Below are 576,716 nucleotides of genomic sequence, written 5' to 3'. Positions count from 1 at the left end.
AGAGCTCTCCTAGAGAGTGGCAGTCCTGGTAGGAATAAACAGGACACAGATCAGGCAAGAGCCTCAAGGTCGTCTTCCAGTATAAACGAGCTTACTGTGAGAGGCACACTCGGTTACAGGTTGACACTTAGACATTAGGCTGTCTGCAGGACAAAGAAGTATCCTGTGCAAGGCACACTGTGAACATCCGTGACCACATGCCCTGCAGCCCCATCAGGGCGGGGAGAGAGTTTATAGCCACTGTCCAGAAAGAGACCTCAAGGCCACGTTAGAGGAAAATCACAGCATCAGGGTAGGTGTGATGGTGCTGGCGGTGATGGTGGTAGTTATTAGCTAACACTAAGGAGGAAGATGGAAATGAAGAATTTATTTTGGTAACCACCCCTACGTGTTGATAACTTAACCTCAGATAATCTGTGCCTTCCAGCTCTAGGATCTTATTCAGAGTCACTGTATTATAGTAGAGAAAACACTGATTTGGGGTCAGTCCAAGGTTCAAATCCTAGCTTTTTTTTTTTTTTCTGATTATCTGCATTTGGCACACTGCTTAAACTTTCTTCAGCTGTGGTTCACACTGCTCTTGCCTTCACTGTCCATTCTCTTCTTTATTACTAACAGAACCTCAGTCTTGTTCAGGTGCTACCACATCTAGCCTTCCTGCCTCTGGACTACATGAGAAAATAAACACTTATCCTGTGAAAGCCACTGTAGTCATATTTCTGTCTATTACTGTGAAACACAATTATAACTAAGATATCATCTATAAAAGAGGGGGTGAATAATGCCTGCCTCATAGGGCTGATCAAAAGGTTAGATCAAATGGCATAAAGTAAGTGCCTCTAAATGGTAGAAGAGAAAATTGAACACATGTTGCTTTCTACTTTCCTTCCCTCATTCCATTTAATCTCTCATCCAAAGAGAAATATGCTTCACCTTGATATTCAATGTTCAATTAAACCGGCTAAAGTATTCGCCTTCAGGTGTGGCTGATTAATGACCTGTAGCTGTTTGCCAACACAGAGGGAACACCAGCTGGTATAATTTTGGGGACATGGAGGTTATACTTTATGGTAGTTTGGGGAGAAGTCAGAAGTCTGTTGAAGGTTCTAGTAATCCCCTGGCTAATCTAGTTGAACTACCAGCCTCCCTGTAAATTGGCATCAGCATGGGGGAAACCTCGCTACCCAGCTTCCTAGATAATCCTGAAGAAGCCTGAACTTCCAGTGAGTTTTCCCACCTTGCCAATTAGGATCAAATTGGTGAGATTTTATTCTAAGGAGAATTATATTCCTCTTAGAAGTAAATTCAGCTATCATCACTTATTCTATATCCTCGGCATTTTGTAAGGCAAAACTATCCATATGATTAAAATAGTGAGCCAGTGACCTAAAATCCATATTTGTACAATGTATAAAACATGTCCCACAATTCCATAAAAATAGAATTATAGGTTTCATGCTGGTTGTTGACCAGTTGACTAAGTAAATGAAAATAGTGATATTGAACTCATAAAATATTCTTGAACTGTGAGATATTTTTCCGGTAGGATACATCTCAATTCTAATCCCAGGTTTAGTTCACTGGTGGGTCTCACATTTAACTTCAGCGGTTTCATTGGAAAATAGCTTTCTCAGAGCCTTGTTGCCCAGAATTAGACCCTAGAGAACTGGGATTCATACCTCCCTCCTCCGCCAAATCCCAAGGATATTGTGTCTCTTCGCTGGGTAATCTCTGAATAGGACCTCTGGAGTCGTGCAACACAATAGCACTGGTGGTAGTTAGATCAGTCAGTTTTTCTTGAAATTGGTCAGACTAAGAGGCAGCTTCCTGGAATATTCATCATGAAATACATTCTCAAAAGCCACACTGGAAACTCAAAGCAAAGTACATTTAATTAGTTAGGATTGTTTTTTTCCAAGTGATAGAAAACCAAGCTGAAGCTGGAATAAGCAGGGGATTTATAGGCTCACCTGGCTGAAGAGTCTGGGGTCGGCTGGCTTCAGGGCTTAAATGATATCTTCAGGATTCAGTTTCTTCCATTTTGGGCTGTCTTCATTCTCAGACTCCTCAAGATGGTCCCGACAGCTCCCTGTTCTACTCTCAAGATAGCAAGGTAGCCATGGCAGCTACATTCTCACATGCTTCTGATTTTGAGTCTAGAAGAGAGTTCTTTTCAGTAGTCTCCCAAAAAGTCCAGAGACTCCCTCTCCACTTGGGTCATGTCCATCACTCTTCCAGTCACTGACCAGAAGGAGACAGTGCTGTGACTGATGTGATTAAATACTGAGTCACATGATTTAGTACTGAGTCATGTGCTTAAGCACACGGTCCACCCCTGGAGCCTTGGATGGAGACTAATAATGGGGAAGGGATGGATCCCAACAAAAAATAGGGGCTACTACAAAAAATAAGGGGGAAATGAATGCTGGGAAAACAAATAAACAGTCCATCCTTACATAGGCATAAGGACCCACAAACCTGAGACTTAATTTACTTTCACCATGACGCAATTTGTGAAAATCTGTTACTTTAATAAGCTCGTGGCAGTTCAGCAATAGAAAATGATTTTTTCCTATTGTTAGTTACTCAACATTTATCTTCAATTTGAATCTAAATACTGGCATACATTTGAACTGGTAAACTATGCTCTTTGTTTTTCCATATAGGTTCAGTAATTTTGTTCATATATCTTTTCACATCTTTTAGGAAGTACGGTATGATCAGTCAGTCGTCCAACAAATTTGGTCTCTCAGAGCCTTTTAAAATTTCAAAAATTTAGAAAACAGGGAACACGGCGCCAGGGCTGCTGTGGATGCAGACAGGATCCCGGAGGCCGGGGCCACGCTGAAGGAGGCCAGCTACCCTATTCAGGATTCGAGGTTTCAGGCTGGCATAAAAGAAGATTCCTGGGAGCGACCGAGCCGCGCCGCGGGACCGAGCGAGCAGCCCGAGGCGGCAGCGGCCGAGAACAGGGAAGGCAACAAACCAGAGGCAGAGAGTGAGCGCCCGACCTGGCACAGCCCTGTGAGTGACCCCTGGCCCGGCCCTGCTCGGGGGGCTGACGCCCACCCGGCTTCCGCCTGCATCACCAGGCCACTCACCGCCCTGGGGCTGCCTCCATTTTCCCAGGTGCTGGCAGCTCCGGCCTGGCTCGGCTCCTCACTGAGCCTTCCCACTTGCTTGCCCCGGCGCAGGGCTTCCCGGGGACTGTGGGCTGGCCTCCCCTCCCACTCCCTCCGCGGTTCTCTGGCGGGGCTGGTGGCGTGGGGCGTCCCCGGCCAGTGTTGGGAGGGCAAGGAAGTACGGGTGGGGCCGACTGTCACTCCACCACACCCTAGACTCCGGTCCCCGGTAAACTTCCTGTTACTGGGAGGCAGATACCATCTCTGTGGCCACCAGTTTGGAAAAACGCCTAACCAATTTCTGGTTGGGAATAGTGTGGTAGGAGAGTTCCCAAGTTGGCTTGAACCTGCCAGAGAGCTGACTGCAGGCAGGCACTAGACTCGGTCCATGCCGGGAGGATACAAAGGTGAACAAGTCCCGAGAAAGATCTACACAGTGCTACAAAGGCACCCAGAGCGACCGGTCATCTGTGCCTAGCAGAAACCTGGTAGACTTCCTGGGCAAGGCAGTGCCAAGCAGGGTCTTGAAGGCCCAGCTGATAGACAAGGGTTGCAGAAGACACGTCCCAGCCCAGCCCAGTGTGCACAGAGTGGGGAGACGTGTGGCCAGGGAGGCAGAGACTCGACAGAAACCACACACCCTGTGGGGTCGCCACTGCACGATCCAACAGCCTGGGCCAGAGCACACAGAACAGGGAGAAGTTCTGCACGGGAAGTGAAAGCTCAACAGAGATCACACACCCTGTGGTACGTGATCCAGCAGCCCAGCGGAGTCCAAGCTGACCAGAAAGGTGGCTCCCCGGAGAGGCCCAAGACCCGAGGCAACCATACACACAAGGCACTAGAGGCCAACTGAGCAGTCATGGAGGTAGCCATACCAAATTGGCAGCCACAGCAACATCTTAGTTAGTCAATAGTCTCAAACCCATGGACTGTGAAACCCCCTGCAACAATGAATAAACATCAAAAAAAAGATACCAGAAATACAAAAAATCAAGAAAGTACACCACCAAAAGTTAATAAATCTCAAACTCTAGATCCTATAGAACAAGAAGCCCTTGAAATGACTGACAAGGAATTTTGAGTGATAATTCTAAGGAAACTGAATGAGATACAAGAAAACTCAGCTAGACATCATGATGAAATGAGGAAAAGTATACAGGATCTGAAAGAGGAAATGTACAAGGAAATCAATGTCCTGAAAAAAAAGGTAGCAGAACTTGCTGAACTGAAGAAGTTATTCAGCGAAATAAAAAGCACAACAGAGAGTTTAACAAGCAGGCTTGTCGAAGTTGAAGAGAGAACCTCTGAACTTGAAGATGGGCTGTTTGAAATAACACAAGCAGACAAATAAAAAGGAAAAAGAATCAAGGACATTGAAGAAAATCTGAGAGAGATATCAGACAACCTTAAGCGCTCAAATATCCGAGTCATGGGTATTCCAGAGGGGGAGGAAAATGGAGATTGCATTGAAAAGATATTCAACAAAATAGTGGCAAAGTTTTTTCCCAGGTATAGGAAAAATCACAGATCTTCAGATCCAGGAAGCTCAACGATCTCCAAACGTATTCAACCCAAAAAGGCCTTCTCCAAGACATGTCATAGTCAAATTGGCAAAACTCAGAGACAAAGAGAGAATCTTAAAAGCTGCAAGAGAGAAGCGTCAAATCACCTATAAGGGAGCCCCAATCAGGCTAACATCAGACTTTTCATCACAAACCCTAAAAGCTAGAAAGGAATGGGATGATATTTTCAAAATACTAAAAGACAAAGATTGCCAGCCAAGAATACTCTACCCTGCAAGGCTATCCTTCTGAAATGAAGGGCAAATAGTATATTTCTCAGACGAACAAAAACTGCGGGAGTTCACTGCCACACGACCACCCTTACAAGAAATCCTCAAGGGAGTACTGGGTTTGGTTCCTGAAAAATAACTACCACTGCCATAAAAACCCAAGAAAAATCAAAACCCACTAGTATAATAAAAATGGCATTCATGAAGAAAAAACAATCAAACAAAAACGCTATCTACAACCTAAGGAAGCAACAAACACAGAAACCAAACAGTAAATCAGAAAGCAAGGAACAAAAGACACCTAAGACAACCAAACAACCAATAAAATGCTAGGAATATATCAACACCTTTCAATAACAACTCTTAATGTAAAAGGCTTAAATTCCCCAATCAAAAGACACAGACTGGCTGACTGGATCAAAAAGCAGGACCCAACTATATGCTGCCTACAAGAGACCCACCCCACCCATAAAGATTCACATAGACTAAGGGTGAAAGGATGGAAAAAGATTTACCATGCAAACAGAAAAGAAAAACGAGCTGGAGTAGCTATTCTTATATCTGACAAAATAGACTTTAAACTAAAAACCATATAAAGAGACAATGAGGGACACTACTTAATGATAAAAGGACTGATCCATCAAGAAGACATAACAATCATAAATATGTAGACACCCAGTGTTGGAGCGGCCTGATTTATAAAACAAACTCTATTAGACCTAAAGAAGGAAATAGACACGAATACCATAATAGCAGGGGACCTGAACACCCCACTGTCAATATTAGACAGATCATCTAGGCAAAGAATCAGTAGAGAAACACAAGATCTAAACAAGACTCTAGACCAATAGGAATTGGCAGATATCTACAGAACATTCCACCCAACCACCTCAGAATATTCATTCTTCTCATTGGCACATGGATCATTCTCCAGGATAGATCACATATTAGGTCACAAACAAGTCTCAATAAATTCAAAAAAATTGGAATTATCCCATGTATTTTCTCAGACCACAATGGATTAAAACTAGAAATTAATAACAAACGAAACTCTGGAAACTATACAAACACATGGAAATTAAACAGCATTCTACTTAATGACACATGGGTCCAAGAAGAAATCAAGCAGGAAATCAAAAAATTTCTTGAAACTAATGAAAACAATGATACATCATACCAAAACCTGTGGGATACTGCAAAAGCAGTATTAAGGGGGAAATTTATTGCATTAAATGCTCACTTCAGAAGAATGGAAAGATGGCAAGTGAACAACCTAACACTTCACCTTAAAGAACTAGAAAAACAAGAACAATCCAAACCTAAAGTTAGCAGACGGAAAGAAATCATTAAGATCAGAGCAGAACTGAATGAAATTGAAACCCAAAACACAATACAAAAGATCAATGAATCAAAAAGTTGGTTTTTTGAAAAGATAAATAAAATTGACAAGCCATTAGCATGGCTAACAAAAAAAAGAAGACAGAAGATTCAAATAACAAAAATTAGAAATGAAAAAGGCGGTATTACAACTGATTCTTCTGAAATACAAGGATTCATTCAAGACTACTATAAACAACTATACGCCAATAAATTTGAAAATCTGGAGGAAATGGATAAATTTCTGGACACACACAAGCTCCCAAAACTGAACCATGACGATGTAGAAAATTTGAACAGACCAATAACAATAAAGGAGATTGAAGCTGTTATCAGAAGGCTCCCAACAAAGAAAAGCCCAGGACCAGATGGATTCACAGCAGAATTTTACCAAACATTCAAAGAGGAATTGATACCGATTCTTTGCAAACTATTCCAAAAGATTGAAACAGACGCAAATCTCCCGAACTCTTTCTATGAAGCAAACATCATCCTGATACCAAAACCAGGTAAAGATATAACCAAACAAGAAAACTACAGGCCGATATCCTTGATGAATATAGATGCAAAAATCCTCACTAAAATACTAGCAAACGGAATACAGCAACACATACGTAAAATTATTCACAATGATCAAGTGGGATTCATCCCAGGGATGCAAGGTTGGTTCAACATATGCAAATCAATAAATGTGATACACCATATTAATAAACTCAAACACAAGGACCATATGATCATCTCTATAGATGCTGAAAAAGCATTTGATAATGTTCAGCACTCATTCATGACAAAGACCCTCTATAAGTTAGGTATAGAGGGAAAGTATCTCAACATAATTAAAGCCATATATGACAAACCCACTGCCAATATCATCCTGAATGGGGAAAAGCTGAAAGCTTTTCGTTTAAGATCAGGAACTAGACAAGGATGCCCACCCTCACCACTCCTATTCAACATAGTGTTGGAAGTATTAGCCAGAGCAATCAGAGAAGAGAAGGAAATAAAGGGCCTCCAGATTGGAAAAGATGAAGTCAAACTGTCCTTGTTTGTAGATGACATGATCCTATATATCGAACAGCCTAAAACCTCTACAAAAAAACTGTTGGAATTGATAAATGATTTCAGCACAGTAGCAGGATACAAAATCAACACACAAAAATCAGTAGCATTTCTTTTCTCCAATAGTGAACATGCAGAACGAGAAATCAAGAAAGCCTGCCCATTTACAATAGCCACCAAAAAATAAAAATAAAATACTTAGGAACTGAGTTAACCAAGGAGGTGAAAAATCTCTATAATGAGAACTACAAACCACTGCTGAGAGAAATTAGAGAGGATACAAGAAGATGGAAAGATATCCCATGCTCTTGGATTGGAAGAATCAACATAGTGAAAATGTCCATACTACCCAAAGTTATATACAAATTCAATGCAATCCCCATCAAAATTCCAAAGATATTTTCTCGGAAATGGAAAAAACTATCCAGACATTATATGGAACAATAAAAGACCACGCATAGCCAAAGCAATGCTGAGCAAAAAAAATAAAGCTGGAGGCATAACACTACCTGACTTTAAGCTATACTACAAAGCTATAATAACCAAAACAGTATGGTACTGGCATTAAAACAGACACACTGACCAATGGAATAGAACAGAGAATCCAGAAATCAACCCACACACTTACTGCCATCTGATCTTTGACAAAGGCAGCAAGCCTATTCACTGGGGAAGGGACTGCCTTTTCAGCAAATGGTGCTGGGATAACTGGACATCCATATGCAGGAGAATGAAACTAGATCCATACCTCTCACCGTATACTAAAATCAACTCAAAATGGATTAAGGATTTAAATATACACCCTGAAACAATAAAACTTCTTAAAGAAAACATAGGAGAAACACTTCAGGAAATAGGACTGGACACAGACTTCATGAATACGACCCCAAAATCACGGGCAACCAAAGGAAAAATAAACAAATGGGATTATATCAAACTGAAAAGCTTCTGCACAGCAAAAGAAACAATTAACAGAGTTAAAAGACAACAAACAGTGTGGGAGAAAATATTTGCAAAATATACATCTGAGAAAGGATTAATATCCAGAATATACAAGGAACTCAAACAACTTTACAAGAAAAAAACAAGCAACCCAATTAAAAAATGGGCAAAAGAACTAAGTAGGCATTTCTCTAAGGAAGATATACAAATGGCCAACAGACATATGAAAAAATGCTCAACATCACTCAGCATTTGGGAAATGCAAATCAAAACCACACTGAGATACCATCTCACCCCAGTTCGGATGACTAAAGTCCAAAAGACTCTGAACGATAAATGCTGGCGAGGCTGCGGAGAAAAAGGAACTCTCATACATTGTTGGTGGGACTGCAAAATGGTGCAGCCTCTATGGAAAATGGTATGGAGGTTCCTCAAACAATTGCAGATAGATCTACCATACGACCCAGCTATCCCACTGTTGGGAATATACCCAGAGGAATGGAAATCATCAAGTCGAAGGTATACCTGTTCCCCAATGTTCATTGCAGCACTCTTTACAATAGCCAAGAGTTGGAACCAGCCCAAATGTCCATCATCAGATGAGTGGATACGGAAAATGTGGTACATCTACACAATGGAATACTACTCAGCTATAAAAACGAATGAAATACTGCCATTTGCAACAACATAGATGGACCTCGAGAGAATTATATTAAGTGAAACAAGTCAGGCACAGAAAGAGAAATACCACATGTTCTCACTTATTGGTGGGAGCTAAAAATTAATATATAAATTCACACACACACACACACAAAAAAAAAACGGGGGGGGAAGAAGATATAACAACTACAATTACTTGAAGTTGATACAACAAGCAGAGGGGACATTGTGGGGGGGAGGGGGGAGGGAGAAGGGAGGGAGGTTTTGGTGATGGGGAGCAATAATCAGCCACAATGTATATCGACAAAATAAAATTTAAAAAAAATTAAATAAATAAATAAATAAATAAAAATTTCAAAAATTTCTATGGCTGAGAAAGCAGCTCAGTAAATCACTTTAACAAGTTTCCGTGTCTTAGCCTCTGATTCTATTTGAATTAACTAAGTCTCTGTAAACTACTTTGAGTTTTTTTCATAAACTTCTCAAACCCCACACTAACAGATGGATAGGCTCTATTTGGCTATAAATGCTGAATAAAAAAAAATGTATAAACAATTTCCTAAAATCTTGGTCCTTAGCCCATCCTCTGCTGAATGTTGTCATTGAAGACTTCATGAATTCAGGCACACGCTAATGCAATGGTATCATCCTGATTTCCCTGTCCTGTGTCCCTCCCATTTCTGATGAATAAATGTGACTTAGATCTTCTAAGTCCAACAAAGGAGATCCTAAAGAGACTTGAAAATGGAGATGATCGACCAAAAAGCTTTTCCTTTTTTTCTTTCTTGTATTTTCTATTATAACAATATCACTTTGAGATCTCTTTAGAGTTTATTTATCATTTAGTGCTTAAAGTTATAACTATAATATCCATGTTCAGAATAACTGCTTAAGAGGCCAAGTTACTACTGTTTTCATAAAGCCCACTTGCTATGCTCCTATGAAAGTGTCACCTTCTGTCTTCCTAGCTCCGACATTTGCAATGATTCTGGTCATCATTAATTACTAATATAGTAATTACTTAGTGATGTTTCAAATCCTTACACATAGATTCAGCTGAGAGCCCAGTAGGTCTCTAATGCTTTGCCAATTGCACATGCATCATTAACTCTTCTGTACAGCATTCTGCCTCCCCTGAAGCGATAAACTCAATATATGAAAAAATCTTTAGTTTCTCAAAACAAGTTTCAAGGGGTTTCTAGGAGGTAGATTGTTAGAACAGGTGGATTATCTACCTACATTTCAACACTGATTACAGGTAACAGTTTGCAGACTTTTCCCCCAGGTCTAATCCAGTCTTCCACTTTGATTCCCCACAGAGAATCTGACCCAGGTAAACTCAGAAAGCAGAATGTGAGCAGCTTTAGAAACCACGAGACACTTTGTGATTGGAGGTTTGGACTCTTGAGAATTTGAGGCAAGTATGAGCACACTTTCAAGAATATGCACATTAAAACATACAAAGAACCCCTTGGGTCCCAGGAAAACAATCCTGTTTTCTTGGGCTTGGAGGACAAAGTGACTTGCTCTAGACCATAGTACAAGTTGACAGAGTTAGAACTCAAGCCTGAAGTACAAGGAGGTCCTTGATACCCCAGAGTTCATTCCTTAAAACCTTACAGAGGTTGCTTGTTGGCATGGGGGCTTAAAAGGAAGATATTATCTAATGGGCCAGTCATAACATTATTTCCCACTCAAAATTTGCCATTTAATGTCAATTCCTACCAACTACATCAATGTCTGTTTTACTCCAGCATTACTAACTGGTTGGAATATGCAACATTTCACTGTTAATACGGTGCAAATTGAGCACAAAGTGAGAATGTAAATCTTGTGACATGCAGGATTTCATGGTTTTGGAAGTGATGTCAGAGAACTGCTCAAAATCCCACAGGCTGAGACTTGATAAGTGAGGCAGCGCTAGAGTTAAACTTGGTAACAGCTGAAAGGACAAAAGGACATGGGGGCTGACAAGCTAAGCACCCCAAATATTTAGATATGGAAAAGCTTAAAAGACTCTTTTGAGGAGACCAAGAAAGTCCTCATGCAGTTTTGTTAAATGATTCTCGTTATGGTCACGTGAAAATCAAGTACCGAGTGGAATATGGTATGTGCTGAAGTACAATTTTGTTGGTAAGTGACACCAAAATCTGCAGTCTTTCATTTATTTTTTTGGAGGCTGGCCAGTACAGGGATCTGAACCCGTGACCATGGTGTTATAAGGCTGTGCGCTAACAACTGAATAACTGGCCAGCACTGCACAGTTTTTAATTTCATTAAATTATATCAAACCTTTTTTTTGTTTCTATCATTTAGTATGAAATCATGGTTCCTATTTTAAGGAGATTCAGTCCAAGTGGCTTTTTTTTTTCTTTTACCTGTTACCCTTAGATAATGAATACATCCTATATTTCATCTTAACTCCAAGAAGCAGACACTTTTTTTATGTATTGATCTTTAATTACATCTTTCTGATTCCAAACCACAAAGATCCTCAAGGATTGTTATTTTAGAAATCTCCCTCCAGGATTTTTTGGTCAGGTTCATAGATATGGAGTGGCGATGATGAGCCCTGGGGAGTAAAATTGTGCTACAGATTGACGAAATTTTGATTAACTAGAACTTTTCTGAAACTCCATGTGTAGCGTAACTCAATATTGTTTTGAAAAATGAGAATGTCATTGAAACCAAAGGGCATGGACACGAAATGGATGAATTCTAGGTTATTTATTGAATGCCTCTTACAGATAGAATTTTATAAAGTCTTATGTGGTTTAAATAATTTCAAACTATACATGCTTCTGTTCCTAGACATTTTAATCATTAATGATTCTGCAGCATAAAATCCCATCTAAGACATTTTTATGCCTTTTGGTAATCTAGGAACAAATTATAAAATTAACCTTTATAACTAGATTGTTTGGGTTTATCCAGCAGAATGAAGTTACTGTTAATGTGAAGTACGGAATAATGAGCAATTTCTCATTGGGACTTTACAATGGCAATTAAATTCAGGGACTCGTATTTAGGCATCTCTCCTGCTTAATTAGCCATTCAACATCTCTGTACATTTTGTCCAACATTTTTAAAGCTAAGTACTAGTGGTAACATAGGCCTATTGATAGGGTGAGCATATAATTTATCATCCAAACTGGGGCACTTTTGAGAGGGGCATGTTTAATAATTATGCTGACAACAGCTGTAGACAAAAATTATTCCAGCAAACAAACATATGGCTACTGTACCTAGTGATGACCTGTTGTTGCTCAGCAGTCAGGAACCCCGACTTCCACAATTTACAAAGCCCCTAGTGCATACTCACCCCATCCACCTGAGACCCAGGTCCTACCTTTGTGGCATGCACCATCACCAGAGGCAGCTTCCCCGGTAAGAAAGAGGTCTGCTCTTTCGCTAATGGTGAAAACCATCTCATTAAAGCTGACTAATGGTAAACTTCTTTGAGCCCCAGTTTCCTCCATATGTAAAATGGAGATGGTAATAACCTCTCCCTAATGGGTTTATTATAAGGCTCAAGAGGTGACTTGTTGTCCCCCACATCTAGCCTCCCCTTTCAGTAATAGAATTAGCCAAACTTTAATTGGACACATATTCCCCAAACCATTGCATTTACCAGCTTCTCTTGTAGTTATGGTGAAGGTGGCAGGTGTGACTTCCTGGTCACTTCTTCATAAGGAAGCTTTGAGCTCTCCATTCTCTCTTTCCCCCTTTCTGCCAGTCAGGAAATGCCAACAAAAATAGCCAGCCTGGGCTCAGATGGAAGCTACACCTTCCAACTGAAAGGGACACTCAATTCTGTACTAACACATGAGAGAAAAAACAGTGTTTACCTTAAGCCACTGTACTTGGGGCTTCAAACACAGCCATAAATCATACAAGCAGCAATAGTGCCTTTCAAAACTCAGCAGGCTTGAAGTCAAAGGTGCATGTAGTCCTGTTCTTTGCATGTCCTTGGGCATCCCTAAACTTCACCCTTCTCATCTTGAAATATAAGTGGAAATAATACCCAAAACGTAGGTGACTATGAAATAATAAATACCCTATATTGTTATCACTTTTCTGATCCAGGGTTTATCTGCATGAATTCATTCACTGGGAAAACATATAAGGAGCCAGGCACTATCTCGCATTACATAACATACTGAAAGTTTCCAATCCTCAAATGAACAGAGAGTAAATAAACCAAGAAATGTCAGGTACTGATGAGTGTTAGTGACTGTAGACAAGGTGATGTTTTAGAGACTGAGCGGGGCCCATTATGAGAGATGGTCAGAAAAGGACTCTGATGTTTCTGGTGAATGAATAACAGGAGACAATCTGACGATTTGTGGTGAGAAGATTCTAGACAGGGAATTCATAGGGCAAAGAATCTAAAGTGGAAAGAGTGCAACTTGTTCAAAAAATAGAAAGCCAGTGTGGCTGGAGCAGAGGGAGAAAATGGTAGATAGTAAGAGATCAAATCTGAGGCAGGAGGGGGCCAGATCATCTGTCCACATTGTTCATGAATTAGTTCCAAGCACATTGAGAAGTCATTAGGGGGTTTTGAGCAAGAATAATACAATGATAGCACCTGATACAGGCTTCCTCAGATGCAAGTGCTATACCTAAGTGCAGGCAGTGCATGTGAAAACATAACTTCTCTTACAAGTCAGGCAGCTTTTTAAAGTAGAGAAAAGTTCTAGCTATCAGTCATCTGAGGACACATGAGGATATTACTAAGAAAAACATTGAAATCCAAGGCAGACACCATTACTAAGACCTTTATTGTCCTTATTTAAGGATGTTAGTAGCTTGGAATTTGATGTCAGAAACACTTGACTTTCAATCCCAGATGTTCCACCACTGGATATGGCCTTGGATGAGACACTCTGCCTCTCAGAGTTTCGTTTATCCTCATCCATAAAATGTGGAAAATAACATCCATCTCAGCGGTGCTGTTGTAAGGCCTCAGTGAGAGGTTATGTGTAAAACACCTGACACATAGTAAGTACTCAACAAAAGGTGGTATGTGTATTTAAAGTTATCGGACAGCCCTAGAATTCACTGAAGACTACTAGGCCAGTTCATCACTCCACAGAGGAGCTGAGGGTGCAGGACTCTCCCCTGCCGCCACCCCCAGGCCTGTTAAAATCCTCTTGTTCTTCCCCCAGAGCCCACGCTGACTGCTCCCTCCTTGAACTCCTGTCGCACTGACGCTGACCCTCACCCGCTGGCAGCTTAGCTTTTTTTGACATTCCACATGGTTTTGCCTTGTTTTCCCCATTCAGTTAAGAGCCCCTTGAAAGAAGGGACCACTTATGCTTGACCTGTGTTTTCCCAGATGCTTCTCTGTATAGAAGGTATTTAACAAATGCATGTTTGAATGAAAGAATGCAAAAGAGATGAGTAAGAGAATCAGTTGAACACTTGCCCCCCCATCTCCTGCTCTGCCGAGTCTCAATGCTCCTGTTTTGCTGTGTATCTTCCATTTGCCCTGGGATCCATTGCCTACCCTCCTCCACCTGCTCTGTGCCCCAGCAGGCACCAGCAGGCTCCCTTGCCTTCTAGCTTCTGATAGCGTTCAGCCAGTGGACAGAGAGTGAGCTCTGGGCCAGGAAACGCCACTCTTCCTGGGTTCCTATGACTTCTCCGTACTGTCTAAGGCCTCCTGCAGTTGCTAGCCCTGGGAATTTCCTTACTAGTTCCCAATACTCTGCCCACACCATTGTAATTCACTTTTAAAACTCTGCTCAAATTACCCAGTTTGGATCTGCCCTTTTCTCCCCATGGGCACTGATACATCTTGTATATGCCGCATCAGGAAATATACCACATCAGGTAGACCTAAAGGTATTCTATTCCATATTAGGGCTGGGACTCTTTATTTGCTCTAAGAGCAGATTCTACCACCTCACCTGGTAGAGCATTGTTTCACAGACATGCCAAGTTGCTATGAGCCTGGGCCAGGAAATGTGACTGGAGCAAGCAGATTCAAATGAAGCTGTTCGTTGTCTTGAAGAACTAGCAAGTTGTTCATAGGAACTGCAGAGCTTAGCAGACACGAACCATTGCTGACAGTTAAATGTTCTTAAGAGTAAAATAAAATGTCACTTCATGGAAGAAACTAAAAATACTTTAAAAAGTGTATATTGTGCTTGAGTTTTTTCCTACTATGGATTGCCAGGCTGTGGGTGTTAAACTCTTCAGAAGATTTGGTCTGTCATGTTTAGATGGTAGGTGGCAAAACAAATTCTAGGATAAAAAAAATTCAAGACATTCACTCCATTGTCTCTTGTTTAAGTGTGAACCGTAGAATGCTGGATCCAAAAATGTTGTTGACTGGCGTGGTCATGGCCAGTTGGAGGACAGGTTACCCGTGGAATGGTATCCTCAAACCATGCCTCTCCTGGCACTCAGGCCACCACCCAATCACTCTTGCAATGATTGCCATAAAGATGGGCATTCTATCAAATATAATCTTAGAAATAGCCAAGGAAGGTTCAATAAATTCAGATTTCTGTAGGAAAAAGCTGTAAAATTTTTTTATTTGCAACATTGATCTGTCCAAAGAAGGGAAGAATGGTATTAATAAAGATCAATAAGAAAGAAAAATGAAAAGACGAACAGGCTTTTGATTGGTTGGCCTGGGAAGCTACATTCCACTGGCACCAGCTTAGTAAACATCTGTCTTCAGTTCCCTGATTTGACAACATGGCGCCCCTGAGCACCCCACGGAGCACCTAGTTATTCCACGTGGTGGACAGCCCTCCCCCTTGCAGGAGCCCTACCACCCACTCTTCCCTGCCACTTTTCCCATGTCCTGGCAGGGTGGTGGTCAGTGGCCTGTGCCTCAGTTTGTTGAGGCTGAACCAACTAAGACAAGCACAGCTCGCAGACCTCAAACTCTTTGGTGTTCATCACGCTGGTGGGGAAGGGACCTTGTGTTCAGTCAGGGACCAGGTGCTGCATTCACGGCACATTCAGAGTCTCTCCAGACGAAGTGAGAAGCAACCACAAGTGGGTCACAGATCTCCCTTTTCTTCCCAGCTTTAAAGCCAATTATTTTTCTAATTTATTCAGGATAAATCTTTGAACTAAGCAATCAAATTTAGTTCCCTCCCATTCTGGAGAGGGGAGTTAGATCAACAAATGAGTGAACAAAACAACTACAAAAACCCAGTCACCTTCCTGTTTCCTGGTTTCAAAAACAGTGCAAACAAAGTTTGTGAAAATTAAAGCCAAGCCCTGGACCACCCCTGCCACCAGAGTCCCTGCTACCAGGTACAGACACACTCCCTCCTAGAGAAGCCAGACCTGAGAAAGCAGCCTAAACTTCAGGTGCATTGGGGGCTAAAAGCTAATATAGAATTTAGCACTGTGAGAGCATCTGACCTGTAGATAGCACTCGGTCCTCTTGAGCTTGTAGGAACCCACGTAGTTTCCAGAGATTCCTGGAAGGGAATGTCTGCATCTGCCCTCAGTAACATAGTTGACATGTGATGACCTTCTGCAACAAGGCACTTGTCTTTGTGTCTAAACCAAACTTATTTTGTCTGGTGCTGTTCTCAGGATGAATTGAGACCAGCTGTTCACCTTCTGTAAGACAATAAACCTTCACATAATTGTAAGCTAACAGCACATAATCCCTTCAGTTTCTTCCTGCTTAGTTTCATGCCTCTATTCATTTTATGGGACATGGAAGATTTTTGCAAATGAGAATCACTTGGAAGGTACTATGCCTGGGGCTGCTAGTTGTCAGTTTGCCACCCTTGGAGAGATCCTGGCTGAAAATAAAGCCAAGACCAGGGAAAAGCCTGGGCACAGGAAGAGAGATAGATATTGGATGAGGGAAGTATTATTATTGCTACTGTTACTGATTGTTGTGGAAATCTGGAGAAATTTGTTTGGAATGGCCTCTTAGAAATAATTCTGTGTTACAGGTGGTTCGCAGTGCTGGTTGGACGTCTGAATTACCTGGCAAGTTTATGAAAGGACATATATTTAGCACCCCCATCACCTTGGATATTCTGCTTAGTAAGTCTGATGTGGACCCAGCAATTGTCAGTTCTAAGAAATTCTTCAAGTGATTCTAAAGTACAGTCAGCTTCATCCTCCAAAACGCCTGTGGGGCCCCATGGAAATGTCAGTGCCCAGAGTTCCCAAGGCCGTTCATGCCACCACTGGGCAGCTCTAGGTACAAACTGCATCCTGCTATTGTAAAGCCGAAATCGGTCCCTCTGAACTTCCCCACTTTGATCCTCACTCTGTCCCCAGGAACAACACAGGACTGGTTTTCTCCCTCTTTTCCCTTTAGTCATTTCTTTTCGTGACTGGAGGGAGGAAGGTCGGCTCCTCACCCCTTTCTTCATTCTTTATATGGCAGAGTTTCTGGACACTCTGGACATGGTCAAGAATGGTAAAGGGTATTTAAAATATGGTCTCCCAGAGGCTGTGCTTTTTGGGTAACTTACAAGAGAAGTTATTTGGATAATATTCCTAGTAACACCCTCACCCCAGAATGGCCCATACTCCCACGTTCCTTCTCTCCAGCTTCCTGAGCAACCCTATTTCTCCTCGGACACACCTTTGATGTGGATTTATCACGCCATGGGGATGGCTGTTCTAGTCCCACTGCGGAAACATATTTAGCAAATGTGTAAGAGGTCAGACAAGGTGGAGGAGAAGCAGGACAAATGTCACAGTAACTGCAGGATATGGTATGTTCTCCAGAAGTGTTTATATTAAAAGGCAAAATAAAACAGTGATTGCATAGAAACAGAGAACCTTCAACATAAGCTAATAAATGTGTCAGTGCTGCATTATAAACCCAAATCCAGTAACACAGTATAAACATATCCTACACACTGTGGAGGATCGGAGTTGTCAAAACAGGTCTATAAATTCTCTCCAACAGACACGTACTGTGCTTCTATCTGCTAACTGTATTGGAACAATACAGCTTATTACTATTGCTTTCTAACTAAGTATAAACACTCCAGAGACATACTCTGAAAAGACAAAGATGTGTGTGAGTGGAATCGAGTGGAGTTACTGAAATAAATGTAGAGATTGATTGCTTTCAAACTCAAATCGGATTTCACCTCAAGTACTGAAATGGTTCTGTCATTTTTAAGAAAAACACTCTCCACGTCCTGGTGTGTGTGCACAAATATGTGCACAACTATGCATGATTTTATCTTGAATTAAGAATAAAATATTTCTGGATACATGGTAGTTAATCAAAATATATAGAAATTTTTTCTTTTTAAATGCCCAAAGGCCAGAGTTGCCTGTTAATAGAAGAGAGCACAAAAGGCTGAGGAGACCAGGCAAGGCTGCTCTACCTGCATGGTTTTAAAATACAGCTGCACAGCCAGTCCCCTCAGGTAACATAAAGTGACATGGGCTGGTGCTTAGCTTTGGCTACTTACAGAGCAGTGTAAGTCTACGGTGGTTGTTCAATATGAGACAATATACTCATGGAATAGTTAATACAAACTGTTCCATGTTTCCAAAGGCAGCAGAAACGGGAGCATCTGCCACCCTGTCTGTTATTAATACGTGACGTACATCGAGGCATGTAGGTACACGCGAAGGAACAGGGAAATGTCAGCATTAAGGCCAGGGAAACAGATGGCATGTTCCCTTAAACATGTTTTCTTGTCAACTTTGGTAGAACAAATGCTCTTGCTATACTTCAATTTGTAAAGTATATATTTATTTTTGAAGTGAGAATGTCTACCACATAAGGACAAAACAATAGCAGTTCTGTGTTTCTTAAAAATGATTTCTCTCTCACGCAGTACTTTCTGAGCAAAATAACCAGTTTTATTTGGAAATTGAAAAATGACAGATTAATTTTAAAGCAATTTTTCTACTCATGCCCTGTAACCTCTGAAGAAGTCAGACTTCTGACGGAATACGCAGGGAGCAGCAAAGCTGTCATCTATATTTATTTTTGAAGAGGACCATCTAATCAGACATTAGATAATGGCTTTATGACCACAATTCTCAAGTAGATGTAAGAATATTAATACTTTTAGAAACATGATGTACAGCTCCCTTCTGCTTATTTTTCACTGGGTGAAAACACTGTTATATTTCCTTTTAAAGGTTGTATCTTTAAAAAAAAATAAATAAATGGACTCAATGTAAAACCAGAAAAAGAAATTGAGAAACTGGCAGAAAAATTTGAGGTGGGAAATCTATTCAGGGAACACAAATTTCTGACACATGACTGCTACTTCTCCTGGGCGGGGATGCACTTTCTTCATCTCTATGGCCTGTGGCCACCTGCCTTAGGCAAGTCCAGACAGAGGCCTGGATGTGACCCAGAGCTTGGAGCAGAGGGAGCAGCCTCCGGGGCTTCCATAACATAATCTCCAGGGTCTGTCATAGTAGCTGGGCTTGAGAATAATTCAGAACTGTGCAGCCTCCTTTCAAGTGGGCTCCTCTTAATCCTCACTGTCAATATCTAAGAGAAAACTGTACTCTCAGTCATTTATATACTTGTGAACATACAAGGACCTGTTATTGCTGCCAGAATAAAGCTCATCCCTGCGACTGTTCTTTGGGGTCCTCCTCAGTCTGAAAATGACTTTCTATTTTTATCTCCCTCTACTTCTCCTAAAGCGGGCCATCGAGTTTACCAAACAGAAGATCTAACATATTTTCCTTTCCCAACATCTCTGCTCCTCTGCCAGGATTGAATTTCCCATTTCCTACTAAAATCCTGCCTATTCTCCCTTTTTGACTTAACCTCCACCTCTTCCATATAAGCTGCCCTGATTCTTTCAAATAGAAATAATCTCTCCTTTTTAAAGGCTTTTTATTGCTATCTTTAATGGCAGTCATATACGCTGTCTGTATATACACCTGTCTCCTCCTAGACCAGAAGCGCCTTATAGACAATTACCACGTCTCCTGTTCTCTGCTCCTGATGCCAGCTTTGGGAAGTTGAGAGTGAGACTTTCTATCCCAGAGAGAGCAAAAGGGAGAGCACAACTTGTATGCATTCATTGTCAAGACTAGAACATGAGCTCATCTCCAGGAGGCACCACTGTGTCACCCGCTGTACAACCTTGATACAGTCACAAACATATTCCCATTGTTGTTCTTGAAGTCTCATCTTCCCTGAGGTCAGCTGGTCTCTGGATCTAGATGGTCTACAAAGTCTCCCAGCCTTCTTGTTCTGGCTCTCCTAGCACGGTGAAAGTCCATCACAGCTCAAATTAAATGCAGCAGCAGCAACACCCCCTTCCCTGTTTGGGATCTTTTAAGCAATTCTTTGAACTGGTCATGTCCCTTTGTCCAGCTGTTCAGCAGAACTGTGATTCTGCTGCTTTCTCCATCACCATTATCTCCTGAATCTATATCCCTGCAACTGATTTTTCCATCTAGGGTTCAACCAGCTCCTTTCCAAACCCACCTCTCCACCACATTATCTGCCAAAATTATGGTTTCTGACAGCTGAACCTCTTTGATTCCTTCTCATAAGGGCTAATTTTCCACTGAGGAAAGGCATGAAGAGAGTAAATAGAGCTGGAGACATTCTATCAGGAGAAGACACAACAATCAGTTGAAATTTACTTGTAATTAATGCATTCTTATTTTTCTATATCCACCTCCCATTCATTTATTCATCTAATGACAAATACAATGAACCCTTGCTATGTACCTGACATGTTCTCAGTACTTTGGATGCACAGAGAAGAGACAGATCTCTGCCCTCACAGCAAGGCACTGGGGAGATAGACGATAAGCAGTAAACTTAGTAAATAAGTTATATCATTTTCTGCGGGCAAAAGGACAGAGAATTTGGGGCATGGGGGGATTGTAAGAGAGAATGTGCAGATTGCTGGTGCTTGGGTAAGGTTTGAGCAGACTTGATATGGGTGAAGAGTGAGCCCAGGGGGATGATATGGGTGAAGAGTGAGCCCAGGGGGACCTGGGAAGGATGGGCGAGCTGTGTGGGCAGAGGGCAGGGAGCGCCTGGCTGCTTGAGGGATGGCAGGCAGGCCAGAGCAGGAGAGGAAGGGAGCAGGTGGTTTGTGCAGAATGTAACAGGAGTGGAGCTTTATATGCTGTCAGAAAGACTTTGGGGTTTTGTTGTTTTTTAAAAAAATAAGAGTGAAAAATACTTTCCTTTACTGTAATAGAGACGAGGAGGTGCTTGGAGGTGGCTGCACTAAACGAAGACGTGAGATCAGTTTTCACTCTCTCTTTAAAGACAGCCATGTGGAACACATCGTGCCTCAGAACTCATGGGGGTTCAGGGCAGCCCTAGAAGACCCAGGAAAGAAGGAAAGTTACTGGAGTGGGGACAGGTTTGGGATTCAATCAAAACATTTATTAAGCACCACTGTGTGCAAGAAGGGCTTTCTAGCAGAGAGAACTGCTCAACAATAGGGGTGTGCACAGCGTGAGGACGATAGGCATCATGATGAAAGAAGGCATATCACACACAAACAGCTGCTGCCTGAGTGCCTAGGAGAAAATGAGGGAGATCAGAAAGCATGGTGCTTACAGCCTAGACATGTGTATACCAGAGGCTCTGTCTAGGAAATTTAAAACAGCAAACTGTAAAGAAAGCAAGTTCACGGCTGCAATTCTGTAGGCACAACAGGAAGCTGGTTGGATAGAAGTCATGACACAGATAAACCGATTGGCAGGGATGAGGGCATATCTGTAAATCAGAAGATATGGCTATTTGTAGAAATTCACAGAGCTGGCATGGGCTGATGTGGCAGAAGGCATTTGTCAGAAGACAAAGGGAGGAAAACACATGGTAGCTAACCCAGACTACTTCCATCAGCTAAAAAAAGAAAAAAAAAGTTTGCTTACACTTTGGCATTTTATGCTTGATAAACTTACAAGAAATTCAGTGGGAACAATGAGGCCCTTATTTTTGCATGTTGCCTGGAAACTGACATACTTGCTTGATTGGGAGGATTTTAAGGAGGAGGAGAAAAAAACAAAAAGATACCCTGAAGCTAGTCTTAGTTCTTCCTTTCTGCAGCAAAAAGAGAGGGGTGCCCTGATTGTAGTTCTACCATCAGTGTGGGCAGAATCGTGAGGGGTGACATATGTCCCAAGATTCTGAATCCTAAAATCCTCCTAGTTCCTATTTCCTTTGCACACCCACCCACCTCTTACAATCTCACTCTGCCCCAAGGGCTGCCTCCTTGACCTGCCCGCTTCCGCCCCATCCTAGTGGCATTCCAGGGAAATCAGCACCACCAAAAGTTGCCAAGAGGCCAAGGGAGATTTAGATGGAGAGATGTCCATTGGATTCAAAGACAAGGAGGCCATTTGTAACCTGAGCCAGAGCAGTTCCCACAGAGTGACATGTCAGGCTGCATTTGGGTTGAGGAATGAATGAGAGATAAGAAATCAAAGCCAACAAGTGTAAGAAATCCAACTATGCAAAGAAGGGGAGTAGAGAGAGTCATAAATTTTAAGACAGAAGAGCCTTGATCGTGTTTAAAAGTTAATGGAAAGAAGACATTTGCAAAGAACAGGTTGGTGATACAGGAGAGAGGGGGGACAGTCCGTAGCATGAGGTCCTGACCCTAGCTAGGATTTTAATGCAGGATGATACATAATTTTAGCCTGGCCTTCTGACCTATTGCTGAGACCCAGCAAACAAGTCCAGAAAAATGTTTCTGGCCGTTACATTCAAGAAGCTTAAGTACCACCATTACGTAGGATCCTGAGCACTGGAACCATTAAATCTAAGAGAAATGACAGATTGTCTGCATCTTGTTATATGGTCAAGAAAAGACTCCCTGTACTATAATACATGTGTAACATTTTCTTAATGTCCTCTGAGAACTGTGACTAATATTATGATAAACTACTCTGTTTCTGAAAGCCGTTTCCATTCCACATTAACATTATCCAATTGATTTTCATTATCTTGGGGACTTTTTTCCTCTTAAGATCTATTGCATTGCTCTGCCTTTAATTGTTTTAAAAACAAGCGTCATTTTAAAGCAAGACATTTACAGAGGCATAAATTAGTTTGAAGCAAACTCAGAACTCTGTGTGACTTCAAGAGGCTCAGTTCTGACCAACAAAGACGGGAAGCAAAGGGATGGTACTGATCAGCACTGTTATTCAGGCATCTCAATATGAATGCTTTAATTTTCAAAGAGAATCCCACAAAAATGCAGATGGGATGGAATCACTGAGCCATCCAAAACTGGGACTATAATTAGTTGTGGAATTTATATTCCAATGTATTTTTTAATCTTGTAAGCTTTGGATGCTACTTAACCTCCCACCTAAAAGCATGCATGGATAACTTAAAAACCCTCTCATGATGGCAGCATGAGTAGCTTTGTGGGACATGCAGGCATAGAGCCAATCTGCTCCACAGTACAGTGAAGAGACGCTGTTTCGGGCTGTGGGTAACAGTGGCCAGCACGTTGTAGGGCACAGTGATTGGAAGCAGATGCTCTTAGCAGCCAACTGGAGATGCTGTAATATGGCGGACATTGGACAGCTGCATGAGCAGAAGCTGAGAATTTTCTGCAGAGCGGTAAGGCATCTCATGATGAAGGAGGAAACAAGAGCACACTTGGCATGCAGATGAACACCAGAACTTGACAACAACGTAAAAGATTCCCATACCAGATGAAGTGTGAGTCCCTAGTCGCAGTAGACCCAACATTCTCAGTAATTCCTTAGGGATAATGTATTAGACATTAATATTAGATCCTGCCGGATGGTGAAGACAGTCACTGGCACTACCACTGTGGTGCCTCAGTGTGGTTCTCATTGCATTGTGGATCCAGCACTTCCAGTTCCTTCTTCTGGTAAGACCCTGCTTCAGCTATTGTTAGTAATAGCAGCAATGGCTAGATTGAATGCACGCCAGTTTGTTTCAGGCAAGATTCTGTCACTTCTATAGAGTCTGCCTAATTTCTAAGAGTGCTGCATATTATACTAGACATTGATTTCCATTTTTCAGGAGAAGATTTTCCCACTAAAGTTCAGCGAACAATTTATAATTCTTTCCAGAGCACATGTTTCTCTATTGACAAATAATGTCAAAGCTGGGTTGTGCTGCTTTATGAATTAAACATGATATGGGCCAGTAAAGAAGGAAATTTTACTTTATTAAAAGTGGACTGGGGCTTATAAAGTGGGTACTTCAGAAATCGTTTGATCTGATACTATACTGACCCTTGCTGCAAGGATCTTTTCTAATTTTCTTAAGGCATTCTGTCAGTGTATTAGATGAAATATCCTTGACTATTTCACTTATGCAAGATTTACCCAAGTATGTTTTATGTGAGCAATTGCTTAGGTTTGCACTTTGGTAAAGGTTTCTGAGAATTTTGTCCAAAGGTAGTCTGGCCATAGCCACTCATGTCAGAGAATTGGACACCCTAGCTTTATGTGAAGCACATCATGCCAGACCCAGAGAATTCTCTTAGGTGCTATTGTATTCACCTCTGCATTTTAGAAGCGACTAGGCTTGGAATCTACTGGAAGCACATTGGTGAGATGCAGCCCAGAGTGGTCTGAGTGAACCAACAACATCGTTCCAAGAAAGCCGGACAACAGGCACTGGAACTAGTCCCTCTGTCTGGCACTGACTAGGGCTTTTTCAGAAGAGTGTTTAGGATTTAGCTTGTATTTTACATAGGTGGGGAAAGACATCCAAAAGCATGCAAAGCAGATTATCTTGACTTGGGTTCTTTCAGAAGCTGACCCTGAGGCAAGGATTTAGATGCAATAGTTTACTTGGAAGCTGACCCCAAGAAGCCCTGGTAGAGAGATGGGGAAGCAAGAGAGGGAGAAAGGGGTCTATACAGGGTGTGTACCAGCCTGTGACCACTGTGGGAAATGGGGCTCAGTCCTGCTGAGGCTCACATACCTCAGAGTTAGCCCACCTAGGAGTGAGCTGGCAAAGAAGCTGGACTATTGATCCATCAACAACTCCCCATCCATCACTGGTTGAGGGCTGCTTCCATGAGCATTAGCTCATTGGCACTGCCAACTTACCTGGTGCTCAGACTCCCCCAGTAAGGAAAAGAAAATGCTTAGATGAAAAGGGGCAGTGCTGGCATACACACACACACACACACACAACTGCTGGTGAGCTCTACATGGCTCCAGCACAAGGAAGGGGAAAAGAATCTGTAAGCACAGAGAATTTGATTAGACAAAAGAAATATATAAACAATTATTGAGTGCTATATGCAAGGTCCTGTGCAGTGGTTATAATAAGAAAACATTGTCTTCCTCCCTCTCAAGGAGTTTGCTTTTAAACAGGTGAGACAAAACATTAAAAAATAGAGAAAAATAACTCCTCAAGGTGCCCAAGTCCTTTCATTATTCAAGGTAGTGGCGATATGAAGAAATAATTAGTGCTTTCTAAATTGCAGAGGGGAGAGAGAGCATGTGCAAGCACTAGAGAGAAAGCAAGTGACTTTTAGCTGGAGACAAGGGAGATCAGGGTGGACTTTGCAGAAAAAATAAGATTTTAATTGGGCCTGAAATGATGGTTGGATTAGATGAAGGAGAGAGGGGTATCACTGGTAGGTGAGTGTTTCAGGTGGATATGAGAAACATGTTGACTTTTTTGGAGGATTAAACACTGAAAAAGACATATAATAAAACAAATGAAATAGTGGAATCTCTGATATCCTTTAGTCTTGCTGATGCACATTCAGAATTAAAAGTCAAAACCCCCAAGTGAACTCACTGGCCCATGTCTGGTAGGAGGGTGAGGACCATCTAAAAGTCACCAAAAAGGCTACTGCAAAGACCCAGTGGACAGGGGACCATCCAGGAGGCCTAGCAGCAGGTATCAGTGACCCTGCTCTGAGGCTGGGGACTTAAGGGGAAAACTCAGGGTCAGGGCCCCAGAGACAAGCAAGTGTACTAAGCTGAGACACTACTCTCAGGAACCAATGGTGTTACACTCTGTTTGTTGCCTCCTGCTGACAAGGAGTCCCTGTTTGAGGGCTGAGCAATAGAGGGATTTAAAAGAAAACTGACAACTCAGTAACAAAACTAATAACCCAGTAAAACACAAAAGATTTGAACAGATATTTCACAAAAAAAGATATATGGATGGCAAATAAGCACATGAAAAGATGCTCAACATCATAATCAAGAAGGAAATGTGAATTTAAACCAATAAGATAGCAATGCATACCACTAGTCCTTGGACAACACGACTTGCTGCTGAGGACGTGCAGTGACCAGAACTCTCTTCCACCGCTGGTGGGAATGCAGACTCATGCAGCCATTTTGGAAATCACTTAGTAAGTTCTCATAAATTTCACACTTGCTATATGACCCAGCAATCCTATTCTTAGGTGTCACCCAAGAAAAATATCTAAAGATACCCCACAAAAAGATCCGTACAGCAGCCTAAGTTATAATCTTCTCAAACTGGAAAGAACCAAAATGTTAATCAATTGCAAGTGGATAACCAGATTGTGGAACATCTCTGCAATGGAATACCATTCCGCAATAAGAAAGGATAACTACTGACACAACAGCACGAATGCGTCTTAAAATCATTATCAGTGAGAGAAGCCAGACACAAAATGCTACACACTGAACTATTCTATTTATATGACATTCTGAAAAAAAGGCAAATTACAGGAACAGAAAACAGATCAGTGTTTGCCAGGGGCTGAGAGTAGGGGTCGGGGTGACTACAAAGGGGAAGGAGGGAACTTTATGGGATGATGGAAATGTTCTATATCTTATTGTGGTGTTTACTCAGCTGTCTGCATTTTTCAGAATTTATGAATCTGTCCATCTAAAAGGGGGTGAATTTTTCTGCTTGCAAATTATATCTCAATGAACTTGCTTTAATAAAAGATGTAAGGATGGGGAGGGGAAGGAGGTGAGAGCCAGCCGAAACTTGCCGACTGCTCACAAGACTCCCACGGCTGTGGCACATTCCCAAATCCTCTGATTAGACCAAGCAGCTGGGGGGACATCTGTCCTGCTGCCCTGGGTTCCAGCCTCAGCTCTGCCCACACACCTGCCAGCCCCTCAACCCCGGAGCCTCTGTGTTCTCACAGCGACATGCTCACCTCTTGGCTTAGACGATGGGAGGTTATATTCTTTCAAGGTGATTCTAGGCTGGCCATGGACAAAATGAGGATTAGCTTGTTTGGGTTTCTTCGTAGAGATATGAGGAACTGCTGTACTGTTTCCCATAGTGGCCGTACCTATTTATGGTTGTTCACGTCACAGACTAAAAAAACCTGAGACAACGGAAAATGAATGGAAAGGAGGGGTCAAGAGTGGAGGGTCAGGGCCGTTCTCAGGTTGTTTTCAGCCAAACGCAGCCAGAAATTTCTGTCTTGAGTGGATTTGTCACTCATTTCCATCCTGCCTCTGATCTGCACTGGAATCAAGGGAGGAAAACGTGAAATTCTGTGACAGTGATTGGCAACAGGGAAGTGTCAAGAAGAAAAAAGAGCTCATGGAAACAGCAACACAATTTTCTCAGAAAAAAGGCAATTTGGGAGAATTTAGTGGAATTCCAAAAGGGTGGTTGGGTGTAAACATGCGCTTGGCACTGGGCATTGAATTTCTCATTCGCATATCTGTGCCATCTCCCAGTAACTAGCAGAGAGTGTGAGTGTAATCTCCTAATGAATACATGTTTTTCATGCATTGTAACCCTTCAGGTAGATGCTGCATGTTACCCATTTATCCTAAACTCAGTTTTGCTGGTTATATTTGTAGTTGGCACACTATTGAAATGCAAAGAGGCTGTCCAAATATATAGCCCCATACAATTGCTTTCTTTCATCACTCAAGTTAATAGAAATCTGTTTTGCTTCCTATAGGATTTGGGGTTTGTTTTGATTTTTTTCTTTCTATTTTTCATGAAGGGAGGGAGCCCAGAAATTTAAAACAGTGAACGCTGAAGATCCAAGATTACCAGTCTTGCAGCAGCTCTGCCTGCTTCACTGTGATAACATATTTGATAAATACCTCTCTGTATAGATTAGAAAGAGAGAACGGATCCTTCTCAGCAAGTGATTGTGTGGATCTTCCATTAGTGAAAGGGGACCATCATCACAGGAAAAGGACAGAAGAATTCTTGCCACAGATAAGAGGGAAACACATGTAACTTCTCACATTACAACGTATGTTTGCTTTAAATAGAGAGGAAGAAAGAGGATGTGGAGAAACTGGAATCCTTGTGCACTGCTGGTGAGAATGTAAAATGGTACACTCACTATGGAAAACAGTATGGCAGTTCCTCAAAACAGAAAATAGAACTACCATGTGACCCAGGGTGGTGGATTGAATGTCCCCCCAAACTCACTGAAGCTTAGCCCCCACTGTAACTGTCGAGGGTGGGAAATCCTATTATGGTAAAAGAGGTGATTTGATTGTGAGGACCGTGCCCTAGTAAATGGAACAGGAAATTGATGGTTTAATGGTGGTCATGGGCATGGTTCTGAGGGTTTTAAAAGAAGAGTGCAAGAGGAATTCTTTCTCTGCTCCTTCCATCCACCGTGTGACACCCTGCTTTGCTGTGAAGTCACTAACCACCGTCAAGGCTCTCACCAGATGTGTTCCCTGGACTTTGGACTTCCCAGCTTCCAGAATTATAAGCAATAAATATTGTTTCTTCTTAAACTACCCAGTTCTAGGCTTTTTGTTACAAGAAACAGAAATGGACTAATACATTCAGCAATCCCACTTCTGGGTATATATCCAAAAGAATTGAAAACACAGTCTCAGAGATATTTATATTCCCCTGCTCATTGCATCATAATTCACAATAGCCAAGAGGTGAAAGCAATCCAGTGTTCACTGACAGATGAACAGATAAACAAAATGTGGTGTATACTTACAATGGAGTATTATTCAGCCTTAAAAAGGAATGACATTCTGATACATGCTGCAACATGGATGAGCCTTGAGGACATTAAGTGAAATAAGCCAGTCACCAAAAGGCAAATACTTTATGATTCCATTTATAAGAGTCATCTAAAGTAGTCAAATTCATAGAGGCAGAAGGGACAATGGTGGTTGTACTGGGGAATTGTTTTGTGATGGGTGTAGAGTTTCAGTTTACAAGGTGAATACGTTCTGGAGGTCTGTGTCACAGCAACGTGAATATACTTTACACTAGTGAACTGTGCTCTTAAAAATGGTTAAGATGCTCAGTCTTTGTGTTGTGTTGTGGGTTTTTATTTTTTAACCACAATTTTAAAAATTTTTAAGAAAAAGAGAGGGAGGGAGAAAAGGAAGGAGGGGAAAGAACAAATTTTGAGGGAAATGAGACTCAAATGAGTTGTGCCCGTAAGTAAATTTTATTTGGGGTTATAGCTTTGGGGAGTAGCATTCTTCCTTTGTAGTCTTTCTGTGTTTGAGAACAAATCCATAAAAATCTTCCTCTGTATGTATAGGTACATGTGTGTGCTGATTACAAAACAAACTCCCATTTTGTTACCTCCTCATGGAACAGAGTAAAAACAGACTCACTGGGGTGCTAGTTTCCACAGGGTAGAGAAGTACTGACTTCAGACTTGGGGATTCTAGAATAATATTTTTAATTAAGAGGCTTAAAATGTAGCAATAGTTAAGATGTGTGACAGCTGAAGAATTTGTGAAGACTAATGATTTGCTGAAATGGGATAAATAAGCTGTTTGCTTGCATTTGTTTTCTTTTTTAAAAATTTTTATTGGCATATTCATTGTTACAAATCATACTTATTCTTTATGCCCCTTATCCAATCTCTCCACCTCCCCCCTCTAGTAACCATAGATTTATTCTCTCCATCTGATAGATTAACTGTTCCTCTGTTGGTCTGTTGCCCGGATGATCTGTCCAGCACTGAGGCAGGTGTGATCAAGTCCTCCCCTATTATTGTAAAGCAGATGCTGCTTCTATTACCCTGGAGTGTGCTTTGTGGAGAGAGAGGTTCAGCTTCTACCAGCTCCATTCCTCAGGACCCTGGCAGGGCCCCGGGGCAGTGGCGGCTGCTTTCTAGTTGTGAAGTTGTTCAGCTTCCCCTGGCTCCACGCCTCATTCTGAGATGTTGTTGCCGAGCCATCGCGGAGAAGGGTGAGAGGGGATGGGGGAGGGAAATAGGGTGGGAAGAAGAGGAAGGAGGGGGCATGAATGAGGTCCTTGGTGCCCCCTCATTCTGGCAGGGGAGACCATGGGGCTTCTTGTGGTGGCTCAGTGGTCATTGCTAGGCTGGTTGCAGACTTCGGGGGGGGGGGCATGGCTGAGGTCCCTGGCCCTGTCCTGGCCCTGGCTTGGGAGCCCAGGGGGCTTCCGGTCCTTCTAGGTTTTATAGGTGTTCTTTGATGAAGTTAACATGAAACTTTGTATCTAGTCTGGGGGAATTTTGTTTTTTCTTTCAGTTCTGTGTTTGATTATTTGCTGTTCCCAGCACTTAAACTCTGCACTAGAACTAATTTGTTGTCCTTTGCTTACTTCTAAAATGGGGGAACTTCCTGTGGGAACCAGCACTTGAGCCCTGTGCTTGAGCTTAATTGCTTCGTTGCTGCTGATTCTCTGGGGAAGTCTTTTTGTGCAGCTCAGGTTTTAATTGTTGATCTTGTAAGCACTTCCAGGTCTTGTGAGGTCTGGTACATCTGGGTTGTGTGGAAACTCTGGTCTGGGCCTGAGGTTTCTGAGCAAACTGCACCCAGTGTAGTTCTATATTCCTGACCTGTCTCCCCTGAATGGTCCTGCACTGATTGGAGAGCAGATCAGCTGTCCATGCTGTGCCCCACTGTTCTCTTGGGGGGCTCGTCTCCCCCACCACCCACACTTCAAACACTTCCCATGGGGTGGACTGTGCGCTGGTCCCTTGCAGTGACTCACCAGCCTCTGAGTGGCTCCTTTTTTCTGTTGTCTGTGACTCCTCTCTCCTGGCCTGGGGGCCACAAGGCCCTCTCCTCCCCTGCCACCTCCAAGCAACTTCATATGAAAGGCACAGCTGCAGGTTTTGCCAGCTCTTGCTGCGTGAGCTCACCAGCTCAAGCCTGGAAGCAGCTGGAGATCGAAATGGTGGGAGCAGTCCTTTCTTTCTCTCATTGTGGCTTCTCCTGCCTTCATGGACTTCATAGGTCTCTCCTCCCCCTCCTCTGAGTTCAAGCAGCGCAGCTTGGCTGTCATTGCTTGTGTGTGTGTGTGTGTGTGTGTGTGTGTGTGTGTGTGTGTGTGTGTGTGTGTGTGTTGTTGCAATTTTTTATGAATTACTGATGTAATGTCAAAGTATAAAAGGTGAAATAACCTTTGGGAGATTTCTTTAGATTCAACTAAACATTTGACTCACAGATTACCATAAAGTACCCCACTTCAGGTTTTTTTTGGGGGGGGGGTGGCTGGCACGTCCAGAGATTGAACCCTATACCTTGCTGTTCAGATTTTTTTTTTTATTGAATCATAATTGATTATACATATTTTGGGGGTTCAACATTGACATATGTTGATCAAATCGATGTTATTAGCATATACATTATTACAAATCGTACTTATTCTTTATGCCCCTTGTCCAATCTCTTCCATCCCTTTATCCCTCACCTCTCTCACCACTGAGAACCCTAGATTTCTTCTCTCCTGAAAGAGTAAGTGTTACTCTGTTGATTTGTTGCCTAGATGATCTGCCCAGTGCTGAGAGAGGTGTGTTCACTATTATCATAAAGTAGATGCTTCTTCTTTTCACTCTGGAATGGGCTTTGTGGAGAGAGACATCCTCTTCTTTGGTCTCTGCTGGTGACTCTCCTTGCATCAATGCACTCGAGTGGCTGGCAGACCATGTGCATGGTGGTTGTGGCAACTAGCCGCTTTTGCAGCAGCCGTGGCTATTGTGGTGGCTGTCGTGGGCCACCCACATGGAGTGGTGTTTTTGGCGTGCTCCTTGTCTGGTTGGGGGAGGAGGGGTCAGTCCCCGGCTCCATCTGTTTTCACATTCTAAGATGATGTTGTGGAGCAGTTGGGTGGGAGGGGGAGAGGGGAAGGGGAAGGAAATAGGGTGGGAGAAGGAAGAAGGAGGGGCATGGCTGAGGCCTGTGGCAACCCCCTCATTCCTGCAGGGGATTCCAGAGGGCTTCTGGTGGTGGCTTGGTCATTTCTGGGCTGAATGCAGATGTCAGGGAGGCATGGCCAAGGCCTGAGGCCCCCACCACCCAGCTCAGGAGCCCAGGGTGCTTCCTGTGGCAGCTCAATGGTCATCTCTGGGCTGGGTGTCAGTGTCGGGGGGCATGGCTGAGACCCCCCAGCCCTCTCCCCTCCCTGGCTTGGGGTCCCAGGGAGCTTCTGGTCCTTCTAGGTTTTATTGCTGTACTTTGGTGAAGTGAGACCTTTACTAGTTAATATCAAACTTTGTCTCTGGTCTGTGGGTATTTTGTTTTTTCTTTCAGTTCCGTGTTGGATTATTCACTGTTCCAAACACTTAAACTCTGCACTGGAACTAATTTGTTGTCCTTTGATTGCTTCTAAAATGGGGGAATTTCCTGTGGGGACCAGTACCTGAGCTTTGCGGTTGAGCTAAATTACTGCTTTGCTGTTGATTCCCTGGTGAAGGCTTTTTGTGCCACTCAGGTTTTAATGGTTGACCCTGTTTGTACTTCCAGGTCTTGTGAGGTCTGGTACACCTGGGTTGTGTAGAAACTCTGGTCTGGAACTCAGTCTTTTCAGCAAACTCTTTCCCCTGCAGTTCTATATTCCTGACCAGTCTCCCCTGAGTAGTCCTGTGTTGACTGGAGAGCAGATCAGCTGTCCTTGCTGTGCCCCAGTGCTCCCCCAGTGGACCCGTCTTCCCCACCACCCTTTCTCCAAACACTTTCTATGGATGGACCCTTGCAATGACTCACCAGCCTCTGAGTGTCTCCTATGTGGGTCCACAGGAACCCTGTTAGTGGTCTTGCTGGCCTGAGGGCCACCAAGGCCCTCTTCTCCCCTGCAGCCTCCAAGCAACTTCATATAAAGGCACAGCAGTGACTCTTGCCAGCTCTTACTCCATGTGCTCACCAGGGCCAGCCTTGAAGTGGTCGGGATTCAAAATGGTGGGAGCGGTCCTTTCTTTCTCTCATCGTGGCTTCTCCTGCCTTCATGAAGCCCGTAGGTCTCTCCTCTTCCCCTGAGCTTTAGTGGCCCAGCTTGGCTGTCATTGCTTTTTAATAGTTGTAAATTGGTTGATTGTGGGAGAGGGTGACGCTGGGGACCATCTATTCCACTATCTTGACCAGATTCTTTTTTCTTTGCATATCAACAATCGATAGAGTCACTCACACAGTGATGAGTAACCTCAAAAAAAGAAACAGGTATCTCTGAGTTTACAACTCCAAGCACCTAAAACTGCAAAGAATTCTAAAAAAAAAGGATGTGACAGTGCTGTGTACTCCAGAGAAGGCTTCCGACTTCTAAGGCACTGAGGGTGCTGAATTTTATGGAAATGTTACAACTGATGGAAACATTATATAGAATAGGCTTGTCTCATACAATTATGTCATTGTATTAAAATAAAACACTTTATTTTTGTTTTGTTTCCACTTTCCATTTTTATGTATTTGGTAGAGTTAATTCCTTCCCTAGAGAAAAAGCTGGGCAGCCCATGAATTTCCTTTTCACTTTTATGTAAATAAAATCTTCCAGTTACTCGAAATTTCAGCACAGTCTTTATTCACAAATTACAAGCCCGGTCTCTTATAATAATCAAAACTATGAACTTGACTTAAAGTCGAGGCATCTCCCCACTCCAGCTCGGGCCAGCTCGAGCAGACAGCAGAAGGACCGTGCTCAGTTTCTTGCCTCCCTCAAGGAGCTACTGTGCTCATCTTGCCTCAGCTGCTAATCTGAGTTCGTCATGTATCCCATGTTTATGTTGCTAATGTACAACTAACAAAGCACTTTCTATGGAAAAATCACTGGGCTAGGAGCAAGAAAATGATTTATGTTACTTTGTGACCTGGAAAAGCAGCAGTGGATGAGACCCAGGATTTGGACACAGGATGCTTAGCTTTGAATCCTGACTCTACATTTAGCTGTGTAACCTTGGACATATTAATTAATTTCTCCACTTCCTCAGTTTTCTCATCTGTAGATGAGCATAATAACCATGATACTGTCTCTGTCAGGGCTCAATGAGAGAAGAAGAACCAGTTTGAGATATAGATATTAAAAGATTTATTAACTGGAACTGGCTTATGCGATTATGGTGGCTAGCCAAGCAAGGCCCAAATCTACAGCTGCCGCCCACAGTTGGAATTTCTTCTATCTCCCTCATTTCTTTAAAGCCTTAGCCCTGCCTTTAAGGCCCATCCAGATAATCTAAGATTATCTCCATTACTTTAGGTCAGCTAATTACGGACCTTACATCTATAAAATACCTTCACAGCAACACCTACATTACCATTTTTTTTTAACTGGCAAAAATTATGTATCTTTATCATGTATAACACAATGCTTTGAAATATGTATACATTTTTGGAATAGTTCAATTGAGCTAATTTACATATGCATTACCTCATATACTTATTTTTTTTTTTTTGTGGCAAGAACACTTAAAATCTACTCTCAGCGATTTTCAAGAATACAATGTTATTAGCTATAGTCACCATGTTGTAAAATAGATCACTTTAACTTACTCCTATCTAACTGAAATTTTGTATCCTTTGACCAACATCTCCCGACCCTCCAGCCCCTGGTAACCACCATTCTACTGTCTCCTTCTATGAGTTCCACTTTTTTAAGATTCCACATATAAGTGAGATCATAAGGTATTTATCTTTCTGTGCCTGGCTGATTTCATTTAATGTAATTTCATCCAGGTTCATCCATGTTGTTGCAAATGACAGGATTTCCTTATTTTTAGGGCTGAGTAGTGTTCTGTTGTGTGTGTGTGTGTGTGTGTGTGTGTATACACACCACATTTCCTTTTATCCATTCATCTGTGATGAACGTTTAGGTTGATTCCATATCTTGACTGTTGTGAATAATGCTGCAATGAACACGAGAGTGCAGATATCTCTTTGACATATTGATTTCATTTCCTTTGGATATATACACACTAGTGAGAATGTTGGATCATATGGCAATTCTGCTTTTAATTGTTTGAGGACCTTCCATACTCCATACCGAGATGGTCTAGAGCCTGAGTCTGAGGGAGCTGGCCAGGCACTGGGGTGGGCCTGGAGCTACAAGATTCAACCTGGTGCCCAAGGTGAGACTAGAGGCTCAGTCCATGGGTACTGGCCTAGAGTCTGGGGCTGTGAGGGCCTGCCCAGTGTGGGGTTTTACTGGGGTGGGCCTGGTTTTAGGATCCCTGGCAAAGTCCAATGCTCACTTCCCTCTCCTTCCCCCACACGGCAGGCATTTCTCTCCACACTGTGCTGCCTGGGGGAGGGGTACTGAGTGTAATGTAAACCTGTTCCACCCTCTTCAATGCATCTTTTCTTAATTCTGTGTTACACCCAGGTGCTGTAATCTCTCACCTGATTTCCTTTGCTTTTGTGAAGGTATTTTTTCTGCAGCGGTTGTTGTGCAAATTGATACTTTTGAGATAGGAGGTACTCAGTTTCCTTGGGTTTGAGTCTCAGGACATACCTCTGGGTTTCAAGCCACTCCCCAAGGTCTCAGGCCCCTCCTCTAGGCTCTCCCCTAGAGGAGAGTTACTGTTGCTTATTGTACCTATTTTTGGTACCAACAAGGGGAGACTGAGACCAGAAGGGGCAGACTTGTGCAAATCCAGTGGGTTAGCATCCTTGGTAGAAAGGAGTGATGTAACTCTAGTAGCTAAGCATGCTCAGTAAAAGGAATTTATATAGGCTTATATGACCTCAGTGACCAAGCATGCTCAGTGGAAGGGAGTTTATCCTTTGAATGACCTCCCACTGGCGATGCTAGAGAGCACCAAATATATTTGAATATTGAATATATTCAGTGCATGTGGTAGAATTTGACCAATGAGCATGCTCTAAAAGAGACCAACTGAGCATGTGCAAGATGAGGTTACATAACTGTGAACCACCCCCTTAGTTGAATATTCATTAGATAGCATGAATGTGTATTAGATAGCAGAGCTATAGAAGTTAAATCCCGGCAGAAGGTGGGGCTGTTGTCCACTTCTCCTGGGGCCAGCCTGCACTTCTCTGGTGGGGTGTGTATGCTTTTCTTCTGTGTCAAACTTACTTCTAATGGGCAGCTGCTCACTCTCTTGAGCCAGCCTACACTTTGTACTAAACTCTAAGTGTGTATTTCCAAAACTTGTTGCTGGCCCTGTGCAGTCTCTGGAGCTAGGCTGCACTTTTCTCTGTGAAGTCTGTGTTCCTTACTTTGTTACATTAAAACTGTTCTCACTTTCTCCTGTGACTCTGCTCTTTAGTTCCTTCTTGTGGTGGAGTCAAGAACCTGCTAGAGGGTGGGATGGGTTGAGGCTGGCTCTCAGGCCTCCTCAGACCTCTCCTCTTCCTCCAGTATCAGTATTGTGGTTGGGATGAGGGCAGCAGAGTCATATTCCACCATCTTCCTGATGTCAGTTCTCCCAGATTAGCATTTATTGAATAATTGGAGAGCATAGGCTTGCCAAGTTGACATATCAAAAAAACCATCACAATATCTACACCATCAGTCATCCTAAGGATTAAGTGATATTTGCAAATCACTTTAATAGTGTCCAGCATATAGTAAATAATAAATGTTAATGATCACAAATATCGCTTACCAGTTATATGACATTGAGCCAGTCATGTGACTTGATTGATCCTGCTTTCTCAACTGTAGAAAGTTGCTAACAGCTCTTCATTCTCTTGAAGCCTGAGTTTTTGGCTGTGTTAGAGGAAAGGAGGCTAAGCAAGCTGAGATTGGACAGAGAAGCAAACTGGAGTGAAGTAGGGATAAAGAAAAAGGAAGAGGCCATGGCGTAGGAGGAAGAACAAAACAACACAAAAATTCCTAAGTCCCTCCAAACACATTGTAAGTGAACAGACTTCCAGATTTACTGAGTAGACCGGCCTTTGTCTACGGCCATCCTGACTCCTAGGTGCCTCAGCCCAGCACCAGGGAATTCTTGGCAGAGTGGCAATAAAAGCCCAGCTCTTCTGCAGGTTAGACTTCTTCGGGTAACACTCAGCTTGCACCTACTCTGTGCCAGGCCTGGGTAGATGCTGCTGTGACAAACCTAGAAGTTGTTTCCAATTCTTCATTAGCAGGAAATGCTTCCGTCTGATAAATTACCTTTACTCCTCAGCATCATCTCCACACACAAAAAAGTGTTCTTTCTAAAAAAGGGCCTCCAGTTTATTGCCAACCTGGGGGTTTGGGGACAATAAGGCATGCACTGGATGTCTCCACTTCCAGCTCGAAGATGTTACCACCCTTGAAAGATAATGCCATTTAGTATTTCAAAACAAAGATCTTGACATTTCCTGTTATGACGATGAGAAAGAATGCAAGCTATTCTCCCTCAGGCAATAGCTAAAAACAGTCAAAAAGGGTTAGAACCTTCCAATTTATCCCCTGAGGAAAGTCGAGGTGCTGGGCTGCAGTGATCTAAATCCTCAGCAAGTCCCTTTGTCATGAAGAAAGATGGAAGCTGGGGGAAAAGTGATTGTGGATGACCCAGAGAGGGAAGGAGAGACACTACTAGATAGGTAACTGATCATCTGAAAAGTCACTACTCAAAAATAGAATGAGGTAATATTCTTTTTTTTTTTTAATACAGAGAATATTTTCATGTGTTACTTGTGGAATTTAAAATCAAATTACAAAAGCATAAGATGAACCACTCTGGATTGGCTGAGGTTCCAGCAGATGCTGTCATGTAGGGCCAATGCTCATGATTCTGGGACTGTGAGAAAATGGGCCCCCAGCATAGGTCATATTAACACCAACCCACGAGGCTTCCAGTCAGGATGGCAGAATAGTTGGTCCCCAGCATCACTGTCTCCCACAAATCAACCAATTTACAACTATAAAAAAGCAAGAACAGCCAAGCTGGGGCTGCTAGAGCTCAGGGGAAGAGAAGAGACCTGTGGAGTTCATGAAGGCAGAAGAAGCTACGATGAAAGAAAGAAAAAATCACTCTGACCATTTCGAGCCCTGGCTGCTTCCAGGCTGGAGCTGGTGAGCTCATGGAGCAGGAGCTGGCAAAAGCCACAGCCATGCCCTTAGGATGAAGTTGCTTGGAGGCTGCAGGGGAGAAGAGGGACTCGGTGGCCCCTAGGCCAGCAAGACCACTAATAGGGTTCCCATGGACTCACATAGGAGCCACAACAACTGAAAAAAAAGAGCCACTCAGAGGCTGGTGAGTCATCGCAAGGGACTGCAGCATGGCCTGACCCATGTGAAGTGTTTGTAGCACAGGCGGTGGGGGAGATGGGTCCACCGGGAGAACACTAGGATACAGCAAGGACAGCTGATCTGCCCCCCAATCAGAGAAGGACCACTCAGAGGAGAAAGGTCAGAATATAGAATTGCATGGAGTGCAGTTTGATGAAAAGACTCAGGCCCAGATAGAGTCTTGAATCTCTTGAGAGCCAGAAGTACCTATAAAGTCACCTGTTAAAACCTGAGCTGCACAGAAAGGCTTCCCTAGGGAATCAGCAGCAAAGCAACAATTTAGCTCAACCACAGAGCTCAAATACTGGTCCCCACAGGAAGTTCCCCCATTTTAGAAGTAAGCAAAGGGCAACAAATTAGTTCCAGCACAGAGTTTAATTGGTGCGAACAGCAAATAATCCAACACAGAAATGAAAGGAAAACCAAAGTACCTGCAACCAGAAACAAAGTTTGATATTAACTAGTATAGGTCTTTCACCAAAGAACACCTATGACACCTAGATGAACTGAAAGTCCCCTGGGCTACCAAGGCAGAAAGAGGGGAGGGCTAGGAGCCTCAGCAATGCCCCCCAACACCCAAAACCAATCCTGAGGGTGGGGGAAGAGGGTCTCAGCCCCCCCCCACACACATGTGCAGCCAGTCCAGGGACAACCACTGAGCCACTGCATGATGTACCCTGGGCTCTCCTGAGCTGGGGCAATGGGAGGCCTGGGCCACACCCCCCACACACGTGCAACCAGCCCGGTGACGACCACCAAGCTGCAGCAAGAAGGTTCCTGAGCTGGGATGGTGGGGGGCGAGGGCTTTTGCCACACACCCCACCCCTGACATCTGCACCCAGCCCAGCAATGACCAAGCCACTACTGGAAGTCCCCTGGTCTCCCCTGTGGGAATGAGGGGGGTGTCACAGGCCTCAGTCCCACTCCTCCTCCTTCCATCCCATTTCCTTCCCCTTCCCCTCTCCCCCTCCTTCCCAACTGCTTCACAACAACATCCTAGAATGTAAAAAATATTAATAAAATTACATTTTCTTTAAAAAAAACAAAACAGAACAAACAACCCACATTTCACAAGCTTGGACTCACCTTCACATAAGGCATAATCCCTTCTCCTTCTTATTCCTTCAGTTGTTTGGGGGAGACTCCCAAGGCAGTCAGCCGTGTGCTCCTGTTAAGGTCAACATGCCTCTTGAGTTTCTTCTGGTTCTCCATTCAGTGAGGCTCTGTCAGGAACTCGGTGACCCACCTCCTGAGGGCAAATGCCAAATGCCAACTCGTTTGACAAATGTCAAATGACGGCTCCTGTCAGGGGCTCCCTCAATCTCCAGGTCCCCAAAACCGCTCCCTCCCCTTTTCCTTTGTGTCAGTCTTATTATCTCTGGGGAAAGGCACCATCCTTGTGGGTTTTCTACATTGTGCCCACACATTTATAAATGGCACCTTATTAAACTCTTCAAAAGGTATCCCATATGAGCGTGCCATCCATTTCTGCTAGGACTCTGTCTGATACACCAGATGTGTCTGAATCTCACTCTAGGCCTCAGGCTAAAGTCTCTGCTATGCCATGATGTCTTGTCTGAAAGTCTTGTCGAACCATTTGGTGAAAATGGTTCAGGAGACTGAGAGATCATGCTGAAGATGTTTTAAAGTTGAAATTGAAATGGTGAGGTTTGCCTCATGGTTTCTGCGACTTAATGCAACTGGTTGGAAAATTGTCAGCACAGTGAGGCTGATCATTGCCGTCCGCACACAGTGAAGTCAGGTAAAAGGAATTTACCAATTTACCAAGAGGCACAGGGACCCCAGTGTCCAAGCACCTTGAGGCAGTAGGATTGGCAGCTACTGTTGGAAGTGTCTTTAAGACACAGTGACCAGCCAGCCTGGCTCTGAGCCAACACTGAAAGGGATTTCAATGTAAAACCATGACAGCAGTGTCACCATCTGCTGCTGCTTAATTCCTGCAGACTCAAGGCTGTAGATCCCACTTCCCCACCTTGACTGATCTCATCAAGTGCATCAGAGCCACCACATTGCCTGCATTGAAATGTTGGCCTTACTCCAAGTGCATGGGTGGCATATCTTCAAATGCACGGGGTATAGAATTATAGGTTCACAGTTTGGCTTTCAAATTTTTCTTTCAGCATTTAAAGATGGTTTCTACTCTCTTCTGGCCTCTATGGTTTCTGATAAGTCAGTCGTTAATTGGATCACTGTCCTTCTGCATAAAACTGTCATTTTTCTCTTGCTGCCTTCAAGATCTGTTCATGATCTTTGGCTCTCAACAGTTTTATGAGGATGTACCTCAGTGTGAACTTCCTTGTATTTAACCTCCCTGGTGCTGTGTGAAGACACAAACTGCTTCTGCTTGCAGGTATGACAAACAAAGGTCTTGCGGGACAAAACACGTGACAGAAAACAACTTCAATGCCTTTGATTGACAAAGGCACCAAGCCTATACACTGGGGAAGAGACTGCCTCTTCAGCAAATGGTGCTGGGAGAACTGGATATCCATATGCAGGAGAAGGAAACTAGACCCATACCTTTCACCATACACTAAAGTCAACTCAAAATGGATTAAAGAATTAAATATACACCCTGAAACAATAAAACTTCTTAAAGAAAACATAGGAGAAACACTTCAGGAAGTAGGACTGGACACAGACTTCATGAATACGACCCCAAAAGCACGGGCAACCAAAGGAATAAACAAATGGGATTATATCAAACTGAAGAGCTTCTGCACAGCAAAAGAAACAGCAGAGTTAAAAGACAACCAACAGAGTGGGAGAAAATATTTGCAAAATATACATCTGACAGAGGATTAATATCCAGAATATACAAGGAACTCAAACAACTTTACAAGAAAAAAACAAGCAACCCAATTAAAAAATGGGCAAAAGAGCTAAGGAGGTAGTTCTCTAAGGAAGATATACAAATGGCCAACAGACATATGAAAAAATGCTCAACATCACTCAGCATTTGGGAAATGCAAATCAAAACCACACTGAGATACCATCTCACCCCAGTTAGGATGGCTAAAATCCAGAAGACTCTGAATGATAAATGCTGGCGAGGTTGCGGAGAAAAAGGAACTCTCATACATTGTTGGTGGGACTGCAAAATGGTGCAGCCTCTATGGAAAATGGTATGGAGGTTCCTCAAACAATTGCAGATAGATCTACCATATGACCCAGCTATCCCACTGCTGGGAATATACCCAGAGGAATGGAAATCATCAAGTCGAAGGTATACCTGTTCCCCAATGTTCATCGCAGCACTCTTTACAATAGCTAAGAGTTAGAACCAGCCCAAATGTCCATCATTGGATGAGTGGATACGGAAAATGTGGTATATCTACACCATGGAATACTACTCTGTTATAAAAAAGAATGAAATACTGCCATTTGCAACAACAAGGATGGACCTAGAGAGAATTATATTAAGTGAAACAAGTCAGGCACAGAAAGAGAAATACCACATGTTCTCACTTATTGGTGGGAACTAAAAATAAATAAATAAATTCACACACACAAAAAAACCGGGGGAGGGAAGAAGTCATAACAATTACAATTCCTTGAAGTTGATATGACAAGCAAACAGAAAGGACATTGTTGGGTGGGAGGGGGGAGAGGGACGAAGGAGGGAGGTTTCGGCAATGGGCCACAATAATCAACTGCATTGTATATCGACAAAATAAAATAAAATTAAATTAAATTAAAAAAAAAGGAAAACAACTATAAAACCTGGACATGCAAAAAGTGAGCATGTAAAGTTGCTGCAAGGTAAACAGAAGCAGAGAGACTCATTGAGGACAGAGTAGAATCCAGATGATACAGACTCAATTATAAAACTCAATTATGAAAAGACAACTAGTTTTTTTAAAAGGTCAAAAGATTTGAATAGGCACCTTACTAAAGAAAATACACTGATGGCCAACAAGTATATGAAAAGGTACTCCACATCTCTAATCATAATTAGTAAATACATCACTAGCAAAACTATCACTAATAAGTAGAAATTAAAGCCATGACGAGATGGCTTTACACACCCACGGGAATGGCTAAAGTTAAAGAGCACCAAAAACACACTATGCTGGGAAGCATGTGGAGCAACGAGAATGCGCCTTCCCTGCAGGTGGGCATGTGCACTGGCAAAGCACTTTGGAAAACAGCACAGTAGTAGTTTATAAAGTTAAACATATGATTACCATAAAACTCAGCAAGTTCACCCCTAAAAGTAATTATTCAAGAGACATGAAAACATATATCCATACAAAGATGTGTAAGAGGATATTCACAAAATCACTATTTGCAGTAGTCCAAATGGAAGGAATATAAATGTCATCAAACAGTAAATAGATAAACACTTTGTGACATATCCATACTATGAAACACTACTCACCCATAAAAAGGGACAAAACGTTCGTACATGCATCAACATGAATGTGACTCAAGTACATTATGCTAAGTGAAAGTCAAATCACCTACACACCTATGAGTCCATTTATATGGAATTCTAGATAAGGTAAAACTAATGGCAGAATCAGGTCAGTGTTTACCTGGGGAGGGGGATGGGATCAATTGCAAAAGGTCAGAGGCAGCTTTTTAGGAGTAGGGAACTGTTCTGTATCTTGATCGTGTGGTCACATATTGCATACAATGACCAAAATTCACCAAACTTTATGCTCAAGTAGGTAAATTTTATTGTATGTAAACAGTACCTTCATTTTAAAATTTCCAATTTAAAAAGTATATAGCCCACCCCCGAAAAAGAACTTGCTGGATTTTCCAAGAGTCAAAAGAACATCAACTTGGCCCTAGACTCAAGCAATTTCTAAGTGTGTGGCACCAGCTAGTTTTCTAATCCTCCTGTGCCTCCACTATGTTACCTGTAAGGTAGAGACAATACTATTACTGACCTCATCAGGTTGCTGAAAGGATGAAATGAGGTAATAAACATACCCACTCTGTGTTGGTCGTCACTGCAAGTCTTTTCTAAGAGAAATGAATTTCTGGAGCTCCCGCTAGGACACTGGAGTGGTACCCAGTGCTTCAGCTGGATGGTTCCATCCAAGAATGAACTTCCCACTGTGTCCTTTGAAATTACAAGCTATCTGAATCCTGCTGGACCCAGCAGGATGGGGTGTGTTTTTGGTATCTGGAATATAGTCAGCAAAGGGTAGCCCCAGCAACCTGAAGATGTCCTGTTTCTGTTCCTATTCTATGAAGCTCTAGGCACCAATGTTAGTTGCCTTCAGTAGTTTTTCTCAGAGCAGTGTGACTGATTTAGAAAGGTAAAATCTGGAAATTCCATGACTTATTGTTTGCATGGATTCATTCCTTTTATCTGTTGACCTTGTACTTGCCTCTACTTTATTGTATAATACCAACTTTTTTTTTTTTTTTTTTTTTCTTTTTCGTGACCGGCACTCAGCCAGTGAGTGTACCGGCCATTCCTATATAGGATCCGAACCCGCGGCCGCTGGGAGCGTCGCCGCGCTCCCAGCGCAGCACCCTCCCGAGTGCGCCACAGGCTCGGCCCTAATACCAACTTTTACAGAAAGAAAATAACCGCCTGTTTTTTCTTTTTGTAAATAACCTTTTATTAAGATGCATTTATTTTCCATTTTCAGATGGGGGAAGCAAAGGGATTTCATCCGAATCTAACTCTAATATCTCTGTGTTAAATGATACTATAAAGACTGTAAACAAGATTTAAACAAGACCATACAGCATTACTCCATAATGGGCTTTATTCTCTTTTGCGTGTTGTCAAGCACAGATTTTGGGTTTGGCTCCCTTTGTACAGCTGCCTGTTGGTGTGTGGGGAGCTGAGGCAGGAATTCTGGCAGAAGCTGCCCTGCGTGGCTTCTGAGGCATCCTGCGGTGAGCTACCTTATTCCTTATTTGCACTCATTCCACTGGACGAGGAGCTTGTTCCTGTTATGCATATAATGTGACTTATTTATAAGTAATTTATATTTGCATCACATATCACTTATACGTTATACAACGGTGGATATTTTATTTTCTACTTACAATTTTAGAATTGTTACTGCAAATGGATTTAATTGCATTTTCTCCTTTTGCAAGGCTGAGGTGAAAACTAATGATGTAGACAACAGATATTTTTTCCTTGATAATTAGAAAGCCTCTAGCTTCGTACTTAATCCCAAGGACAGGGTAAGTGATATTCTCTGAGTTGCAGTCTATCATTCCATTTTAATTAAAATTTTTTACAATATGAGAGATTTGTTAAACAAATATTAAACAATGTAAGTGCTTGAAGACACAGGAAAGGTTTGGAAGTTTCTATGAGATTATTTGTATCACACTGTGATCCTCAGGAAATTTACCTTTTATTAAATGAGCTTAGAAAGGGAATGTTGTTTTTTCCCAAAGTTATATTTTGATGATATTTATAGTCTCATCTGTTTTGTGTGCAAGCGGTAGAATCATCAGATGTGTTAAGGAACTGACCCGTTGGCCCAGGAATTCCATTTCTAAGAATTGATCTCGAGTGGACATATAACTTAGATTTTGCCATGCTGGGCCTTGTTACATGTTGGGCTCTGGGTAACTTCTGAGGGCACAGTAAAGAGCAAGAAAATTATATCTGGCATTGGCTTTGGGGAGGCATTTTAATCAAATGCAGGCCGGATTCAATCTGTTCTGTGAGAGGCTGAGGGCTGATTTAGCTGTTACCTGAATCAATGAAACAACCTGAATTTTAAAGGTTGTGGAGGCTGCGATTAGAGAGCAGGTAATTGGGGAACTGTCTGTTAGCAGGACAAGCCAGATCTCTATTGATCAAGAAAGGAAAACATCTGACCTGATTAACGAACCTTTTTGGTGTCAGTAAACTAATGGTTGGTTTTAAAATGTAATTCTTCTTCCATTCTTCAGTACGGGGCCCAAAAATAGCCCAGGGAGGGACCACGGGGAAAGTGAAAGTGTTTCTAAATCTGGAGCTTTTACTGTTGTCTGAGGAAAACTAGTAACAGGAAAGAAAAGAATTTGTCTGGGGCAGAAAAGCTTCTCTAATCCCGAACGCTGTATGGTAGAATTCAGCACAAAGTTTTACACTGAAGTCTGCAGCATTAGACTCGTGGCTCCACATTTGGCTCTGAAACAATTTCTGCTGGAGACAAGTGTGTCAAGAAATCTCTTACACAATTGTGCCTTGCTCTGGGGGCTCTTAGAACGATCCCTCCCTGGGGACCTAGGGGACCTGAAACACCACATTGTGGCTTTTCCTCCTCTGGGAAGCAGATAGGATGGACATACTGGAGTTCTCTCTGTTATGCTGAAGCCAAACACACCAGGCCCATAAGCCCTCTTTCCAGAAGAAGATGGGAGAGGACAGGTAGCACCTGCAAAATCCCTTTCCTGGTGCCTCTGGGTCAGAAATCACAAGTACTTACTTTTTAGGTTTCTGTTGAAGAACAGAGGAAAACCTGCCCTTAGTTGTCCCAAAGGCGGCTGGGGAGTTGAGACTGGGTATTGACCTGGACCCACAATTTGGGACCTGAAGAAATTAAGAGAAGGTGTCCAGGCCCCTCCACCTCCTGCCTTAGAACAGAGCCTGTGAGATCTGCGGTGGGCCTCTGGGTGTGGCCCTCCCACCCCCAGCCACTGCTGCAGAAGCACGGCCCTCCGGCCACACTGGTCAGGTGGGTAAAGAACCCGCTCTTGGCAGGCAGTGGGCACAGTGTGGATGCCCTCTGGACAGTGCTTTGCATTTGACAGGGAATGAAGCACATGGAAGCTCTTTGAATGTATCTGTCTCTTACTGTCTTGTAACTTCCATCTCAGTGCAATAAAAACAAAATCAGTTTGACGTGGTCCAGAAGGCAGAGGCAACTCCAAGTCTGATAAAATCTGAAACAATAACATTTTATTCCAATAGGAGATTTGAGATGTAGAAAAGGGCCAAAAATAAATAAATAAATAGTTCAGTCTGGGAGAACTTAACTAGGTTGTTTCTTTATGGGTTTAATGCCGACCATGACGAAACATACTCCAAGTGTGACATTGATTCCACAATTTTTGAACGCAGCTGGGAGAGGGCAGGAGAGGGGTGAGAACCTGCAACATTCCTGGACTAAAAAGTTCTGGGCATTTATGAATTTTGAGGTGGGAGTTATTTCCCTTCCCACATCACTGTTTGTCCAAGTTCTTTTTTGACCTGAGACAAGAGGTGATTCGCCAGCACTCGGGGAGACATTCTCAGGCATCCAGCCCTTTCGGAGTGTGTGGTTGTGCAGCTGTGCTCATGGACACATGTCCCTGTGACAGCAACCTTGCCCCACCTCTGCTTACCATGGCCACCATCAAATCCACCTCCAAAATCCCCGAGGGCTAAGCAGTCACATTACAGAGGGGGCTGTCTTCACAACACGTGCCAGCTTCCCTGGCCTTCCACAGCAAGCAAACGCTCTCCACAGGCACGCCCGTTCCCTGTGCAGAGCTTGGACGTTCACTCCTGAGACGTGTCTGCGTGTTTCTGGTGTCTTGTGAAGGAACCTCTGCTCTCTACGGATCTAGCCTTCCCAGCACAAGACATAAGGACATTTAATGAGCATGACCCAGCAGTGAGTGTAAATTGGAGCCAATGCCTTTTTCTTGTACTGGTGCTGTTTTGCTTTTGGCAAATTCAGTATTCCAGAAATATGGGACATAAAAATTTATTTGGAAAATTCCTTAGGAAATTTTATGTGAAAATGGTGTAGAATGCAAATTTTGAGTGCACATGAGCGCTTCCATTCCTCTCCTGGGTTAAAATTTTTGGCTTCTCTGTTTGCATGAACACCCCCGCCCCCCTCATCCTGTGACAAGAGGCTCCTGTATTGCGGCTGCTAGCTGTTGTCAGAGGGCAATCCACCGCATTAATGCCTCTGAGATGGCTCGCAGAGACTGCTTAGCTGTCACTCAGGATATCTGGCATGAAGGGAAGTGGATGGCTAAGGACAGCAGAGGGAAGCCATATGCAGAACCCAGCTCTGTTGGATTTTTGTGTTCAGCACAGTTAGGTAGGAACCAACATGAGGAAAAGAGTTTGTCCTTCTGGGGGTCAAGGAAGCTCATGGGCCAGGGCTGGGGGAGGGAAGGGGTGCTCAGCCTTCCCATCTCTGGCAGGCTGTCAAGTCAGGGCCTAGAACCAAAAGCTGTGACCTGGGGAAGCCCTCGAAGCTGAGTCTAGCCTTTGGGTTATGTGGAACTGTGTCTGAGAGGGTCTGGAGAGGAAGGGGGTAGCATGGGGGCCTAGGCTAGGGTGCAGCGGGACAGAGTTGGGCTCTGTGGAGACAATGGCAATATTGAGGAGGACAGGAACTGAGAGCAGATCACCCACAGGAATTGGGGGGACCTGGGAGTCTTATGTCAGTGTGACCCTGGCCTAACAGTCACCTCTGTTTAAATGAGCCACCTGGCTCCACACCGCCCTTCCACCCAAGCAGAAGAGAGGGCAGAAGCCAAGCCACTGGGGTCCCCGGCTGTGGAGCAGTGCGTCCTGCTTTGTTACAGCACCAGTGTGAGTTACAGGCAGACAAGGACTGTCCTTTGTTGTATATCACCAACAACCTGGGAAACTATTCCCAATTTTCTCTCTGTGCCTACCTTTTCCAGGGTACACTTACTCACAGGTGGACTAGGACAGAATATAGGAATAGCCAGAGTCCTGGTGGCCCTCAGGACTGTGACCCTTCCACTGCCCCCTCCCGTTCCTCTGGCAAGTGGCATCAGCAGCCTTTGCAAGCAATGTCCCCCTAGAGAGTTTCACTTGGGGTAGGGGGTGATTTATTCTGCCCATAAGGAGGAGATGGAAATATCCTGGTCAAATTATTTGGCGGGTGGCAAATTTTGGATGCTTTCTTATAATTTAATTAATGTGGGTAAAAGAATGTTCTTAGTTCTGTAGAACCATGTAAGTGAGGTAGAAAGAGCATTAGGTTTGGAGTCAGCACACCTGTGTTTAAGATCTGGCTGAGGTCAAGAGACCTACTTGCCCAAGGCTGTACAGCCGGTCAGGAGTGGCAGGAACAGAATGTGACTCTGGGTGGCCTGGCCATAGGTGCTCCTCCCCTACCTTATGCTGTGTCTTCAGGATAATGTATGTGAAACTGTCTTGGAAGTCTCCTGCCCACAGAAAGTAGGTGCTTAACACATTTCATAAAGGATCGAATGAAAGATTTAATAGATACATTAAGTACTAAAATATATAAGGAGCTGTTGTCTTCGTTACGACTAGAAAGTGGGTGGTTCTGACCCCCTACGATAAGGAGACCCAGATCTGAATTCTGTTCGGTCACCAAATGCCCGCAGGAGGGAGATGAGCCCTGGCTCCCAGGCAGCGCCAGGGCAGGGACAGATCTGTGACCGTGTTGGGGGCAGGGGTCTGAAGCACAGACAGCCATCTCTGGGAGGGGCAGTGTTTTGGCGGCTGCCCCAGAGCAAATAGAGAGTTCTCAGCCCTGAGACTCTTTTCTTCAGCTGGCTGGGAAGGGGAATCTTTCATTCGAACAGGCCATTGGTTGTGATTGATGAAGAGAGTAGCCTCCGTTAGGAGAAGCTGACAGCGGCAATTTACAAAGGGGCTGGAGGAGGAGGAATGGAGCCACGGGTGACACGCAGATGCTGAGCCGGGCGGGCGCAGCCCCTGGGGCCTCAGCGCCGCACTGCAGACGCTTGTCAGCATGCCACGTAAATGCTGCAGCCACCATTGTTCTACTCTTCAGCTGGGACCGAGATCAATGGCGAGCTGCACTGAGGGCATCCATCACCCCAGGAGCAGGCTGTGAGTTATGAGGCCGAAATCCCAGCGCTGAACCCGCCCACAGCCTCTCTGGCAGAGTGTGTGGTGCACGAGTGAACCAGGCAGCACCTCGGACCGGGGGGTGCCCCTGGGAGGTGACCCACCTCAAAGCCCAGTTCCGAGGCCTTTCTGAAGGGCAGGAAATGCTGCGGAGGAGCCCCACTCGCTCCTGCCGCAAGACCTCGTGGGGGAGCACGGTGTGTCCCAAGGACCCTCAAGGACCACACTGTCCTGTAACCTATATTAGTCTACCCAAGATTAGAGAGGAACATTGTTTATCCCACTTTCTTATGCGATGGTGTCCGTCCCCACCTCAGTGACTGCCACCCCCCAGTTGGGGGAGCCCGAGATCCTGGAGTCACTCCTGACTCTGTCCCTACATCCCAGCAGTCATCAGATTCCATAGGTCTCGTTACTACACGGGCAGCTTTCAAACATTTCTTATGACCCACAAAAGGAAGTACATTTTATATTGTGACCCAGTTTACCATAAAACACACACACAGAGGAGCTCCTTTGCTCTTTTGTCTCTTAAAAGGGTCTGGAGGAAACTCCTTCGCCACAGCATGGAGCAAAACATGGGTGAGGGAATGATTCCGTGGTGGATGCTGTTGGTGCCGTGCCAAGGCTCCCCTCACCAGGCTGGCACAACTACCTTCCGGCTGCTTGGAGTGCTGGCTTCTGGCTTCTCCATAGGATCCCCTTATACCCACAGGAGCCATTCTCCTGAGAGACTGCACCTCTCCCACCACTCTTCCAAGGCAGCCAGAGGCCAGACACTGACACAGGAATCTAAGTCCAATCCCCTTGCCTCAAAGTGGAGCCAGCTCTGTGCGGCAGTTCATGCTTCAGCACTCTCTGGTGTCCAGACTGTGACTAGTGCCCAGCCAAGACCACCTCCTGCTTACCTTCGTTCCCCTGCTCTATCCTGCTTCTTGCACTCCCCTTCTCCTGGGAACGCTCCCCAGTATGTTATTTTCATAAGTAAACTCTGTTCGGGTTCTGCTTCTAGGTAATCTGAGCTCTGACAGCTCACATCTTTGAAAAGTATAGAGGTGGCTGTCCTCTGAGGGCCTGAATGAGGGTGGTAGATGCTGCCATTGATATAGTCTCCTTTATTTCAATGTGGACATTTAGATTCCAGCTGGTAAGGACCCAGGAGTAGCCCTTACCTGCCAGAGGTGAGGTTGGTGTGGTTTCTGTCATAGGCAGATGGCCAGAGGGCATCTCAGAAGTTTGACTTCTGGAGACCTTTGTTGGTGGCCAATTGGTCATACTATTCCTAGGACTGAGATGGATGGGTAGTCCACTAAGGCACTGCTTGAGTTGTGTAGCTAGAAAAACTCTGTACCTTTTGAGAAGGACGCTGGCCTGAGTCATCAGCGAGAACGTCAAGGCCCCTCACCAATTCCTAGGTCTGAGATGATTCACAGATCCGGATCTCCCTGAGTGAAGAGATGTGACATACCCTTGAGCAAGGACCTGGTGACAAGATTACAACAATGTCCTGTAACTCTCCCTCCTAGCCTTCTCCTAAGGGACCTGCAGCCATTCACTAGAATAACTGTGCACAGGAAGAGGAAATGCCCAGCCATTTAGTAAATTACTGGTCTTGAGATCTTAGAATGCCACTGTGGTCTACCAGTCAGAATGTGGAGATCAACTGAAAATGATGTTTTGATACAAGTTCATGTTTTGGTCTACATTCATCTCACAGTGTGTCTGATGGGTCCATCCTACTTCCCGGGCTCTAGAGTGTGTAGTTAGAAAAGATGAAATTAGCAATAGGCAGAATCTTCATGTTGGCTGTCTGTCCTGTGGAGCAAGGTTTATTTTTTAGAGAAGGAAAGTAGAAGCCCTTGGAACAGTCCCCATTTTACGAAAATAGAAAGCCAAAGCAATACCCCGTCACTGGAAATTACTTATGGCCAGCTATTTACATGCATTATCTTATTTAATGTACACGACTGCAATGTGAGACTGGTATCATTAGCCTTGTCTTGTAGATAAGAAACCTGAGTTGCAGAAAGGTTGAAGAATATATTTCTGGAAAAACCTCTGGTTCTCAATCCCAGGCCTTTCCTGTCCTACAGGTACTGTTTGGCCCACTGTGGTCTGGAGCCCGTCTCTGCACATGCGTGGTGTTTGGACACAGAGACTGGCTGTTTGTCAAGCCCCTGTGACAGTTTGTCAAGTATTTTACAAGAGTGGTGCTGAGGACTCTTTTTCTTTAATAGATTTTATTACTATCATGAAACATTATATTCCACACTTGCCTTCCCCTCAAAGACTTATTGTGGGGACTGCAATGAGTGTGGAATACTCTTCACTAGTGCGTAATTAACACGTGCTGATTCACTTAGGCAGAGCCCCTCCCCTCTTTCTTGCTAAAAAACTTACATTTATATTAGAAAATTTACAAGAATGTGAGAAGGGAGGAAAAATCCTCCAGAGCTCTTGAGACCCTCTTTACTTCTCTTTGTTTTATCAGATGTGTTTTCTCTTGGCTCCTGGTGGTTTGGGCTCTAAAATGCTGCAGGGGGCTGGGAAAAGTTCTGTCCGCTGTGGTTCAGCAAGGGGACACCCTCCCCCAAATTAGAAATCAGCCTGACAGCCCCGCTCCTGTCCCCACGCTCACTCAGCCTCCGCATACTGCTAACCCTCTTCCCAAACGTCTCTTCAGCGCCACAGTCCCCTGCGGCCTCACGGCCCTCGTCAGCTGTGCCCGGACTTCCTAAGACTTCCCGCCCCGTCTTTCCAGCTGCATTTCCCTCCCTCCCCTCCACTCTCTCCACCGTTGCCAGCAGCCATCATTCTAAAACTATCATTCATCCCTTCGGTAGTTCCCCGTGGAGGAAACACCTTTTTGCTTCTCAGCATCACTTTAAGCAAGCATCCCCTCCTCCTTCCCAGCTCAAGGGATGGGCACGCGACCCAGGCCTGCCCCAGGTGACTCCATCCCACCGACTGGGTCAGGGACGCCCTGCCAACCCCAGCGGGGCTAATCCAGATGTTCTCTGGGGACTTAGGCTGGAGCTATGAGGAAAGCGGCATTTACTTCTCTCTGGGATCACTAATCTCCAATGGTCCATCCCTTAAGAATCAACTACCTGGTAATGAGTCCCAGACCAAGGAAATCAGAGCCAAGACAGGGAGAAAAGGAGGGGGGGGGGGGAGAGGAGGGAATGACGAGTCTGCTGTCATCTGCAACCAACCAAGTCCCGATGAACATGTTCCCTGTGCCCGACAGGATAAATTCTGTTCCCCCGTCCTAGAACACAGCACCCTCTCTAGAGTGCACCGTCCCTTCCTTTTCTCCTCATCTCCTTCCCTCCTCGTCATCAGGCCCCATAGCACAGCTCCGCTCAGAGGCTCCTGGCTGTGAGGGTGGTTTGGGGACTGCACGTGTTTGTGCTGCTCTTCATCCTTCCGGGAATGTGGTCTCCCCAGTCCCTGCCCGGCTAACGCCCTCTTCTTTCAGACCCAGCTCAAATGTCACCTACAACCCCCTGCCTGTCTGCACCACCAGGGGTTAAAGACCCTCATCTGCACTCTAACGCACCATGATTAGCTCCGTTATCAGTTATTAAACTGTAATTGTATTTGCTAGGTACTGTGATCTGTTTCTTCTTTCATAGTCATATACTAACATGATAATCAAATACATTCCCATTCTATTTAACAAATGTTTTTATGTGTGAGGTACAAGTTACATACAATAAGATCCACAGATACCAACTTTTCAGTGATTTGGCAGTGGTTTACAGTCAGGCAACCGCACACAAAATGAGATCTGGCACACCTCAGAAACTTACCCGGTTCCCCTTCCAGTCAACATGCCCCTCCCCACAGGTAACCACTTCATGATTTCTGTCACCACAGATGAATTTGGCCTGTCCTTGGACTTCATTTGAATGAATTCATGCAGTAGGTACTCTTTCTGTATCATGCTCCTTTTGCTCAACAAAATGTTGGAAATGTTTTTGAAATTCATCCATGCTGCTGTACGCGTCAGTAATTGTTTCATTTCATTACTGAGTAGTATTCTATTTTATGAACATGCCACAAGTGGTTTATCATGATTTGTTTAGGGATATTGAGATTGTTTTCAGATTTTGACTATTAGGAACAAGGTTGCTATGAACATCCTTATACAGGTTTTGTTGTGGGCAAATGTTTTCCTCACAAGCTGGGTCCTCTGGAAGCAGACGCAGAGATAGAGCTTGGGACGCAAGGAAATTATTAGGGATCAGCCCTTGTGAGGGCGAGTGCACAGGAGCGCGACTAGGCTGAGGAAGAAGCTGACCTCCAGTGGGTTAGGGAAAAATATGTGTGGGACCCGCGTGACCCACTCGGACATCTCATCCTATTCGCTTGCCCAGCTGTGAGTGTCGCCTCTCAGAATGTCCACGTTGGGCTGAGGTGAGCAGGCCTTGATGCCCCTGCTTCATTTAGCCACTGGCTGAGGGCTACCAGGAAGGATGTCACCTCAGGAGAGGTGGCTTTCCATAGTGGAAGTGCACCCAGAGGACACAGCTGGAGCTGTCTGCCCACCACAGCCCCACAGCTGGGCAGCAGGTCCTTCCCTGGTGGGGACTCTGGGTGGTTCATCCCAGTGTCCACCACAGGCTGCTCCGTAAGCCACCCAGATCCACTCTCTATAAGTTTGGACAGCAGGACCTTCATGGGCCTCTTTTCATGAGAGGAACCAGAAGAGAGAGGGTTGACAGATGATAGCTGTGCTCCTGCAGTTGGTCTTGGGGACACAATGAATACTCACCAACACTCTCTTCCAATCAGAGCTCTTCTCACCTGTGCATGCTCCTCTGCTGGCCTCAGGGCTTACGGGTGTGACCCCAGTCTTCATGCTGGAAGCTTTGTTCTTCTCAGTCTGGGGTAGCTCTACCTGTCCGTATATACTCACAATTAGGTGAAGTACAAAGAGGTGCCCAGTAGAATCCCCTGGCCGCCATAGGAATTCCTCCCTGCCCACTGTGTAGCAGGAACCCCCTACAGATGATACGGCAAATTACTCCTGCCAATATAGTGCCTCCTTTTCTTGCCTGCTGGCCGCTGGACACATGAAGTACCTAAGTGGCAGCTGTAGCTAATATTTCAATAGGACTCTTTCCATGCCCTCCAGAGAGAGTGTGCCCCCTTTGGGGACCAGAACATATTACCCTGCAGAACCCAGAGTTGCAGGCATGGGAAGCACAAAGTTTCCCAGTTAGTCACTAGGAGTGACGGTAAGTGGGACCACTCCTATTTCTACCTCTTGGTTCTTGGACCACATATTCTTCCTGCTAGAGACAGAGCACCATATGAACTATTAGATCCAATGCACATACTACATGCTAGAGACCTGTACCCCAACTGTATTAGTCCGTTTTGTGTTGCTATAACAGAATACCCGAGGCTGGGTAATTTATAAAGAACAGAGGTTTATTTGGCTTACGATTCTGGGACAGTTGCATCTGGTGCAGGCCTCAGGCTGCTTCTACTCATGGCAGAAAGCAGCAGGCAGCTGGAGGGTGCAAGCAGGTCACATGGTGAGAGGAAACAAGAGAGAGAGAGAGGAGGTGCCTGGATCTTTTAAGCAATGAGCTCTCGTGGGAACTGATAGAGCGAGAACACACTCATTAATCTCCCCTCCCCCAGGGAGAGCATGAATCCATTCATGAGGGATCTGCCCCATGACTCAAGCAGTTTCTAACACTGCCACATTGGGGATCAGATTTCCACATGAGTTTGGGGGGAACAACATGTCCAAAGTCTGTCACCAGCCTTTCACAATGTTGCCTTCAAGCTGACACTTTGGTGGTGCAGCATGTTGATCAATCAGTGGATTCTGTGGTCATGAACCCTATGTTGATTTCCTGTTGCCTTGTAACAAATTAACACAAACTTAGTGGCTTAAAACAACAATAATTTTTACCTTATAGTTCAGGAGGTCAGAAGTCTGCAACGGGTCCTCATGGCTGTGTTCCTTCTGGGGGCTCTGGAGGAGAATCCGTGACCTTGCCAGCCTCCAAGGCCTGCCTGCACTATTCAGCTCATGGTATCTTCCTCCAGCTTCAGGCCAGTGACACGGCATCTTTAGTGCTACACTGCTTTGCTATCACATTGCCTTCTGTCTGTCCCTCTGCTTTTGTCACCACATTGCCCTCTGTCTTATAGGGACCCTTGTAGCTATGTTGGGGCCACCAGCTAATCCAGAATAATTTCCCCATCTCAAAATTCTTAATCACAAAGTCTCTTGCCATATAAAGTAATATATTCACAGTTCCAGGGATTAGGAAGTGGACACCTTTGGGGGACCATTATTCAGCCTGGCACAGCCCCAGCCCTGCTTCCCTTCCGCTGTAAAGCAGTGTTCTCAATTGAGGGCAATTTCTCTCCCTAGGGGACATTTGACAATGTCTGGAGATATTTTTGGTTGGCATAATTGAAGAGGGTGCTCCTGTCATCTACTGGGTTGAGGACAGGGGTGTTGTTAAACATTTCACGATACACAGGATATACCCTGTATTAGTCTGTTTCTGTTACTTATAACAAAATCCTGGAACTGGGTAATTTTAAGAAAACAAAATTTATTGCTTACAATTTCTGAGGCTAGAAGTCCAAAGTTCAAGGGGTATACCTGTTGAGACCCTTGGTGGTGGCAACAGTGATGGCAGAGTATCACATTGCAAAAATGGTGGAGCAGAGAAAGAGAGAGACTCTTTTTAAAGACCTCAGAACCACATCCCAACCACCATTTTTAATCTGTTCATTTGGGCACGGTCCTACAATCTAATCACCTCTTCAGGCCCCACCTTTCAATTACCATAACAGGACTTCCCACCTTCTTTATATTGTCACAGTGGAGACCAAATTATGGGGGGACATTCAACCCAATGCAGACCCCCTCAACAAAGAATTATTGGACCCAAAATGTCAATATTGCTGAGGTTGAGAAACCCTGCTGCCAAGTGAGACCTTTGGATTTAAGGAAAAAGAATCAGGCTGTTGTCACATCAGAGTTGTCAGCACCAACATTAGATGCATCTTTACAAGATCATCTTCAGAGTCCTGAGGAAAAATGAATTTAGTCCTAGTGTTCTGTGCCCAGGCAAACTATCAATCAAGAGTGTGTGTGTGTGTGTGTGTGTGTGTGTGTGTGTATTTGTAGTGGGTGGGCATTAACCTTTGTGAAGTGTACCATTTTCCCCATACATTCATTTGAAAAATTATTTAAGGTGGTATTCCAGAAATACACAAGTAAAGGAGTCCAGAAGATTAATAGCATTGGAAACAAGAGGCAGAGAGAGTTGAGTATGAGCTGGGGCATGTGAAAAAAGCTGGAGAAAGTAAGTAAAAAGAAATCCATTAGACCCTGATGCACATAGAATTCCCCCTCAAGAGGACAATATAAATTCAGGAGTCATCAGCTCATAGATGTAAATATTTAATGTCACATAAATATTGTTTAAAGTTGTGATGAAAGGTCACCAGAGGAATAAAAACAGAAACCTAATGCTGGAGAGAGAGCATTTTATTCATTTTATGTCCTACTCTAATGGTTAGCTTTATTTTTAAACTTGTGGATGTACTGTATATAAAAACAAACTAGTTTTAAAATATCTATTTAAAAAATAAAATTTTGAATCTGTGTGATCCTGAGTAAACTCCTTATAAATAAAGAGTTCCCATTTTTATTATCTCAGGGAAAGAAAGAGAATTGGACGAACCTTCATATCAGCAACAGAGAGCTATTACATAAATTATGATATATCTTCTCCATTATGCAGTTATTAAAATAATGGTCTTATTGAAAACTAATGTAGAAATATGAAAAATGTTAGGAAATAATGTCAAATAAAAACGTGCGTATATTTTATTAAATTACTCTCGTTTGATAAAAGGCTGGAAAGAAATTTTCCCACTGACAGCATTATTTGTGAGTAATGGGTTTATAGATAATACGTATATTACATACATTTTTCTTTTAACCATTTTCCCCATGTTTTATCTATTACCTTTATGATTAAAAAGAAGTTTCCCTTAAAAAGAACAGGAAGGTATTTTTAGGTAGCACAAAGATGTCAAGGCATACAGCTCTGGTAATTCTTGTCTGGAGGAGGGCCCTTGTCTCTTTTTAAACAGGAGATTGGAAAATTACTACCTTCTGGTTGAAAAAGAAAGCCACAGGGGTTCTAGCAACAAACAGCATCTGTGGTTATAATATTTTTTTTGGGATGAATGGAAAGATGAGAAATTTGGGAGCTTGTGTGTGTGTGTGTGTGTGTGTGTGTCTGTCTGTCTGTCTGTCTGTCTGTCTTGGTCTGTCTGCTGAGAGAGTAAAGACATTATGAACTAAGAATGCTAGTGCTGTCATCTGATTAAGAAAGCCCGGTGGGTTTTCAGTAGAAAATGTGACGCTAGCCACTGAGGGACGTTTCAAGAAATTTTGATCCAAATTAGTCTGAAGTGTTGGAGTCTGTTGGCAGCCTCTGGGATGGAATTGGGCAAAATAGAGATTAAAGATAATTTAACGTGCTAATGTAGAAGTACGTGTGTTGAGAGGAATGAAATGGAGATTCTGTAGCAGACACTGCTGTTCTCAAAAATCTATTCCTCCTCCTATTATGATAGAAACCCCCATTGTTTTTTTTAAGCCAGATACAGGGTCTCCCAGAAAAACAGACTGCATTTGCCACCTCCTTGAAGCTGGCGTGGCCACGTGACAGAATTCTTCCAGAATGGAGAACTTCTAAGCAGAATGGTGCCTGCCGTCTCTGAGAACAGGGCATGCCCTTATCCCTGCCCGTCCTCTCTGACAAATGTGAACACGACTGCCGGGCTGGCGGCCTTGGTGGTGGAAGCTACACACAGCTGAGCAAGAGGATGGAGTGGGCCTCGGGCCCTGCTCTCCTGAGGCCTCATGCAAGCTCTGGTCCATCTAATTCCAGACTTATATGTGAGAGAAAAACAAACTGCTATCTTGTTTACACCACTACATTTGGAATTTCTGAAACAACCTCCTGATCACACAGGGGAGATGGCGGTGGGAGGTTGTTTATCGATACTGCTTCAGGGTGACGACAATCTGCCCAATGTCAAAATCATTTTTAGCTCAGATCCGAAAAAGGAAGGTTGCTTTAAAAAAACAAGCTAACTGACTAAATAGTACAGACTTTTCTGCATGACCTCAGAGGGGAGAAACAACCCTGAGTCCAGAGGGTGTGGGGACTAGTATCAGTCCCTGGCAGGGTGTATGGGAGGGTGCAAAGCCTCCTTTGAAGTTAGCACTTAAGGGATTCAAGTGCATTTGGAGTCAGTATGCATTCTCATTAGTGGCCAAGGCCGTCCAGGTGAAGACAGAGCAGCAGGGACACATAGAAGTCAACCAGCAGAGCTTGCAGAGCAGAAGGAAAACAAACCCGGAGTGAGCCTAAATACATCCTCTTCTTGGCTTCTACGTTTCCTTTTCTGTAAGGAAGTTGGTGTTCATATCAGCATATCACTGTGTCTTTCACAAATTGCGTGTGTGTGTGTGTGTGCATGCGTGCGTGCGTGCGTGTGTGCGTGTCTGTGTGTGTGTGTGTGTGTGAGAGAGAGAGAGAGAATGTATAAAACTTATTCCTGAGCATAGCTTTAGGCCATCTTAACCAGTCTTTTTCTTTTTGTGAAGTCTCAGGTCTCCTGGTCTGACTATTGCAGGTGCTCGGAGTGAGTCAAAATACACAAACAACTTTCCTTTGAAAATACTGCCTTTACAAGGAATGGTGCTAATTATAAAGGTCTGTAATGTACCCTACTAAATCAAGCTGATCAGACCTTGTTCAGTCCTAAGGAAAAAATATAGTGCTAGATTTAGTAATGATTGCAACAGTCAGTCATCAGATAAAAAGCATCAGGTTTGCTCATTTGTTTCCTGATGTCTTGAATCCTCCAGGTGGTTAGCTTGACCCAAGCCTGGCAGTAGGTTTGGGGGCAACTGAGAGAGAACTGATATAAGTGATGACCAGATAAGGCTAATTCAGCCCATTACAAATACAAATACTTTATGGAAACCTAGGGAAGTTGATTTGAGTAAAACCTAGCAGCACTGTAGCCTGAGCCCCTTTATTTTCCCTGGAAAGTCAGCATGGACTAATGTGGCTGGTTCCTCCAATTTCAAAAGAGAAAGAGGCTGCTGGGAAAGAGGAGGAGGCTATGGAGAATGTTCTGGACCCTTCTGTGGATTTCTAGATGTGTTAAAGGAACCTGGAAGTTTGGGACAAGACAGCAATACCTATTAAGGCTGTTCTTAGCTATTTTAGTAATTTTAATTTTGGGGTTTGGGAAAACTACTATTCTACGTCAGAATCACCCTTGCCTCTACCCGATACTTGCTTAGTGGCTGTGAGGCCAACCCAGAGGCATCAAATCTATATCTAAGGAAGACAGGCCAACTGTGAGGACATACAGAGCCTGAAGGCTGACACCAACTGAGAACTGCAGCATTGATCGCAGCACTGCAGAAGGGTGAATAGATGGACGAGAGGGAGAGATCGAGGGAAACCAAAGCCACAAAGGTCAAGAGGCCTTGCCTGGCCACCGTGTTTTCAAAGTAGTGTTTACCCAAAGACTCTTCACAGCATGCCTGGGGAGAATCTCATTTGATCAGGCTGTAGATGGAGATTTGGGGGCCAGAGTGGAATCAGTGTTGAGTCCTGAGGATCAGAGCCGGGGGGTGTTCAAAGAAAGCCGGATGTTCCACAGGCCAAAAGTCTCACCCCCTTCCCTCCCCCAGGAGTTCACACACAATCTCACTACTCACCAGGCTGGAGCCATTTCCCTGATTCCCACTCTCCCCCAAATTCATGACCATGACCTAGTATTCTCAGTGCTGTCTCCTCTCTGTCCTTCCCTCTTCTGTTTGTACAGTCCACGGTAGAAGTACTTGACATCATTGCTTCAAGCAGGAAGCTTGGATGATTTGTGCATTTCCTGAGCCATGTTTGGCTCTTGGGGAGCAAATCCCTCTTCCCATTTCCTGCTACGTTTTTTCCCTGCTAGTTCTAAGTTCACTGTTTCATACCAGGTACTCAGGGGGTCTGAGGAGCAGAAACTCAAAGACCATCTCCTGTGATGAATGAGACCCCCCAGGCCCTGGCAGAGCAACTTTAGTCTCCATGTTCCCCTTGGACGTAATGCTTTTTTTTTTTTTCTTTTTTTTAAGCTCTGCCCTCCTCTCTGGCTGTTCTGGTGGCTTCCATACCCTAACAGAGGAATGCAAGGGGGTCTCCCTTCCCTAGCAAAGTAACTTGACTTTGAAAAAGAAAGGCTACAAATGGCTGGCTGCTTGGGTGACGTAGCATTCTGCAGCCTCACAAATGTCCTGATGCCTTCCTGAGCTGAGACTACATTACCATTTCCCAAAGAATCAAGAGGAGAATAATCTTCCATGAATATGTAGAAATCACCCTGGTAAGAAAACCACACTACCGCAGCTCAACAATTCCAGAAGACTACTCCACAGCAGCTGTCCACCCCAAGTTGGAAGAGTTGCTAAATATAGAATAATCCTTGAATAATAACCTTCAAAGAAATTAATTTAGTTTTTCAAATTTCAAACCTGTGCTGTATACAAAACTCATGTCTCAGAATTTCAGGGCTGATGGAGAATTCTGAAGAGGAAAGATTGGATTCACAAATGACGTCCTCAAGAAGTGGCATCTAGCCAGAGCAGCCTGTGGCTTCCCCCTGAACAAGATTGCAAGGACTGAGTGGAGTTTTGTTCCCTGGTGAACGAGTGGATGCTGACAGGGATCGCTCAGTCTGAAAGAAGCCAGGTGACATTAACAAACTGATGCCCTCAGGAAAGGCAATCAGGTTTGATTCATCTTGAGATCTGTACTTTTCCTCATGGCTTTGTTCAGATTTATTCAGGGGACACATATAAGAACTGGAGTCCAGAATTTAGCAGTAATTGTACAAGATTAATGCTCAAGTCAAGAAAGATGGTGGTAGCAGTGAGGTCCAGTGGTGAGAAGACTCTCCCAGCTGACCCGTATTCTTGGATAAGAGTCCTGTGCAGGGCCCACGTGGGAGCCACCGGCAGGACAAGAATGGGTGGAGGGAGGACAATGAGCTGGAAGAGGAGCCTGGGGATGGGAGGCACACGGTGGTGGAGAAGCAGATAGTGTTCCATCCGGAGAGCAATTCAGATGGGAAATGGTCTGCCGAGAAGCAGGGCCCTACAGTCAGCGTGCACCAGCTCGATGCTGGGGACTGTGTCATGTGGGCTGGATATTCTGGTGGGGTGACTGTCTCCAAACTACTGCTGGGTGCTTCTTCCCACTCCCAGCATCTCCCGTCACCCCTGCCCCATCTCCCCCTCAGACAGTGGCTGGACAGCTTGAGAGTCTTTGCCTCGCAAAAGGGTTATTAGGGCAGAAACTTAAGGAAAACTTCTAAGTTTTAAAAACCTGCGCCTTGAAGGCAATCATGAAACTAAAACAAATTTTTTTTTTTAAGAAAGAGCAAGGGCAATGCTTCCCAACTCTGAGCTTGAGTGGTAAAGGAGGAAAAAGAAGAAACAAAGTGGTTAGTGTGTAGATGCTGGCTGGAAGGAGTCCTGTGACTGTCCCCCACCCTCTGCAAGGTCCACCGTGACAGAAACCCACATAAACTAGAGGCATCTGACACAAGCAGCACTAACGGCTGCATGTGGCCCAGGGGACAGGCAGGGTATGAAGGGGAGCCCCTGAGAGGGACGCAGAAGCACAGTGTGGAGCATCACGGGACCCGAAGGTGCCTTTTCAGACAGGACAAGAGGAGCACGGTAGCGTATTCTGGTGTGGACTGGCGAGCAAGCGCCACCGGTGGACAGGTGGCCCCGTGAATGCCAACGTGGGCCACTGAGGGCCAGATGCTCCCGCCCCACCCCAGTGCCTTGGTGCTTCTCCATAAACACTTCCACTCCTGAAGTGGGCTGAGATTTTCTGCCGACCGGCAAAATGAGGGCTTGAAATAAAAACTACGAACTAAATTTTGTATATGGTACTGTATATTATCCCATTTAATGCTGTCATTCATAAGGGGTTATTGTACCTATTCACATATATATCAAATGAGGCAGAGAGAAGCATTACAAATCATGGAGTAGTTCCTGCAGTCACTCGGCAGATATATAATGAGCCTCTTTGCCATTTGTTTTAGTTTTCTATTGGTACATAACATTATCACACATTTACCAGCTTAAAACAGCACTCTTTACCAGCTCACTGTTCTGTTGGTCTGATGTCTGTCATGGTGTCCTCTGCTCAGGGTGTCACAAGACTGAAATCAAGGTGTTGGGCAGCTGGGATGAGTCACTGCCTGTAGGCTGTGAAAAAACTATACCTCTAAATTCATTCTTGTTGGCACAATTCAGTTCCTGGTGGCTGTAGGACTGAGGCCCCCTTTTCCTAGCTGACCATCAGCCAGCAATTGCTTTCAGAGCCTAGAAGTCATGCCCATGTCTTGCCACGTGGCCTCCTTCCTCTTCAAGCTTTGGATCTCTGCTTCTTTCTCTGTAACCAGCTGGAGAAAACCCTCTGCTCTGAAGGGTTCCTGTGATTATGTCGGGCCCTTATTTTAAGGTCAACTCATTTGGTACCTTAATAAAATCTGCAAAATCCCTTCACAGCAGCACCTGGATGGGTGCTTGCTTGAATAACTGGGAGAAGGGGTGTCCACATCAGGAGCTGGGTATCTTGGGGACCACCTTAGAATTCTGTCTACCACACCACTGTTTTGCAGGGCAATGGCGAATAAGGCAGATAAGGCATTTTGCATTCCAGTAGTGGAGATAGACTATAAACAAGTGTACAAAAAGAGAAACAAGATTATTACAGGCCATGGCCAGTGCTGTGAAGGTGATATCGTGGGTCTCCAGGAGGCATCACCTGCTTTTTCATGCAAAGGGAGAAATAACAGTAGATTGGTACTTGCTCCTTACACTCCTGTCACCCTGGAAACAGGTACAGGCACACAGTGAGGTCATCCAGTCAGTTGAGGCTGTACCAGGACTAAAGTCTCCCACACATAGGCATCTCTAGGGCTGCCCCCTGGGGCTGGGGCTCACCTACAACCACTACCTGCTCTCTCAGGCCACCAGGCTCCCGGTAGAACTCAGATCTCAGAGCAAGGACTGTGTAGCCTGCAGACCGCCCTGCAGCACCCTGCTGAGTCTGACCCCAGGCCAGAGGTGCAAAGCCAGAGCTCTACCACACCTGACAGGAGCACTTCGGGCACCACAATCTAAGGGAATTCAATCAATTTTGAAAAGAAAGATGTGTGTGTGGTGCATCAGCCTTTAGCAGCTCCTGCCCTCCCGCCCTGTCACTCCCCACCAGGACCTCCATGGTAGCCCCCAGGCATTGCTGTGAGCTGGCTCCTGAACACGGGAAGTTACTGGGGTGTGAGTAGTATTTCTGCACCTTCTTGGCACTGCTGCAGGGGAGCCACTGTGGAGACAGGAGCAGGGTTATCAGAAGGTGTCGTTGGGATCAGAACAGTGGCTCCGTCCTCTATTGGACTTCTCAGAAAGTTTCTTGGGAGGTTTCATCACTGTGCGAACAGCATAGAATATACCTATACAACCTAGATGGTATAGCCTACTACACACCGAGGATCTGTGGTATGACCTGTTGCTCCTACACCAGTGATGCGTTGTATTAAGACATTGTGATGGCTATGACGTCACAAGGTAATAGGAATTTTTCAACTCCTTTATAATCTTATGGAACCACAGTCTTAAATGTGGTCCATCGTTGACTAAAACATCATTACATGCACGTGACTATATAATTCTGACAATGGAAGCACTGGACTTCTGAACAGGTTTAACTCTTTGAGTGAAGACTGAAATGGTAGCCATTGTTTTAAAGTCAAAGAAGGACCCATGAGCAAAGGAGCCCTGGGTATCCAGGTGCCTACAGAGCCCTGCTGCACTGTGCTTGTTAGGGAATAAGCCACTGCTAGGGAGGGAGAAGAGTAGAAGAGAGTCCCTGGTCTCAAGGAGCTCTGGACACATAGCTCCAGACGGGCTTAAGCCTCTGAAATTACTAGAGACCAATCAGTCTGCAAGTCCTGTTGGCGGTGTCTTCAAAACCTGTCTGGGACCCAGCCACTTGTATGTGCACTGCTACCCTCTTAACCCAAGCCACCTTCAGCATCACCTGTGGAAGCTTTCTGAATGAGATCCTTGCTTTCTCTCTACCACTGAACAATGCATTCTCCACAAAACAGAGGTGGTATATAGCTGGTTAAAGCGTTCTCATGCCTTCCTACTACACTTAGAATACAACCTACGCTTGTTACATCTCTTAGGGGAACACTGGCAATTTAATCACATTGAGTTTTCCATTTCACAAGCATATCTCTCTCCACTTATTTAGAAATCCCTTAATTTCTTCAGCAATGTTTTCCCTTTGTGTCAGGTATATTGGGGTGTAATTTACATACAGTAAAATTCTGCCTTCTTCATCGTACAATTTGATGACTTTTGACAAGTGTACACAGTTATACAACCACCATCACATCCATCACTTCAGAAATTCCCTCGCGTCACTTTGTAGTCAGTCCCCTGCCCCCTTCTCAAACCGTGCAGTATTGCCCTTTCCTGAATGCCGCGTAAGTGGAATCATGGTGTTTAGCCTACGTGTTTCGCTTCTTCACTTAGCATAATGCTTCTGAGATTCCTCCATGCTTTATACGTACCAGTAGTTCCTTACTTCTTAGTGCTGAGTAGTATTCCATTGTGTGAATGTATCACAATTAGTTTATCCATTCATCTTTGAATGGACATTTTAGTTGTTTTCAATTTTAGGCTATTATGAGTACAAGTCCATGAATTTTGAGTATAAGACTTTGTGGGAACATATGTTTTTATTTCTCTTGGGTAAAATATCTAGGATTGAAATCACTAGGTATTATAATAAGTGTGTGTTTAACATTTTGAAAATGTTTTCCTCTGTGTGGTGCTATTTTCTCACTCTGAGGAGCAATGTTTGTGAGTTCCAGTTGTCACACATTCTCACCAGCGCTTCGTATTGTCAAGTTTTGGGTTTTCATCCACGACAGTCGGTGTGTATGTACCTCACCTCCCTAATGACTGACGATGCCGAGCATCTTTTCATGTTCCCTTCACTTCATTGGTGAAGTGTCTCTTCAAATCTTTTGGCCATTTTTTGTGTATACTTTTTATCTTATTATAAGAGTTCTTTATGTATTCTGAATTAAGTTCTTTATCAGATATGCATGCCATAAATATTTCTCCCAGTCTCTCATATTTTCTTCTAGCATTTTTATAGTTTAAAAATTTAAATGTAGATCTATGATCAATTTCAAGTAGATTTCTGTAAATGGTGTGAGAGCGAAGATTTTTTTTTGGTTTTTTATTTATTTGTTTTTTACACATGAATGTTCGGTTGTTGCCAGCATTGTTTATTGACTAGGCTTCTTTCTCTAGTGAATCGCCATGGCGCCTTCATTGAAAAATCAACTGACGGTGTATGTGTGGACCTATTACTGGACTCTATTCCGTTGACTTATGTCTCACAGGCTTGATTGCTTTGGCTTTATAGCAGCACTTGAAATCACATGGTGAGAATGCTCCAACTTTTTTCTTTCTGAAGATTATTCTGACTATTGTAGGTCCTTTCCATTTGCATCTAAATTTTATTCTCAATTTGTGAATCTCTACCAGAAACATTCTGTTGGGATTTTGATTGAAATTGTGTTGAATCTATAGCCCAATATCTATTAAAGAAATTGAATCTGTGGTTAAAAATCTTCCCATAAAGAAAAACTCCAGGCCCCTATGGCTTCACTGGTGATATTTGCCAAACATTAAAGAAAAAATAATACCAATTCTATAAAAGCTCTTCCAGAATATAAAAGAGGATGGAACACTTCCCAATTCATTAAATGAGGCCAACATTATCCCAACTTAAAAGAAAAAAATGAGACCAAGACATTTCAAGAGAAAAAAAACTAAGGGTTGAGATCCCTTTTCATTAGAGACACACAAATCTTTAACAAAATTTTAGCTAATTTAATCTAGCCCTAGCCCCAGCTGGATGTTACTTTGCTTACTGCTGTTGTGGAGAATAAAACACTGTTTTTTATCTCTGACCCAAGCCCATGTTTTCTGCCAGTATTCATGAAATGTGATGGTGATTTGGTGAACTTGCACATTGGATGGAATCATAGACCCTCGTGGTTCCTGACTTGGCGTATGCTCTGCAACTGCCCTTCAGTCTTGGCAGCACTCTGGTCCCTGCCCCTTTACAAGGCTGATCCCTTCTTCTCCAGGCCTTTGGCTCCACCATTTTCCATCTCTTCAGGGACCTGCTGCATTGATCAGTCCCTCTCTTCTGGCTTGGCCCATCATTAGACTGACCTTATCAAGTCTCTCTCAATTAAAAACAAACACTTCCTCCCTCCAGACTCCATTCTCCCCCTTTTTCCTCTCACTAGGAAACTTCTTGAAAGACAAGTCTCTACTTCATGTCTTCATTTCCTACCTCCCATTTATTCCTCAGCTCACTGTGGTCTGTGGGGCCCTTCACCTGCCTCTACCACTAAGACTTATCTCTATTTGTCTTAATACAATCAACCCTTTAGAAGGTAATCTTACTTCTTGGTGACATTTAGCAAACATGCTTTTCTTGACTTCTGTGTCTGTCTGACACTGTGATGCGTCTCCCCAGCGTCACCCCTGCTCACTCATTATCTCCAATGGGCTTCTCTTCCTTTCCTCTCCCTTAACCCTCAGTGAGGCTCAATGCTCCATCCTTCACCTCCTGCTCCTCTCACACCATATCCCCCACTCTCTGGGGACTCCACTCATCCAAACCCATGGCTTCAGGTACCATTAAGAAGCAGATAAATCCCAAATTTATATCCCCATCGCCAAATGCAGACCCATATACCCAACTGCCTACCAGGCATCCCCACTTGGGTGCCCCAGTTTCACATGCTCCACATAGAACCCGCTGCCTTTCTCCTGAGCCTGCTCCTGCCCTTGCCCTGTTACCTCTCTCAGTGACTCCCCCAGCCCTGCCAGTCTCAAAAGAGGAGGCATCAGTGCCATCTTCCGTGTCCTGTTTCCACACTTAATCCCAAAGACTGTACCCTCCAACTCATGTCTTCCTCTCCATCTCTACTGTCATACTCTAAGAGCTGGGTCCTAAAATGCAGCAATAGTCTCTTTATAAGTTTTCTTCCTTCAAAAGTTTTTGCCAAGAAATCTGGCCTCATTTGTCACTGCTTCAAATTCTTCAAATTTGGTTGATGTGATGTTTGATTTTATGTGTCAATTTGAGTGGGCCAAAAGATTCTCAGATATTTGGTTAAACATTATTTCTGGGTGAACCTGTGATGGTGTTTCTGGATTAGATTAATATTTGAGTCAGTAAACTGAGTAAAAGCCATTGAAGGCCTGAATAGAATAAAAGCCTAAGTAAGGGAGATTTCTTTCTCTCTGCCTGACTTAGAGCGGGGACAGCAATCTTCTGCCTCTGGGCTTGGAATTGAACTAGAACTTATACCATTAGCTGTCCTGGTTGTCAGGCCTTTGGACTCAAACTGGAACTACACCAATGGCTGTCCTGGCTCCCCAGCTTGCCAGCTGCAAATATTGAACTTCTCAGCCTCCATAACTGTATGAGTCAATACCTTATAGTAAATCTGTCTAGGTAAATACATAGATAGATAGGTATGGAGATATCTCTAGATCATGAGAAAGTCGGTCTATCTCTCTATCTATCTATTCTCCTCTGGAGAATCCAGACTAGTACAGATGGACTTCCCATCCACCCAAACATGTTGTATTAGCACATAGAGCCTCTTATGGTTTCCCCAGCACCTGCTCTCTGGTCTCATCGCCTCCGCCTCACAGGGGCCTTCACTCCAGATCTATGGAACCACTTCCAGCTACCCCATGTGCCGAGGTTCTGTGCCACTGGGGCTGATCTTCCATTGTTCCCTTACTCCCTCCTACCAGTCCTCCAAATCTCAGGTCAGGAGTATGCACAGGAAGTCTTTCTGGAACCACCTGACTTAGGGGCCCCTCAGCCAGGGTGCAAAGTGCTGTGTGCTTCTTTACCCTAGTGCTTCTCACACTTGGTAATCCTTGTTGATTCACCTTTGTAGCTCCCAGTATTAAAATTTTCTTGATGATGAGGATTTTGCCCCATGTTTTCTATCCCCAACACTTGGAACAGTTCTTGGCTCATGTCGATTGGCTTAATGAAGAAATAATTGGTGAGATCACAGCCATGGCCAGAGCCCAGAGCCAACCTGGTGCCTAGAAGGGATGTGGAGGGAGCCACACTGGTCTCCCTTCCTCTGGCCCCTTCTCTGTCACATCCATTCTCCACACTGCCATGGGGTTGGTGTTCTTAAAAAGAGAAGCAGTCATCTAAATTCGCCTCCCTGATGGGCTGTATCAGTTGGGAACATTTGACTGACAGACTCTCTGCACCTGAAACCAACTCGTGACTCCTTAATCATCTCACTAGAGCCCCCTAGAAAATTGCCCCCCATCCTCTAATTATCCCCAGATACACCTGAATCTACTAGGGACATAGTTTGAACTAGAGCTGGTGCCTGCATCCTACAGGAGATGCAGTTTAGGCTCCAGCTGTGACCCCTGCCACCTACACATGAGGTCCTGAAGCTTGGAGGTGTGCAGTCACTTGCTCACAGCCCCCCCGGGGAAGCTTGCTTTCTCATGTGCAGGGCCCATCTCCTCACCTGCTTTTTCTCCTCACCCCCAAACCAGTGTCCTATGAGCAGCTTGCTCACCTTTTAATCAGTAATAGACAAAGTAGCCCAAAATGACTGCCCTTGGGATGACTAGATAGTGAAAGAGAAGCAGTTTATTGTGAAATATTCCTGTATTTCAGCCACGTCACATTTCTGGCTCTGTATTACATTGCCAATATCTTTCCATATAGTTCCATTCCAATGAGCAATAAACCCCCACCCCCATCCCCATACCCTTTTAGAAGGATTTTCTGGAAGCCTACCCCTCTTCATTCCCAGTGCCTTGCATGCAACCTAAATAAGTCCCAATTTGTATAAGTGCAACATCACAAAATTAATCTATTGCAGAAAAAAGATTCTGAATGAGATAGGCAGGGATCCTGTGATTTAAAATTAGTGACCATGCTTCCCAATTTGCCTGGGACAGTCCTGTTGTCCCAGCCTAATTATGAGGAGCATCCCTTGTCACTGTCAATACTGTCCTGTAAACCTGTATGGCCCCTCCCTACCACCTTCCCAACTCCCTTCCAGCATCTGTGGGCCAGTGGTCTGAAGACGTGGCTTCGCTTTGTGGACACGAGGTAGGGTGATTCTTGTGGATTCTGTCAGTCCACCCACCACTGTGTAGATTCCCAAACAAGGCAGGTCCTTCAGAGTGTCCTGTGCTGGAATTGCTTCAGGTGAGTGACGCAGCAGATAGGCTAGGTCTATGAAGTTTAACTCAAGCTATGCTGCTGTAGAATATTCCAGTGACTGTTATTATGACTGACATCAAAATCCTTAAGGTATATTCATGAGGTGAATATGTTCCCCCAAATTCCAACAGTGACATAAATTAAAGGAAAAGCTCCCAAGAAAAACCACTTTCTGCTCCAACCCCTCTATTCTCCGTCTTCCCAGGACTTGGAGACTCCTGCCCCTGTGAGCTGTGGTGTCTTCCTTCCTAGGCTTCTGAGCCCTGGAGGGACATGGAGACCACAGGCAAAGAAGGGACAGGAGCCCAAGAGCTGAGTCACATCAGGAGGTCAACAGATAACAGATGCCAGGGCTGCTGTGGGGCACTCAGACTTTAGGGTGGCAGAAAACAAAACCTCAAAGGGCTGAGCTATGGGGAGAAAAGAAGGTGGGAGAAGTTTCCAGCATGACATTCACCACTGGAACAGGTAGAAGTGCTCAAAATCTCTTAGAGAACAAAGCTGGATGGCTTTCCTGCTGCCCAGTCTATTTTCCTCAAACTTGGAGCATATTTTGCTGTGGAATCTAAGCAGATGCCATTTGCCACCACCCCTACAAGCCTCTGTCAGTGCACCTGCCTTTGCACAAGGCGGGTCTCCCTCATCCCCTCATTCTCCACACCGAGGCTGAGTTTGGGATGCCCTGCCTTGAGCCTCCCCTGCCTGCCTGTGGAGAGGATGCCATGTGGGCAAGGACAGCCTCAGAGCTCATGAAGTTGTGGCTCGTGAAGAGGCTCAAGGCCTCTCCTGGCCTTGCTGTGAGGCCCTCATTTGTTCACAGTCTCCTGGGCAACTCCAAGGCCAGAGGAAAGATTTATTTTTTACCTCCTCATCTGAGTTGTTAGAACGTATTTCTAAACTATTACAGATAGTAAGAAAGTATCCCATCCAGGAGAGAGATAAAAATACCAATTTCCACCCTTTAAAAAAATGTGCTTTAAAGAAATACAGTGAGCACAAATAAATCAAGAGTGCAACCCGGTTCTCTGTTCAGAGTCTGAGCGCATGCACGGGGCCATGCACAAGACAGACAGACAGCTGGACGGATGAATGGACCTCATTTGTCTCCCAGTAATTTCCAGTGTCAAGGCTCTAGGCTTATTTTGCACCTTTTCACTGTCAAATCTTGCCCAGAAAAATCCTGGGGAATAAAAGGAAAGGGAAAGAGGATTTTTAAGCAGGCAGGTGATGTCACCCACAGGAGCATGAGGAATAGGCAACATACAGCGCGTTCTCGATGTGCTTCTGAGTGAAAAAGCCTTGTTTGGTCATTAATGAGAACAATAACATTTTAAATCTCAGGACAAAACATTCCTGACAATTGTTATGTTTTAATTTGCAGTCTCATACTTGACAGTAAACTATAAGGATGAGAAAGCAAGGGCTTTGTGAAATAGCTCATCAGCTACTCAAAGCACAGAACAAAGCACAGAAATCAAGGAGCCGGTTAAGCAGTTCAGCTGTTCAGGCGGCCTCCTCGTGTGTCTAAGGGCCCTGTACGTTGCAGAAGCCAAGAGGATTTGGTGTGCACATGGATTGGCCTGAGAAAGGAAGTGTATTCACACAGCATTGCAGAATGTGCTGGTGAGGTGTCCTTTGGGGTAATGGAAGCCAGGGTTCCCCAAATGCCAACCATTTGCATATGACCCTGACAGTGCTGCCCTAACCACATATTAGCTGGATTGGTATTTATTTACTCTGTTAAAAAAAAAAAATTGTCATTTTGTTTATTTTAAATGGAAATTATATCATTGGTTTGATGGGCTAGTTGCATTTTTTATTACTATACATTAAATGCATACCTATAAAAATGATGTACTGCCTAAAACATCTCCAGGATTACCTAGTGGCTCACATCCCACTTTGGGGAAATATTGGATATGCCCAGAAGGTCACAGCTGTGGTACTAGGTGCCATGAGCTTTTTTACATTTCTAAATGTCTTTCATTCCGTTGTATACTGCTTGGCAGTCTGGGCCTGCTAAAAACATTAGCTTCTCAGTGTTTGACTGAAATGATAGCAACTCAAGTATAACACTGCTCATTGCATGGGAAAACCCACTATTTTTGATATGTGAAGCTAACTTGGATAGACACAATCTTTCAAAATGTATGTGTGTGTGTGTTGTGGGTAATTAAAAAGGGGTTTTAGTGGTGGAGAGTTTAGTACCCACTGGTTCAGACCCCACTTCTTTGTAAAGATGAAGAAACTGAGCTTCAGAAAACCCCAGGAATACACAGAGACCTGAAACGCATGCTCTCTGACCCTTGTCACACTCTTTCCTCTGTGTCACCTACTCTGCCACTGGTCCCTCTTTCTCCCCAGGACCATTGCTCTTGGCCACATCTGTATCAAATGGGTGACCACAGCTCTTCCCAGGAGTGGCCATTCCCTGAGCTGGCAGGAGGCACAAGGCTGGGAAATGGACTGTGTCCACCCGAATGGACGGAAAATGGAGGAGTCTGTGCCCGGGGTGTGTGTTGGGGAGCTGCGTGCAGAGACCCCAAGGATTTTCCTTACTCCCTGTCCCCATTCAGGGCCAAGTGAGGGCCAGGATGATAGGAATTATTCAATGGAAGTGTGTTGAATAAGCGAGTGGATGGATGGATAAATCAAACAGAAAGTGCCTCCCGCGTGTCATCCACCACTGCTCATGGGACCGTCTCCCCTACACAGCAGAGCTGGCGTGGCCCCCACTTCCTCCCACAGCCAATGTCTCCTGAGGCCAGCCCAGATGGCGGAGCCTAGAATTTTAAACTTGTCTCACAGGCTATAATCAATGCACCTGGGCAAAGTCGGCCTGGAGAAGAGAACTTTTGAAGGGAACACGACTCTGTAGTCAAGGCTGTGGCAGACATAGTCTCAGATGACCACCAGTGAGTCATTCCCTTTCTTAATAATTCTATCATAATGTGGGTGGAATCTGTGACTTGCTCCTATTCAACAGCATATGGCAAAAGTGATGGGATGTCACCCCTTGATTAGATTACTTCATCATGCAAATGCCACTCCCATGATTATGTCTCACTCTGTGAGAACTTGTCCTCACAGGCTGGAGAGAGAAACTCCCCTCTGGCCTTGAAGAAGTGAGCTGCTGTCACGCGAGCTGCCCATGGAGGGGGTAACATGACAGGAAACTGTGGGAAGTCCCAGAGAGCTTAAAGTGGCACCTGGCCAACAGCCAGCAATAAATGGACCTCAGTCTACAGTTGCAATGAGACGAATTCTGCCAGCAACCTGAGACTGTGTTTTGAGCCTCTTATGACACTGCAGCCCTGGTTGACATCTGGATTGCAGCCTGGTAAGCCCCTGGAGCAAAGGACCCAGCTCAGCTCTGTCTCCTGATAGAAAGTGAGATAACAAATGTGTGTTGTTTAAAGCCTCTAAGTTTATGGTGATTTGTTATGCAGCAATAGAAAATTAATACAAAGTCTTGTCTCTGACAGGTCCTGTGCTAGGTGTTTAGAAACAGATCATCTTATTTAATTTTCACAAGACTCATAAGAAGTAGGTACCATAATCTTACCAGTTTTACAGATGTGGAAACTGACAAGAGATTTAAACTTGGGTAAATTTCCAATAACTAAATACTTATGACTAGGCCTGTGGTTCACAAATTGTGCACCGAGGCACCCCAGGGTGCAACAGAAACTCACAAGCATCCCCACAGGACACTTCAAATTTCTGAGAGAAACATCTGTTGGATATTGTGTGAATTACTAGCTCAATGTAGTTTATAGTTTTAACACTGGATCGTGCTTCATTCTATTTGATGACATCATATCTCTGTGAGTTTTCAGTAGTTGATTCAATAAAAACGAAGTAGTGAAAAAAAACAAATATAGAACAGGACATCAGGGTGGTTAAGTCCAGTCTGATTCCAAGGTTTGAGAAGCTGTACAGAGCCTGGTAGATACATATCCCACTTGCAAGTAATTGTGGTCATTTAATAACAAAATCCAAATACTTTTTCTTTGAACTTATGTGCATTCAAACAGCTACTGAGCTGTTAGAACACAAATACGTATTAAGTTGGTTGAGAGTAACTACTAATAGATGAAACTGCCTGCTATTTCTTTTGGCCTGGAGGCTCTGTGGATAAAGTTACTGTGACACTGAGGAGGCTGAGAACATTGGGGTTCCTCTCTATTCAGCAAGCCAGTCTGCCAGTGCTTGAAGGGCTGATTAATTCCATTTCACTCTAGAGGCTGGCACTAGAACCAGAGGGCAAAGTCATAGGAGGCTGATTTCAAATCGCACAAGGACTATCTGACTACTAACGTGGTCCCTCACCCACTCGTGACCACACTGGTGGAAAAGGTGGCCTTCTGGGGCGGTAAGGTCTGTGTTGAGGGAGATGTTCCAACTGACAGTGGACAACCACCTGTGGGCCACATAGGTGAGGATATTTCTGTACCTGCCTTAGGTGGGCAATGGAACCAGAGGCTCACTAAGTCCTGCTAAGACCCTGGGATTCTGGGCCTCCATTCAGCCGATTTCTGAGAGTCTCCACTTAGAGCAAAGCACTGGTATACTCTGTTCTTCCACAGCCAGGCCTTTCTAGGAAATCTGGGAGCTAGAGGATCTGGATGTTGGAGGGAGAATGTCCATATTAACAGAAATAGCAGGCTAATATGCTGCCATAATGAAGAGACCCCAAAATATCATGACTTAGATAAGGTAGATATGTGTTTCTCTTAGTTAACTCCTAGAGTTGGAGGACGGCTCAGCCACTTCCAGCATGTGGCTTCCCTCTCTGGGTCCCAGGAAGCCGTTCTGCTGTGGCAGCGGGGAGGGAGTGCCAGCAGCTTCCACTTTAAAGCAAGACCTGGAGGTTTCCGCATCACTTCCACTCACATCCCACTGGCTCAAACTTAGTCACGTGGCCCGACCTCACTGCAAAGAAGGCTGGGAAATGTAGTCTCTCACTGGGCAGCCTCTGTTTAGCTAAAACTAGAAGAACTCTATTTTTAAGGTGAAGATGGGGAGAGTGGACATTGTATCAGTCTGCTAGGGCTACCACAAAACATACCACAGGCGGGGTGGCTTACACAACAGGAATTTATTTTCTCACAGTTCTGGAGGCTTGAAGTCCGAGATTCAAGTGTCAGCACAATTATTTTTTCCGAGGTCTCTCTTCTTGGCTGTCTTCATGTTCATCTGGCATTCCTCCTCTATGCATGTCTGTGTCCAAATTTCCTCTTTTTATGAGGACACTAGTCATATCGGATTAGGGTTCACCCTAATGACCTCATTTTAACTTAATTGCCTCCTTAAAGATACTATCTCCAAACATAGTCACATTCTGAGGTACTAGGGGTTAGGACTTAAACAAATGAATTTTGAGGGGGCACAGTTCAGCCCATAACCGATATTGAAGGACAATTCTCAGCCTTCTGCAAAGGCCAAGGCCAAGGCCGCAGTGGTCACAGAGCAAAACACAGAGATGAGATAAGAGACAGGGAATAGCCTAAGGCGCTTTGTCAGATGCCCTCAGGAAATCATAGCAGTCAGGTAAAGAAGCTTAAGGAAATGAGGGCCAGAGACTTAGGGAGCATAGAGCCCACCTAAACTCATTCAAATTCAAAAATTAAAAACCTAGTTGGGATACACTGCAACTACGGGTAGGATTTTGCCTGAAAATCACCAGGCACAGAGCCTAACCCTGCCAGTTTGCCACCTCTGACTTTAGTGGTGTGATAGCATTTTGAAGGGATAAAGAGAATTCATCTGTTATTAATGGCTCCAGTTCATAGAACAAAGTTAAATATAAGCATGTTGAAGTAGAAATCTCTGGGGAAAGTTGGCAGCGGGAACGGAGCATTATGGAGCGTCTGTGGGTGCGAAGTGCCCCATTAGGCACCTTTAGGCACATTGCTCCTAATTAAAGTGCAGCTCAATAGGGCGGGTATTATTTTTATTTTGCACATGGAGGCTCTAAGGCTCAGAGTGACTGTGTTATTTGTTCAGTGTTCATGGTGTGTGGTGGAGTCAGGATTTGAACTTGGATCTGTTTGCTGAAGTTCGTGCACTTTCTGCCACACCCCACTGTCTCATTTATGTAGAGGTGAAAACAGTTGAGAGCAATGTCTTCTACCTGGGAAGTTCAGCTAACACGGAGAAAGAACCGGAGTGTCAGGCTCCTAGAGCTGGGGCAAAGTGTTCAAGAGAATGAAAGGACGGGAAGGGCTGACTCCTCCTGGCACAGTTTTGCCCAGAGCTGGCATGGAGCACCCTGAGACATTGCTCTTTCTGAATGGGAGGCCTAGGGCAGGATGGTGCACCCTCTACAGGCGACCCACAGGCTGACATCCTGAGAGGACCCAAATGCGGGGTTGGGGGCTTCCCTGTGCAGTCTGGGCCTTGCACTGAGCTGCTTTGCCCCACACTACCTGGCAACCACACAATGTGTGTAAAAGGATCTCCAGAGCAGCCCTTGTTATTTTTGTTTGCATTCTTTAATTCCTTTCCTTCTTTCCAGTGATTTCTCTTCCCCAAATCTACCCAACATGGACCCTGCCTCTCCCCAAGCCTGGGCTCAGCTCCATGAAAAAGGGAGCAGAAGAGCAGGGACAGTTTCCGCAAAGCTCACTGGTTAGTTTTAACCACCTTGCTTCTCCCAGGACAGTCATTTCTAAACCCAGCCTCCTCTTATTCTTTCTGTTCTGTATTTTCCTTGCTGCTTTCCAAGGAGATTCGGATTTCATTAGAGATATGAGCTGATAAAGACGGACAGCCCAACCACGATTTTAAATTTGCTGCTCTAATTTAATCTCTCCTTTGATGTTTCTCCTTTAGAGGCAGCATAATCGCTTGGGTTTTCTTAGCTGCTGTTCATAGCTCTAATTTTTAGCTATGGGGTCAATGTCTTTGCCCTTCCCCGGCCGTTCCCCAGAGTAATCAGTCTTAACAAGCATTTCACCTACCTGAGAAAAATGCTTTCTCGTCTCTCCAAATATTCTATCGTCTCATAAATTCCTTAACCTTGTTCACTGATACGCTGCGGGCATCTGGCGAACCACCGGCCCTGAGTGTAAGGCCACCTATGCAGACTGTGTTGCCCTCGAGTTCAGTGTCCTGCCTGTGTTCAGTATTCCCTGACAAATATGGGCTAGCTGCTGGGCTGGGCACTGGTTTTCAGGGGGATGCGAACGTGCGCTGCAGGATACAGGCGAAGGTCGTCTATCAATCTGAGGTTGCTGCCACGCGGGGGCGATGACTTCCCCTCCGCAGTGCTGTGTTATCACTTCAGCTCAGCCACATTTATGAGCAAAACACTACACAGCAGCACCTTAGGGAGGATCCTTGCCTGTGGCTGAGGTGACTTAGGGGGGGATGTGTACATGAAGATATATGCATACAACCACGGCCATCCCGTGTACCTGGCTGAAACTTTGCCCTGAGGAGAGGCCACAGGGACACTCAGGAGATGGCTCGTTGGAGTTATTCACGCTCGGTCCTATGTGTGGGTGTGGGTGAAGGTGCGAGTGGGTGACTGTATGTGAGTGTCTGTAGAACAGGAGGGTGCATAAAGGTGTGGCTAAGATAAATCTCACTAGAAAGCCCATTTTGAACTAGATTGGAAATTGGGAGGGAGCTTTGCAATTTCGTTTTCAGATTTCAGAGTGTGAAGACAAACTTCCAAGGAGCTCAACCATCTGCCTTTTTTCTTTTCTCCCAAAGATCTAGGAATGAATGGATTTCAAACATGGAGGGCAGGGGAAGTGAAGAGTTGGTCGACTAGATCCTCTAAGCCTTTATTCCTTTCTTGGGGAAATTATTTCTTTAAAAAAAAATTAATTGCTTTGTATAGGTTATATTGTTTACATGATTCAAAGAACAAAACAGTACAGAAAGTATACACTGACACGTCCCCTTATACCCCAGCCCCGTTTATCTTCTGTGCGTCTCTAGACAAATGTAAGCTAATGATAAATACATATTCTAATTCCTTTCTATTTCTTAAAGAAAAGACGGCATACTATAGGCACGCCCTGCACCTTGTTTTTCAAGAAAACATTTATTATGAAAAATTTCAAACAGAAAAGTTGAAGATTTTATCAACCATATGCCCACTATCTGTTTTCAACCATTAACATTTTTCTAGACTTTTATTCATTTCTTCACACCTCTACTCTTCTATCAGTTCATCTTTTTTTTTTTTTTTTTTTGGTGTAATTCAGAATAAATGACAGACATCATCACACTTAGCCCAATATAGTTCAGCATGGATATCATTACTTAGAGTTCGATATTTGCTATTTTCTTTTGTTGTAAAAATTTACAGTGAACTTCACAAATCTTAAGTGTACATTCACTGATTGTGACAAATGGATGCCCCTGTGAAACCTAAACCCCTGTCAAGATGTAGAACATTATGATTCCCCTACAAAGTTCCCATATGCCTTTAGTCAATCCCTGTTCCCAGCCCAGATGCAGCCACTGTTCTGGTTTGTTCCCCCACAACAGAGTTCTGCCTAACTTCATCACAAAGGAATCATGAATATATACTTTTTTTTATATAAGACTTCTTTCACGTAGTAAAATACTTCTGAGATTCATTCACGTTGTTGTGTTGATCAGTAATTCGTTCCTTCTTACTGTTAACCAGGATCCCATTGTACGGGGATACCTAACGCTTTGGAAGAGGGCAGTGAGCTGCATCCACCCAATTCATGGCAGAGGTGTCTTAAGAGGACTGGCGACCACCTGGCTTCCCACTCCCTTGCCTGGCTGCCCTGTGGTCGTTGTACTGTTTTCATGACTTTTATCCCTGCCTGTGACCCATGCTAGTCCACGTTTTTGAAGCCTCTGGTGTCTTCCAGGGGGTGCAGCGTGCTGTGTGGCAGCTCAGCAAATAGGCAGCTTAAGAATAAAGGTGGAACTATGGACAGATTTGAGGGGCTCGAGCAGACGGCACACGTCCAGACTCCGGGGCAGGGAGGTTTGGAAGTGGGGAGGACGGCTAGATGCTGAGCACCTCCCTGTGATCCGTCCATACTGGGACATTGGGGTAGCACTCCCCAGTCCTCTGTGCACTTTCTCTATGGGCTCTTTCAGCCGCTGATTTACCTGGACCAAGACAGCCAAACACATTACAGCCTGAGTATTGGAATAAAGGTCAACCAATGTCGTGCTTAACACACTGAACCAAGCTGTTTAGGCAATGTTGTGGTATTGTTGAGAGAAAGCAAGGAGATGGAGTTATTTTCAGATAGAGGGCAACCCTGCCAAATGTCCTCTCTGTCCCCCAGGCCTGCCAGGTAAAGATAGTGAGTGCTCTTTACCATGGACGGGAGTCTTGAGATGGTTCCCAAAAGACATTTTAGAAATAAAACATGTCATTCCATGGGCCTGCTATCCCCCTGAAGTGGAAAATTCTGCTGTCCGGAGATACGAGACACTTTCTTAGAGAAATGAGGTACTACAGGCATTGTCTTCCTAGAGGAAAAATATTAAACCAATAAATATTTAGTGTTTTATATATGGAAACTGATAAAATGTCTCTTCAGTTGCTTCGGTACAGGATAAGTTCCAACACAAATGTATAACCCAAATTATTTTCCGTGTTAGCTTTAATTTCCATTTTATTATAAAATAAAATATTTCACACATACAAAAGCACATACTGTGTAAGAAATAAGTAATAACATAGGTTTCAATGTAGAGACCACTTACCTTGAGAAACAGAGGACTAGAAAGACTTAAAGATCCTGTATACCTAACGCCGTAATACTCATCTTCGCTTCCCCACAGGAAATCAAAATTTAGAATTTTGTTTTTATTTCCTTGACTTATATTGTAGTGTTAACTGCATATTTATGTATCCCAAATCAATTATTGTTAATTTTATATAAAGTTTCCATCTGTGCACAAATGGGCTTATACTTTGTATATTCTTCTATGATTTGCTTTTCATTCAATATTTTCAAAGTTATGTTTATTGAGGTTTAATTTTACATGAAATAAAATTCCCTTTTACTGTACAGTTCAAATGAGTTTTGAAAAATGTGTACAGCTTCATAATTACCCTCAGAATTAAGAGGAATAGCATTTCTATCACCTCAAACTGTCCTCAGACCCCTTGTAGTCACCCCTCAGTCCTGGCAACTACTGATCTGTTTTCTATCACTATATTTTGTTGCCTATTCCAGAACATTACATACATGGAATCGTATGGTATAAAGTCTTCTGTGTTTGACTTTTTTCCCCCCACTGAGCATAAGGCTCTTGCAAACAGGTCTTTGTGTGGCCTTTTGCTTTCATTTTTATCTAAAAGTGGATTTTCTGTGTCATATAGTAGGTATATGTTTAACTTTGCAAGAAACACCCAAAACATTTTCTGTGCCGTTTTGCATTCCTGCTGGCAATATGTGAGATTTCTAGTTGTTCAGCTTTCTTGCCAGTGGTGGTAATGGCAGTCTTTTAAAGTTTAGCCATTCTATCTATTGTCTTTGCAGTGGTTTTAATTTTTATTTCTTTGATGACTAACAACACTCAGCATATTTTTATTTGTTTATTGGTTATTTGTAATTTTTTTTGGTAAAATAGTTCAAAATTCTTTATTTTTACAAATTGTGTTGTCTTCTTAGTAAGGCTTGTAAATTTCATGTATAATCTGGAGCCAAGACCTTTATCCAATATGCATTTTATGAATATTTTCATCCAGTCTATCTTTTGTCTTTTTACTTTATTAAATCTTTCAAAAAACAGAAGGTTTTATTTACAAGAAAGTCAAATTTATCATGTTTCTTCTTTTATGGTTTGAGCTTTTTGTATTGAAAATTGTTTGCCTAATCCAAGGTCACAAAGATTTTCTTGTGTTTTCTTTTAAAAGTTTTCTAATTTTACCTCTGTGTTTACGTCTATGGTCTATTTAGCATTAATTTTTATTTGGTGAGAAGTAATGGCAAAGGTTTCATGGCAAATGGCAAAGGTTTTTGCATAGAGATATCCAGTTGTTCTGGGACCATGATCATTTGATCATATATACTGTATGTGGGTTTATTTTGGAATCACAAGTTGATTTCATTGATCTATATGTCTATATTTATGCAAATACCACACTGTTTTGATTACTGTACCTTTATAGTGAACTAGGTAGTATAAGTCTTCCTTCTTTTTCAAAATTTTTGGCTATTCTAGGTCCACTGCCCTTTCACATAAATTATAGAATTAGATTGACAGTATCTAAAAGTGGCCTACTGGGATTTGATTGGGATTGCATTGCATCTACAGATCATCTGGGGAGAAATGATATCTTAATGTTGAGTATTTCAATCCATGAGCATATCTCTCTCCATTCATTTCTCTCATCAATAACTTGTACTTTTTAGTGTACAGTTCTTACATACATTTTGTTAAATTTATCCCTAAATATTTCATGTTTTTGATGCTATCGTAAATGTTTCTTTTTGAAATTTGTGTCCAATTATTCATTGTTAGTATATAGAATCCAATTCATTTTGTATGTTGACCTTTCACCCTGCAACCTTACTTAACTCACTTATTAGTTCCAGTAGCTTTTTTGTAATTCCTTCCTTAAGATACTTTCTGTGAATGATCATTTTACATCAAATAAAGATGATTTTACTTTGTTCTCAGATTTTATTGTTTTTCTTTTTCTTACATTACTGTATTAGCTATAACTTTGGGGCAATGGTGAGGTGAGAGTAGATATCCTATGCCTTGTTCATAATCTTGGGGAAAAACATTTATTTATTTTTAACCATTAAATATCATATTAGCCATAGATTTTTCATATTTTTTATTAATTTATTAATTAATTGAGGATATTTCTTTCAATTCCTAGTTTGTTGAGGATTTTTATCATCAGGGGATATTGAATTTTGTCAAATGTTTTATCTGCATCTAGTGAAATAATCATATGAATTTTCATTTTTAGTCTGTTGACATGGTTAACTCCTTTTTAAAAAAATTTTTATTTTTGATTGTTGAATCTAACTTGCTGTTCTGGGATACAACCCATTAGTTTATGATTCATTATCTTTTTTACATATTGGTGGATCCTATTTGCTGATGTTTTGTTAAGAATTTTAGTATTTATAGTCCTGAGTGATATTTGTCTGGGGTTTTCTTGAAATATCCTTGTGTGGTTTTGGTATCAGTGTAATGCTAGCCTCTTAAAATGACTTGAGAAGTATTTCCTCCTTTTCTACATTCTAAAAGAGTTTGTGTAATATTATTGCTATTTCTTCCATCTATGTTTGGTAGAATTCATCAGTGAAGCCATCTGGCCTACAGGTTTTTTTGTGGGAAGGTTTTTAACTACAAATTTGTTTTATTTAGTAGATAAAGAGCTATTTGGGTTATCTATATCTTCTTGACCGAGCTTTTGTAGTTTGCATCTTTCAAGAAATTTGTTGATTGGAATAAAGTTATTAATATTTCTCTATTTTCCTTTTAATATGTACAGAGTCAATGGGTTGTCATTTCATTTCCAATATTGGTAATCTTTGTCTTCCTCCTTTTCCCCCTTGATCAATCTAGTAGACCTTTGTTGCTTTTAATCATTGTTTCAAGAAATTAGCATTTAATTTTATTATTTTTTCTCTTTTAACTTCCTATTATCTATTTCTTTGAGTTCTGCTCTTACCTTTATTATTTTCTTCCATCTGCTTATTTAGGGTTTAAGTATCTTTTCTTTTTCTAGTTTCAGTCATTTGTTCGAAACTGTTTCTCTTTTTAGTATAAGCACTGAATGCTTTAAATTTCTCTCTAGGTGCTGCTTTAGTGACATCTCACAAAAGTTATTTTTTTATGTTTCTATTTTCATTGAGTTCAGGTATAGAGAGTTCCCAGCTTTCCTGTCCCCAACCTGATGGCAGACCGCTTCTATGACCTACTAAGCAGTGTGGGCCTAGAGCACAAGGAGTTTCATGCCTCAGAGGCAAATGGTTTTTATTCCTTAACACAGAAATGCCTACTGTCTAGGATACCGCACAGGCAGGTTTCTTGCCTGTCCTCTAGCGGTAGTCAGTCGTGATCTTGTACATCTGCTGGGCTACAGTTGTGAATGGGCGTCCAGTACACCTGCTCTGCTCTCAAATCCTAGCAGCCTCTTCATGCTTGTGCCACCAAGAAGGGCTCTCTCAGGTCTCCCACCCTCATGAGCACCTGGTGACACCCATGGAAAAGAGTTGGCAACTGGGCACAAATGCCCTTTGAGACTGGAGCTCCAAGACTATCACACTATTTCACACTTTGCCTCTAAGTATTTGTTATAATTTCAGTTGTTTTCTATTTAACTGTGTTTAGGGTGGCTGTTTCTTCTTCCTGTGCTCTGCCAAAGATGAAATACTTTGTGTGTCCCATGTCTTCTCCAAGGATTTGTCACTCTTTGCAAATTAATTTACTTGGTTATCTGACAACGTCAGCTCTCTGATGGTCTAAAAATACTTATGACTTCTAGATTGTTCAGCTTTTTCTCACTGTTTAGGGTGGGAGTGAAATTTTCTTGTGGTTTTCTGCATCCTAAGTAGTTTTCTAAATTTTATTTTTGAGATTCATTTTTGTTGATGCTAGCGAATGCAGCTCATTACTTTTGACTGCTGTATAGTATTTCACTATAAGAATATATCACAATTCATTTTCCCATTCTTCTGTTGAACATTTCAGAGTTTTTCTCATTTTTCTTTTCTATTTTTTTCTGTTCTATGTTCAGAGAGTGATGCTGTTAGAAACTTTGTTTTAAATGTCTCCTGGAATACTTGTGTAATACTTGTGTTTCTCTCAGACACACACCTAGGAAAGGAATTGCTGAATCATAAGAACGACCCATCACTCTCTCCTCAGTATTCTTTACATTTTCACCTGTGCTTGCTATTATCCAAATTTTAAGTGTTGCCAACTTTGTAGGTATCAAATTTTATGTAATCGTAGTTTCACTTTGCATTTTGCTAATTATTAATGAGGTTGAGTAATTTTTTTCAAATATTTATAGGTTATTCATCTTATCTCTCTGTGAAATGGGTTTCTCTTTTTTGAATTATTTAATCATTTCTTATTAATCTGTGGAAGTCTTTTATATATTAATTTTTTGTCAGTTACATGTATTATAAATATTGTCTTCTGGTTTATTATTTGTCTTTTCACTTTTTGATAATGTCCTCTAATGAATTAAAGTGTGTAATTTTAATGTAGTTGGATTTAGCAACCTTTTCTGTCTTTTTAAAAAAGCGTTTCCCTGCTCCAAGGTTGTAAAGACGGTATATTTTCTTCTAAAAGTATTAATGTTTCACTTTTTATATTTAAGCTTTTAATCTACTTGGCTTTTTTTTTTTAAGTACATAAAGTATGAGGTGGGGATTTAATCTCATTTTTTTCCCATATGGATAACCTAATCTCCTTGCACCATATAATGATTAGTCCATCTTTTCCCCACTGATCTCCAGTACTGCCTTTGCAATATATCAAATGTTTGTATTTGTTTGCGTTTGTTTCCAGTCTCTCTGTTCTGATTCGTTTTTCTATTTGTTCATCTTTATGCTAATACCACACTATAGTTTTATGATATGTCTTATCTCTTTGGGGGTATCTTTGCTTTTCTTGACCCTCTATTCTCCCATGTAAATTTTAGAATCATCTTGTTTATTTATATAAAGATCTCTACTAGACATTATATAAGAATTACATTTTATATGAAGTCAATTGAAAAATAATTGGCATTTTTACAATACCGAATATTCGTAGCCATGAAAAGATATAACTCTCCATTTATTTAATGGTCTTCTTTAATGTTTTGAAACTTTCTCTATAAAGAGCTTGTACATCTTTCATTAGTTTATTCCTGGGTATTTTACAGTTTTGGTTGCTATTGCAATGGCATTTTAAAGTATTATATATTCTTACCCTTTGAATGGAAATGTAATTAATTTTTTCATGTCAATCTAGAAATTTAATTAAACTCTCTTACACTCTAATAAATTGTTAGCCTAATAATTCGGTTCCAAATGTAAATGTTTGCATCATCTATGTATAATAATTTTATTTTTTCTTTTCAATTATTACAACATATATTTATTTTTCTTGCCTTTCTGTACTGGCTGGGGTCTCCAGTACAAGGTCAAGTAGAAATGGTGATAGATACTCCCTTTTACTGTCCCTAATCTCAAAGGGGATGCCTCTAATGTTTCACTTTAAGTCCAAGGTTTTTGTAGATTCCTTTATGATTTTAAAGAACTTACATTTTCTCCCCTAGTTTTCTAAATTTTTGACTGCCTGGCAGAATTTTATGTGTTTGTTTTTTTTTCCTCTTTGTTCTGTTCATGTGATAATTTACAGTAATAGCTCCTATAAAAAACATTCTCATTCTTAGAATAAATCTAATTCAAAATTGGTATTTTATGTATTTTATTCTTTGCATTAAGTTTGCCTTCATTTAGAGGGAAGTTTGTCTATATTCATGATTAAGATTGGCTAGTAATTGTGGCTAGTAATTGTCTTTTCTAGTATTTTCCTTCTTTAAAGTTATATTATCTCATTAGATAGATTGGAGAGTCTTCCTTCTTTTTTCTTCTTCTCTCTGGAAGAATTTGCAAGAAGGCGGTATTTGCCCTTTGAAAGCTTGGTGGATCACTTCTAAGACCTATACCTCCAGATCTACTATTTTTGTGGAAAGATTTTTGTTTTCTTATATATTTATTTTTTAAACTTTTAACTTTGAAATAGTTATAGATTTGTAAGAGGTTGCAAAGGAATGTACAAGGAAATTCCATGCATGTCTCCCCTGGCCTCCCCCAAGAATTTGACAGTGGTATAATCCATAGAGCTTATTCAGATTTTACTAGTTGTACATTTATTCATTCATGTGTTCGTGTGTGTATAGCTCTATGCGATTTTATCATGAGTAGCCTTTTGTAATACCACTATAATTATGATACTGAACTGTGCCATCACCACAAGACTCCCTCATGTTACTCTTTAATAGCCACACCCATCCCTTCTCTCCCATCTCTAGTTCCTGGCAATCACTAATGAATGTGTTCTCCATCTCTGTTATGTTCTTTCATGAATGTGACATATATGAAATCATGCAGTGTGTATTCCTCTGAGATTAGCTTTTTTTGTTGTTCATCATAGTTTTCTTGAGGTTCATCCAAGTTGTATTCATTCCTTCTTACTGTGAGAAGTATTTCATGGTATGGATATAATGATTCACCTATTGAAGAACATTCACATAACATCTGGGTAGTTTCCAGTTTTTGGCTGTTATGAAAAATGCTGACATGAACGTTTGTGTACAACTTTTCACATAAAAATAAGTCCTCAATTTCCTGGGATAAGTGCTGTGGGAAGATTTTAGACTACTGATTTCAATTGTTTAATGGTTATAGAACTATTCTCGATGTCTATTTCTTCTTGAATTTGCCTTGGTAAGTTTTTTTTTTTCCCTAGGAATTTGTCAATTCTGTTTAAGTTTTCAAATTCATTAGTATAAAGTTTGTACGTATTTACTTAATACTTTTTCAATCACTGCTTTTTCTACAATGATTTAAAACTACTTTTTCATTCCTAATATGGTTTATTCTTTTTTTTCTTATTAAATCTCATCAGAGGATGGTCTTAAAGAACTAACTCCTTGGCTTTGTTGGTCTTCTAGATTGTTTCTCTGTGTAAGCAGTATGTCAAATATGTCAACTCATGGGAAATAAATTTAAAAACATTTTTATTTTTTGTCTTCCATTGTTCCTTTAAAATTTGTCCAGTTAAAGAAAGTCTTCCACTGCTCCTGGATGGAAATTCAGACAGGCCCCATGACTCAGTGTTTTTCAACCATGGTACTACTGACATTTTGGGCCAGATAATTCTTTAATGCAGGGTCCGTTCTACGCATTGTAGGTTGTTTAGCAACATCCCTGTCCTCTACCTACTAGACGCCAGTAGCATTCCCTATTTATGACAACCAAAAATGTCTGCAGACATTGTCAGATGTCCCCTGGGGGACAAAATTGCTCCCAGTTGAGAACCACAGCCATGACTTTTATGTTCAATCTTAGATAACATAAAGTCCTAAAGTAACCTTTAAAATGACCTTTAAATTTGAATGCTTAGGGGGACACGGGGTATAAACACAATTGTATCTGGCCTTCACATCTTGGGCATGAGGAGGGGTGACAATCAGCTTTGTATCTCATGAATATTCATAACCAATAAAAAATAATAAAATAATTTGAATACTTAGCTCATAAATTTTCAGCCTTTTGCATTTTCTAATGTAAGTACTCCCTTTTGTTTTTTTGTTTTGGTTGTCAATAGATTGAGTGAAATTTTTGCCTAAACTAATTAACAAATTTCACATATTTTGTTTCCTTTCTTTCTCTGCTGTTTACAATTAGATTTTATTTCTAATTTTCCTCTTTTATGTTATGCATAATCTTGTAAATGACCTCTGGTCTTCTCAAAATAGCATCTGAAGAATACACGTTAAAAATGGACCAATGATTATATTCATAGAACATTTGCTTTGGGGTAAGAAACCGTGGGGTTTACTAATAGAGGACTTTATTTCAGACCATGAGAAAGGGCATGCCTGAGGAAGAAGAAAAGAAAGAATGGAAGAGAGGAATGAAGCAAAGAAGGGAGGGATGGTGCTGCAGATTTGCTGGTCTTTCACTTCTAGGTTTCTGTATGCATCTGCATAGAGCTACACAGGGGAGAGACTGGATTGAATCTGATCACAAAAAGGAGTTTAGGGGTTAACCTGGCTGTGGCAGATGGCTGCCTTTCCCCCTTACTTGGTTGAGATGAAAAGTAATAATCCCACCATAACAGATAAGATGTTTCCACACTCTGATGGGCATTCCCTGGAAGACTAATGAAGTGTGTCATCCTGGAGGAGAAGAAAGCCTGGTTTCTGGGTTTTTGGTTGGCTGTGACAGGGTCTTCCATTATTCTAAGTCCATAAGACTGTGAGCCTGGATGTACCCAGAGAACAAATCCTCCCCTTTCCCCACTCACTCCCTTTCATAAGGCACGTGCATCCGAAGTGTATTCCTGAGTCCCACTGTGCTACGTCACTGTATCATAATTCCTTGACATTTGGCAGAGGGACAAGAAAACAATGGTAGGGAGAGGGAAGGCCTCCAGGGGCTGCTTGGACAACCAGGTTGGGATGAAAATCCAACAGGCTTAAATTATTTACTGGCTGTTACTCAGATCTAGAAGGAAACGTTTGGTGGGTTTTTGTCTGTTTGGTTTGTTTTGTTATTTCGCAGGAGAGGGAAAGGCCCTCCTGAATGTGGAAGAAGATCAAGCCCTATTGAACATGGGGAGGGAGAGGGCAGAGGAGAGTAGTTTCTAAGGTTGTCAATACCTCAGCTCCTGTGACATTTATTTTTCTATTAATGCCTGGCATTTATATTGTGGTGACAGATCAATTAGCCTCTCACAATGTCTAGTTCATTGACCTTATCATTGAACTATTCTATGGTGCCAATCTCACCACAGGGCGATTGCAAAAGAAACACTCATAATTTTGAATTACCTAAGTCCAGAGCTGGGGAAACATAAAAAGCTTAGTTGGGATAATCAGCAGCACATTAGATGGCTGAACCTTTAGGGAGCTTTCCTTTTTCTCATCACTCTTGGATTTTGACAGCCACGTTATAATAAGCAAAGGAACAGAACCCACCCTGTATAGCTCTGGTGTTCAGGTATTCTAAAATGACCCAAGATGACCTGGGAGATCACAAAATGTCAAAAGGCTTAGAGATCATTGTATAAGTCGTGATCCTTGGCCAAAAGTAACAGAAATGGATTATAAATGATTTAGGTAAAAGGGAATTAGCTAGAAGGCTACCAGGGGGCTCCAAGGTCAATGGGAGGTTGAAGGAGGCAGCTTGGGAATGGAAAGAAGTCAACAGGGCTCGGAGAGCTGAGAAGCAGGAATTACAGCAACAGTTTCCAAGAGGAATGGACCTTGCTATAATGAATGCTCTCCAGCTGTTCCTTCTATTCCTCAAGACTCAGTCCTGGGAGAAAGAATACAATCGGGTAAATAAAGAAGGATATTGATCCTTTGGCTTTTGTAGTGGGAGATGGGCACTTGGAATTATGTTTCCATCGGGACTACACCAGATGCTGAAAGAGAAACCCCTGGAGGAAATCAGGATGCCTTTAGGAAAGGAGAGTGAGTAATGAGAATTTCTGCACGCCCTCCAAAAAAAGACAAAAAAAGGAAAAAGTTTATTACTAGTCCAACTTCACTTTACAGGTGAGGATATTGTGGCCTAGATAGTGGTATGGCTTGTTCAAAGTACAAACTAGTGAGTCCAACCAGGGATGAGAACCCATTTCCTAGCTCCCAGCTTGATGCTTGTTTCAACACCAGATGCCCTGGGAACCCAGCGCCATCAGCCCTATTTGGGTGTAATCACAAGAGTTCGGCCTAAGTGTGCTGGCCAACCCATATGTATCAGGTTGAGAACTTTGAAAAAGCACTTCATTTAGACTCAGGTTTTAATTGGAGGGGCAACCACTGTTGCTTTTAATAGAAACTAGTTCTTGCATCTATGTTTTCTGCAAGCAATATCACCACCATCTGCCTGAAGAAATCAACAGCTAGAGGAAGAATGTACAGTGAACTGTAGGACTTTAAATACCACCAGAACTCCAGGGAATTTTAGAGATGCTATTCATTCATCCTGGGGAATGGGATTTCAGTCTGATAGCCAACCATGGTGATGGATGCACTTGGTCCTAATTAATTGACATCACTCAAAGCACAGGTTATCTGAGATGCTGTGACAGAAATCAAACCTGCTGGAGATGAGGATTCAACCCCAGACAATTAAGAGCTATGGCTCAAAGGAATTCACCCAGGGCCCAGAAACACACAGCTCTGGTCAGGTGCTGCAGAAGAAGGAAAATCAGGGGACTGTGTGGATCCATTTTGTCTGTCCTCAGAAGCTTGTGGGCTGTCCCATGAACAGTAAACATGTTTTTGAGAAGCAGTGGGGTCGACTCCTCTAATCCCAGATCAGGAATGAGGTCGGGGCTTGATTTAATGCAGGGAGAGCCTGTGTAAATGACAGCATGCAGTTTTAGGAAGGTTACTGATTTGCTGACTGAAGGGTACATAGAAGTCAAGCATCTTGGCTTTGTGACCAGCTCAGCCCTGTACCAGAGAGAGACAGACAAAGATCCTCACCTAAAAAGGATGATGCTTTAGAGTAGCAGCCTTCGGCTTGTTTCCAAACATGCCTCTCAGACACCTTTTCCCCCTAAATCCTTGTGTTATGTCTAAACAAATCCTGTTATGAAAAACAAAAACAAAAACAAAAACAGAAAAAACCTGGCAAAGAGCCAATCCACACAGAGAGCTGGGACTTGAGGTACATTTCAGTTTTGATTTCTGAACAGAGGCGCAGTGATCGGACTGTAAGCAACACACACCTATTATCATCAGAACTCAGAAGCTTAATTACAGAGAAGCTGAAAGCTAATAATTCCTAAGCACTGCTACAGCCCTAGGAGGCCAGTTACCATGGAAATCTTGTCTTCCTTTTCTTCTACTTAGAGCATATTTATGTGGAAAAGGAAGAGGAATATAAATATGATGGAAAGATTAAACAAGACGAGGCATAGTTTGCTACAAATATTTTACATTTATTATTATAATACAGTAAAAAGAGGTTCTGCAGACCCATGAGTGGTAAATTGGTCTATTGGGAAAAAAGAGGCTATTTAAAGATGGTCTAAGTTTACAAAAATGATGAAATCATATTTGGAAAATGTAGAGAACAATTAAAAAACATCCTACAATGGTAGCCAAAATTCAAAGTGTATTTCTTCTGAAAGTAAAAACTAACAAATAAATAAGTGTTAAATACAGATCCGAGTTAAAAATAAGACAACTAACTGCCTTATATATTTAGTTCTCATTCCTTTTCAGACTTGTTTACAAAGCCAGATAAACCCACCAAAGGCCTTGCTTGTATGTTTTATACTTGAACTTTCCAGAAGAAGCACCCTATTTCCAGTGTTTCTTTTACCCACTTCACAAATATATTATTTTAAAACAACAATAAAAAAGATTAAAGGTGCTTTAACCTGACATTACACTGACCATATGTTGGCAGTAAAAGAAAACTTTGTAAACCACAGGAGTGCTTTGCTTAAAATGCTGCTTGCAGATGGAACATCTATACCACAGGTGGCTGAGGGCAGGCTCCACTGCCACCCCAACGTCTCAAACTCATGTCAAAGGGAAGAGAAAGCAACTCACAAAATCACATTTCCACAACCACTGGCTATGAGCCTGTGCCAGGAAAACGGCAGTGCCTGAGGCTAGTGGGCTGCCACAGCTACGTGGCGCAGGCACCATTTGTACATTTTATCTTCGCTTTCAATTTGCTTGGGTTCCTGAAGAAGTCAGGGCTGTTCTTGGAACTCTGACAACTTGATTTCATTCTCTTGTATTTATCTGGCTTTTCTTAAACCTATATAGCTGTATGGCTATGACTTTGGAGTGTTCCAATCGTTCAGAGCACTCACAAGAAGCTGCCAGACAAAACCAAGAAAAACACACACAAAGAAAACCATAACAAAGTCAGCAGAATTTTCATCACCACCCCCACCCCCACTATACTGTTGCTCAATTAGCCCATCTAATATAGTTAAACATAAATTAATCATAAAATCTACAGGTGTCTGACTAAAGAGAGTGTTTCATTGAGAAATCTCAATGCTCTATGAAGGAGGACGGGGAACAGAAAAGGCCCATGACAAGTATGCTCCTGGCCACTGGTCCACAGCGAGGGTCTGATTATGTCACAGGCTGGAATTGGGTAACTGACATTTTGTACAGTGAAGTAAAATGTTCACCAAGTGAAAATGAGTTTCATGTCTTTGGCCATTTTGGTCATGAATTTGAAATAACCGAGACCCCTCATTACCAGTTTCCCTTTATCTTTGCTTTTGATGTGATGCTGAGAATCCATATCTGGGATTTGATTTAGAATCATAATTATAAAATACACTTGTTATGGGAAATCAGGTGAACTGTGTAGAACCAATCTCTTTGGCACTAAAGCCAAAAATAGTGAATTGCATTAGAACATACCCGTGTACTGCCGTTGTAAAATGCCTAGAATCTAAGGTGGAATTATGACAAGTAAGTTCGTTTCTGTTGGAATTGGTCTTCTGACTACAGCTGAAGCAAAGCAATTCAAACTGGCAGGACGGGCCTCCATAGTATCCTACAGTCTGAACACAAGAACTGCTGTACTTTGGGTTAGGAGGAAACATTCAAAGTCACGTCAAGCAGGGCTGTGGGCACCTTGCCCTCCTCATTTGCTTACAACAGTCTGGCATTTCTTAAGAGCAGGCAGGCAAGTTTACTTCTACCAAGTCAAATTTTTTATAAAAGGAAAATTCCTATATAAGATGGTGTTTTGTTTTTTTCTTTTCCTTCTGGGTTTAAAGATAAATAAAAGCATGGCGTGGTGAGCTGACAAAGACTACCAAGGATGGTCCTTTTACCTAGGATCTCAGTAATATCAGATTCTAGATTCCCTCTCAGCCCCGAAAGTTTTGAATCTGGATCACCTGGAGATCTGAGCACCCAATGGGGAAATTTGTTTTTTTGATTTACAAAGATTGCTCAGGCAACTCAAAGGAAGACTCCAAGGTTGTACTATTTGACAAGAGCTACATAAAGAAAATATTAATAATGAGAGTTTGAACTCATAGTTTCTTTATCCATGCTCAGATTTTTGCTGCTCCATGTGGGAGTTGGGATTTATGGCCATCTTATATTTATCCGGTGTTGCTAAGAACATTGACATTTCTCACTGATATCTTTCCTATGCTTTCAAAGGAAGGTATGATCTCCTGTGACCAGATGAATTTTCCAAGTGGTTAGAGTTTTTGCAAGAGTGTTTTAACTGACAACAAAGTAAAGTGTTGTTTCTGTTGTTTACTTTGATGGTTATGGATCAGAATATGGCTTCTTACTATGTCATTCTAGAATCTGCTTTGCAGAGCACTTAGAAGGTGCTTATGCTGATACTAAAGATGTTCTCAGCAAATAGGAAAAAGGTGTGATGACTGCTTCTTAGAAAGGGTATTGCTGTGGGGAACTGTGGAGGAGAGCTGCTGCTGCTGTTTTGAACTTAAGTCTTCATATTTGCTTCCCTCTCTTCTAAAGCTATGACAAGCCCTTTAACACTGCACAATTAAAATACTTTCTGACATTTGCTTGCAAGAGGAATGTGAAGAAAACAACAAAAAATATTGGCATAGAACAGTGGAAAGGAAGAATTGAATATGTCCAGGGATTTAAAGTAAAGCAATTATTGTTAGTGTTTTAACAGTTCTTTGGGGGGTATGGGGGGTAAAGTCACCTTTTCAGCTTACCTGGCTAAGTCAATAGGCTGCTTCCCTGGACACAGACTACTCACAGTAATCTTGCTGTCCTGAGAAAACCTCCCAAGAGCCTCTACTGACAGTAGCACTCATCTAACACATCTTCCACCTAATCAATCCGTCTCCACAGTGAGACTACATCTAGTTCTTTCTATTCTGAGCTGCACCTACCACCGGGCCTCTCACATGCTGAGTGTGTAGCCAGTCTTGTTAAGTAGGCAGGGCCCCCCTGAGCACCTAAGTTTGATTAATGTCATCATTATTCAGTTTAAGCTGATGATAAAGGCTTTTCTATTTGGGTACAGCAAAAGATTGAGAAACTGAAGATGAGAAAAAGAAATACTACCCAGAGATCAAAAACAAATATCAGAAAAACTAGCACCCAGCAGCATTCCCTACACCTGACATGGCAGATGATCAAGAAAAGCTTCCTGGATAATTAAAGCTGAGGAGAACCATAACATTCTGCTACTGGGGTCACTACCTACCATCACGTAGAAGAGCTTATTACTTTGTGTAACACTTGGATTTTGCTAGCCTCAATGGTAACATTTGGGAAGATAGTTTAGAAATTCATGATTTGAATCTCTTTAGGGTGAATCAAATATTCTTGTGTTGGGGTTCTTATAAGTGTAGACACCTGCAAAGTATTTTTTTTTTCTGTAATAAAATGAAAAACAGGAGCATTCACAGCAATTTTCCTGCAATGCTGGCTACCCTGGACATGTGTGTGTGTCGTTACTCCGCTTCCCACTGCTCAGGGAGTGGGCTGAGCCACTGTCATGGCTGCAGCCTTACAGAAAAACAGAGCAAGGGTAATTCTGATTCAACAGTGGCTATCTCCCGAGATTATAGGCAGCATAAAGAAAATTAAACCAATATCCAGTTCAATGCTCTTTAAGAAAATGTAGAGATTTGACGGGCATGCAATACTTAACATGCAGCAGGAAGCTCCTCACACCCACTTTTGAAGATTAGCTTCCCTTATTGATACTGCATTTATTTGCTGGAAGGTTAGCCTTTGAGTCATTTTGTGTTTGTACTTTGTTACTGTCCTTTATCACTTCTCAGCCTTTCTTTCTGGATGTCTTTTTCTTTGCCACTCTGTCTTACCTTACCTATGCTGCACTCTGACCAGTTTCAGGATGTTTCTAAGATTCCTTTCCCTCAAATGTTACTAGTTTTGAGACAGGGAACATTGCTACTCACTGGTGTTTTCCTATTCCCCTGCTAATTCTGTTTCCCCAGAGTAAAGCTCATCACAGTAAGGCCCCTCTGTGGGTAACTCTTGGAGCCATTGAGTTAACATTAGTCAAAAGGTGAAACTGGGCTGATTGAAGTGTGCTCTCCTTTAGGAGACTTCAACCCAGGTTAAGTCCCACTGCAACCAAAGATTTCTAATAAAGTATGAATGATCAGTGACCTTAGTTTAAGAAATACTAAATATAACAAATGCAAATATAAAGAGACTTTGAGTAGTCTCCTTGAAAAGCTCAAACATGTATGGCCGAGCCCTTTGGTTGGGAGGACAGTGAGTTAGTGTTGCCCGGTGCAGCAGCATCTCTGAGCTGGGACATAAAAGTGCCCCTAACACAAGGGAGAAGTGTTTGGTTTGCTGATGTGAAGGCCCACACTTCTGGCAAGTGACCGCTTTTGTTTCTTTTGACTCTGATAATCTTTTAAATTTTCTCTAAGAAAGGATCTGGCCTCGTGGCACTGTTCTCAGGCTTCCTAGTGACATTGTCCAAGTCTTTTTTCTACTTTAATTTGTCCACACTCTCTATAGGGCTGCATCACCCTGCCTTCTAATAGCTGGTTCTTTCCTCTTTTGCCTTTGTATGTCCTTGCCTCAGCACCTTAGAACAGATATACTGAAGCCTAAGCTCATTACTTCTGTGCAGTTTAAAGTGACTAAGAATTTAGCACAGCAGGATTTTCTACCACCCAAGAATCTCAGTCCTTATTAGGTAGCTAAGTGATTCTTAATGCCTATACTTAACAATTCAGAATTTAATCTTTGAATCAGTATGAGGCAGTAGGATGGTTTTCAAGGGGTACTAAGTATTTCCTTAAATTGAATTATGGCTAAAATATACAGTTTAGACACCTTCTGTATTACAGCATTATTTTTTAAAGAAAAATTTTATGTGACTCTAAGACTGTACCAATATTTCCTTCACATAGGTAATCTTGAAACATTACCCAAAAAATTTAATCATAAGATACTGACTTTCTTAAGAGCATCTTCTTTTGCAGAAATGAATATACAGTCCTAGGTTCTCCCAAATAATATAGCATTCAGACTTAGAAAACTAATCAAAACAGAGAAAAATAAATAAAATTAAAATATTTAATAAAACTGTTCTGATATGTATAAGCAAACCAGAGTTAGTAATAAAAGAGGGAATACTTTATTTTAAAGGTAAACTTTCATGCTAACTTAATAGTATAATGGAAATTAATATAAACTCATTTTCATATAAAATCTTTGATTCCATTTGGTAAAGATAATACATAAAGAAAACATGGCTTTTTCGATTGTCTCTTTGTTTCTCTTTTTATTTCGCATTATTTTCCGTTTTGTGTAAGGGCTCTAACCTAAATACAAAAGTCATCTTTCCATGACTAAGAATGCTACTAATGAGTAACCAATTCTGTTGATAAGAAACACCTAAAATATCAACAGTGTGATAAATGCAGAATGTGTAAAAAGAAGAGGTCTAAGGCAAACAACCCCTTTTCAAAAAATATCAATCTTTCTTCAAAGGACACATGGCCACAAAATAGTGTACACAAAGTATACTAAGTAGGTTTTCAGGTAAACTTTGAAACATTTGACTGTTCACAAGAATTAATGATGAAGTGGTGGCACTGAGACAACCCTGAACAACATGACATGCGATCCAAACATGTACTGCTGCATTCTAATTTTTGTTTTTTCCACCACCAGGTCCTTGTAGGTGGCACATATTATAACAAACACTTTCTTCTTGACACAGTTTAATACCAGTATTGTAAGGCTAGTTATTTGTAAAACTATATGGCAAAACTAAAATAAATAGAGAAGGAAACCACATCATGGTTTAAAGATTAAGACTATTTCAACGACAAAACATTTTTCTTTTCCCCTTTCAAAATTACCCTAAAATGGAAAACAATTGTGAAATGTGCACTGAACGGTACCTAACACAATTAGGCTCCTGGTCTGTACTGATCCACTAGTAAGATGTTTTAATAATAATGTATTCGTGATACAGTGGTGAATTGTGGAAAGGAAATTTTATTGTCCATATTAAATTTGGGAGATAAAAGAGAAGCAATTACATGGGACTATTCAGTGGGGACTTAGTGGCAAGATCGGCTGAAATAAAGCCTCAGTTTCTTAAAGTGTAAACAAAACTTATTCAACCTTTATTATTATTTTTCTGGAAGAGAAAGGATGTGGCTTTGAAAAGTAACCTTAGATTACATGGACTACAAATTAATTTTAGGTTTCACATATTGGTAATAAATGTTAAATTAACATTAAAAATTTCTATCCTTGAAAAATGATGAAGTACCTAAATATTTCTTATAAGGGCTCCTTGGTGATTCAAGATAGAAAAATGGAAGTGAGCCAGACCACTTGTGTTTGTCCTCCCAATTTGTCTTCATAAATTTAAGGAATTATGAGAAAAACTGTACAGTAGTGATATATTCAACTCTTGGATAATCCATTAACACCAAGATTTGTGACTGGACTTAATTATATCCAGATCAGTGGCAATTTTGGTTACAGTTATTTTCTTACTAACCAAGTCATAGGATTTTGTGCATTTCTGAAGCCTCCTTTTCCTCCATCAACTTGCAAATTCAGAACAGTATTTATATGTGTGCTTTTTGAGTATGGATTAGCCTCCTAAAGTATATAATTCCAATAATTATCAGTGACAGAAGGGATGAATAAATTATGCTTTAAGCACAACAGAATTAACAGTAAAAAATGATTTGCATAGGTTTTTCTTAATGCATGTGCCTATATTAAATTTAATATTCTATACAACTGATACAAGCCTAAAAGACTCCGAATGAGTTATTAATCTTCAACTGCACTACTGCCTGCTTTGGGACAAAGAATAAAATAGAATTTAAATGATGCAGATGTCATGATGTTTTGAAAAGCTTTTTAAATTTAAGCACAGAGTTATGATGTGAATTGCAAATTCTAACAGCCTGGATGAGTGAAATATCAATGCTATGTTTATTCTTTACATCAGAATACAAGGATTAAGCTTCAGGTCCTGTTCACAAAATTAAAGCCAAAACCATAATTTCTCTCCTTGCTGACAGCTTATTATTAAGGCTACTAAGTGATGGGAGGCTGTTTACTTTAAACAAAGAGCAGTTGACCCTTGAACAACACAGGTTTGAACTACATGAGTCCACTTATATGCAGATGTGTATCAATAAATATATTGGAAAAATTTTGGTTAGGTATGTCACGCAATTTTGACAAATAGGCTAAGTAGTTAAGTACTTTACTACTACTTAAGTAATGAGCACCCCCTTCCCCTGGGGGGGCTCAGGCATGGAATGTGGTACAGCCAAGACCCGGCCTGGGGAGTAGTTAAGTTTTTGAGGAGTCAAAAGTTATACGTGGATTTTCAACTATGGTAGGGTTGTGCCCCTAACCCCTATGTTGTTCAAGGGTCAACTGAATATTACAGAGAGATTCATTTGGAAATACTGACAAAAGGGTGGAGATGTCCATCTTATGCTGACTTTTGAAGGCTGGCAAGTGTCTAAAGACCATAGCATTTCATCTTAATTCATGAGTTTGTGCTTTGATTTACCATAAAATGCGGCCATCAAAAGAAAGTTCCATTTATTTAAAATTTTTAACATAAGGAAAACCATGCTGATTAAAAAGAAGTTTCTTTGTATGTTGTAATATATCTTTGAGGGCAAGCTTATTAACGCTTTCATTTTAGTCTGAATATGCTAATTATTAAATGTGTACAAAATCTGCAAGGTGATTGAAATGATAGACACAAGTCATTTTTCTCTTTAGCATCATCCTTTATACTTTTTAAAGTCCTGGTGTGAGTTCTGTGCAATGATATTCACAGGCAAAAGACAGCTGGTGAGGGCAGGAGGAATTCCCATCCCATAGCTCTTCAATGAACATAGGCCAAATAATAATCACTACAGTGATGTTTATCTGGACACAGGCCTGAGGACTTACAAAACGCCACATTTACCCCTGAGCGCGACCATCTCCTACACATGTTTTTATCCTGGGAGGCAACTATATACAGATCATGGGGTAAGTTCTCTGGATGCAGTAAAGACTCAGCTCAACAGAATCCTAGTTTTAAGTCTGTGATACATTTTATTCACAGGAGACACCTTCAGCACTGTGCTCGCATACCTGTCAGCCAATGATAAGAGTGTCCAGGGAGCAGTTTAAGGGTAAATGAAGGGGGAAGGTGGAAATGGGAGGGTTGTCCCTACATAATCGTCTTCATTAACACTTGCTTGACTTCCAATATCTACTTTCTTCACACCGGCCTTGCATCTTGGTAGTTAGTGTGTACACACTGGAATGTTTGTGAACTAGAATCATGAAATTCTGACAGCTCCAGAAACTGGTACAAATGAAGGGAATTAACGTTCTGAAACGTTCTTAGCTTCCTCTAAGGTAAGGATACTTAACCAGAAGTATGCTGTTATTTTTGTGGACTTGGACTTTGTAGTTTCTCTAGAAACACTTTTTGTTACCATTAAGAAGGCTCCATCTGTGAACTCCTGACACATTTCTTAAGATCTTTCTGGTGAATTGAGACCATAAAATAAAAAGGGCATATGTATGTGCATGTTTATAAAGGCATAACTCTCCTAAGAGGGTGAATTGTATATTTTCCTTTTCTTCTCTACTTTGATCACCACCCTTGCCACTCTTTAATCCAGACCACCCTCCTGTTCAAACTTGCTTCTTGCTGTCACAGCTCTCCATAACGACCTCTCAAAGCAGCTGCCTCCTCAACACTTCAAACATCATTTTGATGCCCAGACATAGGAGGAAGGAAACGACAACCTTATTAACAACGAAAGAGCCTGATGATTCTTATATTGGGCTCATTTCTGGCAAGAAAGAAAAGAAAAACACCAGGAGGTCCAAATAATTCCCAATATAAAGTTATGTTTACAAATATAATCTTGCCCTGACCGAGGAGAAAGCCAACTGTGGTTGGAACATGTCCTACAACCATGGCATTACCAATGCAGTTTATAGCACCAATTGAGCAGGGTCTGTGGCACAGGATGGCAGCCCACAAACTGTGCCCGAAGTAGAAAGCTTTTGTGAAAATCAATGGTCTTGGGTGTGAAAAAAAAAATCTTTTATCCTTCACACATTTAGAACCTGTGCTTTTCTATTTCCAAATGGCCTGAAATGGCAGGATTGCTATGGTTAGCTAATAAAGCCCTTGATAGGACTATTTCTTTAATAAATTTGCCTCTGATACTTAAAAAAAAATTTTTTTTTAAAAACCCAGTTAATAAAAAAATAACCTTAGAAAACCATTGCAGGCAATGTGGTAAAACTTTTTGTTAATGAGAACAACAATATTACTCTGCTGGAGGAGAGTCATGCAGGCTGAGTTTGGTGCTGTTCTGTCACTGTGTGATTTTCCTCTTGATGACAGCGAGCTCTTTCTGAAGTTCACTGAACTTAGGGCGATTTTCAGGTTTATAATCCCAACACTTCATCATAATTTTAGCAATATCCTCTGGACAGTGTTGGGGGGCTGACATCCGGTATCCTGAAGACCCAAAAAAGAGAGAACAGAGAATTTAGAATGGAGATAAGATATAAATGTTCACACAGGGCATGCTGATTTTTTTTTTTTCTTACAGATGATTGAGAATTCAGTGTTACAAAGCCATGGACTTACCTTTATGTTCAAAGAATACATTTTTTGTTTGTTCATTCGTCAGACAGTCTGATGTAAGATATATAACTACAAATGCATATTTTAGTTGCTCTAGTATTTGCTTTTAGAATTAGATGCTATGAACAGAGTTTTAAAAAATCATCTTTATAGTCAGTGTTTTTGAAGATGAAGAGAGGATGAGGATTTTATAAACACTTATTTAATAGTGAAATAAAAATGAATATGAGTCATTTTCTTTTACAGTTTGTTTTCTGGCAGTGTCCCAGAAAACACTTCGGGTAGTGTGAATGTGTCTATGTGTGTTTGACTCGGGAAGTAAGATGTGTGGGAGAAGTAGGAGAAGGGAGAAAGGAAGTTGGAAGGCATCCTCCTCCACCCAATTCAACGACCATGCCCCTCTTGAGGGGCCTGATGCTAGGGCATTGCCATTTTATTGAGAGCATTCTTTTTGTTGAAAGCTGTGGACTCTATAAGTGCATGCTAGGGTGTCACTGTTACCTAGTCATTCCCATCTCTGATCTGAGGGTTTTCGGAAGTGTTACAAAATTCTCAAAAACCTCTTCCTGAAGACTAATCAATTTGCAATACAATTAAGAGGGTTTATTTGGCATAGAATAAAAAAATAGGTTGAGGAATACTACCCTGTTTCCTTTGAAGACAGTGACTGGCACAACCCTGCAGATGTCATGCCAGGCAAGGAAGGGGTGGAAGAAAAGCCTGTTGCATAAGAGCCACTCTATCCATGGGGTTCAAAAGCAGATTTATCTAACATCTCTGCTCTCTACTTATCACCCATATAGTACTGTAACTCTCCCAGCTGTAATCTGGCCAGCAGGCAAGCTCACCTCTTTCCACTTGCTCTCGTGCTTGTTGATTTGTCATTCCAGGGTATGGACAGACCCCTAAGCTGAAGGTCTCCCAGAGGAGGATGCCAAAACTCCATACGTCACTCTCAGAACTGTATCTCCCTGGAAGGGAACAACAACCATAACCAGGTGAGGCACAGTGGACAGGTAGGTGACCATTTCTGGTTAGGTATGTCTATGTAAATCACATTAACATGTTTAAGCTTGCCAATGGAACTCAATAGCTAGTGATCCTATTCTTTTTATTGGTTTTATATTCCAGGACTAATAATATTAACAGTGAAATGCACAGTCTTCAGGCTGCTAGTTTAATCAAACCAGCTTCCAAATCACTTCCCTGCACCCATACCCTTCCTCCCCACAAGAACAAATATTCAGCCAGCATGTAATCTCACTTTCCCTGTGCTATCTGAATGAGATGGATGGTTTATATAAAAAAGATATAAATTTGTACACATCAATGACTAGGAGATTAAATACGTTGGATTCCTGCAATTCTGTCTTCTGCCTGCATCATTTTCCTTCCACTAAAATTACAAACAAACTTAAAGCAATAACGAAAGTTTCTTAACTTCAATTTTTTACTCATCACTGTTTACAGATATTCTTACATGCTTAAAGGTCTCATTTTCTTCACTGATAGTTTCATTTATGAAAAATATATTTTTTGGTGTGTTTTGAATAGAGTGGAAATTAACATAGCTGACTGATAAAAACAACTTTAACTTATGTGGTGCTTTGTTTTGTCAGAATATCTTGGTGCACCTGTTTCACTGTTACATGCACTAAGCTCTTAGAATTTTTTTGGCAGTCTTTCTAAAGAAGCATAGAGATAAACCAACACAAGATGTCTTCTGGAGATGTCTGTGAAATCAAGGAGGGGAAGCAGAAAAATCCTTTGCAATCTCCAAGAGATTAAGAGTTTCCAAGATTTTCCCAACATATTTGCATTTTTATTTAATTTTACATATAGATCATGTACTATCATAACTAAACTCCATTTGCAGCGGTGTTAAAGTTTTTAAATGATGTCATTTTCTCTCTCTCCTGCCTTAACTCAGCCACTCCAGAATTTATAAATGCCCCTCCTCTAAAAATGTCGTGTTACTTTAAAATAGGATGGCTTTTTCTTTTTCTTGAAAAAAGCAAAATGAAAATGAGAGTATGCCTGTGCTATGATAACTGCTGTGACATCAGAGTTTGGAGTGTACTTACTGATTATCAGCTAGCTCCAGCTGTGTGAATTAGCGTCTTTCTTAGTAGACGGTAATTATGGACATTCACTATGCTGTTTGGTAGGAAGATTAGCTTTCTTGTCTGCATATCAATTCTTTTCATGTTTGGCACCCAATAATTTAATACTTTTTATGAAAGTCATTCAATGGCCACAAGTTAAAACTAATTCTTTAAGAAAGTATAAGTTATACAGAATCAAATATCTCATTTTGTAAGGTGATATCTGGGCAGAGATTAAGAAAGGCATATTATATATAAACCAAGATCACACTCGAGAAGTGAGAGCTTATAACCTAATTCTATAACCTTGATCTTTGAACCTGGTTTTGCTGGATAATTTTAATGGGCCAACAGTAACTTATGATTGGATAGCATTTTGCTACTTTTCCATCTCTCATTTGATCCTCACAATATCGTTGTAGAAAAAAAGTACTATCATTCTCATCTTACAAATTAGGAAATGTAGGAATAGAGCAGATGGCTGGCCAAGGTCATGCTGCTAATGACAAACTGGTTGTGAACCCTAGTTCTGATGGGCAATCCAGGACTCAGTCACATCACACTAATTAAATTAGAGGATGCATCAGCCCCAAATATTCAGGTGAAAATTTTCTTTTATAATTAATAAATATAATTTTATTTCTTGACTGGAGATCAGTATCCTGTTTGCCCTTTATAAACACAGTGCTTTTGGTGACAGCAAATATATGCAGAACAGGTGATGAATATACTACTATTTTGTATTTTAAAAGAAGTACACGCATGGGAGAGAGGCTTACCTTAGATTGTAGGCCCTTTAGTGTTGCTTGATTTTTTAAAAAACCAAGTATATGTAGCATCAAAAATTAAATAATAAAACTAATGACAAAACAGTGAAAATAAGTTTAATTTTACTGTTTAATTCTAAAGTTTCAGAGAAGTTTATGGGAGGTTTGAGCAGAATTTCACCTACTGTAGGGCAAGAGTAAAGGAAAGAAGCAAAGGGGAAGAAAAGGCCCTTGGAAATGAGGCAAAATTTCACCACTAACAACAAAATGATGTTTATATAAAACATGAAAGTATAACAAGAAATAAGGACTTTCAAAAGATATTTATATTTTCTCTTGTCAAAAAAAAGTTAGGATTTGGAGCCAATCTTCAGAATTTCAGTACGTGAGAACTAAAACAACTTCTCAGCATTACCGTGAGGCTTAAACACTCTCAGCAGCTCCCTCATTGGATTGGGGAGTAGTAAATACTACCAACTTCTTCATCCACTGCTAAAATCTTTCCTTCTTTGTCATCTAAACTGTTCTGAATTTTATAAAATTAATAGTAAAGACTGCTCAAAAATGTTCCTCACTGCCAATCAAAGATCTCCATACTTGTCCTCATTACTAAAAATGCTTTAGGTCTGGCTGCTAGAGGTATCTGGAATTGGAACTTCAATTTGTAAATACTTCAGTTAGCTTGAAATTCAACCAGAATACCCTGTGATTGAAAGTCATAATTGTTTAACAGTAAGAGGACTTCTAAAGGCTACATAATGTAGATAATCTGGCAAACAGGATTGAGAACAAATTCTAGAGAGTTGGATTTTACTGGTAAGCCTTTAGGGACTCCCAAGTCCAGTTATAGCTCCCTTGGTGCTTAAAAATGTTTTGTCATCTAAAGAAAACCTCTATATAAATGCCAGTGTTATCCTATCTTTTATCCTGTGATTGTTCCCCTTAGTAATGTAGCCTTAGATTAATAACAATCACCACCTCAGGAGAGAATCACTATGGACAATAGCAGGGATACCACTTCCTCTAGATTCTGAGGAACAGTGGAACTAGTTTGCAATCACTAGAAAGCTCACAAAAGCCTCTCTTGCTGGTACATGAGAGGACAAACTAAGGGTAAGGATTAGTACCTGTGGTGTCTGGATCAGCCCCAACCCACTTCCAAACCAGTTAAATTCAAAAGTTTTACCTGGAAAACATTTGGTGGTTCCTCATAAAGTTAAATATAAAATTAACATATGATTCTAAGTATATACCCATAATAATTGAAAACAAGTACTCAATAAATCCTTGTACACAGGGTAGCACTATTCACAATAGCCAAAAAGTGAAAACTACACAAATACACATCAAAGAATGAATGAATAAACAAATTACGGTACTGTATATCCATACAATGACATATTATTCAGTCCTAAAAAAGAATGAAGTACTGATACATGCTACAACATGGATGAACCTTAAAAACATGCTGTCAAACAAGCCAGACATAAAAGATCACATATTGTATGATTCCATTTATATGAAATGTCTGAAACAGGTAAATCCACAGAAACAAAGAGCAGATTGGTGGTTGCCAGGAACTGGGGGAGGAGAGGAAGAAAATGCTTAATGGATATAGGGTTTTATTTTGGAGTGATAACAATGTTCTGGAATTAGATACAGGTACTGTTTGTACAACATTGTGAACTGTACCAAATACCACTGAATTGTGTTCACTTTAAAATAGTTAATTTTCTGCTATGTGAATTTCATTTCAATTTTTAAAGTTTTATCTGTCTTTAATTTAGGCATTAAATTAAGGCATTTATAAATGCCTTCTAAATTACTTCTTATGATAAAGTCATTTTTCATTTTAAATTAACAGAGAATCATTTTATGGCATTTTTATTCAAAACATACTACACCTGTTCACCAATCCATGGTTCATATGCTACTTCCCTTAATGAAAATGTAATTTCTAATTTCAGTTAAAGCACACTTCAGTCTTATTTTTTTTCATAAATTCTTGAGCTGTTACCCATCTTGTTATAGCCCATTTCATCCCAACCACAGACAATGCAAGCTATATTTATTTCCAATTATGACACATAAAATTCAAGTAAATAAAATCACTGCTGTTTTAAAATGTAATTCCCATCTCCCTCATCCCTCAAAATTTATGCAAGTTCCAGAGACCAAAATGCTAAGAAAACATGTCGATTATAGAGTGAGGAAGTAAAGGAATTAATTGACTTAATATTTTAGGAATCTAATATTGGATAAGGTTATTGGACCAATTATAACACACTTAAAAGAAATGGTACAGAGCCATAGCAATACTTTCACTCTGTGTATAATCTATTAAAATAAAAATAATCATTTTAATTTTTTTGGATAAAATGAGAAACTCTCAGATGTATAGTCATATTTAAAAGTGCTTATAAGTGTATCCACCTAAAAAGGTGAATTAAAAAAATTAGATTAAATAATTTAGCAATCATATATGAAAATATGGTCAATAATTTCAACTAATTAAGTTTGTGCTTATGTCTGAGTACAAAGTATGAACATTAATACATCATTTGTGTTGATTCTCAAATCATTCAAACCTGGGTTCTGCTCTCCCCCTGTAACATTGCTTGTAAATGTTTTGTGCTGATGAAGTCCATTTTTACCACCAAAAAGAAAAACAGTCTATTCTCACCGTAATTAAGAGCTTCTGGTGCTGTCCATTTAATGGGAATCTGCTTTAAGCCAGAAGATGAATACACCCCACCGTCTTCTTGACGAGACATTCCAAAGTCACTGATTTTCAGAACATTATTTTCAGCTACCAGGCAGTTTCTTGCAGCAAGGTCCCTAGGTTATAATAAGACATGGAAAACACCTATTAAAACAAATTGAAAGCCGCTTTCACATTTATGACTTCCACACTTTGCCTTTTTACATTTGCAATGTATTTGTAATGAGGTTAAAAATGCTTGTGATTTACTAGTCCTTCCCATCTTTTCCGTCATAGGTAAAAATCATACATGAGAACATTTGCATATGGAACAGGCCTCATGCTAGCTATCTAGGCACCACATATATTTCCATTTAGATAGAAAAACACTGATTCTAGGGTTAAAGAGAAAATGACAGAGGAGAGGCTAAGCAAATTTAGCATTATTTCTCCTTCGACTGGCTTTTCTAGAGCAGCATTGCCCAACAGAACTTTCTGTGATGATGGAATGTTCTCTATCTGTGCTATCCAATAGGATCAGCCACTAGCCATGTGTGACTACTGAACACTTGCAGTGTAGCTGGTGTGACCAAGAAACTGAATTTTCCATTTCATTTCTTTTCAGTCAATGAAATTTAAATAGCTGCATAGTAGCTACTGAGTAGCCCTTGACAGACTATCCCTGGAGTTTCCCAAAGGTTGGAAAATGGTTGAAGCACCAGAGAGGTTGGCAACTCTTTTCTACCGCATCTGGGAAAGACAAAACCTTACATGGTGATCTGGCCCTGCATGCCTCTCCCACTTCATCTTGTTCCACTCTCCCCATCATTTACTATATCCCAGCCATCCTGAGTTTCTTTTTGCCCCCAAATGTAGGACAAGTTCCCTAACTGTGGGAAGCTTGTTTCCACCACAAGGCCTTTGCACTCAGCTTCTCCTTTGCCTGGAGTGCTCTCCTTCTAGACTTTTGCATAGCTAGCTCCTATTGCCCTCTCTTCCAAGAGGTCTTTCCTGACTGCCTTTATCTGACAGGGAGGACAGAAGTGAATAAAACAAAGTCCCTTCTCTAATTCTGAGAGGGAGAGAGAGAGAATGTATATATGTGCTCGTACACGCACACACAGAAAATCGTATGTCAAGTGCTGAGTGTTAAGAAGAAAAAAGTTGTAAAAGGCGAAAGAGATTTACAAGACAGAACCCTGTTTCAGATAGGCTGGGAGGGACGAGCTCTTTGGTACTATGATATTTGATTGAAGATCTGAAGGAAGTTAGGGAGCAAGCCATGTATATGTCTAGAAGAGCATTCCAGGTAGAAGGAAGAGTAGATATAAAGCCTTTGAAGTTGGTACATGCTTGGCATATTCAAAGAATATCAAAGAAGCTGGTAGAGCTGGAGTGGAATGAGTGAGGGAGAGAATAGTAGATTTAATGAGTTAGCAAGGACCAAATGATGTATGTATGGTCTTTTAGGCCACCGTAAGCTGTTTGGATTTAATTCAGTGAGCTGGGAAGCAATGGTGAGGTCTGCACACAGGAATGACATGATATGTGACTAACGTTTTGAAGGACCACATAATTACTATGTGGAAAATGGATTAAAGAAACCTGAGAGACCAGTTAGGAGGTTATTTCAGAAGTCCAGGAGAGGTGATGATAGCTTACACTAAGATGAAAGTGGTAGAGTTACTCAGAAGCTGTCATACTGAGGATATATTTTGAAAGTAGAATCAATAGGCTTTGCTGGTAGATTCAGTGTTGAGTAGGAGAGAAAAAGAGTCACAGATAACACCAAGATTTCTTGGTTTAAGCAACTGGAAGAATGGAGCTGACAGTTATTGAAATGGAGAAGACTAGAGGGAAGACAAGCTTCAGGGAGAGTGGCAGAGACAGCCAATTGCTTCCTAATGTCCATTTCCTCCTCCTCTTTAGTAAAAGGACCCCTATTTTAGGTGAGTATTTTGCCATCCAGCTAAAAAATAATCCCCAGCCTCTCCTGCAGCTAGGTATGGCCATAATCTAAGTTCTGACCAATGAGATGTAAGCAGAAGAGTTGTCTAGAATTTCTAGCCAGTTTCTTTGAAAGAAAGGGGAAGCATCATTATATCCCCCTGCTAACTGGAATGTAGTCACGATGGAGAGTGTCAGCAGACATTATGGACAAAGAGGAGCCATACTAACCTTGGAAGAGCTGCAAAAAATTAGGGGACTGGTTTCTGATGAGTGCGGACCCACCACACATTCTGGACCGCCTACTTCTGTACCTCTGGATTTTTTTTTTTTAATGTGAGAAATAAATTCCTATGTCATTCAAGTGATTATCATTTCTTAACTTTTTCTTTTTTTGTTGATGTGTGTTAGTTTTGTTATATGCAGTTAAAACTAATCCACTGTAGGGGTGGATCAGGTTTTGAACACATTGAATTTGAAATGTCTATTAGATATCTAGGTAGAGATGTTGAGTAGGCAACTGGATATGTTATCTGTAGGTCAGAAGATAGGTCTAAGAGTTGTCAGCTTTTAGCCGGTATTTGAAGCTGTGGGATAGGAAAATGCTTTTACCTAGAGAGTGAGTGTAGAGAGAGAAAAGAAGGCATTCAAGGACTAAGCCCTAGGACATTCCCGTATTTAGAGAAGGATAAAAGAAAGGAAACTGAGAAGAACAGCAACTGAGGTAGAAGGGAAACGAAGAAATAGTGTGGCGTCCTAGATGCTGAGGAAAACTTTTCAAGGAGGAATAGTGACCAACTCTGTCAACTACTACTGAGAAGGCGAGCACGAAGACTAGGAACTGCCCACTGGATTTGGCAACACGGAATTTAGTGAGACCTTGATAAGGGCAATTTCAGTGGAGTCGTAGGTACAAAAACATGACTGAAGCATGTTCAAAGATTATAAGAAAAAGAAGTAGAGATAGTGAATCCAGACACCACTTTTGAGTGCATTTTCTGTAAAGGGGTTCAGAGAAGTGGAGAGGTAACTAGAGGGGGATTTCAGGTCAAAAAAATGTAATAGCCCCCATATTAGGGGGATACATGTGTGTGTGTGTATATATATATATATATATATATATATATATATATGGGAATAATATTGTAGAGAGGGTAAAACTAATGCAGGAGGGAAAGGTGACAATTGCAGATTTGAAGCACTTGAGAATCTAAGAGGTAATGGGATCCATCTGTGCTTTCTAAATTGTATTCCTAATGCCCAGAATTGTATGTGGTACAAAGTAGGTGCTCGATACATAATGAATGAATAGATGAATGAGTGAATAAATAATAGATACTACCTTATCATAGGAATATTCCCTGCTGAAGGCAGGTTGTCTATTCTATGCTTTTTTCCTTTTTAATTATTTTCTCCTGAGAAACAATCAACAATTGGTTTCATTTTCAAATGATGTGGTTTTACATATTTATCATTGGAATGTACCTGTGAATATCAAACATGACCAGGACTTCCAAAAAATTAAAGTTTAGTTTATATGAGTGGCTTTGTACTTGTAACATAGGAATTACCATGAGCAACTGACATATTAACAGTTGCTGATAATGGTGTTTCCTAAAAGCATTAAATTAATCTTGGAATTGCCGAACATGATTATTAGAGAGACGGTATTTTTAGATTTCACATCAGGATCGAAGAAAAGGGAATGGTAAATAGCTGGGTAATGTAAAATACTACTTTTTTTTTCCAGTTAAGTTCTTAAAAATATGACTACATATTGAAAACAAATATTATAGCATTATCTGGTCAGGTTTTCAATGTACACAAATGTTATACATATGACAATTACCATATAAAGGTTGCATGTGGGTAAAGGAACCTTTACAGTTCTAAGTTTTCTATGTTGGTACATTAACTCTAGTCTGTGAAAGTTTAGGTATGTGTATTGCAACCTCTTGAACAATCACTCAAAAAATGATGCAAAGAGATCTAGAAAAAAAAGTCGAGATAAAATAAAATGGAATATTAAAAACACTTAAACATCAGGTATTTAGTATTTAAAGTACCAATATCAAAAACATAAAATGAAAATGAATAGGGGTCATTACTACTGGTTCTACAGACATTGAAAGGATAATAATAAGACACTATGACAAACTTTATGCCAACAAACTTGGCGGCTCAGGTGAAATGAATACATTTCTTGAAACTACAACTTGCCAAAATTGACATGAGAAGGAAAAGAAAATCTGAATAGCTGTGTATCTATTAAAGAAAATAAATTCAATATCAAAGCCTTCCCCCAAAGAAAACTACAACCCAAATGGTTTCATTAGTAAGTGCAGAAAACATTCATGGAATAACAATATTATTCAAACTTTTCAAAAGGAGAAGAGGATCACTGTCTAGATCATTTTATGTCAGCAGAACACAAAAACCTGACAAAGACATTACAAAAAAATTACAGAAAAATATCCCACCTGTAGACAGAGCCAATTATCCATAACAAAATATTAGCAAATCAAATCCAACAGTATATAAAAAGGGTAACGCATCACAACCAAGGAGGGTTTATCCCAATAATGCAAGGTTGGCTTAACATAATCAGTGTTATTCACTAGATTCACAGAATGTAGGGGGAAAAACATGATCGTTCCTACTGATGCAGAAAAAGTATTTAACAAAATTTAACACCCACATTCATGACAACATTTCCAGATTGCTGAGAGTTTTAAGAAACTTCCTCAATCTGATAAAGGGCAGGTACAGAAAATTTAATCACTAACATCATACTCAGTGGTGAAAAGACTAAATTGTTTTCCTCTGAGATCAAGGCAAGGATGCCTGTTTTTACCACTTCTGTTCAAAAGAATCTCTGTCTGGAGGTCCTAGTCTTTGAAATAAGACATAGAAAAAGAAAAAGAGGCAGATATCAGAAAAGAAGTAAAACTATCTCTATTTGTAGATACGAGTTTTTTTTTTTTTAACATAGAAAATCTTGGGGAATTTACATAAACTAGAAATAATAAATGAATTTAGCAAGGATGCAAGATAAAATGTTAATATATAAAGTATAAATATATTCCTGTATGTTATCAGCAAACAATTGGAAAATAAATTCCATTTACAGTAGTACCAATAAAACAAATACCTAAAAATAAGTTTAGCAAAAGACAACTAAGTCCTTTATGCTTAAAACTACAAAATTTCAGAAAACAATCATAAATATCAAAATAAATAAAAAGATATTCCATATTTATGAAGTAAAAGACTCAATATCATTAAGATGGCAATTCTTCCCAAATTAATCTATAAATTTATTGCACTCCCAATCAAAATTCTAGCAGATATCTTTGTGGAAATAGACAAGCTGATTCTAAAATGCATATGGAAGTGCAAAGGTTCTACAATTATCAAAGTAACTTTAAGACAGCCTTTCGAAGAAGGACTTACCTAAACTGATTTCGAATCTTACTATAAAGCTACAGTTGTCAATATAGTTTGGTACTGGAGAAGAGATATACAGCTTAATTGAACAGAATAGAAAGAGAATCCAGAAATAGACTCGCACTTATAGTCAACTGATTTTTTGACAGAAGTAAACGGAACCATAGATGTACCTCCCAACCCTAGTCAGTGAGCCAAATGTCATCACTCTTGGTCAGAATGAACTTTTATTCACTGCAGCATTTTAGTCATTTATGAGATTTCATTGTTAGTATGTACTTTCTTCAGAGTAATACCTACGCTTTACAACTACATACACTTTTGTTGTCATGACTGTCTTCACGGCACCCACCAGCTTAGAGGGCTGTCCTCTGAAATAAGGATTGAATTACAGTTCTGTGAGAGGCCAATCTAAAACTAATTTAGAGATACCTTCAATTCAATGTAAATAAAATTTCAATAACATTTACAGAAAATGCTACTTCCTTCTGGCTGCATTAAGTTCAGATGAATGGGAATGGTATCTTCTTAAGATAATCTATGAATTTAAAAAAACTTTTGGCCTTCAGGAAATAAGCATGTACTGCATACTCTCCGTTTGTCTAATATTCTAGTAATTATTAAAGGAGATAAGAAAAAAGATATGGCCTCTGTGCTGGGAAGCTGACAATCTAATTTAGGAGATAAGCAGACATACACATTTCTCCCTTCTTTTCTCTCCATTCCCTTCCCAGCCTTGGGTCAGACACTCTAGGAGACCCACTAGTGCTCCCTGCATCTTCACACATGAAACTGCTAGAGAACAAGCCAATGTGAGCCTGTGCGTGGCAGAATGCAAATCCTACAGGAATTTAGAGATGAGAAGTCTCATGATAGGCTGGTGTCCTTCACAGGAGGTATCAGAGATACCTGTATGTCACCACATGCAGAGGGGTATAATAGCAAATGCTGCTCACTGCCAGAAGGATATGGAAATGTTCCACTTATGTCTGCCGAGTAATCTTATTAGAAGACTCAAAGTCAAACTTCTGCGTATGTACCAGAGTTGTCTTACACGTCATACATAATATGAGACAGGCTAATTAAGGATCAAATAAGAACAGAGAGAAATTACAGGAAATCCAATGCTGGTAGGCAATGGAGAGGAGTAAATTTTCTTTGCTATTTGGAAAGCATGACAGTGGGCACTTGTTCTGTGGCAATGTTCCCTCTCACAGCAAATATTACGGTGAACCAGAAAACACCATGAGGCTGGGCCTGCGTTCTCCATTGCAATGCTGTTTTTGCCCCATTGTTTACTACTTGCAGTTATGGTTCTACAAAGTCAGGGTTTATCCCTCACATGGAAAAGGAGTTAGAGAAATATTTGCTTTTTAAAATTTTTGGTACCAAAACTGTTCCCATTGGGCTGAATAGAGCCACAAATAACTATTAGCAATTAGGAAGAGAAAACCTATTTAAAGCTCTGGTTTTTCCTCATTTTGACTAAAACATGGCATAAAATCAACAACCCTGGCAGTGGGGAATAAATGAAGCATACTGCATTTGCTTTACCGTGTTCTGATAAAAAGAGAATTATAATATCTTATTACTACACAAAATATATATATTTAGATAGGTGCAAACATATTTGGGGGGCATTTAAAATAGTGGTTAAAAGCACCAACTTTTCAGCATTAAACCATTTACTGGCTCTTGGACCTCTGTAAATTTACTTACTCTGAGCCTCAGTTTTCTCATTTGTAAAATGAGGATAACAGCACCTATATTTTATAAGGTTGTTGTGAGAATTAAATAAAATATGTAAACTATTTATAGCACAGTAAGTAAAAAATAGTAAGTGCTCAATAAATGCTAGCCACACACAGATATAAAACTGTACATTTATCATAGCAAAACTTGAATTTTAGCCTCAGAAACCATGGGCTGTGGAATCACTGCCTTTTTCCCCCTTCTAACTAGAATAAACTATTTGACAATTTTCTCTTTATATAAATATAAAAGCCATTCAATTTAGTTTTTCTAACAACTTACTCATACAGTATTTACTATATGTCAGGCACTATTTGAAACACTTTTCATATATTAAGTCACTGAGAAATTACTGTAATTATGCTCTCCATTTCTACAGACAATGAAACTGAGGCCCAGGGATTAAGTGCCTTGCCTTAGGTCATACAACCAGTAAATGGAGGAAAGCAGGAATTGAACCCCAGCAGTCCAGCCCAGATTTTAGCCACCTTCTTTAATGTCTGTTAATACATCTAGTAATTCTCTTTTGGAATGTAATCAAACCACAAACCACTTAATCCACGGCCAATGGTTACAACTCTTGATATTTAAACAACAAGAGCCAAAATTGGCTACCTGTAAGAAAAGAAGTGACACTTGAAACTCTTTCCTCCAACAAAAAAGAAAAAACAGGAATGGCCTATATGTATAGTAGTCCCCATCATCTGAAAGAGATGCATTCAAAGACACCCAGCGGATACCTGAAACCACAGATAGTACCAAACCCTATACGTACAGTACTCTTTTTTCCTATACATACATACCCATGATAAAGTTTAATTTATAAATTAGGCACAGTAAGAACTGCTGCACTTTGGGGCCATTATTAAGTAGGATAAGAGCTTGAACACAAGCACTGCAAAATCAAGACAGTTGATCTGATAACCAAAATGGCTAGTAAGTAACAGGTGTGTAGCGTAAACCGTGTGGACACATACACTGGACAAAAGTTGACTCACGTTCTGGGCAGGATGGAGCAGGATGGCACAAGATTTCATCACACTACTCAAAACATGCAAATTTAAAACTTATGAATTGCTTATTTTTGGACTCTGGTGACTGTGGGTAACTAAAACCGTGGAAAGCAAAAGCACAGATAAGGGAGGACTACTGTATAATAAACGTGAAAAATCTGTTTTCTGAAGGAGAAGCCAAATGTCACCAACTCCTCTAAAACAATATATGAGTGTTCTGATGAAAGGGGAGTAGGACTGTTTCTTGTAAGATTTTGCACACAATAATAGAAATGGAACCATATCTGTCTCACAGAGAACACTAGGAAACTGAGGTTGGGCAAAATGGGATATCTTTGGCAATAGAGGTAGGACCTTGGGGTTCATTTTTATACAGGTTAATACCAAAGCCATTAGTTAGCTGAAAGTAATGGGACCAGAGATTGGCCAAAAAAGAGAAACCAGCCAGATTCCTCTGCAAGTCAGATGTTGCTTATTTCCACTTCAGAGTCTACCTCACCTTTCCTTTGAATAGATATATGTAAACACGAGTATCTCCATACATTCTCAGCACACCCCTGATTTCACTCCCCGTTTTCCATTGGTCATATTGTTCATCTCCTCTCTTCCTTTTGCAACTTCCTTTACCACAGTTAATACCTCTCCCTGGTGAGTTCTATGTCCATTACTAATGGGGCACTTATTTCTAGAAAAGGAAGACCCAGTCACAAAACTGTAAAAATCTGTCCCATTACTAAAGTGCGCCTATTCTCTTTCCTTGGAAAATTGTTCCAGTGCCACAGACTTCCAGAAGGATGGAAACAAAAATGCCACCTCTGTGAATGCAGTAAGCAGAGTTAGGGTTAGAGCACAGTTTATGCTTTTTTGCTCAGGGCTGGTCCAGTGCCCTATGGTGAGAGCCAACTGCCTAGATGACGAGATCCAAAGGACTCATTGTTCTGGAGGATCTCTCTTGCTGCCTGTCAGGAAATTCATAATGGTCAGTATTTGGGTCTCCTCATTTACTTAACGCCACTGCTAAAATGCAAATGTTACTTGAGGGGAAGGGGGCACATATTACCACTTATTCACATTCTGGCATAAATTGCTTGAAGAGATAATTAAATAGACATCATGCAAAGCCTTAAGGGAATGGGATGACAAGGCAGATATATCCTGATAGGGGGAAAAAGAATGGAAAAGGAAAAATTGAATAGTACAGGGAACTGGCTGAGGAGAGCAAACCTGGGTAAGACAGGAAGTGGGCTCTTATGGAAAAGTCAATTTGGGCACTGGGTAAATTTTTAAGGCTGTGATAGGGCATTGGGTGGGGAACAACAATGTAGACATAACTTCTAAAAATATCTGTATAGGGCTAGTCCTAATGTATTTATTCTACACCAGGTTACCTTCTCAGTAGCAGAGAAAGATCCCCTCTGGGGGCCTCAACCACGGAGTCTGCTTATTATATTGGAGTGAGACTCTGAAACAGAGGCCTTTGGTGATTTCCTCAGCTTGAGGGTGTTGCCCAATAGATAGAACACAGAACACCAGATCCTTGTCTGATGCAGCTGACTGAATGAGAACCATCTGTGGAAGATACTTTAAGTCATCTGGCTTTACTTAAAATGATCATGCCCAGCACATTACTTCTTTTGGCTCTTTCATCCCTTTTCCTTGGGCGACTTCCCTAAAAGAGAATTCTAGTTGGAAATGTACAAGTGCAAACTGTACATATTCTTTAACTCAGAAATCTGTGGAATATACTATAAAGCATATGTATTTCACAGGGCCTGGTTTTCCAAAGCCTTGCAGTTTCAAATATTGACCTTGCGAGGACAGGAAATTTTCCCCAGGCCAGTGAGTCTTTGTTGCAAGATAAGAATTGTGGCACAGCAGGTTGCTGGCTCAAAGACAGACTAGTTACTGATTGTTCTGTAAAGATACTGAGAAATTGCTGTAAGATCACTTAATTGTCTAATGGAATGTCATCTGACTTGTTTCACTGAAAGTTACCAGCCTATATTGTTAAAATATAACCCCACCTATGTTCTCTTCCTGTAACTAAATGCAGGAAGAGAACCCCAATTCGTTGTTAATTTTCCAAGGAAGGGTTGCCTCTTGCTGGAGAGTCCCAGGGAAGTTAACCACTTTGGGGCTTCTCACTGCTCAGAAGAGATGCGCTTTGAGTAATCCTTTGCGTCTCCGTCACCCAGGGGAAGTGGGGTGACAAATCCATGGGGGGGTGAAGCAACACAAAGCAACAGAAATCACATTCCTAGACAGTTAGCTAAAGAAAGGGAATTCATACTAAATATGGATATTGAAAAAAAAATTTAGAACCAAACACATAGTGATAACACTTCAGTCTTAAATTTACCTGAAAAAAGAAAACATAAAATGGCCAACATCACTAGTATGAGAAAATGAAATCGACATATGAAAAAATGCTCAACATCACTAATCAGAGAAATAGAAATCAAAACTACATTGAGATATCATTTCACCCATAAGACTGGTTATTACCAAAAAGACAGAGAATAACAAATGCTGGCAAGGGTGCAGAAAAGGGGAACACTTATACACTGTTGGCAGGATTGTAAATTGGTACAGCCATTATGGAAAACAGTGTGGAGGTTCCTCAAACAACTACTGATAGAACTGACATATGATCCAGCAATCCTACTACTGTGTATATAGCCAAAGGAAAGAAAATAAACATGTTGAAGGGACATCTTTACTCCCATGTTTATTGCAGCTCTATACACAAAAGCAACCTAAATATCCATCAACAGATGATTGGATAAAGAAAAAGTGGTATATTTACACAATAGAATACTACTCAACCATAAAAAAGAATGAAATTCTGCCATTCCCAGTGATGGAGTTTGGATGTGTTGTCCCCTCCAAAACTCATGTGGAAATGTGATCTCCAATGTGGCAGTGTTGGAAACTGACTGAGTCATGGGAGTGGATCCCTCATGAATGGATTAATGCTCTCCCTAGGGGAAGAGGGGTAGTGAGTGAGTTCTTGCTCTATTAGTTCCCGTGAGAGCTTGTTGTTTATAGGACCCTGGCACCTCCTCTCTGTCTCTCTTGCTTCCTCTCGCCATGTTATCTGCTCATACCCACTGGCAGCCTGCCACTTTCTGCCATGAGTAGAAGCAGCCTGAGGCCCGTGCCCAATGCAAGCATCCCAGAATCGTAAGCCAAATAAACCTCTTTTCTTTTTAAATTACCCAGTCTCAGGTATTCTGTTATAGCAACACAAAATGGACTAAAACACCTAGCAAAATGGAAAGCTTGAAGAAAATTATGTTAAGAGAAATAAGCCAGGCACAGAAAGAGAAATATCCCACGTTCACACTCATATGTGGAAGCTAAAGAAGTTGATCACATAGACGTAGAGTAGAATAGTGGTTACTACAGACTGGTAAGAGTAGTTGGTAGGATGGATGGGGAGACAATGGTCAGTGGTTACAATATTGTAGAGATAGGAAGAATAGATGCAATGTTCTATGGTAATACAGGGAGACTAGAGTCAACAACAAATTACTGTATAACTTCAAGTAGTTAGTTGAGAGGATGTAGAATGTTCCCAACACAAAGAGGTGACAAATGTTTGAGGTGATGGGTATGCTAAATAGCATGACATGATCATTGCACACTGTATACATACATGTACCCAAATATATCGTACTCCAAAAACACATACAATTATCATGGGTCACTTAAGAAAAAAGAAAAAAATTTCAGAGACAGAGTAGATTAGAGGGTGCCAGAAACTAGGGGGAAGGAATAATAAGTCATTGCTTACTATGTACAGAGTTTATGTTTACGATGATGAAAAAATTTTGGAAATTGAGGTAGTGGATGGACAGCATTGTGAATGTAATTAATTCCATGCAATTGTATGTTTAAAAATGCTTAAAATGACAATCCTTATGTTATATATATATTACAACTTTAAAAAAGGGAAAAAAATTTACCTGAAAAACCTGAGGAAACCTTTCTTTGTATATAATTACTGTGATTAATCTGGATGCTTTATAGTTTTATGAAATGGATATTCTATTTGTGTAGTCAGATATAAATCTCTCTTGGTCAATGTTTTCTGCTGTCTATCCCCTGTGGGCCACACTGTGAAATGAGATACCAAATTTCCAGAGACTACCTCTGGGAACAAATTTTGAAAATATTGAGCTTTCGTTAAACCTCTCAATAAATAGTCTGAGGAACTTGGAGAGGGGGGATTAAAAAACATTGATGGAAAGTAAATGTTTAAATCTCTTTAGTTCACAGTAATATACCAAGTTCTAATGAGTAATTCAACAAACCAGCTCTCTTTTAAGCATATACATTAAAGGCCAATAGCTGTCTGAAGCTGCAATGAAATGCCCTGCAAGGACCTGTCTCCAAAGTCAGCCTTAGTACTGATGGCAAGAGCCTCTACTCCTGAGAGACTTCAGGAAGAGAGATTTAAAAAATACCCATCCATTCCCATTCTGAGAGAATAAGAAGTAAAAACAGAAGACATGTGCCTGAGTGACAAATATTATAACTTAAAATGTTACACTTGGATGCAATAAGTTACTCTGAGCAACAGGCAAAAAAAAAAAAAAAAGTGACAAAACCACTCCTTACTGAATAGGCATCACGATAACAGCTATCATTTATTGTTTTACATGTGCCAGGTACTGTTTTAAATTTTTTTGATATAACCCATTCTCTATCAATACTCAATTTCATGCACACTAATCTGTACATTAAATACATTTCACAGATTTTTCAGAAGCAATGATGCAAACATTTCCAGTGTTGGGAGCTCTGAACTAGAAACTGGGAGACTGGAGTACTGATCCACTGTTTTCCTTAATAAGCTGTATGAGCTCACATATCACACATTATTTTCCCGGACCCTGGAAATAAAAGCACTAGTTCTTGACTTTTCTGAGCATGAGGGTTGTACAATGTCAAACAATTTTGATTCCTTTGCACCACATCCATCCTGATGTGAGTCATACGTTTTATATTGGCTGAGTGAAAATACAACATGATGAAAAGCTACTAAGAATTCAACAATGTTTTGAAATGGATTTGTACTCTATTAATCACAACAGTAAAACAGTATTGCATATAGATATATGCAAGACATTATTCTGTCTCCGATGATGTTTGGAACACTTGAATAGTTTGGAGGAACTAGGTCCATGGTCCACCAGTTAGTATCTAGCATATGATCCTTTTAACTCTAACATTCTGCATACCCTACATTATAAAGCATTGTATTCCAGTAACTGGTTGGGTAAATCTAGCCACATGGTGGTAGCTGGTCCTGGTAAAGAGTTTTTCCATGTTGCCAGCACAACAGTGAGTGCCAGTAGCTAATGAATGCAAGTCATGCTGGGAGGGTAAGTAACAGGAGTGCCACTCCATATGCCCAACTGTCCCACCCACCCAGGAGCCAAACTACCACAATGCAGGTATCCTCTGGCTTGCCTCTGCTTAATAACTGTGGGCTACAATGAAGAAAACACATTTCCCAACCCTGTAAGAACAGTAACCATTTGTTGAGTACCTATTATGTGTCAGGCATGACACAGGAACTTTACTTATTATCCCTGATCCTAACAATCATTTGTAGTGTAGATAACTCTATTATGAAGCTAAAAAAAAAAAAACCCTGAGGCCCAGAGATTAAATAACTTGCCCAAGATCAAGTGGTACTTAGCTGATAAGTGACTAAGTATGGAACCTGTCTTGCTCCAAAGCCCATATTCTTTCAGTTTTCCACCGTACTGAGTGTTCTTTCAGTTTCTTTGAAATACTGTTCATTTTATCTTGCAAAAGTTACACTCTTCAATCCCTGAGTAGATAGATTTCTGCCATTTTTTTCCCATTTAAATTTAATGAAATAAAGCCCCTGACTCAGTGCTTAGGCTATGGAATATAGAATATATTGAGAGGACTAAAATATGCATTATTTTTAACTGTTCTATTTTCTGTTTTGTATAAAGGCACATAACAATTCCTCCATAATCATTTGTTTTGGTTTATATTTTCACAAAGTGATATACATAATCACACTGGGGCCTAAATTAAGATATAAAAGGCACAGAGCAACTGTGTAATCTGCGGTGCACCAGGTGCCATAATGAGCCTCAGGATCATTAAAGTTTTGCAGTCTGCAAAATGTTCAGCTACCAATGAACAGATACATTCTAATTATGGTGGAATGCACCTAGACTTAGAGAGTGGATGACCTACAGACCATGTGGTGGTTAACTCTGCAGGATCATCTTCTCTGAATGAGAGATACCACTGACTCTGTACTCTGCTGAGAGGGTCAATAATGGACTACATTTCCCAAATGCCCCACCCCCAAATTCTCCCAACCAGACAGAGCTACATGGTCAACTTATACTTTTGCCTTTGGTTTGGTGATGCCTAATAGACTCCCAGGCCACACTCCGAAGAGGCAGGTGGGAAGACAGCCTCATCTGGCATGATATCACAGAAAGCATCTTTGGAACAGTTTTGGTCCCTGTGTATAGAAGAGATGTCTAATCATATTTACTGTGGCACCAGTATCCTGTTAATAGAAAACACTTTTCAGTATTTATTGGAACTCAAAAGAAGTAATGACTTTCTCTCATGTTTCTCAACAGTTCTTTCCTTGCTTCCCATTTATATTCTTTTAAAATATTTTCATTATTCCCATTTCAATTTCTAACGTTGTTTTCTATGTTTATGAAGTAATATCCCAGGTGACTTTATAATAAATTTCCCTTCAGTCCTATGATTGTTTGTGGTGTACAAAACCCAAATAAGAGAGACTAAATTATGAATACAGATATTTTTTATCTTGAAACAAAGATCTGAAATTCAATTTCTTTTCTGTCTCTCTATATTTTATTTCCATAGTCAGGAGACTTTGCTTTATCTTCATTCAATTTTAATTCTGCATTATGTTTGGTAAGACTTTATTTTTGTGATATTATATTAAGACTTGATTTCATATACGTAGCTATTTTACTCTTCTTGTGGTTCTATAAGATAAAAGTTTTAAAAAATATTTACCTAAAATATTCACCAAATATCCTTCTATGATTAGTTTTTATTCGCTCTGTGATTCTTTGATGTAATCCACACAAAACCTGCATTTTGCATTTATGAAGGATTACTTGTCTGAGCAAATATTAACTTTGCATATACATGCATTCTTTTGTTCTGTTAATGAAATTTGCTTTTACCAACCAGCAGACAACAGTTACATAAGATAAAAGTGTCTGAAAGACTAAAGGTGGACAAAATAGTAATTTATATAAATGTAAAGCTTATCCCGCCTAAAGGATTCCAAAGCATTTTGGAAAATTTACAGTGATCTCCAAACCATAAGAAAAGTGTGACAGCTGCTTAAACTGTATTCAGCAACATTATACGGCAATGGAGGCAAACCAAAGTGGGTACCACAGTATCTCTGTGAAATTCCATGTGGAATAATTACCTACGTGAGAACTTAATTAAGACACACAACAGGATTTTTAAAATCTATGAAATACTAAATCATCAGTTTTGTGCCATCAACTGATATTAGTTAATAGCGGTGCCTTTTAGATAACTCAAAGTATTTTTTAACCAAGTAATTTGGAGCTACATTTGCAAACAGACTTTCCTAATTAAGACCTTGTTATTTTGGCATGATGTTCATGAATCTGACATTAAATACATGCCACAAAACAACATATTAGACTGTAAGGTCCAGTATATTTGATGACAGTGAAGGTGGAAAAAAGAGATGAAATCATTTCTGGTTATTTGATTAGGGAACTGATTAAGGAAACACTATTATGTATTATGCAGATTAGTTACTGCTTGACATACACAAAAACCCTTACTATTTTAAACCAAAAAGACATACTTCCAATTTACTTTGTACTTTTTGCAAAGTACCATTTCCACTAATCTTATAATCTCAGAATCTAGCTACTAAAAGTACACAAACAGGGTATACATACATGTATCCATACACACACACACACACACACACACACACATCAACCAATTAGTCCATCATTAGTTCAACATTCATTTATTGAGGTCTTACTAGTACCAGGTACTCTGCTATATGCTGCAGACGAAGATAACCTAATTCCTTCCCTCAAGGATTTCAAGTCTATAAGAAGAGATAGCTATGTGAGCACATAAATTATAATACTGGAAGTTACAAGCTTAAAGATAATGCTGAGAGGCAGGTTCTTAGAGACAGGTGTGGTATGAAAAACATAGCCATAACATTTTGTACTGCTTTCCCCCTGTATCTAGGCTAACCTTGCAACTCTGACCAGCAGAATGTGGCAGAAGTAATATGAAGGTCTGCATTGTAGGCCTCAAGAGACCTTGCAGCTTTCACTTTCGTCTTCCTGGAACACTTCTGACACCACATAAAGTCCAGGTGAGAAACCATGGGGAGAGGAAGTGGAAGAGGGAGAGAGACAGCCAACCTCCAGTCAGCACATAGGCCCCAGACATATGAGACTAATTCTATTCTCCAGCTCTAGTTGTGCTACCAGATGACTGAAGCCACATAAGTGACCATGGGGAAGAACAGGTGAAAGCCATTCAGCTGAGTCCACCTCAAACTGTTGATCCAAATTGACAGAACAATAAGAAATAAGAAACAGTTGCTGTGTTGATCCACTATATTTTGGGGGTGGTATTTTATGTAGCAATAAATAACTGGTACAGCAGATTTATTAATGGTAGTAAGAATGGGCAGGGCAGAGTTGGGGGTTAGAGATGAAAGAACAATTATCACTGTTCATGAAGAGTCTGGAGCTATTAATCGATTCTTTCTCATCATACTTGATAGAAAGCTGCTGCAGGCACTTTTTCATCGGTGCAATAATTTCTTCTGGCTTGGCTTTTCATCTTCCACTTTTAACTTGTTTTCTTATCTGGCTTTTTATGGTCTATAAACCTGAATTTCCCCACTTTCAATCTTTTTTGCACTAATGTCTGCTGGACTACTTAGCTGGTATCTCTTTTAGACACTGCTTCTTGGAATATCTTTACCCCAGCAAATGACATTTCCAGAGAGCTCTACCCTGTCCCAAGTGTCTGCACTACCACTTCTAGTCTGATATAGAGAAAAGAAAAATTTTAAACACCTGGCATATTGAATTAGTTAATTTAGAGGTAAAATTTCCTGAGAGGAGTTGAGGAAATGTTGATGTCAGATTAGAACAAATCACAATAGGCAGTATAAATAATAATGACCCTGAGTCATCAATGAAGGTTAACTATTGTGGGGATATACTTGGTATCAAAAGCAGGAAACGTGATAGATAATTTATAATTATTTCTGTAAAAAAGATTTAATGTTGGGGGGGAGGAGTGGAGAAAGCCAAAAGATGAACTGATTGGATTTTTTTTCAGAAAATATGTATGTGTCACTTAACTAGGCAAGGCAGGGAACCAAAAAGACAAGAATTCATGTCCTCATAGAATATATATTCCTTTTGTAGGAACTAGTTAAATGATGCATCATTAAATATTACACATCTAAAATAATTACTCAAGGACATATTCCATATAATGTAAAAAAGGAATACATAAAAGGGTGCAGAGCAAGAAACAGGAGAAGGAAGAAGTAAGTGGGACAATGTTACATAATTACTTATCATCTGTTAAAAAAATAGAGAAAATCCTAGATGACTTCAACATGCTAAGTGGAAGGGAGGAGGTAGGAAGGAGGAAGGTAAAGTAAAAATACATTAAAGTTGCCATCCTGTTCACATAGAAGAGAACAGATTTAGGGTATACAAAGAAAGGATGTAAGAAGCATATGCTAACAAACATACAGCAGGTGTGGCAATATTGCTAACACAAAGTAGAATTTGAGGAAAAAGTGCATCAATTAGAATAAAAAGAACTATTCCATATTTCTAAAAAGTAGAATTCACCGAAAAGATATTTGTTAATGATACTAAATGGCAAATGCAGTGAATAGTGAAAACAATAACAGGGAATCTACACACATTATAAGTTAAGGACAAGAACAAAAGAAGTATAATTTGATACAGATATATAACTGATTCAGAAGGGGGCAATGTATAAAACACGTAGTAGGGGCAATGTCCGCAATATCAGAACAGATGGAGTAACAGCATCAGAAGCAAACATCAAAGAAGGACCAGAGGACCTGACTCCTAAGCAAACAGCAACTTAACTGACACTAACAAAGGAAAATGGAAGCTGCCTCTTAGTACTTTAATAATACAATCACTATGGAAGAGGGAGTCATTCAAGTTCACTCCATGTGGAAACAATCAGAGTAATCCTGGAATCCCACACTACACCAGTGTGTGACCTGATTATTAAATAGGCAATGATGTCATTTTGGGTAACGGTTGTACCTGCTTCACTGCTTGGTTTATTTGAAAGAAGGCTGATCAGGACCCCTGGGAACACCTTACTGGGAGCAAATGTGTCTTTGAGAAAGAATGGGAAAATCTCCTACTAGGCCTTTCCAGCTGTAATCTCGGAATTATTTATTTATTTATTTTTTATTAACACTAACTGGTTTAGGTTTTATGCAGTTTAGCTGTTTTGGTCACTGACTGAGTAACGTAACAATAGGCAAAACAACGATTATGCAGATAAGAATTTGGCTTTATCGTCTGAATGTTTCCATAATCCTTTATATTAGCTATAGAATAGACATATAAATCTCAAACTGCCATGAACTTATTGTCTAAAACCAAGTCAGGCACCCAGAATAGTCTGTAAAGGTTTTCTTTATATTCTGGATAATATTAATGTCAGATTACCAAAGAATACACTAAGCAGCAGTAATGTTTTAAAATAAATATTCAATATTTTATTTTATTTTATTTATTTATTTATTTATTTTTTAATCTTTTTTTTTTTTTCTTTTTTTTTTTTTTTTCTTTTTCGTGACCGGCACTCAGCCAGTGAGTGCACCGGCCATTCCCATGTAGGATCCGAACCCGTGGCCGCTGGGAGCGTCGCCACGCTCCCAGCGCCGCACCCTCCCGAGTGCGCCACAGGCTCGGCCCATCAATATTTTATCTAAAATAAAATTAAATGTATTCTTCTGATAGTAGAAGAGCAAATACTTATTTTTAAGCCAATATCCAAAATTTTTCTTTTCTAAAACTTGCCTTATGAAAGTTCTTTCCAACAGTAACAACAAAGAATTCCACTCATGATGATTCATTAAAAAGAAAAGTCTTCCTGTTCCAAAGGATTTGTGGCAGAGAGAAAAAGCCCAAACTGAAAGAAGGGATCATTATTTAAGCATGCATTGGGTTTAGTAAAATGCCAGCAGTGTTCACAAAGTGACAGTCATGGATAATTAAACATTTTAGTTGATAATATGATTGCTATGGACTGTTTGTGTCCCCCTGCAAAATTCAAATGTTGCTATCTTTACCCCCAAAGTGACAGTACTAGGAGGTGGGGCACTTGGTATGTAATTGTTCATGAGGGTAGAGCCCTTATGAATGGGATTAGTGCCCTTACAAAAAGAGACTGGAGAGCTTGCTCCTGTCTTGTCTGCTCTCTGCCATGTGAGGATACAACAGGAAGAGTACCATTTGCAAGCAAGCAGGCCTTCACCAGATACCAGATCTGCTAGCTCCTGGATCTTGGAATTCCCAACCTCTAGAACTGTGAGAAATAAATTTCTGTTGCTTATAAGCCACCCAAGTCCATGGTACTTTGTTTAATTAGCCTGAACTAAGATAATGATTTAAAAAATAAGACAAAGCTAAAGAAAGTGGGTCTAAGCCATATAGCAGATAAGGTTGCAAAATTCTTGTCCATAGGAAGTTTTAGGATTTTAGCATATAGGGAGATGACAGAACCTCTTTCTCTGGAAGGTTAAAGGGTAAGATCATTGATTCAGCAAACATTTCCTGGGCACATAATACACAGTAAGTACTGTGTTGTGTTAGAAAAGACCAGGTTCCTGTCTTTAAGGAGTTTAAACTGTGGAGGTAAAAAGCAGTCTTGTAGAAGAGAGAATAGAGGTCGGTCAACAGAGAGCATGATGGGGCACAAAAGAGGAAGGATGCTTCCCTGTGTGAGTAGAGCCTTGCTAAACAATTATACGTCTGCTAGGGGAATTATTCAGACATGGAAACCATGTGTGACATGACCTAGGGAAAAAGAAAATCAGTCTACACAAAGCCTACACAAAGGACTGACTAAATCATTCTTCCAATGCTATCTGTATAGGCTTTTATTCTAATGTGATCAAATTAACACAATGGAATTTTCTAAACTTTCTCACTGAGTTCTAGCTGAATTTAAATATTTGGTTGTTTCAAGCTCTAGGCATTTTACAATTTTCACATATTCCACCAGGAAAAAAAAATTTGGCATTTTTCTAGAGGAAAGAATGGAAAAGGCATGTATATGATACCTAGGGAAATATTCTTAGAAATGCTACTAAAAAATAAGAAAAGGTAGGCACTGTATGGGTCTTAGGCCTGAAAGCAAGAGCCAAAAGATTACTAAAAGAAGATTTCTAATGTGTTTTGACCTCCTTGAAGAGATATGATAGGACTGGAACTGGGAGTACCCAGGAAAGACGAAATACAAGGTGTTCTGAACAAAAGACATGTAAAGCCAGAAACAAGTCAGATATAAGCAAAGCACCAAATGGTGGGAAGATTCAGAAAGGATCTCAAACCAGCAAGGATAAGAGGCAGGCACTGTATGAGTCTTAAGTGTGAATGCAGGAGACAAAACTATAAAGTTTTTAGAAACAAAAACATAGTAAGAAGTCTTTGTGACCTTGGTTACATAGGAGTTCTTAGATGTGCCACCAAAAGTATGATCCATAAAAGGAAAAAAAAAGATAAAATTAGACTTCATCAAAATAAGAAACTTCTCTTGAAATGAAAAAAAGAGAAAGGAAAGGATACAGACTAAGAGAAAATGGTTACAAAATACCTATCTGATAGAACCTGTATCCAAAATATGTAAGAAATGCTTATGACTTAATAAAAAGACAACCTGATTAACAAAAATTGGGCAAGAGATTTGAACACTCTTCCACAAAAGAAGACATGTGAATGGCAAATAAGAACATGAAAGGAAGCTCAACATCATTAGTTATAAGGACAATCAAATAAAAACTTAAACCACAATGAGATAACACTACATATCTACCAGATTGACTAAAAAATCAATCAACTAACAATAAGAAGTGTTGACAAGGATATGGAGAAATTGAAGCTCTCACACATTGTTGGTGGGCATGCAGGAAAGAATGGGTGGGTATACTGGAAAACAGTTTTGTACACAGTTTAACATAAATTTTTCCATGCAAGCCACCCGTTCAACTTCTAGATATTTACCCAAGAAAAATAAAAACACAAGTTCACACAGACTTACACTTGATTACTCACAGCGACTTTATTCATAGTAGTCCCAAACAGGAAATAACCCAAATATCTATCAACTGGTGATCAGAAAACAAACTGTAGTATATCCATGCAATGGAATATATTCAGAAATAAAAAGGCATAAACTATTAATATATGCAACATCATGAATGGATCTCAAATGCATTATGGTAAGTGATAAAAGCTAGAACAAAAAACTACATACTGTACGGTCCCATTTAAGTGAAATTTTAGAGAAGGTTTTAAACTATATCTAAACTTTTATTTAAACTATAGTGACAGAAAGCAGATTAGTGGTTCTCTGGGGCCAGAGGTAGAGAAAGGGGACTGAGTGCAAAGCAGCTCAGGGGAATTTTGAAGGGTGATGGAAGTGTAGTGCTGGTTACATGACTGTACACACAGCAAAATTTATCAAACTATACCTTATAATTAGTGCATTTTTTTGTATTTAAATTATACGCCATAAAGATGATTTTAAAATATGTAAGGTACCTTAAGATTCCTACAAATATTTCTCTTTGTTATAATGGTGTTACTATTAATAAAGAACTTGAGGTAGCATGTACTACGGATTTCTTTATATGGGATTGCAAAATAATTTAGGTACCACTGAAGTAAAGCAAAATATTTTCAGCCTAAAATATATTTCTTTGACATTATTTCAAGTTATCTATTCAGAGGAGCTGGAAAAACAAGAATAGCTAGAAGGCTGCCTTTTGCAGAAGAAATTTGCATCTGTAGAAAAAAAATGCATTGGTGAGACAAATGATCCAGGCTTCCTCTGAGGCCTCCTTTCTTGTCTACCATCTATTCTTTCTGAGGGCAGCTGCATGACTGAGATTTTGATTTGCCTAACAAGACAGCCTATGATTTCCTTCCTTTATCTGTGATGCCACCTCTCCCAGAGCTCCAAGAAACTTGGTCCCAGGCCATTGTCCTTTGGGCTCATTCATTTACTCCTATCCCCCCAACTCCATCTCTCCTCACCCCCATGAAGACTGGTATGTACCCCATTGAGTTATGGGGCAATCACTCTCCCGAGATTCCCCAGTGACATGCAGGTTAAAATAAAACTGTGATTCTCCCCTGCATAGCCCCACCCTGTAGCATGTTAAAATAAAATTTGTTATGCCTTTTTCCTGTTAATCTGCATTTTTGTCAGTTGATTTTCAGTTAACCTGCAGGGGTGAAGGGGACGTTTTCCCTTGGCCCATACAACACATAGTCAAACAATTTATTTTTCAGTTAAACCAACCAAATAAATGTATTAAAATACTGCCTCTCTTTAATATACGAAAGTGCTTCTGAGGGTAGGTTTTCTGCTTTTTTAAATCATCTTAGTGGTATTTTTGTTTAGTCACTTCTGCAAGACCAGCACCCCCATGACCAGTATTTATGAGAGAGAGAAAGGCTTGGTGGAGAGTGTGAGGCTTTAATATGGCCTTTTCTAATGATAAATAGCTAACTTGTCTATATGGCACTTATACTTTCTATCTTGGCCTTTTTAATAAAACAGTCAAACTAAAATTCAATAAACTATTTTTGTATTATTTTATTTCAAAGATTTTATCCCATGAAAAAATAGTGGCATTTATATTAACATCCAATAAAATAATGATATGACCATCTTTATCTTCCTTTTAATTCTTACAAAAAAAATTAAGGACTAGAACTCTTATTACTAAATAGGGATTGAGTTGTACTATTAAATGTTATATAACTCATTACTTATAGATTCCCTAATATTTCATATTTTTAAAGATACTAAAATAAAATGACTTAGACCACTAAAAATTTAATTATTTCAAGATTTTTATGTCTTCAAAATTTAAAAGAAATTAAAAAATTAATTATAAAAGCATCCTATAGAAACTATCAGAAAAGGATAATTGAACAAATAATGAATCTTTTATCAACAATAGAGCTAGAAGCAGAATAACAACATTCACTGTTATACTTTGCATTTAGCAATTGGTACCATTTTTCCTATTTTTATTTTATTTTATTTTATTTTATTTTATTTTTTTTTGTAATAGTAAGAATATTTTGTAAGAAAAGGGTAGAATTATTTAAGTTGAAGGCAGCTTACAAGACATTTTCCAATAATTTTTAGAAATACCATTTTGTGTAAAATTAGCATATTTATAATACTGAACAACTGAAAGTTAACATCAGTTATGATTTTGTGGTCTTAAAACTGTTTTCTACAACAAATTTCAGCCATTTGTTTCATATGACTTGGCAGTGATTTTATCTCAAGGCGGAGCTTTCTCATTCATTAAACCTCTGCCTTACAATTTTATTTGTAACATAACAGACATTTTTAAATGCTCATGTCAACATTGTATCATGTTCATTTTTAAGAGAGATTATTTCTGATTTATTAAAGGAAAGAGATGGTCTATACTGTTTTAGTCCTTTGCCAGCCCTGACTCTAAGATGCCATCCCTGATTTCCCTGGGTTGCCTTAGGAAATTTTTTTCTTGCTGGTCAAATTTTATCTTCTGCCTTCCCCAAAACTTGTTATTTGGGGTCATAATTATTTCACCACCATTAGAATAAGGAAAAGATCCACATTAGATTTATATTTGTTATCTCCAGTATTCAACATTGTGCCTGGCATTAGTAATGCTTAAAAAAATAATTTTTTTTTTTTTAAATTTTATTTATTTATTTATTTATTTATTTTTTAAATTTTATTTTGTCGATATACATTGTAGCTGATTAATGCTCCCCATCACCAAAACCTCCCTCCCTTCTCCCTCCCCCCTACCTCCCCCCTCCCCCCCAACAATGTCCTTTCTGTTTGTTTGTTGTATCAACTTCAAATAATTGTGGTTGTTATATCTTCTTCCCCCCCCCCCCCGGTTTGTGTGTGTGTGTGTGTATGTGTGTGTGTGAATTTATTTATTTATTTATTTATTTTTTTTTAGCAATATTTTTTTTTTAATTTTATTTGGTCGATATACATTGTAGCTGATTAATGCTCCCCATCACCAAAACCTCCCTCCCTTCTCCCTCCCCCCCTCCCCCCCTCCCCCCCAACAATGTCCTTTCTGTTTGTTTGTTGTATCAACTTCAAATAATTGTGGTTGTTATATCTTCTTCCCCCCCGCCCCCGGTTTGTGTGTGTGTGTGTGTATGTGTGTGTGTGAATTTATATATTAATTTTTAGCTCCCTCCAATAAGTGAGAACATGTGCTATTTCTCTTTCTGTGCCTGACTTGTTTCACTTAATATAATTCTCTCAAGGTCCATCCATGTTGTTGCAAATGGCAGTATTTCATTCGTTTTTATAGCTGAGTAGTATTCCATTGTGTAGATGTACCACATTTTCCGTATCCACTCATCTGATGATGGGCATTTGGGCTGGTTCCAACTCTTGGCTATTGTAAAGAGTGCTGCGATGAACATTGGGGAACAGGTATACCTTCGACTTGATGATTTCCATTCCTCTGGGTATATTCCCAACAGTGGGATGGCTGGGTCGTATGGTAGATCTATTTGCAATTGTTTAAGGAACCTCCATACCATTTTCCATAGAGGCTGCACCATTTTGCAGTCCCACCAACAATGTATGAGAGTTCCTTTTTCTCCGCAGCCTCGCCAGCATTTATCGTTCATAGTCTTTTGGATTTTAGCCATCCTAACTGGGGTTAGATGGTATCTCAATGTGGTTTTGATTTGCATTTCCCGGATGCTGAGTGATGTTGAGCATTTTTTCATATGTCTGTTGGCCATTTGGATATCTTCCTTAGAGAAATGCCTACTTAGCTCTTTTGCCCATTTTTTAATTGGGTTGCTTGTTTTCTTCTTGTAAAGTTGTTTGAGTTCCTTATATATTCTGGATATTAATCCTTTGTCAGATGTATATTTTGCAAATATTTTCTCCCACTCTGTTGGTTGTCTTTTAACTCTTTTAATTGTTTCTTTTGCTGTGCAGAAGCTTTTTAGTTTGATATAATCCCATTTGTTTATTTTTCCTTTGGTTGCCCGTGCTTTTGGGGTCGTATTCATGAAGTCTGTGCCCAGTCCTATTTCCTGAAGTGTTTCCCCTATGTTTTCTTTAAGAAGTTTTATTGTCTCAGGGTGTATATTTAAATCCTTAATCCATTTTGAGTTGATTTTAGTATACGGTGAGAGGTATGGATCTAGTTTCATTCTCCTGCATATCGATATCCAGTTATCCCAGCACCACTTGCTGAAGAGGCAATCCCTTCCCCAGTGAATAGGCTTGGTGCCTTTGTCAAAGATCAGATGGCAGTAAGTGTGTGGGTTGATTTCTGGATTCTCTATTCTATTCCATTGGTCAGTGTGTCTGTTTTTATGCCAGTACCATACTGTTTTGGTTATTATAGCTTTGTAGTATAGCTTAAAGTCAGGTAGTGTTATGCCTCCAGCTTTATTTTTTTTGCTGAGCATTGCTTTGGCTATTCGTGGTCTTTTATTGTTCCATAAAAATGTCTGAATAGTTTTTTCCATTTCTGAGAAAAATGTCTTTGGAATTTTGATGGGGATTGCATTGAATTTGTATATCACTTTGGGTAGTATGGACATTTTCACTATGTTGATTCTTCCAATCCAAGAGCATGGGATATCTTTCCATCTTCTTGTATCCTCTCTAATTTCTCTCAGCAGTGGTTTGTAGTTCTCATTATAGAGATTTTTCACATCCTTGGTTAACTCAATTCCTAAGTATTTTATTTTTTTGGTGGCTATTGTAAATGGGCAGGCTTTCTTGATTTCTCCTTCTGCATGTTCACTATTGGAGAAAAGAAATGCTACTGATTTTTGTGTGTTGATTTTGTATCCTGCTACTGTGCTGAAATCGTTTATCAATTCCAACAGTTTTTTTGTAGAGGTTTTAGGCTGTTCGATATATAGGATCATGTCATCTGCAAACAGGGACAGTTTGACTTCATCTTTTCCAATCTGGATGCCCTTTATTTCCTTCTCTTCTCTGATTGCTCTGGCTAGTACTTCCAACACTATGTTGAATAGGAGTGGTGAGAGTGGGCATCCTTGTCTAGTGCCTGTTCTTAAAGGAAAAGCTTTCAGCTTTTCCCCATTCAGGATGATATTGGCAGTGGGTTTGTCATATATGGCTTTAATTATGTTGAGATACTTTCCCTCTATACCTAACTTATAGAGGGTCTTTGTCATGAATGAGTGCTGAACATTATCAAATGCTTTTTCAGCATCTATAGAGATGATCATATGGTCCTTGTGTTTGAGTTTATTAATATGGTGTATCACATTTATTGATTTGCGTATGTTGAACCAACCTTGCATCCCTGGGATGAATCCCACTTGATCATTGTGAATAATTTTACGTATGTGTTGCTGTATTCCGTTTGCTAGTATTTTAGTGAGGATTTTTGCATCTATATTCATCAAGGATATCGGCCTGTAGTTTTCTTGTTTGGTTATATCTTTACCTGGTTTTGGTATCAGGATGATGTTTGCTTCATAGAAAGAGTTCGGGAGATTTGCGTCTGTTTCAATCTTTTGGAATAGTTTGCAAAGAATCGGTATCAATTCCTCTTTGAATGTTTGGTAAAATTCTGCTGTGAATCCATCTGGTCCTGGGCTTTTCTTTGTTGGGAGCCTTCTGATAACAGCTTCAATCTCCTTTATTGTTATTGGTCTGTTCAAATTTTCTACGTCTTCACGGTTCAGTTTTGGGAGCTTGTGTGTGTCCAGAAATTTATCCATTTCCTCCAGATTTTCAAATTTGTTGGCGTATAGTTGTTTATAGTAGTCTCGAATGATTCCTTGTATTTCAGATGAATCAGTTGTAATATCACCTTTTTCATTTCTAATTTTTGTTATTTGAGTCTTCTCTCTTCTTTTTTTTTGTTAGCCATGCTAATGGTTTGTCTATTTTATTTATCTTTTCAAAAAACCAACTTTTTGATTCGTTGATCTTTTGAATTGTTTTTTGGTTTTCAATTTCATTCAGTTCTGCTCTGATCTTAATGATTTCTTTCCGCCTGCTAACTTTAGGATTGGATTGTTCTTGTTTTTCTAGTTCTTTAAGGTGAAGTGTTAGGTTGTTCACTTGCCATCTTTCCATTCTTCTGAAGTGAGCATTTAATGCAATAAATTTTCCCCTCAATACTGCTTTTGCAGTATCCCACAGGTTTTGGTATGATGTATCATTGTTTTCATTAGTTTCAATAAACTTTTTGATTTCCTGCTTGATTTCTTCTTGGACCCATATGTCATTAAGTAGAATGCTGTTTAATTTCCATGTGTTTGTATAGTTTCCAGAGTTTTGTTTGTTATTAATTTCTAGTTTTAATCCATTGTGGTCTGAGAAGATACATGGGATAATTCCAATTTTTTTGAATTTATTGAGACTTGATTTGTGACCTAATATGTGATCTATCCTGGAGAATGATCCATGTGCTGATGAGAAGAATGAATATTCTGAGGTTGTTGGGTGGAATGTTCTGTAGATATCTGCCAATTCCAATTGGTCTAGAGTCTTGTTTAGATCTTGTGTTTCTCTACTGATTCTTTGCCTAGATGATCTGTCTAATATTGACAGTGGAGTGTTCAGGTCCCCTGCTATTATGGTATTAGTGTCTATTTCCTTCTTTAGGTCTAATAGAGTTTGTTTTATAAATCTGGCTGCTCCAACATTGGGTGCGTACATATTTATGATTGTTATGTCTTCTTGATGGATCAGTCCTTTTATCATTAAGTAGTGTCCCTCATTGTCTCTTTTTATGGTTTTTAGTTTAAAGTCTATTTTGTCAGATATAAGAATAGCCACTCCAGCTCGTTTTTCTTTTCTGTTTGCATGGTAAATCTTTTTCCATCCTTTCACTCTTAGTCTGTGTGAATCTTTATGGGTGAGGTGGGTCTCTTGTAGGCAGCATATAGTTGGGTCCTGCTTTTTGATCCAGTCAGCCAGTCTGTGTCTTTTAATTGGGGAATTTAAGCCTTTAACATTAAGAGTTGTTATTGAAAGGTGTTGATTTATTCCTAGCATTTTATTGGTTGTTTGGTTGTCTTAGGTGTCTTTTGTTCCTTGCTTTCTGATTTACTGTTTGGTTTCTTTGTTTGTTGGTTCCTTAGGTTGTAGATAGTGTTTTTGTTAGCTTGTTTTCTCTTCATGAATGCCATTTTTATTGTACTAGCGGGTTTAGATTTTTCTTAGGTTTTTATGGCAGTGGTAGTTATTTTTCAGGAACCAAACCCAGTACTCCCTTGAGGATTTCTTGTAAGGGTGGTCTTGTGGTAGTGAACTCCCGCAGTTTTTGTTTGTCTGAGAAATATACTATTTGCCCCTCATTTCGGAAGGATAGCCTTGCAGGGTAGAGTATTCTTGGCTGGCAATCTTTGTCTTTTAGTATTTTGAAAATATCATCCCATTCCTTTCTAGCTTTTAGGGTTTGTGATGAAAAGTCTGATGTTAACCTGATTGGGGCTCCCTTATAGGTGATTTGACGCTTCTCTCTTGCAGCTTTTAAGATTCTCTCTTTGTCTCTGAGTTTTGCCAATTTGACTATGACATGTCTTGGAGAAGGCCTTTTTGGGTTGAATACGTTTGGAGATCGTTGAGCTTCCTGGATCTGAAGATCTGTGATTTTTCCTATACCTGGGAAGTTTTCTGCCACTATTTTGTTGAATATGTTTTCAATGGAATCTCCATTTTCCTCCCCTTCTGGAATACCCATGACTCGGATATTTGAGCGCTTGAGGTTGTCTGATATCTCTCTCAGATTTTCTTCAATGTCCTTGATTCTTTTTTCTTTCTTTTTGTCTGCTTGTGTTATTTCAAACAGCCCATCTTCAAGTTCAGAGGTTCTCTCTTCAACTTCGACAAGCCTGCTGGTTAAACTCTCCGTTGTGTTTTTTATTTCGCTGAATAACTTCTTCAGTTCAGCAAGTTCTGCTACATTTTTTTTTCAGGACATTGATTTCCTTGTATATTTCCTCTTTCAGATCCTGTATACTTTTCCTCATTTCATCATGATGTCTAGCTGAGTTTTCTTGTATCTCATTCAGTTTCCTTAGAATTATCACTCGAAATTCCTTGTCAGTTATTTCAAGGGCTTCTTGTTCTATAGGATCTAGAGTATGAGATTTATTAACTTTTGGTGGTGTACTTTCTTGATTTTTTGTATTTCTGGTGTCTTTTTTTTGGTGTTTATTCATTGTGGCAGGGGGTTTCACAGTCCACTGGTTTGAGACTAATGACTAACTAGGATGTTGCTGTGGTTGCCAATTTGGTATGGCTCCCGCCGTGACTGCTCAGTTGGCCTCTAGTGTCTTGTGTGTGTGGTTGCCTCGGGTCTTGGGCTTCTCCGGGGATCCACCTTTCTGGTCAGCTTGTACTCTGCTGGGCTGGTGGATCACGTACCACAGGGTGTGTGATCTCTGTTGAGCTTTCACTTTCTGTACAGGACTTCTCCCCGTTCCGTGTGCTCTGGCCCAGGCTGTTAGATCGTGCAGTGGCGACCCCACCGGGTGTGTGGTTTCTGTCGAGTCTCCGCCTCCCTGGCCGCACGTCTCCCCCCTCTGTGCACACTGTGCTGGGCTGGGGCGTGTCTTCTGCACCCCTCGTCTATCAGCTGGGCCTTCAAGACCCTGCTCAGCACCGCCTCGCCCAGGAAGTCTACCAGGTTTCTGCTAGGCACAGACGACCGGTCTCTCTGGGTGCCTTTGTAGCACTGTGTAGATCTTTCTCGGGTCTTGTTCACCTTTGTATCCCCCCGGTATAAACCTAGTCTAGTGCCCGCCTGCAGCCTGGTCTCCGGCAGGTTCAAGCGGACCTGGGAACTCTCCTACCACACTATTCCCAACCAGAAATTCGTTAGGCTTTTTTCCAAACTGGTGGTCGCAGAGATGGTATCTGCCTCCCAGTAACAGGAAGTTTACCGGGGCCGGAGTCCAGGGTGTGGTGGAGTGACAGTCGGCCCGCCTGTACTTCCTAGCCCTCCCAACACTGGTCGGGACGCCCCACACCCCCAGCCCTGCCAGAGAACCGCGGAGGGAGTGGGAGAGGAGGCGGGCCCGCAGGGTCCGGAAAGCCCCGCGCCAGGCCAAGCAAATGGGCTCAGTGATGGCCGAGCAGGGCGGAGCTGCCCGCACCTGGGAAAATGGAGGCAGCACCGGCGCAGTGAGTGGCCTGGTGGTGCAGGCGGGAGCCGCGTGGGCATCCACCCCCCGAACAGAGCTGTGCCAGGGATCACTCACAGTGCTGTGCCAGGTCGGGCTCTCGCTCTGTCTCTGGTTTGTTGCCTTCCGTGTTCTCGGCGCTGCCGCCTCGGGCTGTTCAGTCGTGGCGCCGCTCGGGCGCTCCCAGGAATCTTCTTTAATGCCGGCCTGAAACCTCGAATCCTGAATAGGGCAGCTGGCCGCCTTCAGTGCGGCCCCAGCCTCCGGGATCCTGGCTGCATCCACAGCAGCCCTGGCGCCGTGTTCCCTGTTTAGAGACTCGCTTTTGCAGCTAAGAATCAGTTCTTTTCCTGCTCCACACTTCAAAGCTGTTGCCTGTAAATGAGGCAGCCTCTCCTGCCGGGGGCAAAGTGGCGTTCAGACCCCACGACCGGCCAGCAGCAGCAGTCCTCCCTTAAGAGATGGCCAGAGGAAGGTCCACAAGTTTCCCGGCTTCCTGAGGCCCAGTGGCCACCTTTTCCACCTCAGCTACTCCGCGCCAGCCGCCGCAGCCGCCGCCATCTTGAAACTCCCTCAGCCGGTGAAGCACAGGTTGGCCCCAGGAACGTGAGCAACAACCCCTCCTTCTGCTGGGATTCAACTTTTATAGTCTTGTTTTTTAATACATATCCATGCTATCTAATGAATATAAACTCCACTTTACTGAGCATGCTTGCCCATTAGGTTCCATTTTTCCTATTTTTAAACTTACACGTTTACTTTGCCCTTGGTCTTTGTGCTTGGTATTGATGACAAATACCCTAAAGCCTTTAGTGTACCTTGAAGAGACAGAACTCCGAAAAGGCCGTTATGCTCAGAGTGGCAAAGAATAAAATAATGCATCAAGGTATGGTTTTTCCCTCAACTCCCATGTGTAGCATCCATCGGTCTATCAGATTCCCAAGAGAAAGTGCAGGTACTAGAGGTCTATTTTTAGCATAAACTCAGAATTTAGATTGAAAAATTCTCAGTGTGTTTTTATAGTTGCGCAATTGGTCTGGTCCCAAAGGTCTGTCTCCTTCTTCCTCTAGGACCCAGACAGTTGACATTCTCTTTACAAAAAAGATTCAGAAGTGCATTGATGCTCCTCAAGGGCTGCCAAATTGTGTCTATGGCATTTTTATATTAGACAAAATACAATTAAAGGCAATAGAAATGAAAACGAAATATCAAGACAGAGAGAAGGAATTGGCTTAATCATGCTTTTGATAATTAATTAATTTAGTACAGAGAACAGAAATCTAACAGTTCTAGGTATGAATACCTGAAGTAGGAAAAATTTTACATGATGGGATCGTATTTTGCACAGCAAGTTATGACTTGATGCTGCCAGAACAGGATTTTTCTTCTTATGAAAAATTTACAAAAAGCATTTGCAATTATGTATATAATATCCCTTCAAAGAAAGTTATTCACATACCAATATAGAAAGGAGATGAAAGAAAATGGACTAAACCAGTTCTGCATTTAGCACACAGCAGGGCTTCCTGGTGGACAGGATGTCTCACGAATCTCTTTCATCCCTGTCATTTGATTCATCACTCTTTCTCCCCATGTGGTCTGAAGATATGACAATCAGTATCTCTGAGTCTGGAATCTGACTGAATCCCTAAAAGATACCTGTATAACTCCACAGGCTAACTTTTGATTTTAGGGGAAGAAATTCTATATAGCATGCCTATTTCTAATGTATTACATCTAAAAGTAATAAGCATAAATGGTATTCCAATTTATCACTAAATATTTATCTGATGTGAAACAGAATGATGTCTCTGGCTAATTTTCTTTCGGGCAGATATTCTTGCAAGGCTCAAGTTGGAACCAAAATGGAAAAAAAAAAAAAAAAAAGATGCGTTTTTTTTTTTTTTCTTTGTCACTAATAACCATCACTCGGACAAAAGAAAAGTCAGGTAAATTAAAATTAGTCCAAGGCGTGATATCAGAGGAGATGATCTGCTTTGTAAATTACTGCAGCCCCACTCTATTTTTGTGCAGAGCCACTATGAGAAGCTTGGGGAGGATGGGCTGGGACTATGCACTCTAGTCCGTGACTCCACGTTAATTTTAACCTTCAAATGTCACGTTAGTATGTTTCTAAGTAAAAGTGCTTCTTTTTGACACTTCTCTATCTCAGCCATAATCCCTGAATCTCACTTTGGCCAACAGGATTCTACTGACACTTTCTATAGAATCCACACACTCCACATTTATATACTTCTTGACAATTACTGTGCTATTTGTCTTATAAGTTAACTTTGTATTATATTTTTCTTGACATGTATTGTCTCCCTAATAAGGTTTTATGCTCTTTAAAAAAAAAAAAAAACCAAAAAAAACTGTCTGCTTTGAATTGCTATTAACATTCATTCATTCAACAGAAAGAGTGATCTCTGTTCAAAGCACCAGTCAATTAATGTGGAGGCTGTAGCATGAGATTAAAATATAAGAGAAACACAAAAATATTCGATGGTAGTAGAGAGAAGGTAAAGATTATTTCTTATTGGTGAATGGCAGAAGAATCTATGAAGAAAAGAATAAGTTGAGCCTCTTGAAGAAAGAGCAGGGTTTTAAAAACTACCTAAAAAGTTGGAAATAACAACTACTATTTTGTTTTCCTACTATAAAAGCGCCACATGTTTACTGTTAGGAAAAAACTGAAAATATAGAATAGGCTAAGATAGGGGAAAAAAGAGTAGCCATTACCTAACTAGCCAGAGGTAATGACTGTTAATACCATGTTGAACATGCCTAAAATTGTTTGTTCTGCCGTTTTTTAAAATTGTGATTAAACTAAACATACTATATTATATCCTTTTTGTTTAACCTAGCAGTATATTAATTCATCTTTTCATAATAATTATCCATCCCACAAAATTATTTTTAATGACTTTCTTTATTGGTATTCATGGACATACTGATATTTATTTCTGATACCTTAGCTTTTAAGATCAGGTAGAATTTTAATCAGGTAAAATACAAGAGGGGATGGTGGGAGAAGGAAAGGAAGAACACTTGAAGCAGAGAGTACCACTTGAGCAAAGGTGTGGAGATGGGAAAATGAGAATTGGGGGCCTAGTGAACAGTGAGTACTTCAGTGTTTGAGAAGTTTCAGTAGGCCCTAAGCCCACGAAGACACTCATGCCAGACTCTGGAAAGCCTTGAATGCTAGCTGTCACTAGAAGGTAAGTTGAGACACTGAAGATTCCTCAAGAGAGGTATTATGAACAGAGCTGAGATTTAAAATATTGAAGCAAAAGTAGATGGTGGATTGAAAGACAGAATAGAGGCCATAATTCTAGGAGATCAGTGTTCTTAAGTGAAGCACTCCCCCGCTACCACTTTTTCTAATTCATCTATTTCACAGACTCCCCAGCTTCTTTATATGAAATACAGACTATTTAGAAAAAAAATTCTTTTTCTTTTAACTTAGACCTTGCCTCCCTTTTTTCATCTAGCTAAATCCTACTCATTCTTCAAAACCTAACTCAAGCATTGTTACCTTTCCTGCTTGTGTTACTATGGCACATTTCAGCGTGTATCTCACTGAACGATAGTCAGATTTACTTGTCTGACTCTGTCTCAAATGTTACCTTCACGCAGAACCTCTTAGGACAGTTAGGAACCTCAATGTGGTACATGCCACACAGTAGTTCTTAATGCATGTTTGCTGAATAAATGCATGAAAGTTCCCAAGTCTCCACTATTCGAATGCCACTTAAATTGGGAAACTAAATTTACACTGGAGAAGTTCTGGGTAGGCAAATTATAATCCACAATTTTAGAAATAATGCAATTCCATAAAAATGGAGAGTCACTTAGGAACATAAGTCAATTATTTTTGGAAGCTTATTCTCACACTATGAAATTTATCAAAGTTAACAGCACTGGAGTGCAGAGGCAGACTCCTTAGGGAACTGTTGAAATGCTCAATATCAGAAAAAGAATATCAGAACTCATTGCCAATGATCAAATAATACCACTAGCAATGTATACTCCAGCAGAAAATTCCACAAGAAGATAAATCGTTTACAAAAATTACAGTCCAGGCACGACAGATCAAAGGGAATAGAATTTATAACTGAAAATTTTACAGCCTTTCCCTATTGCTGATCACAGCAGTAAACTGCATTTTAAAGTATTCTCATAGAAACAGTCACTAAGAAAATCTGTGTAACACTGAACTGCTAGCAGATTTAAACACACAACATTGTCTCTAAGAAAATAATGACCTGATTCAATCTAATTGCATAAACATTTTTGATTGATTGAAAAATAGTAAATCTGACAGGCTTGAGGAGAGAGTAAAGAGCTATACCAAGCTTCGTTACAATGTAAGCAGTATGAAATCCACATTAACTTAGCAATTTTCAAAAACAGCTATGATATATCTGGCTTAAGTGGCCTGGGAGAAATAACTGGCTAGGTCTCAGTTTACTATAATTTACTTACCAAGTGTGTTCTACTTCCTTTTCTCTATTGACTGTCTCCATTAACATTTGAGCATAAAAACCTTGTCCTTGAGCCCACATCCCCTTCCAGATATCACCCCATTTCTACACTTGATCTTAGCCAAAAGGCCGAGAAGCGATATATCACCCCATTTCTTTCCTCTTTGTCTCTATTATCACCTTCCTTTCTTGGCCCACTATAATTTGACTTTGCCCTTATCATTTTATTGAAAGTGCTCTTGCCTCCTTGTGGCTACATGCTATGCATACTGTTGGTCTTATTTTTCCTGACCTTTCAGTAGCACATGACACTACTGATCACTGCCTCTTTGAAACTCTTCCTTTGGCTTCTAATACACCTTCAACTATACCCTCTTGGTCTCTTCCACCCACGAATTCCTTAAGCATTGATGTTCCCCAAGGCTTGGCCCTAAGTTCTCTTTCCTTCCCAGTCTACAGGTTCTCTCCAGATGATCTCATACACTTCTATGGCTTTAACTGTCACCTATACACTCATGACTCCTAGACCTAGATCTCTACCACAAATCTCTCCTCTGTTCCAGAGCTTACCTAGATTCCATTAGAAAGCTCCATTTTACTACACTGTAGCTACCTAAAACTTACTGGGACCAAAACCTGCTCCTTGCCCGGTGTTCCCTTATCAGAGAATGATGCCACTATCCACTCAGCTGCTCAAGTCGTATTCTGAGTGTGGTGTTTGATATTTCACTCTATTTCTACCCTCACATTCTGTTAATGAAAATCCCTGTTCACCTTATGAACTTAAGCTCTGTCAAATCCCACGACTACTGTTTATTCATACTGCAATCCCTTAGTTCAGTCCACCATCACCTCTTACTTCCTGGCTTCTCTCTGGTATTAGCTTCCTTCAGTCTGTTGTCTACACCACAGGAAAAGTGATAGTTCTAAAATGCAAATATGATCACTTCATAACCTTACTTAATGGATCCAGGTTGTCCTAAAAAAAAAAGGTTCAAATCCCTTAAAATAGCTTATGAGGATTTTCATGATTTGGCTCTAGTTGGTTTCCCCATTCTTACTTTTTTCTTTTCACTTTCTCCTATTCCCCACTCATCACAAATCCACTTAACTGTATTATCAGTTAGAACCCTTTTCCTCATCTGGTCCACAGGGATATCATGAGAAACTTTGTCAAATACCTTGCTGAAATCCAGGTACAACCACAGCATTTCCCTAATCTACCATCATGCAGGCACTTTTAAAAAATGAACAGAAAGAAGTGTTCTTGATGAGTTCATGCTGGCTTCTGTTGGCCACCACTTTTCAGTCTATGGCTTCACAATCTGTTTAGTGATCCATTTTAGAATTTTGTAAGAGTGTATCCTCATCGAGCTCACTGGTATAAAGGTTTCAGAATCTATATTTTCACTCTTGTGAAAAATTAAGACAATAAGTGTAGACTCTAGTGTTTTAGCCCCACCACTCTTCTCCATGAGTCTTTAGATCACCATCAGAAGTTTAGTAATTGATCTTACCAGTGCAAGTTTTCTTTTACTCTAAACTACAATTCACCTTAGCCAGAAAACTCATTCCAAGCAGTTACACTTTGTCATCACTTCTGAACTACAAGGACCTCTTAGCAATGTCTGTTCTCTCCTTACTTGCCCTGTCACTTGTTATAATGATCACCTTTTCCAAGTACTGATGTCCACCTTTCTTTTTAATTTACTACTCTTCATATTTTTCATTAACCTCAGCTCATTTTATTTTTAACCTGCTGATGCTATTCTCACAGAGAGTTTCTCACTAGAGGGGATCCTAGGCAATAATATATCAGTTACTCAAGATTTATCAGTATCTGGTTCTTTCATTCCTGAGCACATGGAAGACTGCAGTTTTTAGCCTCTTCACAGTTAGGTGGGCCATATGACAAGGGAATGTGAATGTGTGGCACTTGTCACGTTTGAGCTAAGGAAGTAAAAAGCTCCTCTACAATCATCCATCTCTCCTCTTACCATCGCAATTGTAGAGCCCATACTGAGATAACAGAAATGTAAGATGAAACCACCCTGGTTTCTCTGAGTCACTGCTTAGAGGGAGGTGATCTGCAGAGTTACAGGACCTGTAGTAGATTTCCTTAAGCAAGAAATACTGTTTTATACATTAAGCCATTGAGATGTAGTATTTATTTGTTACTGCAGCACAGCTTACTTTTTCTTAGCTAATAAAGTATCTTTTACCATTACTGCAATATTTCAGTATTGAAGGGTTCCCACTACAATTGAGTCATTTTTCTGTTTAAGGTTTTAAGATGCTGTGGTAGGCTGAATAATTTAGCCAGGCCTCTTCCCCCACCAAAGACGTCTGTGTCCTAATCCCTGGAATCAATGAATATGTTACCCAACAATGGCAAGAAGGACTTGGGATTTGGGGATGAGGAGATTATCCTGGATTATCTGGGCAGGCAGTGTAATCACAAGTGTCCTTATAAGAGGGAAGCAGTAGAGTCAGAGCTAGAGAAAGGAAATACAACAATGAAAGCAGAGTTTGGAGTGATGCACTTTGAAGATGAAGGAAGGGGCCATGAGCTAAGGAATGTAGGCGACCTTTAAAGCTGGCAAAAGCAAGGAAACAAATTCTCCCCTGGAGTCTCCAGAAGGAAAACAGCCCTGCTCACACTTTGACTTTGGCCCCATGAGACCCATGTTGAACTTCTGAACTCTAGAACTGTAAGATAATAAATCTGTGTTGTTTTAAGACACTAAGTTTGTGGTAATTTTTTATAGCAGCAATACGAAAGTAATACAGATGTCAAATAGTACTTTTCCTTTCTCTGAACATTTTGAAAGTGACTAAGATCTAAAGTATTCATATCTAAGCTATGTCTTAAACTAGAGTCCTCTCTCCTTTCATCTCTATCTGGATGTTATGGTTAAGGGCTATTGGATGAGAGTTTCTTTTCTCCGTATTCTTTAACCCACTCATTCTTCCATTTTCATTTTACAGGCATGGGTTTTGCTTTTCCTTTACTTCGTAAAAAAGGTTTCTTTCCTACTTCCATTTCTGAATTATTTATTCTATCTTCTCCAATAAAGTGGAACATAGAAATCAATTCATCAAGCCTTTCATCTCTTACACTGTAAAGATCGGCTTGCATTTAATAATCTTAGAACTGGTGACAGGCTTCAGGAGGACGATATACATAACACAGTCTGAAGGGTGTTTTTTTCTCATTCCTTCAGTTTTCATACTCCCAGGAAAAGTTCATAAATGTTAGAGCTATCCCTGACACCTGTTGAGAAGAAGTATGATGACAAAACATTTGTTACACCTATTTTCTGGTTCTGTTTGGGAGACTTCTCAGAATTAAACTTGTATGCAGGGTGGACCCACCCTTCCAGCATTATGTGATTATTGCACTTTTCTCAAACATAAGTATTAGTATTAATTGTACTCTTGCTAGTTTCTGCAAACTTGGAGACCCTTAAACATATATAACACAATGAATAGAAAGAACATTTGTTGAAATCATCAAGAAAGATCACTGAGAAAAATATGATCATTCGCTACTTCTCTGCTACCTGATTTTTTTCTGCTGTTTCCAGGTGAACTATCTATAACATTGTGGAGTCAATACCTTTATTTTTAAGATAAGAAAACAGAGGCTCTGATAGTTGAGGTGACTTTCCCAGAGTGAGAGAGAGCATATTGCTTGCTAATGGCTAAAAGCCAGGATTTTGGGGTCCGGGTTAGAATTCAGGCTCTGCCAATTACTACTACCTGAACATGCCTGGACCTCATTTTCCTTATCTTTAAAATGGGGATATTATCTGCCTCACAGTGTGAATTCAATGAGTAAAATGTAGAACAGATTCTGGAAGATAGTAAGCACTACATAAATGTTTAAGACTATTGTGTGATGCAGTGAATTAATGATAGTACTATTAGAAGTGCTCTGGGGCTCTTTCCACTACCCCACTCTGGATCTTTAAGCCAAATATTATATACTTGACTTGGTAACATACTTGGTAGAAAATGCAACCATAAGTCAAATTTTTTTTTCTTTTTTTAGAATGACTTTCTTGTTTTTGTAAAATGGGGCATATTTTTGATAAAGTATCAAACAATAATAAAAACGTACAAAGAAGAAAATTAACATCAAATCCCATCACTTGGAATATCTCCATATGTGTATATATACACTCAGAAAATGTAAGTAAATGTAAGTAAAAACATTATCAATGGATAATGTTATTGATCATATCGTAATGCTGCTTTTTAATGAAAACTCAAATGGATATCTGAATTGATTTTTTACCCTAAAATTCTGATTTAATAGTTCACTTGAGAAACAGCACCGAAACAGTATAATGGAATTTTCTTTGCTTCATGACATCATAAGAAAGGTTTATATTCATCTTCATTTTGACTCTGTGGTACCTAACAGATTTTCCTAATTCTAAAGAATAAATCACTTGAGGTTAGCCATATATACACATAAAGCTATGGTATCTTTCTGTATTTTTGATACTCTCTATTTCTTATCTATATTTTGTCAACCCATTTCAATTTGTTTTTAAAAGACAACATAAATGTTCTTAAAGCTCAATACTATAGAATGAAATCTCCAAAACTGCATGTTCTTAATTGCTTACTTTAAAATGCAAATTTTATTAAAATGGTGGTAATAGGCGGGTAGTGCATATAGCTACAGGTTTCATATTTCCTTCCTTGGTACAGTTCTAAAAGTCATTGAAAAGGCTTTGGTTTCCTCAACATGATAGCTCAACAGAAAAGGTAGGCATTAGTACAATATAGGCTTGCATATATAAACAATTTCACAGTGAAATTATTCTACAACAGTATGTCAAAAAGTTCATGGAAAAACAGGATTAAAAGATAATACAATCTTTATGAACCTTCTGAAGTACACTTGTACAAATGCTAAGAATTCAATATGTATCTGAATTATATTTGTTTTATATATATTTTATATACATACATATAAATCAGAGACATATGTTGACTTTTTTTTCCTCTGACAATCATAATTTGATACTTGTCCAGAGGGCTGTATGAGTCCTAAACCTGATATTTACATTTATTAATTATTTATACCTTGCCTAATTCTAATGGGCTTAGAGTGTCGGCAGTACCTCTAGCCTTATGTTGGCTTTTGAAAATTAAAACAGGTGCCCCCTGTGGGTGGGAAAATGTACTGCAGGCTATATTTAACTTCACAGCAAAAAAACAAATAACCCAATTAAAAAATGGGCAAAGGAGCTATAATAGGCATTTCTCAAAGGAAGATATACGAATGGCCAACAGACACATGAAAAAATGCTCAACATCACTCGGTATCCGGAAAATGCAAATCAAAACCACTTTGAGATACCATCTCACTCCAGTCAGCGTGGCTAAAATCCAAAAGATGGAGAATGATAAATGCTGGAGAGGTTGCAGAGAAAAAGGAACTCTCATACACTGTTAGTGGGACTGCAAAATGGCACAGCCTTTATGGAAAATGGTATGGAGGCTCCTCAAACAATTACAGATAGATCTACCATATGACCCAGCTATTCCACTGCTGGGATATACCCAGAGGAATGGAAATCATCATGCCAAAGGGATACCTGTACTCCCATGTTTATTGAAGAATTGTTTACAATAGCCAAGAGTTGGAACCAGCCCAAATGTCCATCATCAGATGAGTGAATAAGGAAAGTGTGGTATATCTACACAATGGAATACTACTCTGCTATAAAAAAGAATGAAATACTACGATTTGCAACAACATGGATGGACTTAGAGAAAATTGTATTAAGTGAAACAAGTCAGGCACAGAAAGAGAAATACCACATGTTCTCACTTATTTGTGGGAGCTAAAAAGAAATAAACATACAAACAAATAAAGGATGTGGGTGGAAAGAAGACACAACAATCACAACAATTTCTTGAACATGGTAAGACAAGTGAACTGATATGATATAGTGGGGGTGGAGGGGAGAGAGGGAGGCAGAAAAGAAGAAAGGGTAAAGGGACACGAAAATCAATTACAATGTATATTGAGGAGTTAAAAAAAAAATTAAAACAGGTGCCCCCTGTGGGTGGGAAAATGTACTCCTATATTTATCCCCCTAGGGTGGGGCACAAACTACATAACTATATTAAAGATTGTGATAGATTAAAACACAGATTTGAGATTAAAAAAAAAAAACAAGTAGACTATGTTAAATGTAAGAAGAAGGAGGAGGAGCTGATGATATAGCAGATTTATTATACTTGTGCACTGATTTTGATTCTGCATTTTTGGCAGCTAAGGCAAAAAGAGAAATACGTAGGGTTATAAAGCCTTGCTTCCTCAAGTTTATATAGACATACAAAATTATTTGTATGTGAAAATTTTTCCCAGAACTAAACTCATGTGGAAATATCATTTACCTCCTAGAATAAAAGATCTTGACTATCTTCAATGATGGTTGCCTAAATGTCTCAGAAATGCTGTACAAACTGACCACTTTTGCACTGATCTTCCCTAAGAGCAGGAGACACCAGAGTAAGCCATAACTCTGTGAAGGTGCACCTTTAAGGAGCTAAAAATAATGTAGTCATTTTCTTTCTAGTTTTGCAAGTTAATTATGAGACAAAATTTGAAAAACCTTTTTGAATGGCTGTAAACATGTCCACTGGACTGTTTCTAGACAATGATGAAACATGTTTTGAGCAGGTGTTGGGCTGCTGTCAGATTACGCTTTGACCACAGCCTTTGTGACTTATCTTCCAGATGGCTGTAGTTGTCACTGTAATGACAACAATCAATTTCTAAAAGTTTCTTTGCTGGAACAATCTCTTCTGGAGTCAAGCTCTATAGCAAATGCCCAAACTTAGAAAATGAGGAAGAAAAATATGTTCCGTTAGCAAAAGCAAAACAGAAATCACATGCTCTGGTCATCTGGTCATATTTTCTAACTTTGCATGTTTTTCTCATCTTTTACCTTGGGTAAATGTATGTCTGTAGTATCTCTGCGTTTTCCTTTCTTATTAAACTAGTTTTGTGTTCTTTAGAGAGAAAATTTAGTATATTTTATGTAAAGCAGAAAACCTAATTTTTCATTTGAATTGAGTAATCTTGCCACCAACTCAATTTGACTGAATTTCTTGTGTCTCAAAGTGGTATGTGAAAAAATGTTCCCCCTAATATTCAAAAATAGAGAAAACAAATACAGAAATAAAATGATTTTTTAAAAAATCTGAAACCTCCATCAACAAAGCACAGCACAGCAGGAAAGCATCATTCAGTGAATTACAACAATTTTCTGTTCAGCAAAGCCATTTTAGACTATTTTTCCACTTTCAAAAGGAAAAGAACTAGTTGAAGATACAAGTTCTTCAAAATATTTGTCTATAATTCATTATTTTAGAGCCCATCACTTCTAATACAATAAGAATTTTATACAAGGCCATTTTTATTACCTTATTACTATTTCATTATAATTAAATCATAATGTATCCTGTTTGGATGACTCAAAGTTAAATATAAGAAATTTGTAATGGGCTCTACTTCAAGGTCAAACATTTAAAATGTCACAAAAAAGTGACAGATTGTTCCAATAACAAAAGTACAGCAAAGACATAGGAAACTTTATTTTCAATAACTTCTCAGTAAATTTGTATGCCAGGAGAATACTAATGACAGGGGAGAAAAATAAACAACTATGACTTTAAAGATATTGGCTTCTAGGACTTGAAAAGGGATAATTTACTGTTCTATTTCCTCTCTTATGAACTAGCCAGCAGACTTCCGTGCTATTTTATAGATTGCTTTGAGGGTTTTCTACTTCCTGGTTAAGTAAGTGTTTTATATTCTAGAGTGGTGTCATAAAAGTCTATTGGGACAGACAGGTAACTAAATAAACAATCATAACTAGTGTAGTAAGTGCTTTAATTGGATAAAAAGAGGGGGAACTAACCAAGAACTGGTAAGGAAATGGGCTTGCTAAAGGAAATGAGGTCTAATGGGAACTGGAGGGAAGGAGCAAGGTGAGATGGTTGTAGAATGCTCCAGGGGAAGTGAAAGTATGTTGAAAGGTGGTGGGACAAGAGGGAGGTATACTGGGAGAGTTGGGTTCTGAGGAATAGAGGGGTGAGTTATAGGAAATGAAGCACCAGTTGATCAGGTCCTTCAGTCTCAGTGACCTTACGCTCTCAGAAGCTCAATCTATTGGGTAAGACTATGGATACTTGGAAAGGTTGGAGTGTCTCATGCCCTAGACTTTTCTTGATATCTTTTTCCTCCAATCTCTATTACAAGTGAACTACTTCTAGTCTTGTTTGCTCTTGGGGGTAGTGGTGAGGGATAAGAGTACAAGAGTCATTTGGCAAACTCCTCACATTTAGGAAAGGTCTCAAATTTAGACTTTTCTTATGGTCACAGAAACACTGAGAGAAGATTGGAGAATAAAAAAGATGCCACAAATTTTGCAATCTGGTTTTCCATTTCTTAATTTTTTAAAATATATCAGGAAAAATGAAAGTGACCTGAGTAACTATTTTGACCTCTTAGAGACCCTGATTGAACTAGGTTAGGTGACGAGTGGTACCCATAGGTAAAGCACATGTAGTTTGGTAATATTTTGCTCTAAGTAATACAACAACTTAGGTCAAACTGCAAGTCTCCAAAGATCTTTATATGATGATCTTTCTAATCTTCAGCATCTCCAAAACTATCTTACACATTTGTTGCTGCCTTGGTACTTACAATCCAGTCATCAAAGAGTTGCAGGTGACTCTTGCTCTGTGAGAATAAACACACACAGCAGAGCCATGTTTTGACTGTCTTGGCCCCTCAAAAAAAGGGGGTGGGGTATTTTACATAAGAAAATTATCCAAGTAACTGAGGGTTAGCCCTTTGAGAAAAACCTTTAAAAATTTTTCACCACGTTTAATGAAAAACTTTCTATAATGTAGCACATACTTTCTTATATTCTTATTTCTTATATTCTGTTTAGAGTGAAAATAGCATCCCACTGTCTCCCATGACTCAAGGAAATCATTATAACAATGACTAAACTTTGGTGTAAGAGAGTGATGCCTGACAGACTTTAAAAGTAGGTTTCTTTTCACATGCTATCTGCTGCTTGAGTGTGAATGGAGAAGTTTAATTTTTTTCTCTAATCACAAGTGATTGGTCAATAGAAAAAATATGTAAAACAAGAAGAAAAAAATTACTTGGAATCTAACTCTAAAGATATCACTCAATATTTTGGTATTTTTTATTAGTATTTTTCTCTCTTTGTATATACATATATATTCTCTCTGTATAAAATATACATATGTTTGTATATATATACTTTTAAGAAAGTGGCATTATGTAGATTCTGAAATTTGGCTTGCCTTTTCCAGCTAGGAATATTGTATGAACATTTTCTTCTACCAACAAATTTTCTAATATCATAGGATTTATAATGGCAGCATTTGTATTCCACTAATGGGCATACTATAATTTACATAACTAACCCCGGATTGTTGGATATTTTAGTTTATATTCATATTTCAGGTTAATTTTTCCTTTTTTTTTTTTTTTTTGACTATCATGAATAATTTCATTTGGTCACACAGATCTTTTTGCATGTCCACACTTAGTTTCACAGGATATATCCTAGAAGTGAAATAGCTGGGATAAAGTAAATGAAAACTTGCATGGTTTTAGAGATGTATCCTTAAATACCTGTCCAAAGAAGTTGTGCAATTTATACTCCCAGCACTGGCATATGCATGTCTGTTTTCCTCATCCACACTGACTCATAGTATTCTTTTTAATTCTTGCCAATCTGCAGCACAAAAATAATCTCATTTATTTTTAATTTGTATTTCTTTTATGACTATTGAATTTTAACATTTTTTATATATGTTAAATTCAATTTAAATTCAATTAAAAAATTCAAAATAAAAAAAACTGTATAATCATTTTTCTGTGAATTGCCTTTTTGTCTCCTTTACCAGTTTTTCCATTGGGTTGCTTACCTTTCATTTACTGGTTTATAAATCTTTATGAATGATGTCTTTGTCATATATATTCTATACTTCCCCAGTATTTTTGTCTTACTACATTCATGGCATTAAAAAAGACTATTTCTCTTAATTGTTCCTTTATGACATTACTAAATCCTTTAATAAATTTTCTAAAGCTCTTCTCTCCTTTTTTAAAAAAGATCTCTTTTGGACTTCCTCCCAATCCATCAGCTCTGAGGTAATGATGCACGCAACATGGCAAAGTGAAGCCTTGCCAATGTCATACTTGCCATATGGAGCAACAGTTTAAACGCAGTGGTTCATTCTGTCAGTACTGTATCTATGGCATGTGGATTTTTAAATCACTTAAATCAAATGTGTCACTTTTGGAAGGATTTTGTGTCTTTTGTGAGGCACACAATTATACGATGTATATGTTATCTTATAAATCATAGGTCCTTCATACATGCTGAAATGCATGGGTAAATGTCACAAAATCATAATTTCGAAATTCTGACATACAAGAAAATACTACTGCATGTAGAAATAAAAAAGTAAGCCAGCTAAAACAATTATAATAATAAAAGAAGAAATGTAATTGTGGCTGAATATTGCTATAACCATGGAAAAGATTAGTAATCAATAATGTTACTTAAGTCAGTAATATTTGAATACAGATATTTAACCTTTTTAATGCCAGTTGGATTAGATCAGGTTTCTACTTGTGTTCACACGGTAGGAAAGGGATGGACCTAGGTCACTACTTCATTGCTAAAGAATATTTAAAAACCACAAGAAAAGTGGTGAAAACTAAAGATTTTTTTTTTTTTTGCAGCAAAATTCTGTAATTCTGTTTTCCTCCTTTGTTGTTTAAATTCAAATAAAGTGGAAAATTATATTTTAAAAAATCATCTTGATTTTATTGAGAAATCTTTATATTATACGGTTCCTTTTAGTTGCCTGGTATGTCATCTGTACATATGTTAAAAACTAAATACCGAGATGTAAATCACCCAAATTCCTCTCTCTTTCTGTTATTCATACAAAGTTCTGGGAGATTTTTGGTGGGTTTTTTCTTAGCTTATAAATTGTAAAGTCTATTTTCTGGGCAGCCAAATAGCTTCAATATTCAGCCCATTTACTCAAGGTCTTAAAAAAAGCAAGTAGAAATACATTAGCATACATTTCTTGAGAAATGAGACATCAATGTGACGATGATAAAGTTCCAATAAACACTATATGTATATATCCTCCCTTCCACAAATCTCAACCTTCCTGAATAATCTCAGAAAATGTTTTAACACACTTTAATAAGGATCTCCTTAAAAACATTTCTTCGTTTTTGAATGTTAGATGTTGCCAACAATCAGGATGCCTCCCAGTCTGCCTCCATCGAAAGGTACTGGTTGATGCTAAGCAATGCAAAAGCACAGATGTGTGACTTAAACAGGGGGTAGGGAGGTTGAGGATTGGAGGAGAAGCAAATTCTTTACAACTCAAGCAAAAAAAATCTGTAGTAACAACATAAAGCGCTGAAGCACACAATTTGAAGGTAAATTTAACTTCAGAAAATGATATGAAAATGGTTATTTAAACACCCTGTTTCCCTCTTCTTGTCATTGTTGTAAAGCTCTGTAAAGAGAATGTTTTTGCTATTTTTAAGCTTGCAGATTTCAAAAAGCATTTCCTTTGGGGAGAGAATAACTTTCCTATGTTTTGGCTGTGCAAGCCCTGAAGAGGGTCACCTTGTTTCAGACACAGTGGGTAGAGTTAGTGACTTTAAGCATGTGCAACACTGGAGCTATTAGAAAGTTTACAACTAAAGGAGAGAGAGAACTTTGTTAGGCAAAGCTCTCTATAGCTGAATTTGCCACACATTGTTAGCACAGATGTATACTTGTAACTTGAAGAAACATAAGAATAAAGTCTTAATTTTGTTTCCAATAAAAAACAAACAAACAAAAAAACTAAAGAAATGAAACAATCCTGATCAGATTTTTTGAGCACCCTGGGACAACAAAGAAGGGAGGTTGGAAGGACAAGCAGCGGCACACCTCTCTTCACAACTTGAAGATTATCACAGAGGCAAGAGTGAATGAGAAACTGCTACAAATTAAAAATCATATTTATTCTTATATTCTTCAATTTTCTTGATTTAGAATTAGAATCAATACAAAAGACATTCACATTTGTTCTCATATTCGTTTACCTCCTCTCTTGCTCTATGGATCAAAAAACCTCTTGAAAGAAATGCTCGGTGTCCCAGGTCATCCAAACAACATTTGGTAGTATCTCTCTGGCCCTTATCTCTCAAGAATGAAGGGAAATTGCCTAGGTCCTTAAAAGGCTCTCATGTTCCACTTAGCTCAGCTGGAGGAAAACCAAGCCAAACCCCCAAACAAATAAATTCCACATCTCAGATATTGTCACTTTTAAGGATCTGACTGAGGGTGAGAAAAGATCATACAGATGTGCAGGCAATCAGAATCAGCATGCTACAGAGTGGAAGACTCTGACAGAATCCACTTGAATTTCCTTGTTTCACAGGAAGACTCAGATCTCCAAGGCAGCCAGGACTTGGTGGATGGCCAAGTGCACCAACAGGTCTAGAATGCACATTTACTGACTCCCAGTGGGTACTTATTAAGAACATTCATGTAGCCTCTAAGACACAAGGAGCTACCCTGACATTCAGTTTATAAAATCATCAATATTTTAATATTGTTTACTTCTAATGGTAGGAGGAAGAATATTAGGAAAAAAAGAAAGCAGAGAAGATGGGATTCAGAGTCCAGAGAGCTCTCTACCTTCAGCTACATGAAACTTCTGCACCAGTAAAATGCTTCCAAATCATGCTTTTGCGGTGGGTAATGGCTCTGATATTTAACAAATATTGTTGAAATATAGTAATAAAAATAATAAATTCTTTTCCTTGTGGAGCTTAAAAATTGGTGAGAGATACAAACAATAAAGAAATAATACAATTTCTGATAGTTACATGTGTTGTTCGGAAAAATAGGCGAGGTATAAGGAAAGAGTATAAGAGAGGTGGGGTAGACAGATGAGGCCTCTGAGGATGTGATGTTTGAGGCCTTTGAATTCTGAAGTGTGATGGTAGAAAGGTCTGACATGAAAAAATAGGTCAAGTCTAAAAGAAAAATTTCTTCACACTGGCCTCTGTTTTACCACCAATATTTTTGCCTGTCCTTTCTTTAACTCAATACTCACAAAGCTGATTAGATAATCTATCTCTTAGGTTGGCAAGAAGACAAATTTATGTGTTTACAGTCAAGAACTTTATTGCATACAATAAGCTCTTTTCTTTGTGCCCTGTAAGTGAATTTGGCTACAGTAGCTCTATACCTTGTTCCCTGATATAACTCTTCCTGATGCTCCCAAGATTGCTGCAAATGCTGGCTCTGACCATCCAAGTTACTTAATGGAATGACAGAGCTCCTAGCATTTTTCATTGACCCTAAACTCCTTAATGAAACGGGAACATATCACTCAACACAGATGGGTTTTTGCCTAAATTAGAGTGGCCAGAAGTGATGCCAAGGTTGCTGCTTTTGTCATAAAGTAATCACATCCCATCTTCAGTGACAGGACAGAAAATAAAAAACAAAGACCCATTTGTCACTGGCTAGCCATCAATCTTTCTAATACCGAAGAGGTAAAATGTTTAGGCTGTCTTACTTAGTATCTGCTACTAGAATACAATCTACAATTCTAATACTCTAAATGAGGGTACTTCAAAAAGTTTGTGGAAAAACAGAATTAAAAGGTAATACAAATCTTTCCATGAATTTTTTGAAGTACCCTCATATTTCTCACATTTATACAAAACACCAGATTCCACATGGGCCTCTTGCCAAATATGAAGTGCAAAGAGAGGTCAAAACTAAAACATACATGTATTAGTTACTGAGAAGTCTGTTTCCTTTCTATTTTCCAGTCTATCCTCTCCTCTTCTGTTAGCTGAAGTTAGCTTTGATGCTTTAGGCTAAATCTCCCTTCAAACTTTCCCCAAACCAAACCACATGCTGTGTATGCTCTTTCATAATTCTTCCAAAGGAAGATCAATTCTTACTCTTCTTTCAATCCCTGGCACCTAGCAGAGTCTGTTACATAGTAGTTGCTTAATAAATGCTCCATGAAGGCATGCCATTCTTTTTATTTCCCTCAATGACTCTTATTTTAACTTTTAAAATAAGTCTTGCAGTCCCTAAAATCCTACCTCTTCTATGAAAACTTCCCAGATTGGAGCCTGCTTGTTCATATAATTCCCATACCTGCTCAGTGGCTCATCATCAAAGAATACACCAACCCTTGCCATTTATGTAATAAAAACATTACAGAAGGAAAGTGGTGTCAGATTATCAGTCAAGCAGAAGAAGTGGAACTGAGCTTTCAAATGCTCTAATATTGACAACTTTCTTATTTTTAAATATCTTTGTAACTCACGTAAAAAATAATCCCCAGCAAAAATTTCCATTATGTAAATACTAGAATGTAAACAGGTTTTTACAGCGGTCTCTTGTATCTTCCTCCTCACTTTATCTTCAGTCTCCTAAAAGAAATTGATTATGAATGTTTTTTCCCCAGACCCAAAGCTACTATGTGAAATCCATGAAGGTGGTGTTGATTTTCACAGAAACTCACTGGTGCTAACAAACCAGGAAAAAAGGACATTGGAATCCACACTCTGGTAGCCATACTAGGAAGAGCAGACCATGAAGTCCAAGGCCTCTCTCACTTGACAAGTCTGTAGACTTTCAGGCTGGTGGTTTTAAAACCATACAAACCAAGGAAACTTTTCTGGAGCCTACATTCCATTAGCAGGGAACTGGAATTCCAATTGGAATTGGAAGTGTGGTAGCTATATTACTGGTTACCTTTCCCTGTAGGAGGATTATATATCCCCTCCTCGTTAAACTCAGGCATGGATATGTAACTTGATTATTCAGTGAAATTTGAGTAGAAGTGATGATTATCACTTCCAGGAAGCAGCTTTAAGAAGTGCATAGTTTGGCAAGTTCCCTGACTCTGTGATTGTGGAAACAATGGGCTCTCCATCTTCCTGTGTCCCTAAGTGACTACTATGAGCAGAGTTTCTTTTCTGACACATGGTAGACTATAGTGAGAAATAAATTTAGCTGTTTTAAACTCCGAAGATTCTCATGTTGTTACCGCATCATAATACAGCATATCCTAACTGACGCAGGAGTCAAAACTTTTCTACCTTCTGCAATGGCTTGGAGCCTGGATGACATTTGCAGTTAATCTGTAGTACCACCCACGGCTTCTCAGTTAGTGAACCGTCAATCAAGTCCAATGCAGAGAAAAAAAATTCTGCCTTTTTCTTCAGGTACTTTACCATAACTTGAAGCTCTTGTGAGTTTTTCTCATTCCTAATAAATATTTCAGATATTCATGATGACATAGGATATCATTAACATGGCCTGTCAGGAAATGAAGAAAGGAAGTTGAATTTATATTTTCAAAATAAGAAATCTTTGTTTACTCATGAAAAAGGTCCTCTCTAGTGCCTTGTATAACTCTTCACGTAGGATACAAAGTAAGAGGGGCCACCTCTATGTCTTCTGGAGATGCTGATCTGGTTAGGCCTCTGTTAAGTCTTATTGCATATAGACCTTAGAACTGCTCACATGTAGCTACTAGTTTCTACAACTTTTCCAAGTCTCTGAACATGGTATGCTCAAGAGATGTAGAAGAGAAGCTATCACAGAGCACGGGTCCAGGGTTCTAACTTGAAAGGCTTCTCAACAGAATTTGGCACTTTGTAGGTTAGAGGGCCATAATGAGTTACGAGGAGACTGCTCTACTCTCCAATTCTCCACTTACACAGATGAAAAAGGATCTTTATGTCTACCTCATAACAATATCTTACCTCTCAATTTATTATAATTTAAATATACTCCACCCAATTATCAGATGACTTAGACTATAAAAGGCACTTTCTGTGTATTACTAATGCCGCCAGTTATGACAGAAGGTTTTAGCATTTTTCTATCATTAGCAGCAGTGTTAAAGGAAAAATCATTTGAAGTCTGAGACTTTCATAAGCAGCAGCATCAAACACTGAAATCATTTTAATAGGCTTTAGTATTTAATAATTTTTTTATTTCCTGCTCTCACCAACATCATCAATAGCTTTCTGATGACAATTTTAAAAATCCATATTTTCTAGTTGCATAGGCCTTTCATAATACTGTTTTTCTACTTTCTGGTCTCTTAGTAAAAGAGATACTTCAAGATGTTTGTGGAAAAATGGAATTAAAAGATAATACGAATACTTCCATGATTTTTTTTGAAGACGCCTGTACCACTGATTGTACTCTTACAAATAATACTCAAACTCCTTCCCGTGGAATTTGGATGAAAAATGTGGCCAATATGAACACAAAATGGACTGACCTTACGAGTAATGGTGTGGTTAGTTGCCCAGTTCAAGAGGCCATTAACGTTGCTTCAAAAAGGACACGTTTTGTACTATTCCCTTATTTGTATTAGTGTAATTATACAATATAATGGGAAGGGAAATGAGATTTTAGCTTACTACAGGTGAAATTCTGTTCTACTTGAACCCATTCATATGCATATAATGCTTTTCTTGAATCATTATTAACAGCCACTAAAATAATCCATTGATTTTTTATGTAATATACATATAGTTTTTGTGTACCCAGAATAAAATAAAGGCTTAATCAGCTTGTAACAAAAAACTAAACCCTTTTATTGTCTACTATGATATTTCACATCATATGAGAGTACTTCAAAAAGTTCATGGAAAGATTTGTATTATCTTTTAATTACATTTTTCCACGAACTCTTTTTCTCTTTTTCTTTTGGCGGCTGGCAGGTACAATAGGGAATAAACCCTGGACGTTGGTGTTATCAGCACCACGCTCTAACCAGCTGAGCTAACCGACCAGCCACTTTCCATGAACTTTTTGAAGTACCCTCATATGAGGTAGCATTATTTTGCTTAATAGTCACTAAAGGTATTTGCAATTTAGGGGAGTCAGAAAAATGTTTGGGCCTCTATTTCTGATACAGTATGACGCAATAACATATTCACCAGTCAGCTAGTAATTGATAGCAGTATTCTCTTTTAATTCATTTTTTTTTTTATTACAATCCATCTAGCACTGTGTAGATCCTATCAGCTAACTGGCTGCCCATCTTCCTAACCAATACTTACTTCAGCCACTGTAAAACTGAGAAGTTTTCAATTGATTCTTATTCTCAGGTCAATTCATCAAAACACTAAGCTTCAGAACGTGTCAGCAAAACGTGTGTTCCCGTATCAACACATCATATCCAGAAGAAAACTAGCGGTTTTCTTTCATAACAGGGCATATAGTAACTACAATTTTTATGCTGACTAACCAGAAAACCTTTAAATCTTAATGGGGATAAAAACCACTTCTGACATCTGAAAATAAAGTGATAGTCAAACTATATTTCCTGAAAAATGCTCTCTTAGTAATGTTTAATAATTAAGGACAATTTTCCTATCTTTTAGCAAGGTCCCTAGGTTATGAAAAATGAGAAGGTGGCATGGCCCTGTCCTTTAGGGGTGCAGTGTGGGGGTGGGAATCTTCTGCAAGTTTGGCTGGCAACAAGACAGAAATTCAGGAAGGAGTCTATGGAAGACAAGGAGTAGATTCTGATAGACATTATTAAAGAAAAGCCCTGAAGATCATCGACACCTTCCTTGATTCATCTAGCCCCTCTGTGTTCCTTCTAAGTCTCTCTCAAAGTCTCTTCTTCCTGTTCCTTAAGTGATGCTCTAGCCTAGGCCCACTTCTCTTCACTCTTCTTAGGGAATCTCATTCTCTCCTATTGCTTCAATTAACACATAGGCATCAATGGATCCCATTTTTATATCTTCCACCCCAATATTTTAACTGGACTCTTCTAGATTTCTCTTCCTAGATGTCCTATAGGTATGTTAAACTCAACAAGTCCAAAAGCAAATGTCAAATCTCTTCTCCCTCAGAAACCTGCTCCTGACTGCTTGGTCCATGGTCTGCCATGGGCCCGCTACATGTTAGATATTTACCCTTAGTATCCTCTTTGACTCTTCTTTCTCCTACACCCTATCATATAAACAATTTGTATTTATTCTGCCTCTGAAAAAGTTCTTAAATTCAACCATTTAACCCTTCCTTGGCACTCCCACTGCACCTGTCATAGTTCAGACCCTTATTATCTCTTTCTGGGACAACTATAATCACCTCATAACTGCTCAGAGAGGGCTGAGTGACTTCACAACCCCCAGTCTGTGAAACATCATATGGAAACGCAGAGACAGCTGACTGGTTACTAAAATAGACTGGGAGAATTGGAGAAATGAAGAATTTTTGAGGCAGCAAGAAAAACAGAAGTTTTGGGGGAGAGTAGGTATAAACCTTTTAGCTGACATTAAGTTCTCATTGAATTTTTTCTTTTAATTTAAATTTAATTGACAAATAAAGATTGAATTTATTCAAGGTGTATAACATGGTCTGATATATGGACACATTGTATATAATTATCACAATCAAGTTAGTTAACGTACCTATCACTACCCGTCCTATACCTTAGATCCCTAGAACTTGTTTTTATACACTGAAGTTTTATACCCTTTGACCAACATCTTTCCATTTCCTCTACACCTGAATTTCTCTTCTAACATCTTTTTACTGTCTTTCATAATGCCAACTATAAGAAACATAAGATAATTAATGATGAATAAAGTGAATTATGCGACATCCTGAACACCTGCAAATATCCCATGGGTAATTTAAAGAGGTGAGGTATTTTCCTCTTTTATTGCAGAGATAGAGTAGCTGTTCCTCCTCTTTCCTCCAACCTCCTTTGCTTCTGCATGCTTGTACATACTTTGTTCCAGCCACACATTTAACATTCTCTTCTATACTCCCTGAAGCAAGTGTCCCTCCAGTTCAAACATAATAGAAACACTTCTGGCTTAAGTCTGAATGTAGGGAAACGGGAAGGCAAACCAGTGCATTATTCAGGGGCTACAGCTGGAGGCTAGGCCCAGTACGTCTTGAGGAGGAAATAAGGACAGGATGTCCTTCCCAAGTTAAATCAAGTTGGTAGCTAATGGGGTGGGGCAAAGTCCATAGGGAAAAGATTAGAATCAAGACTGGCAGAAACCTAAAGCCCCAAAGACTGGAATGGGATGGAAAATTTGGTGTACTTAACTACTCCTTTCCTCACAGGGCTGAAACCACAGGGGCACTACAAAAAGGTGCCCATCTTTTAAGAGGCTTTTGCCAGGTTCAGCCTCTTACTACCATCCCACCACCATCTTTCTATCCCTGTTTGTGGCTCCTTTCCATCAGACATGAGTTCTTTCTCTTTCTGGTGCCTGTGAATGGGAGGCTTGTTAGACTTGTTAGATCACTTTGTGATTCATGAGCTAGATTTTTATCTTGGACGCTGTCTTAGGGTCCCTGCAGGCCTCTATTCTCTACAGCTGGAAGCCAGTCTTGCTCCACCTTTTATACTTCCCCAACTTCCTAAAAGCCAGACCAAAGTCAGCACCTTAGGAGAGGTTTTAGAGATATCTGAACAGAGAAAAAAAGGCCTGGCATACAAGCTGGTCAGGAACAAACATGGCAGAACCACACAACTTCAGTAAACCCCAAGGGATAGTTAATAACTGCATGGTGCATGGGCACACTGTCTGGTACACAGTAGAAAAAGTGACAGAGCAGTCTCTGGTGCATACTCTTCTTCTGGAAACCATGGATAAAGCCTGGTAGTAGGATCTGAGATTTCGCTGTGTAGAAAAAAACCCTTCATGATTTACTATAGTCCTCCAAGAAGGCTTCCTCCTCCATCTCCCCTTTCCCTCACAGAGCCCAGTAAGATCCCAAATGAACAGACCAGTTAATCAGTTTATAAAAGCCACTGTTACAATTAAGCCATGACTAAAAAATATTTCCTCTCAATGAAACTAAGAGACTTTGGAAAATGTTATTTTAAGTTACATCATTAGATTATACAGACAAGTTGTACAGCCTGTATTACCTGAATGTTATATTAGAATAAGTCTTCTTTGCTTCATATTGATGATATCAAAATTACTTTTATGATCATGAAAAATACTACAGGTTACCTTAGGAATTATCACAGAGTTGAAAGGTTACTTGTTTTATACAAATGCCACAGAGGTAACTGAGTTAAAGCTTGGACTAAAGACCCATGTGTTTCCACTATTATCTAGTATTAACAAAATAATGTTTTGATTTATGAAATTTATAAACACAGACAGGTTCACAATCTAATGGGAGAAACATTTGCTGTTTAAAGACTGCACGTGACCACATAATTGGACATTAAGACTCTTTCCCTGAGCCATTCCTCTACGAAGCTGTCCTTGATGTCCCCAGGCAGAGTGAATCATACTTCCTGTGTATTAATCCTGTTTCTAGGAACATACCTTTATAGTGTGAATGTACTTGTTTCAATGATGCTACATGTTGTTCCTCCTAAAATACATTGGAAACACCTCCAGGACAGAGATCGTCTCTCTCTCCTCAGTGGCTCTAGTGTTCAGCAGAGCTCCCGGCTGAACTGCTCTTAATGGAAGCACCATCAGTCACTAGCTGGTTGTACTGGTCAAACAATTACCTAAGTGAAATCTGTGTCGGAGCCAACTCTCAAATTTAAAAGAACAAAATTTAATTTGAGTTACTTACTTGGGACAGGCCTCTAAGCAGCTGGGGTGGGGAGAAGGAGTATAATCATATCAGCATGTCATTTAAAAATAACTTTTAATAAATGACAAGAAAAACTAAGATTGTAAAAGCTCTCCTCTTAATGTCATGTTTCTATTTTACCCACTTAATTTTGATTAATACTGTAAAGGAAATTAAATTTATTTTTTATTTGAATGTGGTTATTTTTATGTCTTTTATAAAACTGTACCGACCATTTGGGATATGTTATTGTTCTGTGTTTAGTTTTTAAAGCACTGCAGGCTAGTCAAGTCTCAAAATACTACACTGTATAAAACCTCTTTTCTTTTAGTATTATTATACCAACACAATGGAGTATTTTTAATACTCATCCACTTTTCCATGCTTCAACTTCTTAAGAAAAAAATATAGAAAATATTATTTTGTCTTTTCAAATGAGAGAAATGAGATGCTCATGAGCTGATGTGCTATAAATAGAAAAACTATTTATTTAACCACTCAGGAAGAGAGAAAAATTATTCCTGATGTCTTAGTCAAATCCTTTAGCTATCATTATTAATTAAGGATCCAAGTACTAATCAGAAGTAAAAATAACACATGTGATTAAAAATACTAGTCTTTAAGAACAAATGTCAGAGTAGAAATACATTTTTAAGAATGACTATTTATGAGCTACATTTGATGCAATCTCTTATACTAAATTTTGTTTACAGCCTTTACAAGAGTGTTGGAAGTAGTAAAGAGAAACTAGTTAACTAATGAGAAATATATGGAATATAGTTTTGGTACAGAAATCTAGATCTAGGAAACAATCATCAGACAGATGGAGGAGATACAGATCTCATCAATTTTTCTTGAGAGTCTTGCTTCAATTTTTCAAATAGTCAAATAAAGATAATATGTGCTTTCTTTTTTAATCAGAGAGATATTAGTAACTTTTTAAGATCTTGATAATTACACAGTATCAGATAACATTTTTGCTACTTAAAACTGCTTATGAATAAATTTTTTAAAAATGTCTTTACTATTCTTTGTTAAATTTTTTAGTAAACCAGCCAAATTCACCAAACTATTATTATTTATAAATATTTAGAAATAAGTGAGTCTTGAAATAGCTAGCAGAATAATTTTGGCTATTACTTCATTTATTTTTGCTGCTGCTACAGGATAAATTTTAATAGTTAAGACAAACCTTTTCTGTTTTTCTGTGAATCACATTATTAAATTTTCTAGCATTATTTGCATATCTTCATGATAATGCTTTTCTCCTCTAAGAGGAACACCCTGAAATTAAGGCAAGGAAATTACTGACTTGACTTCTCTCCTGCAGTCAATTCCTGACTTATCAATTTATGATATGCATTTTATCAAGCCACAGAATCCTTCCCCTAAGAACATGCTGATTATTTCATTTCCAATAAAACTGAAAGTTATAGTATGAAAGAATTCCAACTTAAACACTGTAAACATCTTATGAAATGACTCATATATGTTAGAAATCATTTTGGAAATCACATGTGAGTACACATGCTTTAGCTATTCAGCAACAGACTCCCCTCCACACAAGCCCATTCTATCTGCCCACAGCCCTTCTTTAAACTACCATATACCTAACCTCTGTTACTGGTTTGTTCTTTATTTCAGATCCTTACTAAGAGGAGCCTGGATTCTGTCCTCAATTCTCATCAGTTGGACTGTGGCTCTGATGACTTGACAGCTCCCTTTCACCAGGTGCTGCCAGCTGGGCTATATTCTAAATTGTCACTGTTCTTTTTCAACAAGGATAACCTGCCTGCTCTCCACCTCCAACCCCTACCTAGAGATTTTTACAGGCACTCTCCATGGCTAATTCATTCCTCTTGGAAATCAATGTCAACCTGAATTGGACTTAAGAGCACCTGTCTCCTTAGGCACTGGGCATTGGACTTTGGCCTGATGGTCTTCTCAGTCTTGGGATCTAGCCTTTTAGCAGTCAAAGTACAGCTGACCTCCTTTCCCTGGCTCTGCCTGTTTCTTGCTTACTCTTTTCCCACCCTGCCCACACAGCAGAGCCTGCTGGTGTTGAGACTAGAAGTATGAATTTCACTGGAAAGACTGTAAGGCAGGAATTTTTCTTTTGTTTAATGATGTATCCCAAGCTCCTAGAATAGTTCTTGCCACAGAGTAAGCACTCAATAGATTAAATAAATGCCCTCCTGAGATAGCACCTTATCTATATTTTTATTTTAGTTACCCCTTTTCAGGAATTTACTCAGTTTTCTATATCTTTCCTATGAGTTAGGACTGAAGTCATAGCCCATAATACCAGATGTGGCATTTGGCTTAGTACTATTTGCCTATTTTGGTTTTATTTTGGGGTCTTTGGTAATTTTTAAGTTTCTGAAGATGCCCAGCATTTGGTTCCTAATGTTGAGCAGCATGTTTGGTTGGTTCTTCTGAGAAGATTTAATAATAATGGTGTTAATGATAATAGTTAATTGATTATTGCATATTTACTATGGACACATATTTTAGGCACATTTACCTAATGTAATTTTTGCAATAACTTTATGAGGTGGGTAACATATAGATGAGATTTAGAAGATGCAGCAAAGCTATCTTAATTTACATGTCTGATTACTCTAATAAGCAGTATGCTTGATATTAACATGGCTCAACGATTCCTAAGCCCTAGACCTAAAATAAAACTATTAGCTAAGAGCACATCAGATTATTTCCTGCTCTTAGCAACTAACACCACATTGGCATATGATGGCACCTTAGTTATTATTACTGACACAGTAAAAACATTCACTAGAATTATTTATAACATCATTTATGTGGACAAAGATATCTCACAAATCCAGTAAACAAATGGATTATTGATCTCGTCTTTTTTATTAGAAAAAAAAATTTTAATACCATGACATATTTTTAAACATTAGTGTTCTATAATTTGGACAAAAAAATTTTAAGGAAAATATAGTAAGTAATATTACTAATGCTAGCTCACTATATGATTAATGCTGACCAACTGTTGCCTGTCTCTATTGAGGATCATAGGGGAAAAGTCTTAAGTTACAGCAAGGGATTATTTAGATTGATCGGGAAGAACTAAATAGCTGTAAAAATTTCTTTAAGATAGGACAAGGTTATATTAAGTAAGGTTACTGAATTCCTAACTCTTAGAGATCTTAAAAAGAAAATCAGCTCTGCCCAGAAGCAGGCAAGCAGCAGAGCACGCGTGGGAGGCCTAGGCAGGAACCAAGGGCAGAATCTTCCACCTAGAAGCAGGCAAGGAGAATGACAAAAACACCACTTCCATGCAGGTGGCCCACCACAGCCACAGCTGCCACAAAAGCAGCTTGACACCACAGCAGTAGCCATAGCCACCATGCAGGTGGCCTGCCAGACACTGAACTGCACTGACACAGGAATGTCACCAGCAGAGACCAGAAAAAGAAGAGGACATTTCTCTCTCCTCAAACCCCTCTCCAGGGTAATAGAAGAAGCAAGTGCTCTACCAGATGACTAGATGTCAATGTAGAGGTAATATAAATACGAAAATCCAAGAAAATATGACACCACCAAAAGAACATAGTAATTCTCAAATACCAGACCCTATAGAAGAGGAAATCCTTGAAATGACTGAAAAGGAATTCCGAGCAACAACTTAAGGAAACTCGCTGAGATATGAGAAGATTCAGTTAGACAACATAATGAAATGAGAAAAAATATCCAGGATAGGAAGAAGGAAATTTACAAAGATATTAATTAATACCTAAAAAAGAATGTGGCAGAACTAAGGGAACAGAAAGATTCATTCAGAGAAATAAAAAACACAACAGAGAGCTTAAGCAGCAGGCTAGAACAAGCAGAAGAAAGAATTTTTGATGCTGAAGATAGTGTTTTCAAAACAACCCAGGCAGACAAAAAAAAAAAAAGGAAAAAATAAGTTAAAAAAATGAAGAAAATCTAAGAGAGCTAGCAGACAACCTTAAGTGTACAAACATTTGAATCATGGGTGTTCCAGAAGGGGAGGAGAAAGGAAAAGGCATGGAAAACCTATTCAATGAAATAATAACCAAAAAATTTCCAGGTATAGGGAGGGACATGGACATTTAGATCCAGGAGATTCAAAGATTCCCAAACAGAGTCAACCCCAAAACGTCCTCTCCAAGACACATTATAGTTGAACTGGCAAAGTTCAAAGAGAGAATCTTAAAAGAAGCAAGAGAAAAGTGACAAGTCACATATAAGGGAGTCCCTATCAAACTAGCAGCAGACTTCTCAATATTAACTTTACAGGCCAGAAGGGAATGGGATGCTGTATTCAAAATGTTAAAACAAAAAACTGCCAGCCAAGAATACTGTACCCAGCAAGGTTATCCTTCGGAACATCTTAGAATGTATTTATTAGCTACTTGTGTTTCTTTTGGGTGTGTGACTTGTCTGCTTATGTCCTTCACCATATTTCTATTAAGATTTTTCTAATTCATTTTTAAGAATTCTTTATGCATTAAGGATGTTAATCTTTGTGTGTTAAATTGTTCCTTATCAATTAAATTTAAATTCGATTTGTGATGTTTTCCTTTATTTGTATGTTGAGAAAATTTTCTATCAAAACATTAAGTAAATTAAAAAAAATAAAAAGAAAATCATCAATCAGCCATTTTGGATGGCTTAGAGACCAAACAAATGAAGACTTGAGGTCTTTCAATTTCTATAGCTAAATGCTAAATAATTCTATTAATTTGACATTTTGAGTTTTAATGTATAATATTTTAAGAGAAGGATTTACCAAAAAAGAAATTTCCTTGAAGTAAAAAATTTAGTTTCTCTCTTCTTCCTTAGCTTCCTTCTGACAAACATATATTCAGTATATACTATGTCAGGGATATAAAGCTGAATAAAATACAGTTACTATCTTGAGTAGCACACAGTTTAATGCATGAGATAGGCGTGTAAATGTGAAGTATAACAGAGCAAGTGATACTACAGAGGTAGGAACAACAAATAAACTCTGTTTGGGGAAGCAGATTCAAATATTAAAAAGTGTTTATTAAATCCTAGGTACTTTATTAGGTACTGGGGAGATAGGAGTAAAAAGGTCCACTGGTTCTCAGAGAGCTTACAGTCTAACACTGTTCTCTTCAGTATGGCAGCCACTAGCCACACGTGAGTACTGAGCATCTGAAAGACGGCTAGTCCAAATAGAGATGTGCATAAGTATAAAATACACACTAGATTTTGAAAATATGTAAGACTAAAGAATGTAAAACACCTCACTAATGAATAAAATTTTCATATATTAAGTTAATAAATGTATTACCTAAAATTAATTTCATCTGTTTCTTTTTATATTTTTGATGTGGATATTAAAAATTTTAAATTACATATGAGGTTCATATTACACACCTATTAGTCATAGCTAATAGAAGATACAGACAAATTAACAGAGATCTACACTATAGCATCTTTGATAAGTGCTATGACAGTATAGTATAGGGAGGAATGAATACAGAAAAATAGTCTCAGGAGAAAACTCATTTCTCTTAAGCATCAAAATATGAAAAAAATCAATTACAACTCATTAAGTATTATATGTCTCATTAAATGTCAAACTTTGATTAAACAGATATATTTTAAATGTGATATTTACTATGGTATAAAATCTTTAATCATCTTACTTATTTTGAAATTATGGGGATGGTTTTATTTTTTAGTAGAAAGGTATGTCTACTCAGTCATTCTGAAAACAGTCATAAGCATAAAAACTTTTTTGTTTTTTTACTATTTTTAATACATTGCTATATGACTTAAAATATTTATGTGTAAATATGGAAACAAATTTTTTAAAATAAAAATTAGATATACTATACCTATTATTTGGTTTTATAAGTTTTTCTCTCAATAGTAAAAGTAGGATCCCACATGTGTAGAGATGTAGGATGTTTCCAAAAATTTGCCATTATAAACAATAATAGAAGAATGATATGATGAACAACTAAAAAACATTATTTGATGTCTCTTAGATTATAGCCTGGAGGTAAATTCTTAAGAGTTGAGTTGCTGTGTCAAAGGGCATGCATTTTAAAAGATGCTTGGTATATTTTAATAATTTCCATCTGAAAAACTTGTACAAATTTATACCTCTGCCAAGAGCAGATAAGAGTATGTACTAACTAGTACTGGGAATTAAAAATTCTTTAAATCTTCACCAATCAACTAAGTAGTCATTGTTTTTAAGTTGCAGATCTTTATTTTCAAACATTTAATTAAAATTAACTAACATGTGCATGTTCAAAACTAACTTCACGGCCTTTGCTTATTTTTCTGTTTACTTTTCTACTGTTCTGTAAGAGCTTGTGAAGGTTAATTCTAGGTGTCAACTTGGTTAGATGAAGGAATGCTGAGAAACCTGGTAAAGCTATCTTTTTAGGTATGTCCGTGAGGGTGTTACCAGCAGAGATTAGTATGAGAGTCTGATTGGATTGGGTGGGAAAGACCCACCCTCAGTGTGGATGGGAACCATCCAATCTGCTGGTGGTTCGGAAAGAACAAAAGACAGAGGAAAGAGGTGAAGCTCTCTCTCGATCTGCTGGAGCTGGGATACACTCTTCTCTCCTGTCTGTGGACATCAGAGCTGAAGACTCTTCAGCTTGTGGGTTCCAGAATTTACACCAAGAACACCATCAGCTTCCCTGGTTTTGAGGCCTTTGGACTTGGACTGAGCCACGCTACCGGCACCCAGTTTATAGACTGCCTATCATGAGACTCTAGACTCTTCAGTTTTTGGGTTCCAGAACTTACACCAAGGATACCATCAACTTCCCTGGTTTTGAGGCCTTGGACTTGGACTGAGCCACGCTACTGGCATCCAGTTTATAGACAGCCTATCGTGGAACTTTTCTTCATAGTCACATGAGCTAATCTTCCTAAGAAATCCCTCTCATATAATTATAATGTATCCTATTGATTCTGTCTCTCTAGAGAACCCTAATACAGAGCTCTTTATGTTACGGAATAGTAAGACTTAGTTCATGAGGTATGTTTCAAACTCTTTCCTACAGTTTTCTAGGATGTCAACAGTGACTGGTTGATTGTTTTGTGGAAGTACACAGCAGAGGAATAAAAGGTAAAAAAAGAGTCATGAAAATCCAAGGAGGTCTTGATAAAATTACTACATGATAGAGAATTTTAGTATACCATTTTAGGATTAGACAGAACAGGTAAAAAATAAATAAGTATATATAGATATGAAATGTTTTAAAAGAATTACTGAAAATATTAAGGAGTATATTTGTGGCATGAAAGTTTTAAGTTGTAACAAATTTTCCATATTTTCCAATAATTATTATTAATCTAAATGCTCTAATAACTATTTAAAAAGTAAAAACTACCAATAAACCATTTATTGAGATTCTCCATCTGGAATTTATTTTGTTATAAGATGAGGTGTGAGTGTCTGACTTAATTCCTCTGTCCACACCCCAGCCTACCACAAGTAGTTCGCTAATTGTTCCAATACCACTTATTAAAGTAATTGTTTTCCCCCTGATTTAAAATATCGCTTTTACTATGTTCTAAATCTTTAACTATATGTTAGTCTATTTCTTGACATTATATTCTACTTCCAACAATATTTTTGCATAAATCCATGCCTATACATTATAGCTTTAATTATTATAGTTTTATAGAGTGTTTTAACACATAATGGGAAAGTTCTTCTTCCCTCTTTGTTTTACAATGTTTTCTTCATTTTTGTGGCATAGTTTTTAATACATACTTTAGAATCATTTGTAAGGTTTCCAAACCAAAACTTCATTTGGATTTTGATAGAAAGTATATTAAATGTATCTCCATATGTTAAAATAAAACTTATAATCCATTTTAATTTGCATAATGTGAATTTATTATTTTAAGTACATTGGCATCCAAATGCTCTAGAAATTTATGCTTCATTAACCTATGGGTACTACTAAATATTAATGTGGGCATCTTAACACTTGTAATCCCCACTCTGCATTGCTATAATGAAGCTTGAACTCATGACGAAGTGCATGCTATAGGACAGCAAACACCAGAATGATGACAAACTATCCTAACTGCATTTTTCCTAATTTTCATTAAGTAAATCCCAAATACGAATTAGAAACATCATCACATTATTGAGATTAAAGGCAAAAGTCTAAAATCACATATTGATACTAAAAGTGTTTATTGTGAATGCCTTGTTTAGATGAAGACTTATTTTATGCTCCCCAAACTGACCATTGAAAGTAGGCATAGATATTTATAATATGCCAAAATTAATGATTACACGTAAAAATGTACTTTGAGGATCGGGGCATTAAAGAATACTATTTCATGATTCAGAAATAGTTCTCAGTATTTCTCTCATGAAAAAGATTTGTATATCTCACGAAGGTATAATAAAGTTTTGTGTGATCAATAATCAGGTGGGGAAGGAGAGACTGAAGTAATACATGTTCCTTGTCCATGCTAGGATAAACTTAACCTTCAACACTGCAGCTGCTAGGCCACTTTTATATTTCGCATGTCAATTTAAATGCTAAATCAGAGGCTCATAAAATTTCTGATTTACAGTTTTCAATAAAACTGGGCAAAGTTAAAACCAAACACTGAATGAAACAGTACTGCAAGAAAAGAGATTAAATGGTTAGTCTGTATAAACAGTATTATTTCTTCCTGCCAGCAATGACCCTTCATGACAGTGACATATAAAGTGATTAATAATTTATAGCAACAATAAATGCATGAATAACCTGTTTGTTTTACAGTTACCTAACACTAGTAAACATTCAGTATACTCAAGGGAAAAAAAAAAATTGTCAACGGATTGGTACCATGCATGAATTATTTCAGTATCTGTACCTTTAGCATGTAATAGTTCCTTGCACATTTAGGGAATTATTTATTCACTAAATGATGAATGATTCTAACATGACATTTATTAGTTTATATACTTATGTATTAGTTTATATATTTATTAGTTTATGACACTTACTTCTGAAAGAATGGGCTGATTCTGGGTTCCTAGTAAAATGTAAAAATTAAGTTTGAACTTGAAAATGCTGAGGATATTTTCAGTTTTTTTATAATTCCTAATACAGTTAATAAGTAATATCTTTCTTAAAACAGTAATCCTTTTGGGGGGTGAGGGGGACTGCTATAATTAGTACAGCCATTATGGAGAACGGTGTGGAGGTTCCTTAAACAACTACAGATAGAATTTCCATATGATCCAGCAATCTCTCTGCTGGGTATATATCCACAGGAATGGAAATCATCATGTCGAAGGGATACCCGCATTCTCATTTTTATCGCAGCTCTATTTACAATAGCCAGGCTATGGAACCAATCTAAATGTCCCTCTATGGGTGACTAGACAGAAAATGTGGTATATATACACAATGGAGTACTACTCAGCCATAAAAAAAGAATGAAATTCTGCCATTGACAGCAAAATGAATGAACCTGGAGAAAATTATGCTAAGTGAAGCAGCCCAGGCGCAGAAAGAGAAATACCATATGTCCTCACTCATAAGTGGGAGCTGAATTCATAAACAAGCAAGTAAACAATAAAAAAAAGAGAGAGAGAGAAAGAAAGAAACAATAACCACAATAACACATTGAACTTTTAGAAGACGAGAACAGAACTGTGGTTACTAGAGGTGGAAAGGGGGAGGGGTGGGGGAGCGGAAGGGGGTTAAGGAGAAATTCGTTAACAGACGTAAAGAATGATTACGTATTGTAATGATGAATAAGCTAACTATCCTGATTTGACTCTCACACATTGTATATAACAATTGATAGTCAAATTTGTACTGCACAAATATGTATAATAAAAAAATGAACAAATCAAGTCTGTGTGATAACTTCAAAAAAATAAAATAATCTTTAAAAATAAAAATGTAAACAGTTGAAGCATGCTTTGTATAAGTTAACATTAATAATTTATTCTTATTTTAGGCAATACAGACATACAACATATGCTCAAACTCTTCATTATGTGTTCTAATGAAATAGTAGCACAGATAATCCCCAAAGGTGGATAGTTCTTAAAAAATTTATATTTGGATGTTTATTCAATACAGATATGTGACAAGGCCCTCATTTCCCAAAAGTGACTATATTGAAAGCTAATCCATGATTAGAGGGAAATGCATATAATGAATGCCAGCACATATTTAAAGCACTATAAAAAATAATCTTGGAGCTTTCCCAACACAAGAATGTAGCAGTTATTAATAGGTTCCTGTGTACTGGAAATATGTGATTTCCTGAGAGACTAAAATAGAAACTATCATAACCTTTTCTGCTGGCTGGAAACCCCCTACCAACCTTTCAAATAGAGCTTAAAACCCTGCTGTCCCCAATCTTCACATCTCTAACTCCTTCAGTTCTCATCAAAAGGTAGACTCCTCTGAAGTCTTCTTTCCTGACTCCCTATGTAAGTAGATTTCCCCATCCCACTTTCATACAATTTATTCTTATCACTGCCTCCTGTTTGCTTCCATAGCAGCATTTGTCACAACTAGAAAGTACCTATTTATTTATTTCTTTACTTCTTATCTGCCTCCCTTACCTGAGTATAAGATGTACAGTAACAAGAAACAACACAGCCAATCCCTACTGCAATGCTTGGCACAAAATAAACAATTCGGTAAGTATCTGCTAAATGAATGAAAAAAAGTAGAGATTAGGTCTGAGATGGTTTGTCTCTACTCACTGTTAAGTTCATACCTGTGAGAGATGGTAGTGGCAACAAATTCTGATTCATAAATCAATTCTTTTCTTGAAAATGAAAAATTACCAATTTATTAGATTTACAAAATTTTCCTGGTATCCATACTTGGGTTTTGATGGGCACAACCCCAAAATCAAGATCTCAAACTCCCTTTCTTCCAAACACTTTCTATGTAGTGGCTCTCTATATAATGGATAAGGTGAGTAAGTAAACAGAGTCTAAAAGCAAGGTAGTATTGTTCCTATTGCTCAAGTACTACTAAGACAAATGGAGGACAGATTGCTTAAAGATATAGCAAGCATGGAAACTGCAGGGTCCTTACCTCCATATGCATATAAAATGGGGCTCAGGTGAGCAGAACAGGTACAAGGGAGAGAGAAGGGAAATGTCCTTTGGACCTAAGCAGGAATCCCAGACCACACTGTGAGTGGTTAGAGGTATTTTTCTTTGTTTAAAGGTAACAACTACAATTATGTCCAACCACATAACTGCAGTTACATAGAGAGAATCCAGTAGAGGTCAGGGAGTTTGAGAGTATGATTTCTGGAACGGAGTCAATTACTGGCTGTATCAGGAAAGAAAAAACAGCTGTAGATATGAGGTTCTGATCAGTAAGGAATGAATGAGGCTTGCCTGGATAGAGCAGTCTCAGCCCTCACCATTTCACACTTTCCAACAAGTCAGAAGAACAAGGCATTCAGGAGGAGTCAAGTGATGCCTAAAAATAATTTTCAACTTAGCAGCAAGGATATCAAATCAACCCAGAGAATGGAATGTCACTACTCTTAAACTCCTACCTCTCAAGTAACAAAGTCTTCGATGAGATGATTTATAATATAAAACACTTGGGGATATCAGGTTTTTAGAAGGAGGAGTATATGAACAGAGAAGAAATTCCAGTTCTTCTGTTACTTTTCCATTTCAGGAACAATATTACTACAACTAAAACTTGCTCACACTTAGTGTGATTAAAATGTTCTAGGCACTGTGCTAAACACTTTACATTTAATCTTCACCAATATTCTATAAGTGCTATTATTATCCCAATTTTACATTCTGTGTTATGCATGAATTTGGAGGAGGGGAGGAAATGGTCCTAAATTATGTGATTAAAAAAAATCTGGCTGCAGTAGGCAGATGATGAACTTAAGCACAGATGTTTTTACAGTCTTTTTATAATGCATCTCTAAGAAAAATTTAGTAAACTTATTTATGTAAAATCATTTGTATAGACTGATAAAATTTTTAAATTGCAATTAATTTTCACACTGATTATTACTTTATAATTATATAATTATCCAAACAATGACTCACAAAACATTTAAATCTGCTATATTATGTAAAGAGTTCTAATATGAGAAGAAAGTATAGACAACAATTCTAAACCTTTAATTTCTGGGGTGTTACGATCTTGAGAACAGTAAGTTTAGTGAAAGAAAAAAAAATTACTTGCTTTAAAACTTTCCCTACTCATTAGCACTCAACTTCTATTTTAAAAGGAGCACTCATATTTCTAATTTTACATTTTCTTCCTATTAAATGCTTTTCTTCTACAACATACTAAATAACTGCTCAGAGTCACAGTTCTGAGATTTTGATTTAAGCTTGCTATCCATCAGGAAAGGTAGCAAAGAAAACCATTGACAAAAAAGTCTTTAAGAAAGACAAAGAAAATATTATAGCTGGCAAGTACTATGTTCCTAAGAACAACTGATCTCTTTCTGAATACAGAGGAAAGGAGGAGGAGCCACAAAGTAACTTTTGGGAATTTACATAGGGGTTAAACAAAAACTTCTTTCATCTCACCAGCGGGCTCGCGCTCCTTATGAACCACTAGTCTAAGCACAGACCACTGAATGGAAGAATACTGCTAATAATTTCTCACTGCATCTAGTTTCTGAAAGCTTTCCAACTGATTATTATAACAGGGTAAAGAAAACTGCCAAGTATCTAGTTTTTTGTTCCTTTGTTTTTTGCCTTATCGCTGCCAACAGTGTAAGCCCACAAGTGTATTCAGATACTGAGATGTTCAGAAAACAGGTTAATATGTTCTCTAGCTAAAAGAAGTAGTGATGAAAATGTAAATTCACCTTCTTTTGCCTAGCAGTCACGGATCTTAGAATTGAACTTCAGTCTTTACATAGCCCACAAAATGATTATTCTGCTTTTAATTTGTAAAGCAAATGTGATATAATGCTATTAAGCAGAGAAAATATTTAAAACATGTTTTTCATGGACATAAGAAGCAGTCAGCTAATCTGGGTATATTAGGATAATATATATATCTCAGAGGGAGTACATAATACTTTGATTTTCTATTTTTTGTTTTAACCAATTAGCTTCTAGGTCTAATCCTATACAATTAAAATAATAACATCTATTTGTATAGTTCACCTTTTATATATTATTTTAATTTATATTATTCACATTATATTTAGTTAATAAACATTTGGTAGATTTTTTTTTTTTAATTTTATTTTGTCGATATACATTGTGGCTGATTATTGCTCCCCATCACCAAAACCTCCCTCCATTCTCCCTTCCCCCCTCCCCCCCAACAATGTCCTTTCTGTTTGCTTGTCATATCAACTTCGAGTAATTGTGGTTGTTATATCTTCTTCCCGCCCCCCCCCCGGTTTGTGTGTGTGTGTGTGTGTGTGTGTGTGTGTGTGTGTGTGTGAATTTATATATTAATTTTTAGCTCCCACCAATAAGTGAGAACATGTGGTATTTCTCTTTCTCTGCCTGACTTGTTTCACTTAATATAATTCTCTCAAGGTCCATCCATGTTGTTGCAAATGGCAGTATTTCATTCGTTTTTATAGCTGAGTAGTATTCCATTGTGTAGATGTACCACATTTTCCATATCCACTCATCTGATGATGGACATTTGGGCTGGTTCCAACTCTTGGCTATTGTAAAGAGTGCTGCAATGAACATTGGGGAACAGGTATACCTTCAACTTGATGATTTCCAGTCCTCTGGGTATATTCCCAACAGTGGGATAGCTGGGTCGTATGGTAGATCTATCGGCAATTGTTTGAGGAACCTCCATACCGTTTTCCATAGAGGCTGCACCATTTTGCAGTCCCACCAACAATGTATGAGAGTTCCTTTTTCTCCGCAACCTCGCCAGCATTTATCGTTCAGAGTCTTTTGGATTTTAGCCATCCTAACTGGGGTTAGATGGTATCTCAGTGTGGTTTTGATTTGCATTTCCTGGATGCTGAGTGATGTTGAGCATTTTTTCATATGTCTGTTGGCCATTTGTATATCTTCCTTAGAGAAATGCCTACTTAGCTCTTTTGCCCATTTTTTAATCGGGTTGCTTGTTTTCTTCTTGTAGAGTTGTTTGAGTTCCTTATATATTCTGGATATTAATCCTCTGTCAGATGTATATTTTGCAAATATTTTCTCCCACTCTGTTGGTTGTCTTTTAACTCTGTTGTTTCTTTTGCTGTGCAGAAGCTTTTTAGTTTGATATAATCCCATTTGTTTATTTTTCCTTTGGTTGCCCGTGCTTTTGGGGTCGTATTCATGAAGTCTGTGCCCAGTCCTATTTCCTGAAGTGTTTCTCCTATGTTTTCTTTAAGAAGTTTTATTGTTTCAGGGTGTATATTTAAATCCTTAATCCATTTTGAGTTGATTTTAGTATATGGTGAGAGGTATGGATCTAGTTTCATTCTCCTGCATATGGATATCCAGTTATCCCGGCACCATTTGCTGAAGAGGCAGTCCCTTCCCCAGTGAATAGGCTTGGTGCCTTTGTCAAAGATCAGATGGCAGTAAGTGTGTGGGTTGATTTCTTATGAAAAGTCCCTTGCTAAGTAAGGGACAGTAAGGGGGGCAGAGCTATCATCAACTTTCACTATTTAGGAAGGATATCAGAATAATATACAGCTAATTATAACAAAAATTCTTTTTCCCAGAAACCTCAACTTATATAAAAATAACATAAGTTTACCACAAAATGGTAGATGTACACCACAATGTCCTTGAGGTTTATACGAGCTTGATAGATCCTTATTTGACATGAAATGGTGGAATTTTAGGGTATCCAGGATTACAAACAAGCACATGTGAACCATTATTTTATAAGGTAATGACATTCTGACTCACAGAAATGCACACAATGATCTTACCCAATGTATAGAGAAATGGACTCAACATTTAATGGTAAAGGTCATTAAACCTTTCTGATTTACCATTCTAGAATGTAATCTTGGTGGAAAAAGAACCTTTCTAAATTGTAACATGATGAGCATATGGAGTTAACACTACAACTGAGAAAGAATCAGTAATGTCAAGAATCAGTAAAGTCCCTTAATATAAAAGTAAAATTCCATATGATAGATGAAATGGAAAGCTGAGAGCTTGAACAAACTGTCTCACAATAGATAGGTTCCCTTCTGACATTTAAAATGACAGAATGTAGCAAAATCTTTTATCATCAACCAAGAAATTCTATTCATCTTCTGTTCTATGACCTTTTTTTAAAAGCATAATCACATACAGATGTATTTTTAGTATTCACTTCATTTTATTCCTCACTCTGAAATGCTGAATAATTTTCATTCATACAAGAAGAAGGGAAAAATAACATTAGGCTTAAAAATGTCATTTGTCTTTACTCAAACTATGTGTTTGTCTTTACTTACAAAAAGTGACATCCCAAAGGCAAAATGCAATACGAATGTTTTATGTGTTATGAAGACAGGCTGTGTCAGTAACAATTATCTTGAAATATGGTGGCAGCCTACAATCAAGGACATCAGCACAAGCAGAATGTAAATATCCATTTGTTTCTCAGAATAAAGTGAAATAGCAACATTTTAAACAAACAACTGGAAGCAGATTTGGTTAGATTCATCAAGTGTACTTTAGAACTGGAAGACTGATTCATTTCTTAACATTGTAGATGACAAGCACATTGTCAAATTATACTTGCAAACAGAAATAAAGCAATCCATTGACATTGTTATTTTGCTTTTGATCATCTGACAGAGTATTCTACTTAAAAGGGGAATAAAGGAAATCCATGAAGCAACAGAAGCACTCAAAGCTTTTAACCAAGGATATAGATAAAATAATTCCTTTATAACTGATATCTAGAATCAGTACTATCACATTCTTGTCAATATCCATCAGTAAAGAAAACCAGCAAAAATCATTCCACAGGTTTCCATCTCCCTAGTGTAGGTTAAGCATTTTTGGAAATGTGACAACCTCTTCAGGACACCACCACCCTTAGACTGAGGTAGCCAAGGGATCACAGGCCCAGACACAACTCCCTTCTTGCTCATTTATCTGACCTGTTGAAAGTAATGTTTCCCCAATTCAAACTACTTTATCTGACTTCTCATAATTTTCCATGTTATATTCTGGTTGTGAATGTCTCATATCTTTTATATGAAAAACCCCTAGAAGGAAGAGCGTTTTTTATTCATTACAGAATTCTCAGAACTAATGGTACGCTTAGCACAGAACAGACCAACACAGATTGAGAAAGCAAAGAGGGGAGTAGAAAGGAAAGAAAGGAAGGAGTTTACAGTAATATTTTTGTAATGAATACTGTAATAATTTTGAATTAAAAAGAGAAATCATCTAACTACAAAATGTATGACTAAAAATATCACAAATGACAATAGTCAACAGAAGCTGAAAATTCTGATCCCTCCAAAAGAACACAGGAGTCTTTCCCGGCTAAGAAATATAAAATCTGTCCGCAGAGTAATTACATGAAACTTACTTATAGAGATGTCTAAAAATAAACTATTTTCATAATTTTAAGTTGAACAGCCTGAGGATAAGAAAACCATTTTTATAAATGAGTCTCAAAAATCTTCCAGATGTAGAAATAATTTGTTAATATGCCACTTTGCTATGCCATTCAAGCCCTTTTCCATCCATAACTGCCTGGGCTGGTTAACAGGTATGGCAGTATTACTTAGAAAACATCTGGTTTTAATCAGATCTGAGAAACCTAGGAGTCATCTTTACCCACCATGGCCAACTTAACAATACATCATATTGATTCTATCTACTAAATTCTCTTTAATTTTACATTTCCTTTCCATCACTACTGTAGTTTAGGCCTTTATAATATTTTGCCTGACTCGTCCTGTGTGCTTTAAAATTGTCATAATAAGATGATAAAAACATTTTTTAAAATCTTCACCAGCAACAACAAGCATTAAATGGCTCCCATGTTAGGGCCTGAGAAATTAAAATAAAATAATTACTTTCACAATATCTCCTGTGATGACAGTTAGGAATTAAAACAAATTCTTTATTAGCAACAAAGATCTACTGGCTCATTTATTAAGAATTGAGCAAGTGGGGAAAAGGAGATTAGAAAAGAGGAAAGAAGCAGGGAAGGAAAGAAAGAAGAAAACAATCTATATACTCAAACAGCTAACAATGTAGCTGGAGAAGCAATACCCATTTCAAAAAGTAATAGGAGGTAGTACAGATAACAGGGACACAGGGAAGGAGAGGAAGGAGGCAGAGGGAAGGGAGTAGCATTTGAGCATGGTCTTAAAGGAAAATTAGAAATAGAAAGGCTGAGAAGAGGAATGTAGTGATCTTAATATAATTTAGTTTTAATTTTAGAGCATGGGTTAGCAAAAATGGCCCAGGAGCCAAATCTGTTTTTGTTTTTTTTTTTGTTTTTTTTTTTGGTAAAGTAAGTTTTATTGGAACACAGCCATGCTCCTTTGTTTACATATTTTCTATAGCTGCTTTCATCACACTACAATCACAGAGTTGAGTAGCTGTGATAGAGACCATATGACCTAGAAAGCCTAAAATATCTTATATTTGGCTCTGAAGAAAAAGTTCTAGAGCAAGGGTTCATCTATTTTTATCTAATCCATATATTATCCTCAAAAGTTCGAAGTTAAAACCTTGCATGCATTAGAATAGATATCTTCATAAGCAATGAGGTCTTAATATTAGTATATAAAAAATGAGGAAACAAGTATTATTGACTTTAATACCTTTATTAAATACCATCATTTTAATACAGTTTATTCTGTCTACTCAAATACTTGCAGTGTTGTACAATTCAAAAGTGATAAATGAAAAATTAACAATCGACAGCTATTGGGAACCTTAAAAAAATAAATTAGTCACATTAAACTTAGTCCTGGGTATGCTGTGATCACAATTTGCATTCATAGTAAGTTACCAAAGACATGGCTTATCAACGGAATTAATCAGTCCTAGGACAAGTCCTTGTGCATTGGAGTGAGGGACACTAATACAGTGGGTGGGGAAGTAAGCACCCATCACTGCCAACATACAGCTCACTGTGAGGACAAACAACAGACTTTCAATTTTAAGAATGTTCACTTCAGCACCAACTATCATTACCACATTCATTTAGAAAGCATACAAGCAATACAACCTTAAAAAAGCCATTCTTTGCCCCCAATTATATATTTTTCTATTTTGATATCTTGTTTCACCTGTTATCTATTTCCCATGACTTTTCTCTTGCATACTAAATGTTATAGCATCAGATAACATTTTGAGTATATGCTCTTTGGAGAAAATAAACAAAACTTACTTTTCTGACCAAATATCATTGTCAAAGAGTAAGCATTTATAAAGGTCAAGCATACTTTGTGTTATGAAATATTAAGATTCCTTAACACTCAATCTATATTTAATTCTTTCATGCATTAGCACTCAATTGCACTATGTGCTAGGCACTGTGCTGGGCAATAGGACCTCAACATGAATAAAATATGGTTCCACCCCTTAGTAAGTTCCCAGATTGTGTTATGTGTCCATGTACGTATAAAGCAAAAATATTTAAACAACTTCAGAATAAACTGAGTAGCTCAAAGAGAAGAGTTTCAAGTGAAAAATTTACTTAAATTTTTGTTGCCCCAACAGATGAAAACAGAATTTCTGTCAACAGATACTGTTTGAAAGTAGTGGTTCTCAGACCTTTTCATCTCGTAATACAAAAGGGTTCCTGAAATATCCTGTTTCCCTTGCTTCTTAGTGTTTTAAAAAATGAGAAAAAGAGATATATTTGAGTAGGTATATATAATTCATACCTTTTCTATATCCTTTCCTCCTGCTTAATTGAGGAGTCCTGATATCCCCAAGTCATAGGTACATTAGCAGACGATCCCTATGGCAGGTCAAGATCAGGCAGGAGAAAACCAGGTTTCATTCTAGTAAGACCTAACAAGCCCCCCTCACATTATTAACTTTACAACTGTTATCTGAGTGATTGTGGAAGATGAACATTGTAGTCTGGCATCACCAGATTCAGTAGTGATGAGAAGACTATTTTTTCTCTCTTCTTAAAATCTAGGGACTCTAGACATGATCATGTTTTCTTGCATTGGGAAATACAGTTGGACAGGCAGATAGATGGATCAGGAAACACAGACATATGAATCAAGTGAGCCTGGGTATCTATGAAAATGTGAAAAGTTTCTTGCTACCCAGAAGAAGCAGTATATCTGATAGATCAGAAAACTGGCCATCCACTCTTTTAGGCAGGATATAAACAACATCATGATAAATAGGAAGTAACAACATGGACTGCTGAAAACTTGCAGTGACCCTTCTGCGTTAGACATTCCTTTTCAAGCAATATTCGAATGTTTCATAAGACAGGTTTAATTAATCTCTAAAACAGGGATTTAGTAAAGATAATTGGAAAAAGCTAAATCTCTTCCTTCTTATAAAGAAAACAGGCACAAACATATCAGGTAAAACTATCATAATGTTGTAGTCTTTTTCTTTTAAGTAAATAAAGCCTTGGGAAAAAAATATGAAAATAAGACAAAAAGTATATGTAGCCAGAGAGCTCTGGGCATTGTGATCTCTTCAAGTACCTACTTTGGAGTAGCAGCCCAGGGAAGGCCCACTGAGACGGCTGGCACTGGCTGCAAGCAGTAAGTTTTACTTCAGCTCCAGTACAGTTGACACAGTGGCCCTTTGCACCTTCTTTAACCCATTTCTTCCTTTGTCTGTCTCTGTTTTCTTTTCATCGTCTAATATGCCTTGGTGTCCAACTCCCTTTTCCTCTACAACTGGACAGTAATTTAATACTGTTATAATTTGAACTGCCATTTAATTGTCTCAAAGCTATTTACATCTTATTTTAATTTAACCTTACAACCACTGACTGTGAGGTAGGTATTATTCTTTTAACACATGATGGTTGGGAAAAGCTTTTGGATATGAAAAAATACACTTTTTTACCCCCACAAGATAATTATTTTTGTCTTTAAATTTTTATCATAGACAAACTAAGGAAATGGCTCTATTTTAGGTAATTCAATATGTATGGCCTTAAAATGTGAAAAAACCAGCAAGAGACACTTTCATTGTTGCCACTGTTAAATCTTAGTCACTGGATCATATCATATTCTTAAATGTTCTCTTGTATGAATATCTGTTAACGTGTATCTTGCTCACTAGACTTTTAGCACCAGAAAACACAGACTCCATCTGAATTGCTCAGCATTTAATCGCCAGCACATACCAAGTGCTTGACACATAGAATGCACTTAAGTACATATTTAATGACTTCAACTGAACTATCATTTATGGAGCATCTGCCATGTGGCTGCTTTTCAATACCCAGATGCTTACAAAGTAAGCAGATAAAGTACCCTTTAATAAAATTAGAGGGGAAAATGAAACCTTTTTAAGTTCTGGTATATGTGGTAAAATGCTAATTAGGAAATTCTTTGGGAATTAAGTTTATTTTTAATAAATTTGATTATATAAGAAAAATTCAATAAATTATCCCAATACCTGTTGGTAGCTCTTACAACTTAGACTGCTGTATGCTACTTTTCCCCCTCCTACTATAAACGTCCTTCAGAAAGCCTATCCTTGTTTATTTACTCTTCTTCCTCAAATGCACTGTTTATTAAATTATCAAGATATTTTTATATCTTTAATTTCCTTCATTTTCCTTGAGAGTAGGAAGAACATCTAAATAGGGTCTTTCACAAAGAGGGCATTAAATACATGGGTTTTGATTGATTTAATCTGTGGGACACAGAGAGACTTTAGGGCTTTTTAATCACCAAAAAAAAAAGAAGAAATTTCGCCAGGCGAGATTACATGATATCATAAAAGCAAAGATATAGAAATCCCGATAATCTCTTCTACTAGGATGTGTACTTAACTATAACTTTCATATGAAAATTACAATTTTCTTTTCTTCACATATTTGAGAAAATGTAAGGGTGCAAAACTATGGTATCTACCCCAAGTGAACCATTGTGCAGTATATGTATATATTGAAATAACACACTGTACCCCACAAAAATGTACAATGTTAAAATAAAAAAAATTTATAACATTGCACAATGTGATTTTAAAAAGGGCCAATTCTTAAGTTACATGCCAAATATGCTTTCACTTAGTTATGAAGAGGTTTATAGATTATTTTTATATTATGATCTATGGTTATGTCCTGCCTGGGGTATTTAAAGATCTTAAGCAGCAGATACGATTGTTTTAATTTTATTCCTTCATTAATTTATGTAAGTAAGAAGCCTAATTTTAAAGAAGACTTCTATTTAAAATGAGAATTTTAAGAATAAAAGGAGAAATATTACTCAATGGGAATTAAAGTTACTTGTCACAAGCTCTCTGTCTTAAGTAATAAGGAACTAAGTACCCTGGAACTGTTACAGCCATAGCATTCACATTCTCAGGTTAAGTGAATGGACAGAGGGCAGAGAGGGGAGAAAGAGACTAAACAAAATGTGTGCCTCTGGAGCACTCTAATACATAATAATATATGTTGTTTACTTCCAATTATTTCAAAATATATATTAAAAATTAATACTTTGTGGCATATTATAAATTACTGATGCTTTCTTAAGCCCTGACCATTGTCTGAGATAGGACAAAGTCAATATAACAAATAACTACTCTTAGATAAAAAATGGACTGAAACAGGATAGTATTCACCTTCTTTGACCCTTGGAGGATGATGATATTCTGAAAAGTGCAGTGACATTGTCACACTAAAACTCTAGAATGATCACATTCAAACAATTCAAAAAATGCCCTAAGCATTCCAAAGCCTTCACACTAACTCATGACAGAAAACTCCTGGACTATATGTATAATGCATACAGGTTTGCATCAGATATAATTACTTCTTTCTTCATTTGTGCTTTATAAAGAAATGAATTGGTGAAAGATAAAAATGGAAGATTAACACTTATGGATGAAACAACTTATAATTATTTTTCTAAAAGGTCCTTAGTTTACCTAATAGCAATCAATCAACACTTTGGACCTATTTAATTAATTAATTCATTCATTCATATGTCAGATGTTTATTAAATTTCTACTATATGAAAAGTACCTGCTGAAAAACGTTCACAGAAAATTTGCACTACTTCCTTTTACAAGAAAACCAAATAAAACTGTGCAATAAAAAAGTTCAGCATTAAAAGGTTAATTATGAATATAAAATAGCCAAGTATTTTTTTCTATAATAAAAATATCTGTCTATAAGAAGTAGAAATAAGCACCACCAGACCACAAACAGTAATTATTCTCTCTAATCTATTTTAGAAAAGAATTTACTACTTATTATAATAGAGGTCATTTTACTTTATAGTATGTAATCTTAATTTAGAAGAATAGCATTTTGTACACTAAACATAATACCAAGTAAAAGACATCTCTCTTTCACACCATTTTAGTTCTACAGATGACATTAATTCTCCAAGGATTAGGCATAATCTGTTTAGGGTTATTAACTAGCAACACTATAGAGTTATTCACTTAGGTAAATAATAATTAATTGTATTCATCTACAAGTCATAAAACCAGAGACCTCAGGAGGAAAACATGACTCTCTAACTTTATGCATACATTTAATTTTACTTACATCTCTAAATCAATGGGTCGATGAACTAGTATACTATTTACAAGGTATACTTCTTAAAGATCAATAATTTATTGGGAAACACATGCCCAATTTAAATGCAAAAAATTTCAGATGAGACTTTGAATGCCACTCTTTTTTTTTTTTTTTTTTTTTTGTCGTTTTTTCGTGACCGGCACTCAGCCAGTGAGTGCACCGGTCAGTCCTATATAGGATCCGAACCCGCGGCAGGAGCGTCGCCGCGCTGCCAGCGCAGCACTCTACCAAGTGCGCCACGGGCTCGGCCCGAATGCCACTCATTTTAAGGTTACTTTCTTTCATCTTATTCCACCACAAGAATTACAAAGTTAGTGTGCTAAAACAAAAATGCCAGGAAGAGTGCTACTCTTTCCATCTTGTTCATGGCTTTATCACCAGCACTAGCAAAGTACTCAGTATATAAGAGGCTCCCAGTAAAAAGGAAGCTACAAGTTATGCTTTTCTTTTATTTGGATCATTACAGTTTGAAGCAGTAATGTTAGAATTACAAAAGATAAAACATTGGAGGGTGTCTTACACCTACTTGAATTTATAAGAAAATAATATAGGAAGACATTTTTTGAAGTCTTCATGAGAATATGAAGTATTTTTACTCCTCTTTTCTCTTACATACTATATTTAATATTTCAGAAAATTCTGACGGCTCTACCTTCAACAAACATCCAGAATGTGGCCACTTCTCATGATCTCTACCACTACCGTCTGGTCCAACTCCCATCTTCTCTCATTTAATTTCTGTAGCCCTCTAACTGGTCCTCTTATTCTTCACTAACTCTTTTACAGTCTATTTTTAAAAAAGAATTCCAACTGATCCTTCAGAAACCTGGACAGATCAAGTCAGTCCTCAATGATGGTCCCCATCTTACAACAAGCTAAAAGCCACAGCCTTTTCAAAGGCTTAAAAGACCTTTGTGATCTGGCCACCAAATAACTAACCCCATTTTCTGTCTCCCTTCTGGCCTGCTTTGCACACATTTACATGATCCTGTTTCAGGTCCTTTCTGTGTTTGCTACAGTCATTGCCAGGAAGGCTCTTCTCATTGATCTCCACATGGCTCACTCCTTTATCTGTTTTGGGTCTTCCCTTAACAACCAATATAAAATAGTGCCTGCCTCCACCATTCTATCACTTTTATTCTATTTTACAGTCTTCTATATCACTTATCATCATGTGGAATACTTTATGTTTACTTGCTTATTATTTTTAAAAACGCATTTATTATCTACTTCTCCCCACTTCTGTAAGTTCCATGAGGGCAGAGCTTTGTTTCATTCACCATGGTGGCCACGATCTCTAGAAGACTACTTGGCCCAGACGTACTCAGTATTAATAAGACTCAGTTAAAAGAGTAGTAAGAGTAAGGTAGAAGACTGTGGAGAAATGGACTGAAGATAGATATAAACTGCTTAGAGACACCTGGGCTTTAACTTTGCTTTTTCCCCAGAGTGGGGATGTGGTCTTGCTGACAATGAGTTTGGTACAAGAACCAGTAGAGCCCTATCTTTAAAACATTACATTCAACAAAACTACATACACAAGTACTACCTACTGGTGTTGTAAGTTCCACTACAGCACATCAAGAAAATGAGCTTCTCACATTCAACAAGGCCCTATCCTGTTCTGATAGACTCATCATTAGAAACTCTGGGTACCATGGCAAAGTGAATTGAGATATCCTGCATTTGCTCTTGCTTTATGTGGCCATCTTTCTCTGGAAAGTTTCTGTATCCTCAGCTGAACAGAAAACTTAACCTAATCTTAAAATGGTGTGGACACGTGTGGTCTCTTCCTGCTCAGTTGTGGTCCCCTTGAAGTGCTGTAGGGATATGTCCTAGTGGAGAGACTTGAGATGCTTGTTTCCTACTTAAGTAGCCTTGCCTTCTCTAACCTAAGTCAGTAGGTCGAAGTGAATACTACTATCTTTATTTTATATTGGGAGAAACAGAAGAACAGTTAGTAAATTCATTCATTCATTCAACAAATTTTTATTGAGCACTGACTAGATGCTGATACTGTTCTCTGTATTGAGCATCAAATAATGAACAAAATAAAGTCAACGTCTTCATGGAGCTTACATTCTAGTTGGAGGAAGTAGGCAATTAAAAGTAAACCAGTATTTTATATACAGATGTCCATGACATATGATGGCTCAACTTTTGATTTTTTTGATTTTCATGATGCAAAATTAACAAGCATTTGGTAGAAACTATGCTTCAAATTTTGAACTTTGATCTTTTCCTGGGCTAGCAATCACGATGTGATACTCTCTTGTGATGCTGGGCAGCAGCAGCAAGCTGCAGCTCTCAGCCACATGATCACAAGGGTAAACAACTGATACTCTACAGTGTACTGTGTTACCAGCATTTTTTGAATACTGTATTTTATGTTTTTGCATCTCCTCATGTCTACAAAATGCCGATCTATGTACAATATTCAACACTTGATTATAAAATAGGCTTTGTGTTAGATGATTTTGCCCACCTATAGGATAATCTAAGTGTTCTGAGTACATTTAAGGTACGTTAGGTTAAGCTATGATGTTTGGTAGGTTAGGTGTATCAAATGCATTTTTGACTTATGATGGGTTTATCAGGATGTAACCCCATCATAAGTTCAGAAGAATTTGTATATGTGTTGTATGTGTATATGTATGTATATACATACGTGTCTATATATATAAATAAGTGTCAGGTGATGATAAGGACTATGACAAAAACTAAAGCAGGGTAAAAGTTATAGATAATGCTGAGGTGAGTGTGGATGTGGGGGCCCAAAGTCATAGAGATAATATGTTGCAGAGCCAGTATTCATAAACAGAACATTCCAGTTCCACATCTCTGGTCTTAACCATTCTGCTGAAGCTGTTAAATGGCTATGCAAACTCTAGGCCTAATGGATATCAGAGTTGGCAATGTAAAGGGAAACTGTCTGGATTATCCAAAAACACTTTAAAAGAGAAAAATGGGAATAAAAAGAGCTTCTCACAGTGCTTTTGTGTTTTATAAAGAATGAATAATATTTAAAAACAACATTGGGCAAAAAATCCAGTAATTCTTAAAATTACTGAGATGAGATGAGTCAATACTTAGCAAATGGTACAGGCTAGGGTTTTCTAGTTATATACGTTGACTGCTCTGATCCTGCCTTGAAGGCCAGAGAGTAGAAGACAATTTCTGAGCTAAAAGGTTAAGCTTATTTCTGTGTCATCCGTGTTCTCATGGGCTCCCCAGAGGCCAGAATTTCCACTTGACTGAAACAATTAGAAAAAGCAAGCTACTTTAACATTAGTCAGGTTTGACTTGAAAACCTGAATTCAACCAATGGTCAACAAATCTCTGGGGTAATTATGGACCCAGTTCCACTGTCCTGAGCTTGATTTCTTGCCTGTTGTATGGACTCAGTATGAGCTAGGATTCAAGGAGACTGCATGGATCAACTGCAGTCCCTATACTTTGGGACTGTGTGGGATCATCCCAGGAAAATACGGAGTTAAGACTGGCAAAGGATTGGTTCTCTTATCTCTACAATGAGGCTTTCTCTAAATCAGCATTTACCAAATGGTGTTAAGTTTTGCTTCATAAGGCAGATATCCACATGGTTGATCATATTCACAGAAGGAAGAAACTGAGAAATGTATCTAGTTTAAATTTTTTGCTTGGTTTCACAGGCTTTGTTATCAGCTCAGTATAAACTTGAATCTTCCACTTACTAGCTGTGGGCACTGGACAAGTTACTTTTTTGTGGCTCAATTTGTTCTCTTGTGAAATGGAGATAAATAGTACCAACCTCACAGACCTATGACGATTAAATAAGATAATGAATGTATTTATCAATCAGTAAGCCCTCAATGAATGCCTGACAGCCATCTTTTGGGGAGCCTGCTTAGTACATATGCCCCATCCTCTGAAAACTATCCCCTCACACACAGAGGTTGGCTGGGTCTGGAAGGTTATATTATATTAACTCAAATGTCATTTGGGGGGCCTTTGCAAATGGGCAGTGGGATGCAGTTTTCAGAGCAAGAGGAAAATGCAGCAGCAACACAGCAAGAAGAAATAAAGTCTAAGTGAACACAGAGGGAAAGACAGAAAGAGGTGCTGTCTTGCTGCCTGGCTACTTCTCAGTTCCTAGTTTCAAGGACTCCCAAGAATGGCTAAACTACCAGTCCTTGAGTTCTGTGAGAAAACACTGCTTTCTTATGATAAATCTCCTACTGCTTTTAAGTTAGTTTAAGCAGTTTATGCTCCCTGTAAACAAATATGTCCTAAGAGAAATGTGGTAACTCCAACCATTTGTAGTTGTTTAATGTAAAGAATTACTTTTTTGACGCTGAATCCAAAATGTACTTACTGTAATTGACTGAATAAAAGCCAGAAATAGTGAAGGGTATGAGGAATTGGTCAATTTTCCCTTCTATCATCTCTGTGTAACATAAGACAAAGCTAGCCCTAACCGAACTATAAAATAGCTTTAATGTACTCCTATTCCCCTCTTACTTTCTCCTCTCACTGTCAATGACCTCAGTCTGTTCATTGGACTGCCCTGAATTCCTGAAGTCTCACATGTGCTGTATCTTTCCCACCAGTAACCATAAATCAAAACTTATCTGTCCCCCGGCCCTTTATCCCAAATCTCTCACTTCTGTCTTCTAAGGAAGCAGCTAGATACTCTGGTACATTAATCCAAGCCAATATGTTAATTGATTCTAATATGAAATAAGGCTGCCTTTTCATTTCTGGAAACATACTGGTGAATTTAGAAAAAAATCCCATAATTAAAATGAATGAAACTACGGGTAGAAAATCCTGACACTGAATAAAGTAGCAGGATAAAAAAAAATTTTAGAAAGGCATTCTTGTGATATCTTTTGTATGATAATTATGCTGCATACAAATACCAAATTACACTATAAAACAAAGTTTCACCTAGAGAAAGGCCATATATTTTTGACATATTTAAAATTATTAAGCAGTCCTCTCTATACTATAGCAAAATTGGTTTGGAAGCTAAAAATAAAAATACTGCTTAATATATTCAAAATTGTACTCAAATGTTGGAACAAGAAAATCAGTCATAAATGCTCAGTCAACTAACTGAGATTATCACATCTCTATGCTAATCTTGTGTTTTTAATTAACAGATAAAGCAGAAGGGGGTATCTAAACAATAATGCATAAAAAATGAAAAAATAAAACTTTAAGCTCTAATTAAATGGAGAAGCAATAACAAAATACTGGTGCATTTCAGCAACTATTCACTAAAAAAAACCAAAAAAACTTTGGTATGTCTTTCTAAAATTACATTTCACAGGCTTCAGCATCCTGTTCAATTTTTACTCATGATCATAAAGTGTACAGATGTTGAATATAAGCTGAGCCATTATACCAAGCACCATTTGGCCTGGGCCCTGAGTTTCCAGTTGGTTAGAAGATAACTTCAGTACAGAAGGCAGTAGAGTCTAATTGTGTGATTCTGTGTGTGGGCTCTAGAACCAGAGTGCTGAGATTCATCCTGGATCTGCCAACTTTCTTTTAATATGACCTTGGGCAAGACAATCAAACTCCCTAACCAGAAGTTTCCTCATGTGTAAAATGGGCTTAACGAGTAACTGCTTAATTGTAACCGCTGTTGTTTTGAGTATTCATTCATTCACCTTTAAGTGCCAGACACTTTTCCAGGCCTTTGGAATCCAATAGTGAACAATACAAGTAAAAATTACTGCCCTCATGAAGCTTACATTCTCAGACATTGCATCTAGGGCACATAGTACAGTGTTTGGTGCTCAGTAAGCCTTCAATAAACGTATGCTGTTAGAATTACTAATATTTGAATGAGACAGTGTAAAACACTGGTATTCAAGTGGCAGGGAATGTGCCAGAATGGAGTCAGCACATCTATGACCTAGCAGTGGCCTTGTCACTAATTGTCTAGGTGACCTTCGTTTAATCTCTCTCTGGGCCTCAGTTACTTAAAGTGATCTTAAGGTGCCTTCTATTGAGAATATGGTAGATCATGAGAGAGAGAAATGACGAAGGGTTCAAAAACAAAAAAAAAAGTTTTAAAACTTTGTTTATATTTATATATTGTTTATTTTATATTTGTTTAATTTGTCTTTATCCTATCATTTAAATGATAAAGATATAATAAGCACAAAATACTTTTCAGTACATTCAAAGCTTAGGAAGAGCTCAGATGCTTGATAATCAGCTGCAGTTAAAAAAACAGAGAACAAACAATCCTCAAATATCATTGGGAAAAATGTAAATAATCAATATCATACCAAATCTTTGCTTCATAAATAAGTCTCAAAAATCCAAAGACAAGTCAGAAGCAGCATCTTACATTTATCTTAAAAAGTACACATGCCTAAGCATGTGGGTAGAGATCAGTGGGTAAAGCAATCTCCTTCTACAACGTACAGGTGAAATGCAATATTATTCCTTTCTGGACAATCTTAGCTTTCCTAAATTAATTTTTCCAATGAAACTTAACAACAAAATTGTTCCCATACCCACACATTTTCACAAGATTATACATTTTTCAGTGTTTTGTGAATTTTGTTCAAATTACTTTTCATTTCTAGTTAAAAACCATAGCATTTCAATTTTCTTAAAATAATCTCAATATATATTCCCACAGCTTAGCCAAATTAAATGATATACTCATACAGGAATCTTAGTGAGGATGACCCTGTTAACCTGGCTCAGCACCATCTCCTTTGGATTTCTCATTCTGATAATAATGAACTGCCTGAAGTTCCACGATTAAGTCATACTCTCTTCATTGTAACTTTGCTTTCAACTTTTTTCAGCTGGAATATTTTCTCCCCTTCTGTTCAATGACACACTCATCCATCAAATCTCACTCACACTGTATTCTCCGCAAAGCTTTTCCTGATTATTCCCACCACCGTCCCCATTTTGACAAGTCATATCAGACACTCTTGATATGTATAAGAATTTGGTATACATTATCACAAAATTGATGATCTCTTTGCATTATTATTATTTTTTGTTACATCCATCTGAGGGCAGGGACCAGGATTTTCATCTTGGTATCCCCCTGGCACAGAGCAGGCAATTGTCCACATTTATGAAGTATCAGAAATACCATTGTTCTCAATGGATAAGCAAAACCCTTACTGAATAATAAAATAAGTATGATCTAATATACTTTAATTTGTAGAGTTGTTAACCTATTCCATAACAAAAACATCATTGTGGTAGAGCAATCAAACATGAAGAGGAATCAGTACAAGATGTAAAATTAGAAAAAGAAATTATATTCTATCTCATCCCTCCAACATACACCTTTTTTGATATAGATAATGACACAGAATATCACGAAATTAAGAAATATTTCCCAAACTCCCCATAGATGATGGTCTCTAACTCCAATACATGACAATAAAGAGTTTATCCTCTTTTTACTTTCCATAGATACCAAACAAAGAACAACAGCACAAAACCAACTTTTAGAAATAAACCCAAATAGAAATAAATCTTGCAGTAGAATTCATCAAGAATAAAACCATAAATGCCATTACCATTTAAATCTAGCATATTATCAACCTTCAATCCACTTCAAAATTAATCAGGTTTAATATTCTTCAGAGAGTGACACTTAACAATCTAACAACAAACCACTGTAAGTAAATACACATACCTCTCAAATTTTATCAGTGTATTTCAAGTAGTCATACTGTATAAAGTAAAAGTAGAAAAGAAAATTTCACATTGGCCTATAAAATAATTACAACAAAAATGCAGTTGATTTAAACTAAACCAAAAAGCAAAATATCCACCAATTTTCAATCTGTATACAGAAAGAAACAGTTTCAATTAGAAACTTAGAGCATCAAAAGAACTCTCCTCTGAGATAAATGGAAATTACAACAAGAACATATTCTACATGCAGGTCATTTCTCAATGCAATTCCTTATTTCCATTTCATAACTGTCATACTTGTTTTTCTATAATGAATCATTGTTCTGCTCTTCTCATAGTAATCAAAACAATAAAACAAAGCTAAAGAATGAAAATATGCCCCTCAAAAGTTAAAGGGGACAGAAAATTAGAAATATTTTCAAATATGTTCTGAGTTCTAGTGACCTCTGACTAGTGAACAGGATAAAATTTACTAGTTTATATAAAATTTAAAGCATATTTAAACATCTTGCTTGGATTTATTGGACATAGGTTTTGTACTTCATAGACACACATCTATCTTAGTAGTATTTTTGAATATCAAAAATAGGACTTAATGCCTTTGCTCATTACCTGAAAAACTAAAAGAAACTTTCAACCATGCTTTAAATTATTTTAATTAATTTTTGAAACACCTCATTAATAATAATTACTAGATATTTTTTCTTTGAAATTTCTTAGGAGAACAAATATATAATGTGTCTCAAAAGTATCTTCTAACTATAAATCAAGAAAAATTTCATTGCAATTACTACTGTTCCCACAGAAATAGTTCCACAGGCCAGCCAGCTCATAGGAACAGGTTTCTACAGCACAATCACTACTATAAAAAAAATTCAACACAAAGAATTATTAATTTTCTCAATAGAAATGCCATGTATTGGTGAGGTACTAAAATGAAAAGAAAAAAAGAAAAATTCTGAATTCATCCAAAAGAGCACTTATATAAGTTTAAAGAGGAACAAAAAACCACTGGCTGGAGATATAAAATTCATCTAGTACTCATGATTAACATGGGAAATAAGACAATAGATAGTTTAGAAGAATTCAATGGAAGTGATTATAGAAAAATATTATACTGTTGCTATATTATGACTAGTAAATAAAAATCATAGTGAACATTTTAAAAAGTGAGAAAAATATGAGAACAAATACAAAAAGAAGATATTGTGTAACAAGGATGGCAAATTTGGGGCGTATGTGTTAATGCTCGCCAGTACCGTGGCGGACATGACTAATTGATCATTGGACTCCTTGTGGCTGATCCTAGAATCTTTCTCAACACATACCACAGAGAGCCACTACCAATCACTGAAAGTTGGCACTAACGCTGAAACCTATTTGTCAAACCTGTACTCAGTGACATTGTTCAAGATGTTCAATTGAAAAACCTTCTTAGCAGGTTCCCTGCTAGGGTATGTGGTCAAGCAAGCACTGGCTTTCAAAACTTTGGGGACACATACAAATTCTTAAAAAGCAAAATGGGAAAATAACATTACAGCAGATAATATTATGATTTGGAGAGAGGGATAAATTTTAAAAAGCTAACTGGCATCTACAATTTAGAATGGTTTCAATTCTCATGATACAGACACTTAAGAAGACACAGTCATCCATTTGCAAGGAAAGCAATCACTACAAAAGTAGCAAGAAATTCAAACAATGGTTCCCTCAACTGCAATGCACTGGAAGTTAAAGAATATTACTGGTAATTGACACTTTTATAAAACAGTTTCAATAATGTGCATTTATTATGCTTTAAATCCATAGATGATCTAATAGTTTGAAAAACACCTAGACAAAATAAATAACTACAATAGAGAACTTGATGGAGAATCTGATACCCAAAGCATCTCCACACCTTAACAGATTTTCTGTAAATAAAAGGCAAAACCCTTTATGGTTACTTTTAACAAAAAGTGTTTAATGAAATTAATTATAATGCAATTTTTGTTCAAAATCAACTCTAAAAAAATTCTTACATTGTAATTAGATCTATATTCATAGAAAGCAAAACAAATGCAATGACAATGGCTTAGTTTCGGTTGTCTTATTTTCCAGAAAAATAGTATCCTCACTGAAATTATTTTAAAATACATGCACTTACTGAACTATATTTGAAACATAGGTCATAATTTTAGTTCCAGAATAAAACTGACTACAAGGCAAAGTTTTGGGGGTAAATTAAGTCAAAAATATCCATTGAGATAAAATAAATGTGTGGTTAAGGTGAAGGTAACTTTGTTTTGCTGTAATTATACATTATACAACCACACCAGAATAATAAGTCAAAGGCTGCATAATGAGACACCTCAGAGAAAAGCATACTTCAATAATGAGACCAGCCTGGATAAAGTCTACAACAGCTCAATCTGACAATGAACGCTGATCCATGTTAAACCATATTATGCATTATATCCGGTGAATAAAAACTGCATTAGTTCTCCATATCATTTTGCTTATATACGCTTAGCCATATTTAGGATCTGACAGGAATTCCGCAACAGAGCTTAAGTTGTACTGACTATTAGCAGTAAAGAACACATTCAGCTAAAAGCAACTAAAACCACAAAATATAAAGCATTAATATTAGGTCACTACATATAATCAGAGAAAGTTTTTCAAAATCTCCTTTGAAATAACTAGTATGTTAAATCTTTTACCCTTGGCCATATTCACTGTCACAAATTGTTATTTTATGTTTTTCCATGACTTTAAACATAATTTCTTTAGAAAATGAGAATATGCAACACATAACAATCTTATTTCATTGTAAGACTATAGTTTCTTGTATTACTAAATTGTGGTACATTCAATATCACTATTATTGATGATTATAATAAACAAATTCTAATTAGTAGGTAAGCCACTGTCTAATTAGGTACATACATCAAGTAAGAGGGAAAAGAAATGTTCCTGTAAACTCTATAAACAACTAGCAAAGTATGTTTTCACACAACATATAAAAACCAACAAGAAGATATGTAACTTTTGTGAAAGAAATTTACTGTTGTATTGGAGCAAATATATCACTTAATAGAGTTCTATTAATAAAACTAGAAAATGTTTCAAAATATTCTCCTTACCTGTGTATACAGTTTTTACTCTCGAGATATAACATACCGGAAGCAGCATCTAATGAAAATTTCACTAATTGTTTGGGTTTTAGTTCATCCTTCTTCTTTCTCAGAAAGGAGAGGAAATCACCTCCTAGAGGAATTGACAGATGAACAGTGAAACAAAATTATAATGAAAGATATTTATTACCTATTAGGGATATCTGACAAAATAAAAAGCATTACACATTTGACCAAGCTTTTTATCCAACTTGACGTAAGAATGAAAGAAAACATTAAAAGAACACATCTTATTAGAAAGCAGACATCAAACTTTTCTAGGTACAGTTTAAATACTTTAAGTGCTTCACACAGTATATTACCTATGGTATAATAATATTCAATTAAAGTCATACTTTTTTCTTTGTTACTATTTTTCACCAATTTTCTTCAGTAAAATTTTCTAAAACATTTGATATTCTCTAATACCAAATAAAACACTATAATTAGATTGAGTTAAACAAAAAAAGTAAATGATGTTCAATTAGATATTAGATTCAGTGATTACTTTAAAAATTAAGACTATTAACATCACCATGACTGATAGTAGTGCCAGACAGAGAGAAAAAAAAAGTTATGATTCTGATGAGATTTAGTTGCTGACCCAGACTGCAATTTTGTGTATTAAATGGATTCCAGGATGGCCTAGAAAAACTTCTTAAACAATCACTGTCCAAGACAAATGTAATGTGAGCCAAAAAGTAATTTTAAATTTACTGGTGACCACATCTTAAAAAATTTTTAAAAATGTGAAACATTTTAATAATACATTTTCTTGAGGCCAATACATCCAGAATATTATTTTATCAATATAGAAAGTATAGTTGAGATATTTTACATTCGTAATCATACTAAGTCTTTGAAATATATTTATTTTACACTTATGGCACATCCCAACTTAGATGTAAATTTTCACCTGAAATATATGATCTGTATTCAGACATCATAAAATTTATAGGTGAAAAAGTAGATCTACATACCCAATTGTTCTAAATATGCTTCCAATTTTCCAATAACTGAATCAAATATCAATTTTTAAATGTAAATCAATTAAAATTAAATGAAATTTCAAATTCAGTTTTTTTTTTTAGAAGCACTAGCCACATTTCAAGAGCTCAAGAGCGAGATATAGCCAGTGAGGACTACACTGAATAGTGCAGCCTCAAACTTTGCATTCATTCCTAATAGAGCAAGCAGTAAAATCTACGGCTTTTTTTTTTTTTAAGTTGGTTAGTTTATATTTATTGCACTATAACAAAAGTAAAAGTATATTACAATCCATGTTTTCTAAAAAAATCATTCCTACTTTCTCTATCAGGCTCCCAGATGTTAAGCCAGGATTCTGTAAGAGGGATTAACATTTTAATTGCCATTTCCTGAACTTTTTTTACCCTCTTTACCAGGGATCTAGGCCTCCTTAAATGGAAAAGCTCCAGAGATGAAGACTTAATGGCTTTTTCCTTAACGAGAGTACCTAAAAAATAAACACCAGCCTAACTCTTCTTAAAATGTTCTCTTTTTCTAACCTCTTCTCTTATTTACAAATCAAGTGTTTTACAAAGTTAGGTAGGCTATTTACAAAATCAAATAACCTATATGGTTTAAAAATAAATTTAATGATATAAGGCAATTTACTTTTTTTCTGTTCTTTTAAAGAGAATACCAAATGTATTAAATTACTAGAATGATTACTACCAGTTTCTGTCAAGCTTTACTTAAAAATCTAAACAAAACACATAATTTCAACAGTAGAATTAACCACTAATTTTTCAACTTTGACAGGTACTGTAAATGTCCATTAAAATGGACTGGAAATCAATATTTAGTTCAAGATACTACTTGGACCAATATTCACATATTACTGCTTTTGCTAGATATATGTCGGCTAGATATGTTTGTTTTAGAAAATGTGTACCCTTCTGGTCTTGAAACTACGTAGCATTCTATTTAAGCTATGAAATAACTTTCAAATGAAAAGATCTGCCCTACAATTTGATTTAAAAGCAGCATATGACATAACCCCAGTGTTCTTCTGTGGACTCCTGATATTATTTCTTTCTAAAGTTAGTTCATATTTAGCACTTTTTCACTTGCCTCCTGCCCTTTTTAAATTTACTTCTTCATATAATACTCTTTACACTCTCCACCTGCCACCCCAGACTATAAACCCTGTGAAGAGAATTATACCTCTGTTGTTCAATATTTATTGATTAACAAATATTAATATTTATTTAACAAAGTATTAAATATTTTAATATCAATACATAATATATTAATAAATGAGAAAAGACAACACCTAAATAGCATTAAAAATTGGGGGAAAAGTGATATCAAGTCAATAAAGGTAAAGTACTAGGAAGGTAGAGCTTCCTGTTTGGAAATATAGGTATTCCCAAATACTGTGACACAGCCAAAGCTACAGACGAGATTTCTGATTGTCCTGTATTTAATCCAACAATATTTCTGCCTTAGAGCAATTTCTTACTTCAAGTCATTAAATGTAGAAAAGCAAATTAAGTTTATTTCCAATTTATAGTTATTCAAGCCACAGATAGAGTAACTGTAAATAAAAGAGCAGAGCTGTATCTTCCACAGGCCCAGTCAGCTTCTTGCAGAAAACTAGAAGGAAGTGGGCCTTCAGTAAAAATTAAATAATTAAGATTCAGTACTGAACTCCTGAGCCTTGGGCAAGTGCAAGCACTAAGAATCTTGAAGCAAGAAGTAAAGTCCCCAGGGGGCAGAGTATGGGACTAAAGTTAGGATAACCAAAAAATAATTCAGACTGCACCAAAAATATTCCCTTAGGTATAATACTGGTTTATCACCATTAAGTGAAGAATGACTGGAAACTTGATATCAGATGATATCAAGTCTTCAGCGTTCACGCTTAGGTTACTTTAGAGGGCAGAGCCCGTCCTTTTCAATCCATTCTTTTATCATTTTCATTAAGTGGCAAGTTAAAAGCCTCTGTTAGAATTTGTGATGTATACAATACTCATACACATGCAGCACCTAGATAAATATGAGGGTACTTCAAAAAGTTTGTGGGAAAAATGGAGTGAAAAGATAAAAAGAATCTGTTCATGACCTTTTTGAAGATCCCTCGTATATGTATGTGTGTGTGTGTGTACGTGTGGATGCATATAGCATAGAGCATCCTACTTGACCAGTGCCATAAAGATGTTGGTGCTCAAAGTGGGAAAAACAAGATAAGTAACTCCCCTTTCATAATTCTGTCTAAATAAGGCTTATATCCATATGAATATACTGCGCATTAAACCAAGGTAGGATGAATTATTTCCTAGAATTCTACAACGATGACAAATTTCTAAGACAAGACTTAATATGCTTTTAATAGCCAACTTCTGGTTTACTAGGGAGACAGCATGACATTGTGAAAAGAACAGACACTGAAGTCACACTGACCTAGGTCTAATTAACCATGTGGCCTTGGATAGTTTGTTCAACTTTTCTAAACTTCTATAAAACAGGGATTTAATACTATTTATTTCTCAAGATGGTTTTGAAGACTAAACTGTATCTAAAGTACTAAGCATGTGCCTAGCATGTAGTACACACAATAAATACCAGTACTATTAATTACTGTTGTTGTTGAAGTTACTTTCCATAAAAATGAGGAAGAGTTGTAGTAGGGACTTATTGTTGGTTTCACAATATCTGTTTTCCCTCATTCACACCAATTCCTTTAGGGGACTGCCCCTCTCCCATTTTGGAAGGTATTAACCTCACCCTCAACAACAAGGATGGTCCTAGATTGATGCACTTAATCAATGAAGTCCATTCTCCTGCCCAAGTGACTGGTTCAGGAATAGGCATATGGCTTAATTCAGGCCACTAAGATGTAAGGAAATGCTTAAAGAGTAATAAAAATAAAAATAAAAATAAATAAAGAAACCTGTTTTTGAGAGAAGTACTAGAAAAGAAGTGTAACCAGAAGTTAACAAGACAGCATATAGTACCAGCAAGGACTGGCAGCCTTAGGATTAAGGCACCATAAGATGCTTTTAAGGAAAGCAGAAAAGAGTGAAGGAAAGGGACTAAGCCTTTGGGGACATGTTTGAGCCACTGGATCATATACTGCTTGAAGTGTGATCTCCCTCTAGATTTTTCAATTAAGTGAACTAATGAAATCTCCAGAATTTCTTTTATACATCTTCTATACTAGCAACTCAAGGATATCTAATGGGTACAATAGTATCTATAGTAAAAGGTTATTTTGAAGATTAAAAAAGATAATATATATTAAAGGTCTGGAACAAGTAGGGAACTCAAATAGAAGTGCTTATTACTGTTTGCAGCTGACTTTTTAAATAAGAGGATAGAAGGCTGTTATTTTCAACAGCTCTTTCTCAAAGATTTCTAAAATACTCCATGCTATGAAAATTTGATGTTACCTGTTCTTTCAGTATTAATGGCGCTCTGAGGAACTGATCGTACTAAACATAAACTCAGAGATTGTTATGTAAATAAAAATACTAACTTGTCAATTTGTAACTACATAAAAGAGATCATTAGGGCAACACCACTAATGACTTATTTTCACTGAATCATAGAAATCTTAATTTATCTTCAAATAACTTCAAAGTTTATTAAATTAAGAGGTACCAGTCCTCAGTGATATATAAAATGTGTAATTCATTACCTTTCGTTTTAGGATATAAATTTGTTTCCTGAGATGTTTGTTTGGTTTAGTTGTATTCAGTTACACATTTTAAAATAGGCTAGTAATCCAAGCAAATATGAAACATAGAGAGCTACTTTGGGAATTCTTATTTTTAAAAAAAGTTTTGTTCTTTAACCAGCACTGATGAGAATTATGGCTATTAGCCAACCCATCAAAAATAAAAGGGAAAAATCTATATAATAAGCACAAACAATAAATGCTGACTCAAATTATACTCTGTGAAACACAGAATAGATTTTATAGGACAGGATATAAGCCGGAAAAAGTTCCTGAAGAGGTAAGGGACAATGTAAACACTGGAGCAGAGGATACTGGCTGTTACATGTAGGATATATTTTTCAGAAATGGATTGCACAGAAAGGGAGATTAGCCAGGAGAATGCTCTAGTTGTTGAGTGCAGTGATGGCTGCTTATATTAAGAACTATCCATAGAAATAGATTAAACATTAGATCTGAAAAGACTCAGTAGTATAAGCTACAGATGAGTCAGTTTGTGGAGAAAAATAAGGAAGATTAAACACTGAAAAACTGAAAATGACTCCAAGAATATACTGGCTTTCCTGATTCCATTTTCTTCTTTTATAAGAAGCCACTTAATGAAAAGCTTGCTACCTAAGCAGTAGTTTGCTACCTAACAATTCAGCTAGACCAGATGCAGAGCTGAGTGTGTGGGTTTCCCAACCTGGGCTAATATATGGTGTCAGTCTTTTTAGATCACGTTCCTTAATGGCCACTGTATTAGTCTGTTTCTATTGCTTATAACAAACATACTTGGAACTGGGTGATTTACAAAGAAAACAAAATTTATTGCTTACAGTTTCAGAGGCCAGGAAGTCCAAAGTCCAAGGAACACATCTGGTGAGGGTTTTGGTGGTGGTGACAGTGACCCAGGGGTCTCACATGGCAGAAAACAGCACAGCAGGGAGAGACTAACCTCTCATGTGCTCTTCTTTTAAAGCCTTCAGAACTATGCCCATGACCACTATTTTTAATCCATTCAATATGGCATGGCATAGTCCTACAATCTAATCACTTCTTCAAGGCTCCACCTTTCAATTACCATAGCAGGATTTCCCACCTTCAACAGTTACAGTGGGAATTAAGCTTCTAATATATGAACTCTGGGGACACAATTCAATCAATCCTTAGCAGCCACGTTCTGCTAACTGTAGAATAGCAGAATCTTTTTGCATTTCTCCTTTGCAGATGATCTTTGAGATCATAACCTGATAGCAGTTATGATAATAGTTCTATGAAATAAAAGAGTGTATTTCACAGTATTTTTAACTCGCTATTTCAAGAGGCAACAGATATAACCTTGTCAGAAATGCCATTGTCAACTTTCAAAAAGTCTAAGAATGAAAAGCACTAGAAGGGACTTTGGAGATAATCTAGATTTTGCTATTATACATGAGGGAACTGAATTTACCTGACATTTTTAAGGTGATGATTTTGGTGATATTATTGAAATTCAAAGGCAGGTGTCTTCAAACTACAGCCTGAGGCCATATCTAGACCTTTTGTGTTTTTGTGAAGGAAGTTTTCTATTGGAAAACAGTCATACTCATTCCTTTACATATTGTCTATTGCTGCTTTCATGCTACATTGGTAGAGTTGTGATAGAAACTGGATAGACTGCCAGCCTGAACATTTTACTACCTGGCCCTTTACAAAAAAAGTTTACCAACCACTGTTCTAAGGTATTACTCAGTATTCCATATAGTTCCTCTACTTTCAACCAATATTTTACTTTGCACTTTGTGTTTTGCACTAGAGGTGAATAGTGCTATTTTTTTTAATTCTCAAAGAGGAATCTGGAAAGGTAGATTCACTGTTTAACTTTATGTCCTTAGGCTGACACACACATTTACACACAAATACACAATGTACATTGCATACATTGAGACTGTAACTCCTCTGCCACACACCCCATCCACAACCTACTGTTTGCCACGAAGGCAAAGAAATTCTAGTGTCTGTCTCTGTCCCTACTTTGATGCCAAAGTACTACCCACTTTTGTATTTTGTGACTTCTTATCTCCCTCCACACCGCTTTTGCTATAAAGTGTAAAGACAGGAATGGGCAGGAAAATCAGATGTATAAAATGTTGGCTCTATACTCTCCAGGACACCCTTCAAATACTTAGATGCTACAATGGTATTTTTGCAAACAAACAAACAAAAAAAACCCACAATGGAATACTCATTTTGATGTCTATCTGCTACAGCAAAATCTACAGAGAAAAAAAAGGAGGCATCAGTTCAAGCTTCCTTAGATTTAGGAGATGTGGAATAAAAAGACATTCAAAAGTACATGTAAATTTTAATAAGAATAAAATGTTTATAAAAAGCTAACAATATTTTCAGAAATTGAATTTATCATAGGCTAGATATTTTAGGAAAACTAAGGTCCACAAATCAATGATACCAATGACTATAAGAAATATTAAAATTACATAATATTATTATTTAAAACAATTAGAAACATAGTTATCTTTATGCAGTTTTGCTGGTCATAGTCAAAATTGACATGATGCAAAGGTTTGATCAGAAATACATTCACTAATTATAAAACTATCAGATTACAAAAATACTACATTAAAAAATACTTGTAAAGAACACATTGCAGCAAAGAGTTGAGAATGTCTGTATTAAGGAAAATAATGAATAAATAGGAGTCTCCTTTCTCACTTTTTTCATTGTCGTAAAAACCATACCTTAAATTTACTCTCCTAACAATTTTTAAGTGTACAATATAGTATTGTTAACTATATGTACACTGTACGCATCTGTAGAATTTCTCAATCTTGCACGACTTGAAGTTTAAACCCATTGAGCAACAACTCTGTTTTACCCTTCTCACAACCCCTGATAACCACCACTTTATTTTCTATTTCTCTTAGTTTGATTACTTTAGATACCTCACATAAGTAGAATCATGCAGTATTTGTCTTTCCATGACTGGCTTATTTCACTTAGCATAATGTCCTCAAGGTTTATCCATGTTGTAGTATATGACAGGATTTTCTTATTTTTTAAGGCTGCTTAATTATTTCATTTTATATATAAACCATATTTTCTTGATCCATTCATCTGCCCATGGACATTCAGGTTGTTCTCACATCTCAACTATTATGAATAATGCTGAAATGAACACAGCTATAAAAATCTCCCCAAAATTCTGCTTTCAATTCTTTTGAATATATACCCAGAAGTGGGATGGCTGGATTATATGGTAGTTTAATTTTTAATTTCTTGAGGAAGCTCCATACTGTTTTTCATAGTGGTTTCACTATTTTACAATCCCACCAACAGTGTACAAGGGTTCCATTTTCTCTACATACTCACTGATGCTTGTTATCTCTATTTTCTTGATAGTGGTCATCCTAACAAGTATAAAGTAATATCTCACTGTGGTTTTGATTTGCATTTCCCTGATGATTAGTTATGTCGAGCATCTCTTCATATGCTTCTTATCCATTTATATATCTTCTTTGGAGAAATGTCTGTTCAAGTCCTTTGCCCATTTTTTAATTGGGTTGTTTAGTTATTGTCATTGAGTTGTAGGATATTAACTCTTTATCAGATACAGGGTTTGCAAACTTTTCTCCCATTCCATATGCTGCTTTTTCACTCTGTTGATTGTTTTCTTGGCTGGGCAGAAGTTTTTAAGTTTGATATAAGTCCCATTTATCTATTTTTGCTTTAGTCGTCTATGCTTTTAGTGTCGTATCCAGGAATATCTGTCCATTCAAATGCCATGAAGCTTTTCCTCTATGTTTTCTTCTAGGAGTTTTACAGTTTCAGGTCCTAACATTTAGATTTTGTCTTAGTCAGTCTATGCTACTATAACAAAATACTTGAGACTGGGTAATTTGCAGAGAACAGAAACTTGTACCTCACAGTTCTAGAGGTTGAACGTCCAATATCAAGGTGCTGACAGGCTCACTGCCTAGTGAGGGTCTGGTTTCTGCTCCCAACATGGTGCCTTGAATGTCATGTCCTTGAGAGAGGATGAATGCTGTATCCTCACATGGAAGGGACAGAGGCATAATTAGCTTCCTCCAGCCTTTGAATAAAGTCACGGATCCCAGTAATGAGGGCTCCACCTTCATGGCTTATTCACCTCCTGAAGGACCCAACTCTTAATACTATCACATTGGGTCTTAGCTTCCAACACATAAGTTTGGGAAGACACATATATTCAAATCATAGCATTCTGTCCCTAGCCTCCAAAATTCATGTCCTTCTCACACAGAAAAGACATTCATCCTATCCCAGTGGCACAAAAAATCTTAACTCATTCCAGCATCAACTTTAAAGCCTTAGTCCAAAGTCTCATCTAAATATCATCTAAACCATATATGGGTGAGAATCAAGGTTCAATTCATCCTTAGGCAAATTCCTCTCCAGCTGTGGGCCTGTAAGCTCAAATAGTGATGTGCTTCCAAAATACACTGGTGGGACAGGCATAGAACAGGCCAGAAGAAAGGGGTAACAGGTCCTAAGTAAGTCCACAACTCAACAAGGCAAACAACATTAAATCTTGAAGAGTGGGAATAATCTTGTTTGACTTTGTGTCCTACCTTCCGGGTACACTGGGGTGAGATTTGTCTCTCAAGGCCCCTGCCGCCATGGTTTAGCTGGGCACAGCCCATGCAGCAGCTCTCAGGGGTTGAAGTTCAGTACCTTCAGTTTTGCCAGGCTGGTGCTGCACACTGGTGGCTCTGCAGGTCTGGAGTTTAGGGGATGGCCCTGACCCCATGGCTTTACAGGGCATAGCCCTAGTGGAAGATCTCTATGGCAGCCCTGTTCCCACGGAAGTTTTCTGCCTATGCCCTGAGGCTCTCCAAGGCATCCCTTGAAATCTAGGTGGAGGTAACCATGCCTCTACAGCACAAGCACTCTGTGCACCTGCAGAGTTAACATCATGTAGACACTATCAAGCTTTACAGCCTGTGCTTTCCAGAGGAGCAGCCATTGTAGACCACACTGCACCTGGGCCCACTGGAGCCACATCTGGGGTGGCTGAGGACCAAGGACCACTGCCCTGGAATGCAGGGAGCAGAAACTTGAAGTGACCTTGGGCAGCAATCACAAAGGTCCTACAGGTATCCTGTGTCCCTTCCTTAAAAACACTCTGCTCTCCAGGTATGGGCACTGTGGGCCTATGATGGGAGTGGCAGCTTAGATGATCTCCAAAACACCTTTGGGGTCATTCTTCCATTGTCCTGATGAATAGCCTCTGCCTTCCTTCTGTCCATACTAATCTTTTCAAATGGCCACACCCTTGGTGTTCTTACCCTAAAATGCTTTTACATCCTAGCCAGGCTAAGAATTTTCCAAGTCTTTGAGTTCTGCTTCCTTTTGATTATAAATTCCATCTTTGTTTCTCTCCTCTCACATTTTCTTAGAAGCCATCAAGAAAAGCCACGTAGCACCATGAACAATTTGCTTAGAGATTTCTTCCACCAAATATCCTACTTCATTGTTTTTAAACTCTGCCATCGATAAACCATTAGGACATGAACACAATTCAGCCAGGTTATTTGTCACTTTGTAACAAGAATGGCCTTTCCTCCAGTTTCCAATAAGATATTTCTCATTTCCATCTAAGACCTCATTAGAATGGCCTTTCTACCAACATTCTGATTACAACCACTTAGGAAATCTCTGAGAAGATTGAGGCTCTGTCTACAACGAAACCAGTCCCTTGGGGAGACCTCTGAAAAGGTAGAACAATGGATGAACATTCCACTCTTCTCTCCCTAACCCCAGGAGAACCCGAAAACAGATATTTTCTCCTGGCACTAAGCTGTGCTGGCTTGGGGGAGAGGTGATCACAGGTAAAGTGGAACTGTTCTTTTTACCCACTGCAATGTGGCTGTTCTTGGCTGTATACTTGCCTGTTGTACTGCAACTTCTTAACTCATTTCTGAGTTCTCACAAAGATATTTTGGTCCATATATTGTTAAGTCAGTGTCTTGGTGGGGAAACGGGCGGAGACTTCCTATTCTGCCATCTTGCTGATGTCACTTTCTCCTTTCTCTTTACTGACTTTCAAAATTTTGGCTAGTTACTGATGCATCATAATTTTCACATTTCTTTTTTTTTTTTATTGTTACATGCATTTTATTTTATTTTATTTTATTTTATTATTTATTTTTTTTTTTTTTAAATTTTATTTTGTCGATATACATTGTGGCTGATTATTGCTCCCCATCACCAATACCTACCTCCCTTCTCCCTCCCCCTCCCCCCCACAATGTCCTTTCTGTTAGTTTGTCGTATCAACTTCAAGTAATAGTGGTTGTTATATCTTCTTCCCCCCCCGTTGTGTGTGTGTGTGTGTGTGTGTGTGTGTGTGTGAATTTATATATTAATTTTTAGCTCCCACCAATAAGTGAGAACATGTGGTATTTCTCTTTCTCTGCCTGACTTGTTTCACTTAATATAATTCTCTCAAGGTCCATCCATGTTGTTGCAAATGGCGGTATTTCATTCGTTTTTATAGCTGAGTAGTATTCCATTGTGTAGATGTACCACATTTTCTGTATCCACTCATCTGATGATGGGCATTTGGGCTGGTTCCAACTCTTGGCTATTATAAAGAGTGCTGTGATAAACATTGGGGAACAAGTATACCTTCAACTTGATGATTTCCATTCCTCTGGGTATATTCCCAACAGTGGGATAGCTGGGTCGTATGGTAGATCTATCTGCAATTGTTTGAAGAACAGACTAAAACCTCTACAAAAAAACTGTTGGAATTGATAAATGATTTCAGCACAGTAGCAGGATACAAAATCAACACACAAAAATCAGTAGCATTTCTTTTCTCAAATAGTGAACATGCAGAATGAGAAATCAAGAAAGCCTGCCCATTTACAATAGCCACCAAAAAAATAAAATACTTAGGAATTGAGTTAACCAAGGAGGTGAAAAATCTCTATAATGAGAACTACAAACCACTGCTGAGAGAAATTAGAGACGATACAAGAAGATGGAAAGATATCCCATGCTCTTGGATTGGAAGAATCGACATAGTGAAAATGTCCATACTACCCAAAGTGATATACAAATTCAATGCAATCCCCATCAAAATTCCAAAGACATTTTTCTCAGAAATGGAAAGAACTATCCAGACATTTATATGGAACAATAAAAGACCACGCATAGCCAAAGCAATGCTGAGCAAAAAAAATAAAGCTGGAGGCATAACACTACCTGACTTTAAGCTATACTGCAAAGCTATAATAACCAAAACAGTATGGTACTGGCATAAAAACAGCACACTGACCAATGAAATAGAATAGAGAATCCAGAAATCAACCCACACACTTACTGCCATCTGATCTTTGACAAAGGCACCAAGCCTATTCACTGGGGAAGGGACTGCCTCTTCAGCAAATGGTGCTGGGAGAACTGGATATCCATATGCAGGAGAATGAAACTAGATCCATACCTCTCACCGTATACTAAAATCAACTCAAAATGGATTAAGGATTTAAATATACACCCTGAGACAATAAAACTTCTTAAAGAAAACATAGGGGAAACACTTCAGGAAATAGGACTGGGCACAGACTTCATGAATACGACCCCAAAAGCACGGGCAACCAAAGGAAAAATAAACAAATGGGATTATATCAAACTAAAAAGCTTCTGCACAGCAAAAGAAACAATTAACAGAGTTAAAAGACAACCAACAGAGTGGGAGAAAATATTTGCAAAATATACATCTGACAAAGGATTAATATCCAGAATATATAAGGAACTGAAACAACTTTACAAGAAGAAAACAAGCAACCCAATTAAAAAATGGGCAAAAGAACTAAGTAGGCATTTCTCTAAGAAAGATATACAAATGGCCAACAGACATATGAAAAAATGCTCAACATCACTCAGCATCTGGGAAATGCAAATCAAAACCACATTGAGATACCATCTAACCCCAGTTAGGATGGCTAAAATCCAAAAGACTCTGAACAATAAATGCTGGTGAGGTTGCGGAGAAAAAGGAACTCTCATACATTGTTGGTGGGATTGCAAAATGGTGCAGCCTCTATGGAAAATTTTCACATTTCTCATTGTAATTCTGCTCTCCTTAAAGTCAATGGTCAGTCTTTTGCACTTCAGGGGGATTTGTTTGTAATGCTTCAAAGTATGTTAAAGGGGTAAAAATTTCGTTTTAGTGGTATTTTACTTTTCACTATGTGTTTTTTGCACGAGGGTTCACTAGTGCTATTAAAAAACAGCAATAAAAAATTCTCAAAAACGAAGCTTAAAAGGTAGCTTCACCAATTTTTAAAAATGTAATGAAGCTGATATACACATTTATAGACAAATACACACTTTCATTGAGATTATAAATCAGTCACCGTCACTATGCACAACCCGCTGTCTACTACTAAGCCAATGAAGTTTGGCTATCTCTCTGTCTACTTTCATGCCAAATACAAATTACCATTCTCACTTTTCAGGGATCAAAGTACACATTTTTAAAAATATAATTCATCAGAAATCTAAGGTAGCCTACAGCAGAATCTCTACTGACTTTGTGAGTTGCTATCCATAACACCTATTTCTTTAGGTGAACCACATGTCTCAATAGAGGATCTTCACACAATAGATTTTTCTATAAGTAGTTGTTCTTTTTTAAGGAGCTCTTGATAACTTCATCTTCTTCATAAATACATTCGGTATTAATGTCTATAATTCACCTTGACTAATTCTGGCTGAATCAAGAGATACTTTGAAGGTTACTACCTAATAAACAATAAATAAATAAGCAAATTAGCCTTTTACATATCTCATTCTTAGTTCTGTAAAATGATTTAACTTAATCATGTACCCATATCATTACTTTAAAAAACCACTAATAAGCTTAAACAATAAAGCTTTGACCGACTCAATTACTGGATGTAGAAGAAAAATTACCTAATTTTTTCATCTTTGTATCTTTTACAATTAGTATATAATTCCTTTCCATCTTCTTGCCCCCAACCCCATGCTCAGCCATACCACATTCATAAAATATTTTACGTAAAATTTTTCTGAGACTACTTAGATGATTATATTAGTACCTAAGATAGGAAAAAGCCTTCTTAAATATTTTCCATTACTGATCATCAGAAATGAAATTCCATCTTATTGCTTTCCTTCACAATACAATAGTGTAATATCTTGAAAACTCAGGCCAGAAAAATTACTCAGGAACCAAAAAAGCAAACAGGAAAATTGGATTAGCAACTCACTGCCTGGTCCAAATGACAAACCTAATTTTATCATAATTATAACCTAATATTTGATATAATTGTCAAGTTCATCCCAGGTTTTAAAAACTAAAGAATGAACAATACAGTATAAGCAAGTAAGAAAGAATGTACTACAAGTAAGGGGCAGGGCTGGGTCTCTAATCCATGTATTTTATCTATAGAGCAGAATTCTCATGGCTATATCAGTTTTCCAGGTGTAGAGCAGTGACTGCATCCTAAAAGGACATGCATTTGACCTACGTCATGTGAGGAACACATGACTGTGACAAACACAGTATCTTTCATGCAAGAAAGTGCTATGGGGGACTTCTCAGCAGGCTACAGAGTGTGCAGCCTCTCAAGTCACACAGTAAGCTCTTCAGCCAGCCATCTCACAAAATGTATTTTTGATACATTGGGCAGGAGTAGGGATTCCTATCTAGAAATGAATACAGGAAAGAGTAATGCTCAAAGGACTTTAGAGTAGAAAAAATAGGAATAAAAAAAGATGGATATTTATTCCAGGTAAATTGCTAAAGGCCTACAAACTTAAGATTAAAGCATATTCCTTGTCCTGCAGTTGTTCTCAATCTATTAAGGAGGATAGAAATTGCAGAAATAAACTATAATAAAAGACATAGTGAAATAACAGCTAAATAGACAAACAAGTAATATGTCATGATGGTTCAGAAACATACAATGAATTCTGACATGTGGGGTAGGAGAAGGATCCACAGAGCAGGATTCAATGGATGAAAGAAAGGAGTACCACCTTTATTTATTTTAAAAGAGATGGATATAAATCAAAACAAAGAAAGATCTCTTGAGAAGTAAACATCCACAGAACCAGGTTCCAAAACTCAAATTTCTGTTTGTGTTTGTTTACATTTTCATGTTGCTGAAATATTTGTGCTAAATAGTTACTACCATTGATGAATATTGAAGTTTCTTCCTAAGTAACTGCTTAGGAGGAAAAACTAAATTGAATTCAATCTAATACTGAAAATATCTTTCTCTTTAAACTTCATTCAGGATATGGAATAAACATTAATGCCTTATTTGGAGTTTTTCTATTAGAAAAACTGTGCTAGAAATAACTACAGTCCTCTAGAAGCAGAAAAATGTTTGCATAAACAGATATTCTTCCTAATTGAGATCATAATGAAAGAAGTTCTCAATAATGCATAATCTTCTCAAATCTAAGTGAGAAGAAAAGATACATTAAAGTAATCTGTTTTTCTTAGGAAAAGTACTTTCAGAAGAGAGATAAGAATCATGCATGTAGTAAAATCCTAGTTATTTAAAGGAAAGAAAACCACTTTCTGTATGCATTTAAGGTTAACTTTAATAATATAAGTTTACTACATAAAACTGTAGACTATTTTCTTTTTTCTCTCCAACTTTGTCAGTAATTAGTTGTAGAAGCTTGAACAAGCTGCTTGATTTCTCTGGATTTAATTCATTACATAAAGAGGCTGGTCTAGAATGACCTCTGAGGTCCATTCTAGACCTGCAAGTTCAGCCCAATAGAGAGCAGGAATGTGCAAATTATTTACTCACCATCTCTGGGTTCCCAGTTTTAATGTGTTCCACTTCGAACACTTAGCACGAAGTCATATTTTATTAACTGTAGAAGTCTTCTATCTTCACTACCCAGCATTGTCTCTTTCTGCATCATGACTAAAGCACTGTTATCTGTGTGTGCATATGACCTGCTGATAAAGCTGGAGTTCTTCCACAATTCTCCTCAATTCCCAACTCTCAATCCCAACCTAATAATCAATGTCACCATTTCCCTGATTCTGAGTCAAGCTATCTGAGAATAATATTTTGTTTATTAACATATTTCATTCTGCATATCTAATTTATAATACTCTTCCTTGCCCCTATCATTTAGCCTTTACTGTTACTGTCTTAGCCCAAGGTCTTATCCATTTGCTTCTAGATTAGTAAGAATTTCTTTTTAGATCTCAAACTCTAGCAGATAAATGGAATAACCTTGCAGTACAGATTTCCAGCTAATTCATTACCATTATTCAGACTTAAAATCTTTAAGCATCCCTCCTTCTTGATTCAACGAAAGATAACTTTTACCAATACCCTCAACTCAAAATGAGTAAAGCATCATTTACCTCTTCATAACCCATATAACTATTTTTATTAACATTAATATTTCATTAATTCTTTATGTAAATTTTTAAAATTAAATTTATTGTCTATGTGACCTTTTCACATTCACTCACATGGAATATTCCATTCCACGTCTTTCATCATAAACTCTCAAAAAGCACAGACTAGAAAGTAAGTCACTTTGCACAACACCGTGAATAATTAAAATTGTTTTCATTAAAATGATAGGTTAAATGCCACAAAGAAGACAACACCAAAAGAATTTAGATTACATAGCCATTTCTTTCAAGATATTGTAGGTCATTTCTTACTCGGTGTTGACTTTCATGCTATGACATGAATACCAGTTTAATGAGCAAGCAGATAGAAAAATGCCTTGTATAATTGGGATTTTCTTTTCCACTTTGGATACACTTTATTCATTTAACCTAGGAGAAAAAATAATTGTCTTTATCAAAAAAGGTAGCAGTTTTAGTAAACTACCAAACCTACAACCTTAAATGTAGACAATGGTGAGGTCATGATCCACCACTTAAACAATGAGGATAGGCTGGCAGAAAGAAATGACTTTAAGTAATTCCTAACTTGCCAGAAATGGCTGCAAAAGCATGTTAGCATTAAGTCTAAAAATGAGGTAAGGATTAGGAGAGAGTTGTGGGCTTGCCAGGAGCTCGGCTATAGTGACTGACAGCCACACTGGTTGGCAGTTTATGTAGGGTAATGTCTACTCCAAAAATCTGCAGAATCTAATCTGACATAACACCTTCTTCCCTGAATAGATTTCCTTGAGGTAACTATAACCTTTCTTGGGTATCATTTTCTCATCTGGCTACAGTGCCTTCAAGCCAGAATTTTGCTTAGGAGTTCTGACATTTACACTGATATGTCTTCCTTCTACAGCCAGAACAACATTTATATGACTTCCAACACTGCATACAGAGGAAGATATTTTATTGACACTAGGAAAAATGGGAAAAAACTGAAATTGCTACTGCTATGTTTTGTAATTCATTCATTCAGTAAACATGGTTTAATATTGTACCACAAGACACTCAATCAGACTTACAATGAAAGAATAAATGTTTCATTCCACACTCTAGACCACCAATCTGGAATCACCATATGTCAAAAAGCCTTCAGCAATTTCTCAATATCTCTCCACTTTCCTAGAGGGAGGTGTTTTTTTAATAAACATTACTCTTTGTGAAAACTTTTTCTTCAACTTTATGAACAGTTTCTTCTCTTCTCCCTTCATCCTGGGTATAGTAGTGGTCAGAACACTTCCATAACCATAATATCTTATGAAATTGTTTTTATTTTTTTATTTTATTTATTTATTTATTTATTTATTTTTGTCTTTTTGTGACCAGTAAGGGGATCGCAACCCTTGGTGTGGTGTCGCCCACACCGCGCTCAGCCAGTGAACACACCGGCCATTCCGATATAGGATCTGAACCTGCGGCGGGAGCACCGCTGCGCTCCCAAGCGCCGCCTTCTCCCGAGTGCGCCATGGGGCCAGCCCTTATGAAATTGTTTTTAATAGGTCTTTGCTATTCAACTAACATGATAATATAGGTCTGGTAAATATCTGTTCATCTCAGTCTTGGAACACCATCACTGGAAAAAATAGACAAGGAGAATTTACACAAATTTATCTTTAAAAGTCCCCCATCATTCACTCTATCTGGTATTCAACTTGGTAGGTAGGTTGTGAAAAGACTTAGGATTTCAAATATGATCTTCAGACATATGAGAAAAAGAAAAAAAAAATGAATGCAACCTCATATGTTCTCTTTTTTCCACCCAGAAACCAGGTAACAATTTTGACAAAAATTTATCTAGTAGCTATATTTTAAAACCCAGTTACTATTTATCTTGTCTCATGGACTTAAGTTACAAGGGGACCAACTTTTATAATATTCGCATATGAGAAAATAACAAGGAACTTCCATATAAATCTGTTAGTGGCAAATTTTCTAGATATAAACTCCTAGAAGGCAGTAAACTCCTAGAAGGCAACTCTTAGACAGTAGCATTTATGCTCTTTTATTTCCTAGTGTGTGACTATGTCTACTATATGAGTGATGTGGTAAATATTTACTAAATGTATAACCAGTTTCTACATCAGTTGTCTATTCTAAAGCAGTTTATCAACTTACTAATTGCTTGGATAATGTGAAATAAGGAGAGTTAGTAAACAGACCCAATCAAAGGCACTCTCTTCTTTCTTGAAGGAAGCTCAAGAGACAAGGACATTAGCGTGGGCTGGCTCAATTCTACAGATCTATTCAGGTTAACTGAGGGGAAAAAAAAAACAACTGGGATATCTCCTCATTTTAAGACAGACATAGAGAAATTACCCAGAGATAGGAATAAATACTGCAACATTAAAATAATCATGCAAAATTAAAATAGTCATGTAGATTTTAATCACCTTCTTGCCAGTGAGGAGTGAAAAAATAGTTCTGGCTAGTGATGAACTAATAAACCACCTGATTCTCCACAAGCTTTATTTTCAAGATCATCACTGTTGCAATAGTTTGTAGATTCCATGGACACATCCTTGAGTCCTTAATTGCTACATGTAGGGGGTAAAGAAGGACGTCACCAGTGGTATATATCTTTAATTTTGCTCCTTTTGTATTCTTATACTCCAGGTGTTCTTCACACAGCTGTTTTTGAACCCCTCTGAAGCACTCCTAGATACTTCTTGGGGCCAGCCCTGGACTTTTACAACCCACTGGGGATACTGGTAAGAGCTAATACTGGTGCTAGTCTATTCCAGAAATGTTTTTGATCTACAAGCTTACACTAAATATTTTTGATCCAAAATTTCCTCCTCTGTAAAATAGAAACTGCAATAATACTTAAGTACTATATAGGATGAAAAATATCAGATTATTTATGATTATAAAAAACTAATCAGATATGCTTAAAAGTTCTTTATAAAATAAAACCCTTTTATATTTCAAATTTGAAAAAGTTAAAAAAAAAAAACGCACAGTGATAACATTAGTTGTGTGATATCCATTCCTTTGTCATTGTTCCTTTATTTGTTTGGGTTGATATTAGTGAGCCAAGTGATATGCATGGTGGTTATTGGCTACAGAGAAAAAGGAAAGTCAAGTAAGTATATTAAAGAAAAGCCAATGAATGGACAGGGAAGGAGTATAAAGAATGAAAATGGGCTCTTGGGCTATCTGGTAAAGGCCAGGAAACCAGGAGTTTTGCCCTGATGGGTGGTCTAGAGGAAGTGGTCTTTCTCTACTAGATTTAAGGACAGAGAATTTACAATGGCCCTGAAATGCAAAGGGGCCACGACAAATTGATAGTATCTTTTTAAACAAGTGGCCAATGGGGAGAATTTATTTCAAAAAATTATATTCCACAGTCTGCATTTTGCAAGTAATTTCCATCAATAAGATACGTATATATCATTTTAAGAGTAATTGTTGATGCTAAAAGATGTATTTGATTTTTTTACCTCACGTTAAGGTACTTTTTAAAGCCTTTTCAGTTAAATAGCCAGACGAGGCTCGATTTAGGAGTTAATTTATACAGTAAGGGGAAATCAGGATAGTATGAAAATATAAGCCAACTACATTCCAGTTGCTCATGTGCTCTGAATACGGTTTCTCTTGGAATAGCTTTCTATGACTCCTCACTCTTTGACAGAGTAATTCACAAATACTTTTGCCCCACAATGCCTAAATATCTTTCATTTTAGCACTGTTGCTAAAATCTGGTACTATGTAGTTTCATTATAGCTTTTAAAAATGTTGCTTATATTAAAGACAGTGTATAAAAGGCAGACAAGGTAGCTGACATTTAGCACATGGTATAAAAAAGGAAGACAAGTTTAAGAGACGTGAAGAAGGCTGGCTTATTCCACTCAGAGGCTCACTGCTCATCGTGCAGTCAGAGGACCCGAGATTGTATACTGGCTCTGGCAATGGGGCCTTGGGCAAAACACTAACCTGCCTGGGCCTCAGGCTCATCATCATAACAGTGGCATGACAGTGATGACCTCACAGGGCTATAGCAAAGATTCAAAAGCATTTAGCACAGTGTTTGACACAAAGAAAACTAAAAACTTAAGAAATATTTGCTCTTACTGGTGTTGTCGTTACTAATATTGTTATCGCTAAGACATTGAATTTAATCCAGTCTCCTAGTTTGAAAACAGTGATATAGGAAAATGCTATGAAAAGAACAAGAATCCACTAACTTTCAAGTAGACAGAGGCAGTCATTCAGAATGACCACTAAAATTACCACACAAAGCTGATTCTATGAGACTAAGAGAAAATAACAAGAGGGTAAAATTCACTTCAATTAGAGAACATTAATAAACTTTTTTTTAACCAATATAGAGATATTGGTAATGTTGCCACATAATAGATTCTGTCACTATTCTGTTACATTATAGAAGACAACTTTAAATGTCTAGTTTCTCACTTCAGGAAGTAGAACTGAGCAAAGACTTTATGAATAAGACCCCAAAAGCACAAGGAACAAAAAATAAATAAATAAACAAATGGGATTATATCAAATTAAAAAGCTTCTGCACAGCAAAGGAAACAATCAACAGATTGGAAAGAAACCTACGGAATGGGAGAAAATATTTGCAAACCAGATATCCAACAAGGGATTAATATCCAGAATATATAGGGAACTCAAACAACTTCACAGTAAAAAAACCAAATAATCCAATTAAAAAATGGGCGAAGGAGCTGAACAGACATTTCTAAAATGCTCAACATCACTAATCATCAGGGAAATGCAAATCAAAACCACACTGAGATATCACCTCACCCCAGTTAGACTGGCTATTATCAAAAAGACAGAATAACAAATGCTGGTGAAGATGCAGAGAAAAAGAAACCCTCCTACACTGTTGGTGGGACTGTAAATTAGTGCAGCTATTATGGAAAACAGTGTGGAGGTTTCTCAAACAACTATAGATAGAACTGCCATATGATCTAGCAATCCCACTTCTGGGTAAATACCCAAAGGAATGGAAATCATCATGTTGAAGGGATACCTACCTGCACTCCCACGTTTATCACAGCTCTATTTACAATACCAAAATATGGAACCAACCTAAATGTTCATCAACAAATGGATAAGGAAAATGTGGTATATATACACAATGGAATTCTACTCAGCCATAAAAAAGAATGAAATTCTGCCATCTGCAGCAACATGGATGAGCCTGGAGAAAACTATGTAAGTGAAATAAGCCAGCCACAGAAAGAGAAGTACCACATGTCCTCACTCATAAGTGGGTGCTAAAAAGAAAAGAAGGAAGGAAGGAAAGAAAGAAATAAACAAAAGATCACAATAATACACTGAACTTTCAAAAGGAGAGCACAAACCTATGGTTACTAGAGGTGTGGGGGTGGGGGGAAGAGAGCTTAGGTAGAGATTGGGTAAGGGGCATAAAGGATAATTACTATTTGTAGTAATGAATATGTTAATAAAAAAATGAAAGAAAAGCCTCCTTAACCTAAAAAGAAAAATAAGTCTAGTTTCTGAAATTTTACTGATTTCTTGTTTTGATCTGTGTTCTCTGTCATTTTCCTTGATTATCTTCCTCCTCATATGCAATTTGGCTTTTGTGATGATTTCAGTCCTCAGAATAGCCATTATAATAGTGCTACATAATAATCAACAAAAAAACTTAGGTTGGTGTTGTAAAGTTCCAGCTGGAAAAACTAATCTTTGGAAAAATATATATTGATAAAAATTGAGAGGTAATGTTAAAGAGCATGTGTCCCTCTGAAATAACTTCCAATTTGTCTTTCCATTTTTTTTCAGAAGATACATTATAAAAATAATTAAAGTGTTTATGTACTTTATTATGCTTATGAATATACATGCCACTCAAATGTGGAGGATCCCAGATAATCGTTATGTAGAAGGGAAGTAACATTTCAAATTGAAAAAAGATAATATTCTTCCGTATTACAAAGTATATCTATAGCAAGCTTTAACTTTGATTAGTTTTCAAGCATGATTAATTTATACAGGTTTTTAGGTGGTGGACAGGTACATGTTTAAAATGCTAAGCAAATGTCATTTGTAAGACACTTGTAGCCAAGGAATAATCTACAAAGTAATATTCAAAAATGATATGCTTTCATAATTTGGGATTGATTTATGGATCAGTTTTACAGCAAGGTATAATTAATATACTATGCTTACATAAAAATACAAAAGTGGCAAGCAATGGTGTTAATAGAATAGCTACATTTTCTTACATTAAATTTTTTCTAAGTCTTAACTAGTCAGAACCTCTGAAATTACTCTTTAAGAAAGACCAATGAAAGAGAATGAGAGTATGTATACACAAGAGAGACAGGATTTGGGGGGTGGGTGTGTGTATAGAGGAGACAAGAAAAGTTAGAAAACTAACCATAATTAAAGATTTTTCATGTTTAAAAACTAATTTTAGTTAAATTAGCAATACCTGGGTTCAGATATAACTTCATTTATATCACTGTATGAAGAATTAGGTTCATAACATAACTAATACACTCAAAGCTAGGATTCTGCAACTAGGGTTCCACTTAGACCATGGATGCTTAAAAGAATGCCATATCACTAGCAAATATTCAGAAAAGAAAATTCTCTTACAAGGATAGAACTATATAAACATCGCTTTATAAAACTTTGTACAGTAAATGGCTATTTTTCTTCTGCTCATAAGATAATTTTTTGCTTAATGACTATGTTAAAATTTCTGGGCATATGATATACAGTTTGTAAATTATGTGTATGCTTTCTAAAATTATTTTGCATTACCAATTCCTTGAGTCCTTTTCTCATATACTTTCTATTTTTTTAATTGGAAAAAGGAAAAAAAACAAAATTTTGTTAGCTTTCTAAGACTATATACTGTGATAGACTGATTAGATGGCACTGTATCTTTTAAAAGTAATTAACTTATTCTAGCATCTTTGTAAATCCTCAAGCACAATAGGAACAATATATGAAAAGTATGATATGTAAAGAGATAAAATCACAGAGGTACCTGTCACTAAAAAATGGCTTACTCAAGTGATGAAGATTAACATCACCAGTGATGTCATGTGGATATCATGCACCTCCTGAGATGATGTGTTGAGAAGGGCACTTTACCTCTATGGTATTTTTCCAAAACTCATAAGTTCAGTCTATTCAGAGGGAGAAAAAAAAAAAAAATGAGACAAACCCTAGTTGAGGAAATATTTTGAAGGATACCTAGCCAATATTTCTCAAGACTGTCAAGATCATGAAAAACAGGGAAAGACTGAGAAACTCTCATAGAATTGAGGAGACTGAGGAAACATGACAACTAAATGCAACATGGTATATTGTAACCTGGAACAGAAAGAGGGTATTAATGGAAGCATTACTGAATTTCAACTAAAGTGTTAAGTTTGGCTTAAAAAATAGTTTTACTGATATTTTTACTCATAGAATATAGCCATATGCGAATTTAGAACACTTGCAGAAAACACAGTTTCTAATTCATGGTAGATATTATCCAGAGCAAAGTTGACATAAAATAGGTACTTTGTTGGTTGATGGATGGATAAATTATAAATATTAATATTAAAAATGTAATGTCTATTTTGAGCTATATGAAAGATACATGAAATAAAATAATCATATTTGTGTTACAGAGGAACTCCATTAATTATAATCAAAATGTCTCTTTTCCATTACAAACAATCCTGAAATTTTCTTGATTTGTTCTTCATATTTCTAAATCTGCCCTTTTCTCTAAAGAATAAAGAAAAGACTTACCCATATTATACTTTTAACTTTTTTCTCTACTTTCTTTCTTTTCCCAATTATTGAGTCTAAATCATAGTGACAAAAAGCCTAGAGTCAAATTCTTTTTCTAGAACTTACCACCAGGGTGACCTTGTAACTCAATCTCTCTGAGCTCATTTTCCCTCATCAGTAAAATGACTAGCATATAAGAAGTGCTATATTATTATAGCTATTATTATCTTGCTCATCACAGAGAATCCCTAAGTTTCATAGGTTCTTCCTATTAGTATTTCCAAAGTTAAATATCTTCTAATGGAAGATACGCACATTCATCGTCGAACATATAGTTGGTACTATTCTCCAAATTATATTGAACTGGATACACCTTAAATCCGAAAAAGTGTGGCATGTCTTATATTCTTGCATTTATGTGACCATGTAAAATATGCTTTTATATTCTTTCCTCTCATTTTTTTAAATAACCTTTTCCCAGCTTTACTTAAAAGCTGTTTCTGCCTCTTGAGGGGGCATATGTCTGGGGAAATTAAAACTACCTTTATTGTTAAAAAGGCAACCTAGCAATTACAAAGAAAAGCATATAGACTAACTGCCAATGAGTCCAGTTTATACTCAACAGGGAGAACACACAAATCAACGTTTTGTTAAGATCAAGTACTATAAAAAGTTACAGAAGTATATTCTTAGAATTGTTCAACAGTCTAAGTGTTTATGCCTGTCTGTGGATTAATGTCCATTCTACACTGAAAATTACAGATGTCTAAAAACTGAAGTAAAACAGGCCAACTCTTTTACTTACCACCTGTTGCACTTAAAATTTTATTTCCTTAGCTACTCGGACATTATTCAAATAATAATAAAAACAAACAAAACTATGGCTCATCTTTCTGAAGTGGGTAACACACATAACCTCAAAATTGTCTTGGAAATACAAGGACATTTTCAAAGATCCTTGACATCAACGTCTTCCATTCTTTTGGCAACAATTTTGACATTTTCCCTGGAATACTGCCAGAACCCTTCCTAACTTGGACTCATCAACTATTCTTCATAGCTTAATCATTTCCCACCTCAACTATTAAAATTAAACTTCATAAATCTATCTTCACTATACTCAGGGTGTGGAGACAGTTCAGCCAAATTATTTTATCATTTAACCCTGTCTTATATAGTCTGGTTTCCTACAAGTCTCAAAGAATTTCATAAGTTGTTCTATTCATTCCTATCTGTTTCTAACAGTTTTTGAGTTCTCTAAAGTTGTCTTGTCCTCTAAACCATCTGCTTACTTGTCTTCTAACCTTGGCTTGTATGTCTCTTGCTATGAATTTCTGAAACTGTGAACTGCAATTTTGCTTGTACTGCCTTCCAAACTCTTTCCTATTACAAATAACTATTTCTAATATCTCATCTCAAGCATATTACCTTCTAAATTTACAGCAGAATTTTGATAAAATATTTGGTCCTCTGAAAGTTGCTATTTGTAACTCTACTGTGTTTGTGTAATATTTTTCCTAGAATCTAAAGGTTTGATATTTACAAATATCAAGGAATAGCACCTTAATAGTATTAATAGCAACCTTCCTGTTAAAATAAAATTTAATTGCTTGGTAATGCTCTAGTAGAAAGAGAAAAAAATGAAAACCTCAGATCTATTTTCAATTAGTTAAGATTCTGACTAAACAATCTAAGCCAAAATAGGTGACTACCAGTGCTTTGAAAATACTGAGTTTCAAAAGGCTGGCTATCATTTCCTCTGAACTATCTGAGCACGATAGGAATCTGATAGCTCATTGAACTATAAATCCAATCTATACTTAATGTTACTCCTTAGCTCAGATTAATTTAGCAGCAGATAATATTTATTAAGAACTTACAAAGTGTAAAAGAACTGTGCCATATTCCTACATACATTATTTCATTTAACCATTTGAACTTTATTATTTTCTTTCCCCATTTTATAAATAAGGGTTTAAAGAGGTTAAGTAACTTGCTTAAAGTCACACAGCTGGAAGTAGTAGAATGAAAATTTAAACCCATATATGGCCTCAAAGCCACAGTGATCATGTTTACAATGGCAAAAGTAACTCACAAGTACATACCAGCTTCCAAATAAGAATTACAATGAATTTGTAATTCTATTGAACATTTCTTTTTATAAGTGTTAAACTGGGTAACAACAGAGCATAACAAATGATGAATGAGTAGTCTCAAACTTTGGAAGGGAATAATTTTTCCATTGGGCTTTCTCAGTTTTAGAAACAAATCCTGACTCCATAATCAAGTACTGTGGGATGAAATAAATTTTGGTCAAAGGGCAAATCATATAAAGAAAAAATACATTCTGATACTCTTATTCACAAAGATTGAAATCTATTATGATCAAGACTAGATGTGGGGCTTGGTTGGCCATTTATAAACTTATCTTTAGGGTACCTGCTTTTACACAAAATATTGTGAAGACTTCTGGAAGCACAAGCTCCAAAAATAGCCACTATTTTTTCTAGAACTCTCTTGAATTCAGATCTAATGCTGCCTGAACTGTTGATCTAGAGTTAAAAAGTTTGGGGAATATTAATGAATCTTTCCTATAGCAGATCTATTTAGATATTCCAGGGAGTAGAATTTAATCCAAAATGTATAGATGTACAACAATTTTTATTGAAGGACTCATTATTGTAGATGAAAACAATTATCAAGTAGGGCATAAACAGATACTGTGCAACTATTAAAAAATTAAGTTAAATTACATGTATATACACTGATGTAAAAAAAAAAAAATCTCCTGGACATTTTGTCAAGCAAAAAACGAAAGTACAAAGGTCAGAGCAGTATATATGGTAAGCTATAATTTGTATTAAAAAACAAAAAGATGTATATGCATATATATCCCCATTTGTAAAGAAAAGCTCTAAAAGGATAAAACCAAAATTAAACAAAAACATTAAAATCCCAAAAAAGCTAGTAAGAACAACAGTCTCCAAGAAGAGAAACCAAGGGGAATGTGAGTCAAGGATAGAAAGATGGTTTTTCATTGTGTTCCCTATGTACTCTTTGAAAGTTAAAAAAAAAAAAAAAAAAAAGTTATTCCACTGCCTGAAACACAATTGCTTTGGGAATAAAATTCAATTGCTTGCCCTGACCTATCAAGTCCTACATCATTCCATCCTTCCTACCTTTCCAACCTTACTTTATGCCAGTCTCTCCCAGACTCACTATGCCTCAGTTGCTTTACCCCTTCTTCTTGTTCCTCAAACATAAAAGCATTTTCCCACCTTAGAGCTTTTGCACTTGCTATTCTTTGTACCTTTTCCCAATCCTTTGCAATGGTGGATCACTTTTTTTTTTTTTTTTAAGGAATTTCTTTTATTTCTTTATTTATTTTGGTGGCTGGCCAGCATGGGGATCCAAATCCACAACCTTGGTGTTAACACGGCTGTGCTCTAACCAACTGAGCTAACTGACCAGCCCAAGGTGGATCACTTTTATCTTTCATATCTTAATGCAAATGTCACCTTCTCCAAGAGATGTTTCCTAAGGTCCTTGAAATAAATTAGGAACCACCTGTTACCATCTTTCTGACCAACACTCTTTTCATAGCAAAATTTGAAATAATAAATTTAATTGAGATTATTGTTAAATATATATCCCTCCCATTACACTGTGAATTTTCTTTAAGGGAGGAGATCATGAATGTATTTTCTACCAATTTATTTTGTATGGAACATAGCTGGTGCTCAATAAGTATTTATCAAATAAATAATCCAGATCTCATGATAATAGGTTTATAAAGAATGGAAAATCCTAAAGAAAAACAAAGGTATTTCTAAGTTTCAAAGTTAATGAAATACGGAGTGATATATGTGTTTCCAATAAAAATTAATCATTGCATTTTCTGGGTTTACTTTTATCAAAACTGGCTTAGAATATTTTTAAAAGAATAATAAGGCTCTGCCATATTATAGCCTCAGTTTAGAAATTCTACTTAATTTAAAAAGAATTTAAGATATAAATTCCACTCTTAACAGTAAATAACTTCAGTGATATAATATTTATAATTTTTCCATATACCATTACCTATATACAAAACATTTTATTTTTAAAAAAGCACTCTTAAAGATGTAAAAAATTGAAAAAGATAGGTATCTGAGTCTTTTATCCTATATAACAAATTGCATGAAATCATGATAGGTATGAACTATATGAAGAGTTTCTTATTTTATAGCAGACAAGACAGAAAACAGAGATTCAACCACTTCCTGGTAGCAAAAATCATCTTACAAGATAAATTCATTTGTAAGTCTTTATCAGTGATCTGGAAAATGCCCCCCCATACTAACACAGACAAACAAGTAAAATAAGAAAAAAAAATTCTTAAAAAACAGGTGCTATCTGGGAATTATTTAATATATGTGATCTCTTACAAATGCTATAGAAAGTCACTTCTTTAATTATTGTTACTTTGCTGTATAAAGCGTTTCATTTTGAATGTAGATACTGTCAAATGTAATGCAGTTTTCTCAAGTTTGTCACAGAACATTTTAGGCATATTTATTTTTTCAAGCAAAGGTTACATTTCCTAGGTGCATTTATTAGGCTTCTCAATCTCGGGCAGGGCTGTATCAGGTACTGAATCATATTCTTTCTGGAATAGAAATGCATACCCATAAATAGGTACCAATGACAATCTACTTCAGTTTTATAGGAAAGGGCAAATGAAGGCAAATAAAGAAGAGGAAAGTTCTATATAAACAAAACCTTGTTATGATGACAGTTTCTAATATTATTTTCACATTTTCAATGACAAGAAGCTATACAGTGCCTAATATAAAGTTCAATCTCTCAAGATGAATTTGTGAAGATGTTTTATGTTATATAGCATCTGAAAGCCTATAAAAGTAAAAAGGAGTATCTAAATGAAAAGAGAGATATTAAACGACCAGAAAACTGGTGAAGAAATGAGAAAAGAAAAAATGCATAATGAATTTTCAGAAGTAATTAATTTTGCTGGTCATAAAATGAGCATTTAGCAAGTAGAAGATGGATTTTATCCTTAAAAGTTTATTCAAATTTATGAAGGGAAAGGAAGAGAAGACAAAAATATACACATCCCCATCCACTTGACACAACAAAACGGAGACTCTTATGCCTTGTAGGGCCTAAAAGATATTCAGTTATCTCCACTAAATTTGTCATAAATGTGAGGCTCCATTTACATTATTTACCCTTGAAAGCTGAAAAGGATAGCAGGAATCTAGCATGTTCAGTTCAGAGAAATCACCACAAGATGACTCCTCAAATTGAAATAAATAGTTACTATGATTTACAAGGCTTTGCATAATTCCCTCTCTGACCTCATCTCCTGATATGCTCCCATACTTCATCCACACTGCTCTTTCTGCTGTTCCATGAAGCCCGGAATGCTCAGCCTCCAATATCCACATACCTTGTTCCCTTACTTTCATCAGGCTTTTACTCAAATGTCTTACCATTACTGAGGCCTTCCCTGGCCACTTTCTCCAAAATTCAACCTCTACCCATCCCAACAATTGCTACGCTCCCCTTTCTATGCTTTATTGTTCACACCATTCAACCTACTACATACTTTACTTATTTATCTAACATATTTCTTTCCCACTAGAATATAAGCTCCACAAGAGCAGGGTTTTATTTTAGCTTTTTGTCAGAGTTTTTTTGGTCAGCTTTCTTCACTGTAGTATCTCCAGAATCTGGCATGCATAGTAGGCATTCAATAACTGTTTGTTGAGCAAATTAATGAATAACCCAACAGAATCCCTAGTCTTAAAAAATGTTTAAGTAAAATTCTATTAAAAGTATTGATATTTATGAGTAGAGTGATTCACCTTCTTAAATATTAATGTGTAAGGTTCATTTCTTCCACAAATTTAAGAAGAGTCCTGATTTTGTCTGGCTATCATTTCTGAATAGAGGGGCTAAGTTAAAAACAGAAAGGAATAAAACATTACAATATCTTTGGCTAATGCTGACATGAGGCTTTTATTTGGTTTCTAGATAACAGTCTGAATACTTATAGTACTTCAATGCGAGTAGAAACAAATAAAACAGCATATTCACTTATCATGAATTCAGTAAGTATTTTTTAAACACTCTGATTTAAATGGTTGTCAGTGTCCTTTAATCTTAGAAAAACTGTACGGGCTCCTAACCATTTCAATGAATTACATGTTTTCCTTACAATTTTGATAAAATAAAAATCTCACACTGATAGGCACTGTCAAATTCATATATACTGGATAGGTTATCAGGAAAAATCTGTTTGCAAAAAGAAGCCATTTTATGTAAAATTTGGTTTTTATTTCAGCTAGTCACCACAGTTTTACTAGTCTTGCTCATACCTCTAACATTTGCATCTAATGTAAGTAGATTGTGAAATAGAAAGCAAATTTTCTTATTAAAACATTGCTGTAAACTTTGCTTATCTCTGGAAATTTAAAGACTTTTCTATGTATGGCACAAAAACAGAAGCATAACCTACAAAGCAGCAGTAAAACTCATCAATACCTTTAAAGAAATGTTTATCCATGTGAGAAGATACATATGTATTCATAACTTCTACGCTGTCCTTTCAATCACTAAGAAACTTCAAATATCACAGTCATTTTAAAAACATAATCTGTAGTTCAGAGCACATTTTGTCCTGTTCACCAGGCCATGTGCCTCGTTGCAGGAGGTACTTACTCATAGGTGTAAGTGCCATAAGAAGCTCAAAACATAAAAAAAAATGAGTAATATTGCTCAGATAGATGCATCTATGGCTCGAATGTATTATGAAAACAATGTTTATCACAATGTAACATTTGCTAATAAAAAAAAAAAATCCCTAGGCACTTCTGTAAAACCACTCAAAGATGTGGTTTTTTATTTCATTTCTCAAATTCTTCCAAGTTAAGGTGTTTAGCATTCGGCTCAAACTCTGGGAAAGAATATATATTACTAAAAGAGAGCAGGCTACCAGAAGGGAATAGCTTACTAAAACAGAGTGGTCTATCTGAAAAACAATAGGAAAAAGGTCAAAACCGCACATGTGGAATACCAACAGGTTATCAAGTTATGTCAGGTGTAAATTACGTACGGTAACTCCAATTTCAAAGGCTATTAGTGCTTTTGGTGTCTGAAGAAATGGCCAGTTTAAACTATCCCATCTGTATTTACTTTGGGATATCACCTGGCTCAGAAAGAAAAATAAATTCAAAGACGCTATCTTTCTAAATGTTGTTCTGGAAATATTTTACATTGTATCAAAAGTATTTTCAATGATGCAAAATGGCAACTGAGGGCATTTATTTTGATTTTTATTAATGTAATATGCTTGAATTACAAAATAAAGATGAATGTCTAAGTTTCGATATTAAATCAGTTAACATACGAAAGAAAAAATTACTCATTCTCCCAAATTGAAATTTACAGTGCATTAATTTATAATTACACCCATTTAGGCTCATATCAAAGTTATTTTAAAAGAATATTTTATCAGCATATCTAAACAATATAATCAATAAACTCCAAAGAATTAATTTTTAATAATTTATTTGCAACATTAAAAAAAAATTCAGCCACTGAGTTGCCACATCTTATAATTTTTTGTATAAAATATTAATTTGAGAATTACTATGCTGTCTTTTTTCTTGACCACAAAATTTACTACTGTGAAGTGATATAGTTATATGAGTGGCAATGGGTTAAATCTATGTAAGGCAAGGTGCCAGTTCAGATTTTTAGGGCTCTCTGCAGTGAGTGCCAGGAGCCACGTTCCTTAATCCTTTGTTGGTACAATTTATCCTTTCCACATTTATGAGGAGTGAAAGAAACAAATGCCAGGCAAGAATCCAGGGCCAAAACGCCAGGACTTTGTTACCAAAGGAGCTGGAACTGTCATTTCCAATGACTACCATAATAATCTACTATACCTGTGATGTCACATAACTAAAACTGATTCTGTAAATATCACATAAAAATATAAAATTTCATAAAGAATGAGAGGACTAAAATGTTCATTTTTTAAGAAAATTTAATCTTCTGGCAAAAATTAATGAAATTGACTACATAAATTACAAATGGAAATGAATAATTACAAGAAAAGGAATTCCGACAATTTAAAGATTTCTACTGAAAGTTGAAAGACATTTACAAGAATATTAATAACCATGTTCAGATATCTAAGCCTAAAATTGCCAGACAACATAAACTGAATGAGTTCAATTTTTTTAAACCATAAATAAGATGTCATGTTATAAAGATGAGATATATTTTCACAAAACCTAAAACCTGATAACTCTTCAATAATTCTAAACGTTCCAAAGCCATAAGTCATTTTAAGATTAAGATGAGTTTGAGGATTGCCAAGGGCCATGCATCAGTGTGAGCTATATAACAGATCATATAACATTTAATTAGTTCCAGGAAGTTCTGAACTCAAAATGAGCATTCAGGTCAAAAAGAAAGAGGCAGTTACAAATCTCTAGTGAAAGAAAGAGTGGAGACTGACATTTTTTAAGGCTTGCTAAAATTAATCAGCTCTGCATAGACATTGTTATACTAGGAGGTTAAAGTGCTTAGCCTCCTATCCATCATGGCATCTTGTAGGAAGCACTAATTTAATCACATGTATGAAAACAAATGCTTGAACTATAAATTTTCCTTTAAGTCTTGGCTTGTCACTTAGAAAACAACAACAAAAAAATCTCTCTTCATTTGAATTTCTAAGTAATACACAACTTGACTGCAAAATAGAGGGTTATCAGGGGCCGGCCCGTGGCTCACTCGGGAGAGTGTGGTGCTCATAACACCAAGGCCACAGGTTCGGATCCCTATATAGGGATGGCCGGTTAGCTCACTTCGGAGAGTGTGGTGCTGACAAAATAGGGGGTTATCTTTTAGCATATTAGAGTTTTTCTATTTTTGTTTTTAGTATTTCCCATTGCCATTTCCCATTATAACTCACTTTTGTTTGATTTTTACTTATCCAGCAACCCTTAAGCAAGCAAACAAGTAAGCAAAGTATTCGTAATTCATGAGATGATTCAAACAAAGACAGGATCATGTTGAAATACTCACTCTAAACTTGAATCCTCAAATGCTATAATCTCAAACATTTACTTTGGTTAAAGTATATATTTTGGATTTATGATTCCAAAGGGCTCAGTTATCTGACAAGAACAGGAGCATTTTAATCTTTGCATAACACATTTTAGAAACAGTTTTCATATTAGACTCTAAGCAATTATTAAATCTTGCTTTTAACCTACCAGTTTTCTAAATCTCCCCTCCACAGCTTGACCCTCAGTAGAAAGAAAAGTAACCCAAACAGAAATTTTCCTGTTTACTGAAAAAAGCTATATTATTTATCAGTGCACAAAGTTGTGACATTATGGAAAGGGGGTTCATGTATTCAACCACAGAGTATCTTGCATAAGCATTTTGCTTGAATTTTCATTTCATAAAAGGATTACATGTTTTGACTCACTTATAAACCTAATAACATAATAGTAGAAATATAAAGAATAGTATTTTCCCACTTTCTATTTAACTGACATTGACAAGTCCCTTTAAGCTCTCTGAACCTCACTTAACTTATCTGTAAATGGAGCTAACAATAATGTCTGGTAGAAACAATGACAATGTTAAAGTTCTTTGACAACTGTAAAATATTATGTAAATGTATGATATTATATATTATTGTGTTACTTTTATAAGAATAAATACTAGCTGGTTATTTCCCTATCATGCCTTTCATAAAAAGGACAGAAAGATGCTACTTTGAAGTAGTCTGAGAGCTGGTGATGAGAGGTGTCAAATTATCCAGAAAAATTCATAATAATTAAACAGTTACAGGTTACAACTAAAACTTAGAGACCATTTAACCCAGTCACTTGAGTTTTACATATGAGGGAAGGCAGACCATCAAGGCTGAAAATTAAAGCATACAAACAAAACAATCATAAATGATGGTGGAAAGGGAAGAAATGAAGACAAACTTTGTGCTTCCCAATTTGTTCTCAGGTCACTCCGGGCTAGAGAAGTCTACGGTTAGGATAATAGTTAGAGGCAGGGGCAGGAACAGTTTCAGAGTTTGGGTTAAAGTCCTGGCTGGATAATAGCAGTCATTTTAACTAGTCACTTTTTCCTTTTCAGTCAATTATAAAATAACAATAATAATTATGATAAACACATTAAGCACGTAAGTGTCAAGCACTCTAACATATTTATGTGTATGTGTACATGTGTTTGGTAGACATGCACATAGTCGCAGTACATCAGTCCTTACAACAACCCTATTATTCTTATTTTACAAGTAGGAAACTAAGTCACAGAGAGGTTAAAAGTAAGGTAAGTAAGGTCATACAACTTACAAGTGGTTGAGCCAAGCTTTCAGCCAAGACTGCCTGACTCTTGAGTTTTATTTTATGGGTTTAAGAGCTATATTTAAGTTTAGTTTATATAAATATTTAATTTACCCACCTTAATGTACAATCCAATGAGTTTTGATAAATTTAGAATATTTCATCACTCCCAAAAGAACCCTCATAACTGTGTATAGTCTAATTCCCATCTGCACTCCAGCCCTAGGAAACCCCAATCTGCTTCTTTTTTTCCCCTACAAATTTGTGTTTTCTAGGCATTTCCTATAAATAGAATTATATGATGCACAGTCTTTTGCATCTGACTTCTTCCACTTAGCATAGTTTTTGAGATTCATCTATATTGTAGCATATATTAGTAGCTCATTTCTCTTTATTCTTTAATAATATCTATCATACAGATATATTCATTTTGCTTATCCATTCATCAGTTGATGGAAATTTGGCCTGTTTCTACTTTTGGCTATTGTACATAGTGCTGCTATGAACATCTGCATAAAAGTCTTTGCATGAACATACATTTTCATTTCTCTTGGGTAGATACATTGGAGTGAAATTGTTAGGTTATATGGAAAACTTACTCTTAACTTTTTGTGAAACTATGAAACTCTTTTCTAAAAGTGGCGGTACCATTTTACATTCTACCAGCAATGTATGAATGTTCTGGTTTCTCCATATCCTCACCAACACTTATTAGAGCTCAAGCTTTTTACCATGATTCTCTACTACCTTTCAATAACCATGTGCATTTGTCACTTTATGTTGGAATAGGAGGGAGGAAGAAGTAAAGGAGACAGAGATCCTACACTTTTTCAAAGCCAACCAACCAAGTCTATTTAATCTTTCCAATGCTTTTCATAACCATACACTTATTAGATTTTCATTAGCAGAAATATATATATATATATATATATATATTTTTTTTTGTACAAAGGGACTTCATGCTTTTGTGCTGATTTATCTTTACAAATTCTGACATGTACATATATTCTTTGATGAGAAAGGAGAAGGCTGCAGTAAGAGTTAAAAAGCAACATATTGAGAGAAGGGAGAATTGAAAGGATGTCATTACCAAGACTTAACTTTAAAATAGCATAAAATTATATCATTTCCAAATTTGTTACTTTGGCCCAGTTTTCTCTACAACATCACAATGTTAGATATAACTGGTTTAAGACTAGAGAATTCAAGGCCATGTCTAAAGAGATCACTGCAGATAAAGAAAAATATATCTTAACCTTCAATTACAAAAAAGTTCAAAACAAACACCAGTAATTTATATTTAAGTTTTGTAAAGTTTATAGCACATAGTGTTATAATATTAGTACAGTACCTAGTGTTTTAATTTTAAGACATTGGCAAAGAAATACCTGAAACAGTTAAAAGATGTCTTTTATTTACTTTTTCTTTCCTTACTGCACCAGCTGGAACATACAATACAGTGCTGAAGAGAAGTGGTGATTGCAATTATATTTGTCTTATTTCTGATATAAAGGGGAAAAACATTCAATCATTTGCCATTTAGTATGATGTTAGCTATAGGTTTTTCTTAGATGTTCTTTATCATGATGAAGTTCTCTTCTATTCCTTTACAGAGTTGTTTTTTTTTTTTTTTTTTAATCAGGAATGGATGTTGGATCTTGCCAAATTTTTCCCCCATTTAAATAAAAATCATTTATTAAAATGATCCATTTCTTCTTTATTTTATTCATATGTTGGATTATATTGACTGATTTTTGAATGTTAAACCAGCTTGCAGTACTGGGATAAACCCCACTTGATCATGAAGTATTTTTATATATTGCTAAATTTGCTTCATTAAAATTGTGCTTAGAAATTTTATATCTACAATCCCAAGTGATATGGATCTATTGTTGTGTTTTCTTTCTATTTTCACTTTTGTTGGGTTTTAGAATCAGGGCAATGCTGGCCTCAAATAATGAGTTGGGAAGTAGTCCTTCATTTTCAGGTTTTCTCAATGGGGTTGTATAGAATTGGTGCAGATCCTCAATAAAACACTAGAAAACAGAATTCAACAACACAATAAAAAGATCATTCAACATGACCAAGTAGGATTCATCACAGGGCTAAAATGATGGTTCAATATAAGAAAATAAATGTGATACATCACATCAATAAAATGAGTGAAAAAAAACATATGACCATTTCAATAGATGTAGAAACAGCATTTGATAAACTCTAATACCCGTTCATGATAAAAACATTTAATTAGGTATAGAAGGAATATACCTCAACACAATAAAGGCCATATACAACAAACCTACAGATAATATCATACAGAATTGACAAACATTGGAGACTATTCCACTAAGATCTTCAATGAGACAAGAAAGCCCACTTTCTCCACTCTTATTAAACATAATACTGGAAGTAAGTTCTAGCCAGCACAATAATGGCAAGAGAAAGAAATAAAGGGCATCCAAACTGGAAAGGAAGAAGTTAAACTCTCCCTATTTGCAGATGATATGATCCTATACATAGAAAATCCTAAAGACTCCACCAGAAAATTACTAGAATAAATGAATTCATTAGAGCAAAAGGATATAAAAATCAACACACAAAAATCAACAGCATTCCTATAGGCAAATAACAATAGCTGAATAAGAAATCAAGAAAGTAATACCATTCACCATGGCTACCAAAAAAATGAAATACCCAGGAGTAAATTAACCAAGGAGATAAAAGACTTCTTCAATAAAACTATAAAACTTTGGTGGAAAAACTGAAGAGGACACAAATAAATGCAAAGATATCCCATGTTCATGGGTTGGAAGAATTAACATCAATCAAAATGTCCATATTACCCAACACGATCTGTACATTCAATGCAATCCGTATCAAAATACCAATGACATTCTTCACAGAAATAGGAAAATGATCTTAAAATCTGTATGGAACACAAAAGCCCCCAGATGGCTAAAGCAATCTTGAACAAAAAGAACAAAGTTGGAGGCATTACACTTCCTAACCTCAAAATATACTCTAAAGCTATAGTTACAAAAACAGTATGGTGCTGGCATAAAAATAGACAAATAGACCAATGGAACAGAATAGACAGCCCAGAAAAAAACCCAAGCGCTAATAGTCAAATGATTTTTGACAAAGGTGCCAAGCATACACAATGGGAAATAAACAGCCTCTTCTATGAATGGTGCTAGGAAAACTGGATATCCACATGCAGAAGATTGAAACTAGACTTCTGTCTCTTACCATACACAAAAAGCAACTCAGAATGGATTAAGGACCTAAATTTAAGACCTGAAACTATGAAACTACTAGAAGAAAACATGAAGACAATGCTATACAAAATGGACATTACCAACAAAGTGAGAGACAACCTATAGAATGGGAGAAAGTGTTTGCAAAATAGACATCAGACAAGGGGCTAATATCCAGAATACACAAGGAACTCAAATGACTCAACAGCAAAAAACCAAATAACCCAATTAAAAAATGGGCAAAGAACAGACATTTCTCAAAAGAAGACATACAAATGGCCAATAATCATATGAAAAATGCTCAAAATCACTAATCATCAAGGAAATTCAAATTAAAATCACAGTGAGATATCATCTTACCCCAGTTAGAATTGCTATTATCAATAAGTCAGGAAATGGTAAATGCTGGTGAGGATGCAGAGAAAAAGGAACTCTTCTACATTGTTGGTAGGAATGTAAATTGGTACAGCCGTTGTGGAAAACAGTATGGAGATTCCTCAGAGAACTAAAAACAGATCAAACTTACGACCTACCTGTCCCACTACTGGATATATACCCAAAGGAAGTGAAATCAATATATCAAAAAGACACACCTGCCCTCCCATGTTCATCACAATGCTAGTCACAATAGCCAAGAGATGGGATCAACTTAAATGCCCATCAATGGATGAATGGATAAAAACCCCCCACTGTATATGTACACAATGGAATACTATTCAGCTGTAAAAAGAATTGATATCCTATCATTTACAACAACATGGATTGAACTGAACACTATCATGTTAAGTGAAGTAAGTCAGACACAGAAAGACAAATACCACATGATCCCAGTCATATGTGGAATCTAAAAAAAAAAAAACAAAAAAACCACAAGTGGTTCTCACAGAAGTATAGTATAGAATAACTGCAGCCAGAGGCCAGGAAGGGAGGGCTGTGGGGGGGGGGGAGCAAAAGTGTTGGATTAATAGGTACAAACCTGTGCTACCAACCCTGAGTGAATCATCATGCAGCATACGCATGTATTCAGACAACACAATGTACCCCACAAATATGTATAAGTAATTGTTAAAATTTTTTAAAAAGATTCTGTTAAAAGAATGAAAAAGCAAGACACAGAGAAAAAGGACTTGTTTCCAGAATATGTAAGGAACCAAGTCCCAGTTATTAAAAAACAACCCAATTTGAGAAATAGGCAGAAGATTTGAGCAGATGCTTGATCAAAGATAATGTATAAATGGCAAATATGCACATGAAAAGAAGTTCAACATCATTACTCAGAAAGGCAAATTAAAACCACAATAAGGTACCTCTAAAGAAATATTAGAAAAGCTATATAATGATCAGACCAGTAGTTCATGAGGATGTACAGGAACTGGAACTATCATAGACTGCTGATGGGAATGTAAACTAGTACAACCAATTTTTCTTGGAAATTTAAACATGCAAATACCATATGATCCATTCGTTCCACTCCTAGATAGTTTCCCAAGAGAAATGAAAGCACATGTCCTTACAAATACTTTTGTATGGATGTTCACAGCAAATTCATTTTTAAAGGCCCCCAAATGGAAACAATCCAAAAGTCTATCAACAGGTAAATGGATAAACTGTGGTATACTCATAAAATGGAATGCTACTTAGCAATAAAAAGAAAAGTACTGATACGTATTACAACATGCATTAATCTCAATTACACTGAGTAAAAGAATTAGACAAAAAGAGTACTTACTATATGAATTCATTTATATAAAGTTCTAAGAAATGGTAACTGATTGTAGTAATCTGTTTCTGTTGCTTATAACAGAATACCTGAAACTGGGTAATTTGTAAAGAAGTAAAATTTTTTAAAGTTTTCGAGGCTGGTAAGTCCAAGGTGCAGGGGGCTCATATAGTGAGGAATTTCTCCTGGATAGGAACTCTCTACAGGATCCCCTGGTGACACAGGGTATCACAAGGCAAGAGAACGGCAAGAGCTAGAGAGTTAATCTCACTTGCTCTCCTTATAAATCCATCAGAACTACACCCATGACAACCTATTAAACCATCAACCCATTACTTGGATCAATCCATTCATGAGGGCCAGTCCTCACTATCCAATCATCTCTTAAAGGCCTTACCTTCCACCACCACATTGGGGCTTAAGCTCCAACATGAGCCTGGGGGGACATTAAACCACAGCACTTATATTGTGACAGAAAGCAGATCAGTAGTTGACTTAAATGGGGTGGAAAGAGGAAGAAGGAAGGGATTACAAAAAGGCATGAGAATTTTGGGGTGATAGATGTGTTCATTACCTTGACTATGGTGATTGTGTCACAAGTGTATACAAATATCAATATGTATAAGGTATACACATTACAGTTTATGTCTATCAGTTACATATCAATAAAGCTGTTTTTAAGAGAAGGAATAACAAATTATGGTTATTAAAAATTAGATATTTAGCAGATATTTTCTCAAAAGTGAATGAAGTAAGCTTTACTCATCAATGAAAAAAACTGCCAGTTTTTGTTGCCAATGATAAAATCCAAGCTTTCAAATAAAAATTAAAATTGTAGAATACATGTACTTGCCACCATGAGCTCGACAGTTTCCCATTTCTTTTCTGATAAGACTAGTTGTGACATGAGTAAATGTGATCTTGTGATATTGTATAATAAAATGTGTCACTATTTGGAAGATCTGCATAAACTGGTGACCTGATATTTCCCAAATGACTGAAGCATGATGCTACAAAATCATGCAAGGGTAAAAGATGCATTCAAACTGCGAGACCAACTAGTGGATTTAATTTAACAGAGTATGAAAAGTTCACTGATATGGTTTCAGATACCACATTATAAGAAGCCTTTTAAAACAATTAGCAAAATCTATTGTGGTAGGCAGAATTTGAAGATGGCCTTCCAAAGATATCTCACCCTAAACCTTAGAACCTGGGAATGTGATTAGATAGCACTCTCATAATTGTGTTCTGTCATATAGTACAGCTGACTTTAAAATAAGGAGATTATCCACGTGGGCCTGATCTAATTATATGAGTCCTTTTAGAAGCAGAGAGTATTCTCCTGCTGGTAAGAGAAGAGGAAGTCAGAGAAATTCAAAGCACTTGAAGGATTTGACATGCCAGTTCTGGCTTTGAAGATGGAGAAACCACGTGAAAAGAAATGTAGGAAATCTTAAGTAGCTAAGAGATGCCCCCTGCCAACAGAAAAAGAAATGGGAACCTGAGACTTATAGATGCAAGAAATGGTGTTGCAAAAAATAGGAAAATATCAGGGCCCCTCGGATGTTCAGAATCTTGCCGAGCATTTGCTGTAAATATCCTCAGGTGTTCCTTGTTACTACTTAATGTAAGTTGTGTATGGGCACCCAGGTTTCCAGGGTTGTGGACTTCAGTATAAAAGACTAACTAACAGCTTTGATCTGCAGTGCTTCTCAGAACTCTCAGAGAAGCCACTAGCATAGTTGCTCCTAGATCTGAATAAAACCCATTCATTTTTCTATACCTATGGCTCCCAGAACCTTTTTTTTTTTTTTTTTACCTAGCTCACAGACCCTGCATATGGAGGGTTGGTAACCCAATCTGTGCAACAGACTCAAGGGGTCTGTAAGCCCTAGCTTTACAGACGGGATTCTGCCAATAACTGAGTGAGACTAATAGTGGATTATTCCCCAGAGCCTCCAGATAAGAGTTCAGCCCAACATCTTGGTTTTGGCTTCGTGAGACCCTGAGCAGAGAACCAGGTCGAGCCTGCCTCACAACCATGAGGCAATAAATGGGTGTTGCTTTAAGTTGCAAGGTTGTGATAATCTGTTATGCAGCAAGAGAAAGCTAATACATTTACCATAAATCAAAATAAGCTTGGACCCAACAATCCTACTGCTAAATTTTTACCCTTCAGTTATACTTCCAAGTGATTCTTATAAGTCCAAAAATATTCATTAAGCATTGTTTTTATAACTAATATAAAAAATGCACCTATGTACATGTGTATATGTATTTATAATATTTACACATCCTATTTTAATTACAATTATGGGCTGTTCAATTGTTTTAAAATTTTGGGACTGTACCGTTTCATCTTTTCATAACTATGTTGAAAGCTGCTCTAAGAAACAGATCACAAGTGCACACCATTCAAACATACAATGTCCCTCCCACATACAAATGACATCTTGAAGATAATCTAGGTATTCTACAGTTACATAGTAATACTAAGAAATACCCCAATAGCAAACAGAGTAGTATGATAAAATAGGATCAATTCTAAATAGTGGAAGAATTATAAAGGCAGTATTTAATGGGCAATCTACAATACTAGGTTTCCTTATGTATTTTTTTTTTTTTTTTTTTTGTCTTTTTCGTGACCAGCACTCAGCCAGTGAGCGCACTGGTCATTCCTATATGGGATCCGAACCCGCGGCGGGAGAGTCGCCGCGCTCCCAGCGCAGCACTCTACCAAGTGCGCCACGGGCTCGGCCCTTCCTTATGTATTTTAATTAAAGTTAGACATAGTTTTCATATGCCTTTCAATTTCTTCTTTAAAATGAGTAAATAATTGTTAAAAGTAAAGCAAATCCTTTTCAGTTATTAAATATTGTATTTGTAAACATTAGCAAGGTCAAATTTTACTTCTGATTTTATTTTCTACAACAGGAAGATGGACAATGAAAAAAACTTAAAAACATACTATATCAGTTAGAAGTTGTCCTTGTTTGTTGTCACAAGTTGTTAACCAAAAGACCCGGAGGCACTGAAAGTCACCAGAAAGAAATACCAGAAAAAATTACTAGATAGATCGCCTTTTTGTTTGTCCACATACGAAAGAAGTGCATAGCTGATAAGTGTCCCAAAGCACCATATATATCGTTATATATAACTATCAAAAAAAAGGATGTGTGGAGATGTACTTGGAAAATGATATACTCATATAATGAACTAAATATAAGGTAGTACTTTTACTGTTATAAAGTCAAACTAAGTAGACTTTCTGAACAGCTTTTCACACATAAACATTATATATAACTGAATTCCATGTGTAACTACACTCTAATGATAAATCTGTCTCTTACAAAAATGTGGGCTGACATTTTCCAGAAAACAGCAAAGTATTATGGCCTATAAAAATACTGAGTACACGTGCAAGCCCTTTGTTACCAAGAAAATGTTAAATAAAATCCTTGGGAACTTTACAAGGAGAAATAAAAGAAAAGACTAAACATAAAAGTAATTAAACATGACATAAAAATGTCATCAAGCAAAATTCTCAAATCACATTACCTGGAACCAGTTCCATAATGATGTAGACAGGCTGTCTTTGTGTGCAAACTCCTATAAGTTTGACAATATTGGGATGATCATACTGCTTGAGAATTCTGGATGAGAGAAAAATATAAGTATAGTTATCATTTAAATTATAAAGCATTTGTTTGTGATCATAGTGTGTACAAGCAGAATAAACTTTAATCATAATTCAATTTTTTAAATTTCACTATGACCCTAAATTATGATAAATGAAATGTATACAAACAAGTATTGATGAATATTGGCAATATAACACAGGTGCAAATGAGTCAATTCTCCTTAATTCAATTAAATGTTCATTTAAAAATTATTATCCACTCTGAATGACTAACAACTAGGTTAAATAGGAATAACCTAGTTAGTCCATACATGTAGAACTCTCTGAATTCAAAGTATCTGGTTTTAACCACCATCACAAAAGTTAAACTGAAAATTATTACTGGGCCAAAAACTCTAAGCTGCTAGGGTAGCATCTTTTTTTTTTTTTTTTTTTTTAAGTACACAGTTGATTTTAAAGCACATAAAAATAAGAAATCATCTCATACTGGTAAATACCACAGGGTAATCACTTCATTAGATTTCATAACAGTTTTAAATACTCTATTGATGATCACGATCAATTTCAAAATGGTAACAACACAGAAGTTGAGAAAATTGGCAAAAAGTTAAAAAATAATTCAGTAAAAGAGTTTCAACCTAGACTTAAGCTGTAGCAGAGGAGGCTTAGCTTGGATAAAGGCAAACTTTCATCAGAGGTTCACGAAAGTAGAATAGATTCCCATAGGACTCCAAACATGAACTAAAATAGATTAGATTCTCTTAGAGGCCTAGCTGCCCTGATGATATTTTTAAATAAAACTTTATTCTTTATTTTTCTATTGACATAGTTATAAATACACTCATATTTGAAAATTCGAGCATTCTGTCCTCAGAGAATTAAAAAGTAACTTTGGAGAAACCACCTAAAATTTATATATGCTTTGTACATGTACATCTAAACCAGGGATACTTCTAAAGAAAAAAATTTAGATTTAAAATATGTAATGATTTATAAATAAAAAAGACTGGGAAGAATAGAGAAAATGCTCTGTCAATAACTTTGAACTTGTAACTTCTACTAAAAATTAAAAAGGAAGTTTTGAGAATGTTTGATTTTAATCGAAAATGTCAATTCTTAGGCTGAAAACTGCTTCATAAATAAATTGCACAAAACAGCAAGTATGAACTCAGATAATATTAAATATCTAAATATGTAGCTCCAGAATGTATTAAAGGACAATGACAAGTTTGCATAGATATAACAACATAAAACTTCATAATTTCACTTTAAAAGAGGAAATTAAACTCTTTGCAATAAAACAATCAACAGCTAAAAAACAAGAAATTTAAATATTTTTGAAAATATGGTAGACATAGCCTTTTACCTTAAGAATACCTATGAACTACTAAAATAATGAAGCTATTTTAATAGCATACCTTTTAATGTATCATCAGAATTTTTTCCTGAATTGCCAGTAACACATGAAAAAAGCACAACTTTATTCTATAGATAATATTTAATAAATGCATCCCATTACTTTAATTCACTGCGATCAGTATTCATTTTTAGATAATGAATGGAGAAATGTACAACAAAATGCACCATGCCATGGGACTTAGTTCTCTTGTTGCCATCTTTTCTGTTCTCCCATGGCACTTTCCCTTTACACCATGAAGTCTATGTACACATGTATCCTCCTCCTTTCCCATCCATCCGTCCATCCATCCATCCATCTCACATTCATAGGTCCATCCAGCTTATTCTTTCCAAAGTACCTTTCCGTTTGTTTTGTGTTTTGTTGTATATACTCGATTTTACCACTAACAGAATCATTCTAATTTATCTGAAATACAAGGGTAGCAAGGTGGAACACTGAATTTCAGCTAATAATAGAAAAAAGAGAAGACAATCACCTTAGAAGATTAGAAAAGAAACAATATGAAAATTTTGCAACAAATGCCAGACATTAAGCTGAAGAATTAATTTGTGGTTCTCAGAAAAGAAAGCTAACAGCTACGAGAAGAGAATCAGGTGATAATATCTAAAGAGGGTAGGTTAGATATAATTATATGTCTAAATGTACATATAAGTTATATATTTATGTATATAACAGTAATATTTTTATTTTGAAGACAATCACAACATTGCATATATTTATATGTGATAAAAGCAAAAATATTATAATATTTTTTAAAGACTTGAAGAATACTCACCGCTTTTTAACAGCTGCTTCTTTGACTGCAATTGCCTAATTGATCTACAGTCTACCTCAAAAACAGAAACTTTCTGTTTCCACATTGTAAAAGTGCTTACTTATGAGGGTTCTGAAAGTGCTTACTTCTAATTCAGCAAGTCACAATTTAAGATGTCTTCAAACTTAGGTTTTAAAGAATCACTTATATTATAAATATATTTTTGTATTACTTTAGAGAACTCACTTGGCTTCTTGTAAAAATTTTATTTTCAATTCCTGAGGAAGATCTTCTTTACATGTTTTAACAGCAACAGAAGTTTTATCCTTTAATGTGCCCTTATATACTTCACCAAAATTTCCCTGAAAATACAAATACATTCATTGTTTGTGAAGTATGACAATACATAAATCTCTGCCAAATACAAGAAAAGCATGTAATGAAGCATTTTGAGTTAATCAAAGGACTTTGTTAGCTTTATTCATAATCTTGCGTAGAAATAAAGACTGTTAATGTTGCTGTTATCAATCCTCTAACCTTAAATATACTACCCAACAAACCAACCATGTGGAGGTTTGAGGATAGAGGAGAATTGAAAAGGAAAAGAAATGGGGGAAAAAATGAAAGAGAATCGATAAAAGGAGAAACCCAAATTGATGCAAAAGAGAATAAGATTAAAATGAAAAGTATGTAAGTTTCATTCACCTACTTCCCTTTATCCCCTAAGCTCTATATTTTATTAGATTTTAATAGTATCCACTAATGTTTAGAGATGAAGCAAAGATTCTGAGGGGTAACTGCTGGTAATAACCAACATGACCACTTGTCAGTTGGAAAAGACAGAATAGGGGAGTGAGACAGAATAGGGGGGAGGTGACAGAAACAAGGCAGATGAGGGGCCCTCAACAGCTGCTACTGTAGGTTGACAGTCTCTGAAAGGTACCAAGGAGGGGGAGGTGTTTACCCAAATGTCAATGTCACGTGTGACGAACTAAGTTCTATCAAATGTATGAACTCTTAACCTTACCCTATACCTAGAACCCATTTTGATATAAAATGCCATATTTACAGTGTACTTGAGAAGGAACTTTGAAGTCAATTAATCTTACTTTTATTACAAATGTGAAACAAAATATTACAGAGAAGATCAATAAGGCTAACACACTAGCACAACAGCTATTTTTGAATAATCACTTAGGTCTTTCTACGTACACACATGTAATTTTTATATAGCTATAATCACAATATGCAAACATAATAAACTCCAATGTTACTGTTGTTGAGCAAGAAGTCTGCTAGCTATTGTGTTTTAGAGTTTTAGAGTTTTACTTTTAGAGTTCTAAGATAAATGTAACTCTGAACTTGTAAAATTTTTACAATATAAATTACTGGTTATTAATAATTTAGAATTGTTAAAATACTTTTAAATGCCTTTTTAAATGACAGAAGTCCTGTATTCACTTTTTACTATTAAGTCTAATATTCAGCTCTTAGATATTTATAAAATAGTGGTTGATCATGAAAAATAAACATACTTTGAATTCTCAACATAGTAAACATTCATCATAAATTACACAAAATGAGTTTCACACCTGTTATTCTCAAGGTTACCCCTTTTGATGTACATCATTCCCTTAATATCCTCTCCTCCCTTCCATATCCACCTTAAATTCCATGTCAATAATTATAAATACTTTACCATGTTGTCCTTGCTCCTCTCTTAATCTGTAGAACTCTTTTGGCAAATCCACAACCCTGATTAAATCCAAAACTCTGCCTACTCTGCAACTATGCAGCTAAATGTGGCTGAAGAAAACCTATGCTGACTGATTTAACTTTAAATTCATGAACACAAACCTTTAAGGGGCCCTTAATGCTGCTCCATAATCACATTACATTTCTCTAGACCATTCACACTCCCTTTCTTCTAGATGACTGTTTCCTCGTCTATTCTCTTCTCAAATCTCTCATCCTCATTCTTAGCTGATGATTTTGTGTCACACTTCATTGAAAAAATTGAAGCAATCTGTAGAGAACTTCTGGACTCTCAGCCCATTTACTCACCTACTAATCTTCCTTACTGTTATAAAAATGCAATGTTGTGTTTCTATTAAAGTCAATCCTCCATTGTGAACTAAATCTCATCTCCTCTTAACTACTCAAGGATGTTGTCACTCTAGCAATTCTCATCTTTCCTCAATCATGAATTTTTCACTAGGTCATATAACTACAAACCAGTTTGCTATTATTTCTCCCAGGTTACACAACAACAACAACAACACACAAATCATTCTCTTGAAACTACCACTTCATATCTCTGCTTCCTTTTGCAGCAAAACTTCAAAGAGTTACATCCTTGCTATCTAATTCCTCTCCTTCCATTTTCTTTTAAATCCATTCCAATCTGGCTTTCACCTAAAGTATTCCATGGAAACTGCTCAGCCACGTTACCAGTGACCTCCTCATTGCTTAGTTCTCAGTAATCATCTCCTTCGACCTCTCAGAAGTATTTGACACCACTGCTGACTCTTCCTTGGAATACTTTCTCCTCTCGACTTCCAAGGCATCATATCTCCTGCTTTTGTCCCTTCCTAATTGCTCTTTCCCAACCTCCTTAGGGGATTGCTTCCCCCCAGCCCCTTAATGTTGGAGTAACCAGGGCTCAGTCCTTGATCGCCTTCTCTTCTTTATCTAGACTCACTCCATTGTTGAACCCATCTAATCTTATGGTTTTAAATACCATCTATATACCAACAACTACCATATGTGTACTTTTGACTCGGATCTCTCTTCTAAACTCCAGACTTGACATCCAACTGTCTTCTATTATCTGCACTTGGAAATCTAACAGACTCAAATCCAAAACTGAACACCTAATCTTGTTCCCTGAAACCTGTTGCACTCATATCTTATGTCCCTCTTTCTCTCATGCTCCACACAGAGTCCATCACGATATTCAATTCATTCAACTTCAAAAATATATCTAGAACTCACCGTTTCTCACCACCTTCACTGCCACCATCCTGATCTAGCATCATCTTTTAGTCAGATAAATGCAACTACTTCCTAACATTCCAAATCGTCAGCCTATTTTCAGCATAACAGCCAGAGTGACCATTTTAAAAAGTAAGATCATGCCACTCTTCCACTCAAAATCGTCTAGCAACTCACCATCTCTTTCCTAATCAAAAGCCAAAGTCACTACAGTGGCTTACAAGGCAGTATGTGATCTACAGCCTCATCACTTCACTGACTTCCTCTCCTATCATAGTTCCCCTTGCTTACTCAGTTACAACCAAACTGTCTCCCTTGCTCCTCGAACAAATTTTGAATTGGCTGTTCAGAATTCTGCCTAGAACCTTCTTCCTTAGATGTCCACATAGCTAAATCCCTCTCCTCCTTCAAGTCTTTATTCAAAAGTAACCATTTTAATAAGAAATACCCAAACTTCCTACTAAAAATTGCAACTTTGAGTAACAGTACTCCCAAACCCTCTGTATTTTTCACAAGACTTAGCACCTTCTAACATTATCAGATTTACGTATTTATTATGCTTATTGTTTATCTGTTTTTCCCTGCTAGATGGAATATAAGCTCCATAAGGCAAAGGATTTCTGTCTGCTTGTTCACTTATGTATCCCAAGCGCCTAGAGGAGTTCCTGGCATGTAGTAGGCATTTAACAAATACTGGAGGAATGAATAAAATATTTACTGAATACCAACTATATATCATATATAGTCTACTAAGAATACAGTGCTGAAGTTAGAATTCCTACTGTTGTGTTACCTTATATTACTACTAAACTCCAAAGTCCATTAAGTATAGGAACCCTAAATAATTCCCTTTTAATTATTAATGCACTCTTAAGCAGTATACTTTAAATGTTTACTCAGAATAGGTGATAAAAAATATTAAATTTACAAGTCATTTTCTAGTACTCAAAAATATTAGATGAAAATAAGCTATGCAGTGTCTCAAAGTTGCAGTCTAATTAAAAATTATTAAATTTATTGAGATTTAAATGGTACTGCCTTGTCATTGAGAAAATAATTATTCTTTGAAATAGGGAGCTAAATTCCTCCCGATAAACCATACTTTACAGAGTAAACTAAATATAAAAATGGCTGAAATATTTCTCTTTAACTAAAAATATTTTTTCCTCAGTACTGAAATATCCGCCCTCTATATTATTTCTCTATTTCAGTAAGTGGTTGAGTTTTTACAACTTATCATTTAATTGCATTTTCATAGAAATTAATTTCTTTGTAATAATTTTTGACCCAATCACTGCTACTGCATTACTGACCCAGAGGAATATTTCCTTAAGAATGACTAGAGCATCACAGAGTAACTATACACATCAGCTATTGGTTACAGCCGAGGTTCTTTAGAATTTATTTACTAAATAAGTATTAGCAGCTGATAAAAATCTGCTTTCCAATAGCAATTTGATGCTTCCATTTGGAAAAGATATTTAAAAATATGTGATAAGAATCCTGAAAAGTAGATTATTTCAACAGGGATTCATTTTCTCAACATAAAAAAATAGGGAAAAAATAGTTAACTTGTCAAGTTTATATTTGCATCAACAAAGTAATGAATAATGATTTATTTCTTTATCTAAAATGCTGAGATTTAGTATTTAGTCTAGTACTGATCACTCATAAATATATGTAGGACAGCTTTCCCTAAATACCTGGATTTTATACTATTTTTCACATCATACCATGAAGCTAAATCAATTCAAACTTTCATTCAAAAACATCCCTAATTAAGTCATTGACAAAGAAGTTAATATTTACCCATTGGAGCTTAATTATAGATAAAACAATTAGTAAATTTTCAAATAGTCCATTTGATTAATTATCAAATGTCTCCCATTGTTGTTAGACACAACATACTTTAATAATGGTCTATAAAATGGAAGAAACTTCCAACTAGATTGAAAGAAGAGACTTTCATTATGTGAAAAGTGGTCCCCTCTGACTACTAATAGAGCTAGTTACAAAATGAATATTTATATTGAAACATATGTCTTGTCTACATTATTTTTAGATTGAAACACGTGTCTAATGTTGTTACATACTATAATTCCAAATACAATCCTGAAATCCGAAGGAGCAGTATTTCACTTTTTCTAAATTGTCACATACAACCTGAAACAAATGGAACAAGACTATTAGGTGTTTATTTAAATTTTTATTACCTAACAGTTTTGTTTTTTTCCCCAAATTTCAGCTCACCAGTTTTGGCTTCACTACACTGTAATAAAACTATTATGGGTTTTAGTCCTTTCAGGGGAAAACATACATTAAATAGTGTTATTTTTAAATGTCAACAATCATCCTTAAAACTTTCAAAGATGTTCACATATCTTTTTCAGTTAACATTACAGTATTTATAACAGATGTGGTGTTGTGTTCTAGGTTAATCTGCAATATGCCTTGCTGCATACTGGAATAGAAGAAAACTTCGAAGAAAATTTTTAAAATCTGCAGAATTCATAATCACTATAAAGACGTATGGTTATTTAGCTCAGTTGATCAACATACCTTGCCTAGTAATTCTCCCAATGTGACATCTTCATGACTGAGAATCCATTTCTTATCCTACAGCAAAAAAATAAGAAAGAACAGTTGTTTAGTCTAAGCAAGAGTACACTTCCTATAAGATACATTTGAGGCAGTGGGAAATAGACTTAAAGGGATATTTCATTCAGACCAACAGCACACTAAGAAGTTATAACCTCAGGACACAGTAAAGAAGATTTAAGAAATGTCACCACACAACAGGATATTAAAATCTACATTACAGCAAATTTCTACCAAAAATCTCAGCATTCAGAATGAAGGTATCCCTGTAACTAGAACATTGCATGTACTTTTCACCTACCATAAAGCTTAGGCTATGCTATTACTTGTCATTTCAAAAAAAGTTTTGTCATAAGTACATGAGGGAGTTTCACTTTGCAATTCAAAATTTCCTATTCTTACTTGATCTTAGAGAATTATTTTTCTATCAAAAGCATATTACTAAGAGCTAATTTTTCCACATATAAACAGGCCATGAGTTATAGCTCTCTGTGGCATTGTATGTAGTCCCGTATCTCTCCCAAGTAATTTCCCGTGATATAATAAAGCAACAAACATCAATTACAATATCACTAGGGTGCACAAGACCAGTGATGCAAACATGCCATTATAAAAGAGCATCCCATTATCTAATCTCCAGAACTGATTACTACTTAGGGAATATTTGATCATCTAAAATATCTCAGCTATTAAACCACACAATACCATAATGTTAGAAAGGTAAATAGATTTTTTATTTTTTTAAAGGAAGGAAGCAAGGAAAAAGGACGGAGGAGAGAGGAGAAAGAGAAAGAAGGGAGGAAGGGAAGGGGAAAAAAGGAGAGGATAGGAAGAAAGAAGAGGAGGAGGAAGAGGATACTGGAGTGATATTTATTTATGATTTATGTTTTTTAATGGAGTATAGTTTTCCACCATTACAAACACAGACTGAAACATAATTATGATCTGTAGTATGAGTTGTAACAAATAATCAAACATCTTGAAGTAAAAATCCACTCTAACTATGGTTTTAAAATGTCCTGGGCAGTCATTTGAAGTACTTTACTTTCTGAAACACCATGTGGGAAACACTTAACCATCACACTCTCATAGGTAGAAACACTGATTTTTAAAATGCAATAGTTTATACGTGTAGTCTTTCAAACTAAATATAAAGTTAAAGCTATAAAGATCCTGGAAGAAAACAGGAAATCATCTTCACAACCAAGCGAGTAAGCAAAGATTTCTTAGGCACAAAAAGGACTAACTATGAAAGAAAAAAAATAAAAATTGTACTTCATCAAAATTAAAAACACTTGTTCAACAAAAAGCATCATTTAAAAAATGAAAAGGCAAAGTACAATCTAGGAGGACATTTCTATAATATTTATATCTGATAAAGAATTTGTATGCAGAACATCTAGAGAACTCAAAAACAAAATAAAACAACCAAATTAAGAAATTGTATAAAAAGCTTGACAAAAAAAGACAGTCAGACAGCCAATAAGCACAAAGACACTTAACATCATTAGTCATCAGCAACATTCAAATATAAATCATAATAAGCTGGCACTTCACACCCATTAAAATACTAAAATTTAAAAGATTAGAAATACAATGAGATTGTGAGAATATGCAGCAGCTGGAGTCCTCATACACTGTAGGTGAGGATGCAAAATGGTACAACTATTTGGAAAACAATTTGTATGTTTCTTATGAAGTTAAACATATACTTACCTTATGACTTAGAAATTAGACTCCCAGGGAATAACCCAAGAGAAATGAAAACATATCCACAAAGAAGACCCACCAAAAAATGTGTAAAGTAGCTCTATTTATAGTAGCCAAAAACTAGAAATAATTCCAATGCCCATCAAAAGGAGAAATGATAAATTTTGGTATATTCAGACAATTAAATACTACTCATCAATAAAAAAGGAACTCACTATGGGTACACACAATAACAGAACATTTGCAAAATGTTTTGCTGAGCTTTACTATGCAGACATACTTTAAATCCATACATAATTATTCCATTTATATAAAATTCTAGAGAAGGACAATTAATCTATAATGCTAGAAATCAGAGTGGTTGCCTGGGGCAGGGGTTGGGAAAGACTGACTAAAAGGGAAAAGAAATTTTAAGGGGTTATGAAAATGTTCAGTTTCTTGATGTTTCATTGAACTACACATTTAAAACTTGTGTAAAATTTTATTGTACACAAATGATATATCCGTAAAGTGATTTTTTTAAATGAAAAATAAAAAAGCAATACCTTCCATTTATCTTATTTTATTTTCATTTATTTTGAATATTCATGAGATACAAAGCGGATTGTCCCCCTCTTGCCCATGATGTGGGGGCCAGATTCATATTGGGGACATACCCGTTACCAGAAATTGCTTTTGTACCCTTTGTCCCCTTCTAATTATCCCCCCTCCCCCCTCTCCCACTCCCCTCAAATTCAATTTGTACCACTGGGAATGTTCCCTCCCTCTCGGATCATGGGACTACTGTGGTCTTTCTTTCCTGCCTTCCTTTCTCTCTTAGCTCCCACATATGAGTGAACAAATGAGGTATTTATCCCTCTGTGCTTTGCTTGTTTCACTCAACGTAAGTTTCTCCAGGTTCATCCAAGTTGTTGCAAATGGGAGTATTTCATTCTTTTTATGGCACAGTAGTATTCCGTAGTGTATATATACCACAGTTTCATTATCCAATCATCTATTAATGGACATTTAGGTTGGTTCCATATCTTGGCTATTGTAAACAGAGCTGCAATAAATATGGGAGTGCAGGTATCTCTTCGACATCATGATTTCCATTCCTCTGGATATATACCTAGAAGAGGGATTGCTGGATCATATGGAAAATCTATCTGTAGTTGTTCAAGAAACCTCCAAATTGTTTTCCAAAGTGGTTGCACTAATTTACATTCCCACCAACAGTGCAGTAGTGTTCCCTTCTCTCCACACCTTCGCCAGCATTTGTTATTCATCGTCTTTTGATCATAGCCAGTCTAACTGGAGTAAGGTGAAATCTCAATGTCGTTTTAATTTGCATTTCCCTGATGACTAGTGATGTTGAGCATTTTTTCATGTATCTGTTGGCCATTTGTATGTCTTCCTTTGAAAAATGTCTATTATTCAGCTCCTTTGCCCATTTTTTAATTGGGTCTTTTTTTTTTTTACTGTATAGTTGGCTGAGCTCTATGTATATTCTGGATATTAGTCCCTTGTCAGATGAATAGTTGGCAAAAATTTTCTCCCACTCTGTAGGTTGTCTTTTCACTCTCTTGATTGTTTCTTTTGCTGTGCAGAAACTTTTTAATTTGATACAGTCGCATTTGTTTATTTTTTCTTTTGCTGCTTGTGCTTTTGGGCTCATGTTCATAAAGCCTGTGCACTGACCTAACTGCTGAAGTGTTTCACCTATATTTTCCCTTAGTAATTTTACAGTTTCAGGCCTTATACCTAGGTCTTTAATCCATTTTGAGTTGATTTTAGTATATGGTGAGAGATGCATATCTAGTTTCATTCTTCTGCATATGGATATCCAGTTTTCCCAGCACCACTTGTCGAAGAGGAAATCTTTTCCCCAATGTAGATTTTTGTTGCCTTTGTCTAATATCAGATGGCTATAAGCCTGAGGAGTGATTTCTGGGTTCTCTATTCTACTCCACTGGTCTGAATATCTATTTTTATACCAGTACCATGCTGTTTTGGTTACAACAGCTTTGTAGTATAATTTGAAGTCAGGCAGAGTTATGCCTCTGGCTTTGTTTTCTTTGCTCATGATTACTTTCGCTATTCAGGGTCTTTTGTCCTTCCATATGAAAGTTAAGATTGTTTTTTCCATTTCTGTGAAGAATGTCATTGGTATTTTGATGGGGATTGCATTGAATCTGTAGATCGCTTTGGGTAGTATAGACATTTTCACAATATTAATTCTCCCAATCCAAGAGCATGGAATATCTTTCCATCTTTTTGTGTCTTCTTTAATTTCTTTCAGAAGGGTTTGTAATTCTCATTGCAGAAATCTTTAACCTCCTTGGTTAAATTGATCCCTAGGTATCGTATTTTTTTGGTGACAACTGTAAATGGGCTTACTTTCTTTATTTCTCCTTCTGTTCATTATTTTAGTATATAAATGCTACTGATTTCTGGGCATTTGTTTTGTATCCTGCAACATTACTGAAGTTATTAACCAGCTCTAGGAGTTTTTTGATAGAGTCTTTAGGGTTTTTGTTTTTATATACTATCATGTCATCTGCATCTCCAATCTGGAACCCTTTCTTTCTTTCTCTTGCCTACTTGTTCTAGCTAGGACCTCCAGCATTATGTTGAACAGAAGTGGTGAGAGTATACATCCTTGTCCTGTTCCTCTCCTTAAGGGGAAGGCATTCAATTTTTCCCCATTCAGAATAATACTGTTGGTGGGCTTGTCATAAATGGCTTTTATTGTGTTAAGATATTTTCCTTCTATACCTAATTTGTTGAGAGTCTTTATCATGAAGGAATGTTGAATTTTGTCAAATACTTTTTCAGTATCTATTGAGATAATCATATGTCTTTGACCTTGAGCTTGTTGATGTGATGTATCACATTGATTGACTTTTGTATGTTGAACCATCCTTGCATCCCTGGGATGAATCCCACTTGATCATAGTGTATAATTTTTTTAATATGTTGCTGTATTCTAATTGCTAATATTTTGTTGAGGATTTTAGCATATAGGTTCATCAAGGATATCGGCCTGTAATTTTCTTTTTTGTTGTGTCTTTATCTGGATTTGGTATCAGAGTTATGTTGGCCTAGTAGAATGAGTTTGGGAGAGTAGAGTCTGTTTCAATTGTCTAGAACAGTTTCATGAGAATTAGTATTAACTCCTCTTTAAAAGTCTGATAGAATTCACCTGTAAAGCCATCCAGACCCAGAAGTTTCTTAGTTGGAAGACTGTGTCCACTTCGATCTCTTTGCTTGTTATTGGTTTGTTCAGGTTCTCTCTCTCTTCTTGGTTCAGCCTTGGCAATTTATACGTGTCTAGGAACTTATCCACATCTTCCAGATTTTCGAATTTGTTGTCATACAGTTGTTTATAATAGTCTCTAATGATTCAATGTATTTCTGTGGTGTCAGTTGTAATGTCTCCCTTTTCATTTCTGATTTTTGTTATTTGGGTCTTTTTTTTAGTTAATCTAGCTAATGGTGTGCCTATTTTGTTAATTTTCTCAAAAAAACCCAACTTTTAGTTTTGTTAATCTTTTCTATTGTTTTTTGGGTCTCTATTTTTATTTACTTCTGCTCTGATCTTAATTATTTCTTTCTGTCTACTGCCTTTAAGTCTGGATTGTTGTTGTTTTTCAAGTTCTTTGAGGCATAGTGTTAGGTCGTTTATTTGCAGTCTTTCCGTTTTTTTGATATAAGCATTTACTGCAATAAATTTCCCTCTTAATACTGCTATTGCAGCATCCCACAAGTTTTAGTATGATGTATCTTTATTTTCATTAGTTTCTAGGAATTTTTTGACTTCCTGTTTAATTTCTTCTTGGGCCCATAGGTCATTCAGGAGCCTATTATTTATTTTCCATGTATTTGTATATCTTCCAGCGATTTGCTTATTGTTTATCTCCAGTTTTAGTCCATTGTGGTCTGAAAAGATTGCTGGAATGATTTCATGAGGGATCCACCCCCATGACTCAATCAGTTTCCAACACTGCCACATTGGGGATCAAATTTCCACATGAGTTTTGGAGGGGACAACACATCCAAACTCCATCAGTAGGTGTCTAGAAACTTATCCATATCTTCCAGATTTTCATATTTGTTGTCATACAGTTGTTTATAATAGTCTCTAATGATTCTTTGTATTTCTGTGGTATCAGTTGTAATGTCTCCCTTTTCATTTCTGATTTTTGTTATTTTGGTCTTCTCTCTCTCTCTTTTTTTTTTTTTTTTTCATTAACCTAGCTAATGTTTTGTCTATTTTATTTATCTTCTCGAAAAAACAGCTTTTTGTTTTGTTGATCTTTTCTATTGCTTTTTGGGTCTCTATTTCATTTAGTTCTGCTCTGATCTTAATTATTTCTTTCCATCTACTACCTTTAGGTTTGGATTGTTGTTTTTCAAGTTCTTTGAAGCATAATGTTAGCTCAATTTATTTGAATTCTTTCCGTTCTTTTGATGTAAGCATTTATTGCAATTAATTTGCCTCTTAGTACTGCTTTTGCAGTATCCCACAGGTTTTGGTATGATTTATTTCTATTTTCATTAGTTTCTAGAAATTTTTTGATTTCCTGTTTAATTTCTTCTTGGACCCATAGGTCATTCAGGGGCCTATTGTTTAGGTTCCATGTATTTGTATAGTTTCCAGAGTTTCTCTTATTATTAATTTCTAATTTTAGTCCATTGTGGTCTGAGAAGATACTTGGAATGATTTCAATTTTTTAAAATTTGCTGAGACTAGATTTGTGACCTAATATGTGGTCTATCCTGGAGAATGTACCATGAGATGATGAGAAGAAAGTGTATTCTTTAGCTGTTGGGTGAAATGTTCTGTATATATCTGCCAAGTCCAGTTGGCCTAGGGTGTAGATTAAATCCTGTGTCTCTTTGTTGACTTGTTCCCTGGAAGTCCTGTCCCATCCTGAGAGAGGGGTGTTCAGATCACCCACTATTAATGTATTAGGACCTATCTCCTTCTTTAGGTCTAAGAGGGTTTGCTTGATATATGTAGGTGCTCTGGTATTTGGTGCATATATGTTTATGATTGTTAGTCTTCTAGCTGGATAGTTCCCTTTATCATTATATAATGACCTTCATTGTCTTTTTTAATGTTTTTTGGTTTAAAGTCTATTTTGTCTGATATAAGAATAGCTACTCCTGCTCATTTTTGGTTTCCATTTGCATAGTATCTTTTTCCATCTCTTCACTTTTAGTCTATGAGTGGCTTTACAGGTGAGGTGGGTCTCTTGAAGACAGCATATACTTGGGTCTATCTTTTTAATCCAGTCAGTTAGTCTGTGTCTTTTGAATGGGGAGTTTACTCCATTCACATTTAGAGTAGTTATTGAGAAGTGTTGTTTAACTCCTGTCATTTAATTGCTATTTAGGGAGTTTAAATATCTTTTAGTCATTATTTTCCCCTTTACTTCTCTTCTTCAATGTGAGTTGGAGATTTAAGGCACAATGGTTTAGCTTCTTTCTCTTTTTTGCTGGCATTTTTGTTTCAACTGTGGGTTTTGCTCTTTCTTGTGTATTCATGATGATGGTCACCATTGTTCAGAATCCAGAAGAATGGCTCCCTTGAGAATTTCTTGCAGGGCTGGTTGAGTGGTGGTGAACTACCATAACTTTTGTTTGTCTGGGAAATATACTATTTCTCTCTCATTTCTGAAGGAGAGCCTTGCTGGGTAAAGAATTCCTGGCTGGCAGTTTTCTTCTTTTAGTATTTTGAATATATCATTCCACTTTCTTCTGGCTTGTAGGGTTTCGGTTGAGAAGTCTGCTGTTAGTTTGATGGGGGTTCCCCTATAAGTGACCTGATGCTTTTCTCTTGCTGCTTGTAGAATTCTTTGTCTTTGAGCTTTGTGAATTTAACTATGATATGTCTTGGGGAGGATATTTTTGGGTTGAATCTGTTTGGGGACCTTTGAGCTTCCTGGATCTGAAGGTCTGTATCTCGCCCTATACCTGGGAAGTTTTCTGTTACTATTTCCTTGAGTAGGTTTTTGATACCTTTTCCCTTCTCCTGCCCTTCAGGAATACCCACAATTCAGATGTTAGAGTGCTTGAGATTGTCTGCTCTCTCTCTTAGGTTTTCCTCATTATTTTAAATTCTTTTTTCCTTTTTTTCGGCTGAGTTATTTCAAAAAGTACATCTTCAAGCTCTGAAATTCTTTCTTCTGCTTGCTCTACCCTGCTGCTCAAGTTCTCAGTCATGTTTTTTACTTTGTTGAGTGAGTCTTTCATTTTTAGAAGTTCTGCTACACTCTTTTTTATGGTATTAATTTCTTTGTAGATTTCCTCCTTCATATGCTGGATGTTTTTTCTTGTTTCATTGTGTTCCCTAATTGAGTCTTCCTTTATTTCTTCACGTTTTCTTAAGATCATTACTCGAAATTCTTTTTCAGACATTTCAAGGATTTCCTGTTCCATGGAATATGACTTTGGAGCATTACTGTATCCTTTCAGTGGTGTCATTTCTTCTTTATTGTTTGTACTTCTAGTGTTTTTTCACTGATACTTTGTCATTTGGTAGGGGGTTTGCTTCTTCTATTACACTGAGGTTGGCTGTGGAGTGCCTTTGGTTGCTCCTGCGGGGGGTGAACTGTCTTGCTTGACAGTAGGTGTGGTGGTGGTTGTGTTGAACCAACTTGGTTGGTCTGAGGTGAGATGAGGGGCCATGTGGAGCTACGTGGTTCTGCTGGCTGGCTGGTGCTGGCTGGCTTACCTGCGCAGTGCCAGTTAGGGGCAGCGGGGCGGGGCCTGGAGCTCGCCCCTGCCTGGGTCCAAGGCCACGAGGTGGGGTGGGGGGGCTTGTTAAGCTGCACAGTTACATCGGCTGGCTGGTGGGTGCCAGTGGGGTCACCTGTGCGGTGCCGGTTCGGGGCGGCAGGGCAGGGCGGGGCCTGGAGCTCCCCCTCACCTGGGTCCAAGGCAGTGGGGTGAGGGGCCACGTGGAGCTGTGCGGTTCCACTGGCTGGCTGGTAGGTGCCGGCGGGCTCACCTGTGTGGTGCCGGTTCAGGGTGGCGGGGCCAGTACCTTCATTTAAATAGCACTTTTGGGGTTAATCCCACCCCTCCATACATATATTATCAAAAGCTATTCTTCAAAGAATTTAGTCTGGCAGGCAGGAGAGTTACTAAAGTTGCAAAATGGATTTTTTGAGAGTTTTTCCACTTTAGACAATGGTAAACTATGTGATCCAGATCAACCCTCCCACTGTAAACCACTGAAAAAGCAGGATAAACTGTATAAAATAAACAAAGAAAACCCTATAAAACAGTTTGAAGGCACTGAAGAGCTACTGAAATACCGAAGAACTGAGAGGCTAAGTTTAGGTTAAGAAAAGAAGCCAAGTTAAGGATTTATAGGCTACTTTTACCCTTAAGTGTATATGCTGATTGTGAAAGCAGCAGCCAATAGGCAAAAAATAAATGAAGGAAGGAAAAGAATAGAATTCAGGAACTTCCAAAGGCAAAAGGCCCTGATAAAACACCCCAGGTTTTTCATTATAACCCCAAAAATACCACACTATGGTAGAAAAGGTAACCTGGAAATGGAAGTAACTAAGCCTATCTTCTAATCATCTCCATCACAGATCGAACTAAATTAGGGATTGGCAAAGTAAGCCTTTGGGCCAAATTGGCACTGCCTGTCATGGCCAGCATGGTTTTTGCATTTTTAATAGTTGGGGGAAAAAATGAAATAGTAGTTTGTGACACATGAAAATCATATGAAATTCAAATTTGAGGGTCCACAGATAACAGATCTATACATCAACAGAAACTATCCCATCTAAGCTACAGAGAGAAAAAAGAGTGAAAAGAAATGAACAGTTTCAAGGACCTATGGGAAAATAACAAGAGGTCTAACATTCGTATCATCACATTTACAAAAGGGAAGGTGAAGGAGTGCAGTGTAAGAAAAAATATTTTTATAAAATACTGGCCCAAACTCCCTAAGTTTGGTTAAAAACATGCACTTACAAATGGAAGAAACTCAACCAACTCCAAAAGGTATTTACAGGGGAACAACTGGAATGATAGAGACTTATCAGTAACCATGGAGGCAGAAAGAAATGGAACAGTACTTTTAAAATACTGAAAGAAACGACTGTCAACCCAGATTTCTATATCCAGAAAAAGAAGGTGGAATAAAGACATTCTCAGATGAAGGAAAATTTGTTGCCAGTAGACTTACTCTAAAATAATTGCTTAAGGAAGTTCTTTAGCCAGAAGGGAAATGATACCAGAAGGAAACCTGGAATACAAGGAATAAAGAAAGAACAACAAAAATGGTAAATAACTGAATATAGTAGACTTTTCTTCTCTTGAGTTTTTAAAAATATGCTTGACAGGTTGAAAGGAGAAGTTATAACATTGTCTGATAGGTTTTTCAACTGATGTAGATGCAATGCATAAGAAAGGACAACAAAGAGGGGAAGGTACACAGATCTCCACAGTGGTAAAGTTTCTACATTCCACTTGCAGAGGTATAATATTGATTCTTAGTAAACTGTGAAAAGCTAAATATGTATATGATAAATCCTAGAGCAACTGCTAAAAGAAAAACAAAGCTCTATAATCAAAAATATAAGAGAAAGAAATGTAATAGAATTAAAAAGGTTCATATAACCATAAAGAGGGTAAAAAAGGGGAAATAAAAAACAAAGAGAGCAAACAGAAAACAACAAAATGGTATCCCTAAATCCAAACATACTAATAATTATATGTAAATTGTCTACAATTTAAAGGCATTTAAAAGGCAGAGATTGTAATAAAGTACTTAAAAATGAATCAACTATATGCTGTCTATAGAAACAACTACAATAATAGAGGTATTCTAAGTAAAAGGAAAGAAATATAAAATGCAAATATAATTCATAAGTTGGAACATCTGTAGTAATGTCAGATAAAAAAGAGTATAGAGCAAAGAAAATTATCCTGGATAAAGAGGAAAACTAATAAGGATTAAAGTGCGAATTCATCAACAAAATATAATAATCCTAAATGTCTATGCTTTCAACCACAGACATTTCAAAATGAAGGAAATATTTACAGAATTGCAAGGAGAAACAGAAAATTTCACAATTATAGTCAGAGACTTCAATGCCTCCCTCTCTGTTACCCATAGTAGTAGAGTGAAAAATCAGCAAGGATATAAAAGAACTGAATAATATCATCAACCAAAGAAATCAAATAAACATTTATAGAACACTTCATTCAACAAAAGCATAATAAACTCTCTTTTCACGTGCAAAAGGAAAATTCACAAATTAAACTATATCTTGGGTCATAAAACAAACCTTAACAAATTTAAAGGAAGTGAAGTTATACAAGATGTGTTCTCTGACAATAACAAAATTAAACTGGAAATCAACAACAAATCAATAACAAAGTTAACAGGAAAATTTCCAAATACTTGGAAATTAAACACACTACTGATTTTTGCATGTTGATTTTGTATCCTGTAACTTTATTGAATTTGTTTATCAGCTCTAGGAGTTTTTTGGTAGAGTCTTTAGGTTTTTCTCTATATAGTATCGTATCATCTGCAAACAGGGACAGTTTGATATAAATTCCAAAGAGATTTTTCAGATTGTTAAAACAATAGGAGTTTCTTAAGAGACAGCCCACTACCAATAGCATCTATAAAACCTTATCACACTCTTAGATGTACTTTAACCATTTGAAATACTTGTCTATCTATGCAAGGCATACCTCCCCTCTCAAGCTCCATCAATGTAGCCCTTTCCTGCTCTTGAGTGTACCCCTCTGACTCTACTAGAATAAAAGCACCAGAAAAACCTGGACTGGAAAGAATTAGAGCCCTATACCAACCTCCTTTCTTGACAGTTATCATCCCTCTGTCTATCCATCCCTCCCATCTACTTAGTCATCCACTCATTCCACAACCTTTATTAAACATTGCTACTTGTAGCAGATGAGAATTATGACTTTAGGTAACTGAAAAAAAAAAAAAATCGCTAAAACACCCAGTGATGAGAAACACTCTACTTTATCAACAAAAAAATTTCAGTTGAATTGGTCTCATTCTTACAAGGCTGTTGACTATTATTAACTTTTATTAATTGGTTCTAATACTGGGAACACAAAAAATGCATCTCTTCTTTAGTATGTTTAGTGTTGTTATAATAGAATACAGAGGCTGAGTAATTTACAAAGAAAAGAGGTTTATTTGGCTCATGATTTCAGGGTCTGGAAAGTTTAAGATTAGGCAGCTGCATCTGTTATGGGCCTCACGCTGCTTCAATTCAGGGTGGAAAAGTGGAACGGGAGCTGGCATGTGCAAAGATCACAGGGCAAGAAAGGCACGAGAGAAAACCAAGGAAGCGAGGCTCTTAACAAGCTGGTCTCATAGGAACTAGTCCATTCCCACTACAGGGAAAACTTCCTCACCCCCCGCAGGAGGACATTTATCTATTCCTAAGGGATCTGCCACTAGGACCCAAACACCTGCCACTAGGTCCCACCTCCCAACACTGCCACATTGGTGATCAAATTTCAGCACGTTTTGTTGGTGACAAACACATCCAAACCATGGTAACTACATAACAGCGTATCATGCTTGGAGCAAAAAACCACATCCTCCTGAAGGGTAGGTTTTCCAATGTAAATATCTAGCATTCCCACTATAATTTTTCATGCAAAGTAATTTTAAAACACTTCTTTTTCTTTATAGGCAACTTTGTTGAAGGCTGCCTTTCGATATATCTTGTTAGTGGTGTAAGTAGATGTTCCAGCTACTATAGAGCTAATATTTGACGGGGTTTTTTTTACATGTAAAATAGACCTTCTGTATGAAGGTTATTGGTCAAAATTGAAGGTCAAACATAAAATCCACATGATGTAGCAACCATACACCTGATATAACCCAGAAAATAACTAGGAGTCTTAAATTTTTCAAACATTCCTTCATAATAATAAACAAAACCATGGGTAATCTTTGTGAATATAACAGCATAATAATGATCTTTAGAGACTTAGGACAGATAATAAGCAGAAACCACATAATTATTACTTTAATATGTTTTTGTATTTCATCTTTAAAAAAATCAATTCATTGCATTACAAATGGGTATAAGAGATGAAAACAAACATGTAAAAGTGATTTTTTCCCTGTATATCTCTAATTATTCTAGAGTTATTTACACTTTTGCAGCATCAAATATTTGTATCAAAAATTCCTGACACTGGAGAGTAAAAATATTTCTAAATTTTGTAGGTAAATAATCCTATTACTGGATATTCAATGTTTCATGGACTACCCACTTTTCACACCCTTGACAAGAAAGTAAATAAATTGACTAAATTGACTAAAACAACAACTAAATTGAGGTAATTGATGATTATGTCATGACCTATGATGGTATTAATAAAAGTGCAAGGAACAGAATTATTTTGGAGATATTCAGGAGATAGAATATGCACTCCGGTAATTATTGGAAGATGTGAGCTGAAGATAAAGATTTTGGTAGCCTTATAAACCCAAGAAATCACAGTGTACTTTCTAATGGCCTCTCTAAGTAAGCAACATTTATTTTTGTTAGCTGATTTGCAAGTGAGATTGAGAAGTAGAAGGAGTGGATGAGAAGAACTCGTTGCTCTTCTGGGGAATTGGCTGAGGCTGCTGAATCTGGTTCTAATAACTTGTGGATATGAAGGAACTTCTGTCCTGGCTTAGTTTGGGTTCTTCCAGAAGAGGGCTCGGACAAGAATTCAAATGCAAGTACAGATGCTCCCTGACTTATGATCAGGTAACGGGATTATGACACCATAAACCCATCATATGTTTAAAATTTCCTAAATTGAAAATGTACTTAATACACCTAACCTACTCAAGATCATAATTTAGCCTAGCCTACCTTAAACATGTTTGGAACACTTAACATTAGCCTATAGTTGGACAAAATCATCTAACAAAAATCCTATTTTATAATTAAGTGTTGAGTATCTCATGTAATGTATTGAATACTACATGGAAAGTGAAAGAAAGAATGGTTGTATGGGTATTCAAAATATAGTTTCCACTGAATCAGCTTATCACACCATCATAAAGTCAAAAAATTCTAAGACAAGCCATTATAACTCAGGGACCATCTGTACTTAACGTGAGAAGTACAGGGAACAGAAGAAAGTAGGGAAATAATACAGGGAGGTGGGGACAGCCAATAAAAGGTAAGCTATTAAACCACACCTGAGTGGGACAAACTCTGGAAAACGAGATCAGACATATGGCCCAGAATTAGACCACCCAAAGTGTATATATTTGCAAACTCCTCAGTATCATTGACTGAGGGCTGCAGAAGGGATTTAATCCCTGGCAATTCTTGTGGCAGACATGGGCAGAAGAGCCTTCTGAGGACCTAGTAAAAAGGTCAAAGGTGAACATACTTGTAACTGAAAGTTGGCCTGAGTATGTACACCGACAGGTCTGAACGATATCAGCAGGGGACTAACATCTGCTACAGACCCTTTTATCATTGATGTATCCTGATTTTCCTGAAGACTCAAAATCCCAATGGATCCCTCTTCTCCAGACCTTCCTGTCCCTCTTGTCCTCCCCAACTCCTGTATTTACCAGAGTACAAATCTCTCTTCTTTCTACCTTTACTCCAAGCCTCCCACATACATATTTGGATGTAGAGTCCAAACTACCATTTAATAAAGGAATAAATTAGTTTAAATTTCAAAGGCCATGACTTTAAGAAAAGAAGCAATGGGCAATTCTAATTTAACAGTTAAATAAGCTAAATAATAATCACGTGAGCTAATTATTTAATTTACAGATATTAATGTTCATGTTTTTTAAAATCTTAGTTATATTTAGTGTGAGTTGTCTTTTGACTACCTCGTCCTGAACCTCTTATGTAATATTTTGTATTATTTGTCTATGCTTCCACTACTTCTAGTTATGAGATTTATGGCACATCAATATGCATCTGGAATTTACCCTCATTATTAATAGAGGTTCATCACCTTGACGAAGTAAGTACTCTAACGTGCTCTAGCAGCAACACTATTTTCATAATGCCCATATTCTTTACTAAACTCATTACAATCAGCATAAAGTGGCTTCCAAATTTCTTTCAAAAATCCATGAGAATGCACCTGATATCTACTGTATTTCTAAATAAATAAGCGAAGTCTTACCATGTGAAGTAAAAGTTACAATTATAAATAATGCTAGAAAACTATTTCAATATCTCATAAAAATCTTCCAATTTAACACTGATTATATATTTAGGACATTTAAAAGTTGCCTATAAAGTGAAATTTACCAAATTAAATGTTCTCATTAATTCCACTTTCTTAGAAATGATGGAATTTGGCCTCAAGATATAAATTATACTTATAAATGTCATAAATCTTTAAAAATCATATAATTTTAGGAAAAGTGATATTATATAAAAATATGAATAATTTTATTCAAAATAAGTGATAACAAATTAATTCAATTAGCCAGGGTTATTTTTCATGTATTACACAAGAATTTCAAAGCAAAAAAAATCAAAGTTACTACCTAAAGTGATCTACAGATTCAATGCAATCCCATCAAAATACCAATGAAATTCTTCACAGAACTAGAAAAAACAATCCTAACATTTGTATGGAACAACAAAAGACCTTGAATAGCCAAAGCAATTCTGAGCAAAAATAAAGCTAGAGGCATTACACTACCCAACATCAAATTATATTACAAAGCTATTATAACCCAAACAGCATGGTACTGGCATAAAAACAGACACTCAGATCAATGGAACAGAATAGAAAACTCGGGAGTCAGCCCACATACTTACAGTCAACTGATCTTTGACAAAGGCAACAAGAAAATACACTGGGGAAAAGACTGCCTCTTCAATAAATGATGTTAGAAAAACTGGACATCCATATGCAGAAGACTAAAACTGGACCTGTACCTTTCATCATATTCCAAAATCAACTCAAAATGGAGTAAACACTTAAATATAAGACCTGAAACTACAAAATTACTAAAAGAAAACTTAAGGGAAACACTCCAGGAAGTAGGACTGGGCAAAGACTATGAATAAGACCCCAAAAGCACAAGTAACAAAAGAAAAAATAAATGAATGAGATTATATCAAACTAAAAAGCTTCTGTACAGGAAAGGAAACAATCAACACAGTGGAAAGACAACCTATGGAATGGGAGAAAATATTTGCAAACTATACATCTGACAAGGGATTAATATCCAGAATATATAAAGAACTCAAACTACACAATAGAAAAACAAATAATTCAATTAAAAAATTGGCAAAGGAGGTGAATAGACATTTTTTCAAAGGAAGACATACAAATGGCCAATAGGCACATGAAAAAACGCTCAACATGACTAATCAGAGAAATGCAAATCAAAACTACACTGAGATATCATCATACCCCAGTCAGACTGGCCATTATTAAAAAGACCAAGAACAATAAATGCTGGCAAGGATGTTGAGAAAGGGGAAACCTCTTACACTGTTGCTAGGACTGTAAATTAGTGCAGCCATTATGGAAAACAGTACGGAAATTTTTCAAACAACTACAGATAGAACTATCAAATAATCCGACAATCCCGCTACTGGGTATATATCCAAAGGAATGGAAATCATCATGTTGAAGGGACACCTGCACTCCCATGTTCATTGCAGCTCTATTTACAATAGCAAAACTATGGAACCAACCTAAATGTCCATTGATGGATGACTGGATAAGGCAAATGTGGTATATATACACAATATCATCCATAAAAATGGATGAAATTCTGACATTTGCAGCAACATGGATGAGCTTGGAGAAATTACGTTAAGTAAAATAGGCTAGACACAGAAAAAGAAATACCACATCCTCACCCATAAGTGGGTGGAAAAGAAGGAAAGAAAGAAGGAAGGGAAGATAGGAAAATGGGAAGAAGGGAAGAAGGGAAAGACCCCACTAATATGCTGAGCTTTCAAAAGGAGAGAAAAAAACCTAGGGATACTAGAAATGGGGGGGTTGGAGTGATTAGTTGAATATGAGGCATGAAGAATAATTACGATTTGTAATAATGAATTAAATATATATACATACATATAAAATGAAAAATGAAAGTTTAAGGAAAGCAACATAGAGCATTAGAAGGTCCCTTAACAGTTAATCCAAACTTAGCACCATATTCTTTAGCAGAATACCATGAAAATTCTACTTGCTAATTAAAACCTCGTTCCTTATTCTTCAGAAAAACTCTTGGCTTTCAGAAATTACTATGAAAATAAGAAATCAGAAATAATTAGAAATAAATAAAAATAAATTAGAAATTAATAGTTAATATGAATAAAAGGTAAGAGGAGATATTGAGACATAAAGAAGCAGTATTGATTAAAATGTAAATTAAAGGGGAAAGTATTTCAACAATTGAGATTAAAATTTGTAACTAAGCAATCTGGTAATTTCCAAATTAGTTCCTTATATTAGAGTGAATTTTTACATATCAGTCTTTTTTACAGTAAAACACATAATTGAGTACTATCATGAAGAAAGCATATTTAACTTACAGAAATTATTTTAATAGGAATTTGAAAGTTTATTCAATAGATTCTTTATAGTTTACAATTTCAAACTTCTTCCATTCTAGCCCCAGAATTGCAAATAAAATTGATGAGATTCACCTTTTTTTTTTCTTTTTCTTTTCTGAAAAGGATGTACACAAGAACTGGTATGGCTAACTGGTAAACAGAAGACTGAAAACTAGAAATACATACCTGAAATACTGTTCAAACCCAGCCTGCTCCTACTATAGCAATAAGACAATGAAATGTAATTATATTTACTCTTTTATAAGGAAGTAAGACTCTTAAACAGAACAGTCAAGAGGATGGATTCTGTATAGTCAAAGAAACTAAGAGGAAAAGATTTTTCTGGGACTCATTTTGAGGCACAATATAATATACAAGAAGGTACAAAGCAGTCTAGAACTTACCAGACTAGGCTGACTTACTACAAGATAGCCAAAACAGCAAAATAGCATGCTGGGCAAAGAATGGAAGCTGAGAAACAGTTCAGAGCCTACCTCCAAATACATCTTACTGCATGCGTGTGTGCATATGTGTACGTGTGCTGAATTGTGCTAGAAATTCAAATTTATGTGAATTCAAAGGTAAGTTAAACACGGTTCCTATTTTCAAGGGCTTTAATATAATCATACTAACGAAAAGAAGCTAAGAGGGAATAACACAAAGTACAGACCTGAAACACTGACGGACCAAGTGGTCAATATTATCAAGACGGCTAAAACGGCTTCACGAAAGAGGTTGATACATTTCTAAAATTTCTCAGAATAACTTTCTCTTTACTTCCTAAAAGCTACTAAACTAAGAAAACTATAAAGTTCTTGCTGAGCTGGTCAGAAATACTACCTAATGTCTGTAGAAAGAAAACATTTATGTCACTTCCGGAAGACCTTGGAAGGAACAGGAAAGGGTAAACTGAAAGCTATTTTGGGTGCAAAAATGGGGCACAGGGAGTATGTGTACATGTACAGGGGTAGAGGACAGGGGTTGGGCAAGAGTACCCATGTTTCTTTTACCTATCTATGGTTGGTGACTATCATCATTCCACCAAGACCAGCTTTCTTCTCTCTAACGTCTCCTCAAACTAAAGTTTATTTTTTTATTTCATTCCCGAACTTTCTTCCAGTCTACCTTGCAACAGTCTCTCTGCCATAGGCCACAGAAGCCACTACTCCTTTAGGACTCAATGTAAATATACTGAAGGGGAAGAGGTGAGAGGGTGGGGAAAAATGCAAATCTTGAATTTTTAGAACTCTCGGTGCATAAGAACATATTCCATTAGACATTTGTAAAATGCTGGTTATGATCTATACATTGGATACATTATAGGTAATTTTAAGAACCCCAAAATCATTGCTAGTACTGCTTCTCTAGGAAAGTCCATCTCCAAACAAATGAGTTAAAGATAAACTTTTAGAGTACACCATGTTCAAATGTTATTTAAAATATCACGTGAGTAATGCAACATATGATAAAGGAGTTCAGAGGGGAAAAAAGCCATATTGAGCTAGAAAAGTTAGAAAAAGTCTCAAAGAAGAGGCGGTATTTGAGATAAGCCTTGAACATGGATATGATTTTTATATGCTAAAAGGAAAAATAACTTTAGCAGTGGCATAGAAAGAAGTGAATATCTTATAAGTAGAATGAATACACCAATATGGTGAAAGCACAGAGTTTGGGGTGTTTTTTTATTGAAACAATTGTAGGACACATAGCTGAAAAGCAATACCTGTATGCATTGCATGGTGATCAAATCAGGATAATTAACATACCCATCATTATAAAACATAATCATTCTTTGTGTCCATTAACTAATTTCATGCCAACCCCACTCCTCCTTTCCTACCTCTAGTAACCACAGTTCTGTTCTCTCCTGAAAGTTCAATGTGCTATTGTGATCTTTCCTTTCTTCCTTCCTTCTTCCCTTCCCTCTGTCTCTCTCTCTCCAGCTCTCCCCATCTCTCTGTCTCTCTCTCTCTTTCTTTGAAAGCAAAGACTTCTTAAAGTGGAGCAGTGTTGGGTAAATAACTAGAAATATACTTTCCAACAAGACCACGGAGAGCTTAGCCAAGCAAACAAGTATTCACTTAATCTTATAGACCAAAGATCACCAAACTCTTTATTGTGCAATCCTTTAATTTTTTTTTATAGTGAGCATTTGGTCTACTATACAAATATATAATGTATATTATCCAGCATCCTCAAAAAAAAATTAAAATGATGTGGTTGTTGGACAAATGGTATAAACACAATTCTCCTTGCTCCTTTCCACAGGACAGGATTACAACTATAAACCCTGCAAATAATGCCAGAGGCAACCAAAGAACTCTAAAAGGTGGTAAGAGGAAGGTGAACTGGTTTGGGACCCCAGTAATGAGAAAACAACATAGTGGCAGGATGTCTTATGTCCCCCTGACACAACAGAAGGCAGCATGACTCCCAACCTAGCAACAGAAGGCAACCCACGGAGGCCTATTCCTCCCCTAGATTAAATGGGAGTCTTTGACAACAGCAGATGAGCCCAGCACCACCTGCAAGGGGATTAATGGGAGTTCAGCTAATCAGCAGCCAGGGGAAGTGCACTCTTTCCCAGCTGGACCTGAGACTAGGCTGTTTCAGCAGGAAATATTGGGATGGCCCAGAAGCACCAGAAGCAGGAGGGACCCAGCCTAACAAGCAACCAAGCCAAAGAAGCCACTTTGTTCCTGCAGGCTTGATATCTCCCTCCTTCCCTAAGAAATACCAGGGCAGCTGGGCTATACTGGCAAAGGGAACACTGCCACAAAATGCAGCCTAGCCTGGGAAACCTCTTTGTCCCATGGACCTGAGACTCGTATGTCAGACACAACAGAGCAACTGAAGGGCATTGGTAAAGAGAATTCTACAACAAGGACCCAGTCCAGAAGTGCTCTCCATTCCCTACAGGCAGAGGAATTCGACCAAACAAGCACCTAACAATCTCATAGGCCTGAGACTCTCTACCCCCATAGTGAAAGATAAACCAGCAAAACAAAATAACTCCACGAAGGCTCTGAAAATTAAATTGTCATTGAAACTACAGCTCACTACAGCAGGCCAGGACCTGCATGCTAAACCTAAACAAGGTGGCTGCCAGCAAAAACAAAAGATTTAAACAGAACCCAGAGTCTCCTAATATAATAGATTAAATGTCCACGGCACAATAAAAAAATCATCCATTATATCAGGAGCCAAAGAAATCACAATGAATGAGAAAAGACAGTCAACTGACACCCTCACTAAGATGGATCAGATGTTGGAATTATCTGACAAGGATTTTAAAGCAGCCACAAAAATTCACAACAATCACTCACAAATTCTCTTAAAATTAAAACACACAGATTATCTCGGCCATAGAAATAGAAGTTGTAAAAAAGAACCAAATAAAATCATACAACTAAAAAATACAAAACGAAAATTCTGAAAACTCACTGAATAGGCTCCACAGTAAAGTGAAGATAACAGAGGACAGAATCACTGAACTTGAGGACAGATCAACAGAATTTATCCAATCTGAACAACAGAGAAAATACTCACAGATTGAAGCAAAAAATGAACACACCCTCAGGGAACTGTGGGGCGACAACAAAAGATCCAACATTTCTATCATCAGAGCTCCAGAAGGAAAAGAGTAGGGCTGAAAGTGTATTCAAACAAATAATGTTTGAAAAGTCCCAAATTTGGCAAAAGACACAAACTTACAAATTCGAGAAGCTCAAAGAACCTCAACTAAATAAATCCAAGCCAAGACACATCATAATCAAACTTCTGAAAATTAAAGACAAAGAAAGTCTTGAAAGCAGCCAGAGGAAATGACAGCATTATCTATGGGGGAAACACCAATTCAAATGATGACAGATTTCTCCTTTGAAACCATGGAGTTCAGAAGGAAGTGGCACAAAATTTTTAAGTGCTTAGTGAATTGTCAACTGCAAGTATTACATGTGGTAAAACTATCTTTCAAGAATAAAGGGAAAATAAAACATTTTCAGATGAAGGAAAACTAAAAGGATGTGAGCAAAAATCTAAACGGAGTTCTAATATCTTCTTCCCAGGCCCCAGTGAATTATTTTGTGTACCCTGGACACTCCAATGCAGCAGACACTGGAAACATAAGGTTAATTAGGATAGTATAGACATAATAAAAATGGTTTGTGGGACAATTCCACCTTTTTTAACTTTCGCAATAACTGAGTTTGAAGAAAGTGTTACCGCAGCAGGTCTATTTTATTCAGTTTCTGCTTATCTCTTTAGTCATGGTGATGACTTTTAGTAAAACTGAGAATTAAAATACTGGAATATTAAAAAATTACTGAGTAATGTTTGTCCACATTTTTGAAGTGGTAAGTCAAAATTAACAAAGTTGTCAGCATGTTTAAAGCAAATATGAAAATTCATGCTATGCAGCTGGTGCCTGGTTTGGGGTCCTCACATGGCTGTTCATGTAGCAGGTATATGATCAGCTCCTTGCAAGAACTTTGGACTCCAAGACTCAAATGGGATTTCCTGGACAATGACATTACACATGTCCCTGCACTTTGTACATAAAAAGACACACCCATACAATTCATGTATAAATAGGGCAAGAACGCCTGTGTTTGACCTAGCCTTTGCTGTTCCTGCATGAATCCTTTGCTGTAATAAATCTCAGTCTTGAGTATAATTTTATATTAAGTTATGTGAATCTTTCCAAGGAATCCAGTGAATGAGTGAGTAGCAGTGGAACTGTCAAGACACTAAGGGTGCTTTGAGCTTCTGAGAGATAGGTTACTCTGGCAGCAAATGGCAGAAACAAGTGTTTGAACCCACATCTGTCTGACTCCAAAGCTTGTGTCCTTTCTAACAAATTGCAGTCTCCCAAAATAGAGCAATTTATTTAAAGCAAAGTATGACTCATTCAAGTTCAGAGATTGTTGTGCAAATCATTTCAATTAACTGAAACATAATGGGATATATATTCTGTTTCAAGTTCTAGTCCTGAAAGAAGATTTTTTTACTTCTTATGGTCTATATACTTTGTTTCAAATGACTGCTATGCAAATCAATTGTAGATTGCTTTTCATTCATTGGATTTATTAGATTAAAATCTAATTTAAAGCTTTACATTTTGCATATTCACAGTTGTGTCAAAAAATAAAATCACAATAAAATTTTCCATTTGTAATCAAGTAAAACGTCTTTATATATCAGGTAGAATTATGAGTCAGTTTTAGATAATCCTTTATATAGCCTGTAACCTATAAAAATTACTCACACTTCAGTCTCCATACTACTTTTTGCCACTAGATAATATATGACAAATATTCCATTTCCCCACAGTATCTCATATCAATTTTTTCTACAAAATATAAAGAAATCATTTGAAAAGAAGGTATCAAAAAAATTAAGCCTTTATAGTAGCACTTTCTACTTTCATGAAAACACTTTGTTCTTGTAAATCCTACATCTTTACACATAAGTAGTATTATAATGGGCATAAGCTATAAAAATAACTGGAAATAAAACCTAATTACAGTTTTAAAATGTTAAAACCTAAATCTTAGAATTAATTTTGCTTACAAAGGTAGCCATTTTAAATAAAATGAACAAAATAGGAAATAAGCAGCATGTCCTTTGTTCACCTGCTGAAGACAGCCAGCCACAGTCTCCCCAGGCTGCAGGGCACTAATCATGCTTCTTGGTGTACTGCCACAGGGTACAGCAGATGGTCATTATTTATTATGCCAATCCTTCCCTGCCAAGTCTCTTTGGGATGGCTGTACATTTCTTCTTAAAGTTATCCTTCTAAAAAACTTCATAGGGTATAGGAACATATTTCAAATTCGATCTCAAGCAGGTAAGTCAGAGTGGTTAGGAGTGTGATTTAAATTAACACCTCACTTTGATTCACATTCAGTTCTCCAGGAAGAAAGCCCACCTTAAAGAAAATACTTCAAACAAACTAAAGAACAATCTTATTCTATCACCATACATCTTCCTGACATTCAAAATTCAAATAAATCTTTCTTCCATATAGGTGAAAAAGATGAGTTATACTTTAATTCAATATTTTCATGTTTAAATCATTATTTTGATAATTACTTTTGCCTTAAACAAATACAAAACACTCACTAATACAATAATACAACCTATTTCCAAGCAAGAGCCAACGTAATGTAGATCTGAGTTGAGAATTTAGTTACCCAAAATATTAGATATTTAAGCTTTGTCCAAGCCATGGTCAAATGGATGCTAGTAGTCAACTAGTATAATTGCTTTTTAAAAAAAGAAAAGGCAAAAATTTAAACAGAGACTTCTAAAAGTTTACCTCACTACAAAGATTTAACACCTGAACCAGATGGATTTCTGAATATTCTGACAACATGATATTTTAGAGCTTTTATTTTTGAATGCACAAGCCCAACATATAATTCTTAGAAGAAGTAATTAACAAACTGCACAATATAAAACATAAAATGATTGTCAGAGATTATAATTTTTTTAAGTATTCTTACTGAGAAATAATTGCTATCTCTACTTTTCTTTTATACACAGGTTTCCAGTCAGCCTGCTTTCCCTGCTTAGCCTGCTTAGCACATTTGCTCCACTCAAAATCTCAACCATAGCATATTTTTAGAATCCAAGGATTGTTCAGAATTTGATCAGCTTTGTCATTAAAGTTATCAGAGTTGCTTTAGAGAATAAAAATCCTTATTGACAAGTATGCAAAGTAGTCTGCCTGTCTGGAATCCATTTGAGAAGCCTTGTTTAAATGCTCTAGAAATTAATTCTAAATAATCCAAAAGTACATTCCTCCAAAATGGTTCTTATTCAGGAAAGACATATTATTGCCTTAGAAAATATTTCATTACATTTGCAAGCTACATAAAATAGATCTTGTGTTTGGTTTACTTTTATCCTATCATTCTAGAAATAATTTTAATTGCCCTTATTTTAAACTCTTGTGGCTCAATTTCTCCTATTTATATAATAAACTTCTGTTTCTATTAACATACTATTAATTGAACAAAAGGCTGTATGATAACTTTATGTACATATACTAATATTTTCTAATTCATTTTTAATCATCTAAACTTTAGAATGTCTAATTTTCTTAAGAAAAACTTTCGGAGCCAACAGTATGTCTTCTAAAGAAGTAGTATAGATGACATAAGTGCAAAAATGCTGATGCAGACCCTTTCCAGGTTCTGGTAACTAAGTGACGGAAAATAGCCAGCTAAAAAAATCTGCAGGTTCTACCTGGTCTATCAAATTCCCGCAAGAAATATCTTATTATTAATCTATAAATACTATGCCACAGATTTATCTCTTTTGCTGATGAATTCGTTTTAACAAACACAATGTGAAAGGCACAAGGGTTCATTAAAATGAGAACAAAGTATAGTTTCTGTTCTCAGGAATTTATTATCCAGTGAGAATAGGAGAAAGAAATGGGGATCAGATAGTACTTTATCCCTAGACAGCAAATGATGAGATTCCTAGCTTTTTCCTTTTAATCTTAGTATCTATCACTGCCCCCCCCCAACACACACACTCCTTCCCACCCCCATACACTTTGGCCACCCTCTATCAGGTGGGTTTGGCTCTCTCTCCAGTGTCTATTAGAAAGGAGGAGACCTGCCCATGAGCCGAAGTGGGTCAGGGCCTTGCTCTTGGGGATCTCTCTCCACTGCTTTCTTTCCTCCTCTTTCCACTCCATTCTATGTATTATAGAAGCTGCATGAAGAGGTGTGCAAGGAGTGACTCATCATCCTTTCTTCAAGGAACGTATACTGGTGTCTTTTTGTTGGGCCATTGGGATTATCACTGAAACCTGAGACTGGCAAGAGGCTTCTAAGTAGCATTATGGACAATTCCATGGGATTTATCAGAACCTTCTTCAATAGCACTCAATTTAGCTAAGAAAACTAAATGATCTATGGAACTGCAGCATGAACTTTCTGTTCTACATAAGTGTTAAGAGAGTGAGCTATGGGGACAAACTGCCTGGGCTTTAAATATGGCTGTGCTGTACTAGCTGTGTAACTTTCAGTCACTAGTGGATTGAATTATGTCCCCACAAAACTCACTGAGGCTTGAATTGTGTCACCCAAGCCTTACGTATTAGAAACTTAGCCCCCACTGTGACTGTTAAGAGGATGGGAAATCTTATTTTGGTAATTGAAAGGTGGAGCCTTAAAGAGGCGATTGGATTGTAGAACCATGCAGTAGTGAATGGATTAATAATGATGGTCAGGGGCGTGGTTCTGAGGGCTTTAAAAGAAGAGAGAGGAGAGTCTGTCTCTCTCTGCTCCCACCATCTTGCAATGTGAGATCCCTGGGTCACTGTCACCACTACCAGATGAGCTTTGGACTTCCCAGCCTTAGAAACTGTAGCAATAAATTTTGTTTTTCTTTATAATTACCTAGGTCTGTGTATTTTGTTATAAGCAACACAAAACGGACTAATACAGTAACTTAGCCTCTTTTACTCTCAGTTTTCTTATCTGCCAAGTGAAGATAAAAACAATACCTACCATATAGTGTGGTTCTTAGTATTATGAGATACTTATAAAGTACTCAGCACAGTGCCAAACACACAATAAGAGCTTAATGAACATTAACCATTCTTCTCCTTACTCAAGATCCCCAAAACTTTGGGGGATCATCCCTCAAACTCACCTACGCCAAGCACCTTATCTTTCCTTTTAAGCGAACAATGATTCTGCTCATTCATTATTTATTGAATATCTAATTAAGTGACAGGCATTGTGCTAGACAGGGTGAGCAAAGCAAAGTCTTTCTTCTTAAGAAAAAGTGAGAATCAGTTTGCAAATTAAAAAAAAAAAAAATTACAAAAAAAACACAAAACATAAACACTGAGACAGAGAAAAAAGCTGAAAGTAAAGAGAACCATTTAGATAGACTGGCATTTAAGCTGAGCCTGAAACCAGGAAGACAGAGAAAGAATATTCCAGACAGAAAGCAAAGCTGTAACAAAGGCTCCAAGACATGAGAAGAGTGTGCTATGTCCAAGAAACAGAGAGTCCATATTGATCCCCTGTGTTCTAAACATGCATATATGTCGAGAGCCATCTTGCTATAGGGAATGGCATGGGAGCCTGAGGAATGATACCCCTTGTTCAACAGGCTGCAAGGGGGCCCTGTATGTTTGACATGGCTCCGTGGAATTTCCTGTTTGTTTACAACTAATTGATCACAACCAGTTACAGATTTCTTTGTTCCTTCTCCACTCCCACTGCTCCACTTGACTCACCAAGAACATGTCATTCCATAGTAATAATAAGAATGACACAGTGTATTTGAACAAACTTAAGAAGGTTCATTTAACTTTTCACTTTGTCCCCTTTGCTGTTCCTGGAGTCTCTTGGCAGGGAGATGAGAAGTTTTGTTACAAAGATGAATAAGTTAGATAGTAGAAAAACATAAATTTTGATATGAACAGGTTTTGTTTAAATCAGTTTGTAACATAAAACTTGTATCACTAACATAAAATTTAATAGAGATTTATAGTTAAGTTTTATGATAAAAAAATCATGTTATAAATATTGTGATTTTGATTATAAATTAAAATGACTATATTATATAGAGTATAAACAATTGTCAAACATAACTAATCAATGTTATTAAAATCATGTATAGTAGGATAAGTAAGATTAAAAAAGGGTTAAATTGTAAGCTAAGAAGGTTAAGAATTTTAGTTCAAACTAAAAGTCTGATGCTCTTTAAAGCCAAACATGCTGCTATTGTATAGTTTCCTGGCCACAAGCCACAGGCTTTGGAGTGAACTATTGATGCATGACTGGGTGTTTTTGTCACAGCATGAGTGCCTTGGAATGTTTTGACCTTTCTTTTTCAATAGGATCAAAACTAAAATGTTTTGATTAAAAGATGAATCAATATGTAAAAGATTAAGTAAAAACATATAAATAAAGCAAGATTCATGTGGTCATTGTCCACACTTGCACTAGACACTTGTGGTCCGCCGTTTTCTTTTTTCCTCATCCTATTCCACACCACCTATTCAGGTCCAACGAATCCTGCGGAGCTGGTCTCCGGCACATATACGAGTATCCAAGTGCTTATATGAAATCTCCACTTGAATGTCTAATAGTATCTCTGACTAACCATGTTCACAATAGAACTCTCAATTCCTGCTCCACCAAAAATTGTGTTCTCCATTTGGGTCTCAAACCAAAAATCTTAAGAGTCATTGTTGATTACTTTCTTTGCCTCATCCCCATCAGGAAAAAATATGGATCTACCTCTAAAAGATCACTCAACACATCCACTTTCTGTCCATCTCTACTCCTACCCATTAACACTAAGCAAACATAATTCCTTTCCTACACCACCGTAATAGTCTTTTAACCTGATTTTCTCCTTCTATCCTCCCCTTACATACATTCTAAAAACATGAGTAAAGACTTGGGATTTTTTAATGTAATTAAGAACCCGTTATTCTCTTATTAAAATCCTCCAATAGTGTCCCATTGCTCTTAGAATAAAATCCAAACTCTTTTCCACAGCATAGGAGGATATGATCAGTCTCCTGCAACTCTCTATCCTTATCTTACTTCACTCCCTTCTTTAGGGCTTCTTTTCATTCCTTATGAAGACTAAGCATTTGGTTATTGTTGATTTTGAATCTCTTTACATTTTTACTACATAGTTATTCTACCTCAAATATCTGTAATACCTACTACTTGGAACGTATTTTTTCACCTCTGCAAATTCATTTTCATGTTCTAGGTCTTTGACTCAAGTTACATCTCCTCAGAGAAACTTTATCTGACCATATTATCTAGAATGACCTTCAAAAGGTAGTAATGTATAGAAATATATTATGCCATTAATATGTGCAGGGCCCAATGTCACATATCTAAGTATGTCAAACTTATAAATCAAGTTAACAAACTGTTAAATATTCCATTACTCTGACTACTATACCTCTCTAATAACCTGGAAAGCCAAATATTCACTTCTCAAGAGTTCTACACTAGAACATGGCAGCATAGGAAAATTCTGCCCAGGTCCCACACTTCAGGCCTGCCCTCTTCTCTTCTCATCCTCCTCCTCCAGGAGCCTAGCATGTGATGCCAGCAGACACCCCTTCCCACACATTGAAGCTGCATCCATGTGTCCCTCAAAACTATCACTTAGGCAGGGGGCTCAGGGTTGCTGGAGCAGGGAATGTGAAATCCTAGAGACCCTGAAGTAAAATATACAAACTACATGTGGGCACATATTCTGGGTACTGCAAACTCCTTAACTGTAGGGTGGGTGCACCTGGAAGAGGGCCAAAGTGGAGCCAGAGCATGAGTCCCTCCTTCTGGGTCTAAGGACATCATCACTTTGCTTATTTCCTTTTTACCATGCTCAACCTATAATTATTTTATAAATTACTTGTTTCTTTATCTCCTTCCTCTAAAAGGTAAGTTGTATATTTACAAGGCTCTGTCTTGCAATGCTCAATACATAATAGGTATTTAATAAATATTTTTTGAATTATACTTCTTATAATGACACAACATGAAAATACAGCTGTTGGGGGGGGGAAGGCACATATCTCACAAGGTCATATTTCACGAATATCAACCAACCCTAAGAAAACTAATCATTTGCATTTCAATTAATCTTATTTAACTAAGACTTATAGTTTAGTGAAAAAATAACTACTTTATAATAATGAGACAGGATATATGTTGTTTATCCTAAAGCCTTAGTAATTTTATAAAGTATTAAGATAAATACTAATAATCCCTCATTATAAAGGCTAATAGGTAAGAAGAAATTAGCCACTAAGAAAGCTTACTTTTAGAAGAAAATATTTGAACATATTCTACTATTCAGAATATTCAGAATATGCCTTTAGCAAATCAGAACTTATCAAGTAATGTTAGAATACAAAAAATAAAAAGCAATTTCCATTTGTGAGTTTGAAAATGCATTAAATGACTTGGTAATTATGTTAAATATATCCTTATACCATGCATTTTTTTAAAAATATAGAAATTCCTCAATTTCAACAGTAAAAGAAAGATCCAGCAAGATTTTACACAGAAAATCCAGCATTACAGCCCCTGACCTCACTCTTATTCAGGTCAAAGAAAACTTAAAAGGCCTACAATTACTGAAGATTTAAATTTTACTATTCTCCTACACACCCGCTAAAAACTAAGTTTGTTAATTAAAATGGTAATAGGACAGCACTGAGTACAGCAAAACAATATTTATATATAATACATCTTTTTGGATCTGATCATTAGGTGGGTGTGAAGCATTTCGGCATTTTGTGATAACAGATATATAAGATAGCTACATAAATTATTCTATTCAATATGAGGCAAAACACTTAGAATAACTTGAATTTAGAGGAGAATAAAGGTAAAATAGTTCCTTAACTCCTGGTTATGAGCATACCAATAATATGATGGTCTTTAAGCTCTGAGGGTAAAAAAAAACCCCTCCTTTTATTCAGATTAGTCTCAAATCAAACAAAACCATTTTAACATGTCCTAGCACCCAATTATGAGTTCTTAAGTAGGGAAGAAAATGTAAAAACTATTGAGACACACATGCCACATATCTCCAACAATTAAAATAAACAAAAGGAGTTCATTAATAAGAAGGCTTTTGTTTGGCAAAGTGGTTGGAAACCAATTTCAAGGTTTCTTTAGAGTCTTCGTGAAAGCCAGAATGTAATTTCTACTTTTGAACTTTTGGCTACAAAAACATAAAGTCATAAGGCAGAGCTAGAGAACAAAATCTGAGCCAAAAACTTACAAGGGGATATAACAGCTGGATAAAACATAATTAATCTTTCTCATACATCAAGTTCTCTACCCAGGAAAGATTTCCAGCAAGCCAATTTTAGTAACTGAAAAACTCCAAGTCATAAAAAAGAAAACTGTAATCTAAATGTAGTTTTAACTATACTGACTTGTTTTCTCCCCTAATCTAACAAGTTAATGATTTGATGGAGTATGTCTCTTTATTATACAAAAAAGAATGAAAGAGGTGTTGTTTGTTCATTTCTCTGTTAAGTTGGTCTTTGTAGAAATTTTGGTCTTATTTCTAGAACTATGGTGGAGACCAGCAACATGGGCCCAATTTAAGCTGTATTGTATACGACAATAAAGCAATATTACCGATTTCTTAAAGCACAATTTTAAAGTAAACTTATTCTACAAATGCTGAACTTGCTCAAAACAACTTTGCAAATGCACTTTAAAAACTGCCTTCAGACAATTTAAGAATATTTTCTTTGTCAGCAAATTATCAATCTGTGCAGGTAGATTTAATTTTCAGAAAGTCAAATGTGATGAATGTGGCAAGTGGTCAAATTTGTTGAAAAACAGTTTGAGAAGTAATAAGATCAATTTTATGTTGTTTGAAAAGTTACCTTGAAGACAATTCTAAATGACATAAATATTTTTAGTAAAAGGCAGCACTCAGAGTTTTCTCCAAGATTATCTTGATAATATGGTATGTATCGTTATCATCAGTATTTTTAAAATTAGTCTTAATTTATAGATAACATTTCATATACATGGACCTATATCTGTATTTATATAAAAAATAGGCTGAGTTTGGGAAGTAAAGGGTTATCAGTAGGCTTGTGACTCACTTCTTCCCCGGGGTTGCAGGAAAGAATGCCAGGGTGAACGAATGACCTTCACCAGATCTCTTTGTAAAGTTATGAATAGACTGGTTTTCAAACTTTAGCCTGCATCAGAATCATCCAGCAGGCTTTACGAAACAAGATTGATAGTCTCCTCTCCTAGAATTTCTAATTCAGTAGGTTTGGCATAGATCCCAAGAATTTGCATTTCTAGTAAGTTCCCAAGTAATACTGACACTACTGATCTATAGATCACACTTTGACAATACTAATAATAATACTTTGGTATTTACTTGAGAGAAAGTTACCAGAGACAATCTATCTATTAAGTGTTTTTAGCAGGATATACCTGGTCTTCTAGATTGCTTGTTGTAAATAAACCTGCAATTTGAGGATTTGTAAAGTAATGGGTAAGTGGAGAATACACAGTCACATAAGAATTTCTTTTTATGAAATTAACAGAGTATAAAACCAAAGAACTCCCAAATCAAAATGGCATACAGTTTTTGAAGCTTGTGTGTTAACCCCAAACCAAAACTTACTCAAATGTGGAGAAAGGGATTTTTTTTTTTTTAAACAGCTGTATATGATGGATTCAACCTCCTCTAGAAAGAAACACTACATTTGTGCCAGGTTTCTGCTTGTATGTTTTGAATTTTTAGAACACTTTGGTGTTAGATAAAATATATGATTCATATCAATCGGTTTGGCAATTCAACCTTTTGGGTTAGACAAGTGGATGGAGAAAGTCACATGGTTCAACAGTACTATTACCCACAGCAATCAAGGTGTTGTACTCTGTTTATTTTTCCACCTTTATTTGTCCAACCACGGACTAGAAAAAAATACTCAGAAAACAATGTGGGGGAAATGCAAGTCTACTACTTATGTCCTTTTTAAAAATTCATATTTTGCTTAGAGAACATGATGAATCCTTAACAACTTTGTGAGAAATAATTATACCTCTGACATTTTAAAAGGCCACTATATGCCAAACACTGTAATGTTTACGTATATGATTCCATTAAAATCTGCAGAACCCTACCATACAACCATAATTCCAGTTTACAGATAAGGAAATGGAAGCTCAGATTAAGTGATTCACCCATTTTACACATCTACACTATTGTAAAGTAAGTCTTTGCTACTAAAGTCTGTTCTTCACCAGCAAACCATACAGAAAATTGTAAAAAGGCAAATTAAAATTTAAAAAGGGTGTCAAATCCTCGGTTATTCGAAGTTTTCTACATGTACACTCTCAATGGTAAGATATCAATTATTTTAACTCCATATTAAAGTCACATTGAATTATTGATTATTAGTCCCAAATCTTTATATGTTTATCAGAAGACAAATCTGTTTCTAAATGGGCAGTTTCTAAAACTACCTACTTTAATGAATATTACTGATGTTTTCTAGTCTAAGTGATTTCTGTGGAAAATCTGTGGACATAACTTAAAATTATTTCAGCCTGGTATAGTTTGTCTCAGTTTCAATTTTCTCCTCATATGTCTCCTATTCAACTAAAACTTCACAGACAATTAGAAGTAAAAATCTAGAATATTAAGTCATTGCACTAGGCATTCTAACAATTACAGGGAGAGGACAGTAAGTTGACTGTATATAAATGATGTCCTTTTTTCACTACTGTTACAAAGTGAGATGTTAGAAATAGAAATCTTTAAAGGATATTTACAGAGGAAATGAAAACAAAGGTTCATACAGTGACTATAAAGGACCCAACCATGATGTATGCTACCATTGGATGGAGATTGTCAGGAAAAGAAAAGAATAGTGACTCTCAACAATGCCTTTGGTTCTCATATTTGAGGAAAAACAAGCAGGTTTTGTGGATTTCCTGGGTGATGGTCATTTAAGTACACAAATTTCTACATTGAGCTATTGGATTTGGTCTCTCATAAGACACATTCTATCTCAAATAAATGAATAAAATAACTATACTAAAGATAAGGCCAATGATATATTTATATATCCTCCAAAATTGGCCAAAATAAAAGCTAAATAAATATTTGTATTTGGACCCAAGCTAACAGAATTAAAATTTATTGTCATATGCAAATAAGTTTCATGTTTTCTTGTAAATTATATTATTTCAAGACAAAGTGTTCAAAAATGAGTAACAATATGTGTAAATATATGATATTTACTTATAAAGTATAAAAATCTTATGTCCTTTGTGTATTCCTTCAGCAATCATGAGCATGGGACACATCCAACATTGCTTCAAAACAAAACAATCCAAAACAATTCTTAGAACAATATGCTTTATGTATTTGGAATTTATGAAACAGAATACCTTAAGTTCTGTAATAACTATCTCGTCTTCTCTAACAATTTTTGATTTTCAAAATGTACATAACATCTTTTTGACAAATCTAAACAAATTTAAGAACATTTTTCTTTCTATGCCCCTTATTGGTCCTGCAATCTTCTCAAGCTCACATCTTGAAGGGCAGCATAATATAACTACCTCATTTCAGTAAAAGGCATGTAATGAAAAAAATTCCTAAAATAACTAAGCAAGAGAAATAAGAAAATAGCATGTTTATTACATGGGCTATATTAGTCTGCTTGGGGTACTTTAACAAAATACCATAGACTGGTTGGCTTAAACAGAAATTTATTTTCTCACAGTTCTGGAGGCTGGGAAGTCCAAGATCAAGATTCTGGCCAATTTGGTTTCTGATGAGGGCTCTCCTACTGCATTGCAAACTGCTGCCCTCCCACTGTGTCCTCACATGGTCTTTCCTAAGAGTATACATGTGTAAAGAAAGATCTTTCTCTTCCTCCTTTTATAAGGCTACCAATCCTACCAAATTAGGAACATACCCTTATGACCTTATTTAACCTTAATTACCTCCTAAAAGTCCTACTTTCTAATATAGTCACATCGGAGTTAGGGCTCCAACATATGAATGTGGGGAGGGGGAGACACAAAATTCAGTTTATAGCACATGGTTAAAATCTAGAATAATCTTGAGGAAAATATATTTCTCAAATAACAAATAGCTTGGATCTAAACAGTGACTAAGTATACAAATACACATTTCGAAGTTTTGCTATTGTTTTGTAACTAAAAATTTTTGCCTGAAAAAAACATGAGTTACAATTAAGTTACTTGATTTATATTTGTGGTCACTTATCAGTGATTAAAGAAAAGATGGTCTGACAGAATTAGAGGGGGAAAAAAGTATACAGGTATATGGATTAAAGTTGTTCTTGGTTAAAGTGAAAACAGTTTTCTACACACTTTCTTGGAACTTTACATTAACTTATAGCACCTGCTCAGTCATTTGCTGTTTATTCATTCTCAACACAAGTCCAAATCAGAGTGGCTGATGCACAGAGAATTTTTAATCAGTAAAGATGATCTTGAGCTACTTAGAAAGTATTCCTCCAGCAGGTTGTCACCTGGCCTTGTCATCTTCAAGCTTATTATCAAACTATAAAATTGGGATGAATAAAGGGGTCCAAAATTAACAGTATATCATATGCTTCCCTATATAGACTGCCCTGGTGTGCACAAAGATTTCATGAAACAAATGCAAACAGGGATAGAACAGAAACATGTAATTATATTCTCTGGCCTCTGAAGAAGTAGACAACTTAGGTCCACTATGGAAACAACAGAGAGGAAAAACCTACCTAGTAAAGGGCATTCTCAGCTCCTGGTGCCTTTTTTCTCCCCTTTACGCACTAATAGTGATCCTTAAATTGGATGTGGCTCGGTCCTCCAGGAGGAGTGAAGGAAATGCAAATACCTATCCTCTTTCATGAGCACCCAAAGCCACAGAAGGTAAATCACAGATGCAATATGACACAGTGATTCAAACAGTAAAGATATCTTGTGGAGGATGACAGTATTTGGGAATATGAAAGGGATTGAGGAAACAGAAAAGGACACATGACATTGACAATGAAGGAAAAAGCCAATTTCTAAATGACAGTAACTCATTCAAAGCTAAAATTTTACAGTAAGAAAACCACATTTCTGCTTTGCTAATAATCCTGTTTCGTTTTGAATTGCCATATTATAATGGTATCTTCTGCTTTCCCCAGGCATGATGTGCTGATCCTGCCCTAGTGCTTCCACAATTCTGTTCATGCTTATGTTACCTGTCACTCTGGATTGTAATGATCTGTTCACCTGTCAGCCTTCCCTGGCAGACTGGAAGCTCCTTGAGGCAGAGACTATGTCTTAGTCACCACTATAGCTCCACAATCTATCAAGAAGCTGTCATATAATGAGCATTTAATTAATGTGGCATGAATGAAGGAATGAATATATGCTCTCTCCAACTACCCTTTTGTAAAAAAGCCAAGAATTTGACTCTCTGTATTTTAAACATTTTTTTAACTTATCTAAAAGTCAATTTTAAAAGAAAAAGTTATTTAATGCCAAGGGCTGATATTTCGAGTTTTACTACAAAAGAAACACAGTTTTTTGATAAAGCACAGTTTTAAAAAGCAATGAATAGCAAACACTTATAAATGGAAATGATGATACCACTGTGATGACTGCAAAGGGGCTAGCTGATGTTGCTTTAATATAAATGCTGTATGGCTATGTTAGAACCAAGGAGCTTATGAAATCATAAATACAGTAGATTCAAGATCCATGTAACTGTCAAACACAAAAACAACTTTTTCCTATAACTAGATTGAGTCTGACATTATTTCTGGAGACACAAATATCATACTTTCACATTAACACCTACAGAGACATTTAGAACAAAATGTTCTTTAAAAATCAACATTTAAAAAGACAACTTTAAAAACAAAGCTAGCACTAAAGTCAGAAAATGCACTTAACACTCCATCAATATTCTAACAGGTAATTCCACTCCATATGTTCAGCAAAGTGAGAAATAAGTGAGTTAAGTCTGCAATAAGAATCTTTATTTCTAATGTCCCTTGCTTTTGTCATTTTAAGTCTGTCAAGTAAGACTTGCAGAGCCTTCTATTTTTATTTCATTATTCATCATATTCTCATAAACTTTTCCAGCATTTATGCATATTGATTTTTTCCCTTGGAGAAGTGGTAGACTAACAGGTACAAACTATGCTATTAACGTAAGTGAATCATTGTACAATATATGCATGTATTGAAACAACACACTGTACCCCACAAATACATACAGGTAAATGTTAAAATTTTTTAAAAAAGAATTTTGCAAAGTGCAAAAAAGAAAATGAAAAAGAAGAGAAACACTTCATAATTTAAAAGTGTAATTAGCAGTTATTTTCAGCCACGCTTCAACATTTACTTAATGTCCTATCAAGACAAAATATATCTCTCTGAACATACTTCTTCAATATCAAGTTCTATACATACTGTTGATGTAGTGCAATCACTATAACACAACATGGGTCTCAAAGTTTTGGAAAGACTTTCTGGAATCACATTACATGCATAAAAGTTATTGATTTAAACATAAAAGCTGTTACTTTGAAACAAATGAATAAAAAGTTGGGGGTGGGGGAGTTAAGTACCTCTTGGAAAGGACTAAATTAGTAGTGGGATTTCAGATTTAACCACAAAATAGATATGTAAAACTTTAATTGGCACATATAAAACTTGCCAGTCAATTGAAGGCAATATTGCTACCCCTGCTATAAAAGCAAACTAAATAAACAAATCACCAATTCTCCACAACTAGACTTTCTACATTTGATCACTAAGCCAGCTCAGTTATACTGATCTATGTGAATATTATCTTTAGCGTAATCATTATCTTTACCAATTTAATTTACTAAGCTTTTTTTTTTTTAAAGCAAACATAACATAGTCTCTACCTTCAAGAGGATCACAATCACAGACATCTTCACAATAAGTAAATACAATAAAATGAAAGTTACATTACAGAGAAGAGAGTGGTAAATTTTATCAGTGACTGGGGCTGGATGGCCAAACAGTAGGTAAAGGAGACTTTGCTGGGTAGACAGCGTAAGGGTGATAGGGCAATAGTCCAAGCAAAGAAAACAGCATGGGCAAAGTAACTGAAGCATAAATTTCATAGTGGATGTTAGGAAGAGAGTTTGAAAAAGGAAGCAGTTGGAATCAGGGACTGATGTAGCACTAGATTTCCATAATCGGAGGAAATTGTATCAGTTCTGTACTGCTTTGGAGGTAGATATGCTGTTTGTCATAACAAGAAAGGGATAATGAAAGAAAAGGGTGAGGTAGAAAGGTACCTGGGCAAGACAAGAAACAAATTTAATGTGTTGAAAACAAAGGCACTATCAGAAGCTACCTTATCTCATTAATTCTGTCTTGAATTTGTTTCTTTCTGATACTACTATTAGAGGTCCTGCTTTATTTGTGCATGCATTTTGCTGTATCCACCCCAAATTTTTAAGCTGCTGATATTTACATCTTCTCAATATCTCACTGAATTGTTTTTGTCTCACTTTACAGGTCCTAAAGAAATTTCTTTTTTTTTTTTCCTAAGGAAATTTCTAATACCTGCATCAAAAGAAGCTAATTATATATAATTTGAAAACAAATTTAAAACAATACCTATAGCATTAACACATTTAAAAACATGCTTAAAATGTTTAAATATGTAAACATTTTGTACATTACATATGCATATCAAAACATCTAAGATTTATATGAAAAGCTTATATACAGTGTGTACATATAAGTAGGGTTAATGGGTAATTTTTTATTTCTTTTGTATTTTTCCATATCTGTGTTTTTAAAATTTTTTTCAAAATAAACATGTTGTTTGTGGCCAAAAAAATGTTCAAAACTCAAAAATATTCTAAAAATAACAGTCAAGCAAAGAGCATAATGGAAACCTGAATAACAACTTTGAGGTAGAAAATAAGAGGCAGGATGTTCAAGATTTACAGTCAGCAGGATTTTATGAGCAATTGGATATGGGAGGTAAGGAAAGATACAAAAAATAATCTAGTGTGTAAAACTGCACAGATGATAATGTCATGGACCAAGAATCAAGACATGAAATTGGGAAGAGAAGTGAAGGTGTGGGGTCAGGAATGGAGATAATGGGTGCCCTTTTGGACTATCTTAATTTGGGATGCCCATAGGAAATCCAAGTGTTGATCCTTTGAGTCAATTATAAATATTGGTCAAAAACTTATGATACTTGTAAGAAAATGGCAACACAAAACATTTAAAGAGGAATAGAAAAGGAAACTCAGAAAAGATAACTGAGAGTCATAAATTAAGAACTGTAGTAGACTTCAATATCCACACTTCTATCAAAGTATAGAGGTCCCTTTGAAAGGTGACCTTCCAGTTTCTCCGTCTGGAGGTGGAGTCTTTCTCACCTTGAATCTGAGATAACCTTGTTACTTACTTTGACCAATAGTGTGTGGCAGAAGTGACGCCCTGCGAGTTACAAAGTCTAGACATTAAGAGGCCTCAAAGTTGCCATCCTCATCATCTTGGAATAGTACCTTGAGATCATGATGCTGTTAAAAAGCCTGGGCTTAACAAACTAGCCATTTCAGCTTTCTCAGTTGGGCCCACGCCTTAATCAAACTGTCAGCAGAATGCTAACACCTGAGTGAGTCCAGGCTAAATAGCTGAAGAATCACCCAGTCAACTCACAGAATTATCAGAAATAATAAAACATTATTTTTCTAAGACACTAAGTTTTGGGGTTGTGTCTTATACAGGAATAAATAACTGAAACAAGAAGCAACAGACGATTGTATCCTGGAAGAAGCAAAAAACAAAGGGAGAAGATAGTTTCTATAAAAGAGGAGTTAGACTTTTCAAAAAGTAGTGGAGGTTTCAAATGGACTGAGGGCTGAGAAGAGGTTATTGAAGCTAATAATGAGAAGTTGTCTCAGACACTTAAGACCTCAATTTCAGCAAGGTGGTCAGGGTAGAGGCCTTTTTTGATGGGTTTCAAATAAATGGCTAATGAGAAAAATTGACACAGTAAGATACATTTCTCTTATAAGTTACTTGAAAGAAAGAAAAGATATGAGCTATTTGAAAAGGCTGAAGAGGAAGACTGGTTAAATAAAAGCTTTGGCAATGATTGTTTAAGAATGGAGTGGCTGAGAAAAAGGCTGTAAGGGGATTAAAAACTTTTTATTTTTTAAGTATATAAAATATGTATCTAAGACCCAGGCGAGGAGAAAAGAGATGGGAAAGGTAAATGAGTTAACCAGAGAAAAATGAAAAATCAAAGACTCAGGTGAGGTGAGAAGAGCTGTGACAGGAGAAAGAAGTTAGAAGAGGTGAAAATAATTGTTCGGAGAGTGTGCAGGAGTTTCTTCTCCAGGTTCTCAGTAAAAGAAAGCAGCAAGGTCACCTACTAACACTGAAGAAACAGGAGGCAATTTAATTAAGAGCTTGAGAAAAATGGTAAAGTTTGGAAATAAGTAGGAAATGCAGACAGGAATTGATTAGACATGAGAACTGTTATTTCAAGCAACATGATAGACAAGAGTTGTAATCAGGGAGAAGAATTGCCAAAACATTATTTAAGTAGACAATAAAACAGTTTTTAAAAAAATCAGTTTCATACTAATAAACTCAATAATGTAAGATTAAAGAGAGATACACTTTATTTCCTCCGCGAGTACAGAATTATCATTTTAATCCACTGGTTTCTATTTTTCTGTGGTTGTCAAAAGTGCCCATAAAGAAGATATATGGATCACAAATAAACACATGAAATGATGCTCAATATCATCATTCATTAGGGTAATGCAAATTAAAACTACAATGAAATACCACTACATATCCATGAGAATGGCTAAAGGTAATTACCTAATTTATTTATTTTTTTTAAAACTGAGAAAACCAAAAGCTGGCAAAAATGTGGAGTGATTAAAATTCTCATGCACTGTGGGAATACAAAACAGTACAGCCAATCTGGAAAACAGTTCGGCAGTTTCTTATAAACTCAAACACACCTCACTGTTATGAAAATACACGAAAATGGTCAGGGCCCCTCAGATGTTCAGAATCTTGTCGGGCCGAGCCCGTGGCGCACTCGGTAGAGTGCTGCGCTGGGAGCGCGGCTGACGCTCCCGCCGCGGGTTCGGATCCTATATAGGAATGACCAGTGCACTCACTGGCTGAGTGCCGGTCACGAAAAAATGACAAAAAAAAAAAAAAAAAAAAAAAAGAATCTTGCCAAGCATTTGATGTAAATATGCACGTGCGCTCAGGTGTTCCTTGGTTATTGTCTAACGTAATTGCGCATGTGCACCCAGGTGTCCTGGATTATGGACTTAAGTGTGAAGGATAAGTGGCTCTGATCCACAAGGCCTCCCATCCCGGGGATGCCCCTGGGGCGGGGGCATAGGGAGGTCATTACTACTACTGGAGGCTGTTGCTGCCGCTGCTAGTGCCCCCGGACCCTCTGCAAGGCCACCGCCACTGCCCGACCTGTAAGCTACCAGACCTGTAAGCTGCTGCCGCTGAGGAAGCTGAGGACTGAGCTCCTGTCATCCGCCAACAGCTCCTGGAGTTACCTAGCATGGACCTGCGTCTGAGGGGTCTGGGGACCCAGTCTGTACAATGGGTCTGAAGGATCTGAGCCCCAGCTCTGACTATAAATGGAAACAGTATACCTAAAATAATGAAACATTTTGGCTTTAGTTATGATTTGCCTTACTTTACAACTACTTGAGAAATGAAAAGTAAGTGTTCACACAAAACCCTGTAAATGAATGTTTATAGTGGTTTTATTCATAATTGTCAAAAACTGAAAATACCTTTCAGCTATGGAATGAATAAACAAACTGGTACATCCATACAATGAAATGTTACCAAGAATAAAAGGAGGAAATTACTGATCTAGGCAAAAATATGGATGAATTTCAATTGTACTTTGCTAAGTGAAAGAAGTCAAACTCAAAAGAGAACATACTATATAATTCCTTTTATATGACATTCTCGATCATTCAAAGGGCTGGGTGGTTGGGATGACCAGAAAGGGGCACAGGAGAATTCTGGGGGGTGATGGAATTGCTCTATAATTTGATTGTGGTGGTTATATAACTCATTAGAACTGTATGCTAAAAAGGATAATTTTAATTTCTCTCTATAAAAGTTCTCTGTAAGCATGACTTAAATAATGTAAAGTGCCTTTTCAAATTGAAATGACACTGCAAAGACTGGTGTCTCCTACGATTTTTGGCCAAAACACAACAGGACCACTATACTGATACAATGTTAATACAATACCATATGCATTTTAGAATGTGAGCTATCACTTCAAAACATCACTGAACAAATATCAATAAACCATGTAATTAAATCTGCTTTTTAGATCCTAAATAAAGATTATTTCTCACTTTTCTGAATAACTCATCTATAAAAACCTCTAAACTAGATCTGTTTCAATAATATTTGCTTATTAGCACATCACAATAAACAAATCGTAGATTCCATAGTATTTTAATTTTCTTCAATGCCAAAGTAATGAAACAAACTGAAGACAACTTTTGCCAAAGTTTTCCCCTACCATTTTGCTCTTAGAATTAATATATTGCTTTAATAATCATAATTAAGTGGGGGTGAGGTAGATCTTTCCACCATACAGGATACATTCAAAAAGTTCATGGAAAGATTTGTATTACCTTTTAATTCTATTTTTTCCATGAACTCTTTGAAGTACCCTTGTATAAGCATTATAATCACTTATTTCAGTTAATTTCAGGGGATATTTGCATTACAAAGTAAAATAAAAGTAGGTTTGTTCAAAAAGAAACTTGGATTACAATTTTTACTCATCTTTAGAAATCACATGTAAATAACGAATCTCTTCCCCCACTTCCTATTTCTGTCAGAGCTCTACTAATAAAACAACAACAACAAAAAAAATATGTAAGAGAGCTGAATTTCATCCCAGGTACATGTTAAACATAAAATGCAAAATCTTGTTTAATGCTTATCATAGCTTTCTTCATTTCATGATCTCATTATAGAAGAGTACAAAGAAAAAGGAAAATTGTTTAGCCTCTCCAAGATTTAATGTTATCATTTATGATTTTAAAGCTGCTTCACTCTGCCTCAGGAGGCTGTTACAAAGAACATATAAGTATTCTTTGAAGTACAATAAACAAAACCATGCGGAGTTACTAGAATGTATCTGAATTAATCAATACCGGTTAAAAACCAGAATAATTTAAAAATATTTAAAGTTGCTTTTTACTCACTTAATTGTTCTAAAAGTGGTCTTCATATAAATATGAATTTGTCTTAAATAACTTATCCTCTAGTTGAGTGAAAACAGTATTTAGTTAACATTGAATAATTAAAGTATTTTTTAATTTTTATTGAATCATTTGATTATAAATATTTTGGGGGTTCAATGTTAACATATGTTGATCAAATCAATATTACTAGCATATTGTTACAAATCGTACTTATTCTTTATGCCTCTTGTCTAACCTATCCCTATCCCTCTCTCCTTCCCCCCTCCCACCTCTGATAACCCTAGATTTCTTCTCTCCTTCTGAAAGAGTAATGGTTACTCTGTTGATTTGTTGCCTAGATAATCTGACCAATGCTGAGAGGTGCATTCAGGTCACCCAACATTACGTAGAGCAGATGCTTCTTCTGTCACTCTGAAATGGGCTTTGTGGAGAGAGACGTCCTCTTTTTTTCTTTGGTCTCTGCTGGCAACTCTCCTTGTGTCAATGCATTCTAGTGGTTGTCGGGCCATCTGCATGGTGGTTGGGGCATCTAGCTGCTTTCACGGCAGCTGTGGTTATTGTGGCGGCTATGGTGGGCCACCCACATGAAGGTGATGTTTTTGGCATGCTCCTTAGTGCTGGCAATGTGCCTGGGGGGGATGCAGTCCCCAATCCATGCCTCAGGTCCCTGGGCGTGCCCTGAGGCACATCACTCATTCTTATAATGATTGGACGTTTCCCGAGAGTGCAGCACTGTACAGGAGGGAGTTTAGAAAGTACATGAAAGTAGAGTCATAGCCCTTGCTCTTAAGAAACATCAACTGAAGGGATATTTAAACTCTTGTTCAGTATGCTTTCATTTGTATGCAAGAGCATTTGTACCTAAAACAAGTATTTCCTAAAGTTTCTCTAGGTATTTTTTGGAAGTCCTCTGCTACATCAGAATTCTTTTCCAACCAGTTTAGTATAATTTTCCATAATTATTGGAATTTTGAAATTCAAATATCTTGTGTATGTGCATATGTTTATATGCGTGTGTGAGCACACACAAATGTTAGAATCTTGCACAAATAGATGATACAGTAGCCCCCCCTAATTGGCTAGAGATGCATTCCAAGACCCCTGGTGGATGCCTGCAACCATGAATAGTACCAAACCTTATATATACCATGCATGAATTTCTTTTTCCTTCACAATTTTAAAGATAGAAGATTCATTCTTACTGTAGATCTTGTCAGCCTCAGCATAAGATTTTCTTTCTTTCCTTACTAAGTGAAGAACTTTCACCTTTTCATTTAAAGGAAGCACTTTACAGCTTCTCTTCGGCATATCCGAATCGCCAGCACCCCTACTCTTCCAGAAGCTTTGGATATTTCATTAAGTAAAATAAGCCTGACCTGAACACAAGCACTGATACCTCCAGTCGGATTGATAACTGAGAAGGCTACTAAATGACTAATGGGTGGGTGGTGTCTATAGTGTGGATATGCTGGACTAAGGGAGGATTGACATCCAAGGTGGAGGCTTGAAATTTCAAGGATGGCATGAAATTTCATCACACTGCTCAGAATGGCATGCAATCTAAACTTATGAACTGTCATTTCCAAAACTTTTCCATTTAACATTTTCAGACTGCAGTCGACCTCAGGTAACTGAAACTGTGGGTAACTAAAACTGAGGAAAGTGAAACTGCAGATGAGGGAGGACTACTATATATGCTTTTACATATATGTATCACACCTCATGTAAATATAATGGCAACCATTAACATACCTCACATGCATGTGTTATATAAGTATGTTAGAATGAATATATACACATGTACTCACTCACATACACATACATACATAGGCTGGTTTTCCTCTACTTGCCAACTTGCCTGCCTCTCCAACTCCTTCTATTCTCTGCCCTGCTCAGCCCTGTTCTGTGCCCCCAGGAGGCAGATTCCTCGGATTGCACTTTGAGAACTTCTCTTACTGATGGACTTTAGATTCTAGTATGAGATCCAAGGATGGAAGAAAAGAGTTTCTCATTTCTTTCCCACTCCTTTCTGGCTTAGTGCTGTGTTTTTGGCAGTTGCCGTATCCCTTCATGATTAAAGCTTCTGCTGGGCAGCCCCACCTGCAAAGTTCCAGTATACACTGGGTTCTGGAAACCATTTCTGTTTCTTATCCCTTTATCTCTAGGGATAGTAATGAATTCCCACTATGAACAGTTTCTGGGAAACTAACCATCCCTAGTTTGTTCCTTTAATCCTGCCAGTGCTTGCTGAAAGAAATTAAAGAGGACACCAAAAGATGGAAAGACATTCCTTGTTCATGGATTGGAAGAATCAACATATTGAAAATGTCCATACTACTCAAAGCCATCTACAGATACAATGCAATCCCCATCAAAACACCAGTGAAATTCTTCACAGTAGAAAAAAACAATCCCAACATTCATATGTAACAATAAAAGACCCCAAATAGCCAAAGCAATCCTGAGTGGAAAAAATAAATAAGCCAGAGGCATTACACATCGTGGCTTCAAACTATCTTACAAAGCTACAGTAACTAAAACAGCATGGTACTGACATAAAAACAGACATTCAGACCAATGGAACGGAACAAAGAACCTAGAGATCAAACCACCTATTTATAGCCAAGTGATCTTTGACAAGGGCACCAAGAACATACAATGGGGAAAGGAGAGTCTCCTCAATAAATGGTTCTGGGAAAACTGAACATGGTGTAAAAGGACGAAACTAGATCCATACCTCTCCCCATATAACAAAATCAACTCAAAATTGATTAAAGACTTAAATATAAGACCTGAAACTTTAAAACTCCTTGAAGAAAACACAGGAGAAACATTTCAGGATGTAGGACTGGGCAGACTTCATGAATAAGACCCCCAAAGTACAAACAACAAAATAAAAAATAAATGGGCTTATATCAAACTAAAAAGCTTCTGTAAAGCAAAGGAAACAATCAACAAAGTGAAAAGACAACCTACAGAATGGGAGAGAATATTTTCAAACTATGCATCTGACAAGGGATTAATATCCAGAACATACGAGGAGCTCAAAAACTCTATGGTAAAAAACACCCAAATAATCCAATTCTAAAAAGATCAAAGGAGCTGAATAGACTTTTATCAAAGGAAGACATACAATAGTCAACAGATATATGAAAAAAATGCTCAACATCACTAATCATCAGGGAAATGCAAATCAAAATCACACTGAGATATCATACCACCCCAGTTAGACTGTATTATCAAAAAGACGGAGAATAACAAATGCTCGTGAGGATGAGGGAAAAGGGGAACTCTTCTGCACTGTTGGTGGGACTGTAAATTAATAAAGCCATTATGGAGAACAGTATGCAGGTTACTTAAACAACTACAGAAAGAACTACCACATGATCCCGTAATCCCACTACTGGGTAGATATAACGGCTATGGAAATCATGTCAAAATTACAGAAATCATCATGTCAAAGGGATACCTGTACTCCCATGTTTATCACAGCTCTATTTACAAAAGCCAGGATATGGAACCAACCTAAATGTCCACTGATGGATGACTGGATAAGAAAAATGTGGTATATGTACACAATGGAATAATATTCGACCATAAAGAAGAGTGAAATTCTGCCATTTGCAGCAACATGGATGAACCTAGAGAAAATTATCCTAACTGAAACAACTCAGGTGCAGAAAGAGAAATATTGCATGTCCTCACTCATAAGTGGGAGCTAAATTCATAAATAAACAAATAATAAAAAAACAAAGAGAAGGAAAGAAACAACAATCACAATAATACATTGAACTTTTAGAAGAGAACAGAACTGTGGTTACTAGAGGTGAAAAAGGAGGGGAATAGGAGAAGGAGGTGGTTAATGAGAAATTGGTTAATAGACACAAAGAATCATTTTGTAGTGATGAATAAGCTAACTATCCTGATTTGACCCTCACACATTGTATACAACTACTGATAGTCAACTTTGTACCCCACAAGTATGCATAATAAATTATATTTCAATCAAAAACAAAAGGGTGGGATTTTTCAAACTTATTTTAAACAGGTACACATTTCTACAGGCAGTATATATTTATCGATTAAGATAAAAAATGTGGAATCATTTTCATTCACAAAATGTTCTCAAATAAAGAAGTATTTATTCATTATGAAAAAAAAAAAATCCTGCCAATGCTTTTATCAGTAGTTCCTTTATTTAAAAAACTCCTCATTTGAGACATCTGGATTTAATTCTATTTTCCACAGGCCTTCACATATACAAACACACACAGAGACCCATCACCCATACATATGCAATATGACACTTAAATATATAAATATGCCAACCACCACTAAATTTCAAATGAAACCAACAACCTAAAATAAACACAATTACTTCACAAAGTTCAAAACCAAACAGATCCTATGCCAACCACCACTAAATTTCAAATGAAACCAACAACCTAAAATAAACACAATTACTTCACAAAGTTCAAAACCAAACAGATCCTGAATTAACATACTTTTAATATTTTACTTTTTTTGTCACTATAAAAGTAACATATGTGTCTATAATAGAAAATATTACCAAAAAAATCACCCATCACTATCATGCCTGTAATATAAATTATAAAATATTTTAAAACAAATTTGTAATCATGCTGTAAATTTGTAACCATGCTGTTTCACTGCCTGTCTGTTCAGTTAACAGCATACTGTGAGCATATTACCATGACGTTAATCCAAAAACATTTTAATAGGTTGCATAAGATCCTTTCATATGAATTTATAATTATCTGTTCCATTTTGTGAACATTTGTATTATTCCCATTTCTTACTATTGTTTTCAATGCTTTACTGAAGATCCTTAAACTTTTAAAATTCTTTCCAATAAATTCCTAGAAGTAGAGTTATTAGAAAAAGGATATGAATATTTTGAAACTATTGATGAGTGCTATGCAATAAAACATTCTGTGATTATGGAACTGTTCTATATCTGTTGTATGCAGTATGCAGCCACTAGCCATATGTGACTTCTGAGCACTTGAAATGTGGTTAATGAGAGTGAGGAAATATTTAAGTAGCCAATATAGCTTGTGGCTATTTAATATTGCACAGCACAGCTCTAGATTCCTATTGCCCTTTTCCTTTTCTGTCATTCAGAAAAGTTGTAATGATTTACATTTTCTTTTTTTTTCTTATTTTTATTTATTTTATTTATTGAATCAAAATAGATTATACATATTTTGATGGTTCAACATTGAGATATGTTGATCAAAAAAATATTACTAGCATACATATTGTTACAAATCATAGTTATTCTTTATGCCCCTTGTCTAATCTCTCCCCATCCCCTTCTCCCTCCCCTCTCCCCCCTCTAATTACCCTAGATTTCTTCTCTCCTTCTAGAATAATGGTTACTCTATTGATTTGTTGCCTAGATGATCGGTCCAATGCTGAGAGGTGTGATCAGGTCCCCCAATATTATCATAGAGCAGATGCTTCTTCTGGCACTCTGAAATGGGCTTTGCGGAGAGAGATATCCTCCTCTTTTTCTTAATCTCTGCTGGTGACTCTCCTTGTGTCAATGCACCCCAGTGGTTGGTGGACCACCTGCGTGGTGGTTGTGGCATCTAGCTGCTTTCACAGCAGCCATAGTTATTGTGCTAACTGTGGTGGGTCACCCACATGGACGTAATATTTTTGGCATACTCCTTGGCACTGGTGGTGTGCTTGGTTGTGGGGCATATCTGGTCCCCGGATTCATGCCTCAGGTCCCCAGCTTCATGCCTAGGGTCCCCGGCTTCATGCCTTGGGTCACCAGGTGGGCCACGAGGTGCTGGCATGGTGTGCCTGATTGTGGAAGGGGAGTCCAGTCCCTACTCCATACCTCAGGTCACTAGGTGGGCTCCGAGGTGCTTTGTGGAGTGCCTGGTTGTGGGAGGGGAGGTTCAGTCCCCAGATCAATGCCTCGGGTCCATGGGTGGGCCCGTGGCACTGGTGCAGTATGCCTCATGGGGGCGGGGGTCTGTTCCCCAGCTCTAAGCCTCAGGTCACCGGGCAGGCCCTGAGGCGCTGGTGCAGTGTGCCTAGTTGTGCAAGAAGGGTCTGGTCCCTGGTTCCATGCCTCTGGTCACTGGGTGAGCCCCAATGTGCTGGTGTGGTGTGCCTGGTTGTGGGAGAGGTGTCTAATCCCCTTCACCATGACTCAGGTCCCTGGGTGGGCCCTCAGGCAATGGCATGGTGTGCTAGTTGTGGGAGGGGGATCCAGTCCCCTTCTCCATGCCTCTGGTTCCCAGACAGGCTTCTAGGCACTAGCATGGTGTGCCTGGATATGTTGGAATGGGGTCTATTCCCCAACTCAAAGCCTACAGTTCCCAGGCAGGCCCCCAGGCACAGGTGGTGTGCCTGGGTTGGAACTACTTTTTTGTCCTTTGCTTACTTCTGAAATGAGGGAACTTCCTGTGGGAACCAGTACCTGAGCTGTGTTGTTGAGCCAAATTACTGCTTTGCTGCTGTTTCCCTAGGGAAGGCTTTTTGTGCAGCTCAGGGTTTAATGGTTGACCTTATAGGTACTCTGGCTCTCCAGAGACCTGGTGGATCTGTGTTGTGTAGAAACTCTGAACTGGGCCTGAGTTTTTTCATCAAACTGCACCCCATACAATTCTGCATTCCCAACCAGTTTCCTCTGAATGGCCCTGTGCTGACTGGAGGGTGGTTCAGTTGTTCTTGATATGTCCCAGTGTTCTCCTGGTGGGACCATCTCTCCCACTGTCCATATTCCAAACACTTCCCATGGGACAGGCCCTATGCCAGTCCCTTGCAATGACTCACTGGCCTCTGAATGGCTCTCTTGTTTCAGTTGTTCTGGCTCCTCGCTCCTGTGTGGGTCCACGAGAACCCTATTGTTGGTCTTGCTGTCCTGGAGGCCACCAAGGTCCTCTTTTCCCCTGCTGCCTCCAAGTAACTCCATCTGAAGGGCACTGCTAAAGCTCCTGCCAGCTCCTGCTCCATACGCTCAGCAGCTCCAGCCTTAAATTCGCCACAGCCCAAAATGCTCAGAGCAGTTTTTTCTTTCTCTCATCATTGTTTCTCCTGCCTTCATGAACTCCACAGGTCTCTCCTCCTCTTCCCCTGAGCTCCAGCAGCCCCAGCTTGGCTGATGTTACATTTTTATAGTTGTAAATTTGTTGATTTGTGGGAGAGAGTGAGGCTGGGGACCATCTATTCCGCCACCTTGACTGGAACTCACAATTTACATTTTCATCAGCAATAAGTATGAGAGTGCTTATTTCTTCATTATCATCATTAGCAATTGCATTTATTATTTTCTAATATTGTCAGTTTGACAGGAAAATATAGAGTATAATACTTGGGATAATATTGTTTCATGTTTTCTATCCATTTGTTTTTCTTTCATGAATTGTTCTTTTTCTTTGTCCATTTTTCTACTTTGAGAAGGAGTTTGTTTTTCTTAGAATAGATTCACTCTCTATATTAAATAAATTAATGTCTGCCATATCTGTGGCAAATAATTTTTTAATTCTGTTTATGATGCTTTTTGATAATCAAAAACTTTATATTTTAACACAAATGTATTGATCTTAACTTTGTGTCTTTATCCCAAGCCAATTTAGATAAAGTCTCAAATCAACATATGTAATTTATTCATCACCTTTCTAAAATGAAAGGTCAAGATTAAACAGTGAATTCATACTTTAAAAGACTACCCCTGCCTCAAATACATGGCAATGGCAGATAAAATATAAAAAGAAAGAACCAAAAAGATTGTGCTGGACTCAAAAACAAAATAAATACCTTTACACAAAAGAGACACAAAGAGTCGATGCTACAAACTAGCTCTACTTCTGTGTGTTGCTAGGTGGAATTAGTAATCGTAACGGGCTTTCCTCCTACTTACTAAAATGGACTAAAAGTAGGTCCAAAATCCCAGCTTTCAGCAGCAAATATATAATTCACAGAAATGGAACACAGAAGATCCAATACATCCAGGAAAAGATGTTCAATCTCTCTAGTAATAAGGGGGATACAAATGAAACCATGTCTAACAGAATGGCAAAAATAGCAAGCACGGTAAAGATGTAGAGAAATGAAAACTCTTTTGCTCTATTGAGAGGAGTATAAATTGGCACAAACACATTGGGAACCAACATACCAACATTTAACAAAATTAAAGACATGCACACCCTTCCCTCTTTCTAACTAGTCTACTTCCAGGTATACATAATAAAAGAAACTCTCACACATACCTCACACATCTACACAATGATGCTATTTATGCATCATTCGTGTTAGTGAAAATGAAAAGAAAAACCAACAAAAAACAAAATACCCATTTGAAGAAAAATGTATGAATTATGTTATATCCATAAAGATTAAAAATTGATTTAAAAATTAAAACCAGTTAAAATAAGTGAACCAGAGCTACACTACCAATATGGGTAAATACCATTTTTTAAAATGTTGTGTACAAAAAACAAGTTGTAGAATGATAAAGTTATATAAAATTAAAAAACATGCAACAAGTGCTAAACATGCAAACAAATATTGTTACAGCAAGTACAAATAGCATAGTAGAATAATAGTATAAAAATTCACAAAAAATAAATCAGGCAGGTAGGTGACACTGAGCAGAAAAAGGCATAGAATAAAGGAAGGCTTCAAGTTTATTCACAGTGTTTCAATTCTTACTTTTAAAAAACCTGAAGCAAGAATGTTAAAATGTTAGAAAAAATAAAAACTAATTTAGATGTGGGTATTTACTATTTTATTCTCTGTAGTTTCTCATGTTTGAAATAATCCCTATTACAAAACTAACAAAAAGAGAACTTACAAAGAGTTCTCTAGACTCTTTTCCAAAATAAGTTATATATAAATCACATAAAAAACAATTGGAGTGAACTTCTGGTAACAAACAACATGGAGTAAACCTACTACCATCTATCTCTCCTATTGATTACAACTAAAACTATGAACAGTAACACCTCATACCTGTTAGAATGGCTATTATCAAAAAGACAAAAGATAAGTGCTGGCGAAGATGTAGAGAAATGGGAATGCTTATACACTGTTGGTAGGAATGTAAATTAGTATAGCCATTATGGAAAACAGTTTGAAGGTTCCTCAAAAAATCAAACATAGAACTTCCGTATAATCCAGAATTCCCACTGCTGGATATCGTTAAAGAATACCCCAACTAACAGACAAAATGGGCTCCCTGTGGCTAAAAGAGACACTCTGAAACCATAAAACAGAACCAAACAGCCATGGCAAAATGAGAGATTAGACACGTATTCCATGCTTATAAAATGTATGTATGTTACTTACTGTCACAAGGCTTTTCTTTCCCGTAATTAACCAAAAACCAGTTCCTAGAAATTAATGTCGAAAACAGGCACAGCTGGAAATTTCCCATCTAACCTCCAAGAGACCACCTGGCATCAGCCAACTGACCCCCACCCCCATTTTTACAGTCCCACTACAGCTCCAATTGGGCAGAGAATTGGCTTCACAAACATTTCTTCTTGATAAGCATCTGCAAACTTCAAACCAGTTTCTGCCAGTTTACAGAGACTGCCCACAAACTGTCTTTTGTGCCCTATCGTTACCATTTGCCATCAGTAGCCAAATTCCACCTAATTTTAATACTAAATCTCCACCCCAAACTGAGCATGGAACATATGTTACATGTACGTTTACCCACTGTGCACACACATGATTTCCTTAGCTGTGCTCCCATGTCCACAGCAGCATTATGTACAACTGCTGAGATATGGATTCAACCTAAGTGTCCATCAATGGATGAATGAATAAAGGAAATACGGTATATACAAGGGGTCTTCAAAAAGTTCATGGAAGATTCATATTATCTTTTAATTCCATTTTTTCATGAAATTTTTGAAGTACCCTGTATACACCATGAAATGTTATTCAGCGTTAAAAAAGAAGTAAATCTTGTTGTTGGGAAAAATACAGGAAAATGGTCAGGGCCCCTCAGATGTTCAGAATCTTGCTGAGCATTTGATGTAAATATGCATGTGCACCCAGGTGTCCTGGGTTGTGGACTTAAGTATAAAGGATGGGTGGCTCTGATCCACAACGCTCCCCTGGCCCTGTGAAGCCCCATGAGGGCCATGGGGAGGCTGCTACTGTGGCTGGAGGCTGTTGTAGCCAGTGTCCCCAGGACCCTCCAAGAGACTGCCACCACTGCGGCTGGACGTGCTCTAAGCTGCTGCTGCTCAGGACTGAACTCATGTCGTCTGCCAATGGCTCCCAGGATTTTTCCCAATTACCTAGCATGGACCTGCATGTGAAGGGTTTGTGACCCAGTCTGTACAATGGGTTTGAAGGGTCTGAGCCCTAGCCCTGACAAAACAAATGGAAACTTAGTATAACTAAAATAATGCAACGTTTTGGCTTTAGTTATGAATTGCTTTTACAATCATAGCCATTAGTGTAACCTGACAATTGGCATAATATGTAGCTTTACACTTCTCATTTGCAACAACATGGATGAAACCAGAGGACATTATGCTAGGTGAAATAAGACAGGCACGGATAGACCAATACCGCATGATCTCATTTATATGGGGATTCTGAAAAAGTTGAACTCATAGAAGCAGAGAATATTACTGTGATTGTCAGACCTGGGGTGGGGTGTACATAGGGGAGGATGAGGAGATGTGGGTCAAAGGGTACAAAGTCTTAGACAGGATGAATAAGTTCTGGAGATCTACTGTATAGCATGGTGACTGTAGTTAATAATAATGTATTGTACACTTGAAACTTGCTAAGAGAGTAGATCTAAGTGTTTTCACCACACTCATACAAAATCAGTATGTGAGGTGATGGATATGTTAATTAGCTTGATTTAGTCCTTTCACAATGCATACATGTATCAAAACATCATGCTGTATGCAGTAAATATATACAATTTTTATTGTCAATTATATATACCTTAATAAAGGGGATGGGGGGAACAATGCCAGGCAAATTGGGAAGGAGATGCAAAACTTAGACAAAACTCGCAGCAAGGTTAAGTTTCCTGGTTATTTTTTCTCTATTTGTCTCTGACTTTGACCCAAAGGGGAACCCGGAGAGGAAATATGTAACAGGCGGGCTGAGCCCGTGGCGCACTTGGTAGAGTGCGGTGCTGGGAGCGCTGCGACGCTCCCGCTGCGGGTTCGGATCCTATATAGGACTAGCCGGTGCACTCACTGGCTGAGTGCCGGTCACGAAAAGGACAAAAAAAAAAAAAAAGAAAAAAAGAAATATGTAACAGGAAAGGGAAAAAAAAGAAAAACTCAAAAACCGAAAACAACTCAGAGAGAAACCCTGCCTTTCTGGCCAGAAGACCACGAAAACAGGCCTCTAATAGCCAGAGAGTGGAGAGGGCACCTCTGTCTTTTGTTCCTCATTCTTCTCTCCCAGCTCTTCCCTGAAAGTGGTTGCATCACAGAATTGCATTGTGGCAGCAATGAGGTGATCACCTAAACCCCAAAAAGAAACAGGAAAAGGCAACCTGGTACCGGGTGGTCCCAGAAGTGTTTGGTGGGATATCCTGATATTTTTTCTCTTGCTTTTCTCTCACCTTTTACCCCAACTGTGACCCCCATCAAGTGAAGCTGCATGGCAGCAAAAACGGCTGAGACTCCAAGAGAAACCCCTCCTAATAGCTGAAATAAACGGGGAAAAAATAGAAATCAGAGAGTATGGTGGACATCTTGAAGAAGAGCTGGAGAAGATAATCCCATAATTTGGTGTATGATGCAAAACCATGTCAGGAGGCATTTCCCCATGTACTTCTACATGTCTCAGACTATCTTTTCAAGGATGTTTGTATAGCAAACAGCCTTAGAAGCTAAAGATAGTGTTTCTCTCCATGACTTGTGGGGGAGGGCAACTGATACAAAGTTCATGCTGCCTTCTGTGTGTGAGTAGTAAACTGTCTAAACTCACTTGGGTTAGTTGTTTGTTTACCAATCAAGTTTATGGAAGTGTTTTAAACAAACCTAGCAGCAACCCAATGCACTGCTCTTAGGAATTGACTGATCACCTGAACACAAGTCCTAGGCTCACCCTCAAGTTGCACAACAGTATATGATTCCATCTATACGACATTCTGGAAAAGGCAAAATAATAGGGAAAAAACAGGTCAGTGGTTGTCATAGGCTAAAGTGAGAAGCTCACTAAAGAAAGGCAGCATGAGGGAACTTTTTGGGTTGAAGAAACACTGCTGGATCCTGATTGTCATAGTGGTCACATGACTCAAAGTATTTGTCAAACTCTTAGAACTTTACACCACACACACTGAATTTTACTGTTTATTACTTTAATATAAAAATACTAATTTAAAATTCCCATTTTTAAATCCCAAAGAAGCAATTTGGAAGTTCACATTCACTTAAAAATCTAAAACATTCACTTTAAAAGACATATTTCATACATTGGTTGATATGGAACAAGAATACTAATAAATTAATATTGGAAATTACAGAATAACAGGGATTTCAGAAATTTAGACTTCTTGCTATTCAGTGTTTCTGCTTCCAGACAAGAAGCTAGTAGACAGCATTTTTTCTACTATCTCTGTTTTCTTTTTCAGGTTTTAAACACGGAAAAAAATTTTCCTTTCTATTTCCCTTATTTAAGTTGCATCTCTTTTCCTACTTTGGATATTTTTGTACGCTAACCTTTCACTTACTCTTTGATACCCTAAGGATTCTGATATCTGTTGCAGCTCTATAAGACTGTTTCTGGTTATACCTTCACCTCATTTCATATTATTCATTTTATTTCTTATCCCTATTACTTAATGTTCATCAAGCATCGCCATACTGAGAAGAGTAGAAAATAATATTTAAATGTCAAATCTCAAACTCAAGGTCCTGTCCTTTCATTCACCTTCAAAAGTATACCAAGTATGACATTAAGCTTTCCATATAAAGAGATAGGGCTTGATTTGGAGACAATATATTTCACTCAAATATTTAATATCAGAAGAACATCCTCATCTTGAATTTGAAATATATGAAGAGGAAAGGAACTAGAATTATCCTGCCAAGGGAAGAGAAAGGTTTGAGATGATTTAATATATTTCTGTGCTTAAGTTATACCTTGAGGGCTTTAAATTGCATAGAGAGAATTTTTCCTGAATAAAATAGCAAGTACTAAAAAAAATCAGCACTTAATAAATTCTAATTGAACGAATGAAGAAAGAAAGATTTCTTGAAGTACAGAAAAAAATGTTCATTTGTTTGGAATTACAAATTTTGCACAAATGTGGTGTAAATGGTAATCCTGAAATACATGTCTACCTCTTAAAAAATAAGAGATCAAAGTTTGTCTGTCTATTTGAAAAGCTTCTTATTTCTTCTAACTCTGTATCTTCTCATTAAATTTTAAAGCCTTATATACAAATGACCGAAACAATAATTTCTGGTAATTTAAGTTTTTAAAATCTGTCTGTCTTGGAGGGCCATGATAGCTCATTGTCACTCAGGATTACAAAACTTGCCTATATTTTTTTCCTTTGTCTTACTAATAACCAGAGTAATTAAATTATGTAATAATCTAATCAACTGATTTAGTGATAAGCAAACAGACAGCTGAAATACACACCTCCTACAGTTATGTGTTTGTACATGTATAATATCAGATAAACATGCTATAGCCTTGGTATTTAACCTCAATATTGACATTTTCTCCTATACCGTTACAAATAATTTTCTTGCTGTCTCACTGTCTCATTACAAATAAGCATACCATTGTATAAGATATATACATATAGCTGATCTTTGACAGAGGCACCAAGATAATACATTGGGGAAAGGACAGCCTTTTCAATAAATGGTTCTGAGAAAACTAGATATCCATGCGTAGAAGAATGAAACTAGACCCGTACCTCTCGTCATATACCAAAATCAAGTCAAAATGGATTAAAGACTTAAATATAAGACCTGAAACTATAAAACTCCAAGAAGAAAACATAAGGGAAGCACTGCAGGATATAAGGCTGGGCAAAGACTTTAACCTAAAAGCACAGAAATAAAAAAGTAATAAATGGGATTATATCAAACTAATAAGCTTCTACACAGCAAAGGAAACAATCAACAGAGTGGGAAGTCAACCTACAGAATGGGAGAAAATATTTGCAAACTATACACCCAACAAGAGATTAATATCCAGAATATATAAGGAACTCAAACAACTTAACAGTAAAAAGAACAAATAAGCCAGTTAGAAAATGAGAAAAGGAGCTGAATACAAATTTCTCAAAGGAAGACATACAAGGGCTGAGCCCGTGGCGCACTCGGGAGAGTGCGGCGCTGGGAGCGCAGCAACACTCCCGCCACGGGTTCGGATCCTATATAGGAATGGCCGGTGCACTCACTGGCTGAGTGCCAGTCACGAAAAAGACAAAAAAAAAAAAAAAAAAAAGGAAGACATACAAATGGTCAACAGGTACATGAAAAAATGCTCAACATCACTAATCACCAGGGAAATGCAAATCAAAACCACAATCAGATATCATCTCACCCCAGTTAAACTGCCTATTATCAAAAACACAGAGAATAACAAATGCTGGTGAGGATGTGAAGAGAAGAAAACGCTCCTACACTGTTGGTGGGACTGTAAATTAATACAACCACTATGGAAAACAGTATGGAGGTTTCTCAAACAGCTACAGATAGAAATGGTCAACAGGTACATGAAAAAATGCTCAACATCACTAATCACCAGGGAAATGCAAATCAAAACCACAATCAGATATCATCTCACCCCAGTTAGACTGTCTATTATCAAAAACACAGAGAATAACAAATGCTGGTGAGGATGTGAAGAGAAGAAAACGCTCCTACACTGTTGGTGGGACTGTAAATTAATACAACCACTATGGAAAACAGTATGGAGGTTTCTCAAACAGCTACAGATAGAAATGCCATACAACTCAGCGATTCTACTCCTGGGTATATACTCAAAGGAATGGAAATCATCATGTTGAAGGGACAACTGCACTACCATGTTTACTGCAGCTCTATTTACAATAGCCAAGAGTTGGAACCAACCTAAGTGTCCATCAGCACATGACTGGATAAGGAAAATGTGGTATATTTACACAATGGGATACTACTCTGACCAAGAGTACTCAAGCTCATCATTTGCAGCAGCATAGATGAGCTTGGAGAAAACTGTGTTAATAAATTATGTTAATTAAGTGAAATAAGTCAGGCACAGAAAGAGGAACACTTCATGTCCTCACTTGTAAGAGCTAAAAAATAAAAATAAAAAAATAGAAAGGAAGGAAGGAAGGAAGGAAGGTAGTTCACAATAATACACTGAATTTTCAAAAGGAGAGAACAGAACCTGTAGTTACTACAGGTGGGAAAGGGCAGGGGGAGGGGTAGAGGGTTAGCAAGAAATTGGTTAAGAATCATGAAAAATGATCATGTTTTCTAAAGATGAATATACTAATTTACCTGATTTGTTCTTTACATATTATACACAGGTATTGATATTCAACTCCATACCCCACAAATATGTATAATCAATTATGTTGCAATAAAAAAAGATATTTATAACCTAGAATCCATGTCGAACAAATTTATTGAAAAAAAGAAACATGAAAATTGGAAATAAACAAGACAGAATAAAAATAGGGCATTAATTTTGGAGTAAGCAGAGACTGAATATAATATTTAATTGTATAAATAAATGTAAGCTCAAAACACAACTAAGAGATAGGGAATATTTCCAGTGTGTGCATGTTGAGGGGTGGGGATAGACTCTATAAAGAATTACAGATTTAACTTCATTGAAAGGATAATTCTTCATTTAACAAATGAAGCAGCAATATCTGTTGATATATAAGAATTAAAATAAAATTGAAGCATAAAAAAGATATACACTTATATACGTGTTTTTCTGTGTTTATATACATATAAACATACGTATAAAATATTTATGTCAAACACAGGCACAATGTATGAATACATATTCACTTTAATTCTCAACAAAGCCTTATTTCTTGCCACATAAATTATGTACATATTTTAATGTTAAAAGTAGAGTACTGAGACTATTTTAGCAGTATCAGTGTGAAAAATTATGGTTGTTAGTCTAGAAACACATTTCATTTTTGCAGCATACTTGAGTAGAGAATCTCTGTATTGCTTGATTTCCTTTAAGCTTCATTTTAAAGATGCTAATGAAGATGACTCAATTCTCTATTTCACTGAATAATTACTCTCATTTTCTTTCTTATTTCTGGCCTTGTAAAGATGTATTTTCTGTGGTTCTCTTTTGAGACCATTACCCATTTCATCTCTGCCAACTACCAAACATGTCATTCTATTAATACTTCTATAATATGTATACAGTGTTAAATGGTTAAATGTATACAGGTTAAATATATACCGCATGGCTACTTCCATCAATTTCCTTCATTCTCTTTTCACCTGTAATTTTTTTCAAATATCCTTACCTTTATATCTGTGTTTCTTTGAATTATATTAAAGGGGCAGTTAGATTGGGATGTACACACACATATATATGTGCATACACGAATACTATATAACAAGTTTCATCATAATTCTCTAAGCTAAATGATGGAGTGTGGATGTATTGTCCTCTCCAAAACTCACGTAGAAATTGGATCTCCAATGCAGAAGTGTTGGAAAATAATTGAATCATGGGGCAGGAAACGTCTAGTACAGCCAATGCAGCAGGGCTGTCGCCAGGACCCCAGAACATCGGGGCCACTGGTAACATGCAACACAGGCCTGGAAAAGATGCAGGCACCAGTGCTACTCACTGGGCTGCACCTGGCAGAGCTGTGGGAGCAAGGGTGCCCAAGGCTTTGAGGGCCCGTATGCCCCATTGTGCCCAGGAAGCAGGACTTGGAGTTAAAGAAGATTATTTTGGAGCTTTAAGACATAATGTCTGCCCTGCTGAGTTTCGGACTTGTTTGGGGCCTGTTTTTCCTTTCTTCTGGCCTTTCCTCCCTTTTGGAATGGGAATGTATACCCAATGCCTGTTCCACCATTTTATCTTGGCAGTAGATAAATTTGGTTTTTACTTTAACAGGTTCACAGCTGGAAGGACTTTTGCTTTTGGTCTCAGATGAAACTTTGGACTTTGGACTTTTAAGTTGGTGCTCAAGTAAGCTAAGACTATTGGAACTGTTAGAATAGAATGATTGTATTTTGTATGTGAGAGTGACATGTGTTTTGGGGGACCAGGGGTGGAATGATGGAGTTTGGATGTGTTGTCCCCTCCAAAACTCATGTGGAAATTTGATCTCCAATGTGGAAGTGTTGGAAACTGATTGAGTCATGGGGCGGATCCCTCATGAATGGATTAATGCTCTCCCTGGGGGAGGAGGGGTAGTGAGTGAGTTCTCACTCTATTAGTTCCGTGAGAGCTGATTGTTTAAAGGACCCCAGCACCTCCTCTCTCTCTCTCTCTCTCTCTCTCTCCCCCTCCCTCTCTCTCTCTCTCTCTTTCTCTCTCTCTCTCTCTCTTCCTCTCACCATGTGATCTGCTTGTACCTGCTGGCTGCCTGCTGCTTTTCCGGCATGAGTAGAAGCAGCCTGAGGCCCGTGCCAGATGAAGCTGTCTCAGAATCGTAAGTCAAATAAACCTCTTTCCTTCATAAATTACCCAGTCTCAGGTATTTCTGTTACAGCAACACAAAATGTACTAATACACTAAAATACTGATATATACAAATCAAGATGTCATACACAATACTTTTTTACAGAACTCTGAGGTTAGCATTTTGAAAATTACCAACCATGTTTCTTAAAGTCTGATTATATAATATGTATCTATACAAGGAGAATACAAATGAGAACCACCAGGTTAAAATAAGCTAGCAAAACCATACATATTCCTTCTAATATTACCTGAGTTCATAATATACCTACTAAAGGAATCATGTAAGTATTAGCTTGCTTTCAGTTTTTGCTTTCAGTTTCACCAATATTTTACTTCAATGGCTAGCCTAATTTTTAAGAAATATTTTTTGGGTTTTACTGACATAAGCTAATGTTAAGAAGCTGCTTACTTTTGCATGTCTGTGATAAAAATAAATAAATAAATGATTGGATCTTTGGCATGGCCCAAATCACCTAATCAATTACTTAAAAATGTATTAAGTCGTAGTACATACAAAGCACTATAGGGACACAAAAATTATGACCTACTCCTTAGACTGATTACAGGGACAATGTGAATGCTTACAAATAACTAAAACAAACATTAGTGTATGAAGTACAATGATCTTCTTCAAATCAACAAAAATGTATTAAATGCCTATCTATATTAAATTCCTTCATATTAAATAGTTATGTATTCTCATGCCTACTCTACATGCAATTTTTATGATGGAAATACTATTAAAATGACTATATTTACATAATTGCTTTCTTGGACACTTTTCAAAGGCTTATATTAATCACCAAGATGCAATGGGAGAGAACTAGTCATATACAAGTTATATAAAAAAGTAAAAAAAGAACAAAACAAAGTCCTACTGTGATCATACAAGGAAAAACACACATACAAAGCATTAGTTAAGTTCACCTTTAAAAACAAAAATGGAAAGGTGGATAATATTTCACCGCCAGAAAGAAAACAATGTGCTAAATAATCTAGTATTTTTTAAAAGTATTCAGTAAGCTCATAAATGTGAATATTTAACTGACTTCACAGATGAAATATTTGTTTAGAACTTAATATTCCTTAATTATTTTCATTTACTAATTTGTAACATAAAGCAACTGAACTTAAATATTATTGTAGAATGGAGTTTGGCAATGTTTGCTGCTCTGTATTAAGAAATCCACAGAGCACAACAGATCAGCATTATCTACCCTTCATGCACTCTCACAATCTTTTTTCATAAGCACTAGTCGTGATTTTTCCCTATTGTAAATGACAACATGATGAGTAACTTTGGGCATCCAGCTTTTTTCCATTTGAAGATTATTTCCTTAGGATTGACTTCTGGTAATAAGATTAAGAGGTCAAAGACTAGGACAATTTACATTAGCATTTATTGTGAAGATGTCATCCTGTTGTATTTTTTTTTAATTTTGCTGAAAACTTGTTTAAAATGAAATCTATTTTTAGTTTTACTTGCCCTTATGGTTATATTGAATTGGCACATTCTACATTTACTTGTTTAAACAATTGTAGTCCCTATCTTGTGAGTTGTCGGCCCATGTCTTTTGTCCATTTAAGGCTTGGATTTTTAGCATTTTTCTTCTCTTTTTTTTACGAGTTATTTCTACAATAAGCAGTACTCTTAATTTACGGTTTCTCTTATTATCTCAGACTTTTTTTCTTTTAACATTTAAGATTATTATTAGACATTCAAAATTGCTAACATTATACTTTCTTATCTTCTGTATGTCTCCTAATGTTTGAAACTCCCATCTCCATCTTCAGAAGTTTATAAATATTAAACTCTATTTTCTCCTTTATTATGACTTGATTTTTATACGTAATTCTAATTAATTTTGAATGTATAATACTGGTGAGAAGCAGTGTCTAAACTGTTCCTTTACCACACTGCTACCAATTCATCTCACACCATCGAGAGATAATTCCCCTTCCAACTGATTTTTGATATAGCCTTTATCATTGTTTCCCCAAATACTTTCAAATGGATAATAATTTGTCATATTTGCATGTTTTTAAGTGTAATAAAAAGGTATGAGCATAATATTCAATGACATCTAACTATGTATAATGCACAGAAGTAACTACTCTCTGGCATTTAATAATTTCCAGCATCATGTCTTGGGATGAGAAAAATTTCAGCTCCCAGATAGCTTTCTTCTATATTTTCAAATATGTTTAATTAATTCTTCACTTAGACTTCATATTTTTCAGTTTTATTCCTTAAAGATACTTATACTTGTACATATAATTACCTAGATTTAGTGGAACATTTCATCCAACTTTTATATTTCTAAATTATTAATTTGAGTCATTTCTGTAAATCTGGTGAGCATATTTTTAATTCCTTTTTCCATATTCCTCTACATCTTTGATTCTAGTAACTTTAACTCTCCAAAGAGAAGTTTAAGAAATAATAAAGGTAAAATACAGGGTTCTTGGGAAGCTTTTAGGTATCTTTTCCTTTTGGAAAAGTATTCAGAAAGCAAGACAAGTAAAGGAGAGGACAAAAAAGTACAAGTGGGACTAGTTGACCTAACAGAATCTTTCTGAAAGACGCTTTGAGTCCCCCACAAGAAGAGCAGGCACCATGTCTGTTTTATTTTTTACTGCATTGCCAGCACCAAGTGCAAAGTAACTGTTCAATAAATATTTGCTGATTGCATGAAGAAGACAAAAAAGGCAGAGACAGAGATAGAAAAGGTGATAGAGCAAAGGGGGAAAGAATGTGTGAGTGAAAGTGTATATGTGTGTCAGCTTGTCTTGAGTAGGTTTTATAAGTTGTCTCACAATTCTGATTTTTGGAAGAAAGATCTGGGCAAGGCATTTTAGCTGACCCAGAACAATCGAAAGCAGGAACTTTTTAAACCACCACTTGTCTAGTGTTCCTCTGTGAACCTGATTCTACTACTAAAATTCCAAAGTGCCTAAAGTCAAATTTTATGGACAGACTCCAGATGAGTAATTCCAGTATTCCCTCAATTCTCAATTTAGGAGTTCCATATGGCTTAGAAATACCACTCAACTGCCTGATGTGTTGATGAAACTGCTAAGAAAGACTGTCACATCAAACACTTCACTGTCATAAGATGACAAATGTTAATTTACTACTTTACATATATTTCATACCTAGAAGAATACTATGAATCAGCTGTCCATAGTTCTGCCAAAAATCAACTCAATTTTAAAATATAATTAGATTTCAACTTGGTTTAGACCAAAAGCATCAAGGTATTTTAAGGAAGTAGACAGTAAAGTAAGAGAACAGGGGTTTTGAGGAAGCAGGAAAGATAAGACTGGAAGAAAGTTGTTAGATCACGGTCTAGTATAAATCTTGGTCAGACATGCTATCTGTCTTTTAATTTTGTTCTAGTAACTCCTTCCTCAGACATGCTAAACGTGATGTTCAATTATCTCTAAAATTGTTCCTGCTGTATATACTTAAAATTGGCCCTGTATATACTTCCTTACTGCCACAGCATCTCATCAAGATTAGAATCATTCGGCTGCGGCGGCTGGCGCGGGGTGGCTGGGGTGGAGGGGGCGGCCGCTGGGCCTCAGGCACCTGGAGGACTCGTGGACCTTCCTCTTCCCATCTCTTAAGGGAGGACCGCAGCTGCTGGCTGGTCGTGGGGGCTGAACGCCACTTTGCCCCGGCAGGAGGGGCTACCTCATTTGCCGGTGGTGGCTATCAGGTGCGGGGGGGGGGGGGGGGGGGGGGGGATGTTTCTTGGCTGCAAAGGCGAGTCTCGGAGTGGGGAGCGCGGCGCCGGGGCTACTGTGGAGGCAGCAAGGGTCCCGGGGGCCGGGGCCGCACTGGGGGCGGCCAGCTGCCCTGTTTGGGATTCGAGGTTTCAGGCCGGCATTGCGGAAGATTCCTGGGAGCGCCAGAGCCGTGCCCGGCTGGACGGCCCTGGTGGTCCGGGGTGGCGGCGGCCGGGGGCGGAAGGGTCGGCAGGCCGGGGCGGACTGAGCGCCCGGCCTCGCACAGCACTGTGAGTGACCCCTGGCCTAGCCCTGTTCAGGGGGCTGGAGACCACCCGGCTCCCGCCTGCATCGCCAGGCCACTCGCCGCCCCGGGGCTCCCTCCACTTTCCCAGGTACTGGCAGCACCGCCCGGCTCAGCCGTCACTGAGCCTTCCCACTTGCTTCACCTGGCGCGGGGCTTTCCGGAGCCTGCAGGCCGGCCTCCCCTCCCATGCCCTCCGCAGTTCTCTGGTGGGGCTGGTGGCGTGGGGCGTCCCCGGCCAGTGTCGGGAGGGCAAGGAGGTACGGGAGGGCAAGGAGGTACAGGCGGGCCGACTATCACTCCACCACACCCTGGACTCCAGCCCCCGGTAAACTTCCTGTGACTGGGACGCAGATACCATCTCTGCAGCCACCAGTTCGGAAAAAAGCCTAACCAATTTCTGGTTGGGAACAGTGTGGTAGGAGAGTTCCCAGGTCCGCTTGAACTTGCCGGAGAGCTGGCTGAAGGTGGGCACTAGATTCAGTCTATGCCGGGGGGATACAAAGGTTAACAAGTCCCGAGAAAGATCTACACAGTGCTACAAAGGCACCCAGAGTGACCGGTCGTCTGTGCCTACCAGAAACCTGGCAGACTTCCTGGGCGAGGCGGTGCCAAGCACGGTCTTGAAGGCCCAGCTGATAGACGAGGGGTGCAGAAGACACGCCCCAGCCCAGCACAGTGCGCACAGAGTGGGGAGACCTGCGGCCAGGGAGGTGGAGACTCGACAGAAACCACACACCCGGTGGGGTCGCCACTGCACGATCCAACAGCCTGGGCCAGAGCACACGGAACAGGGAGAAGTCCTGCGCAGGAAGTGAAAGCTCAACAGAGATCACACACCCTGTGGTACATGATCCACCAGCCCAGCAGAGTTCAAGCTGACCAGAAAGGTGGCTCCCCGGAGAAGCCCAAGACCCGAGGCAACCACACACACAAGGCACTAGAGGCCAACTGAGCAGTCACGGAGGGAGCCATACGAAATTGGCAACCACAGCAACATCCTAGTTAGTCATTTGTCTCAAACCGGTGGACAGTGAAACCCCCTGCCACAATGAATAAACACCAAAAAAAAGATACCAGAAATACAAAAAATCAAGAAAGTACACCACCAAAAGTTAATAAACCTCAAACTCTAGATCCTATAGAACAAGAAGCCCTTGAAATGATTGACAAGGAATTTTGAGTGATAATTCTAAGGAAACTGAATGAGATACAAGAAAACTCAGCTAGACATCATGATGAAATGAGGAAAAGTATACAGGATCTGAAAGAGGAAATGTACAAGGAAATCAATGTCCTGAAAGAAAATGTAGCAGAACTTGCTGAACTGAAGAAGTTATTCAATGAAATAAAAAACACAATGGAGAGTTTAACCAGCAGGCTTGTCGAAGTTGAAGAGAGAACCTCTGAACTTGAAGATGGGCTGTTTGAAATAACACAAGCAGACAAAAAGAAAGAAAAAAGAATCAAGGACATTGAAGAAAATCACAGAGAGATATCAGACAACCTTAAGCGCTCAAATATCCGAGTCATGGGTATTCCAGAAGGGGAGGAAAATGGAGATCCCATTGAAAACATACTCAACAAAATAGTGGCAGAAAACTTCCCAGGTATAGGAAAAATCACAGATCTTCAGATCCAGGAAGCTCAACGATCTCCAAACGTATTCAACCCAAAAAGGCCTTCTCCAAGACATGTCATAGTCAAATTGGCAAAACTCAGAGACAAAGAGAGAATCTTAAAAGCTGCAAGAGAGAAGCGTCAAATCACCTAGAAGGGAGCCCCAATCAGGCTAACATCAGACTTTTCATCACAAACCCTAAAAGCTAGAAAGGAATGGGATGATATTTTCAAAACACTAAAAGACAAAGATTGCCAGCCAAGAATACTCTACCCTGCAAGGCTATCCTTCCGAAATGAAGGGCAAATAGTATATTTCTCAGACAAACAAAAACTGTGGGAGTTCACTACCACACGACCACCCTTACAAGAAGTCCTCAAGGGAGTACTGGGTTTGGTTCCTGAAAAATAACTACCACTGCCATAAAAACCCAAGAAAAATCAATACCCACTAGTATAATAAAAATGGCATTCATGAAGAGAAAACAAGCAAACAAAAACGCTATCTACAACCTAAGGAACCAACAAACACAGAAACCAAACAGTAAATCAGAAACCAAGGAACAAAAGACACCTAAGACAACCAAACAACCAATAAAATGCTAGAAATAAATCAACACCTTTCAACAACAACTCTTAATGTAAAAGGCTTAAATTCCCCAATCAAAAAACACAGACTGGCTGACTGGATCAAAAAGGAGGACCCAACTATATGCTGCCTACAAGAGACCCACCTCACCCATAAAGATTCACACAGACTAAGAGTGAAAGGATGGAAAAAGATTTACCATGCAAACAGAAAAGAAAAACGAGCTGGAGTAGCTATTCTTATATCTCACAGAATAGACTTTAAACTAAAAACCATAAAAAGAGACAATGAGGGACACGACTTAATGATAAAAGTACTGATCCATCAAGAAGACATAACAATCATAAATATGTACGCACCCAATGTTGGAGCAGCCAGATTTATAAAACAAACTCTATTAGACCTAAAAAAGGAAATAGACACTAATACCATAATAGCAGGGGACCTGAACACCCTACGGTCAATATTAGACAGATCATCTAGGCAAAGAATCAGTAGAGAAACACAAGATATAAACAAGACTCTAGACCAGTTGGAATTGGCAGATATCGACAGAACATTCCACCCAACAACCTCAGAGTATTCATTCTTCTCATCAGCACATGGATCATTCTCCAGGATAGATCACATACTAGATCACAAATCAAGTCTCAATAAATTCAAAAAAATTGGAATTATCCCATGTATCTTCTCAGACCACAATGGATTAAAACTAGAAATTAATAACAAATGAAACTCTGGAAACTATACAAACACATGGAAATTAAACAGCATTCTACTTAATGACATATGGGTCCAAGAAGAAATCAAGCAGGAAATCAAAAAATTTATTGAAACTAATGAAAACAATGATACATCATACCAAAACCTGTGGGATACTGCAAAAGCAGTATTGAGGGGGAAATTTATTGCATTAAATGCTCACTTCAGAAGAATGGAAAGATGGCAAGTGAACAACCTAACACTTCACCTTAAAGAACTAGAAAAACAAGAACAATCCAAACCTAAAGTTAGCAGACGGAAAGAAATCATTAAGATCAGAGCAGAACTGAATGAAATTGAAAACCAAAAAACAATTCAAAAGATCAACAAATCAAAAAGTTGGTTTTTTGAAAAGATAAATAAAACTGACAAACCATTAGCATGGCTAACAAAAAAAAGAAGAGAGAAGACTCAAATAACAAAAATTAGAAATGAAAAAGGCCATTATACAACTGATTCATCTGAAATACAAGGAATCATTAGAGATTACTATACACAACTATACGCCAACAAATTTGAAAATCTGGAGGAAATGGATAAATTTCTGGACACACACAAGCTCCCAAAACTGAACCATGAAGATGTAGAAAATTTGAACAGACCAATAACAATAAAGGAGATTGAAGCTGTTATCAGAAGGCTCCCAACAAAGAAAAGCCCAGGACCAGATGGATTCACAGCAGAATTTTACCAAACATTCAAAGAGGAATTGACACCGATTCTTTACAAACTATTCCAAGAGATTGAAACGGACGCAAATCTCCCAAACTCATTCTATGAAGCAAACATCATCCTGATACCAAAACCATGTAAAGATATAACCAAAAAAGAAAACTACAGGCCGATATCCTTGATGAATATAGATGCAAAAATCCTCACTAAAATACTAGCAAACAGAATACAGCAACACATACGTAAAATTGTTCATCACAATCAAGTGGGATTCATCCCAGGGATGCAAGGTTGGTTCAACATACGCAAATCAATAAATGTGATACACCATATTAATAAAGTCAAACACAAGGACCATATGATCATCTCTATAGATGCTGAAAAAGCATTCGATAAAGTTCAGCACTTATTCATGACAAAGACGCTCTATAAGTTAGGTATAGAGGGAAAGTATCTCAACATAATTAAAGCCATATATGACAAACCCACTGCCAATATCATCCTGAATGGGGAAAAGCTGAAAGCTTTTCCTTTAAGAACAGGAACTAGACAAGGATGCCCACTCTCACCACTCCTATTCAACATAGTGTTGGAAGTACTAGCCAGAGCAATCAGAGAAGAGAAGGAAATAAAGGGCATCCAGATTGGAAAAGATGAAGTCAAACTGTGCCTGTTTGCAGATGACATGATCCTATATATCAAACAGCCTAAAACCTCTACAAAAAAACTGTTGGAATTGATAAATGATTTCAGCACAGTAGCAGGATACAAAATCAACACACAAAAATCAGTAGCATTTCTTTTCTCCAATAGTGAACATGCAGAATGAGAAATCCAGAAAGCCTGCCCATTTACAATAGCCACCAAAAAAATGAAATACTTAGGAATTGAGTTAACCAAGGAGGAGAAAAATCTCTATAATGAGAACTACAAACCACTGCTGAGAGAAATTAGAGAGGATACAAGAAGATGGAAAGATATCCCATGCTCTTGGATTGGAAGAATCAACATACTGAAAATGTCCATACTACCCAAAGTGATATACAAATTCAATGCAATCCCCATCAAAATTCCAAAGACATTTTTCTCAGAAATGGAAAAAACTATCCAGATATTTATATGGAACAATAAAAGACCACGCATAGCCAAAGCAATGCTGAGCAAAAAAAATAAAGCTGGAGGCATAACACTACCTGACTTTAAGCTATACTACAAAGCTATAATAACCAAAACAGTATGGTACTGGCATAAAAACAGACACACTGACCAATGGAATAGAATAGAGAATCCAGAAATCAACCCACATACTTACTTCCACCTGATCTTTGACAAAGGCACCAAGCCTATTCACTGGCAAAGGGACTGCCTCTTCAGGAAATGGTGCTGGGATAACTGGATATCCATATGCAGGAGAATGAAACTAGATCCATACCTCTCACCGTATACTAAAATCAACTTCAAATGGATTAAGGATTTAAATATACACCCTGAAACAATAAATCTTCTTAAAGAAAACATAGGAGAAACACTTCAGGAAATAGGACTGGACACAGACTTCATGAATACGACCCCAAAAGCATGGGCAACCAAAGGAAAAATAAACAAATGGGATTATATCAAACTAAAAAGCTTCTGCACAGCAAAAGAAACAATTAACAGAGTTAAAAGACAACCAACAGAGTGGGAGAAAATATCTGCAAAATATACATCTGACAAAGGATTAATATCCAGAATATATAAGGAACTCAAACCACTTTACAAGAAGAAAACAAGCAACCCGATTAAAAAATGGGCAAAAGAGCTAAGTAGGCATTTCTCTAAGGAAGATATACAAATGGCCCACAGACATATGAAAAAATGCTCAACATCACTCAGCATCCGGGAAATGCAAATCAAAACCACACTGAGATACCATCTCACCCCAGTTAGGATGGCTAAAATCCAAAAGACTCTGAACGATAAATGCTGGCGAGGCTGCGGAGAAAAAGGAACTCTCATACATTGTTAGTGGGACTGCAAAATGGTGCAGCCTCTATGGAAAATGGTATGGAGGTTCCTCAAACAATTACAGATAGATCTACCATACAACCCAGCTATCCCACTGTTGGGAATATACCCAGAGGAATGGAAATCATCAAGTCGAAGTTATACCTGTTCCCCAATTTTCATCGCAGCACTCTTTATAATAGCTAAGACTTTGAACCAGCCCAAATGTCCATCATCAGATGAGTGGATACGGAAAATGTGGTACATCTACACAATGGAATACTACTCAGCTATAAAAACGAATGAGAATACTGCTATTTGCAACAACATGGATGGACCTTGAGAGAATTATATTAAGTGAAACAAGTCAGGCACAGAAAGAGAAATACCACATGTTCTCACGTATTGGTGGGAGCTAAAAATTAATAAATAATTCCACACACACACACACACACACACACACACACACACACACACACACACCCTGGGGGGGGAAGAAGATAAAACAACCACAATTACTCGAAGTTGATACGACAAACAAACAGAAAGGACATTGTTGGGGGGGAGGGGGGAGGGAGAAGGGAGGGAGGTTTTGGTGATGGGGAGCAATAATCAGCCACAATGTATATAGACAAAATAAAATTTAAAAAAAAAATAGAAATAAGAAGCAAAAAAAAAAAAAAAAGATTAGAATCATTCAATTCATCAATTCACTCATTCAACAAATATTTATTGAATACTGACTAAAAAGTAGGGAACACAATGGCACAAAATATGTAGCATCCTTGCCGTCGGGGGGCTTACTGTGTAGTGGTATTAGCACATTAGTAGTAGTATAAAACAATTAACTACAGAAACAAGTAACAAATGTTCTATGCATGTGTTATCTCATTTAAAATAAGAGAACCAATGAAGTAAGATTGTTATCATTTCATCAATGAGGTAAAGTAAATGTATAATTACAAAAAATAGAAAATGGTGAGAAGAAAAGTTAAAGTACATATTGGGTATCTAACAATTCACAGCTCAGCTTTCTTGAGTGATCTAAAGTATGACAGACCACATACAGGCTTAAAAATTATAATTCTTCAATAAACTTAACCATTTTCTATTTTAGAATCACCTCAGAATGATTAGAGTGAATATACAGCTCATGAGGAGAATACCAAAAAAATAGTGTTCATGCAGAATATTACTTTAGATATCTTTCTTTTGAATTTGATGAGATTGCAAAAATCAATTTTGGAACATCAACTTCTCCAAAAAGCCATAAAATAAGCATTTCTGCTTCACTGATTTCTTGATCAATAGGATGCTTTGAGATGATTAAAGTTTAAAGAGGTCATTACTTATACCTCAAATAATTATCAGTCTATTCCCAGATAAATGCTATTTTATTTCTCTTATTTCCAAGGGTAGAATGCATGCACTTTTACTTTGGAGTAAAATTCCTACTATTCTCTCCCAACCTAAATTACAGAGATAAGGTAATGAATAGAACTTATAGATTCAGGATAGTTTTTTTCCTTCCACTACATTAGCTATTCTCAAACTTTAAGAAGCATCAGAGTCACCTAGAGAATTTGTTAAAACACATATGGCTGAGCCCTATTTCCAGAATTGCTGATTCTGTAGGTCTGGAGTAGGGCTAGAAAATTTACATTTCTAACAAGGTCCCACGTAAAGTTGATGCTACTGATTCAGGGTCTGCACTTTTAAAACCACTGGTCTAGAAGGTGAACCATAGGGAGATCTCTAATTAAAAATGGGTAAGTACTTATATTTCCTAAATTAATTTAATTTCATTCATCCTTAAATAGCATCATTGATGGCTATAAGGAGAAACAGGCATATAGAACTCAATATACTTACTACAAAGATGAATTGCAGGCACTGTCCTCTTCTGTACCACTAGGAGAGGCGGTAGAGCATGATGTTTAAGATCAAATACTCTGAAGTCAAATTTCTTGGATTGGAATGCAAGTCCTGCCACTTAATAGCTATGCTGTCTTGGGTAAATTACTTTGACTTCTCTGTGCCTCAGTTTTCTCATCAATAAAACTGATAAAATAGTAATACCCACTTCATAGGATTTTTATGAGAAGTAAAAGAGTTAAGCACTTGGAACATTGTCTGACATATATACATGTTTATTAAATAAAGGCTGGTTTCCTGAAAAAAGACTTACGGAAGCTTTTTCTCAAATATCAAATTATGCATCGCTGTTCTCAGGGGCTTCCTTATTTTTTTTACTTTTGTTGTTTGTTCACTCAGAACTGAATTTCTGGCCTATATCCACTTTAGAGAAACCTCTGGTAAACATTTCCATATAAAAGTTATACCTTCCTTAAATATGTAATTATGTTTTTTTCTCTGCATTCCAGTTTCATCATCCTCTCATTTTTCGTCTGTTGTATTAAACATATCTTTGCAAGTGTTTCCAAATTCTTTATTTGGAATGAAGATATGTATAAATCAATTATCAAATAAACATTACACCTCTGACTTTCTTCTACGTTTAATTTTAATTACTGAATGTAAAGCTACATGACTACAATGGTTGTACAGTAAGGCAAATCATAACTAAAACCAAAATGTTTTGTTATACTAAGTTTCCATTTGTATTGTCAGGGCTAGGGCTCAGACCTTTCAAACCCATTGTACAGGCTGGGTCACCAGACCCCTCACATGCAGGTCCATGCCAGGTAATTGGGAAAGACCCCGGGAGCAGTTTAGAGGTCCAGCAGCTTACAGGTCTGGTGGCGGTGGCAGCCTCATGCAGGGTCCCAGGGGACCTGGCAGCAATAGCTTGCAGCAACAGCCTCCAGAAGCAGTAGCAGCCTCCCCATGGCCTCCCCTGGGGGCATCCTGGGGGTAGAGAGGTCGCATGGATCAGAGCCACTCATCCTTTACACTTAAGTCCATAACCCAGGACACCTAGGTGCACATGTGCAATTACATTAGACAATAACCAAGGAACACCTGGGAGCACATGCATATTTACATCAAATGCTCGGCAAGATTCTGAACGTTTGAGAGGCCCTGACCATTTTCCTATATTTTTCCCTACACTGAACAACAAAGTAAACTAAAACACATTACTAAGCCTCAATTATGAACTAAAACATGATTTCCACTTTTCTTTAATGCCTTTGACACAATAATGAATTATACTGTGCTATTCCATGCATTAACCTCAAGTGATGACTCAAATCCCTTCTAGAAAACCTTCTTTAAAACCCTCCAACAGTCATTCTTTTGCCCTTTTAACAATTATGTGTATTCAGTTTTTACTGAAATTTGAGCAAATAGCAAGAGATCTTTATTAATCAGCATGTCATTGCTGTCCAACAAAAGGACGGAAATGACATGCAACTTAATAAAGATCTCTGAGGCCAGAGATCACCTGTTTCTTTTGCTGCTTCACATCACTCAGTAATTAATACTAGACCCGTAGGAGATGTTTAATGATCAGTTGCGGACTATGGGAATTAGGTAACAATAATAAACATGTTCAGTCTTCTTCAGGGTGTTTGGAAATTCACTTTTTATATCGGTCTATACCTATAAACATTGTTTCTTCAATTTTTCTTCAGTGACTTCTAAATGTTTCCCATGATCTTGACAAATGGCCTGAATAACCAACCAATTTTAAAATAATTTCAAATATGTTAGTATTTGACAAGGCACTTGAAGACAAAGTTTCACAGTTCTATGTCCTTCTGGTACAACAGGATTAAAGATATGGAATTAAGTGGTATTTTGGTTTGGAAGATTTCCATTAGAGGAATCAGAACAATTACAAGAGTTTATCAAAATAGGAGAGAATGCTTTTCATGGTCACATAGCTGACACTGCAAAATTGGCTCACGGTATGAATTATTTTTCACCAGTAATGGAGTAAACTACTATTACATAATATCCAGTATGAATAGGATTAGAATTATTTTTTGCCTTACTTAATGATATAATTAGCAAATGGATATTTCAATATGGATTACTTTTATTTTTTTTTAAACAGTTTTTAAAATTTTATTTTAACATTTACTTGTACATATTTGTGGGGTACAGTGTGTTGCTTTAATACATACACATCACACAAAGATTCACTTAGGGGAGATACCATCGTTTTGTACCCGTTAGTGCACCACTTCTCCTCCCCACTGTCTCCCCTCCCCTCCTGGCCTCTGGTAACTATTACTCTACTCTCTACATCTATGAGAACCACTTTTATTTTTAGATGCGACTTCTGAGTGAGATCATGTAGTATTTGTCTTTCTGTGCCTGACTTACTTCACTTGTTATGGTTTCCGGTTCCATCCATGTTGCTGCAAATAATAGGATATCACTTCTTTTTATAGCTGAATAGTACTCCACTATGTACATATACCACAATTTTTTTATTCTTTCATCCACTGATGGGTATTTAGGTTGATTCCATCTCTCGGTTATTGTGAACAGCATTGTGATGAACATGGGAGAGCAGGTAGGTGTCTTCTTGATACATAGATTTCATTTTCTTTGGGTATATATTCAGTGGTGGGTTAGCTAGAACATAAGGTAGATCTATTTTTAGTTCTCTGAGGAATGTCCTCACCGTTTTCACAATGGCTATACCAACTTACATTCCCACCAACAATGCAGGAAGTTCCCTTTTCTCTGCATCCTTGTCAGAACTTATTTTCTGTCTTGTTGACAACAGCCATTCTAACTGTGGTGAAATGACATATCATTGTGGTTTTAATTTGCATTTCCCTGATGATTAGTGATTTTGAGCATTTTTTTAATGTGCTTTTTAGCCATTAGTATGTCTTCTTTTGAAAAATGTCTGTTTGGCTTCTTTGTCCATTTTTAATTGGGTTATTTTATTTACTGTTGAGTTGTTTAAGTTCCTTACATACTCTGGATATTTTATCTAATGTGCATTTTGCAAACACTTTCTCCCATTCTGTAGGTTGTCTCTTCACTTTGACGATAGTGTCCCTTACTGTGCAGAAGCTTTTCAGTTTGATGTAGTCTCATTTGTGTATTTTTGCTTCAGTTGCCTGTGCCTTTGTACTCTTGCTCAAAAAAATGCTGCCTACTTCCATTTAATGTAGCATTTCCCCTATGTTTCCTTCTACTAATTTCATAGTTTCAGGTCTTAAATTTAGCTCTTCAATCCATTTTGAGTTGCTTTTTGTGTACGGTGGGAGACAAGGGTCTAGTTTCAATCTTCTGCATGTGGATATCCAGTTTTCCCAGCACCATTTATTGAAGAGGATGTCCTTTACCTGCTGTATATTCCTGGTACCTTTGTCAAAAATCAGTTGGCTGTAAGTACACTGGTTTATTTCTGGGCTCTCTATTCTGTTCAATTGGTGTATATGTCTATTTTTATGCCAGTACCTTACTGTTTTAGTTACTATAGCTTTGTAGTATACTTTGAAGTTGGGAAATGTGATTCCTCCAACTTTATTCTTTTCATTCAAGATTGCTTTAGCTATACATGGTCTTTTGTGGTTCCATATAAATTTTAAGATTGTCCTATTTCTGTTAAGAATGTCATTGGTATTTTGATAGGGATTTTGTTGAATGTGTAGATTGTTTTGAATAATATGGACATTTTGATGATGTTAATTCTTCTGACTCAACAACATGGGATATCTTTCTATTTATTTGTGTTCTCTTCAATTTTTTTCACCTATGTAGGTTTTTCACCTCCTTGGTTAAATATACTCTTAGGTATTTCATTTTTTTGGTAGCTATTGTGAATGGTATTACCTTCTTGATTTTTTCTTCAGCTATTTCATTACTGGTATATAGGAAGGCCATATTTACTTTTCTGTGTTGATTTTGTATCCTTTCACTACACTGAATTCATTTATTACTTCTAGTAATTTTTGGTGGAATCTTTAGGATTTTCTATGTAAATGATCATGTCATTTGCAAATATGGATAGTTTGACTCCCTAGTTTCCAATTCAGATGCTCTTTATTTCTTTCTCTTGCCTTTCCGCACTGGCTAGAACTTCCAGTACTATGTTGAATGACGGTGGGGAAAATGGGCATCCTTATCTTGTTCCAGATCTTAGAGAAAAAGCCTCCAATTTTTGTTCATTGAGTATGATATCAGCTGTGGTTTGCCATATATGGCTTTTATTGTGTTGTGGTACATTCCTTCTATACCTAACTTGTTAAGTGTTTTTATCATGAAGCGGTGTTGGATTTTATCAAATGCTTTTTCTCCATCTATTGAAATGATCATATGGTTTTTTTCCTTCATTCTGTTAATGTGATATGTCACGTTTATTGACCTGCATCCCTGAGATCAATCTCACTTGATCACGTTGAATGATCTTTTTAATATATTCTTGGATTCTGTTCTAGCATTTTATTGAGGATCCTCACATCTGTGTTCCTTAGGGATATTGGTCTGTAGTTTTTTTTGTTGCTGTTGTGTCATTTTCTGCTTTCAGTATGAGGTTAATGTTGGTCTCATAGAATGAATCTCGAAGTATTCGTTCCTCTTAAATTTTTCAGGAGAGTTTGAGAAGAACTGGTATTAGTTCTTCTTTAAATGTTTCATTTTTAATATTTTTAATTATGTTTAATTATATATTTCTCTTTTTTCAGAGTAATGCTGTGTAACATTTCTTGAGCTCCTGGATTTGACCAATATTTACATGTGAAATACATCTGTTGTTTAATCTATAACTTACAAACACTGACTTCTCTAAATTCTTCATTTTGCAGTTACTGGTCCACCTAACTTTCTCATTGAAATAACTACCATATCTTTCTCCACTATTTTCTAAAAGTTTATGAAATGAAAAAACTCACCATCAAAATATACATAATTTCCTTTCTATTTTCAGAATGAATTGAGTATATAACTCATTAGTTCAATCTATAATCCACACAATGATACAGTTTCTCCCCTGTCTTGTCCTAAATTGCAAGCATATCTGTTTAATACATCTGGGTCAAACATATTTCTGTAACAGGAACCTAAAGGATATTAAGGAATTTTGTGTAATTATGAAAAAAGATGACCTATTATCCAGATATCTTCATTTTTTAAGCTTCCTCAGCTAAATGAGTAATATATTTTCCCAAGTCTATGGACATTACACTCTCCAACCCAGCTTGGTCATAATTTCATTGCATACTATATCATAATAAGTGACATTTTTAAAGTATTTGAGAGTTTACAAAATGCTTTCACTACTTTGCGTTTCTAACAACTCTGCGAAGTAGGTACAGAAAAAGAAATGGCATTACAAAGAGATTAATTATATTGTCTAAAGTCTCAAAGGAAAAACAGTTAACCTAGTGAAGATATATTTGGTGGAGAAGGAGTTAAGGTGCATCAGCCTCTAGACAGCCTTTCCTGCCTATCCACTCAGGGAAATAATTGGGCAAGAACATTGCTTCAATTGTCTATAACCCCAAACTAGGATTTCTAAGGATTAATAAAGGAAATGCAACTTGCCATCAATGAAAGTAGTGATTTAGGCTTCTCCAAATATCTAAGACAATACTTTGAATCACAAGCTCTACGGTAGTCAGAAATAATACAGACAAGCCCTGCAGGGATAACACACACCAGAAATCACTGAATCATTGAACAACTGTTTCCTTAACATTGGTAGTTGCATAACACTTCCAAATTATTAACCCAGATAATTTCCCCAATCCAGATCTTTTCTAGTTTCATTGGCTCTTTTTGAAGGTAGCTACTAGAATTCTAGTCTAAGGGATGTAGGTGTTATTCTAGAGCCATTGATTAAGGATAAGACTATCAGCACTGTTTTATTACAATATTCCTATTAATGCCTAGATTTTTTGAACTTCTTGTACACAGTTACATCTATGAGTACACACTGTCTTGTGTTCTTTAAAATTTCTTTCAAAATTAAAAAAAATAAAAAATAAAAAAAATAAAATTTCTTTCAGCCCATATTTGTGGAGCACCATTTGTGTGCTACCATTAAACCAGGCTCAAAGAAGATAAGGATAAATTAAAATAGTTCTTGACTTCACAGATCCACACCTAGAAGTATATAAAAAGTAAAATAAGTCTAATACTGCAAAATAAGTGATATCATCATGCTTGTTCAGAATTGTATGTTCAAAAAATAAGACCTAATTCAAACTAGTGGGGTAACAAAGACTTTAAACAAGAAATGATGCTCAAAACACATTCCAAGAAAAGAGATCAGCATTACAAAGATCGAAAGGTATGAAAAGGCAAACAACATTCTGAGAAGTGAAAGGTATTTTGGTAAATTGCAACTTCACACATGCAAAGGATTGACAGAAAAAACAATTGAAAAAGCTGAAAGGACACAGATCACAAAGAGTCCTTGTATGTTAGAATGTTTCAAACTGACCAGTAGATTCATTAGAGTACTTTAAGTATTTAAATGACAGGCTCAGTTATTACTTTAGATGTTCCAAACATCTAAACATGGCAGTAGGGCAAAGGATTGGCAAGCATGAGAAACAGCAGACTCTTTACAAGTTGACCCATATCAATGAAGGCCTCCACTAAGACAGCAGCAGCAAGGACAAAAAGCAGTTAACAAACTTGAAAGCCATTATGAAGTATAAGTTACAGGAATTCATGACTCATTAAATATAAAGAATGAGGGAAAATGAGGAGTATGAATGTTCCAAATATCTTTTATAGTTTACATGCCAAAATAATGTTCACAAAGACCAAGCAGGGCCAGTGGGGGAATGGAGGAGTGAATTGGCATATGAGTTTACATTTGTACATATGCTGAGCTTGAGGTTCTATATTCTTATATATACATACTAACAGGTGGGCTGAAGGAAAGGTAAAAAGCAAAGGCAAGGAACAAGGGGCTAAGTTGAGCAGATGAACTAGAATCACATCATAGGAAATTAATTGACTAAGAAGCCTGCACTGATTCATAAAAGCAAAAGTGGTATCACAGGTATTTAATATCACCAGATATGAAAAAATGTTATTTTAACAGGATAAATCTAATGACAAAAGAGGGGAAAAGATCCTAAAAGAGAAGTAAGTGAGTTATCAGCAATACAGGTTTAAAGTGATGAAAGCCTGTATGAATAAGGCAGGCAACATGAGTAAAGAGGAAGGAAGCAGTGAGAGAGACCAGTGAAGTCTCTTCTTCCTCCATCCCTGGGCTACCTGTCCAAGGCCCTCTCCTCACACTACATATGTTCTCATGTACTCCAAGCCTTCGGGTATTTTCTTTACATGTTGGTGACTGCCAAGTCTATACCTAGCTCTGAGATTGCTCCTAAATTCTAGATATGCATATCCATCTGCCTACAGGACTGATCTATTTGGAAGTGTCACAAACACTTCAGAGTCAACATGCCCTAAATTTTCTTCTTTACCTGGTTTTTACCAGATCTCAGTCTAGGACACCATCACCGAGCTGCTCAAATTACAACCCTGAAAATAATCTTTAAAACCTGTCTCACCCACCACATTCTTTGCCAAGTCTCACTGACTCTGACAAATAACTAAGCTAGTGATTCGCAATTCAACACCTCCACAAATACCCAAATCTACCTTTTTACATCTTATTGTCACTTCTATCTCTCACTTGTCAACAACTCACTATAATAAAACCATAATTATTTTTATAAAATACAAATCTAATCATGACTCTTCTTCCCAGCATAAAACCATTCAAAGCTTCCTATCATTCCTAAGACAAGATCAAACCCTTTAGCATGAAATAGTTATTACCAGGCACCTTTTAACTTCTCCAACCTCACTTCCTGTATTAGTTTCCTATTGCTGCTGTAACAAATTACCACAAATTTTTTAGGGTCTTAAAGCAACACAAATTTATCTTACAGTTCTGGAAGTCAGAAGTTCAAAATGAGTCTCCTGTAGCTAAATCAAGGTATCAGCAGAGCTGTGTTCTTTTTGGAGGCTCTAGCAGATAATCCATTCCCTGCCTTTTCCAACTTTGAGAGGCTATCTTCATTCCTTGGATTTTGGCCACTGACTTCAGCCTTTACTTCTGTAATCACATCACCTTGTCTGACTTTGACTCTCCTGCCTCCCTCTTTCGCTTATAAAGATACTTGTGATTACCATGGATCCACTTGGATAATCCAGGATAATCTTCCCATCTTGAAATCCTCAACATAATCACATCTGCAAAGTCCCTTCTGCTATGTAATAGAACATATGCACAGGTTCTGGGGTGTGGAAATGCAGGCCATATCAATTCCATCTTCAGGTCCCTTCAGCTTTACTTGCCCTTTCATATAACCCTCCCCACCTTAATAGGCTTTTTACTGGGAAGTTATCCATTAATCTGAAGCTAGGCAAGCTTAAGCATAGTTAAGACAATGACTGAAAAGCCAGGCTAACTTAAGGTAAAGATCAAAGCTTTCTTGTTGATGTAGGTGGTACCCTTAAGCTAAACACTCACTGAACACAAGACTTTAGACACACCATAGTAGACATATTCCCTTTTGTCCTAAGTTCCTTTATAAACTCCAACTTCCCTCCAAATAGTATGGAGATTAGCTACACCAACATCTGGATCACTACCTGCCCAATCCTTCCTGTGTATAAGTTACCCATTAATAAACTCTTTGTTAAACTGTATGAAGTTGCCTGCTTTGTTTTTTGGTCTCGAAGTTCCTTCTCAGTTCAGAAGCTATTTTACCTTGCCTCTGTCTTCAGATATGGGGATTAGGATGTAGACATATTCTTAGGGCTATTATTCTGCCTACCACAGCTGCTCTCTCCCATCCCCTCACAACTAATATATTTTCCACAGGTGTACAAACTGTAATCGTTATAGTTCCTCAAAGGTGCCACAAAATTTTTCACACCAAGATCAGATGCATCTCCATTGCCCAAAACACTGTACTCTGCCAGGCCCTTCACCAGGACACCCCCAGTCATTCTTCATAACTCAGCCCAAAAATACCTCCTCTTGGAAGCCTTCCCTAAACTCTTAAGGAAACATGCCCTTCTTATGTCCTCTAAAATATGATAAAATTCCTCAATAACGGGGCTTATCACCACAATCATAATTCTTATTTACTAGTCTGTCTTCCCAAGCAGAATCTAATTTCTTTTGGGACAAAAAGATTGTTGCAGCCATTGCTGTATCTTTAGTACCTAATGTAGTTTCTATCATATAATAGGCAACTACATACGTATTTGTTGAATGCTAACTGAAGAGACAGTCATAGACATGCTTAAAACCTATTGGTATGGAGGAGTCTTTTAGAAGTCATTTCTAGGGAAGACTCAGAAAACTATTGACTATTTCAAAGTCCAATATAATGGACATTAAAAAATTAATCTTATCATCTCCAACTGAAGTGATTCTAGGGTCAAAAAAAGTTAAAGATTTATTATAAAAAGAGAACACAGCATTACTAGAAAGTATTGGGGGAAATCACACCTTTCTGAGGCCACCAATAGGAAACATCCCTAATGGTACGACCACAAAACAATGAGGGCTATTGTTAAAACATATGGGTCCTTTATTACTAAGAGAGACACACAAGAAATTATAACTCATCTTTGCTGATCTTGATTCAACTGCCCATTAATTTAAATAGCCGCCATCGAGGTTCAAGGATATCCATGAGATTATAATTTCTATGGGTATTCTTGTTATAAGATCTCATTTTTTAGTCTAGTTTTAACATACTCAAGTTGTTAACATAAATAAAGCTTCAATTTTCTAAGGCTCATAATACATATGAATGAGGTTTTCCATTTAAAACAATCACTTGCAGATATCTTTTTAATGTCCTTGGTCTTTCTAGTTTAAATTGTATTATTCCTATGTCATTAAAATGCTTAGCATGTATATTTAGTCTATGTAAAATAGGATGTGAGACAAGTCTTTCATGGCACAATTAAATTGTTCCACTCTAGGACCAGGCAGAAGAAGGTGAACACTAATTTAGATAGTACAGTAAAGAAAGATAATTGGTTCTTTTAAAAGTGAAAACAAGCACAATGTTTCTTGTATATCGTTTTCACTTTTGAGATGGGTTAAATATGGGATAGTAATTTGCAGATACGGAATATTAAATATTATATAAGATTGCTCTACCACTTTAATATCAGAGAGAAATCTTGTGTCAAATCATTTTTACAAAAACAACTAAACATAGTTTGCAGTAGTATAAAATACAGATAAGCTGAATATGAGTGCGCCAGAAACATTTTCTATCTGTACCTATAAACATTATAAAGCTTGTTAAGAACATCATAACTACAGGGAAAATAACTGCTAATATAAAGCAACAAAAGATGAAAATGGTAATATAGAAAATAAATTATTGTACAAATGAAACTGAAACTGAATATATCTTGTTTCCAAAAGGATCTCATTCATAAATCTAAACCATACTCCTCGTTGGAAACTGTAAAAGCAACCATTTCCGTATTATTCTAAAACAAAATATTAAAGTTTTTTGTTTATATTTTTTCAAATATTTCATCAAATATTTATTAAATGTCTAGATTTTCTCAAAAATAACATCAAATATTTAATGAATGTCTATTATGTGTTAAACTCTAAGAGACCCATAAAAGTGAGTAAAAATATCCTTATTGCTTTCGAATAGTTTATTATCTAATGGGGATGTCAGCCACACAAAACTAACAATAGAAGACTGAACAGAATAAGTGCTACAACTACTGCAAAGTTCAATGTGAGCCAAAAAGGAGACACTTTTATGAAATATTTTAAGAATATGTATGTCAAATAAAGTTGGTTGATAATGAGGATGGAAACTACACATCAGTGTCAGAGGTTTGGCACCTCAGAAGTTTTTGTGGGCTTCAGGTTGAGGGGCAGGGGGAGCAGAGTAGTGCTATGGAAGAGGGGTTATGTGACTGAAAGACCAATCCAGGCGGGAGGAGGAAAGATACCCTCTTCTCTGTCATATTTCTACTTCTCGCCAACTCACCCCACTCACTCCTTAACATCTCTCCTCTGCCCCTCCTATTCTATTGACCACTCCTCTCCTGCCTGAAGTATGGAATCAACCAACTTTAAGAATATTGTGCATTAGAATTCCTTTGTTCTTTTCTTGCTATAGAGTTTTCATGCTTTCTGAATCTCATTACCTTAGTACATTGTACTCTGGGGTTTTTAGAATACCAAATATGTTCTTGACATCCAAATTCAAGATTTGAAAATAAGACATTAAGAGACATGATGACTTTCCATAAAATTAAGCAATTTAGAAGTGATAATTTACAAAATAAAATAAATTACTGGAAACACATTATAGATTTTTTTTTTTCACAAGGGCAAAGTAGGAATGAAAAAATAATACTTCAACAATAATCCATTCCATCTTAAGGTTTCTGTCACACAACATGTGGGTCCTCTAGCAACTTAGCTAAATATTACACTGTTCAGGTACACAATTAAGATATTTTTACATTTATCTTATTTACATTTGTAAGTGTCATAAGTATAATCCTTTGGTATTTTAGTACTTGTTTCAACTTCTTAATGTATTTATAGCTAATTATAGCTAATTTTATTAATATTTTGATTATAAATCTGTAGTCTTAGAATTTTATGATTATTTTTATTCAGCAAAATTGAAAATAGCCAAAAAATGGTGAGGTAGAATGTTCATTATTAAACCATATTTTAACATTACGCCCTTGGCTATTATAAAAGGACACTAAAACCAACAACCTATGAAATCTGTTCCCAAACTTTTGCAGTAATATTGTTGAGGACATTGTTATCTAAAATCCCAAGAGAGAAATTTCCTTTATTGGTAGTAAAACTTTGCTTTAAACAAATTATAATCTTTCCTCCTTTATAATGATGAAATCAGTTACCTCTTTCTAGAACAGCTTTCAAGAAGCTTACAGCTAAATTTCAAGCTCAACACAAATTAAATATAAGCCTATAAGAGCTTGCATTTCATATTTCATTTACTACTTTTAAATTTCCACCATTACTTATTTTTCCACGGTATTGATAATTAGTTTCTACTTCTGTTTTAACATGACTATAATATAATTTGTTTATAGCTACACAAGTCCTATGTGAAAAATGATAAAATGAAAATTATTATTTTTCTGTTTTTTAAATTTGCCAATAAATTCCTTAACTTCTTCCAGCACTTAAAAGGCTGGATAGTCTCCAATCTAGTGAGGTTTGTGGTATCACCACTATAGTCAGTGTGTGCTTAGTTCACTTTCACCTCTTGCTTATAAACCTTCAGCAGAATGGCATTTTGCATCCTAATCCTAAATCCTAATCCTGGTATTCAAGGCTCTCAAAAATATGACTTAAACTTTTCAGATTATTCACCTTCCTAAATAATTTGCTTATGTCAGACTGATTTTCCCTTCCTTAAAACAGGTTTGGAATTTCCCATGTTTTAGACTATCCCTTTATCAAACGATTTCTCTATTGCTTCTGACTATCCTCAAGACCTATTTCAAGTCCCTCTTCCTCTATGGTCCATTCCTAGACTATTTGTTCCTCTTCTGAATTCCCATAACAAATATTGCTACTTTAAAGATCAGTTTTTATTGATTTTTTAAAAACACATAAATATTTTTCAAATTAAGGTTCACATAATCAACTTATTGGATGTAGACATTTTAAAAATATAATAGAATACATCGCATATAGGAAGCATAAAATGTTGTTTTGTAAAAGTTTCAGTTATGCACACACATACACATCAATACTCCCAATTTTGTGTGTCCTGGATCTCAGTAGAAAAGGCAAATTTCTTCCTATGCATTGTGGGAAAAACTTTTAGGAACATTGCTTTATAGTGTTCTTCTAAACATTATTGTACAATATAATTTTCATATTATAAAAATAATAACATGTTCAATAAAAAAATTTAAAAACTACACTTAAGCCCCCCCAAAACCACCCATAACTCCTCCAACCCAAGATAATCATAATTAATATTCTGGAGTAAAGCCTTTCAACTTTTTCTATACACGCACACACACACACACACACACATACTAAAATCTATTTTATAAAAACAAGAAAATACCACAATATTATTTTATAAATTGCTTTTCCTACTTTAACAATATATAACATGAATACTTAGTCCTTACCAATAGTTTTTCAGTAAAGCATCTCTTTGAAAAATTATAATTGCTTGAAGGCAGGTACTATGTTTTCGATAGTTTTTTAATTTAACTTTTGAATAGGTAACATATTCACAGTGTTAAAAAAATAAAAAATGTAAAGTGTAACAAGTAAAAAGTTTTCTTTACACCTCTGCTACCAGTTTCAAACCCCTCTCCAAACATATAACCATGTTATTAGTTTCTCGTGTATATTTTTGTTTCTTTATCACATAAAAACAAATTCAGACATATAATCTTATACTCCCCACCCTTTTTGCATAAAAGGTAATAGTTTTGCAGTTTAGTTCCATTTATTAATAATATATGAGTATCTTAGAGCTCTCTCCAATCAGAACATAAAAAGCTCCCTCATTCACAGTCCTCCACTGGATAGGGTACCATAATTTATTTAACTAGCCCCTACTGATGAAATTTCAATTATCCCTTTCTCCTGATATTACTAGCAATGCTACAGTGACTAACCTTGGACTGGCACCATTTCACACATATGAAAATATAACTAAAGAATAAATTATGGAAGTGTCATTGTGGAGTGAAAGGTACATATGTTTTACAATTTTGACAGATTCTTCCAAATTTCCTTCTACAGAGTTTTTTCCCAATTATACTCTCAACAGCAAATTATCAAAGGGTGTTTTTCTTCACATCTTTGTCAAGAAAATGAGTTATTAAATTTTGAATTTATGCTAATCTGATAGGCAAAAAAAATCTCATTATAATTTTGATTTTCCTTTATTCTAGAGTGAAGTAACCAACTTTAATACCTTTAAAGGTCAATTGCATTTCTAGTTTTTGAACTATCCACTCATATCCACCGCCAATTTTTCTATTTTGTTGTTTGTATTTTACCAATTTCTAGTAGCTCATTGTAAATGAAAGAAATTCGACCTTTTATTGTATGAGTTTCTCTTGGCTGTATTTTTAATTTTTTTTAAAAAGCAGGCATTTTGTACATATATATATATATATATCTTTTCTTTTTTCTAATTCATTCCTTTATGTTTTTTCTTTCTTAATGCTTTTTTTCTGATTTCTTTTGATATAACTGTGGATTTGATTTTTCTTAATTTTTGAGTTGAATACCTCACATATTTCATTCTTTTTATTTTTTTTGATGTAAGAATATAAGGCTCTGAATATTCCCCCAAGTGCAGCTTTGGCTGTGTCATTTAAAATATTATGAAAATTTTTATTCCCCCCACCCATTTCTTACATCCATTGTTGCAAGCAAGGAATATAGCCTTAGAACTGCAGGGTGAATTCCTCACTTTCAGTAGGTAGTTTTGTTGGAGCTTGGTGAGATCTACTACAGCTTGGTTCTTTGATCACGTATTCTCTTAACTCTTTGCTATACAACTTCTGCATAATCTAATGTGCTTTTGGCTACCTTAAGATGTACTTTGACATCCGTGGATTATATATGGTTTCTAGCATAATGAAAAATGCAGTTTTTGGATTATTTATCTTTGTTGCTGTTCTATGGTTTTCAACAGGAAACAGAGGGGAAAAAAGCTGTTATTCAACAATGTTCATACACATATCTTCTTACGTGTTTGTTATACATTCCCACGTGTTTCCCAAAGTCCATGCATATATAGAAGGTCTATTAAATACTTTAAAATGATGAAATGACACACATCAGGCAATGTTTGTACTATAAATATAAAATTCTGCCTTTCAACTTGAATTAAAAATTAGGCCTTATTTAGGCCTCGTCTGCCTATTCTTGTCAAATATTTATAGGGTAAATAACAAATGTGTGGAACTCATTGTTGAAAAATCTAGCTCATCAGACTAAAAATATCATGGTATTTGAGGTAGGCTTCTGAATATAATACCCTTGAATGATCACTTATGAAACATTAGTGGTCTCCAAGGTCTACTAATTTTTTGAGACTAACATTGCTTTTCCTTAAAATGTCTACTAGTAATAGATGAGGTTTAAAAAACTAAAAATTAGTCTAGGTGTTACATGTGGTCTGGCACGGTTGTTTTATATTATTAAAGGGATCAAGCCTAAAATATAAATTTAATTTGACTTCCCAGACTATCCTAAATGGAGGCTAAATACTCAAATATCATTCTCTATATCCCTTAGCACAATATGCTCTAGTCTCTGCTAGACTTTAATGAGGAATAGGACCTTAACTGTCAAGTTCTCTGCTACATCTCAGTGCTGGAATATTAGAGTATGGAAAAAAATAATGTTGAACCATTAACATCACTGAGATAACATAGCTTATAATTTATGCTAGCTGGAGTTGTAATAAAAAGATGATGAATAAAACAGAATCAGTTTCAGTTAAGAACTCTGAAACCTACAAGAAATGTAATTTAGGGTAAATAACGATCTCTAAATTTCCTCACCTAATATTGTGGATAATGTTAACACTCAATTCACAGTTGTTGAAAGATTTAATAAAATAATAGAGGTAGAGTGTTTTCAACAGCACTTGATAAATTTTTTTTTTCCTTCACAATTAAAAATCTTCCAATTTTGCCTTCTGTTCTGATTTATCTGTCCTGTGAAATAAGTTTTTAAACAAGAAAGTATGTGTATTATACTTTCCAAAATACATCCACAGAGATTTTCTCATATGATCTTTACAAGTGGGGTTATTGTAAGCCGCATATGATGTGAGGAGGCTGGCTTGCCTACGATGGTGTGGGCCAATGGTGAAAACTGGGATTTAAAATTGGATTGTCTTTGTTCAAATCTGAGGCCCACATGGAGATGTATATTCCTAATGAATTTCCTTAGAAGAACACTTTGTAATTTTTTTGTGCTTTTCCACTCTCAATAGGAGTAATGAATTGATCTAAAAATGCCAATTAAATTGAAATCTTAATAGTAGGTATTCTGGTTCAGTACTTTTTTTCCCCAGACTGTGGGTTTCCACAGCTGGAAATCTAATTTGACATGATATTTAATTATCTCATTATCAAGAGCTAAAAAAAAAAAACCACTCATCTCTTTTCAAATTTTAAACACAGAGCACTTTTTAAAAAAATCCCATGCAAATGACAGCATAAGAGAATTAATTGTAAAAGCATGACTAGCTAGATGCCTCCAAGAATAATATTACTGGAGAAAAAAGTTATTAGAAATTAAAAACATAAGATTTACTCTAACTTATTTGGATGGCCATATTACTATTAAAATATCCCCTTGAAATTCACTACTACTATTAAACATAAATCTTTTGTTTTTAAGAGACCCAATATGAAAAATTATAAAATATTATGCTGAGTTTCTACTCAAAGTGAATTTCTTAAATTATACAATGAACAACTGACCTTCCGAGACAATATATATTAGTTATTAAATTAATCCAATCTGTGCTCGTCCCCCATTACTCTCTCCTCCGCTTCTGCCACACTAGCCTCTGCTATTCCTCAGTCACAGCAAGGAACACCCTTTCCCCAGATCCACATAGAGAATATCCACCCTGCAAACAACTCTATGGCTCTACCAGTTGTTTATAGCTGGCATCTGTTCTGATACATTGCTACCCAAGCCGTACTGTTAAATACTTTTACTACTACCCCTGCATATAACCACACAGATAATACCTTAGTTTGATTCACATCTCTGCCCAAAATTTATTAGGAGGCTGGCCTTCTTTGATCATGAAGCTTAAAAATAGTAGCTTTCCACTATACACAAGCATACACACACCACACAAGCCCTGCCCTCATCCCATGCAGGTCTAGTTCTTCATCATCTCCTTAACCTGCTTCATTTCCATAGCATTTACTGCACTCTGACATTATACAGAACATTGCTCAGCACAGAGAGAGTACTAAGTAAACATTTGCTAAGTGAATAAACACTGAATCACATGTTTTCCATTCTTCCCTTTATTAAAATTGTTAATTTTTTAAAAAATTACCCAATAAATGTTATGAATTAAGAAACATGGTGTGGACTTAAGGAAAAGGAAGTCTCTTTGATTCCTTAAAATGTTAAATAGAAATATTTCAACATATCAAAAACTGTATCATAAGCTTCTAAAATAGGAAAATCATTATAAACAGTAATATTGAAAGAGGCAAGGTATATTATGTAAGTACAAGGTAAAATAGTCTTTAAGTCATCTGAAAATAAAAAGACAAATAGTTTCTGATATGTTAAAGTCTTTTTTTCAACTTAACATTTTATAGAATCAAAGAGACTTCCTTTTCCTTAAACTCACCATCATATTCCTTAAAATAAACAGTTTATTCTAGCCTCTAAATTCCAGACTCTACAATCTAGACAAATAGATAGTGGTTAGGAACATGGGATCAAATCCCAGCTTTGCCTCTTATCAGTTGTACTATCTTAGGCAAGTCATTTACCATTTTAAGCTTCAGCTCCTCATTCATAATATTGTATGAGTTAATAACAATACTTACTTCACAGGAATACACTAGAGTTAAATGAGATAATGCATATAAAAAGCTCAGTAAATACCTTGCTCCTAGCAATTGCTCAATGAATTCAATCCTTCAACAAACATTTATTGAATACCTAATCTGGGCCACCACTCTTGTAGGTCCTGGAGATACAGCTGCACTAATTGTTAAATACAGTTCTGGCCCTATGAAACTTAAATTTCATTTGGGGGAGACAAATAGTTAAAATACATCATATATTATAGTGTCAGGTAAACATAACCATGACAAAGAGAAATTAAAAAGGGGAATCAGGGAGCATAAATGGGTGATGTGTTATTTTACACATGGTAGTTACAGAAGGCCTCTCTGATGAAGTGACATTTGAGCAGAAACTGAACTAAGTAAAGAACAGGCCATGTGCATGCCCAGTGTGTTTGCTAATATAAGGATGACAATGATGGGTGATTAATAACCTCTGTTTACAATGACAACTTCCGTCTTCCATGTCTTTACACAGGCTTTGGGAGGCAATGTAGGAAAAATTAGACAGTTGAGAGTGAGGGATGTGTATCTCAGGCACCCCTAGCTTTAATACTATGAGAAAGTTAAATAATTTCTCTAACTCTAATGGTCTAGTTTCCTATATCTCTAAGTGAATATACATAAGGATATGAAGATAAAAAAGAGATGACTTTGGTCTCTGTGCCCTCCAGTTAGGCATTATGATGAGAAGCATATTTTCAAGGGTAAGACCAAAAATAAATGAGAACAGAAATAAATGAGAAACAGAAATCATATTGAGACCAAAATAGCATCCTATGTAGGCTAAAAAATGGAAGTCTAACAATACAGAAATTAGATATTTTATAGCACATTTTATGGTCAAAGATATTAACTTCTTACACAAATTAAATCAAGAAATAGATTCAGTGATAAGAGTACAAATAATTCAAAGGAAGATATATGACAGATAATAACACCATAACAAAATCTATATCAATTTGTTCTCTACTCATAATTGAAAATTATCTAACTGACAACCTCTGCTTTGTGATTTTCTTTTAAAAGAGTAACATGGTTCTTTAAATCAAGTATATAACAATATTTATAACAGACTAAGATAATGAGTTGCATATTTCAAATGCCAGTACTTTAGGTCAGGTTAATAATAGGCTAGATAAACTTTAAATTTCTACCTCATAAAAAAACCATATATAGCCCTTTAATCTTCTACAGCTTCTGGTATACATTTATTTTCAAAGCTAGTGCTATCAAATGATGAAAAAGTCAATTCCCCAGTATTAGGGATTGGAAAGAAAGATAATTCACCATGTAATACTCCAGAGAATCTAATCCATTATCTAGGTTCATTTCATGGAATATTTTTATATAGTGAGGGTACAGCTTTATTTTATATTATATAATTCTACTCAAGCCCATATCTGCATTGTTATTTCTCTCTTTTATAGCTTTGGTCTGTATATTTAGACCTGGCTTAGCCTTTAGACGTGCAAATATTTGGTTGGCTTATGAAATGGAGCATCAATATCTCTGAAAACCTGTTTATATATTTTGCTAACCTAATATGGGTAGAAGTTATCTTCCTATACTGAATTTTATTCAGTCTAGAATACACTGGAACTGAACTTCATACTTCCACATGTACAAGTAAGTATACAAAGTGTACTTAAACTGCTGGAGGGAAGGCAGTGGTGAAGAAGGAGATGTTAAAGATGACCCCTAAATTTACAGCTTGAGAAGCTGAGTATTTAGTGGTACCACATGTTTAAAAAAAGGAAGAACAAATTCTGTAGTTAAAGGTGATGAACTCACAGTTTAAGATGAAAAACAGAAAAATCTGAGTATGGGGAAAGATAAACCTGAATAGAAATATAAATTTGCAAGTTATTGATGTATAAATAGTAAATGAAGCCTTAAGAACCAATCACTTTGACTTAAGAGAAAAGATCTTAGAATTCTTTTTTTTTTTTTTTTTTTCTTGAAAAGATGACCGGTAAGGGGATCTTAACCCTTGACTTAGTGTTGTCAGCACCACCCTCACCCAGTGAGCTAACCGGCCATCCCTATATGGGATCCGAACCCGTGGCCTTGGTATTATCAGCATCACACTCTCCCGAGTTAGCCATGGGCCAGCCCAGAATTCTGCAAGACAATAGCATTTACTCATAAATGAAAGAGGAAACAATGGCAGACTTTTTTTTTCGCTAGAGAAAAAACTATGACAAGCTGTTTCAGATTAAAGAAGAACTTTTTCTGGTTTCCTATAATTAATGTGGCAAAAATTAATTTAAAAAATTAACAAAGAATGAGGCAATTTCATAATCCTAGAAAATTGGTCAAAAAGCTCAATTCCTTAGGCACAGAATTAGAATGTTTAGCAACTGACTGTCAAAATGTTTTGCAAGAGGAATATTAAAGTTCAGCCCCTCAATGAAGATTTAGTAATATAATGAAAGTATAAATACAGACATTATTCTCTAGACTAACAAATACTTTTAAAAAAAATTTCCAATTAGCCAATGCACTAGCATTCTTGGGACTAGCACTTACCTCATATTAAAAATCATACCTATATATATAAAAATCTAATCAACCTACCAAGTTCATAGCTTTTCTATTTATATGCTGTTCTTTATAATAGCCCCTAAAGGAAAGGACTCTTGCTGATCCCCACCCAATTCCTGAAACATCAAGAGTGCTCAGAAGCTAAGTCAGCTCCACTGTTCCACTTTGGTTTAGGACCTACTGGTTTTACTTTAAAAACACAAACCTTCCTCGTACCCATTTCTTACCTCACAAATCTCTTAAAGCATTCTCATACCCATTCCTCATACCCATTCCTTACCTCACAAATCTCTTAAAGCATGTTCTGTGATAGATCTTAGAGATAAAAGTGGCCTACAACAATCTCTCCCCCAGACACCTGGCTCTACATAGGGAAGTTATGATCTACTGCCTTTGAGAAGAGTAGTGTAGTTTTTAAAAATACCAATATCTTATAATACATTGTAAACCTATCACCCCAAATTAAAATCTAATTTATTCTTAATTGCTGGCCTTTCCTTGACTTCTACAACTTAGAATCTTTTATAACCTGAACCTTTCAAAGTATGAACCTTATAAAGTGAAGAAAAGCCTCAAGTTTTTCAAGAAAAACTGAAAAGAACAAAAACAAATCATTTGTATCCTAGTAAATGCTGAATAAAAAGGCAACCCACCTTAATAAAATCAAGGAAATTCCATGCTTCAAAACTGTAGTGATACTAGTGTTAACCACAAAACCTTTTTGTTTCTGAACTAAAAATTTTAATTACTTTTTAATAACTTTAATTTTAATAAACTGAGAACTTTTAGTGTGGAAAATGTTAACTCACCAAGCATTCTTTTAAAACAAACAAACAAAAAAGTGTATGTATGCACCTACCTTAGGAATAGGATTCAGCAGAACTACACCCGATTTCTTAGTGATGACCTGTTTCGTTGTGTAGTGATGATCTATAAGTTGAGGGATGTTTGAAAACCCAGTGCCCTCAAATCGATATAGATTCTGGAGAGAGACCAATAAAGTAGAATAAATGTAAAGACACTGCTTCAGAAAGGCTATACTCATGGATAAATTAAGTTCCATTTAAGAAAAACTATCATTGCACAACAATGTGAATATACTTACACTTAAAAATGGTTTTGATGGTAAAAAATAAAAATAAAAATGAATAAATGAAAGTTGACCACGTTTTAAAAATCTCCCTTTTGACAGATAAATTAATTTTCACAATGATTAAAAGCAATTCAAATTGTTAAGAAAGAAAAAAGAAAAACTAACAAACAGACATGAAATACATTTTGCTAAAATGATAACCAAAGGAAACAAAACACGGGATACACTTGAGTTAAGAAACAAGAATTATGTTTACATGTTTACAGATACATTCCATTTGATAAAACTTTCATTACCAAAAATAATGGCAAAAGTTTGAGGGAGTATATCCAGTATAGTAATAAACATTTTAATATTAAAAAAAAAAAACATTTTAACACCTCTGATCATTTATTTCTGACTTATTGATACAGTATTACTCATTTTCAATACTGGGGTTTCCATGTATTATTCACTACCAAAAACACTCATTCACACACCTTTGATAAAGAAATAAAATGCACCAGTGACAAAACTGCAGATATCAACATGCTCAAATCTTAGCACTTTTTATTTCATAGAACCAGGTAAGTAGTATTTCCTCAAAACTCAGCCAAGACCCCATTTCTCTGTCTTCGTGTTTCAAATATCAGTTCATATGGATGAATTGACAGCAATACATTTAGCAAATAAAAAATATCCTATTGGCCATACTTTTCAATGCAAGAAGCATTGTGATGTATGTAGTGTGATTAAAGCTTCCATCTAATTATGCTCAAAGAGCTCACCTGTACATACACAGGTGATATGTACAGATTATGGATATGGGTGTGCTCCATTTTTTAAAAGCTGTTAAGAACTTTGAAAACTGTCTAAATTTGGATATTATTTGCATTAAGGGAAGATTATTTTCCCAATTAAAAGTTTAAAAATCTAAAGCGATTTTTCCATAGTATAAAATAAAATAAGACTCAATTAACTAGAATTTAATTTATAAACAATTTTTAAATAAATATTTCTGTTTCATCAGGTGAGGAACAAACATGCATTAGCTTATTTTAACACTTAACTATAGGCTATAATTAAAGCAGTTTGTATTAGAGTTAATTCAGGGCAGTTGTTAATAAATCGCCTGAAGAACTTTTGATAGTAAACAGACCTGCTATGAAATATTAGCTTTGATGTTCAAGAATATTTCACACTGAATACATTCATATATTTCTAGGTATGCAATACACTGAGCAAGATCTCTCAGTGTCTCAGCTTATTAACTGGTGAAACAGAGACAATATTTGGATCTCCTCACAGAATAAGTGTGAGGATTGGCTAATCATTACTGTGCAAACCACTTTGCCCACTATATGGCACATGGTACACCCTCAATTATTAAATCACAATACAAATAATAAATCTTGGATTACAAAACTAATTCCAAATCTGGATAAATAAAAAGAAATAATTTCAAAAAAAACTTGAGTATAAATTACATTTTCTCAAAGAATGATTACCTGTAAATAACTTAATTATCCTAGAAAGCATTCTTACATAAAATTGATTATGAAATGAAGGAATGTAAAAGATCACAGAGGTGTACCATGTAATAATAACAACAATAACAATATTTCAACTACACATACTGTTTCTCCCTTTGTCCTCCTCCAGTCTACTCTTAACATGGTCAGGGGACCCTGTTATAACAAATCATTCCATTTCTTTGCTCAAAATTCTCATCTCCTTCAGAATAAAAGCCAAAATTTTTACTGTGGTCTATAAGGCCTCATCTAATCTGCTTCCTATCATTTTTCTTAACTCCCTCTTACCACTTCCCCCCTTGGCTCACTCCCCTCCAGCCACACACATTTCCTTCGTGTTCTCCAGACACGCTATATACACTCCTTCCTCAGAGCCTACTGCTTTCCTGCTTAAATTAATACCTCAGACAGCCATACGGGTAATAGCTCTTTACTTCCTTCCAGTCTTTAATCAAATGTCACCGTTTAGTGAGTCTACTCTGGCCACCCTACATAACATTCAATATCCTTTCTTTCACCCCAACTAAATATCTCATCTTCTTTTCCCTTTTAAATTTTTCCCCTTAGAACTTAGCACTCTATCATTATATATTTTTTACTTACATATATATACATATATATAGTTTGTCTATCTCCCCCTTCGGAATGTGGGCTCATAAGGTGATAAATTATTATATTTGTTTTGTTCATTATAGTAACCCCATGGTCCAGAATAGTGTCTGGCGTATATTGCCTATATCAATAAACAAGTGTGAATGAATGCAATGCAACGACAATGAAGTTAAAAAGACAAATAAGACAACTTAGAAAAGAATACTAGAAGTTCACACATATACTCAAGACATTAAAGTAAATACAACAGTAAATAAAAAGTAATGAGATGAACTTCACACAAAATGAAATCAGCCTCCAATGTCAGTCTCATGTAAAATTCTAATATGCCTCTATAACTAGAGAAGTGTCAAATAAAACAATGGGAATTTCAGTTTCCTTTTCTTAATTTAAGAACAGACTTAGTTTTTAACTTAATTATTTCTTAAAGCAATCATTCTTACATCAGCAAAGTTCTGAGAGTCCGACTTAGTACAAAACTGATTAGCTCATTTTTTTAAAGATGAAGATACTGTAATGGATCTAAAAATGATGCTAAGACTGAGTCATCTCTCCATATCCATGGGTCCCACATCCTTGGATTCAGCCAACCATGGATTGAAAATATTAAAATTAAAAAAATTGTGTCTGTAATGAATATGTTAATTCCTAAACAATACAGTTAACAACTATTTACATAGCAGTCACATTGTATTAGGTACAATAAGTAATCTGGAGAAGATTTAAAATATATGAGAGGATGTGCATAAATTATATGCAAATATTATGGTATTTTATCAGGGACTTGAGCATCCGCAGATTTTGGTATCTGTGGGAGGTACTGGAACCAATCCCGCAAGGATACTGAGAGACAACAGTATAGTATATGCTTATGAAGTCCATCTAAGCAACTAAAAAGTCAAGAACAGTACATTCACTAAAACTGTTAAGGACTTATTTCTTGATACACTCCAAATTCCAAATATGATCTTTTACCTTGTATAGATCGCTATAAATTTTTTGTAACTCAGCTCACCTAAGGTTGGGTTCACATACAACTGATTTTTTTTTTCTACATGGCTTTAACAATAATACGACAGAGAGAATCAGACTAATTTTTAAATAAGAGGCTTCTCTTATGAGCTAAGGTTGCTGCTAATGATCTCTTACATGAATTCTAAAAGAAACAATAAAAAATAGTAGTATAGAATAAATTGCTACAGATTTCTACAAAGATCATTTTGTTGATTGTCATTTACATTACATTTTTAAATGTCAAGTCATATATCATTAAATAAATAAGAAGTATACATAGAAAATATGGTATGACAATTATTCTAAAATAAAAATTATATAGATACATGTGATTAGAATATGTGCAAAAAATCTAAAAGAATATTCACTGAACTCATAAGGTTTTATTATGAAGCATACATTCCCTGATACATATTTTTGAATTTTTACCAAAAACATGCATTACTTTTGTTTTTTAAATATTTACTACATCTAGAATTTGTTTCTGAGTTATCAACATACTACTCAAGAATCAATCATGAATATAGTCAAAAAACATAAAAAAAAGAATTGCACTTTGTTGTGCAAGGAAGTCAGACAAAACAGAATAAGCACACAAAAATGAGAAGATTCAATGAATGTATAATTTGAAATAATATGCCTGAGTAGATCTCCTGAAAAAAATATTGAGGTCCATAGTTCATGATAAGCAGGCTTAAGAAAAAATGAAAGAAGAAAAATGAAATAAAGAAAAATCATTTCTGAAAAGGGCTGAGATGAATAAACAATAAAACAAAAGGCTAAAACACGTCTTCTTGGGAGAATATCTAAAAATGAAAATATAAAATATAAACTTTAGCTTCCTCAAATAAAAATAGCACATTAATAATTATAAATAACTAATTAAACTAGTACACAAGAAATATTGAGGAATTAGGGAAATGACATGAGTACGGTTTTGCTATGGTTTTTCTTAGCTAATTTTTGTTTATTCCTCTAATATTGGCTGAAACCCAACTTCCTTAACTCCTCCAATTACAATGATACTTCTTACAAAGTACATTCATATTTTTTTCTCAAAGTCATCAAACAATGACTTTTAAATTGCCTAATATTTGCATAGCACTTCACATCTTGCAAAGTATAGATTTGTTGATTTGATTCTCACCAAAACTCTATAGGACATTATCCTATAATCCCTAAAACACAGAGCACATAAAGTTCAGGACTGGGACTGAAACCCAAGTTTTCTGACTCAATACCCTTTTCTATTCTCTAAAATCTCATATTACTTTATGTCCTCCTTTCTTAAGAAAGTTGTCACCTCATTTATGCACAGCTTTTATAATATTAATACTGGTATACAAACTCCTTCCTTGGAATATAACAGTACTTATTAAATATGTGTTAATAAATTGCTGCATTTATTGACTCCTCTGAAGCAACAGGTATATGAGGAAGGAAATAGGGTAATTTTATCTCATGGAAGATTCACCCGCACAAAATAAAAAGGAACTAAAAACTCCCCAAACTGTCTATACCACCTTAAACTCCTGTTTTCAACTACCTGAAAAGCTCAACATTATATAGTGAAAGCTCACAGAATAAAATTAGACATTAGAAAACCTGAGGCATTTACTAAAATGCAAGTAAGTGCTCTCATGGTTAACAGAGATATTTGCAAAATTTCAACGACAGAAGGAAGCCAAATAAAACTTTTAAATGTGAACCTGTAATGATGCCTTATTTTTATCATATATTATGCTGTTCATTTTAGCCACATAAAACAAAATGGCAATATTAAAAACAAGTGATGATTTGTAAGTTGACCCTTTCCTTTTTGTTTCTAATAATACTGATTTAAATTCCTAAAACTACCTTTTAAACTAGAAGTAGTAATAAGGTAAATATTTTAGTCTTATTTAGTGTATGACATATTTCAAAAACAGTAACTTTTAGAGCTTAGAAAATAGAAGGAAACATTCAAATAAGTTGTAATTAATTAGTTTATATTTTACTTACAATCTTTCCTTTTATAATTTTCATACCATTTTACAAATATTGCCAACGTGGTCACAAATTCTAATAGTGTAGTTTACCCACATCCATAACTTAAAGGCACATACAAATTACAAAAGAGCTTGCCAAGGAAATAAAAAACAACAATACTATTAGAAACAGTATAGTTTCTAACAGTAAGTTGGATGTATGAAAATGGGCAAACATGATTATCAAGTTGAGGTCTGAATACTATGCAAAGTTAAACAGTTTGAAAATTATAATATATACAGTACTTTAGTAGGCTTACTCCTTTCAACAATCTGAATGGCATCTATTTTAATTAAACTATAGTTACTAGAAGTAAACTTACTAAATGCCACTGATGTGTGCTAATGTTCTAATGTACATTACTAATATACATTACACTGAAGTGTACTAATGTACATTTTTAAACGGCTATTAGATGGTATGTGAATTTCGCCTCAAAAATATATACATCGATATATACATTGACATATAATATATATTATATATAAAATGTATATATATATATAAGTTACCTAAGTTACCTAAAACCCTCTGAGGTTCATCTAACAATAATAATGGCTTAACCCTTCTGTAATGCAACCAGTATCACTCTAGTCTCTGGGCATAAACTTAAATCCTGTGGACAGCCACCTTGAAAACACATGCCATTTGAAATGATGGAGTGAAAAATGACAAACAGAGGCATCAATTCCTTCATATGCCAAAACATTAAAAAATTCTCAGTGGGTAGAGTGAACATTTTGAAACTACTGTTTACCTGTTTAATGCTCAGTAAAGAAAATGTAATATATAAAGCAGTTTAGCAATACCTGTATAAATTTCAAAAAATAAATTAGCATTAGAATAGTAGTATTAATAGATTATTTTTTAAATTGTTCATCAACTTCTAATTATTGTTTATTAATACCAACAAACAACAGCTTATATATAAAGAGGAAAAACCTTTAGTCCTTAGTTGAATTGGTTTTATGATTGACTATCATTGTGTCATTCATTAAGAAATTTCATTATCACTATTCAGTAAAATATCTCTTAAAAATTTCTCATGGCACCATTTTGAAAGCAATTTCAAGGGTCAATTTCAAAAGTATAAATTTTATAAATTTAAGTTTCCCTGGGAAAAATTTTTTTTTAAATTATGATAATCACATTATTTTTAATTTAAAATATCTTTAATGTTCAAGTTTAACTTAACATATTTTAAACAGTTACATACTTAAATTTAATTTATATTTGTAAAAACTATTTTTAATTTAAAATATTTCTACGTACATATTTCCTTAAGCGATTTAACATGTTAGTGAATTTTTAGAGCTCTATATTTAAGAAATTCAGAAAAAATGTGCTAAACTTTAAGTGTTACAGGCATTTATTATAAACCATTCACCACTTAAATACAATTATACCACAATAAACTACATCAAAATATACATACAAACTAAACTGAAAACGTACATCAACAAATTGAATGATAAAGTGTCTCCTTTGTCCATCAGAATATACAGAAAGGACATATTCACCAGGTTTCCCATGACTCTCTCGAACCAAGAAGTCTCCTTGTTGTTTTAACAGCTCTTGTGCCTCTATTCTGGGAATAGCACCATGGTACCAGTCCTGTTCTGCCAGGGGCTTCTCACTTATGGAGATCATATCGGAGAGCTGGAGCAAATATTACACAGAAAAACTAAATTAGAGAAAACACTGATTTTTTTCTGGTAAAATTCACAGCAATTATAAATGCTTCTTACAAATGTTCCTCCCTTTAATTAAACAATTAAAAGTTATATGATGACTCTGAAATTATCATTATTTTTAAAGGAAATAGCACTGGTGCTGAAGTTTAGCACACATACATTTATCCTTCAATACTTTTTCTTCCTATCTATCACACATAGGTACATACGATATTAGTATTTACAACTAGCATTTACAGTCTTATTCACTATATCATAAATAAATCTATATATTAATATTTATCAACCAGAAAAATTATGAAAAATGAGACTTATAAGAGAAATTTATCACAAAACAATGTCATCTTTATTTAAGTTAAAAATTGAGTTATTTCTTTTTATGGAATTAACTCTCAATCGCATAGGCTCTGAGCTGTCCATGTCATTGTTCCAGGAGCATCTGAGGTCTTTCATGCTGACTTCCTGCTGTGCCATACTGTCTTTATCCTCATTCATCTGACTTCCTCAACCATCACCTCTGCTACATGTCTGGTCCTGCTCTTGAAAAGCAATGGGCAGATAAAGCCTTGAGAGAAATAGCATTTGCTGAAAACAACCAACATGCAATTACAAACACATGGCAAAAAAGAATGGAGATTATAAGGCATGAGGAAGACAAAAAAAGCAAATTATCTGTTATTTCAGGAGGCCAAAAATTAATTTCAAAGAGCAGAGATAATTAAGAATTGATTATATTTCCTTGGAATGTTTTTAATTGATGGTAAATGGAATCACACATTTTCTGGTTACAAGTAAAAATTTTATTGTTGTTGTTTTTAATAACCCACATGAACTAAACTGCCCAGATGGTAAGAGTACTTTTTGGGTAAGGTACACTACTGCACACTAACTCTTAAGATTCTCAAAATACAATATGCACAATGCCTCAGGAGAAAGTAATTTATACATTGGGAAAATCAGAACTAATAATAAATGAAAGGGAAATATTCACATATGAGATTTTACACACTAGTATTATGAACTCTGTATAGGACCAAAGCATGGTATCTTTGTAGTAAAAGAAAACCAGTTTTGAACATAGCCTTTATTGTTTTGTACCACTAAAGATGCCCAAAACTTCATTTACAGGCAACAGCTTTGAAGTGTGGAGCAGGAAAAGAACTGATTCTTAGCTGCAAAAGCGAGTCTTGAAACAGGGAACACGGCGCCAGGGCTGCTGTGGATGCAGCCAGGATCCCGGAGGCTGGGGCCGCACTGAAGGCGGCCAGCTGCCCTATTCAGGATTCGAGGTTTCAGGCCGGCATTAAAGAAGATTCCTGGGAGCGCCCGAGGGGCGCTGCGACTGAACAGCCCGAGGCGGCAGCGCCGAGAACACGGAAGGCAACAAACCAGAGACAGAGCGAGCGCCCGACCTGGCACAGCACTGTGAGTGATCCCTGGCACAGCTCTGTTCGGGGGATGGATGCCCACGCGGCTCCCGCCTGCACCACCAGGCCACTCACTGCCCCGGTGCTGCCTCCATTTTCCCAGGTGCGGGCAGCTCCGCCCTGCTCGGCCATCACTGAGCCCATTTGCTTGGCCTGACGCTGGGCTTTCCGGACCCTGCGGGCCGGCCTCCTCTCCCACTCCCTCCGCGGTTCTCTGGCGGGGCTGGGGGTGTGGGGCGTCCCGACCAGTGTTGGGAGGGCTAGGAAGTACGGGCGGGCCGACTGTCACTCCACCACACCCTGGACTCCGGCCCCGGTAAACTTCCTGTTACTGGGAGGCAGATACCATCTCTGCGACCACCAGTTTGGAAAAAAGCCTAACGAATTTCTGGTTGGGAATAGTGTGGTAGGAGAGTTCCCAGGTCCGCTTGAACTTGCCGGAGAGCAGGCTGCAGGCGGGCACTAGACTCGGTTTATACCGGGGGGATACAAAGGTGAACAAGACCCGAGAAAGATCTACACAGTGCTACAAAGGCACCCAGAGAGACCGGTCGTCTGTGCCTAGCAGAAACCTGGTAGACTTCCTGGGCGAGGCGGTGCCGAGCAGGGTCTTGAAGGCCCAGCTGATAGACGAGGGGTGCAGAAGACACACCCCAGCCCAGCACAGTGTGCACAGAGGGGGGAGACGTGCGGCAAGGGAGGCGGAGACTCGACAGAAACCACACACCCGGTGGGGTCGCCACTGCACGATCTAACAGCCTGGGCCAGAGCACACGGAACGGGGAGAAGTCCTGTACAGAAAGTGAAAGCTCAACAGAGATCACACACCCTGTGGTACGTGATCCACCAGCCCAGCAGAGTACAAGCTGACCAGAAAGGTGGATCCCCGGAGAAGCCCAAGACCCGAGGCAACCACACACACAAGACACTAGAGGCCAACTGAGCAGTCACGGCGGGAGCCATACCAAATTGGCAACCACAGCAACATCCTAGTTAGTCATTAGTGTCAAACCGGTGGACTGTGAAACCCCCTGCCACAATGAATAAACACCAAAAAAAAGACACCAGAAATACAAAAAATCAAGAAAGTACACCACCAAAAGTTAATAAATCTCATACTCTAGATCCTATAGAACAAGAAGCCCTTGAAATAACTGACAAGGAATTTCGAGTGATAATTCTAAGGAAACTGAATGAGATACAAGAAAACTCAGCTAGACATCATGATGAAATGAGGAAAAGTATACAGGATCTGAAAGAGGAAACATACAAGGAAATCAATGTCCTGAAAAAAACTGTAGCAGAACTTGCTGAACTGAAGAAGTTATTCAGCGAAATAAAAAACACAATGGAGAGTTTAACCAGCAGGCTTGTGGAAGTTGAAGAGAGAACCTCTGAACTTGAAGATGGGCTGTTTGAAATAACACAAGCAGACAAAAAGAAAGAAAAAAGAATCAAGGACATGGAAGAAAATCTGAGAGAGATATCAGACAACCTCAAGCGCTCAAATATCCGAGTCATGGGTATTCCAGAAGGGGAGGAAAATGGAGATTCCATTGAAAACATATTCAACAAAATAGTGGCAGAAAACTTCCCAGGTATAGGAAAAATCACAGATCTTCAGATCCAGGAAGCTCAACGATCTCCAAAAGTATTCAACCCAAAAAGGCCTTCTCCAAGACATGTCATAGTCAAATTGGCAAAACTCAGAGACAAAGAGAGAATCTTAAAAGCTGCAAGAGAGAAGCGTCAAATCACCTATAAGGGAGCCCCAATCAGGTTAACATCAGACTTTTCATCACAAACCCTAAAAGCTAGAAAGGAATGGGATGATATTTTCAAAATACTAAAAGACAAAGATTGCCAGCCAAGAATACTCTACCCTGCAAGGCTATCCTTCTGAAATGAGGGGCAAATAGTATATTTCTCAGACAAACAAAAACTGCGAGAGTTCACTACCACAAGACCACCCTTACAAGAAATCCTCAAGGGAGTACTGGGTTTGGTTCCTGAAAAATAACGACCACTGCCATAAAAACCTAAGAAAAATCTAAACCCGCTAGTACAATAAAAATGGCATTCATGAAGAGAAAACAAGCTAACAAAAACACTATCTACAACCTAAGGAACCAACAAACAAAGAAACCAAACAGTAAATCAGAAAGCAAGGAACAAAAGACACCTAAGACAACCAAACAACCAATAAAATGCTAGGAATAAATCAACACCTTTCAATAACAACTCTTAATGTTAAAGGCTTAAATTCCCCAATTAAAAGACACAGACTGGCTGACTGGATCAAAAAGCAGGACCCAACTATATGCTGCCTACAAGAGACCCACCTCACCCATAAAGATTCACACAGACTAAGAGTGAAAGGATGGAAAAAGATTTACCATGCAAACAGAAAAGAAAAACGAGCTGGAGTGGCTATTCTTATATCTGACAAAATAGACTTTAAACTAAAAACCATAAAAAGAGACAATGAGGGACACGACTTAATGATAAAAGAACTGATCCATCAAGAAGACATAACAATCATAAATATGTACGCACCCAATGTTGGAGCAGCCAGATTTATAAAACAAACTCTATTAGACCTAAAGAAGGAAATAGACACTAATACCATAATAGCAGGGGACCTGAACACTCCACTGTCAATATTAGACAGATCATCTAGGCAAAGAATCAGTAGAGAAACACAAGATCTAAACAAGACTCTAGACCAATTGGAATTGGCAGATATCTACAGAACATTCCACCCAACAACCTCAGAATATTCATTCTTCTCAGCAGCACATGGATCATTCTCCAGGATAGATCACATATTAGGTCACAAATCAAGTCTCAATAAATTCAAAAAAATTGGAATTATCCCATGTATCTTCTCAGACCACAATGGATTAAAACTAGAAATTAATAACAAACAAAACTCTGGAAACTATACAAACACATGGAAATTAAACAGCATTCTACTTAATGACATATGGGTCCAAGAAGAAATCAAGCAGGAAATCAAAAAGTTTATTGAAACTAATGAAAACAATGATACATCATACCAAAACCTGTGGGATACTGCAAAAGCAGTATTGAGGGGAAAATTTATTGCATTAAATGCTCACTTCAGAAGAATGGAAAGATGGCAAGTGAACAACCTAACACTTCACCTTAAAGAACTAGAAAAACAAGAACAATCCAATCCTAAAGTTAGCAGACGGAAAGAAATCATTAAGATCAGAGCAGAACTGAATGAAATTGAAACCCAAAAAACAATTCAAAAGATCAACGAATCAAAAAGTTGGTTTTTTGAAAAGATAAATAAAATTGACAAACCATTAGCATGGCTAACAAAAAAAAGAAGAGAGAAGACTCAAATAACAAAAATTAGAAATGAAAAAGGCGATATTACAACTGATTCATCTGAAATACAAGGAATCATTCGAGACTACTATAAACAACTATACGCCAACAAATTTGAAAATCTGGAGGAAATGGATAAATTTCTGGACACACACAAGCTCCCAAAACTGAACCATGAAGACGTAGAAAATTTGAACAGACCAATAACAATAAAGGAGATTGAAGCTGTTATCAGAAGGCTCCCAACAAAGAAAAGCCCAGGACCAGATGGATTCACAGCAGAATTTTACCAAACATTCAAAGAGGAATTGACACCGATTCTTTACAAACTATTCCAAAAGATTGAAACGGACGCAAATCTCCCAAACTCATTCTATGAAGCAAACATCATCCTGATACCAAAACCAGGTAAAGATATAACCAAAAAAGAAAACTACAGGCCGATATCCTTGATGAATATAGATGCAAAAATCCTCACTAAAATACTAGCAAACAGAATACAGCAACACATACGAAAAATTATTCATCACGATCAAGTGGGATTCATCCCAGGGATGCAAGGTTGGTTCAACATACGCAAATCAATAAATGTGATACACCATATTAATAAACTCAAACACAATATGATCATCTCTATAGATGCTGAAAAAGCATTTGATAAAGTTCAGCACTCATTCATGACAAAGACCCTCTATAAGTTAGGTATAGAGGGAAAGTATCTCAACATAATTAAAGCCATATATGCCAAACCCACTGCCAATATCATCCTGAATGGGGAAAAGCTGAAAGCTTTTCCTTTAAGAACAGGCACTAGACAAGGATGCCCACTCTCACCACTCCTATTCAACATAGTGTTGGAAGTACTAGCCAGAGCAATCAGAGAAGAGAAGGAAATAAAGGGCATCCAGATTGGAAAAGATGAAGTCAAACTGTCCCTGTTTGCAGATGACATGATCCTATATATCGAACAGCCTAAAACCTCTACAAAAAAACTGTTGGAATTGATAAATGATTTCAGCACAGTAGCAGGATACAAAATCAACACACAAAAATCAGTAGCATTTCTTTTCTCCAATAGTGAACATGCAGAAGGAGAAATCAAGAAAGCTTGCCCATTTACAATAGCCACCAAAAAAATAAAATACTTAGGAATTGAGTTAACCAAGGAGGTGAAAAATCTCTATAATGAGAACTACAAACCACTGCTGAGAGAAATTAGAGAGGATACAAGAAGATGGAAAGATATTCCATGCTCTTGGATTGGAAGAATCAACATAGTGAAAATGTCCATACTACCCAAAGTGATATACAAATTCAATGCAATCCCCATCAAAATTCCAAAGACATTTTTCTCAGAAATGGAAAAAACTATTCAGACATTTATATGGAACAATAAAAGACCACGAATAGCCAAAGCAATGCTCAGCAAAAAAAATAAAGCTGGAGGCATAACACTACCTGACTTTAAGCTATACTACAAAGCTATAATAACCAAAACAGTATGGTACTGGCATAAAAACAGACACACTGACCAATGGAATAGAATAGAGAATCCAGAAATCAACCCACACTCTTACTTCCATCTGATCTTTGACAAAGGCACCAAGCCTATTCACTGGGGAAGGGACTGCCTCTTCAGCAAGTGGTGCTGGGATAACTGGATATCCATATGCAGGAGAATGAAACTAGATCCATACCTCTCACCGTATACTAAAATCAACTCAAAATGGATTAAGGATTTAAATATACACCCTGAGACAATAAAACTTCTTAAAGAAAACATAGGAGAAACACTTCAGGAAATAGGACTGGGCACAGACTTCATGAATACGACCCCAAAAGCACGGGCAACCAAAGGAAAAATAAACAAATGGGATTATATCAAACTAAAAAGCTTCTGCACAGCAAAAGAAACAATTAAAAGAGTTAAAAGACAACCAACAGAGTGGGAGAAAATATTTGCAAAATATACATCTGACAAAGGATTAATATCCAGAATATATAAGGAACTCAAACAACTTTACAAGAAGAAAACAAGCAACCCAATTAAAAAATGGGCAAAAGAGCTAAGTAGGCATTTCTCTAAGGAAGATATCCAAATGGCCAACAGACATATGAAAAAATGCTCAACATCACTCAGCATCCGGGAAATGCAAATCAAAACCACATTGAGATACCATCTAACCCCAGTTAGGATGGCTAAAATCCAAAAGACTATGAACGATAAATGCTGGCGAGGCTGTGGAGAAAAAGGAACTCTCATACATTGTTGGTGGGACTGCAAAATGGTGCAGCCTCTATGGAAAATGGTATGGAGGTTCCTTAAACAATTGCAAATAGATCTACCATACGACCCAGCCATCCCACTGTTGGGAATATACCCAGAGGAATGGAAATCATCAAGTCGAAGGTATACCTGTTCCCCAATGTTCATCACAGCACTCTTTACAATAGCCAAGAGTTGGAACCAGCCCAAATGCCCATCATCAGATGAGTGGATACGGAAAATGTGGTACATCTACACAATGGAATACTACTCAGCTATAAAAACGAATGAAATACTGCCATTTGCAACAACATGGATGGACCTTGAGAGAATTATATTAAGTGAAACAAGTCAGGCACAGAAAGAGAAATACCACATGTTCTCACTTATTGGAGGGAGCTAAAAATTAATATATAAATTCACACACACACATACACACACACACACACACAAACCCGGGGGGGGAAGAAGATATAACAACCACAATTATTTGAAGTTGATACAACAAGCAAACAGAAAGGACATTGTTGGGGGGGAGGGGGGGAGGGAGAAGGGAGGGAGGTTTTGGTGATGGGGAGCAATAATCAGCTACAATGTATATCGACAAAATAAAATTTTAAAAAAAAAATAAAAATAAAAATAAATAAATAAATAAATAAATAAATAAATAAATAAATAAATAAAGTGCTTCCTATTGATTTTGCTAAAAAAAAAAAAAAGAACTAGAAAAACAAGAACAATCCAATCCTAAAGTTAGCAGACGGAAAGAAATCATTAAGATCAGAGCAGAACTGAATGAAATTGAAACCCAAAAAACAATTCAAAAGATCAACGAATCAAAAAGTTGGTTTTTTGAAAAGATAAATAAAATTGACAAACCATTAGCATGGCTAACAAAAAAAAGAAGAGAGAAGACTCAAATAACAAAAATTAGAAATGAAAAAGGCGATATTACAACTGATTCATCTGAAATACAAGGAATCATTCGAGACTACTATAAACAACTATACGCCAACAAATTTGAAAATCTGGAGGAAATGGATAAATTTCTGGACACACACAAGCTCCCAAAACTGAACCGTGAAGACGCAGAAAATTTGAACAGACCAATAACAATAAAGGAGATTGAAGCTGTTATCAGAAGGCTCCCAACAAAGAAAAGCCCAGGACCAGATGGATTCACAGCAGAATTTTACCAAACATTCAAAGAGGAATTGACACCGATTCTTTACAAACTATTCCAAAAGATTGAAACGGACGCAAATCTCCCAAACTCATTCTATGAAGCAAACATCATCCTGATACCAAAACCAGGTAAAGATATAACCAAAAAAGAAAACTACAGGCCGATATCCTTGATGAATATAGATGCAAAAATCCTCACTAAAATACTAGCAAACAGAATACAGCAACACATACGAAAAATTATTCATCACGATCAAGTGGGATTCATCCCAGGGATGCAAGGTTGGTTCAACATACGCAAATCAATAAATGTGATACACCATATTAATAAACTCAAACACAATATGATCATCTCTATAGATGCTGAAAAAGCATTTGATAAAGTTCAGCACTCATTCATGACAAAGACCCTCTATAAGTTAGGTATAGAGGGAAAGTATCTCAACATAATTAAAGCCATATATGCCAAACCCACTGCCAATATCATCCTGAATGGGGAAAAGCTGAAAGCTTTTCCTTTAAGAACAGGCACTAGACAAGGATGCCCACTCTCACCACTTCTATTCAACATAGTGTTGGAAGTACTAGCCAGAACAATCAGAGAAGAGAAGGAAATAAAGGGCATCCAGATTGGAAAAGATGAAGTCAAACTGTCCCTGTTTGCAGATGACATGATCCTATATATCGAACAGCCTAAAACCTCTACAAAAAAACTGTTGGAATTGATAAATGATTTCAGCACAGTAGCAGGATACAAAATCAACACACAAAAATCAGTAGCATTTCTTTTCTCCAATAGTGAACATGCAGAAGGAGAAATCAAGAAAGCCTGCCCATTTACAATAGCCACCAAAAAAATAAAATACTTAGGAATTGAGTTAACCAAGGAGGTGAAAAATCTCTATAATGAGAACTACAAACCACTGCTGAGAGAAATTAGAGAGGATACAAGAAGATGGAAAGATATTCCATGCTCTTGGATTGGAAGAATCAACATAGTGAAAATGTCCATACTACCCAAAGTGATATACAAATTCAATGCAATCCCCATCAAAATTCCAAAGACATTTTTTCTCAGAAATGGAAAAAACTATTCAGACATTTATATGGAACAATAAAAGACCACGAATAGCCAAAGCAATGCTGAGCAAAAAAAATAAAGCTGGAGGCATAACACTACCTGACTTTAAGCTATACTACAAAGCTATAATAACCAAAACAGTATGGTACTGGCATAAAAACAGACACACTGACCAATGGAATAGAATAGAGAATCCAGAAATCAACCCACACACTTACTGCCATCTCATCTTTGACAAAGGCACCAAGCCTATTCACTGGGGAAGGGACTGCCTCTTCAGCAAGTGGTGCTGGGATAACTGGATATCCATATGCAGGAGAATGAAACTAGATCCATACCTCTCACCGTATACTAAAATCAACTCAAAATGGATTAAGGATTTAAATATACACCCTGAGACAATAAAACTTCTTAAAGAAAACATAGGAGAAACACTTCAGGAAATAGGACTGGGCACAGACTTCATGAATACGACCCCAAAAGCACGGGCAACCAAAGGAAAAATAAACAAATGGGATTATATCAAACTAAAAAGCTTCTGGACAGCAAAAGAAACAATTAAAAGAGTTAAAATACAACCATCAGAGTGGGAGAAAATATTTCCAAAATATACATCTGACAAAGGATTAATATCCAGAATATATAAGGAACTCAAACCACTGTACAAGAAGAAAACAAGCAACCCAATTAAAAAATGGGCAAAAGAGCTAAGTAGGCATTTCTCTAAGGAAGATATCCAAATGGCCAACAGACATATGAAAAAATGCTCAACATCACTCAGCATCCGGGAAATGCAAATCAGAACCACATTGAGATACCATCTAACCCCAGTTAGGATGGCTAAAATCCAAAAGACTATGAATGATAAATGCTGGCGAGGCTGCGGAGAAAAAGGAACTCTCATACATTGTTGGTGGGACTGCAAAATGGTGCAGCCTCTACGGAAAATTGTATGGAGGTTTCTCAAACAACTGCAGATAGATCTACCATACGACCCAGCTATCCCACTGTTGGGAATATACCCAGAGGAATGGAAATCATCAAGTCGAAGGTATACCTGTTCCCCAATGTTCATCGCAGCACTCTTTACAATAGCCAAGAGTTGGAACCAGCCCAAATGCCCATCATCAGATGAGTGGATACGGAAAATGTGGTACATCTACACAATGGAATACTACTCAGCTATAAAAACGAATGAAATACTGCCATTTGCAACAACATGGATGGACCTTGAGAGAATTATATTAAGTGAAACAAGTCAGGCACAGAAAGAGAAATACCACATGTTCTCACTTATTGGAGGGAGCTAAAAATTAATATATAAATTCACACACACACATACACACACACACACAAACCTGGGGGGGGGGGAAGAAGATATAACAACCACAAGTATTTGAAGTTGATACAACAAGCAAACAGAAAGGACATTGTTGGCGGGGAGGGGGGGAGGGAGAAGGGAGGGAGGTTTTGGTGATAGGGAGCAATAATCAGCTACAATGTATATCGACAAAATAAAATTAAAAAAAAATAAAAATAAAAATAAAAATTAAAAAAATAAAATAAAGATGCCCAAAACTTACTGGTTAAAGTTCTATTTCATGTTATCCAAAACCCCTTCTATTAGTTAAAAAAGAAACCTTGAAAAGTCCCCAATAGACCTCAAAGTCCACATTTTCGTTTTTACTTCTTCCATTTATGACATTTTTTGATATTTTAAATATACACATGGTGTGACTGTATGTGGAAATTTTTTGTAAATTAAGTCTTTTTATTTTAGTACTATTTATGATAAACATAATATTTTTTTAACATGTTTAATGTGTTCCCCAAAATGGATTTAAAGAATGAAATATATAAACAACAGCCACAGCTATAAGAGGTAAAAGAATATTGCTTTTAAAAACAAATGCCTAATCCACACAAAATTAACTTCTCGTGTATACTGATACTAATAGTTTATAATTCTTAAAGAAGATAGTCAAAATAATCAAATATTTCTTTTATAAAATTTTATCACAGTGCCTTTAATTATAGTAAGTACTAAAATTTTGGGTTGTAATAGAAATATTTCCAAGTCTTGCCAATGGCAAAAGTGCTTTATTGATTTTTTTCTCTGAAAAAAATTACAAATATAAGAAATTCAATGTAACGCCTTTGCAGAGGACATGTTTTTATCATTGTCTCTCAAAATGGTCTACATAATAGGAAAGCATCACACACAAGGATGTCATGTGCTTGATTTCTTGTCCTAGCCAACTTACCCTTCCAAATTTGCATTTATTTAGAACTGGGAGAATGCAGAGCCTGGAGAATTCATTAAGTCTGAAATGTGTTTCAAATACAAAAGCTCAGCTATCACTCCACGAAATTAATTTAAGGATTTGAATATGAGGAAGATGTTTGGGTAAAAAAAAATCATACCGAGAAAATATCTAAGTTTTGTTTTGTTTTCTTTTTTTAAGCATAGCAGCTTTATTGAGATATAATTCACCTATCATACAATTTATTCTTTCAAAGGGTACAATTCAGTGGGGTTTTTCACATTCACTGAGCTGTGTAGCCACCACCACTATCTAATTCCAGAACATTTCATCATCCCCCAAAGTTTTGTTTTGTTGTTTAAAAAAAAAAAGGATATAGGAAGAAACGTATATTGTTATCTAATAGAGATTACACTCCACTTCTACAGATTTATTAGTAATAGAATGTAGTATCAAAAACAAAACCCAACACTACAAGAGCCAATCATAATGACATCACAAATAAAATGAAGATTTTACCCCATATATCCCATTTGTCTAAACCTCAGTGGAGAAAGATTTTTTTCCTTGTTGGTAAATTATCTGAGATTTATGCCAAAGATATGGGGTCAGGGGGAGGGGGTGAAGCCTTCTTTCTGGAAGTTACAGTTAATCCAATACAGTTAATGTTCTACTTAATAAGACACATTTTGATTGACTGGCCTAGCCTGTTTGTTAATATCCACAGGGACTGGCTTCAGAACCAAACCCCGCCCCCAATGCTAAAATCTGAGGATGCTCAAGTCCCTTACATAAAATTGCTTAGTATTTAGTATTTTCATATAATGTATGCAAATCTTCCTATATACTTTAAATCATTTGTAGATTACTTTAATACCTAATACAATGTAAATGCTATGAAAATAGTTGTTATAGTATATTGTTTTTTATTTGTATTATTTTTTATTGTTGTATTTTTTATTGGGTTCTTTTTTCCAAATATTTTCAATCCAGAGTTGGTTGAATCCATGAAAGCAAAACTCGTGGATACAGAGGGCTGACTGTAATCACTTCTTTTCCCTCTGTATTATTTTCATTCATTTACTTTTTCCAGTTGTGCTTGTGACTCTCATTCATCCACTCTCACCACTTCACTGAAGTTTTACTGAAGTTTTTCAGTATCACATATTCTTTCCTTAAACTCATATATTTTGTACATACAATGTGCCACTACATCAATGGCATGTTTTCATTAATTAACTGTATTCAATGCCAATTTCATATCACACATTTCAAATAAAACGATTACTAGATCACTGCAATGAGTCAGTATGTAATCATACTCAAGTTGGGATTGCCTGTGTAGAACACAGTCTGACATGATCGTGTCATTTATTTTAAGAATTTGAGCAAACTTATAAAAGAACAGATTTGCTCCATTAAACAGTGAAAATTATAGAAAATAAATCCCAATAAGCCCTTCTTGAAAATTACATGATAACTTAAGTGATTTAAAACTTGCAATTCAGAGAATAATGTTCAATTTTCCTAAACATTATTGACTATACAGGAGAATTCAGTTCATGACAGTGATATAATGCAAAAAACTTTATTTTCCCTTTTTACTTTTTCATCTTAATGACTAAAGGGAAAAAAGTAAATTAAGAACTTAAGAATAATAAAAAGAATAATAAAACTAAGTTTAAAATGTATAATATTTAACCTGAACCTAATAACATGCCTTGTTAGAGGAAGTACAAAGTTGCTCTGCTAGACTTGAAGGAGAACACTGAAAAATACAAGAGGCTTAATGTTATGCATGAGAATAACTACATTCCCCTATGTCAATGATAGAAGCCAAGCATTATAATGCTGACATTATAATTGATATACAACTTAAATATAGCTGAATTAACAGTGCTCTAAGCAAGCAAATCTTATTTACAATATTATTTTATATAAAGGAAGCACATTTTTATTTCAAAAATATTTTTATTCTCTAAATTCTAGGACAAAGCAATTCTAAAATTACAATAACATCTGTGTCAATGAAGTATAGAAAAACATAAATTTTAAAAAGATAGAAGCTGAATAATTTAATAATTCTTCTGATGTCTACAGAATGAATCATTTGGACCAAAATGTGCTTCATTCTGGTTTTAAGGAACATTTTTCAAAGAGTTCTACTACTATTAGAGGGGCACTATACACTCCACATACCAGTGATACAACTAGTACTCACAAGTGGCTGTAAGATGGAACAAGTGTTTTGCCTGCAGAATTTGCGGAAATTCTGCAGTAAAAAGATGGCCCTGGGAAAAGGGCAGTATTCTTGACATGACTTGAACAGATCTCATTAAATGTAAGATGGTTTGAAAGACTTTCAACTAAAATGGACCCTCATGATTGCCAGTATGCTTTAAAAATATGCAATTTATCCTGTCTAATACCTCCATCCTTGGCTTCAGAAGCAGTCTCTGAGAAATAGTTTGCAATGAAAAATTACAATCTCCTGAAAATGGGAAAATGCTGTATGTGGTGCAGGTCTCTGTGCCCTGAGATACTAATGATAGCTTATATAACTCCATTAGTACATGGGGAAAAAGTTCACATGCTTGGAGCTGATATAACATGTTAAAATAATACCCTGATCATAACAATAAATATTAAACATCTGACACCAGACACAATGTTCAGTTAAAGCCAAATTCATCTATGAGCTAATTATCTTACGTTCTTCCTTCCATCAAGACTGCTGATCTACATGTTCCGTTAGAATGTCTTTAAAGATAGCTCTACATTTTAACCACACTGTTAAAAACATTGAGACAAATAGATATGGCAAGTCCAATAAGAATACTAGCATGATTATTTCTAATTTCATTTTCCTATGCATAATTAATTTGCTTTATTTATATTCATTAGAATAGAGAAACAGTGATTCATACTTGTTGCTTTCAAAGATTTTAAATTAAATATACTTCCATATGTAAAAAAATGAATTTGGACCTCTGCTTATTCCTTATGCAAAAATTAACTCATAATGGATGAAAGTCGTAAATGTAAGAGCTAAAACTAAAAACCCTCAGAAGGAAACAAAGATGAATAGCTGCATGACCTTGGATTGTACAATGGTTTTTTTTAGATATGACACCAAAAGCATTACAATCAAAGAAAAATAAACAAATTTTTCTTCACCAAAATTAAAAACTTTTGCACGTCAAAGGACACTACAAGAAAAGTGAAAAGACAATCCATAAAACGAGAAAAAATATTTGTAAATGATTGTTTCCAGAATATATAAAAAAACACAGCTCAACGATAAAAAAAAACAAACTTAAAAATGTGCAAAGGATATGAACAGAACTATCTCCAAAAAACATATACCAGCAGCCAAAAACCACATGAAAAATGCTCAACATTATAGTCACTAGGAAAACACAAATAAAAACTACAGTAAGATATGACCTCACACCCAGTAGGATGCCTGTAATTTTAAAAAATGGAAAACAACAAGTTTTGGTAAGGGTGTGGAGAAATTGGAACATTCATACATTGCTGATGGGAATGTAAAATGGTGCAACCACTGTAGAAAACAGTTTGGCAGTTCCTCAAAAACTTAAACATAGAAGTACTATATGACCCAGCAATTCCACTGCTAGGTATATACCCAAGAGAACTAAAAACAGGTTTACATAAACTCATGTACATGACAGTTCATAGGAGAATTATTCACAAGAGCCAAAAGTGGAAACAACCCACATGTCTATCAGCTGATGAATGGATAAACAATATGTGGTAAATCCATAGGATGTAATATTATTCGGTCATAAAGAGAAATGAAGTATTGTTACATGCTACAAATATGGATGAATCTCAAAAACATTATAAGTGAAACTAGATACAAAAGGCCACATGTTGCATGATTCTACTTATGTAAAATGTCCAGAATAGGCAAATCCATAAGGACCTAAAGTAGATTAGTGGTTGTCAGGAAATGGGGCAAGAAGGGAATTGAGACAAACTCCTAATAGGTATGGAGTAACTTTTGGGGAAATTGAAATGTTCTGGAATCGGACAATAGTGATGGTTGCACAACATAGTGAAGATACTAAAAACTACTAAGTGTACACTTTAAAATGAGGAATTTTATGTTATATGAAGTACATCACAATAAAATAATTTAAATAACTATGCCAATTTGGCAAGTTTTTAGAGCTTTTTTATAAGGAAAAAAATCATTAATTAAAATGTTTTCTTCTTCTATTTCACCTTTACTGAATTAGCACACTCCAAAAAATACTATATTATGTCAGGAGAAATTTTAAAATTATGATTAAGTATCTTTAAATCGTTATGCATCTTAGATTATCATACTTAAAATACCTGGGACCTTCACATTCACACTAAGATTCAAGGCCTCATTTATCTGGGTATTTGAGGGAAAAAATCTCCTCCAAATAATAGGAAACCTAACACTTTAGAGAAATAGCTCAGTGTATTTCTTCACAGTGAATCTTGCTTGGCCAAGCTACTTTTACTAGGGATAAATAATACGAGTATTCTATGCACCACCGTGACATGACAAACCCAAATTTCAAGAATTAATCTATCAAACTTCAATTTCATAATCAAAATGTTCTTAAAACTATGAACATATATATAAACTGACACATTTTTAAGATTCATATACGGTAATCCCTATCATAAAAATGTTATGTTTCACTAGAAATTTGTTTATGTTATTCTTCTTATAAGGCCATCACGTTCCTTGTAATTATTTATATGTACCACAGAAGTCCATAATACAAGTTTATTTCTGTCTTCCATATATCAATGTCAAATGGGGTTTTACTATATACATATATGAACAGATTCATATGCATACAAAAAATTAAATTTTGCTCATTTTTCCATTTGTAAGTACAAATTTATATATAATATTCATTGGTATATATATCATAAAGAAGCTAGACAATGACCATTTTCGGTAGCATATAAAGTTAGTCCTACTTACTGCTGAAGGGCCCAGTGCAGACTTTGGAGACCTAATTATTCCAGCAATTGAATGACGAATAGACTCAAATTTGGATAGCCTCTCCTTTCTTTCCTGGAGGGATTAAGAAACAAGCCTTAAGCAATAGTAAACTATCCAATATATACACATTTCTTTATTTAGGTATTTATCCACAGCTTATCCATCATGTCTTCCAACTAAATAAAATGTAAACTTCCTGACATTAAGGACAACAAATAACCAAATGCATATATAGCGTTTTACTTTCCTGGCCCCTCAGTAAATATCTCGATATGGGAAAAAATAAGAAAGAAATAGAAATTCATATCAAAATTCACATATAATTCATACAGATGAAAAAAAAGAAATGCAAAGGAAATTCACAGAAAACCAAGTATTGAATAACATATGCAAAAAAGGACACAAACTATAAGGAACCAGTCTAACATAAAATATTCAGATAGCACTGAAGTTGTGAGGGATTTTCAAATAAGAAAAAGTAATAAGGGAAAAAAGGAGGAGAATGACAAGGAACATATTTTTTTAAAGTGAATTCCAAAAAATAAAAAATAAAAAATAAATAAAAGTGAATTACACTTTAGTGTGTAGGGAGTTTCCCAAAAATTCACGTAATGATGACGGTGAAGATATAGGAGGAAAGGGGGAGTAAAATAGGAGGTAATGGCCAAACCATCACTAAGAAAAGTCAATCCAGATTGCAATTTGCCACAGGATGTATATTTCTGAATATCATATACCACAACGAAAGGAAACTTTTCCTTAAAATTTCAAAACTTTAGATCCGTTTTACGAACGTAAGTGAATGGGGGAGGTGAGAGGGTAGAAAAGAAGAGAAAAAAGGAGAATATAAATAAGAACTAGGCAAAGCATTTGTAAGGATTTGTGATAAAGCATTGGTCAATTTCCAATAACTACTACAATTTCAACTTTAATTGGCAGCAGACAAAAGAACAAGAGATCCTAATGTCAAGTGTAATATTTCCTTATGCCTTCCATTAGTAGTGATGCTCAATTTCACTTGTGGAAAACAACTAAAGCAGGCCACAAATAACATCATCTGTTTCTTTTGTCTCCAGTACCTAGGATATATCTCTGTACTGGTAAATGTAGACATTCTTAGCCACATGCTGCCTCGTAATCACTGCAGTTTCTAAAATTCAGCTTTTACCTGTCCATTTGCCTACTTACACTTTATTTACTTTTCATTCTAATAGTTGCAGTGCTAATAGTTCTGATTATTCTACAAACATATGCAAATTAATAATTTAAAATAATCTTAGTATAACCTGCTAACAGAATAAATTGCTTCAACTTTTTCATCATCATTATCATCACATTACTAGCTTGCTTATAATCCTGTGTAAATCACTATGTACATACCAATTTGATCATGAATAAAATGGAAAAAAAATATTACAAACCTTCCTCAGAGGGTTTACAAGTAAATTACTACAAATGATTAAAAATTAACACTTTAAACACATGTATATATTTAATATAATGTACTTTGAGAAAATAAATCCTTACTTCAATACAAATAATCACTGCCTTAGGAATGTGAGCATGTATTCTATAGTCTTAATCCCAGCTGTAGCTCCAGTTTTACTTTTTAATAAAAATCACCATATCTGAACAACAAGAAGTGCTGAAGGAAAGACAGCCTTGAAGTACCAAAGGAGTATAATGACCTTTCTTAAAAGCATGTCCATCCTCAACGTGGGTGTTTTTATTTTAATCTATTTCTGGTGCTTGAGAAACCTTCTGAAATAAAAACTGGTAACAAGTATAGCCAGTATTGGGGGAATGGAACACTGGAGACTAAAGCACATATAATTGTTTTGTAATTAGATTTACAAAGAAATATATTATGATGGTGTAAAGCACACACACTGGAGAGCACCATAGTAGCTTTAGTTCTTCCACTCCCCAGCCTAATTTACCCTTTTTCTTATTCCTTTCAGGAATTTCTCCCCTCTCTCTGTGGCTGTGGAGGTAGCAGTCTTGCTGCTGCTAATGCTGACAGAAAGATAAGGTGAAATTGCTAACCTCACCTGTTTGGCAATGAAAACTCCACAAGAAAGCACAGGCACCTCTAATGAGAATTTAGGCTCTCCACTGAGTCAATGCTCTTAAAATACTACAGGGAGTATGGTTCCAATGTAAGACTACCGTGAGAAATAACTGAAAACTACACTGGAGTTTATGTAAAAATGTAGAAAATTCAGGGAAGAGTTTTAAGTACTAGAAAACATTTTATTTGTAAATGAAATAACAATATTCATTAAGATGGTAAAAATAACTCTACTCAAGTTACATCTTGGGCATCAAACCCTAGAAAAGAGACCCTTTGATAATATCAAAAGAGAAAACATTTTCTTAAGAAAGTAATACTAGAATTACCTAATGGATTAGAATTATATAATGAATAGGTCCAGGTATGGGGTAAAGAAGACTTCAGAAAGTGTTTCCCTTAAGCATAATATATTATGTGTTTGAAGAGATACAATTAATGAAAACATCCTTTCATTTGAAGATACCTTTTAAACAGGCTGATCTAAAAATGTATTATTAACTATAATAAGAATGACTTTAAGTTTTATACAGGAATAATCAAAATGCAAATAGGGTTTATAAAACATTTAAACCAGTGTCAGCTCACTTGGTGCCCAGATTTCCACAAACAAAACATGAAACATTTGCCAGAGCTCCTGTCTATGTAACATTAAATATCAGCTTTAAATTACAACCTACATAATAACATATCAGAGTGTGCTGAATTCAGTGACAGGTTGATTTTAATATCAAAGAATTAAATGGCTACTTTAAAAGATTAAAATTAAAAGTAAAAAATTTCCCTTCAATTACCATGGATACAGTGCTTAAGTTTGCCTGTAGGCCTGCCAGGACTGGTGATGATATAGACATTTTACCCACCTCAAGTAATGAAAAGATAGAGATTTCTTCAAATAAAAGAGACACAGAGATTAGTTCTGGCAAAAGGCAGCCCCTCAGTGAAGGGAGGAAGGGAGAAGATATGTTTCAAAATAATACCTGATGTTATAATATTCTGACGAGATGCCCAGAAAAATGCTGTAAGTAAAGCTATTAACCTATCTTGAAAGAAAAATTGTAGATGCAGTATCAGTTTCACATCTCATTCAAGAATAGTTTTTTGTTATTTTTAAATTAAATGGCAAGGTCTCTCTTTCTCTCTCTCTCTCTCTATATATATATATGTATATATAGACAAACATACATACATATATACACACACACATACATATATATAAAAAACTAAGAGACTCATAATAATTAAAAGTTCACCTATTATCAGTTTTTTAAAACTCTATAAGAAACAATACCTAAGTTACTTAAACCAAAATCACAGCTATCAGGTTTTGAAGCCACTCTTGCTAGAACTTACAAATTGCAGTAAAACAGGCTCTCAGGTTACCTGCACTAAAGCACAGGCAAAGATATGGTTAAGGAGCGGACTTTGATAGAGGAGAGATCGGCACTCAGAGGGTTGGAGATTCAGGTATTTTATTACACTGGCAGTCCTAGATGAGCTAGTGCTTCGAAATCTAAGCCTCGAGTTTAGGTCTTACAGGGATTACATAGGCAGACTCTTCCAGGTTCTTTTAAGTTCTGTGCTCTCAGCATTCATGTAGCCAGTACAGTACTCATTTGGATAAGCAAGCACGTTTACAAAAGCAGGAGTAGAGCAGCTGATTATCAGTAAAGCTGATACAATAAGCAGGTTCTGTTCTAAAGGCAAAACAAGCTACTGAAAGAATTAATTTTGTATTTTTCCAACAATATAACGGGCAAGAATTAAGGTTTTGCTGATTGGAGTGGCTCTGACAAAAATCAAAAGCTCTACCAAATGACTCCCTATCTAGCTGCCACTGTAAGTGACAAACAACTTTAACCAAAAAGCATGTAACAGTTCTCCAAGCAAGGCTCTTAAAGGGATCACTTAGGTAGAAAGTATAAGGTCCTTGATATCACAAGGGATAAAGAACATGAATCTGGGCAAATTACTTAACTACCCTGGCTTTCAGTTTCCACATCAGTAAACAGGAAGGCACTGAACTAGATAAAATCTTCATATCCAAAATTCTGTGACTATTGTCCAACTCCCCATCTTTTGCATTGCATTAATCATTGATGAAAGCCCCCCAGCAGAGTTCCAGGCTGGCAACCAGAGTTACTTCCATTAGAGCATTTGGTCATGTCCCGCACCTGAGGTACCCTTAAGACGTGAATCAATGGGAAGGGGGAACTATCGTAAAAGGTGCCACTACAAGGTTTTTTTTATTAACAATGAGTCATTAATAACACAATATTATAACACAATAACACAATAACACAATAACCCCAAATATTTTTCACAGACTTCTATAAATAAATTCAATCTAATAACATTCTTGAAAAAACAATGAAAGTGATTATTTGGCACGGCAGCAACAGTCAAATACTTATTCAAATCAGGAGGTAATAAGAATCAAGAAAAAGATAATATTCATGCTCAAACTCCAGGCTGAGTGCCAAATATCTTAGGGACTTCTTATGCAAAATAGCCATGAAATTCGAAGGGATTTTGTGAGAAATAACTACTAGGAAATTATAACCCCAGAGAAGATTGTCTCCTAAAAAAATTCTACACTGCTGATGACTCCATAACATAAATGAAATACTATAAATATCGGTATGTCCTTTGTTAAAGGAACATATTTATAAATAAACAAGCAATTTAATCTTTTACAGATGTTGATTTGCTGGGGAGAATGAAAGATACACAGTTTCTATCTCCATCAGGATATAGAATTTAAGTATTAAAACAGTTTCTAAATGATTTATTTTAGCAATTGGGTTCCAACTGAAGGCAAATCATTTTAGAAGTATTCACTGCCTAGTAACCTAGTTTGCCATGCTGTCTTTTTTCTATTATGTTTGCACATTAAGAATATTTATCAAAAGAAAGACAGACGCCTTGTTAAATCAAGCATTTTCATATTTTGAAATAATGGACTTGGAAACCAAATGTACAAAAGGAACCTTTGAATGATTATCAATATTTTGTTTCAAAGTAACAATGCTAAAAAATCTACAGTATAACAGAATAGAGTTTGGTGAGATCTAGATTGTAAAATGTCAAAAATCATTCTTTTTGCTTTCTTGACTCTCTATACCTTAACAAGAAAGATGATGTCGCTAGGGAAACAAGACCCAAGCCAGAGGCTATAATCAGTTTCCTTACTATTCAATATCTACATACAATTCATGTTCCATGGTGCTTTTCCCAAATGTGTGACTAAAATGACTAAAGATATTCTGTTTTTTGAAGACTATTTTTACAGCACTTTTAGGTTCACAGCAAAACTGGGAGGAAGGAACAGAGATTTCCATATGTCCTCTGCCTCTACACGTGCACAGTCTTTCCCATTATCAACATCCCCCACCAAAGTAGTACATTTGTTACAAATGATGAACCCACACTGACACATCATTATCACCCAGAGTCCATAGCTTAACTTAGGGTTCACTCTTAGTGTTGTACATTCCGTGGGTTTGGACAAACATGTAATGGCATGTACCCACCATTACAGTATCATGCATAGTGGTTTTGCTGCCTTGAAAATTCTCTCTGCTCCACCTAATCATCCTTCCCTCCCCCAAGATATTCTTTTTATAAATCATCCAGGAGGGCAAGATGAATACATTCCAATCAGTATTCTACGAGCACCTCACTGACCCATCAATTTAAGTGCTGATAGACTTTGCTCAGTAAGCAACTGTATAATTTAGTTTTTTGAAAAGCTATAACTATTGTGAATTAAATTATCAAAACTCAACTGAGATTCTGTTTTTAAAAATATAAGGGACATATTGGGATTTTCTTTAGTTAGTTTGTCTTTTTTTGCTTGTTTTTTGTTTTGTTTTGTTTTTTGTTTTTTAGTAATAAAGCAGTAAATATATCTACTTTCCTTAAACTAATAAATTATGAAACAAGGTATTATTTCATTTGAGGCCCAGAAGTCTCGGTAATCAAGGCACTTTACCAGCTTCAGCCACACCTTCACAAACTCCCCAGCTCATGACTCCATTTAACAAACTATTTTGATCAGGTCAAAATAAACCCTTTGCCATTCCCTGCATACACTCCACATGCCTTTCTCACAGCAACTTCCACACCTCTCCTCTCCCTCTCCTCTCCACCTTCCATTTTCCCTTCTTTTCTCTTCCCTCTTGGCCTTACCATAATGAATTCTCAAAAATATGAGCCACTTTTATTTTGGTCTTACTAACGCTGACAAGAACATTTGGGCTGTTTCAACATTTTGGCTGTTGTGAATAGTGCTGCTATGAACATGTGTGTATGGTACTTTTTAAAATACGTTTTCAATTCTTTTAGGTATAGATCTAAAAGTGCAATTGTAATTCCACATTTAACTTTTTGAGGAACAGCGAAACTTCCTTCCAGAGTGGCTGAACCATTTTCTCATTCCCACCAGCAACGTAGAAGGGTTCCAATTTCTCCACATCCTTGACAACACTTATATTGGTTTTTTTTGTTTGTTTGTTTGTTTGTTTTTTATAGCCATCTTAGCAAGAGTGAAGTGCTGCTTGCCTTGAAGGATATCTTCACTGGATATTGAATTCAAAGTTGGGGGTTTTTGTGGTTTTTTTCCTTTCTTTCAGTATTGTCTTCTGGTCTCCATTATTTCTGTTAAGAAGTCAGCTATAATTCATGTCATTATTCCCCTATATATAATGTCTTTTTCCCCTGGCTGTTTTAATAATTGACTAGGATATAAGTAAATAACATTTTTAAAAAACATTTAAAAATAAACATTTTTTTAAGACTTTATCCTGCTTATAGTTTATTAAATTTCATGGTCCTGCAGGCTGAAAGTGTTAGAAATCACTTGACCATTATCTTCAAATGTTTTCTATCCCCATATCTCTATCTTCTTCCACTTAGATTCTAATAACACGTATGTTAGACCATTTAATATTACCCCATGATCTCCAATCCTTCTGTCATATTTTTCCAGTTCTTTCTTTTTGTTTCAGTTTGGATACTTTTTATCAACTTGTCTTCACATCTCACTGATCTTTTCATCTCCGTGTCCAGTCTACCTACTAGTAAGTCCATCTAATGAATTTCTCGGCTCTTATATTTTTCATTTCCAGAATTTCTATTTTTTTGTAGCATGCACATCTTTGCTGAAATTCCCCATCTTTTCATACACATTGTCCATCTTTTCCACTAGATCCCTAAGCATTTTTGTTACAGCATATTTAAGACACTGTCTGATAAAAACATCTGGGCCATCTCTGAGTCTATTTTCCCTGCTATGGGTCACATTTCTTACTTTTCAGTGTGTCATGTAATCTTTGACTGCAGGCCAGACAGTTTGTATAAAAGAAAAGTAAAGTCTGAATTCGGTAATATTTACTTCAAGAAGGGGCCCACACACTCCTTTTTCTGTCAGACTGATGGAGTTAGAGCTGTAGTTAGTACGTTGGGACTGGTCTTTGCTGCAGTTTTAGTTTCAATCAATTACCACTGGCTTCAACTATCTTGAGAGAGATCAGGAGTTTTCCTTCAGCTAGGAATGGATGTGAGCCCTGGCAACATTTTAGCATCTTGCCTGTGCTTCAAAGTTGACCAACCAGCCTTGGGAACTTTGAGAGATCTCTCCCACATTTACAGCCTCTTGGGGGACAGGGAGAGGGTGGGGAGTTCTCTTTGCTCTCACCCCTACTTTATGTCTAAGAAGACAACTTTCAGCCCTAATACTCATTCTCTAGCCTTTGGAGAGCCATTACCCCAGACTCTGTAAAGACCCAGAATTCCCTTCAGAGAATTAGCTTGGGGAGGCACTCTTCTATTCTTTTGTAGGTGAAAGCCCAGAGTGCTCAATTATCCTGCCTGAACCACCCTGCCCACCCCTCCCAAACAAACACACACACACACACACACACACACACACACACACACACACACAGAGACACCACTACCACCCCCACCCCCCACCTTTTTGTCATGGGGAGGATTTCATTTTGAATCTCTCTCCCAAGTCTCCTTCTCTGATCTCCTGCTTCATTCTGTGAAAACACTTGAGTAAGAGCTGGTGGGTGAATGCTGCCATGCTCTGTGGGTTGGGCTCCTCTGGAATCTAATCTGTCACATGAGCCTACACACTGTCATTATAAGTTTGTTAAAAACTTGTCGGAATACATCTGCTCAATCAGTTCCACCAGGGATGGAAGTAGTTATCATGGGTCTACTTTTTCACATGAAAGGCTTGTCAGTTTCTGGACTTAGGTTTGTTTTTAGTTTCTTTCTATACTCACTTCTCTGACGAATTTTTTTAAAAACTATTATTTTGCAGTTTATTTGCCTTAGTTTGGTTATTAGAAATGATGGTCCCTTGTGACTTTTCATGTCCAAACTGGATGCAAAATTGATAGGTATTTTATTAATACAAGTAATCTACCAGTCATCATTTTATTTACCTTTATGGGCAAACCAAGAAAATATAAACACACAGTTTAAGGGTCTTCACCAAGACAAAGAAAAAGGCCATTAATTTATGAAAAGTTACAGACCCAATTTTGACAACTATTTTCCATGGCAGTCAATTATCACACAGTTAAGGCTACATTCCTCAGAAGAAGATAATTTAAAAGGTTAAAGGCCAGATGTCTTGAAAGTTTTAACTTCTGTTATTTTCTTTTGTTTTTTGTTTCCTTTGTTGATTGCTTTTGGGAGATGGGAGGATAAGTTTTATTGGTTTTGTATTTGTTGCAGAGGATTTCACAAGGACACTACGAAGATGACTAGGTACAGATTTCGTTTTTGTAAAAGTTTTAAGTTTCCAGCTTTATCTAAAAAGTTTCCTGAATGGTTTTACTGTTTAGTATTCTCATGCTGCACATGCATCAATAATCCTCTTATCTGTCCAGCGCTCCTTTTGTTATTGAAACTAGTAATTGGGAACATTTGGAATTTCAAGGCTTCAGTCAAGATTTTATTTATTAGAATGGAATCAAAAACTGCAGGACCTAAAAGAAAATCCTACGTCACAATAAATGAATGGAAAATAATACATTTTAAATAAAGGAATGTGGTGCTTATAATATTCCACTTATATTACCAGCAAATAATGTCCAATCAGGAAATGTATCTTAGAAAGAAGTCAGTCAGGTTCTAAGTGCCAGTCCCATTCTCAGCCCCTCTGAGAGAAACTGCCACACCATGGGACACTGCCTGAGAATAAAGTCAATACTATAGAAGGTAGAGCAGAGAAATGAAAACAGACAAATTCTCAATGACATGGTTTGAACTTCTGGATATATCCAGTTACATGAATGGATAAACTCTCTGTTTTGCTTTAACTGATCCGACTTGGGTGGCTGTTAAATAGAACTAATACAGTGGGCTTTCCCGGACTATCCACTAGTAATGAAAGATTTCCAATAAGCAATTACAAATGTCTTAATTGTAACTAACAAAATAATATACCAACTTACATTTTTAGGTTTTAGACACGTTTACTTTTAACAGGAAAATAAATCTTTTAACATTGAAATACATTAATATAGATATTAAAAAACTTTACAAAGTAAACACTTTACTATGTTGTGATAATTACTCCTTCTCATTCCCATTAATTTAACAGTTTCAGTACATAACATACAAAACAACTACTCAAGTTTGGGAAAACCCTAGTTTAGATAGTTATTTACAGCTGTTATAAAACAAATGGCTCAGCAGTCCCACAGATTTTAGAAATGCTCAGTTAAACAAGTGTAAATACATTTCTTTAATGCATTATGTCTCAGCACCTTAACAATGCATTAATACATACACTTTTTTGGGAAGAAATATTTTTCTGCAAAATACACTTCAGGAGATACTGTCACAAAGCTTTCCTTCTGTAGGGTGTGAGGGGAAACGTTCCCTTCCACTGTACATCAGCCTTGGCTTTTTCTTGAACATTGTCATCATGTGGAATAGTTCCGATTTCGAACTCCCCACTTCCTGGCCACAATCTCCAATCTCATCAGTTTTCTTTCAACAAGTTCTGCTATAATCATTTTTTAACATGTGTGTAACTCTGAGTCTTGGAATCTTCTAATTTCTCCCAACCAATCACCTCTTTTCTCCTCTTCCCTCTTTACCTAACTTAGATGCCATGATACATCATTTCAATGACACTCTTTCCAATATTCTAAACTCCCCTGCTATCCTGTCTCTTTGGTACACCATGTAGCAAAACCCAACCCTGGATGAATCCAACTATCTGCCATCTCTGAACTTACACCCAAGCAACTCACCACTGCTAGAGTTACATGATTAGTAACTTCAAATAGGCCCTAAATATGTGGCCAATTCACTTTTTACTTTATCATTGTTAACCATTTAAAACTTTCCCCACTTTTCTTGTGTCTAAACCCACCATTTTCCACATCCTCTAGCTTCTTTAAAAAGAATCTACATGGTAGAAACCCCTTCTTCTTGCCTTTTCAAAGCTACAAACCTACTACTTTTCTACCAATTCTAACCTCCTTCCCACATTTGAAACATGGAGCTGCTTCTCTTCCACCTAAGGATTACTGCTCTACTTAAACTTTGGATCTCATCCCCTCCTGCCTTCTCATGAACCTTACAACGCTTATACTTTACAAGAACCTAACAGATCTCTGTTTGATGTAGTGTTAATCATTCCTTCCCAACTGGCCCTTTCCCATCAGGCTGGGATAGGAGGTACTCAGTTTCCCTGGGCTCAGGTTTCAGGACACTCCTCTGGGTTATAAGCCACTCTCCAAGGTCTCAGGCCCCTCCTCTGTGCCCACCCCTAGAGGAAAGCTACTGTTGCCAGTTAGACCTATTTTCAACAACAACAAGGGGAAAATGAGACCACAAGCGGCTGGCTTATGCAAATCCAGTGGCTGGGCATGCTCAGTATGAATGACCTTCCACTAGAGGTGTTAGAGAGCACAGAATATTCTTGAATATATCTGGTGCATGTGACAGTATTTGACCAATGAACATGCTCCAAAGGGACCTACTGAGTATGTGCAAGACTATGTTACATAACTGGGAACCACCCCCTTAATTGAATATTCATTAGATGGCAAAACTATAGAAGTCAAATCTCAGCAGAAGGCGAGGTGGTTGCTCACTCTCCTGGAGCTAGCCTGCACTCTGCCTGTGGAGTGTGCATTTCTTTCTTTTGTATCATACTTACTTTCAGCAAGGGGCTGCTCATTCTCTTAAGCCAACCTGCCCTCTGTACCGAACTTTAAGTATTATTTCTTACTTTTGTATTAAACTTGGTGTGGGCCCTGCTCAGTCTCAGGAGCTAGGCTACACTCTCTCTGTGAAATCTGTATCTCTTATTCATTATATTAAAATTATTCTCACTTTCTACTGTGACTCTGTCCTTGAATTCTTTCCTGTGGTGGATTCAAGAACCTGGTCAGAGGAGGGGGTGGGTTGAGGCCTGCTATCAGGCACGACAGACCCTACTTCTGACATCAAGGCCATCAGCTTTTACATATAAGTTGCTCTCAGGAAATAAAGGAGGAAAGGGAGTAAAAGAGAAAGGAACTAGCTAGTTCTATTTACAAATAGCTCTCTATTGGTGCAGAGAACATTTAACTTACTAAAAATGTGTGGAATATACTATAAAGCAAATGTACTTCACAGGGCCTGGTTTTCCAAAGCCTTGCAGTTTCAAATATTGACCTTGCGGAAGATTGGAAATTTTCTTCAGGCTATAAAGTCTCCAGTGTAAGATAAAGATTTGTGGCACAGCAAGGTTGCTGGCTCAAGGACAGACAGGTTACTGACTGATATATGTAGATACTAGAAAATGCTGGAGGGAGAAGGAATGTTTGCTAAGATCAAGCTTTTGTTGATAGGACCACTTAATTGCCTTACTGGAATGTCATTTGGCTTGTTTCACTGAAACTTACCAGCCTATATTGTTAAACTGTAACCCCACCTATGTTCTCTTCCTGTAACTTCCTGGTCTGGAAAATAAATGCAGGAAGAGAACCCCAATTTGGGGTTAATTTCCCAAGGAGGGGATGCCTCTTGCTTAAGGGTTCTGGCGGGAGATTAACCACTTCGGGGTCTCTCACTGCTCAGAAGAGATGGGCTTTGAGTATCCTTTGCATCTCTGTCACCCAGGGGAAGTGGGGTAACAAATCCATGGGGGGCAAAGCAACAAAAACGGGTTCAAGAAAGGCCTAATATGTATCTAGGAATAAAAATGTATTATTTAATCAGACAATTAAAGAATCTTATAAAAACCATCACCAGTGCTTAATTTTTATCAATATGAATGTAAGTTAGAAATCTCAGGACCAGGTCTCTATTCCTATGTAATAGGCTCTAATCTGCTTACATTAATAAAACACCCACTGGGCACACTGGGTATTTTCAGAAGTTCATTAACTTTTTCATCAATAGGCAATAAGCATAGCAGAAACTTTAAGAAATGAACAGCATACTAAACCTCTGGCCTAGAGCAGTCAATGTGTAACTATAAATATCAGGAAGACTTGTAACCAGGAAGATCTTTGATTAGATGTTATCATCCAAACCACCAATTTTTCATCTAAAAATTAAGAATACGTACTCACCAAATACCTACATCAAAGGCTTCACAAAGTTTTTCAAGGTAGAATAATGGCCATTATTACTTGAAATGGCATTTTTATATTAAGCAGAATCATTTCCCTTGAAGAAAAATTTTAAAAATTGAGAATTTGAGCATCCGTTAAACCCCTTTGCTCCAACTGAATTGCCCAGGGAGTTTCCAAATAGCCTTGGCCAGGATTCTGTGAGTTCCAGAAATACTAAGTGATTTGCCAAAGTGATTTTTGCCCTCTGGCTTTTCACTCTACTACAGTGCAATAGCTGGAAAATTGGCTTTTTTATTTGCTTTGCTAGCAACTATTTTCACAGTAATTAGCACATGTGGTTTAAAGTTTCTTCTCACATTTTGGGGTCTAACAATGCTTCCAATAAGAAGGTGTCAGCAAAAAAAGGAATTTAAAAGGCAACCATCTCCCAAGACAAATCACTTAGTATTTCTGGGACTCACCGTCTTGGCCAAAGTCATGGTAGAAATACTAAATGATCAAGCAGCTAAAATTTAAATTCAGCTTTGATACCAAACGTTTGCTCATAACCATTGTGCTATTTTGCCTGCCTTGAATAGTTTTCGCCAAACTCTGACCTCATATCTCTTAAGCACTCCATCCCCAAACCACTCAAAAATAAATGTTTGAAGTTTGGTCAGTAAATGTGTACTTAATTGCTTCAATGATACAATAAAGAAAGGACTCTCTGTACTCATAATATAGATGTAGACATTTGATTCAGAACTTGGGTTCTAGCCCTGGCTTTGACTCTAACTCAGAGTTGGACCAGAAACAACATAACTGAACTCTGGAGAAACAAAATTATTTTATGATATCTTACAGTCCTGAAATGTTGTGACTCACAGAGTAGATACTCAAAAAATACTTAAACAAAAGGGCAGAAGAACCAGCTTCTCTCCAAGTTAAGCATCTCACCCACAACCAAAGCTTTAATTTTTGAGAACTTTCTTGATAATCAAAGAGAAGACAGACACAAACTGAAGTGGAGTGGATGGCAGCCTCCAAAAAGATATGTCCACCAAGAACCTGTGAATGTAACCTTATTTGGAAAAAGGCTTTTTGCAGATATAATTAAGTTAAGGATCTCAAGATGAGATCATCTTATATTATGCAGGTGGGCCCTAACTCCAATGACAAGTTTCCTCATAAGGAGACTTAGACAGAAGGGAAAGAAACATTGAAGGGAAGGTGATGAGAATGGAGAGACTGAAGTGATGTCTCCCAGTCAAGGAATGACAAGGATCACCAGCAGCCATCAGGAGCTAGAAGAGAGGCATGGAACAATTCAGATTTACAGCCTACAGAAGGAACCAACCCTGCTGACATTTTGATTTTGGGCTTCAGGCCTACAGAACTGGGAGAAAAGAAATTTCTGTTTTAAGCCACCAGATTTGTGGTAACTTGTTATGACAGTCCTAGAAAACTAATACACAACTGATAAAGAATCACCACACAATTACTTTTTAAAGTAACCATCAGCTATCCTAAATGTCAAAAAAAAAAAAAAAAAATCACTCTTATAAGAAATCTATTAAGAAGTGGGAAAAGAGGAGGGGGAAGGGAGGTTAGCAAGAAACTGGAAAAGGGCCACAAAAAATATTTACATTGTGTAATGTTGAATATACTAATTATTGCGATTTGAGCATCACATATTGCACTCAGGTATTGATATTCAATGTTGTAACCTACAGACATGTACAATCAATTATGTTTCAATAAAAAATTTTTTAAAAGAAATCTATTAATCGGGACAATAGATCAAAAATTGTATTATTCTCATAAATTCCATACAGTAAAATTAAAATGTGCATATATACATAGCTTTTAATCTTTCAATTTCCATCCAGATTTAGGTCAGAACCTAATCTCTGACCACTGAAACACCTTCCCCCAAAATCCAATCAAAAGTATAGTTGCCCTCCCCAAACTATTTTTCTCAGCAGGAGCCCTGATAATTCCAGGAAACAGTATGGTAACATTTTTAGCTCAGCAATAGCAAGGTCACTGGATTTTTCTCTCTCTGGCTTTTTACTCATTTACAGTGCTGTAGCTGGGAAACTGGCTAACTTTTTTATTTGCTTTGCTAGCATCTATTTTCACAGTAATCGGCACATGTGGTTTAGAGTTTCTTCTCATATTTTGGGATCCAATATTGTTTCCAACAATAAAGTGTCAAAAAAAAAAAAAAAGGGAATTTGAAAGGTAACCAACTCCCAGGAAAAAAATAAGTTGGTCAATATATGTTTATGTAGATACGGCATAACTAAAAGGATTAACATTGAAAATAAGTATAAAAATTACTGGGTGATAATTTTTATCCTATCACCTTTTTTTCACAAAACAATCATATAATGAAATTGTTTTACATAAAATCAGTGGCAGAGAGAACCTTCTGTCTTAAAGATTTTCTACTTCAGCCTTTTCACTTCATAACAGATGAGAAAATGGAGGAGGTTAAATGACTTGCCCCAAGACACACATAAGATGACAAAGCTAACTCCTTAACTTACTTCTCTTTCCACTCTACCACATTGCCTAGATTATACAGAAAGTCAACCAAATGCTGTGCACATGTCACTCATTCAAAAATTTAAGGTACTGGAGGGATGAGGGTACCTTAATTCTTACATTTGAAACAATTATTATATTCAAATTTATAACATTCTATACAAAATTATGGTTCAATATCACCTAAAAATGATGCAGTATTTTGAATACCACATCTTAAGAATGTAATAAAAACAAAACAAATAGAAAAGAAGAAAAAAAAAAAGAAATAGACCCGTAAAACTTATTGGAAAATGCTTATAGGACTGAGGGATGCATGCACACAAGCACACACACACACACACACACACACACACACACACACAGAGCCATTTTTGGCCTGGAATGGTGAAAGGAGAAATGGAAAAATTACACACAACTAAGAACTATAAAATATTAATGATAGATAAAATGATCACAGATTTTTTTTTCATTAAAGATAAAACACTAACAGGAGCTGGCTAGTTAGCTTAGTTGGTAACAGCATGACACTGATAGCATCAAGGTCATGGGTTTGGATCCCCTTACCAGCAAGCTGCCCAAAAAACAACAACAACAAAACACTAAGATAAGGGAGAGGCCTTTGAATATAGACACCGGAAAGTGTGGATACACATTTAACAAATGCTTGATTCAATGACATAAATTGATTAAATCTCAAAGTAGCTCAGTGAGGTACCAAATGATTTTTTTAAAGCATTGTCAAATACATGAATAAAACTGAAAGTAACATCACTATTGCTAAAGTTTTAACGACTATGTCAAAGAGGACAACCATAATGTACCATTTGAAGTTGCTGTTGAAAAAAGAATATAGACCTCCTTAGAAAATGTCTCTAACACTAAAGATAGTTAACATTTCTTGAGCACTATGTGCCAAGCACCATTACCCTGTACATACATTGCTCTGTACATTTTAATCTTCTACAATACTACATAGCAGATCCTGTTGTTATCCTCATTTCCCAAATTAGAAAGCCAAAGCTTAGAGTGGTTAAATAATTATTCCAAGGAAACAATAACAAGTTCTTACTCAGAATAATAATTTTTACAATCAAACTTATAACATAATTTAAATCCAACCCTTTTATTTCTTCCCTATAGTGATAGGGCAGCAACAAGATTATTTACAGAACCAATGAGTTAATACTCGAATTTTTAAAAATCTTCACTGCTTAATACATAGATTTTCAAAAATTATTCATAAATTATCTTGATGCTATAAAGGTAAAAAAATCAAATAGCTAATTATTAGATATCTTAAAACTTGAGTAGAAATTCAGAACTTTTTAAATGAATAAGTTACCTTGGAACTAAATGGCACTAATGAGGTGCCTCATTTAACCATATCTTAAAAAAAGATAAACATCATAAAACAAATTATGTATTTCTGTCTTCTCAAACAGTACAAAATGAACACAGGTTTATCTTCTCTTGATGAATCAAGGCTATAAGACTGCTTTGTAATGTTTTTTTATCTGTACTTTGCACCCTATTTCTCCCACGTTTTAAAGTATTCTTAAAAAAGAATTTTTTTGAGACAAGCTCATATTCCTGGAACACTTTTTTAATCAACAGGCTCTATTAGTATTCTCCTCATTCATAGAGAGCCCATCATTAGCAAGTTGTAATAGCCTTCACTTCCTGATGACTTCGCTTACAGCCAAAAAAAAAAAAAAAATCACCTTTATCAGCTCAATTCCTTATGATGCTCATGTACCTTATTTCTACCAACTTAAATAAAAACAAAAAGCTAATTTAGGTAAAATAATAGAATAGATAAACCATGCAACCAAGGATTTCTGGAATTCTAGTAAACAGCATCTTAGATGACTTCTAGATTCCAGCTGGCAACATCTGGTAATGATAAAAATGGACTTACAAGATGTAGCTTTATCTAATACAGTATTATGTTTGGTTCTACCACCACTTACAGTGGATTAGCAATACACATTCTGGAACAAAACATTCTATTTTTATGTGCTTCTTTAATTAAAAAAATTTTTTTTGACAAAGAGAAATTTTAAGGCAGCCAATGCTTTCTTGCTACCACAAGCAAAACAAATAGACTGTCTGTCTTTACTAATTACTGCAGGATATAGACCTTTATGACATTAGGAATGTAGAAATATCTTACTTGCCGTGATTGAATAAAAAAGGCTAAAAATCATTTCATGCCTTTCCTCTTTCCCTTGCCCCTTCACAACACTAGACTCTGTAGTTGGTATGAATTTTCATCACATATTCAATATTCTCATATGTCTGTAGATATATTTATTAATTAGAATAAAGTTAATATAAAATGTTTTTTTTAATCCATAGAAAAGCATAATAAAAATTAAACTATATTGGCTCAGCTGGTTAGAGTGAAGTGTTACAACACCAAGGTCAAGGGTTCAGATCCCCATACTGGCCATCTGCCAAAAAATAAAAATAAAATAAAGGGAACTACAACAACACCAGTGATTATTTGGCTAAAAGATTGGATATAGAATCTAAAGTATTCACCTATCATCTATCCTTTTTGTTTATAATTTTGACTATCCTTTCTATTGCTTTCCACTTCCTCTCATCCTCTTCTTTAAGAAAGCATGTATACAGTATCAAGAGAGATGCTATATAAAAATTATACCATTCATAGCTAGAACAAATCTTTTGTCAGAAATTAATTAGAAAGTGAGCATCTAAAGCAATAATCTAAAATTATACAATTAGAAAGGACAATCTGAAATACATACAATTTCTTTTCCTCTAAATATCTCACAACCCTTAAAAATCAATTCCTTACAATGTGTTTTTATTCTCATGAAAAAGATTAAGTTCTTTAATAAACTTCAAAAACTTATTAACTTAACTATTTTCATAAATACTATAATTACATCACCAAATACTGAAATGTGTACATAACTTTAAAATATTTTGTGACATGTTTGCCAATCAACAGTGGCAATTAAGTCTTCTTAAGAATTCAACCAGCAACCAGGAACTAGTGAGCTGGACAGGAGAGGGAGAGTACCATGCCTTCCAAATATATTTACAAAGGCAAGATGTGGTAACCAAATTTTTAAATATTAGAATCCAACATAATGTTCACTGATGCTATAAACTTATTCTACATTCATAAACATTATAGCTACAACAAGCTCCTGTGTCTGGGAGCAAGCACCTTGTAAAACACACAAACAACCACAATGAAAATAGCAATAACATGCTGAGTCATATTTTTCTATTTTAACCAAAATTATACTTACTCTTTCAGTCAGGACTGCTTCCAGCTATATATGGCAGAAATATGTCTACAATTAACCTATCCAAATTAGTTAATGGACACGAAGGATGATTATGTATTGTAATGATGAATATGCTAATTATCCTGATGTGATCATCACATATTGCACATAAGTATTGACAGTCAATTCTGTACCCCACAAATATGTATAATCAAATATATTTCAATTTTTAAAAGTTAACATTTTGGTAAAAAAAAAAAAAAAAAATATCCTACCCACATAAGATTTTATGTTTCTCATGAAACAAGAAATTTGTAAAGCAAGAAGTCCACAGTTAGCATAAGTTACTTAAGAACAGGACCAGCCTATGAGTTTACTTCCATCTTTTTTAGAAAAAAGTTTCTTGACCTAAATTTGCTTACTAGTTACCATCCCTCAGTTAATACTATTTTCAGATTAATGAACTTCTGTAGAAACTAAGGTTCTGGATGGGTGTTCCACATGAATATTAAAGTCATCCACAATGGCTAATGTAGAAAAAGATTCCACCAATAAGAAGGAGTAGAATGCAGTAAAACCAAATTCCACAATACTTGAAAACACAAAGACTTTCACATGAAGGTGAAAGAATAATAAAGGCAGCATTAAGGACCACTTCTCAATGTTGATTTATATGATAGAGGAGAATATGCAATCTTCTTTTGAAGAAGAAATATCCTTACCAAAAAGAGATTTCAGAAACCACAGTTAAAAAATTTGAGAAAATGGAGAGCTATATGAGAATAGGTGAGGGAAGTAAAAGCTCAGTAAAAAAATCGATCTAATAAATATATAATACACTATCAATATGAAATACTACTTGAAGGAGAAAGCAGATGGCCAGCCAACAGCAGCATGGGGGGGTTATAGCTCACCAGAAGAAAACAAGGCCCAGATTAGTCCCATTTCCAGGGGAATCCAAGTTGCTGATAAAAGGGACAACTCCTGTCTAAAATTAGCTCTTGTGGGCCGAGTCCGTGGCGCACTCGGGAGAGTGCGGCGAGCGCGGTGACACTCCCGCCGCAGGTTCGGATCCTATATAGGAATGGCCGGTGCACTCACTGGCTGAGTGCTGGTCACGAAAAAGACAAATAAATAAATAAATAAATAAAAAATAATAAAATTAACTTTAAAAAAATAATAATAAAATTAACTTTAAAAAATAAATAAATAAATAAATAAATAAAATTAGCTCTTGTGAATCAGTATGTATCTTACAGTGATAAGAATTCACTGCAAACATTGTAAAATACTATCAGAAAACAAAAACAAAGCAGTCAGAACATCTCTATGACAATGATAAATATTTTAAAATATATTTATAGATTTAACATAACTCAAAAAGTCTCATCATATTTAGCTCAGCCTTAGCTAATAACCAAAGATAGAACATCATGGTTATGGGCAAAAGCTACAGACACACAGTTCAATAAGTATTTCCTTGTGGAATTGTTTTAAAATTTCAAGAGTCTGTGTGCATCCATATATTTAATGTCTTCCTAAGGACAGTGGCTAACAGCCATCAACACAAAAACTGAAAAAGTTTGGGTCATGCAAGTCACTAGCTAGATATGTGAGTCACTATCTCAGGCTTCAGAGACATTATTATACATAAAATGATAGACTGGACAAGATGATCCCAATGGATTACATATCCTCAAAAATTTTTATGAATCTGTAAGTTGTGACAACACAAAACTTACGCACACAAGTAATGATACTTATACTTATGAATAGTACTTACCCAGTGAGCATAGGACATTAATATTTAGAAGGCCATAACCCAAATATTGAATTTGGTAACACTAAAATGGAAATTGGATATCTATTTCAAATCTCTTCAAATATCAGGAAAAAACATATGCTGCATAATCATTGAACTTTCTTTTTTGGTATTTATCATTCTAATTTGAAGGCCAGAATTTATTTTGTCTAATAGTGAATCTGGAAGAAGATAGCCTAAGATACAGTGGCATTAAATAAAGAACTTGAGAATGCAGATGATTAAGTTTACACTGCAAAATGACATGTAAGTATAATACTACCATGACAGATTTAAGATAGGACTCTATCCTATTAGTCACAAAAATTATTTTTATACGTTAAAAGATTAAGAAGTTAGTGTATTTCAGGTTATTAAATTAAACTATAAGAAGTGATTATAAAATTAACATTGGAGAGAGGCGCCAGGCTGGAGAGGGCCGAGTCCCACAGAGACCATGCGTCCCACAGCGCCAGCGCATGACAGAGAAGGTAAGCCTCACCACCGCCGGACCCCATCCTCAGCCCAGCCGAGTACGCAACAACCAGAGAGGCGCCCCCCCAGGGGAGGCCCGAGTCCCATGGAGACCACACACTCCATGGCACTGGCGCGCAACCTAGTAGGAAGGCCTCGCCACAGCTAGACCCCATCCCCAGCCTGGACGAGTTCGCGCCAACCATAGAGGCGCCTCCCTGGAGAGGCCCAAGACCCAAGGTGACCACACACCCGAAGCGCAATCAGGCAGAAAACTTCCCAGGTATAGGAAAAAACACAGATCTTCAGATTCAGGAAGCTCGAAGATCCCCAACTGTATTCAACCCAAAAAGGCCTTCTCTAAGTCATGTTATAGTCAAGTCAGCAAAACTCAAAGACAAAGAGAGAATCTTAAAAAATGCAAGAAAGAAGCATCAAATCACCTATAAGGGAGCCCCAATCAGATTAACATCAGACTTTTCATCACAAACCCTAAAAGCCAGAAAGGAATGGGATGATATATTCAAAATACTGAAAGACAGAGATTGCCAGACAGGCATACTCTACCCTGCAAGGCTATCCTTCCGAAATGAAGGGCAAATAGTGTATTTCTCAGACAAACAAAAACAGCGGGAGTTCACTACCACACAAGGAGCCGTACAAGAAACTCTCAATGCAGTACTGAGTTTGGTACCTGAAAAATAACTACCACTGCCATAAAAATACAAGAAAAATCAAAACCCACTAGTATAATAAAACTGGCAACAATGAAGAGAGAAAAAAAAAGTTTATCTACAACCCAAGAAACCAAAAAACACAGAAGACATGCAGTAAATCAGAAGGAAAGGAACAAAAGACACTTAAGACGTCCAAACAAAAATCAATAAAATGCTAGGAGTAAATCAACACTTTTCAATAACAACTCTTAATGTAAAAGGATTAAATTCCCCAATCAAAAGAAAGAGACTGGCTTTCTAGATTGGAGGTTTCAAGATGGCGGTGGATGCAGCGGTTGGGGCGGAGTAGCTGAGGTGGAAAAGGCAGCCACGGGGCCTCAGAGAGCCGGGAAACTTGTGGACCTTCCTCTCGCCATCTCTTAAGGGAGGACCGTTGCTGCTGGCCGGTCGTGGGGGCTGACCACCACTTTGCCCCCAGCAGGAGAGGCTGCCACATTTACAGGCAACAGCTTTGAAGTGTGGAGCAGGAAAAGAACTGTTTCTTAGCTGCAAAAGCGAGTCTCGAAACAGGGAACACGGCGCCAGGGCTGCTGTGGATGCAGACAGGATCCTGGAGGCCGGAGCCACGCTGAAGGCAGCCAGCTGCCCTATTCAGGATTCGAGGTTTCAGGCCGGCATTAAAGAAGATTCCTGGGAGCGCCGAAACCGCGCCACGGGACCGACAGAACAGCCCGAGGCGGCAGCGGCCGAGAACGGGGAAGGCGACAAACCCGAGGTAGTGAGTGAGTGCCCGACCTGGCACAGCCCTGTGAGTGACCCCTGGCCCAGCCCTGCGGGGGGGCTGACGCCCACCCAGCTTCTGCCTGCATCAACGGGTCACTGACCGCCCCAGGGCTGCCTCCATTTTCCCAGGTGCTGGCAGCTCCGGCCCGGCTCGGCTCCTCACAGAACCTTCCCACTTGCTTGCCTCAACGCGGGGCTTCCCAGGGCCTGCGGGCCGGCCTCCCCTCAGTTCTCTGGCGGGGCTGGTGGCGTGGGGCATCCCCGGCCAGTGTCGGGAGGGCAAGGAAGTAAGGGCGGGGCAGACTGTCACTCCACCACACCCTGGATTCTGGGCCCCGGTAAACTTCCTGCTACTGGGAGGCACATACCATCTCTGTGGCCACCAGTTCGGAAAAACGCCTAACCAATTTCTAATTGGGAATAGTGTGGTAAGAGAGTTCCCAAGTCCGCTTGAACTTGCTGGAGAGCTGGCTGGAGGCGGGCGCTAGACTCGTTCCATGCCGGGGGGATACAAAGGTAAACAAGTCCCGAGAAAGATCTACACAGTGCTACAAAGGCACCCAGAGCGACCGGTAGTCTGTGCCTACCAGAAACCTAGCAGACTTCCTGGGCGAGGCGGTGCTGAGCAGGGTCTTGAAGGCCCACCTGATAGATGAGGGTTGGAGAAGACACGCCCCAGGACAGCACAGTGCGCACAGAGTGGGGAGATGTGCGGCCAGGGAGGCGCAGACTCGACATAAACCACACACCCTGTGGGGTCGCCACTGCACGATCCAACAGCCTGGGCCAGAGCACACGGAACAGGGAGAAGTCCTGCACAGGAAGTGAAAGCTCAACAGAGATCACAAACCCTGTGGTACGTGATCCACCAGCCCAGCATAGTCCAACCTGACCAGAAAGGTGGCTCCCCGGAGAGGCCCAAGACCCAAGGCAACCATACACACAAGGCACTAGAGGCCAACTGAGCAGCCACGGAGGTAGCCATACGAAATTGGCAACCACAGCAACATCTTAGTTAGTCATTAGTCTCAAAACGGTAGACTGTGAAACCCCCTGCCACAATGAATAAACACCAAAAAAAAGATACCAGAAATACAAAAAATCAAGAAAGTACACCACCAAAAGTTAATAAATCTCAAACTCTAGATCCTATAGAACAAGAAGCCCTTGAAATGACTGACAAGGAATTTCGAGTGATAATTCTAGGGAAAATGAATGGGATACAAAAAAACTCAGCTAGACATCATGATGAAATGAGGAAAAGTATACAGGATCTGAAAGAGGAAATGTACAAGGAAATCAATGTCCTGAAAAAAAATGTAGCAGAACTTGCTGAACTGAAGAAGTTATTCAGCGAAATAAAAAACACAACGGAGAGTTTAACCAGCAGGCTTGTCAAAGATGAAGAGAGAACCTCTGAACGTGAAGATGGGCTCTTTGAAATAACACAAGCAGACAAAAAGAAAGAAAAAAGAATCAAGGACATTGAAGAAAATCTGAGAGAAATATCACAAAACCTTAAGCGCTCAAATATCCGAGTCATTGGTATTCCAGAAGGGGAGGAAAATGGAGATTCCATTGAAAACATATTCAACAAAATAGTGGCAGAAAACTTCCCAGGTATAGGAAAAATCACAGATCTTCAGATCCAGGAAGCTCAACGATCTCCAAACGTATTCAACCCAAAAAGGCCTTCTCCAAGACATGTCATAGTCAAATTGGCAAAACTCAGAGACAAAGAGAGAATCTTAACAGCTGCAAGAGAGAATCGTCAAATCACCTATGAGGGAGCCCCAATGAAGCTAACATCAGACTTTTCATGACAAACCCTAAAAGCCAGAAAGGAATGGGATGATATATTCAAAACACTATAACACAGGGATTGCCAGCCAAGAATACTCTACCCTGCAAGGCTATCCTTCCGAAATGAAGGGCAAATAGTATATTTCGCAGACAAACAAAAACTGCGGGAGTTCACTACCACACGACCACCCTTACAAGAAATCCTCAAGGGAATACTGGGTTTGGTTCCTGAAAAATAACGACCACTGCCATAAAAACCCAAGAAAAATCAAAACCCACTAGTATAATAAAAATGGCATTCATGAAGAGAAAACATGCGAACAAAAACGCTATCGACAACCTAAGGAACCAACAAACACAGAAACCAAACAGTAAATCAGAAAGCAAGGAACAAAAGACACCTAAGACAACCAAACAACCAATAAAATGCTACGAATAAATCAACACCTTTCAATAACAACTCTTAATGTAAAAGGCTTAAATTCCCCAATCAAAAGACACAAACTGGCTGACAGGATCAAAAAGGAGGACCCAACTATATGCTGTCTACAAGAGACCCACCTCGCCCATAAAGATTCACACAAACTAAGAGTGAAAGGATGGAAAAAGATTTACCATGCAAACAAAAAAGAAAAACGAGCTGGAGTAGCTATTCTTATATCTGACAAAATAGACTTTAAACTAAAAACCATAAAAAGAGACAATGAGGGACACTACTTAATGATAAAAGGACTGATCCATCAAGAAGACATAACAATCATAAATATGTACGCACCCAATGTTGGAGCAGCCAGATTTATAAAACAAACGCTATTAGACCTAAAGAAGGAAATAGACACTAATACCATAATAGCAGGGGACCTGAACACCCCACTGTCAATATTAGACAGATCATCTAGGCAAAGAATCAGTAGAGAAACACAAGATCTAAACAAGACTCTAGACCAATTGGAATTGGCAGATATCTACAGAACATTCCACCCAACAACCTCAGAATATTCATTCTTCTCAGCAGCACATGGATCATTCTCCAGGATAGATCACATATTAGGTCACAAATCAAGTCTCAATAAATTCAAAAAAATTGGAATTATCCCATGTATCTTCTCAGACCACAATGGATTAAAACTAGAAATTAATAACAAACGAACCTCTGGAAACTATACAAACACATGGAAATTAAACAGCATTCTACTTAATGACATATGGGTCCAAGAAGAAATCAAGCAGGAAATCAAAAAATTTATTGAAACTAATGAAAACAATGATACATCATACCAAAACCTGTGGGATACTGCAAAAGCAGTATTGAGGGGAAAATTTATTGCATTAAACGCTCACTTCAGAAGAATACAAAGATGGCAAGTGAACAACCTAACACTTCACCTTGAAGAACTAGAAAAACAAGAACAATCCAAACCTAAAGTTAGCAGACGGAAAGAAATCATTAAGATCAGAGCAGAACTGAATGAAATTGAAAACCAAAAAACAATTCAAAAGATCAACGAATCAAAAAGTTGGTTTTTTGAAAAGATAAATAAAATTGACAAACCATTAGCATGGCTAACAAAAAAAAGAAGAGAGAAGACTCAAATAACAAAAATTAGAAATGAAAAAGGCGATATTACAACTGATTCATCTGAAATACAAGGAATCATTCGAGACTACTACAAACAACTATACGCCAACAAATTTGAAAATCTGGAGGAAATGGATAAATTTCTGGACACACACAAGCTCCCAAAACTGAACCGTGAAGACGTAGAAAACTTGAACAGACCAATAACAATAAAGGAGATTGAAGCTGTTATCAGAAGGCTCCCAACAAAGAAAAGCCCAGGACCAGATGGATTCACAGCAGAATTTTACCAAACATTCAAAGAGGAATTGACACCGATTCTTTACAAACTATTCCAAAAGATTGAAACGGACGCAAATCTCCCAAACTCATTCTATGAAGCAAACATCATCCGGATACCAAAACCAGGTAAAGATATAACCAAAAAAGAAAACTACAGGCCAATATCTCTGATGAATATAGATGCAAAAATCCTCACTAAATTACTAGCAAACAGAATACAGCAACACATACGAAAAATTATTCCTCACGATCAAGTGGGATTCATCCCAGGGATGCAAGGTTGGTTCAACATACGCAAATCAATAAATGTGATACACCATATTAATAAACTCAAACACAAGGACCATATGATCATCTCTATAGATGCTGAAAAAGCATTTGATAAAGTTCAGCACTCATTCATGACAAAGACCCTCTATAAGTTAGGTATAGAGGGAAAGTATCTCAACATAATTAAAGCCATATATGCCAAACCCACAGCCAATATCATCCTGAATGGGGAAAAGCTGAAAGCTTTTCCTTTAAGAACAGGAACTAGACAAGGATGCCCACTCTCACCACTCCTATTCAACATAGTGTTGGAAGTACTAGCCAGAGCAATCAGAGAAGAGAAGGAAATAAAGGGCATCCAGATTGGAAAAGATGAAGTCAAACTGTCCCTGTTTGCAGATGACATGATCCTATATATCGAATAGCCTAAAACCTCTACAAAAAAACTGCTGGAATTGATAAATGATTTCAGCACAGTAGCAGGATACAAAATCAACACACAAAAATCAGTAGCATATCTTTGCTCCAATAGTAAACATGCAGAACGAGAAATCAAGAAAGCCTGCCCATTTACAATAGCCACCAAAAAAATGAAATACTTAGGAATTGAGTTAACCAAGCAGGTGAAAAATCTCTATAATGAGAACTACAAACCACTGCTGAGAGAAATTAGAGAGGATACAAGAAGATGGAAAGATATCCCATGCTCTTGGATTGGAAGAATCAACATAGTGAAAATGTCCATACTACCCAAAGTGATATACAAATTCAATGCAATCCCCATCAAAATTCCAAAGACATTTTTCTCAGAAATGGAAAGAACTATCCAGACATTTATATGGAACAATAAAAGACCACGCATAGCCAAAGCAATGCTGAGCAAAAAAAATAAAGCTGGAGGCATAATACTACCTGACTTTAAGCTATACTACAAAGCTATAATAACCAAAACAGTATGGTACTGGCATAAAAACAGACACACTGACCAATGGAATAGAATAGAGAATCCAGAAATCAACCCACACACTTACTGTCAGCTGATCTTTGACAAAGGCATCAAGCCTATTCAGTGGCGAAGGGATTGCCTCTTCAGCAAATGGTGCTGGGACAACTGGATATCCATATGCAGGAGAATGAAACTAGATCCATACCTCTCGCCGTATACTAAAATCAACTCAAAATGGGTTAAGGATTTAAATATACACCCTGAAACAATAAAACTTCTTAAAGAAAACATAGGAGAAACACTTCAGGAAATAGGACTAGGCACAGACTTCATGAATACGACCCCAAAAGCACGGGCAACCAAAGGAAAAATAAACAAATGGGATTATATCAAACTAAAAAGCTTCTGCACAGCAAAAGAAACAATTAAAAGAGTTAAAAGACAACCAACAGAGTGGGAGAAAATATTTGCAAAATATACATCTGACAAAGGATTAATATCCAGAATATATAAGGAACTCAAACAACTGTACAAGAAGAAAACAAGCAACCCAATTAAAAAATGGGCAAAAGAGCTAAGTAGGCATTTCTCTAAGGAAGATATCCAAATGGCCAACAGACATATGAAAAAATGCTCAACATCACTCAGCATCCGGGAAATGCAAATCAAAACCACATTGAGATACCATCTAACCCCAGTTAGGATGGCTAAAATCCAAAAGACTATGAACGATAAATGCTGGCGAGGCTGCGGAGAAAAAGGAACTCTCATACATTGTTGGTGGGACTGCAAAATGGTGCAGCCTGTATGGAAAATGGTATGGAGGTTCCTCAAACAATTGCAGATAGATCTACCATACGACTCAGCTATCCCACTGTTGGGAATATACCCAGAAAAATGGAAATCATCAAGTCGAAGGTATACCTGTTCCCCAATGTTCATCGCAGCCCTCTTTACAATAGCCAAGAGTTGGAACCAGCCCAAATGCCCATCATTGGATGAGTGGATAAGGAAAATGTGGTACGTCTACACAATGGAATACTACTCAGCTATAAAAACGAATGAAATACTGCCATTTGCAAGAACATGGATGGACCTTGAGAGAATTATATTAAGTGAAACAAGTCAGGCACAGAAAGAGAAATACCACATGTTCTCACTTATTGGTGGGAGCTAAAAATTAATATATAAATTCAAACACACACACACACACACAGACACACACACACACACGCACACAAACCGGGGGGGGGGGGGGAAGAAGATATAACAACCACAATTATTTGAAGTTGATATGACAAGCAAACAGAAAGGACATTGTTGGGGGGGAGGGGGGGAGGGAGAAGGGAGGGAGGTTTTGGTGATGGGGAGCAATAATCAGCCACAATGTATATCGACAAAATAAAATTTAAAAAAAATAAAATAAAATAAAAATAAAGATTCACACAGACTAAGAGTGAAAGGATGGAAAAAGATTTACCATGCAAACAGAAAAGAAAAACGAGCTGGAGTAGTAATTCTTATATCTGACAAAATAGACTTTAAACTAAAAACCATAAAAAGAGACAATGAGGGACACTACTTAATGATAAAAGGACTGATCCATCAAGAAGACATAAAAATCATAAATATGTACACACCCAATGTTGGAGCAGCCAGATTTATAAAACAAACGCTATTAGACCTAAAGAAGGAAATAGACACTAATACCATAAAAGCAGGGGACCTGAACACCCCACTGTCAATATGAGACAGATCATCTAGGCAAAGAATCAGTAGAGAAACACAAGATCTAAACAAGACTCTAGACCAATTGGAATTGGCAGATATCTACAGAACATTCCACCCAACAACCTCAGAATATTCATTCTTCTCAGCAGCACATGGATCATTCTCCAGGATAGATCACATATTAGGTCACAAATCAAGTCTCAATAAATTCAAAAAAATTGGAATTATCCCATGCATTTTCTCAGACCACAATGGATTAAAACTAGAAATTAATAACAAACAAAACTCTGGAAACTATACAAACACATGGAAATTAAACAGCATTCTACTTAATGACATATGGGTCCAAGAAGAAATCAAGCAGGAAATCAAAAAATTTATTGAAACTAATGAAAACAATGATACATCATACCAAAACCTGTGGGATACTGCAAAAGCAGTATTAAGGGGGAAATTTATTGCATTAAATGCTCACTTCAGAAGAATGGAAAGATGGCAAGTGAACAACCTAACACTTAACCTTAAAGAACTAGAAAAACAAGAACAATCCAAACCTAAAGTTACCAGATGGAAAGAAATCATTAAGATCAGAGCAGAACTGAATGAAATTGAAAACCAAAAAACAATTCAAAAGGTCAATGAATCAAAAAGTTGGTTTTTTGAAAAGATAAATAAAATTGACAAACCATTAGCATGGCTAACAAAAAAAAAAAGAGAGAAGACTCAAATAACAAAAATCAGAAATGAAAAAGGCGATATTACAATTGATTCATCTGAAATAAAAGGAATCATTCGAGACTACTATAAACAGCTATACGCCAACAAATTTGAAAATCTGGAGGAAATGGATAAATTTCTGGACACACACAAGCTCCCAAAACTGAACCGTGAAGACGTAGAAAACTTGAACAGACCAATAACAATAAAGGAGATTGAAGCTGTTATCAGAAGGCTCCCAACAAAGAAAAGCCCAGGACCAGATGGATTCACAGCAGAATTTTACCAAACATTCAAAGAGGAATTGACACCGATTCTTTACAAACTATTCCAAAAGATTGAAACGGACGCAAATCTCCCAAACTCATTCTATGAAGCAAACATCATCCGGATACCAAAACCAGGTAAAGATATAACCAAAAAAGAAAACTACAGGCCAATATCTCTGATGAATATAGATGCAAAAATCCTCACTAAATTACTAGCAAACAGAATACAGCAACACATACGAAAAATTATTCCTCACGATCAAGTGGGATTCATCCCAGGGATGCAAGGTTGGTTCAACATACGCAAATCAATAAATGTGATACACCATATTAATAAACTCAAACACAAGGACCATATGATCATCTCTATAGATGCTGAAAAAGCATTTGATAAAGTTCAGCACTCATTCATGACAAAGACCCTCTATAAGTTAGGTATAGAGGGAAAGTATCTCAACATAATTAAAGCCATATATGCCAAACCCACAGCCAATATCATCCTGAATGGGGAAAAGCTGAAAGCTTTTCCTTTAAGAACAGGAACTAGACAAGGATGCCCACTCTCACCACTCCTATTCAACATAGTGTTGGAAGTACTAGCCAGAGCAATCAGAGAAGAGAAGGAAATAAAGGGCATCCAGATTGGAATAGATGAAGTCAAACTGTCCCTGTTTGCAGATGACATGATCCTATATATCGAATAGCCTAAAACCTCTACAAAAAAACTGCTGGAATTGATAAATGATTTCAGCACAGTAGCAGGATACAAAATCAACACACAAAAATCAGTAGCATATCTTTGCTCCAATAGTAAACATGCAGAACGAGAAATCAAGAAAGACTGCCCATTTACAATAGCCACCAAAAAAATGAAATACTTAGGAATTGAGTTAACCAAGCAGGTGAAAAATCTCTATAATGAGAACTACAAACCACTGCTGAGAGAAATTAGAGAGGATACAAGAAGATGGAAAGATATCCCATGCTCTTAGATTGGAAGAATCAACATAGTGAAAATGTCCATACTACCCAAAGTGATATACAAATTCAATGCAATCCCCATCAAAATTCCAAAGACATTTTTCTCAGAAATGGAAAGAACTATCCAGACATTTATATGGAACAATAAAAGACCACGCATAGCCAAAGCAATGCTGAGCAAAAAAAATAAAGCTGGAGGCATAACACTACCTGACTTTAAGCTATACTACAAAGCTATAATAACCAAAACAGTATGGTACTGGCATAAAAACAGACACACTGAACAATGGAATAGAATAGAGAATCCAGAAATCAACCCACACACTTACTGCCATCTCATCTTTGACAAAGGCACCAAGCCTATTCACTGGGGAAGGGACTGCCTCTTCAGCAAATGGTGCTGGGTTAACTGGATATCCATATGCAGGAGAATGAAACTAGATCCATACCTCTCACCGTATACTAAAATCAACTCAAAATGGATTAAGGATTTAAATATACACCCTGAAACAATAAAACTTCTTAAAGAAAACATAGGAGAAACACTTCAGGAAATAGGACTGGGCACAGACTTCATGAATACGACCCCAAAAGCACGGGCAACCAAAGGAAAATAAACAAATGGGATTATATCAAACTAAAAAGCTTCTGCACAGCATAAGAAACAATTAACAGAGTTAATAGACAACCAACAGAGTGGGTGAAAATATTTGCAAAATATACATCTGACAAAGGATTAATATCCAGAATATATAAGGAACTCAAACAACTGTACAAGAAGAAAACAAGCAACCCAATTAAAAAATGGGCAAAAGAGCTAAGTAGGCATTTCTCTAAGGAAGATATACAAATGGCCAACAGACATATGAAAAAATGCTCAACATCACTCAGCATCCGGGAAATGCAAGTCAAAACCACACTGAGATACCATCTAACCCCAGTTAGGATGGCTAAAATCCAAAAGACCCTGAACGATAAACGCTGGCGAGGTTGCGGAGAAAAAGGAACTCTCATACATTGTTGGTGGGACTGCAAAATGGTGCAGCCTCTATGGAAAATTGTATGGAGGTTTCTCAAACAACTGCAGATAGATCTACCATACGACCCAGCTATCCCACTGTTGGGAATATACCCAGAGGAATGGAAATCATCAAGTCGAAGGTATACCTGTTCCCCAATGTTCATCGCAGCACTCTTTACAATAGCCAAGAGTTGGAACCAGCCCAAATGTCCATCATCAGATGAGTGTATACGGAAAATGTGGTACATCTACACAATGGAAAACTACTCAGCTATAAAAACGAATGAGACTACTGCTATTTGCAACCACATGGATGGACCTTGAGAGAATTATATTAAGTGAAACAAGTCGGGCACAGAAAGAGAAATATCACATGTTCTCACTTATTGGTGGGAGCTAAAAATTAATATATAAATTCACACACACACACACCAAAAAAAAAAAAAAACCGGGGGTGGGAAGAAGATATAACAACCTCAATTTCTTGAAGTTGTAACGACAAGCAAACCGAAAGGACATTGTTGGGGGGGGATGGGGGGAGGGAGGAGGGAGGGTGGTTTTGGTGATGGGGAGCAATAATCAGCCACGATGTATATTGACAAAAGAAAATTAAAAAAAAAAAAAAAAAAAGACAAAGACTGGCTGACTGGATTAAAAAGAAGGACCCAAGTATATGCTGCCTTCAAGAGACCAACCTCACCTATGAAGATTCACACAGAATGAGATTGAAAGAATGGAAAAAGATTTACCATGGAAACAGAAATGAAAAATGAGCTTGAGTAGCTATTCTTATATCTGACAAAATAGACTTTAAACTAAAAATCATAAAAAGAGAATGAGGGCCACTACATAATGATAAAAGGAGTGACCCATCAAGAAGACAAAACAATCATAAATATATATGCACCCAATGTCAGTGCAGCCAGATTTCTAAAGCAAACTCTATTAGACCTAAAGAAGGAGATAGACACTAATACCATAATAGCAGGGGACCTGAATACACCACTATCAATATTGGACAGATCATCTAGGCAAGGAATCAGCAGTGAAACACAAGATCTAAACAACACTTTAGACCAATTGGACTTGGCAGATATCTACAGAACATTCCATCCAACAACCTCAGAATAATCATTCTTCTCATCAGCACATGGATCATTCTCCAGGATAGATCACTGTTAGGTCACAAATCAACTCTCAACAAATTCAAAAAAAAATTGGAATTATCCCTTTTTTTTTTTCACATCACAATGGATTAAAATTAGAAATAAATAACAAACGACATTCTGGAAACTATACAAACACATGGAAATTAAACAGCATTCTACTTAATGACATATGGGTCTAAGAAAAAATCAAACAGGAAATCAAAAAATTTACTGACACTAAGGAAAACAATGATACATTATACCAAAACCTCTGGGATACTGCAAAAGCAGTAATAAGGAGGAAATTTATCACATTAAATGCTTACTTCAGAAGAATGGAAAGATGGTAAGTGAACAACCTAATACTTCACCTTAAAGAACTTGAAAAACAAGAATAATCCAAACCCAAAGTTAGCAGATGGAACGAAATCATTAAGATCAGAGCACAACTTAATGAAATTGAAACCCAAAAAACAATACAAAAGATCAATGAATCAAAAAGTTGATTTTTTGAAAAGATAAATAAAATTGACTAACCATTAGCATGGCTAACTAAAAAAAGAAGAGAGTACCCAAATAACAAAAATTAGAAATGAAAAAGGTGATATTACAACTGATACCTCTGAAATACAAGGAATCATTCAAGACTACTATAAACAACTATATGCCAACAAATTTGAAAATCTGGAGGAAATGGATAAATTTCTGCACACACACAAGCTCCCAAAACTGAGCCAAGACGATGTAGAAAATATGAACAGATCAAGAACAATAAAAGAGACTGAAGCTGTTATCAGAAGGCTCCCAACAAAGAAAAGCACAGGACCAGATGGATTCACAGCAGAATTTTACCAAACATTCAAAGAGGAATTGACACCGATTCTTTACAAACTATTCCAAAAGATTGAAACAGACGCAAATCTCCCAAACTCATTCTATGAAGCAAACATCACCCTGATACCAAAACCAGGTAAACATATAACTAAAAAAGAAAACTACAGGCCAATATCCCTGATGAATATAGACGCAAAAACCCTCAAGAAAATACTAGGTAACAGAAAACATCAACACATATGCAAAATTATACACCATGATCAAGTGGGATTCATCCCAGGGATGCAAGGTTGGTTCAACATATGCAAATCAATAAATGGGATACACCATATTAATACAATCAAACACAAGGACCATATGATTATCTCTATAGATGCTGAAAAAGCATTTGATAAAAATCAACACTCGTTCATGATAAAGACTCTCTACAAGTTAGGTATAGATGGAAAGTATATCAACATAATTAAAGCCATATATGCCAAACCCACTGCCAATATCATCCTGAATGGGGAAAAGCTGAAAGCTTTTCCTTTAAGAACAGGAACTAGACAAGGATGCCCACTCTCACCACTCCTATTCAACATAGTGTTGGAAGTACTAGCCAGAGCAGTCAGAGAAGAGAAGGAAATAAAAGGCATCCAGATTGGAAAAGATGAAGTCAAACTGTCCCTGTCTGCAGATGACATGATCCTATATATCGAACAGCCTAAAGCCTCTACCAAAAAACTCTTGGAGTTCATAAGAGATTTCAGCAAAGTTGCAGGATACAAAATCAACATGCAAAAATCTGTAGCATTTCTATTCTCTAATAGTGAGCATGCAGAAAGAGAAATCAAAAAAGCCTGCCCATTTACAATAGCTACCAAAAAAAAAAAAAATACTTAAGAATAGAGTTAACCAAGGATGTGAAAAAATCTCTATAATGAGAACTACAAACCATTGTTGAAATTAAAGAGGTCACCAGAAGATGGAAAGATATCCCATGCTCTTGGATTGGAAGCTAAAAATAAATAAATAAATACACAAATAAACTGGGGGGTGGGGATGAAGACTCAACAATTACAATTCCTTGAAGTCAATACAACAAGCAAACAGATATGTGGTTGTTGGGAGGGAGAGGGGAGAGGAAGGAGGGAGGGAGGTTTCAGTAATGGGCCACAATAATCAACCACATTGTATATTGACCAAATAAAATAAAATTTGAAAAAAAAAATTAATACTGAATTATACAATAGTTATAGTAAAAAATAGTTATGTATTATAATAAAAAGCTTTATCAGTTACTGCCACCAATTACTCAAAATACTTATTACTGAATAATTAAATTATTCAATACTTATTATCAAATAATTAAATTATTCATTAATAAAATATTATTATTTTCCTTGGGGAAAGAAATTGAAAAGAGCAAGGTTAAATTTAGCTAACCAGCTAGAAAGGAAACTGAAATTTAGAACAGAAATCTTGCTACCATCACAGATTTTAAACTAAGCAAATTTTCTCTTCAAATTTCCAACAAAACCACACTCTCTTTTACCTTCCTATGTATTAGAATATTTAGAAAGCACGTACTTTTCTCAAATATGAGAAGTGAATAAAAAAAAACTAATGAAAATGCAAAACAAGCCCCTTTCATTTTTTTTAAATGGCCTTGGCTTGGTGTCTGAGTGATAGTATTGTACAAAAGAATTTATTTTCTGCCAGATTTGGAAGTCAAAAAAAATTATTCTTCCCAGTTGAAACAGAAGCATTAAAACTGATGATCTGCTGGATTCCTGGATAATGTCCAGGCCCTGACTGACATAGGCCTGAGACAGCATTCCCCCTTACCTGATATTTGTGGCCTTCTGATGTGGAAGGCTCAGGCCTGAACAGTGGAGCACACGTTTTACAGGATCGGGAGCCAGGACCGGGCTGCAGCTCACCCTCACAACGGGGACATTTCTTTTCCTCCTCCATCTCAATTCTTAGCTAAGAGCTAGTGATAGTAGGCCCACAGAAGTCGATTTGTCCCCAGACCTTCCTGTCTGAGCCACAAGCAAGATAGAAAAGCCGCAGATCTGGATCTCCTATTTCATACTATCTCCCCCTGTTGGCACGGAAGTGTATCGGTCAGTTCTAGAGTAAAGGAACTGATAGAGCCGACAAATGTTATTGGTCTGTCGAGCAAAAAAGACGAAATCCTCATGCATGAAGTGAAGACACACTAACAAATAAGTCTCTTTTCTGATGTTTATTTTCTTCCTATACAATATATACAAGTGTATTCCTATACAATATATACATTTTAGGTAGTTGGATCTTGAGATCTCTGAGAAAATTTTCAAGCACTTCTTGATACAAAACCTTGGCAGACGTCTGTGCTACAAAGCTTTTCTTAATTCAATGCTATTTAAATTTTTATTATTGAGGTATAAATATCCAGTATTTTATAATTTTTCTGATATAAAGGGGAAAAGTCTAAATTATGTGAAAATGATGTCTAAGGTCTCAATAGAAATAAAATCTGAAAATTTTCTTGCAGCAAGAACGTATTCAACTTAATAACACACAGTCCAGTGACAGGGCTGGAGAAGCAATAAAGTGTTTGGATACTCAAAACCATAATGTGGCACTTGGCGGTGGCCATTGCGCAGACCTGGTTCCGCTCGCACGCGCGCTTCGCCCCACTTCGCAACCAACTCTGACAAGCCCGATATGGCTGAGATCGAGAAATTCGATAAGTCTAAACTGAAGACAAAAAACGCAGGAGAAAAATCCACTGCCTTCCAAAGAAACGACCGAACAGGAGAAGCAAGCAGGCGAATCGTAATGAGGTGGGCCCTGCCATTATGCACTGTACATTACATAAGGATTGCCTTATTTTACTTCTTTTAGCTGTTTTATTTTGTAAGATGCAAGGACGATGGACCAAGTTTAAGTAACTGTGCTGCCCCTCTCATCAAAGAACTACTGACAATGAAGGCCGTGCCTGCCTCTCCCATCTGCTTGTCTGGCTGGCAAGGAAGGAAAAGAACTTGCATGTTGGTGAAGAGCTGGGTGGCAAGACGGTAGAGTGGGTGGGAAGCTGGTCCAAGGTGTCCTGCAGGCTACAAAATGCAGTTTAATCAGAGTGCCATTATTTTTTTGTTCAAATAATTTTAATTATTGGAAAGCACAATTTTTTAAATATGCAAATTAAAAGTTGTAAAATGCGAAAAAAGAAATAACCCAAAACACCATAAATGTTTAATCTGAAAATAAGGGTCCTGTTTTGAAAATGTGTTCTATAATAGCTTGTTAATTGCTATGTAAATCCCTGTTTTATTAATTCATTTAAATAAAGAAGGTACTATGTAACTACTAGATGCTAGATATGATATTAAGGCACTATGCTGAACATTCTTTCAAATGGGCCCAAGTTCAAGAAACTTTATGAAAACAAATAAGAAAAATAGAAAAAGAGCAAGAGAGACCCTTCTATATACAAGTTTTACTCAGTAAAACTTTCCTGGGTTACAGTTTTTACATAAATATCTTCTTTAAACTCTTAGCTCCTATTCCAATTAGATGCACTCAAAAAAATTTTTTGTCTTGCCTCTCTGTATAATTTCCTCTATTTTTTTGTGTGTATCCACCTCTTAATTTTGTTGTCCAAAACAATCATTCATTAAGAAAAATCCTCATTTTATATTTAGAGAAAAATGTTATAAAATTTTTCATTTAATAAATAATAATAAACAACATGGGGTGGAGAGTTTCTTATGAGCCACGCACTATTCTCAGCAATTTGGGTGGATTATATCATTTAATCCCTCACAATAATCCTTTGAAATAGGTTTTATTACAAGCCCTAGTTTACAGATGAGAAAATTGAGGTGCAGAAAGGTTATCTAACTTGCCCAAGGTTACATAACCAGTGAGTAGCTGATGCAGGATTCAAATATAAGCAACTCTGCTCCAGAATCTATGCAATTAACTGCTATACTGCTAACTGTTCTTGGGTTAGGTCCCTGCTCCATCTCACCAAAAGGATTTTGTTGCCAAAAAGGAGTCTCCAACAGTGCATTAACAACTTACTAATTTTGTCTTTCTGCTTAGTTTTGATACACTCAGGAAACAATGCATATTATTTCTCAATATTCCTTCCTTGATCTCATTTTTTTCCCTAGCTCATTTTAAACATATAATTTGGATTTTTATACCTAAATAAATTGACTTATATTTTCCTATCTTTCTTATTTCCTGTTTGGTTTTATTCATTTATCCTTTCAATATTCATTGAGCATTTACAAGGTGCCAGGCACTTACCCAGGTTCATAAAATCACAAAACTAAATCTGGAAGCAATCTTGGAGGAAAAATAAATCAAAATTAATGTTTACCCTCAGGAATATAAAAATCTAAAGAAGCTTTATTTCTTGCTACTTGGTCTAGCCCAGAGAAAAGCTAACTTTGGTGTCTGCTTCTCCTTTCATCATCTGTACCCATTGGTTTTGCTCTTCACAACTAGAAAAATCTGATATCATCTGGATACCTAACTAGGCAGTCCTTCTTTCAGATCAATTACAAAGATAATAATCACAATGAAGGTTATATTAGTTCCCTAGGGCTGCTGTAAAAAAGTACCACAAATTGGGTGGCTTAAAACAATAGAAATTTATTTTCCCACAGTTCTGGAGGCTAGAAATTTGAAATCAAGGTGTTGGCAAGGCAACGCTCCCTCCAAATTTTCTCTAGGGGAGGATCCTTCCTCACCTGCTGTGGAATTCCTATGCTTGTGGCATCATAACTACAATCCCTGCCTCTGCCTTCACATGGCTCTTTCCTGTATGTCAGTCTCCCTTCTCTTTTTATAAGGCCACCAGTCATATTGGATTAGAGCTCACCCTGATGAACTTATATTAACTTGATCAAATCTATAAACCCTATTTCCAAATAAGGTCACATTCACAAGTACTGGGTATTACAACTTCGAGATATCTAGTGAGGGCAGGGGGGAGGGAACAATTCAGACCATAACAGATGTGATCATTAATTGCTGAGGCACCTTGATCTTTACACATTTCCAGTCAAATAAATACCTATTTATTCCAACCCTTTAATTTCTAATTTTAAACCTGCTCTTGGGCCATGCTAAAAGCATATTTCCCATTCCAGTGGTGACAACATTTGGTAACCTTGGGTAAAGAACATTGTCAAAGTCTTTTCTAAAACCTATGTAGATTATTGTATATGCCCTATTACCTTCACATAAAAGGACACTAAGAATAGTCAGTCAGGCATGATTTCCATTGAAAATGTTCCCTCTCCCCTAGGAGGTTATTTTATATAAATATATGATGGCTGTATTTGTTACTATGGATTCAAAGAGCTTATCCAATATTTGAAAAATATTTACTGAGCCTACTCTATGTAGCAAGCACTGTTCAAGGCAGAAGAAATATGAGGGTACTTCAAAAAGTTCATGGAAAAATAGATTTGAAAGACAATACAAATCTTTCCATGAACTTTTTGAAGACCGCCTGTAGTAGTAAACATAATAAAAGTGCCAGTTTTCCAGGAGCTACAGTTTGGGGAGCAAGCAGGGATTATAGGAGAAGAAAGTAGATAATAAAAAAATATATACATACATAAACAAATACCATAAGTAAATGAGTTACGAATATAACAATATACATATTAGTATTTAATGCATGGAAATGCTTAGAACTAATTTACCACACAGTAAATGCTAGGCAACAAAATAGTAGTAGTCAGAGTAGTAGTAGTAGTAAAGATATTAGAAGTTCTAAGTGAGAAAAGAAAAAGCGCAATGTGATAAATAAAGATGGCAGGGGGTGGGAGGACATACAAGGGCTCATTATAGCAAGAGTAGTCAGAGATATCTCTCAAAGAAGTGTCATTTGAGTTGAAATAATAAAAAGAAGGCATTTGGTCATATGAAGAACTGGGGGAAGATTATTAAAGAGAGAGTAGTTCAGGGACGAGAAGCAGCTTGGTGTGCTCAAAGAGCATTAAGAACAGAACAGCTAGAGTGTGGTGGATGAAGAGTGGTAGGAGATGATGCGGAAGGAAGGCGGAGACAAGATCATGTAGTTTAAGCTATGGGAGGGGTTAGACTTTTATTCCAGTTACATAGAAATACCACTGGAGGGTCATAAGCAGGACAAATATAAGATCTCATTAAAGCATTGAGATCTCTCTAATTATTGTATAGAAAATAAAATGTACGAAAGGCAAGGGGACAAGCAAGTAGACCAGCTGAAGTAGCTCAGACCACAATTTATAGTAGGTTTTACTAGGGTGATTACAGTGGAGATGCTGACAAGAGGTCAGATTTGGGATATATTTTGGAGATAATACCAGGAGAACTTGCTGATGGGATGGATGTGAGATTTGATAAAGAGTGAACGTAAGGGTGATTCCCAAGATTTTGGCTTAAGCAGTTGACTGAAGGTGATACCATTAACTATGAAGTAGAAGACTTGGAGTGGCAAATTTGAGGATTTTAACAAGTTAAATTTAAGATTATCAGTCCAACTACCTTACTGAATGAAATGATGAAATTCTAAACCAATCTTCATAAATTAACTTCACATTAATAGTGCCTTCTTCATGCAAATGAACTGTCATACCTTATGTATGACCAGATATAACAAAGAATTTAAATTAAGAATAACTAAAGTATTATTTCTACATATTCAAGAACTATGTTGCAGGGTGATAACTTTTGGTAGGCATGATAAAGTAGAAAAACTTTACATATATATTTAAAAACTGTATGCAATTATTTAATTTTATCTTTTAAAAAATAAGGTGATAAAATACCTCAATTTCAGAAATTGTTTTTTTCTGACTCTGAGCTCCACCTGCTGGAAATTTCTTACCCCTAGTTATTATACTAATAAAAAGAACTAAAATATGTTAAAGTGAAATGTAGTCTCCAACATAAAAATATTGAAAAACCACATTTAGGAGACACCAAGGTAACACTTTCTTTCTTTGGAGCTACCATATTTTGAGCTCTACTATATGCCAGGCACCGTGCTGAACATTTTTGCAAACATTATCTCATTTAATTTTCAAAACAATTCTTTGAGATTTCTATGACTTACCACTTTTCACAAATAAGAAATCTTTTCTCAGAGAGGTTATATGACTTTGCCTATGGTCATATATTAATAGCACAGAAGATGTGAACTAAGATCCCTCTGACTACAAGTCTGTTTGTTTAGCAACCAGGCAACACTGCTTGGGTAAAACATAAACTTCAGTGTCAGAAAATTTTGAGTTTGAATCTGCCACTCTGATTCTGTTCCTTAATCTCTTCAAGCTTGAATGTTCTTGTCTGAAAGGTAGGAATAACTCTTCTGCAGGACTGTTTGTTGGTAATAAATAAAATAATATGCTATATATCTAGCATACTGTCTAGCACACAGCAATTAGTAATTAAGGGTTAGTTCCTTTCTTTTAGTAATTTTCCTTAAATGACACATTAGAACAAGCTAATATATGAGGTTTTATACTGCCAAATGTCAATGAATCAAATTAAGTGTCTCTCAAAGAATGATCTTTTGGAAAATTTAAGATTTTGAATTGTAATAGATACTAAATAAATTTGTTTAGAAAAATCCTCCCTCCAAAATGGAACATGTTTCATGCAATAACTAAATTTTCAGCACTCTTTAAATACTTATCTTTAAAACCTATAGAAATGTTGATTACATGTAAGCCAACAATAATAAAAATTCATAATGTGAAATTAAGAATAACCAAGTAGAAATAGTGAGATATCAATAAGTCAAATACATCATGGAGATTGTAAGCAAAAGTTGAATTTTAACACTGAAATTTTCCCTTCAATCATCAGTAAGATTTTTTAATCCTAACAAGGGACAAGATTTGAATACTTTTATGGGGGTTACATTTCCACAAACATAAAAGTTATTTTTAATATATAAAGTATTTCCAATGTTTTTCGAAGAAAATATAGGTCTTCGAAAAAATTATTTTAAAGATCAGCTAATGAATTGATTAGTAAATCCTTCTAATCTTGCAGATCCACCCTCAAACAAGTACAAAACATTAGCAATTGGGAATACTTTCCAGAGAATACAATTATCCACTGCATATCCAAACTTAAGCTGAGAGAAGTGCTACTAAAAAAGAATGGTTAAAAACACATCAAGCCCATCCATTATTGTAAGTCTAGATTATATTCTTGGATAAAATCAATTTATGGACAGCCTCATTGTTAGGCCCACACAGAACTGATGATGTTGTCATGGCCTCTACTTCCACTGAGGGATTCTAGATTCTGCAAGAGATAGCCTTATGAATCTTTTTCTTGTGTTAGCTGTAGTGATATTGACAAAGGCAATGTCACCACAAAAGTCAGTGTTAAAGCGTCTAGTAAGAAATGCTATTAGAGCTAAATACAATGAAAAGATTTTCTTCACCCTGCAATGTGGCATGCTTTCTTTTATTTGTGTTATGTGACTTTATCTCCCTTTTCATTTTGGCCTTTGCGAAGCTTAGAGACAAAATAACAGCTTTAGGGTAGTAACTACATACATGCTATGGTCTATATCGTTTTTTTCCCAGTCTTTATATCCTGTTACAACCTATATTATCTTCCTTGGTTCTAATTTTACTTTATATTTATATTTTGTTGAGTTTCGTTGTCATTAGCTAACTCAAATACTCTAAGGAATAAGATACGAAATGAACGAGTAAATGAACACAAGCATGTAAAGTAGCACATATTTTTACAAAAAGGTAAAATTTACATATTACCAGAGCTATACCATCTCTTCTCCTAACATTTTAAAACAAAAGCTGGATTACCTAGAGTTGGTGACATCACACTCCCTGAAATCCTCAGATTCCTAGAAATGGTCACTGGGCTGCCTTTCTTAGAAATGATAAAGCTGAAGCTTACAGCATCAGCTCTTTCACATGTCCTGCTCTCAGTTGATAGACTCAGAAATATTAGAAGGTCACAGGATGACTCCCTGGTGCTCTTTGATTTTTAGTGTTCTAATCCCAAATCACATTGCATAGCTGCTCAGCAAGAAGTCAAAGCTGTCTCTGACTTTGAGAGACAGGAAAGAAGAAACATCCCCCCAAATCACCCAAGAAGCCTATAAGAAATGGCAGACAAAAATTAAATTAGGTTGTCAAATTCCTATACAGAACAAAAGAACAGTATTTTTCCACAGTATGGCTAGTCTATGCTTGTTTTACTCCCTCTAATACCCCAAATGTCTTAAGTATTTGCACTAATTACTCTATCACTTGATAAGGACAGCATATCTTTCAAAATAGAAACAGTTATGTTTTAATTCCCCAGCATAATTTTCCAAATTATAATGAGCAACCACTAAATTAAAATGGAACCTCTAAATTGTACGCTGTCATCAGGTGGTATAAAGTACATATGTATTAATTTCTATATAGCTAGTGAAAAGTCAGAATCAACATTTCTGTACAACATCTCTATATCATTACTTATTTCTTTGAAATAAAGAGAAACCTTATGTATTTTCATTATTACTAAGAGGCTAGCAAAGAACCTTTCTGATTAAACACACTTTTAATATACTAAGACAATTAAATAAATAAAAGATGACATAAAACACTAATTGTATCATACTAGAAAAATGCTATCTGACCAAAATGTAGAATCCCAAGTTCATTTAATTATTAGATGTAAAACAAGAAATAAATCCTTAACAATACGATCAAATATAATATGAAATTGATTGCAATTACAGAAAAGGTCTATATATAATTCTATTTTACACAAAGGGAAGACAAATACAAATCTCAGTAAAGAGCTTTCATGATGATTTGAATTTCATCTTATGTCATCCAACCATGAGTGAACATGATAGGTTTATCTAGCAATTTTCTTTTCTAATAGCACTGGGGCCTAATAAATGGAAAAGACTACAAATATAAGTAATAAAATTGGAAAAGACATACAACATCAAAAAGTATAGATATATGTAATAATTAACACTGCTAATATAAGGTGTATCTAAATATCTATGACATAATTAATAGCAAATTGAAATAACTATATGTATAATGCAAGTCTATACTGATACATGCCCCTTCCTACCCCCACAAATGCCACAATAAATTATGATATTTCAGGTTTCTCTTTAGTGGTCTAAACTATTAGAGTAAATGTCTACATTTTTCATTTCATTTTACCTTATTAAGTACTTCCCAATTGGGAATCAACAATGTAATTTGGTTTTAATAAAATAATTACAATAGAAACAAATTTTCTTAAAATATTATAAGTTGGCTGTTGATCTAAAACTTGAATCAAATATGATAACAAATTTTCCTAAGTATTTGAACCACAAACTGCATCCATATATTAGATTTTATTGAACTATAAAAGTAAAAGTTTTGACACCTTTAAGTTAGCTTGGTTCAACAAATACTTTTATTTTAAATTCAAAATACTTTGTATTTGAGAATGCCAAATCAGTGTCTTTTGCCTATAAATTCTTACCTTGTACAGTCCCAGTTTTAAAAAGAAACAAAGGAAAGTTCTCAAGTCAGTAGTCAGTAAAAATGGAAACCTAGACAGCAGAGGAGGAGAGAAGAGGGAGATGGGTCATATTACAGTGCCCAGAGTCAAGCAGGGGCTTGAGGGGGAAACTTGGTAAGAGAAGAGGGAAAAGCTTTTCTTATTTCACACACTCTTCTCCGCCATCTCCTTTTTTTAGTCCTTTTTTCTTACTCTTATCTGACTCATTTCTGTATTTTCTGCGTCTCTCATGTTCTTTACCTTTCATTTTGCTCAACTTTCTTTACTGATCTTCTTCATCTGTTTTTCTTGCTACCTTTCTTCTGTTGTATATTTTGTTTTCTCTACTGATTTTTCCTTAATGGCCTTACAGACAAAGGATTGCAGGGAAAGAAAGGAGTTCCCTCCAAAATCAAATTGTAGTTAGGACAGCCAAATTTATCCCCTAGCCAAAAAATAAAAATTGTGGAATATGAACATGGGGCTCCATAAAGATTGTGCCTAATTTTTAAAAGAATAAATATATAAATGAAGGAACAAGAGCCATTTAACTATCAGAGTTTCAGAAAGTGGCTGTTTAGAACAACTAAGATTCTGTTGATGCTTAAATTACCCGAACTTCTCAAAAAAACAACCAAAGTTTTTTCTTACCAACTGAATCCCGCTGGACTCTACCGGACCCCTTTTGCCTCTCCCAATCCTGCTCTTAGTCCTTTGCTCGCTGACTTCTGAAACCAGATCCCTACCATAATCTATATCTTTCTTCACTTCAACTACGGTCCAAGTTACATGCCTACCCCATATCCTCCTTGCTTTGCTAAGCCCATTTGCTTCCACCTGTAGCCTTTGCCATTCCTGGCTGTATCTACTGAAAAGAAGTTCTCCTTTCCAAAATTTCAAGATCTTTTCCTTAGCCTTCTCCTGTACTCACCTATTCTTTTTTTCATATACTTCTCCCAACCTAAATTATTTTTGAAAAGGGAAGAGCCAAGCTTACACAAAAATTAGAAATGGGCCAAATTCATCTTCGGCAACCTCTGAATTTCTCTTCCAACACCATATCCTTCACTAGGCTGTCTATCAGAATCAGGACTGCCATTCAAAGGATCTTTGCACATCCTTGCACTATCCACTATTCCCACTCTCATCAGTTCCCCAAACCCCTGATTTAAGGTACATATTAATGTCTGATGATGCTTAATATGCTACTTATCCAAAAGGCATTCGGAATTTCCATGGACCATGGAAGAAATATCATAATATGGGGAAGGGAGTGGCTGACAGAGAAAAGTAAAGTCTGAATGGTTTAAAAAGCCACCACCTCCTCCCAAGTAATTCAGAGAAGATAGTCATAAATGGCTCAACACAGACACACATGCAGAAACACACACACACACACACACACACACACACACACAGTTAGGCATGCATTCATTTTGGTACTACGCTTAAAAAACTTTTTTTTCTTGAAATGTTTAAGTACAAGATGCATATTGTAAAGTTCACAAATCAAAAGAGTGCAGTTTATGAATTTTCACAAATTGAAAAGGGCTCTGTAACCATAACACAGATCAAGAAATAAGTCATTATCCATACTCCAGAAGTCTCCTTTGTGCCCCCTTTTAGACACCCCCCCCACCCCACCAAGGGTAACTATAATTCTAACTTCTAATATCACAAATTGCTTTTGCCTCTTTATGAACTCCATATCAATGGAATCACAGAATATGTTCTCTCTGGTATGTTTCACTCCACATTATCTTTGTAAGATTCATACATACCACTGTACGCAGCCATAATCTGTTCACTCTCATTATTGCACAGTATTCCATTAGGTAAATGTTCCACAATTTATCTACTCTGCTCTTGTTTAACATTTGGATGGCTTCCAGCGTGGGTCATTACAAATGGTGCTTCTGTGAATATTCTTGCACATGTCTTTTTGTGTATGAATTTCTGTTGGGTAGATACCTAGGAGTGGATATACTGGGTCACAGAGAGCGCACATGTCCTTCTTTAGTAGACCTTGCCAAAAATTTTTTCCAAGGTGGTTGTTCTGGTTAAGATATTTTTGAGGACATAGTTCAAATTGGCTCTGCCTAAAAGACAGAGCACACTAAGTGTCTATTTTGCCTATGTATAAGTGATGGTCAAGGCTATCTCAACGCATCTTTTCCCTCCTAACACTGTTGTAAGGAGTTTATTACTTTACAAAACAAATTCTAGACTAATTTCCCTCTCTACATTAACTCAGCAAGTATTTTGTTTTGTTTGGTACTTATATACCAAGGAATACATAACAAAGGAGCCATGCATTTGACTAAAAACTGCAATCTAAACACTGATGGTTTCATTTTGCAACATCAGGCATGCCCAAGAAAAATTTATTGACCAACTATTCTTTGCCAGGTTCTGCGTTAAGCACTGAAAGCTTTATATAGAAAACAATTATAACAGATGAGGTATTTATAATAACAGCATAAATGAAGCCATTAGTGGGCATTTTCATTCTCAATACTGTCATCTACTGGCCTCTCCGACATTCCCCTTCATTTATAGAAGTCTTTGATAAGTGGCTTAAGATTTTTTTTTCCAGCTCAATCCTGACATTATCATGAATGATTCTTATACCTAAGGCCTCGAAGCTCCTTGGATGTCTTCATCTCCAACAATGCTCATACATGCTCAGCTTCAGCAATTCATTCCACCATTTGAAACGGAATTTACCAGTCAGAATTGCTTCACTTGTGAGATTTCAGACCATACCTGTTAGCTTCTTATAAACCTCTTACTAACTTACTCAAACTACACTTGTTCTCAAACTGAATTAACACAACCAGCCCATGAACTGCCCCTAAAATTTTCTCCTAGGTCTTCACCCTTGTATCTTTCTTTCATTTTTTGCTCTTTCTTTCATAGGGGCATGTCTGTGCTTATGACCAGCATCCATTCACATTGGTCAGGGGCCAAGAATATAAAGTCTTTTAGGCAGGTCATTTAAAGAAATTTGGTGTTTAGCCTAAAAGTCATAAGAAGCCATTGTAGCCATTCTGTGGGGGGTCAATATAACCAGATTTACTCTGATTTGAAATTTTAAAAGATTGCTTTAGCTAAAGTGGAGAACAGGTTAGAAGTAGGCCACTGTGAATGACAAAAGGCAAGTTAAACAGCTCATTTTTTCTAATTGTATTTCTTTTTGTTTGTTTGTTCTGGCCACTGACCAGTATAGGGATCCGATCCGAACACTTGGCCTTGGTCTTACAAGGCTGTACTCTAACCATAACTGTATTTCTTAATTGTTATTTTCATTACTAGTGTGGCTGAAAATTTGTTGAATATTTGTTAAATACTTTTTATTAAAAGTTATATTTGCTCTATTATAAATTTCTTATCCATAATATTTGTCCATTTTTAACTGGTACTTTTTCATAAACCAATTTGAATGATTTACTTATATATTTACAAATACTCATCCTCTGCTATATCTGCAATACATATTATTCCTAGTTTTTAACTCTGCATTTTAACTGTTTATTTTCCAGTATAGAAAAATGTTCACTTGTATTTCCTTCTAGTAGTTTTGTGGCTTTATTTTTTTATATTTGAGTATTTAATACATCTGAAATTTATGTAGGATGAGTTTAAGATCTAAATTGATACTTATACAACATACAGAATAATCTTGTTTGTTCCTTAAAATATTCTTTTATTAAACTCCGATATATACATGCATATATATATATAAGCTTCCTTAGGCTAAGTATCCTTTTCTGTTAATCTGAATATTCCTGTTTCCTTAACTATGCTGTTTTAAACAATGTAACCTTCCAGTTCTTTGAAGGTTATTTTTCTTGGTATTATTTTTTATTAAACAATAAAAAATTATTTTTATTAAACAAAAAAAAATTATTTTTCTTCTTCCATGTTATTTTTCTAACATCACTGGTATGATAGCATTAATTCAAGTTTCAAAAAGAAGGCACATAAAAGGATATGAATTTATTTTTATCCTTCTTATTGCCCCCTACAACATCTACCACATAGTTAAGCACACAGCAGTAGTGTAACTCATTCTTTCTAATTGAGTCATTTCTCCTTCCAAGGATCAAATAATTTTTTAAGCAACCCTGAAAACTTTTCAAGAAGACTGAGCCTCTACTGTTAAAGATTTCTAGATACATTCCAACAGAGAAAAATCTTTTCTTTTCTTAGTCTGAGATCTTATCCTTCATCTGGAATTTGCAAAGTAAACGATTGATTTTAAATATTAACAACTGATTCTTAATCTTTTAAATATTAACACTGAAAAATAATTTTCTGCAGAATAGTATGAGAAAAATTATTAGGATTTAAAATTCATTAGGCATCAAATGAAGCAATAAATCATAACATTCACATATTCTCTTTATGAACCCTTTCAATTAAATTAAAGAAATTAATGTGTCATAAAATAAATTCCAAAATTCAAAACAAAAGACTTTGGAGATAAAAATATATAAATCATTCTCTACATGCACTTTTAAACATACATCCACAATTAAGTCCAAAGACAATATCTTCAAACATAAATTTTAAGACAAATACTGCTCAGTTTAATAAAGAGATCTGTACTAAATTGTATAGGCTGTAATAACTTTATTTACGTTGAAGGAAATTAAATTATTTAAAATTTTTTAAAGAAATGTCTTGAACATGTTATGCAATGCATTATATGCAAGTAATTGCATACTGATTGATTTACCTCTTAAAGGGGACAAGAAAACAAAAACAAAACTATTGTATAGGAGAAAAGAAAGAATTGTAATCATTTATCAACTGAAAAATTTTAACAATTTTATTCCTAACAGTCACTATAGAAAATTAGCCATGTATCTAAATATCTTTTTTTTGTTTTTTAGGTAATTAAATTTCTCCTCAGTCTTTTCAATCTGCATTAACCTACATTATCATAATCCAAAATTCTTTTTTTAAAAAATTTTTAATTAACATATAATGGATGCCAGTTAATACTACCTCTACCCATGAGGTAAACAGTTAATACGAAAAATGTAAAAGAGTAAAATCTTATTAGTGTATAAATAACAAAATTATTCTCTATAAACTAAAATGTTTTCTTACATTTAACCTTTTTTGTGTGAACTTGCATAAGTCACTTCTCTGCTTATATTTTTTATCTTTATATTGAGTGGTTATCCTGTATTCACAATTTCCATGAAAATGGAGATCTAGGAGTCATCAATTAATGTTTAAATCATGACAGAAGAAAGAAAAGTTCACAGATGTATGAATACAAAAGAAAAGGGCTGAAGACTAAGGGCTGAAGAATAAAGTGTGATGAATACTAATGATCAATTTCATAAGAGCGCTTAATTCTATCTGATGTTTTGTTGTTAATCGTTTGTTTATTGCAATTTTCTGCCTGCTAAATGTAGATCTGTAAGTGCAGAGACTGTCCACTACTCCAGGATGTCTCCATCCACAGCACATAATAGAAACTCATAGAAGTTGGTTAATAGTGTTTTGTAAGAAGGCAGAGGAAGGAAGAAGAGAAACGAGGATAGAGACAGGTAGAAGAGACAGAATAGAGAAAAGAGAAATAGAGAAGAGAGGGAAAGAAAAGGAATGAAAGCCAAATGTGTACTAATTATGTCTGGGGCTCTATATTGTGCTTCTCCTTCACATTCATTCATATAGCCCTGTGAGGTGCATATTTTTAACTACATTATACAGATAAAGAAACTGAGCTTAAGAAAAGGAAAATCCACCTAAAGGCAATTAAACACAGGATGATTTGACTCCAATTCCCATGTTTTCCATCCTACCCTGTTGTTACAAAGGTCGCTTTTGAACAATACTGAGAGAAAGGGATCAAAGAGAATGCAGAAAACCAGGCTTCAACAGATAGAATTAAGAAAATAATGGTATCGCATAAAATGACAGCAAGGAGAATCATTAAAAGCAGACAATATGAGTATCAAAAGCTGTTAATTCAATTTTCCATAACTGCATATTTTTTAATGTTATTTTAGGAATGAACAAATAATCATAGAATATAATGGCACTTAGGAATTTTTCACTTCTATTCAAATTAAACTATAAAAGAAAACTGGCACTAAAACGACACAAGTGCTATTTTTGTAAAAATTGCTTCCTGCAAAATTTTAAACACAAACTTTAATAGTGTATGTGAAAGAAAAAAGTGAGCTTCTAGTAGTTAAACTAATTATACTAAAAATATTTTTTTAAAAATTAGCTAGTCAACTCTATTGTCATAGGTCAATTATAGAAGCAATGCATAAGTCTTAAGTTAATTACATGATACTTTGTTTAAAAAATATTTTCTACTCTATTATGGGTAAAGGACAACAATACTTCAAATGCAGAGAAGAGTAGATTCCAACATGCTTATCTATCATATAAAAATTAAGAGTTTGTTTTTTAAAAAGAAAGGGATTTATTGTTTAATAAAAAATAATACCAAGAATAAGAAACGAAGACTAGCAAAGAAATAAGCACACACATTAAATTATCACTTCTGAGATATTTAATCAAATAATCAAATATCAGCTATATAAAGGACAACCAGGTTTACTACGTGGCAGGCACTGCTCTATGTACTTTAAACATATAAACTTAACTATTCCTCACATCAAACCCAAGAGCAGGTGATACTGTAATCTCAATTACCACACTGGGAAATGAGAGCAGAAAAAGTCCCATAACTTGTCTAACACGGTATACTTATGAAGTGGTAGAGCAGGGATTCAAATCCAACAAGTCTGGCTCTGCAGCTGGGGCTCATCAGTCATTTTCTCTGTAACTACTGGAGAATCTGTCACCCTGTTAGAATACTACTGCCACAATTACTTATTTATAGAGAAATATTTGATAGAAACTAATTTTAACATTTAAACAATTTAAAAAATTGAGTAGTATCAATTTTAACCTGTATTTTAAATTCTTTACCTATTCATTCCCTCTGTAAACATTTCTGGTATATAGTTACTGCTAGACACCTAACTTATTTGAAATATTTTAACATCTGGATACATACAAGTCCAAATGCAGCCAACTTTCAGTTAATTGTTAAATCAATTACTTCTGCTCCACCTCCCCCACCAAATCCTAGAGCAGCATCTAAATATATTCTACTTGATCCATCCTTCCCACAAAACCCCCATGCATAATATTCACACAGTTAGTAATCATTAAGCACTTGCTGAATCCGAAATGACTGAATGAGTATATTTGAGTGATTAATTCTTTTTATTTGCATTAATCATAGTAGATATTTGATTCTTACCTAACATTATCTTCTCTCTCCTTTTATTATACCCTTTTAGGGCTAGCTCACCCTGGTCAGTTAGTTTATGGTAAGAAATTAAGAAACCCATAATTAAAACAAGGAATTTGAAATATATATATGCATGTACTTTAGAAAATCAAATGAAAAAGCTACTTTTCATTTTTTCATTTTGGCCTATATATCCACTGCATATGCATAAGAAGATGAGTACAGATAACAGTTCAAATATAGATTAAAAAACACTTTGAAAGCTTAATGGCTTGGGGTTTTTCTACCCCCATACTGAAGATACTGTGGCCTAATAAAATAGAATGTCTCTGGTATCACCCATTGGCTAGCCTTTGATGTAAAATGACTTCATTCATATGAACCAAAGAAAAATGACTATTTAAAGGAATCTTGACATGAATCATCTGTAAAATGATTATAATCATAATCACTTCCTATCTTCTCTGTTTTATAAATTAGAAATTTATAAATCAACTTTACATAAAGTATAACATACACCTATAAATATACTTTAGGTGCCAGATCCATAGGAGAATTTAATAATATTAATGGCCTAGTAAACCACTGAAAGTTCAGCATGCTAAAATTCATGCCACATGAAAGCTGGAAGCAAAAATTTATTAATCTACAAAACTGAAATATTAATGTTATAATTAATTTCTATAATTGACATCGTTCTCAGGTTCAGAAACTTAAACTATTTCAACAGTAAAATGTAAGCTTATATAAACTGCACAAAACTTAAAATGTGTCTTACCCATAAGCTCCATATATATATGTAATAGAATTATTACAAAGATTTTCAATGAAGCTGTCTTTATAACAACAAAAGACTGAAAATCATGTAAACATGTCAGTCTTTGCTCAGAACCCTCAATGGTTTCTAATTTCTCTAAGAGTTAAAATCAAAATCCTCACAAGGGTCTATATGACTGTATGATCTAAATGCCCGCTACTTCTCAGACCCCCATCTCCAATTACTCTCTCTCTCTGTTCTAGCCACACTGGGCTTCCTTGTAGTCCCTCCACCACCACCAGCAGATTGTCGACTCAGGGCATTTCATCTGCTCTTCCCACTACCTGGAATATTCTCACCCCAGACGTCTCATCATTTGCTCCCTTAGTTCTGTCAGATCTGTGCACAAATGCCACTTTATCAGTGATGCCTTCCTTAACCACTTCCTATATAAAAACACTTGCCAGCATTCCTTTTGCCCAATCTTCCTGTATTTTTTTCCCAAAGAACTTACCACCACCTGATATACTATATATTTAATTGTTTATTGACTGTCTCCTCTAATTAGAGTAAAAGGCATATGACAGAAAAATTATGTCTATTTTGTTCACTACTATACCCAGAACCTGAAATACCTGACACCTAACTGACAGTATGTATTTGTTTGTTGAATAAATTTATAAATGAAGTAACTGTATATACACTATTATAAAATTATAAGATACATCAAATTAAAAAGCAAGGACAGAACAATACTGTTGTATGTTTTACCATTTGTCTAAAAAGAGCAGGAAACATATAATTTACACTTATGCTTTTATTTACATACAATGTTTCTGGAAGATTGCATCTGAGGAAGGGAGCTGGGAAGACTAAGGAAGGGAACACACCCATGTACATGTGCACGTACTACCTATGCAAAAAAAATTTTAAGGTTTTGCCTTAATAAATAAGAAATACATGAGATAATTCTGCAGAAAAATCTACAATTCACATTGAAGAACTCAGTGAATATCTACTAATTAACTTACAAGTGAACTAAAGTACATAACTGGAAAAAGCTGAAACAGAATCTTATGTTTCCACAATATTTTCTAACATACAAATATATTTACATACATTTTCTCATTTTAGCATCACAGAAATCCTTAAGGCAAACAAAGTATATATTTATTTTCTCCTACAGAAAATGTCTTACCCATAAACTCCATATATACACATAATAGTATTATAAAGATTTTTGCTGAAACTGTCCTTATAAAAACAATTGAAAACCATGTCACTCATTTGCTCATAATCCTCAAGAAGAAACAAAACTCAACTCAGGTCCCCTGATTCTTAATCTCATACCTTTTCCAGTGTATTATTGTTTGGTGAGTAAGGCTTGGAATCCATATTTATATTAGGCACTTAAAGAAAAAAGTTTCCCTGAAGATAAAATAGATAAAACTTCAACGATGCAGGCAATATGATGCCTCAATCAATTTCAGTCTCTTTTAGTGTTATAAGCATAAAATTGAAATATCAGACACTACTGTAAAATGGATTACTATTGAGTCATAATGATAATTTTTAGCCAACAAATCAGATATTTTGTTGGTTAAAAATGTAACAAAACAAGATTTTACTTATATTACTGTTCAACTAAGTAAAACTAATTCAATAAGATATGCAGAGAAGATAAGTATATGTTGTATGTTAGTCTAGCAAAAGGACTTAAAATGTGCAATTTCAGAAACATCAAAGTAAAGGCAATTGTCTTATTGAATAGCTAAACATACTTTAAAAGAATACATAGTGCCATCAATTCTAGATATAGTTGACGTGTAAGGAAGATTCTTTCAACAAAAATTATTATATTTGGTCCAAAGCACATGCTGTTATAAAGTAAAATAACTATATAATTCTGTAGTGAAAAGAAAGTCCAATCCCTCAATTCAACATACACTGATTGAAAACTTATGTTCTTACAACTAGACAGCTAAAAAACAAACATGAAAAAATGTGTTGTTGTTTTTAATAAATAAATAAATATGACCAGAAAGTCAGCAGCTGATGTTTTCTCAAGGATTAGAAAATTTTGGTAGTCTCACCACTATCCAAAGGCAAAAAAGAAAGAGATCAACCTCCTAACTTGCCTCAGAAGGCAGATTCTTCTACCCTGAAGTGCTAGAATTAAAGTATTATATAAAATAATCCTTGGGTTTACAGAGTAGTTAAGCAACTAAAAATGCCTTCAGAATTATCAGCACATTTAATCTGTCATTATCCCAATTTGGTGAGAAAGGATATATCTTCTAATTCACCATTCAGTATGTTCCATTGCACTGTGATCCTTTCAAGAGGCTATTTAAAGGGGGTTAGGGCAGTATTTTCAGAGATATGGTATTCCATACAATATCTCCCTTATTTGAGCATTTAATATTAAAGTCTCAGAAAATTCCTTCCGTCAAATACTACTATTCTTTTTGGCTTAGCCCAACATGTCCCAAATTCTGAAACTCATTTCTTCTTAAAACACCTATTAATATCCCACAAACCAGTAGAATATGTATACAGAGAAAATAATGAATTTACCTAATCTAATTGAGCAAATCAGTATGATAAAACGCAGACCGGTACTACTGCCAGCCCAGCAGAATAAGTATTACTAGCACAATCAGAAAGGGCTTCTATAAATTATCATTGTGCTTCACCTTTTGAAATTATAATGGTCTCAAAGATATTTTCTCTAAATTCACTAAAGATACATATTCCTCTAATTCGTTTTATCCTCTGTGATAGAGTACTGCTAAAGTTCAAATGAATTTATTCCTCTCCAGTAAATCTATAAGCTGAAAAGACTAATCTTCCTAATATGATTATAAGTGTTATAGAAATGCTGTCAAGTTGGGGGAGGTAGGGTGAAACTCTGCAAATAAGTTAACACTATGATTAATGTTTTTTAAAGGTTACTCTACTTAGTAAGGCCCCCCAAAATTATTTTTTAATATTAAGGTTTACAAAATGGTAGGCTTTTATTGTTGTGGCAGACATGAAGCAATCACTATTCATTATATTCCCTCACAAGTGTGTCATTAGAACTGTTTCACTCTTATTATTTATTCTGCTAATAGTGTGATTGGCTAGAGGAAATAACAGTGAATTCAAAAATTTTAAGATTTAATTATCTATCCTGTCATGTCACCATCAACTGATTTAACAACCTATCTTCCAAAAGCACTTTTCCTTAAATTCTATGCTGAAATCTGGAAGATAAGCATTGTCTTTCAAAATTTTAGACTTAAATATTTATCATCTGTCTTTTGATCACTCTGGGGCTCCTATGAACTGATCTCACCACTTTTTAAAATTACCATTGCCTTTTTGATGTCCTCTCTCTTCCTTATGCAACTTAAATTCTTTTGTCAATCATTATAATCACTTTCTTACATGCACCTTCCCTCCTTTGCCTCTCTCTTACTTCATTCATCTTATTTACGATGAACCATAGCCTTAAATAAATCCAACTCTCTCCTTACTCTGCATAGTGCAAGGGTGGCTTAGCACACCTGTTAGAAAAAAGACTACCACGCTGACAAGTCCCTCCTTAAATTCATGATCCCAGTAATATACAGTTCACTACATATTTCTGGTTGTGTTGTGGAAGATCACAACCTTAGGTGAGCCCTTACTACTAGTCAGCAATCACGCTGTATTGTCCTAGTCCGTTCATTCTCCCATTCTCCTAGATGATTATTTCACACCTTCTTCTGTTCTTCAAATATCTGTAATACCTCTTCCCGCAACTTCACTCTCAGCCAGTGACCTTGACTTCTACCTCACTGAGAACACAAAACAATCAGAAGAGAAAATTAGCAGAAGTCTTATCTCCACCATATCCATCCACCTATCAATAACTACCATCCTGCCTGCAATTACTGTGCCAATATTAAAGCCAGTACACTTGGATACTAGGTCCCATCTTCTCTCACTTACTTAAGGAATTTATTTTGATAACTGCCCCTTTTCTTCCCAAGATGGTTTGTTTTTCCTTTTCTACTAGATTACACCTTTAACATTTAGACATAATTTCCTCTTCTTTAAATAAATAAATACTCAAATGTTTCCAAATTTACTGCCCTATTATTTTACACTTTTGCAACAAAAGTCCTTGAAAAATTTATCTGTGCTCATTATATGCAATTTTTCCCTTTCCTTTCTCTCTTAAACCCATGCTAATCAGGGCTTCATCCCACCCTTCCATTGCAACTGCTCATCACTGGCCTCTGTGTTGCTAACTCCTATGCTCAACTATCAGTGCTCACTTTACTGCATCCATCAATATTTAACTCAATTGATTATTCCCTTCTGCCCTGAAACACATTCTTCACTCAGCTTCGAGGATACCAGATTCTCTTTATTGTCTTCTCCCTCACTGTTTTCTCTTTCTCAGTCTGTTCTACTTATTCCTCTTCTTCTCCTAGACACCTTAACTTGAAGTGCCTCAGAGTTCAATCTTGGTTCCTCTTTTCTTCTCCATGCTCTCTTACTTGGTGACCTACTACAGTCAAGTGGTTTTAAATACCATCTGATGTCTACAGCTCTCAAATTTATATCTCCAGTCCCAATCATGCTCCTATACTCCAGACCCAAATACCAAAATTTCTACTGACTTATCCTTTTGGAAAGACAAACTGAAGTCTTGATCTTCTTCATCAAAGCTGTTCTACACGTAGTCTTTCCAGCTCACTCAAAACCAATTCCACTCCTCTAGTGCTCTGGCCAAAAACCTTAAAGCCATCCCTGAATCCTCTTTCTCATACCCCACATCGATAGGCAATCTCACAGACTCAACTTTCAAAATATGTCCAGGAGCTAAACAGTTCTGGCCATTTCCAGTGTTATCCTCCCATCCTTACTCAAACCATAATTTTCTATCCCGTAGGCTACTGCAATAGTCTCATTCTTCCATCCTTGCTCCCCTTAAGTATATTCTCCCCACTTAAATCAAAAGTCAGAATAATGTCATTCCTCTGTTATTATCCCACCACCACAATGGTTCCCTATTTCACTCACAGAAAGGCCATAATCCAAGGCCCCAAGATCTGTTCCCCATTAGTTTTCTAACTTCTTTCCCCTGCTCTCATCTTTCCCTTCACTCAGAGCTCCTTGATATACCTTGAACAGTCTAAAGATACTCCTGTCTTATAGTCTTTGCAATGGATACACCCTCTGGCTGGAATATTCTTTCCCCAGAAATTAAAGTGGCTTACTAGCTCCCCGTTTCAAATCTTTGTTCAAATGTCACCTTTTCAGTGATGCTTATCCTGACTTGCATTTAAAATTGGGTCCCAAACTCTGACCCTCTAGACCCCCAATCCTCTACCCCTACTCTGTTTTTACTCTTTGGTATTTATCATCCAACATAACATATAATTTACTTATCAACTGCTACTCATCACAGCATGTAACCTCTAAGTGAGGAGTTTTTTTATTAGTTTTATACACTGCTGTATCCCAAGCATGTAGCAAGGTGTTTGACACATATTAGGTGCTCAGTAAATATTGCTTGAATGAATAAATGAAAAATGCTTAACCATAGTGCTATTATTTAAATGTCCCCTCCAAAACTCATGTTGAAATTGAATTGCCATTGTGACGGTATTAAGAGGTAGGACCTTTAAGAGGTCATTATGTCATGAGCACTCCACTCTCATAAATAGATTAATGCGATTATCATGGAAGCGGGCTCCTAATAAAAGGATGAAGTTCAGGCCCCATCCTCTCTCTGCCATGTTTGCTTGACTTTCTGCATTCCACCTTTGTGATGCAGCACAAAGGCCCTCAACAGATGCTGGCACCATGCTCTTGGGCTTCCCAGCCTCCAGAACCATAAGCCAAATAAACTTCTTTTTTTTAATAAATTACTTAGTCTGTGGTATTCTGTTATAGCAGTGGAAAACGGGCTAAGATGCATAGACAATACAGAATGACTGTGCAATACTTAAAATTTATCATTTTGTTCCTTTGCATTTTGGCCAAAATTAGACCTAAGGTGAAAAAAGACAATATTAGAAGAATGACCTGTCCTGACAGAGATGATTATATTATTGCCTTCACAAAGTTTTTTAGATTTTTGTAAATTAATAGATGGGTGCCTTAGTTCATTTTGTGCTGCAATAACAGAATACCTGAGACTTGGTAAATTATAAAGTACAAAAATTTATTTCTCACAGTTCTTCAGGCTGGGAAGTCCAAGATCAGGTGGTAACAGGTTTGGCATCTAGTAAGGGCCCAGTCTCGCCTTCCAAGATGGTGCCTTGACAGCTTCATCTTCACATGGTGGAAGGGCAAAGAGGCAAAAGGGGCCAAATTCACCATTTCATAATGGCATTAATCCCACCCATAAGGACTGAGTTCTCGTAGTCTAATCACCTCTCAAAGGACCTACACCTCTTAATACTGTTAAAATGGCAATTAAATTTCAGCATGAGTTTTGGAGGGGATAAACATTCAAAACATGGCAATGGGCTTTAACTCTTAGCAATTTATAAAGAATCTATCTAAGAATCTGACTATACAACCCTAACGCTGCTTACATATCTGAATCAGCTGAAATTTTTATAAGAACATACAATCCATGGCCCATCTCTATGACACAGTTCCTTATAACACTCTTCCACAGAAACATTCACTACTGAAGAGTCAATGCCACTAACTAAGATCATGTACAATAACTAACTGTCTCTCCTACTCTTAAAGAATCTTTAGGACAAGTTTTCACAATTTCCCATGATAAAATAGTTTAATTTTGAGTTCTTCCAATTTTTCCAATATTCAACCAAATTCCTTTTGTTGAAATTTTACACCATTCATAAAGATGGAATTTATAAAGAGGAAATACCAATCAAACTTCTTATTTTAAATCCAGGCTTTTCTTGTAATGTTATTCATAAAGCAATTCTTAAACAGTCATTTGGGGAGGGAGGAAACCCATTTAAAGCTTTAATATTTTTATTATTTTCAATAAACTGAAAAGTAATATTCTAATTGTTAATTGAAAAGACTGAATTATGCAAAGATTTTACTGATATACATGGCAGTATTATGTTTTAAGAACTGTGCGTTGCAAATATTTCTACTGGCTTTTGCTCTATAAAACATATTGCAAAACCTTGCTAATTGGCATCATTTTGGCAGATACTATGACTGATAAAAATCAGCTTATTACTTTAAACTACATATATTTTAATATTCCTTTGTAAAACTCCTTAAAGACTTACTAAAGGCATTGCTTTAATTAATAGATAAAATATGTTTAAACTTATTATTTCCACTACTTAAAATAAGTTGAATAAAATGAAATATGCAGCTTTCCTCTGTAAAAATTTACAAGGTATTATCACCATATAAAAAATGGGTACAAGACAGAGTTTGAAGGTGACAGAAAGCAGTTTGTTCTCTTAAACTGTATTATACATTCTGTCTGAAACATTATTTAATTCATTTGCTGAATAAAGCTTTTCTTTTACAATTACGAAAGATTAAACTCCAAATGATCACAAACTCTTAATAAAATAAGAATTAATTAACTATTATATTTTAAATTTGAAAGCCAGATTTTGAATCATAGTTATTAAGCAGGGGTTTCTATCATCTAGCAACTTAAATAACTATCTTTTATTTTATCATAATAATGCCAACATGGATTATCTGCCCTAAAATTAGATAGCTAGTTTTAACCAATATGCCACTAAGTCAAGCCATTAAATAACCAATTCCACACCCACATGGAGACAGGGGAATATTATAACCACACTCAGTACAAAGATTTACTATCTAAGGTTTTCAAAAGCCAACCAAAAAAAGCCCCAAAACTTCAGAAGTTCCTCTGAAAGAATGTATATTCCAGATAGTTATCAAGAGTCATAAAGCAAGAGAGGGACTCTAATAGGGTCCTTGGAACATATGCTAAGATCCTTATAGGTAGGACAGTAAAAGAAGGCAAGGAATCGTAATTCACAATTCACAAAGTGATGTGTAGATGAGTATGGCTCAATTAGTAACAAAAATAGCGATAGCCACAATAGTTTAATTACTTCATATTCATTTCTACATTTGTCACTTTCAGATACAGTCTTTTCCCCCTATGGAGACATTTAATCCATTTGATAATCAAATCGTTCTATTTAGAACCATATGAACTAAAAATTACTGAAATATCAGCTATAGCATCATAAATTATAATAGTTCCATCTATGAACTACATTCAGCTACCCACAGAAAAACCCAAAGTTATAGCTGAGACTTTTTCAACCTTGGCACAATTGACATTTGGGGCTGGATAATTTTTTGTCAGGAGTGTGAAGAAGGGGCTGTTCTGTGCATTGTAGGATGTTTAGGAGCATCACCGGCCTCTATGCTCTAAATATCGAAAATACTCATCAGTTGTGACAACCAAAAAATATCTAAAGGCACTGCCAAATGTCCTCTGGAGGGCAAAATTTCCCATTGGTCAGAACCACCACCAATGGTAGATAGATACATGTATACATAACATACATTACATACATACATACATACATAGATGCATGGATATATAGATAAGAATGAAGGAAGGACGGGAGGAAGGAAGGGAGGGATGAAGGGAGGGAGAAAAGAAGGAAAGGAAAGAAAGAATTTATACCAGGAATTCTTAAGAAGTTAATAAAACCATATGAAATGAGTTGAATTTCAAGTTGCTGAATTTGAATGTATTTATCGTAGTTTAAGGATCATATTTATGAGCAAAAAAAATTTTTTAAACTAAATCAGTATTTTGTATTGTGAAAACAATAAACACACTAGCACTCTGAAGTAAATAAGATTCTATTGTTCTTAAGAAGAAAAAATAATAGCTTTCTCCTTACTTCTTACTTCTATCTTAAGAAAACACCCTACCTTCCTGCTGTCTCCCAGGAATAAAAACAATTGCAGTCTTTCTTTTCAGTTTTGAAGGCAAGAGAAGAGCTTTTTCCTCTGACTCTACAGGTGGTTCCTGAAAGTGCTCTCCAGGTGACCTGAGGTGACTGACAAGTCTATTTTGCATTTACAAACAAGTTTAATAGGACCTGCATATTAACAAGAGTAATAATTTGTTATAGTAAACTGGAATTACTTTTTATATTCACTAATTACCTAGACACTACTCCTTCACGTTTTTCACTAGATTACTCTTTAGCTTACCATAGATGTAACTGATCGTGCATCTTCTTCATAATTTATAACTGGAGGTGGTTCTTTCCCATCATTTTCTTGTACTTTTTGCTCTAGTAATTCTTTCTGTGCTGCAAACTTTGCCTCAGTGCATCTCAGCTGCTGGATTGACTGTTTCAGCTCTTCAAGTGTCTGTTTTTGGCTTAGCAGAAGCACAATACTAAAAGAGAATAAATTAAATATAAATTATTTCAACTTCTTTAAGAAGTAGAGACATTATACTTTTGTTTTCCTTCATTTTCCTCTTTGAGTCCACCAGAATCATAAGAAATATGAAACTAAATAGATTTTAAGTCATCACAATATTTATTAAATGTTAGCATTAGCAAAATGGAAGAAAATGTTTAGAAGCAAAAGCCAAATTCAAGACACTGTCAAATATATTGTGATCTATGGCATTCCTTTTATTTTACAGCTAAACCATATACTTCACAGAGTAGAGACACTTAGGTCCAGAAGTTTAGGGCCTAAAATGAATTAAAATGAAGGAGAATCTTAAATTTATTTCAAATCTCAAAGGCAATATACATAGTGTCAGATCTGGGCCTAAGGTAAAATAAATCAAATCAAGGTGACATCATGGGCACCAAGCTTTTGTGTATGTCGTGACTGGTAAGTGTTTGGAGTCAGGGAAAGCTGTTATGACAAGGACTGAGGGCTGAGCTTTGATTAAGGGAATGAGCAAAATGTAAGTCCCCAAATCTTTCCAATATCACCATCTCTCCTTAATGAACTATGCAGGCAACATGTTGCCTTACTGTCACTTTTACCCCTTGGGTGCTGCCTTCAATGGGAATTTCAAACTAATTCACCCACATTAAACCCACAGGAAAACAGGTAGCGGTGATGGGAACAGCTCTACAAACACCCCAATATACAAGTATAGTATAATAATCAGATAACACTTCCAAAAGTTCATGGAAAAATAGAATTAAAAGATAATATGAATCTTTCCATGAACTTTTTGAAATACCCTCATTTCTTAAAAAACTGAACCATGCACTGCTAAATTATTAATATGTAAGGGACAATAGATTATAAATTAGTAAGCTTAAGAACTGTAGAATAAGGTCAGAAAATGTTATTTTCTTAAATTGAACTTGTACAGATTAACATAAACTGAATAAATATTCATAGGCAGAAGTTACCCACATTAAGATTTATTTGTAAATATGCTGATCAATATTTTGAAAACCAAGTTCCAGTCTAATTGAGCAGGATGCAACCTCAGTGACTGCTATAAAGAAAGCTGTAATCTCCTCAATTACATTGTTGAAATGAGTTTCAGGCAAAAAGACAGAGAACAGAGTGAAGTTTGGGAAAAGCAGAACTAATGAGTAAGAATATTTGTGAGAGACCTAGCAATGTCCAGAAGACAGACCACTCTAACAAGTAAAATTCAATTAATAGTAATTATCATTTGTATCACTTATCATTCAACAATCTGTAACATATGTTCTAAATTCACACAGACCTCCTGTTAAATTCATGCTGGTTTGCTTATTAGTTGGTACTCCTTTATTGTAATAAATTGGGACTTTTTCTCAGTGAATGTCTTGACAGAAATTGATTTTTAAAACATCACTTTTGTGAACATAAATTTATAATAACCAGGTCTTAGAAAATATTACACCCACAATGTACTTAAAACTTCCTTAAGGTTTCTTTGCATTTCCTAGCTACCAAAAAAAAAAAAAATCACAAGGATAATAGTATAAGAAACAATTTAAAATATACAAGGTAAGATGGTAAAAGTACATTCTCGGGTATGTCTGGAAGATCAGTCAAAAGAAGGTGCATGATTTCAAAAATGTGGACAAAATCAACAGGAAAAATAAAACTCTAAAATCATTACTGTTACTAGTGGTCTTTTGCAAACGAATTTCATAAAGACTAATGGGAAAAATGCAAAAAATTAAATTAAATTAAAATTAAAAGAATGAAAATGAGCTTTGTAAAAATGAAATTTAATATGACAAATCAGGCACAACAGTTGCAAAAATATTAAATATTAACTGAATATCTAAGTGTAATTCAAAAAACCTCTATTTATGGAAGTAAATAACATACATATTACTCTATCTTAAACTTCATAGTAAGCTGAATATGGCTCATTATTCAGCCTCACGGAATGTGACTGGGACTGGCCGGCAGGGTGGCCTTGTCACACCTTCTGTAGCTTCCCACCCTCCTCTGTGGAGATGCTCCCTAAATATGGTGGAATTGAATTGTGAACACAGGATGGGGTAGAGTCCCATCAGGGGCCTGGAAAGGCAAACTTGGCACAGCTTCAGAGATTGAGTGCTGCTTTTTCTCTCTTTTCACTTTTACGTTACATAGCAAAAGGACTTTTCAGATATGATTAAGTTAAAGATGTTACGATGGGGAGATTATCCAGGTGAATCCAAAATATTCATAAGCATCCTTATAAGAGGGAGGCAAGAGATACAATGTCAGACAATGCGAACGGCAGCAGAAAAGGAAAAGAAACGAGGACAGCCTCTAGAAGTTGGAAAAAGCAAAGAAGCAAATTCTCTCCTAGAGCTTCCAAAAGAAATCAGCCCTCTCAACACTTTGGTTTTAGGCTGTAACACATATTTCTGATTTCTAACCTCCAGAACTACAAGAGAATAAATCTGTGCTGTTTTAAGCTCTAATGTCTGCAGCAATTTTGTTTACAGCAACAAGAAGAAATTACAAACTCTAATAGAAATCATATCATTTTCATTTCATGTAAAAGGAAAGGATTAAACCATTATAGAAAATTGAAATTGAAAAAAATTTTTCAAGTCATATATATTATACAGTTTAGAGAAAGAACTCTATTTTTTAAAATGACTTCTCATGGTGTTTTGAATCTCCATGTATTACTATTATTTTGCCCTTATTTTATCCTGGATAAAAAATGATCCTAAAACATTTATGTAATTAGAAGAATCACTAATACTGTGATTTTCTAACTAGAGCAATCCATTTTCTCTCACCCTCATTAGGAACCTGAATAGCCCCTTACCAGTTTTAATTATTTTAAAATATGGAACCTTATGGAACCTTATGGAACCTTCCACTGAAAGTTGGAACTCTTCCTTTAAAAGATGACTATTCATTGATATTTATGCTCTTAGGAATATCCAAGATCCAGCTCTTGGAACCACTGTATTATATCATATTGGCAGTTACTTAGACACTCTGAGTCATTACCCTAACAGCAAGAATGATATTACAGTGTAAATTTCCTGGCTTTGAGTTTAGTGGTTTTTAAAGACAATGAAACTTGCAAGACAGGTATGGCTCTAGTCCTTTTTTCTAGTCATTGATTTCATGTCTGATCATGAAAAAATTAGCTTCTCAGCAAAGTTAGCTTCTTCCTATCAATCCCATTGTAGCCTTATGTATAATGACATAATTTCACATATATTAATATTTTGCTTTTGCTCAATAATTACTACAAAAAAGTACTGCTGTTATCAATATATAACATACTGCTATGGGTTGTCAATAATTACCACAAAAAAGTACTGCTGTCATCAATATATAACATACTGCTATGGGTTAAATGTGTCCCCAAATGTTCATGTATTGGAAACTTAATCTCCATTGTAACAGTGTTAAGAGGGTGGGAAATCCTATTATGGTAATTGAAAGGTAGTGCCTTTAAGAGGTGATTAGATTGTGAGGATCACACCCTTGTTAATGTATTAATCCATTGATGGTTTAATGAGCAGTCATGGGCATGGTTCTGATGGCTTTATAAGGAGAGCAAGTGAGTGGGTTAGCTCTCTCTTGCTCAGCCCATTCTCACCATATGATGCCCTGCATCTCTATGTAGAGTCACCATCAAGAAAATGGCCTCACCAGATGTGTTCCCTGGACTTTGGACTTCCCAGCCTCTGAAACTGTAAGAAATAAATTTCATTTTCTTATAAATTGTGCAGTTTCAGGTATTCTGTTATAAGCAACAGAAATGGACTAATACACATACTATACAATTATTTTATATGTTTATAACACCATTGAGCAAACAAGCTATGTATATTTCAATAAGTAGAAAACTATAGTAAATGCATAATTATACAATATAAGATGCATAGCAAGCCATAAATAAATTTAAAACATGGAAGGGATCAGGACCTTTGCATATGCTACTTCCTATCTCTGAACACTCTTTCCACACACTCTCCATATACAGGCCACCTTCTATCCTTCAGGTTTCAGCAAAAATGCTCTCTCCTAGGAAAACCCCAACCATCTATGTTAAGTATGTGCTCCTCTGTTATTCTTCTATCTGCATCCTTGTTTCATTCTTTCATAGCAATTATCACAACTAGTAGCTTTTTAGAACTTCATATTGGTCCCTTCCACAAAAGTATAAGCTTCATGAGATATGTGACCATGTATGTCTTACCTCTCACTGTATTCACAGCACCTAGACGATGTGCAATCAATTGTTACTGAATGAATTCCATGTTTATATAGCATATTTCTTATAGTACACATACATAACTCATACCCAAAAGTTCTAAGCCAAAAAAAAAAAGTCCCATAATTTTAAGACTAGAACACTATTCCAGAAACTAGATGTGACATTTTGCAAGTCTCTTAAAATTTCTGGCCCTCAGATGTCACATAATTAGAAAGTCAGGGAGGTTAAATCAAATGATCTCTTAAAATTCTGCATGGCTCTAAGAGTTATGATTTTACAATACATAAAGTATTTTAAGTACAAAGTGATAATGGTATAAAACAGGTTAAAACAATACAAAATTAAATAATTACTTACTTTTTTTTTAAATCAAACCAAACATTCAAACCAATAGTAATATTACAGCTCTTTATGCCATTGAGTCATAAATGACATATGCTTGGCATATTTCCCCATAAACTATTTTCTAACCAAGTGCTCAAGGATCATAAATCAGGAAAAGATTGATATTATTTCCATATGAATAAATATGCTTTAGAAGTAATGAGTAAAGGTATGTATACTAGAGTGACACTTTGTGCTGTATTAAAATTATACCATTTCAAGTGGCTGGTTTTACTCTTTTCATTCTTTTTTTTTCTTTTTTATAAAATACTGCAATAGCTACATTTCAACCATGACCTGCATTACTATGTAAGCTTGAATTCTGCTCTTGTTAGTGTAAATTTGACATCACATAAAAGCTATTCCTTAGGTTTATTTTTACTCCATATTACTCAATTACAGAAATCAAAGCTACCAAATGATTTGTCATATAATTTATTTTTTCACTGTTATTAGAAGATGATTTAGAGACATTTAAATTCAAATTTAAAGGATTTGATTTTAGTCCCTTACATTTTGATAGGACAAATAATGGTATTTTTATTGAGTAAAAATTCAGTATAATTCCGTTGATTTAGAAATAATTTAAGAATGTGATAAAGAATATTTTTAGTATCTGTTAAAAACCGTAGTTTTATTGATTTTATTACTTTGAAGAAACAGTATATGAAGCTAACAGTGTTGCAAAGTAAATATATTCTATTTGTAATAGATAAAAATTGTCTTTAATTATATATATGTATTTTAATATGTATGTGTAGATATATACACATGCACACCAAAAGAGGAAATGCTCAAGAAATATTAAGAAATTGAAATGCAAACATTTCACCTTAGAATCCCTTTCAGACTATTTGTTTAGCAAAATATTTTAACACACAATTGAAAGGCAAACTTAACCCTACCAATGTCTGAATTGATGAGATGTAGCAATGACTTTTTAGTTATCTAAGTATACCTAACATTCTCAAGATTATGCCCTGAAGCTAACAAAAAAAACTCCATGGTAACAAAAGGCTAACAGAAACAGGTCTCATTCCCTGAAAAGTTTGACATTACTTACCCCTTCTAACTTATTCTCCTAAGCATGCTATTAAAATCATAGGATCAAGCAAATTCTATGATTAAAAAGACAGTAGCTTTGGAGTCAGGAACTTATACATTTTCTACAACTTACTAGGTATATGGTTATAAGTAGGTTATCTAAACTCTCAAAGCCCTAAAGGTAAAATACAAGCCATTATACAGACAGCATAGCAAGATAACATTCAGTGAGTTAATACATATATCCAGCATAATATATGGCACAGAGTAATAACTTAAGACATGCTACTTTCCATACACTCATCACCCTCTAAGCCCCCTCTCTTTTACTCCCATTCTCATCTCCCGAAAAACATAAATTGGTAGAAGAATGTGGAGTTTACTCATTGTGTAGATGAAAAGAGAGGCAAATACTCAAATTTTTTTTTAAAGTCAAAAAAAAAAAAATCAAAGATTCTCCTAACTTCTAAGTTAAGGGAACCCTTAAAGATTACCTCTTCCAACAAATACAGTCAGACATCTTGGTGACAGAGTCAGCATATTCTATTGTCTTCCTTTATCTCCACTAAATTTTAAAAGAGAAGTCATTTACAATGTGTGCATTTGCAAAACTATAAAAAGTAGAGCTACTTGGTCATTTGTTAACATGTGAAGAGATTCATTTGCAAATAGAGAAAAGAAAAAGATAATAACTTTGATTTTATATGTAAAATGGTTGATAAGTTTTATTTTTATTGTTCAAAAAGAATATTCTGCTGATACAATACAGAAAAATTCCAGACTTATTAAAAGAATGCACAGAGTAACTCAAATTTTCCTGTTTTCATCTTTAAAAGGATTCTAATATGATAAAAGACTAATTCTAATATGATATTGCAATGAACTGAATGTTGTATGCTACCAATATTCATATGTTGAAATCCTAACTCCCAATGTGATGGTATTAGGAGATGGAGACTTTGGGAGGTAATTAGGGCATGAGGGCAGAGCCCTCAAGAATGGGATTAGTGCCCTTACGAAAGGGATCCCAGAGAGCTCATATCTTCTTTCTGCTGTGTGAGACTACAAGAAGACAGCAGTCTACAGTCCAGAAGAGGACCCTCACAAGAACCCAACCATGCTAGCACCAGATCTAAGACTTAAAACCTCCAGAACTGTGATAAGTAAATTTCTGTTCTTTGTAAGCCACCCAATCTATGACACTTTGTTATAGCAGCCCCAACAGACTAAGACAGCACTTTAATACCAAGTTGTAATAAGAGCTACAGTATGAATGGGAGAAACAGGACTCCTAATATTCTGTTTGGTATAATAGGATAGATGGTGTTGCCATTCACTGAAATAAGGAAAACAAACAACTAGATCAGGTTGGGTTGGGCTGAGTTGTATTGAGGAGATTTTTAATTCAGCCTTAGACATGGGAAATTTAGGGTACTTCTAAGACATCCAAAGAGGTATGTCAAAGAGCCAATTGATTACATGGCCATAGAGTTCAGAAAAGAAATCCAAATGACAGTAATAAATGGGTCATCTTCAGGAGGTCACCTAGGAAGAGAGTTCAGAGAGGGGAGTGATAAAGCCTAGGGCCGTGCCTTCAGTAATTCCAAAATGGACTGTCTGAGTGGAAGAATACGTTTGCAAAGGAGGGGCCAGAAAGAGAGGTGTATGATCTGGCATCACGGATTCCAAACGCCAAGGGAAAAGAAGGAACATGAAGTCAGCAAAGTCAGATGACATCACGAAGTCAAGTAAGACAGTTGCTAAATTTAGCTAGCAGTGCAGAGGTCACTGATGTTCATTTTTTCTATAGTGATGGGGCAAAATAGTTGTGTTGAAAACTAAGTGGGAATTGAGGAAATGAGGGAGCATAATCACTCTTATAACAAGTTTAAACTAAAAACAAGTTAGAGCAGTTTGGGTTAAATATGGAGATTAAAGAAGTATTACTTGGGGTGGGTGGAAAAATGAAGATTGTTTTTAGGAGACAAGACTTAAGTATATTTAAAAAGTAAGTACAAGGACCCAATTGAGAAGAAAAGGTGAACATAATATATAAAACAATAAAAAATTTAGGGGAAAGCAAGAGATGATAGGATACAGAAAGACACAAGAAATGGACTTAGGACAAGGAATAGTTCCTCTATTTAAATAAGGAAAGAGAATAAGTACAAATGTGGATGGGTTTGGCTGTCTACTCCCAGAAAATAAGGGAGTTGTCACCTAATACTTCTAATTTTCTCTGAGATGTAGAAGTCCATATGCTGACTGTGATGAAGGAGATAAGGGGATCAGAGATTTGAGAGAAATGGAGAATATCTGAAAAGGTGTGCAGAAAATAAGAGCAAGTACATACCAGAGAAATGTAGGTGTGGGGAAGTAAAGACAGTTTTTAAGGAAGTATTTTTCAGAAGATCGCTCAAACTGTTAAAACATTGAAAAATATGATCAGTACACTATATTTACAACACCACAGAATCATTTTTCCAGGGCACACTATATTTGCAAAAACACAATCACTATTCTAGGGTACTAGATATTAACTCAACCATACTCATATAAGGTTTTACACTTAAAATAAAAATTTGGGTTTCCAAAAATGTTGTGCCAACAAAACATTTAACTGAAATATTTCTGTCAAATTACATCAATTAAACTTTCTTCCTTCAAATTGTTTTTCTTTTACTCACTCAGACTTCTTTTCACAGCTCTTAGAAGATTCTTCAATTCTCTTCTCTAGCTCCAGGACAGCCTCCTCCTTGTTTAAAAGCATCTGCTGTGTCTGTATAAGTTCCTCTGCTAAAGTTTTCAACCTGGAATAAACAGTTTCCTCATTATCAAACAACATGTTAATTGTGTTCACTTTACACATGCCAAAAAAGCACTTATACATCTAAGGTTGTGATGTCCAAAACAGTAGCCATACATAATTTAACTTAAATTTCAGTTCCTGTTTCATTAGCCACATTTCAAGTGCTAAACAGAAACATTTGGCTAGTGGCTGCCTTATTGGACAGCACAAGAAGGAACATTTCAATAATCGCAGTAAATGCTCTTGGACAGGGCTGGTCTAGAGAGTCTTCCTTCATCAAACAGAAAAGCAGAATAAAAGAAAATAAAAAGAAGAGAGCACTAAAGTAAATACGAACCTGTCATGTCCCAGGAAGTGTATAGTGAAAAGACTATGTTTTCTGCTTTAAGACAAACATGTACTCACATTCTGTCTTTGCCACTTTCCGTTGAGACCTTAGCCAAATTCTTAAACTCACTGAATTTACTTTCTCGTTTGTAATTTCAGTAGAGTAACACCTGCCTCATAGCACTGTTTTAAAGATCAAATGAACTAATGTATATAAAATGACTGGTAGACATTGAATAAATTATAACTATATGTTATATCATTTAATCTTCACAACAATCTTATTCGATAGATATTTACTTTAAGGAAAAGAAAGTGAGGGTAAGTTGTGTAGCACTTTAAATTAATGATAAGCTATTTCTACTTTCACATATTGTAATAACGCTTTAGAAGTATTTTCTAGATACATTTGGAGATAATTTGGTACACAAAATTAATATGTACTCACAGACCAAATAATTTCTGGTTGCACAAAATGCATTCAGTCCTTAATGGAAATATTTCTATCACAAAACACAGACAGCTATCATATCACATTAAAATTTTTATTTCCAGCCTTTCACAGCAAGCCATGAAAGCCAAAACATACAAAAGAAAATACTAAATAATCTAACTCTATAAAAATTTAAATTTATTTGAAGTTAAAAAGATCATGAAGTCAAAAGCAAAGTCAAACTGTGAAGAAATATTTGCAGTACAAATTATTAGCAAAAGTCTTCTTAATGCAGAAAAACTCTCGGAAAAAAGACAACCGGATATGCAAATGGACAAAGAACACAACTGGAAGTTAAGCAAAAAACTGAATGATCAATAAAAACATGGAGTTATTTATAACTTGACCCAAAATTAAATACTGCAGATTAAATACACAATTTTTTCACAAGAATAGGAAAGATTAATAATATCCAGTATTCACAATATTATAAAAAAAAATAGAGACACATATAGTGTTAATGTGACAAAGTTGGCACAAATTTTTCAGAGGTCAAGTAGTAATTATCTCTCAAATTTTAAATTAGAATATTCATTGAACATCTAAAAACCTGTATTACTGAAACACTTGAACAATGTGCACAAAATGTGTCCATACGAAGATGTTTGTTGTAACACGGTTTACAAACCGTGTTTGTAAAAAAATAGAAAATATTTAAATGTCCATCAACAGGGGAATGGCTGAATAAATTTTAAATTTTAATTCATTTATGATACAGAATAGCATATGGCCATTAAAAAAGAATAAGGTATGCACATACAAGGTTCTTCCAAGATATAATTTTAAATTAAAAGACAAGATCTATAAGAATTCATATAGCACTGTTCCAATTATATTAAAATACACATACGGCTATATATGCTATGGACTGAATTGTGCCCCTGAGAATTCACCTGGTAAAGCCCTAACCTCTAATATGATGGTATTTGAAGATGAAGTCTTTGGGAGGTAACTAGGATTAGGTAAATATATGAGGGTGGAGCCCTCATGATGGGTTTAGTGGCCTTATAAGAAGAAACACCAACTCACTCTCACTCTCTTCTCTCCCCTCACTTACACAGAGGTCATGAGAGCACACAGCCAGAAGGCAGGCATCTACAAATCAACAAAAGAGCCCTCACCAGAAACTAAGTTGGTTGGCACCATGATCTTGGACTTCCCAATCTCTATAACTCTGAGAAATAAATTCCTGTTGTTTTTAAGCCACCCAGTCTATGGTCATTTGTATGGCAGTCCAAGCAGACTAAAACAATATGTGCCTATCAATATGTTTATGTTTGTATGTGAATGCATAGGGAAAAAAAATGACTATAAACCAAACTTTTATCAACACTCTGGGGAGTGTGGGATTGAGTAGAAGATGATTTAAGGCCAAAAAAACTTTTTGTTTACTGTATTTACATATACATTGTTCAAAACTTTCATAACGAGAATGGATTTAATTTTTTTAAATTACTAAATAATAATCAATAGAGATGAAAGAGACAGAAAACTGAGACATGATCAGAACTCAAAATATACCAGTCCAAATTATTTTATTTTTGCTTGGAGTTAAACAACATAATAAATCTCAATAGGTTTCTGAGGCCCTTACTATATGATAGCAAAACAAAATCAATAATGCTTATAATAATGATCCAGAGTCATCAGGGAAAGGTCAAATTAAGATTATTTTCTTTAAGAATATGCACCTATGTATAAGAGATATTCATCAAATCTAGTAAAATTATGCTTTTTATATATGATGGAAATATGAGCTTCCGTTATCTGAAAAATTCACTTACATGGAATAGTTCATATTCTGACTACCACATAAAGAAGGCATTACTGTGTTAAAATTAGAGATCATTCTCAAGAAAGCTACATTTGGCTTCAAGTTACTTATTAAACAATTATAAATAAATAAGTAAATAACATTTACATAATTCTTTGCTATTTATAAAACACAGCTTTATATATTCTCTTTTTTAATCCCCATGAAAGTCTAGAACACAGGGCCCTACCTTAGAACCTATTCCAACCACCATCTGTCAGCCTAGTCTGGAGGTTACAAAGCAGATAACAACCAGCTTCACATGACTACCCTGGCCATGCTACATCTAAGCTGAATTTAATAAAAAGCTCATTCCCTTTATATCACTTTCCTCTCCTCTGTTCGATCTATTGCTTCTTCTCCTACACCTTTCTCTTATTCTCTTCTTCTCTTCCTGGCTAATTTTCCATTCACTTCTCTCTGAACCCTTCAATCATGTATTTAAACAAGTGTTTAATGAATACATTTCTGTGTCAGACACTCTGCTAGACACTAGGGATACAACAATAAACAAGTTTGCCTTCAGGAAACTTACATTACACCTAGACAAACATCAAAGTAGAAAAGACAAATTATGTAGAAGAATGAAACCATATGGAGAAAGTATTTTCCCTTTCATAGCACTATACCATTTTAAAAACCTAAAGTGTGTGGATCAAGTGAAGAGAAAAACATTCCAGTGAGTACAGTTTATGTACAGATGACAAAATAAATGGAAGCAGAGTTTGCAAATTTCAAAGCACTATTTAGCATCATGCCATCATTATACTACTGGGCTTCAAAAAGTTCATGGAAAGATTCTTCTTATTATTATTTTTATTTTTTTTTTGGAGAAGACCATCTGCTTTTTTTTTTTTTTTTTAATTTTATTTTGTCGATATACATTGTGGCTGATTATTGCTCCCCATCACCAAAACCTCCCTCCCTTCTCACTCTCCCCCTCCCCCCCACCAATGTCCTTTCTGTTTGCTTGTCGTATCAACTTTAACTAGTTGTGGTTGTTATATCTTCTTGCCCCCACCCCCGCAGTTTTTTTTTTTCTGTGTGTGTGTGTGTGTGTGTGTGTGTGTGAATTTATATATTAATTTTTAGCTCCCACCAATAAGTGAGAACATGTGATATTTCTCTTTCTGTGCCTGACTTGTTTCACTTAATATAATTCTCTCGAGGTCCATCCATGTTGTTGCAAATGGCAGTATTTCATTCGTTTTTATAGCTGAGTAGTATTCCATTGTGTAGATGTACCACATTTTCCGTATCCACTCATCTGATGATGGACATTTGGGCTGGTTCCAACTCTTGGCTATTGTAAAGAGTGCTGCGATGAACATTGGGGAAAAGGTATACCTTCGACTTGATGATTTCCATTCCTCTGGGTATATTCCCAAAAGTGGGATTGCTGGGTCGTATGGTAGATCTATCTGCAATTGTTTGAGGAACCTCCATACCATTTTCCATAGAGGCTACACCATTTTGCAGTCCCACCAACAATGTATGAGAGTTCCTTTTTCTCCGCAGCCTCGCCAGCATTTATCGTTCATAGTCTTTTGGATTTTAGCCATCCTAACTGGGGTTAGATGGTATCTCAATGTGGTTTTGATTTGCATTTCCCAAATGCTGAGTGATGTTGAGCATTTTTTCATATGTCTCTTGGCCATTTGGATATCTTCCTTAGAGAAATTTAGCTCTTTTGCCCATTTTTTAATTGGGTTGCTTGTTTTCTTCTTGTAAAGTTGTTTGAGTTCCTTATATATTCTAGATATTAATGCTTTGTCAGATATATATTTTGCAAATATTTTCTCCCACTCTGTTGGTTGTCTTTTAACTCTGTTAATTGTTTCTTTTGCTGTGCAGAAGCTTTTTAGTTTGATATAATCCCATTTGTTTATTTTTCCTTTGGTTGCCCATGCTTTTGGGGTCGTATTCATGAAGTCTGTGTCCACTCCTATTTCCTGAAGTGTTTCTCCTATGTTTTCTTTAAGAAGTTTTATTGATTCAGGGTGTATATTTAAATCCTTAATCCATTTTGAGTTGATTTTAGTATACGGTGAGAAGTATGGATCTAGTTTAATTCTCCTGCATATGGATATCCAGTTCTCCCAGCACCATTTGCTGAAGAGGCAGTCCCTTCCCCAGTGAATAGGTTTGGTGCCTTTGTCAAAGAACAGATGGCAGTAAGTGTGTGGGTTGATTTCTGGATTCTCTATTCTATTCCACTGGTCAGTGTGTCTGTTTTTATGCCAGTACCATACTGTTTTGCTTATTATAGCTTTGTGGTATAGCTTAAAGTCAGGTAGTGTTATGCCTCCAGCTTTATTTTTTTTGCTCAGCATTGCTTTGGCTATGCATGGTCTTTTGTTGTTCCATATAAATGAATGGATAGTTTTTTCCATTTCTGAGAAAAATGTCTTTGGAATTTTCATGAGGATTGCATTGAATTTGTATATCAATTTGGGTAGTATGGACATTTTCACTATGTTGATTCTTCCAATCCAAGAGCATGGGATATCTTTCCATCTTCTTGTATCCTCTCTAATTTCTCTCAGCAGTGGTTTGTAGTTCTCATTATAGAGATTTTTCACCTCCTTGGTTAACTCAATTCCTAAGTATTTTATTTTTTTGGTGGCTATTGTAAATGGGCAGGCTTTCTTGATTTCTCGTTCTGCATGTTCACTATTGGAGAAAAGAAATGCTACTGATTTTTGTGTGTTGATTTTGTATCCTGCTACTGCACTGAAATCATTTATCAATTCCAACAGTTTTTTTGTAGAGGTTTTAGGCTATTCAATATATAGGATCATGTCATCTGCAAACAGGGACAGGTTGACTTCATCTTTTCTGATCTGGATGCCCTTTATTTCCTTCTCTTCTCTGATTGCTCTAGCTAGTACTTCGAACACTATGTTGAACAGGAGTGGTGAGAGTGGGCATCCTTGTCTAGTTCCTGTTCTTAAACGAAAAGCTTTCAGCTTTTTCCCATTCAGGATGATATTGGCAGTGGGTTTAGCATATATGGCTTTAATTATGTTGAGATATTTTCCCTCTATTCCTAACTTATAGAGGGTCTTTGTCATGAAAGAGTGCTGAACTTTATCAAATGCTTTTTCAGCATCTATAGGGATAATCATATGGTCCTTGTGTTTGAGTTTATTAATATGGTGTATCACATTTATTGATTTGCGTATGTTGAACCTACCTTGCATCCCTGGGATGAATCCCACTTGATCGTGATGAATAATTTTTCGTATGTGTTGCTGTATTCTGTTTGCTAGTATTTTAGTGAGGATTTTTGCATATACATTCAACAAGGATATCGGCCTGTAGTTTTCTTTTTTGGTTATATCTTTACCTGGTTTTGGTATCAGGATGATGTTTGCTTCATAGAACGAGGTCCGTTTCAAACTTTTGGAATAGTTTGTAAAGGATTGGTGTCAATTCCTCTTTGAAAGTTTGGTAAAATTCTGCTGTGAATCCATCTGGTCCTGGGCTTTTCTTTGTTGGGAGCCTTCTGATAACAGCTTCAATCTCCTTTATTGTTATTGGTCTGTTCAAATTTTCTACATCTTCATGCTTCAGTTTTGGGAGCTTGTGTGTGTCCAGAAATTTATCCATTTCCTCCAGATTTTCAAATTTGTTGGCGTATAGTTGTTTATAGTAGTCTCGAATGATTCCTTGTATTTCACATGAATCAGTTGTAATATCGCCTTTTTCATTTCTAATTTTGGTTATTTGAGTCTTCTCTCTTCTTTTTTTGTTAGCCATGCTAATGGTTTGTCAATTTTATTTATCTTTTCAAAAAACCAACTTTTTGATTCGTTGATCTTTTGAATTGTTTTTTGGTTTTCAATTTCATTCAGTTCTGCTCTGATCTTAATGATGTCTTTCCATCTGCTAACTTTAGGTTTGGATTGTTCTTGTTTTTCTAGCTCTTTAAGGTGAAGTGTTAGGTTGTTCACTTGCCATCTTTCCATTCTTCTGAAGTGAGCGTTTAATGCGATAAATTTCCCCCTCAATACTGCTTTTGCAGTATCCCACAGGTTTTGGTATGATGTATCATTGTTTTCATTAGTTTCAATAAATTTTTTGATTTCCTGCTTGATTTCTTCTTGGACCCATATGTCATTAAGTAGAATGCTGTTTAATTTCCATGTGTTTGTATAGTTTCCAGAGTTTCGTTTGTTATTAATTTCTAGTTTTAATCCATTGTGGTCTGAGAAGATACATGGGATAATTCCAATTTTTTTTAATTTATTGAGACTTGATTTGTGACCTAATATGGGATCTATCCTGGAGAATGATCCATGTGCTGCTGAGAAGAATGAATATTCTGAGGTTGTTGGGTGGAATGTTCTGTAGATATCTGCCAATTCCAATTGGTCTAGAGTCTTGTTTAGATCTTGTGTTTCTCTACTGATTCTTTGCCTAGATGATCTGCCTAATAATGACAGTGGGGTGTTCAGGTCCCCTGCTTTTATGGTATTAGTGTCTATTTCCTTCTTTAGGTCTAATAGCGTTTGTTTTATAAATCTGGCTGCTCCAACATTGGGTGCGTACATATTTATGATTGTTATGTCTTCTTGATGGACCAGTCCTTTTATCATTAAGTAGTTTCCCTCATTGTCTCTTTTTATGGTTTTTAGTTTAATGTCTATTTTGTCAGATATAAGAATAGCTACTCCAGCTCGTTTTTCTTTTCTGTTTGCATGGTAAATCTTTTTCCATCCTTTCACTCTTAGTCTGTGTGAATCTTTATGGGTGAGGTGGGTCTCTTGTAGGCAGCATATAGTTGGGTCCTCCTTTTTGATCCAGTCAGCCAGTCTGTGTCTTTTGATTGGGGAATTTAAGCCTTTTACATTAAGAGTTGTTATTGAAAGGTGTTGATTTATTCCTAGCATTTTATTGGTTGTTTGGTTGTCTTAGGTGTCTTTTGTTCCTTGCTTTCTGATTTACTGTTTGGTTTCTGTGTTTGTTGGTTCCTTAGGTTGTCGAAAGCGTTTTTATTTGCTTGTTTTCTCTTCATGAATGTCATTTTTATTATACTAGTGGGTATTGATTGTTCTTGGGTTTTTATGGCAGTGGTAGTTATTTTTCAGGAACCAAACTCAGTACTCCCTTGAGGGTTTCTTGTAAGGGTGGTCGTGTGGTAGTGAACTCCCGCAGTTATTGTTTGTCTGAGAAATATACTATTTGCCCTTCATTTCGGAAGGATAGCCTTGCAGGGTAGAGTATTCTTGGCTGGCAATCCCTGTCTTTTAGTGTTTTGAATATATCATCCCATTCCTTTCTGGCTTTTAGGGTTTGTGATGAGAAGTCTGATGTTAGCCTGATTGGGGCTCCCTTGTAGGTGATTTGATGCTTCTCTCTTGCAGCATTTAAGATTCTCTCTTTGTCTCTGAGTTTTGCCAATTTGACTATGACATGTCTTGGAGAAGGCCTTTTTGGGTTGAATACGTTTGGAGATCATTGAGCTTCCTGGATCTGAAGATCTGTGATTTTTCCTATACCTGGGAAGTTTTCTGCCACTATTTTGTTGAATATGTTTTCAATGGAATCTCCATTTTCCTCCCCTTCTGGAATACCCATGACTCGGATATTTGAGCGCTTGAGGTTGTCTGATATCTCTCTCAGATTTTCTTCCATGTTCTTGATTCTTTTTTCTTTCTTTTTGTCTGCTTGTGTTATTTCCAACAGCCCATCTTCAAGTTCAGAGGTTCTCTCTTCAACTTCGACAAGCCTGCTGGTTAAACTCTCCGTTGTGTTTTTTATTTCGCTGAATAACTTCTTCAGTTCAGCAAGTTCTGCTACATTTTTTTTCAGGACATTGATTTCCTTGTACATTTCCTCTTTCAGATCCTGTATACTTTTCCTCATTTCATCATGATGTCTAGCTGTGTTTTCTTGTATCTCATTCAGTTTCCTTAGAATTATCGCTCGAAATTCCTTGTCAGTCATTTCAAGGGCTTCTTGTTCTATAGTATCTAGAGTTAGAGGTTTATTAACTTTTGGTGGTGTACTTTCTTGATTTTTTGTATTTCTGGTATCTTTTTTTTGGTGTTTATTCATTGTGGCAGGGGGTTTCACAATCCACCGGTTTAAGACTAATGACTAACTAGGATGTTGCTGTGGTTGCCAATTTTGTATGGCTCCCTCCGTGACTGCTCAGTTGGCCTCTAGTGCCTTGTGTGTGTGGTTGCCTCGGGTCTTGGGCTTCTCCGGGGAGCCACCTTTCTGGTCAGCTTGGACTCTGCTGGGCTGGTGGATCACGTACCACAGGGTGTGTGATCTCTGCTGAGCTTTCACTTCCTGTGCAGGACTTCTCCCTGTTCCGTGTGCTCTGGCCCAGGCTGTTGGATCGTGCTGTGGCGACCCCACTGGGTGTGTGGTTTCTGTCGAGCCTGTGCCTCCCAGGTCGCACATCTCCCCACTCTGTGCGCACTGTCCTGGGCTGGGGCGTGTCTTCTGCGCCCCTCTTCTATCAGCTGGGCCTTCAAGACCCTGCTCGGCACTTCCTCACCCAGGATGTCTACCAGGTTTCTGCTAGGCACAGATGACTGTTCTCTCTGGGTGCCTTTGTAGCACTGTATAGATCTTTCTCGGGTCTTGTTCACCTTTGTATCCCCCCGGCATAGATCGAATCTAGCGCCCACCTGCAGCCTGCTCTCCGGCAGGTTCAAGTGGACCTGGGAACTGTCCTACCACACTATTCCCAACCAGAAATCGGTTAGGCGTTTTTCCGAACTGGTGGCTGCAGAGATGGTATCTGCCTCCCAGTAACAAGAAGTTTACTGGGGGCCGGAGTCCAGGGTGTGGTGGAGTGACAGTCGGCCCGCCCGTACTTCCTTGCCCTCCCGACACTGGCCGGGGACGCCCCCCGCCACCAGCCCCGCCAGAGAACCGCGGAGGGAGTGGGAGGGGAGGCCGGACCGCAGGCTCCAGAAAGCCCCGCGCCGGGCCAAGCAAGTGGGAAGGCTCAGTGATGGCCGAGCCGGGCGGAGCTGCTAGCACCTGGGAAAATGGAGCCAGTTCTGGGGCGGTGAGTGGCCTGGTGGTGCTGGCGGGAGCTGGGTGGGTGTAATCCCCCCGAACAGAGCTGGTCCAGAGGTCACTCACAGGGTTGTGCCAGGTCGGGTGTTCACTCTCTGTCTCTGGTTTGTCGTCTTCCCTGTTCTCGGCCACTGCTGCCTCGGGCTGTTCAGTTGCAGCGCGGCTCGGGCGCTCCCAGGGATCTTCTTTAATGCCGGCCTGAAACCTCGAATCCTGAATAGGGCAGCTGGCCGCCTTCAGTGCGGCCCCGGCCTCTGGGATCCTGTCTGCATCCACAGCAGCCCTGGCGCCGTGTTCCCTGTTTCGAGACTCGCTTTTGCAGCTAAGAAACAGTTCTTTTCCTGCTCCACACTTCAAAGCTGTTGCCTGTAAATGAGGCAGCCTCTCCTGCCGAGGGCAAAGTGGCAGTCACCCCGCATGACCGGCCAGCAGCTGCGATCCTCCCTTAAGAGATGGCAAGAGGAAGGTCCACAATTTTCCCGGCTGCCTGAGGCCCAGTGGCCGCCTTTTCCACCTCAGCTACTCCGCGCCGAAAGATTCTTATTAATAAATCCATTTTTCCACAAACTTTTTGAAATACCCCCATTCATGTTTTGTATACAAATATAATAGCAACAATTCAAATGGCTTATTCTATACATTTTTAAATTAAATTTCATGGCATTATAATACAAACCAGTTAAATGTCATAAAATGACTGCCCTGGAAAAAAATTCACAAAATAACATAATACTTAACATTTATTGAGTGCCAAGCAGTTTTAATCACTTTATAAAATAAACACTTAAATTTATATAATTCTTATAACAACACTATTATTATCTCTATTTACATATGAGGAACTGAGGCAGAGAGGTTAAGCACCTTGTCCAAGGTAACAGCACTAGTAAGTGGAAGAGCTGGTATTAGAACGAGGCAGCTTAAATCCTGAGTCCATACTCTTAACAACTAATATTCTCTATTTGAGTAAATACATTTCATTAAGTTTATCTCATATATATACACATACATACACACACATATATATATATATGCTTCAACAAGTGCACAAAGACATAAATACGAGGGGCCTTCAAAAAGTTCATGGAAAGACTCATATTATCTTTCAATTCTACTGTCGGGCCTTAAAAACTAACGCCACCTTAAGTGACATTATAAGCAACGCCATTATAGGCCCACAAGGGCATATTAATGTGGCAGCCTAAGACGGCGCTGGGAGGAAGTAGGGTGGGGGTGTCTGCGGGAACCTTGCCTTAGCCCTTATTGGCCAAATACGTGCTTCTGCGCTCGTGAACACTGCGTGGTTGCAATAGCTAGGCACTGAGACAGGATGCATCCCTATCTGCCTATAAAATCAAGTACTTGTGTGATAATAAATGGAACTGCTCGACAGAACCCCCTGCCGCGTCTGAGTGTCCTTCAACAGGGCTGTTTTTTGGGGGGCCGGCGGGTGTGCTCATCTCTCTTCACGGCTCTCTTCCCCCCCTCCAAAGGGGACAGGAGGGAAAGGGGAATCCCAGGCCCGTTCGCTCGCCCACCGAAAGCAACGAGGCTAAGGACTGTTCAGGTCGGCCGGCGGCAGACCCGACAGAGTGGTGCCCCGTGTGAGGCGTTTTTAAAACTCGTGGGTGAAAGACGAGCGAGTGAGGCCCCCGGCTTCTCGGTCCTAAAAGAAGGTCGACGAAGGGTGATCAACCAGTGGAGTGGCCCCCGCAACCACGGTAGTCGCCGTGAAGTAATCCACCTGCGTGTCAGGGTGAGTACCATAGCAGGGGGAAGTCCCTGCACTTCTCTGCCCTGTTGCTCCCTTTGTCCCTTCCCCATGGGGCAACATGGGAAGTGTGTGTGGAAAGAGTGACGAGACAGCCTGCAAGGCTCTAAAGTACATGTTAAAAAGCAGAGGCCTAGAAATATCTGACTCCACGGCCACCAATGCCTGGCGTCATGTAGTGAAGGTGGCCCCTTGGGCACCTTCGTCCGACTTGTTCTCGTATGAGACTTGGGACCGGGTTCAGACCCTGGCCAGAAAGAATGAGATTAGTCATGGGCTAGACCCCACCTTACGGTTCTACCCAACCATCTCTGCCCTAAAGCTCTGCTTCCATCCTGAGCATCAGGAAGGGGCAGAAAGGGATTGGGCGCAGTTCAATGAGGAGAGAAAAAAGGAAACAAAACTGCCAATGCAAGGCCCTGAGCCACTGAGTGATACCTATGCCCCTACCCTGTACCCTCCTCTCCCAGCATACTCACCCCGCCAAAGTTTAGCCAAAGGAGAGAAAGCGGCACCTGAAGAAGTGGAGGAGGCTAGCCCACCTTTAAAAACATCCCTGGCAGAGCCGCAGGCTTTTCCTTTCATGGCTCGCTGGGAACCCCCCTGCCGTCCGCAGCCCGTGGGGGGAAGCGGCCCCTCAGGCCTATCCGGTCAACGTTGCCCCCGGTGCAAATAGGCCGGCCGCTTGGTATCCTTGGGAAGCTCATGACCTTAAAGAGCTGAAAAAGGCTGTCGCAGAGGATGGGCCCAATTCCCCATGGGCAGAAACCATCCTCCAGGGCTTAGCACACCAACCCTACACAACCCAAGATTGGAAAATGCTCTGTAAGGCTGTCCTCCCTCCAAATTTGTTTATCAAATTCTGCGCCTTCTTTAAAGAAGAGTGCCATGTGCAGGCACAGATAAATCAAGCAGCCAACCCACCCATCCCTATCAGCTTCGGCATGCTGTCTGGAACAGCAGATCAATTTAGTACTGGAATCCAACAGGCTGCTATCCCAGCCCCCTACCAGGACCAGGTTAGGGCAACAGCGTTAGCTGCATGGAAAAAGTTGGCTGAAGGGCCCAGTGAGCCCGCAATGGCCGGGGTCACCCAGCGACCCTCCGAGGACCTGCCCTCTTTCATAGTTCGGGTGGAACAGAGCATACAGAGAAAGTTTCCCCCAGGTCCTCTCCAGGACCAGTTTGTAAAAATGCTAGTGTGGGATGGCATGACTGCCGACCACAAGCTTGCCTGTGCCAAGCTCAAAGATCGTTCTATGGAAAAGTGGGTCATTGCCAGTAGAGACGTTGGAAGCTACCAACAACAAACCAGGGCCTTAACTTCCGCTCTACAAACTCAAGCGGAAACCCTTGCAGGTGCTATGACCCAGGCTCTTAGTGTCAGAATCCCTAAGGAGAGCCCCAGCCAACTGTCCCATATGGGCCAATGTTATGGCTGTGGGGAACAAAGTCATTTCAAAAGGGACTGTCCCAACCGGAAAAATAAAAACCTTCCCTCTACGCCGTGCCCTAGGTGCAGTAAGGGGCTTCATTGGAAGCGTGAGTGCCAGTCTAAGTTTGACAAGGACGGAAAGCCTTTAAACTAGAGGAGGGGCAATCCCCAGCCCCGTCACCCCAAGGGGATACAAAGCAAGCACCTCCATGCCCTACCAGGCGGCTAGTACTCCAGGTTCATTGGACTACACCTATAGTCCCTGGTTTAAGACCAAAAATGAATCTTAAAATTCAAGGCAGAGAGTTCCGATGCCTTGTTAACACAAGAGCAGATTGAACAGTCCTTAGACGGGAAGAAGTCCCTTCAAGCTGGAAGTTAGTTCCAGGCCCCCAAATTTTGGGGGTAGGGGGAAAAACCCCAATGTGGGAAACCCATGAAATCCTTCACTGGGAAGATGCTGATGGCACAAAAGGGGAAGTAAAACCTCTCATTGCTGCCGGATTGGCAGCCAACCTGTTAGGCCAAGATGTTCTAGGCCAAGCAGATGCTTTCATTACCACTGACCATAAGGCCCTTTATGAAGATATCCTAGATGAGGAGGAGTATCAGCAACAGTTTAATCTCCCCTGTTTTCCAAACTATAGGGGGGACCCCACTTTTTGGGACCTAAGAAACCATCTGCCTCTCCCCAGGGTCAAGTTCCCAGAAACTCCTCATAAACAGATGGCCTGTCACCCCCAATCCTAGAGGCCACTGCTCCCCTGGTGCCCCCCATCCGTTGGGTAAATGGGCCCCCAGTTTGGGTAGAGCAGTGGCCACTTCCTGATAATAAATTGCAGGCCCTACAACAAATTGTTGATGAGCAACTCCAAGCAGGGCATATTCGACCATCCACTAACCCCTGGAATACTCCAGTATTTGTAATTAAAAAGGCCTCTGGAAAGTGGAGAATGCTACAAGACCTTAGAGAGGTCAATAAAAGAATGATCCTTCAGGGCACGCCACAGAGAGGACTGCCATGGACCCCCGCTATACCAAGCAACTTATACCTAGTAACTATAGATATCAAGGACTGCTTTTTCTCCCTTCCACTACACCCGAATGACTGTGAAAAGTTTGCCTTTTCTATCCCCTCCATAAACTTTCAGTGTCCCGATCGGCGGTTTGAGTGGGTGGTGCTTCCCCAAGGCATGGCTAATAGTCCCTCATTTTGCCAAATGTTTGTCTCTCAGTTGCTTAATCCTATAAAACAGCTGCCACATGTAGTTCTTTATCTTTACATGGATGACATAATTCTTGGGGCACCAATGCCCACGGACTTATCTCATGCGCTCAGCCTAACTCTCTCCTGCTTGACTAAATGGGGGTTACAGGTGTCAGCCGATAAGGTCCATCCAGACCATACCCCCGTTTAAAATTCTGGGCACACTTTTAACTTTAGAAAAGGCTAGCCCATTAAAGCCTCAGCTAACCATCTCAAACTCGTATACTCTCCCTCAATTACAAAAGCTTCTAGGTGAAATACATTGGCTACGCTCGTGGATCCCCCTTTCCACCGGCCAGCTCATTCCCCTGTTTGCCCTGTTGCACGCCTCGGACCCCAGCACACCTTTCATGCTCCCGCCTGAGTGCCGTCAGCTTTTAAAGTCAGTCCAAGATCTCCTAAACAGCGCCCAGTTGAAACACTATGACCTTGAGTCCCCTATAGAGTTATGGCTCATAGCCACTAACACCACATACATGGCTGCCCTAACCCAAAGGGGGGAGCCACTCCAATGGGTACACTTATCCCTTAGAGGGGCTCCCCGGGTGTACACCACTCTGAACCAAGCTGCTGACCTAATAATGAAAGGAAGGGAATGCTCACTAAGATGTTTCACAAAGGAACCATAGAAAATTGTCATCCCCTTCCACTCGGCAGATTTTACATGGTTAGCTCAACATCAAAACCGGCTGGCACTGGCTCTAGAAGGGTATCTCGGGGTTGTTGATTGCCACTATGGCAACAATAAATGGGTCTCCGCCTTCAAAGAGCTGTCATGGACTAACCCACAGCTTTTTGTCACCAAACCCCTGGTAGACGCCTACAATGTCTTCACGGATGGTGGCAAATCAGGGGCTGCTGTAATTATTTACAACCCCCCATGCACCACATCACAGGCAGCCCCCGCTACTCATTTTCACTCCTGTGATGGGTCGGCACAATACAAAGAGCTGCTCGCTATACTCCTTGCCCTGCAAAAGGTGCCAGACCCCATCAACCTTTTTACAGACAGCTTATATGGGGCCAATCTTTTCCCTGGGCTTCCAGGAGCCCACATTTGCTTAGATTGTAATCCCATCTCCTCCCTTATGATACAAGTAAGGAGTACCTTACAAGGCCGCAATAACCCTATTTTTGTTCAACATCTCCGAGGTCATCAAGGGATGCCAGGATTTCTAGCCACTGGAAATGCCCAGGCAGACACTCTTGCCTCTCAGGGCCCTAAAATATATACAATAGATAGTGCCAGCCAACTGCACACTTTAACTCATGTAAACTGGCGAGGTCTACATGCCAGGTTTCCAAATATACCTATTTCACAGCTAAAAAGGATTGTACACACATGCAAGTCATGCCTTCCTTATCTGCAAGTACCCCCCTTACAACCGCCAGGGGTCAATCCTAGGGGACTCAAGCCTAATGTGCTATGGCAAACTGATGTAACTCACTTCCCGCCTTTTGGGAAACTCAAATATGTTTTTGTGTCCATTGACACCTATTCACACGCGTGTTGGGCCACAGCACACGCAGGTGAAGCTGCCAAGCATGCAAAAAATCACCTGCTGCAGTGTTTTGCCACCTTAGGGCTGCCAGCACAAATTAAAACAGATAATGGGCCTTGTTTTTCTAGCAAAGCCTTACAAGAATTCTTAATACAATGGAACATTAAACATACTACAGGAATTCCCTATAACTCCCAAGGACAAGCCATTGTTGAACGGCATCACCAATGCCTAAAAAATCAATTATTAAAACAAAAAGGGGGAGTCACTAGCCCTCATCAGCAGTTGGGACAGGCACTCCTGACTTTAAACATCCTAAATTTTTCCAAAAATGACCCCCTGTCTGCCTTCCAGAAACACTGGTCAGCTCAACCACCACGCCCGGAAGTCCAAGTGTGGTGGAAAGACCCCTTAGCAGGCCAGTGGAGGGGCCCTAACCCGTTGCTAACTATGGGTCGAGGGTTTGGTTGTGTCTTCCCCCTCAGTGAGTCAACCCCTAAATGGGTCCCAGTCAAAAATCTTAAGTTCTTGCCAGACACCCAGGGTACTGAGGACCCTGAGGAGTTTATTTGTATGTTTCAGACTGCATTATGAACCCTTTGTGGATGCTCCAAGTGGCCGCCCTCCTCGGGTCAACAAGGACAAGGGCCTCTGCCACTGGGGAAGGTCCCCAGGAGCCAGCCAACCAAACCTGGGAGGTCATACAAGCCGCTTGCAGGTGTCTGTATCACATTTAAAAAAAAAAATTGCTAACATCACTTTTTGAAGTTGTTTTACAGAATCGACGTGGACTAGACCTGTTGTTCTTACAGCGCGGAGGATTATGTGCCGCTCTCAAAGAAGAGTGCTGCTTCTATGCCGACCACTCTGGAGTGGTCAAGGATTCCCCAGCTAAGCTTAGAGAAGGGCTAGAAAAGTGCAAAAAAAAGAGCGAGAAGCCAATAGTAATTGGTTCCAAAGCTGGCTTTCAAGTTCCCCGTGGCTCACCACCCTGCTGTCCTCCCTGGCAGGCCCCCTAGCATCTTGGGGCCTTACGCTATTCGCCAGGTTGTGTCCCTTATAAGGCGCAACACCACTTATCTCATAATGCTCACCCAGGTGGTAGAGGAGGTGGCCCATAAAGAAAGCCCTGACAGCCCTTGGGTCAATATAGCCCTTCAAGAAATCAATGCCAATCTCTAAGGCTCCGCCCCGCCCCCGCTTGGCTGGATAGTCGATGACAGGTAAGATTTCCAGAGGGAAACAACCTAAGACAGGCACAGCCACCAGAGGGAATGGAGGCGAGGCTGGGAAGGTTAGCCACCTCCAGCTGCCTTATTAAAACAAAAAGGGGGAATATGTCGGGCCTTAAAAACTAACACCAACTTAAGTGACTTTACAAGCGGCGCCATTATAGGCCCACAAGGGCATATTAATGTGGCAGACTAAGATGGCGCCGGGAGGAAGTAGGGTGGGGGTGTCTGCGGGAACCTTGCCTTAGCCCTTATTGGCCAAATACGTGCTTCTGCACTCGTGAACACTGCGTGGTTGCAATAGCTAGGCATTGAGACAGGATGCATCCCTATCTGCCTATAAAATCAAGTGCTTGTGTGATAAATGGAACTGCTCGACAGAACCCCCCGCTGCGTCCGAGTGTCCTTTAACCGGGCTGTTTTTGGGGAGGCCGGTGGTGTGCTCACCTCTCTTCATGGCTCTCTTCCCCCGTCTCCTTCCAAAGGGGACAGGAGGGAAAGAGGAATCCCGGGCCGTTTGCTTGACCACCGAAAGCAACGAGGCAAGGGCTGTTCGGGTCGGCCAGCGTCGGACCCGACATTCTACTTCTCCACAAACTTTTTGAAGTACCCTCTTACAAGTATGTTTATTGAAACACTGGTTATAATCACAATAACCAAAGGTAAAGGTACTGTAATGCTACTGATGCTTAATCTTCAAGCACCTCACTTGCATAATCCCTTCCACAGCTCTGTACGTAACCTTATATTTGTAAATTTGTATAGGTTTTCTTAAAGATGCTTTCCCCCACCCCCCAAATTTTTTAAACTTCAGGTCCCAGGAAACCTGGATCCAACCCTGGCAATATGACAAAACTGGAAATAAACTAAATGTCTATTAATATGCAGCTATGTTGGTGGGAAAGAAGAGAGAGATTGTAGATAATAGAGACAAAACAACCTAAGATTCAAACCTGATGGTAATGCAACCTAAAAACATGTTTGACGGGAAATGCAAAATCTCAAGTGTCCAGTGCTAGAAATAAGTTATCATAGCCTGAGAAACAGCTCTTGACCACATGATAAGATACCATGCAAAAAAAATTCCTATAAATAGGAAAAAAACAATCCTACAAATAATTGAGTTTAACTCTTCTATGCAGGCACACCTTTATAAATATAGATAATAGATAAATGATGAGATTTTGATAAAATGCTTTGTGTACATATTTAGATGGGTAAAGGCAGTAAATTTGTCATGTACATGTCATATCACTAGGTTTCCATCATAAATGGGTTAAGTAATCTGTCTAGTTTCACAAAGATAATTTGTTAAAGGAGGATAACTTGCTAAATTATCCTCCAAAAAGGTTTTACCAATTGACATTTCTACCAACACTTTATAAGAGGGCTTATTTCTCCATACCTTACACAATACTGGATATCATCAAATTATTAAATCTTTGCCAATCGAGTAGATAAAATAATCTCTTTCTCTTTAATTTATACTTCTTTAATCGTTAATGAAGAATATCCCTTCACAGGATTATTGGTCATTTGTATTTATTTTTCCAAGAACCATCTGTTCATTTGTTTCTTTCATTTCTTTTGTAATAATATTTCAACACAATCAACAACTAAATTAACAACTTTAATGCTTTCAGGAAAAGAAAAGATGTTAAAGCACTAATATCACGGTAAAAAAAAGCAAGATTTTTCTCTTATATTCAAAACATATACACAAGTTTTAACGGAATTACCTTAGATTTATCTTAACAGTGCCAACAGACATACTGAATAACTCTTGGTATAAAATTCTGAAGAAACCTTAATCTTAAACTCATATCCTGAATAAAGACACTGTTCAATAAAATGTAGCTAAAGTTTTACTGTAGTAAGATGCAAGCAATTAAATCTTCTATCACATTATCAAAGATTTATTATCTTTAATTTATTACATTTTTGTTCATTGTTCCCTCACCATAATTAAGAAATAATGATTTATGAGCATAATGAATTTTGCTCTCATTATACTGTGAAAAGCAATGAAACAAATTCTTCTTCGGTCACAAAATCTCTGGTTTACATTAGCTTATAACAGGTAGGTATTCTTAATTTTCCTATATTACACTCCAATACCTATATGTTCATTCTTTTTTTTTTTTTTTTTTTTTTTTTTTGGTCTTTTTCGTGACTGGCACTCAGCCAGTGAGCACACCAGCCATTCCTATATAGGATCCAAACCTGCAGCAGGAGCGCCGCTGCGCTCCCAGCACCGCACTCTCCCGAGTGCGCCACGGGCTTGGCCCTACATGTTCATTCTTTTTGGTGTTTATTAAAATGTTTCAGTATAAACTCCTTGAAGGTACTAACCCTTAACCCCTCGGATATATAGTAAATATATTTTGATAAATGAATAAGTTATCTTGGAAGCAATATAGTGATGACAAAAAAAACCCAGGAATAATTTAGGTCATATTCCTTCACCAAACAGCACATGAATTGAGAAATTAAATGTCACACTGCACAAGTAACATAAACTCTGCCATACATTTTCTGCTATGTATGTGTTCAACTCTATTGTTTAGAACAAGGTTTCTCAACCTCAGCACTATCGACATTTTGGCCAGATAATTCTTTGTTGTGGGAGACTGTCCTGTACACTGTTGAATGTTCAGCAGTATCTGTCGCTAATGTCTACAAACACGATCAAATGTCCCCTGGAGTATAAAATTCCCCCGGGTGAGAACCACTGGTTTAGAGATAGATGACACTGTAAATGTCAATGGTCAAAGACAATAGTCAAAGTGATGCCCCCTGTGGAAGGCATCAAAAATTTGGGGAACAGTTTCAAGAATTTCAATATGACTGCTAGGAAACCCTCTAATCTAGGGTACTCCCATGCCTCCATTCCTCTCATCTGTAGTCAGTCCACTATAATTATTCAGCCTTAATCTTGTACAGATGATTTGTGGACAATCATTTGTTAGTTTCTTCAGTCCCATCTGGACAGCTTTAAAGATTGCAAACCCATTTCCAAGAGCTAGTTCCAGAATCCTACTGTGGCTAGTTATATGTACCACTACAATGTAACTGAACAAGACAAAGAAGACTGTTTAATTATACTGGTTGGGGACTTTTGGCTGAGTCACTCAAGGTAAAATTCCAACAGGTGAGATAATATAACATGTCCAATACTGAAGAGAAATGAGTGCATAAACATTTCTAGCTGTGGTTCTGACACAAAGACAAGCACATACAATGCTTATTAATGAACACATTTCTTTGTATTGTTCCTGGACAAAATGAGGAGACAAGTTAAATATTTAAAAGCAGAGTGCCTTAATCATGTTTTCTAAATTCAAAAATGCACTACTAATTGCCTTTAATGTTTGAAAAGTACTAACAACACATTAAGATTTCTCAAAACTCTTTTAAAGTTTTATGCAACAGAAACAAAGTAGAAGGAACTGATTTAAAAGCCTATAACAGAAGACATCCCTGCTTCAAGAGAAAAAACTCAATTAAAAGTCAAATTTTGTACAAAACACTGATACCAGTAACTCTCTTATCTCTACAACATTCAGCATCCTCATTTCCAACATACTATTTCCAATAAGTTTTGAGGACAAAATAGGAAAAAAAACATTGATAGAGTTTGGATGTGTTGTCCCTGCCAAAACTCATGTGGAAATCTGATCCCAAATGTGGCAGTGCTGGAAGCTGATTGAGTCATGGGGGTGGATCCCTCATGAATGGATTAATGCTCTCCCTGGGGGAGGAGGGGTACTGAGTGAGTGCTCACTCTATTAGTTCCTGCAAGAGCTGGTTGTTTAAAAGATCCTGGCACCTACTCTCTCTCTCTCTCTTGCTTCCTCTCGCCATGTGATCTGCTTGTACCCACCAGCTGCCTGCCACTTTCCACCATGAGTAGAAGGATCCTGAAAGGCCCATGCCAGATGCAGCTGTCCCAGAATAGAAAGCCAAATAAAGCTCTGTTCTTTATAAATTACCCAGTCTCATATATTTCTGTTATCGCAACACAAAACAGACTAATATAGAAAACTGGTATCAGAAGTGGGGTGTCTCTGCTGCAGCTCTAACCCCATGTTTCTGTTCAGGGTTGTTCTAGTGAAGACTCTATGTGGTGAATCCACCCCTGCAGCAGATCTCTTCCTGGGCCCCCAGGCTTTTCCATACATTCTTTGAAATCATAGTGGAAGATCCCAGGCCTTCACAGCTCTGGCATTCTGCAAGTCTGCAGACCTAACACCACATGGATGCCACCAAGGCTTCCAGCCTGTATTTTCCAAAGCTCCATGTCCAGCCAATTTACCCACAGCTGGAGTAGCCAAAGCAGCTGGAGTGCTGGTGCTAGAAGCAGTTTCCTATGGTGGTCCTGGGCCTTGAACCCGTGGAGGGCTCCTCAAGTCTGTTCCCCAAGACTATTCTTTCTCCCTGGGTCTTTGGGCCAGAAATGGAAGAGTTGGTCCCAGAGGCTTCTGCAATGCCTTCAGGGCCTTTTTCTCCTTCTCTTGATAATTCCTTTCCTTTGTACTAATTTTCTTAGCTAATGGTCACTGGACTGCACCACTGGATTCACTCTGCTTCTCTACCACATGGCCAGGCTACAAATTTTCCAAATCTTTATGCTCTGCTTCCCTTTTAAATTTTGCTTTACATCATGCCTTTTCTGCCATAACTCAGAGTAGGCTGTTAAAAGTAACCATGCAGCTTCCTTAATGCTTTACTGCTTAGTAATTTCTTCTGCCAAATATTCTGGTTCATAACTCTTAAGTCCCACCTTCCACAAAGTCCAAGGGCCTGGACACATGCAGCCAAGTTCCTTGCTATGGTGTAGCAAGGGTTATCTTTTGTCCAATTCCTGATAAGTTCCTCATTTCTATCTGAGACCTCGTCATCTGCATGGCCTTTACTGTCTACATTTCTATCAACATTCTGGTCACAACCATTTAACCAATCTCTAAAACATTCCAAACATTCTCTCATTGTTTTGTCTTCTTCTAAGTCCTCCAAACTCCTCCAGCTTTTGCCTAACACCGAGTTCCAAAGCCACTTCCACATTTTCAGGTATCTGTATAGCAACACCCCACTCCTCGGTACCAATTTTCTGTATTAGTCCGTTTTTGTTGCTTATAAAAAAGTACACTGAACTCAGTGATTTATAAAGAAAATAAAATTTACTGCTTACAGTTTCTGAGGCTGGGAATTCCAAAGTCCATCTGGTGGTTGTGACAGTGACTCAGGGGTCTCACAGTGCAAGATGGTGGAAGCAGAGAGAGCAGAGAGAGAGAGACAGACTCTCCTCTTCTTTTAAAGCCCTCAGAACCACACCCCTGACCACCATTTTTAATCCATTAACTACTGCATGGTCCTACAATCCAATCACCTCTTCAAGGCTCCACCTTTCAATTATCATAATAGGATTTCCCACCTTCCCCACAGTCACAGTGGGGGCTAAGTTTCTAATACATAAAATGCAGGAGATACAATTAAAGCTTCAATGAGTTTTGGAGGGACATAATTCAATCCACTACAAACATAAATAAATTTTGAAAATGATACAGCATTATTCTAATATAAGACATTAGCAGTAACTAGGCAAATGAATATAATATTACACAGAACTTTGATTTTCAGAATTAACAAAATTAGTGATAAGAAGTAAAATTAACACATTGTTCAAAACATGTCACTCTGACCAAACAATTTAATTTACTTTTCATTACTTGGAAAAAAATTTGCAATTTTGAATGTGATAAAGTACAACTGCAAAGCAATAATAACGCTAACATTTAAACTGTATAGATTTTCTAAATACTTACATTACTTGCAAACTTTCTGCTGTTAAATTATTCCACATGATTTCATTTGCCTGAAGATTTTCATTTTCTTCTAATAAGGAAATATCAAACTCAATATCTTCTTTAGCAGCCATTGTTCTAGTAAAGCATGCCAAATAATTTTGATCAATATGGATATGCTATCATAATATATCTTAGTACACACCAAAGTCAAAATATTTGCTATTATGCAAAATTACATTAACGAAGTAAACACAAATCATATAAATAAAATTAAACTATAGGCATCACAGATCTAGTCATGTACCTTAGTTCCCTCATTTGTAGAATGCAGATATTAACTAATAATCTTCTTTATCCTGTCACAATTCTAATGAGTATAAAATAAGATGCATGCATGGGAAAGAAACTGGTGTATCACAAAGTTTAATACACATATAAAGTCACAGTGTTATTATTACATATATGTTAAAAAAAGAAAATATAATTTCTTGGATGAAATATAAATTTAAGCAATGATAGAGTGAGAACTGGCAAATTTTGAAATATCATTATATAAATTAAATAGTTATCATCATTGACAAAGGACTTTGAAAATTAAAAGTAGACAAACTAATATAAAATATGCTATGTCCTAATAAGTTATTAAATATTTCTTATTTTAATTTGGTTAAATATTATATGGTAGAAAAAATAATACTGTCATTAACATTTACAGAGGAATGAAAATATCATACCTGTGAACATCTATGAAATTATTGTATTCTGTACTAGGATCTATCTGTTCAACTGACATTTCAATCTCTTTGTGGACATTCACTATTTCCTCTGTAACAAGACTGGTTATCTGGCTGTACTCATCAAATATACCTTTTCTGAAAATAAAAATAAAATTTTACAACATTTTAAAGTTTTATTTAGACAAACAAGGTCCCAAAAAGGATTAAGAGTAATAAACTTAAAAAATGTAATATCAATATTTATAGATGGTGGCTTCATGCACTACCTTATTTCATATACCTGGAGAGTAAAGAGAGGGATTATATAAATGTACAGATTAGCAATTTACATTTGATATAATACAGTAATTGCAAATGATCTAGAATAAGGCATTACCTTTTTGAACATGTATTTGATATGTCTAAAATATAGGACTAGTGATAAATTTTTATTTCTAAATATTCTCATAGAAATTTTGGATTCCACAATATGGAACTCTGATCAAGTCCTGTCTCTTTAACACTCCTTTCAAGTGACCACCACTTCCTCACATGCCCTCCATCTTGGTTCTTCTCTTGCTCGTGGACCTCAGCTCTTTTCCATATACTTAGTTCAACTGATTCTATACCTTCAATGACATCTAAATCTCTTCTCCTGATCTCCAGTCAGTAGTTATCAAAGTTATTAAAGTTATCATACTGGTCTAATAAATGCAAAAGGAAAAAAACTGTTCTATCACAAAGACCAGATCCCTACTAAAAAATTCCATGCTGTAAATATATGCCATCGATTAATAGTGGCTTTAACAGCAGGTGTGGACAGACAAGCTTATCCTGAACATACCCAAATAAATATAAAACATGGCTTGTTTTTCTTTTCCAGAATCATTTCTCAAAGAAAAGTAATCTTTACAAAAGCTCCCTTATTATGAAGTATTCTCTCAACTATTTTAAATAGCAAAATAATGTTTGGGTAAAAAAAAAAAAAAAATTAGATTTAAACTGCTTCAGGCAATGCTAGTTTCAAATGATTAAAGAAATCATCTGACAGACACAATTTAAAGAAAAGAGGATGGCAGAGAAATTTAATACAGATTTAGTCAATACTACTGGAGTAATACAGATTTAGTCAATATTCCTCCTCATGGTTGAATACTGAATAATATTAATGTAAATGAGCCTATCTAGATAACGCTTATAAAGCAATACAGTAAATATTTATGATGAGAAGATCATTAACATTCACCTTCAAGACAAATAGGAGGGAGAAGAAGAAATCTCCTAACATATAAATGGGTACTTGTCACATGGGATTCAATTTCAGTGATATCATCATGCTTGGATTTTTAAAATACTAGATCTAAAATAACGTATTACAAAGTAAAAATATGTTGTGGGAAACTATTATATGTGTCAAAAAACATTCTAGTGATGATAAAGATACTATTATTTAAAATTCATGTGAACAGTTTGAAAAAATATTGACTCATGAAATGAGTGGGAAAGGAAATATTTCTAAATCAACAATATGTAATTTAAAGTAGAGATAAGTAACTAAATTTCTGAATTACGTATTTTAAGTAGACATCTCACTACTTTACCAACACTTTGAAAAGTATACATATTCTAGTTGACTAAAAACACTTTATTTTATCTTCTTATTGTGAATATGGAAGATCACCTAAAATTTACGCTTACTTATACACAAGTATGTTTCTAGTTATCTTCACTTTTACATAAAGAGAAGCAAAAGCAAGTCAAACAGAGTCTGAAAGACAGTAGACAAATTTGATCTCCTAATTTTGAGGTTCTGGAAGTCATTTTTGCCCAAGAAATATTGGGAACCTTTATCCCTTATCAGAAATATTTGTATGTAAGTGAAATAACATAACACAAAGATAGCTAGTTATACTAAATCTGTTATGGCACCAAGGAGCCCTTCAAAGGAAACAATGAAGCCATTTATTAAGTTTAATTAATATCAGGATAACAGTTGATCAAGTATTAAGAGATTTTTTTTTAACATTTCCCCTTTTGAATAATTATTAAAATAGATGTGTTGTGCAGCACAACTTGCAAAGTTTTACAGAGAAGAACATTTCTATCATAGTATAATAAAAATCTCCAGCTTTTGGTGGCCCAGGTGTTCCTTGACTTGTAGAAACCTAATCCCAATTTCTGCCTCTTTCTTCACATGGCTTTCTCTCTCTCTCTCTCTCTCTCTCTCTTTCTGTGTGTGTGTGTGTGTGTGTCTGTCATCTCCTCTTATAAGGACTCAAGTCATCGGATTTTGAGACTACTCTAATTCCAGGATTATCTCATCTTGAGATCCTTAACTAATTACATCTGCAAAGGCATTTTCAAATAAGATCACATTCTAAGCTTCCACTTGCACATGAATTTGGGGGATATGCTATTCAACGCACTGCATCTTTCCCATGGAAAGAGTGCTGGATTAATAAGAAGACCGAGCTAACTTCAAGTCCCAGATCTGCCACCTCTTATCTTTGTGATCTTGAGCCATTCCTGATTTGTCTGTCACAGATACTCTGGCTATAACCTGTTCTTCCTACTCTTCAGGTACTATAAATAACAAGAGAGCAAATGAGCAAATGCACACAAAAGGGCTTTGCAAACTACAATGTATTGTGTAAATTGAATGTTTTGTTTTAGAAATTATCATTTTACCTTTCACAGTTACTATGTGTTGGGAAAATATAGGAAAATGGTCAGGGCCCCTCAGATGTTCAGAATCTTGCTGAACATTTGATATAAATATGAACATGTGCCCAGGTGTTCCTTGGTTATTGTCTAATGTAATTGAGCATGTGCACCCAGGTGTCCTGGGTTTTGGACTTAAGTATAAAGGACGAGTGGCTCTGATCCACGCTTTCCCCCACCACCCTCAGGATGGCCCCGGGGGTGCCATGGGGAGGCCTCTACTGCTGCTGGAGGCTACTGCTGAAAGCTGTTGCTACCAGTGTCCCTGGGACCCTCTGAGAGGCCGCCACCACTGCCAGACCTGCAAGCTGCTGGACCTGCAAGCTGCTGCTGCCATTGCTGAGGACTGAGCTTGTGTCATCTGCCAACAGCTTCTGGGATCTTTCCCAATAACATAACATGGTCCTGCGTGTGAGGGGTCTGGGGACCCTGCCTGTACAATGGGTTTGAAAGGTCTGAGCCCTAGCTCTGACAATACAAATGGAAACTTGGTATAACTAAAATAATGAAACATTTTGGCTTTAGTTATGATTTGCCTTACTCGGCAACTGGCGTAGTTGTGTACCTTTACACTTTGGCACCTACTAACTTATTCAATATTCAGGCATCCTCATATCATAACCTCAAAAATGCTCACAAACATCTTTCATATTTATTTATTGCTACATTTCAAAATATACTAAACCTAGGAACTCATGTGCTAATTTATGTAATTACAGATAAAGTATAGAATATAAGCACTTGCATTTAACTGGCCAAAGTTCCTTCTCTCATAATTCACTACTTATTTGTGAACTTTATCTCTATCTGAAAGATAACCAACCACTTAGTTCTCCTTCTCTAACTCTCCTTCTCTACTACCCCATTTCCTTTCTCTCTTCCCCAACCCTACTCCTAGCCCACAGCAACTCTAACACTGAAGGATTCCCCTACACACATTTCCTTTGAAAGAAAATTCAATCTAGTCATTCAGAAAGTGCTAAGCCAGCTAATAAAATGGATAAAGTCCCCCAAAGGGTGGCTTATTTTTTCTGCTGTCTGTTTCAATGTACATGATAAACATGGGCACATTTAACTTATTGATTAAATTCTACTGTTAGGTCCTTAAAGGAAAGAATTGTGGCTTGCTCATCTCTATATCCCAAAGCACCAGGTAGCGTGCTCTGCACACAGTAAAATTTCAAGAAACATATGTTGATTTTAATCTCACACAGAAAAAAAAGAACAAGAAGCTGTCAGGTAAACCTTCAAAAATTTCTTTCCTTGAGGCATCTTCTCATTTGTTCAAGATTTAAATACCAACCCTCTGGAAGCAGATATTCATTTCTTAACACTTGTCAACTTGTCAATTTTTTTTCATTTAAATTTCCAGCTAACCAGAACAAAACAAAAATATACTAAAGAAGGGCCATTCTCAGGACTAACTAAAAGATTTAGGAGATCAGCACATCTGAAGGGACACCAGAAGCAAAAATTAAGAAGGACTAAGGTAAAACAGGTCTGAGATACCCATTGGGCTGGGTCAATAATGAAGCTTACGAAACAAAAGCTTAACTCAGAGAAAATATGCTGAAATCATTTTATGAAGGAATTTTATGATAAATAGGAAATGTATCTTACAGTGCTTTTATCATTTCTTCTTGCATCTTTTGTAAAGAGTCCAGAAGCAGAGGAAGCGTAGTGTCATAATACTGATTCTGATGAAGCTGTGCCCCTTTCAATGCCAATACATACTGATTATGTAACATATGAAGTTTCATTGTGGCTTTATCATAGCGTTCCTTGGCCTTTTCAGTTTCCTTCCCTGAAGAAAACATTGAATAATGTTAGCAAAGAGATAAGATAAAAAGTCTTATCTTCACTATGTGCAAAAAGGATTACCACTATTTTACGTTATTTCACACATCTTATATGAATAATCAGCAAAAGTTTATTGAACATATATACTATGTGCACAGCTTTACGCAAAGAACTATTTAGCCAGTACTTAGCACATAGGCTGCCATGAAGGAGGCATTCAGTATAGTAAATTCTTGGTGAATAAAGGTCAATATATATAACACAAATCTTCAAGGAGCTTATAAAACAGTGCACATAAAACTGTATAACTGAGAAAACAAGCAAGTTTGTATAAATAATATTACATTTTGAGGTCTGTCTGAGATATGAGTAAAGACAAGAGTAGTCAGAGGAGGTTTGTGTAGAAAACAGATCCTTAAAAGATGGGGCACATCTGGAAAAAGTATAAGAAAGATAGACAATAGTTACTCCCTCTCATCTTCTCTTTTCCCTTCATTCCTTTCTTCCTTTCATGCAATGAATATCATTGACTGAACTCTGCTAGGAACTGTGCTAATAAACATTGAGAATTCAGTATTTGGCAAAACAGAGTCCTTGACATAGAGCCTGGTGAACTGAAATACTGAGTGTATACATGGAAAGAATAAGTAATGTTACATAGGCAAGCAAAGAGATAAGCTTGCCTGAAGAAGATGGCAAGTTTTGAGGAAGTAAAGGAAATAAACATGTATAGATAGGGCAATTCCAGGTATTGAATGATTAAAAATGAAGCAGAGAAATTCAAACTTGATATGGGAGAAGTCTAGGAGATACTGATAATGTTATGAATTAAACCTTTTTGTGGTTCCTTTACTAAAGTTTAGAAAATATTTACAGATTGCCAATATAAGTCAATGAACATATAAATATAGGAAAATTTTAAGATCTTAAACTTTTGATGCAAATTGAACAAATGTTTCTTGTCAATTTGGATTTAAGAAATAAGCTTTTCAACAGATTTATTAATTTCTACCTCTTTCCAAGGAATTCCTCCAAATGAATGCTCTCCCCAGAAATAGATCTATGTTAAGAATTTTGGATGCCAGAGGCTCTCCTCTGCTGCAATTCTGCTTAAACTCAGCAACCATCTGATTCCCCACTTGAGAATCTCTCTAGCCCAGGGCAAAAAGCAGAGAGAAAATGAAGGTTTTTGCAAAGAGGGGATACTTCAGACCCCCAGAGAATGCCAAAGAAAAGCAACTGAATGAGAAGTATAATTTTCTCGTCCTTCTCATCATCCCTCTAATTCTGAGGCACAGAAACCACATGCAGATGATATAAAAGGAAACAAGCCTTCCAGTGGACTAGTATGTCTCTACCAACAAATTCTAGTGTTTGGAGATACCAGAACCTATCGCTGACTACTCCTCGGGAGCTGCACATAATTATTTTACACAGTACAATCCTTTAGCCATAGCCTGTTAGCTGGCTCCTGCACATAGGGATATTAATAATTGCCCAGGTTATTCACCAAATGTTGCCCTAGATGATCTATTTCACTTCATAACATAAAGAACTTCTCAGTGAAAAAATAATTTTTTCACCAGAGTATCTTTCCTAACCCCTCTCACTGCTGACTGGAAACAGGTTCTAACACTAGAGTGGCAGGTGGAGAGCAAGTATATTAAGTCAGTTCTGACCTGAAGGAAATCAGAAAAGAAAAAAAACGACTAAACTTCAACCACTAAAGAAATTGTTTTTCATACTTCTTTTACTACCACCCACAGGATACATTTTATGCCATGAACCAGTAAATAATTATATAAATATTAAAATACATAATTTAAATATGAAATAATAATTCTACTTACTATGAAGTACACTCTGTTATTTTTAAAAATTCTATTCTATTTGAATTTGGATTTCTTAAAATGTTCATCAGAATCCAATAAGGTTTTTGCTTCAGTTAATATAAATCCCTGAAGAGGTTTTAACTCACTCTGTATAGACTTGGAATAAATTTATTAGCTTAGTAATTAATAAATCACTTCAATTATACTAATCATAAATGGTTTTTAACATTCTCAGGAACACATCATCCCACATGTTCAGTTACTATAATAATTTTCCATAGAACGATATAATAGCATTTTTATTCATGAATATTGCTACTTAGCATCCTTTTTGCAGAAATACATTTCAAAAAAGTCTCCAGGACCAATGCAGTTGACACACCTATGGCCAGCCCCACGGCCTTCTTCTAAAAATGACCACCCTTTTTGTCCCCACCCACACGAGTCAGGAGGAGACTCCTATATGAAGCTGACACCCAAGATGCATGCCTGACCATATAGGAACCAATCTTTTCACTAGAAGGTAAGTCACATTAATGCCTGAATGAGAGTAAAAGCTCCTAGCTCCTGCTACAGAAGAAGCCGGAGGAGACCAGGTACTGTCCTTTCAGAGGCCCATTTCAAGGTTTTTGGTTTTTTTAATTTTTGTTGTTTTTTTTTTTGTTTCGACTTACCATTTTTTAAGTTAGTTTGTTTTTGCTACTTGAAATTGAACAAATTAATTTTGACAACGGACAGTTGGAAATGGTCAAGTACAATTATCCAGATAAATTAATTCCAAGTAATAAAGACATTTTCTACAGTCTACATGTTCATAATAAAATAAAACAAGCAGTTATCAGACAAAAATATTTGAGTACTATATTCTGTTGTGCTAATTTTTATTGTTGGTTCAAAAGGTATTAACTAATGAATTCAATGAATTCCAAATTCTGTGTGATGTTTTCAAAAACAATTACATTTTTATATAAACTCTATTATTTCTAAATAATTTCTTAAATGTTTTAGTCTAACTTCAGGAGACAAGCTCTCCACAAAAACATTTTCGTGGAGACGTTTAAACCATTAAACTACCATCTGTCCTCCTATTTGCAGATTTTTAAACTGCACACTATCCATCTGTTTTCCTAGCTGGTGCAGAACGATTCACTAGATACACAATACTCAACTAACTAAGATTTTATAATCCAAGATAACGTTAGAAAAGTTAAGAATTTCCCAGATACTTTTTTTTTCTTTATCAGATGTAGTATATGACAAACAACCTGAAGAAGACTATTATATCCAAAATCTAATTACCAACGGCTTATCAGTAGTCATTAACATGATTTAGAAAAAAATTTAATGCCTTTGAAAATACACAAGGAAGAATTATCACATTAAAATAATAATAATAATAATAAATTGTTCAGAAACACCTTCAGGTTTAAAACTGATTTGGGCGTCATACATGAATAGGTTTTGGGGTCGTACTCTACAACTCATCTTACTTCTACATTTGGTTATCAGGTATGTCTATGCATGCACACTACCCACCAATCTATCTACACCCCTCCCATGTATGTATGAACAAAGAATTTTTAAAACATGCTCACTTGCCATGAGTTGGAAAGGGATTCTATTGTACTTTTTGCTGATTTGTTTTAAAATAAATATTTAGGGTTCCATAGAGACCATATAGTAAATTCCAGAAATGTTAACACTATGTGAAAACCAAAGTTACAAATAAAATTTTTAAAATACCTTTCACTTAACAAAATTATTGTAGAAAACTATATAGCAAGATTCTTGCCATATCTATGTGGTTCAGAATATCTCAGATCACTAGCATACTTTCTTAACTTTTAAATAACTACATATGAGCTTAAATTTAATGTGAAGTACACAGAGTAAATAAATTATTATTGATAGACTCAGAATCATATCTCTGTTGCTGTATGCTTCTCTTTTTAACAATAAGAGGCACTGAAGCAGGGCATGGAGTTGTTCTACGTGTTGTCAATTAACGGGGAGGAAAACATCCAATTTTTCCTCCTCCACAGAATGAAATTCACAGAGAGACTGAATTATAATTCTTTTGCCACCACTTGTTGACAAATCTGTTTAATGTTTTGTAATAACAGAATGTGTAAACAACATGTCGTGCCATCAACAATATTATGAAGCTAGTAAAACTCAATTATGTAAGTTTGACATTTACAAGAGACCGGCTACTCATTAAGCTAGTCTAGAAAGTCAAGTATTTTTTATTATAAAACTTCTGAAGTGTTTGCCATTTGTCAGATATTATGGTAGAAAGCCTCCTGATAATAAATAAGAACTGATTATTTTCCAAAAATAAAGCACCTACAAGTAGACTGTGCTTTGATTTGGATAACTAAATATTCTACCACCTTACATTTTTCCTTTCTTTTAAAGATTTTTCCTCGACTTCATAATTTTTACTTATTACTCTGCAAATGCTACCCTAGGCGCATTGAGTGAGAAGAAAATGAACAGAAATTCATCTTAATTTGTAAGTTACTTGGGCCAAATGTACACTTATGTTTTTTCAAATGGAAGTTAAATTCAAATGTGATATGTGAAAACAATGAATGAGCTACCTATTTACTCAGTGCTGTTCTGACAAGAACAGAATTAAGTCAGTTTCAATTTCAGCTTCTCCTCTGATTAGCTAGCTGTATAAACCCAGTAAGTCAATTAATCTAAATTTTAGCTTCTAATTTTTAATCAGAGTTATATTATCTTGGAGTTACATTATCTGCCCTTCCTAATTCTCTGGAGTTGTGACAGAGATCAAAGAGAAGAAAATTGTCAAAATGCAGTTAATAACAAAGGCTAAATAAAGCACAGAATTTGGAAAGCCAAAAAAAAAACAAAAAACAAAAAACAAAACTCTGTAATCATAAGCTCTTATAAAGCATTAAAAAATGCAATTGGTGTATTCATACTTTGCTACTTTTAATAAATTTCCTGGTATAAGAAAATTTGATATATCAATCAAGAAATATTTATTGAACATTTATTATGGGTTTTAAACTGTTCAGGGAACTGAAGTAGTGATATGCTATTTTAAAATTTTATACAAAACACAACTTAAAGAGTAAGCTCTCCAACTCTATATAATATCATTTCCTAGCATATACAGTGATTGCTAGATTCAATTGACTCACAGACTTTTAATAATTGGTAAACGGAATAAGTCCAAACCTATATTCTATAATGTAACAAAACTGTGAATGTGGAATTCTGGGTACCTGGGATAGTGGCAGCAGTGTAATTCTTAATATCCCACATATCATCCAACCATATAATAGTAAATGAAAAGAAAAACAAATAAAACCTGCACCCTCAGCATAACTAGTAGGCCAAGAAAGTCCAGATTTTATATTGGCTATGAGTAGAAAAATAAACACCAGATCTCTGCAAATGATCTCTCACCCTCCCACTGCAAGTCTTCCTGGAGACCAAAGGTTACACTGGGAAAGAAAAAAAAAAGGAAGAGAAGAGACATCAGCATGCTTAAGACTGACCTAAAATTACCAGCAGACAAAGAAGGTCCACTGTACATGTGAAAATAAGGAAAAAGTGTAGTGGTAGATCACAACACTGACAACAGGAAAGGGACTTGAAAGTGCATGGGAAAGCAATCTTAGAAGGGTTTTCAGAGGTAGAAATGGTTAAAATGAAAATAATTTGGAAACTGTGAAGGGAAAAAAGAAGCAAGAGAGGAAAACAAAATCCTTCAGAATAAAAAAAAATAATTAAATAAGAAGACACAGAAATCCTTGTCAAAAATGATGGAGGGTATGAGATTTTACTGTACTTGCAAGCTACCAAGTTAGCTGCCACAGTTTCATGGATGCTGGCAGAAGACACAAGATTCCTGGGACAGATAATTACTCACAGCGATATCAGTAACTACAGTATCATTATTTGTAGGGGGGGAAACATAAAGTCAAATGGCAACTGACAAACTAGTAGAAAATATTTGCAACACACATAACAGAGAAATGGTTATTAATTATAACATAAAAAGAACACTTAGAATTTTAAGAAGAAAAAAAGACCAAAACTCCATAGAAAAATATGGGCAAAAAGGAAATCACACAAAATTAAATAAATAAATATTTTTAAATGTCCTTTAAACATATGCAAAAATGGTCAACCTCACTCCCTCAATCATAATAAAATAAATGCAAATTAATACTACACTAAGATACTACTCTTCACCTACAATATTAGCGAACACTGCTGGTGAGGCAGTGGAGAAAGAAACACTCATACATTTCTGATGGGAATGCAAATTCGTATAATCCTTATAGAAGGAAATTTGGGAATATCTAACAAAATTACATGTATGTTTTTACCTTTTAACCTAGCAATCACACTTCTAGAGATTTATGCTTAAGGTATTCCTACAATCACACACAAATACTCACACACACACACACAAAAACCACATGCACAAGGTATTCATAGTAGCAGAGTACTTAACAGGAAAAATTAGAAATAAGCTATATATTTCCATACGCAGGAAAGTGTTTGAATAAACTTATAATGAAGTGCTATGCAGCTATTAAAAAGAATGAGAAAGCTATCTACAAACTTCAATGTTGTGATTTTCAGGAAAACAATTATCATAGTACAGTATTTTTTGTGATTAAAAGAAACAAAATCAACAAGGATAAGAGAAGGGGGAAGAAACTTAAATGGAATACAATAGAAACAAACAAACCAAACTGAATGCACAGTGAATAACATGACCACATTAAAAAGAGTGGAGAAGAACTAATCTAAGTAACTAGAAAACAGTATTCGACTACCACAGAAGACTAAAGACAAAAAGAGCTCCAAACAAATACAGAACGGTAGCTTGTAAGTTTCATCTTCCAAAAGCGTGAGCTAGTGATACTGAAATTATTTTCTGTGTATTCTATCATTGAGAAAATAAGTAAATACATTGTGAATAATGGAAGCTAGGTTTCTCACTGCGTTATGTAAGTTGCAAATATGTAAACAGGAAAAGATGGAATAAACTTTATAGTGTTAGATTGGAATCAGAAGTATCAATGCAAACCCTTCAGTTTTAATATGGATAGATCAAAAGACATACAGGCACAGATGTACATGAGGGTATGTGTATGTGTGCTTATTTCTTATCTCTGTCCATTGAGATGACCTAGAACAAAGGCAATCCAGCAGCAATGAGCACACCTAGGGCCCAGATATTATTTTCTAAATACCTTTCACTACTAAATACCATTCTCCACCTTAGAGAAACAGAACCCTGGAGTAGGAAAAGTATAAGATGAGCCATGTCAAAACGATAGAGGAGCCAATAGGAAGTGGCTCCCAGTCGCCAAATCTGACCATGATAATATACAACAATAATACAGGATTACAACTCTTGAACAAAATAAGAATCCATGAATTCACACTAATGTAGTCAATTAATACATAAATTTTTTAAAAAAGAGAAAAAGAGAGAGGAAAAAGCCCCTTTCTCCCTTAAAACCAAATTAATAAATGTAAAAAGAATGATGGAATTAGAAAATTACCATTTCACAATTACCATAATAATACTTGATTTAGGCAAGAACCATCAATAGATGGTTCAATTGTGGGTACAAATTTGAGGAGTCACGTCTTATTTATATAGTGTCAAAGTCTTCCCTACAATATACTTATTAATTACAAAGGAAAATGAAAAGGTAACTTTACTGTGGGAAAATCAGGCAGATACTACATTAACTAAATGATCAAATTAACATCCAGTAATGGGACAAACTGACATTGTATACCTGATATAATGCACTGAGAAGAACAGAATGTCATTTCCATGGTATTCCTATGAAAAATAAATAACTTAAATATTATGCTAAAAAAAAGTAATATTCTACAAAATAAATATTAAGTTTTATGAACCATAAAAAAAAGACTATTAACTGTTCTAGTGTAAAGGAGACTAAGAAGGTATGACAACTGAATGACTGTATATGTACACACATACACACATACATATCTACATACATATGCACCACATACCGAGAAAAAAAAGGATAAAGCAAATGTGATAAAATATGAACACTTGGAATATACGGTAATATATTGTATATGGTAATTCTCTGTACTATTCTTTCAACATTTATGTAGGTCTAAAATAATGACAAAATAAAAATTAAAAACAGAAAGCTGTGAAAATCTGATCAAAATTTAAAAGTATCCGAATACTTTTTTTTTTTTTTTACTATATTTATCATTACACAATGTAATCATTTTTGTGGCCCTTTACCAATTTGAATACTCATTATATCTAAAGAATTGGCATTATTTAAACAACAGATGAAAAGCCTCAATGATTTATTCTTTAAATATCAAAATACTAACTTTCCAGTATAGTAAAGAAAACTTTGTTTTAACATGTATGTTTCCAAGCAGGTATGTTTCCACTATAAGTAATATGAATAGGCAAAGAAGCCACGATTAAAAAAAACCAAATATATATATATATATATGTATATATATGTATGTATATATGTATATAAAATTCTACTTTAGAAGACTACTCAAGTGTGTGAAACAACAACATTTACAGCAAACTAAGTGCATTCATCCTTTAAATATTCATCCAGAATCGCTGGTGTCCTAGGTTCTGTGAGGGATACATATTCACAGTCTCCTCCTAAAAGATAGTTGACAAGAATATTAAAATGGAAGCTCACCAAACAGTCATCATAATGTTAGTATACAATTGTAGAAGAGGGAGTGCAGAGATTATCATTAATTTACCGCAGACAACTAGTCACTGTCCTCAAACTCCTCATAATTTACTACAATAAGAAAGTCTATCTAATAAGTTGATGAACATTTCTTCTAGAGAAGAAACAGATAATATTGGTTGCCTGTGGAGGAAAAAACTGGGTACTGGGTGGGAGAAAAACTTTTCATTGTATTCTTAATGGTTTGTACCTTGTGATCATGAAATATGAACAATGTGAGTGTGAAGAGGGAGCCCATGAATCCCATTAAGAAACAAAAATTAATCTGAAGACAACTTTCACAAACTTTTGCCAGTGCATCTAACCTCTCATCTGACTCTATATTTGGCCTTCTCTCTTAGGCTATTACTATAAATAAACTGTCCTTGTTCCTAGCTAAGACCAATCTATTCATTAGGGTACTAGATTTATCCCCTCTCACCTGCTCCGAGACATTTCTCCAGCAATTCTTCCTTCATTTCTGTTGCCTCATCTGCTTTTCTTTCTCTAAGGGAGCACTTTCATGAGCAAACAAGGTGCAATAGCTCCCAATCTTAAACTAAAAAAAAAAAAGAAGAAAAAAACCCAAAAAACTCCCTTAACTGCACTCCTTCCTCTATTTCTCTACATTTCCTTTATTGTAAAACTTGAAAAGATTTGTTGATACTAGCTATCTCGTTTCTTTCCTCTCATTCCTCTTTAAACTCATCCCATTTAGGCTTTTCCCTCTACTATGTCACTAAAATTGCTCTTGTCAAAGTCACCAATAACCTATACTTAGCTAAATCTAAATCTTAGTGCTCATCTTGTCTCAGCAGTATTCAACCTAGCTGATCACTTGCTCTTCCTTGAAAACCGTTTCCCCCCATTTGTCTTCCAGAATAGAACATTTGTTTGGTTTTCCTTCTATCTTGGTCTTCTTTAGAATTTACTTTTCAATTTACTCCTTATTTTACCGACTTCTTAATATTGGGCTCAATCTTAGTTAGGACACTTCTTTCTTTCTGTCTCCTTTCATACCACTGGTATGTCATTAAGTCCCGTGGCTTTAAACAGCAACAATATTCAGATTTATAGTTCTACTTCAGACTTCTCCCTGGAACTACAGAACTACATATCAAACTACAAACTTGACATCTCCACTTAAGCATCTGATAGAAATTTCAAAACCAAGCTCCTGATCTTCACTTATGAAATTGCTCCTCCCACATTTTTTCCCATCTCAGTTAATACCAAAGCCACTCTTCCAGTTGCTCAGGCCAAAAATCTTGGAATCAGCCTTAATTTCTTTTTCTCACACACTACATCCAATTCATCAGCAAATCCTTAGGGTCTACTTTCAGTACATAGTCAATCCCGATTGTCTGTGGCCTCTGTATTTCTGAATTCGCCTATTGCCTAAAATTTATTTGTAACCCCAAAATCAATATGTGGATTATTTTCAAGGCCAATTATGGGCATGCCATGCAGAGAGAAGCGATAATTTGAGTAGAGGCACAGGTTCTCAGCTGAGTTTGAACAAGGTTATGATCCGCCTTTTTGTTTCAGCTTTCATACTGTGAAGAACTGTCCTTTTGCAGTCTACTTAGAACCACATTTTTCATGTCTCTATGCTTCTTACCAGTAATTTCACTACTTAAAATGAAGTTGAGCACAGGGTTAAAGTGCAGTCTAGTGTCCTACACTCAAGAAGGCTATGCTGTGTCTTATGGAAAAAACACCTGTGTTAGATAAGCTTCTTTTATTTATGAGTTATAGATAGCACTGTTGCTTGTGAATTCAACGTCAATCAACAATGTATATTAAATAAAATGTTTTTAAATGGGAACACGCATAAAAAAATTATCTATTGATAAGTTGTCAAAAATGTTTTGAACTTGCTTACAGGAACCAAACCTCTTTCTATCCCCTAGGAGCAATGACTCAGTACTTACTAATTCAATGTTTACAGTGACTTCATGGAACTACCATGAGTAACAAGAGTCAATTGTATATCCAGATTTTGACCACTTCTCCTGAGACTACCCAGGTCCAAGCCAGCATGACCCCTTGCCTGGATTATTGCAACAGGCTGGAAGTAACCGGTCTCCTTATTTCCATCCTTCTTCCACTCCTCAGACTATTCTCAACAAGGCTACCAGAATTACACTGTTAAAATGTAAGTTACTTCAAGTCACTCCCCTGCTCAAAACCCTCCTCTGGCTTCCCACCTTACTCACAGTAAAAGCCAAAATGTTTCAGAAGAACTACCAAGATCTTATATAATTTGTGCCTCCCTTGCCACTCACCATCTTCTTCCTCTCTGAATTTATTTCATACCTCCACACCTTTCCCTGCCAATCAACTCAGTTCCAGCCACACAGGCATCTGAGCTGTGCTTCAAATGTGCCAGACATGATATGATCTCAATGACCTAGCTTTGGCTATTCCCTCTACCTGAAGTGCTCTTTGCCCCAGATAATAACCTGATTCACACTCTCTCTTCCTTCACTCTTCACTTAATGTTTCTTTCTCCACAAAGCATTGCCTGATCATTCTCTCAGTACCCTATCCACTGACCTTGTTTCATCTTTCTCCATCATACTTACCACCATCTAATATACTACGTTTCACTTACTTGTTTTATTTTTATTTATTTTTATTTTTTTGGCAGCAGGCCAGTACAGGGTTCAGAACCCTTGGCCTTGGTGTTATCAGCACCACACTCTCCCAAGTGAGCTAACCAGCCAACCCTATTTATTTTATTAATTAGCTATCTTCTGCTCTAAAATGTTAAGCCTCATAGAAGCAGGGTTTTCTGTTATGTTTTCTTAATTCCAACATTTCCTAGTTCGAAGAACAGTGCCCAGCATATAGCAAGCACTCAATAACAGTTCTTAAAGGAATGAATTAATATAGTTCTTATATGAAAAACAAAATTTAAACAAATAAATTTTTTAAAAAATTAAAAGTTACAGATTACAATTTTGCCTTCTGCTATTTTAATCATGTTGTTTAAACTACCAATATTACTTTCTGATGCTTATATCATCTTTCAATAATGAAATACAAAACTAATGTTGCTAAAAATCTCACCTATAAAATGTAGGAGGAAAATCAGCAAAAGAATATAACTTCTCTTAATCTCTTTGTGTGTGAAATTTAGCTTTGTTTATTCAACAAAACTAAGCAAAGTAGGGACAAATCAAATTATTGTGCTTTTACTTTATTTTTCGGAAGTTAGGTTAAGAATATAAATAAATCATGTAGCATATTCCATCCCACATAATATTTTACATTTAATGAGAATATTATGTCATCCCAATTTCTGCACAGCTTTAACCCAATGCAAATTAGATTAATAACTGAGAGAGTCATTACTCTAAACGGTCTTATAAAGTTCCTATCATATTAAGCTCCACAAAGGGAAAAGTATTCGTGCCATAGATTAAGTTAGCTGCTGATATTAAAAAAAAAAAGCGAGAGAGAGAAAATCTCTCACTTTCAGGTTACGTTAACAGAACTAACGATCAGCACCCACAGCTTGAACTCTATTTGGTCGTTAGCAACTATTGTATCTAAAATGCATTTTTTTTCCATATGTTCAACTGAGAGATAAATGTGAATTCCAGAGTATGTTCTAGAGGACCTCAGTACATCACTCATACATGATTCTGATGTTTAAATTTATCCAAGATACACAGATAACTGAATAAGAAGGCCAGTTGCCATTCTCAGTACACTCGAATTGTGGAAATCAACTAAAAGAGCTTTTAAAAAGGCATATTCTTTTTTTTTTAAATTTGGATTTATTTAATCATAAATTTAACCATCTGTCTCAAGGCTGGACTCATTTGAAACTGGTTTCATAATTAAAGTACTCTAAAGAGAAAACTCAAAGGATCTAATCAATTTTAACTGGCTATAAAATATCACAGAACTATTCATAATGCCTGAAGAGGCAATTTAAGAAAATCCACTTCCCAAATGCAGAAAAATTTACTTTTAAATAAGACTTGCAGCTATTCCCCACAGTTCTAGCCGTAGGTACGCTCTTACTCTGCTTAGGTTAAGTGAGGGCTTGTAAATTATCAGAGAGTTTGCCAATCCTCTAGCACTCTTTTTTGATTCTCGTAAAGAAAAAATAATTAGAAAGAGAGTTTGTTTTCCCACTCACGTTATAAAAGGGAGTAAGGAAAGCTCCTTTCAAGCTTCTCTAGACTGATTGTCATGGGCATGTGTAACGCAGAGTAGCTCATCTTATTTTACTTCTTTTTCCTGATTATGATATGTGATAAGGCAGAAGCATTCAGACTTCTAATCATGTAAGAGAAGGCTCCACAAATACGGTTGTGGGTATTTTGAGGCTTGGTAAATATAAAACCCTAGCATAATTCTAGTCACACAGAATCAATTAAGGTAAACTACATCAGAATACATAACTAGGAGGCAGTAATTTGGAACATCTTTTCTGATACTTCAGTATATCTTCAAGTAAACTATAAAACTTCAAAGCAAAATCATATTTAAATTCACTTAATTCAATACCATATGGTCCAATATGGTATTGCTTAAATCTTTTCAAAATTAGCATTCATTACATTTACTCTTAAAAAACTTTTTTCACTTTGGAAAAAAGTGCTACATGGCATATGCACAAGGGCCTGCATTTAGGTAGAAGGTGATGTATATTTTCTACAACATGAACAAGTGGCAGAAATAGTAAGCCCAAAATATCTAGAAATGAATAAACTCACACAACTCTCTGAACAAATGAGGAAGGAAGATGAAGTCCACTAAGAATCTAAAACTTAGTTTGATGTGCTTTTGTCTTTCATTATCACTAATAAAGTTTGATTTAATTCATGTTGTTCATAGGAAGAAATAAAACTAACAAGGCCATGAACATTAAAGTCAGCCAGACTTGGCTTTAACCAATTTTATTTATTTTTTCCTCCATAAAATACTTTAAAATTTGTGTCTATAAGAATTTTCCAGAGAAAATACCTAGCATTATAAGTCACCATTATCAATTTTTTTAATACAAAAAATAACAACGTAGTGAAACCAATATTAGTTTCATAGGATCTGCCCTAAACAGAAGATAAGTGCAATAAGCAGAGTACAAAGATATTCTTTGTAGCAATTTTCTTAAGAAATACCTTGAGAAGAAAATAGAATAAAAATAAACCTTGAAAGTTTAACATTTTCTAATAGAAAAACAAATATTATCCCAACTTAAAAAGATAGATAAATCATTTTCATTCAAGTTTCATATGAAAATTTTTACTTATTTCACATGAGATCAAAAGACAAACACAAAAAATAATTGAAAGTACTTGTGTACATTAGTGAACCTAAACTTCTAGAATCTCTTGAAAAATAATACACTATAAAAAAATTCCCTATGTATAATACACAAAGACTAGAATTACTGAACTTATACAAAAAAAAAATCAGAAACATCTTAACTGGAATTCTCAGATTAATATACAAAACAAAACACACACGTGAAAAAGTTTTTTATAGCTATCATACAGAAAAAAGGAGGGAATTATAAATTTTAAGGCAAAACAGTAACTCAAAAATGGCACTACTACATGATTATTAAACTTTAATATTTTCATACACAAAAGTTTATGATTCTTCTCCCTTTTGTGGAGAGACAAATGTTCTACAAGACAATGTTCTACATTTTTTCCTTTCACTAGAAGTCTTACGACTTTAAAAATGTTAATGAAACCCAGTCTGCACAAAGTAAAATTCACAAAGTCTGGCATCTCATTGAAAGCTATCAGGCACGTAAAGAAGCAGGAAAATCTACCCAAAATGAGGAGATAAATGAATCAATTGAAAGTAGCTGACACAGATGTTAGAATTAGCTGCCAATGACATTAAAACAGTTATTACAATGATATTCCATATGTTCGAAAAGTTTAGTAGAAACATGGAAGATATAAGAAAAAACCTAAATCATTCTTATGGAAGCAAAACCTATACTGCCTGAGACCAAAAATACACTAGATAGGATTAAAGGTAAACTAAACATTGCAGAAGAAAAGATTAGTAAACTTGAACACGTAGCCATAGAAACTAACCAAAAGGAAATAGAGAAGAAAAAAAAAAAGACAGGAAAAAAATGAACAGAGCATCAACAGGTTGTAAGACAACTACAGGCAGCCTTGTATATGTGTAACTAGAGTCTCTGAAGGAGAGGGGAAAGAGAAAGGAGTCAGAAAATACATAAAGAAATAATGGCCAAAACTTTTCCAAATTTGATGAAAACTATAAACTCTCAGATGCAAGCTCAAAAAACACAAACATAAGAAATAAAAAATTTTTAAAAAACTATAGCAGGCAAAAGATGATCAAATTGCTTAAAAATCAATCTTAAAAGCTGCCAAAGGAAAATAAAACATGCAGAGCAACAAAGATAAGGATTACAGCAGATGTCTCCTTAATGAGGCACTGAAGCAACATCTTTAAAAACATGAAGGTGGAAAAAGACCTGTCAAAACAGAATTCTATACCCAAAAAGTATATATTTCAAAAATTAATAAAAATAAAGACTTTTTCACACATAGGAGAGCTGAAAGAATTCATTACTTGTAGACCTACATTACAGGAAATGTTAAATTAGCCATGCAGGCAAAAGTAAAATGACACCAAATAGAAATAGAAATGTAGACAAAGAAATAGAAATGCTAAAAAAGATAATAACTACATGGATATATATGAGATATTTTGCTTATTACTGAAGATAATTGACTAGACAAAAACAAAAATATTTACAATGTAGTATGGAGTTTATCACACACAAAAGTAGAATATTGTGAGAGGTATGGGTCTAGTTTCATTCTCCTGCATATGGATATCCAGTTATCCCAGCACCACTTGCTGAAGAGGCAGTCTCGTCCCCAGTGTATAGGCTTGGTGTCTTTGTCGAAGATCAGATGGCTGTATGTGTGTGGATCCCACTGTATATTCCACTCTGTGGAATATACCCAGAGGAATGGAAATCAAGTCGAAGGTATACCTGTTCTCCAATGTTCATTGCAGCACTATTTACAATAGCTAAGAGTTGGAACCAGCCCAAATGTCCATCATCAGATGAGTGGATACGAAAAAAGTGGTATATCTACACAATGGAATACTATTCTGCTATAAAAAAACATGAAATACTGCCATTTGCAACAACACAGATGGACCTAGAGAGAATTATATTAAGTGAAACGAGTCAGGCACAGAAAGAGAAATATCACATGTTCTCACTTATTTGTGGGAGCTAAAAATAAATAAATAAATAAATACACAAATAAACTGAGGGGGAGGGAGGAAGACACAACAATTACAATTCCTTGAACTTGATATGACAAGAGAACAGATATGAGATTGTTGGGAGGGAGGGAGGTTTCGGTAATGGGCCGCAATAATCAACCACATTGTATATTGATGAAATAAAACAATATTTTTTTAAAAAGTAAAATATATAACAAGAATATAAAAACTAGAAGGGGGGAGATAGAACTACAAGGTTCCCACACTACTCAAAATGACATAATATCACTTAAAAATATACAATCATAAATTAAAGATAAAATAAAACAAAACATTATAGCTAATAAATCAACAAGAGATTTTAAAAACTTCAGAAAAATTTTCAATTAATCCAAAAGAATGTAGAATAAAAGAAAAGAGGAATGAAGAACAGATAAAGTAAAGAGAAAACAAACTGCAAGATGACAGGGCTGGCCTGTTAACTCACTTTGGAAAGTATCATGCTGATAACATCAAGGTCAAGGGCTTGGATCTCCTTACCAGCCAGCAGCAAAAAGTGCAAGATGACAGATTTAAACCTAACATTTTCGAAAATCACACTAAATATAGTTTAAATATCACTAGTTAAAAGGTGGAGATTACCAACATACAAGAGCAAGACCTAACTATATGCTGCTTATAAGATATGCATTTCAAAAATAAAGACTTAAACAGATTAAAATAAAATTATTAAAAAGTATATACCATGTAAACATTAACAAAAGAAAGCTGAAGTGGCTATATTAATATCAAATAGAATAGATTTCAGAGCAAAGAATATTATTACTAGAGATAATAGAGGTCATTTCATAATGATAAGGGGATCAAGTCATTAATCATGAATGCTTATACACACAATAACAGAGTTTCAAAATATGTGAAGCAAAAACTGATAGAATGACAAGAATAGACAAATCCACAATTATAGTTAGAGATTTCATTATCCCTCTCTCAATAATTAATAGAAGAAGTAGACAAAAAACCAGTAAGACCATAAAAAATCTGAATAATACTATTAATCAACTGGACCAAGGTGACAATACAGATCACTCAAAAAAGCAGCAGTAGAATACATTCTTATTGAGTGCACATGAAACATTTACTGAGATAAACCATATTATGGGCCATAAAAAAGTATACATAATTGTAAAAGGAATAAAGTCATAAAAAGAATATTCTCAGATCACAATAGAATTCATTTTAAAATTAAAATTAGGAACATCTTTAGAAAAATGCCAAGACATTAGGAAACTAAACATACTTTTAAACAACCTATGTCAAAGAAAAAAATCAAAAAGGAAATTAGAAAATATCTTGAACTGGGCCGGCCTGTGGCTCACTCGGGAGAGTGTGGTGCTGATAACACCAAGGCCATGGGTTCAGATCCCATATAGGGATGGCCGGTTTGCTCACTGGGTGAGCGTGGTGCTGACAACACCAAGTCAAGGGTTAAGATCCCCTTACCGGTCATCTTTAAAAAAAAAAAAAAATATCTTGAACTGAATATAAATGAAAACACAACATATAAAATTTGTGGGACACACTGCTAAAATACTTTATGGAAAAGAAAATACTAAAATTGCTAAAGTACTTATGGAAATTTATAGTGCTAAATACTTGTATTAGAAAAGAAGATTGTTCTAAAATCAGTGACCTCAGCTATCACACTAAGAAAACGGAAAAAGTACAAACTAAGCTTAAAGGAAGCAGAAGAAAGGAAATAGTGAAGATCAGAGAATAAATCAATGAAATAGAAAGCAGAAAAATAGAAAAATACTCAATGAAGCCAAAAACTGGTCTTTCAGAAGATTAATAAAACTGATAAACCTCTAGCCAGAATGATTGTGAAAAAAAGAGAGAGGATACAAAGTACCAATATCAAGAATGAGAAAGGAAATGTTACTACACATTCTATAAACATAAAAAGGTGATAAAAGGAATATTATGAGCAACTTAATATCAACAAATAAATTCTTTAAGACACAACTACCAAACCTAAATAAAAAGAAAGATAAACTAAATAGCCCTATTTTAGTTAAAGAAATTGAATTTATAGTTGAAGAACATTACCAAAAAAAGAAAAAATGAACACAAGCAGACCCAGACGGTTTCACAAGTAAATTACATCAATATTTAAGAAAGAAAAAAATACCAACTCAACACAAATCTTTCTAGAAAATTGAAGAGAAGGTAATCATTCTGAGGCTAGCATTATGTTTATATGAAAATGAGACAAAGATATTACAAGAAACATAGACATACATGAAAAATTATAAACAAAAACTTAGCAAACCATATCCAACAATTTAAAAAGTAATTAATGCATAATGACCAAAGGAGAATTTATCTTAGAAATGCAAAGTTGGTGTTATATTTCTAACATGTGAAAATCAAAATAATTCACCATTTAATAAACTAAAAAAAGAAAAAAGTACATCTCAATAAATACAGAAAAAGAATTTGACAAAATCCAACATCCATTCTAATGCAGAAATAGAAACTTCTTCAAAATGATGTTAAAAAACCAAACAACAAAAAAAACCTTTGAGCAATTACAGCTAACTTCATACTTAGTGGTGAAAGTCTAAATGCTTTTCCCCTAAGTTCAGGAACAAGGCAAGGCAAGGTTGTTTGCATTCATCATTACTATTCAACATTATACTGGAAGTTTTAGCCAGGGCACTTAGGCAAGAGAGAGAAAAAATAGGGGGAAAAAAAGACATCTAGTTTGGAAAGGAAAAAGTAAAACTGTTTTTATTCATAGACAATATGATCCTACAGTCACAAAATATTAAGAAATTCATTTTTTAAAAAACTACTAGAATTAATAAATAAGTTCAGCAAGTTCACAGGATAAAAGATTAATATTCAAAAATAAATTGCATTTCTGTATGTCAGCAATCAACAATCCAAAAATAAAATTAAGTAACAATACCATTCATGATAGTACCAAAAATAACAAAATAACTAGAAAGAACTTTAACAAAAGAAATACAAGACCAGCACACTGAAAACTACAAAACATTGCTGATAGAAACTAAATAAATTATAAATAAATGGAGAAACATTCCATATTCACAAGATGAGAAGACTCAGTATTATGAAGAAGTCAATTCTCTCCTATTTGATCTATAGGTTCAACACAATCCCTGTTCTAAACCCCAGCAGGCTATTTTCCAGATATTCACAACAGATCTAAAAACATATATGAATGTGCAAAGGACCTAGAATATCCAAAACAACTTCAAAAAACAACAAAGTTGAAGAGCGAAGGCTATCTGATTTTAAGAATTATAATGCTATATAGGGCTATGGTCTAAATGTCTGTGTCCTCCCTTCCCCCACCCCAAAATTCATATATTTAAATTCCCAAGGTGATGGTAGTAGAAGGTGGGGCACTTAGGGAGGTGATTAGATCATGAGGGTGGAGCCCTCATGAATGGGATCAGTGCCCTTACAAACCAAGCCAAGGGAGCTCATTTGCCCCTTCCACCATGTGAAAACACAGAAAGAAGGCACCATCTATAAACCAGGAAACAGGTCATCACCAAACCCTGAATCTACTGGTGCCTTGATGTGGAATTTCTCAGCCTTCAGAACTGTGAGGTCTACATTTCTATTGTTTATAAGCCACCAGTTTATCTTATTTTCTTATAGCAGCCTAAATGGACTAAAACATATAGTAATCAAGATATGTGTTACTGACATACAGAGAGACAAATAGGTCAGTGGAACAGAGAATCCAGAAATAAACGTCCACATATATGGTCAACTGATTTTTGAAAAAGATGCCAAAGCAATATAGTAGGGAAAGGACAGTCATTTCAACAAATGGCACTGGGACAACTGAATATCCACATGCACAAAGATCAATTTACAACTTTACCTCAGATCATACAAAAATTAAGTCAAAATAGATCACAAACCTAAACGTAAGAGCTAAGACCATAAAAGCTTTAGAAGAAAAACATAGGAGAAAATCTTAGTGACTCTGACATAGGCAAAGATTTCTTAAATCCAACACCAAAATACAATCCATACAAGAAAAAAAAAAAGGAATTAGACTTCTTCAAAATAAAAAACATTTGTACTTAAGTCACCATTAAAAAAAAAATACAATACCCAGACTAGGAGAAAATATTTACAATTTGTATGCATAAAATATAAAGAACGCTCAAAAATCAGTAATGACAAAACAAACAAGCCAATCTTAAAATGGGCAACAGATTTGAACAGACACTTCACCAAAGAAGATTTGGATAGCATCAAGCACATGAAAAGATGTTCAACATCATCAGTCACTAGAAAAATGCAAAGTAAAATCACAATGAGCTAAAATTAAAGATTGTCCATACCAATTATTGGCAAGAAGGAGGAATTGGAATGCTCATATACTAATGAACAGAATGTAAAATGGTAAAACCACTCTGGAGAAAATTTTGGTGGGTTCATAAAAGCTTTACACAGAGTAATAAATGATCCAGCCATTTGACTTCTAGGTTTAAAAGAAATAAAAGCAAATATCCATACAAAGACTCATGCATAATGTTCATAACCATTTCATTTGTAATGGTGCAAAACTGTTTACAATTTACATTCAAGTGGTTCAGAAAAAGAAAACTATACATGTTGTGATAATTAATTCTAGGTGTTAGGTGTTAACTTGATTAGATTAACGAATACTGAGAAACCTGGTAAAGCCATCTTTTTAGGTGTGTCCATAAGGGTGTTTCCAGAATAGATTAGCATGTAAGCCTAAGTGGACTAGTTGGGAAAGATCCACCCCCAATATGGGTGGGAACCATCCAATCCACTGGAGTCCTAGAGAAAAAAAACGAAGAAAAAAGGCAAATCTTTTGCTCTATTCTGCTGAAGCTCATATACATTCTGCTCTCCTGTTCATGGACATCAGAGCTCGAGACTTCAGCTTTTGGGTTCCAGGACTTAACACCAATGGCACCAGAAGCTTCCCTAGTTCTAAGGCCTTTGGACTCAGACTGAGCCACACTGCTGGTACCCAGGACTTACAACAAGGACACGAGCAGCTTCCCTGGTTCTGAGGCCTTTGGACTCGGACTGAGCCATGCTGATGGCATCCAGTTTGCAGACGGCCCATTGTGGGACTCCTCTTCAAAACTGTGTGAGACAATTCCCCTAATAAATCCCCTCTCATATACTGATAATGTATCTTATTGATTCTATCTCTCCAGAGAACCCTAATACACATATACATTCATACATATATGTATACGTAGAGAGAGAGAGACAGAGGCAGAAACAGAGAAAGAGAGAAAATTCAATAGTAACAAAATTTTGGCAATTTATGAATCTGGGTAAAAAGCTGCAGGTGTTCATTACGCTGTCATTTCAACTTTTCTGTGGTCTTGAAATTTTTTAAAGATTGGGTAAAAACCTCCTTTTATAAAACTTTCAACTTTCAACTGCTTAAAAAAGGTAGGGTCCACATCTTTTTCATTTTTATACCACTGGTATTTACCAAACAAGAGAAATTCTTATTAAATAAGTGATTGAATTAATAAATTAATTAGTATGTAAATATAAAATGGTAAAAAATAGATTCAGAGTAACTTGATGATACTGAAATAGGTGCCCTGATGAGGATCTTCTTGCTTTCTTCTCTTATGATGACATCTTTTTAAAAATTTTTATGAAAAGAATTCATATATAAAGAGAATTTTTCAATAAACCTCCATGTACTTATCAATTGGCTTAAACAATCATCAACTCATGACCAATCAAGTTTCATCTATTCTCTCATCTACTTACTCCCCATCCCCTGAATTATTTTGAAGCAAATCTCAGATATTACATCATTTCAGCTGTGAATATTTCTGTATTTACCTCAAAAATATAGAGGTCCTTAAGAAAATAACCACAATTTTCATTACCAAACTTAGAATATAACAAGATTTCCTTAATATTATCAAATATCCTGTCTGGATACAAATTTCTCAGATTATCTCATAATTTTAACAGTTGATGTTCAAATCAACATACAAACAACATTGATATGGGTATATTCTAAAATGCTATTACTCACAAATCCCAGGTACCTATGTGATTTATTCGCACAACCATCCATCACCTCTTCACTGGTAAGACATAAGAAAATGAGAAAGGAAGGATGAGCCTTTTGCTAATAATTGGTTCAGAAAGACCTCCCACCTGTCTCCAGCTCTCACCTGATGGTATAAAACAGGCTCAAGTTCAACATCTTAGATACTACTTTGTTACTCCTGGCACAAACATTCACTGGTTTGTGATTTTTAAAATTAATTAACAGACTAAAACCCATTTTAGAAAATGCCTGATTTGTTTCCTATGGACAGCACTGATGACAGTCAAAGGGAGTTGTTAAAGCACATCATGACAAACAGTCTCTGAATTCCCCATATTTACGAGGAAAACCCCAGAAAATCTGAGATGTCTCCTAAGAGTTTAAACTTCAGAGAATTATTTTATTTATTTTCTAATATGTACAAAAAAAGTAAAGAAAATGTTATTTTCTTTGACACTACTTAGTGCAGATTCACAAAGTTGTTTTATGACTAAATCTAACAATGTGTTTAACCAATTAAAAGTATTCACAATTAAATCTACAACAGGAAAGTTTGTGTTTTTTACATTCAAGTACTTATTCTATGCTGCTATCAAGAAACACCTCTAACTGAAATACACTCACTTCTTACTAAAGTGACAGCCCTGAGAAAGAGGCTCTCTCTTTGCTCATTGCTTCAGGCCAGTGTTTCCTTAAAGGACTCATGACTCTGGAAACAGTTGAATATAGTAAATAGAAAAGAGCCTCTGCAAAGCTTTTGGAATTATTTTCCTTTATTTCCAGCTTTCTATTCCCTATTTACTTTGTTCTCTATTTCTTACCTCGACCCTCTTCTCTTCTTCCCAGTCATCCTTCAGGCATTTTACAATTGATGGGCTGTTAATGCAATTGTTATTGGCAAGGATCATCAATGGATGCCAAACCACTGGATAGATGGTTGTTGAGAGATAGGTTATTCATACCTTTTCCAATAGGGCATGCCAATAGATCTCCCCAGAGTTACTTACTAACCGCATGGGGGTAAAGGTACCTTTATAACGGAGAGATCTGGAAGTCATCACATTAAGTGATCAAATTTTACTGAGCAATAACAGTGAGAAAAACCCTAATAGGAGGCAACATAAAGTACACAATATTCCCTATGAAGTGTTCTTGCCAAAAATGTTTAACTTGAATCTAATCAAGCCTCTAGACCTATTCAATTTACAGGAAATATAGGGAATAGACTAGCAACAAGTTAAACAGCAGTATGGGGAAGCAATCAAACAAATCCAGAATATGGAAAGTTTTACAAGAAAAATGTCCTGGACTCATGAAAAAAAAAAAAAAATCAACATCATGAATAAAGAGTGGGGAAACTGTTCTAGATGAAAAGATTAAAAGCCTAAAGAGACAAAACAATCGAATGTAGTATGTTCACTTTGATCATATCCTGGTTCAAAACACCACCACCAAAGAAGATGATGAAGAACAGAAAAGGAAAAAAAAAAAAGCTATAAGGCTATAAGAGACATTTGGGGGACAACTAGGGAGACTGGAATATGGACTGGATATTAGACTATAGTAGGAAATTATTATTAATTTTCTTAGATGTGATAATTGCATTATGGCTTTTTAGAAGAAATGTCTTTATTCTTAGGATATGCATGTTGAAGCATTTAGGGATCAAGAGTATGATGCCTGACACCTATACTCAAATGATTCCGAGAGAACCTGCCAATGTGATAAAGTGTTAACAGCTGTTGAATCTAGGTGGCTAGCATGAGTATTCACTGTACCGTTCTTCTAACTTCTATGGCTATTTAAATTTTTAAAACAAAAGAAAAAGGTTGGGAAAAAATAAAAATAAAATGATGGGATGTTTGGTGGGGCTGGTGGAGGTGACACTTTCTCAATCTGCATAAATTAAAGTCACTCCTGAAAAAAATTAGATTAACTCTTTTAGAACCTGGAGTGGAGAAAGGGGAGGAGAGAGTTCCCTTAGTGGCTACTTTCTGCCTTCTGAGTTACTTTTTCTTTTTCCTAGCTGGTGTTTAGAGATACTTTCTATTCCCTTCTCCTCACTCAGAGCAGTCTTCCTGGCTAGTTTTCAGGCATTTGCCTAGCCTAACTTCTTGATTCTTCTCTTTCATCCTGGGTTAATTCAGTCCCTTTTAACTTTTAACTTCACATTTGCCCAGGATTCTTTTCATTTTTGGCTCACTCAGAACCATTTTCTTCACCTGATTTGTGGGAGCCACAATCATTCACCTATGGTTCTTTTTCTTCTTGGTCACCTTTTCTTACTCATTCTGAAGGTAAATTAAGAGGCATTTGCATTTTTATTAAGCCTGCCAGAAGTGACTTTCTGCCTACAAGAGAAAGAGCACTGACATTGGCCATGAATAACTGTGGGTGTGTATGTGTTTGATAGGAATGGTGACAGTGATAGGGAGGATCTATTTACCACCTTGTGTACTTCTTTGTATCAAAGGGTCTCTGTATCTAAAGTAAATATTTGTTGATAGTATAGGGGGAAAAAGGAAGAAATGCCTATAAATTATTTTCAGCTCAATAAGTTAAAATTATTTTGGTTTTTCTCAGCATACATTATAAATAATAATCCACAGACTAATGTCCAAATTAGTCCAAGTCAATTTAAGACTAAATACTATTTATATTTGCTCCCTCAACACAGCACACAGCAAAGCAAGTTTAAGTTTAAGGTCTATTACAAAAAAATAGTAATTAAAATGATGCTATATTCATATTGCAAATGAGTGTTATACTTTATATTATACTTAATATAAGCTAGTGTTCCTTTGGATATAAATTTTAACATTCAAAATTTTAAATATTTAGTGTAATCTATACAGCAGGGGTCAGGAGTTTGGGATTTCAGCATTAACCTACTGGTCTACTACTACTGCTGCTGAACCCACAGTTGTAGGAACTGAGCCCGTAAGTCCAAACCCAGTTCTTGATCAAATCCAGAATCTATCCCTTACTATAGGAATTATTTCTGGGCTTTGTCTTCCCAAGTCCTTGTCTTCTCCAGCTGGATGCTCTATATGAGACCAGAGTTTTAAACAGCTTTTCCAAGACCTCCCATGTCTAAAGTAATGACTCTGGATGCCAGACCCATATCTAGACATCTACTCTCAGCTCCTAGCAGTCTCTAGAGCCCATAGCAGAAGTGCCCTGGTCTGGCCCACCTCACTCATCTAAGGTTCTCACATAAAGTCTATAAATGTTGGAAAAATTTGCCATCACAGTTCATCATCCTTATAAAGAGTAAATAATTTCACTAATAAAGGACTTCTGCTTCCATAAACAAAGAAGCAGTCTGAAGACAGAAACAAAGTTTCAAAAATACAAATTTTATAGTTTTAATTTCAATATGAATATAAACATACTTTTGATTATAAAAGAAAGATTTACATAAGTCTCATGTGTAAAACAGATGTATAAGCACTTAATTAAAAAATAAGTATATATTCTGTAGGATTTAATGGGAGAATTCAAAGTCTTGAAAATAGGAAAATACTATCACTAATACCTTTAGTAAGACGAATGCACACAAACTCGTGTACGTTAACAAAGGAGATTCAGTTAAATGAATCACTTCTTAAAATCAATTAAAAGTTCTTCACATTTTCTCCTTGCCTTCCTATTATTAATACAACACTAAATGGTATTTCATCTAGATCAAAAGCAATAAAGAACAGTTATTATCTATGAATAATTTTTATAATATAAGTATAAAAAATTATTTAAAACTTTATTATGAGATTAGAATTAAGTTTCATTTTTTAAACAAAATAAACTATATCATTAAAAGTAGATTTCAAAGACTTAAGAGTAATTATGTATTTCTTTTTCTTACTAATCATACTCCAACAGATACAAACCTAGTGTGAAATACATACATAGCAGAGTTGAATTACAATACAGTTGGATTAAGTCACCACTTACTCTGGGTGAAGTTAGATATGAATATTTATAATATATTTTAACTAACTTGAGAATGCTATCCAGGTATGAAGTAACGGACTTTATAAAATTAACTATTTTGACAGATTAAGAAGTAATGCTTAAAGACAAAACTACTTCTAAACTACTCTTGAGAGTTTGGCAATGGATCTCTTGTATAAAAAGCTAAATTTTGAAAGAGGGTGAGACTTGGAGTTCTCAAGTTAGAATGCCAACTAGACTGTAAGTTCCTTGAATGCCAAGGAAATATTGTTTTGAATCTCAAAACCTAAACACAGCAAGTACTCATTAAATACTTCTTGATTATCTAAAGCAGTCTTAAAAATAACAAAGGAATAATTCTTACACATATGAAGTTTGAAAATCTATGATATAATCATATGATGTTGGAACTTAAATCCAAGACTGACTCCAAAGCCTATGATCTTCTCACTAAGCCTTTTTTCTTTTCTTCACTAAAATAATTTAATTACAAAAGCATTTTAAAAGATATGTTTACATTAATAAAGAGACCATAATCTCAAAATATTGGTTCAGGTACATGAAAAATAAGTAAAATAAGTAAAAATAAGACAACTGTGAACACGGATTCATCTTCCTTAAAAAAGGAATAGCCACACTACAAAAACCAAAAACATAAAGTAAATGAGGGGTGGGAGAGTGTGGGATGGCAAGAAAAGAGGGAGACCAAGTACATATTGCGGAGAAGATGAGAAAGAGGGAGAGAGGTGGAGGGACAGGGAGAGGAAGAATGCTGGGGGAAAGAACACTGAGGAAACAGGAGGAGGGGAAAAGGAGAGAGAAAGTGAGGAAGAAAGAGAGGAAGGGAGAAATGCATCTGAATCAGTATCACTTCTAATTACTGGGAATAACAACAGCAGTATTTTCATTGTGCAAAACACAACCAAATGGAGAAGTTGTTCACTTGCTTTACTCCCCCCAAATTACAAGAGAATATATAACTAACAAAAGAAAAAGACAAAATGTATTAATACAATAGAATGGTAAATTTAAGAACCAACTTCCATAATTTAAAGAAAATCTAAATATGAACACTGTTTAGTCACATTTAAACATAAGGAAAATATTGCCCAATTATAACAACAGCCAAAGAAGTCTCTGTTCATAATCTAAGCTTATTCTCTACTGAAATCTAACATTTAAAAAATATTAGACACAAAATTACATAAATGGCTAATAAGAAACTATGCCATAAGTCTCTGTTTAAAACATAAAAATGCTTCTCTTCCCGTTTAATTCTAAGACTTCCTAGGGAAATTTTAGGACAATATAAACATAAATTTAGGCTACAAAGACAACATAATGCTATAAAAATAATCTTGTGGTTTTAATGGCTTTTGAACACCACAAATAAAAAGATTTTAAAAGGCTTCTAAACAAATACAACCCAATTTTTCTTATTTAGTACTTTGTAATTAAATAGGTAAATCAGATGTTAGAGAGAAAATTTTAAACATTATATTACAAATGCTACATAAGTTCATTTAGTATAAACTATTCAAAAATACTTTGAATCATTTAAAACAACAAAAAATTAGTAAGACTACACAGTTGGACAATTAGTCTCTTTTGGTTTATTCTGATGTTTTTATATAGTGAACTGCTTTAAACAGAGTCATTCCACTGCTTATAAAGATAACTTTCAAATGGTAAGAACAAAAATCTCTAAAGTAAACATTTTTCATAATTTTGCCATACCTTTAGCTAAAGCTTCTTTATATTTTTCTCTGGCATAATTCATTTCTTTTATTAATTGCCTATAGCTGGATTTTAATTTCTCCAATTCTGTCTTTGTAACCTGTCAAAGAAAGAAAATGCAAACTTTTTTAAATGTTTAAATTTAAATTGGTTAAGAAGTTAAATTCCAAAGCATTAACTGAGGTGTATTTTACTGGTTATAGGTCAGAGTTGCTCTTTAATGTAAATTATAGACAATAAACTAAAAACTAGTTTAAAAATCAATGAAACTCAATGTATATAAACACAGATACTAACTTCTTAAAAATAACAAATCAAGGATAATGCTGTCCTCATCTAAAATTTAAACACCAACTAATTAATTTGCTATGTACAGAAATATTTTCTGTAATTTAAAAAATGGATTAAAATATTTATTTTAATTATATAAAGTAATTTTGAATTATATTTCACCAGTTCTAATATGCATTTTTTTTTTAACATTTTAATATCTCTGAAAAGAGGATGCATTTCATATATATAGGAACAATCACTGTCAGACAGGTAACAGTCATGACAGTGGTCACTGCATGCACACATGAATTTGGTTATTATTTCTATGGAATAACTAAACAATTGCAACTCCTTAACTCTGAAGTCACAAAGCCATTTAAATATGATGTGAGGAGAAAATATGAGTCCCCGATGTCATCTGCAAATCTGCAAATATACCTTCTGAGAAGACTAAGAAAGCAACAGCATCAACAACTTGCAAAAGAGGAATCAGCAACATAGAAGAAAATGCCAGAGCCCCCAAAAAGAAATTTTGTATTATCAATGTTTTTGATGGCACAAAGAACGACATTGTGTGAATAAACAAAAATAGCAACAACAATGATATAAATATAAATGAGAAAACTATAAGCAAGAATTTCTGATGAACATAGATGCAAAAATTCTCAACCAAATACTAGCAAACCAAACTCCATATCACATCAAAAAGATCCACCATAATCAGGTGGAATTTATCACAGCGATGCAAGTATGGTTCGACATATGCAAATCAATAAACGTGATATACCACGTTTTCCCCACGCAGGGAAAAGGTGAAAGCTTTTCGTCTAAGAATAGGAGCAAGACAAGGATGCCCACTCTCATCACTCTTCTTTAACAAAACATTGGAAGTTCTAGTCAGAGCAATTAGACAAGAGAAAGAAAGAAAGGGCATCCAACTTGGAAAAGATGAAGTCGAATTGTCCCTGTTTGTGGATGACATGATCTTACATAGAGAAAAACCTAAAGTCACAACCAAAAAATTCTTAGAGCTGATAAACAAACTCAGTAAAGTTTCAGGATGTAAAATCAATATGCAAAAATCAGTAGTGTTTATATACACCAACAATGAATAAGCAGAAAAAGAAATCAAGAAAGTAAGCCTATTTACAATAGCAACTGAAAAAATAAAATATCTAGGAATAAATTTAACCAAGGAGGTAAAAAATCTCTACAATGAAAATTACAAAACATGACAACTTTACAATGAAAAAAATTAACGAGGACACAAAGAAGTGGAAAGACATTACATGCTTATGGATTGGAAGAATTTTGTCAAAAGGACCATACTTCCCAAAGCATTCTATAGATTCAGTGCAATCCCTATCAAAATACCAATGACATTCCTCACAGAAATAGAAAAAGCAATCCTAAAATTCATATGAAACCACAAAAGACCCTGAATAGCCAAAGCAATCCTGAGCAAAAAGCACAAAGCTAGAGGCATTACACTACCTGACTCCAGAATATACTACAAAGCTATAGTAATCAAAACAGTATGCTACTAGCATAAAAACAGGCATTGGATCAATGGAACAGAATACAGAACATAGAAATAAATCCACATATTTACAGCCAACTGGTCTTTGACAAAGGTGCCAAGAACATACATTGGGGAAAGGACAGCCTCTTCAATAAATGGGACAACTGGATAACCATATGCCAAAGAAAGAAACTAGACTCCTATCAGTTACCACATACCAAAATCAACTCAAAATGGATAAAAGACTTAAATGTAAGACCTGAAACTATAAAAGTCCTAGAAGAAAACAAAGCAATAATAGAAAAGTGGAATTACATCAAACTAAAAGCTTCTGCACAGGAAAAGAAACAACAGAGTGAAGAGGCAACCACCAGAATGGGAGAAAATATTTGCAAACTATTCATCTGACAAAGGACTAATATCCCGAATATACAAGGAACTTAAACTCAAGAGCAAAAAAAAATCTTATTAAAAAATGGGCAAATGATATTTTTCAAAAGAATACATACAAATGGCCAACAGTTACATGAAAAAATGCTTGATATCTCTAATCATCAGTGAAATGCAAATCAAAACCACAATGAGATATCACCTCACCTCAATTAGAACTAGATAAAAAATAACAGATGCTAGTAAGGATGCAGAGAAAGGGAAACTCTTATACACTGTTGGTGGGAATGTAAATTTGTACAGCCATTATAGAAACCTGTATGGAGATTCCTCAAAAAACTAAAAGTAGAACTAAAATATGATCCAGCAATCCTACTGCAGGGTATTGATCCAAAGAAAAGAAAATTAGCACACCAAAGAGATATCTGCACCCCCATGTTTACTGAAGCTCTATCCACAATAGCCAAGATATTGAATCAACCTAGATATCTGTCAACAGATGAATGGATAAAGAAAATGTGGTATATACACACAATGGAATAATATGCAGCCATGTAAAAGAATGAAATCCTATTATTTGCAGCAACATGGATGAGCCTAGAAGACATTATGTTAAGTGAAATAAGTCAGGCAAAGAAAGATAAATACCGCATGTTTTTACTCATATGTGAGAGCTAAAAAAATTAAAAATAAGTTGAATTTATAGAAGTAGAGAGTAGAACTGTGGTTCCTAGAGGCTGAGAACAGAAGGGGAGAAGGGGATAGTGAGAGGTTGATTAACAGACACAAAATTACAGCTAGATAGGAAAAATAAGTTCTAATGGTATACAGTAGTGCTAAGCATCTATAATTAACAGTAATTTACTGTATGTTCTCAAATGGCTAGGCAAGAAGAGCTCAAATGTTCTTATCACAAAGAAAGGATAAATTTGTGTGTTGATGAATTTTCTAATACACTGATTTGATCATCACACATTGTATACATGTATTCGAATATCTCTGTACTCCATAAGTATGTACAATCAATACATTTCAATTAAAAAATAAACAAATTTCCTTAAATTAAAAAAAAGAAATATGATTCTAGAAAATCTGTTAAGAAGTCTGTGTGAGTCGTGTGCTAGTCAATGACAAAGTCAATTCAAATATGACTGAACTGTGGAGCCTATAATAAACCACCTTTGTGTAAAAAAAAAATGATATAAATATAAATGAGTTCAAATCATTCTCCTTTCATGAAAAAGCTCATTGGTTAACTTTTGAAGTTGCTAAAGAACCAATTCATTATTCGAATTAATTGGTAAAAGCAAGCATTTATCTGATGTTTCCTATATGAACTATACCTTAGAGTAACCAAATAGTTGATATAGGAAAAAGTCTACGTTTTCAAAAAATTCCAGATAGTGAATGCACTAGAAAATGAAAGAAGTGAAACACTGCCATTGTATAAATACCAATAAAATAATGGGTCTAAGCAATGAACATTAATCAATAGTTTCTTACACTGATGGGAAACTTTTTTAATAGATTGATCAGGTTGAAAACACTGGAACCTATTAGCCAAGTTTAACATCACAAAAAGATAAACAAGTAGATATTACATGCTTCCTGATATGAAACACCAGGAATTCTAAACCACCACTATGACGTATTCTTGCCCAAAATAAACAGCCAGAGTATTATCAAGCCTCTAGATCTAACTTGCAGTTTGCCGGAAAAATAAAGGCTAAAGGAATATATGAGATCACATCATAAGATGCTAACAGCAAAATTCCAAAAGGAAGAAATTCAATTCTATAGAATTGAATAATTCAGTAATTCAGTTTCTTCCAAAATAAATTGCATATTTTAAAAGGGGGCAGGAAGGGGAACCTACAGATTAAAAGAGAATTATTCAAATGGTATATATTGTCCATGTCTGGATCCTGATTCAAACAAACCAACTGTAAAAAACATTTAAACAATCATTTGAAAACAGGATAGGATGTCTAATAACATTAAGTAATTATTGTTATTTAGGTGGATTAATGACAAGATGTAGTTATATTTTTTAAAAGAATCCTTATTTTAGCAATACATACTAAAATATTTATGGATAAAAAGATATCTGAGATTTTCTTTAAAATAATCCAGTATAGAAGAAAAAGTAGGTGGAACTATAAGAAAAAAAAAAAAAGTGACTACGTGGGTGATGGATAGACGAGAGTTCATTTTACTATTTTTTCTTCTTCCATACACTTAAAAATTTCCATAATAAAACAGTTTTAAAAAGGTATCCAGAAGAGACAGACTCCGAATGTGAAGAAAATTTAGGAATACCTTAACTAAGTTATTTTGCCTACATTTCCTTTTTTTATTTATGAATAGTGTTACATGACACAATTTATTTTTTTAAGAAGGCTGTAAGAGCTATTTCAGGAAATAAAAAATAAAAATTCTAAGAGATAAGAAAGCATCATGTCATAGTTTAATTGGCAGCATTTTTCTTCTTTCTTAGGAGTACATAAAATAACAATCTATCTTATAATCAATGTTTTATATTCAATAAAATATTACTTAGAGACATCAAATCTATTTCTTGTCAGAAAATGATGAATAAACAATTTTTAAAGTCAAACAAGATAAAATATTTCAGTGAGTTTAAAAAACAAATTAAAGAATTCCAATATGGAAAGACGAACCTTGATCATCTCTGCCTCTATCTGCTGATGAACGCCTATATAACTCTTCTTCACCTGCTGCTTGTCCTTGATCATCATGGTGAGCCTGTGCAAGGGTCCAGAGTTTAGGTCCTCTGCATGTGTCTTCATTATCCTACTAAGTTGTTCTGTCTGCTGAATCATAAGCAGCCAAGACTTGAAAAAAGAAAAATAAAGAAAATTAGCATTTGTATTAGCAGTTTTCATTTAGCTGTGCTTTAAGTGTTCAAAAACTTTATGTATTTAGAGCTACATAAATTTTTACATTTATATAAAAATAGCAGGTTTCTGGCAATTGTGCAATGAGCTATAAATGATTTTTATTTAACATCTTCAACTTCAACTACAAATGCTTCAAAATGAAATAATCAGAGACTACGCAAAATACTAGAAAAAGGATTACAGGAGTCTTTGATAGTCCACACTTGCAGTCTTCATTTTATCACTTCTCATTTATTTTCCAACACACTGAAGTATTGCTCTACTCACACCATTCATAATGCGCCGGTAAGGTCAACAATTCTTAATGGTCAAATGCAATAGATATTTTCCCATCTTCATCTGAAGATGCTCTCTGTGGCATCTGATCTGGCTAACTCACTTCTTCCTGAAACTGTCTTCTTTTTTGGCTTGCATGCCTTCCCATCTTATCTTTGAACATTCCCAGCTTGTTTTCATCCCTTTCTAAAATTTCCTTCTTAATCTTTGATATTTGCCCTTCTTTTGCTGTCTGTGTCTTTAATACTGGTATTCTCTGGGTTTCTATTTATAGCCCTCCTCTTTGCTTAATATATACCATCAGTCCTCAGTAGTTTTTCCAGCATAACAACACATTGCCTCAATGGCAGAGACACATAATGGTGGGCTGGGGACAAGTGGGAATATGGAAACTTCTGGAACACATCATTTGTTATTAGTTAGACTTCCTTGTGTATACCGAAAAAGTAAAAGGAATGCTCTTCACTATAGGTCTTCAGAATTATATTCATAAATAATTACTTGAGACCTATCATGGTCAGGGAGGGTCCATGTTAAATTTTTTTTTTTTTAAAAAGGACAAGGTATGGTTTCAGAATTTATAAGAATAATTTCCTACTCCATTACTTTTGATCTGTGAATGAACAGAATTATTACCTTCCTGTTAATATTCCAATGTACTTCTAAATCAAACTTTTATTTTATAAGCATCTAAATCAAAATTTTAGCCTAAAGGAAGCACAGTCACACTCTGCACTAGCCAGGGTCTAAATTGGTGATCCTGTTTTCAATATACTGCAACATATGTTTTTTAAAAAAATTATAATAATAACCTCTGAGGACATTTGTCTAGGAAGAAAGGGTCACTGTTAGTTGTGAAATGTTATGATGAACATGGAACACGACATGTAAGCACTAACATGCTCCTGACATTACAGAACAATTTAAAACTGATGTAGCCCTTCCTTTAAAATCTAAAATTTAACAGAGGCAAACAATAAAAAACTACAAAAACATGTATTAAAAACATAAACTAAATAGCCATGATAACTCATACAGGTTTTGCCTTTTTCATCTAATATTTTTCACTCTAAAAAATATAATATTGGAAAAACATTCTATGGCATGTACAGAATGTTAAGGCTACAAAAAAAGTGAGAGAAGTCAGTGTTCTTGCCCTATATTCAAAACATAAATATTCTCTATGTGCTTTGTAGCAATAAATTTTTGTGATTCTATGGCAGAGTCCTTGCAGCCTAGGGGAGAAACCTTCTTGAAAGCCAACATTAAAGACCACATGATTAGGTCAGATTGCTCTCCTCTCCCAGAGAGACACATCCCATCATGCCTAATAACCCTGTTCACTGTAGTCACTGCAGGAAGTCCAAGATCCCAAAGCATATATTATCACTCTGACTGCCAATCCCATATTGCCCTCAATATTTCCTAATCTGACCCAAGCCACTATCTATAGAATCTTGTACCCTCAAGAACTTTTGCTCTATGATTAGAGAAGTCCTTATACCTCTTAGAACTTTCCATTTATCTTCTAGTTTTAACAAAAACCTAGCTCTATCCCACCCCAACACCCAACTGCTACAAATAAACATTCCCTCTTGTCTTACAAAAGTCCCTGCTCCTTTGAAGCTTAGGCCACCCTTCCCCATGAACAATACATCAGCAAGTCTTTCAGATTTTATTTCCGAAGTCAACCACAAATCTACCCACTTCTCTCCATCTCCACTGCCACTCCTTTTGGAGGTTATAATTATCTCTGGCTTAGACTGTTACAAAACTTTTCAAACTGTGTATTTTTATGCTTCTTTCCAATCCATTCCCCCTAAAGTAGCAAAAGAAATTAATATTATTGTCTTGCTTAAAACTCCATATTGGCTTTCCTTTGCATTTAAAGAAAAATCCAAACTCCTTTCTAAGACCTATAATGTTTCCCATTATCTGTCCTCTGTCAATCCTTCCAGCTTTGTGTTTTGCTATTCTCCATGTAGCTAAATAAATTCAAGGAGCATTTCCTGAGCATATCAAGCTCCAATCTCTTTCTAGAAGTTTTTCCCTTTTCTTTACATGCCAAGAGGAAGGAAGGAAGGAAGGAAAGGAAGGAGAGAAAGAGGGAGGGAGGGAGGGCAGGAGGAAAGGAGGGACGGAGGAGGGGAAGAAAGGAAGGAATAATGTAGAATAAAACTATTAATTGAATATATGCCATAAAAACGGGTTTTTAAAATCTTTTTTTTTTTTTTGAGCTAGAATTAGTATTACAATGGGGAAGAAAAAATAAACAGGTCTATCTTCAACTGATAAAACAATAGAAGGATTAGAGCAGCATGTAATGAGAATGAAACACCAATTCAAAAGGAAGAGCCAGGAGTAGCAAGAAAATGTTTGGGTGGTATATTGCTTGAATTTATGGGTGGCTGGAATATTTGTTAAAAGAGAGGAAAGTAAAATGTTAACAGATGCTTAGTAAAGAAATGAACAAAAGTAAAAATGTACTTCAACATTTGCAATAAAACTCATATAGCACTTTGCAGATATAGCTCTTTGATTATAGCATAGCAATGACCAGGACAAAGAAAAATTGTGTGTTGTTTAGGATAGTTTGTAAAGGATAATTCTTTGTAACCTAATAAACAAAACATTGCAGGCCATCTGCAGATATTCCAAATGCTCTATTGTATAGTAGCCTGTTTGCTAATAATGTTCCTTGTAATGGGATTTTACCAGTAATAACAGTCAATGGTGCTGAAAGTTACAAATAGGTTAAGAAATACGAAAAAGTAAAAATACTTGAAGTTTCATTTTAGAAAAATTTCACAGACAAAAAATTAATACAATTCAAAAAAGAAACACTGTGGTAAAATTTACAAAACAGAATATATATACTAATAACTACTGAAAAAAGAGATACAAAATGTAAAAGTAATAAAAATTTAACTATAATAGATGACATAAATCCCAGAGGATATTAACAAAAATAAGGAATGAGAGATTGATGGGAAGAAGTTTAAGTATGTTCATTTCCTAACCTTTCAAACAGAAGAGTCAGAAAACAGCTATAGTTCTAAAGTTTGTAAATCAAACGATATAGATTGAGGTTTATAATTCCTAAGTGTCAAAGGTTATACAAGTGAGTGTTTAACAAAAGCAGACTATATATAACTTCTGAATTATCAAAAGTGACTTTTAAGGAAAGGTAACACTGTCCACTAAAAAAAAAAAAAAGAAAAAGGAACAAAAAATGAATAACAATTGAAAATAAATTATAAAATAAAAATCATATAAATATATGTTAAACATTATATGAAAATGAGATAAACACTTATGAAAAGAAAAACATCAAATCAAAGAGAGAACAAAACTTCACTATATGCAATGTGTATGAAATAGAAGTAAAATAACATATAACAACAACAACAAAAGTAAAAACACACAGAAAAATGTGAACAAGACCCAGTAGTTACTATAGTTGAATGATATAAAGTTGAATTCTAGGCATAAAATATAAAACAAAGAAGAGCACATTATAATATAAATCTATATGTTGCAGAAAACAGTGCACCAAAACACACAAAGCAAAAATAATAGAAAATGCAATGAGAAATTAAAAGAGGTAGAAGAATTAAATACTTCCATCTCTGTCTGTGACAGATAAACTAAAAAATAAATACTATAGAGTATCTGAATAAATAATAATAAATAATTATGTTTGATACTGATGGAGTCTGGATGTGTTGTCCCCTCCAAAACTCATGTGGAAATTTGATCTCCAATGTGGCAGTGTTGGAAACTGATTGAGTCACGGGGGCGGATCCCTCATGAACGGACTAATGCTATCCCTGGGGGAGGAGTGGTAGTGAGTGAGTTCTCGCTCTACTAGTTCCCGTGAGACCTGATTGTTTTAAAGGACCCTGGCACCACCCCTCTCTCTCCCTCTTGATTCCTCTCGCCATGTGATCTGCTTGTACCTGCCAGCTGCCTGAGGCCCATGCCAGATGCAGCTGTCCCAGAACCGTAAGCCAAATAAACCTCTTTTCCTTATAAATTACCCAGTCTCAAGTATTTCTGTTACAGCAACACAAAACGGACTAAAACAGATACTAATAAATATGTTTGGTCTTTTATTATATATAAAGTTTATTACCTATAGGGTATAGATACCTATTTTTTAAAAATCTGTGGACTATTTTTAATAATCAGAAAATACTGAGTTACAAAAAAAGTTACATATTTCCTCAAAAATAGAAATAGTGCATACTACATTCTCTAGATAGCCTCTTGCAATTAAAGGAAGAAAATCATTTAACAGAATTTTTAAAAACCTCTTTAAAAATTGAATCATTCCTAAATAATGCATAAGCCAAAAACTGAAGTTTTTCAACTAACTGAACCTAAAAAATAACAGTAAGCAAAATACGGACTATCAAAATCTAAGTTATAACAGCTCAGTCTGTTTAAGAAAGATTTGCAATTTCTAAGTAAGAAAATATAAAAGTATTAAAATCATTTTAGAAGAAGAATATAAGGAAAGTATAAGGGAAAACTGAAAAGAAAAAATAGAAGATATAAATAAGACAAAAATTAAAAAAGAAAAAAATAATGTTGAAAACAGTAGAGACCTCTGGTCAAGATGACAGAATAGAAGTTCCCCATTGTCACTCTCTCCCACAATCAATGAATTTACAACTATTAAAAAGCAACAACAGCCAAGCTGGGGCTGCTAGAGCTCAGGATAAGAGAAGGAGAGACCTATGGAGTTCATGAAGGCAGAAGAAGCCATGATGAGAGAAAGAAAGGACCGCTCTGACAATCTGAAGACCCAGCTGCTTCAAGTCTGGAGCTGGTGAGTACATGGAGCAAGAGCTGGCAAAAGCCGCAGCTGTGCCCTTTGTACAAAGTTGCTTGGAGGAAGCAGGGGAGAAGAGGGTCTTGATGGCCCCCAGGCAAGCAACACCACTAACAGAGTTTCCGTGTGCCCACATAGGAGCAAAAGGTCACAGACAACTGAAAAAAGGAGTCACTCAGAGGCCAGTGAGTCACCACAAGGGGTCGGTGCATGATCCACCCCATGGGAAGTGTTTGGAGTACAGGAAGTAGGGGAGATCAGCCCCATGGAGGAACAATGGGATACAGCATAGATAGCTGATCTGCCTTCCAATCAGCACAAGCCCACTCAGTGAAGACTGGTCAGGAATATAGAACTGCAGGGGTGCAGTCTACTCAAAAGACTGAGGCCCAGATCAGTTTACTCACAACCCAGCTGTACTGGACCTCATAAGACATAGAAGTGATTACAAGGTCAACAATTCAAACCTGAGCTGCACAAAAAGTCTTCCCCACAGAATCAGCAGCAAAGCAGTAATTTAGCTCAACCACAGAACTCAAATGTTGGTCCCCGTAGGAAGTTCCCCCATTTTGGAAGTAAGCAAAGACAACAAATTAGTTCCAGTGCAGAGTTCAATTCGTGGGAACAGCAAATAATCCAACACAGAACTGAATGAAAAAACAAAATATCCACAGATCGGAGAGTTTTGATATTAACCAATAAAGGTCTAACACCACCAAAGAACACCTATAAAACCTAGAAGGACTGGAAGACCCCTGCGCTCCCAAGCCAGGGACGGGGGAGGGACTGGGCCTCAGTCACACACCTTGACATCTGCAACTAGCCCAGCAATGACCAACCTGGCCACCGCCAGAAGTGCCCTGGCCTCCCAAGCCAGAGCAGTGGGGAAGCCAATGGCCTCAGTCACACCTCCCCAACATCCACATCAAGCCCAGCAACAACCACTGAACCACCGCCAGAAGCACCTGAGGTTCCAGAGCCAGGGAGGTGAGGGGCCAAGGGCCTCAGCCATGCCCCCCGACTTCCACAACCAGCCCAGCTATGACCACTGGGCTGCCATCCGAAATGCCTCAGGCTCCCGAGCCAGGGCCCTGTGGGGCCAAGGGGCTCAGCCACTCCGCCCCAACCTCCACACCCAGCCCAGCGATGACAACCAAGTTGCCACCAGAAACACCCCAGATTCTTGAGCCGGGGTGTTGGGGGGCCAAGGGCCCCTCAGCCATGGTGCCCCCTTCATCCGCATCCAGCCCAGCCACAACTGAGCCACTACTCGAAGCTCCCTGGCCTCCCCTGTCAGAATGAAGTGGGTGACATGGGCCTCAAAACACCCTCCCTTCTTCCTCCTCCTCCCATCCTATCTCCCTCTCCCTTCTCCTCTCCCCCTCTCCTCAACTGCTCTGCAACAATATCTTAGAATGTAAAAATAATAATAATAATAATAAATAAAATTTTTTTTAAATAAGAAAACATTAAAAAGCAGAGCTTGATTATAGGAGGAAAAAAAGAAAGTATCTAAAGTTAGGCCTAAGAAATGAGAAATAACCACAGACTAATAATAAATTACAAGAACTTTGACAGAAAATTATGAAAAATAAATGAAAGGGATTCTATTATTTCTCTTCTTTTAAAGAGGAATATAAATTACCAAAATTGACACAGCAAGAAATAGTATACAAATCATCTGATTGTTGAGACATAGATTCCTAGCCCTTTACCCGTGCTCTCCCTTGCTAAGTGGCTCTACTCAGGGTAGAAAGGTTGGAAGAAGGCTCTGGCATGCACTAACTCTCTCTCCTGCTCTTTTTCATTCTTCTCTGTTTCCTTGTAGCTCTTCTAAAACTTTTGAACATTTTCCCTAAATTAAATCCTGTCTGTTGAACTACATGATGTAAGTTCTGTTTTCCTGACTTAATCTTAACTCTTATGGATAGGAAATTCAAAGGGACAAATAACCATAGAACACATGATTGTCATGAGCCAATTTTGAATAAAATACCTCTAATCAAGTACAAGGCTCAAATATCTTGCTATTGAATAATTTCAAGTTTTTATGAAAGAAAACTTTGGTGCTACCTACATTGCTTATAAGAACCAAGGATGAAAAGAAAAGTTCCTAAGACCACCATGACATTGAGAAACCAAAGCAGAACCAAGTAGAATCCCTGAGTTGAAAAGAAAGCTGAGATTCTGGGAAGAACAAGGCAGCTAGAGTATTGCATATGTAGGATAAGACAGGTAAAACCTACCAAGAGTGAATCATAAATAAATAGCAATTCTGAAAAAAAATAATAATGAATAGGGAGATTGAATCAGTAATCAAACACTTCTCAAGAAAAAAAGCCCCAGGACCTGATGGCATCACTAGTGAAATCTACAAGGTTTATAAAAGAACTAAGGTGAATCCTTCTCAAAATCTTCCAAAAAACTGAAGAGGAGAGAATGTTTCCAAATTCATTCTACAAAGCCAGTATTACCCTGATACCAAAGCCAGACAAGTACACTACAAGAAAAGAAAATTACAGACTAATATCCCTGATGAACATAGATGCAAAAATCCTCAACAAACCACTAGCAAACCAAATTCAACAGCACATTAAAAGGATCATACACCATGACCAAGTGAGGTTTATCCCTGGGACACAAGAATGATTCAACATATACAAATCAATAAATGTGACAAACCCATTAACAGAATGAGGGATAAATGTATATGATTTTCTCAATAGATGCAGAAAGAATATTTAACAAGACTCAACATCCTTTCATGATAAAACTCTCAACAAATCAGGTATAGAAGAAACATATCTCAACATAATAAAGGCCATATATGACAAGCCCACGGCTAACATCACACTCAATGGTGAAAAACTAAAAGCTTTTCCTCTAAGATCATAGACAAAGATGCCCACTCTTGCCACTTCAAATCAATACATTATTGGAAGTCCTAGCCAGAACACTTAGCTAGGAAATAAAAGACACCCATATCAGAAAGAAAAAAGTAAAACTGTTTGCAGTATACAGGACCTTATATATAGAAAATTCTAAAGACTCCATTTAAAAACTGTTAGAACTAATAAATTTGGTAAAGTTGCAGGGTACAAAAATCAACATATAAAAATCAGTAGTGTTTCTATACACTAGTAACAAACTATCAAAAAAAAATAAAACAAAGAAAAGAATCCCATTTAAAATAGCATCAAAAATAATAAAATACTTCAAAATAAATTTAACCAAAGAGGTGAAAGATCTGTATGCTGAAATCTAATATAGATGAAAGAAATTAAAGAAAACACAAATAAATGGAAAGATATCATGTTCATGGACTAAAAGAAGTTTCATTAAAATGTCCATATATCCAAAGCAATCTACAGATTAAACACAATCCCTATCAAAATCCCAGAGATATTTTTTCACAAAAATTAGAAAAATCCTAAAATTCGTATGAAGACATAAAACACCCTGAACAGCAAAAGCAATTGTGAGAAAGAACAAAGCTGAAGGCATCACACTTCCTTACTTCAAACTATATTACAAAGCTATAGTAATCAAAACAGTACTGTACTATCATAAAAAGAGACACATAAACCAACAGAACAAAACTGAAAGCCCAGAAGTAAAACCAAGCATATACTGTCAAGTGATCTTTGACAAGAGTACCTTGAATATACAAGGGGAACAGGATAGTCTCTTCAATAAACTGTTGGGGAAAACTGGATATACACATGAAAGAGAATGAAACAGGACCCTTACTTTACACCATACACAAAAATTAACTGAAAATGGATTAAAGACTTAAGTGTAAGACGTATATCTATAAAACTCCTTGAAGAAAACACAGGGTAAAAGCTACTTGACACTGGACTTGCAAAGATCTTTTGGATATGACATCAAAAGCACAGGCAACAAAAGCAACAATAAACAAGTGAGACTACATTAAAAAAAAAAACTTATGCACAGAAAAGGAAACAATCAGCAAAATAAAAAGGCAACCTATACAACAGGAGAAAATATTTGCAAATTGTACACCCAATAAAGGGTTAATATCCAAAATACATAAGGAACTAATATAACTCAACAGGAAAAAAAAGAAGAAAAAAGAAAAGAAAAGAAAAATAGCTTAATTTAAAAATGTACAAAGGACCAGGAGCAGAACATTTTTCCACTGAAGACACACAAATGGTCAATAGATACATGAAAAGGTGCTCAACATCACTAATCATCGAGTAAATGCAAATCAAAACCACAATGAAATATTGCCTCTCACCTGTTAGGATGGCTATTACCAAAAAAGACAAAAGATAACAAGTATTGGCAAAAATGTGGAGAAAAGGGAACCCTTGTACATTGTTAGTGGGAATGTAAATTAGGACAGACATTAAGGAAAACAGTATGGAGGCTCTTCAAAAATTAAAAATGGAATTGCCATATGATCTAGCAATTAATCCCTCTTCTAGGTATATATCTAAAGGAAATAAAATCAGTGTGTCGAAGAGATATCTGCAAACTCATGTTCATTAGAGCATTATTTACAGTAGCCAAGATATAGAAACAATCTAAGTGTCTGTCAATAGATGAATGGATAAGGGAATATATGTATATGTATGTATATATGCACAATAGAATATTATTCAGCCATAAAAAGGAAATCCTGCCATTGTATACAACATGGATGAATCTAGATGACATTATACTAAGTGAAAAAGCCAAGCACAGAAAAACAAATACTGCATGATCTCACTTTATATGTGAAATCTAAAAATGTCCAACTCGTAGGTGAGTAGAATGGTGATTGCCAAGAGCTGGAGGGTGGAAAAAATAGGGAGATGTTGGTCAAAGGGAATGAAGTTTCAACTGTGCAGGATGAAGAAGTTCTGGAGCTCTAATATACAGCACAGTAACTACAGTTAATAATATATCGTATACTTGAAATTTATTAAGGGTAGATCTTAAGTGTTCTCACCACACCCAAAAAAATGGTAACTATGTAACATGACAAATACATTAATTAGCTTGATCATTTCACAATGTAAACAAAACATCATGTGGTATACTGTAAACATATACAATTTTTTGTAAAAAAAATTAAGTAATTATATTGGAAAATTTAATAATAAAACTAACATATGTGTAATTGGAAACTTCTAAGGAGACAGAGGGAGAGACAGGAAAAGTATTTGAAGAAATAATGGCTGAAATTTTTCAAAACTTGATAAAAATTAAAACCCCACAGATCCAAGAAGATCAATGAACCCAGGGACAAGAAGCATGGGAGAAAAAAGTTACCATATTTGTGTCAAATAGCCTTGGGACATTCAAATGTTTCATAATGATAATATAATGACTTTCAAAAACTGGTTACATACATAAAACCCCATCAATCTATAACTTATTATTATGAGTTCCCAGATATCTTCATTTTTCTTACAGAATTTAAATTTTTTCCCCTGTAAATACAGCAGGAATAGACTAGTCTCCTTTCCTGCATAGTTTATGTCACAGTATCCAGAACTGCATGCATGTTCTTATCGCGTGAAGCTTTTTAAAAAACCAAAGGACTGAGATTACTTAGTGAGTCAGTTGGTGATAAATCATCTGATTTAAGTATGCCCTTTAGTCAGTGTCAGGAGAATCTCACTTTCTCTACTTAGTTAAAGCCTTTCTAACAATGGAAAGGTTGAAACTTCTACACCTCTGTCATTTCAAGTATTGCAAATTCTCAGATTATCAAACACTAACATAATAACCAAAATAAATCCAAATAATAATAAAAATATTATGTGGGAAAAAATAATTAATTAAATAAATATTTTTAAAAAGAAATAACCAGATTCAATAGTTGGAGTCTAAAGACTGGTACCAAACATGCTGAGCTGTGTTATTTCAGCCATTGCCCAATCTCAGAGGTAAGAGAGCCACATGACTACCAGGATATTACTATTACTATTAAAAAAACTAAATATCTAAATGGGTGGCCATGAAAAAAAAAAAAGAAAAGAAAAACAAAAACAAAAAAAAAACACAGAGCAGGCCAGAAAAGAAATTACATAACCTTTTCTTTCCCAATAATTTTTTTTCCAGCTTCCTAGACCTAGTGTTCTTCGATCACTTCTTTTCTTCTTGGATTTAAAGGCCAATTTTCTTGTTCTTCTGAGCAGGAACAGTAACCAGAAAGATAACTGGCCACAGTCACCTTTGTCCTTCATAAGCAAATCACCTAACCTCATGAGTTTTCTCCTACTAAAAACTAAGGGTTAAAGGAAAGACCTTCATAGTCCATTCCACTTCCAGCGCCTTGCGATCTTTCTCTATTTAGCTACTTACTTCCTTAGTGTCATCTTTATAAACTCTTTGAGTTTTACACCACATGTCCAGAGAAGATTCCTTTGTCGATTCAGCTCTAGAGGATCTTTATTAAAACAGGGCTGCCCTATTTGAAAATTTTAAAGAAAATAATAAATTACATTTAGGATCCTGGGAAAAGCTTACCTCCTTCTCTCTAGCTTTTGTGTAACATTCCTGCTCTCCATCCTGCTACATCTCATTGCCTTTCCATGTCCTAGAGAAGCTGTTCTGTTATCTCCAAATTCTCTTTGATTGGCTCCTTCAGTTTGACATTTCTTTAAAAAACAAACCCCTCTCTTTCCTTCATGAATCCAACCAATTCCTCCATCTACTGTCCCATCTAAACTTTTTAAAAGCCCCTCAAACAGACTTCTGGGGGAGGGGATTAAAATTCTGCATTTGCTCCTATAAGGTATGAACCAGGCTATATACTTAGGATAACCCCTTTATTTGAAGCAATATCAAATAAACACCATTTTCTTCTATCACATCCTGTGTAACATGGACCCAAGAAGTGGAATTGATCATTTCCACTGCTTCTTTCCATCCCCACTCCCATTTAATCTAATCTGACTTGTCTAAATGATACTCTGCTCCTCCTCTTTAATATTATCTACCTCCCGCACACTTACAGGCTTTTTTAAAATTTACTCCTTTTATCAAAACTATGAGGCAAATGTCTTCATCTTATAAATGTGGAAATTGGATATCAGAGATTAAATAATCTGTCCATAACTAAAAAATAGAGAGCTCAAAGTCAAACACCAATCTACCTTTCAATGTACTAGATCTAACACAACCTGATACTTGGAGGATACAAAAGTATAGGAACCCAAGGCTCTTGTACCTAAAGTCTACTTTAAGAGTAACTATCAAAGCTGTCACCAAGGACACCACATACATGAGACAGGCAGATGCAGCTGCCAGAGCAACTGCCACACCCACAAGTTAATCCGTCTGCTGCCAAGGACACCACAGACATGAGGGAGGGAATTGCAGCTGCTGGCGCCACTACTGCCACCATGTGGTAACCTTGCTGCCCAAGTACACAACAGACACAAGGGAAGGTGATGCAGCCACTAGCGCCAATGCCATCCCCACGAGGTAACCCCTCTGCTGTTGCAGAGAGAGGAACACACAAGGGAGGCAATTTCAGCCACTGGCACCACTGCTGTTGTCACAAAATAACCCCACTTCAACCGAGGACACCATAGACATGAGAGAGGTTGTTGCAACCACCAGTGCCACTACCGCCCCCATGAGGAAACTCTGCTGCCACTGCAGACACCTCACACACATGAGGGAGCCATGTGCAGCTGCTGGCACTGCTGTTGCCCCCACAAGGTAACCCCACTGCCACTGCAGACACCAAAGCTGCACAGGCTGCTGCTGCAAATCCCATAACTGTGTGGTCTGTCATGGCAGACACTGCAGAAAAGCAGGCAGCACTGCTGCAGTCACTGCCACCACCAGCAATACCAGGCAGCTATCATAGTCACGCAAGTATCCTGCCACTGCTGGAGCCATTGCTACCACATACACAGCCTCAAAAGTCACTGCAACAGCTACAACACCAAAAGAGTAGCTTGCTATCACAGCAGCAGCTGCAGCAGCCACTGCCACTGTGCAAGAAGATCACCAATCGCTTGATTGCACTGACACAAGGAGGGTCACCAGCAGAGTCCAGGAAGGAGAGTAATAGAAAAAGCAACTGCTCAACCAGATGACCAGACATCAATGTAGAGATACTAGAAATATGAAAAAACAAGAAAATATGAGTCCACTGAAGGAATATAATAACTCTCAAGTACCAGACTCCATAGAGCAGAAAACCCTTGAAATGACTAAAAAGGTATTCTGAGTAAAAATCTTAAGGAAACTCAATGAGACACAAGAAGACACAGTTAGATGACGCAATGAACTAAGCAGAACTATCCAGGATATGAAGGAAGAAATTAGGAAAGAGATTAATACTTTAAGAAAGAACATAGCAGAACCTATGGAACTGAAGGAGTCATTCAACAAAATAAAAAACACAACTGAGAGCTTAAGCAGCAGGCTAGATCAAGTGGAAGAAAGAATTTCTGATCTTGAAGACACTATCTTTGAAAAAAAAAATCTTGGACAAAAAAAGAAAAGAATTTTTTTAAATGAAAGAAATCTAAGAGAGATACCAGACAAACTTAAGTGCACAAATATCCAAATCATGGGTGTTCCTGAAGGGGAGGACAAAGGAAAAGGCATTAAAAACTTATTCAATGAAAGAATAGGGGAAAACTTCTCAGGTATAGGGAAAGATATGGACCTTCAGCTTCAAGAGGCTCAAAGATCCCCATACAGAATCAATCCAAAAAGGACCTCTCTGAGACACATTACAGTCACACTGGCAAAACTCAAGACAGAATCCTAAAAACAACAAGAGAAAAGTGTCATGTCGCCATCAGACTCACAGCAAACTTTTCAAAAAAAACTCTACCGGCCAGAAGAGAATGAGATGATATATTCAAAATAATAAAAGAAAAAAAATGCCAGCCAATAATGCTAAACTCAGCAAAGCTATCCTTCAGAAATGAAGAAGAAATAGTGTGTTTCCTAGATAAACAAAAACTATAAGAGTTCACCATGACATGACCAGCCTTATAAGAAATCTTCAAGGAAGTCCTACATCTGGAATCCAAAAAAAAAAGATAATCACTACTGTGAATACATAAGAAAGAAAAAATCCACTGGTAGAACAAAAATTTAAACAAGAAAGAAAAAGAAACAGTATTTTAACACCTCCAAAAACCAACACAAAAGAAAAACAATAAAAGGGAAAGAAAGAAAAAAAAGATATATAAAAATCCAAATGAAAACCAATAAAATGCAAGGAGTAAGCTGATACCTTTCAGTAATAAACCAAAATGTAAGTGGATTAAATTCCCCATTCAAAAAGACAGATTGGCTGATCGAATTACAAAGCTAGACTCAACTATATGCTGTCTACGAGAGACTCGCCTCACCTGTAAAGGCACACTCAGACAGAGTGAAGAGACAGGAAAACATATGCCACGTGAATGAAAATCAAAAATGAGCAGAAGTAGCTATTATTTCACTCAAAAACTATAAAAAAAGATAAAAAGGGCCACTAGATAATGATAAAGTGATCTATTCAGCAAGAAGACATACCAATCATAAATTTATATGCACCAAACATAAAAAAACTCTGATAGAGAAAGCAAACACTATTAGGCCTAAAGAAAGAGATAGACTCAAATACGATAATAGTTGGGGACCTGAACATGCCTCTCTCAACACTGGATAGATCATTTAGGCAACAAATCAACAAACAAACACAGGATTTAAATTGCACTTTAGACCAACTAGACTTGGCAGATATCTACAGAACATTTCATCCAACAACTACAGAATATACATTTGTCTCATTAGCACATGGAACATTCTCCAGGACAGATCACATGTTAGGTCACAAATCAACTCTCAAGAAATTTTAAAAAACTGAAATCATTTCAAGTATTTTTTCAGACCACAATGGATTAAAACTAGATATCACAAGTGAAACTCGAAACTACACAAAACATGGAAATTAAATAACATGCTCCTGAACAATATATGGGTCCAAGAAGAAATTTAATAGGATATCAAAACATTTCACAAAACTGATGAAAATAAAGACACATCATATCACAACTTGTGGGAAACTGCAAAAGAGGGAAGTTTATTGCAATAAATACTTAAATCAAAGGAATAGAAACATTTCAAATGAACAACCTAATGCTATACCTCAAAGAACTAGAAAAACAAGAAAAATCCAAACAAAAATTAGTAGACTAAAAGAGATAATTAAGGTCAGAGCAGAACTAAATGAAAGGGAAACCCAAAAAATGATACAAAATGTCAATGAAACAAAAGGGTGGTTTTTTGGGAAGATAAACAAAATAGACAAACCATTAGCTAGGCCAGCATAAAAAAGAAAAGAGAATACCAAAATACCAAAAATCAGAAACAAAAAAGGAGAAATTACAACCAATACCACAGAAATGCAAAGAATCATTAAAGACTATTATAAACAACTACATGCCAACAAATTAGAAAACCTGGAGGAAAAGGATACATTTCTGGATACATACATACTACCAAGAGTGAACCAAGAAGACATGGAAAACCTGAACAGATCAATAACAAGCAACAAGATTGAAGCAGTAATCAGCAGTCTCCCCACAAAGAAAATCCCAGGACCAGATGGCTTTATTGTCATATTCTACCAAACCTGTAAAGAGGAATTAAGGCCAATTCTCTTCAAAAAATTGAACTAGAGGCCATTCTCCCAGACTCATTCTTTGATGCCAGCATCACCCTGATACAAAACCAGGCAAAGGTACAACAAAAAAAGTAAACTATAGGCCAATATCTTTGATGAACACAGACGCAAAAATCCTCAACAAAATATTAGCAAATACGCAACACATCAAAAAAATTATACACCATGATCAAGCGGGATCTATCCCATAGATGCAAGGATGGTTCAACATATGCAGGTCAATAAATGTGATACACCACATCAACAAAATCAAGGACAAAACCCATATAATTATGTCAACATGCAGAAAAAGCATTTGACAAAATTCAACATCTCTTCATAATACAGACTCTCAGAAAGTTAGGTATAGGAGGAAAGTATCTCAACACAACAAAACCCATATATGACAAACCCACAACCAATATCATCCTGAAGGGGGAAAAGCTGAAAGCCTTTCCTTTAAGAACAGGAACAACACAAGGATGACCACTCTCATCACTCCTATTTAACACAGTGTTGGGAGTACTAGCCAGAGAAATCAGACAAGAGAAAGAAATAAATGGCATCCAAATTGGAAAAATGAAATCAAACTGTCTCTGTTTGCAGATGACATGATCCTATATGTAGAAAACCTAAAGACTCTACCAAAAAGCTCTTAGAGCTGATAGACAAATTCAGTAAAGTTGCAGGATACAAAATCAACACCCAAAAATCAGGAGCATTTTTATACTCCAACAACAAACTACAAGAAAAAGAAATCAAGAAAGCTAGCCCATTTACAATAGTCACCCAAAACATAAAATACATAGGAATCAATTTAACTAAGGAGGAGAAAGATCTCTACAAGGAGAACTACAAAGCACTGTTGAAAGAAATTTAAAAGGACACAAAAAGATGGAAAGACATTCCATGCTTTTGGATTGGAAGAATTAACACTGTGAAAATTCCCATACCACACAAAGCAACCTACAGATTCAATGTAATTTCCATCAAAATACCAATGCTATTCTTCATAGAAATAGAAAAATCGATCCTAACATTCATATGAAACAACACAAGACATCGAATAGCCAAAGTAATCCTGAGCAAATCAAAGAAAGACAGAGGCATATCACTACCTGACTTCAAATTACACTACAAAACTATAGTAACCAAAACAGCATGGTACTGGCATCAAAACAGACATTCCAACCAATGGGACAGAACTGAGAACCCAGAAGTCAACCCACATATCTACAGCCAACTGATCTTTGACAAAGGCACTAAGTACATGCATTGGGGAATAGACTGTCTCTTCAATAAATGGTGCTAAGAAAAGTGGACATCCATAAGTAGAAGAATAAAACTAGACTTTGTACCTGTCACAATATAACACTAAAGACTTAAAAATAATACCTGAAACTATAAAACTCCTAAAAGAAAACAAAGGGAAAACACTTCAGGAAGTAGGACTGGGCAACAGCTTTATGAATAAGACCCTAAAAGCACAATCGACAACATAAAAAAGAAACCAGTGGGATTATATCAAACTAAAAAGCTTCTGCACAGCAAAAGAAACAATTAACGGAGCAAAAAGACAACATATAGAGTGGAAGAAAATATTTTCAAACTATGCATCTGACAAACGATTAATATCCAGAATATACGAGGAATCAAACTACTTAAGTGAATAAAACAAGTAACCTGATTTAAAATGGGCAAAAGAGCTGAATAAGCATATCTCAAAGGAAGATAAACAAATGGCCACAGCCACATAAAAAAATACTCAACATCATTAAGCATCAGGGAAATGCAAATCAAAACCACACTGACATATCATCTCACCCCAGTTAGACTGGCTATTATCAAAAAGACAGAATAACAAATGCTAGTGAGGATGCAGAGAAAGGGGAACCCTTGTATACTGGGTGGGACTATCAATTGGTGCAGCCATTATGGAAAACAGTATGGAGGTTCCTCAAACAACTACAGACAGAACTGCCATAGGATCCAGCAATTCCACTTCTGGGTATATACCCAAAGGAATGGAAATCATCATGTCGAAGGGATACCTGCACTCCCATGTTTACCATAGCTGTATGTGCAATAGCCACGAGCTGGAATTAACCTAAATTTCCACTGTCAGACAACTGGATAAGGAATATGTGGTATATTTACACAATGGGATACTACTTTGCAATAAAAAGAATGAAAATTCTGCCGTTCATAGCAACATGGATGAACTTAGAAAAAAATTATATTAAGTGAAGTAAGCCAGGCACAGAAAGAGAAATACCACATGTCCTCACTCATAAGTGGGAACTAAAAAATGAACATATAATTTTTTTAAATAAAATAAAAAGAAAGAAAGATACAACTATCACAATAATAAGCTGAACTTCCAAAAGGAGATAATAGGACTGAGGTTACCAGAAGTAGGAAAGGGGAACGGGACGGGGAATAAGAGAGGAATTGGTAAAGGGCCATGAAAAATGATTACACTGCATAATGTTGAATATACTAAGTATCTTGATTTTAGTATCACATATTGCACATAGGTATTGCTATTCAACTCTGTACCCCACAGATATGTACAATCAACTACATTTCAATAACAACAAAAAGTTAAATTGATGAGAATACTTTTTAAACTGATTACAAATTACACAGTAATCTTTAATTTGTATATAGTACTTTATCATTAAATCAGAGGATAAAGGCCATAGGGAAAATCTATCTTCTCTCTTTAGGCTAGCTACTTTGTATTATCAGTAACAACTAAAGTGAATAAGTCCTAGGCCAAGATTGAGTCATACTTGATAAGAGATGCCCGGTTGGAAGTTATGGAGATGAAAATGAAAGAAGGCTCTCACTATAAATGGGTTTCTAAATAAAATAATGACCCACCCCTCAAATCTCCCTAAATAGAACAATTAAAAAATAAATCATCACTTTCTTCTTATGCAACTAACCCCAGTATCACACTGGATAATTAAAAATAGGACCACTTTAAGACATACACAGATAACACACATTTTTCCTATGCCCAGAGAAACAAAATTACTAGTCTGAGATTTTTACATTTCAGAACGTTTTTCAGAATTCTGAGTTGTATATTGAATAATATTAATATTCTATCATAAAAATATTGCTTTTACCTGAAATATATGATTTTAAAAGATTTCCTAAATTCTTCAATGTGATTTTTTTGATGCTGTTGCTTTGCTACCAAAAATAAAACAGCTCTTAGAAATAAATGCATCACTTATTTTACATAAAAAAGAGAAATAATAATTTGATTTACAGAAATTTTATTCTCCTCTATCTCACCAAAAAAAGGTCAGTTGCATATAATAAATAGCATCCTAAGTTTCTAAAATAATTAACATAAATCCTAAAATGCCTATTTTATGCTTAGGAAGCCAACAGAGGTAAATAGCACCAGTTATAGTAGGTTAAATATATGACATAAGTAAATTCTGTACTTAATTTTCAAAAAGATAAAACTATATATGGGGGGAAATATATATCCTTTAGAAAAGTGCATCATGTCTTTTCTTACCTTGTACCTTTGAACTAAAAGATGTGCGATGAGATTATTCAGTATTCCATAAACAGGTAGTACTTTAAATATTCTGAGTTCATTAAACCAAAAAGTATTTATTCTGAGACAATGAGTCAAAGAACTACCACTGGAGCTATAATTATAACAAAGCATTGAAAATAATCAACAAGATGACTCAAGCTTGAAAAAAATACCTAAATAATAGTTTTCATAAATAGCTTTTCACTGCAGACTATGCCCTCTAACTACTTGCTTTCTTCTTCTTGGTTAAATTTTTGTTAAATGTAACATTAAAATTTCATGAAGAATGCATAGTTTCTGCTTCACACAATAACTCAAAATAAATGGTTATCTAGGGCCAGCCCATGGCTCACTTGGGAGAGTGCGGTGCTGAGAACACCAAGGCCCCAGGTTCGGATCCTATATAGGGATGGCCGGTTTGCTCACTGTTTGAGCGTGGTGCTGACAACACCAAGTCAAGGGTTAAGATCCCCTCACTGGTCATCTTTTAAATAAATAAATTTAATTTAATTAAATAAATAAATAAAATGGTTATCTGAAACAAAAGTTTTATTCCGACTTTGCCTATTACTTAAGGAATTTTTTGGTGTCTCTGAGACCTTAGAGGATACAGGAGTCCAGAAAACAACTCAACAAATTTCCCTAAAACTGAGGTTTTCAAAGACTCAATTGCAAGTGCAAAGGAAACCTTAGATACAGGAGCACGCCCCCGCCCCCAGTCCCCAGTTCTGCTTTTCATGGTTTCAGTTACACACGGTCAACCACCATTCAAAAATATTAAATGGAAAATTTCAGAAATAAACAATTCGTAAGTTTTCAATTATGTGCTGTTCTGAGTAGCATGGTCCCATTACATCCTGCATTTAGTCACTTAGTAGGCATCTCGGTTATCAGATTGACCGTCATGGTATCAGAGTGCTTCTGCTCAAGTAACCCTTATTTTATTTAACAATGGCCCCAAAGCACAGAAGTAATGATACTGGCATATTGTTATAATTGTACTATTTTATTATTAGTTATTGCTGTTAATCTCTTACTGTGCCTAATTTATAAATTTTTTCTCTTTTTTTTGTGGCTGGCCATTATGGGGATCCAGACCCTGGACCTTGGTGTTACAGCGCTGTACTCCAACCAACTGAGCTAACCAGCCAGCCCTCTAATTTATAAATTTGACTTATCATTGGTAGTATGTAAAGAAAAAACATAGTATATATAAATGGTTCCTGACTTACAATTTCGTGACTTTAAGATGGGTTTATTGGGGCATTAAATGCATTTCTGACTTACAATATTTTTGATTTACGATGGGTTTATTGGGACCTAACCCCACCATAAGATGAAGAGCATTCGTACAGGCTTCACTACTTTCAGAGGTTTAGTCATCCACTGGGGGTTTTCAGAATCCCTCTCAAATAAAAGGGGGACTATTGTACTTTACTTTCATAAGAGCTTCTCTTTCTGCATTTTCTTCAAAGCTTCCAGGTTTCCCCAGGCCAGACACATGACACTCCAAAAATTAATCAGGTACACATTTTAAAAAGACAGGAACCTAAGAAAAACTTTGCACAGTTTTACACGTGTTAAATGGTTAAGAAATACATAACTACAATAATAATCATGGTACTTTACCTCGAAAAGACCTGAGGTTTGCTCGTCAATGTAGGTTTCAGAAGGGTTGTAACTTGTGAGTTACTGTAAAATGGTATAGAGTTACCTGAAATTGAACAGAAAGCTGCAATACTGCATGCCAATGGGGGTGGCTCATAGCAAACGACATAACAACTAAAGTAAATGAGTGATTCTGGACTGGTGCTGGATCAGCATGAAAAAAATATTTTACCTGAAAAGGACATTGGGACAGTTGACAAAGGTAGCACATAAAGGACTGAAGTGTGCATTTGCAAGTATTCCTAAGCAGCTTGGTTCAGCTGAGTACAGTTTTCTGTATTCACCTAGTGCTTCTTCTAGTTTCACACATAAGCAAATGCAAAATTCACATTAAGCTTAAAGTGTTACCTAATATGTCAATTGTGCTGGAACAAATTCGTATTTTCAAATCAAGCATTAAAACAGAACCAATTCTATAGCCAGGCTTGAGAATTATTTCATTAAAAATAGATATAGCTGAAACCCTAGTTATACAGGTTCAAGATACATTATATGTGTAGTATGTAACCAGTAAATAATAAGGCCAGTTCATCAAGATTTTTCATTACTTTTTATTCCCACATGGTAGATGGAGCACTGCCAATATTTCAATCCACTTCATGTTTAAAAGGTAAGCCAATATCTCTCTTCAAATATGTTGTGCTACTTGAGGACTTATCTATATCGCTGCACTATTTCAGAAGAGAGGTGACTATTCAAACAGGTGTAATTTTAGATGAATAAGAAAACACAAGGTAAAATTCTTCTCCAGCATAGAATAAAATAAGTCCTCAAAATAAAACAGCTGTTAAACTCATGGAAATATTTTCAATTTCACTCACTTTTAGATAAATATAAAATAAAGCCACACTAGATATCATTTCTTACCTACCAGATAAACAAAAATTCAAAAATATGACAACACTCTCTGTTGCCCACATTAAGCAAAAGCTGGCATCTTCATATATTTCTGGTGGATATGTAAAATGGTACAAGAGCTATAGAGGAAATTTATATTTATATTGGCAATACATAACAAGACTGCATGCACATTTACATTTTGACCTAAAGTATCTTATTTCCAGGAATTTACCCTGAAAACAATTATAATAATACAAAAATACATGTAGTTCTTAAAGAATGATGGGGAAACAGAATCCAGGCAGTTGAAAGGAAGGATGGCTTACCTAAGTCTCCATCTCCCAATATTTCCTCCAAAAGCAATATAAAAAAACAAAAAGGGAAAACAAAACCACACAAAAACCATGCCCTCAGAATTAAAGATAAAATATACACAATTCAAAATAACTTGAAGTAAAAAAGAAAAATTACCAAATCACAGAGCATGGCTTCTCACATTCATGCTCCAAAATAGAGGACAATGAAGAGACAATAACTAAACTAAATGAGTGATTCTGGATTGGATCCTGGATAAGGATGAAAAAAATTTGCCTTAAAAGGACATTATTGAAACAGATGACACAACAGGATATTCAATGTATTTTCAATAATAGCAATGCTAAATTTCCCAAATTTTATCTTTATATTGTTAATATGTTCTTAGAAAATGCATGTATAAATATTTAGGAAAAAAGGGACATGATGTCTTCAACTAACTCAAAAAAATAATAATATATATTTTTATTGTGAGAGAAAGGGAGTCATAGAACAAATACAGCAAAATGTTAACAATTGATAAATTGAGTGAGTTCTTTATTTTTGAAACTCTACTGTAAGTTTTAATTTTTAACAGACATAAAAATCACTAGTGGAAAGACTTCCACTTCCAGTCTAGATGGAGAAACAGGGACTGATATATCCTCCTGCTTAAAACAACTAAAAACTGGACAGAAATATATAAAAAATAGCACTCAAAACACTGGACATCAGGAAATGAGGAATAGTGATCTCTGAGAGACTATATCCAATGAACTGAGCCCTAAGATTTTCCCAACTTACTGAATGAAGAAACAGTCCAGGCCACAGCATAAGAAAGAAAAGCCAGGCAGAACCCAGTAATCATTGTGAATTAAAGAGACTGAGTTCAGAGCACAGAGACACCAAAGTGGTCAGAGAACTGAAGAAGGAACAAGGACAATACTGGAGAGGAGAGGTCTGCACAAAGGAAAAACTCAGGAGATCTGCAAAGACTCCTTCCTCAATTATTTAGCTAAGTACTGATCAAGGGTATAAGGAAACTACTCAATACCTTGAAAATAACCACCCAAAAGAATTACAGGGAACACTCTATAGTTCACACAGAGCCATGAATCATGCCAGGTCCCAACAGCCAAGGTTTAAAACGTCATAATATAGGGGGCATCCCTTTGAATACTAAGAATAATGTTGCCCAGGTAGAAGAGATAAATTCACATGAGACTATACTCTGATCCCACCTAACCGATGTAAAAGCAAGAGCCAAAAGGATCAAACTATCTCCAAGTAACTTAACCACATCCCAAACAAAACAAAGCTCAAGACTATTTTTAAAAGCACAAAAATATTCAGTACCCAAAAAGGTAAAATTCACAATGCCTGGCATCAAATCAAAGATTATCATGTACACAGATGCTAAAAATACAACCCAAAATGAAAAGAAAAATCAATCAAATCTGACCCAGAAGTAAACACAAATGACAGAAGACAGGGACGATAACATACTAAGGCTGTATTCCTTCCACATATTAAAGAAACTAGAGGAAAGAATAAACATATAGAGACATGGAAGATATAAAAGATATAAAAAGGATTTAAATCAAACCACTAGAGATATTTATGACTTCCTCATTTTTAACATGGCAATAGCCCAATTACTTGATTTCTGTTTATTCTCTCCAATTCCTCCACCCTGAAGTACAAGCAAGGTGCGAAAGGAAGAACTGAGTTTTGGCAGATACAAGAAGATGAAGGATTGGTACATGGGCATAATTTAAATTTAAGTACTGGCAAGACAGAAAGTGACGTGTAGAGAAGAGGAGTGAGGGAAAAAATGACCTTGCTGAAAGAAGTCAGGGAAGGGTTAGAGTTAACGACATTAAAGGGTTGGTAAAGGGAGCCCAGAAATGAAAAATGTCTGAGATAAGAAATACACTGGGCTAGCTGGTTAGCTCAATTGATTAGAGCATGGTGTTGATAACACCAGGTCAAGGGTTCAGACCGCTGTCCAGGCCAACAACTGGGAAATAAAATACACTGAATGGGATTTACAACAGATAAGACTTTGCATAAAAAGAAAAAATTAGTGAAGTGGAAGACATAACAACAGAAAATAACCATAATAAAACAATGAGAGAAGACAGAAAAATAAATAGAGCATCAGTAAACTGTGGGATGAAAATAAGAATGTAACAACTGAAGAGTGCAGAAGTAGACTCACACATTATGATCAAATGATTTTCAACAAAGATGCAAAGGCAATTCATTGGAGAAATATTCAGTACCTAAAAAGGTAAACAAATAATGCTGGAACAAATGGATATCCATATGCAAAAAATGCACTTCAATCCACATCTTGCCCCATACACAAAAACTAACTAAAAATGGATTACAGACCTAAATATAAAACTTAAAACTTTAGATGAAAACATAGGAGAAACTCATTGTAACTTTGGGTCAGGCAGAAATTTCTTGAGATATAACACCAAAGCACAATCCTCTAAGGAAAAAATTTTTAATTGGACTTTACTTATAGGTAGAATAAATTATAGCTTTTCAGCATTAAGAGAAAAGGCTGACATGCTCCTTGATTTTCTTCAGGTTTCCAATCATTGCTCAGCCTTAATTCTCAATATCTCCTTTTTGAAGGCAACACTACCTATTTAAACCACGCCCTCGCAATCCTCATTACCTTTCCCTAGCCCTCATTCGCATCCCAAATACTTATCTGCCTTCCTTAATTACTTTAGCTCTTGTCTCCTTCTATTCCTCACCAAAATGCTTGACACTTCATTATCCACACTGATGATTCTTCCACTGCCCTGACTTTATAAATTCTTGATCTTCTTACCTATTAATCCTATTTCTCATTCCTTTCACTACCATACTTCTTTAAAGAACATAATTCTAGCTCAACACAGTAAATAGAACACATTTCTCCACTCCTTCCAAAAATACCATTATAATACAATACAGTTATTTAAAGTATAAATTTACAATAACAAAGAAAATAGAAAATTTGTAGCTATGGCAAATAAGACATGTCAACAGAACGTATGAAAAGAAAAGGCAGGTAAATAGTAACTAGTTAGCATATCAGGAAAAGTTGAAATGTAAGTGTCCTGCAAAGGCGAGATCAAGATTTATGCGGTCAGAAAACTCCAGCAAAGTTCAGGCACTGGCAATACAGAACAAATGGAGGAAAAGAAGAGGGTGCTGAAATAGGAGGATTAATTCAAAATCTATTTAAGAAGTAGGCAGAACCCAGTTCCTGTTGCCCACACAAACAAGCAACTATTCCTCCAACTGCATTAGAAAATAAGAGAAAAATGAACCAGAGAGCCTTTGGACTCAGAGAGAACAGGCAGCTACCAAAAACAGGAAGATTAAGTAAAATATGACTCTTAAAATACCCAACCTACTTTCCATACCTATTCCCATTAACATAAGAGCAGGTTTATTATACCTACAGATAGGGTTGCCAAACAAAATACAGACATCCAGTTAAATTTGAATTTCAATAAACAACAAATAATTTTTAGTTTATGTCTGCCCCAAATATTGCATGCAAATTTAACCAGTATCCTGTATTTTTATTAGTTCTGTCAGCCCTGCGTTCTGACTAGAGACTAGAGACTTCCTCTTTGGGGAACATGACTGGCCCGGGAAAGGAAGCTAAAGGTATTATCATGGATTGAATTGTGTCCTCCCAAAGTTTAACGTGTTGGAAGCTTGGTCCTCACTGCCACAGTATTAAGAGGGTGGGAAATCCTATTATGGTAAATGAAAGGTGGGGCCTTGAAGAGGTGATTAGATTGTGAGGGCCATGCCATAGTAAAAGGATTAATCCAACTGATGGTTTAATGGTGGTCACAGGCATGGTTCTGGGGGCTTTAAAAGGAGAGCCAGTGAGGAATTTGTTCTCTCTTGCTCCACCATCTCGCAATGTGATACCCTGCATTGGTGAAATCACTATCAAAGAAGGTCCTCACCAGATGTCTTCCCTGGACTTTGGACTTCAGACTTCCCAGCCTCTGAAACTGTAAGCAATAAATATTCTATTTCTTTATAAATTACCCAGTTCCAGGTATTTTGTTATAAGCAACAGAAACCTACTAATACAGGTATTAACCATAAGGGGCTCTCAAAAAAGTCACAGATCCTTACCTGATCAAGCACGATACACACATTCTCCTTAGAAAACAGAGTTTTCTTCTACAATTTACTCAAATCCTAAAACTCACAAGTGAAAGAAACACTAATTTTTTTAACTTTCCAAAGTAAAAAGGTAAGATTTACTTTTAACTTGAATAAATATAGTGAAATATGATATTTAAGTAAGACAATGAGAATAAATAGAGCAGAAATTCAAGAACTGTTAAGGTGTTTAACAGTGTAATTTCAGCCCTTATTTTTATAAGACAGAATAATTTTGTGGTTTAAAAAAAAAAAAACCATATTGTTTATCCAATGAATTTGTTTTAAGAGTTACTAATTCACCAGTATACAAGCATTTCAGTAACAATAATATAGCAAATAACAGCTATGTGTTAAAGAATTTCATGTGATTCACTATACTAATGATTCACAGAAGAATTCAAGGAGGTGGGTTACAATTAAGTTTGTGCCAAAATTTAAAAAAAGCAGGTTTCAAGTGACCAAAAGCAGGAAGGTTAATATAATAAAAGAAACCAAAATTTTTAATAGTGACTCCCAAACCTGACTAATCATTAGTATAGTCCAAACATCTATTAAAGAAAGATTTCAAAGTCCTTCTCCATACTTACTGAATCAGAATATCAGGGAGGTAGGGCCCAAAATTTATAATTTTTGAAACCTTCCCCATGAGATGATGATACTCAGCAAAATTTTGGAAGCATTGGGTATGCTTGGGTACGCTCATTTAATAGTATGATCTATTTGCTTTAAGCACAATTATGATACTATACATAATAAATGATTAAATTATTGTTCTTACCTTGGATACATTGCTGACATAATTCATTTGGACAGTACTTTCCTTATCAACTTGATTACAAAGGTTCTGTAAAGTAGATGCATATTCTTTATCACTTTTTATTCTCAGGGCCATAAATTTCTTCACTGTTTCCAGTAACCGTAATTCCCAGTCTTGCAATTTTAACACAGCTTCATGTGAATTCTTCAGGTCACTCCCAAACCCCATTTTTGTAAGGCACTGCTTATCCTTCACACTGCACAAGTAAGCCTTCTAATCAGCACATATCTGTGTATGCAAACAAAAGGAAAAAAAGCTTAAATCTAAAGGAAATTAGTCTTTAAAGCAAAATTAAGGCCCATTCTTCTTTGGGTAAAAAAATCCCTACAAATAACACCTTTCCCCCAAAGATCAGGAAAAAGATGAAATGTCCACTCTGCTGCTGACTTCTGTTCAACATTATACTGGAGGTTCTAGCCATTACAATGAAATAAAAGACATTCAGACTGGAAAGAAAGAAGTAAAACTATCTTTATTTGCAGATGACATCATCTTGTGTATAGAAAATCCTAAGGACTGCAATTAAAAAACTATTAGAACTAATAAATGAATTTAGTAATATTATAGAACATGAGATCAACATACAAAAATCAATTATATTTCTATATACAAGCAATGATCGATCCAAAACTGAGATTTAAAAAATTCTTACAACTGCTTCAAAAAAGAATTAGGAATAAATTTAACAAAAGAAATGCAAAACTTGCACTCTTAAACTACAAAACATTGTTGAAAGAAATTTCAAAAGACCTAAGAAATTTCGAAAGACTCATGTTCATAGGTCAAAAGACTTAAAATTGTTAAGAAAGCAAGGCTCTCCAATTTGATCTTCAGATTTAGCATAATCTATATTAACACCTCAGCTAGCTTTTTCACAGAAATTGACAGGCTAATCCTAAATATCTGGAAAGGTAAGGGAGTCAGAATAACCACAAAAAATGTTTTAAAAGAAGAGCAAAGTTGAAGGACCCACACGTTCTGATTTCAAAACTTACTAAAAAGCTACAGTAATTAAGACAGTATAGTAATGATATATGGACAGACACAGAGATTAATGGAATAGAACAGAGGGTCCAGATATAAATCTTTACAAAGAAAAAAAATTTTTTTTTTGAGGGTGCCAATGGGTAAAAGAAAAGTCTTTTCAACAGATGATCCTTGGACCACTACATTTTCACATGCAAAAGAATGAAGGAGGATGCCTTCCTTAACTCTAAATGGGTCATAGACCTAAATATCAGAGCTAAAACTATAAAACTCCCAGAAGACAACAGGAGTACATCATAACTTTCGCTTAAGCAATGATTTCTTAGATACAACAACAAAAGCATAAGCAAAAAAATAAAAATACATAAATTGAATTTCATCAAAACTAAAAACATCTGTGCTTCAAAGGACACCACAAAGAAAATGAAGACAACCCCCAGAATGGGAGAAAATATTTGCAAATCATATATCTCATAAAGGACTTATATATGTGTAAAGAATTCTTACAACTCAATAGCAAAAAGACAAACAAATTAAAAATGGGTAAAGGATTTGAACAGACATTTCTCCAAAGGTATAAATGTCCAATAAGGACATGAAAAGATGTTCAATGTCATTAGCCATTAGGATAATACAAATCAAAACTACCACTTCGCATCACTAGGCTGTCTATAATCAAAAAGACAGATAATAACAAGTGTTGGACAGATTGGAATCCTCCTCATATTCTGCTAGTGGAAATGTAAAATGGTGCAGCCTCTTTAAAAAACAGTTTGGAAGTTCCTTAAGAGGGAAGACAGAGTTACCATATGGCCCAGAAATTCCACTCATTATACATTCAAGAGAAATAAAAACATGTCTCTACACACAAATTTGTACATGAATATTTGAAGCAACATTATTCATAATAGCCACAAAGTGGAAACAACCCAAATATCCATCAATTGATGAATGGATAAATAAAACTTGATCATATCCATACAATGGAATATTATTTGGCAATAAAAAGGAATGAAGCATTGGTACATGCTACAACATGGATAAACCTTGAAACATTTTGTTAAGTAAAGGAAACCAGACACAAAAGACCACATACTGTATAATTCTCTTTACACGAAATGTCCAAAAAAAAGCAAATTTATAGAGATAATACATTAGTGGTTGCTTAAGGCTGGCAAATTTGGGGAGAAATGGGAGTGACTGCTAATAGATACTGAATTTCTTTATGTGGTGATGAAAATGTTCAATAAAATTGATTGCAGTGACGGCTGCACAACTCCATGAATGCACTAAAAACAATTGAATTGTACAGTTTCAATGAGTGAATTCTACAGTATGTGAATTATAGCTCAAAAAAAGTGGCTTAAAAAAATCACTACAGCATTAGAGCATAGCCTTATTAACACCAAGGTCACAGGTTTGGACTCCTGTACCAGCCAGCCACCAAAAAATTTAAAAAATTAAAAAATCAAAAATAAAATAAAATATCAATATAGACTAACTTATCTAAAGATCAGTTATAATAAACTTTCCCAAAATATCCTGCTTGTTTACTATAAATCCCAAAAAATATATCAGAATTTATCTTGCTCTCCAGTGTCCTAGAGTTTCAGGCAGTGAATATCTCAGAGCCAGTTAGAAGAAATGAAGTACACCTTTTATTTTTAGCTCTAGATCTTCCATACCAGAAGTCAATTTCTTGTTAATTCAGCTAATACCCTCTCAGCCACACAGAAAAATGAGAGGTTTCTCTCTCTAACTTTAGTGATTTCACCTAAAGACATGGGAAAATAAGAGAGTTTTCCAAATAGAGAGCAACTTAGAATTTTTCCCCAAGTAAAAGGTGTCTGGTTTTATGAACTATCAAATAGTTAGAAAAAAATCAAAATGTTGTGAAAAAACTCCACTTCACCAAAGTTTCCGAAGTAGCAACTAAATGGACCTTAACATAAATAAGTCAATACAAAGTAAATGACTTATTCACTTTTATATCAAATAGGATAATTCCAGTTTTTTCACTTTGTATATAGTAGCTTTAAAAAAAATTACTTTGACATACTGTATCTTTTATGGGGCACAAAAATTTACAATGAACATTTTTCTGTTGTTTTACCTGCAGTTAACTAAACTTGGTGGAGATATACTCTATCTCATCCCATGTTTTCAAAAGAAGAAAAAGGAACATTTTTTGAGGCCAAAGAAAGGTAATACATTTTATTTTTTAAAAAAATACAATATCTGAGATTGTGGTTCATTTTATTCTGTAACTTGAAATAAATATGACTTCTGCTTCTAGATGCATCTTGACAACAATTTTTCTTCTACTATCAGGAAGTTCAAAAGGATTGTGAACAGCTCAAAAGAATAAAAAAGGGAAACAATCTGGCAGCTATCTGAGAAACACTCTAGACTGTCCTAAGGGCTTATTTATATATGCCAATATTCTATGTCAAGATTTATATAAAAATAATTTAATATACTATACCTCTCTCTTAAAGGAATTTTTAAAAAAATTTCTAACTTCATAATAAATTAAGATTATGTCTAATTTTTGAACTGACAGATATTATAAATACTTTAGGAATTAAGAGAATGAAATGCTACAGATAATTTTCCCACAGATGCCAAATGACATATTTGCAAGTACAAGACTACTGATTTCAGTAGTGTTTGCAATAACAACAACAAAAAAAATCCCTGGAAATATCTAAAATATCCACCAACAGAAATTGACTAAGTAGATTACAATCAAGCCTGCTGCATTTGATTGTAGCTGAATAATTCTAGGAGGTGCCATTCAAATGATACTCTATGTGAATTCGTTCAGTGCCCAACCTTCACAACCGTATGTGGTACATCTGTTCATGGCATTTTCATTCAGAGGAATATCATTCAGTCCTAATAAAAATAAGGAAACTTGGGGCCGGCGCATGGCTCACTCGGGAGAGTGTGGTGCTGATAACACCAAGGCCACAGGTTCGGATCCCATATAGGGATGGCCGGTTGCTCACTGGGCGAGCGTGGTGCTGACAACACCAAGTCAAGGGTTAAGATCCCCTAACCGGTCATCTTTTAAAAATAAATAAATAAATAAATAAAATTAAAATAAGGAAACTTTTTGTGTATTGATATGGAACTATCATTAAGAACTATTAATTGGGGCTGGCCAGCTAGCTCAGTTGGTTAGAGAGTAGTGCTGATAACACCGAGATCCAGGGTTAGAAAAAGAACTATTAATTGAAAAAAAGCAAGATGAAAAACTTAGTATGCTAACTTTGTATAAAAAAGGAGAAAAAATGATATTCATTTTTGCCTATAAGTATATGAAATATTTCTTAAAAAACACAGTGCACAGGGCACAGGAATGGGAGAGAGACTATAACCTTTTGTACATCTGAATTTTGTTCTAAGTGAATGTATTGATATTACACATTCAAAAAATAAATTAAAGCATTTTTGATGAGAAAAAGATTTTAAAAATTAATAAAATCTGGAATTGCCCAGAAAATTTCCTAGAAATGGCAAAATATGAGCTAGGACTGAAATAATGACTATGATTTAGATTATAAAAAGTCAAAAGGGAAATGTATTTCAAAAAACAGGAGCACTGTAGGGTAAAAAACAAAGCAAAAAAAAGTGAATATGAGGTGCAGTAAAACAAGAAATGTCTCCAAAATCAAGCTACATGTGGCAAGCAGTAGGAGTTAGCATGCCAACTTACCTCCCACTATTCCTCTGCTCAGGAAGCTAATAAAGCTCGAACTCCTTGAAATAATTGGTTTTTAAAGCAGAATACCAAGGTCATGAACGTGATATTTTTAAAAGATTAATTTGCTGGTTCTAGTTACACAAGTACGTTCAGTTTGTGAAAATCATCAAGCTGAGCACCTATGATTTGCACACATTTTTGTGTGTATTTTATAGCTCAACAAAAAGAGAGAGAGAGACATAGAGGTAGATTTTGATCTGGCAGCTGGGTATAGAATAGCTTGAAGAGAGAAAAAAATAAAATGAGACATAAAGCAAGTTAAGAAGCCATTATAGCTATATAACTTGAGAAATGAGGATCTAGAAAGACAATGTCAGTGAAAATTAAGATGGATGAGTCTTCACTGATTAATAGATTTGGGGAACAAAAGAGAGATGATCCAATGAAAACTTTAAGGCTTTAATAAGAAAGAATGGTGACAATATCAATTGAAATGAAAAAACAAGAGTATGGAGCTACATTTTAAGGAAAATATATTCATTTCAGCTGAAAATAAACCTTTTGTAAAATATTTAGGCTAAAGATCCAAATTTGAGAGTCAATTGCTTACAGGTGATAGATGAAACAAACAGACTGGATGTTCACAGAAAAGCAGAGTCAAGGACAAAACCCATGAGAATTTTTCAATTCAAGAATGAGAGGAGGAAGAGCCAACTAAAGGATAAAGATTAAGTAAGCAAAAGGATAAAAGGGGTTTAGCACAGTCACAGACGCCAGGAGAAAAATATATATATTAGCAATGTCAAATGTCAGAGCAAGATATGAAAACAGCGAAAAAGTCATTATTGGAATTTTGGGTAAAGACAGTATCATAAGGCAGTATCTCAGAAGCTCCTACCACCAATAACAAAAAAGAACAAAAAAGAGTTTTAAGAAAATCCAAAAATTCAAACATATCAGCAAATAAAGGAGTACAACCTTATGCCCTAAGTTTCACAGCACGGTTTCAAAGGAAAGAAACAAAATACTGGTGCTCTAAGCAGCATGGCAATGTGCCAAACACTACCTCAACCAGTCTAGAAGATATTCTGAGGAAGAAGAGTTAACAAAATCCTGGGAATTCACAGTCGATACCCCAATATGAAAAGAAGCAGGCAGAGAGTAAGTAGGCCAAACTAAAGTCAAAAAATATCTAAAGAGAGAAACTCCTCTGTACCAGGATGCTTTAGAAAATAGAGGGAGGTAGCATTGGCTTGCCACTTTCTAGGGCTCTGTGATGATTTGGTGGATGAAATTTAAGTTCAGGATTACAGGATGTTTAATGGAATCTTTTAAGAGAGGGTAAATCTCGGGGCCCCTAACAAAGCCAAACTTACTCCCAGCCAATATTTCCCTACAAATTTACCTCCATGCTCATATGCCACAGAAACCAAAATTAAAAGGAAAACCCAGCTTCTAGTCCAGACAAGATGGCATAGAACATTTTTTCCAGGTCCTTCCCACTAAGCACAAGTATAAACACTGGAAATAGTATAAGAAACAATCAAAGAAAAACCCAGAACGGTGGAAAGAAGGCGGCAAACTCCTCTGGGATCCTAGGACTGGAAGAATAGCACAGAGGCAGGGTGTCTTATGTCCCCCTCACCCAACAGAAGAAGGTCACCTAGACCTGGCTTTTCCCAACCACCACCCTAGTAACAGAAGGCAGCCCATGCAGGCTACTTCCTCCCAGAATAGAACAGAAGTCCCTCTGACATAAGGGGAGCCAGACATCACCAGCAAGGGAGATTAATTGGGAATGTCACCAAAACAAACAGTGTTTCCAAAAGGAAAGGAAGCACGCTCCTTCCCTGTGAAGCCTGAGACTACACTCTTTACCAAAAGAAACCAAGCCAGGCAGGAGGAATCAGAAAAAGAGACCCAGTTACAGCAAGCAGCCTGATCAGGACCTCTTTGTCCCCACAGGCCCGAGGATTTCCTTCCCCACCCAGAGACACCATAGTAGGCAGGCAGAACTAGCAAGAGAGACCCATTTTTCTCAAGTAGCCCAATCCAGGAAGCATCTTGTTCTCGAGAGGTCCAAGACTCATCTCCCCTGTCCAGAGACATCAGGACAACAGGAGTGCATGGCAAGGAAATTGTAGTATATCCCTTTCCCACCAATAGACATCCAGCAGTTCAGCCTAAGAGTCTTCTACTGCCTCAGGCAGTACCAGGAGGGACCAGTGGGAGCTCTAGTGTTACCAGATAAATGAAGCAAACCAAAACAATAGTGCAAAGACTAAAAATTAAACTGTCATTGGAACCACACTCCACAAAAAAAATTTACTAATGCCTGCATGCTAAAGCTAAATCTAAACGGGGTGACTGCCTGCAAAAATAAAAAATTGAAATGGGCTCCAGAGTCTTTTAAGATAATAGATAAAATATCTAAGATTCTATGGGAAATCACGTGTCACATCAAAACCAAAAAAAAAATCATAACTTAAATGAGAAAAGGCAACTAATGCTAATAATGAGATGAATCAGATGTTGGAATTATCATCTGACAAGGACTTTAAAGCAGCCATCCATCATGAAAATGCTTAAACAATCAATTACAAATTCTCTTAAAATAAATGCAAAAATAGAAGATCTAACCAAGGGTATACAAATTATAAAAATAATCAGATGGAAATTATAGAACTAAAAAATGAAATAACAACAACAAAAAAAAACTCACTAGATAGGCTCAATAATAGAGTGCTGATGACAGAGAATACAATCAATGAGCTTAAAGCCAGAACAACAGAATTCACCCAATCCAAACAACACAGAGAAAATGGAAAAAAAAAAAAAAAATGAACAAAGCCTCAGGGACCTGTGGGACAATAACAATAGATCCAACTTTTGTATGACCAGAGGGAGTTCAAGCAGGAGAGGAGAGAGTAGGACTGAAAGAGAATTCAAAGAAATATGGTCCATCTTGCTGAATAATATATAGCTACAGAAATCAAGACAGTACCAGAGAAATCAAAGAATATTTTTAAACAAAAAACCTGTAAACAAATATCCATAGCAGCTTTATTTCTAATAGCCAAAACTAGAATCAGCCCAAATATCCTTCAACAGGTAAATGGTTATATATATATATACCACAGAATACTACTCACAATAATAAGAAATAAATTATCAATACAGACAACAACTGGGATGAATCTCCAAGAAATTCTTCTGAGTGAAAAAGCCAAATCCAGAAAGTTACATACTGTATGATTCCACGTATACAACATTCTCGAATTGACAAAACTTTAGAAAAAGGACAGATTAGTGGTTGCCAGGGTTTAGGGCCAGCAGCAGAGGGAGGTGAGTAAGGGATTTTTGCAGTGTTGGAATTTTGCCATATCTTGACAGCAGTGGGGGATACATGAATCTAAACAGGTAATAGAGCTTTAAAATACTTAATAAGCACACACAAATGAGTACAAGTAAAACTGAGGAAATATGAATAACATCAGTGGGCTGTATCAATGTTAATATCCTTAGCTTATTATATCCTTATTATATACTTTTGCAAAATGTTAGCATTGGGGAAAACTGGGCAAAGTGCACAAGGGATCTCTCTATATTATTTCTTACAACTGTATTTTAGTCTACAATTATCTCAAAAAATTTTCAATTAAAATAAATGTAATACCCAGACCTCAAAGTATAGCTCAGAGGAAGAACAATAATATGAAGAGGATTTCAGAAATTCAGCCATATTCTTCCAGAAGTAATAGGAGATATGGACAGAGCTGCCTATGTTAACCACAAGGAAGATGAAAAGAAATTACAATTAAATTATACAATCATGTTGTAGCCAAAAATTCGGGAGGTGGGGAGAGAGGGGTATTAAATTATATACTGATTTGTAATGTAAGTTCTAATAGGGTAGGGAACTACTCTGTTCTGTTCCCCAACTATATCTGCCGTGCTTAGAATAGTGCCTTGCCTCAGCCTTATAACACTAAGGTCAGGGGGTCAGATCCCTGAATCAGCCAGCCCCACGGGAAAAAAAAACAAAAACCAAAAAACAGTGCCTTGCCTATAGACAATAAAAACCTGTTAAATGAATTAACTAGTTGAGGCTACATAGCACATGCATCTCTAGAGCCTCACAATCCCTACTTTTCTCCCTTCATTCTTTAGGACACTGGGTAATACTAGGTACAAATTTTATTATTACTTATAATATCAGGTATTAATTTTACAAGCCAATCTTATACATTAAAATTCAAACTCCTTTGCCTGGCAATCAAAGCTGGCCCCATACAACTTCCACTCTCTGTAACAGTCACACAACTTACTACTTATGGTTCCTGAAATGTCTCTTGACCATTCACACCTCTGTGCCTTTGCAAATGGTGCTCCCTCAGTCAAAATGTTTTCCTCCCTTTTCTGCCTGGAGAATCATCAACAACTAAACTTTAAAGCTGTATTCTCTGTGAAGTCTTTCCCACAATCACCACCACTCAGCCAACTTGGGTGCTCCCTTTTCTCAAATCCCAGGAGCTATGTATGTACGCGTGATTAATATAACACTTCTCATAATGTATTTTAACTATTTGTTCAGTTGTATTTCTTCCATTAAACTATAAGCTAATTGGAAACAACAATATTGTGGATTTTTTTTATCTTTATATCACTGAGACTTAGGTTATTACCCAGAATACAGTAGGCATTCAATTTATTATATATTATTGCAAGAGCAAACCCATTTTTAAAAAGGTTGGGAAAATAAGTTTTTAAAATATAAATTTCTGGACTTGATGGTTAACTCAGTTGGTTAGAGTGTGGTGCTGATAACACCAAGGTCCAGGGTTCAATGCCTGTACCCACCAGTTGCCAAAAACATTTAAATTTTTTTTTAATTTTAAATAAATAAAAAATAAATTTCTATAGTTTAGTGGATAGTAAGCATAAATTGGCAGAAACAGAGTATCACACAAAACTGCATGAGCGTTATTAGCAAAGGTATCCAGTTTTTAAAAGCATCTTTTTAAAAAGTGAAACTAGTGAAAATCCTGCTAAACTACTGAATACTTAGATTTATTTAAATCTATCTTATTTATTGGCATTCAATTTGGTATTTAGGATCAAGTGAGTGCATTATATGTTGAGTTTTCAATTCACCATAAATAGTGATTAAAACTTTAAAAGAACCATTAAAACTGCTAGGTTTTCTAAAAAATTAGAAGTTTATTCCGCATAAATAGATCTATAAATACATACTACTTAAACAGAAATGGAAGTTATTAAATAGCAAAATATAAAACAGATAACTAGTTTCCTTGGCAGGATGATAGAATTCCCAGAATATTTCTTGTGAATATAAGGGTATATGCAAGTGCCTGCCCTAAAACGTCTCCTGTTTTTCAACTTTTGGCTCCACAACTGGCAACTTTTACATTCTCTAAGTACAAAGATGGAAATATTATTTTTATATGGCATAAAGTTTAATCTGTGTTGAATACTCTCTTTCAAATAAGGGCAATTGATTTTAACAAATGATGTCTTATGGTCAAAAATATTTGTTTAATTATTTTCCTTATTTTAACACTGATAAAGAGAATCAACAGGTAGTCTCACAAACTAGAAGGAACCTCAATAGAGCTTGAATTTATAACCCTTGTCTAATAAAACCCACCAAAATCACTTTATGGTTCAAGTCACATTATCAGAATATGTTTGAATAGTGAAAAAGACTATAAAATCATTAACCAGTTAAAGTAGAAAATAAGTTATCTGAAGGTATTTCTTACCTTTTACATGCTTCAATACTGGCAGAAGTCAATAAAGTGACTCTGTTTGAACAAAATATTAAGCTGCCTGCATCAAGACAGAAACAAAGTCACAAAAAGCCATGGAGCATGCAAGTAATAAACTACAGTTACAAACCCAAAAACTGACTTCACGCAAATACAAAGTGCGGACGTTTTTCAGAAGCACTTAAACATGAAGGAATGAACAGTCACCAAAATTTAACTACCAAGACAATATTATTCATTAACCAATTCACATAGGCTGACCTTGGACACCTTATGGACACAATATTTAAAAATTCCTCTTAGATATTCTTCATTTGAGAGTGTTGCTTCTAGCTTGCTGTTGTGGACTGATTGAATTGTGACCCCCAAAGTTCATATATTAGAGGCTCAATTCACACTGTAACTGTTGAGGGTGGGAAATCCTATTACAGTAATTGAAAGGTGGGGCCTTGAAGGGGTGATTAGATTGTAGGACCATGCCCTAGTGAATGGATTAATAACAGTGGTCATGGGCGTGGTTCTGAGGACATTAAAAGGAGAGCACGTGAGAGGTTAGTCTTTCTCTGCTCCACTGTTTTCTGCCATGTGAGACCCCTGGGTCACTGTCACCACAACCAGATGTGTTTCCTGGACTTTGGACTTCCTAGCCTACAAAACTGTAAGCAATAAATTTTGTTTTCTTACAAATCAACCAGTTCCAGGTATTTTGTTATTAGCAACAGAAATGGACTAATACTTAGTTGAATTTAAAATAATATTTAAATACAAGTGAAACAGTACTGGACCGGCTGGCCTATTGGAACAACATTAATGGATAATGATCTTCCACTGAGAGAAAACACTGAATGAACAACATGCTTGCTTTAAATAAATTATTTAATTATTTGATTATTATCTTTTTATTTTAAATATATATTTGAAGTACCAGACACTGAAAATTATTTAAGAAGAGCAGATTGATTAACAGAAAGTTTTTCTTTAAGGTCTTTATATAAATCAAGGTGTATTTATAAGGTAACCATGTGAGAGATAATTGTTAGGGATACAAAAACAAATAAAATCTGGATTGCTGCCTTCAAACAACTTACAGTGTAGTAACACGAGTTCACAGGTAACAATGATACAATTAATTCATTCCAAATTTGCTTAGCAAACATGTACTGAGCATCTATTTGCCAGGCATATTTCTTCATGCCAAAAACATTCATCAAGAAGATGAATAAGACTGCAGTCCCTAGTCTCAAGAAGCTCACAATGAACTAGTGGTGACAAACGTCGAAACAAATACAAAAACACAAAATAACACAGATGGGTTATAAATTAAGTGGGGAAACTGAAGAAGGATGTACAACATCCCTAAAATCCACAAAAGGAAGGCTTCACTGAATATAAAAACATGAGGTACAAAGTGCTACAAAGACACAGAGAAGGAAAGAGCACAGCTGAGCAGGAAACTCTAAAAGACTTTAAGAAGAAAACATCTCCCATAAGCCTTGCGGGATACTTACAGGAGGAGTGCCTGTGTGTGTGTCCGCTTATCAGCTAAGATGTATGTAGGAGGTAGCTTTTGAAACAGACAGTCCTGGGTTCAAATCCTAACTCTACCATTTATTAGCTGTGTAACTGCATTTTAATTAACCTCCTGGAAGCTCAGTTTTCTTATCTCTAAAATGGAGATAATACCTAATTTGCAGGGTTGTTGTGAAGGTTAGATGAGATAAAGTATTTAGTGTGTCTGCATCGGAGAGACTTATTAAAAAGTAGACATTAATAATCAAGCATGAGTGGGAGTACAAGAGAGAAGATGGAACAGCAAGTGGTGAAGAATTTTAACAGAAGCAAGGGTATAGAGGTTGGAAAATAGGGAACATGTTTGTAAAAACATTGCTAATTTGAAGGGAAACAGAGAAGAAAAGGTTAAAAAGCTTAAGCATGGCCATAATGAACAGGACCTTGTATGCCCTGAGTTCTAAAGAATATAACTTATCTAGGTACCTTTTAACCTTTTACTCTTCCCATATGACCAATTACAAATAGCTCAGTTTTCAAATTAAAGCCAAATTTTTCCTTTCAAAGAGAGTAACAATGTGGGAAGAAGTCAAAATAATTTTGAAATCTCTATTTGTACTTTCAAATAGGTTCATTAATGGCATACACTAATAGAATGGCAAGCAATAATGTTTCATCAGTTATAAGCTAAATGAACTAAAAGCCTTTGCCAGTCCCTACCCTGCAGTGAGACAGTCCTTCAGGGAGCCCAGCTCAAACCTTGTGCAACTGTTTTAGAACATGGAGGAAAGTCAATTCCATTCTTGGCTTTTTTGGGTGATTCACTCTTTTCTCAGAAGGAAAGACCTATTCTCCATTCTAACTCCATCCTTTCTGTTTAGTCAAGGCCTTAAAACTCTGTTTTCTTCTCAAATTATCTTTCTACTCAGAACTTTGCATTGATTCCTCTAGAATTCCTTTCAATTTGTAAATAAAATTCCATAAATCTCTACCCTCCAACTCCTCATCCTATGTGAAACCTGACTCTCCCAAAACACAGTGCTCTCAGGTGGAAGCCACACCTTCCCTGCACTCCACCACCCATTTGCATGGGAGCGGAGGAAGTAGAGGGTGGGTAACATGACTGATTCTTTAGTGAGATTTCCAAATCATTGTTCTAATTTTATGCAAAAATGTCTTCTCCTTTTAAATATATAACATTCAGTTTTCTTAAGTCCTGCACCACCTTGTTGTTATTTGACTCCAAATATAACTCTCAACCTTCTACTTGCCCCAAAATCTTATTCTTTAACCCAACTCTTGTCTTCATCCATGGAGATCCTCTGTAGTCTTTCTCTTCTCCACAAATCTTCAATTCAACTACATTTCACCTATCCACTGCTCTTGCCCATAGTCTTAATCCAAAACTGTTTCATCTCTGCAATGTAAATTTTAACATTTTAGTTTTAGGCCACAACCTACTACCCTCCATCTCTCTGGAGTCTTGACTTCTACTACACCACTCTTTGACCTCAAAGAGCTCTCTAAGCATCCACTAATCAAAAGTATTTTGCTTACAATTTATCAGCTCCCCCTAGACTCTCTTCCTTTCGGGTGAGCATGTCATATCATCCAGAACTGGGATATTTTTAAGAGTGAAATGGGTGCTATTCTTTATTATGCCAGGACAATAGGTGTAAGTAAACCTGGACCATCCAAGGCAAAATGGGGAATAGAGCCTCCCCTATTTCTTTCCACACACCTATTGAATTGATTGGCTGACTTCCTCTGACTTTTCTTTCTATTGCACTTGTCCTAACAACCTTCAACTCTGACTCAATTCTTCATTTCCCCAGCCTTTTATTTTTAAAGCCTGGCTAATTGTCATTAGTATTTCAAAAGTATGCTCATGTCGCCTCCTTCAGGCAGCCTTCTTTGCATTTCCTCTTTGTTACCACAGAACTCAGTACAGTGTCTGACTCATGACTGTATCTTCATGCTTCCCACACAATGTTAGTCACATAGGTTTACACCCATAGGTGTACTCAATAAATTTTAAATAAAGTTTTGCTCTAATTATTTCTTGTGTGTTTATTCTAAAATACATCATATGAAAAATTACTTTTATAATTTCATACGTATTAAAGAAGTCAAAAAGAGGCACCCCGTAAGTTAAAAGACAGCAATAACACTAATAAAAACTAGCATGCATTTTCCTCAGCCTGAGCTCTAAAAGTTTTATCTTCTCATACATTCAATGACTCATGTTTTATTCCAACTATTCTCTGCTAGTTACTCTGCCCTCTTATGTTATATTTCTAATATAAAGTTATATCAAACAAATTTTGGAAGTACATTGAGCATAAATAGAAAATCAAAATATAAGTAGGAAAAGCAAATTTCAGAACCTGTATATCAAATCATGCCATTTTAAAAATTATATACACATAAATATGTGTGGTTTTGAATATACATATTTTAAAAGTCAAAATTGATACACATCAAACTTTTAACATTAGCTACCTCTGAAGAGTGAGAATTGGGAATAGTGGGAATGATGTCACTTTCTACTTTATGTATGTTTAGTTTCTATATTCAAAATAAACATATATTTGCTTTATAATGTAAAAAAGTTACAAAGATGAAAAAAAGTCTCTCCAGCAAGTTTTTTGTTTTTTAGTTTTTTTTAATGCTGAGGATTAAAAAGTTAAAAATCAAGTTTCACAGATACAGGTAAGAAAAAATGAGAGAATAGAGAATGATAAGAGCAGTACCTGAAATTATTAACTATGATCAACATTCCTCTAGCTACTAATAATGTGGATTATAAACAGAGCCAACCAATATTGTATATACCACCAAAAGTATATACCACTCATATTAAGATTGCAGATGAATGAGTATATACAAAAAGCTTAGCATGAGATATTCCAGCACCTACGGGAAAAGAAACACATATTTGTTTTTCTTCGCTTTGATTTGGCAATGGGTGTATTATAAGGAAGGCTGAATTCAGCTAAATACTAGGATGTGAAAGAAAAATTTCCCTTTGGATTATATGGTAAATCACAGTAAGAAAAGCAACTCCAATAAAATATATTAACAGAAGCCAGGGTCTATATAATATTGTCCCAATAAGGTATTTAACTATGGGAACATCTGAGCAAGTACATAGCGATAGAAATGATAAGAGTTGTCTTCTCTTAAATTCCTTGTAAGTCCTGGGAGTAAGCTAGCTAAGGAAGAATCAGAAGCAAATATTTGCTACTTTAAATTGATAAACTGGACTTTATCAAAATTAAAATTATTTGTGCATCAAAGGATACTATCAACAAAGTGAAAAGACAATGCACAGAATGGGAGAAAGTATTTGTAGATCATATATCTATTATTATGATATACATAGGGTCTAGTACCCAGAATATAAAGAACTCTTACAACTCAAAAACAAAAAAACAAAAACCTGTCAGTGTTCTTTGGAAGAAGAAAACCAATAGGATACAGTCATGCATCTCTTTTAACAGGGATAGGGTCTGAGAAATGCCTCAGGCAATTTCATCATGTGCAAACATCATAGAGTATACAAACCTAGATGGTATACAGCCTACTACATACCTAGGCTATATGGCATAGGCTGTTGCTCCTACCATATATGAAGTCCAACACTGACTGAAATGTTGTTCTGTGATGCATGACTGTATATAGATATGTAAAAGAGGAAATTTATCATAGAAATTGGCTCACATGGTTACGGAGGCCAAGAACTTTCACAATTTGCCAGGGGTATAATTCAGTCTGAGGGGAAAGTCGGGGGGGGAGGGCAGTGGAGATGGTGTAACTCCTGGTCTGAGTGTAAAAGACTGAGAACCAGGAGCCCCAATGTCTGAGGGCAGGAGAAAATAAATGTCTCAGCTTAAGCAGAAAGAGCAAATTTGCTCTTCCTCTGCTTTTTTGTTCTATTCCTGTCCTCAGTGGATTGGATGATTCCTACGGCATTGGTGAGGGAAATCTGTACTCAGTCTACTAATTCAAATTCTCTCTTCTAGAGGGACCTTCACAGACACACCCTGAAATAATGTTTAACCAGATATCTGGGCATCCCGTGGCCCAGTCAAGTTGACACATAAAATTAACCATCATGTAGCACAATTTAAAAATAGGCAAAAGATCTGAATAGACATTTCTCCACAGCAGATACACAGATGACCAAAAAGCACATGAAAAGATGCTCAACATCACTAATCAGGGAAATGCCAATGAAAACTACAATGAGAAACCACTTCACACTCACTAGGATGGCTATAATCAAAAATTAGAAAATAACATGTGTTGATGAGGGGACTGGCCAATTAGCTCAATTGGTTAGATTGCAGTGTTAAAACACCAAGGTCAGGGATTCAGATCCCTCTACTGGCCAGCTGCCAAAAACAGAAAATAAAATGTGTTGATGAGGATGTGGAGAAACTGTAATCCTCACACATTCCCAGTGGGAATGTAAACTGATTCAGCCACTGTGGAAAACAGTTTCCCAGTTCCTCAAATGATTAAACACAGAATTATCATATGATCCAGCAATTCCACTCTTGGATATATACTCAAAAGAATTGAAAACAGGTATTCAAACAAAAACTTGTACATGAATGTTCATAGCAGCACTGGTCACAATAGCCAAAAGATACAAACAACCTAAATGTACATCAATGGATGGATGAATGAATAAAAGAAAATATGGAATATTCATACAATGGAATATTATTCAGCCACACAAAAGAAGGAAGTACTGATACCTACTACCACATGGATGAACCTTGAAAATATTATGCTAAATTAAAGATGCCAGACACAAAAAGCCATATGTCATATGACTCCATTTATATGAAATCCAGAATAGGTAAATACATAGAGATAGAAAGCAGATTGATGGTTTCCAGGGACTATGGAAAAGGGACAATTTGGAATCAATGCTTAATGATTACAGAAAAGAATGACTTCTTTCAGGGTGATGAAAATTTTTTTGAATCTAGATAGAGCTGGCAGTTGTACAACATAGTGAATGTACTAAATGCCCCTGAATTTATACATTTTAAATGGTTTATTTGATATTATGTGAACTCTACCTCATTTTTTTTTAAAAGGCAATTGGGAAATTTGAATATTTTGCAAAATAACTATTTATGATGGAATGCTTTAAAATACTCCAGTCTTGTAGATGAAACAAGACTAACAAAACTGCTGAAACTGGGCAGATAATGGGTACTTGGGGGCCCACTATAATACTGGATTTTCTGTAGGTCTGATAATTCCACTAAAGAAAATTTTTAAAAATCCCTGGGTAACATTAACATTTTCACTACTCTGAAAACATAACATTGATTTCTAATTATTGACAGTTCAACATTAAGAATTATTTCTCTTCAAATATATTCATTTTTATTCAGAAAATGGCAAAGGTGCTTATATCATGATAGCTACTTCTCTGAAAAAATCTCCCAATTGTGTTCCTGTAACAGATATCTTTACCCTTCTGATAAAATGCTTTTGGCTTCCACTGGAGCGATTTCATTCCTGTTCCTTATTCCAGACTCCTCAACTAATTCTAACTCTAACTGGGCACCTCAGCAATGCATCGATCTAACTGCAAGTCCAACCATTATCGTGGTTGCCCAGCAAAGGAATCTGTCTTTTTGTTCTATATCTCGGTAAGAGACTTTCATTCACTCATTTATTCGTCCAATAAGCATTTATTAATTGTCCAAATATGCCAGGTGGCACTGAGTGAGGTCCTGAATACACAGATACAAAATATTGGACTCAGTCTCAGGGAGCTTATTAGAGGAGAAGCAGTTCTAATACACAACAATAATTGCAAGCAGGAATCTCTGCGTAAAATGTGGTGAAAGCACATGAGAAGTATAGCCTAAGCCTGGCTGGAGCAAAGGAGAAAAAAAGGCTTCACAGATGTCCCTAAATGATCTAGAGTAGCCCGTTCCTCACTGAAATTTTCTCCTTTCCCTCTCAACCAAAACATGATTCTCCCCTCTTTCACAATACTGCTTAAACATTACCACCTACCCCCCCAAAATAACTACAACAGTTCCTAAATATCATATAATTCTTACAGAAAATCAACCAAATCTGTGAAACTCAGAAGCAATGAAGGAAGGAAGAAAGGGAACACCTACTGAATGACACCTCTACACAAGTACCAGGGAGTAAAAGTACTTAAATCTTTTCTCATTGTGCCTAGCTCTGGTTGTCTCTATTGACTTGCTAATACATCATTTGCATTTTAACCTATTTCCCACTTGAAACTGCATTTTTCAAAGACAAAGGCTTAGATTGCTACTATTTTATAAGGTCCACGTGGAGCAAGTAGGTATATATTCCTAGATACAACCAACTGGTTAGAAGGTGGGGATGTACATTGGGGGAGAAGGGAAGAACTGCAGATTTCTTTCTCTTTAATTTGAATTTCAGCTGCTCAATAGTGCCAACAGATCAAGTACAACATATATATGCTAGTTTTCTTATCTTTAGCATAATGCAACCAAATGTAAAAACCTCAGCCAATGCATATTTAAAGTTGAAATTATGTTTGGGGGGAAAAAAGCTTGAAAATGACTATTTTGTCTCCATCAATCTCAGAGAATTGGAAGGAAAAAGAAAACTGCAAATATTCAATAGTTTTGAATGAATAATATTCTGTGAAAGCAGGCAATTCCCAAAAGAGACATTAAGTAGTACACAAGTTATATCTCTTAAAAGATCATGGGGAATAAAGGTAAGAGACTGAGAATAAAAGACAACAGAGAGGCATAAGAACCAAATGCAGTGCATGAAATCTGACTGAATCCTGGATCAAAAAAAGTAAAAAAAAAAAAAATGTTAGGGATAACTGGAGAGAGATCTGAATACAGACCATTACATTAAACATTGCTATGGTTTGAATGTATGTGTTCCTCCAAAATTCATATTTTGGAACTTAACCACCAAGGTGACAGTATGAAAAAGTAGGTCCCTTGGGAGACGATTAGGCCTTAAGAGCTCTGTCCTCGTGGAGGAGATTAATGCCCTTATAAAAGTGGCTTCAGGGAGCCGTCTCCTGCATTCCATCTGTTCTGCCACTTGAGAACACCTAGATAGCACCATCTACGAGGAACAGGCCTTCACCAGATACTGAACCTAACAATGTCTTCATCTTGGACTTCCCAGCCTCTAGAACTGTGAGAAATAAATTACTTTTGTTCATAAGTTAACTAGTCTTAGATATTTTTTTTCTATAGCAGCACAAACAGACTAAGACAGATATATCCTTAAATTAATGTTAGAGACAAAGCAAGATGGTGGGCTAGAGGTGCCCAACTCACAATCCTCCCATAGAAAGGGACAAGAACAAGGAAAGAACAGCTAAATACAGGAGACAGCATTGGTGGGAAAGTGTGGGAGCACAGTGGGAGCCTGGTGAGGACCCTGTGAAGCATAAAACCCAGCAGGATGATGTAGAGGAGAAAGAGGCATGAGGCTTCCGCCACCGCCATGTCTCTCAAACTAGGATCAGCCAGGAGGAATTCTCCCTTGTGGCAGAAACAATCTCCTCAGCCATGAGCACTCTCCAGTAGTAATGCTCCTCTTTCTCCTGCCCCACCCAGCTCCACCACCGCTGTGGTTCCCTGTGCCATTGTCTAGTCTCAGAGCCATGGCCCTTCTCTGCTCACAGGAGTTCCTCCTGTGCAGCACACCCCACTGAGCCACCCATTTTACCCACATGGTGCTGAGTGCGTGCATGGTTCCTGTCTTCCAGCCACCTGCATGGCCCCAAAAACCCACCTAGACCCAGCTGTCTAACTGCCCTTTCAGCCCTAAATGACTGGCCACCCAGGCAACTCCCCCTGCACACGACCCAAACTGGCCAGCTGCCTGTGGTCAGCTGTCCACGTGGGCCCTGCCATCTAGCTGCCTCCACAGCTCCGCCCACCCACATGGGTCAAGCCACCAAGCCACTCACATGGTCCTAGCCAGCCCAGCTATCTGCACAGCCCCAGATATCCAGCTAGCTACTTGTGCAATCTCAGCCACCACAGCCACCCACATGGCCACACCTGCACACATGGGCCCCGTCAGGCAGCCACCTTCACAGCCCCAGCCATACCAGCTGTCCACATGGCCCCATCCACCTGTGCATGCATAGCCTTGTGTGCAGTCCCAGCCACCCAGTATTCCACAGAAATACTGAGTCTACCTGGAACAACTGAGTCTACCCAGAACTACTGAAACTATTGAGTCCACATGAAACCAAAACTAAAACACACCACCCAATGGACAATATACAACAAATCTATAGGAGGGAGTCTCTCTCCTCAAAAGCCACTCCAGAGTAACAGAAGAAGCAGCCATCAGATGACTAGGTAGCAATGTAGAGATACTAGAAATATGAAAAAACAAGAAAATATGACCTCACCAAAGGAACACTATAATTCTCAAATACCAGACCTCATAAAATAGAAAAGTGAATTCCAAGTAACAATCTTTAAAAAACTCAGTGAGATACAAGAAGATTCAGTTAGGCAACACAACAAAATGAAACAGTCAAGTGAGGATATAAAGGAAGAAATTTACAAAGAGATAAATTCCATAAAAAAGAACATAGCAGAACTCTTGGAACTGAAAGACCCATTCAACAAAATAAAAATGACAATTGAGAATGTAAACAGCAGGGTGGAGCAAACAGAAGAAAGAATTTCTGATCATAAGACAGTTTTTTTCAAATAAGCCAAAGAAACAAAAAAAGAAAAGAAAAACTTAAGGAAAAAAATGAAGAAAATCTAAGAGAGCTAGCAGACCACCTTAAGCACACAAACATTCAAATGATAGGTGTTCCAGAAATGGAGAAGAAAGGAAAAGGCATGGAAAACATATTCAATGAAATAATAGCAGAAAACTTCCCAGGTATTGGTAGAGATATGAACTTCCAGATTCAAGAGGCTCAAAGATGCCCAAACAGATACAACCCAAAAAGATCCTCTCCGAGACATATTATAGTCAAACTGTCAAAAGCCAAAGAGAAAAAACAGGAAGAGAAAAGCATCAAGTTACCTATGGGAGTTCCCATAGACTAAGAGCAGACTTCTCAGCAGGAGCCTTACAGCCAGAAAAGAATGGGGTGTAATATTGAAAGTACTAAAAGAAAAAAACTGCTGCCAAGAATAATATATCCACACGGCTATCTTTCAGAAATGAAGGGAAAATAGTGTATTTCCCAAGCAAACAAAAACTGCAGGAGTTTACCACAACACCACCAGTTCTACAAGAAATCCTCAAAGGAGTCCTGTACCTGGAACCCATAAAATGATAATCACCACCAAGAATACATGAGAAAGAACAAATGCCACCGGTAGAGCAGATATGCAAAAGAGAGAGATAAAGAAACTACACCATGCCACCCCAAAAAACCAACAAACATTGAAGAAAAACAATAAAAGGGAAAAAAGAGAACAAAAGATATTTAAATCAACCATAAGAAAAGCTATTAAATATCAGGAGTAAGACAATACCTTTCAATAACAACCCTTAAAGTAAGTGGATTAAACTCCCAATCAAAAGACAAAGACTGATTGACTGGATTAAAAAATTAGACCCAACTATATACTGTGTACAAGAGACTCACCTCACCTATAAAGACACATGCAGACAAAAAGTGAAGGGACAGAAAAAGATGTACCATGCAAATGGAAATCAAAAGTGAGCAGAAGAAACTACTATTTCAATCAAAAACTATTAAAAAAAGACAAAGAAGGCCACTATAATGATAAAGTGATCTATCTAGCAAGAACACATATCATAAATATATATATGTGCTCAACATCGGAGCATCCAAATATATAAAGCAAACACTATCAGGCCTAAAGAAAGAGACAGACCCAAATACAATAATAGTTGGGGACCTGAACACCCCTCTCTCAACATTGGACAGATATCTAGGCAACAAATCAACAGAGAAACACAGTATTTAGACTGCACTTTAGACCAAGAGGACTTGGCAGATATCTACAGAACATTTCATCCTTCAACTATAGAATATACATTCTTCTCATCAGCACATGGAACATTCTCCAGGATAGACCGCATGTTAGGTCACAAATCAAATCAAAAGATCCAAGAAGAAACTAAAAAGGATATCAAAAAACTTCTTGAAACTAATAAAAATAAAGACACTTCACACCAAAACCTGTGGGATACAACAAAAGCAGAACTAAGAGGGAACTTTATTACAATTAATTCTTATAACAAAACAACAGAAAGATTTCAAATAAACAACCTAACACTGCACCTCAAAGAACTGGAAAAACAACAACAATACAATCCCAAAATTGGTAGACTAAGGAAATAATTAAGATAAGAGTAGAACTAAATGAAATAGAAAACCAAAAAACAAAAGATCAATGAAACAAGAAGTTGGTTTTTGAGAAGATAAGCAAAAAAGACAAACCATTAGCGAGGCTAACCAAAGAAAAGGAAGACCAAATAATAAAAATCAAAAATGAAACAGGAAACAATACAACTGATACTACAGAAATACAAAGAATCATTAGAGACTGTTATAAACAATTATACACCAACAAAATTGAAAACTGGGAAGAAATGCATAAATTTCTGGATGCATACAAACTACCAAGAGTGAACCAAGAAGACATGGAAAACCTGAACAGACCAATAACAAGCTACAAGACTCAAGCAGTAATCAGCAGTCTCCCAACAAAGAAAAGTCCAGGACCATATGCCAAATTCTACCAAAACTTTATTTCTTTTTTTTTTTTTTTTTTTTTGCCTTTTTGTGATCGGTAAGGGGATTGCAACCCTTGGTGTGGTGTCGCCCGCTCAGCCAGTGAGCGCACTGGCCATTCCTATATAGGATCCGAACCTGCAGCGGGAGCGCCGCTGTGCTCCCAAGCTCTGCACTCTCCCGAGTGCACCACGGGGCCGGCCCTCTACCAAAACTTTAAAGAGGAATTAATGCCAGTTCTCTTGAAACTATCCCAAAAAATTGAAACAGAGGCCATTCTCCCAGACTCATTCTATGATGTCAACATCACTCTGATACCAAAACCAGACAAAGATACAACTAAAAAAAGTAAACTATAGGCCAATATCTTTGATGAACATAGATGCAAAAATCCTCAACAAAATATTTGCAAATACAATACAGCAACACACCTATGGGACCGCGCCCTTTTTCTAAGCAAAAACAACAGATGGCCTAAATGGATAGCAGGTGGCGCCCAAGGGAAGTTAAGGGGGAGGGCTAAGCATAGAGAGACAAGGCACGTGCACATTTGACCTTTTAAAGGATTGGCCTAAGCTTGGAAATCCCCGCCTGCTAAGCATATAAATATGATCTTTTGTGTTACAATAAACGGAACTGCCTGACAGAACCCCTGCTGCGTGTGTATGTGTTTGTTTCCCTATCTGGGAGAGCAGCAGCATGCTCACCCATCTCTTGGAATCTCTTTTAACCCCACATCCTTGGGGGGAGAAAAAGGCAATCCCTTTGGCCCCAACCCTCTAGGGAAAGGAAAAACCTGTTGGGGTCCCGTGCGGCCACCGGAGACGCCCAACACACACCAAAAAATTTATACACCATGATCAAGTGGGATTATTTAATATAGTGTTGGGAGTACTAGCCAGAGCAATCAGACAAGGGAAAGAAATAAATGACATCCAGGGCCGGCCCGTGGCTCACTTGGGAGAGTGTGGTGCTGATAACACCAAGGCCCCGGGTTCAGATCCCATATAGGGATGGCCGGTTAGCTCACTGGCTGAGCGTGGTGCTGATAACACCAAGTCAAGGGTTCAGATCCCCTTACTGGTCATCTTTAAAAAAAAAAAAAAAAAAGAAAGAAATGACATCCAGATTGGAAAAATGAAATCAAACAGTCTCTATTTGCAGATGGCATAATCCTATATGTAGAACAACCTAATGACTCTACCAAAAATTCTTAGAGCTGATAAACAGATTCAGTAAATCTGCAGGATACAAAATCTGAACACCCAAAAATCAGAAGCATTTTTATACTCCAACAACAAACTAGCAGAAAAAGAAATCAAGAAACTAGCTTATTTACAATAATCACCAAAAACATAAAATACCTAATAATCAATTTAACCAAGGAGGAGAAAGATCTCCACAAGGAGAACTACAAATCACTGTTGAAAAAAAGTAAAGAGGACATGAAAGATGAAAAGACATTCCATGCTCTTGGACTGAAAGAATTAACATTGTGAAAATGTCCATACTACTCAAAGCGATCTAGAGATTCAATGCAATTCCCATCAAAATACCTAAGATATTCGTCAAAGAAATAGAAAAAAACAATCATAACATTCATATGGAACAAAACAAGACCCCAAATAGCCAAAGCAACCCTGAGGAAAATGAAGAACGCCAAAGGCATAACACTACCTGACTTCAAATTACACTACAAAGCTATAGTAACCAAAACAGCATTGTATTGTTATGTTAGAATAAAAACAGACATGGGACCAATGGAACAGAAAAGAGAACCCAGAAATCAACTCACATACTTATAGCCAAATGATCTTTTACAAGGGCATCAAGAACATACATGGGGCTATAGACTGCCTCTTCAATAAATGGTGCTGGGAAAACTGGAAATCCATAAGTAGAAGAATGAAACTAGACCCATACCTCTCACCATGTATCAAAATCAACTCAAAATGGTCTAAAGACTAAAATATAATAACTGAAACTATAAAACTTCTAAAAGAAAACATAGGGGAAACAGTGCAGGAAGCAGGACTGGGCAAAGACTTTATGAATAAGACCCCAAAAGTGTTGCTTTGTGTTGCTTTGCCCCCACGAATTTGTCACCCCACTTCCCCTGGGTGATGGAGACGCAAAGGATTACTCAAAGCCCATCTCCTCTGAGCAGTGAGAAGCCCCGAACCAGTTAACTTTTCCGGGACCCTCCAGCAAGAGGGATCCCTTCCTTGGGAAAATTAACACTGAATTGGGGTTCTCTTCCTGCATTTATTTTCCAGACCAGGAAGTTACAGGAAGAGAACAAAGGTGGGGTTATAGTTTAACAATATAGGCTGGTAACTTTCAGTGAAACAAGCCAGATGACATTCCAGTAAGGCAATTAAGTGGTCTTATCAACACAAGCTTGATCTTAGCAAACATTCCTTCTTACAGCAATCTCTTAGTATCTTTACATAACAATCAGTAACTAGTCTGTCTTTGAGCCAGCAACCTGCTGTGCCACAATTTCTTTATCTCACACCAGAGACTTACAGCCTGAGGAAAATTTCCTGTCCTTGCAAGGTCAATATTTGAAACTGCAAGGCTTTGGAAAACCAGGCCCTGTGAAGTACATATGATTTACAGTATATTCCACACAAAAGCACAAGCAAACAAAGGAAAAATAAACCAATGGGATTACATCAAACTAAAAAGCTTCTGCACAGGAAAGGAAACAATTAACAGAGCAAAAACACAGTCTACAGAGTGGGAGAAAATATTTGCAAACTATGCTCCTGATGAGGGATTAATATACAGAATATACAAGGAACTCAAACAATTTAATGGTAAAAACCAAGTAATCCAGTTAAAAATATGGGCAAAGGCACTTAATAGGCATTTCTCAAAGGAAGATATATAAACAACCAACAGACACATGAAAAAATGCTCAACATCACTAAGCATCATGGAAATGCAAATCAAAACCACACTGAGATATCATCTCACACTAGTTAGAATGGCTACTGTCAAAAAGACAGAGAACAGCAAAAGCTTATGAGGACACAGAGAAAGGGGAATCCTCCTACACTGCTGGTAGGACTGTAAATTAGTACAGCCATTATGGAAAACAGTACGGTAGTTACTCAAACAAGTAAAGATAGAACTGCCATATGATTCAGCAATCCCACTGCTGTGTATATATCAAAAGAAATGGATATCATCGTGTTGAACAGATACTGACACTTCCTTGTTTATTGCAGCTCTACTTAACAATAGCCAAGAGCTGGAATCAACCTAAATGTCCATTGTCGGATGAATGGATAAGGAAAATGTGGTATATATTCAATGGAATACAGCTCAGCTATAAAAAAGAATGAAATTCTACCATTTACAGCAACATGGATGAACTTAGAGAAAATTGTGTTAAGTGAAATAAGCCAGGCACAGAAAGGGAAATACTGCATGTCTTCACTCATAAGTGGGAGCTAATAAAAAAATAAGCAAATTTAGAAAAGAAAAGAAAGAAAGAAAGATATGACAATCATAATAATATGTTGAATGTTCAAAAGGAAAGAACAGAACTGAGGTTACCAGAGGTGGGGGGAGGAGGAAGAGGTTTAGCCAGAAATTGGTAAAGGGACACGAAAAATGATTACATTGTATAATGCTAAATATACTAATCATCCTGATTTGAGCATCACATATTGCACACAGGTATTGATATTCATCAGAGTACCCCACAGATAATATACAATCAATCATGTTTCAGTATGAAAAATAAAAAATAAAAATAAATTAATGTTACTTGTCTCATATGTGATATTGGTATTACGATTATGCAGAAAATTACTATATTCTTAGGATCTGCATGCTAAAAATTTTAAATTACCACGATGTCTTCAATACAGTTTCAAATGATTTTTAAAATACATAAATATGTAAAAAGAAAACATGGCAAATGTTAACAATGTGAATCCAGATGAAAGGTAAATATGAGTGTTCATTGTCCTGTATTTTCCATTTTTTCTGTAGCACTGAACATTGACAAAAGGAAATGTTGAAGGGGTAGGAAGATAGAAAGTACGAAAGGAGGCCAGTTTGACTGAAGCAAAAGGAGTAAAAGCAGAACTAGTCTCAACTATTAAGAAAACCAGCTGCATGATCTTGGTCAGGTCACAGACCCTCTCTACATCCTAGCTGAAAGATAAGGAAGTAGATTATCCCCAAGGTCTTTTCCAGCTATAAAATCCCATTATTATACTACTACTTCTCAACTCTAAAACTCAAAACATAACCAAATGCAAAGTGGAAAAACTCATAGGACTGTTATAAGGATAAAATAAAGGATTTGAAACAGCTAACCAAATGCTTCCTCTCCCACAGAGAATACACAATAAATATTAACTCCTCTATTTTGAGACAACATCTTAAAAATTCTTCAGAGAAAAAAAAAAGAAAGATGGGACCATAAATTAATTCATAAAAGAACAAGCAACAGAAAGATTTATTTTAATATCTATTCAAATTCAGTTTGTACCTAAAATATCAATCCTAAGAGGCTGAATATGCTCTGATGAAGCCACAAAACCAAAAAGATAATAAATGAACCTCCTAAGAGTTTGGACAAGCTAGATATTTTCAAGTGAGCTCCATATAATATACATCTAATGGTAGAATGCTCAAAAATCTCCAAAATAAAATAGCAATAAAATTACATATTAGAACTTTGGGTAACAGTCCAGGAATATTTCAGACTGGCTGAAAATGTTAAAATAAAATTACCTCTTTTTAAAAGACAGCAAGATAGATGAGGCTTATAATGCAGTATAAAAGTATAAACCAAGTATTTTCACTCCCAGAAAGGCTGTAAAGTTATCAAATTAAATTAATAATTAATTAAAAGTTGTATGGGGCTTTAAAGGGCTTGACAAGAAGTCTGTATCTTATTCTAAATGACATCATTTTAGCTGCTGTGTGAGGAATGGACTGGCTGGGATTAAAGTGAAAGCTGGCTTTTAGGAGCTGAGGTGAGATACTGGTGGCTTGAAGGATAGCACTAGCAACAAGGGAGAGATGGATGGATCTGACATATACTTTTTTGAGTCAGAACTCATGGGACCTGTGAATCATTTGGCTGTGGAAAGAGAGAAAGAGTATACTCAAGGACGACTTCAAGATTTTGGATTTTGAGCAACTGATTGGATGCTGGTATCAGGTAAAGAAGCCTTTTAGAAAACAGTCTCCATTTCTGTGAAGAATGTCATTGGTATTTGGATGGGGATTGCATTGAATCTGTAGATTGCTTTGGGTAGTATAGACATTTTCACAATATTAATTCTTCCAATCCAAGAGCATGGAATGTCTTTCCATCTTTTCGTGTCTTCTTTAATTTCTTACAATAGTGGTTTGTAGTTCTCATTGTATAGATCTTTCACTTCCTTGATTAAATTGATTCCTAGGGTTTTTTTGTATGTGACTGTTGTAAATGGGCTTCCTTTCTTGATTTCTCTTTCTGTTAGCTCATTATTGGAGAATATAAATGCAACTGATATGGTGGCATTTATTTTGTATATTGCTATGTTACTGAAGTTATTAACCACATTTAGGAGTTTTTTGATAAAGTCTTTAGGTTTTTCTATATATAGTATCATATCATCTACAAATAGGGACAGTTTGACTTCATCTTTTCCAATCTGGATGCCCTTTCTTTCTTTCTCTTTCCTGATTGCTTTGGTTTGTACCTCCAGTACTATGTTAAATAGAAGTGGTGAGAGTGGGCATCCTTGTCTTGTTCCTGGTCTTAAGGGAAAAGCCTTCAGTTTTTCCCCATTCAGAATGATACTGGTGAAGGGCTTGTCATAGACGGTTTTTATTGTGCTGAGATACTTTCCTTCAATACCTAATTTGTTGAGAGTCTTTATCATGAAGGGATGTCGAATTTTATCAAATGCTGTTTCAACATCTATTGAGACAATCATATGTTTTTTGTCCTTGAGTTTAAAAAAACAATCTCAACATTCATATGGAACAACAAAAGACCCAAAATAGCCAAAACAATCTTGAGCAAAAAAAATAAATAAAGCCACAGGCATAACACTACCTGATTTCAAATTATATTACAAAACTACAGTAACCAAAACGGCATGGTACTGGCATAGAAATAGACACTCAGACCAGTGGAGCAGAATAGAGAACCCACAAATCACCCCTCAGGCTTATAGACATCTAATATTTGACAAAGGGAACAAAAACATACATTGGGGAAAAGACTGCCTCTTCAATAAGTGGTGCTGGGAAAACTGGATATCCATATGCAGAAGAATGAAACTAGACATGCAGCTCTAACCATATACTAAAATCAACTAAAAATAGATTAAAGACTTAAGTATAAGACCTGAAACTGTAAAGTTACTAAGGAAAAATACAGGTGAATCACTTCAGGAATTAGGTCTGGGCACAGACTTTATGAACATGAGCCTGAAAGCACAAGCAACAAAAGAAAAAATAAACAAACGAGACTATATCAAATTAAAAGCTTCTGCACAAAAAAGGAAACAATCAACAGAGTGAAACAACACCCTGCAGAATGGGAGAAAATTTTTACTAACTATGCATCCGACAAGGGATTAATATCTATAATATACAAGGAACTCAAGCAATTACACAGTAAAAAAAAAACAAATAACCCAATTAAAAAATGGGTAAAGGAACTGAACAGACATTTTTCAAAGGAAGACATACAAATGGCCAACAGGTACATGAAAAAATGTTCAACATCACTAGTCATCAGGAAAATGCAAATTAAAACCACATTGAGATATCATCTCACTCCCGTTAGACTGGCTATAACCAAAAAGAATGAGAATAACAAATGCTGGCGAGGATGTGGAGAGAAGGGAACACTCCTGCACTGTTGGTGGGACTGTAAATTAGTACAACCACTATGGAAAACAGTATGGAGGTTTCTCAAACAACTACAGATAGATCCTCCATATATGATCCAGCAATCCCACTTCTGGGTATATACCCAAAGGAATGGAAATCATCATGTCAAAGGAATACCTGCACTCCCATGTTCATTGCAGCTCTGTTCACAATAGCCAAAATATGGAACCAACCTAAATGTCCATCAATGGATGATTGGATAAGGAAACTGTGGTATACATACACCATGGAACACTATTCTGCCATAAAAAAGAATGAAATTCTCCCATTTGCAACAACATGGATGAGTTTGGAGAAACTTATGTTGAGTGAAATAAGCAAAGCACAGAGGGATAAATACTGTATGTACTCACTCATAAGTGGGAGCCAAGAGAAAAAGAAGGAAGGAAAGAAAGACCACAGTGGGGCATTGGGACTTGCAGAGGGATAGAACATATCTAAGGATACACAGTGGAGTGGGGAAAGGGGGATGGGCAGGGAGGTCAGTGATAATAGGGGAGATAATTGGGTGGGGGACAGGGGGTATAATCACAATTTGTGGTAATGGGCATGCTGCCAGTATGGATCTGGCCATCACATCTTAGGTACAAATAATAAAAAAAGATTAAAAAAAATTATTTCATATTCTGTACTATTATTAAATGTCATGTTGAACATTCTTGTAGCTTGTAGCTGAAAAAAAAATAAAACAATCTCTCCCATTATCTTAACAGTTTGTTATTTTACCAAAAGAGATATAATTATAATGCTAAAAACAACATTAGTGCTGGAAATACAAAATCTTGCAAATTTGAAATAAGAGGGTACTTCAAAAAGTTTGTGGAAAAATAATTAAAAGATAAACCCTCGTTACATTCTAGTTAATATTTTGTTTTGCTTTTTACCTTGAAATTTAATTTTGTATGACTTTTAATTAATTATGAGTTTAATGTCATGTGATATTAGAGGAAATACAGAAAGCAGAAGGAAAAGCAAGTAAAAAATACATGTTAAGTTTGGTGCATAGCAGTTGAAAATATAGGACACAGGTTAAGGCACACGGGTTAAGAAATAGATTGTTATTCTGCTAATGATAAGTGTTAGTTGAAAAAAATAATACTTACATCACAAATGAGATCAAATCCATTAGGACAAATGACAAGCAAAAAATAAAAACCAAAATATAAAATAATAGCAGTCTGCCTAGGTAGGAGAATAATCTAAAATGAAGAACACCACAAAATCAAGACAAGTCAAAACTGTTTCACAGTTTTAGACACCAAAAAATGTTTTTAGTTATTTACTAAGAAGAGTAATGCAATCCTACCTTACTACTATTCATTGCTGGCCATGTCTTAGCTAAAGCAGCAGGTCCATGTTGAGGTATTACACATTATGGGTGAGGAAGACACTTGAGAAAACGTGCAGTGAAGTCTCACGGGTATGATCATAGGTCTAGTCAAGAAACATGCGCTGCAAGAATAAATTCAAGGAGTCAGAACTGTTCTCTACAGAGAAAGAGGTAAAAATGTACAAATGAAGTGCAGTAGGCTATTACTAGAAATTAACAGAGTTTATTACGTTCACAGAATTAAAAATATAAATGCTACATGTACCTAACTTGTATATCTGCTGCTTACTCTCTCCCTTTTCTTTCCACAACTTTCCTAATGCATAATGTATTTTACCTTCTCCCCCAACCTATTTCCTCAGTTTTGAGAGGTGATTCATGTTTTTCTCCATTTTCACAGCATAAAACTAACTTCAAGTTTGAAGCACAGAAGTAGCAGCAGCAAGTGACTACACCTGTTAAAATATCATTACAGCCTAAAGAAGTAATTTAAAAAGAAAAACTTTTTCAAAAGCTGGAAGGATTCACCTAGCGAACACATACTTTCTCCATGTCACATACTTTAGTATGCCAAAGAATGATCCTTGAATTAGCTGTTCTCCCCTCAATCCTTGAAACTAGGAGACAGTTTGTAAGAGGTTTCTTGGTTACTGACCCTCTTCATCACTGATATCATTATATGTGACCTACTGCCCTGTCATGTTTTCTCATTTTTTGCCTTACAAGGCTTTCTATTTCTAATCCTGACTTCCTGTTTTATAATCAGCTCTCCCCTTCTTCAAGCTTTTCTTTTCTGTTTGCCTATTCTGTTTTCTGTCATTTCCCTTACTTCCTTGACTTTCACATTAATCAGATGACATTTCATAAACGTTACCAATAAGATTACTCCTTTCCTTCTGGTCAGGAAACTGACCAAACACAGTGTGTCAGGCATATTCTCCAAGTCTTCCACTCTTCTAATCTTTGACACATTTCCAAAGGGTTCCTTCTTTGCTCACAGGCAAGCATGTTATTTCCTTATAGATTTGGCAAGGTTACCAAAACGAAGAAGTGGTTGGAAATCTAGTCTACATATAATTAAAGTGTTATCACATCTCTCTATTTCCACTAAACTGTGACATAATTGATAACAGGGATTTTTCTCTTAATATAATCAGCATATTACATGATACCCAGAACACAGTAGCCACCAAACAAGTGATTACTGAATGGATGAGATTCCAAGGTGAATTATGACTTTCTCTGATTAGTACACTTTGGTATAAAGTAAGGCTTCTAAAAGAGTTGTGATACTAAATGATAAAATTCATGACTTAAAATGATATTTAAATAAAAAAATTTTAATCATGACTTCTCTTTCATACTGTTTTCAATATAGTATCTTCAATTAAACCCCTAAGGTATAGTATAGTACACAGTATTACTCACAAAGATTTCTAAGGAACAAAATGTATTGTGTACCTAAATGTGCACATTATGTAAGTGTCTAATTCCATTCCAAAGACAGACCCCCAAATTACTGAATCTTCATTTAATTTTAAATTTTCTATACTCTCTTCTCTATCAGCAAAAATAGTTGAGAGTTACTTAGAATTACATATTCTGGTCTCTCACCGTGATATGAAAATGGTCATTTTCAAAAACCTGAGTATAAGAGAAACAACTATTCAACTGGGATAACATGCCCAACATTGATCTATGTCAAGTGTCTTGCTCAGGAAAGCTTGTCAAACACCCCCATATTATGTCTCAATCTCCAACTCAGTCTTTTCTATAGTTTTTATTTTTCAATGAAAAACAGCAATTTTCCTTGATATTGAAACGGTTGGAGTTAAAAATAAATAACTTCTTTGGTGGTATCTCTAAATGGAACTTTTCTTTGTTCAAACTACTATAACCCTATGAATACAAAATTATATTTCCTGTGTTACTTGAGAGACATTACCATCCATATAAGAACCCAATAGAGGTTTCCATACACAACAGTTACAAATGTGTAATGACTACTTTCTAGTGCACCTTAATCTTCCCCACCAAATTCCCCAATTACACAGGCTATCATCTCTAACTTACACTCATAGCCAAATATAATTTCCATTCACTGAAAGTGCTTCCCTTTCCAAATGCTAGAGTGAGGAAAGAGAAGTACTTGTTGCTTAAGGAGATAACTTTGTAGGGTCATGCAAGTGCAACCCTGCAGTTGCATGGCCCTGAAAGAGTACATCTCACATTTTGTGTCCAAAGGCATCTCTCTTGCCTCACCCGAGTCCTGGCCCTACTACTCTTGCTCTCATAAATTCCCCCTACTCCTCCAATAAATATCCCTATCCTTTTTCAAAATGCAATTCTGATAAACCAAATATCTAAAAATAAACAATGAACTTAAATATAATTTTATGCCCATTTAAAATCATGTTTTTGTTTTTGTTTTTTCCCCCATATAAAGATGACCGGTAAGGGGATCTTAACCCTTGACTTGGTGTTGTCAGCACCACGCTCACCCAGTGAGCTAACCGGCCATCCCTATATAGGGATCCAAACCCGGGGCCTTGGTGTTATCAACACCTCACTCTCCCGAGTGAGCCACGGGCCGGCCCTAAAATCATGTTTTGAAAGAAAATTTCTTGTTCGTCATGTTAGGTGTAAATGGATGAGATAGTAATGCCTATATAAGATTCTTATTTTTTTAAATGAGTGTGAGTTGCATGTGCGTATACATAATCTGAAGCCTCTATCTCCTCTTCTTTCGACAGCAGCATCTCAAGTTTCCTTTGTTGAACTACCGTTTTTTTATCCTCAATTCATGTGGTTTGGGAGGCACCAATCACTCAAACACTAAAAGTTCCCGGAGTAGGCACAGGGCCCAAGCCGGGAAAATCAGCATATTCCTTCCCCCCAAGCAGTAGTTCAGGAATAGGTAGGTGACCAAATTGGACAGATAAGATGGAATCCCAACATTTTTGCAAGAAGGAATCAGGAAGGAAATTTCTCTTTCAGCTGAGGCTGTTCAACTGAAAGAACATAAGTATCTACTTGACAATGAGCCAACCCAGAGAAAGAGCCAAGAGACAAAAAGAGAAATGGAGAAAACTCTGAAAACATTTTGCCCCTAAATCTGAGTTCAGGTGTGAACAGATGTAGCTGCTAGAATTTAGAATTACTGCTAGGAAGCAATTCTTCTGTATTTCTCATGTTACTTCGCAGTCGGTGCCTTCTAATCAAAAGGTACTACAAAAAAATTTGCCTAACAGCCTTGGAAGCTAGATATAGTGTCTCCCTAAAGATAGAGACCTCCAAAAAGCTTTGGAGAGATAAAGCCCTCTCCTTCTCCCTCCCTGGAGACATTTACTTATATTCTAGGGTAATAACCCTGAAGATACTTTCCTCTCTCCCCTGGAGGAGATATGCTTAATGAGTAATCTCTTTCCCTCTACAGAAGAAGATGACAGATGTGCCAGCAGCCTATATAAGCTTAGAGTCTCTTAATTTCGAATCTCCTCTCCTGTGAGGCAAATCCACTGCATGTAGTTAAACATCTGGCCTTCATCACAACGATCTGTCACAGAGATGAGGCATGGGGAACCAGAGCTAAGATATTTCTCTGGCTACTGTTTTTGCCGTAATAAACCCTCTGACTCTCTGACCCAGGATTCTTCTGTTAGAATATGCATATAAAACTATGACAGGCTAACTTGTTAATGTGCAAGCAGCGTATTCTCAGTCTCTTCAGAATTTCAGACTTAACAGTTACATGAGGCAATTCCTTATTTTTTTTCCTTATTTATTAATTCACAAATGTTTGCTGAGAGCCTACTAACCTATAATATATGTCATGCATTTCACTACACAACAAAACAGACAAAAATGTCTGCCCTCATGGAGCTTATGAGAGGAAATAAACGAAATACAAAATAAGTAAAATACACAGTGTTAGGTGGTTATAAGCAATATGAAGAAAGAAAAAGCAGGAAAGGTGTTACAGGTTGAGTATCACTTTCTGAAATGCTTGGGACCAGAAGTGTTTCAGATTTCAGATTTTTTTGGATTTTGGAATATGTACAGAATACATACCCGTTAAGCATCCCTAATCAGAAAATCCGAAATCTGAAATGTTCCAATGAGCATTTCCTTTGAGCATCATGTTGGCACTGAAATAGTTTCAGACTTTGGAGCATTTCAGATTTCAAATTTTCAGCTTAGAGATGCTGAACCTGTAATAAGTATGAGTAAGGAGGGAGATTTCAAATTTACATTGAGTGACTAAAGACTTACAAATAAAGTGATTAAGAGCAAAGACCTGAAGGAGATAAAGTAAGTCATATGGATATTTGGAGGAAAAACATTCCAGGCCAAGAGAACAGTGAATACAAAATACCTACTTACAGAAGAGCAAGGAAGCCTATGTGCAGTGAATGGTGGAGAGACAGTAAAACCTGAGTTCAGAGAAACATCCTGCATGAGGGAGAGAAATCAGAACCACAAAACTGTAGCCCATTTTAAGGACTTCAGCTTTTACTCTGAGTTACATGGGAGACCACTGAAAGATTCTGAGCAAAGAAGTGAATGATCTTGTACTTTTCTAAAGGATCACATGGGCTATTTTTTAAGAGCAACAGTACTAGAAGGAAGATTTGCTAGAAGTTATGCAGGAAGAGAAAGAGGATGGTGTCGAACCAGGATGACCAAAGTAAAGGTGGTGCGAACTAGTAAGATTTCAGATATTTTTTGAAGCAAATAGAATATTCTGAAAGATTGTTGGGGGGAAGGGAAAGAAAAAGAAACAAGGATAACCTCAAGGTTTAGGGCCTGAGCAAAAACATGAACGGAGATGCCACTTACAGAGATGGGAAGGACTGATTTTTTTAATTGGCTTTCTGTTACTAGTATCCAAAAGAAGCCTAACAAATAAAAAAAGTAATGCCAAAAATTGGGCAGTACAAGTGACAGCCATAAAATGTGGAACTGAGTCAATAATGGAAAGTGAAGGGTACTTGGTATCTTTGTATTGCAGGGTGAGAAGTCAGCAATCTTTTAAGAGCAAAGAGCTGGTAAATTGCTGCTCTTATAAATCAGACTATGTGCTTATTATAGATTAGTATACTGGCTAATATGTTCCAGTCTTCAGCAAGGTCCTTCTAGAAAGAAGCACATTTTGAGTGAAGTCTTGATAAAAGGACTGTCATTTCAAATCCAAGATGGCTGATAATCTTGCAATTTACAGGGTGAAGATCAAATATCTCTAAACTAAAATTAGAACATCTAACCACACAAAAATAAAGTGCCAATTAAATCTGGGAGATGTGAGAAAACTAATGCTCCAGGCTCCTACCCAAGCATCGTAGCAAAAAAGATATTTACCCACATTATAAAGAATCATCCCAAACAAAACAGCCTGGGAACAGGGACAAATAAAGTATGCATCATCACCTCAAGCAGTTGCTCTCAATGGCTGATAGGTAGAGGCCAAGACTGATAAGCACAGGATTTGCATGGTTTCTCAACCTTGATACTACTGACATTTTGAACCAGATCACTCTTTGTTGTGGAAGGCTGTCCTACGCATTACAGGATGTTTAACACAGCACTCTTGGCCTCACCCTACTAGATGCCAGTAATACCTGCCTACTCCTCCACCTCTACTATGATAACAAAAATGTTTACAGACATTGTCAAATGTCCCCTGAGGAAAAAGTCACTCCATATTGGAGAACTACTGGGTTAGGGTGATGGGCAAAGTTGTTTAGAAACACACCAGGCAATGGTTTAATTCAAGGACTAGGATTTGGGCTTTGGCTACTTGGACAAAGTTGATCAAATACAAACAAATCAGAAACTTAATAAATTTATAAGAAATCAAATTGCCTAAGAAACTCCCAACAAAGGCTTGTTACTGCTTAATCCTTAAGATGATTCCCTGGGCACAACCCCTCACCAACAAAAAACCAGCTGCTAAAGCAGTGTAGTCCCTGGTAAGGGAATCTCTCTCAATATCCATCTTTGCTGTGACCAAGAGGAAAAAGAATAAAGAAGATTCTCCCAGGTGGCAGAACCAGAGGCAGCCATATTGGCTAACCAAAAATCTTATTTCACTGATGGGGCAAAAACTCTTTGTCATGCCTGTCCAGTGAAATATGTATATATCATGGACTGGAAATCTCTGAGTTGTTTCCCCTTTTTTTCTTGTCCAATTAAGAGTTTTTGCTGTCCTTACACTATTTTCCTTCTATCAGTGAACACTGGCTTTATTACAATTAGTTATACTTATAATTTAACCATAGGTTGCTAGACTCTGAGGTGGTCTATTCAAACAGAACTGAAAGAAATCACCCAAAGATCACAGACTTAAAGCTAGGTGCAATAATTAAACAAGTCTTTGAATTGTCTTCCTTTGTTGGGCAGCAGGTGGTAAACGCCTCATAAGCAGTAAGTGAAAGATTTGCATTATGCTAGGTAAGGGCATTTTTTTTCAAGGGCATAAATGTAAGGGAGAACATGTACACACAATGAGAGGATTACAGTGAATATCTTTTGGTTATGCTTGTCCAGCATCCACTCCCCCTCTACATGGTCACATATGTTCTTCTCCTTTCAGTGAACCACTCCATCCTGATTCTCAGCCCAAGTGGTTCAAACATGGCTGACCACACTTTCTATACCAGTGTCAGCAGTTGGCACCTGATTCAGATCTAGCCTATCATCATATATCTCATCACTCTGATGGCAGGATCATGGACGGAGAAACGGTAGAATTCATTCAATGAGATACAAACCCAGGACTTTTGCTGAAACTAGGGATAAAAGAAGTTCTTTCTATATTGGGCTTGAGGAACTAACAGAATGTAAGCCTGGAACCACCAGAGAGAGTCACATGGAAAGCCTAAATGATAGTATATCTAACACAAGAGAAAGCCAGAGTATATCCTGAGGCCACTGTTTGAGCCCTTGAATCCATTAGTACCTAAAGAGATTACATTCCTGTTCTTCTCAGTGCCCTAAGTATGAATAGGGCTTTGGTCACATGCAACTGAAGGGTACTGAAAAATCTAGTTAAGTATTATTACCCTCAGTTTGCAGATTTATAAATAAATAAATAAAACAAAGTTATAAGGATTAAATTATTTGTCTAAATTCATACAACTTATTACTAGTAGCATAGATTCACCCTTAGGTGGGTCTGGCTGTAACATCTATGCTCTTTTCATTACACCATATTCCTCCTCTCAGGTACTGACAGTCTGAAACTTCTTTGTGCTTTATAATTATCTGTAGCCATAAGCTAAGTCCTTACATGAAGTGAGTATTCTATTAACATTTGTAGAATGACTAAAAATGGAAGAATCATATGCCTTCCTGCTTTCTGTCCCATTCCTACAACACCTTGCCTCTTGTCTGACATAGAACATTTCTGCATTTGTATAATGAAAGTTACTTTGAAGGACATGTCTATTTTTTTTTTACCTTCTTTACCCTCTTTCAAAACTCATGGTATTACTATATATAATAGCAAGTGTCTCTAAGCTAAGTAACTTAGATCTTAAAATTCCAGTTCTAGTCACAGGGTAAATCAGGCTCCAAAATACAGGTAAGAAATCAGAACCTTAGAAAGAAGCCATCATCAAGTTCTAGCTACTATTCTGTTATAGTTACTTATGAAATATTCAGAAAAGTACACCCATATTATCCCAGAAGTTAGAATATTGTTGTTTATATTAACATTTTAAGATATCTGTAAGAACTACATTAACTTCTAGAAAGTAGCAGCTCTCAATAAACGGTCAAATTCTTTTCAAATATTATTGTTGAGGGTGGGAGGGAAGGAAAAAAGGACAGGACTTATGAATATAAGATCCCTGACATTTTCAAGAAATCTTTCTAAAGACCATGAGAATTTTTGACAGAGCTGGGACACCAGTGAAAATATTTCACAAATTAACTTTTGTTTCTCTAGATGGTGTGGTGGATTGATTCACACCCAAATCAAAGACTCACTAAATTCAACATCTACTTTTAAACTTATTCAAAAATGTCTATATTCACCACTTTCTCACTTGACTTTCACCTCTCCTTTTTCTTCATTCTAGCAGCTTTCTTAGGCCCCTTGGCTTTCTCTTCACTTATAGCAGCTAGCTTTCTTTTTCAGGAAAATTTTTTACAAAGAAAAAACATTTTATCACTTCACAAAAGTTGTAGTATAGGACAATCTATGAGATGTAGAAACTGGACAGTTAACTAGGGTCAAGCATATCTCAGAGTCTCACTTCTAATAAGAGGAAATGATCTCAGCAAAACTGCAAATATTCAAACATGGGCCTTTAGAGTCACTCCAAATAGTTAAAACTACTGCTAAATTTAGGACTGCTAAGAGTTTACTATATTCAGACTTTTACCACTTGTATTTATTTCAAGTTTAGAGTATGAAAGACCTGAGTTCAAATCCCAGTATTACTTTATAACTGGGACTCCATAGATAAATGATATGACCTAAGATTGGTTGCAGATCACAAAAAGAAAATACAAGCCATCCAATTCATAGGGTTGTCATAAAAATCAAAAGAAATGTAAAGAAAGTATTTAGCAGTTTTAGCATGCACTAAAGACATGTTAGTGCCCCTCCCCCATAATATATCTGAATCAATGCAATTTACTCAAAAACTTTGGCTGACAGAAACTGTTTCTACTTTGAAGGTTAAAACGTTGAGAAGAGAAGAAGAAAGGACTATGCATAACCAAAAACACAAAACAAAACAAAATGTGTATGTCTGTACATAGGAAGAAGAAATCAGCTTCCTGCTTTGTAAAAAGTTTCTATTGTATATAAATCAAAATCCTACAGAACTGCTTATAAATAACTGGTATAGTGATCTACCAAGTTATTTGTTAATAATTACCTGAGACAAATACATTGTTTGGTTCCCCTTAATTACTCTACTACTGCCAATTTATTCAATACACGGAAAGTAAAGACGAGGTGATGGTACTTAACCCGGATACATAAATTTAGAGTAAATTCAGAATGGATGTAAAATGTGAGTGACTGGATCTGCCACATTAGAAAGTCTACCATACACTACAGACTTTACTGAAACTAAGAGGTGATGTTTGAAAATGTTTCCTTTGCTCCTAGCAAAATTTGCAAAACCTTAGTGAAAATTAAAATGATGGTTAACTTGTATAAGAATGTCTGTAGAAATCATGTGACTCTAAAGGAAATATAATTCAAGAAAAAGTCAGGAAATTGTAAATATTTTCAGGAAGCAAGAGGTGGAGTAGTTGCTAGGGTGTCTACTGACCCATTTGTTACCAAAACAATACTGCTAGAAGAGTCAAATGTACTTTTCCTTGTATAACATGAAATAACCAAGAGAGCCCAACCAACTGACAGAAGTCTGGGAAATCCTCCAAGCTGAAGACATCCAGAGTGCAGAAAAGACACAGACTACAGAAGTGTTCAACTCCAAGGAGAAAACATCCAAGAAACAGCAGCAAGCACCAAGCATTACAGTGACCAAGGACTAATTTTCAACTTTGTGATACCACAGCAGGCTTTGTGAGTAAGCCAGAAATGCTCTTTTGTTCTGCAAACCAAGAGACACAAGAGCCAAAAATATGAATCTTTGCCTGTATACTAAATGATGTAATACAAAGTCATCTAGCCTTCATGTAAGAAGCAAAAAATTGTTTAACAACTTTAATGACTTGAGTCCTATTTACAGAATCATTAAGGGTCTAAAGGGATCACTTAAATTTTTCAATTAAACTTGACTTCACTTTATGGAGGTAGTTATATCCTAGATTCACAAAGGTTTCAGGACATACCATTTGCAAATATCAAATGTCTACTGAACACAGTTTTTCTAAGTCTTCACTTTTAACTGTATATTATGTATGATATTTCCACATAGGATGAGTGATTTAAAAAAAATCTCATTCATAGCAATGCAATTTTAAACATACTTTTCTGACTGGGCCAATATAAACGGCATTTTTACAGACTAAGTGCCTAGAATATAAAAATTCTAATATTTAGAGTTTTCCCTTCTCCTAGTGCTGTTAGTTCCACTTTCTGCAAGTAAAATAAGTTATAATTTATACTAAAAACTAATTTCCATTTTTCTACAATAATTAGTGTTATTTTATTTATAATCAAGACTGTGGTGCTATTATTCAAATACGTTTAAATGTTCATTAGCAGCTATTCTAACTTGTAAATGTAGGATTCTTCATTATCAATTACATAAAATAGTGTAATAATATTTCTTTCTATATCATTACAAGAATGATCAGAAAAACTGGAGAGGCATTCATTTCAGAGAATGTGAAAGTAACTTGAGTCTCAACTATAGAACAGTTTAAGGTACATCTCAAGTATTTGTTACTAATAATAGTTATACACATTTTTTAATGGCTTTCTTCAATAAATCAGAGTAGATTCAAGTTTATATCTATAATGATGTCACTCTTAATCACTTGCATTCTGATATGCTTTCTTGAGTAGGAGAGGAAGAAACGGAATTATAGCTGGCATGCTAGAAAATGCACATTGAAAAATGTCACACATGTAAATATCTTGAACTTGGATGGAAAAAATATTGAGAATCAATAGCTTAGATCACAAAATCTGTTTTACTGCAGGACTACATGATAAGGACTACCTAATTCAACTCCTCTTTACTCATTTCAGTGCTTGCTTCACTCCAGCCAATAATTATAAGGCTGGTCTGTACATTTAAACTGTGCATTCTTTAAGAATTAGAACCCTATACCTATATAACACATTCTGAAATAGGGGTACCCATGAAATATTGCTCCCTAAAAAATAGGGCTGTTGCAAGGCGCTACTGGAAGCACTGCATTAAACCCAGAGAGCCCAGGAAAGGGAAACCCTTTAAGCTCCTAGGAATTTTAGATGTGGAAAACATTCCCTGTGCACGAGATTTGATATTGGTTCATTAGGACCTGTTGTGGCTGGCCTTGGACATTTTTTGTTAACTAGCAGAATTAGAAGATCACGTAATGTTGGAGTAGGAGGATTTATCTTGGTGATTTTAGCATGCTGGTTCCACTGTACGTGTAATTATGCAAAGCAAAGAATCCAGGAAAGAACTGCCAGAGAAGGAATTAAAAATAGAATATTATACAAAAGCACCCACCTTGATCCTGAATGAAAATAACACAACAGCAGCAATTGAGCAATCTTGAGCAGAGAAAACCAAAATACAATTCCCTCAAGTCAGTGTGAACAAACCTGAGACCAACCAGATAAAACATTCTATGTACAATAAAAAAGCTCTCAATCAAGTAAATAAAATATACGTAAGTTATATATATATATATAAAGACATATACATCAGTAAGAGGTAGAAAATATACATCTAACATACAACTAAGAGCACTACTAAATTTGAAAATAAAGTTTAAGTTTTAAACAGATTAAGTAAGTAGATGTGGTTCAAGGAGGAAGGAGCACTAGTTACAGATTTAAGAAAGTAACATTTAGCCTTTCTTTACCACTTTTAAGCAAATACTTGTGGTTTAAATGAAAGGAATTTAGGGCAACCATCCAAGAACAGATGATAATCTAAGGTGAAGGAAAAATAAATCAGAAATCCAGACCAGGTTAAAAACCATTTAAAGTAGATTTCTGACTATCCCAACTGAGATATAATAAAATAAAAATTATAAAAGAACAGTTAAATTGAGATATTTCTAATTACTTGTTTTGTTTTTACAAATGCAAATGTAATTCAACTTAAGGAAATTAAATGTACATTACTTTAATTTCCTATGTCTGAAACTTAAGGACTTTCAGGATGATAGAATAAACATTAATACCAGGAAAGAGAAAATTAATGCTACCATGTAAGAACTAAATACAAAAGTTGAACATTTCCTAAATTCAGGCATTTTACTTCCATTGTCTCACTTCTTCTACATAACCACCTTGTGAGGCAATTTTATCATCCCTGTTTAACAGATGAGGAAACTATGATTTAAAGAGATTAAGTAATTTGTCCAAAATCCCACAGAAGAGAAACTGGAACTGAAACCTAGATTATCTTACTCCAAAATAAACGGCTCTTCTTTTCACTACACTTTGCAACCTGACAAAGAATGCATTAAATGTCCGGTCTTCTAATTAATACCTACTAAAGAAGAAGACAATATCTTCTAATTAATACCTACTAAAGAAGAAGACAAAATCAAGCTTATAGTGAATGGTGATGATCTACTGACTGAAAATTAGTCACAGTTTGGTAATTACATGAGTATATAAAAAGTAATTTCAAGTTATGCATGACATTAAATTTTTTAAAGCTGAATACATAATGCCACCAAACTACAGAAATTTTGAAATTTTTCATAGAAAGGCACTGAGTAAACTTCATCTTACCCAGATATTTTGAATTCCAAAGAAAAAACTAGGGAAGTTCCCTATTTTTTCAGCCACTCAGCAGTTTCATATGGTAAACTAAGATTAAATTTATACTCACAGAATAAGAAAAAGCAACTGCTTGGGTCTGATTCCTTTGTTCAGACTCTAATCTACCCTCTATTTGTCCTTTTCCATTTTCCCCTCAGATCTGGGAGCCCTCTTCTAATTTAGGGAAACTGGGCTTCATGTTCAGGAACTCCTAGAAATTTAGATGCAGATGAAGATATACTGAAATGAAAGCCATAAAATTGCAATTATTGGCAGAATGTTACAGAATAAATGAAAGTTTTGGTTATTTTCCAGAACATTAACTACGGTAGAATTATTGGTGCCTTTTCTTCTCTACAGTTTTTTGAACTGATTTTAAAACATTTAACGTTTATAATCAAATAAAAAGTGTAAAGAAAAAAAGAATAAAAACAAACAAAAAAACGCAAAATAGTAAAGAAAAAGAGGAGGGAAAGAGGCAGGGAAAAACTGGAGCTTTGATTAAAAAAAAATCTAAATATCTCATTGTTTCCGAATTAGCTAAATCCATCACTAAAGTTCCCAAACTATAACCTGCTTGTTCACTTTAATCTCTCAATGGCATAGTACATACATAAGCATGCCAAACACAAACGAAATATGGAAATATAATAATGAGGCAATATGGACGTCGATAAATCCTGAGACACAGCTCTCAATTTTAATGTTTAAGAAATTAGGATATAAATGATGTAAGTATAAAAAACAGAATTAGGGTATATTAAAACTGAAAAGCAGGATTCAAATATTTAATGAAGAATGCAGGAATTTTCTAAGTATGAACACATTACAAACATAATATAGACATATGTGAATTTATACCCATTTCCACTTATTCCTTTACTATAAAATGAAGCTCTGTATTAAAATATTCCTTTTATCAACACCATGAGACAACACCCAAGATAGTTTTGAGTTCTATCAAAATACTGACTTAAATCTCTCTAGATAATTACTTCAATCTACTAAAAAAAAAAAACATACGTAAGCTTTCTTTTTCCATTACAAAAATACTTTCTTATTCCAAAACAACATAAATGAGATTGATCCAATTTATTAAGCATGTTACCAAAACACTGCATAAATAATAGTCCCTTGGACCTCTCTCCAAAAGAAGATGCTCATTTATAAATCAAGTACAAAACTATAATTTATTAACACAGGAGCCAAATTTTGAAAGAAAAGTTTTATTTGTACAAGTTAATTAGAGTTCCTTTTTTCTGATTACTAAAATATAATGTAGTCATTTGGGCTTTGATTTCAAAGATGACAGACTTCCTGCTCACTCACAAGACTGCTTTGAATAGTCTCGTGTAATTAAATTACTATAGTTTTTATAAGCATTACTCCCATTTACAAACAGATATAAGCACCTTACAATACTTTGATATTATAAATATTTACACTGGTTTTTCAAACTTGACCATTTCAGTTCCTCTGTTCCTTAACATTTACTATGCAACAGCTATTTCGAGAACATTATTGCTATATAGGTGGTAGGTACACCTCGATTTTTCCACACTGTTCATTTTTGAAAATTTTTCAAACAATCTTGAAAATACTTTAAAATGTTTAAAATACTGGAGAAAAAAAATTGGCAAATTTGAAATGTTCACAGACCAGAGTTATGGCTACCTAACAGCTGAAAATGAAATGAAAGTGATTTGTCTACCAAAAGCTTGAATTATTTCTTTGGGACTTACGACATCAAGTTTTGAGGTAGTGCAGAAACTGCATTAGCTAGACACTAAATAATTTTAGATGGTGTGTATTTATTTAATGCTGCCAACCATCAGCACCGAAGAGAAACAGATATTCACCAAAGGTCTATTTCCAAGAAAGGGTCTCCAAGTATGCCTATGTACTTTCTTAATATATTCCCAATGCCTTTGGAAGCATACATAATTCCCCTAGCTCAAGAGTACTAGCAAAAAAAACTTCTCCGGATTACAAAAAATACACTCAACCTTCCTGTGCATTGACTGACAATCTTGTGGCTTTCCACAGTTATGTCTTCCTAAAGGCCAAATAGGTATATCAGGACTATACAGTGCACTATACTTAAATGTTGCAATAGTTTTTTAATCCTGTTCTCATTCCACATGTGGATTGAAAAGTATTTTCTAGGCTTTAATCACTGAAACAGTTTTAATCTATTCTCTTATTGATTTTTCCGTTTCATTTTTATAAAGGGTGACTTCATTTGAGAAATTTATTATCTCAAAATATCTGGAGTAAGGGAAAACGGTAGTAAACCTTTAGAACGGTTTGTCGAAGTGACCGTGAGACCACTATAAATATACGCAGCTTCTTATGAATTATAAAGATTAAAGCTTCATTTTGTTTTAACAATAAGGTGAACGAAAAATGAAAGGCTGCCCACCAGCCTTAAATTATTAGGTTTTATATTGCACTGCAATGGATAGCAAAATCACAGACGTACGAAGTGAGAAAGCGACCACCTGACAGTAAACTCCTTAACTTGTGCAAGAAACACCCCGGCTCTACCAACACCAACCTATTAAGCGTGTTTCAGAAACTAGATCCAAAGGGAGAGTCTTAAGGCAGAAAGTTGACCCGAAGGTGTCTCCAAACACCTCCCCAACCCTAAATGCAAAAGAGACCACAGACCAGAAATTACCCTCGACAGCACTAGCTTCACATATAAAAGTCTACCTTTTGATAGACTGTTGGGGGACACCTCTGGCCAAGATGGGAGGAGGAAGAAATGGGAGATAAAAGCGGGAGGAGAAACTGACACGCGGGAGGAGAGCAGGGGGAGGACCGAAGCGGGTCATGGGAGACTGTGGAGCTCCAAAGGTAGGAAGGAATTGGGAGAATACCCAGGGGTGGGGGCGGCCGCCGCAGGGGTGGGCGGCGCCGGGCAGAGGAGCGCATCCAAAGAAGGGGTGCGGTATGATGGGCGGTGCCCGCAGCCCTCAGCCCCGCAACAGGGCGGAGCTACTGCGCCCGCCACAGCCCGTTCGCGCCGGCACCCGCCCCCTCAGCCTCCGGGTCCCGGGTTGGTGGGAGGGGCGGGCCTCGAGGGGCCGGGTGTGCAGCCCGGCCCAAGCCCAAACCAGGAATGTTCCGCTGCGGGCGGGATGATAGGCGGGTGACCCCGCAGCCCGCGGCGGGTTGGGGGTGGCTCAGGGCAGAGGAAGAGCCCTCGGCGCAGCCCCCGCCTCCAGGGCCGAATCTCGGGCTCCCCCGAGGGCAGGGATTGTCGCCCCCGATCTAGCCTTGCCTCCCTCCTCCTTCCCCCCATCCCCCAGCGTTGCCCCGGGCAACAGCGCCTACCGCCGGCAGCGCAAAACTCACCTACCTAGAACCTGACAAGCAGGAGCCCCTCAGACACTGGAGCCAGTCGCCACCCCGCGTCACGGGGGCCGCCACAGCCAATAAACGCCGCTGTCACGAACCTCTGCGGCCAATCCCGCTGCACTCCGGTCTCCGGGCACCCTCGAAAGCTCAGCCAATGGGCAAGAGCGGAAGGCGGGCGCTGCCGCCCGGCCCCCAACCCCCTCCTCCACCTCCTCCCAGGAGGCGGGGCGCGGCCGATTGGCCCCAGACCCGAGGAGGCGGGACTGGGGCTGGAGACCGGGTGGGCGCGCTCCGAGTGGGGGCTGCGGACGCGGTGAGCGGAGGGGTGGAGCTGCTGCCGCCGCCCTCTAGGCCCGCTCCCCAGCGCGGGTGGGTCCCGAGGCCCACCGGTTCGCGCTGCTCTCCCGGTCGGTAACCCACTCCTCCCTAGCCGGTGTCCTGGGCTGCCAAGGTGGGATGGGGCCAGAGGCGGACAGCGGCGTCACAGGAAACTTTGGGAAGTGGCCGGACCGGGAGAGATAAGCTGGGGCCGCCTGGAAGGGACTACCGGCTGATCGGCAGCCGGAAAGGAATTCGGAGGGTGGGGGCGGAGGCGTGATTAAAATGTTAAGTGTGCCCTCGGGGTGCTGGGCGATCCCGAGGGCTGACTCTCGGCTTTGGAGCCGTCCCTTCCCGCCCCATAGACGCTTTGCACCCTCCGAAACGGTCACTTTTTCCCAGTACCTTACCACTTTTTAACTTAGATCTGTTATAACGTTGATTAGTTTAGAACGGTTTTCAGCTTCTCCAATGTATTCTAAAGGAACCGTGTCTTTCTCATTCCAGTATTCCCAGTGCCAGAGACTCTGTCTAAAATGTTACACACTTTGTCGTGAATGCTGCTTAAAAGCGCACGGCAAGTCCTGGAAGTGATCCCCTGGAAGTCCTTACCTCTTCGAGGGTCTAGAATGCGTGAAGAACCCAAACTGGTTTGCTCTTCCAGTTTCTGAAGCGCCATTCACCAAAAGAATTTGGTGGGAAATGAGTAATGTGAACTAAACAAGATTACTAGGTGATCTGTAACAGTATAATAGGTGTTACTTGTCACTTGGAGGGTGTGACACTCCCGTGTTTCTCTAGCAGACTTTTTTAGCATTGTATACTGTACATTGGTTGAACCACATTCTTTGCCTGGAGCAAACCTAACGTTAAACCCATATCCACCCTCCCTCTCAAAAACTTGAGTTTTGTGGGAGTCACGGAAGAAGAAGAGTGAATATTTTTTTCTGAACAGGGTTATTTATTTGACCATAGTGAACAGCCCTACACATAGAAAAACGTAAATTTTAAGTTGGGCTTTTGTGTCCTACTGTTTGTAAGCCAAAGAAAAAATTTTGGACAAATAAAAATTTTTTCAAAAGTCTTAATTCTCCTTGTTGAATATGGGGGCGGGGTGGGGCGAGAACTCGAGATCTCCCTACTCTTTCTCAGAGCATTTGTCTTAGAAAACTTGTAACTGTTAAGTACTTTCTCATGTCTTTGAAATGAACGTTAAGTCCTTTTGAAGACTAGATAGGTCTTTGTCCGCCTTCTCTTACAGGAATGTCTTTCTCAAGAACCTGGGAGCCTCTCTCTCTCTCTCTCTCTCTCTCTCTCTCTCTCTCTCTCTCTCTCTCTCTCTCTCTCTCTCTCTCTCTCTCTCTCTCTCCTCTCTTTCTTTTTTAGTACTGCAAACATCAGGGGAGATAGCACCCCTATCTCCCGGGTTCTGCGGGACAGTGGGAGCCTAACTTCCGCGGGCGCCTTGCTTCAAGTTGAAAATCACCTCCTCTCATAAACATATGAGAAGTTTGTTTTTCCTCTCGATAAAGCTAATTAACTTACACAGAGGGTCTCCCCAATTACCAAGTAAAGATGAGCTATATGTGACAAAGTATTATCGAGTCCTCTTATCTGAAGACTTGTTATTGTTTATCTTGAAAACATGTACGCAATGGGTTGTATCTGCTTGGTTATATGAAAGGGTGAGCGCTCTTTCTGTTTGCAATCTCTTAGCCAATTGCCTGTGATGTGCATCGCATTCTGGTTTAATGATTATTGGATAATGAAAGTGTTTTCTTCATCCCATATGATAAAGCAAGAGCAGAAGATTTGTTCTGTACAAATGAACTGTCCTTGTTTTGTCAAAAAGAAAAGCGTTTTCTTTCTGTACTACTTTTGTGGAGAGGATTTCTGAGTTGGGAGATTTTGTTTTTAATTTTATTTCCTCAACAATGCCTATGCCCAGAATATTGAGACACCGAACCTAAGAAAAGTAAAATTACTTTTTAGTTTTTAATTTGTTCTCCAAAATGTTCTCACATTAGGTGATATTTTATCACTGAAATACAAATAAATTTTAATGGAATCAGAAATTATAAAGTTAATGTTTGGTATGTATTTTGCAGTGACTGTTAAATGCACAAACAAAGCCTCTATGAGTAAACCTCTTAAAATTGAAGTTAATTTTCTGGGAACATTAAATTTTGTGATTTATGTCATGTCAATACAAATGGAATGAATGAAAGTTCATGCTTTAAATGGTTAGTAAAAGCCAAAATACAACTTTGGAGATTGCTTCCCCAAAGCACACCTTTCCCAAGAAATCTTTTTAGGATTTCCCAACCTTTACACAAAGGGAATCTAAATCTAGAAAAATGCAATTGGTGAATTAGTTATTACGTATTTTCAGAGAGTAGCTTTAAAGATATGGTGAAAATAGAACTGTTTGGTAGACAATTTATGTCCGTCTGTCTGCGTGTGTATGAGCGTTTGAGGAACCCAAATATCTGAAAACAGAATCTTCCCAGCTCTACAATTATTCTCTCAGTTCTAACCTATTCACTCAAGACACTTAAAAATTGCTTACCATATGCCAGGCACTGTGCTAGGAAATGCGATTTTGAAAGAATGTACTTGAAGTAAATGAATGTGGCAAAAATCTATGCTTCATTGTTGAAACTGAAACATAATAAAACAATTCTAGCAAATCTAGTTTAAAATTTTTCCCTCTATTATAATTATCACTTTGCATCGCAACACATTTAACACTTTGTTTCACCCGATTTCAAGAATACTGTGCAACTTTCCTCCTATCTTGTGCATGTAGGGAGAATATGGAAGAATGATGGAAAATAATTTCCTGTCTAAATGATCCATGGGCTTCATAAAATACTAATCACCCCCACAAGGCCTGAAGGGATATATATCTCAGTTGAAGTTGTTAGCATAGGATTCAATAATAATAAAATTTAGATCTATACCAGATACTACCATGACTTTCTAAATGCCACAGTACTACCTAGCTATAGGCAAATAAGTCCTTACTATATATTTCATTTTCCCATATATCAAATTTTGTCTGTTCTAATAACATTACTTACTGTATTAGTCCATTTGTGTTACTATAACAGAAATACTTGAGACTGGGTAACTTATGAAGAACAGAGATTTATTTGGCTTACGATTCTGGAACAGCTGCATCGGCCAGGGGCCTCAGACTGCTTCTGCTCATGGCAGAAAGTGGCAGGCAGCTGGTGGGTACAAGCAGATCACATGGTGAGAGGAAACAAGAAAGAGAGGAGATGCCAGGGTCTTTTAAACAACCAGCTCTCATGGGAACTAACAGAGCAAAAACTCACTCATTAATTCCTCCCCGCCCCCCAGGGAGAGCATTAATCCATTCATGAGGGATCCGCCCCCATGACTCAATCAGTTTGCAACACTGCCACACTGGGGATCAAATTTCCACATGAGTTTTGGAGGGGACAACACATCCAAACTCCATCACTTACCTAGACAAATGAATAAAATAATGTGGACATCAAACCCAAGCAAATAGTAAAACATGATTTAAAAAGCTCTTGTTTTGGCTAACATCACCCATGCCTCACCCCATCTTTCCCACTCCTTTATTTTCCTGTTTATAAGTTTCTTGTAGGAATCTTGGCTGTGTGTCATCTTAGTTCAGTAGTCCCCATACTTATCCCTCCCTCTTTTCTTTAATCTATGCCTTTTCTCTTTTGTTCCTTTCTGCCAACTCCTTTGATTTGTGACTCTCTGCTTTCTAATCCACAATTCATACCTAATCAGTTGCACATACCACTTCTAAAAGATAGTAATGAGGTATATGCAACATGGAAATCACATCTATTTTTATTCTATAGATGTTGCAGTGTCTGTTTTCAGTGGATATTAATTTCTTCGATTTTGAAAATTGTTCTCTTCAATGAGTACTGTTACTAGAGGTAATATTTGTGTGAAATTATCTTTAGCACTTTTTTTTTATCTTCCCAAATTTCAAAGTTTGAAAATGGCTATGTGGGTCCTTTTCATTTACAAATCTGTGTAAAGAAAATAAGGGGGTGGGGGGCAGGGGAGAAAGGAAGGTGAAGTAGAGTTGGAGGAAGAAAACTTCTACTCTCCCTCCAAACTAGATGTCAAATCCATTAACACCACACCACAATCTTCCAGCCTGAGACTGGCTGTCCTAGCACTTCAGTATGGGTCCCCCTGCTTCCCCATAACCTTCTGCTCAGCATGCCTTCTCCATAATGCCCCCGGGTCATTCAAGGCCTGTCCCTTTTAAGCCATTCTTTTCTCAGAATGTACCCATCCTTTCCCTCTTTCCCTTATCCCTAATCCATTGTGCCTTCAACAATAACTGCTAAATGTGTACCAGTGAAAGAGAACTGGAATAATGATTTCTGTATGTGGTATCATCAGAATCACTTGAGACCCTTTTCAAAAATAACAGACTCCCAGATTCACCCCAAAGATTCTGACTTGGAAGATCTGGGAAGAGTTCAGGAAATCTGTATGTTTGGAGTGAGACCAACGAATCAGGTCAACTTGGTGTACTGAACTCAGGCACTTATCTCTGCTTCTTCCCCAAACTCCTTGGCACAGCCTAAACACAGATCCAGACCACCAGGAATCTGAGGCCCAAGGTTCTCTGAGGGCACGGGTGAGGAAAGGCTGAAAACAACAGAATTGGTTGAAATTCTGAATAAGGAATAGGTAGACCCTCAGATCACTTCCCCCACCAAGCAGCTAGGTAACACACTGCTCTATCCCAATCCAGAGACAGTAAGATTTACTCGTTGGTGAGGGTGAACTGGAGAAGGCCTAGTCTTGAAGACATAGAGACAAATGAGAATAGGGGGGTGACGTGCCTTATTGCACACTGGGGTGACGGGAATAAGAGAAAGTCTGTGCAATGAACTGAGACTTCTTTTCGCACGCAGCTCGCATAATGACTGTTTCCAGGTTTATATTCCTCAGACAGGATACTAGAGGATTCCTTTGTATGGAAATTAACTCGCACAAGAAAAAATACTTTTATGGCTACTGGGGGAGCATTTAAAATGGCCAGATCCCTGCCTAATCACATCAAAAATGAGGTCTGCCAATCCACAAGTTCCAGCCTGCATGAAAGCAGCTTCCCTCACTCAAATATGAAGAGACATCTGGGGATCACCACACTTTTGAGGAAACTCACAGTCATGAAAATCAGACACACCAAAACAAACAGAAAAAGACCAGGGGGAGGAGGGGTAACAAAACCAAAGTGGAGAACAGAAGAAAATTTCAAAAAGAACTATGAGCAATAACCTCAAAGAAAGAAAAGATACTGTATCCATGAATGAAAACAGGATGCTATATTTATAAGGAAATATTTAGAGGAAAAAATGAGCTTTTGGAAAGTAAAAACTAAATTTTAAAATTTAATAGCAGGTGATAAAATAAAGTCTCAAAAGAAAAACAGAAAGATAAACAGTTAAAAATATGAGAGAAAAGAAAATTTGGGATCAATCCAGCAGATCAAACATCTAACCTATAAAAAGAGAAAAAGTGGTGACTGGGGAGGGTTGGAATTGTCATAGTAACACATTTTCTCAGTACTAAATCACCTGAATTTCCAGATTGAAAAACCTTGCAAAATGAGTGAAAAAGACTCACACAAAAGCACTTAATCCTGATATGTCAGACAGCTGAAATAGAGAAAATTCCCTAAATGTTCCAGATAAAATAACAGATTGCATACAAAAGATCAGGCATAAGAATAGAAAATGGCATTGGACTTTTTAACAATGATACTGGAAGCTCAAAGAAAATGGAGCAATATCTTTAAATTCCTAAGGGAGATTATTTACAGTCTGGAACACTGTCTAAAGCCAATGAATCAATCAAGTCAAAGAGTAGAATAAAAGTATTTTCAGACATGCAAACTTTCAAAAAGTTTCCCCCCTATGGAATGTTTTCTCTGGAAGGTACTTGAAGGTGTTTTTCACCAAAAAGAGGGATTAAAATAAGAGGGATAAAGACATAGAATCAACATTAGAGAAAGGAAAAGGAAATGCCCAGAATGATGGTGAAGGAAGAAATTCCAGTATAACAATTACATGACAGGCCAAAAAGGCAGCCAATACAGATCGAAGGAGGAGAGTGGAAATCTCCAGAACTGATTTCTCCAGCAAAAAAAACCAATGGGACCAATTGCTTTCCTGACATATTTCACGCACAGTGAGATGTACTAGATTCTAACAGAATTTGAAGATGAGTTGAAGGTAAGCATGTAAGAGATGAAGCAAATGGAAAATGAAGCAATTATTAGCCACATAAGCAAAATTTGTTTATTTAAAAAATGTAGTTATAGTATACCATATAACCTAGCCTTAAGAAATTATTATATAATCATCCTAATCTAAACACTGAATATTGATTAAAGCAAAATTGCAATATTATATTGTAATTCCTACAATATTGTAGGACTAGGGTGAGGAAAACTCTGAGTGGAAGTAATATGAGAGAGCTAAATCCTCTTCTTCCATTGTAGGGAGTCAGCAGATAATTCCTAATATTGAGAATATTAATGAAGAAAGGGTATTGTAAGCATGCTTTGTGGTAGAAAGGGTAAATTCTAGTGTAGAGAGTAGAGTTCAACGATAGGGATGGTGATGGGGACTGAAGAGTAACAGTGATTAGGGCTGGGGGTTGCTCTTTTATGTTATAAGCCTCGGGATGTCATTTCACTCGTATTGCTTTGATAAAAACGAAAATTTTAAAAAAAGAAGAACTGTAGATGAGTTTGTTGTACAGCCATGTTTGAGAACTACTGGGATAAAAAACAGGGCAAGGAACACCTGTCCCTATCACAGCAGATAGCATACATGTTAAAAAGGATAATGCCAGATATAATAGTGCTCTATTTTTGCTTCCTAGCTTGGATGCTTATTCACTCCATGAATATTTACTGAGTACCTATTGTGTGCCAAGCATTGTAAAAGGCTCTAAGGATACAATAGGGAACTGCAGGGACAGGTTCCTTTGCTGAAAGTCAAGTAGGAGATACAGACAATAAGCAAGAAAACAAATTAATAGACAATCTACAAATTGTAATAAATGCTAGGAAGGAAGTGAATGTTATTATTAATTTTTTTTTTTTTTTAAAGATGACCGGTAAGGGGATCTTAACACTTGACTTGGTGGTGTCAGCACCACGCTCTCCCAAGTGAGCCACAGGCCGGCCCTGGAAGTGAATATTATGATGTAAGAGAGAATAAAGAGGAATGGAAAGAAGCAAAGGAAGAAACTTCAGGTCTTAGATTCATCATTACACAGTATGAACTTAATTTAAGCAAGTCCCTTAATCTTTCCAAGCCTCCATTTTTTAATTGCAGATAATAATTGTAACCTCACTGGTTCTTATGAGGATTAATTAAGATGAAGCAGGGCCAGCCTGTGGATCACTCAGGAGAGTGTGGTGCTGATAACACCAAGGCCACGGGTTCAGATCCCATATAGGGATGACCAGTTCACTCACTGGGTGAGTGTGGTGCTGACAACACAAAGTCAAGGGTTAAGATCCCCTTACCGGTCATCTTTAAATAAATAAATAAATAAATAAAAATTAAGATGAAGTAAATGAAAGAATTTTCAATTTATAAATTCCTTTTCAGATATAAGGTATTAACCCTTAAAGGGAAATCTTATCACATCTTAATTGGTTTCCCTGCCTGCCTCTCTAGGGTTCTAAGATGCACACTGTCAACAGTCAGACCTCACTTAGCATAATGCATTTGAGATTCCTCTATGTTACTGCGAGTATTAGCAGTTTCTTCCATTTTATGAGTGTAATATTTCATTATTTATTTCCCAGTTAAGGCGCATTTGGTTTTTTTTCCAGTTTTTGGCAATTATGAATAAAGTTGCTATAAACATTCACATACAGGTTTTATTGTGTGAGCATAAACTTTCATTTCACTTGGGCAAATACTTAGGAGTGAGATTGATGGAGCCAGCGTAAGTGCATATCTAACTCTATAAGAAACTGCCAAACTTTTCTGAGTGGAGGCACCATTTTCCGTTTCCATCAGTAAATGTATGACAGTTTCAGTTGCTCCTCATTCTCACCAGCACTTGGTATTTTTAGGGAGGGATTGTGGAGTTTCTTTGTTTTGCCATTCTGATAGATATGTAGTGGTGTCTTATTGTGGATTTATTTACATTTCCATAATGACTAACAAGGTTGAGCATCTTTTCATGAGCTTACTTGCCATCCATGATACTTTGGTGAGGTATCTATTCAAAACTTTTGCCCATTTTTAAGATTGGGTTATTCTGAAAAGAAAGAACAAAGTTGAAGGACTCATACAACCTGATTTCAAGACTTATTATAAAGCTACAGTAAGCAAGAGAGAGAGGTATCAGCAAACACGCAGATAACCAGATCTATGGAAGAGAATAAAAAGCCCAGAAATATACCCATCAAATATGGTCAATTGATTATTGACAAAGGTGGAAAGACAATGCAGTGGAGAAAGGATAGTCTTTTCAATAAATGGTGCCAGAACAATTGGACATCAACATGGAATCATGACTCATACCTCTTACCTTATAAAAAAAATAACCCAAAATTGATCACAGACCTAAATATGAAATGTAAAAAAAAATGGTAACACCTTTAGAAGAAACACACAGGAAAAAATCTTTGTGACCTTCAGTTAGGAGAAGAGTTCTTATATACAACACCAAGAGCACAATATATAAAATTAAAAATTGGAAAATTGGACTTGATAAAAATTAGAAAACATTGCTCCATGAATGATACTGGCAGGAGAATGAAAAGACAACCCACAGAAAATATTTGCAAATCATTATAACTTTCCTATAGAGTAACACACTCCGATAAATATACCAAAATATTCTAGTCTCCTTTACAACTAAAAACTTATATGAAACAAAGAAACTCTGTTGCTTCGTGTTGCTTCACCCTCCACGGATTTGTCACCCCACTTCCCCTGGGTGACAGAGACGCAAAGGATTACTCAGAGCCCATCTCTTCTGAGCAGTGAGAAGCCCTGAAGTGGTTGACTTCCCTGGGAACACTCAAGTGAGAGGAATCCCTTTCTCAGAAAATTAACCCTGAATTGGAGTTCTCTTCCTGCAATTGTTTTCCAGACCAGGAAGTTACAGGAAGAGAACATAGGTGGAGTTATAGTTTAACAATATAGGCTGGTAACTTTCAGTGAAACAAGTCAGACATTCCAGTAAGGCTATCAACAAAAGCTTGATCTTAGCAAACATCCCTTCCTACAGCAATCTCTCAGTATCTTTACATAACAATCAATAACTAGTCTGTCTTTGAGCCAGCAACCCTGCTGTGCCACAATTCTTTATCTTACACCAGAGACTATAGCCTGAGGAAAATTTCCAGTCCTCCGCAAGGTCAATATTTGAAACTGCAAGGCTTTGGAAAACCAGGCCCTGTGAGGTACATTTGCTCTATAGTATATTCCACAAAACTTGATATGGATTAGATATGCTGCAGTATGTTACCATGGAATGAAATGAAAGGAAATGAAACTTCATTGACAAAACAAATAACATGCATCATGGATGGCATCATCTTACAGATCCCAAATTGCACACATATGGCTTAGTCCTAGGACGGTCACATCAAATGAGGACAGGGCTGATAAGATAAATTTTATAACTGTGTATAATGTCCTGCATGGATCTGTGATTATGTATTTGTCTAAGTATATAGTGTGGAATATGCTATAAAGCATATGTATTTCACAGGGCCTGGTTTTCCAAAGCCTTACAGTTTCAAATATTGACCTTGCAGAGGACTGGAAATTTTCCTCAGGCTATAAAGTCTCTGGTGAAAGATAAAGATTTGTGGCACAGC

The 576,716-nt window shown here is 36.8% G+C and overlaps 1 protein-coding gene and 1 pseudogene across 5 annotated transcripts; one reads left to right on the top strand and one right to left on the bottom strand.

Moving 5' to 3' along the window:
* Positions 1 to 97,918: 97,918 nt before the first annotated feature.
* Positions 97,919 to 566,548, bottom strand: FER (FER tyrosine kinase). 5 transcript variants are annotated; one of them, XM_063085334.1, is made up of 19 exons: positions 566,505 to 566,548; positions 519,677 to 519,943; positions 492,337 to 492,510; positions 487,471 to 487,570; positions 459,632 to 459,815; positions 455,309 to 455,446; positions 454,593 to 454,709; positions 431,762 to 431,884; positions 423,194 to 423,383; positions 361,599 to 361,691; positions 344,781 to 344,984; positions 337,927 to 338,049; positions 245,512 to 245,568; positions 240,205 to 240,320; positions 237,703 to 237,797; positions 194,883 to 195,006; positions 105,459 to 105,613; positions 100,752 to 100,874; positions 97,919 to 99,774 (listed from the first exon to the last, which is right to left on the bottom strand). In XM_063085334.1, the coding sequence occupies exons 2-19, from the start codon at positions 519,881 to 519,883 to the stop codon at positions 99,629 to 99,631; spliced, it is 2,469 nt and encodes an 822-aa protein (XP_062941404.1). In that variant the 5' UTR covers positions 519,884 to 519,943; positions 566,505 to 566,548; the 3' UTR covers positions 97,919 to 99,628. The 5 variants fall into 5 exon arrangements, with proteins under 5 accessions (XP_062941404.1, XP_062941403.1, XP_062941405.1 ...); XM_063085333.1 differs by lacking the exon at positions 566,505 to 566,548 and adding an exon at positions 550,696 to 550,815; XM_063085335.1 differs by lacking the exons at positions 100,752 to 100,874; positions 566,505 to 566,548 and adding an exon at positions 550,696 to 550,815.
* On the top strand, positions 398,012 to 398,217 carry LOC134369460 (thymosin beta-4-like; annotated as a pseudogene).
* Positions 566,549 to 576,716: the final 10,168 nt, after the last annotated feature.

Source organism: Cynocephalus volans, chromosome 2, assembly GCF_027409185.1.
Source record: "Cynocephalus volans isolate mCynVol1 chromosome 2, mCynVol1.pri, whole genome shotgun sequence".
NCBI classification, from domain to species: domain Eukaryota; kingdom Metazoa; phylum Chordata; class Mammalia; order Dermoptera; family Cynocephalidae; genus Cynocephalus; species Cynocephalus volans.
The sequence above is the reverse complement of the archived record's forward strand: the minus strand, read 5'-3'. Positions and strand labels throughout refer to the sequence as shown.

Excerpts from the sequence above, each read along its gene's own strand:
- FER (XM_063085334.1), bottom strand. The coding sequence starts at position 519,883 with ATGGGGTTTGGGAGTGACCTGAAGAATTCACATGAAGCTGTGTTAAAA. Across the intron at positions 344,985-361,598 it reads CTGCACTGGGCCCTTCAGCA|CTCTCCGATATGATCTCCAT; the intron begins GTAAGTAGGACT and ends TATTTGCTCCAG. Across the intron at positions 195,007-237,702 it reads CATTATGGAACTGGTTCCAG|GAGGTGATTTCCTCTCCTTT; the intron begins GTAATGTGATTT and ends CAATTCCTCTAG.